Below are 488,006 nucleotides of genomic sequence, written 5' to 3'. Positions count from 1 at the left end.
TGAAATCCCAAAATTAAAACCTAGAGAAAAAAAAATCAAATAAATCACTAAACTCCAACGGTTTCAGTACAGAGTTAATAGACTCTACCATTAATACCATATTTGAACAACAAACCGTTTTCTTTTTTAAATCACAGTCATTCTTCTCTCTTTATTCTAAATTGAAACTGAAACTATCGTATGTCCCATGGAAATGTCCAAAATCTTTCAGATAAAAATTTATGGTACTTTCAAAAGTCTCTCAACATCAATGGTCATATTGTTTCATTGAAACAGTAAATAAATTTCAAAAAATTATTTTCAACAGTAGATATCTAATGGGGAAGCTGCCGGTAAAAATATAAAAAAAATACTGAAGAAAACAAAATGGGAAGATTTATCGAGCTGTAATTTTATAGTCAATGCCAGTTGCGTTCAAGGCTCCACCGATTTACCACAAAATTATAGATATTTACTGCGTTCGTAAAGGCATTCCGCTTAAATAACAACGCTTTTACCGATCGCCTTTTTGACATGAACTCCCAAGAGTTAAGCCTGTGAAATCTATGTCTGAATTCATCTAGGACCGTTATATAAAATATGTGTACAAGCAGCATTTAGGTAGGGTCCAGCCGCTGACCTATGTGTCACCTACAGCTAGAGTCACAGTTTGGTTTGTTTTTGTTTAACGTCCTATTAACAGCCAGTGACATAAGGGAAGGACGTGTCAGGTTTGGAGGTGGAGGAACGCCGGAGTACCAGGAGAAAAACCACCGGCCTACGGTCAGTACCTGGCAACTGCCCCTCGTAGGTTTCGAACCTGCAACCCAGAGGTGGAGGGCTAGTGTTAACGTGTCGGGACACCTTAACGCGGTTTTGTCCACTGGGTGCCAGTCAATAAAATTATACTCGTACACAGTCTTTGTCCTCTCGTTGCATTATTATATCTAACAGTCTCAGTAACTAAATTATGTGCAGAAAGGCGAAACCTCGATAAACACATTCGGTATTTCACATGAATAAATTTTGTCAAATAGTATTGTAGGGTATGTTGGTTTATTAAGTGCTTATATAACGAGGCCTCTAATAAACCTCTCAGATATTGTTGACTTGATCAAATATTCTTTGTTTTATCAAATACAAAATATTTGCATGGTTATAAGAATACTTATTTGTCCATACATCTGCAAATCCAGGTGAGAAAGGACACTGTTTGACATAATTAACCAGTTAAAGCAATTGGCTATATTGCTACTTCTTCAAAAGGAGTATATGCAGTCTTCAAAATACTTTTTTTTTCGAATCTACTAGTTTTAACCAATATATTCTCATTCTAAACTGAAGGATATCGACCTAGTCTGCGGATTTTACACAATAGTTTAGGCACGAGACATTTTGTTTATACACACAAAATTCAAATTGATTTTATTCTCTTTTCACATGATGTATAGAGAAAGCATATTTACAATATAATACACACAATTATTGTAATGTTCGTAGTCGATACACAACACTATTTCAAAACATAACGTTTACATTTTTATCGAGGAGGACAAATTATGTTATCAATTATTCTGATAAAAGAACACGTTTTAATTAGTGTTTTAACATCAGTCCATTAAACGTAATGATATTTGGTCTTGACAAATAATACGATCATCTCATGTAGTGATATTGGAGGTATACTTTACAACACTTAGAAAGAAAGGACATGTCTTATTTCGGAGAGTGTTTACAACCGAATGCATCTTGGTTTCCCATTTAGCACTGCTGTACATAAACACTGGTTCAACGTCAATCAAAATTCAGCAAATATCTGTCTCCCGGAATTGGAATTGGAGGTTACGTCATGATCACCGCAACAACACATCCAGCACGTTTTAGACTTGACAACCGCTATTAGAACCAGGAACTGTATAATATAGCTATAAATTGTATAACGCTCATTTGTGGTGAGTCGTGCAAGCGAGTACTATTGTTAAGAATGAAAATAGTTGTAATTGTCTACCAAAAAACGATATATTTTTTCATCCAAATGGTCCCTTTTGATAACACTAAAATAACACCTGACAACAGTTCCCCCTGTAAACGAAGGCTGCCGAATTATAAATTCAGTCAGCGATCTGAGTGCTGACCCATTTAGTGGTTAGTTGAGAGACCATAACGTCATCTCCATAATATCATATTTTTCAATACTTATCAAATGTTTTCAATTTACAAGTTATATAATGAAGTTAATAACAGTAAATTTCAAAAAGAACTCACCAGAATTAGAATGTCTCCACATAAACTTGATGTAGAAAGTGGTCTATCCAGAAATAATACGGAATGAAAGAAAATGTACCAAGTGTAACCTCGAGGAGATTGAAGACGAACACCATTTTGTAATTGTTTGTCCATATTATCTAGATATTCGATAAAAAAAATCAAACCTTACTATATAAATTCATATGCTCTGATTACATAATTATCTGAATTGAACAGCTTGAGAAAATATCTACTTTTTGGCTAATAACCGACGGGAAACTTATGCTATTATATATCAATATGTGTGTACAAGTATTTACCGACCAGAACGGTCGTTAAAAATGTATGTGTTTAAGCTTACATAGTATCCTGTTAATGTACGTGTATGAGAAGATATTGAATGCTGTTTCTTATTTTCAGGAGTTGGAAAATCTAAGATTGCTATTTCTCTGGCCTTGACAGATTTTACCAGCCCCCTGTCATAAGCATGACCTCAAAATCGACAGTTGCATGACAAAACTCGCATTTAAGCAAATTTACCATCAATTTCTTGATGATGAGTCTTTCGAAGAAGTCTCGAATCCCCTGCATATGTTCTTCCCATGTGTCGTGGTAGATAAGGAGATCATCAATGTATCCATCACAGCCTTCAAGATCTGATATCACGCTGTTCAGAAGTCGTGGGAAAGTTGCCGGAGCATTTTTCATACCAAACGGCATAACTTTATACTGGTACAGGTCTTGTGGAGTGAAGAATGCCGACACTTCCTTTGCTCTTTCTGTGAGAGGAACCTGCTAATATCCTTTCAATAGAACTTCACAGACATACTTGGCTTGGCCAACTTTGTCAACACACGAATCAATCCTTGGAATTGGATTTGAGTCTGTTTTGCTGACAGAGTTCACTTTTCTAAAGTCCGTACAGAAATCGGTAGGACTTGTCTGGATTGGGCACCAGAACACATGGAGAGCTCCATTCACTTTTAGTTGGCTCTATGATGTCATTTTCCAACATACACTTTATTTATTTCTTCATGTGCTCTTCCTTTAGTGGATTGACACGCTACGGATGTTGTCTGACAGGTTTTACATCGCCAACATCGACGCCGTGGTATACAACATCAGTTTTGCCTGGCGCATCCAGAAACAAATGTTTGTACTCACGAATCAGACCTTTCAGTTCATTCCTTTCTTTAATTGCCTGACAGATGGCACAGTTTTTCGTCCAAGTTCGCGAGCACATCTGAATTCTGTAACTGAACACCACAGTTTACACCTACATCTTGTACCCCACCACTGAACTCTACTTGACTAATATCAGCTGCACCTTCACATTGTGATGATACATAGGCCAAAGTAGCAACCAGTTGAGGGGGTTTGCCCTCTTCTCTATCTATATACTTTTTAAGCATATTGATATGATACCTGTGAGTTTTATTGCGCCTCTGTGGAGTTTGTACAACATAGTTTAAATCATTGACCGTTTCTTTCTCACATAAGGTCCAAAGTATCTAGCTTGCAAAGGCTGACCAGGTATTGGCAATAAAGCCGAAACTTTGACACCTGGATCAAAAATTCTTTCTCTGGCATCTTTTTCATACCACATTTTCATTTTTGTTTGAGTGGTTTTCTTTTTCTTTTGCCATTGCGCATGTCCTTGTCAACCTCTGCTTAAAATTAGGCACATACATATGTACATGTACTCTAAGAGATTCACTTTTGAATCATCATCTAAATATTTATTCTTACGGATTTTCAAAGGATCACGAACAGCGTGTTCAAAGGGACTAAAATTAGGAGATTCTTGTACGGACTCTCTAACACCAAACGACATGTGTATACCTTCATCCCAATCTCTCTTGTTCTCTAAACAATAAGATCTCATGTTTTTCAAGGTCTGATGAAAACGTTCTAAGGCACCCTGAGACTCAGGATGATAAGCACTACACTTTTACTCTTTGATCTGAAGCTGGTACATGACTTGTTGGAAAATACTAGACATGAAATTTTATCCTTGGTCGGATTGAATTGCTTTTGGAAGACCAACCAGCGTAAAGAATTTCACTAAAGAATTGACTATGTTTGGAGTTTTGATATTTCGGTTTGGAATAGCTTCAGGGAAGCGTGTGGAAGCACACATTATAGTCAAAAGATCCTCATTTCCAGACTTGGTTTTAGGAAGAGGACCTACACAGTCTATAATGATCCTACTAAAAGGTTCCTCAAATGCTTTAATGGGGCGCAAATGTGCTACAGGGATTTTCTGATTGGGTTTAGGACTTTCCCTACCACCTGACATTTATGACAAGACCTACAAAAGCGAGCCACATAATATTCCAACTTAGGTCAAAACAAATCATCTAATATCCTGTTATATGTCTTCGTCACACCAAAATGCCCTACCATAGGTGAATCATGAGACAAACTCAGAATGTTTTTCCTATACCTCGGTGGGACAACTATTTGATTGACAACCTCCCAGTCTTCTTCAGGAGACACATCCGGAGAACGCCACTTGCGCATCAATACACCTGGGACTTTCTCAGCCTCTTCCTCACTCAAAGCCCGATTACATAATAAAGAGAGTTCAGGATCCTTTTCCTGTTCTGCTATAAGCTCCTCTCTAGTCAAGGATTGTGTACTCACCATATCCACAATAAAAAGTACCCTTGCTAAGAACACCTCTATCTACATCAGAGTCTACAGGATTGCTCGAAAGATCACACTTGCCGACGATATCTTATCGATCGTGAGCCTTGAAAGTGTCACCTAACTCTGAACTTAGATGATCCTCAACAACTGCATGATCAGAAACCTTCTTACTCGTTTTAAACGAGTGACAGCACAAGAAGGAATATACCAAGAATTTCCTGCCCGATGGCCTTAACTCTTCTTGTCTTGTAAGGAGTACTGGACACTAAGGGATCTACACTAACTTTTTCTCCAGCCAAGTCATTGCCTCGAATGAGCGACACGCCTTCTATAGGAAGTTCCAGTCCAACACCAACAGCTACAGGCCCAGTAACTAAGTCTGACTTAAGGTCAACACAACGGAGAGGCACATTAACAAAACCTAACTCTACACCCTGAAGCAAAACACAAACACCACAAGAAGTCTTCTCAGACAAAGGCACTACGCCATCTAATAGTAAAGAATGAGAAACTCCAGTATCACGTAAAATCTTCACAGGTTAAAGTTGGCATTAACGCCGACAAGTGAAACAAAACCGTCAGAAATGAATGGAGAGTACTTCTCCAATACACAATCAGACTCTGACCTCTTAACCTCAATAAGCAGTTAGACTTTTCCACGATATAATTTTGTTTCTGACTAGACTTTAACATAGCTAACATAGAAGGAACTGACTGTTTTGCTCCTTTCGCTGGATGAAATAACACTCAGACATAACATGTCCTACTTTCTTGCAGTAATTACAAACAGGACCAGAAGGCGACCCCGCACCTGCCCTTTGATCTGGTTTGGAATCAGACTTAGCCTAATCACCTATTTTAGGTTATCATTAGAAGGGACACTAAAGGTTGGGTTCCTAGACTTAACCAGTACCCATGGTACTGTTTTTCTCTTGAAAACTGGATTTAATCAATCATCAGCCCTTATAGCCGCCTCACTCAGTGATTCGACATTTCCCCTCATCTAAATGAGTTTTGATATTTCCATGGATACAACGTTTGAATTCTTCTCTTAACTATAATTGCCTTAGTTTGTCAACATCATTGTCAATTTCTTTGGAATTACACCTATTATTGAACAATTGTTCTTTCTCTCGAGCAAATTCTACATGAGTTTGTTCTTTTCTCTTTTTTGTTTTTTTTTTGAAGTTCGAAATTTCTGGTGATAAGCCTGTGGCATTAGTTGATAAGCTTTTAGAATAGCTTTCTTTACTACTCATAGTCTGCAATTACTTCCACTGACAAAGCCTGAAGAATATAATATATATATCTAACCTTAACTATCAAAACACGTTTTAGTAACATTGTTAGTTTATCCTCAGGCCACTTCATACTATCAGCAATTTTCTCAAAATGCATGCAATATTAGTCAACTTATTTTTCCTTAAAAGGGGGAACTAAGCGAACATTGCTACTGACATCAAAACCTCTGTTTTCCTGTGAAAAACCCAGACATGGATTAAATAATCTACCTTCAGAGGCCAGCTCTAGTTCTTTTAAAGCCACATACTTCCGAACAACCTAAAATTCTAGCTGCACACGTGTATTAATGGCAATCCAAGACGCTCTCCCAACATTAAACTGGCCTGGACGCTTGACCGGGGAGTCCTTGAGACATCAGTGTATAAAAATAACTCGCGGTATTTATATTTATAGCGAGATTTGTCACGGAGCCGAGAACGAGGCTATAACAACGTGCACTGCACATAAATTTAAACTACATAGACTATATGGCCGTTGTTTACATATCGAACAACGTGAACTTTACCTAATAATGCTTTCATTTAAACATATTAACAGAATATACGCGTAATACCCAGGTAACTGAACAAAATAAACAAACATAATTTACATTTAAATACTTAGTTTTAAAATGTAGCACTATGCATACTCGGAATTCGAGTCTATTCCATTTTCTTCTCTCATTAAGTTCCAACGAATCATTTCCTTTCATAAGAAAATACTCAGGTTTTGCCGATTCCACACACTTTTGTGTCTTTTTTTGGCAGAATCTGTCTGCGTTTTCGCAATTCCACGCCTGCGGCGTTCCGCTATTTTGTATGGACTGTAAAACCCGCCGTTGCATTGTTTCACAGAGAAACTTGGTCCGGCAGCCACAGTTATTATTTTTGGGAATTCCCCGTATACTTTCATAAATACACATTTTCTTTCAGTTTCTGATTCACAATAATATGTTGGGTATGTATCAAGTCCGAAAACTGTAAAAAGCTCAAAATGTAAACATTGATATGTGTTTCTTCGTGAGTTTTTGGCTTTAACAAAAGAAGTGCTATTTTGTAATACACTGTATTATGTAATGATTTTATTTGAATAATTTTTGAATAATTATGATTTAATGATCTAATTCGATAACTTGATAATTCCCCTTGTTTATAACATTGCTGCTAATAATATACATATGGTGCATACTGACCATAATTCATGATACACCTGGTAGCCGGGGGAGGTGTCAGAGTGACCATAAACTTATACTTGGATGACATGTATCTGACAATTGATGAACGAATACAAAGGAATAAGAAGTTATGGTGACATACGAAATGGTCAAATTGATATCTGGTTACCCTCACGTGTTTTTTGGGGGGAAACGTGAGCAGGGTGTATAAAAGCCGGACACTTCACCAGGGCTATCCAGTGTGTCCTAGGCTCGGTTATAACCGGAACAAGGACGTTAAGCCCCATCAATCAATCAATCAAGGGCTAACCAGTGTTGTCAAGCAGGTATACGGAACACACAAGTCACTGACCATTGCTCCGCTAGTCTGTTTGGACTTGGGAACTACCAAGAGTGTACCGTAAATGTAACCATTTATATATCCTTGGAAGTAATTAAAAAGGAAGAAAGACGAACCTGTGGTTGAACTTTTCAATTATATAGGTTTCATGTAAACACCTCAAGTGTTACATGGCTTATTGATGGTGCCTTACACCAAGGATTTAATCACTTCGGACGGACATTAAACCACATCAAAAACTAAACAAACGGTCACAAAATATATCTATATGCCGATCACATTCATAGAAACAGACCAAGAGCCAGCACCAACACCAACAAGAGAGCGACTAAACATTCCCACTTCACCAGACGAACGGGTGGGCGACGGACATCTGAGGTAATCCCAGCGGGTTACGAGGAGCGACCTCGGTAAAGAATTCAGGATCGATAAGCAAGATGAAGTTTGTTCTACCTATAATAGAACAGGACAATGTTGTTTTCCATAAAGTTAATGAGATAACTACAACCAGATCGAAATGGTTGGTTGACATTTGTAATGGACATGGACAAGTTTATGTCACATTTGACAAGTGATATTGAGATGTAACACACTAGCTAGTACCGTGGTACGACAGTACAACACACCAGGAAGGGCTGGTTTTCTAAACGTTTTCATAGGATTACGGACTATGTTAGACACTCCCAGGACCACTCATTATACCGTAATGGGACATTTTCTAGATTATAAACTTTTACACCAAACTCCTAGATCAAAAAGAGCTTTGTTACCGATTATAGGTAAGGCGTTAAGTTGTTTTGTTCGGCACAGTATCTGAAGCTGATTTAGATTCAATACGTCGAAATATAGCGGTACTAAGCAGGAATCAGAAAGATATTGGTCATGCTTTAGGATATTGGTCATGCTTTAGGATATTGGTCATGCTTTAGGATATTGGTCATGCTATAGGATATTGGTCATGCTTTAGGATATTGGTCATGTTTTAGAAGAAAATATGTCAATTTTAAATGTATCAAGAAGAGAAATATCCGAAAATAGGATAGCAAATAAATAGCTTCGCAGCAGGAGTAGCTCAACTAGATCAAAATTTGAGAAATGTGTCAAACACTTTAGTAAGAGGAACATAATGATTTGAATATAGCAGTACAATTGTATACACGATGAGATCAGATAACTGAGGATTTAAAACAAATGATGCAAAGGGCTAGATTTTATTTAGAACACCTAGGTTTACAACTAAATATGTTATCGTTAGGACACTTGTCGCCAGGTACAGTGTCGCCAGGGAATCTCCAAGTGGTTAAAGAAATAACTCATGTTGGTGTGATATTAAACTATAATTTTAATAGTATCGAACGCACAGTACGTGCTTGTAATAAGCTTAAGAGTGGTGTCATGAGTTTAATTAGAAGTGGAGCTCATCCATGTGCGTTAAATCCATTAAATATTTGTAAAATAATGAAATCAAAAGTATATGCTTCGGCTTCGAGCACACAGCGTTTTATTTTAAAATCAATTCAAGGTTTTCATACAAGAACTCGTACTGATATGTGCACGGGTCTTTTTGGATGGTGGAGTATAGAAGCATACATAGACACTAAGAAATTATTGTTTTTATGGTAGATTATGTAATCTTGAGAAATCTTGTATATCCTATCTGGTATTTCTTACTCGACTTTTTATGGCAGATATGGATACCAACATGTACATCAACGGGTTTACAAGTGACATAATAATAATTCTAAAGAAATACGATTTATACAAATTCTTACAAGAATACTGATCAGATGGAGTATTTCAAGTGAAAAGTAAATGGAAAGCGAAAGTAAAATATAATGTACATTTATACCAAGAAAAAGTATGGAGAGAGAGAATGATTGGTGATCCTGATTTTCACAGGTTTCTGATAGTTCATGACAATTTAACTCCTCACATGTTTTGGAAATTATTGATAAAATTCCCTCATAGTAGAGAAGCCGTACATAAAATAATGCCAGTAATTATAAGTTGAAGACAACCAGAGAAGGAATTACGTCACAAGTGTGGTAAATTGTATAATTATGTATATGTTCATATCGTTTTACAATGTGCCTTTACAGAAGAGGTCAGTTATGGTGTGAATTAATTAATACGTATGAAATTATGTTCAATGTATATTTACACTCTCATTCAGTTTTTCAGTTAATTCACATACTTATTGGTGGCAAAATTATATATGAACTGGATATGTCAGAGTTAGTGGACTTCCGACTGTTATCGGTTAAGTACGTTTCAAATATTCTGAACAAATATGATGAATAATTACCTTTCTTTCTCTCTTTATAACTCACATGATTGAATTGTTGTATTCATTTTTTTCTCATATTGTATACTGTATGTGTATTTTATTTATATCAATTATCCTGTTTACGATTGTAACTATGTTATTCTATTTATGTAATCATCTTTAAGGAGGAAATAAAGGGAATAATAATACTCCAAGTATAAGTTTATGGTCACTCTGACACCTCCCCCGGCTACCAGGTGTATCATGAATTATGGTCAGTATGCACCATATGTATATTATTAACAGCAATGTTATAAACAAGGGGAATTATCAAGTTATCGAATTAGATCATTATCAAATCATACGTATTAAAAAAAAAAGATTGAATTTAAATTAAAATCATTACATAATATTACATTATCTATTTCTTTTTCTGTTAATACTCGTTCTTCTTCTGTTTGAATTTTCTGTTTCTCTAGTTCTAATTGTTTATCCCCCCCCCCCCCTCTCTCTCTCTCTCTCTCTCTCTTTCAAGTACATTGTCCAACAATCAATTTTCTTGAATTCTCTAACACACTTCTTGTGAACTCACACTTGTCAATTAATACTTGTATACAAAACATTATGACACATCTCTCTTTTAGGACATTCCGCAAAATTCTAGCTACATAGTTATATATTTCTGTAAGGGTTGTCTCCCTTTAATCAATGGTATATGTAACTGTTAAAATGTATACTAGAATATATAACACACTGGTTGTATTATAATATTTACTGTTTACATATGTTTTGTTAAAATAGCTATCACACCGAGATATACAATTTCTTGGAATAGAAAAATCTTATCAATGGTGTGAGACCGTAGCTTTATATCGCAGTGAGTATCATATATTAATGTTTCCGATTTTTTTTTCGAGGGGAAATTATTTATATTCTACTGATACTGTTATTCATTTCAAATAAAAGCATTTTCTCAGTGTGTATGAATTGAGGATTTGTTTGCTGAGGAGGAGGGGGGGGGGGGGGGCACTGTTTTTTTGTTGATAACGACACGTGTGCGTCGCCAAACTACACATATGAGCCGTAAGGCTCTCGGCAAAACAAAGAATCTGAATCTTACAACAAAGCTGTAGTTTATTGTAAACAATCACTACAATGTGCATTATCGTCAAAATTGGTAATTGTTCGAGTTATCTCCCCTTGTAGAAACTCTCAAACTAGGGCATCCTATACATAAATACATATATAACACAAATGACGAAGGAAGACAACTTTATGACTCGTGCCCTGACCGGGCCTCTATTTCACGATCTACGGCACCCAATCGCCTAGCCAGAAATACCAGCAGCTTATACCGCTGCTCCTGCGCCACATCCACGTTCTTAAAAAAGAACATTTCAATGGCGCAGTGATGGCAGTGACAAGTCAGTCATATGAATACCTGGATCGCAATGTATTTACGTACATGAATGCGAATTATACATATCTTATAAATATTATCACAGTAAAAGTTACGGCAGGAAATTCAAACCGTTGCCTTCGAATCAACAACACTTAGTGCATATGATACATTGTGGTAATAATTAGACATTTAACATAACAACGCAAATATATATATATATACATGCCAGAACTTTTTTCGGAGCACCTACTTATAAATTTGTTCTTGAGCAGTAAGCAATGCCACTTTTCGTTGATAATGACACAGATAAGTTTGTTGGTTCTAATCAATGATGACGCCGTTTTAATGACAGTACAAACCATACATTCTCTCTGTTCTGTCAACATTTATGAAACAACAAAAGTTGAACCTACAACATGGTGCCATGTTAAACGTTTAGCGCATTGGATTAGCGATTTTTACACCCTCCTACACTAATTGGGCCAATTTAAATTACTATTGCCATGACGTGGCTAATATAAAACTGGAACCGGCGCACCTATAAAACACAATAGACTGATGGTTTATTGGCGGAGGTCCTGTCGGTATTACTGGCCGCCGGGTATAACGGCGGGTATTCCAGTGTGTGTGGTCAGTGAGCGGTCTATATACATCTCTTTGATATATTTGACAGCTATTTGACAATAGGATCATATATTTACATTCAATGCAAACAAGAATGTGACCGCACTACGGCAAACAACAATCGAACATGCGTGTGTAAGTAGGGTTCCCGACAGAAACTGGAGACACCGTCACTGGTAGGAGGGACCGTGGGAGCCTACCCCTCCCCTCACACAGTGCAGCCAGCCCGTGTATAATCTGGCGCGCTCTCGACCCGTAGTAAAGCAGTAGTAAGCGTTGGATGTATCTGATGCTGACGTTCTCGGTCATACAGTGACTTAGAAGTAGACTTGTATCACCATGGCGTTGTAACGGTACCCGCAATGTCAAATATATTTGTATTTAGTGCACCCATTTTGATTCTGTGGATGTTACAATGTGTTCACGGACAGTCTATTGAAAGTGTATGTAAGGAATCATGTGAAACCAGCCTGGTAAGTTGACGTTTTACTATTTCTATTGTTTTAAACTTTAAAATAAACACATGGCCTTTCCAAATTTGAGAGTCTGTATTGGTAGCCAGTCGTGTAATGTCGATAAGGCTATTTTACTATGGAGCATCATAGCACATGGAAATTAGGGCCAAGCAACAGTGATTTGCAACCGTTTTGGACCATTTACAATGAATTCATCCCGTAGATAGGGTTTCCCTGGCAATCGTGGCGACACTAAGTGTATACGTGGTACACATCATTCTGGTTACTTATTCAACCATTGACACTCGCCAGTCTTTCAAGTGATCTTATTTATCATCTCCTCAGAAACAATGCAATTATTTATGATTTCATTAGTTATGGTTAGTCTGTGAACAGGGTACAGACAGTCCCAAGTGTTTGATAAATTACTCAGAATTCTAGTCCAATGTAAAACCAATAATGCTGGCTCTCCCCAGTATCAGAGTTAATTTGTCGTGACTTACGATGACCAACAGTGGACATCCGTAGGATGACACGTGCTCGTTATAAGAATTAGAACCCACGTCGAATGACCAGTGGGTTACCATTCGGATCCTTGCTGGAATAGGGAGCGGTCAAGTGTTGATCAGAATGATAAAGAATGATGGGATCTATAATCCCGTTACAGACATCTGACATTTACTGCTAACAGCCCTTTAGCACTTGGCTGTATTGGCGAAGAAATGATTTTATTTTTAATTGGCCAGAAAAAAACAAAAGAAAAAAAAAGAAAAAGAAAAAAAAAGAAAGCGCATATTGTAAAATTGTTTTCAGTAACAATGTGCATTTTTTCTCCGACAAGGCATGTTGTGTATAATGCACATATACACCAGATTCCAACCCATTATAAAACACACACTTACATGTACACATGTACATGCAAATATATATTTTGACATGTGTTTCTATTTCATTTCCCCTTGTGTTCCCCTATTTAAAAAGATAATGGGTTTCTCCAGCCCCGATATATCTGACCCCCTAAACCCGACCGGTGGCAGGTGGTATCATATTCCTACAAGTTGTACACCTCGGAGGAGGGGGTATGGCGAGAGTCGGGCGACACTACGTCACTGATCCCAGATAATCAGGACCACGTTTTAACCGCTTTCCTTACATCTCCCCCTCCCTACAGCACTCCCCTCCCCTATCCGGATAGAGGGGCGTCTCCCATCACCCTCAGCTTGCGATTCTGTCTTCAAAGAGACTTTTTTCTCTATTATAACTAATTTGGTTGCCAGAGGCTTTAATATTTGTTTTGACTAAAACTCCAACGTAACGGTTTGAAATCGCTAATGTAAACGTAATTTGTGGAGGGAATACTAAATTTTTAAAGTTTTACTATATTTACCAGTGTCGGATAACATCAGGTTTATAAATTAAGAATTTGGTTTTTTTTTATAATAAAAAGGAAACTTTCATGTAGTTTTTGTGTCAGTGATATTTTATTATTGTCATGCATTTGACATTTACATTAGGAAAGTATTTTATACAGTTTTAAATGTTTTCTTTGCATTTGAAGGTTTTTGTTTGCTGTTTAACTATAAACAAACTTTGTATAAAATTGTTGATAGGCAGTAAAAAAAAACAAGAAAGAAAAAAGCTAAATCGGTATTTTTCTAATTTTGAAAAGTACACAAACGACTTTCATTTTGAAAAAAAAACCAACAAAAACAAACCAGGGTGGATTGGGGTTGGGGGACCTATTCAAAATAGGATAAATAAAATGTGTGGTGTTTATCGGGATGAGCTTGTGGGCTAAGTTGGCTAATTAACGTATACATATACACACACATAGCCCAAATTTATAGCTCTATCCCAGAATTTAGTTTGATATATCTATCATTACCACAATGACTTCTTTTAATCTGTTTAAGTGTTCACCTAGCTGGCTACACATAAAATTTAATCATGGCCTATTTTCAGCGTCAGTACCCAAATTACACCGTTCTATAGGTAAAAAAAAATCAACCAGAACCTCGCCATTTCATGGATGGCTCTGGGTTTGATATTGAACAGAGAACACTAATTTCCTTGTAAATTAATGAGCCCTGTTGTGAGGAGGTTGTGGAGGAAGAAGGCGTGAATTACATTGTCGTAGTAAGCTTTTACAGGTTTATTGTTAAATGTAGGGGATTTATATAAATGGAATCTCGTTATGTTATTATATACTCCCTACTATGTTATTATATACTCCCTACTTGAAAACTCTTTTTTTAATCAGTATTTGTTATCACCACTTTATTTCCAATAAATGATTGTACAAACCAGATACTTCTAATCAATACTGAGGGGTAGATTCTGTAAACTTCATCTCATCAACACACGATTACATAATCATATTGAAGAAAATGACTGAATATTTATAGGCAAATTTCAAAACTAAACATTCAATTGATAAGAATTAATTAGCTGCAATAAGAACGTTAAAAATCGTACTCTTTATAAGGTTTGAAATTATTACGTGCCCAGTTTTATTTTGAACGATGTTTTATTTTTCTGCGTCAGGTACCCAGCTTTTCAACTAAAACCTGATTTTTATCCATGCGGACGCGCCATTTTTCTGATGCCTATCGTGGAGTATCGATCGTATCCCGCATCACATACCAGGATTGATTTATTGAATTACATCTGCATAAATCAGACACACACATAATTATAAATTATGTAAACGCAGGCTTAATAAGTGAAACAGGTCACAGAAAATTAGGATAATTCTTTATAAATGAAGCTTGTATTAGAAAACATCCTTTTTCAGTCTTTGATATCAGCTTTCTAGTAGTTTTGAAGGCACCGTTTGCCAGTGTATGCGCGCCAATTCTGTCGACATGAGCTCTATACAGCAAATCGTTTTAATTCATCGCCTCAAAGTAATTACAAAACACCGCGACCCTTTAGCGCCGAGAATTACAACAAAAGAATAAATAATTATTATATTGGATATAAACTACCAATTACTGGAGAGGGGGCGAGAGCATTAAATGGACCCAGAGTTAGTTTGGGGACATGAGAGTATTAGATGACCCGGAGATAGTTTGGGGACATGAGAGTATTAGATGACCCGGAGATAGTTTGGGGACATCAGGGTATTAGATGGACCCGGAGATAGTTTGGGGACATGAGAGTATTAGATGACCCGGAGATAGTTTGGGGACATGAGAGTATTAGATGGACCTATTAGATGGACCCGGAGATAGTTTGGGGACATGAGAGTATTAGATGGACCTATTAGATGGACCCGGAGATAGTTTGGGGACATGAGAGGATTAGATGACCCGGAGATAGTTTGGGGACATGAGAGTATTAGATGGACCCGGAGATAGTTTGGGGACATGAGAGTATTAGATGGACTTATTAGATGGACCCGGAGATAGTTTGGGGACATGAGAGTATTAGATGACCCGGAGATAGTTTGGGGACATGAGAGTATTAGATGGACCCGGAGATAGTTTGGGGACATGAGAGTATTAGATGGACCCAGAGATAGTTTGGGGACATGAGAGTATTAGATGGACCAGGAGATAGTTTGGGGACATGAGAGTATTAGATGACCCGGAGATAGTTTGGGGACATGAGAGTATTAGATGACCCGGAGATAGTTAGGGGACATGAGAGTATTAGATGGACCAGGAGATAGTTTGGGGACATGAGAGTATTAGGGTGGACCCGGAGATAGTTTGGGGACATGAGAGTATTAGATGGACCCGGAGATAGTTTGGGGACATGAGAGTATTAGATGACCCGGGGATAGTTTGGGGACATGAGAGTATTAGATGGACCCGGGGATAGTTTGGGGACATGAGAGTATTAGATGGATCCGGAGATAGTTTGGGGACATGAGAGTATTAGATGACCCGGAGATAGTTTGGGGACATGAGAGTATTAGATGACCCGGAGATAGTTTGGGGACATGAGAGTATTAGATGACCCGGAGATAGTTTGGGGACATGAGAGTATTAGATGACCCGGGGATAGTTTGGGGACATGAGAGTATTAGATGGACCCGGAGATAGTTTGGGGACATGAGAGTATTAGATGACCCGGAGATAGTTTGGGGACATGAGAGTATTAGATGGACCCGGAGATAGTTTGGGGACATGAGAGTATTAGATGACCCGGGGATAGTTTGGGGACATGAGAGTATTAGATGACCCGGAGATAGTTTGGGGACATGAGAGTATTAGATGACCCGGGGATAGTTTGGGGACATGAGAGTATTAGATGACCCGGGGATAGTTTGGGGACATGAGAGTATTAGATGACCCGGGGATAGTTTGGGGACATGAGAGTATTAGATGACCCGGAGATAGTTTGGGGACATGAGAGTATTAGATGGACCCGGAGATAGTTTGGGGACATGAGAGTATTAGATGGACCCGGAGATAGTTTGGGGACATTAGATGGACCCGGAGATAGTTTGGCGACACACTTCGTGTGTGTTAATGCGTGTGAAAGCCTGAGAGGACTTTGCTGGAAACCTCAGGCTTCACGTGCTTTGCAATAATTTTGTATTACTTGCTACTTATGTGACCTTTCTTTCTGTAGTTATTTAACTATTTCATAATGTATTACCTTATCCTTTCATTTCTGTAATTATCCAATTGATGATATTTGATTTGTATTTTGACAACAATGTACATGCATATTTCTTTTTGTAACTCTTCAATTTGGAGGAAATAAAGAAATGACAATAATGACCATTGTTGAGCATTTGTCTTGATATTGTTAATGTAAAGAATTTATCGAAGGTTAAAGCAACAATAAAACGTAAACCACGCAAAGTATGACTGTTTAGTAATCTTATATTACTGATGATGAAGACGACGACGACGATGATGATGATGGTTTGGTTATATTTATGGTCATCCTGTCTGAGATATATTTTCATAGCAAACCGTTTAACCGATTTGCCGTTAGACGAAAGGTTATGAAATAATTGCATCGAGTGAATGCAGTGGTTTTCCAGTTTGAGGTGCTCGTCGTCCCCTGTAAACACACGTCTGGTGTAAACGTCTGCTTCGTCCTGACCAGGTCTAAACATTCGCCGTGTATTGTCAGTTCCTCCTAACATTCACCGTGGAGGGAATACAATCATGTCCGTGGTCTGACGTGTAAACCTACAGCGATATGCATTTTCTGGAAAACGTGTCGTTAAATATCATAAATAACATGTCAATATCAAAGTATCCAAAATAGACTTTATTCTTGATGCCACAAAACCAACTGCCGCCGAACCATCGGAACTCGGCGTCGTCGATGTGTTGTGTACTTCTTCTTCAGGATCGATTGAGCGAGAATCTGACACCCACCACATCCTGAACCGGAAGTAGTAGCAAAGAGTCCCCGGGCGAGCGGAGACGGGTTACAAACATATCGCGCCGTATTCGACTCATGTTTCATTATAGATAAATAAATATTCCGACATGACTCCGGAACGAGTAAATGGTCAGAGTTAGTTTGTTAGTTTTTCGTGAGACATGAGATGGAATCAGCTTCCACCTGCCGGCATAGTGTATCTGTTGAACTTTAATTAAAAACAAACGTTTGAAGATGTTTTGAATGTGGAATCGCACATGGTACTATCTACCTTAGCTACGGAGTACAAACTGTTTGTAAGACGTCCGTGTTTTCATGAGAAATATTTTCCCACGGATAACTAGTGTTTTTCTTGCCCTTGACCACTGTAGGCCGAGTCACAAGTCTACCCGGTCAGTGTGACCAGAGTGACACGTGTGGGGTTTTTATACAGTGATAGATGAAAACAAACCCGTCTTTTATGTTACGAGAATCATCACATTGCCTTTTACTCTCAGAGGTTTACTCAGCAGTGGCGTAGGAAGTCGTCAATTTTTTTTTTTTTTTTTTAACTTTAAATTTTACGCACTATACAAAACGTATGCCATCTCCGCAAAGTTCGGCAATAATCATCATTTCAACATCCCCGTGATAATTTATGCAATACAAATTAAGTTATTTACGCAAATGAAGATATATTATTTATAGTAAAACATGACTCACCAGGCGCGGATCCAGGATTTTCGAAAGGGTGGTTCAGTAATTTAGTGATAATGCGAGCGCCGTAGGCGCGAGCCGAATTTTTTCCCATTTTAAGGGGGTTCTAGGCGGGCGAAGCCTCCCGGCGGAAAATTTTCAATCATTCGGGATCAGGCGCAGACCCAGGATTTTCGAAAGCGGGGTCCAGTAATTTAGGGATAATGCGAGCGCCGTAGGCGCGAGCTGAATTTTTTTTCTCCATTTTTAAGGCTATAAAAAATGTCCTCCTCCGAAAAAGGGAAAATTTACCTAGAATAGGTATTCACTTTAAAAACTTATAATTTTTCCTTAATAATTGACAAGTTTTTAACTTCAAATCTGATAGAAAGTGTATCTAAAGCGAACCCTATATGCTGCTAATTTGTCGACAACAGATACCAGTGCCGTTTCATGTAATACGGTGTTTCCACATTCGTACCTGTCGGTAATTTGTATTACTCTATTCACGTTAAAATCGCGCATTCTTATCGGTGTTGTGTTTCTGTCTTGTTCTCATTATGAAATCAATCGACTTCACAAATTATCATCAACTTATCGAATCTCTGTGATGAAGTTAAGCAAAATTTCGTATTAGATATAAAACTATAAAACACCAAACTACATTATCATTGTATGTTATACCGCACTGAAGGCGCCTGTTAACGGTTGTGATACTTAATACAACACTCAGGGCGCCTGTTAACGGTTGTGATACTTAATACCATAAGTAGGGCGCCCGTTAACGCTTGTGATATTTAATATCACACTCAGTGCGCCTGTTAACGGTTGTGATACTTAATACCACACTCACGGCGCCTGTGAACGATTGTGATACTTAATACCACACTCAGGGCGCCCGCTTTAACGGTTGTGATACTTAATACAACACTCAGGGCGCCTGTTAACAGTTGTGATGCTTAATACCACACTCAGGGCGCCTGTTAACGGTTGTGATGCTTAATACCACACTCAGGGCGTCTGTTAACGGTTGTGATGCTTAATACCACACTCAGGGCGCCTGTTAACGGTTGTGATACTTAATACAACACTCAGGGCGCCTGTTAACAGTTGTGGGACATAATTATATTTATTACATTTTAATCACTGAAATATCGAAAACTATTCATTTCATAAAAGAGATATTTTTCACTAGTGAGTGTCTTCAGTAATAACAAATATATTTCACTCATGTGGTTAATATTTTGATATTACTGAAGACACGGTTAGATATATCCTCTATAAATTATACAATACTCTCGTGGCGCCTCCTGTTTTTGCATCCCCTATCTTGACAATGGACGATTAATCTTCATTTCAATTCCAATTTTCCACTTTTAAAATAGAACATTAATTCGATTCGTTTTTACATCTATCCCCATTATATCAGTAACTAATTGGCATATGTTTTATTTTGTTACATTTATCAAAGAAATTAAAGTTTATTGAAAAAAATATAGAACAGGTTTATATTAGCAAACGTCACTGTTCCCGATTGATGGTTTATTAGGAGCATTCTCTATCCGGCGGTTACGTGTCTACCAGGATCTACCGAATTTAGCTGTTAGTATGTCCCGTTTTCCATTTCTTGTTATCTGCTACTGGTGGTATTTTCCCGAAACGTGTTTGTCCCGTCATTGTTTGTTGTTGTATTGTATTTTGGGGATGACTTGGATATATACGTTCTTAATATAGTCGAACACGTGTTACATTTAAACTTCTCTTTTCATTCTCCGAACTAAAACATAAAAACAACTTGCGGTGATGGACACAATTTACGGAACACATTACACTGACAATTATTTCAAATTTCATTCACTAGGTGTGATTAAAATGTACATGATATAAATTGTACTCATTAATGCACCTAAGTGAATTCTTAGTTCGTAAGCTATACTGACTTCGTTATTGACCCAATCAGCTGGTGTTTCGCCTGAACCAAGTCCAAGAGGAAAATTTGCTTCTTAGGTTTGTAGCTGTTTTCCTGAGTAAATAGCATATGGAATGGGTACTTTCTATATACGAGAATAAAGAGTAGGGTCTTTTGAGATTTGGAAAATAAAAAATATACAATCCTACTGAAAATAGAATTACGTAGAATTCGAGATGTAAAAGGCGGGAATTCCCCAGGTGGGGGTTCCCCATTGCACATTAAACCTATTCAATAACAACATTTATCCCATAGAAAAAACCCTTTAAACTTTAATTTGATATCAATTTCACATCATTTGCACTTCAAACAGGCGGATGAATGGATGGGGTAACTAGTAATAACATATAGTCAGTTATTTAGTTGTGCGAGTCCTGAAAACAAAGGCCGCTGATTCCGGAGAAATGTAAACACCAGGAGACATTTCTGCTACTTGCGTTTCTGAAGAGATAGTTCGACCTAGACGTCTCGGAAATGGAATTGTCCTATGGCGATAAAAATAACAGGAAGTCTGCTATCATATCACATTGTCAATGCCATCACCTATTTCAGGTTGTGTGACATACGTATATAATACCACACTCAGGACGCGTGTTTAAAGTTGTGTGACATACATATATTATACCACACTCAGGACGACGATAATCGAGTATCGAGTCGTCAGTCGTCAGTCGTCAGAAGTTGATACAAATATATTGTTTATTTCTGTTTTCGACTCTCTTATGGGCTTCAGTCTTAATCTGTTTCACATTTGATTAGTAAATAAATAGATCTCATAAAAAATATACATGATACACTCTATTACTGGTTAACGAATTACCTTACGAACTAGCAAAAACTCAATTACTGGTTAGTGAATAACCTTTACGAGCTAGCAAAAACTCAATTACTGGTTAGCGAATTACCCTTACGAACTAGCAAAAACTCAATTACTGGTTAGCGATTACCTTACGATTTAGCAAAAACTCAATTACTGGTTAGCGAATTACCTTACGAACTAGCAAAAACTCAATTACTGGTTAGTGAATTACATTTGTACCTTTACGAGCTAGCAAAAACTCAATTACTGGTTAGCGAATTACCCTTACGAACTAGCAAAAACTCAATAACTGGTTAGTGAATTACCTTTACGAGCTAGCAAAAACTCAATTACTGGTTAGCGAATTACCCTTACGAACTAGCAAAAACTCAATTACTGGTTAGTGAATTACCTTTACGAGCTAGCAAAAACTCAATTTCTGGTTAGCGAATTACCCTTACGAGCTAGCAAAAACTCAACTACTGGTTAGTAAATTACCCTTACGAACTAGCAAAAACTCAATTACTGGTTAGTGAATTACCTTTACGAGCTAGCAAAAACTCAATTACTGGTTAGCGAATTACCCTTACGAGCTAGCAAAAACTCAATTACTGGTTAGCGAATTACCCTTACGAGCTAGCAAAAACTCAATTACTGGTAAGCGAATTACCCTTACGAGCTAGCAAAAACTCAATTACTGGTAAGCGAATTACCTTTACGAGCTAGCAAAAACTCAATTTCTGGTTAGTGAATTAGAACTTACCCTTACGAACTAAAGAACACTCAGTTACTAGTTAGCGAATTACTCTTACGAGCTATCGAACACCCCTCGCAAGTAACAAACTGGCGTATTACAGACATCCGTTTGCACACGTTTGCGAATTATAACACCCGTGACAATTTAGCGAATTTTAACACCCGTGACAATTTAGCGAATTATAACATCCGTAACAATTTAGCGAATTATAACATCCATAACAATTTAGCGAATTATAACATCGATTAAGGCCAAAGCATTGAACGTTTATGACATCCTAATAATTCTTTGATCCAAATTGTTGTCTTTCAAACTGAAATGACAGTCAGAAAGGACACACCTGTTGTTTTCTTTGTTTCAGTAAGTGTCCACAAACGTTTCTTTAGACTGTTTTGCAAGTTAAAATCGTTGTCATCAGACAAGTGCCCCGTAATACCCTGTGGAGACATTGGCCGACAGAGATGTACTCCGTATACCCTGTAGTGTGGAGACATCGGCCGACAGAGATGTACTCCGTTATACCCTGTAGTGTGGAGACATCGGCCGACAGAGATGTACCCCGTTATACCCTGTAGTGTGGAGACATCGGCCGACAGAGATGTACTCCGTTATACCCTGTAGTGTGGAGACATCGGCCGACAGAGATGTACTCCGTTATACCCTGTAGTGTGGAGACATCGGCCGACAGAGTTGTACTCCGTTATACCCTGTAGTGTGGAGACATCGGCCGACAGAGTTGTACTCCGTTATACCCTGTAGTGTGGAGACATCGGCCGACAGAGATGTACTCCGTTATACCCTGTAGTGTGGAGACATCGGCCGACAGAGATGTACTTTCCGGGCCGACAGAGATGTACCCCGTTATACCCTGTAGTGTGGAGATATCGGCCGACAGAGATGTACTCCGTTATACCCTGTAGTGTGGAGACATCGGCCGACAGAGATGCACTCCGTTATACCCTGTAGTGTGGAGACATCGGCCGACAGAGATGTACTCCGTTATACCCCGTAGTGTGGAGACATCGGCCGACAGAGATGTACTCCGTTATACCCTGTAGTGTGGAGACATCGCCCGACAGAGATGTACTCCGTTATACCCTGTAGTGTGGAGACATCGACCGACAGAGATGTACTCCGTTATACCCTGTAGTGTGGAGACATCGGCCGACAGAGATGTACTCCGTTATACACTGTAGTGTGGAGACATCGCCCGACAGAGATGTACTCCGTTATACCCTGTAGTGTGGAGACATCGACCGACAGATATGTACTCCGTTATACACTGTAGTGTGGAGACATCGCCCGACAGAGATGTACTCCGTTATACCCTGTAGTGTGGAGACATCGACCGACAGATATGTACTCCGTTATACCCTGTAGTGTGGAGACATTGGCCGACAGAGATGTACTCCGTTATACCCTGTAGTGTGGAGACATCGGCCGACAGACATGTACTCCGCTATACCCTGTAGTGTGGAGACATTGGCCGACAGAGATGTACTTTCCGGGCCGACAGAGATGTACTTTCCGGGCCGACAGAGATGTACATTCCGAGCCGACAGAGATGTACTTTCCGGGCCGACAGAGATGTACTTTCCGGGCCGACAGAGATGTACTTTCCGTCCGTGTCTGGAGCAGCGACATCTGTACAATCGGTGACAAGTATAGACAGCAGTGTCTGGCTAAGTACATTACAGCAAAGGACCACGATCTTGGAAATGGACAAAAGGACACAAATAACATTAAACCAACTATCCCAGCTTAATGGGGTTATCTCCTCTTGTGTTTAAAGAGATTGTCGTCGGACGGTTATAGGTGGTGTGAGTGACAGCGTTTCGCGAAAAGGTGACAAAAAGTGTTGCCAAATTGACAAGCAATAGCCGCACTCAAATTGTCGAGTAATTACTAAAGGTTGGGGTTAAAACCATTACGCCACGGAAACAGAGATGAAATAGTTGTTTGTTGTGTGTCTATGTAACAAGGAAACTGACCCCGAAGGTGACGACGAAGTATGCGTCACACTGACACACTCGGGCGAGGGGCTGGAGAAATGGCTCCGCACGGCGGGGTAACAGCCTGGGTTTGTCTTAAGACGGCTGTACGTCTTCACACGACTGGCGACAGTTTAAACTAGTTTCTCGTTGTTATCAACATAACCGGAATTAGGCGATGATAATACAGAATATAGGGGCAGGGCATGTAAGGAAGTCTTTTATGTACACAAAAGGTATCACGCCTTGTAAATCCGGACATGCTGTTTGGCGAGGGAGTAAGATATATGGAAGCCCTTGGTTGTCATTTATTTGTTATTCCATTTGTGTTACAACTTATTTGTTATTGTTTATTTGTTCGGGGCTAACTCTTTTCAACTTTTTTCCTCGCAAACAATTTGGGTGCGGTTGCGCAGTGAAGAATGGGCTGTGAGGATTGCAATCAGGGTTAAGGCCTAACACATGATCTATGTGACGTTTTATTACTACGTCACTTTTAATAATAATACCACATCCTATAACTGATATAACATGGTACACGTAGAGAAGATACGTGTTTATGTACACGTGCCGAACATCAAGCGATTTTCGAGATAGTGTGGAAGTGTTACAAATATATAAGGTTCAGGACCAACATGACGACCTAGTGGTGCCGAGACTGGATGTATTGACTACGGTCCGTGTACCATCACATGTTTAACTTACTTCTTCACTTGGTCACGACAACATCGACATTATATTGTACACGGGGAATCTGTACCCACAGGTGCGTGGATACTGGAACATAACTATGTAAGTAATGAGTTAACTTGCACAGATTATGTTCCAAAGCAAAGGCACATGTGATTTCACCTCGACCAATCTAGTTGGCGATCGGCGGTCATATCGGACAGTGCAAGGACGTGCTGTTCTCAAGGTCGCTAACAGGACGGATATGTCTGGACGGTGTGACGTCATCGCAGACCCACGTGGAATTGCGTGAACATGTCATTAGCACGGCAAATCGAACCCTGGTGACCCACACGAAACACAAACCCGCATGTACGGGCAGTCGACGGAATGTTTACTATTTTAAGATTCCGTGTTGTGTCATCATGGCATTTAAATGACTTACGCGGCTTTTCTTCTCGTCGTGCACGCGCCAAGATGTCGACTGCGTGTAGCTTTTTAGTACCTCATGGGTCTACTAACGTAAAACATGTAATTCCAAAATAAAAGAAATCAAGTGTTTGTAAATAGAGTGGTCCTTGGTGGGTTTTACTCTTATTAAAGAATGACGTACCATTGAACCATCTGTGATCATGATTTTAAAAAATGTAAATTTTCAAGGGTACAGGAGGTACACGTGTTTCGTATATGAATATAGCTACTCGGGCTGAATGACAAGGAGAGGTCGCGTACATGTCTTTGTCATAACGAGTCGTCTGTCGGAATATGGTGATAACGAGTCGTCTGTCGGAATATGGTGATAACGAGTCGTCTGTCGGAATATCGTGATAACGAGTCGTCTGTCGGAATATGGTGATAACGAGTCGTCTGTCGGAATATGGTGATAACGAGTCGTCTGTCGGAATATGGTGATAACGAGTCGTCTGTCGGAATATGGTGATAACGAGTCGTCTGTCGGAATATCGTGATAACGAGTCGTCTGTCGGAATATCGTGATAACGAGTCGTCTGTCGGAATATCGTGATAACGAGTCGTCTGTCGGAATATGGAACAGGTAAGAGTACGTATTACCAGTAAACTAAGGCAGCCATTTCTGAAACCTCAGTCGAACATCGTCTCTAAAAGCGAGGGAATCAACTTTGTGCTGACAAGTGAGCTGCGCTATCGTAATTCAAATAAGTGTACCTTCAACATGGCGTTCTCCAGATCTGTGTTTCGTTTGCCCTGTTAGTCAGAGACCCGAATGGCACAGGCGTTTGTTTGTAATTCGAGACAAAAATATGCGATGCCGATGAGTTTTTGACGTTCAGGACTGTTTTTCTACATGCCTTATATTATTTATACATTAAAAAATGACCGCCTGTTGTCCAATTCATTAACGAAGCCAGCTATAAGCAGAAATACGTGTACCTTAGATTAAAATGTTCCGGTATGTACTACATCCCAACAATTATATGGTAAAACAGAGTGATTTGTACCGTGTAATGTTGACTATAATTACGGGGCTGGAACACAGATTTGTACTGTGTAATGTTGACTATAATTACGGGGGGCTGGAACACAGATTTGTACTGTGTGATGTTGACTATAATTACGGGGGCTGGAACACAGATTTGTACTGTGTAATGTTGACTATAATTACGGGGGCTGGAACACAGATTTGTACTGTGTAATGTTGACTGTAATTACGGGGGCTGGAACACAGATTTGTACTGTGTAATGTTGACTGTAATTACGGGGGCTGGAACACAGATTTGTACTGTGTAATGTTGACTGTAATTACGGGGGCTGGAACACAGATTTGTACTGTGTACTGTTGACTATAATTACGGGGGCTGGAACACAGATTTGTACTGTGTGATGTTGACTATAATTACGGGGGCTGGAACACAGATTTGTACTGTATAATGTTGACTATAATTACGGGGGCTGGAACACAGATTTGTACTGTGTAATGTTGACTATAATTACGGGGGCTGGAACACAGATTTGTACTGTGTAATGTTGACTATAATTACGGGGGCTGGAACACAGATTTGTACTGTGTAATGTTGACTGTAATTACGGGGGCTGAAACACAGATTTGTACCGTGTAATGTTGACTATAATTACGGGGGCTGGAACACAGATTTGTACTGTGTAATGTTGACTATAATTACGGGGGCTGGAACACAGATTTGTACTGTGTAATGTTGACTATAATTACGGAGGCTGGAACACAGATTTGTACTGTGTAATGTTGACTATAATTACGGGGGCTGAAACAGTGATTTGTACCGTGTAATGTTGACTATAATTACGGGGGCTGGAACACAGATTTTTACCGTGTAATGTTGACTATAATTACGGGGCTGGAACACAGATTTGTACTGTGTAATGTTGACTATAATTACGGGGCTGGAACAGTGATTTGTACTGTGTAATGTTGACTATAATTACGGGGGCTGGAACACAGATTTGTACTGTGTAATGTTGACTATAATTACGGGGCTGGGACACAGATTTGTACTGTGTAATGTTGACTATAATTACGGGGGCTGGAACACAGATTTGTACCGTGTAATGTTGACTATAATTACGGGGGCTGGAACACAGATTTGTACTGTGTAATGTTGACTATAATTACGGGGGCTGGAACACAGATTTGTACTATGTGATGTTGACTATAATTACGGGGGCTGGAACACAGATTTGTACCGTGTAATGTTGACTATAATTACGGGGGCTGGAACACAGATTTGTACTGTGTAATGTTGACTATAATTACGGGGACTGGAACACAGATTTGTACTGTATAATGTTGACTATAATTACGGGGGCTGGAACACAGATTTGTACCGTGTAATGTTGACTATAACTACGGAGGCTGGAACACAGATTTGTACCGTGTAATGTTGACTATAATTACGGGGGCTGGAACACAGTTTGTACCGTGTGATGTTGACTATAATTACGGGGGCTGGAACACAGATTTGTACTGTGTAATGTTGACTATAATTACGGGGGCTGGAACACAGTGATTTGTACCGTGTAATGTTGACTATAATTACGGGGCTGGAACACAGATTTGTACTGTGTAATATTGACTATAATCTTCATTGAATTTGTTTGCATGTCTTTTTGGCTAAATCTACTGATTTTATTTTCAGACTCTCACATCCCGAGACAGATCTCTTTTCTGTAATGACGAATGCAAACTTGACCAGGTAAGTACCGTGCACTGTAACATGTCAGTCAATCTAGTTAATCCGAAGGTCAAACAATGGTATTAATGTCCATCTGGTGGTGAGGTTCGACCGAACTGTGGAGTATGGTTATGTAAACGTGTTTCCGCGGTGGAGGGCACTGTGGCACATCCAGGCATATTTCAAATCGGTTACGTACTTTGTAAGACATATTGAACGGTTCAATGAGTAAACATTGCAAAAATAGAAACTGGTGGTTGGGGCAGGTATACAAACAATGGGTACATACATGTGTTACGGTAATCACCACAGCGGCAGTCAGCTCATCTAACCGTCTAAAACATAACAAAAGGAGCAAATCCCTCTTGGAAATCGATTAAAAAGTGTGAAAACACCTGGATGAGGCAGGAATACCCACCTGGAAATGATTACCATCGACAGAAGTATCAGTGCGGCATGTATTTCCCACTATACATAGTCGAGGAAATTGGCCCGTTTGGCCGACACTCTCATTAATGTAGGAATTGCACGTGTATTGTTTCACGCCTGAAGTTTTGGAGCATGTCAATGACTTTTTAGCTTGGTTTACTATTCCTGTTTGGCATCCCGTGTCATTGCCAATTCTGCTTTACGTTCTCTGGAAGTCTGTTGTGTCACGGTACACAGGTGAAAACAGCACAGGTTATATGTCGAAAACAACTTGAGCGTATTGAACATGTGTATATCTGTACAAAAACACATTAGGCTGGTATAACGGTGGAAATTAGGTTTTCTTTTAATTATCGTTCCTGATTTTTGTGTGTGAATACAAAGAGATCCTTGTTAACGTTAGGCACGGTAGTTTGTCGATGTCAGTCCCCAGTCAACCTTGGTCTGTACACGGGATACACAAACAGTCCCCAGTCAACCTTGGTCTGTACACGGGATACACAAACAGTCCCCAGTCAACCTTGGTCTGTACACGGGATACACAAACAGTCCCCAGTCAACCTTGGTCTGTACACGGGATACAAAAACAGTCCCCAGTCAACCTTGGTCTGTACACGGGATACAAAAACAGTCCCCAGTCAACCTTGGTCTGTACACGGGATACACAAACAGTCCCCAGTCAACCTTGGTCTGTACACGGGATACAAAAACAGTCCCCAGTCAACCTTGGTCTGTACACGGGATACAAAAACAGTCCCCAGTCAACCTTGGTCTGTACACGGGATACAAAAACAGTCCCCAGTCAACCTTGGTCTGTACACGGGATACACAAACAGTCCCCAGTCAACCTTGGTCTGTACACGGGATACACAAACAGTCCCCAGTCAACCTTGGTCTGTACACGGGATACAAAAACAGTCCCCAGTCAACCTTGGTCTGTACACGGGATACAAAAACAGTCCCCAGTCAACCTTGGTCTGTACACGGGATACACAAACAGTCCCCAGTCAACCCTGGTCTGTACACGGGATACAAAAACAGTCCCCAGTCAACCTTGGTCTGTACACGGGATACAAAAACAGTCCCCAGTCAACCTTGGTCTGTACACGGGATACACAAACAGTCCCCAGTCAACCTTGGTCTGTACACGGGATACAAAAACAGTCCCCAGTCAACCTTGGTCTGTACACGGGATACACAAACAGTCCCCAGTCAACCTTGGTCTGTACACGGGATACAAAAACAGTCCCCAGTCAACCTTGGTCTGTACACGGGATACACAAACAGTCCCCAGTCAACCTTGGTCTGTACACGGGATACAAAAACAGTCCCCAGTCAACCTTGGTCTGTACACGGGATACACAAACAGTCCCCAGTCAACCTTGGTCTGTACACGGGATACAAAAACAGTCCCCAGTCAACCTTGGTCTGTACACGGGATACAAAAACAGTCCCCAGTCAACCTTGGTCTGTACACGGGATACAAAAACAGTCCCCAGTCAACCTTGGTCTGTACACGGGATACACAAACAGTCCCCAGTCAACCCTGGTCTGTACACGGGATACAAAAACAGTCCCCAGTCAACCCTGGTCTGTACACGGGATACAAAAACAGTCCCCAGTCAACCTTGGTCTGTACACGGGATACACAAACAGTCCCCAGTCAACCCTGGTCTGTACACGGGATACAAAAACAGTCCCCAGTCAACCCTGGTCTGTACACGGGATACAAAAACAGTCCCCAGTCAACCTTGGTCTGTACACGGGATACAAAAACAGTCCCCAGTCAACCTTGGTCTGTACACGGGATACAAAAACAGTCCCCAGTCAACCTTGGTCTGTACACGGGATACACAAACAGTCCCCAGTCAACCTTGGTCTGTACACGGGATACACAAACAGTCCCCAGTCAACCTTGGTCTGTACACGGGATACAAAAACAGTCCCCAGTCAACCCTGGTCTGTACACGGGATACAAAAACAGTCCCCAGTCAACCTTGGTCTGTACACGGGATACAAAAACAGTCCCCAGTCAACCTTGGTCTGTACACGGGATACAAAAACAGTCCCCAGTCAACCTTGGTCTGTACACGGGATACAAAAACAGTCCCCAGTCAACCTTGGTCTGTACACGGGATACAAAAACAGTCCCCAGTCAACCCTGGTCTGTACACGGGATACAAAAACAGTCCCCAGTCAACCTTGGTCTGTACACGGGATACAAAAACAGTCCCCAGTCAACCTTGGTCTGTACACGGGATACAAAAACAGGTACAACTCTGGACTAAATGTTAGCTTGTCAGTTTGTCATAGTTTAATCTCATCCCATTACTGATAATAAAACAACAGTAATGGCTGGATCTTTTTAAACTACACGGATACACTGGCTGGCACGTCTATCAAGATCCTCAGCTGTCACTTTAAGGGAAATAGTACAAAGAATATTGTGTTGTAAAGAGTTCCCCTTTTTATGTCATATTACAAATATTTGGCAGAGCTCTAGTTTCTATTTTAAAGAACACTAAAGTACACTTGTAATGGCCACACAGCATGTTACAGTACAGAATTAACATTGTACCACAATCAGAATGGTGATCAATACCATTGTCATTGTACCACAATCAGAATGGCGATCAATACCATTGTCATTGTACCACAATCAGAATGGTGATCAATACCATTGTCATTGTACCACAATCAGAATGGTGATCAATACCATTGTCATTGTACCACAATCAGAATGGCGATCAATACCAATGTCATTGTACCACAATCAGAATGGTGATCAATACCATTGTCATTGTACCACAATCAGAATGGTGATCAATACCATTGTCATTGTACCACAATCAGAATGGCGATCAATACCAATGTCATTGTACCACAATCAGAATGGCGATCAATACCATTGTCATTGTACCACAATCAGAATGGTGATCAATACCATTGTCATTGTACCACAATCAGAATGGTGATCAATACCATTGTCATTGTACCACAATCAGAATGGTGATCAATACCATTGTCATTGTACCACAATCAGAATGGTGATCAATACCAATGCTCATCGTCAGAACATTAAAATATATTTTATAATCAGAAAAATAAGAATGTAAAAATAGATTATATGATAAATGTTAAAATAGATTATATAATAAATGTTAAAATAGATTATTTAATAAATGTTAAAATAGATTATATAATAAATGTTGAAATAGATTATAAAATAAATGTTAAAATAGATTATATAATAATAACAAAAAAATCAGACTATTCAAAAAGATTTTATAATCAGAAAAATCAGAGTGTTCAGATGGATTTTAATAGAATATATCAGAGTGTCAAAAGACAGATTGGGTGTTTAAAACAGTTTTATACATTAAATGAGAAAAACCAGAACAAATTTTATAAACAGAATTATTGAATGGATTAGGAAGAGAAATAGATCATGGAATCACAGAACTCCAGTGATGTACTGCTGTATAGAACAAGTCCTATTGGAATGAACTGGAATAGGTAGAACGGAGTCTGAACCAACAAGGGTTACAGAACTCCAGTGATGTACTGCTGTATAGAACAAGTCCTATTGGAATGAACTGGAATAGGTAGAACGGAGTCTGAACCAACAAGGGTTACAGAACTCCAGTGATGTACTGCTGTATAGAACAAGTCCTATTGGAATGAACTGGAATGGGTAGAACGGAGTCTGAACCAACAAGGATTACAGAACTCCAGTGATGTACTGCTGTATAGAACAAATCCTAGATGTTTTGTCTCCATGTCCAGATTGAAAGTTGTGATATAATGAAATTCAAAAGAAATATCAAACAGTTCTACATCATTGCTCTCCAAGGCTGCCAGCTGGGTATTTTTTTTTCAAGAAATTATAATTTATCTCAGCAAAAACTTCCTTTACGAAAAAATGGATATATTCGTTTGGAGTATAACATGAACATTTGTTTAGTGAAATACCTTTGATTCACATCCAGTAGATATCAAACCAGTGTTATCTGTAAATATAAAACTAAAGATATGCCTCTACTAACTGATGGTAGAGAGAGTGCTAGTTTAATGGCGCCACCATCATATGTAAGTAACATAAATTGTATGTTATATTGATAGTCTTTAGTTGTCAACTTGATCAAAAACTGATCTGAGTTATGTTTTATATTAAAAGTAGGTACATCTGATATGGCACAAAATAATCTGGGGTCACACATCAATCTAACTGCTGCCAGTTGTAGTGGCCAGTGGGAGATTTTAGATATCTATATTACCAATGAGATATTATATCTAAATGTATATACCCTTGTTATCAGTGAGAGATTTTATCTATATACCCTTGTTATCATTAAGAGATTTTATCTATATACCCTTGTTATCATTAAGAGATTATATCTCTATACCCTTGTTATCAGTGAGAGATTTTATCTATATACATTTGTTATCAGTGAGAGATTTTATCAATATACCCTTGTTATCATTGAGAGATTTTATCTATATACCCTTGTTATCAGTGAGATATTTTATCTATGTACCCTTTTTATCATTAAGAGATTTTATCTATATACCCTTGTTATCAGTGAGAGAATTTATCTATATACCCTTGTTATCAGTAGAGATTTTATCTATATACCCTTATTATCAGTGAGATATTTTATCTATGTACCCTTGTTATCATTGAGAGATTTTATCTATATACCCTTGTTATCAGTGAGAGAATTTATCTATATACCCTTGTTATCAGTAGAGATTTTATCTATATACCCTTATTATCAGTGAGATATTTTATCTATGTACCCTTGTTATCAATGAGATATTTTATCTATATACCCTTGTTATCATTAAGAGATTTTATCTATATACCCTTGTTATCAGTGAGAGAATTTATCTATATACCCTTGTTATCAGTAGAGATTTTATCTATATACCCTTATTATCAGTGAGAGATTTTATCTATACAATGATGTATACCTTTGTTGTCATTAAGAGATTTTATCTATATACCTTTGTTATCATTAAGAGATTTTATCTATATGCCCTTGTTATCATTAAGAGATTTTATCCATATACCCTTGTTATCAGTGAGAGATTTTATCTATACACCCTTGTTATCAGTGAGATATTTTATCTATATACCCTTGTTATCAGTGAGATATTTTATCTATATACCCTTGTTATCATTAAGAGATTATATCTATATACCCTTGTTATCATTAAGAGATTTTATCTATATACCCTTGTTATCACTGAGATATTTTATCTATATACCCTTGTTATCATTGAGAGATTTTATCTATATACCCTTGTTATCAGTAGAGATTATATCTATATACATTTGTTATCATTGAGAGATTTTATCAATATACATTTGTTATCATTAAGAGATTATATATATATACATTTGTTATCATTGAGAGATTTTATCTATATACATTTGTTATCAGTGAGAGATTTTATCAATATACATTTGTTATCAGTGAGAGATTTTATCTATATACCTTTGTTATCAGTGAGAGATTTTATCTATATACATTTGTTATCAGTGAGATATTTTATCTATATACCCTTGTTATCATTGAGATTATATCTATATACCTTTGTTATCAGTGAGAGATTATATCTAGATACCCTTGTTATCATTGAGAGATTATATATACCCTGATTATCAGTGAGAGATTTTATCTATATACATTTGTAATCAGTGAGAGATTTTATCAATATACATTTGTTATCAATGAGAGATTTTAAATAAATACCCTTGTAACAATGTGAGTGATTTTAGATATATACATCAGTCATGTACCCTTATTACCAGTGAGAGATATGGTAGATATATGTTCATTCCTTTGTTACCAGTGAGAGATTTTAGATAAATGTTTATTCCCCTGTTACCAGTGAGAAATTTTAGATAAATGTTTATTCTCTTATACACCAGTGAGTGATAGTAGATACATGAGTAGATAAATGTTTATTCCTGTATTGACCATTGAGAGATGGTAACTAAACAATTATTCTCCTGTTACTGGTGAGAGATGTTAGATAAATGTTTATTCTCCTGTTACCAGTGAGAGATGTTAGATAAATGTTTATTCCCCTGTAACCAGTGAGAGATTACAAACACAATCCATACCGTATGATCCTGTATTCCAATCCTCCGTGATGCTTCCTGACTTAATTTTGGCAGTGGAATGCTGACTACTTGGCAAGTATAGGAACCATTTCTGTGACTCTGTGTGGTATTGCTGTGGTGGATCATCTTCAGGCTTAACATGCTATTATAGTTAATCTACATGTAGTGTTTGATTGATCATCGATTCACTTGGTAGACGTTGTTTGACATTTGTTGTGATGTTGTCTGGTTTTACCAGGAGTTTTATTACTGATTACGTGATGGGGTATATGTCTCCTTGTCTGTCTTGTAAAATCCGCTCTGTCCTTTTTGTCTGAATGTGTCAGAGTTGGATAAGAAATGTCTGAGACAGATAATTGTACACAGATGGTATGGTTACAGCAAGTTTGCCATTTCTATCCTTTATTTTCTGATATAGGATTTCCTTGTATGATATTTTTACACATTTTGTCTGACAGATTTGATGGATTGCCTTGTTGTTAGATGTCCATCCCTCTGTCCATCTGTTAATCTCTCTGTTTGTCTGTCCATCCTTCTGTACCTCTGTCTATTCTCTGTCCCTCTGTCCATCCCTTTGTCCCTCTGTCCATCCCACTGTCTGTCTGTCCATCCCTTTGTCCCACTGTCTTTCTGTCCATCCCTTTGTCCCATTGTCTGTCTGTCCATCCCTTTGTCCCACTGTCTATCTGTTCATCCCTTTGCCCCTCTGTCCCTCTGTTCATCCCACTGTCTTTCTGTCCATCCCTTTGTCCCACTGTTTGTCTGTCCATCCCTCTGTCCCTCTATCCTTCTGTCTTTCTGTCCATCCCTTTGTCCACATTTTAGTTTGGATGATGATCTCAGAGACCTGAATTTCACATGGAGATATTAATACATGTAGATGTAGGTGTATAGAAATGTATAATAACATACAGCCAGGTACATTGGTAAGGCAGACATGTTTTTGTTCATTATGTCTCACAAGATGATACTCCAATGTACCCCCATCACAAAGTCATCACATTTTGACTGATCAATTCTGCTAGAGAGGACATAGATCAGCTAGCTGGGGTTAGAAAAGTTTTGTGACCTGTAACGGTTGGATCAATACTTCATCCCATCGGTCTCATCTGTCTGGCTCCTCCACTCTTCTGCAAACTCAAAATTACTTCCTGTTCCCATCGGATAACACAAACAAATACCCTAGTATCAAATCTTGTGTGTCATTGTCTCTGTTCTAGAGTAGTAAAAGGGTTTGGATATGCTGTGGATTTTGACTCCTTCAGTGATGAATACAGTAATCAAATTAAAACTGTTTTAATAGTTTGTGATTTGAGAGAGGACAGAATAAACTTCTGATTATCATCATCTAACAAAAGTCACAACAAAAGTCACAAGTTGTTTCTGGACATTATGGTGCCAGCTTCTCCAGAAAATGGAAATTAAATATCAAATCAAGTATTGTTTGTGATAAAAGATAAGTAGGTATTTATTTTATTTCAATATCCAAAACATACCAATAACAATGATAATGACAATGATAATGACAATGATAATGACAATGATAATAACAATGATAATGACAATGATAATGACAATGATAATGATAATGACAATGATAATGACAATGATAATGACAATGATAATGACAATGATAATGACAATGATAATTATATATCTGTGTGATGTATGCAATCATTTTGTATTCTATTGTTGTACTGATTTATATATCAAGCCAAAAACTGGAATAGATTCTTTTTACAATTTATCCTTGAAATTGAGACCTAACACTATATTTTATTATTGGGTGTAAATCACTAGAATACAAATCTGTTTAATTTGTAAAATGCAATTGCTGGGCATTGAAAAAAAAAAAAGGGATTACAAATTTACAAAATCTCCTCCATTTAGAATGAAACTCTTTCCTGTGCATCAAAAAGCTTACTGCAAGTTAAGGAACGACTAATTGTAAAGATTTACTCGGATGAAGTATAATATCATTCCAACAGCAGATTTAACAATCATTGTTCTCAATTACACCCTCTCTGATTTTGAGGATGTGAACTGTGAATGGACAGAGAATTTATGGGAGAGAACTTAGGATTTAAAGGAAACATGAATATGTTTTATATCTTGATTAATTAGATATTAAAAAATAAGATGGTTTGGATAAAAAGGTGTTTCTGGCAGATCAGTATATATAAATACTTTAACAAGCTCGTTTGTATCTCATAATTCATTCACTGTCAGAAAAGTCTCCAGAGGGTGTCAACCAACCAAGTTCTAATGCTCCACAGTAACCAGGCAGTGAGTCAGGCTTCCCCAGCTACCACAGGATTAAAACATATGACTGACTCAGACCCATGTTGACAATTTATCTTTTACTGTATCTTGTTGAGATAAATAAAAACAAAGAATTTGAACAAATAATTTATAGAATTAATACAAAGGTTGGAGAAATCGTTAGCTTGTAAATGAGAGGTATTTGTTTTATTGTGGATCTAGCTGTAACATACTGCTGTGGGTTTAAAACATTGTAGAGTGCTTGTCTCTGTCTAAACAACCAACCACATTTATTTTCTAGACATTACTAAGGCTCTGACTGTGTTCTGGCAGGCTGGTATTTCTGTCTTGATGGAAGAACTTACCATTGATTTTGGTATGGTTGTTTATCCTTGGGGTGTACCCTGCAACACCACACAGTAATTAGGTACATCCAAGGATAGCAGTGGCTTGGGGAGTCCTTAAACTGTTTTGATGAACATTTGAAAAACAACTACACATATAAATGACAACTGGGGGTTGGGGGTTGGGAGGGGGGAGGGGGAGGGGGAGAGGGGGGGATGATGGAGTGGGAGCTTAGATCACTGTTCAATAGGAATGCAAATAGAACTTTTAAAAAAATACTTAAAATTGCATTGCAGATTAAAACGAAAATTACAAAATATAGTTTTTGCTGGCTGTGCTATCATTAACAATTGATTGTAGTGTTATACCTATTTTTCTTCGTCCTTTTCCGAGGGACTTAATCTAATTCTGGAAATCAGGCTCAGACAATGGAAACTGTATTCCTCACAGATTTAGTGACTTTGCCAACAAAACAGTTTCTGTTAATTGTGTTTGTTAGAGATATGAGAAGTTTAGGCCTGCTAGTTTGTCCAAAACATATAGCTGTAGTGAGGAAAGGGATGGAGGGGGGATTTACTGTACAACTGTAGATGAACATCTTTTAGTGGAAATGTAAGGTTTGGAGTGGAATTATTTGTTTGTTTTATTGGGTGATACCCGTCACAGTGTAGTTTATTCCATAGATTGGGTGATACCCGTCACAGTGTAGTTTATTCCATAGATTGGGTGATACCCGTCACAGTGTAGTTTATTCCATAGATTGGGTGATACCCGTCACAGTGTAGTTTATTCCATAGATTGGGTGATACCCGTCACAGTGTAGTTTATTCCATAGATTGGGTGATACCCGTCACAGTGTAGTTTATTCTATACCTGTAACAGTGTAGTTTATTCCATAGATTGGGTGATACCCGTCACAGTGTAGTTTATTCCATAGATTGGGTGATACCCGTCACAGTGTAGTTTATTCCATAGATTGGGTGATACCCGTCACAGTGTAGTTTATTCCATAGATTGGGTGATACCCGTCACAGTGTAGTTTATTCTATACCTGTCACAGTGTAGTTTATTCCATAGATTGGGTGATACCTGTCACAGTGTAGTTTATTCTATACCTGTCACAGTGTAGTTTATTCTATACCTGTCACAGTGTAGTTTATTCCATAGATTGGGTGATACCTGTCACAGTGTAGTTTATTCTATACCTGTCACAGTGTAGTTTATTCTATACCTGTCACAGTGTAGTTTATTCTATACCTGTCACAGTGTAGTTTATTCCATAGATTGGGTGATACCTGTCACAGTGTAGTTTATTCTATACCTGTCACAGTGTAGTTTATTCCATAGATTGGGTGATACCCGTCACAGTGTAGTTTATTCTATACCTGTCACAGTGTAGTTTATTCTATACCTGTCACAGTGTAGTTTATTCTATACCTGTCACAGTGTAGTTTATTCCATAGATTGGGTGATACCCGTCACAGTGTAGTTTATTCTATACCTGTCACAGTGTAGTTTATTCTATACCTGTCACAGTGTAGTTTATTCCATAGATTGGGTGATACCTGTCACAGTGTAGTTTATTCCATAGATTGGGTGATACCCGTCACAGTGTAGTTTATTCTATACCTGTCACAGTGTAGTTTATTCTATACCTGTCACAGTGTAGTTTATTCCATAGATTGGGTGATACCTGTCACAGTGTAGTTTATTCTATACCTGTCACAGTGTAGTTTATTCCATAGATTGGGTGATACCCGTCACAGTGTAGTTTATTCCTGTATCATACGTTGGATTTTGTACTTAATATATTTAATTCATTATATAGGTTGCTGATTTCTATCAATAATTGCCAAGTCGAATGTGATGTTTGAGATGTGTTGACATTTCCTCTTTGGAGCCAGTATTGTTGAGAGATTGACAAATGTGTGAATGATTTATTTAGTTGATTTGTTTGTGGATGGTATTAATGACTAGATGTGTTCTAGGCCATCAGATAATATTGCCACTGGTGTTGAGGGATTATGGGATAACCTCAGTATTCTAGTGATTATAAGCCCTGTTAGGTCATATCACACATTGCTAACGTCACATCTCTATATAAAGCAATTAGTTTGAAATTTGAATATCACTGGCATTTTTGTGGGGTTTTTTGTGGCATTTTTGTTTTGAATGGACAATTTTAAACAACCTCCTTAATATATTATTTCTATATATCATATGGCTAGTGTTATCAGAATCACTTGGAGCCATGCTATTAATATTTCCTTCTTGAAATGGCAGATATTTAAAATCAAAGCAATGCTGCTGCAATTCATGCCAGCCTTTGAAACATTGAGAAGTGCACAAACAATGACCTTCAGCTGACACCAAACTACAAGTCAGATACTCAATACTACAGGTCAGATACTCAATACTACATGTCAGATACTAAATACTACAGGTCAGATACTCAATACTACAGGTCAGATACTCAATACTACAGGTCAGATACTCAATACTACAGGTCAGATACTCAATACTACAGGTCAGATACTCAATACTACAGGTCAGATACTCAATACTACATGTCAGATACTCAATACTACATGTCAGATACTAAATACTACAGGTCAGATACTCAATACTAAAGGTCAGATACTCAATGTTACAGGTCAGATACTCAATACTACAGGTCAGATACTCAATACTACATGTCAGATACTCAATACTACAGGTCAGATACTCAATACTACATGTCAGATGCTCAATACTACATGTCAGATACTCAATACTACATGTCAGATACTATATACTACAGGTCAGATACTCAATACTAAAGGTCAGATACTCAATGTTACAGGTCAGATATTCAATACTACAGGTCAGATACTCAATACTACATGTCAGATACTCAATACTACATGTCAGATACTCAATACTACAGGTCAGATACTCAATACTACATGTCAGATACTCTATAATACAAGTCAGATACTCAATACTACAGGTCAGATACTCAATACTACAGGTCAGATACTCAATACTACAGGTCAGATACTCAATACTACAGGTCAGATACTCAATACATGTCAGATACTCAATACTACAGGTCAGATACTCAATACTACAGGTCAGATACTCAATACTACAGGTCAGATACTCAATACTACATGTCGGATACTCAATACTACAGGTCAGATACTCAATGTTACAGGTCAGATACTCAATACTACAGGTCAGATACTCAATACTACAGGTCAGATACTCAATACTACAGGTCAGATACTCAATGTTACAGGTCAGGTACTAAATGTTACAGGTCAGATACTCAATACTACAGGTCAGATACTCAATACTACAGGTCAGATACTCAATACTACAGATCAGATACTCAATGTTACAGGTCAGGTACTAAATGTTACAGGTCAGATACTCAATACTACAGGTCAGATACTCAATACTACTGGTCAAATACTCAATACTACATGTCAGATACTCAATACTACAGGTCAGATACTCAATACTACAGGTCAGATACTCAATACATCATGGCAGATAAAGCAATGGTTGGTATTTTCTATAAATATGGATGGGTTTGCTGTAGGTTAATTGTTGGATACATACAGTAGTGATTGAGCTTAAGGAAAGTCTAGCAATATCCCATGATGATGTGAGATTTAGCTTGAGGAAAGTCTAGCAAATTCCATGTGAGATTTAGCTTTAGGAAAGTCTAGTAATATTCCATGTGAGATTTAGCTTGAGGAAAGTCTAGTAGGGTTCCTTGTGAGAATGAGCTCAAGGAAAGTCTAGCGGCATTGCGTGTCAGAGTTAGCTCAAGGAAAGTCTAGCGGCATTGCGTGTCAGAGTTAGCTCAAGGAAAGTCTAGCGGCATTGCATGTCAGAGTTAGCTTAAGCAAAGTCTAGCGGCATTGAGTGTCAGAATTAGCCCAAGGAAATTCTTGCAAGAGTGCATGTCAGAATTAGCTCAAGGAAATTGTAGCGGGGGTTGCATGTGAGATTTTAGTAATAAAGCTGGAAAGCATAGTAAGGCTTCATATTGAATATCTAAATTATTAGGAAATTATAGTAAGGTTTTATAGTACCAATCAAGAATTGTTGACCTCAAAGTAATCATTCACCAAATGGCATCAATTTGTCAGACAAACATTAATCAACATGTAGAACTGCATGTTCTGTGTCAGGGGTATGGAGTACACAGGATTACTGCATTGTGGTGGAGAGGCCCTGACTCAGACACCATAAAACATGTCCTTTGATGTAACTGTAAGTCTGTGATTGTGGCCGATTAGTGTTGTGTTATTGCAGCAATTTCACTAAAGTAGTCCCATAGTTATACTGACTTGGAATCAGGGGCTAATTCCCCACTTACTCCCTTCAGCATACACACTCGGAGAAATATGTTAAAATTTAGTTGTAGTTATTTGAAAAACTTTGTGTAACTGGAAAAGGGTTAGTCGTCTTTGTATCTTGATGAAAAACCAAACATGTACTGCAGGAAAATAGTATTGCCATAATTTTCGAAAAATACATTATGTATCATGGTACTCTAACTATCATTTACATCACGATACAGTTTATTTTTTGCATAAATTTGCTTCACAATACAGATATATCTCCTAACAGCAATGGTATACAATTAATGCCTTTTGATAAGGTTGATCCATTGTTTTTTCAGCCAGGTGATTTTCACAGCCGGTTAATATGACTTTTTTTTATTAGGAATCATATGACATTGGTATTTCAGCCAATCAGGAAGTATGAAAAGTATCATTTTATAGTTATAAAAAAAACTACATTGTGTAGACAATCACAACACAGATACAGTAGGACTTGTTACGGAGGCTGAGTTAATTCCAGGATTAACACAAACTGCTTCCTGTCATAAAAAATCCCCCCCTCCAACCCCAACCTCAACCCCTTATACACCATTTATAAAGCTTACGTCATTGGGAGGAAAGGACAAGCTTTCAGGATTTGTTTTCTTCCTTTGACGTATGTAATCATGGGCTATTTTTTTTTACTGTAACACAAGAAGGTACTGGTGTTAGGTTATGTAATTGTTGCGTCACTATATAAATATGAGAAAATACTGCTTTCATTTTTACATCCGTTTTGAAACATATATTGCTATTGTAAGTAAACATTACACCATGATTATAGTTTCTATGTAATTTTGAACACAATCATTTATGCTTTCCTCACATTTTGTTCCCAGAATTCCTGAAACACATACCCTGGAACAAGAAACCATACTACTCCCACTCATAATTTGTTTTGTGTACAATATCTTAGTTTCCTTGGTAAAAGATTCAAGTTTCCTCTTCAAATGTAAATTGGTGTAATTAGCAGGAAGAAAGGACCAATTTGGGTTTGCGAAGGAGATATAATCAATTTTAATGTGTTTAATCGATGAGTTCAGGGGAGGTAATTCTTGAAAACCAATTACAAAGTAGTTATACAGAATAGCTGTAAATAGATGGTCATACAATCTACCTCATATAACTATTCTTCATATATATTTTTGAAGGAAAAATGTTGTCAAATTTGTTATTTTTTTATTCTTTTATATATAATATTTTGTATAAAATTGTAGTTCTGTACTTGATATTCTACCTCCTTCTCCTCCTCTGACCTCTGAACTCTGACCTATGATGGTAGAGAAGGTGAAGTGTCATCTTCCTAATTATTTGTTGCTGTCCTCATAAAATGTCTAGCCCATTCTCATTAAAACTGATCACCTATCTAGCCGCGCATTTATTTCCAGTCATCATGGCTTGGCTTAGTCTCTTAGGGGTTTTAACCTTCTAGGAAAAACGGCAGAATTCCTGATGTGATATCATATTAAACAAGTCTGCCTCACCTTACTGGGGCATGTTTGAGAATGGAAAAAGAAAATCAGTCAAACCGTTATGAGAGTCTGGTTAACTCAGGTACATTTGTTAGCTTGCTTTCTTTCTGAATAGACAAGCTAAACATCTCTATTTATTTTGACTGAATTGGCTATTCTCACTAAAATGTCCAAGTGACATTTTTATTTATGTTTTAATTGTTTTTGAAATTCATTTATGTCCACTGTATGTACTAGAATGCTTATTTTTTGCATGGGAATTGCCTAGGGGCCATTTTGAATTTTCATGTAAATCGGTAGGTTTAGGATTTGGTGTACATGTAACAGGTTTTATATTTCTTAGTAGTCATAAAATATTGTTATGTTGAAGTCACAGTTTGATATACATGTATATATTATTAAATTTTCTCTGGTTTTAGAATTTTAAACTTACTTTTTTCAGTTCTTCAAATTTTCAAAGTTTTGTGTTCTTAATTAGCTATTGTGAAAATTATTTATTATATACCTATTAACATCTTGTAAAATATCATTTATGTTTTGTGTTGCAGTGCCGATTTGGCTGTGAACGGTATAATGTTGGTCTGGAGTCGTCATGTCAACAGGCTTGCAGTGAGTCCTTAGTTGAGGTAAAGATGACCTAGCTTGATTCTTGTGCTTGTTTTGGTGACATTTGTTGACCTTAGACCTAGTTTTTCATTGACTTGTGACATACATGTTTTGTTTATGTTAATTGATTTCAAAATTAATCATGTGCTGTATACATGTAGTTGAGATTCTGGATACGTGCTGATATAGGTATGAATGTGATTAACTACTCACAACACTAGAATGAGTGATCAGACACAGTACAGACTGGATAGGTGATCAGACACAGTACAGACTGGATAGGTGATCAGACACAGTACAGACTGGATAGGTGATCAGACACACAGTACAGACTGGATAGGTGATCAGACACACAGTACAGACTGGATAGGTGATCAGACACAGTATAGACTGGGCAGGTGATCAGACACACAGTACAGACTGGATAGGTGATCAGACACAGTACAGACTGGATAGGTGATCAGACACACAGTACAGACTGGATAGGTGATCAGACACAGTACAGACTGGATAGGTGATCAGACACACAGTACAGACTGGATAGGTGATCAGACACAGTACAGACTGGATAGGTGATCAGACACACAGTACAGACTGGATAGGTGATCAGACACAGTACAGACTGGATAGGTGATCAGACACAGTACAGACTGGATAGGTGATCAGACACACAGTACAGACTGGATAGGTGATCAGACACAGTACAGACTGGATAGGTGATCAGACACAGTACAGACTGGATAGGTGATCAGACACAGTACAGACTGGATAGGTGATCAGACACACAGTACGGACTGGATAGGTGATCAGACACACAGTACAGACTGGATAGGTGATCAGACACAGTACAGACTGGACAGGTGATCAGACACAGTACAGACTGGACAGGTGATCAGACACACAGTACAGACTGGATAGGTGATCAGACACAGTACAGACTGGATAGGTGATCAGACACAGTACAGACTGGATAGGTGATCAGACACAGTACAGACTGGATAGGTGATCAGACACAGTACAGACTGGATAGGTGATTAGACACAGTACAGACTGGATAGGTGATCAGACACAGTACAGACTGGATAGGTGATCAGACACACAGTACAGACTGGATACGTGATCAGACACAGTACAGACTGGACAGGTGATCAGACACAGTACAGACTGGACAGGTGATCAGACACAGTACAGACTGGATAGGTGATCAGACACAGTACAGACTGGATAGGTGATCAGACACACAGTACAGACTGGATAGGTGATCAGACACAGTACAGACTGGATAGGTGATCAGACACAGTACAGACTGGATAGGTGATCAGACACAGTACAGACTGGATAGGTGATCAGACACAGTACAGACTGGATAGGTGATCAGACACACGTACAGACTGGATAGGTGATCAGACACAGTACAGACTGGATAGGTGATCAGACACAGTACAGACTGGATAGGTGATCAGACACAGTACAGACTGGATAGGTGATCAGACACAGTACAGACTGGATAGGTGATCAGACACAGTACAGACTGGATAGGTGATCAGACACAGTACAGACTGGATAGGTGATCAGACACAGTACAGACTGGATAGGTGATCAGACACAGTACAGACTGGATAGGTGATCAGACACAGTACAGACTGGATAGGTGATCAGACACAGTACAGACTGGACAGGTGATCAGACACAGTACAGACTGGATAGGTGATCAGACACAGTACAGACTGGATAGGTGATCAGACACAGTACAGACTGGATAGGTGATCAGACACAGTACAGACTGGATAGGTGATCAGACACAGTACAGACTGGATAGGTGATCAGACACAGTACAGACTGGATAGGTGATCAGACACAGTACAGACTGGATAGGTGATCAGACACAGTACAGACTGGATAGGTGATCAGACACAGTACAGACTGGATAGGTGATCAGACACACAGTACAGACTGGATAGGTGATCAGACACAGTACAGACTGGATAGGTGATCAGACACAGTACAGACTGGACAGGTGATCAGACACAGTACAGACTGGATAGGTGATCAGACACACAGTACAGACTGGATAGGTGATCAGACACAGTACAGACTGGATAGGTGATCAGACACAGTACAGACTGGATAGGTGATCAGACACAGTACAGACTGGATAGGTGATCAGACACAGTACAGACTGGATAGGTGATCAGACACAGTACAGACTGGATAGGTGATCAGACACAGTACAGACTGGATAGGTGATCAGACACAGTACAGCCTGGGCAGGTGATCAGACACACAGTACAGACTGGATAGGTGATCATACACACAGTACAGACTGGCTAGGTGATCAGACACAGTACAGACTGGACAAGTGATCAGACACAGTACAGACTGGATAGGTGATCAGACACAGTACAGACTGGATAGGTGATCAGACACACAGTACAGACTGGATAGGTGATCAGACACAGTACAGACTGGATAGGTGATCAGACACAGTACAGACTGGATAGGTGATCAGACACAGTACAGACTGGATAGGTGATCAGACACAGTACAGACTGGATAGGTGATCAGACACAGTACAGACTGGACAGGTGATCAGACACACAGTACAGACTGGATAGGTGATCAGACACACAGTACAGACTGGACAGGTGATCAGACACACAGTACAGACTGGATAGGTGATCAGACACACAGTACAGACTGGACAGGTGATCAGACACAGTACAGACTGGATAGGTGATCAGACACAGTACAGACTGGATAGGTGATCAGACACAGTACAGACTGGATAGGTGATCAGACACAGTACAGATTGGATAGGTGATCAGACACACAGTACAGACTGGACAGGTGATCAGACACAGTACAGACTGGACAGGTGATCAGACACACAGTAAAGACTGGATAGGTGATCAGACACAGTACAGACTGGATAGGTGATCAGACACAGTACAGACTGGATAGGTGATCAGACACAGTACAGACTGGATAGGTGATCAGACACAGTACAGACTGGATAGGTGATCAGACACAGTACAGATTGGATAGGTGATCAGACACACAGTACAGACTGGACAGGTGATCAGACACAGTACAGACTGGACAGGTGATCAGACACAGTACAGACTGGATAGGTGATCAGACACAGTACAGACTGGATAGGTGATCAGACACAGTACAGACTGGATAGGTGATCAGACACAGTACAGACTGGATAGGTGATCAGACACACAGTACAGTACAGACTGGATAGGTGATCAGACACAGTACAGACTGGATAGGTGATCATACACAGTACAGACTGGATAGGTGATCAGACACACAGTACAGACTGGATAGGTGATCAGACACACAGTACAGACTGGATAGGTGATCATACACAGTACAGACTGGATAGGTGATCAGACACAGTATAGACTGGGCAGGTGATCACACACAGTACAGACTGGATAGGTGATCAGACACAGTACAGACTGGACAGGTGATCAGACACAGTACAGACTGGATAGGTGATCAGACACACAGTACAGACTGGATAGGTGATCAGACACAGTACAGACTGGATAGGTGATCAGACACACAGTACAGACTGGATAGGTGATCAGACACAGTATAGACTGGGCAGGTGATCACACACAGTACAGACTGGATAGGTGATCAGACACAGTACAGACTGGACAGGTGATCAGACACAGTACAGACTGGATAGGTGATCAGACACACAGTACAGACTGGATAGGTGATCAGACACAGTACAGACTGGATAGGTGATCAGACACAGTACAGACTGGATAGGTGATCAGACACAGTACAGACTGGATAGGTGATCAGACACAGTACAGACTGGATAGGTGATCAGACACAGTACAGACTGGATAGGTGATCAGACACACAGTACAGACTGGATAGGTGATCAGACACAGTACAGACTGGATAGGTGATCATACACACAGTACAGACTGGATAGGTGATCAGACACAGTACAGACTGGATAGGTGATCAGACACACAGTACAGACTGGATGGGTGATCAGACACACAGTACAGACTGGATAGGTGATCAGACACACAGTACAGACTGGATAGGTGATCAGACAGTACAGACTGGATAGGTGATCAGACACAGTACAGACTGGATAGGTGATCAGACACAGTACAGACTGGATAGGTGATCAGACACAGTATAGACTGGATAGGTGATCAGACACAGTACAGACTGGATAGGTGATCAGACACAGTACAGACTGGATAGGTGATCAGACACAGTACAGACTGGACAGGTGATCAGACACAGTACAGACTGGATAGGTGATCAGACACAGTACAGACTGGACAGGTGATCAGACACAGTACAGACTGGACAGGTGATCAGACACAGTACAGACTGGATAGAACATGGCTGTAGGTAGTTACTAAGTCATGGATGTAGTAGAAATCATTGGCCTATATCTGTAATGTTGTGAGTTTAATTGTAGAAAGTAAACTAGAAGTATGGTTGGAAAGGAAAAAAATATGAAATAGCTATTGTTTTCCCGATATATCTCCTAGTCTCCAGACCCTACAAGGGCACCACCATATAACAAATATGCAAATCAATAGTATACTTATCTGTAGGAGACTAGTCACAGCCAAGCCTAGCACTGTTCGGAAGCCGCCCCAGGCATGGTTAGGTTCAAACAGTAAAGGATCACAACTTTCAGTATAAGTGAATTTCATGTGTGTGTTTCCTGAATAGATTTGTTAGTTTGAATCATAATATTCTGTTGTTTTGTTTCTTCCTAATGTTTTGGGAAGAAATATTGAAGAATTTTGTGTGAAGCTTGTCTTGCTGGTAGAGCTGGTCGGTCTCAGTAATGACTGATGGGACAGTTTAGTCATTACCATTGGATGTAGTTCTCTCAAACCTGACATTTTTATAAAAACTTATAATATGACCCTGGATAGCAATTGTGATGGTCTGCTTGGCATATACATACAAAAAAAAAATCTGATTTCAAGATTCCAAAATTGTGCTGAAATAGCTCATGAAAAAAGTCACATATCAGAATGTTTTTCTTGTAAAGAATATTTTGAAAATGGGTTCTTGACAAGTCGAGAACAGTAATGGTTAGATGACCCATAGTTACGTGAGATTTACCACTGTTAGAGGACCCATAGTTACGTGAGATCTACCACTGTTAGAGGACCCATAGTTACGTGAGATCTACCACTGTTAGAGGACCCATAGTTACGTGAGATTTACCACTGTTAGAGGACCCATAGTTACGTGAGATCTACCACTGTTAGAGGACCCATAGTTACGTGAGATCTACCACTGTTAGAGGACCCATAGTTACGTGAGATCTACCACTGTTAGAGGACCCATAGTTACGTGAGATCTACCACTGTTAGAGGACCCATAGTTACGTGAGATCTACCACTGTTAGAGGACCCATAGTTACGTGAGATCTACCACTGTTAGAGGACCCATAGTTACGTGAGATCTACCACTGTTAGAGGACCCATAGTTACGTGAGATCTACCACTGTTAGAGGACCCATAGTTACCTAAGATCTACCACTGTTAGAGGACCCATAGTTACGTGAGATCTACCACTGTTAGAGGACCCATAGTTACGTGAGATCTACCACTGTTAGAGGACCCATAGTTACGTGAGATTTACCACTGTTAGAGGACCCATAGTTACGTGAGATTTACCACTGTTAGAGGACCCATAGTTACGTGAGATTTACCACAGTTAGAGGACCCATAGTTACGTGCTATCTATCACTGTTCAATCTATATAAACATCTCTGTTTTAATAGTTTATCTTACATCCATATTCACTCAATACTATTTCCCTTCAAATTCTGCATGTAATTTGTAACTTACTATACCAAACAATGGTAACTAAGAAACAAATGTCGTCTATTTAACTACACAACAATTCATGTAACCAGTTATGTCTTTGTGGTTTGTAAAATAAAAACCAATTACACAGGTGATTAAGGACAGTTACAGAACCTGATTAACTGCCAATTAGACATGGCTTCTTTTGAGAAACAAGGATGATATGTATGTTACCTATATTTTGGCAGCACTTGACTTTTGTGTCAAAGGAAATGTTTAGCACCTCTCTTTACTTTAAATAGTTAGCAGTGTTCACCTCACTTTAATCCTTCATCACCTGACTGATCAGGTGTAATGCCCTATCCCAGTCCAACACTCCTGATGGAAGGCCTGTCACTTTGCGAAATGCCTCCTCATAAAATGGCTGTCTGTTCAAAGTGTTGGGAAGTAATTAGGGAGAACCTAAACAGTCTGTAGTTTCCAGCTGTATATCACCTGGTTGTCCTGGGTTTCTATAGTTCCTGTTCCATTACTGGGTTTCTATAGTTCCTGTTCAATCACCTGGTTGTCCTGGGTTTCTATAGTTCCTGTTCCATCACCTTGTTTTCCTGGGTTTCTATAGTTCCTGTTCCATCACCTTGTTGTCCTGAGTTTCTATAGTTCCTGTTCCATCACCTTGTTGTCCTGGGTTTCTATAGTTCCTTTTCCATCACCTTGTTGTCCTGGGTTTCTATAGTTCCTTTTCCATCACCTTGTTATCCTGAGTTTCTATAGTTCCTGTTCTATCACCTTGTTGTCCTGGGTTTCTATAGTTCCTGTTCCATCACCTTGTTGTCCTGGGTTTCTATAGTTCCTGTTCCATTACCTGGTTGTCCTGGGTTTCTATAGTTCCTGTTCCATCACCTTGTTGTCCTGAGTTTCTATAGTTCCTGTTCCATCACCTTGTTGTCCTGGGTTTCTATAGTTCCTGTTCCATCACCTTGTTGTCCTGGGTTTCTATAGTTCCTGTTCCATCACCTTGTTGTCCTGGGTTTCTATAGTTCCTGTTCCATCACCTTGTTGTCCTGGGTTTCTATAGTTCCTGTTCCATTACTGGGTTTCTATAGTTCCTGTTCCATCACATTGTTGTCCAGGGTTTCTATAGTTCCTGTTCCATCACCTTGTTGTCCTGAGTTTCTATAGTTCCTGTTCCATTACCTGGTTGTCCTGGGTTTCTATAGTTCCTGTTCCATCACCTTGTTGTCCTGGGTTTCTATAGTTCCTGTTCCATCACCTTGTTGTCCTGAGTTTCTATAGTTCCTGTTCCATCACCTTGTTGTCCTGGGTTTCTATAGTTCCTGTTCCATTACCTGGTTGTCCTGGGTTTCTATAGTTCCTGTTCCATCACCTTGTTGTCCTGGGTTTCTATAGTTCCTGTTCCATCACCTGGTTGTCCTGGGTTTCTATAGTTCCTGTTCCATCACCTTGTTGTCCTGGGTTTCTATAGTTCCTGTTCCATTACCTGGTTGTCCTGGGTTTCTATAGTTCCTGTTCCATCACATTGTTGTCCAGGGTTTCTATAGTTCCTGTTCCATCACCTTGTTGTCCTGAGTTTCTATAGTTCCTGTTCCATCACCTTGTTGTCCTGGGTTTCTATAGTTCCTGTTCCATCACCTGGTTTTCCTGGGTTTCTATAGTTCCTGTTCCATCACCTTGTTTTCCTGGGTTTCTATAGTTCCTGTTCCATTACTGGGTTTCTATAGTTCCTGTTCCATCACCTTGTTGTCCTGAGTTTCTATAGTTCCTGTTCCATCACCTTGTTGTCCTGGGTTTCTATAGTTCCTGTTCCATCACCTTGTTGTCCTGGGTTTCTATAGTTCCTGTTCCATTACTGGGTTTCTATAGTTCCTGTTCCATCACCTTGTTGTCCTGGGTTTCTATAGTTCCTGTTCCATTACCTGGTTGTCCTGGGTTTCTATAGTTCCTGTTCCATCACCTTGTTGTCCTGGGTTTCTATAGTTCCTGTTCCATCACCTGGTTGTCCTGGGTTTCTATAGTTCCTGTTCCATCACCTTGTTGTCCTGGGTTTCTATAGTTCCTGTTCCATTACCTGGTTGTCCTGGGTTTCTATAGTTCCTGTTCCATCACATTGTTGTCCAGGGTTTCTATAGTTCCTGTTCCATCACCTTGTTGTCCTGAGTTTCTATAGTTCCTGTTCCATCACCTTGTTGTCCTGGGTTTCTATAGTTCCTGTTCCATCACCTGGTTTTCCTGGGTTTCTATAGTTCCTGTTCCATCACCTTGTTTTCCTGGGTTTCTATAGTTCCTGTTCCATTACTGGGTTTCTATAGTTCCTGTTCCATTACCTTGCCCTTGGTTTTCTATAGTTCATACTTTAATCTCATAGAAACTTTGATAAATTTCATAGCATCAGTGTTTTATGAGTTCAGATGTTTGAAATACAAAATGTATATCATGCTGACATTTTTCAATTCATAGCCTAAAACCCATTGATTATAAGCTGTCAAAAGCATTCAAACATTATGTGCAAGCTTAAGATAAGTCAAATAAGTCACATATCACTTGGAAGTAAAATTGTTGAAACTATTCATTTGTTATTAAGAAACTGCCATGCCCCATAAATTGTTTCTAAAAATGTGTGTTTCATTCCCACATTTTAAATGTTCTGAAAATTGCTCACAAAAACATGTGGCCCCCTGATTTTCTAGACGACTTTAATTTACAATCTGTCAGAGTTTGTCTCCAGTAGGCCCCAATAATAAGTGCAAGGTATGTTTGTTTAGGAGTAGATCCCTCCACGGTCCATATATACTTTTAACATAATTCATCAACATCCAAAATAGTCCTAGCACATTTACTGAACCACAGCCTATTAGTGAGATCAAATTACCACCTTTAACAGCCTCTAGGAATGGTATCACATGACACAACTACAGCGGTCACATGACACCATCAGGATTAATGTTTGGTGACTGGCTATAGAGAGTACCTACCTATCAACTTTTCAAACTTAAAGCATAGGGGAGGGAAAATGGATTGCAAAAAATGAAAACAAGTAGACCTGATGCCCTCTATAATATAGAAATAACGTAGAACAATATAGTATATCTGTAAACTCTTCTCTTTAATGAAAGTCAAGGAACTATGTAGAATCCAACAGTAGGGTATTCGAGTGAAAATCAGGAAGGCTTTCTTAAAATACAATGAAACCTCACTTAATGACCACTTCAAAATTACGGCCAACCCGCTGTTACAGGAACTTTTTTCAGTCCCATTATTTTCCCTTGTTATAGAAAATAAGGATTTGATTGGTTATTGTACCTAGACTTTATGATAGAAAACAAGGATTTGATTGGTCATTGTACCTAGACTTTATGATAGAAAATAAGGATTTGATTGGTCATTGTACCTAGACTTTATGATAGAAAATAAGGATTTGATTGGTCATTGTACCTAGACTTTATGATAGAAAATAAGTATTTGATTGGTCATTGTACCTAGACTTTATGATAGAAAATAAGGATTTGATTGGTTATTGTACCTAGACTTTATGATAGAAAACAAGGATTTGATTGGTCATTGTAGCTACATTTATTTGTATAAGCCTTTATAATAGAAAGCATTTCCTGGAGTCAATGCCTATACAAAAATTTTCTTATTTTTTGTTCTTTGAATTCTCAGATTTATTTCATCTCCTTCCAGAATATTCATATTTTGGTGTCATCCATGTTGGTTGATTAAAACATGGTTGCTTGACATTATGGCATTTTGCAGGAAGAACATATATAGTCCCCTGAGTCTGACAGCAGACATTTTATGGTAAAAGCATCATAATTTGAATTTTTATGGCACATTAGTTCTGACAGATGTGCAGGGAGCTCTAACTTAAATAATTTAATGGTGGCCTTAATGTTGATCTGTAGAATTCACTCTAACTTAAATAATTTAATGGTGGCCTTAGTGTTGTATCTGTAGAATTACTCTAACTTAAATAATTTAATGGAAGCACTCTAACTTAAAGAATTTAATGGTGGCCTTAGTGTTAGTTGTATCTGTAGAATTACTCTAACTTAAATAATTCAATGGTGGCCTAAGTGTTGTATCTGCAGAATTCACTCTAACTTAAATGATTTAATGGTGGCCTTAGTGTTAGACTCCCCCTCCCCCACTAGACTGGTACAGAGAGATATGTCACTCCCCCAGACTGGTACAGATACATCTATAGGGATTATTTTCTGGTAAACCCTTCCAAATGTTTTCTGGATCTCAGGGGTACTGGTTTGTTTGGATGAAACCTTTTGAAAATGAGCAAAGATGTGGTATGATGCTGGACAAGATGAGAAGTAGAAGAGATGGACAGTATTATCACTGCTAGACTAAGGAATGAGATGTTGTATGGGAGACACACTAGTACTAATGAGTTTATCATGCTTGTATGTTTTTGTTCCTGTGAGATCCCTGTGGAACTGTGCCTCAGGGTTTGGTTTTTAGTGCCTGACACCACATGTGTACATAGGTTGGCTGTGTAAGGGTACCATGGGGCTGTGGATTAATTGTGCTGTTTGATATTGGGGGACAGGAAGTGGTTGGATTTATTTGGGTATCACTTTCACTGCAGGGTTTGGAGTGTACTACTGTGCACAGAGACATAGTGTGTAGGTTTTCTGTCTGGTGCAGTTGGGGTCTAATAAACAGGTGGTCATTTTACTACACTGACCCGCTCCACTGGACAAACCACACTCAGGACACACTCCACTGGACACACCTCACTAAGTTCATACTCCACTGGACAAACCACACTCAGGACACACTCCACTGGACACACCACACTGAGGACACACTCCACTGGACACACCACACTGAGGACACACTCCACTGGACACACATCACTTAGTTCATACTCCACTGGGCAAACCACACCCAGGACACACTCCACTGGATACACCACACTCAGGACACACTCCACTGGACACACCACACACAGGACACATTCCACTGGACACACCACACTGAGGACACACTCCACTGGACACACCTCATTTAGTTCATACTCCACTGGGCAAACCACACCCAGGACACACTCCACTGGATACACCTTACTCCACTGGACACACCAATCACAGGACACACTCCACACGACACACCACACTTAGGACAGACTCCACTGGACACACCACACTCAGGTCACATTCAACTGGACACACTCCACTGGACACACCACACACAGGACACACTCCACTCGACACACCACACTTAGGACACACTCCACTGGACAAACTACACTCAGGACACACTCCACTTGACATAACACACTCAGGTCATACTCCACTGGATGCATTACACTGAAGACACCCTCTACCGGACTCACCACCAGACTCCCCACACTCCACTGGACACACCATGCTCAGGACACACTCCACTCGACACACCACACTCAGGACACACTCCACTGGACACACCACACTCAGGACACACCTGATTGTCGACATGCATGATTGGTGACACACAGGACTGATGATGCTCTACGCTGACTATATATGGATCCACTATGGTTTAGATATTTGGATTCTTGATAAGAATCAGCCATAGTCAAAACTTTAAATCCATGAAAGATGTTTTTTAAAACTTAACATTGATGTCCTTTTCTTTGTCAGTGCTGAAAATAGCAACTTACAGATAATTTTGAAACTATTGTCATATTTTCAGATTTTCAGCATTGTTTTATAGATTTGTACATGAATACATATTTTAGATTGAGTTCATGTAGTATCTGGGCTGATATTGATCATGTCAGTTAGACATCCCACACAATTACCAATCAAAACCATGATAGTGGGGTGGTTACACAGTGTTTTAATGGACCATTGGTTTGTAAGGGATTACAATAAAACAATAAAACGACAAATCAAAATACCATAAATCTACTTAGCTATTAAGTTAGCATGGCAGTACTGCTGGCAGGGAATTCCTTCACAAATTGCCTGTATCATCTCAGTAAAGGGAGAAATTTAATTTGGATGTTAAGATAAGCATCATGTATAGATTTCTCTTCACAGTTGAAGCCATCAAACAGTTTTGGTTTACTTCAGTTCAATAAAGTTCTGCGGTTTTATTGTAGAGTACAGACACACATTATAGGATGTTTGCTTTGAGCCTGTACTTGCTAGGAAATCCTAGAATTAGCAATGGTTTCCTCAAGAGCATGATCATCTTCATTGTCAAACCTAACACCAACAAAATTTAATTATGAACAAAAACTTGACTTGTGTACTGACTCTGCGTGATGAGATATTACGAGGCGTTGATGAAAGAAAATTTTTCCTGATGCCATTTTTCTCTTGGGTAAAATGTGGGTAATACTTGGTACATAGTTATACAAGTTGTTGGTGCCGACCATCGTAATATAACTTATTTGTGTAGACCATCGTAATATAACTTATTGGTGTATACAGTAGTTATATAACTTATTGGTGTCTTAAAGATCTTCTGTATACTATGTAGGAGTATGGGTACTGAATTAGCCTTGATCTAATTACAGATCTATTTAAAGTAGCCTTTGACTTACAGATCTAGTTAAAACAACCTTTGACTTACAGATTTAGTTAAAACAACCTTTGTCTAATTACAGATCTAGTTAAAACAGCCTTTGACTTACATATCTAGTTAAAACAGCCATTGACTTACAGATCTAGTTAAAACAGCCATTGACTTACAGATTTAGTTAAAACAACCTTTGACTTACAGATCTAGTTAAAACAGCCTTTGACTTACAGATCTAGTTAAAACAGCCATTGACTTACAGATTTAGTTAAAACAACCTTTGACTTACAGATCTAGTTAAAACAGCCATTGACTTACAGATTTAGTTAAAACAACCTTTGGCCCACAGATCTAGTTAAAACAGCCTTTGACATACAGATCTAGTTAAAACAGCCTTTGACTTACAGATTTAGTTAAAACAACCTTTGACATACAGATCTAGTTAAAACAGCCTTTGGCCTACAGATCTAGTTAAAACAGCCTTTGACATACAGATCTAGTTAAAACAGCCTTTGGCCTACAGATCTAGTTAAAACAGCCTTTGACTTATAGATTTAGTTAAAACAGCCTTTGACTTACAGATTTAGTTAAAACAGCCTTTGACTTACAGATTTAGTTAAAACAGCCTTTGGCCTACAGATCTAGTTAAAACAGCCTTTGACATACAGATCTAGTTAAAACAGCCTTTGGCCCACAGATCTAGTTAAAACAACCTTTGGCCCACAGATCTAGTTAAAACAGCCTTTGACATACAGATCTAGTTAAAACAGCCTTTGGCCTACAGATCTACTTAAAACAGCCTTTGACTTATAGATTTAGTTAAAACAGCCTTTGACTTACAGATTTAGTTAAAACAGCCTTTGACTTATAGATTTAGTTTAAACAACCTTTGGCCCACAGATCTAGTTAAAACAGCCTTTGACATACAGATCTAGTTAAAACAGCCTTTGACTTACAGATTTAGTTAAAACAACCTTTGACTTACAGATCTAGTTAAAACAGCCTTTGACTTATAGATTTAGTTAAAACAACCTTTGACCTACAGATCTAGTTAAAACAGCCTTTGACATACAGATCTAGTTAAAACAGCCTTTGACTTACAGATTTAGTTAAAACAGCCATTGACTTATAGATTTAGTTAAAACAGCCTTTGGCCTACAGATCTAGTTAAAACAGCCTTTGGCTTACAGATCTAGTTAAAACAGCCTTTGGCTTACAGATCTAGTTAAAGCAGCCTTTTGCTTACAGATCTAGTTAAAACAGCCTTTGGCTTATAGATTTAGTTAAAATAGCCATTGACTTATTGATTTAGTTAAAACAGCCTTTGGCCTACAGATCTAGTTAAAACAGCCTTTGACATGGTCAGATCTAGTTAAAACAGCCTTTGGCCTACAGATCTAGTTAAAACAGCCTTTGGCCTACAGATCTAGTTAAAACAGCCTTTGACCTACATATCTAGTTAAAACAACCTTTGGCCTACATATCAAGTTAAAACAGCCTTTGACCTACATATCTAGTTAAAACAACCATTGACTTACAGATCTATAGTTAAAACAGCCTTTTGCCTACAGATCTAGTTAAAACAGCCTTTGACCTACATATCTAGTTAAAACAGCCTTTGACTTACAGATCTAGTTAAAACAACCTTTGTCTAATTACAGATTTAGTTAAAACAGCCTTTGACTTACAGATCTAGTTAAAACAGCCATTGACTTACAGATCTAGTTAAAACAGCCTTTGGCCTACAGATCTAGTTAAAACAGCCTTTGGCCTACAGATCTAGTTAAAACAACCTTTGGCCTACAGATTTAGTTAAAACAGCCTTTGTCTAATTACAGATTTAGTTAAAACAGCCTTTGTCTAATTACAGATCTAGTTAAAACAACCTTTGTCTAATTACAGATTTAGTTAAAACAACCTTTGACTTACAGATCTAGTTAAAACAGCCTTTGTCTAATTACAGATCTAGTTAAAACAGCCTTTGTCTAATTACAGATCTAGTTAAAACAGCCTTTGTCTAATTACAGATCTAGTTAAAACAACCTTTGTCTAATTACAGATCTAGTTAAAACAACCTTTGACTTACATATCTAGTTAAAACAACCTTTGTCTAATTACAGATCTAGTTAAAACAGCCTTTGTCTAATTACAGATCTAGTTAAAACAACCTTTGACTTACATATCTAGTTAAAACAACCTTTGGCCTACAGATTTAGTTAAAACAGCCTTTGTCTAATTACAGATTTAGTTAAAACAACCTTTGGCCTACATATCTAGTTAAAACAACCTTTGGCCTACAGATTTAGTTAAAACAGCCTTTGTCTAATTACAGATCTAGTTAAAACAACCTTTGACTTACATATCTAGTTAAAACAACCTTTGACTAATTACAGATCTAGTTAAAACAGCCTTTGTCTAATTACAGATTTAGTTAAAACAACCTTTGTCTAATTACAGATCTAGTTAAAACAACCTTTGTCTAATTACAGATTTAGTTAAAACAACCTTTGTCTAATTACATATCTGGTTAAAACAGCCTTTGTCTAATTACAGATCTAGTTAAAACAACCTTTGACTAATAACATATCTAGTTAAAACAGCCTTTGTCTAATTACAGATTTAGTTAAAACAACCTTTGTCTAATTACAGATCTAGTTAAAACAACCTTTGTCTAATTACAGATTTAGTTAAAACAACCTTTGACTTACATATCTAGTTAAAACAACCTTTGACTTACATATCTAGTTAAAACAGCCTTTGTCTAATTACAGATCTAGTTAAAACAACCTTTGACTTACATATCTAGTTAAAACAACCTTTGTCTAATTACAGATCTAGTTAAAACAACCTTTGTCTAATTACAGATTTAGTTAAAACAGCCTTTGTCTAATTACAGATTTAGTTAAAACAACCTTTGTCTAATTACAGATCTAGTTAAAACAACCTTTGACTTACAGATCTAGTTAAAACAGCCTTTGTCTAATTACAGATCTAGTTAAAACAACCTTTGTCTAATTACAGATTTAGTTAAAACAACCTTTGACTTACAGATCTAGTTAAAACAGCCTTTGTCTAATTACAGATCTAGTTAAAACAACCTTTGACTTACATATCTAGTTAAAACAACCATTGACTTACATATCTAGTTAAAACAACCTTTGACTTACAGATCTAGTTAAAACAACCTTTGTCTAATTACAGATCTAGTTAAAACAACCTTTGTCTAATTACAGATTTAGTTAAAACAACCTTTGACTTACATATCTAGTTAAAACAGCCTTTGTCTAATTACAGATCTAGTTAAAACAGCCTTTGTCTAATTACAGATCTAGTTAAAACAACCTTTGTCTAATTACAGATCTAGTTAAAACAGCCTTTGTCTAATTACAGATCTAGTTAAAACAACCTTTGACTTACATATCTAGTTAAAACAACCTTTGTCTAATTACAGATCTAGTTAAAACAACCTTTGTCTAATTACAGATCTAGTTAAAACAACCTTTGTCTAATTACAGATCTAGTTAAAACAACCTTTGACTTACATATCTAGTTAAAACAACCATTGACTTACATATCTAGTTAAAATAGCCTTTGTCTAATTACAGATCTAGTTAAAACAACCTTTGACTTACATGTCTAGTTAAAACAACCTTTGTCTAATTACAGATCTAGTTAAAACAGCCTTTGTCTAATTACAGATCTAGTTAAAACAACCTTTGTCTAATTACAGATCTAGTTAAAACAACCTTTGACTTACATATCTAGTTAAAACAACCATTGACTTACATATCTAGTTAAAACAGCCTTTGTCTAATTACAGATCTAGTTAAAACAACCTTTGTCTAATTACAGATCTAGTTAAAACAACCTTTGACTTACATATCTAGTTAAAACAACCATTGACTTACATATCTAGTTAAAACAGCCTTTGTCTAATTACAGATTTAGTTAAAACAGCCTTTGTCTCATTACAGATTTAGTTAAAACAACCTTTGTCTAATTACAGATCTAGTTAAAACAACCTTTGTCTAATTACAGATCTAGTTAAAACAACCTTTGTCTAATTACAGATCTAGTTAAAACAGCCTTTGTCTAATTACAGATCTAGTTAAAACAACCTTTGACTTACAGATCTAGTTAAAACAGCCTTTGACTTACATATCTAGTTAAAACAACCTTTGTCTAATTACAGATCTAGTTAAAACAGCCTTTGACTTACATATCTAGTTAAAACAGCCTTTGTCTAATTACAGATTTAGTTAAAACAACCTTTGTCTAATTACAGATCTAGTTAAAACAGCCTTTGTCTAATTACAGATCTAGTTAAAACAGCCTTTGTCTAATTACAGATCTAGTTAAAACAACCTTTGTCTAATTACAGATCTAGTTAAAACAACCTTTGACTTACATATCTAGTTAAAACAACCATTGACTTACATATCTAGTTAAAACAGCCTTTGTCTAATTACAGATTTAGTTAAAACAGCCTTTGTCTCATTACAGATTTAGTTAAAACAACCTTTGTCTAATTACAGATCTAGTTAAAACAACCTTTGTCTAATTACAGATCTAGTTAAAACAACCTTTGTCTAATTACAGATCTAGTTAAAACAGCCTTTGTCTAATTACAGATCTAGTTAAAACAGCCTTTGTCTAATTACAGATCTAGTTAAAACAACCTTTGACTTACAGATCTAGTTAAAACAGCCTTTGACTTACAGATCTAGTTAAAACAACCTTTGTCTAATTACAGATCTAGTTAAAACAGCCTTTGACTTACAGATCTAGTTAAAACAGCCTTTGTCTAATTACAGATCTAGTTAAAACAACCTTTGTCTAATTACAGATCTAGTTAAAACAGCCTTTGTCTAATTACAGATCTAGTTAAAACAGCCTTTGTCTAATTACAGATTTAGTTAAAACAACCTTTGTCTAATTACAGATTTAGTTAAAACAGCCTTTGTCTAATTACAGATCTAGTTAAAACAACCTTTGTCTAATTACAGATTTAGTTAAAACAGCCTTTGTCTAATTACAGATTTAGATTTAGAGTGTGTGGTTGATTTGTGTTCTCCAGAGTGTGTGGTTGATTTGTGTTCTCCAGAGTGTGTGGTTGATTTGATTTGTGTGCTCCAGAGTGTGTGGTTGATTTGTGTTCTCCAGAGTGTGTGGTTGATTTGTGTTCTCCAGAGTGTGTGGTTGATTTGTGTTCTCCAGAGTGTGTGGTTGATTTGTGTTCTCCAGAGTGTGTGGTTGATTTGGTTTGTGTTCTCCAGAGTGTGTGGTTGATTTGTGTTCTCCAGAGTGTGTGGTTGATTTGTGTTCTCCAGAGTTTGTGGTTGATTTGTGTTCTCCAGAGTGTGTGGTTGATTTGTGTGCTCCAGAGTGTGTGGTTGATTTGGTGTGTGTTCTCCAGAGTGTGTGGTTTATTTGTGTTTTTAGAGTGTGTGGTTGATTTGTGTCCTCCAGAGTGTGTGGTTGATTTGTGTTCTCCAGAGTGTGTGGTTGATTTGTGTTTTCCAGAGTGTGTGGTTGATTTGTGTTCTCCAGAGTGTGTGGTTGATTTGTGTTCTCCAGAGTGTGTGGTTGATTTGTGTTCTCCAGAGTGTGTGGTTGATTTGGTTTGTGTTCTCCAGAGTGTGTGGTTGATTTGTGTGCTCCAGAGTGTGTGGTTGATTTGTGTTCTCCAGAGTGTGGTTTATTTGTGTTCTCCAGAGTGTGTGGTTGATTTGATTTGTGTTCTCCAGAGTGTGTGGTTGATTTGTGTTCTCCAGAGTGTGTGGTTGATTTGGTTTGTGTTCTCCAGAGTGTGTGGTTGATCTGTGTTCTCCAGAGTGTGTGGTTGATTTGTGTTCTCCAGAGTGTGTGGTTGATTTGTGTTCTCCAGAGTGTGTGGTTGATTTGGTTTGTGTTCTCCAGAGTGTGTGGTTGATCTGTGTTCTCCAGAGTGTGTGGTTGATTTGTGTTCTTCAGAGTGTGTGGTTGATTTGTGTCCTCCAGAGTGTGTGGTTGATTTGTGTTCTCCAGAGTGTGTGGTTGATTTGTGTTCTCCAGAGTGTGTGGTTGATTTGTGTTCTCCAGAGTTTGTGGTTGATTTGTGTTCTCCAGAGTGTGTGGTTGATTTGTGTTCTCCAGAGTGTGTGGTTGATTTGTGTGCTCCAGAGTGTGTGGTTGATTTGTGTTCTCCAGAGTGTGTGGTTGATTTGTGTTCTCCAGAGTGTGTGGTTGATTTGTGTTCTCCAGAGTGTGTGGTTGATTTGTGTTCTCCAGAGTGTGTGGTTGATTTGTGTTCTCCAGAGAGTGTGGTTGATTTGATTTGTGTTCTCCAGAGTGTGTGGTTGATTTGTGTTCTCCAGAGTGTGTGGTTGATTTGTGTTCTCCAGAGTGTGTGGTTGATTTGTGTTCTCCAGAGAGTGTGGTTGATTTGATTTGTGTTCTCCAGAGTGTGTGGTTGATTTGTGTTCTCCAGAGTGTGTGGTTGATTTGTGTTCTCCAGAGTGTGTGGTTGATTTGATTTGTGTTCTCCAAAGTGTGTGGTTGATTTGTGTTCTCCAGAGTGTGTGGTTGATTTGTGTTCTCCAGAGTGTGTGGTTGATTTGTGTTCTCCAGATCTAGAGTGTGTGGTTGATTTGTGTGCTCCAGAGTGTGTGGTTGATTTGGTCTGTAACGTCTATCAGTGGTTATTTTTGTTACACTTGTTACAGCCATGAAAAAGTTTCCTAGTTTAACACTGTTTCCTCAGTTTTTTTGACATTCATTGTTGCTGAACATTTCCTTAACATTGTAAGGCACTAATCAGAGGTCAAGGTTAAACAACAGTGAATACTAGGTTACAGCTTTGACAGAGATGTATGTAAGGATATATATATATATACCTGTACCTGTAGCTAGGTCAGCAACCAGGTTGGGTTGTTAGGTATAACAACCAAGACACAGATATATATATATATAATTACCTTGATGTCAAAGGGCATTCAATTGTACTCACGTTTAACTCCAGAGTATATAGGGGAGTCCAGTATAAACATGTACAACTCCAGAGTATATAGGGGAGTCCAGTATAGACATGTACAACTCCAGAGTATATAGGGGAGTCTAGTGTAGACATGTACAACTCCAGAGTATATAGGGGAGTCCAGTATAAACATGTACAACTCCAGAGTATAAAGGGGAGTCCAGTGTAAACATGTACAACTCCAGAGTATATAGGGGAGTCCAGTGTAGACATGTACAACTCCAGAGTATATAGGGGAGTCCAGTGTAGACACGTACAACTCCAGAGTATATAGGGGAGTCCAGTGTAAACATGTACAACTCCAGAGTATATAGGGGAGTCCAGTGTAAACATGTACAACTCCAGAGTATATAGGGGAGTCCAGTGTAGACACGTACAACTCCAGAGTATATAGAGGAGTCCAGTGTAAACATGTACAACTCCAGAGTATATAGGGGAGTCCAGTGTAGACATTACAACTCCAGAGTATATAGGGGAGTCCAGTGTAGACACGTACAACTCCAGAGTATAAAGAGGAGTCCAGTGTAAACATGTACAACTCCAGAGTATATAGAGGAGTCCAGTGTAGACATGTACAACTCCAGAGTATATAGGGGAGTCTAGTGTAAACATGTACAACTCCAGAGTATATAGGGGAGTCCAGTATAAACATGTACAACTCCAGAGTATATAGGGGAGTCCAGTGTAGACACGTACAACTCCAGAGTATATAGGGGAGTCCAGTGTAGACACGTACAACTCCAGAGTATATAGAGGAGTCCAGTGTAGACATGTACAACTCCAGAGTATATAGGGGAGTCCAGTGTAGACATGTACAACTCCAGAGTATATAGGGGAGTCCAGTGTAGACACGTACAACTCCAGAGTATATAGAGGAGTCCAGTGTAAACATGTACAACTCCAGAGTATATAGGGGAGTCCAGTGTAGACACGTACAACTCCAGAGTATATAGAGGAGTCCAGTGTAAACATGTACAACTCCAGAGTATATAGAGGAGTCCAGTGTAAACATGTACAACTCCAGAGTATATAGGGGAGTCCAGTGTAAACATGTACAACTCCAGAGTATAAAGAGGAGTCCAGTGTAGACATGTACAACTCCAGAGTATATAGGGGAGTCCAGTGTAGACACGTACAACTCCAGAGTATATAGGGGAGTCCAGTATAAACATGTACAACTCAAGAGTATATAGGGGAGTCCAGTATAAACACGTACAACTCCAGAGTATATAGAGGAGTCCAGTATAAACATGTACAACTCCAGAGTATATAGAGGAGTCCAGTATAAACACGTACAACTCCAGAGTATATAGAGGAGTCCAGTGTAGACATGTACAACTCCAGAGTATATAGAGGAGTCCAGTGTAAACATGTACAACTCCAGAGTATATAGAGGAGTCCAGTATAAACATGTACAACTCCAGAGTATATAGGGGAGTCCAGTATAAACACGTACAACTCCAGAGTATATAGAGGAGTCCAGTGTAGACATGTATAACTCCAGAGTATATAGAGGAGTCCAGTGTAGACACGTACAACTCCAGAGTATATAGGGGAGTCCAGTATAAACATGTACAACTCAAGAGTATATAGGGGAGTCCAGTATAAACATGTACAACTCCAGAGTATATAGGGGAGTCCAGTGTAGACATGTACAACTCCAGAGTATATAGGGGAGTCTAGTGTAAACATGTACAACTCCAGAGTATAAAGAGGAGTCCAGTGTAGACATGTACAACTCCAGAGTATATAGAGGAGTCCAGTGTAAACATGTACAACTCCAGAGTATATAGAGGAGTCCAGTATAAACATGTACAACTCCAGAGTATATAGGGGAGTCCAGTATAAACACGTACAACTCCAGAGTATATAGAGGAGTCCAGTGTAGACATGTATAACTCCAGAGTATATAGAGGAGTCCAGTGTAGACATGTACAACTCCAGAGTATATAGAGGAGTCCAGTGTAAACATGTACAACTCCAGAGTATATAGAGGAGTCCAGTGTAAACATGTACAACTCCAGAGTATATAGAGGAGTCCAGTGTAGACATGTACAACTCCAGAGTATATAGGGGAGTCCAGTGTAGACATGTACAACTCCAGAGTATATAGGGGAGTCCAGTGTAGACACGTACAACTCCAGAGTATATAGGGGAGTCCAGTGTAGACACGTACAACTCCAGAGTATATAGGGGAGTCCAGTATAAACATGTACAACTCAAGAGTATATAGGGGAGTCCAGTATAAACACGTACAACTCCAGAGTATATAGAGGAGTCCAGTATAAACATGTACAACTCCAGAGTATATAGAGGAGTCCAGTATAAACACGTACAACTCCAGAGTATATAGAGGAGTCCAGTGTAGACATGTACAACTCCAGAGTATATAGGGGAGTCCAGTGTAGACACGTACAACTCCAGAGTATATAGAGGAGTCCAGTATAAACATGTACAACTCCAGAGTATATAGGGGAGTCCAGTATAAACATGTACAACTCCAGAGTATATAGAGGAGTCCAGTGTAGACATGTACAACTCCAGAGTATATAGGGGAGTCTAGTGTAAACATGTACAACTCCAGAGTATATAGGGGAGTCCAGTGTAAACATGTACAACTCCAGAGTATATAGGGGAGTCCAGTGTAAACATGTACAACTCCAGAGTATATAGGGGAGTCCAGTGTAAACACGTACAACTCCAGAGTATATAGGGGAGTCCAGTGTAGACATGTACAACTCCAGAGTATATAGGGGAGTCCAGTGTAAACATGTACAACTCCAGAGTATATAGGGGAGTCCAGTGTAAACATGTACAACTCCAGAGTATATAGGGGAGTCCAGTGTAGACATGTACAACTCCAGAGTATATAGGGGAGTCCAGTGTAGACACGTACAACTCCAGAGTATATAGGGGAGTCCAGTGTAGACATGAACAACTCCAGAGTATATAGGGGAGTCCAGTGTAGACACGTACAACTTCAGAGTATATAGAGGAGTCCAGTGTAGACGCGTACAACTCCAGAGTATATAGGGGAGTCCAGTGTAGACATGTACAACTCCAGAGTATATAGGGGAGTCCAGTGTAGACATGTACAACTCCAGAGTATATAGGGGAGTCCAGTGTAAACATGTACAACTCCAGAGTATATAGGGGAGTCCAGTGTAGACATGTACAACTCCAGAGTATATAGGGGAGTCCAGTGTAGACACGTACAACTCCAGAGTATATAGGGGAGTCCAGTGTAAACATGTACAACTCCAGAGTATATAGGGGAGTCCAGTGTAAACAGGGTAGGTGGAGGAGTCCATGGTAGAGCTTTATCAATATTTTTTGATTGTGAGGTGATGAGTGTCTTTAGTGCATCATGGAGCACAGGTGCTGTGGTGTTTTTTTTGATGACCAGTTATTGAAGGTCATTAGAGGTCATTTGGGGTCATTTGTCTGACTCTTTATTCCGCAGTAGGTGCAATCTGACAATTACATGCAAATAATTGCACTGACACCAGACTATAGGGGGACCCAGTGGGGTATAATTGGTCGTTTACTTGATATGAAAAATTTGAATGCTATTATAGTGGAGGTAGATGATGGCTCTTCGTCCTAGTTCTCAGCTGTACAGTTGTCATCTGTACAGTAATTTGTAGTCATTATGCTATCACTAACAGACTGGTTTATACCCACTCAATATACAGTCACCATCCCTCCCAGTACCCAACACTTACAGACTAGGGAATTTCAGTTCTAATTGAATTCTTCATGACTTGTAATTTATATGTGCTAATGTACAGTTAAGTTAACTGGACTAGGAGTTTTTGGAGTTTCTGGACCATGGACTAGGAGTTGTTGGAGTGTAACATTCCCGGACCATCTGCACATCAACCAGGACACATCACTCCCTTGCATCTGTACCCATCATCTTGTCATTACATTGTCAAAGTTTTAACATTAAATTGCTGTTGTAAGTTTGGTTTGACCTTTGATTTGGTTATAGCCTTAACATGACCAGGAATCAAGTGTCACACTACACTGGTGGTGTACAGTGGTGTACAGTGGTGTACAGTGATGCACAGTGATGTACAGTAGTGTACAGTGGTGTACAGTGGTGTATATTGATGTACAATGGTGTACAGTGATGTACAGTGGTGTACAATGGTATTTAGTGTTGTGCAATGATGTACATTGGTGTATAGTGGTGTACAGTGGTGTTAAGTGTTGTATAATAGTGTACAGTGGTGTGCCGTGATGTACAGTGATGTACAATGGTGTACAGTGATGTACAATGATCTACAATGATGTACAATGGTTATAGTGGTGTACAGTGATGTACAATGATCTACAATGATGTACAATGGTTATAGTTGTGTACAGTGATGTACAGTGATGTACAGTGGTGTACAGTGATGTACAGCTATGTACAATGGTGTACAGTGATGTACAATGATGTACAATGATGTACAATGGTTATAATGTTGTACAGTGATGTACAATGATGTACAATGGTTATAGTTGTGTACAGTGATGTACAGCTATGTACAATGGTGTACAGTGATGTACAATGATGTACAATGATGTACAATGATGTACAATGGTTATACTGGTGTACAGTGATGTACATTCTCCTACATGCTGTGATTAAACAAATGGAATAGTTTCATCAATGTTAAAAAAATGTCCCATAGGAAAGCATTACAAAATTTTTAGGAAATTTTGCTTAACTAAGATTTGTCCTCGAATCCACTAATGATTTCCTATCGAAAATGTATAGGTATTTCCTTAAGTTAAAGAACAGTGATAAAAGTGGAGCCAGGTTTGTGATGTTAAACTTACATCTATTAGATTTATATAGCCATGGCTTTAACTTACATCTATTAGATTTATATAGCCATGGATTTTACTTACATCTATTAGATTTATATAGCCATGGCTTTAACTTACATCTATTAGATTTATATAGCCATGGCTTTTACTTACATCTATTAGATTTATATAGCCATGGCTTTAACTTACATCTATTAGATTTATATAGCCATGGATTTTACTTACATCTATTAGATTTATATAGCCATGGCTTTAACTTACATCTATTAGATTTATATAGTCATGGATTTTACTTACATCTATAAGATTTATATAGCCATGGATTTTACTTACATCTATTAGATTTATATAGTCATGGATTTTACTTACATCTATTAGATTTATATAGCCATGGATTTTACTTACATCTATTAGATTTATATAGCCATGGATTTTACTTACATCTATTAGATTTATATAGCCATGGATTTTACTTACATCTATTAGATTTATATAGCCATGGATTTTACTTACATCTATTAGATTTATATAGCCATGGATTTTACTTACATCTATTAGATTTATATAGCCATGGATTTTACTTACATCTATTAGATTTATATAGTCATGGATTTTACTTACATCTATTAGATTTATATAGCCATGGATTTTACTTACATCTATTAGATTTATATAGCCATGGATTTTACTTACATCTATTAGATTTATATAGCCATGTCATTTACTTGCCTTTCTCACAAAATTTTCAGAAATGTTTGTTTTCCATTTAACAAAACAGAATGTTTATGCAAAAGTGAAAAAACAACTGTGATCTTTGTGTAAAACTTAAAATAAGAATATAGTCATATACCTATTGAAAAAAATACTGTTTGTGTACCTTCTAAAAATGATTTTACACTTAATGAAATAAAAAAAGCTTTGATTTTGTGTAGCCTTCTAAAATATAACTATACACTTATTTAAAAAAAAACAAACAAAAACTGAAGTGTAACTCTATTGATGGACAGCTGAACTAATTTTGTTTTCACCAAGAGTAATGTTATTATAGATCATCTAGGTATACCTTATAAGGTTTCATACTTTTCTGGATGGAGAGTATCTATAACAGACATGGACTGAGCAGATTAATTAGTTATATATGTCCTGTCTTTACAGGCATGGTCTCCAAGCCTAGGGCTCCTAGGCTTGGAGACCACAGCTTTAAGAGCTTGGGTTGGAGACTTGGAAACCTGGGCTTGGAGGCCTGGGATTGGAGGCTTTGGATTGGAGACCTGGGATTGGAGGCCTGGGATTGGAGGCCTGGGATTGGAGGCCTGGGATTGGAGGCCTGGGATTGGAGGCCTGGGATTGGAAGCTTTGGATTGGAGGCTTGGGATTGGAGGCCTGGGATTGGAGGCCTGGGATTGGAGGCTTGGGATTGGAGGCCTGGGATTGGAGGCCTGGGATTGGAGGCCTGGGATTGGAGGCCTGGGATTGGAAGCTTTGGATTGGAGGCTTGGGATTGGAGGCCTGGGATTGGAGGCCTGGGATTGGAGGCTTGGGATTGGAGGCCTGGGATTGAAGGCCTTGGGTTAGAGACTTGGGATTGGAGGCCTGGGATTGAAGGCTTGGGATTGGAGGCTTGGGATTGGAGGCCTTGGGTTGGAGACTTGGGATTGGAGGCCTGGGATTGAAGGCCTTGGGTTAGAGACTTGGGATTGGAGGCCTGGGATTGAAGGCTTGGGATTGGAGGCCTGGGATTGAAGGCCTGGGATTGGAGGCCTGGGATTGGAAGCTTTGGATTGGAGGCCTGGGATTGGAGGCCTGGGATTGGAGGTTTGGGATTGGAGGCCTGGGATTGGAGGCCTGGGATTGAAGGCCTTGGGTTAGAGACTTGGGATTGAAGGCTTGGGATTGGAGGCTTGGGATTGGAGGCCTTGGGTTGGAGACTTGGGATTGGAGGCCTGGGATTGAAGGCCTTGGGTTAGAGACTTGGGATTGGAGGCCTGGGATTGAAGGCTTGGGATTGGAGGCCTGGGATTGAAGGCTTGGGATTGGAGGCCTGGGATTGAAGGCCTGGGATTGGAGGCCTGGGATTGGAAGCTTTGGATTGGAGGCCTGGGATTGGAGGCCTGGGATTGGAGGCCTGGGATTGGAGGCCTGGGATTGGAGGCCTGGGATTGGAGGCTTGGGATTGGAGGCCTGGGATTGGAGGCCTGGGATTGGAGGCTTGGGATTGGAGGCCTGGGATTGGAGGCCTGGGATTGGAGGCCTGGGATTGAAGGCCTTGGGTTAGATACTTGGGATTGAAGGCTTGGGATTGGAGGCTTGGGATTGGAGGCCTTGGGTTGGAGACTTGGGATTGGAGACTTGGGATTGGAGGCTTGGGATTGGAGGCCTTGGGTTGGAGACTTGGGATTGAAGGCTTGGGATTGGTGGCCTGGGCTTGGAGGCCTTGGGGTTGGAGGCCTGGGCTTGGAGACTTGGACGCCTGGGATATGAGGCCTAGGCTTGGAGACTTTCCCGGTTGTTTTCATTTTCCCTTTCATCTTACACCAGGAAAAAAATAATTGACAGCCCTAGGACAATTGTTTTATATTGGGATTGAGATTGTAAAAAAGATTATAATCTGTGAGCACATCTTGTGACGAGTACAATGTGTAGGTGACCCAATACCTAACTGACCACTGTCACTTCCACATCTTGTTACGAGTGCAATTTGTAGGTGATAAAAATTTGGAAATTTCCAGGTTGTAGTGAACATTAATGGTGTCTGCCATTATTTTTATCTCAAATATTGTTAAAATTTTCTGTTTTATTTTTCAGCGACAATATTGTATGAAGGGATGTAACACTGCCTTGGGAATCTACACAAGAAATATCGAAGGTTTGTACCAACATTCTGTCTTTTCCTTTTGAATTCCAACTGACCACCACACTTCCTTGTAACCTCCTACTGACCACCACACTTCCTTGTGTCCTCCTACTGACCACCACACTTCCTAGCATCCTGCTACTGACCACCACACTTCCTGGTGTCCTCCTACTGACCACCACACTTCCTTGCATCCTGCTACTGACCACCACACTTCCTTGTGTCCTCCTACTGACCACCACACTTCCTGGTGTCCTCCTACTGACCACCTCACTTCCTTGTGACCTCCTACTGACCACCACACTTCCTAGCATCCTGCTACTGACCACCACACTTCCTTGTGACCTCCTACTGACCACCACACTTCCTAGCATCCTGCTACTGACCACCACACTTCCTTGTGACCTCCTACTGACCACCACACTTCCTTGTGTCCTCCTACTGACCATCACACTTCCTTGTATCCTGCTACTGACCACCACACTTCCTGGTGTCCTCCTACTGACCAACACACTTCCTTGTATCCTGCTACTGACCACCACACTTCCTCGTATCCTGCTACTGACCACCACATTTTATTGTGTCCTCCTACTGACCACCACATTTTATTGTGTCCTCCTACTGACCACCACACTTCCTTGCATCCTCCTACTGACCACCACATTTCCTTGCGTCCTCCTACTGACCACCACACTTCCTTGCGTCCTCCTACTGACCACCACACTTCCTTGCATCCTCCTACTGACCAACACACTTCCTTGCATCCTCCTACTGACCACCACACTTCCTTGTGTCCTCCTACTGACCACCACACTTCCTCGTATCCTGCTACTGACCACCACATTTTATTGTGTCCTCCTACTGACCACCACACTTCCTTGCGTCCTCCTACTGACCACCACACTTCCTTGCATCCTCCTACTGACCACCACATTTCCTTGCGTCCTCCTACTGACCACCACACTTCCTTGCGTCCTCCTACTGACCACCACACTTCCTTGCATCCTCCTACTGACCAACACACTTCCTTGCATCCTCCTACTGACCACCACACTTCCTTGCGTCCTCCTACTGACCACCACACTTCCTTGCATCCTCCTACTGACCACCACACTTCCTTGCATCCTCCTACTGACCAACACACTTCCTTGCGTCCTCCTACTGACCACCACACTTCCTTGCGTCCTCCTACTGACCACCACACTTCCTTGCATCCTCCTACTGACCAACACACTTCCTTGCATCCTCCTACCGATCACAACACTTTCTTGCGTCCTCCTACTGACCACAACACTTCCTTGCGTCCTCCTACCGACCACAACACTTTCTTGCATCCTCCTACTGACCACCACACTTTCTTGCGTCCTCCTACTGACCACCACACTTCCTTGTGTCCTCCTACTGACCACCACACTTCCTTGTGTCACCCTACTGACCACCACACTTCCTTGTGTCCTCCTACTGACCACCACACTTCCTTGCATCCTCCTACTGACCAACACACTTCCTTGCGTCCTCCTACTGACCACCACACTTCCTTGCATCCTCCTACTGACCACCACACTTCCTTGCATCCTCCTACTGACCAACACACTTCCTTGCATCCTCCTACCGATCACAACACTTTCTTGCGTCCTCCTACTGACCACAACACTTCCTTGCGTCCTCCTACTGACCACAACACTTTCTTGCATCCTCCTACTGACCACCACACTTTCTTGCGTCCTCCTGCTGACCACCACACTTCCTTGTGTCCTCCTACTGACCACCACACTTCCTTGTGTCCTCCTACTGACCACCACACTTCCTTGTGTCCTCCTACTGACCACCACACTTCCTTGCATCCTCTTACTGACCACCACACTTCCTTGCATCCTCTTACTCATGACTATACTTCCTAATAGCATATCGTTTTCTAGGATATAAACTGCTCTGGGGAAAATAATCCCTTTTAAATGAGATTTAAAAGGAATTATTTTACCTGTGTTTGTAGGTGTTTTGGGAGTGGTATTTGTACGCTTACACTAACGAGATCTTAATGACTGATGTAACCTAAGCATATTAGTCCTCCTGGCTAAACATGCTAAGTTTTTTTTATCCTTAATGAACCTTTGGAACTAAGTTGTCTTGCACTTTCAGGAGACATTTTGCTCCCATGGATTTGAATATACATGTAACAATGAATGTGATGATATAGTTTTTGAGGATATTGCAGTATTTGATTTAGGAAAGAAATTATATGAGAAACTTCCCTGGTTTTCTTGCCATTTAGTTATGCCAACACACGGGTATAACATGATCATTGATCACGTACATATAGACTGGGGGGGGGGGACCTTAGGGTATAACATGATCACGTACACATAGACTGGGGGGGGGGGGGGGAGGCGTCAGGTATAACATGATCACGTACACATAGACTGGGGGGGGGGACCTTGGGGTATAACATGATCACGTACACATAGACTGGGGGGGGGGACCTTGGGGTATAACATGATCACGTACACATAGACTGGGGGGGGGGACCTTGGGGTGTATAACATGATCACGTACACATAGACTGGGGGGGGGGGGGACCTTGGGGTATAACATGATCACGTACACATAGACTGGGGGGGGGGGGACCTTGGGGTATAACATGATCACGTACACATAGACTGGGGGGAACTGGGGGGGGGACCTTGGGGTATAACATGATCACGTACACATAGACTGGGGGGGGGGGGGACCTTGGGGTATAACATAATCACGTACACATAGACTGGGGGGGGGGGGGGACCTTGGGGTATAACATGATCACGTACATATAGACTGGGAGGGGGGACCTTGGGGTATAACATGATCACGTACATATAGACTGGGGGGGGGACCTTGGGGTATAACATGATCATGTACACATAGACTGGGAGGGGGACCTTGGGGTATAACATGATCACGTACACATAGACTGGGGGGGGGGGGGGGGGGGGACCTTGGGGTATAACATGATCACGTACACATAGACTGGGGGGGGGGGGGGACCTTGGGGTATAACATGATCACGTACATATAGACTGGGGGGGGGGGACCTTGGGGTATAACATGATCACGTACACATAGACTGGGGGGGGGGACCTTGGGGTATAACATGATCACGTACACATAGACTGGGGGGGGGGGGGACCTTCGGGTATAACATGATCACGTACACATAGACTGGGGGGGGGGGGGGGACCTTCAGGTATAACATGATCACGTACACATAGACTGGGGGGGGGGGGGGACCTTCAGGTATAACATGATCACGTACACATCAACTGTTATTGTCAGTTCATTTGGAAAAGGCCTTCTATCTGAATCGGAGACATTTGGGAAGAAGACATTAGCTCATGCCTCTATCACTGCAAGCAGTCATCAATGATATCAGGCATCATAAAACAAGATCTTAGATACAATTTTAAAACACTTTTGATGGTTTTGAACAATCCATTTGTCCATATTTGTTATTGGATGAAGACCCCTTAATGACAGACAGACAATACAAGCACTAAACCAGTATATCTAAAATTCTAGTTAAAACATTAAACCTGGCCATTTAATAAATTCTTCAAAACAAAGCTGTCGGCAGGTTTCACAGTGTAATAAAGGTATCTAGTAGACAAATGGTACACACCTCCTGGCCCAGTGTATTAAAGGTATCTAGTAGACAAATGGTGTACACACCTCCTGGCCCAGTGTATTAAAGGTATCTTGTAGACAAATCATATACCAGGTACACTTCCTGGCCCAGTGTATTAAAGGTATCTAGTAGACAAATGGTACACACCTCCTGGCCCAGTGTATTAAAGGTATCTAGTAGACAAATTGTACACACCTCCTGGCCCAGTGTATTAAAGGTATCTAGTAGACAAATGGTACACACCTCCTGGCCCTGTGTATTAAAGGTATCTAGTAGACAAATGGTACACACCTCCTGGCCCAGTGTATTAAAGGTATCTAGTAGACAAATTGTACACACCTCCTGGCCCAGTGTATTAAAGGTATCTAGTAGACAAATGGTACACACCTCCTGGCCCAGTGTATTAAAGGTATCTAGTAGACAAATGGTACACACCTCCTGGCCCTTTGTATTAAAGGTACCTAGTAGACAAATGGTACACACCTCCTGGCCCTGTGTAATAAAGGTATCTAGTAGACAAATGGTACACACCTCCTGGCCCTGTGTATTAAAGGTATCTAGTAGACAAATGGTACACACCTCCTGGCCCAGTGTATTAAAGGTATCTAGTAGACTAATGGTACACACCTCCTGGCCCTGTGTAATAAAGGTATCTAGTAGACAAATTGTACACACCTCCTGGCCCAGTGTATTAAAGGTATCTAGTAGACAAATGGTACACACCTCCTGGCCCAGTGTATTAAAGGTATCTAGTAGACAAATGGTACACACCTCCTGGCCCAATGTAATAAAGGTATCTAGTAGACAAATGGTACACACCTCCTGGCCCAGTGTATTAAAGGTATCTAGTAGACAAATGGTACACACCTCCTGGCTCAGTGTAATAAAGGTATCTAGTAGACAAATGGTACACACCTCCTGGCCCAGTGTATTAAAGGTATCTAGTAGACAAATGGTACACACCTCCTGGCCCTGTATATTAAAGGTATCTAGTAGACAAATGGTACATACCTCCTGGCCCAGTGTAATAAAGGTATCTAGTAGACAAATGGTACACACCTCCTGGCCCTTTGTATTAAAGGTACCTAGTAGACAAATGGTACACACCTCCTGGCCCAGTGTATTAAAGGTATCTAGTAGACAAATGGTACACACCTCCTGGCCCAGTGTATTAAAGGTATCTAGTAGACAAATGGTACACACCTCCTGGCCCAGTGTATTAAAGGTATCTAGTAGACAAATGGTACACACCTCCTGGCCCAGTGTATTAAAGGTATCTAGTAGACAAATGGTACACACCTCCTGGCCCAGTGTATTAAAGGTATCTAGTAGACAAATGGTACACACCTCCTGGCCCAGTGTATTAAAGGTATCTAGTAGACAAATGGTACACACCTCCTGGCCCAGTGTATTAAAGGTATCTAGTAGACTAATGGTACACATCTCCTGGCCCTGTGTATTAAAGGTATCTAGTAGACAAATGGTACACACCTCCTGGCCCAGTGTATTAAAGTTATCTAGTAGACAAATGGTACACACCTCCTGGCCCTGTGTATTAAAGGTATCTAGTAGACAAATGGTACACATCTCCTGGCCCTGTGTATTAAAGGTATCTAGTAGACAAATGGTACACATCTCCTGGCCCTGTGTATTAAAGGTATCTAGTAGACAAATGGTACACACCTCCTGGCCCTGTGTATTAAAGGTATCTAGTAGACAAATGGTACACATCTCCTGGCCCTGTGTATTAAAGGTATCTAGTAGACAAATGGTACACACCTCCTGGCCCAGTGTAATAAAGGTATCTAGTAGACAAATGGTACACACCTCCTGGCTCAGTGTAATAAAGGTATCTAGTAGACAAATGGTACACACCTCCTGGTCCAGTGTATTAAAGGTATCTAGTAGACAAATGGTACACACCTCCTGGCCCTGTGTATTAAAGGTATCTAGTAGACAAATGGTACACACCTCCTGGCCCAGTGTAATAAAGGTATCTAGTAGACAAATGGTGTACACACCTCCTGGCCCAGTGTATTAAAGGTATCTAGTAGACAAATGGTACACACCTCCTGGTCCAGTGTATTAAAGGTATCTAGTAGACTAATGGTACACACCTCCTGGCCCAGTGTAATAAAGGTATCTAGTAGACTAATGGTACACACCTCCTGGCCCAGTGTATTAAAGGTATCTAGTAGACTAATGGTACACACCTCCTGGCCCAGTGTATTAAAGGTATCTAGTAGACTAATGGTACACACCTCCTGGCCCAGTGTATTAAAGGTATCTAGTAGACAAATGGTACACACCTCCTGGCCCAGTGTATTAAAGGTATCTAGTAGACAAATGGTACACACCTCCTGGCCCAGTGTATTAAAGGTATCTAGTAGACAAATGGTACACACCTCCTGGCCCAGTGTATTAAAGGTATCTAGTAGACAAATGGTACACACCTCCTGGCCCTGTGTATTAAAGGTATCTAGTAGACAAATGGTACACACCTCCTGGCCCTGTGTATTAAAGGTATCTAGTAGACAAATGGTACACACCTCCTGGCCCTGTGTATTAAAGGTATCTAGTAGACAAATGGTACACACCTCCTGGCCCAGTGTATTAAAGGTATCTAGTAGACAAATGGTACACACCTCCTGGCCCTGTGTAATAAAGGTATCTAGTAGACAAATGGTACACACCTCCTGGCCCAGTGTATTAAAGGTATCTAGTAGACAAATGGTACACACCTCCTGGCCCAGTGTATTAAAGGTATCTAGTAGACAAATGGTACACACCTCCTGGCCCAGTGTATTAAAGGTATCTAGTAGACAAATGGTACACACCTCCTGGCCCAGTGTAATAAAGGTATCTAGTAGACAAATGGTACACACCTCCTGGCCCTCTATATTAAAGGTATCTAGTAGACAAATGGTACACACCTCCTGGCCCAGTGTATTAAAGGTATCTAGTAGACAAATGGTACACACCTCCTGGCCCAGTGTAATAAAGGTATCTAGTAGACAAATGGTACACACCTCCTGGCCCTTTGTATTAAAGGTATCTAGTAGACAAATGGTACACACCTCCTGGCCCAGTGTAATAAAGGTATCTAGTAGACAAATGGTACACACCTCCTGGCCCTGTGTAATAAAGGTATCTAGTAGACAAATGGTACACACCTCCTGGCCCAGTGTATTAAAGGTATCTAGTAGACAAATGGTACACACCTCCTGGCCCAGTGTATTAAAGGTATCTAGTAGACTAATGGTACACATCTCCTGGCCCTGTGTATTAAAGGTATCTAGTAGACAAATGGTACACACCTCCTGGCCCAGTGTATTAAAGGTATCTAGTAGACTAATGGTACACATCTCCTGGCCCTGTGTATTAAAGGTATCTAGTAGACAAATGGTACACACCTCCTGGCCCAGTGTAATAAAGGTATCTAGTAGACAAATGGTACACACCTCCTGGCCCAGTGTAATAAAGGTATCTAGTAGATAAATGGTACACACCTCCTGGCCCAGTGTAATAAAGGTATCTAGTAGACAAACGGTACACACCTCCTGGCCCAGTGTAATAAAGGTATCTAGTAGACAAATGGTACACACCTCCTGGCCCAGTGTAATAAAGGTATCTAGTAGACAAATGGTACACACCTCCTGGCCCTTTTAACAACTTAATAAGTACCTCCTTTGTTGGTCCTCACACTTCAGGCTAGCGAGGCACACATTATGGTGAGCTTTTAAAGGGTTTCTAATGAGCAGGTGCTTGGTGGTGAGGACTGTATTAATTAGTGGCTACTGGTGGAGGACCTTCTCCCTGGAGATTCAGCACTCTACACAACTCTGTCAGGGAAAGGCAGACAAGAAAAGCTGCTGCATTTCCTGGAGCTAGTTCAGTCCCACAAAAACACCAGGAATCTGGCGACTTTATACACCTACAACTACTCTTGTGGCTTTTTATAGAAACTAGGGCAATTCATTTGTATTTTACTATTACATAATTATGTAAGAAAAAATTGTGTGACCTGCTTACAGGAATATATCAATAGGTATTGAGGACCTAACATACATCTATTTAATCACTCAGTACTAAACTTTTAGACAACCAATCAAAAAGGATGTCTAATAATAATTTACAAGTAGATTTGCTGGCACTTCTCCAAACTCATCAATGTCACTAGCGATGTTTGGTACATATATACTGGTAGATTACACCTGGTAAGTCATCCCAGTCAGGTGAGGTATTGGAGGTACAGCTATACCTGGTATGTCATCCCAGTCAGGTGAGACAGTTATACCTGGTAAGTCATCACAGTCAGGTGAGAGATTGGAGGTACAGCTATACCTGGTAAGTCTTCACAGTCAGGTGAGAGATTGGAGGTACAGTTATACCTGGTATGTCATCCCAGTCAGGTGAGGTATTGGAGGTACAGTTATACCTGGTAAGTCATCCCAGTCAGGTGAGAGATTGGAGGTACAGTTATACCTGGTAAGTCATCCCAGTCAGGTGAGAGATTGGAGGTACAGTTATACCTGGTATGTCATCACAGGTACACCACCATCACAGGTACATCACCATCACAGGTACACCACCATCACAGGTACACCATCACAGGTACACCATCACAGGTACACCATCACAGGTACACTACCATCACAGGTACACCATCACAGGTACACCACCATCACAGGTACACCACCATCACAGGTACACCATCACAGGTACACCACCATCACAGGTACACCACCATCACAGGTACACCACCATCACAGGTACACTACCATCACAGGTACACCATCACAGATACACCACCATCACAGGTACACCACCATCACAGGTACACCACCATCACAGGTACACTACCATCACAGGTACACCATCACAGATACACCACCATCACAGGTACACCACCATCACAGGTACACCATCACAGGTACACCATCACAGGTACACCACCATCACAGGTACACCATCCCAGGTACACCACCATCACAGGTACACCACCACCATCACAGGTACACCACCATCACAGGTACACCACCATCACAGGTACACCACCACCATCACAGGTACACCACCATCACAGGTACACCATCACAGGTATACCACCATCACAGGTACACCTTCACAGGTACACCATCAATCACAGGTATACCACCATCACAGGTACACCATCACAGGTACACCACCATCACAGGTACACCACCATCACAGGTACACCACCACCATCACAGGTACACCACCATCACAGGTACACCAACACAGGTACACCACCATCACAGGTACACCACCACCATCACAGGTACACCACCATCACAGGTATACCACCATCACAGGTACACCATCACAGGTACACTACCATCACAGGTACACCACCATCACAGGTACACCATCACAGGTACACTACCATCACAGGTACACTACCATCAGAGGTACACCACCATCAGAGGTACACCATCACAGGTACACCACCATCACAGGTACACCACCATCACAGGTACACCACCATCACAGGTACACCACCATCACAGGTACACCATCACAGGTACACCACCATCACAGGTACACTACCATCACAGGTACACCATCACAGGTACACCACCACCATCACAGGTACACCACCACCATCACAGGTACACCACCACCATCACAGGTACACAACCATCACAGGTACACCATCACAGGTACACCACCATCAGAGGTACACCATCACAGGTACACCACCATCACAGGTACACTACCATCACAGGTACACTACCATCACAGGTACACTACCATCACAGGTACACTACCATCACAGGTACACCATCACAGGTACACCACCACCATCACAGGTACACAACCATCACAGGTACACTACCATCAGAGGTACACCACCATCACAGGTACACCATCACAGGTACACCACCATCACAGGTACACCACCATCACAGGTACACCACCATCACAGGTACACTACCATCACAGGTACACCATCACAGATACACCACCATCACAGGTACACCACCATCACAGGTACACCACCATCACAGGTACACTACCATCACAGGTACACCATCACAGGTACACCACCATCACAGGTACACTACCATCACAGGTACACTACCATCACAGGTACACTACCATCAGAGGTACACCATCACAGGTACACCACCACCATCACAGGTACACAACCATCACAGGTACACTACCATCAGAGGTACACCACCATCACAGGTACACCATCACAGGTACACCACCATCACAGGTACACCACCATCACAGGTACACCACCATCACAGGTACACTACCATCACAGGTACACCATCACAGATACACCACCATCACAGGTACACCACCATCACAGGTACACCACCATCACAGGTACACTACCATCACAGGTACACCATCACAGATACACCACCATCACAGGTACACCACCATCACAGGTACACCATCACAGGTACACCACCATCACAGGTACACCATCCCAGGTACACCACCATCACAGGTACACCATCACAGGTACACCACCACCATCACAGGTACACCACCATCACAGGTACACCACCACCATCACAGGTACACCACCATCACAGGTACACCATCACAGGTACACCTTCACAGGTACACCATCAATCACAGGTATACCACCATCACAGGTACACCATCACAGGTACACCACCATCACAGGTACACCACCATCACAGGTACACCACCACCATCACAGGTACACCACCATCACAGGTACACCAACACAGGTACACCACCATCACAGGTATACCACCATCACAGGTACACCATCACAGGTACACTACCATCACAGGTACACCACCATCACAGGTACACCATCACAGGTACACTACCATCACAGGTACACTACCATCAGAGGTACACCACCATCAGAGGTACACCATCACAGGTACACCACCATCACAGGTACACTACCATCACAGGTACACCACCACCATCACAGGTACACAACCATCACAGGTACACCATCACAGGTACACCACCATCAGAGGTACACCATCACAGGTACACTACCATCACAGGTACACCATCACAGGTACAGGTACACTACCATCACAGGTACACTACCATCAGAGGTACACCACCATCAGAGGTACACCATCACAGGTACACCACCATCACAGGTACACCACCATCACAGGTACACCACCATCACAGGTACACCACCATCACAGGTACACCATCACAGGTACACCATCACAGGTACACCACCATCACAGGTACACCACCACCGTCACAGGTACACCATCACAGGGACACCTTTATAACTTGAAATGGTACCAAAAACAAAGGCATATTGAAGAGCACAACATTGGCCATCACAGACTCCCAAGATGGATAACACAATTGCTGGTGTATGATCTGGTAACAAATTTGCTTTTAACCCTAGAACATTGATGGAGTTTCTTGATTATCCCTAGGAAGATGTTTGAGCTCATCCTAGACATTTTCTGAGGTCTTGCTTCAAATTGATTTCAATATCGCATGCTTAATATAAAACTGTCTCATTTCCAACATGATCAAAATTGTTTTGGGCACTGATATTGATTTTGACTAGGCGATGTGTTGTGATTGGTTTTGAATGCAGGAGTCTTCCCATTGCTCGTCCATCCTGTTGCATGGGCATCCATCTTTGTTATAGGGCTTTGGTTATGAAGCAGAATTACATGCTACATTGCACATTAACATCTTTTATTGTTGCATGAACACATCTTCATGCTTCATTTGACAAGTGTGTGTGTATAGTTACAGCTTGATTTCTGTATGTTTGGGAGAACTAATAACAGTTTGTTTATAGCCTATGTAACATGGTATCATTGATATGTTTAATATCCTTTAAATAGCTTTTATTGCTAATCCTTAGTAAAAAGCAGTTCTTGCTGGTCATCTGTAATGGTGCTTATAAGTATAAAGTCATTGTTACAGTATTAAACCTTTATAACTGTGACACTATCAATCTGTATACAGTCGTTATAACAGTATTAAACCTTTATAACTGTGACACTATCAATCTGTATACAGTCGTTATAACAGTATTAAACCTTTATAACTGTGACACTATCAATCTGTATACGGTCGTTATAACAGTATTAAACCTTTATAACTGTGACACTATCGATCTGTATACAGTCGTTATAACAGTATTAAACCTTTATAACTGTGACACTATCAATCTGTATACAGTCGTTATAACAGTATTAAACCTTTATAACTGTGACACTATCAATCTGTATACGGTCGTTATAACAGTATTAAACCTTTATAACTGTGACACTATCAATCTGTATACGGTCGTTATAACAGTATTAAACCTTTATAACTGTGACACTATCAATCTGTATACGGTCGTTATAACAGTATTAAACCTTTATAACTGTGACACTATCAATCTGTATACAGTCATTGTAACATTGCTAACATATTATAATTTTGACACATAGAAATCCACTTCAGAATATGTTTTACTAATGTTAATTGTTTCAGCTCTGTGAGAATCTGTTGTTTTTAATGATGAGTTGGAGGTTTTTGATTGTATTTTTCAGCTACCTGGTCTTCACTACCAGCACCAGAGCTGAAGCATGGCAGTAAGACTCACTCGTCACTGGTCCTTCACTGGGCTGGACCTACCCACAACAATGTTACTTACTATATACAGAGCCGTATCACTGATTTTAACAGTGATTGGGAGATCTACAACCAATCATCACTGGATCCTGGGGGTGATGTAAACATCACTGGCCTCCGTCCATATGTCACATACAAAGTAAGTATCCCATCTCTATGTCACAAAGTAAGTATCCCATCTCTATGTCACATACAAAGTAAATATCCCATGTGTATGTCACAAAGTATCCCATGTGTATGTCACAAAGTAAGTATCCCATCTCTATGTCACATACAAAGTAAGTATCACATCTCTTTGTCACAAAGTTAGTATCCCATCTTTATGTCACAAATAATCCCATGTGTATGTCACAAAGTAAGTATCCCATGTGTATGTCACAAAATTAGTATCCCATCTCTTTGTCACAAAGTTAGTATCCCATCTCTATGTCACAAAGTTAGTATCCCATCTCTATGTCACATACAAAGTTAGTATCCCATCTCTTTGTCACAAAGTAAGTATCCCATCTCTATGTCACAAAGTAAGTATCCCATCTCTTTGTCACAAAGTTAGTGTCCCATCTCTATGTCACATACAAAATAAGTATCCCATCTCTTTGTCACAAAATAAGTATCTCATCTCTTTGTCACAAAGTTAGTATCCCATCTCTATGTCACAAAGTAGGTATCCCATCTCTATGTCATAAAGAAGGTATCCCATCTCTATGTCATAAAGAAGGTATCTCATCACTTCACACAAAGTTCGGATTAGATGATTGCCCTGTGTATTGGAGTGGTATGATTTGTTGTGGTTGGAGTGGCACAAGTTTTAGTGTCACAAGTTGGAGTGGTGTGAGTTGGAGTTGCACAAGTTGGAGAGGTGTGAGTTGGAGTGTTGTGAGTTGGAGTGGTGTGAGTTGGAGTGGTGTGAGTTGGAGTTGCATGAGTTGGAGTGTTGTAAGTTGGAGTGGTGTGAGTTGGAGTGGTGTAAGTTGGAGTGGTGTGAGTTGGAGTAGTGTGAGTTGGAGTGGTGTAAGTTGGAGTGTTGTGAGTTGGAGTGGTGTGATTTTGAGTTTTGTATTTTGGAGTGGTGTGAGTTGGAGTGTTGTGAGTTGGAGTGGTGTGAGTTGGAGTTTTGTATTTTGGAGTGGTGTGAGTTGGAGTGGTGTGAGTTGGAGTTTTGTATTTTGGAGTGGTGTGAGTTGGAGTGGTGTGATTTGGAGTTCCACGAGTTATAATGGTATGAGCTAGAGTTGCGTTTTATTTGGTTGTGAGGATTTGTCCACTCTTCTTTCAACTGGGATAATTCTCCTGCATTGTAAATCACAGTGAGACCAAATCAACATTGCTGTCATCTTTCTGACCTTATTAGGGAGCTGAGGCAAGGAAACACTAGTGGAACCTATTAATTTTCATTAGCCACATGCTTCAGATTTGGCCGGGCTGAAATGCTTGTTTCGCTCTGTAGAGTATCTCTGCTCTGCTATGACAGTGGAAATTCAGATCTGATAGTTTCATTGATGAGATACACTTCTCTGAGGGCAAGATGGCCTCGGGCATTGCTAGGTTAACCTAAGGATTTGATTCTATTATGAGGGATAGGTTTTAGACTAAATTACTAGCCTACAAGATTACCCTGGTCTTTCCTGTCTATTAACACTGATCTGTGGGGTGCCCATTACCTGTTTAGTATGCATAGAAAGTCCTGTTCTAGTCAGTGTAATGCTGTAATCACTGATGGAAGTGGTACATGTAAACAGATTTACTCATTACACACCCGTTTACACAGCATTTCCTAACAACACGCAAGCAGGTCGTTGTAACGGTAGTAATGATTTAGGACTGATGGCATGTCTGTGGGGTATGATTTTGTAGGAGGTTCCCCAAACCCACTCTATAACATAAAATGTGACTTATATTTAAGAATAGCATGGCTAGCATCCATTTCCAAGCTGATTGAGTCACTATGGCCTCAGAAGGTTTGAAGATTTCCTCCTCAGTACTTCCGAAGATGTCACCATATTGGGCATAAAATGTGGTTATATGTACATTTTGGCTGTGGTGCATTTTTTAAATAGAGATTTGTTTTGAGGAGAGTTACATTGGAGATCGATACAGTAAGATTCCATTATGGTCTGAGAAAGAAGTTTATCTTGGCATTCAAAAAAGTCATCTATCAAACCAGTCTATGTTCTTTAGGAATGTTTAGCAGCTAATATGTGAATAAACAAGATATTTCAAGACGAGAATTCCATCTAAAAGCAGCATACAAACTCCATTCAATTATTTTCTCTCGGATCAATGTTTCATGACCAAAGGTTAGAGCTTCTGCCAAATTGCTGTTGATGGAAATTGCCAATGGTTGGTTAAAGTGGCAGGTGATTTGTCAAAGTACAATTCAGTGAGAGGACAGATCAGAGGATCACACAGGGAGAGGACAGATCAAAGGATCACACAGGGAGAGGACAAATCAGAGAATCACACAGGGCGGACAGATCAGAGGATAACACAGCGAGAGGACAGATCAGAGGATCACACAGGGAGAGGACAGATCAGAGGATAACACAGGGAGAGTACAGATCAGAGGATCACACAGGGAGGACAGATCAGAGGATCACACAGGGAGAGGACAGATCAGAGGATCACACAGGGAGGACAGATCAGAGGATCACACAGGGAGGACAGATCAGAGGATCACACAGGGAGGACAGATCAGAAGATAACACAGGGAGGACAGATCAGAGGATCACACAGGAAAGGTGGACTGTCACTGTAAACAGGTTAACAGGGGATAGGTAGATATCCTCATAGGGATTATTGGGAAAATGTCAGTTTATCAAGGATGACAGAAACATAGTCTCTCAAGAAAAGCAGTAATGTTCCATGAATGACAGCCATAATTAAGATGGTTCCATGAATGACAGCAAAAATTAAGATGGTTCCATGAATGACAGCAAAAATTAAGATGGTTCCATGAACGACAGCTGTAATCAAGATGGTTCCATGAATGACAGCTGTAATCAAGATGGTTCCATGAATGACAGCAAAAATTAAGATGGTTCCATGAATGACAGCAAAAATTAAGATGGTTCCATGGATGACAGCAAAAATTCAGATGGTTCCATGAATGACAGCTGTAATTAAGATGGTTCCATGAATGACAGCAAAAATTAAGATGGCTCCATGAATGACAGCAAAAATTAAGATGGTTCCATGAATGACAGTAAAATTAAGATGGCTCCATGGATGACAGCAAAAATTAAGATGGTTCCATGAATGACAGCTGTAATCAAGATGGTTCCATGAATGACAGCAAAAATTAAGATGGTTCCATGAATGACAGCAAAAATTAAGATGGTTCTATGAATGACAGCCATAATTAAGATGGTTCCATGAATGACAGCCGTAAATTAAGATGGTTCTATGAATGACAGCCATAATTAAGATGGTTCTATGAATGACAGCCATAATTAAGATGGTTCCATGGAAGACAGTCGTAATTAAGATGGTTCCATGAATGACAGCCATAATTAAGATGGTTCTATGAATGACAGCCATAATTAAGATGGTTCCATGAATGACAGCCATAATTAAGATGGTTCCATGGATGACAGCCGTAATTAAGATGGTTCCATGAATGACAGCCATAATTAAGATGGTTCCATGGATGACAGCTGTAATTAAGATGGTTCCATGAATGACATCCACAATAAAGATGGTTTCAAATAAAGAATAAGAAATACCAGATACCAAGATGGTCTCTGTAGGCAGGTGGTGCAGACAGGCGGACAGTAAAAGTCAGCTGACTTGATGGTCTCTACAGACAGGGAGACAGTGAAAGTCAGCTGATCTAGTGGTCTCTACAGACAGGTGGACAGTTTGGAGTGTCTCTACAGACAGGTGGACAATTTGGAGTGGTCTCTACAGACAGGTGGACCATTTGGAGTGGTCTCTACAGACAGGTAGACAGTTTGGAGTGGTCTCTACAGACAGGTGGACAGTTTGGAGTGTCTCTACAGACAGGTGGACAATTTGGAGTGGTCTCTACAGACAGGTAGACAGCTTGGAGTGGTCTCTACAGACAGGTTGACCATTTGGAGTGGTCTCTTCAGACAGGTGGACAGTTTGGAGTGTCTCTACAGACAGGTGGACAGTTTGGAGTGGTCTCTACAGACAGGTGGACCATTTGGAGTGGTCTCTACAGACAGGTGGACAGTTTGGAGTGGTCTATACAGACATATTGACAGTTTGGAGTGGTCTCTACAGACAGATGGACAGTTTGGAGTGGTCTATACAGACAGGTAGACAGTTTGGAGTGGTCTCTACAGACAGGTGGACAGTTTGGAGTGGTCTCTACAGATAGATGGACAGTTTGGAGTGGTCTCTACAGACAGGTGGACAGTTTGGAGTGGTCTCTACAGACAGGTGGACCATTTGGAGTGGTCTCTACAGACAGGTGGACCATTTGGAGTGGTCTCTACAGACAGGTGGACAGTTTGGAGTGGTCTCTTCAGACAGGTGGACCATTTGGAGTGGTCTCTACAAATAGCTTCCAGATTATGTTTGAGAGTGTGTTCTGACCCTCAGTCTTTGTCTCTGACTGTTTCATCCACATACAAATGTATAAGTTTGCCTTTTGGTGGCTTGATTGTTTAAACACCAGTCACATGACACTATATTGATTGCAAGAGAATTCCTAATATTGATGTGTTATGACAACACTACAATCTCCTGTCATCAATCAACCCTCCTCTCTTCGAGTTCACTGTCATGGTAACACAATCTGCTATATGGGAAGAACAGAAAACATTTCACAGATATAACTTAATCAACTTTAGTATCGCTAATATAATTTTTAATTAGTTTCCCAAAATTGCTTAAATCTTGTGGCCTTTCAATCGAGAAGGCATCATTTCAGTTAAAAAAATAACTATCTTTAGGTAAGTAAAATCATAACTGACAACTCAATTCTTTGAAATGCTTAAAGTTTTCATTTTAGGGTCAGTTGACTAGACCAGTTAAAATGATATGGTTTGTAATGCTGTTCAGTTTCAGGCATGGCTTACAGCTGGCATACCACTTCACAGAACAAGTGGAGTAGCTGAAACACCCATTGTGTTTCTGCATGTACCATATAAAACATGTGTCTTCCTTTTCCAAGTCCTTCACCCATAATTTTCAATAGCAATCTGTAAGACTTGACATAAATTAGAAATATTACCCCTTGAACAAATTCTAAAATTGATTTCCAGGAATTGCTTCCCACCAGATGTATTGTAGAAAGGTATGTGTGTAGTACAGTAGTAGGGTGATATGTGACTGGTGACCTGTATAGTAGTAGGGTGATATGTGACTGGTGACCTGTACAGTAGTAGAGTGATATGTGACTGGTGACCTGTACAGTAGTAGGGTCATATGTGACTGGTGACCTGTACAGTAGTAGGGTGACATGTGACTGGTGACCTGTACAGTAGTAGGATGATATGTGACTGGTGACCTGTAGAGTAGTAGGGTGATATGTGACTGGTGACCTGTAGAGTAGTAGGGTGATATGTGACTGGTGACCTGTACAGTAGTAGGGTGATATGTGACTGGTGACCTGTACAGTAGTAGGGTGATATGTGACTGGTGACCTGTACAGTAGTAGGGTGATATGTGACTGGTGACCTGTAGAGTAGTAGGGTGATATGTGACTGGTGACCTGTACAGTAGTAGGGTGACATGTGACTGGTGACCTGTTGAGTAGTAGGGTGATATGTGACTGGTGACCTGTACAGTAGTAGGGTGAAATGTGACTGGTGACCTGTACAGTAGTAGGGTGATATGTGACTGGTGACCTGTACAGTAGTAGGGTGATATGTGACTGGTGACCTGTACAGTAGTAGGGTGATATGTGACTGGTGACCTGTACAGTAGTAGGGTGATATGTGACTGGTGACCTGTACAGTAGTAGGATGATATGTGACTGGTGACCTGTAGAGTAGTAGGGTGATATGTGACTGGTGACCTGTACAGTAGTAGGGTGATATGTGACTGGTGGCCTGTACAGTAGTAGGGTGATATGTGACTGGTGACCTGTACAGTAGTAGGGTGATATGTGACTGGTGACCTGTAGAGTAGTAGGGTGATATGTGACTGGTGACCTGTAGAGTAGTAGGGTGATATGTGACTGGTGACATATACAGTAGTAGGGTGATATGTGACTGGTGACCTGTACAGTAGTAGGGTGATATGTGACTGGTGACCTGTACAATAGTAGGGTGATATGTGACTGGTGACCTGTACAGTAGTAGGGTGATATGTGACTGGTGACCTGTACAGTAGTAGGGTGATATGTGACTGGTGACCTGTACAATAGTAGGGTGATATGTGACTGGTGGCCTGTAGAGTAGTAGGGTGATATGTGACTGGTGACATATACAGTAGTAGGGTGATATGTGACTGGTGACCTGTACAGTAGTAGGGTGATATGTGACTGGTGACCTGTACAGTAGTAGGGTGATATGTGACTGGTGACCTGTACAGTAGTAGGGTGATATGTGACTGGTGACCTGTACAGTAGTAGGGTGATATGTGACTGGTGACATATACAGTAGTAGGGTGATATGTGACTGGTGACCTGTACAGTAGTAGGGTGATATGTGACTGGTGACCTGTACAGTAGTAGGGTGATATGTGACTGGTGACCTGTACAGTAGTAGGGTGATATGTGTGACTGGTGGTTTCTATTTGATATAAAACAGATGAAACTTGTCACAAGTTTAGCCCACCATCATCAAATATGTGTTTATCCATAGTCTTTGGTCATTCATCCATAAACTGTCCTTGTTGTTACTTTTTCGTCCAAAGTACCTGAATGATCTCTCTCATTTTTTGTTCTCATTTAGGACCCCGTTTGTTCCTAGTTGTGCATTATCAATTTTGAGACTGATCCTAAAACAAAATAGACAACAGTTGGTCATTTTGAATTTTGGGAGTTGAATATTTTTATCACCATTTCTCGAACTGTTCTCAAAATATCTTTCTCAATTTTCATGTGTGGGCTCCCCTTGATCCCTAGTTGTGCATGTTTATTTTTTAATTTAGACAGTTAAATTTTGTTGTCACTACTTTTTTAGAAAGTTCTTCATGGATTATTTTCAAATTTCATCTGACTTTCATCATGATCCCTTGTTGTGCATGTTCTGTTTTCAAATTTCCTAAGTAAGTTCCTCAAACTTTACTTGAAGCTTGTTATTGTTATTTCTCTTGAGAGTTCTTCATGGTTTGTTCTCAGATTTCATATGTAGGTTCCCCTTGTTTTCAATTAAGAGGAAAAGAGAAAGATGAGCGAAGTAAATCAAAGATAAGTCTTACATAGATCTAATCAATATCCTTTGATCATGGGTGTCAACACCCTTCTGGAATCTCTTGTTTTAACGTTCCTTACCAGAGACCCATAAAGTGATGTCTCACAGAACTGTGACAGATATATAATAATTAATATTTTCTTTTTCCAGTTCAAGATTTTACTGGTGATTACGCCAGCACACATGAATGCTACTCCAGAGTCAGAGGAAATTACTACCAGTCCATTTGGAGGTAAGCTCCCTATCAGGTTGTGCTGGTTTTGTTGTGGTGCGACCCATCCTACCCTGCATGAATCACACTGACAACAATACAAAAGAATATCTACAAGATCACATGACCACGCTCTGACAGTGATGGATGAAATGCATGTACTTTTGTCACTATATTTGGTTTATTAAAACAAAATTTTTAGTTTGTTGCAACTTGCAGGCTTTAATAGTTTTTACACAATGTCGGAAGATCACTTTCAGGCTTTTAGCTTTTATGTCAGATGTAGTCTGTCAATAGATTAAAATCAACAATGGCGCATGCCATGTCACATGGCTGGTAAATGTTGAAGGAGGATTGTGTGACAGTTAAACGGCTACCTCACAGCTAGACTGGTTACTGTGTTAGTGGTGAGTGGTGTTACCATGACAACTAGTGGTTACTGTGTTAGTGATGAGTGATGTTACCATGACAACTAGTGGTTACTGTGTTAGTGGTGAGTGATGTTACCATGACAACTAGTGGTTACTGTGTTAGTGGTGAGTGGTGTTACCATGACAACTAGTGGTTACTGTGTTAGTGGTGAGTGGTGTTACCATGACAACTAGTGTTTACTGTGTTAGTGGTGAGTGGTGTTACCATGACAACCAGTGTGTGTGTGATGTAATCCAGGGGAGATATGATACATTAGGTTGTCAATCTTTGTGTCACTGACTACCCAGCAGCAGTCCCCAGCCACTCTCACATGCACAAGACTTGATTTAACTTATCAATTATATCGATATACCTGGGATTCATTTTGAATTATTTATTACATGAACACAGGAATCCTGATTGATAGCCTGTATTGGAACTATTTTCATCTTTAAATGTCTTCTTTGTACAACCCGGGGATCATAGTTGTGCTGATATGCAATCCCCCCTCACCATTTCATGTCAATTATTTGTTGAAAATTGTTTTGTGAGATGTATGCCCTCTAGATAATCTGTATGAAATAATCACCCGTCATTAAATAAAGTATTGGAATTTCCTGCCATCAAATCAAAAGTGTTGATCAGCCCAATTATGTGGAGAAAGCAGGCAGGCCAGCGCAGGTCTCAGGAGGCGCTGTCAGTAGTACATGTATCATATGGAATGTATCAGAATCACACTTAAAACTCCCTGTTAAGAAGATGTACTTGTCTTAAATACTGTCTCTGCCATAAAAATGTGCATGATTTGTTTTAAAAGCTGTCTATTACAAGGAAATGTGCATGTATTTGCTTTTAAAAATTGTCTCTCCCAAGGAAATGTACATATTTTTGTATAAAAAACTCTTTCTGCCATAGAAATTTTAAAAGCTGTCTCTGCCATGGAGACATACTACTATGATATTCGTCACAGATTTCTGTGTTAGTTGTACAGCATACCCTCCTAACCAGCAGTTGTTGTAGAAATTCACAGACACAGTAGGAAGGGAAACTTTATACAGACTTGTGTCAATACACACTTTCCTAAGTATTTTTGTCAAGATAAGAAAACGCAGTCCTCCTCTATGATGAAGGGTGGCTCAACAGACCACAAACCTCCCATGGCAATCTCCTCAGCTCACAGAATGTGTGTCATTAGGTTTTCATGTTCAATTAAACAAGTCGTTTGTTAGGGACTTAGAGTGCTGAACAGTATCAGACAGAATATAACTCTATGGTCAGTTTATGCTGACTGGTATGGTGTGGCTTGACCAGCCTGAAGGTGTGGCCAGATATAACCTCTATACACTTTATCTCAAATCACACCTTACAGAGAAAATGTTACTGTTTTGTGTAGGTGTCTATGTACCATAGACTGCTGGTAAACACAGACAGCTCCACAATACATAGGTGTTATACCATAGACTGCTGGTCAACACAGACAGCTCCACAATACATAGGTGTTATACCATAGACTGCTGGTAAACACAGACAGCTCCACAATACATAGGTGTTATACCATAGACTGCTGGTAAACACAGACAGCTCCACAATACATAGGTGTTATACCATAGACTGCTGGTCAGTACAGACAGCTCCACAATACATAGGTGTTATACCATAGACTGCTGGTCAGTACAGACAGCTCCACAATACATAGGTGTTATACCATAGACTGCTGGTCAGTACAGACAGCTCCACAATACATAGGTGTTATACCATAGACTGCTGGTCAACACAGACAGCTCCACAATACATAGGTGTTATACCATAGACTGCTGGTCAACACAGACAGCTCCACAATACATAGGTGTTATACCATAGACTGCTGGTCAACACAGACAGCTCCACAATACATAGGTGTTATACCATAGACTGCTGGTCATTACAGACAGCTCCACAATACATAGGTGTTATACCATAGACTGCTGGTCAACACAGACAGATCCACAATACATAGGTGTTATACCATAGACTGCTGGTAAACACAGACAGCTCCACAATACATAGGTGTTATACCATAGACTGCTGGTCAGTACAGACAGCTCCACAATACATAGGTGTTATACCATAGACTGCTGGTCAACACAGACAGATCCACAATACATAGGTGTTATACCATAGACTGCTGGTCAGTACAGACAGCTCCACAATACATAGGTGTTATACCATAGACTGCTGGTCAGTACAGACAGCTCCACAATACATAGGTGTTATACCATAGACTGCTGGTCAACACAGACATCTCCACAATACATAGGTGTTATACCATAGACTGCTGGTAAACACAGACAGCTCCACAATACATAGGTGTTATACCATAGACTGCTGGTCAGTACAGACAGCTCCACAATACATAGGTGTTATACCATAGACTGCTGGTCAACACAGACATCTCCACAATACATAGGTGTTATACCATAGACTGCTGGTAAACACAGACAGCTCCACAATACATAGGTGTTATACCATAGACTGCTGGTCAGTACAGACAGCTCCACAATACATAGGTGTTATACCATAGACTGCTGGTCAACACAGACAGATCCACAATACATAGGTGTTATACCATAGACTGCTGGTAAACACAGACAGCTCCACAATACATAGGTGTTATACCATAGACTGCTGGTCAGTACAGACAGCTCCACAATACATAGGTGTTATACCATAGACTGCTGGTAAACACAGACAGCTCCACAATACATAGGTGTTATACCATAGACTGCTGGTAAACACAGACAGCTCCACAATACATAGGTGTTATACCATAGACTGCTGGTAAACACAGACAGCTCCACAATACATAGGTGTTATATCATAGACTGCTGGTCAGTACAGACAGCTCCACAATACATAGGTGTTATACCATAGACTGCTGGTCAACACAGACAGCTCCACAATACATAGGTGTTATACCATAGACTGCTGGTAAACACAGACAGCTCCACAATACATAGGTGTTATACCATAGACTGCTGGTAAACACAGACAGCTCCACAATACATAGGTGTTATACCATAGACTGCTGGTCAGTACAGACAGCTCCACAATACATAGGTGTTATACCATAGACTGCTGGTCAGTACAGACAGCTCCACAATACATAGGTGTTATACCATAGACTGCTGGTCAGTACAGACAGCTCCACAATACATAGGTGTTATACCATAGACCGCTGGTCAACACAGACAGCTCCACAATACATAGGTGTTATACCATAGACTGCTGGTCAACACAGACAGCTCCACAATACATAGGTGTTATACCATAGACTGCTGGTAAACACAGACAGCTCCACAATACATAGGTGTTATACCATAGACTGCTGGTAAACACAGACAGCTCCACAATACATAGGTGTTATACCATAGACTGCTGGTCAGTACAGACAGCTCCACAATACATAGGTGTTATACCATAGACTGCTGGTCAGTACAGAGAGCTCCACAATACATAGGTGTCAAATGGTCTATCGGGATTGGACAAGACATGGTATGCTGAGCCTCAGAGGATCATGTGATCATAAACTGATGCTTGTAAAACCAACAGTTGGCAATATAACCTAGAAGATGGCTGTCATTGACGTAACCAGGAAGCTGCCAATGACATAACCAAGAAAAAGATGGCTGCCAATGACGTAACCAAGAAGAAGATGGCCACTATTGGCATTACCAAGAATATAGCTGCCATTGATATGATCAGCAAGAGGGCTGCCATTGACATAACCAAGAAGATGTCTGCCAATGACATAATCAAGAAAATGGCTGCAAATCAAAGAAGATGGATGCCAATCACTTTTGTGTTGTTAAGGAAGTATTTTTTAAAAGGCGACTTAATCTTGGGATCCTAGCATACCTATATCTGGGGAATCGTTTTTGAGTTGGAGCTTAAAAATTGACCTGTCCTTCACTACATATGATTGAGGGACAGACAGTAGAGAGATTGAAATGTCAGAATGATTGACAGAATGAATCTTCATGTCTGTCTCCAACCATCATCCCATGCTGACAGGCTGTCCCCCTCACACTGCCCAGACAGGTCTCCAGCACAAGACAGATACCAAACACTTAGTCTGGAGACGAGCAATCATTAGGAAGTCACAGGATACATTAACTGTGTGTCTCTCTTTATAATTCTTTATTTGAGTGTACCGTAGGATTACACAAACATTCTTGTTAAATAGGAAATGGCTAGAGCATGGACAGAAATAAGGAGAGAATGTATTTAGGGTTATATTAATGAGGACATACTGGATACAAGCTAGACATCGCTAGCACTGTTGGTGAGGCCGAGTTCATTATTTCCTTAACGAAAAACACTGATGGAATTTATGTTTGTTGACCGTGTTACAAACACCATAGTATTGTCAGGTGACTGGGCACCACACTGCGGTACACTGCACCACACAGTATACAATATACAGTATACAACATACAGTATACAACATACAGTATACAACACACAGTATACAACACACAGTATACAACTTACAGTATACAACACATGATATACAACACACATACTACAACACATGCTATATACAACACATATAATATAACACGTGCTATACAGCACACAGTATACAACATACAGTATATAATATACAGTATACAACACACAGTATACAACACACAGTATACAACACACAGTATACAACACACAGTATATATATAACACACAGTATACAACACACAATATACAACATACAGTATACAACATACAGTATATATATAACATACAGTATACAACACACAATATACAACACACAGTATATAACATACAGTATACAACATACAGTATATATATAACACACAGTATACAACACACAATATACAACATACAGTATACAACATACAGTATATATATAACACACAGTATACAACACACAGTATACAACACACAGTATACAACACACAGTATACAACATACAGTATATATATAACACACAGTATACAACACACAGTATACAACATACAGTATATATATAACACACAGTATACAACACACAGTATACAACACACAGTATACAACACACAGTATACAACTTACAGTATACAACATACAGTATATATATAACACACAGTATACAACACACAATATGCAACACACAGTATACAACACACAGTATACAACACACAGTATACAACATACAGTATATATACAACACACAGTATACAACATACAGTATATATACAACACACAGTATACAACACACAATATACAACATACAGTATACAACATACAGTATATATATAACACACAGTATACAACACACAATATACAACACACAGTATACAACATACAGTATACAACACACAGTATACAACATACAGTATACAACACACAGTATACAACACACAGTATATATATAACATACAATATATATATAACATACAGTATACAACATACAGTATACAACATACAGTATATATATAACACACAGTATACAACACACAATATACAACACACAGTATACAACATACAGTATACAACATACAGTATACAACATACAGTATACAACACACAGTATACAACACACAGTATATATATAACATACAATATATATATAACATACAGTATACAACATACAGTATACAACATACAGTATACAACACACAGTATATATATAACATACAATATATATATAACACACAGTATATAACATACAGTATACAACATACAGTATACAACATACAGTATACAACATACAGTATACAACATACAGTATACAACATACAGTATATAACATACAGTATACAACATACAGTATACAACACACAGTATACAACACACAGTATACAACACACAGTATACAACACACAGTATACAACGTACATACAGTATACAACACACAGTATACAACATACAGTATACAACATACAGTATACAACATACAGTATATATATAACATACAGTATACAACATACAGTATATATATAACATACAGTATACAACATACAGTATACAACACACAGTATACAACATACAGTATACAACATACAGTATACAACACACAGTATATATATAACATACAATATATATATAACATACAGTATACAACATACAGTATATATATAACATACAGTATACAACATACAGTATACAACACACAGTATACAACATACAGTATACAACACACAGTATACAACACACAGTATACAACGTACATACAGTATACAACACACAGTATACAACATACAGTATACAACATACAGTATACAACATACAATATATATATAACATACAGTATACAACATACAGTATATATATAACATACAGTATACAACATACAGTATACAACACACAGTATACAACATACAGTATACAACATACAGTATACAACACACAGTATATATATAACATACAATATATATATAACATACAGTATACAACATACAGTATATATATAACATACAGTATACAACATACAGTATATATATAACATACAGTATACAACATACAGTATACAACACACAGTATACAACATACAGTATACAACACACAGTATACAACACACAGTATACAACGTACATACAGTATACAACACACAGTATACAACATACAGTATACAACATACAGTATACAACATACAATATATATATAACATACAGTATACAACATACAGTATATATATAACATACAGTATACAACATACAGTATACAACACACAGTATACAACATACAGTATACAACATACAGTATACAACACACAGTATATATATAACATACAATATATATATAACATACAGTATACAACACACAGTATACAACACACAGTATACAACACACAGTATATATATAACATACAATATATATATAACACACAGTATATATATAACATACAATATATATATAACACACAGTATATAACATACAGTATACAACACACAGTATACAACACACAGTATACAACATACAGTATACAACATACAGTATACAACACACAGTATACAACATACAGTATACAACATAAAGTATACAACTTACAGTATACAATACACAGTATACAACACACAGTATACAACACACAGTATATATATAACATACAATATATATATAACATACAGTATACAACACACAGTATACAACACACAGTATACAACACACAGTATACAACACACAGTATATATATAACATACAATATATATATAACACACAGTATATATATAACATACAATATATATACAACACACAGTATACAACATACAGTATACAACACACAGTATACAACACACAGTATATATATAACATACAATATATATATAACATACAGTATACAACACACAGTATACAACACACAGTATATATATAACATACAATATATATATAACATACAGTATACAACATACAGTATACAACATACAGTATACAACATACAGTATACAACACACAGTATACAACATACAGTATACAACACACAGTATATATATAACACACAGTATACAACACACAGTATACAACACACAGTATATATATAACACACAGTATACAACACACAGTATACAACATACAGTATACAACACACAGTATACAACATACAGTATACAACACACAGTATATATATAACACACAGTATACAACACACAATATACAACATACAGTATACAACATACAGTATATATATAACATACAATATATATATAACATACAGTATACAACATACAGTATATATATAACATACAGTATACAACATACAGTATACAACACACAGTATACAACACACAGTATACAACACACAGTATATAACACACAGTATATATATAACATACAATATATATATAACATACAGTATACAACATACAGTATACAACACACAGTATACAACATACAGTATACAACACACAGTATACAACACACAGTATACAACACACAGTATACAACATACAGTATACAACACACAGTATACAACACACAGTATACAACGTACATACAGTATACAACACACAGTATATAACACACAGTATACAACACACAGTATACAACATACAGTATACAAAACACAGTATACAACACACAGCATACAACACAAAGTATACAACACACAGTATACAACATACAGTATACAACATACAGTATACAACACACAGTATACAACACACAGTATACAACATACAGTATACAACATAAAGTATACAACTTACAGTATACAACACACAGTATACAACACATGCTATATACAACACACAGTATACAACACACACTATATACATCATACAGCATACAACATAAAGTATACAACTTACAGTATACAACACAAGCTATATACAACTTACAGTATACAACACAAGCTATATACAACACACAGAATACAACTCACAGAATACAGCACATGGTTTAGAACACACAGAATACAACACATGCTATACAACACATGCTATACAACACACAGTATACAACACATGATATACAACACATGCTATACAACACACAACTACACATAATACAACACATGCTATACAACACATGCTATACAACACACAGAATACAACACATGCTATACAACACACAACCACACAGAATACAACACATGCTATACAACACACAACCACACAGAATACAACACATGCTATACAACACACAGAATACAACACATGCTATACAACACACAACCACACAGAATACAACACATGGTTTACAACACACAGAATACAACACATGTTTTACAAAACATGCTATACAACACACAGAATACAACACATGCTATACAACACATGATATAAAACACACAACCACACAGAATACAACACATGGTTTACAACACACAGAATACAACACATGGTTTACAAAACATGCTATACAACACACAGAATACAACACATGCTATACAACACATGATATACAACACACAACCACACAGAATACAACACACAGAATACAGCACATGCTATACAACACACAGAATACAACACATGCTATACAACACACAACCACACAGAATATAATACACAGTATATAATACAACAAACATTATTCATGCAAAATGGTCTCAAGCATATCAATCCCTTGAACTGAATGTTTTTCTAAAAGGAGAATTCTCATTTACTTGACCAAAAAAAAAACATCTTGGAAATATATGAGATTTGTAGAAGACCCCGTAAAACAGGGTTGGAATGAAAAAAGTCCCCATAGATCACCACAGGAGCTTTCTGATACGACGTCGTTTATTAACCCATCCCTTTCCAACTGATAGATGAACCATTCTCATCTTAATCAAAACAGATGATGTTTACAAGTCTGTCTTCATTCTAAACATTATTCAATGCTACTGAAATCTGGAACTTCTTTTCTTTCCAAAACTTTTCCAATAGGATTGTAATAAATGATGGAGTAGAAGATGAATGGGGAACCTATCTCATTAGGGAAGTGTTGTTAAAGTACATGTTGGTGTGTCGCCCATGCACTGTTGTGAGGTGGCAGAGTAAACGGCTTCATTATCACTAGGGTACTGGTGGCCAGGCTTCAGTGCTGCCGATAAGTAGCTTGAGTAATGATGTCCAAAGTCAGATTTTAGGGATAAAGTGCAGAAAAAAATGAGTAAATATCTCATATATTAGTGTAGCATCATTTTAGGCTCTCTGTATTTCTCCTATCTTCTCACCTACCATAGAAGTAGGTGTTATTTACTACATTTAACAGTGTCAGTTGTCGACACAGAAACAATCTCTGATTCCCCATATTTTGTATGTGATGAAAGATAAAAGTCAGGTCGTTGATTGTCCTGTGACAACCTCGTTGATTGTCCTGTCATAACCTTGTTGATCGTCCTGTGATAACCTCGTTGATCGTCCTGTCATAACCTTCAGGTCGTTGATCGTCCTGTGATAACCTTGTTGATTGTCCTGTGATAACCGCGTTGATCGTCCTGTGATAACCTCGTTGATCATCCTGTGATAACCTTCAGGTCGTTGATCAACCTGTGATAACCTTTAGGTCGTTGATTGTCCTGTGATAACCTCATTGATTGTCCTGTGATAACCTCGTTGATCGTCCTGTGATAACCTTCAGGTCATTGATTGTCCTGTGATAACCTTCAGGTCGTTGATCGTCCTGTGATAACCTCGTTGATTGTCCTGTGATAACCTCGTTGATCGTCCTGTGATAACCTTCAGGTCTTTGATTGTCCTGTGATAACCTTCAGGTCGTTGATCGTCCTGTGATACATTGATCATCCTGTGATAATCTCATTGATCGTCCTGTGATAACCTCATTGATTGTCCTGTGATAACCTTCAGGTCGTTGATCGTCCTGTGATAACCTCATTGATCATCCTGTGATAACCTCATTGATCATCCTGTGATAACCGCGATGATCGTCCTGTGATAACCTCATTGATCGTCCTGTGATAACCTCATTGATCATCCTGTGATAACCTCATTGGTCATCCTGTGATAACCTCATTGATCATCCTGTGATAACCGCGATGATCGTCCTGTGATAACCTCATTGATCGTCCTGTGATAACCTCATTGATCATCCTGTGATGACCTCATTGATCATCCTGTGATGACCTTTCCTGTTTAACACTTCACACCCAGTGTTTGTATTGCTATTCTGTTGATATCGTTTTGTAATGGTACCTAATTTCGATGTTATCTTTTATTTTAAGCACCATCCTCACCACCGTATATTTTGGATGTGTCAGCACCAACTCCATCCGTGATCACCATCTCTTGGAAAGCTCCCACCTTCACCAATGGACCGATACTCAGCTACCGTTTGAACCTTGACCCTGTCAATCATCCCAATCTGCACCAGGTGAATCGTGAAGTACCTGGCAATGTGACATCATGGACGCTACAACAACTACAGTCGTCACAGCTGTATTACATCACAGTATCTGCATGGAATAGTGATGGGGAGGGGCCAGCGGACTCGGCCAACATCACCACACCAAACGCTGGTAATTGTAAGTGTCTTTTTAAGCTGTTTAATAACAATGGGAATGTGTGTATGCAACCTCAATTTCATATCAATGTTTCATCACATAAGACTTGTAATACATACACTCAATAACTTAAGTGGAATGTTGTTAATCGCCCATCAGATTGAGTAGGGACAAATTGTTTTATGATACTTTGCTCAAAAGTGTCCCAGCAGCAACCCTAGGCATAGTCCTATAAAATGTCTCATTTGTTAAGCGACCTTAAATGCTGTCAAGTTCCTGTTTCTGAGATCATGACATTTTTGATGGACTTCCTGTTTCTGTCTTTATGACATTTCTGACAACCCTTGGCCTCTTGTTTTTGACATCATTACCTCCCAACATACTTCAAGTTTCTGTCATCATGACCTCCCATCAAACTTCCTGTTCCTGTCATCATGACCTCCCATCAAACTTCCTGTTCCTGTCATCATGACCTCCCATCAAGCTTCCTGTTCCTGTCATCATGACCTCCCATCAAACTTCCTGTTCCTGTCATCATGACCTCCCATCAAACTTCCTGTTCCTGTCATCATGACCTCCCATCAAACTTCCTGTTCCTGTCATCATGACCTCCCATCAAGCTTCCTGTTCCTGTCATCATGACCTCCCATCAAACTTCCTGTTCCTGTCATCATGACCTCCCATCAAACTTCTTGTTCCTGTCATCATGACCTCCCATCAAACTTCCTGTTCCTGTCATCATGACCTCCCATCAAACTTCCTGTTCCTGTCATCATGACCTCCCATCAAGCTTCCTGTTCCTGATGTTTAGCTGGCTATCTGATATTCCATTAATGAAGGTTTCTGTACTCAAAGGGGGAAAAAAATCAATATTGATTTGGAAATGGTATGAATGGAGGCCATTTTAATCCTGAAATTTTGAATTGAATTGAATTATAGTGATTTTTTATGTGACATCTCAAGGCTGTTGTATTATAATGGGCATTTCTTGATGAATTTCTACAAATAGGCTGGAGATTTTCATTTACTAGAATTAATATGGCTGACTTAGTAATTGCTACAGCTGTGGCAGTTTGACATTTCCATTGTGATTGGGATGAGACTCCTTTACAAACAAAATTAAGACTAAAGTTGTAATGAAAGTAAAGTTACTACACTTGTGTGTAAACAAATGTTGGTGTTACTGAAAATGTTCTGTTGTCCATGTTTTATGATGTAGACAAAACTTTACATCATCAGAAAGCACAGGCTAAACATCTATATACTGGTATACATGTTTTTGAGGTGAGTTAGTTTGGTATGTAAAAGGATGGCACTTTAAAAATCATTATTTTCAGAACTAGGAGGGGTTGGTGCATTCAGTTTCAAATATTTGACATCAACACATTTTTGTGAAGTTAACACCTCAGACTGCTACAAATGAGAAATTAGTGGAAAATTAATTTCTGAAAGTAAAATGGCTATGATTTGTTGAGTGTTCAAATGTTAACAGTTAATTAAGGTGGTGCTGAGTGGAGGGAGACAGTATTGGTGCTCTCATTAGCTCCGAAAAGCTCCGAAAAAAATGTGTCTTTTTATGACTACAGGCAATCACAGTGTACATCTGACAGGCCACCAACTGTCACCTGTTAGTCCAGCACTAGGTTTTACACTAGAGTTTTACAATAGGAATGTTGGGATTCTGTACACATCTTTCTGGTGATGATAAGGAAGAGGAATCCAGTACCTAATGGTGACTTGTTACTACAAAAGGATCATGTATAATAAGTACATGTCTGATGAAGGAACTTATTATTTTTAGAATTCTGTACCTAAATTGACATAAAGGAGAGGCCTGAGGTAGGGTGATCTGTGTATAAGGTTTAGGGTACCAAGGTACAGTAAACATAGACTCTTATATTGATTGGAGTTTTTGATCATTTTTTGTTCAATGACCATTAGAAAACTGATCTTTATCTTCCTTGCTCCTGATTTGTGTCCTGATAAATACGACCTCTTCCATAATGATAGGTACCTATGGGGCCTTCCAATTCTGACATGTGTACCTATGGGGCCCTCCGATTCTGACATATGTACCTATGGGGCCCTCCGATTCTGACATATGTACCTATGGGGCCTTCCAATTCTGACATATATACCTATGGGGCCCTCCGATTCTGACATGATATGTACCTGGGGGTGCCTTCCGATTCTGACATGATTTGTACATGTACTTAGGGGTGCCCTTCATTTCTGACATGATATGTACCTGGTGGTGCCTTCCGATTCTAACATGATATGTACCTGGGGGAGGCCTCTGATTCTGACATGATATGTACCTGGGGGTGCCCTCCGATACTGACATGATATGTACCTGGGGGTGCCCTCCAATACTGACATGATATGTACCTGGGGGTGCCCTCTGATTTTGACATGATATGTACCTGGGGGTGCCCTCCGATTCTAACATGATATGTACCTGGGGGTGCCCTCTGATTCTGACATGATATGTACCTGGAGGAGGCCTCTGATTCTGATATGATATGTACCTGGGGGTGCCCTCCAATACTGACATGATATGTACCTGGGGAGGACTCCATTTCTGACATGATATGTACCTGGGGGTGCCCTCCAATACTGACATGATATGTACCTGGGGGAGGCCTCTGATTCTGACATGATATGTACCTGGAGGAGGCTTCTGATTCTGACATGATATGTACCTGGAGGAGGCCTCTGATTCTGACATAATGATATGCATATTGCGGAGGGAATCTGCGTCTGCCTGTAATGCTATTAAAGCACAGTGTATCCTGATGTATGGAAATACCATCTGTTGTATTCCAAGTAAGGAGATAAAACTACTATCAAAACCTACATTACCATAAATGCTAAAGAGGAGATGGGAAAGCCTCTATAACAGTTGATCTGTCCCTAATATGGAGAATAATTTTTGGAGGGTTATTCTGGGGTATGTAATTCAGTTAATGGATGGGTAATAATTTGTCTGGGTTATTCTGGGGTATGTAATTCAGTTAATGGATGGGTAATAATTTGTCTGGGTTATTCTGGGGTATGTAATTCAGTTAATGGATGGGTAATAATTTGTCTGGGTTATTCTGGGGTATGTAATTCAGTTAATGGATGGGTAATAATTTGTCTGGGTTATTCTGGGGTATGTTATTCAGTTAATGGATGGGTAATAATTTGTCTGGGATATTCTGGGGTATGTAATTCAGTTAATGGATGGGTAATAATTTGTCTGGGTTATTCTGGGGTATGTAATTCAGTTAATGGATGGGTAATAATTTGTCTGGGTTATTCTGGGGTATGTAATTCAGTTAATGGATGGGTAATAATTTGTCTGGGTTATTCTGGGGTATGTAATTCAGTTAATGGATGGGTAATAATTTGTCTGGGTTATTCTGGCCCCGGGGTATGTAATTCAGTTAATGGATGGGTAATAATTTTTGTCTGGGTTATTCTGGGGTATGTAATTCAGTTAATGGATGGGTAATAATTTGTCTGGGTTATTCTGGGGTATGTAATTCAGTTAATGGATGGGTAATAATTTGTCTGGGTTATTCTGGGGTATGTAATTCAGTTAATGGATGGGTAATAATTTGTCTGGGTTATTCTGGGGTATGTAATTCAGTTAATGGATGGGTAATAATTTGTCTGGGTTATTCTGGGGTATGTAATTCAGTTAATGGATGGGTAATAATTTGTCTGGGTTATTCTGGGGTATGTAATTCAGTTAATGGATGGGTAATAATTTGTCTGGGATATTCTGGGGTATGTAATTCAGTTAATGGATGGGTAATAATTTGTCTGGGTTATTCTGGGGTATGTAATTCAGTTAATGGATGGGTAATAATTTGTCTGGGTTATTCTGGGGTATGTAATTCAGTTAATGGATGGGTAATAATTTGTCTGGGTTATTCTGGCCCCGGGGTATGTAATTCAGTTAATGGATGGGTAATAATTTGTCTGGGTTATTCTGGCCCCGGGGTATGTAATTCAGTTAATGGATGGGTAATAATTTGTCTGGGTTATTCTGGGGTATGTAATTCAGTTAATGGATGGGTAATAATTTGTCTGGGTTATTCTGGGGTATGTAATTCAGTTAATGGATGGGTAATAATTTGTCTGGGTTATTCTGGGGTATGTAATTCAGTTAATGGATGGGTAATAATTTGTCTGGGTTATTCTGGCCCCGGGGTATGTAATTCAGTTAATGGATGGGTAATAATTTGTCTGGGTTATTCTGGCCCCGGGGTATGTAATTCAGTTAATGGATGGGTAATAATTTGTCTGGGTCATTCTGGAGTGATTCGGGTAATAAGTTGTCTGGGTAATTCTGGATGATTCCGGTAATAAGTTGTCTGGGTTATTCTGGAGTGATTCAGGTAATAATTTGTCTGGGTAATTCTGGAGTGATTCAGGTAATAATTTTTCTGGGTCATTCTGGAGTGATTCAGGTAATAATTTGTCTGGGTGGTTCAGGTAATAATTTGTCTGGGTAATTCTGGATGATTCAGGTAATGATTTGTCTGGGTAATTCTGGATGATTCAGGTTATAATTTGTCTGGGTTATTCTGGGTGATTCAGGTAATAATTTGTCTGGGTAATTCTGGGGTGATTCAGGTAATTATTTGTCTTGGTGGGTGATTCAGGTAATGATTTGTCTGGGTAATTCTGGGTGATTCAGGTAATTATTTGTCTGGGTGGGTGATTCAGGTAATAATTTGTCTGGGTTATTCTGGGGTGATTCAGTTAATTGTCAGGTAATCTATTTATATTGTTGATTTCCATTTGAAAACTGTTGGGAGATTTGTGGAGTTATTTGGACGGCCATAACTGAGCTGATGTGAGTTTTATAGCCTCCATTACAGGCGGCCAACCATTAAACAGGATGGGAACGACCAACCATTAGACAGGATGGGGACGTGTGCTAAGTCAGACTTTATCAGTCAACACCAATTTTACAATGGATACTCAGAATTATTGCAGCTCATCCATGAGATAAAATAGTTAGAATTGTGGGAATATCTACCAGACACTTTGACACGTTACACATTATCTATCATTATGGTCTATTGGTACAACAATAGGAACAATCATTGTTCTAAAGCAAATGTATCTGTCTCAAAACCAAAGGTTACAAAATCAAAGATCATTGATCAAAATCAAAAGGTATTAAATCAAAGAGCATTGATCAATCTTCAAAATGACCACCAGCTTATCATTGTCTCTTATTACATCTCACCCTTTGTTCATTTTATTTACGGCAATTTTCATTTTGTCTGCCCTTCCTTTTGTCAGACTCTTCATTTTGTCTGTCTCTTCGTTTTGTCTCACTCCTTGTTTTGTCAGACTCTTTGTTTTGTCTGACTCTTCGTTTTGTCTTAACTCTTTGTTTTGTCTGACTCTTCATTTTGTCTGTCTCTTCGTTTTGTCTGACTCTTTGTTTTGTCATACTCTTTGTTTTGTCTGTCTCTTCGTTTTGTCTGACTCTTCGTTTTGTCTGTCTCTTCGTTTTGTCTAACTCTTTGTTTTGTCTGACTCTTTGTTTTGTCTGACTCTTTGCTTTGTCATACTCTTCGTTTTGTCAGACTATATGTTTTGTCAGACTCTTCATTTTGTCTCACTCTTCGTTTTGTCTGACTCTTTGTTTTGTCTGACTCTTCATTTTGTCTGACTCTTCGTTTTGTCAGACTCTTCATTTTGTCTGACTCTTCGTTTTGTCAGACTCTTCGTTTTGTCAGACTCTTCGTTTTGTCTGACTCTTCATTTTGTCTCACTCTTTGTTTTGTCTCACTCTTCATTTTGTCTGACTCTTCGTTTTGTCTGAATCTTCCTTTTCTCAGATTATACGTTTTGTCTGACTCTTCGTTTTGTCTGACTCTTCGTTTTGTCTGAATCTTCCTTTTCTCAGCTAGACTATATGTTTTGTCAGACTCTTCGTTTTGTCTGGTTCTATATAATGGTTTCTGTTGGAGGCATGACATCTGCGGATTCTGTATAATGGTTTTGGTTTGGAGACATGACATCTCTGGCTCTGTACCAGGGTTTGATTTAGGAACTTGTTTGGAAGACTAATGATAATACAGTTTCCATTGGTTACTGACAATATGCTGAAAAGAATCTGATATTGTAGAACCAAGTCCCACCTCACTCATCAACTCTGCTGTTTTTAAATGAGTTTATAGCTGGTGACAAATCAGCCTGCTGTTCAGAGCTTTAATCCAGACATTCTGACAGACTATCATTTCACTGACAAAAATGTCTTCATTCCTTCCCATGGTGACATCTATTAACAAACCAATCAGCTGGAGGGAGCATGGAGCATCAGATACACCCCATGTCAGTTTGATGCATCTAATTTTTTTTCACCTGTAGAAACATCTGAATTATCAGATCTAGACAATAGCAGAGAATATGAAAATCATTTGGAACATGTGTAGAAGCCTACTCAAGCATACATTTTAAGTTTAATTAAGTTTTCAATAATTTTTCATTAGCACTGATTTAAAGATTTGTATCAACATCTTTGATGTATACAATGGGAAGGTCGGTGTCATGGATAAAGAGGATACCTTCGCCTTAAGTTAGACACAAAAAACCTTCAAACTGTAATCTGCAAATTCATTCACTTAATCCTTTGGTTAAGACATCAGGTTTAAAGTGATTTTTGATTTCTGTTTTGTTAATATAAAAGTGTGCTAGTGGTTAAACCTATCATTAAAATAAATTAGATGAATGCTATAAACACTGATGAATGAAGGCTGCATGATGTAGGCCTGCACGAGCCTGCATGAGCCTGTGCTAGCCTGCAGGGGTGCAGTATCTGCAAAGAGACCCAGGTAATTGACAGTGGAGATAACACATCTTTAGTTCTGCCAAATCTTACTAAACGTAATTGAAACATTTGAATTTGATTTAAATTTCTCTATTGACATCAAAAGGATGTGACCCTGGAACTAGACAGAATGAGAGACATAGAAAAACAAAAGTAGAATTCTAGCCTTGTTTCTGTTTCGTAAGGGATAGTTCTGCTATCTGTCTTTGCTAATTACCATAGCATTTAGGTCAGAGATAGATGAGATAGCACCGTGGTTCTTTGTGGTGAAATGTTTGGGGCGCTGAAAGTGCACGGCTTCAGTCTCTTCAGGAGTTTTCTAATTTTTTGTTGACTGGCCTAGAATATTTGTTGTGTTTTTGTATATGTACCTTAAGGTATCTTAGATCTACATTGTACCAGGTCAGACTGTTGTCTGTAACATAGATCTACCAGGTCAGACTGTTGTCTGTAACATAGATCTACCAGGTCAGACTGTTGTCTGTAACATAGATCTACCAGGTCAGACTGTTGTCTGTAACACAGATCTACCAGGTCAGACTGTTGTCTGTAACATAGATCTACCAGGCTGGACTGTTGTCTGTAACATAGATCTACCAGGTCAGTCTGTTGTCTGTAACATAGATCTACCAGGTCAGTCTGTTGTCTGTAATATAGATCTACCAGGTCAGACTGTTGTCTGTAACATAGATCTACCAGGTCAGACTGTTGTCTGTAACATAGATCTACCAGGTCAGACTGTTGTCTGTAACATAGATCTACCAGGTCAGACTGTTGTCTGTAACACAGATCTACCAGGCTGGACTGTTGTCTGAAACATAGATCTACCAGGTCAGACTGTTGTCTGTAACATAGATCTACCAGGCTGGACTGTTGTCTGTAATATAGATCTACCAGGTCAGACTGTTGTCTGTAACATAGATCTACCAGGTCAGACTGTTGTCTGTAACATAGATCTACCAGGCTGGACTGTTGTCTGAAACATATTAGATCTACCAGGTCAGACTGTTGTCTGTAACATAGATCTACCAGGTCAGACTGTTGTCTGTAACATAGATCTACCAGGTCAGTCTGTTGTCTGTAACATAGATCTACCAGGTCAGACTGTTGTCTGTAACATGGATCTACCAGGTCAGACTGTTGTCTGTAACATAGATCTACCAGGTCAGACTGTTGTCTGTAACATAGATCTACCAGGTCAGTCTGTTGTCTGTAACATAGATCTACCAGGTCAGACTGTTGTCTGTAACATATAGATCTACCAGGTCAGACTGTTGTCTGTAACAAAGATCTACCAGGTCAGACTGTTGTCTGTAACATAGATCTACCAGGTCAGACTGTTGTCTGTAACATAGATCTACCAGGTCAGACTGTTGTCTGTAACATAGATCTACCAGGTCAGACTGTTGTCTGTAACACAGATCTACCAGGTCAGACTGTTGTCTGTAACATAGATCTACCAGGTCAGTCTGTTGTCTGTAACATAGATCTACCAGGTCAGTCTGTTGTCTGTAACATAGATCTACCAGGCTGGACTGTTGTCTGTAATATAGATCTACCAGGTCAGACTGTTGTCTGTAACATAGATCTACCAGGCTGGACTGTTGTCTGTAACATAGATCTACCAGGCTGGACTGTTGTCTGTAACATAGATCTACCAGGTCAGACTGTTGTCTGTAACATAGATCTACCAGGTCAGACTGTTGTCTGTAACATAGATCTACCAGGTCAGACTGTTGTCTGTAACATAGATCTACCAGGTCAGACTGTTGTCTGTAACATAGATCTACCAGGTCAGACTGTTGTCTGTAACATAGATCTACCAGGTCAGACTGTTGTCTGTAACATAGATCTACCAGGTCAGACTGTTGTCTGTAACATAGATCTACCAGGTCAGACTGTTGTCTGTAACATAGATCTACCAGGTCAGACTGTTGTCTGTAACATAGATCTACCAGGTCAGACTGTTGTCTGTAACATAGATCTACCAGGTCAGACTGTTGTCTGTAACATAGATCTACCAGGTCAGACTGTTGTCTGTAACATAGATCTACCAGGTCAGACTGTTGTCTGTAACATAGATCTACCAGGTCAGACTGTTGTCTGTAACATAGATCTACCAGGTCAGACTGTTGTCTGTAACATAGATCTACCAGGTCAGACTGTTGTCTGTAACATAGATCTACCAGGTCAGACTGTTGTCTGTAACATAGATCTACCAGGTCAGACTGTTGTCTGTAACATAGATCTACCAGGTCAGACTGTTGTCTGTAACATAGATCTACCAGGTCAGACTGTTGTCTGTAACATAGATCTACCAGGTCAGACTGTTGTCTGTAACATAGATCTACCAGGTCAGACTGTTGTCTGTAACATAGATCTACCAGGTCAGACTGTTGTCTGTAACATAGATCTACCAGGTCAGTCTGTTGTCTGTAACATAGATCTACCAGGTCAGACTGTTGTCTGTAACATAGATCTACCAGGTCAGACTGTTGTCTGTAACAAAGATCTACCAGGTCAGACTGTTGTCTGTAACATAGATCTACCAGGTCAGACTGTTGTCTGTAACATAGATCTACCAGGTCAGACTGTTGTCTGTAACACAGATCTACCAGGTCAGACTGTTGTCTGTAACAAAGATCTACCAGGTCAGACTGTTGTCTGTAACATAGATCTACCAGGTCAGACTGTTGTCTGTAACATAGATCTACCAGGTCAGTCTGTTGTCTGTAACATAGATCTACCAGGTCAGACTGTTGTCTGTAACACAGATCTACCAGGTCAGACTGTTGTCTGTAACAAAGATCTACCAGGCCAGTCTGTTGTCTGTAACATAGATCTACCAGGTCAGACTGTTGTCTGTAACACAGATCTACCAGGTCAGTCTGTTGTCTGTAACATAGATCTACCAGGTCAGACTGTTGTCTGTAACAAAGATCTACCAGGTCAGACTGTTGTCTGTAACATAGATCTACCAGGCTGGACTGTTGTCTGTAACATAGATCTACCAGGTCAGACTGTTGTCTGTAACAAAGATCTACAAGGACATGTAACTGACTCTGTGGGACAGGACAAGTAACTGACTCTCTGTGGGACAGGACAAGTAACTGACTCTGTGGGACAAGACAAGTAACTGACTCTGTGGGACAGGACAAGTAACTGACTCTGTGGGACAAGACAAGTAACTGACTCTGTGGGACAAGACAAGTAACTGACTCTGTGGGACAGGACAAGTAACTGACTCTCTGTGGGACAGGACAAGTAACTGACTCTGTGGGACAGGACAAGTAACTGACTCTGTGGGACAGGACAAGTTATTGACTCTGTGGGACAGGACCAGTAACTGACTCTCTCTGGGACAGGACAAGTAACTGACTCTCTCTGGGATAGGACAAGTAACTGACTCTCTCTGGGACAGGACAAGTAACTGACTCTGTGGGACAGGACAAGTAACTGACTCTGTGGGACAGGACAAGTAACTGACTCTGTGGGACAGGACAAGTAACTGACTCTCTGTGGGACAGGACAAGTAACTGACTCTGTGGGACAGGACAAGTAACTGACTCTCTGGGACAGGACAAGTAACTGACTCTCTGTGGGACAGGACAAGTAACTGACTCTGTGGGACAGGACAAGTAACTGACTCTCTGTGGGACAGGACAAGTAACTGACTCTGTGGGACAGGACAAGTAACTGACTCTGTGGGACAAGACAAGTAACTGACTCTCTGTGGGACAGGACAAGTAACTGACTCTATGGGACAGGACAAGTAACTGACTCTGTGGGACAGGACAAGTAACTGACTCTCTGTGGGACAGGACAAGTAACTGACTCTGTGGGACAGGACAAGTAACTGACTCTGTGGGACAGGACAAGTAACTGACTATGTGGGACAGGACAAGTAATTGACTCTCTCTGGGACAGGACAAGTAACTGACTCTCTGTGGGACTGGACAAGTAACTGACTCTGTGGGACAGGACAAGTAACTGACTCTGTGGGACAGGACAAGTAACTGACTCTGTGGGACAGGACAAGTAACTGACTCTGTGGGACAGGACAAGTAACTGACTCTGTGGGACAGGACAAGTAACTGACTCTGTGTGGGACAGGACAAGTAACTGACTCTGTGTGGGACAGGACAAGTAACTGACTCTGTGGGACAGGACAAGTAACTGACTCTGTGGGACAGGACAAGTAACTGACTCTGTGGGACAGGACAAGTAACTGACTCTGTGGGACAGGACAAGTAACTGACTCTGTGTGAGACAGGACAAGTAACTGACTCTGTGTGGGACAGGACAAGTAACTGACTCTGTGGGACAGGACAAGTAACTGACTCTGTGGGACAGGACAAGTAACTGACTCTGTAGGACAGGACAAGTAACTGACTCTGTGGGATATGACAAGTAACTGACTCTGTGGGACAGGACAAGTAACTGACTCTCTGGGACAGGACAAGTAACTGACTCTCTGTGGGACAGGACAAGTAACTGACTCTGTGGGACAGGACAAGTAACTGACTCTCTGTGGGACAGGACAAGTAACTGACTCTGTGGGACAGGACAAGTAACTGACTCTGTGGGACAGGACAAGTAACTGACTCTCTGCGGGACAGGACAAGTAACTGACTCTGTGGGACAGGACAAGTAACTGGCTCTGTGGGACAGGACAAGTAACTGACTCTGTGGGACAGGACAAGTAACTGACTCTGTGGGACAGGACAAGTAACTGACTCTGTGGGATAGGACAAGTAACTGACTCTGTGGGACAGGACAAGTAACTGGCTCTGTGGGACAGGACAAGTAACTGACTCTGTGTGGGACAGGACAAGTTACTGACTCTGTGGGACAGGACAAGTAACTGACTCTGTGGGACAGGACAAGTAACTGACTCTGTAGGACAGGACAAGTAACTGACTCTGAGGGATATGACAAGTAACTGACTCTGAGGGACAGGACAAGTAACTGACTCTGAGGGACAGGACAAGTAACTGACTCTGTGGGACAGGACAAGTAACTGACTCTCTCTGGGACAGGATAAGTAACTGGCTCTGTTGGACAGGACAAGTAACTGACTCTGTGGGACAGGACAAGTAACTGGCTCTGTGGGACAGGACAAGTAACTGACTCTGTGGGACAGGCCAAGTAACTGGCTCTGTGGGACAGGACAAGTAACTGACTCTGTGGGACAGGACAAGTAACTGACTCTGTGGGACAGGACAAGTTACTGACTCTGTGGGACAGGACAAGTAACTGACTCTGTGTGGGACAGGACAAGTAACTGACTCTGTGTGGGACAGGACAAGTAACTGACTCTGTGGGACAGGACAAGTAACTGACTCTATGGGACAGGACAAGTAACTGACTCTGTGGGACAGGACAAGTAACTGACTCTGTGGGACAGGACAAGTAACTGACTCTGTGGGACAGGACAAGTAGCTAACATAGTTATACCAATGTAAACTGGTTATTGGCATTGTATACACATACAATAGAATCTGGCAAGGAAGTACTGCCTGGTAGTGGGATGAAGATGTTTGCACTGCTTCACACTCAGTACTGGCATTACATACACTCCATGTACTGGCATTGTACATGGCTCAATAATAAGCTAGATTTTCACATGCTGAGAATTGATGACTGCACATTATGGAGAGGTAGTTTTAGGCTGTAACTTTGTGAAGCTTTAACATGCGAAGTTTGACAAGTTGATACCCTGTGGTCACATGTATTTTCTTGGGTCCCAAACAAGTGAAGGGATCATAGGTCATGCATTGTTGGTAATAACTTACATGTGATAGTTATTCATTCATTATGAGGTTGATACCTATTTGTATGAGCCTTTTTATCATTCCACCTAACCAAAAATAAGATGATTAGCATGGAGTGCCTTACTGTTACGAACGGGATGTTTTTTATGAGGTTCATAATGCGTTTTCTTAGCCAGGCAAAATTGACTGATGTCAGATAGCTATCAATTGTATAGTATTACCTGAGCTCTCTAATACAATGTGTGCCTGGTCTGTATGGTTTTCATTGCTTATTTAAAAGCACATTTAGTGAATACCTCTATATACCTACATTATAGGTATTTTGTCAAAGGTGTCGGTTTCCTTCTTGGCAGCACTCCAGTTAATTTGGCTGGACCACTTCCAGCATCACCAGATAGCATTGAACACTGAGTACTGGAGTTACAGTACTAATTGTGGGTACAAGGGTAAGAGTGCAGCAATGAATAGGATCAATTAATGGTAGAGAAGAGGGCGGAGAAGGGGAGGTAATTCTGTGTAGGAGGAGGTAACTCTGTATTAGCACTACTTAGTATATCTAGATATCAATATCAGTCCACAAAGGTGATAAAGGTGAAAAGTATCGCTCACTTAAGTAGTTGTGGCTTAGATTGTTCGCCATGGAGCCTCTATACACAAGCTGTCTAAAGGATAGTACATCATTACTACAGACAAGGGGAAGCCAGTAGGTTAGAATACCACTACGCTATCATTACTACAGACAAGGGGAAGCCAGTAGGTTAGAATACCACTACGCTATCATTACTACAGACAAGGGAAAGCCAGTAGGTTAGAATACCACTACGATATCATTACTACAGACAAGGGGAAGCCAGTAGTTTAGAATAAACAGAGACACCTGGTCCCCAGCATTGCCTCTGTGTCCATTGATGGAGGTATCCTGTGTCATTATCTGTGGGAGAATGACAGCTCTACAGACGTCATCAATACTAATATACTTGTGATCTAAATCTGTATTATTACACATTCACCTTGAATGACATTTGCTATGATTTAAGGTAAAATTGACTAATAGGCCTAAGGAAATACTGTAGCATTTATCATTATTAGAACACAGAAAAAAACGAAATGATATTTGATATCAGTGCAGGGACAATGTGGGCGATTACACATTAGAATTCTATTAAAAGATGTATGGAAAGGTGCGGCATATCACTATATGCGAAAGATGGATTTGCTTTCTTCCTCTTTCTCTATTGCAATGACGAAATTTATCCAGTGTACAAACCTAGGATTGGTACAAATCAGCAATAGGAGGATGGTAAGATGATGGTTGGAAGAGGAATGTCAGAGGATAGTTGGAGGAGGGCAGTTGTAGGATGGTTGGAGGACGGTCAGAGGATGGCTGGAGGAGGATGGTCAGAGAATGGTCATCGGAGGATGGTTGGAGGAGAGCAGTCGAAGAATGGTTGGAGGAGGGTCGGAGGATGGTTGGAGGACGGTCGGAGGATGGTTGGAGGAGGACAATCGGAGGATGGTTGGAGGAAATCAGTCAAGAAATAGTTGGAGGAGGATGATCAGAGGGTGGTTGGAGGAGGACAGCCAAAGGATTGTTGGAGGAGGAGGATCTGATGATGGTTGGAGGAGGAGGATCTGATGATGGTTGGAGGAGGACGATCTGATGATGGTTGGAGGAGGACGATCTGATGATGGTTGGAGGGCGATGATTGGAGGATTGATGGAGGGCAACAATTGGAAGTTGGTTGGAGGAGGACAGTTGAAGGTGGACGGTTGGAGGAGGATGGTTGGAGGAGGATGGTTGGCAGTGGATGGTTTGAGGAGGATGGTTGGAGGAGGACGGTTGGAGGAGGAGGGTTTGAGGACGGTTGGAGGAAGACGATATGACGATGGTTGGAGGGCGACAATATGAGGATTGATGGAGGGCAACAATTGGAAGTTGGTTGGAGGAGGACAGTTGAAGGTGGACGGTTGGAGGAGGATGGTTGGAGGAGGACGGTTGGAGGAGGATGGTTGGCAGTGGATGGTTTGAGGAGGATGGTTGGAGGCGACGGTTGGAGGAGGACGGTCGAAGGATGGTAGGTGGAGGGCAGTCGGAGGATGGTTGGAGGAGGACAATCCGAGGACATTTGTATCAAAGTATTATAGGTGTACTAGATATTGAGTTCAATAAAAAATGGAAAAGAAAGGAAGACTGCAACCATAATATAGAAGTTGTAGAACTAGAAATTTAAGTTGTTATATAAAATCTGGTGTACTATGTAAATTTTGTAAGAAGTTAGATAAAAATTAAATGAATGCTTTTATCAGAACTATGTCAAGAAAAACACATCCATAAGATAGCTGACCTACAATCCCATTATTTCTGTCATAAGGGAACATTTGCTTTACAGGAAAATTGAAATTATTTGAAATTGCTTCAACTGATGTAGGTAAGGTGTATTAATGTGTTTTGTCTTACAATTTGACTCTTTAAATGTTTGGATACAAATTCATTGAAATTGATCAGTGATTAAGTAAGCCTTTATGTGTTTTGAACAAGATTTCATATTACAAAGACCATACGCAAGGGAGTGGTTAGAACAATATTAGATTTTTATGATTGTGGCATCCAAATTAATTAGGTATGTTTTTGAGGAAAAAGAGACAGATGTAGGATAGTTTGTTATAGAGGTCATACTTAGTACAGATGTTTGTCATTCAATGGAAGACTGCCTCACTTGCAGCTAAACAACTTGTTTTTGTGTAAATAAGCTCCACCACACTGTATTGGGTAAACATCATTACTATGGAGACAAAAATCTGGCAGTGAAACTCAAACTTTGTTGAACATCTGATGTTGATTATAGAAATGTAAAACTCTGACAAGTTGTGGTCAGAAAACCACTGGGTCCCTAAGGAGTACTGGGGGGTCCTCGACATATGACCCGGGGCACATCATGGGCCAGGCATGTCAGATACTATCAGTGAAGGTACAGCGAAATCTTTCTTTTTTTATAAGAAACAAACTTGTATCTGACCTTCATGTCTCAGTCATTTAATGTGAAGTATATCTACACATTAGTGCCATCATTAGCACCATTCACAGGAAAGGTCGTGTGGTATACAGTAATTCATGGAAGGTTCTGTGGTATACAGTAATTCACGGGAAAGGTCCTGTGGTATACAGTAATTCATGGGAAAGGTCGTGTGGTATACAGTAATTCACGGGAAAGGTCGTGTGGTATACAGTAATTGATGGGAAAGCTAGTGTGGTATACAGGAATTCACAGGAAAGGTTGTGTGGTATACAGTAATTCATGGAAGGTTCTGTGGTATACAGTAATTCACGGGAAAGCTCGTGTGGTATACAGGAATTCACAGGAAAGGTTGTGTGGTATACAGTAATTCATGGGAAAGGTTGTGTGGTATACAGTAATCCATGGGAAAGGTCGTGTGGTATACAGTAATTCATGGGAAAGGTTCTGTGTTATACAGTAATTCACAGGAAAGGTCGTGTGGTATACAGTAATTCACAGGAAAGGTTGTGTGGTATACAGTAATTCACGGGAAAGGTCGTGTGGTATACAGTAATTCACGGGAAAGGTCGTGTGGTATACAGTAATTCATGGAAGGTTCTGTGGTATACAGTAATTCACGGGAAAGCTCGTGTGGTATACAGGAATTCACAGGAAAGGTTGTGTGGTATACAGTAATTCATGGGAAAGGTCGTGTGGTATACAGTAATTCACAGGAAAGGTCGTGTGGTATACAGTGATCCATGGGAAAGGTCGTGTGGTATACAGTAATTCATGGGAAAGGTCGTGTGGTATACAGTAATTCATGGGAAAGGTTCTGTGTTATACAGTAATTCACAGGAAAGGTCGTGTGGTATACAGTAATTCACAGGAAAGGTCGTGTGGTATACAGTAATTCACAGGAAAGGTCGTGAGGTATACAGTAATTCACGGGAAAGGTCGTGTGGTATACAGTAATTCACGGGAAAGGTCGTGTGGTATACAGTAATTCACGGGAAAGGTCCTGTGGTATACAGTAATCGATGGGAAAGGTCATGTGGTATACAGTAATTCACGGGAAAGGTCGTGAGGTACTATACAGTAATTCATGGGAAAGGTCGTGAGGTATACAGTAATTCACAGGAAAGGTCGTGTGGTATACAGTAATTCAGAAACCCACATAGCAGTACTACCTTCACTGTTCTTAACCAATCTATTCTGATTTTTTGCTGCCATTGTTGCGGGGATCTAGTTACGGTGATCTGGTTGAAGGTAATAAATGTTGTTACCTTGGTAATGCCTGTATTTTTAGAAAAGTCATGAGTTCCAGTTACAAACTTTGATCAAATTTGACAAGGAAAAAAGTATGGAATTTTTAGCAAATTTTAATGCACTGAACAAATGTTGAGTTGCGTGTTGCATTAACGCTAATGAGAAAATTGGTATTGATGGCCCGGCTTGTTTTCCTACCTATTCACTGTCTATAGACCTTCATTACAGGAGGAAATCCAGTAGAAAGGATCTAATCCTATTATTGATTCATTACCCCCACTGATAAGTTCCTGTTTTTCTCTAATTCAAAACATATTTTACCACATGTATTCTTCTTTCAATAACATCTTTTGGTGGTAATGTTTTAACTGTAATTGATTTTTTCAAATAAGACTTGTCTTGAAATAAAGCTAGAGAAAATCTAAGTAGCAATTCCAATCCAGAAGATGCAGCAAATATCATAGTCTACCCTCGTTATATTGCCACATTTCGTCCATAGCAGTTATGGCGGTATAACGGTATCAAATTATGAAAATTTCAACAATGAAATTGTATAAGTGACTGCATTACCAACGTTTCATTAATTAAAAGAGTATTGTATTTACAAATTTCTTGAAATAGTCATTGATTGCTTTTGCCGCATGCCATCCGTTATTTTAAATATCTGTCAAACTTTTCCACCTAGACTGATGAAGCCAAACGTTCATACCATACACAATAGGAACACAAAGTGAGTAGAAAACAATCATGCTTTTATTCCAAACCAAACCATAAGTGTCGGTGGATGTGACATAATAATAACATCCGATTATCGATCTACATCAGCGATAGAAAATCATCCAATCGTAAAGCTATGTCACCTGTACAAATGGTAAATGTCCTATGTCTATAAATAGAACACTAAAGAGTTCATTGATCACCGAAAACAGAACAAAATGGCGATATTGTCGAGGGAAATATATAGCGATTCGTGTTGTTTGTATTTTAACAAACGTGGCGGATGGCGTTATGAAAGGGTGGCAGATTTAACGAGTATAGGAGGGAAATCCATTCCAGAGCCTAAGGCGCGGTATGTGAGGGTGGCGGTATGTGAGGGTGGCTGTATGTGAGGGTGGCGGTAGATTTGAGTGGCGATAGGTTGACGATACACTGTATAGCAATTCCCATCCAGAATATAAACTATATACAATGTATGGATATATACTGGAAAGATCATCTCTAGGTCAAAGGTTAAACTATATACACTGTATGGATATTTACTGGAAAGATCATCTCTAGGTCAAAGGTTAAACTATATACAATGTATGGATATATACTGGAAAGATCATCTCTAGGTCAAAGGTTAAACTATATACACTGTATGGATATTTACTGGAAAGATCATCTCTAGGTCAAAGGTTAAACTATATACACTGTATGGATATTTACTGGAAAAGATCATCTCTAGGTCAAAGGTTAAACTATATACATTGTATGTATATTTACTGGAAAGATCATCTCTAGGTCAAAGGTTAAACTATATACACTGTATTGATATTTACTTGAAAGATCATCTCTAGGTCAAAGGTTAAACTATATACACTGTATGGATATTTACTGGAAAAGATCATCCCTAGGTCAAAGGTTAAACTATATACATTGTATGTATATTTACTGGAAAGATCATCTCTAGGTCAATTTAGGTTAAATATATACACTGTATGTATATTTACTGGAAAGATCATCTCTAGGTCAAAAGTTAAACTATATACACTGTATGGATATTTACTGGAAAGATCATCTCTAGGTCAAAGGTTAAACTATATACACTGTATGGATATTTACTGGAAAAGATCATCTCTAGATCAAAGAAAATTAAACTACATTGTTTCATTTATTTTGATAAAGGAATTTCTACATTGTTCCGTTTAATTTGATAAAGGAATTTCAACATTATTTCATTTATTTTTCTAAAGGAATTTCTCCATTGTTCCGTTTAATTTGATAAAGGAATTTCAACATTATTTCATTAATTTTCTTATCTTTGACTTCAAATTAAAAGGTTATCAGACAAATACTTTCTGACAAGAAATTTTTCATTTCCCAATAAATGACCTTTTCCTTTGGAAGGATTTTGAAAGGGCATCAGGGCAAATACATTTTGAAAAAATTATTGAGTTGTTCCCAGTGTATAGAGTTTATTTAGTCTATTACTGTTGGCATTTTCACAAATTATAAAAATAGGGTGGATTGTAGTGCTCAAGTAATACTACAGCACAGGGTAAATTTTAATATGCTATGATAGATCACTCTGACAGGTAACCTCCACACAGATCTTTAACAGGAGTGGGGATCTACCATTTAAATATGATGTAGTATCAGGTAAATTGTCTGGATACAGAAATCAATTGGATTCCTGGTAAATCTATATATAACTCAGACATATTATATTCTATAGTTGATTATTACCATCCTCAGTAGTGCCTTTATTTGATGTTGATTTTAATAATGACAACTTTGTCCTGAATCAAGTTAACATCCAACTCCCGTTGGGAGTGGTATATTTATCTCCACCTCCTAAACCTTAATTACTACCCACCTGTAGATGGGGAGGGGTAGGGGGTACTGTATTGATCCCCCCTCCCTACCCTGAAGTACTACCCACCTGTAGATGGGGAGGGGTAGGGGGTACTGTATTGATCCCCCCTCCCTACCCTGAAGTACTACCCTCCTGTATATGGGAGGGGTAGGGGGTACTGTATTGATCTCCCCTCCCTACCCTGAAGTACTACCCACCTGTAGATGGGGAGGGGTAGGGGGTACTGTATTGATCCCCCCTCCCTACCCTGAAGTACTACCCACCTGTAGATGGGGAGGGGTAGGGGGTACTGTATTGATCTCCCCTCCCTACCCTGAAGTACTACCCACCTGTAGATGGGGAGGGGTAGGGGGTACTGTATTGATCCCCCCCTCCCTACCCTGAAGTACTACCCACCTGTATATGGGGAGGGGTAGGGGGTACTGTATTGATCTCCCCCTCCCTACCCTGAAGTACTACCCACCTGTATATGGGGAGGGGTAGGGGGTACTGTATTGATCCCCCCCTCCCTACCCTGAAGTACTACCCACCTGTATATGGGGAGGGGTAGGGGGTACTGTATTGATCCCCCCTCCCTACCCTGAAGTACTACCCACCTGTAGATGGGGAGGGGTAGGGGGTACTGTATTGATCCCCCCTCCCTACCCTGAAGTACTACCCACCTGTATATGGGGAGGGGTAGGGGGTACTGTATTGATCCCCCCTCCCTACCCTGAAGTACTACCCACCTGTAGATGGGAGGGGTAGGGGGTACTGTATTGATCCCCACCTCCTAAACCTTAATTACTACCCACCTGTATATGGGGAGGGGTAGGGGGTACTGTATTGATCCCCACCTCCTAAACCTTAATTACTACCCACCTGTATATGGGGAGGGGTAGGGGGTACTGTATTGATCCCCCTCCCTACCCTGAAGTACTACCCTCCTGTATATGGGGAGGGGTAGGGGGTACTGTATTGATCCCCCTCCCTACCCTGAAGTACTACCCTCCTGTATATGGGGAGGGGTAGGGGGTACTGTATTGATCCCCCTCCCTACCCTGAAGTACTACCCACCTGTATATGGGGAGGGGTAGGGGGTACTGTATTGATCCCCCCTCCCTACCCTGAAGTACTACCCTCCTGTAGATGGGGAGGGGTAGGGGGTACTGTATTGATCCCCCCCCCCTCCCTACCCTGAAGTACTACCCACCTGTAGATGGGGAGGGGTAGGGGGTACTGTATTGATCTCCCCCTCCCTACCCTGAAGTACTACCCACCTGTAGATGGGGAGGGGTAGGGGGTACTGTATTGATCCCCCCTCCCTACCCTGAAGTACTACCCTCCTGTAGATGGGGAGGGGTAGGGGGTACTGTATTGATCCCCCCTCCCTACCCTGAAGTACTACCCACCTGTAGATGGGGAGGGGTAGGGGGTACTGTATTGATCCCCCCTCCCTACCCTGAAGTACTACCCTCCTGTATATGGGGAGGGGTAGGGGGTACTGTATTGATCTCCCCCTCCCTACCCTGAAGTACTACCCTCCTGTATATGGGAGGGGTAGGGGGTACTGTATTGATCCCCCCTCCCTACCCTGAAGTACTACCCACCTGTAGATGGGGAGGGGTAGGGGGTACTGTATTGATCTCCCCCTCCCTACCCTGAAGTACTACCCACCTGTAGATGGGGAGGGGTAGGGGGTACTGTATTGATCTCCCCCTCCCTTCCCTGAAGTACTACCCACCTGTATATGGGAGGGGTAGGGGGTACTGTATTGATCTCCCCCTCCCTACCCTGAAGTACTACCCACCTGTATATGGGAGGGGTAGGGGGTACTGTATTGATCTCCCCCTCCCTACCCTGAAGTACTACCCACCTGTATATGGGAGGGGTAGGGGGTACTGTATTGATCTCCCCCTCCCCACCCTGAAGTACTACCCACCTGTATATGGGAGGGGTAGGGGGTACTGTATTGATCTCCCCCTCCCTACCCTGAAGTACCACCCTCCTGTATATGGGAGGAGTAGGGGGTACTGTATTGATCTCCCCCTCCCTACCCTGAAGTACTACCCTCCTGTATATGGGAGGGGTAGGGGGTACTGTATTGATCCCCCCTCCCTACCCTGAAGTACCACCCTCCTGTAGATGGGAGGGGTAGGGGGTACTGTATTGATCCCCCCTCCCTACCCTGAAGTACCACCCTCCTGTAGATGGGAGGGGTAGGGGGTACTGTATTGATCCCCCCTCCCTACCCTGAAGTACTACCCTCCTGTAGATGGGAGGGGTAGGGGGTACTGTATTGATCCCCCCTCCCTACCCTGAAGTACCACCCTCCTGTAGATGGGAGGGGTAGGGGGTACTGTATTGATCCCCCCTCCCTACCCTGAAGTGCCACCCTCCTGTAGATGGGGAGGGGGAGGGGGTACTGTATTGATCCCCCCTCCCTACTCTGAAGTACTACCCTCCTGTATATGGGAGGGGTAGGGGGTACTGTTTTGATCCCCCCTCCCTACCATGAAGTACCACCCTCCTGTATATGGGGAGGGGTAGGGGGTACTGTATTGATCTCCCCCGCCCTACCCTGAAGTACTACCCTCCTGTATATGGGAGGGGTAGGGGGTACTGTATTGATCTCCCCCTCCCTACCCTGAAGTACTACCCTCCTGTATATGGGAGGGGTAGGGGGTACTGTTTTGATCCCCCCTCCCTACCCTGAAGTACCACCCTCCTGTATATGGGAGGGGTAGCGGGTACTGTATTGATCTCCCCCGCCCTACCCTGAAGTACTACCCTCCTGTCTGGGGTAGATGTTGAGGGTAGGGATATTTATGATCTCCCCTTACCGGAGTCACCACCTCCCCCCCCTTATGTACAGAAGGTGAGTTACACATTTTCTCCTTGTCCTCCTAAATGAGAAAGAAAAGCGAAACAACATGGCAGCCATTTATGCCTGGGATTCCTGCTGTCTAGTTGATGTAGCAGAAGATGGCTTTTGTAGGATCAGGCCACTACATTGGTACAAGTATTTACATTAAGGAGTCACATATTTCCTACGTAACACACCATGTGTGATCACTTTTAAAGGACATTCAGTGGCAATTATGTATGGTATAGCCCCAGTCTGTCCTCGTACATTTAAGTGCATACTGTAATGCTATGCTTAGATCATTGTAACAACCAGTACTCTCAAAGCAAACCTGTATCAAACATTGTCTAAAGATGATTAATTTTATATCAGGCTATAGACCAAGGAATTCGTACTTATCCTTATTCTGTTTAACTTTTCATAGAACTGTAGCTTCCTTTAACATTCAGTTTAACTGAAGACTGCCTTAAGAGCTTAGACGAAAGAGGGAGCTTTATTAACCATACCTTATTATGATACAAGAAACATGGTGGGCTCTTCTTCAACATATCCCTAATTTTAAAACGGGATGTTGTCCATATCTGCAGCACAATATACACTGTATAGGGGCGTCCTCACCATACAGACGGGACACTGTATAGTTATAGGGGCGTCCTCGCCATACAGACGTGACACTGTATAGGGGTGTCCTCACCATACAGACATGACACTGTATAGGGGTGTCCTCACCATACAGACGTGACACTGTATAGGGGTGTCCTCACCATACAGACGTGACACTGTATAGGGGTGTCCTCACCATACAGACATGACACTGTATAGGGGTGTCCTCCCCGTACAGACGTGACACTGTATAGGGGTGTCCTCACCATACAGACATGACACTGTATAGGGGTGTCCTCACCATACAGACGTGACTCTGTATAGGGGTGTCCTCACCATACAGACGTGACACTGTATAGGGGTGTCCTCACCGTACAGACGTGACACTGTATAGGGGTGTCCTCACTATACAGACATGACACTGTATAGGGGTGTCCTCACCATACAGACGTGACACTGTATAGGGGTGTCCTCACCATACAGACGTGACACTGTATAGGGGTGTCCTCACCATACAGACGTGACACTGTATAGGGGTGTCCTCACTATACAGACGTGACACTGTATAGTTATAGGGGTGTCCTCACCATACAGACGTGACATTGTATAGGGGTGTCCTCACCATACAGACATGACACTGTATAGTTATAGGGGTGTCCTCACCATACAGACGTGACACTGTATAGGGGTGTCCTCACCATACAGACATGACACTGTATAGGGGTGTCCTCACTATACAGACGTGACACTGTATAGGGGTGTCCTCACTATACAGACGTGACACTGTATAGGGGTGTCCTCACTATACAGACGTGACACTGTATAGTTATAGGGGTGTCCTCACCATACAGACATGACACTGTATAGGGGTGTCCTCACCATACAGACGTGACACTGTATAGGGGCGTCCTCGCCGTACAGACGTGACACTGTATAGGGGTGTCCTCACCATACAGACGTGACACTGTATAGGGGTGTCCTCACCGTACAGACATGACACTGTATAGGGGTGTCCTCACCGTACAGACCTGACACTGTATAGGGGTGTCCTCACTATACAAACATGACACTGTATAGGGGTGTCCTCACTATTCAGACATGACACTGTATAGGGATGTCCTCACCATACAGACGTGACACTGTATAGGGGTGTCCTCACCATACAGACGTGACACTGTATAGGGGTGTCCTCACCATACAGACATGACGCTGTATAGGGGTGTCCTCACCATACAGACGTGACACTGTATAGGGGTGTCCTCACCGTACAGTCGTGACACTGTATAGGGGTGTCCTCACTATACAGACGTGACACTGTATAGGGGTGTCCTCACCATACAGACATGACACTGTATAGGGGTGTCCTCACCATACAGACGTGACACTGTATAGGGGTGTCCTCACCATACAGACGTGACACTGTATAGGGGCGTCCTCACCGTACAGACGTGACACTGTATAGGGGTGTCCTCACCATACAGACGTGACACTGTATAGGGGTGTCCTCACCATACAGACGTGACACTGTATAGGGGTGTCCTCACCATACAGACATGATACTGTATAGGGGTGTCCTCACCATACAGACGGGACACTGTATAGGGGTGTCCTCACCATACAGACGGGACACTGTATAGGGGTGTCCTCACCATACAGACGTGACACTATATAGTTATAGGGGTGTCCTCACCATACAGACGTGACACTATATAGTTATAGGGGTGTCCTCACCATACAGACGTGACACTGTATAGTTATAGGGGCGTCCTCACCGTACAGACGTGACACTGTATAGGGGTGTCCTCACCATACAGACGTGACACTGTATAGGGGTGTCCTCACCATACAGACGTGACACTGTATAGGGGCGTCCTCACCATACAGACATGACATTGTATAGGGGTGTCCTCACCTTACAGACGTGACACTGTATAGGGGCGTCCTCACCATACAGACATGACATTGTATAGGGGTGTCCTCACCATACAGACGTGACATTGTATAGGGGTGTCCTCACCATACAGACGTGACACTGTATAGGGGTGTCCTCACCATACAGACATGACACTGTATAGGGGTGTCCTCACCATACAGACGTGACACTGTATAGGGGTGTCCTCACCATACAGACGTGACACTGTATAGGGGCGTCCTCACCATACAGACATGACATTGTATAGGGGTGTCCTCACCATACAGACGTGACATTGTATAGGGGTGTCCTCACCATACAGACGTGACACTGTATAGTTATAGGGGCCTCCTCACCGTACAGACGTGACACTGTATAGTTATAGGGGCGTCCTCACCATACAGACATGACACTGTATAGGGGTGTCCTCACCATACAGACATGACACTTTATAGGGGTGTCCTCGCCGTACAGACATGACACTGTATAGGGGTGTCCTCACCATACAGACATGACACTGTATAGGGGTGTCCTCACCATACAGACATGACACTGTATAGGGGTGTCCTCACCGTACAGACGTGACACTGTATAGTTATAGGGGTGTCCTCACCGTACAGACGTGACATTGTAGAATGCGTAATTCCTCCTCTAAATGACAACTCTATTCTGGTGTAGAATATTGTATTGTTTTATTTCTAAGATGAATCAATGTTAAGTGTTTCTTTAAGTAATGGAGGTTTGGTACAAATTGTTTTTCACTTTTAGTTGGTGTGATTGTGTTTCATTTTTCAAACCAAACCACATCGCCTCAGACAGAGTTACATTAGCTGGTAATGGGAACAAGGTGACGGGCATTAGGCTGTTTACCACCATAAATTTTCCTATGGTGGTTTGTGTATAATAAAACACCCATAGTAAGAAATAAAATGTTTGGTAGCACATGACATTTAACATAGCTTTACTGATGTAAGTCATTGCCAATGAAAACTAAAGCATCCATTACCTTTTATCAAAATGTATACTTCTAACTCACATATTATACTGGTTAGTTTTCCCTTCCTAACCATACACACCTCGGAGATCATGTACATGACCTGTCCCAGAACTGACCTCTATACACAGTCACCAGTCCCAGAACTGACCTCTATACACAGTCACCAGTCCCAGAACTGACCTCTATACACAGTCACCAGTCCCAGAACTGACCTCTATACACAGTCACCAGTCCCAGAACTGACCTCTATACACAGTCACCAGTCCCAGAACTGACCTCTATGCACAGTCACCAGTCCCAGAACTGACCTCTATGCACAGTCACCAGTCCCAGAACTGACCTCTGTACAAGGTCACCAGTCCCAGAACTGACCTCTGTACAAGGTTACCAGTCCCAGAACTGACCTCTGTATACAGTCACCAGTCCCAGAACCAATCTCTATACACAGGCACCAGTCCCAGAACCAATCTCTATACACAGGCACCAGTCCCAGAACCAATCTCTATACACAGGCACCAGTCCCAGAACTGACCTCTATACACAGGCACCAGTCCCAGAACCAATCTCTATACACAGGCACCAGTCCCAGAACCAATCTCTATACACAGGCCCCAGTCCCAGGGGTCAGTCCCAGAACTGAACTCTGTACACAGGGGTCAGTCCCAGAACCGAGCTCCATACACAGGGGTCAGTCCCAGAACCGAGCTCTGTACACTGGGGTCAGTCCCATCACTGTCATCTACACACTAACATCCACATACACTACTGTTGTCCCTAGTAACTCATCACAAGTCCACATAGGATTTACTCTAATCAGAACCTTATCAAGCTAGAACTCATCATTTAATTCTCTGTTTCCTTTACATATCACTATACATTCCCGAGTTGTACCAGGCTGTTTTAGGCTAATAATCACATCTAAATGTCACTCTGGCTGCTAGGGGCATCCCCAGAAATGACTGCATATATCTATATAAAGGATGACATAGATGTCAGATTTGTTTTGGACAGCTCCCAGTCCCTCCAAGGATATTGATCACTCACCAATTATTCCTAAAGGACTGTCTAGATGTAGTCCAAGGAAACAGTATCGACAAAATCATATTATCCGTCAATAATGTCTTGCATCCTGTAATCGACTGCTGTAATTAATGGGGAAGGTCTTGTTTTGTAAAAAAATAATTTTGATATGCTTGTCAGGGAACAACTGTGATGTCACAAACATGCTTCTCTACACTCTGGAGTGTGCTGACCCTTCAATCAAATGTCAATATTTTTACTGTCACTTTGAATTTGTGACAAATTGTAATGGCTCATTACATATATATCATACACTGACATTGTCAGCTGAATTACAGAGATCATGGCTGTTAAAAATAAATATCATGAGATTTTGTATTTTAATGTCTTAACAGTGGATAGAGAGGAGTTATCCTGTGTGTCTTAACAGTAGATAGAGAGGAGTTATCCTGTGTGTCTTAACAGTAGATAGAGAGGAGTTATCCTGTGTGTCTTAACAGTGGATAGAGAGGAGGTATCTTGTGTGTCTTAACAGTAGATAGAGAGGAGGTATCTTGTGTGTCTTAACAGTAGATAGAGAGGAGTTATCCTGTGTGTCTTAACAGTAGATAGAGAGGAGGTATCTTGTGTGTCTTAACAGTAGATAGAGAGGAGGTATCTTGTGTGTCTTAACAGTAGATAGAGAGGAGTTATCCTGTGTGTCTTAACAGTAGATAGAGAGGAGTTATCCTGTGTGTCTTAACAGTAGATAGAGAGGAGGTATCTTGTGTGTCTTAACAGTAGATAGAGAGGATATATCTTGTGTGTCTTAACAGTAGATAGAGAGGAGGTATCTTGTGTCTTAACAGTAGATAGAGAGGAGAGATCTTGTGTGTCTTACCAGTAGATAGAGAGGAGGTATCTTGTGTCTTAACAGTAGATAGAGAGGAGGTATCTTGTGTGTCTTAACAGTAGATAGAGAGGAGTTATCCTGTGTGTCTTAACAGTAGATAGAGAGGAGGTATCTTGTGTCTTAACAGTAGATAGAGAGGAGAGATCTTGTGTCTTACCAGTAGATAGAGAGGAGATATCTTGTGTCTTAACAGTAGATAGAGAGGAGGTATCTTGTGTCTTACCAGTAGATAGAGAGGAGAGATCTTGTGTCTTACCAGTAGATAGAGAGGAGATATCTTGTGTGTCTTAACAGTGGATAGAGAGGCGATATCTTGTGTCTTACCAGTAGATAGAGAGGAGATATCTTGTGTCTTAACAGTAGATAGAGAGGAGGTATCTTGTGTCTTAACAGTAGATAGAGAGGAGGTATCTTGTGTGTCTTAACAGTAGATAGAGAGGAGTTATCCTGTGTGTCTTAACAGTAGATAGAGAGGAGTTATCCTGTGTGTCTTAACAGTAGATAGAGAGGATATATCTTGTGTGTCTTAACAGTAGATAGAGAGGATATATCTTGTGTGTCTTAACAGTAGATAGAGAGGAGTTATCCTGTGTGTCTTAACAGTAGATAGAGAAGAGTTATCCTGTGTGTCTTAACAGTAGATAGAGAGGATATATCTTGTGTGTCTTAACAGTAGATAGAGAGGATATATCTTGTGTGTCTTAACAGTAGATAGAGAGGAGTTATCCTGTGTGTCTTAACAGTAGATAGAGAGGAGGTATCTTGTGTGTCTTAACAGTAGATAGAGAGGATATATCTTGTGTGTCTTAACAGTAGATAGAGAGGAGGTATCTTGTGTCTTAACAGTAGATAGAGAGGAGAGATCTTGTGTGTCTTAACAGTAGATAGAGAGGAGTTATCCTGTGTGTCTTAACAGTAGATAGAGAGGAGTTATCCTGTGTGTCTTAACAGTAGATAGAGAGGAGTTATCCTGTGTGTCTTACCAGTAGATAGAGAGGAGGTATCTTGTGTCTTAACAGTAGATAGAGAGGAGTTATCCTGTGTGTCTTAACAGTAGATAGAGAGGAGGTATCTTGTGTCTTAACAGTAGATAGAGAGGAGGTATCTTGTGTCTTACCAGTAGATATAGAGGAGTTATCCTGTGTGTCTTACCAGTAGATAGAGAGGAGGTATCTTGTGTGTCTTACCAGTAGATAGAGAGGATATATCTTGTGTGTCTTAACAGTAGATAGAGAGGAGAAATCTTGTGTCTTACCAGTAGATAGAGAGGAGAAATCTTGTGTCTTACCAGTAGATAGAGAGGAGAAATCTTCTGTATGTCTGTTGAGAAGGAAGATATTTGATGTATAAATAGTAAATACACATAAACATCCTGTGTATGTCTTAGTAACAAATACAAAGAGAGGACAGATATTTCCTTGGCACCTGCACGTCTTCACTAGACACAAGTATATAATATATACCTAATGACCATGAAATGCGACGATCACCCAACTCCCGCATTGTAAAATGTGAAAACAATTCAAGCTCACTTCATGTACAAATAGGTCATGACCTTTTAAAATATTCAAACTCGACTCTTGAGAAACTTAAAATTTCCTCCATAACAGTTTATGATTTGTTTAGTAATTGGCTGTCCCAATATTGGGTACGTTTCTTCAGCATCAGTAGCGGGTCTAGGCTGCATCATGAGGTATAATTTGTTAAGGAATCGCCTGCATCATGGCGCGGAACGTTGATGAGGTAATTCTTGGACCAATTTGTGAGATGGAACACATGCGGGTCTATGAGGTAGTATTAGGCTATACGTACAAATGATCACCACCATACTGCTGGGACAGGCAAACTCTGACCCTTAACCTCTAACCCCTGGCAGAAAACATATGTATAGCTGTCAGCATCCTCATCACACAAGTTTTCACCAGATGCTCTGTAGAAGTAAAGCTTGGACATTTTTTGTGGCAGCTGTTTCAAGGTTGTTCTGAAGCAAGTGTCATTGGCACACATTTTACTGTTTTCTTTTATTTTAACAATAAAAATAAAAGTTGTAATTTTGTGATCTTTGCAAGCTAGTAGATTGTACAAGATGTATAAAATACTGTCATTGGCTTTTAAAACTTAAACTTGATTCTACTTTTCTGCTGCAGTTTTGAATATATGTATATATTTAAAAAGGGTTGTAAAAATGTTTGAAAATCCTGAAAAAAGTTAAGAAAATCTGATTTTTTAAATGATGGTATTTCATTTTCATTTGTTTGAATGGTGATACAATTCTTTTCAATGATTGGGTTTCAATTCCCCTACATTTGTCTAAATGGTGATACAGGTTTTTTTAAATGAAGGGGTTTTTATTTTTCCATTCGTTTCATGTTACACACACTATCAGGAAGCTAAATTGATCCTGATATGCTTCTGAAAGAAGGATGGTCTGCCAGATAAGATCTGGGAAGGCAGAGTTAACACATGTGTGGACTACTGCCACAGTCAGGGGTACCGGCTTGCTTACTCTTGTCATTGTAAGCTTTTCAAAATATAGTCAAATTCAAATTACTGTTTGAGTGGTGTCCCCCTGGTGGTAAGAAAAATAATTACAGAGAGATAACTCTCTGTGGGAGGATATCATTAGTCTTTGGATAAGTAGACATGTGGTAGATGCCACATTGTCTCTACATTATTGATGCCACATGATTGGTGCCAGTGGCATTGTATATACATACTTGAACCCGCATTTTCTGTACATGGTTGATGCCACATTGTCTATAATTCTTTTATTCACAAATTTCAATATTATGAAGAAATCAAATTTTAAAAAGATATTTAACATTATATAGAATATGCAGTCTAGCATAAAGGGAGACAACTGTTACAAGCTAACTATGCTAATCCATTGTACATGTTTGATGTTGGATACTGGTACATGGGTGTTTGGTGTGGGATATTGATACATGGGTGTTTGGTGTGGGATACTGGTACATGGGTGTTTGGTGTGGGATACTGGTACATGGGTGTTTGGTGTGGGATATTGATACATGGGTGTTTGGTGTGGGATACTGGTACATGGGTGTTTGGTGTGGGATATTGATACATGGGTGTTTGGTGTGGGATACTGGTACATGGGTGTTTGGTGTGGGATATTGATACATGGGTGTTTGGTGTGGGATACTGGTACATGGGTGTTTGGTGTGGGATATTGATACATGGGTGTTTGGTGTGGGATACTGGTACATGGGTGTTTGGTGTGGGATACTGGTACATGGGTGTTTGATGATGGATATTAATACATAGGTGTTTTATCTGGGATATCTGTACATGGATTAAGATTGAGGGGAAGAGGGGTCTGGTCAGAATTAAGCTAGACTATAGGTAAGGATTGGGAGGAGCGGTCTTGGGCTTTGACCAACAGGGAGCATTTGCCTTGAGTTGTTTAGGAAGTCAAAAAGGGATTATAACAGAGACCTTAAATGTTTATCTGTAGTGCTACTGAAACAGGAGGTGAGGTGTCAATGGCCAGTGTCTGGCCAGTGTTAGAGATATACAAGGCTTATAGCTCAATACTAGACTAGGGGAACGGGATTGGATAGGATGAATTTACCAGCAGTAAATATGGCATAAGTCTGTACATCAATAGTAAGGACTGATTAACCAGAGGAAAGAAGGGGGCATTTATAATCCTCTCTTTTAAAATGGATGTCAACGGTCACTTTGATAAGCAGTGAACATGGTCTGTGCTCTGCTGGACAGTATTAAATTGGTGATGTTTCTCTAAATGTTTTAACACTAAAAAAACTCAGGCTCCAGTTAACTTAATTGTTGAAATTTTGGTTTGAGAGGTTTTAGAGATTTGAATGTAAAATATAATTGTGTGTATGATTTAGCCTTACAGGGGTGCCAAGCTAGTGTAATACAACAGACTAGTAGAAATGGTAAGGTGCTCAAGACATTAACCACCAGCCGGGTTAGAAAGTGAGTTGACTAGGAGGAGGTATGGAAGGGATGGGGCTCCGATTACTCTGTTCCCACGCTGCTGGGTCTGCTGTGGGCACTGGTAGGGACCTTGTCACCCAAACTTTGTCAAAGGGAATGAGCTAGAACATGTGTGGGGGATGGCAGCTCACAGAGTGATACCATGAGGCAGATACTGTCCCAACTACAGAAGTATACAGACATGGAATTAAAACATATAATAATCATTGTCTAGGAGAGCATTGATCATCACTTTATGATGGTTGATAGCAGCTGGACAATTTTATACCAGTTATTAATATTCTAACATTGAATTGATATTGGAGTAAAAGTATATAACTTGTCACATGTATTGACATACAGGCATTGCCATTTTAGGGCCCCAGTCTAGGGGGAGGTGACATCTACAGAATGTTCAGTTCTCCTACTACATAAATCAGTATCAAAACCAACACCCTGAAAAAAGGGTGTGGTGTGATAGGGGCCTAGTGTGTGAATATTAAAATAGTCAAGGAAATCCAGCTTGTGAACCAGGAAATGAAAGAATAGACAGGAGAGATACAGAAAAAAGAGGGAGGTGTTGATAGAGGCTGTGTAGTGATGAACATAAGAGAAGTGCTCCACAACAAGAGTCTATCACTGAAGGGGGGCAACTCCTGTAATGATATGCAAAAGGGAACAACATATGTAATGATTACATGGTCTCAGACCACAATTTATTTGCCTCTATCTACCAAGGAAAAACTAAGATAAAAATATTTTACAACTTGACAAAAAATCTGGTTTTCATATCATGCTGTAGAACTCTTCAAAATGAACCTACAGTTAGCTTGAAAGTACCTCATGAGCAACATTTGAGAAGATGTTTTTATTTATGCGTCATGAGTCAAATAAATTATGGAAACTCAGAAAATCAATAAATATTACTACTCAAGCCTTGTAACTCCACATGTCCTGCTGAAAAAGCAAACACGAAAACTGTTTCAAAACAAAATTCTATTGCTAGAATAAATATTGCACAACAAATCTATGTTAAATTGTTTTTACATTTCTGCAATAGCTAAAGTCAGGATAAAATATTTAGTTTGAACAAATAAAATGTTCCTGCATTTAGTAGTACATGTATCTAGAGCCTTTTGTTGTACAATTGTTGTACAATTTCTCTCGAAGTAGCTAGGTACAGAGACAGTGTTGGCATGCAGACATTGAAGTCCATCACATGTCACACACAAAACTTTCCCTGAGGTACTTACCATTGTCACAAAGACATGAGAGGGTTTTTGTATAAAATGCTGGTGTCTGTAAAACAGCTTGTAGGAAAAATGGAATTACCTAGTCTGGATACATCCTTACAGTTTTGAATGAGCCAGAGGCTCTATGCTTGTTGATGGCTTCTTTGTCATTGCCTGAGATAATTTCATTTCAAAGTCTTGAAACATAGGTGTTTTAAGTACATTATATTCATCATAATAGACATTACTGATATTAGTAATGAATAAAGTCTGTTTTTATCTTAATTCAGTCTATGTTTGTTCTAACAGTGACGGAGGACAGAATGCCGTACCTGATACTTGGAGAGGAGAATGTGGTGCTCAAACAAAACATGGAGGAGTGGCTCTTCTCCAAACCTCATGAACTCCATGAAGAGTCAGGGAGCTTGTTCCTTTCAGGTATGTATCCCAGCAATCCAGGACAATAAAAAAAATCCTACTCATGTAAATGGGATAATGACTGCTCCCATACAATGTATATAGGATAATGAATTATCCCCTACTATGTATATGGGATATTGAACACTCAAGTATGGAATCTCCTACAAATGTACCTGGGATAATGACCACTCCCCTACATTGTATATGGGGTAATGAACACTCCCTTACCAATATATATATGGGATAATGACTATTCCAATGAAATTGATGTGTAATTACATCTACATGTAACAGATTGCCACCCCCACCCACCCATAGAGCTGGTCAACAGAAACAAACCACCCCTTCTCATCAACACCCCGAAAAGGAAAATCCACACATACAAATTTGTCTTCACAGCATTTTATCCTTTATACATTGCAGAAGTGTATAATTACAGTGTATCAGAAAGTGTCAGTAATTCTCAATCACTGCCAGCTAGCAATGTTTGACACCATCTTTAAAAATAAAGCAGACATTTTGATAGAAGTATTGAGTGTGTGTTGTGATAGAGACCAGGAGGTGTAGGAAGATGGCCGCAACACTAACTTTCTTCCAAAAATGGATCAGACCAGTAATGGAAGCCAAGACTTAGTGGGCATAAATCATCATTGTCTGATAGGGGAGATGCTGTGAGCAGACGACAGCCTCCTTTGTTTATGGTCTCTGTAGTAGGGTTGTCTAATATATAACTCCATTTTTACAAGTTTTCTTCAAATTCAGCTTGCGCAGGCCTCCTGATTGATTCCTCGACTATCTCTGCCAGGGATCTGTAGACACGCACATCAAATTACAACACACCTAACTCGATATTTCTGTTCCAAAATCATCTTTATGCAGAGAAATATAATGTTATAAGTACAAAGGATTGATTCAATGAAAAATAATGTTGGGATGTATTTCATTATTTTAGATCAAATGCTTTGAAATTTTTATTGATTAAATCCAGACATGTGAGGTATGGTCTGAAGGAGTTCTCTCCCTTGATGCCTTGAGCCAAGCTGAATGGACCCGTATGAAGGGTGGACTTGTTTCAGTGTCCTTTGTGAATTGGATAATTTGTTTGTAAAGGCACCAATCAATGGTTCAATCTATGGGACGCCTGATGTGTCAGTGTGATATCTGGCAGACCCAGGAGGTTAGCATCCAAGCTCTGGCCACCTCATCCTAAAACAATATCTTCTATCTGTTACTGAAAATCTAATAAGTGGGTTTTGTCCATATTAAGGAACAATTTGGTAGCTTTGTCCCATCTTGCCTTTCTCACCACATATTAGGTTATGTGAAATGAGACAGAAGTTCTCGACATGGTCATTGTATAGAGTAGCACTCTAGCTATAGAGTCAAAGTTTATAAATACAGTATAAATAGGGACCACTAGGCAATATCAAGGAGACATTGATAATGATATCTGAACATCAGATATTTGATAACATAAATGATTATAGCATTGTGTCATTTAATGACTTCACTAGGATGTCAGATTGGTGAGGTCCTGGTAGACTACAGTGTGGTATCTATAGTGACATTACTAGGATGTCAGATTGGTGAGGCCCCTGTAGACTACAGTGTGGTATCTATAGTGACATTACTAGGATGTCAGATTGGTGAGGTCCTGGTAAACTACAGTGTGTTATATATAGTGACATCATTAGGATGTCAGATTGGTGAGGCCCCTGTAAACTACAGTGTGGTATCTTTAGTGAGATCATTAAGATGTCAGGTTTGTGATGTCCCTGTAAACTACAGTGTGGTATCTTTAGTGACATTACTAGGATGTCAGATTGCTGAGGCCACTGTAAACTACAGGGTGGTATCTGTAGTGACATCACTAGTATGGTGTATTATGAACTGTCTGCACCACAAATCTAATCGCATGTTGATGTTAGACAAATCTCTTTAAGGTGGCAATATTGTCTCTTCCAAAAGACAGATCCACCCACTAACATTGTCACCATAATGACACTCCTTTCAGGCATTAAATGTCACTTGTTAGGTGTTGACATTTCTAGTGTTATACCTGTCTACATAGCTCTGATGAGAAAGTGAAACAGGAGGTGTTTAGTCTGGAACAGACTCATCTCTCATATCGTAATGTGTTGATGATCAGTTCACTTTGACACCTACACAAGTCACTCTCTGTGTTATGAAACTTTTAATGCAGCTACCTAGGGCAATTCATTTGAACAATTCTGGTCTTCTGTTGATTAAGAAATAAAGCTTGCTCCAAGGATATACAGCTGTACTTGTATTGCACTTTTTGAATAAAACTTTTAAACAAACACTTACATACACATAATGTCTTTATCCTGTAATAGAGAATAACATTTTTCTGAGAGCAATGTTCTTTTCTGCTATGTTCTTTATCTGTCTCTTTATTTCTGCTACCACAAGGGACCCAGGCTTTGTTTAATGCCTCGGGGGACATACAAGGTAACTATGGTAACATCACACATCATCCTCATCTTCATCATCATGCCTGTTCAGTGATTGGTTGCCTGTATTCAATATTTTCTTGTATTCTTTTTTTTTTTTTATTGTCATTTTTGTGGATTATTTTATTTTACTGTATTGTCTGGTTTGAACTTTGACCTTGATTTTTCCCTCAGTCGTCCCACCTACCAGTTATCTGACAGATTGTTTCTAACTCATTTCAGAAAACATCTCATGATTATTTTTTTAAAATCAATAAATGTTGTAATTTAGCAGAGTGAATATTTTGGTAAATGGATAATTTAATGTTCAAAATCTCTATAAATGTTGTAAAGCTAGGAGAACGACCTTCTGTGTTTACTGTCCGTCCTGTTGTACCCCGACCTTTTATTGCTTATGGTTTAGCCTGATGCTCACAAATCATGTGACCATACTGGAGGCTGTGGCCCAGCTCTTCCTTGTCTCATGGAGGGGACTTATTCCAGCGGTATTGTGAATCCAAAGTTTGGTTTACAGTTAAATCTCGTCATTTACGCTCAAGATCAATCTAAAAATGAATGAGGAATTTCAGACAAATTGGTAAAGCTATATATATAATGCTAGCTAAATGATAAAGTTGAAGGATGGGAAAAGCTGGGTGTAGTGGTAAAGTATTTCAAACTGTATGATAGGAAATGTTCTTCATTGTTACAATAACAGACGTCATGTTACTAATAATCAGATTCATCACGGTTTCCTTAACCTCGAGTTTTTGAGTAATCGTAATGGTCAGATTAACAATGAGGATCGTGCATGATGTTGATTTCTCCTGCATGTTACATGAGTCGATTCCGTCGCTATTGTGTTTGGTAGTGTGTTCTGTGTCTCAATCAAAAGATATGATGTGCCTTTCATGAAGGATTAGGAAAAAAACATAATTCATTTGTTTGATAGGTAATTTGAGATAATAAACTTGTTTATTGTGCAAAGTTAGCAAAGAATTCTTTTTGATTTAAGAAATGTCGTATATGATTGAACATTTTTAAATTATTATTTTTTGCAATTTCATTATGAATATGGTGTTATGTTTACAGGCATAATCATTAAGAGGAATAACGGTGCTGAAGTTGATATTGATTAAATGGCTACGCTGGCAATGACACTCGAGGTTCTGTCTGTGATATGTAGCTTTATTTGGCACTTGATTTTCACAACATCAATTTTCATATCTTGTTGCTCAAAAAAGCTCAAGTATCTGGCTAATTTGAAGACATGCTTCCTTAGCATTAGCTACAGAACTGGCTAATTTGAGGACATTTTTCCTAAGCAGCCACAGAAAGTTGACTAATTTGAGGACATGCTTCCTCAGCAGACACAGAAAGTTAGCTAATTTGAGGACATTTTTCCTCAGCAGCCACAGAAAGTTAGCTAATTTGAGGACATTTTTCCTCAGCAGACACAGAACTGAACTTATTTGATGACATGCATTTTATATAAGACCTACAGTTTACTAAAATCAATACTGCTTCTTTTTGAATTTCTATGTATTACATTTGGATAGTTTTCTTTAAATGTTGTTAAATTTCAATACAGAAAACTATATGCTCGTCTACATATAAATCAATAAAAGAGTCCAGTACTTAAAATCTTTTGATTTAAGTACCGCATAATTTCTGATGTTTTGGTGATAACATGATTCTTCTAAGAAACAATTTAGGAATTTTCTGACAGTTGTGAATTGTCAGAGGTTAAGTGTATAATGGTTTCATTAATGTTGATAACGTAACCATTGTAATCAGATTGTAATCCCCAGTAAAAGTCTACATATAGAAGCTATTTATATGAACACTGAACAACATGGCAGTCCCACTTGATCTGCCTTGAAGTAAAACCTATATGAAAGGTTTGATTGTGTTTTACAATTTATATACTTATTTTCCAGGGGAGAAAAAACAAATTGCCAAAAAAATGAGAGCCATAAAAGTAAAAGTACTTCAAGAGAACAAAAAAAAGAAAAAAACTTGACTTGCCTTTAAGTGGGATTGGTTATATGATTTTTAGGAAAAAGGGAAGTTTCTGCTGTCCATCTTAATGTGTTTTATCAGAAGGATATGTGTTAGTGTTGTTTAAGTTATACAGGTGTTGATTGACTTTTGCCCACTGACTACAGGTATTGGAGTACACATCGCCCGGGAGGTCCTAGTAGTCAGTGTGCATAGTGATACTGTCAAACAGGTCCACTACATCGACATCAATGAGCCAGAGAATCTGAGGCGTGACATCTACCCGACGCTGACCAATCCCACGGCTATCTCTGTCGACTGGCTCAGTGATCTGGTCTATATTGTGGACGACCTCCGGGTAAATCAAAATAACTTGTCATTGTGACCTTCAAATACAATATTGATTACAGGACAGTCTATAAGCAACCTAGAAGTTAGAGCAGCCAACAATTACCTTACAAATCATTTGTGTTAATATCTGAAGCTAAATGTAATTACACAACTTCAATATTCATGGTAGAATTTATTAGGACAGGTCATTCTGTTTGGACTGCTATAAAAAAAACAACATATATACTTATTAAATTTTGTAGTAAATTTTAGTACCCCCTGTATCCACTAATAGTAGTCTCCTGTATCCACTAGTAGTAGTCTCCTGTAACAATCCTGTATCCACTTATAGTAGTCCCTGTATCCACTAATAGTAGTCCCCTGTAACAATCCTGTATCCACTAATAGTAGTCCCCTGTATCCACTAATAGTAGTCCCCTGTATCCACTAATAGTAGTCCCCTGTATCCACTAATAGTAGTCCCCTGTATCCACTAATAGTAGTCCCCTGTAACAATCCTGTATCCACTAATATTTGTCCCCTGTATCCACTAATAGTAGTCCCCTGTATCCACTAATAGTTGTCCCCTGTATCCACTAATATTTGTCCCCTGTATCCACTAATAGTAGTCCCCTGTATCCACTAATAGTAGTCCCCTGTATCCACTAATAGTAGTCCCCTGTACCAAGTAATAGTAGTCCCATGTATCAACTAGTAGTAGTCTCCTGTAACAATCCTGTATCCACTAATAGTAGTCCCCTGTACCCAGTAATAGTAGTCCCCTGTATCCACTAATAGTAGTCCCCTGTATCCACTAATAGTTGTCCCCTGTATCCACTAATAATAGTCCCCTGTATTCACTAATATTTGTCCCTGTATCCACTAATAGTAGTCCCCTTTATCCACTAATAGTTGTCCCCTGTATCCACTAATATTTGTCCCCTGTATACACTAATAGTAGTCCCTTGTACCCAGTAATAGTAGTCTCCTGTATCCACTAATAGTTGTCCCCTGTATCCGCTAAAAGTAGTCCCCTGTATCCACTAATAGTAGTCCCCTGTATCCACTAATAGTAGTCCCCTGTATCCACGAATAGTAGTCCCCTGTATCCACGAATAGTAGTCCCCTGTATCCACTAATATTAGTCCCCTGTAACAATCCTGTATCCACTTATAGTAGTCCCCTGTAACAATCCTGTATCCACTAATAGTAGTCCCCTGTAACAATCCTGTATCCACTAATAGTAGTCCCCTGTATCCACTAATAGTAGTCCCCTGTAACAATCTTGTATCCACTAATAGTAGTCCCCTGTATCCACGAATAGTAGTCCCCTGTATCCACTAATAGTAGTCCCCTGTAACAATCCTGTATCCACTAATAGTAGTCCCCTGTATCCACTAATAGTAGTCCCCTGTAACAATCCTGTATCCACTAATAGTAGTCCCCTGTATCCACTAATAGTAGTCCCCTGTAACAATCCTGTATCCACTAATATTAGTCCCCTGTAACAATCCTGTATCCTCAGTACTGTTAGTGCATCAAGGATGCTAAAACTGAATTCATATTGCTAATGTGGTTGATAGTTATGTGAATATTACAAAGAAGCCTGGTCTAAAGTATGGGTGGGAAACAAGATTGGTTGTTCACAATTGTACCACTTATTTTCTGAAGAAACAGACCATTGCGTTACATTGTTTATAATATCTAGTTTATGGACGATTGCAGATCTACCAGTGTGAGATTGATGCCAATTCCTGCAACACAGTAGCATCAGGCCCCCTGACTACCACTGCCACAGACCTGGAAATTGATCCCTTAAATGGGTTTGTATTATCATTGTCTAGAACAATTCTCCCTGACACCTGCATGCACAAACAGATTTATAGACAACTGCACAGGGAGGAGAATGTGAATTCAATGCAGGCAGATTGAAACAAATTTACTCTTGATAATGATACTTTTACTTCAAACTGTATAAAATCATATGAGAAAAGCAGCAATACATCGTGGTTTTAAAGAGATTCTCTTAAATCCACTTCAGATTGGCTGTAAATTGTAGACAGGAGTGGTAGTACCATCACTAGAAATTCCATTTATTGTAATTTGGTGACTGGCAGGCTTGTCTATAGACGATCACAATACGCCTCACTTCTATAGAATATGTAAAATAATGAAAGAATTTGATGCTGACTGCGACACAAGAGTATTATGTAATGGAGCAGACGACAGCCTTATAGTTACCGTTACTAAGGCAGAGATGCCCATCCAGGATAAGATGTATGAGAGCAGGACATGATAATTCCATATCTAAGATGTTTCATGTATTGAATTCTCAATGAAGTATGTATAAGGACCTTGTTTTTCAACCTTCCTGAACTAATATTTATATACTGGTACTTGTGCGGAGAACATTGCCATGATTTATCAGATGTAACACAACCGTGTTGATTAATCTAGATCTTAGAGAGCAGACAGTCGTGCTGCTGCATCGCGTCTATCAAATTACAATAGTATGATGTAACTGAGAGTTAAGATGTTATAGTTAAGCCCAAAAACCTCAATTATGAAAAGCTGTTTTCAGAAATATTCTTGGAAAAACAGGATTTCATGGCAACCACCTACACACCATTGTAACATGTTGCATTATTGTTTTCTGTAGGTTTTTGTACTTCACCCAGAGCGGGGACAATGCAGGCCTTTACAGGATCGACACAGGTTACATCAGGAAGTTGGGTCATTTCTCCGTGCCAGCTAAACCAAAACTAGTGATATTTTGTCATCTCAGGGCATTCTTTATAGACCATGGCAACATGCAGCTTTATTTCCCCAATGACTCGCAGAACACCATGCTCACATCTTTCCTTGATGGAAGTGGTCTATTGGACCTGCGTAAGGGCAAGGTCGTGCGGCCAATCTACCGTAATATCACCAGCATGGTTTTCTACAATGGTACATTCTGGTGGACGAATGGCACCACTGTGATGAAGGAGGACTACGATGTCAACAGTGACATGTTCTACCTTAACCCCCTGCTGTTCTTTACACACCACTACACTTCCTTTAACCTTTACCTGCCGACCACTCAACCACCACCAGGTACATAAAGCTATATCAATTATTACATATACATGTACATACATAGTAACATTTTAAAGTATGGGCCTTTTATACAATGAATTATCATACAGTTTTGCCCTAGAAGTTTAATTGACATATTTCAGCAAAAGTTAAAAAGAGAGATGTAAATTTTGTTTATCTGGTATCCTTTTACACTTTATTTGGTATGACTACATCTCTCTCAATTCTCTTACGAACAGTTCCACATAGCCCACCCCAGAATCTACAAGCCCTGTTTACCTCTACAAAGGTCAAGGTCAAGTGGTCTAAACCACAAAAGTTATCATACCAAGGTAAGGGGGCATGGGCGCGGTGGCAGTACGAGGTAAGCATCATGATGGTGGAGACCCATGAGGAGACAATCTTAAGCGGCATTGATGAACGATCCCTTGAGCAGGTGGACATGGTTCCTAACAAAGAGTACACCATCAAGGCCAGAGCCTGCTGTAAGCTGGGGTGTGGGCCATGGTCCAGCGAGTTTGTTGGTCGAACTCTGCCCACAGGTAAGGGTCATAGGTGTGAGGAAAAACAATTGTACAGATATTTTAGTTGTTACAAGTTTATAAGCAGGTTGATTTTTAAAGTGTTGATATCAGTATATATTAGTTTGATTGACATTGTATGATATCAGTATATATACCCGCTCTATCATAAGATGCCTGTTTGATTGACATTGTAGCCGCGTCTGATGCCACATTGCTGTTTTCCTGGTGGCTGGGCAGGTCAAATAGACTGTTTGAGGTTAACATGTATGGCGAAAAAATCAAGATGGCTGCTATTGATTCAACTGCAAAGTTCAAAGGTATGTGACTTTGTCTTAGTGAAGGTATGTTCTTAGCTCACAAATCCAACACCACAAAGCTTCCATTGATTCTTATCACAATGATATATTTATAAATTTTCGATGAAGCCTTTGTTTTGTTTAATTCAGATTTTGCCTGGAGCAATAAAGACGTTTACTGGACAGCCAATGATGGAGGTGTGTACACTTGTGACAGAGCCACACTCGGCTCCTTCAGTCAAGTTGCCTTTACAGGAGAGTCCGTCTCAGCAATCACGTATGACTGGCTCGGGCAGAAACTCTACTGGTCCATCTCCAACCTAGGGGTGGTAAGTCTTGTTAGAAGTGGTGTATCTTGAATGAAACACTGTAAGGTATATTTAAAGAACCCCAATCCATCTGTCTGTAGTAATACGACAATTGGTAACAGGATGGATGACATGTATAGATGTGTTTCAAATCTTGATATATCTTAGGATTGAAAGTAAACGTGAGCCAACCTATCATTGTTTTTCTGTCCTATACAGATCCGTCGGTCATCAGTAGATGGTGGGTCTGTGGAGTTTGTGACCCAGGGGACGGCCCACCACATGGCTGTGGACTCTGTAGCAGGCCGGCTGTACTGGAGCACCACCAACACTCTCGAGTCAGCTGCTCTCAATGGGGAAGACCATCACCTCCACTTCTCAATCCCCTTCTTCTCTGGTAAACATGTGATCAGCCTCACTCTAAACCTGGACATGGGTATGGTGCTGTGGTATGTCAGGGGCTATAGAAAGCAAGAGTTGTATATGACCAACCTGGTCCAAAATGGTGATGATCATGATCCAGCACAACCTTACACCTTCATTGGAAGCTTCACCAGTATTTCTGAGTAAGTCAGCAGGGCATGTTAATGGTAGTTAATAGAATTGTTCATCCTTTGGGAGTGAGACAGGGATCTCAACCTGAGGGAGAAGATTCTTAAGTTGCTAAACACGGGGCTTGTTGAGTTTTTGGCAGCTTAATAATCTTACTCCGAAGATTGAGATTCCCCTGTCTCACTTCCATGATTACCTAACTGTTGATTATACCCCCGCAACGAAGTTAGGGGGGTATACTGGAATCGTGTTGTCCGTCCATCCGTCTGTCTGTAGACGCATTTTGTCCGGACAACTCCTCCTAAACCGATGGGCCAATTCTGATGAATCTTCACACAAATATTAATGATCATGGGTAGATGTGCATGCCACTTTATTTTTCTCAAAATTATGGTTGCTATGGCAACTGGTCACTATAAACAGGTTTTCCGATAAGAACCATAATTTTAAGTTTGTGCGGACAACACCTCCTAAACTAAATGGCCGATTTCAATGAAACTTCACACAAATATAGAGGACCATGTGTAGATGTGCATGCCACTTTCTTTTCTTTCAAAATTATGGTTGCTATGGCAACTGGTCACTATAAATAGGTTTTCTGATAAGAACCATAACTTTAAGTTTGTCCGGACAACTCCTCTTAAACCGAAGGGCCGATTTCAATGAAACTTCACACAAATATAGAGGACCATGTGTAGATGTGCATGCCACTTTCTTTTCTTTCAAAATTATGGTTGCTATGGCAACTGGTCACTATAAACAGGTTTTCTGATAAGAACCATAACTTTAAGTTTGTCTGGACAACTCCTCCTAAACCCAAGGGCCGATTTCAATGAAATTTCACACAAATATAGAGGACCATGTTTAGATATGCATGCCACTTTCTTTCTTTTTTTTTTAATTATGGTTGCTATGGCAACTGGTCACTATATTACTGGGTTATCTTAGTAAGCCTCTAATTAACAGTTCCAATTCACCATTGACTTGTGCAGATTGCAGGGGTATTAGTCAGCCATCCTGGCGACAGTTCTAGTTATTGATAATTGCCTAACTGTTGATTATCAATTGCCATTGTTGCCTAACTGATAATTATTGATTACTGAACTGATGATTATTGATTGCCTAACTGATTGCCTAAATGATGATTATTGATTGCCTTAGTCTTGATTATTGAATTAATTGAATTTAATTAGTGGTATAAATTTCTCAGGATGTCCGTACTGCACTACTACTCACACAGACTGTTCTGGAAGGACAGTGACAATATGATGGTGGTAGGAGATATGCAGTGTAACCACACCTCAGATGTCTATAAATACAAAGTGAATGGATTCACGGTGCTACATCGGTCCCTCCAGCCGTACCCAGGTATATGTTACATTTTCACAGATTATGGAAGGTGCCTTACATCACTTATTACCAATGTGGCACAAATTAGTTCTTAAGGGCAACAGTGATAATTCTGCATGAATTTAAACATACATGATTTACATGTATATACAAGAAACTTTGCTTTTTGCTTTATCAGTTGGTATGAATGAGTCCACCCTGATTATCATACCAAAGGCTGTTCCCATGGAAACCATCCAATGTCAAGGTCACTGGGCAGATTTCAACCTCACATGGAGTCCAGCCACCGTCACTTATGGCAAGATCTTCTACGAAGTGTCCATTGAAGTACCACAAACTTCCAACAAGAAAATGCTGGTAAAATATCCGTTATATACTGAATGGTATTTATTATCCCTGATTTGTCCAAAGCATTATTTATTTAAGGAGATGAAGTTTCTCTGTTACCCAGCCATGTATTTCTTTAATCTGTATGATGAGGGTGAGTTAGTTGACTTCAGATATTCATTGTACCTTTTGTTGATTTGTGTTGACCACTGTATATACTACTAGTATCAGACGAATTACAGTGGTGAGGAGAGGTCGTAGAAAAGTCATCTACATAGCTCAGTGTATTTCAGTTTCAGAAAATGGAAGATACCTGGTACAAGATGCCAAACTTGCCCCCATACAGCAAGATCATTGTATCTCTACGAGCCTATACTTACTGGGGTAATGGACCGGTCACCACGGTAACCATCTACTCACCAATGTCAGGTAAGACTAGAACAGAACATACTGTGCTTCTTATTAATTCTTGGCTGATTGAATTTACTGTTTGTGGTCAATTAATTATTTATCATCAGGTGAGGATATTGCTGTAGATGTTTGACGAGTATGAACTGATGCCAAGGACATCATTCCCTACATATTGACAGCAACATGTACAGTTTATACCTAAAGCTCAACTTCCAGAGCTGTCAACACACAACCACCTTTAAATATAGGCCCATTTTCTCCTTTGTGTAGTCCTTGTGGTTTCCTGATAGCTGTACATGTGTTTTTTTCCATTGTTTAACAGTGCCTGGTAAGCCACTACAACCACGCGTGTATGTAAACCCTTACAAGGATGCTCTCACTTCCCATCATGCACTGGCTGCTGACTTCCGCTGGATGAAACCGAACATCACCAATGGTCCAATCAGCCATTACAACATCTCTCATTGGTCAATGAGTGTTGAGAATGGTAAAGTGTTCGTGGTGACCAGCCCAGCCACTGCTCGACATTTTATCCTTGACAACCTACTCCCTAATGCCTCCTACTCCTTCCAGGTATTTATACTTGTCATGCTCAATATGGACATGTTGACATCATTTTATCTTTATTAAGAATAGCATGAGCTTGACCAAAAATAGATACATATATATTACATTTGTAATATCATCTAATGAAATGAACATCCTGTGTAGAGCTAGACAAGGTCATTAGGCTTGGTTTCTGTGTAGAGCTAGACAAGGTCATCAGGCTTGGTTTCTGTGTAGAGCTAGACAAGGTCATCAGGCTTGGTTTTTGTTTCAGGTGTGTGCGTGTACATTGATAGGTTGTGGTGAGAAGTCTGATGTCATTGTCGCACAGCAGGATGGTATGTTGTGATTTGTATTCTATTAAGTTCCTCATTCATCATTCTTTTTCGTGTCTTTAAGACAAAACTTAAAGTTTTAAAGCCTAATTGATAGTGTTATCGTTCTATCATATATGATATCTCTATTTCCTATTTTCTGTCCAGTTGTGCGGCCTGTCCCGAAACTCCTGCTGGCCACAGCTACATCAATTAAAATGGCAGAGATAGACAGTTCGGTTAATCTCTCTGTTGCCATTGACACCAGTGTGGCGTCTCGCGCTGTTACATACCAGGCCCAGGATGACCGGAAGTTCTGGATCACGGAGGATGGAATGTTGATGGAATCTGTGAATACTGACCAACACCCTGTGAGAACCATTGTTACAATATACCTACAAAACTTTCTGACATTTCAATGATAAAGATCAGGTTTAAACTGGACATTTTAATGTCCCCGCCATGAAATGGTGGAGACATGTAGTGTTACCCATGTCTGTCTCGTCCCGATACAATGTAACTAGTTAATCTCAGGTAATTCAATCCTCACCAAACTTTGTTTATCTTACTCTTATACATTGTTTTTATGTAGTTGATGAAGCTAAATAATTCTGGAGTGGACTTGTCACTTGACTGGATCAGTCGGACTCTGTATATCGTGGAGGTGGACAGTACTCGAGGAACCAGCTCCCTAAGGGCCTACAAGCTTGACCAGGGCCAGTACCTTGGCCTACAGGACCGGCCCCAAACCATTGGGGCCATTGTCGCTGACCCCTACACCAGGTCAGTGTTAAACAGTAGAAATGGTTGTGTGTTAGATTTGAGTGGTGTTTCATTTAGGTTTCATAGATACATATAAGTTTTAAAGTAATATGAAAAGATATAGATTTTTGGGTTTGTTTTTTAATACCCTGATAACATGAATGTCTATTTCAGCAATGTAATCTGGACAGAGGAAGGATTGAATAAAAATCAGTATACTGTTTACAAGATGAACTCCAATCTTGATACTGTATCAGTGTTCAGCACAATTCGGAGGCGGTTGCGTCGAGAAGTTACCTCCCTTCCATGTACATGCCCCATGACAGTGACAACAAGCAGCTCTCTGGCTGTGGACCATTCCAGTAACAACAAGATGGAGATGATACTGTACTACCTGAGTGCTAAGGCTCTTATAGCAGCTGACATAGATGGCTGTCACTGTAGGACCATCCTTCCGGGCAGTAGTGTTTCAGGTCAGTCATGAATCTGTGTCATATAGATGGCTGTTTATAGGTAGTATCTGTCTATATAGGTCATATATATATATATATACTGTCTATATAGGTAGTATACATATACTGTCTATATAGGTTATATCTGTATATATAGGTAATATCTATATATATAGGTAGTGTCTGTATATATAGGTAGTGTCTGTATATATAGGTAATATCTATTACCTTACACATCTAGACACCTACAGATGTGTAAGGTAATATCTATATATATAGGTAGTGTCTTTATATATAGGTAGTATCTGTATATATATACATATATGTAGGTAGTATATGTATATATACAATTGTAGGTACATTGTAGTATACATTGTATATATACTGTCTATATAGGTAGTGTGTATATATTTATTGGTAGTATCTGTATTTATAGACTATGTGCATATAAATTTTTGTGTCAAATCCCTTATATAGAATTTGGAAATCTATATAATTTGTATTCTGTGTGTCCTCAGACTCACCCCCTGATCTGCTCTCGGTTGACCACCTCTATATCTACTGGTACAACAAGGCAACTGGTCAGTTGTATGCTATAGACAAGGCAAACAATGCTGTAACTCTTCACTCTGTTCCTGGAGTAAATGACCTCCTGGCCTATGGGTCTCAACTTCAGCCACTGCCAGGTAAGTGTACCTGTCTATAGAGACCACTCCAGTCACTACCAGGTAAGTATACCTGTCTATAGAGACCACTACAGTCACTACCAGGTAGGTATACCTGTCTATAGAGACCATCCCAGCCACTACCAGGTAAGTATACCTATCTATAGAGACCACTCCAGTCACTACCAGGTAAGTATACCTATCTATAGAGACCACTGCAGGCACTACCAGGTAAGTATACCTGCCTATAGAGACCACTCCAACCACTACCAGGTAAGTATACCTGTCTATAGAGACCACTACAGTCACTACCAGGTAAGTATACCTGTCTACAGAGACCAATCTAGTTATTATCAAGTTTGTATAACTGTCTACAGGGATCACTCAAGCCACTACCAGGTAAGAATACCTGTCTACAGTGACCAGTCCAGTTGTCATATTGGAGGTACTTGTAAATGTTGAGTCCCATATTGTAGGGTCCTGCACTATCTATATATCACATGTCAAACTGCTGATCTTTCAACTGCTTATCATTACACATATAATTTCCCAGAATGCTTTGTGTTGTGACAGGTCTGGGATGTCTGGATCCGGGTCCATATAATGGTAGTATTGTAATGGTACACCACACCAATTCCTCCCTCTCGCTCCTCCTAGAGGAGGTAGACTGGCCAGCAGAGTGTGACACAATCTCTCACCCAAATACCAGGTACACTGTCTTCTTCAGACAGGGTTCCCATGGAGATCGGTGTGGAGTGGACGGCCATGACTGTCAATCACAGGTAAAGTACAACTTATATACTGTTGTGTACTGTAAGATACCTACAGATGTGTAAGGTAATAACAATGTATAGACACCTACAGGTGTGTAAGGTAATAACAATGTATAGATACCTACACTAGGGTAATAACAATGTATAGATACCTACAGATGTGTAAGGTAATAACAATGTATAGATACCTACACTAGGGTAATAACAATGTATAGACACCTACAGATGTGTAAGGTAATAACAATGTATAGATACCTACAGATGTGTAAGGTAATAACAATGTATAGGTACCTACAGATGTGTAAGGTAATAACAATGTATAGATACCTACAGATGTGTAAGGTAATAACAATGTATAGGTACCTACAGATGTGTAAGGTAATAACAATGTATAGATACCTACACTAGGGTAATAACAATGTATAGATACCTACAGGTGTGTAAGGTAATAACAATGTATAGATACCTACAGATGTGTTAGGTAATAACAATGTATAGATACCTACAGATGTGTAAGGTAATAACAATGTATAGACACCTACAGATGTGTAAGGTAATAACAATGTATAGATACCTACAGATGTGTAAGGTAGTAACAATGTATAGATACCTACAGATGTGTAAGGTAATAACAATGTATAGATACCTACAGATGTGTAAGGTAATAACAATGTATAGATACCTACAGATGTGTAAGGTAGTAACAATGTATAGATACCTACAGATGTGTAAGGTAGTAACAATGTATAGATACCTACAGATGTGTAAGGTAATAACAATGTATAGATACCTACACTAGGGTAATAACAATGTATAGATACCTACAGATGTGTAAGGTAATAACAATGTATAGATACCTACAGGTGTGTAAGGTAATAACAATGTATAGATACCTACCTAGGGTATAACAATGGATAGATACCTACACTAGTTCATAACAATGAATAGATAATACAGATGTGAAAGGTAATAACAATGTTATATCCCTTACACTAGGTTAACAATGTATAGATCCTACAGATTGTAGGTAATACCATTTATAGATACCTACACTAGGTTAAATAACAATGTATAGACACTACATGTGTAAGGTAATAAAAATGTAATAGATACCATACAATTGTGTAAGTAATAACAAGTATAGACAACTACAGAGTGTAAGGTAAAAACAATGTATAGATACCTACAAGATGTGTAGGTAATAACAATGTATAGCTACCTACAGGTGTGTAAGGTAATAAATGTATAGATACCTTAGGTAATACATGTATAGAACCTACACTAGGGATAACTGTATATAACACACTGTATAATACACCTACAGTGGTAGGTAATAACAATGTAAGATACCTACGATTTGTGTAAGGTAATAACAATGTATAGATACCTACAGGTGTGTAAGGTAATAACAATGTATAGATACCTACACTAGGGTAATAACAATGTATAGATACCTACAGGTGTGTAAGGTAATAACAATGTATAGACACCTACAGATGTGTAAGGTAATAACAATGTATAGATACCTACACTAGGGTAATAACAATGTATAGATACCTACAGATGTGTAAGGTAATAACAATGTATAGATACCTACAGGTGTGTAAGGTAATAACAATGTATAGATACCTACAGATGTGTAAGGTAATAACAATGTATAGATACCTACACTAGGGTAATAACAATGTATAGATACTTACAGATGTGTAAGGTAATAACAATGTATATATACCTACAGGTGTGTAAGGTAATAACAATGTATAGATACCTACAGATGTGTAAGGTAATAACAATGTATAGATACCTACACTAGGGTAATAACAATGTATAGATACCTACAGATGTGTAAGGTAATAACAATGTATAGATACCTACAGATGTGTAAGGTAATAACAATGTATAGATACCTACACTAGGGTAATAACAATGTATAGATACCTACACTAGGGTAATAACAATGTATAGATACCTACACTAGGGTAATAATAATGTATAGATACCTACACTAGGGTAATAACAATGTATAGACACCTACACTAGGGTAATAACAATGTATAGATACCTACAGATGTGTAAGGTAATAACAATGTATAGATACCTACAGATGTGTAAGGTAATAACAATGTATAGACACCTACACTAGGGTAATAACAATGTATAGATACCTACACTAGGGTAACAACAATGTATAGATACCTACACTAGGGTAATAACAATAACAAACAAATCAGTACAAACATATATATATAAATGTAAGGAAAAACAGATAATCCAGTAATATCCACTGAAGGAATGGTTTAAGATAGGTGAAGTTTTTTTCTCTTGTCTCAGACATCATACAATCGTCAGATGACAATATCCACCCTGGAGCCGTATATGGAGTACGTGGTTCATGGAGCTGTGAGTAACTACTACACGGAAAACCTGGATAAGGTTTTGAGTGAGCCCCATGTGTTTCGTACCAAGGTCGGAGGTAAGTCTGTAAATAATGATAACTGTGTTATTGGTGAGAAAATCTTATAATAAAATGCTGATCTCTACCTTTAATGTTACAAAGAGAAAATTAATAGCTCTAAGAGTGTTTAAAAAGACATTAACTCTGTGGATTGGGTTATAATGTCCTTGTATTGTTTTCAGTGCCTTCTCCAGCAACATCTGTGATCCTTAAAGTGTTGAGCTTCGACAAGATGAGTGTAAAATGGTCACCCCCACTTCACACCAATGGTCCCCTAGAGGAGATCACATACAAGGTCAAATGGACAGTGGTCACCAAGGGTCAGACTCAGGAAATGGAGATGACCCCTGAGATAGAACTACCCACCAGTATAACTCGAGTCCCTATTCACATTGTCACCCTTACTGACCTGCTTCCTAACCACCAGTATAAGGTCAAGGTCAGTAGTCAAGTTTAATACTATAACAATGGCCAGCTGAGTATAGAAATTTAAACAGAATGCCAAGGTCAGAACACAGTGTCAGACACACAATAATAGTGTCAAGGTCATGAGTCAAGGTTAAATACAGTAGTTATGTCAAGGCCAAATACAGAGTACAAAGTTCAGAAGATAAGTATAAACACATAATAACAAGTTTAAGGTCAGTTATCAAAGATATAAACATACAAAAGTAAAATCAAGATTAACATCAATTGCCCAACAATCAATACCAAAGTTTAGGTGTATAAAGACAAACAATCTTCTTCCCAACTCATGTAAATGTGCTAGTATTTGTCTCTATATCAATTTTGATGCAGATCCTGGCTTCCAACAAAGAGAAGTTGTTATACAGTGAGACGGCTGAGGTGAAGGCCAAGACCTACGAGGGCATGAGAGACATCAAACTGCTGGACAAGTCAGAAGATACTTTAAATGTTTCATGGGACATCCCTCAGGACAAGAGCGTGTATGCTGTCACCTTCATGTACTACCCGGTAATACTGCAGTCTATTGTCCAGCTTGTACCTAGGAACTACGTATATACATAAATATTGTATGAGAATGTGAGATGACATCGTCTCTAGTTACACCTTACTCTTGTGTATGAGAATGTGAGATAACATTGGCTCTAGTGACACCTTACTCTTGTGTATGAGAATGTGAGATGACATTGTCGCTATTGACACCTAACTCTTGTGTATGAGAATGTGAGATGACATTGGCTCTAGTGACACCTAACTCTTGTGTATGAGAATGTGAGATGACATTGTCGCTATTGACACCTTACTCTTGTGTATGAGAATGTGAGATGACATCGTCTCTTAGTGACACCTTACTCTTGTGTATGAGAATGTGAGATGACATTGTCGCTAGTGACACCTTACTCTTGTGTATGAGAATGTGAGATGACATTGTCGCTATTGACACCTTACTCTTGTGTATGAGAATGTGAGATGACATTGGCTCTAGTGACACTTAACTCTTGTGTATGAGAATGTGAGATAACATCGTCTCTAGTGACACCTTACTCTTGTGTATGAGAATGTGAGATGACATTGGCTCTAGTGACACCTAACTCTTGTGTATGAGAATGTGAAATGACATCTTCTCTAGTGACACCTTACTCATGCGTATGAGAATATTAATGTGAGATGATGACTGTAAGATCATTGTTTATTATCTATTACAGATAGAAGAGGTTGAGGGGTCATTGATAAAGATGAGCCAGACCCAGTTTCCCCAAAAGTCCAAAATCTACAGCCAGTGTAGATATCTGATTAGTCACCTCCAGCCCTACACCCAATACAGCGTCAAACTTAGGCTGGTTCTGACTGGTCTACTGCGTGTCGACTGGCCTGACGATGACCGCTTTGTTTTTAGAACTAAAGGTATTGCCTGCAGCATCAATGTGTTCTAGTGTTTGTTATACAATCTAAGTAATACTACATCTCTGGTTTGTCCTATCTGATTTACAGAATCATATATTGAGTCAATTAATATTAAGAGATATTTTGGTTGTAAATATAGGTAGCAAGAATTTAATTGAAAAAGTTATCTAATTAAATGTTAGCTGTACATGAGGAAGTGTCTTTGTCTTTCAGCATCAACTCCCCTAGAGCCCTTCCCACCAGAGGTACAGAAGCTTAAGTCCCAGGTGTATGTAGTAGTGTGGACGGAGCCGCAGGTCAATGGAGAGAGTATATCGCACTATAGCCTCCAGTACAGACAGACGGACAGCGACACCTGGGAACAGGCCTACAACGGCACAGAGCTGCGCTGGGTCGTCGACAAGGAGGTCACACCGCCTGGCCATGACTATGTATTTAGGGTCAAGGCCACAAATGAAATCGGTTGGGGACCTCCCAGTAACTCCAGTCTGACCTTCACATTCATAGGTATGCTTTCTATTTATCAGCCATCATGTCTGACGGAGTAAAAAATCTCTGTATATATATTGTTGGATGTTTGTACTTGTATAATACATGTATGATTTACACTAAGATTTAGAACTTGATACCAAAACCAAACCTGATGCTTACAATGTTAAATTGATATTACAGAGGCCCTTGTGGCCACAGACAACTCCATCATTGTGTCTATTGGCCTGCCTGTTGGACTCATCCTCATCAGTATTGTCATACTTGTAGCCTATTGTTATGGTAAGTTTTACACTAACTCTTATACTGTAACACGCTCTCCTCATTTCCTGGATTTTTTAACTCCAACTAGATTATTTATCACTTCAGCCCATTATTTATCACTTCAGTCCATTATTTGTCACTTCAGTCCATTATTTGTCACTTCAGCCCATTATTTGTCACTTCAGTCCATTATTTGTCACCTCAGCCCATTATTTATCACTTCAGTCCATTATTTATCACTTCAGCCCATTATTTATCACTTCAGCCCATTATTTGTCACTTCAGTCTATTAAATTTATCACTTCAGTCTATTATTTGTCACTTCAGTCCATTATTTGTCACTTCAGTCCATTATTTGTCACTTCAGTCTATTATTTATCACCTCAATCCATTATTTGTCACCTCAGCCCATTATTTATCACTTCAGCCCATTATTTATCACCTCAGTCTATTATTTATCACCTCAGTCTATTATTTATCACTTCAGTCCATTATTTATCACTTCAGTCCATTATTTATCACTTCAGCCCATTATTTATCACTTCAGCCCATTATTTGTCACCTCAGCCCATTATTTATCACCTCAGTCTATTATTTATCACCTCAGTCTATTATTTATCACTTCAGTCCATTATTTGTCACCTCAATCCATTATTTGTCACCTCAGCCCATTATTTATCACTTCAATCCATTATTTATCACTTCAGTCCATTATTTATCACCTCAGTCTATTATTTATCACTTCAGTCTATTATTTATCACTTCAGCCCATTATTTATCACTTCAGTCCATTATTTGTCACCTCAGCCCATTATTTATCACCTCAGTCTATTATTTATCACCTCAGTCTATTATTTATCACTTCAGCCCATTATTTGTCACCTCAGCCCATTATTTATCACTTCAGTCTATTATTTATCACCTCAGTCCATTATTTATCACTTCAGTCCATTATTTGTCACTTCAGTCTATTATTTATCACTTCAGTCCATTATTTGTCACTTCAGCCCATTATTTATCACTTCAGTCTATTATTTATCACCTCAGTCTATTATTTATCACTTCAGTCCATTATTTATCACTTCAGTCCATTATTTATCACTTCAGCCCATTATTTGTCACTTCAGCCCATTATTTATCACTTCAGCCCATTATTTGTCACTTCAGTCTATTATTTATCACCTCAGTCTATTATTTATCACTTCAGTCCATTATTTGTCACTTCAGTCTATTATTTGTCACTTCAGTCTATTATTTATCACTTCAGTCTATTATTTATCACTTCAGCCCATTATTTATCACTTCAGCCCATTATTTGTCACTTCAGCCCATTATTTATCACTTCAGTCTATTATTTATCACTTCAGTCTATTATTTATCACTTCAGTCTATTATTTATCACTTCAGCCCATTATTTATCACTTCAGCCCATTATTTATCACTTCAGTCTATTATTTATCACTTCAGTCTATTATTTATCACTTCAGTCTATTATTTATCACTTCAGTCTATTATTTGTCACTTCAGTCTATTATTTGTCACTTCAGTCCATTATTTATCACTTCAGTCTATTATTTGTCACTTCAGTCCATTATTTATCACTTCAGCCCATTATTTATCACTTCAGTCTATTATTTGTCACTTCAGTCTATTATTTATCACTTCAGTCCATTATTTGTCACTTCAGTCCATTATTTGTCACTTCAGTCCATTATTTATCACTTCAGCCCATTATTTATCACTTCAGTCTATTATTTATCACTTCAGTCCATTATTTATCACTTCAGTCCATTATTTGTCACTTCAGTCCATTATTTATCACTTCAGCCCATTATTTATCACTTCAGTCCATTATTTGTCACTTCAGTCTATTATTTATCACTTCAGTCCATTATTTATCACTTCAGTCCATTATTTGTCACTTCAGTCCATTATTTATCACTTCAGTCCATTATTTATCACTTCAGTCTATTATTTGTCACTTCAGTCTATTATTTATCACTTCAGTCTATTATTTGTCACTTCAGTCTATTATTTATCACTTCAGTCTATTATTTATCACTTCAGCCCATTATTTATCACTTCAGTCCATTATTTATCACTTCAGTCCATTATTTGTCACTTCAGTCCATTATTTGTCACTTCAGTCTATTATTTGTCACTTCAGTCTATTATTTATCACTTCAGTCTATTATTTATCACTTCAGCCCATTATTTATCACTTCAGTCTATTATTTATCACTTCAGTCCATTATTTATCACTTCAGTCCATTATTTGTCACTTCAGTCCATTATTTGTCACTTCAGTCCATTATTTATCACTTCAGTCTATTATTTGTCACTTCAGTCTATTATTTATCACTTCAGTCCATTATTTATCACTTCAGCCCATTATTTATCACTTCAGCTTCAGCCCATTATTTATCACTTCAGTCTATTATTTGTCACTTCAGTCCATTATTTGTCACTTCAGTCTATTATTTATCACTTCAGCCCATTATTTATCACTTCAGTCTATTATTTGTCACTTCAGTCCATTATTTATCACTTCAGCCCATTATTTGTCACTTCAGTCTATTATTTGTCACCTCAGCCCATTATTTGTCACTTCAGTCTATTATTTGTCACCTCAGCCCATTATTTGTCACTTCAGTCTATTATTTGTCACCTCAGTCTATTATTTGTCACTTCAGCCCATTATTTGTCACTTCAGCCCATTATTTGTCACTTCAGCCCATTATTTGTCACTTCAGTCTATTATTTGTCACTTCAGCCCATTATTTGTCACTTCAGCCCATTATTTATCACTTCAGCCCATTATTTGTCACTTCAGCCCATTATTTATCACTTCAGCCCATTATTTGTCACTTCAGTCCATTATTTGTCACTTCAGCCCATTATTTGTCACTTCAGTCTATTATTTGTCACTTCAGTCTATTAATCCCCTGTGACAAAAACCTACCAAACTGATGATTAGATGATTAGGATCTTTGTTCTTAGACACAATCTACATGTAACTATTTGATTTGTTTTACTAAGCAGATCTATTGCTTTACCTGTCACTAAGTGAGGTGTGTTTTATCATGTAATGTTTTATTACAGTGAATTGCATTGTTAACAATTTGTATTGTGTCTTTACAGTGAGATGGAAGAGACAGGACCTCCAGAAGAAGCGGCCTCAGTTTGTGGCAGTAGCTCGAGGACCTGATGTAGAATTGGCGACATTGAGGGAGCTGCCACACACAGCCTACCAACAGAGTAACACTTTGTATGCTATCAGGTTTGTGTGCATATTTCTGTACCACTCACAGAGTAATAATGTACTACTCAGATAGATAGTAATAATGTACCACTCAGGTAGACAGTAATAATGTACCACTCAGATAGATAGTGATAATGTACCACTCACAGAGTAATGATGTACCACTCAGACAGACAGTAATAATGTACCACTCAGACAGATAGTAATAATGTACCACTCACAAAGTAATGATGTACCACTCAGACAGATAGTAATAATGTACCACTCAGACAGACAGTAATAATGTACCACTCAGATAGATAGTAATAATGTACCACTCAGACAGACAGTAATAATGTACCACTCAGACAGATAGTAATAATGTACTACTCACAGAGTAATAATGTACCACTCAGACAGATAGTGATAATGTACCACTCACAGAGTAATAATGTACCACTCACAGAGTAATAATGTACCACTCAGACAGATAGTAATAATGTACTACTCACAGAGTAATAATGTACCACTCAGACAGAGAGTAATAATGTACCACTCACAGAGTAATAATGTACCACTCAGACAGACAGTAATAATGTACCACTCACAGAGTAATAATGTACCACTCAGAGAGATAGTAATAATGTACCACTCAGACAGGTAGTAATAATGTACCACTCAGATAGATAGTAATAATGTACCACTCAGATAGATAGTAATAATGTACCACTCAGATAGATAGTGATAATGTACCACTCAGATAGATAGTAATAATGTACCACTCAGACAGATAGTAATAATGTACTACTCACAGAGTAATAATGTACCACTCACAGAGTAATAATGTACCACCCAGACAGACAGTAATTATGTACCACGCAGACAGATAGTAATAATGTACCACTCACAGAGTAATAATGTACCACTCAGGTAGATAGTAATAATGTACCACTCAGACAGAGAGTAATGATGTACTACTCAGACAGATAGTAATAATGTACCACTCACAGAGTAATAATGTACCACTCAGACAGACAGTAATTATGTACCACGCAGACAGATAGTAATGTACCACTCACAGAGTAATAATGTACCACTCAGGTAGATAGTAATAATGTACCACTCAGACAGAGAGTAATGATGTACTACTCAGACAGACAGTAATAATGTACCACTCAGACAGAGAGTAATGATGTACTACTCAGACAGATAGTAATAATGTACCACTCAGACAGACAGTAATAATGTACCACTCAGACAGATAGTAATGTACTACTCACAGAGTAATAATGTACCACTCAGACAGAGAGTAATGATGTACTACTCAGACAGAGAGTAATGATGTACTACTCAGACAGACAGTAATAATGTACCACTCAGACAGAGAGTAATGATGTACCACTCACAGAGTAATAATGTACCACTCAGGTAGAGTAATAATGTACCACTCAGACAGAGAGTAATGATGTAATACTTAGACAGCACTAGATTTGTTGTACTTGTACTTGTAGTTTAATTCCAACCGACAGTGATATTGCATCCTTGCCCCACTTCCGACGGGATCAGTTGATGCTTACAAAGTTCCTTGGCAGTGGAGCATTTGGAGAAGTCTTTGAGGGTCTGGCCAAAAACATTCTCAGTGACACATCTGGTGAAACAAAGGTGGCTGTCAAGGTGAGTCAATGTCATCCCTAATAGAATCAAAAGAAAACCATGCCCAGTGCCCTGAGGTGTTCTCAGACAGTAAAGTTTTGTAAACATATCCAATACCCTGAGAATGAGCGCCCAGGCAGTATATGTTTTGTATCCGTGCTTTCAGACCTTGAGGAAGAGTGCATCAGATCATGAAAAGGAGGAGTTCCTCAAAGAGGCGGTCCTCATGAGCAACTTTAAGCATGAACATATCCTGAGTCTGCTGGGTGTGTGTCTGGACAATGACCCAGAATTCATCATCTTGGAGCTGATGGAGGGTGGTGACTTGCTCTCCTTCCTCCGTGCTTGTCGACCCTCAACAGTAAGTCAAAGCTTTGTTGGCCCTCAATCATAGGCCAAGGCCTTGTTGGCCTTCAGTAGTAAACAATGGCCTTGTTGGCCCTCAATCATAGGCCAAGGCCTTGTTGGCCTTCAGTAGTACACCAAGGCCTTGTTCAATCATAGGCCAAGGCCTTGTTGGCCTTCAGTAGTAAACAATGGCCTTGTTGGCCCTCAATCATAGGCCAAGGCCTTGTTGGCCCTCAATCATAGGCCAAGGCCTTGTTGGCCTTCAGTAGTACACCAAGGCCTTGTTGACCTTCAGTAGTAGGCCAAATCCTTGTTGACCTTCAGTAGTATACCAAGGCCTTGTTGACTTTCAGTAGTAGGCCAAATTCTTGTTGGCCCTTAATCATAGGCCAAGGTCTTGTTGGCCTTCAGTAGTAAACAATGGCCTTGTTGGCCTTCAGTAGTATACCAAGGCCTTGTTGGCCCTCAATCATAGGCCAAAGTCTTGTTGATCCTCAATCATAGGCCAAGGCCTTGTTGGCCCTCAATCATAGGCCAAGGTCTTGTTGGCCTTCAATAGTAGATAGTGCACTAGTCATAAACTGTTACTTATACATTCAGTGTTGAGCTATACATGATTACCTTGGGTTTCCCTGACCATTTCAGACCAATGCTGCATTCCTGTGTATAACAGACCTGGTTAAGATTTGTGTCCACGTGGCTCGGGGATGTAAATACCTGGAGGAGATGCACTTTGTCCACAGGTAACACACATACGTTTCTTCACGTGAGAACATTATATTGAAAGTACAATAAATAAATGTTGATAGTATGTATGGGCACTGTAAGAATGTTGACAAACAAGCTGTAATACATGTTCTTTTTGCATTTGACATTGACAGGGACTTGGCAGCAAGGAATTGTCTGGTTTCTAGTAAGACACCAGCAGACATGGTGGTAAAGATTGGAGACTTTGGCCTGGCCAGGGATATCTACAAGAATGACTACTATAGAAAGGAAGGCGAGGGACTACTTCCTGTACGATGGATGTCACCAGAGGCGCTGGTCGATGGGGTGTTCACAACACAGTCAGATATATGGTGAGTTAGCTTCCTTATTCCACACTATTGTTTAATATGAGAGAGTCACCTTCATCTGGGATTGTTTAATATGAGAGAGTCACCTTCCTCTGTGATTGTTTGAGATGAGAGAGTCACCTTCCTCTGTGATTGTTTGAGATGAGAGTCACCTTCCTCTGTGATTGTTTGAGATGAGAAAGTCACCTTCCTCTGTGATTGTTTGAGATGAGAGTCACCTTCCTCTGTGATTGTTTGAGATGAGAGTCACCTTCCTCTGTGATTGTTTGAGATGAGAGTCACCTTCCTCTGTGATTGTTTGAGATGAGATTCACCTTCCTCTGTGATTGTTTGAGATGAGAGTCACCTTCCTCTGTGATTGAGATGAGACAATTACCCTCCATTTGGATTAAGGGGAAGTAAACATGATATAAATTTACATTGATCTCTGTTACATCTGTACATTACAGGGCATTTGGCATTCTCATTTGGGAAGTAATGACCTTCGGACGACAACCATACCCTGCACGAACCAACATTGAGGTCCTACATTTTGTACGATCAGGAGGCCAGCTAGAACAACCTGAAGGTTGTCCTGAGGAACTGTAAGTAACACTGACATACTTCTGTGTTATACTCTCCCAGCAAAACATGTAACAGGAAAGACAGTTCATATTATCTTCTCTCCTGTTTGAAAAAAGTATTTATGGAATAACAATTTGATGAACTTTTACAAAGCTGTTGGAAAAGTAGTTGTATTCTGAACTCGAATAAATTATGCCCTACGAAGCCAAAAGTCGTGCACCGCTCATTAAATAATTCCTTGTCCTGGGCAGTGACAAATATCCAAATATTTTTTCTGTACATAACTTTATATAAGAATGGAATCCATCAATGGTTTGAATAAACATCGAGTTGCTTAGTAAATGTATTACTTACATTCCTGGCCTTGTTCTTCCTTAGATTCCAGATGATGAGAAATTGTTGGGTGGAGGCCGAGGATCGTCCCTCCTTCTCAGTCGTCCTCCAACAGCTTGAAGAATTCCACGACAAGTGTGTGTCGCTGTTCGCTGACTACATTGTCCCTATCCGCTCCCGCACGATCAACCCCGACGGTAAGTGCATGCAGTAACACAACCTGAGTTGACCACTACTTCGGTCTTCTTCACGGCAGTATTCTGATTGTTGATGACTTTGTTTATATGCTGGTTGGTACATTTATCAGTTGATATGTATTGTGTAGGGAGGCTCAATGCCTGGTATCACATCTTTAGAATTACCGTGTGAAAAGAAAAGTGAATTTATTTCATATATATGCATGACATATTTTGTACTTTAGATTTATAACAAAATGTTATTGCATGCTCCTTAAGCCTAGAGTGAATGTACCCTAGTACATATATGTGCAATGTTCAAGCTGGTTTATGTATAATTTCTTATATATTTTGTGTAGAACTTCCTGTATAGTGATATTGTAATATATATATTGTTGTCATTAGCCTTATACTTACAAAGATATATATTATACTTGTCAGGTTGACTTTTCTACTGTATGCAAAAATATGGTCACCATCTTAATTTATCAATAGTATAAGCTGGCAGATATAACCTACCTAAATCGTCCAATATACAGTAATGTAGCATATAGAGTAAGATTAGAATGAATCAGGCAGGATGGCTAACTTAAGGGAGATAACTCACTTAATAGGATTCAATAAGATATTAGAAGATGCAGCGTTCCTGTGTTTATATCAACATCAATATACAAAGTATTGTGAAATCAAAGTGACAACATTTTATCTACTCCTTAATTACTCCTCTATTTACATTTTATTTTATCTACCCTTAATTACTCCTCTATTCACATTTTATCTACCCTTAATTACTCCTCAATTTACATTTTATTTTATCTACTCTTAATTGCTCACATTACATTGACTCAGACAGTAGTTACCCTACACATTACATTGACTCAGTAGTTACCCTACACATTACATTGACTCAGACAGTAGATACCCTACACATTACATTGACTCAGACAGTAGATACCCTATACATTACATTGACTCAGACAGTAGATACCCTACACATTACATTGACTCAGACAGTAGATACCCTATACATTACATTGACTCAGACAGTAGATACCCTATACATTACATTGACTCAGACAGTAGTTACCCTACACATTACATTGACCCAGACAGTAGATACCCTACACATTACATTGACTCAGACAGTAGATACCCTATACATTACATTGACTCAGACAGTAGTTACCCTACACATTACATTGACTCAGTAGTCACACTACACATTACATTGACTCAGACAGTAGTTACCCTACACATTACATTGACTCGGACAGTAGTTACCCTACACATTACATTGACTCAGTAGATACCCTATATATTACATTGACTCAGTAGTTACCCTACACATAACATTGACTCAGTAGATACCCTACACATTACATTGACTCGGACAGTAGTTACCCTATAGATTACATTGACTCAGTAGATACCCTATACATTACATTGACTCAGTAGATGCCCTATACATTACATTGACTCAGTAGATACCCTACACATTACATTGACTCAGACAGTAGTTACCCTACACATTACATTGACTCAGACAGTAGTTACCCTATACATTACATTGACTCAGTAGATACCCTACACATTACATTGACTCGGACAGTAGATACCCTATACATTACATTGACTCAGACAGTAGATACCCTACACATTACATTGACTGAGTAGATACCCTACACATTACATTGACTCAGTAGATACCTTACACATTACATTGACTCAGACAGTAGTTACCCTACACATTACATTGACTCAGTAGATACCCTACACATTACATTGACTCGGACAGTAGATACCCTATACATTACATTGACTCAGTAGATACCCTATACATTACATTGACTCAGTAGATACCCTATACATTACATTGACTCAGTAGATACCCTACACATTACATTGACTCAGACAGTAGTTACCCTATACATTACATTGACTCAGTAGTTACCCTACACATTACATTGACTCAGTAGTTACCCTATACATTACATTGACTCAGACAGTAGATACCCTACACATTACATTGACTCAGTAGTTACCCTACACATTACATTGACTCAGTAGTTACCCTATACATTACATTGACTCAGACAGTAGATACCCTACACATTACATTGACTCAGTAGATACCCTACACATTACATTGACTCAGTAGATACCCTACACATTACATTGACTCAGTAGATACCCTACACATTACATTGACTCAGACAGTAGATACCCTATACATTACATTGACTCAGACAGTAGATACCCTACACATTACATTGACTCAGACAGTAGATACCCTACACATTACATTGACTCAGTAGATACCCTACACATTACATTGACTCAGTAGATACCCTATACATTACATTGACTCAGACAGTAGATACCCTATACATTACATTGACTCAGTAGATACCCTACGCATAACATTGACTCAGTAGATACCCAACACATTACATTGACTCAGACAGTAAGTTACCCTACACATTACATTGACTCAGACAGTAGTTACCCTACACATTACATTGACTCAGTAGATACCCTACACATTACATTGACTCAGTAGATACCCTATACATTACATTGACTCAGTAGTTACCCTACACATTACATTGACTCAGACAGTACATACCCTACACATTACATTGACTCAGACAGTAGATACCCTATACATTACATTGACTCAGACAGTAGATACCCTACACATTACATTGACTCAGACAGTAGATACCCTATATATTACATTGACTCAGTAGATACCCTACACATTACATTGACTCAGACAGTAGATACCCTACACATTACATTGACTCAGACAGTAGATACCCTATACATTACATTGACTCAGTAGTTACCCTACACATTACATTGACTCAGACAGTAGATACCCTACACATTACATTGACTCAGACAGTAGTTACCCTACACATTACATTGACTCAGACAGTAGATACCCTACACATTACATTGACTCAGTAGATACCCTATACATTACAATGACTCAGATAGTAGTTACCCTATACATTACATTGACTCAGACAGTAGTTACTCTACACATTACATTGACTCAGTAGATACCCTACACATTACATTGACTCAGACAGTAGATACCCTACACATTACATTGACTCAGACAGTAGATACCCTATACATTACATTGACTCAGACAGTAGTTACCCTACACATTACATTGACTCGGACAGTAGTTACCCTACACATTACATTGACTCAGACAGTAGATACCCTATACATTACATTGACTCAGACAGTGGATACCCTACACATTACATTGACTCAGACAGTAGTTACCCTACACATTACATTGACTCAGACAGTGGATACCCTACACATTACATTGACTCAGACAGTAGATACCCTACACATTACATTGACTCAGACAGTAGATACCCTATACATTACATTGACTCAGTAGATACCCTACACATTACATTGACTCAGACAGTAGATACCCTATACATTACATTGACTCAGACAGTAGATACCCTACACATTACATTGACTCGGACAGTAGTTACCCTATACATTACATTGACTCAGACAGTAGTTACCCTATACATTACATTGACTCTTAAAGTAAAAATACCAGCATTGTAGGTGCATTTATAACATTTTTTTCTTATTTTGATTTGCATGAAGGTCCATATGGACACATATATTACAAGGCCCTGAGCAGGTGATGCAGGCTTTGGTGTGGTATATAATGGATGTAGTACCTAGAGCACTGTCATATTTGACTAACTACAGATATACAGTTAAATAACAAATGAAAGTTATTTATTATATAAAAAAAACTTACAAAGCATGTATACTGTATATGATAAAGTCAACCAATGTAACATAAATTATTGAGGATGAATATTTGTCCTAAATTGATTAAATAATATGGCATCTCCTAAAGACTCTTAAAGGGGACGTTGATAAGTGTTTAGTCAAATAATACATGCATGTATATTAATGTTACGTATTTCTGTTTGTGCTAAAGCCTAGCATGTTTTTATTTTCTGTGGAACACAACACCTGTGTGTACCTGCATGAACACAACACCTGTGTGTACCTGCATGAACACAACACCTGTTTGTACCCATATGAACACAACACCTGTGTGTACCCATATGATCACAACACATGTGTGTACCTGCATGAACACAACACTTGTGTGTACCCATATGAACAAAACACCTGTGTGTACCTGCATGAACACAACACCTGTGTGTACCCATATGAACACAACACCTGTGTATACCCATATGAACACAACACCTGTGTGTACCCATATGAACACAACACCTGTGTGTACCCATATGAACACAACACCTGTGTGTACCCATATGAACACAACACCTGTGTGTACCCATATGAACACAACACCTGTGTGTACCCATATGAACACAACACCTGTGTGTATCTATATGAACACATTACCTGCGCATGTGTACCTGTATGTCATCTGTGTAACCCTGCATGTCTGAAATTATCTCCTTTCTACAGTACTGTTGTACTTGTATATGACAGACTGCCGAGTATCCAAAACTAAAATGATTTGATCCAAAGTTGTACCTCACCACTAATAATCCAGACTATTTATTTGTCTTCTGTCAGGTGGTCAGCTGTCTGTTGAATAGAATAAGCACACAATATTAATTTGATTATGACTTCGTACTTAAATCAAGTTTTCAAAATGTTGTTTTTGATGTGTTACTAAAACTGATTGCTTAATCTGAGGATGTTGTCACAGTCATATACCTGTGTATAGAATTAGGGGGTTATATATACCTGTGTATAGAATTATAGGGTTATATTTACCTGTGTATAGAATTAGGGGGTTATATATACCTGTGTATAGAATTATGGGGTTATATATACCTGTGTATAGAATTAGGGGGTTATATATACCTGTGTATATAATTAGGGGGTTATATATACCTGTGTATAGAATTAGGGGGTTATATATACCTGTGTATAGAATTATGGGGTTATATATACCTGTGTATAGAATTATGGGGTTATATATACCTGTGTATAGAATTAGGGGGTTATATATACCTGTGTATAGAATTAGGGGGTTATATATACCTGTGTATACAATTATGGGGTTATATTTACCTGTGTATACAATTATGGGGCTGTATATACCCGAGTTTAGAATTAATGGATTATATTTATATGTACCTGTGTATAGACTTATGGTGTTATATATACATTTGTACCTGTATATAGAATTATGAGACTGATTTCAGGTTTTTTTGTAAGTGAAATATGTTGATACCACTGAAGTCAGAATGTTTTTGTTGACATGTATATTATATTTTGTATTATTCCTGAATATTATCCAGCAATATATCCTCAGTACGTTTTACCTTTTAAGCTGTTGTCATGGAAATTTGCACTGAAAAAAAAGAGGAAAATGTGATAAAGAATGTTACCTGAGGAGGTGTCTTTAAGAAACCAGAAGAAATCCTTTACTTGAACAAAGTGCTCTTATCTTTGTCATTATGATTGTCAACCTTTGTCCTCTGAATTTGATTTGAACTGAAGCAATAATTGAAGACATTGATGATGAAGCTGGTCCATTTGAATATTGTTGATATGTGTGTCTGTATGCTTGAGACAACAAACATTATTGAAGTGGTTTAATGTTATGAATTTGTCACCTTTGACCTGAAGGGGGAGGTAACAACAGCCAAGAAAAAACTCCTCGCCGGAATAGTTGGCGAAACCGTCAAGATGTACACCCCTCATCACTCAACAAAGTTGTGCGTGAGGATAGGTAACGTGGAGCTGCCTCACCCTCAGCTGGCCCTGTGGCTGCACACCTTTATTTGTCTTGCTGGACCTCGTTTTCATGTCTTCTTTTCATTTTGTTCAGTGATTTTTGTGGTTGTTCATTTTTTCATCTTTTTTAATCTTGGTGACTTATTTTGTTTGCCATTGATCACAGTTTGGCCTCTCTTATTGTGAGACTGATATTGACATTTACTGAAACCTGTTATTGTTTATGTTTTTTGCTGTGAGAATTTGTTGTTGACTGGTAAGATTACCTCTTGTTGTTGATTATTAAACTTTTAAAATGAGTTATTTACTGATCCATGACAACACAGTGATTCATCCTCATGCATGTATCTGCTAGATTCACATAGTAAAGTCTGTCCACATTAGTTTGTCCACAATGTGGACATCTCTATGGACTGATAGACCTGCTGGGGTGTTGATGACATTTGCCCAGTAGGACTACACAGTCTGTGTGGACAGAGGTTTCATTGTTGGCCCTGCATGACCATACATTCAACTGGGCAGAGGATCATTGCATGCTTCGTTTCATGTCGGTTAGATTAATACCATCATTCTGGAGCTGTGCATGCTTGGTTTCCATGGACTGACTAATTATGATTACTGATAATATACCTTTGTTTTCTATTTCTTTATTACATGGACATCATTACATTTCAAATATGGTGGCTTTTTAGGTCAGTCAGTCAACAAAATGGCATCATTTGAAATAATCTTATATACCTACAATATGATATATAAAGTCTTCTTTACATTATTTACTTATAAATATAGAATCCTCTATAGTGATAATGTTGTTCATCACAATGATTATGGGATTTGCATAAAAGAAAAGTCCGTAGTAGATATCTTGTAGAGGTGAATAATTTGTTTTAATGTCTTTAATGCAATCAAACTCTTGATTTGAACAGCCATGTTTGATGCTTGTAATCAGATTTTAATTGTGGACAATTATAATTGTAGTGGGTGGCTCAACTTGTCATCGTCAGCCAAGAGAGAGAAAAATGAGACGGAGGACCTTATCACATGGACATGACCCTGATTACAAGGTCAGTATTATGTCACACAATCTGATGAGGTCACATGTCATTAAAAGTCAGTGTAATATCACAGGTCTTGACTGGGTCACATGTAAAGGTCACTTGCCTGGGCCACATGTCAAGGTCATCTGCTTGGGTCACATGTCTAGGTCGGTATAACATCACATTGCCTGTCTGGGCCACATGTCTAGGTGGGTATAATATCACATGGCCTGTCTGGGCCACATGTCTAGGTCAGTATAACATCACATGGCCTGTCTGGGCTATATATATATCTAGGTCGGTATAACATCACATGACCTGTCTGGGCTATATATATATCTAGGTCGGTATAACATATCACATGACCTGTATGGGCCACATGTCTAGGCCGGTATAACATCACATGGCCTGTCTGGGCCACATGTCTAGGTCAGTATAACATCACATGGCCTGTCTGGGCCACATGTCTAGGTCAGTATAACATCACATGGCCTGTCTGGGCCACATGTCTAGGTCAGTATAACATCACATGGCCTGTCTGGGTCACATGTCTAGGTCAGTATAACATCACATGGCCTGTCTGGGTCACATGTCTAGGTCAGTATAACATCACATTGTCTGTCTGGGCTATATATATATCTAGGTCGGTATAACATCACATGGCCTGTCTGGGCTATATATATATCTAGGTCGGTATAACATCACATGGCCTGTCTGGGCCACATGTCTAGGTCAGTATAACATCACATGACCTGTCTGGGCCACATGTCTAGGCCGGTATAACATCACATGGCCTGTCTGGTCACGGGTTGCATGTCATAAGGTCCATTTTAGATCAGGACCCTGATTACATAGTTATTAACTAGGTATAATATCAAGGTTATGACCCTTACAACAGTTTCTAGGCGACAGTACAATGTGGGATTAATCTATTTCTTTGTTACCATGGCACTGATCCCAAGGTCACATCTGAAGGTTAAGGCTTACATGTATAATGTTGATTGGAATTCTCCTGATGTACTTTAAACTGTCTCCACCAATATGGAAAGTAATTCTAAGGCATCAATTGCAGATTTGATAAAAGAAATTGAAATTTTCTTTACAGGGTGACAATGAAGTGCTGTATAAAAAGATTCAACATGCTACGTCCTTTGATATGCCTGAGCCACGTGATGAGATGGAACTCACTTATCGACAAATTGCAATGCAGAACAGTGCATGTACAGACTATCTCATCCCACACACACAGGGCACACCAAAGTATCTCCAGCTCATCCGTGACCCGGTAGACCGACGCAAGTCCTCCCAGGGGTCAAGTCGACACAGTTCCTGTTCCAGTGATATTTACTCCCTAAACTCCAGTCTACAAGTGGCACTTCCTCCCCTCAAGCAGTACGAATCTATCCATTCCATAGACTCGGACCTGTGTCCAGATGTCCCATACTCCACAGTCAACACCATTCCAGAGGGTTATGAATTTGTTCCTTATCCTTCCCATCTCACCAGAAATAAAATGGCCACCCCTGATGGGTATGCTATAGTAAATGGCCCACCACGGCGAGTGTCATGTAGCAGCTCACATGATGGGTCAGGTGTTCACAATAATCCGTGTGTCTCAAACAGTTCAATTCCTACAGGATACAGTCCAACTGATGCAATAAGTTCTTCTAACAGTCAATGTGTAACAAACAATTCAGCTCCTTCAGAATACAGTTCATTTGTTGGGACCAGTTCTCCGAATACTCGGTGTATCCCTGACAGTTCACTTCCAGCAGGATACACAACAGTCAATATTCCACCTAAGACTGGCTGCCCTGTGGGGACGAGCAGTAGTGCAGAGGTGATCATCAGCTACCCGCGGGCCACGGTAGAGCGGGGATACAGTAGTGCTGAAGCACGTCTGTATTACACAGGGACAGCCTCAGACTTAGCAAACAACCTCAAAAACAAGCCCAAGGCTATATACCCTCACATTGCCCTCACAGACAGCAGGAATTATGTAGATTGTAACAGAAACAAGGCCTCGTATCTCAGCCAAGCTTCCAATTCGGACTGTTCTCATCTCACACAGAACAAACTGCAGGCATACTGGGCCAGTAATGGTCGCATCCCAGGGGGTCAGGATTCCAAGGCCCCTGGGGGACGGTCTCGTGGACAGGTCTACCCTCTCAGTGAGGCCCTGGTGTCGGGCTACTCGGATGTACAGGCGAGTCTGGTATGACCAGGGATTTCTCACACTATATATACTCTCTCATACAGAAATGTCACCTGTGTGGAAAAATCTATGTGTGGATACAAGAGACATCTTAAAAGATTATTTTGGCCATTGGAGATGGCTCAATTAAACATGGACATTAAGGATATCTCAAGACATTTGTATAAGATGTAAGCATTTAATGTCCAAACTACTGGGCAGATATATTAGGATATCGCTGTATGTATCACCCTTATAGAGTGGACAAATTGTTGAAGACTGACAAAATAATTGTTTGGATCATAAGGATGGTCAAGGATACTGTAAATGTTTATATTTGACACACTCTGATTTATAATTGATATTTAGCCAGTGTCATATTGATGTACTGGAAAAATAACAGGTCAGAAAAGTGATGAAAATTCACATCATGTAGTACAATATAGGAAACATGTTAAAATAAGTTTATCACTATATATATACAACAGATCGCTATAATCAACAGATAGGTGATCTTCATATCCAAGACACCTAGACACCTAACACTATCCAAGACACCTAACACTATCCAAGACACCTAACACTATCCAAGACACCTAATACTATCCAAGACACCTAGACACCTAACACTATCCAAGACACCTAGACACCTAACACAATCCAAGACACCTAACACTGTTCAAGACATTAACACTAGCCAAGACACATAACACTATCCAAGACACATAACACTATCCAAGACACCTAACACAATCCAAGACACCTAACACCATCCAAGACACATAACACTATCCAAGACACCTAACACTATCCAAGACACCTAACACTATCCAAGACACATAACACTATCCAAGACACATAACACTATCCAAGACACCTAACACTATCCAAGACACCTAACACTATCCAAGACACCTAACACTGTTCAAGACATTAACACTAGCCAAGACACATAACACTATCCAAGACACCTAACACTATCCAAGACACCTAACACTATCCAAGACACCTAACACAATCCAAGACACATAACACTATCCAAGACACCTAACACCATCCAAGACACATAACACTATTCAAGACACATAGCACTATCCAAGACACCTAACACTATCCAAGACACCTAACACCATCCAAGACACATAACACTATCCAAGACACATAACACTATCCAAGACACATAACACTATCCAAGACACATAACACCATCCAAGACACATAACACTATCCAAGACACCTAACACAATCCAAGACACATAACACAATCCAAGACACATAACACTATCCAAGACACATAGCACTATCCAAGACACATAACACTATCCAAGACACATAGCACTATCCAAGACACCTAACACCATCCAAGACACATAACACTATCCAAGACACATAGCACTATCCAAGACACCTAACACTATCCAAGACACATAGCACTATCCAAGACACCTAACACCATCCAAGACACCTAACACTATCCAAGACACATAACACCATCCAAGACACCTAACACAATCCAAGACATTAACACTATCCAAGGCATTAACACCATCCAAGACACCTAACACTATCCAAGACACATAACACCATCCAAGACACCTAACACCATCCAAGACACCTAACACCATCCAAGACACCTAACACTATCCAAGACACCTAACACTATCCAAGACATTTAACACTATCTAAGACATACACTACAGCCTATTTGGTATCCATATTGATTAACGAAAAAATATTGAAATTCTAGAATATCTGCCATGACTATAATTAGCTCATCTGCTCCGAAGGACAAAGGTGAGTTTATGCCATACTGTGGCGTCCGTCGACATTCTGAATTACTGATTGGATTTTAACCTATTTTACTGGAAGCACCTGTAAGTGGTGGGGATTCAAAAACTACAAAGGGCTGACCCCCTCACCCACCCACCCCCCACCCCCCACCCCCCCTCCAGGGACTGGGGGAGGGGGGCCAAAAGGGAGCAATATTGCTATAAACAACTTCTTGTCTGAAATTAAGCAAGGAATATCATCATATTTGACTGGTCCCTGGATGGTGTTGATTCAAAATTGTACATATGTACAGTATTAAATGTTAGATCCAAAACCAAGAAAAACAGTATTTCTAATTATAGCCAGGTGAGCAATTCAGGCCCTCTGGGCCTCTTGTTTTATTTTACCTACACTTTTTGTTTGACCATTAACTTGAGGCTGTAACATGTATAAAGTAGTGAATGTTAGTCTTGTTTTAATAAGCATTATCTGCTTTCTTTACATTGCGAAAAATGGTGTATGTAATATTAACATGTCAGTGAAAACAATATTAAGCATTGTTTTAAAAAAGTATTTTATGTTGGAAGAAGTAGAACGATTCCACAGTATTGCCAAACAATGCACAACTAGTGAAACCAAAGATAAGTGGTGTAATACATGATGTGTAAGTGTGATAACTATGTTCACACACTGTTTATACGCTATCTACATAGCTATATAGCTTCCTCACTTACACCGGTCACTGAGGTCACTGAGGTCACTCAGTCCTTGGGTTAATAGAATTATAGACATGATGTAGTGTTCTCAGAGACAACACTTTAAATCCTTTGATATATTGATCCCCCATCCTGTATATAGGATCTTTTAAAGCAATACAAAATTCAGAATGAAGCCATTTTCAGATACTGTAATATAGCTGGAGCCATTTATTACAGCTACCTTTCACTAAAAGTGTTGATATATATATATATATATTTGTGATTATTGTACCTTGTTACGACTTTTGTCTTGTTGATAGTGTTTATGATGTTGTTTATCAAGTTTAACAGAGTCCCATTTATTGTTCTGCTCAGTAGAGTATAGCTATTGTTTGTGTCAGAGTTTAACTTCATCTTTGTTTATAATGTCATCCTGGTTTTGTAGTAACCTTGACCTCCATTTTCTGTCCAAGCTTAACTTGCCCACTGTTTATGTATGAGGTGACCTTGACCTCTATGCTTTACCATGTTCTGTAGCCATTCCAACTAACACAAGGCATACCGCTGAAGGGAGCTAACTCTCATGTGATATAAATCACGTTTTTAGATAAGCAGTTATAAAATGACAATGTAATGTTATGAAAAAGGTGACAATCATTTTTTATTTCCAATAAAGTTGAACAATGGTGCTTGATCTGGAATTGAGAATGCCCATCATCAGGATTCTCTGATAAAGGACATACTGCTGAGACGAGTTGGAATGGCTGTATATTTTTGATGAGTCAACATTTGTATAGAAGCCACAATACACTAACTGGATGGGTTCCAGTTGTGGACAATTCCGCACTGTTATGAATTTATCTACAGATAATACCCTGGGTACTGTTATTTCTAAACTCAGCAAGAATCAAAGATTCCTCTTTTAAGAATTGCCATGTTTTGTCTACTGTTAACACATGGGGCAATCATTTACATAAAATCCTCTTAGACCTCAAAACCATCCCTAAAGAATGCTTCAAATTTCAAATACATTATTGGGTCCTAATACTGGTTAATCAAGACAAAAGAGGTTCCTCACATTCCCTTTTCTTACTTAAAGTACTGGGGTCTTCACTATTTATAGAGAGGATTGCCTATATTTCTGATGTAAAACAGACACCTGTATGTCTGTATCTGTACATCTTAATCTAACAAATACGCTGATGCCTATTGGCAAGTGATGTGTAGGGAATGTGGGAACCAAGGATGTGTAGGGAAGGTGGGAACCAAGGATGTGTAGGGAAGGTGGGAACCAAGGATGTGTAGGGAAGGTGGAAACCAAGGATGTGTAGGGAAGGTGGGAACCAAGGATGTGTAGGGAAGGTGGGAACCAAGGATGTGTCGGGAAGGTGGGAACCAAGGATGGGTATGCAAGGTGGGAACCAAGGATGTGTAGGGAAGGTGGGAACCAAGGATGGGTATGCAAGGTGGGAACCAAGTATGTGTAGGGAAGGTGGAAACCAAGGATGTGAAGGGAAGGTGAGAACCAAGGATATGTAGGGAAGGTGGGAACCAAGGATATGTAGGGAATGTGGGAACCAAGGATTTGTAGGGAAGGTGGGAACCAAGGATGTGTAGGGAAGGTGGGAACCAAGGATGTGTATGCAAGGTGGGAACCAAGGATGCGTAGGGAAGGTGGGAACCAAGGATGTGTATGCAAGGTGGGAACCAAGGATGTGTATGCAAGGTGGGAACCAAGGATGTGTAGGGAAGGTGGGAACCAAGGATGTGTAGGGAAGGTGGGAACTAAGGATGTGTAGGGAAGTTGGGAACCAAGGATGTGTAGGGAAGGTGGGAACCAAGGATGTGTAGGGAAGGTGGGAACCAAGGATGTGTAGGGAAGGTGGGAACCAAGGATGTGTAGGGAAGGCGGGAACCAAGGATGTGTAGGGAAGGCGGGAACCAAGGATGTGTAGGGAAGGTGGGAACTAAGGATGTGTAGGGAATGTGGGAACCAAGGATGTGTAGGGAAGGTGGGAACCAAGGATGTGTAGGGAAGATGGGAACCAAGGATGTGTAGGGAAGGTGGGAACCAAGGATGTGTAGGGAAGGTGGGAACCAAGGATGTGTAGGGAAGGTGGGAACCAAGGATGTGTAGGGAAGGTGGGAACCAAGGATGGGTATGCAAGGTGGGAACCAAGGATGTGTAGGGAAGATGGGAACCAAGGATATTAGGGGAATGCAGGTCTGAAACACTGGAAGTAAACATTGATCCAGTTCTTTACATCAGACAGATGTTAAGATAGCGTAAATTTAATGTTGGTTAAATGCTTTTAATTTTGTCTAAATTTAAGATAGCTTGTTTAAAATACTGACTGCAATAAGGGGTTGTACATTGAAATATTTGTACATTCACAATTAAAAGGTTTGTTATAAACAAGCCTGATATTTTAATTTCGTGGTATGTAAATACATCTTAAGATGAAAACGTTGCTTGATATCTGCCATAAACAAGGCAATTCAGGTGAAATGGTCGAAATGTCAATTTGGAATAAGCAATAAAACATTTTCTCTTTGTGAGATTCAAGCCTTAAGATTCTCCGATGACCCTTGATTTGCCCATGTGTCTATGTATATGCTATGAGCAGGGTCCAAACCAGGAATTTTTGTGTACATTTGTTTATTTTGACCAAATTGTTTATGGCTGTCAGTTTTTTTTCCCGACAAACTCTCATTATCTTCCAGTACTCACTATAAACACTTAATATGGACTAGTTTCGGGATGGTTTTTTTATTTACAGATTTTGAAAATGATAAAATTGTCATATATAAAGAAATATCACAGCAGATAATTTTAAACTTGTACATTTTGTTTTGACAGGTTTTGAAATAAAATTATTTTTCTATCATTGCAGTACTTTGTACAAGCACTAGAAGTTCATACAACCCGGTATTTTGTATACTAAAGAAGATTGTATTAATATCAAACCTTTCTTAGATTTCTCGTGTACTATATTGCTATGAGTACAGCATTCCCCATGTACTGGTTTACAGGCACCAGATTTTGTTGTCAGTGTTATCATGTTAACCATTTTTTTAATCATCAGTCTTTATTGATTACAGATTATTTTATGATTAAATAAAGGATATGTTAAATTTTGAAAATGTTCTTTTTATTTTATCAGCAACAAATGAAACGGCATGTCACAAACCAAGTCACATGTATAAAAACCAAGTCACATTGTATCGGTAACACTTTATATTGAATATGTCTGTATCCCATTGCGTTCATACCACCGTAAACGCAATAAAAACACTGTTGTTCAATGCATATATTTACATCAAACAAATGATTGAAATACACTTGGAACTCTGCGATGAATTTTTGATAACAGGCTACCACCAGAAGTCTCAAATATATAATTTTTCGCGTAATAGCACTTTATTTGAAGTCTTGATATTTTTCATAAATGCATATATAGTTTTAACTACATTATATATGAACCAAAAGAAACTTTGTTTCTTTGTTACTAAAAGTTTTGACGTCACATCCCGTAGGTGATTGTAACATGGCAGGCGTAAACATCCCTATAAAAATATAAACACATTATGTGGCGGTTGAAATATTATCTCTTCAATAAAAATCCATCTTTATCTATTTATTTTCTCATTCATGCAATTACAACATTCAAAATATATATCTACTATCGAGATAAATTGGTTGTGTATTGTGTCGGTATGTACGAGTTGTCTCCCGTGATTACGGAGATAGCCGCTTGAGGTACCAAACGATTGGTTCCGCAATGAAATCCTATAGCTGATGCTATAATGTGAGGCACGCCTCCCATAAAAATAAAATAAAAGTTGGGACGAGTGGCGACGGTGGTTGCTAAGATAATATGGTTTCAGTGAATTTACGTAAAGACACCGGTATTGTAAACAAAATTAAAAGAAACAACTCAACATCTTTTATGCCTTTTAGGTTTTTAATTGATATACTGAATTCACAATCCACCATTTTATTACTATGGTTGTCAAGCATAGCGTGTATTGACACAGATTTAGTAGCGACGTGGTTGAATGTTCTATAGGAGCTGTACGCTTCAGCCATTTCTTGTTAGCCTACCTCGTGGAGAAGTTAAATATGCACCCACAATATTCAGTTGAGTTTTTAACAAAATACACACTTGACAGTAGCTTTATAGTACAGACATAAAGTAACAGAAGAAAACCCTAAAATTTTATTGATCATTCCTTTCAAAATGTCGCTGTCGAGTGGACGTTTCGTTTCAGTTAATCCATTGAGCCTATTTTCATTGCGTTTAAGATGGTATGAACGCAGAAAGAGTTTACCAAGCTGAAAAAGGGAGAGATGTAAATACATAATGTATAGTGATTTGGTCATCTTCTAGCTCTGGGGAATTTCCCCTTGCTTTAGCTCGATTGGTAAAGCGAAGGACTTGACAGCCAAGGATCATGACTTTGTGGAGACCTGTGGAGACATATTAGTTGCCTTCTTGTATAAGATAATAAACAAGAGGCCTAATAGGTCTGCATGCAGATACTAAGCTTTATTCAAATATCAGAGTAGGCTAGTCCAGCATACTATTGGCCTAATATCAGGTTTTGGAGCCTCTTAGCTATTTAGAAATCATTGTTGCAAGATTCAAGCCTTTTCCACCCATGAGACCTTTAATGAAGGTCAAGGTCATTCATTTGACAAAACTTGGTAGCCCTTCATCCAAGCATGCTACAGGCCCATTATTAGGTCTCTGGGCCTCTTAGATTGAGAAGAAGTTTAAATAGAATAAAAAGACATAAATAGCCCACTACCACGCTGAAACACAGTTTGGTGAGGATCACATCAGCAGTTCCTGAGACTAGCTAGTTACATTGCATCAGGACAGGGATGCGATGCGATGTGACAGACACGAGTCATGGCACGGGCATAAAAAGTTGACGCCAGATACATGTAACAACAACTCGAAATATTGTGAGATTTTCATTGTTTATTTTCATAAAATATGTTAAATTGAATTAATGCATGTACAAAATTAATAACAAGGTACATGTACATTGATAAGATTTTAAATTGTTTAAACAGAGGTTATTTACATGCACAGGCTTGCTTCATTTCACAATTTTATATTTTATCTACTACAGAATCACAATGAGCTAAGGAAAAAGATTTCATCTACTCACATGACAGGAAATGTACCACATTGTGTACATGGCCAACATCGACAGAATTACAATTTCTCTGATCAGTGCTCTAAAACATACTGTATCATACATACACAGACAATTTGATCTGATCCTGAATATCCTCAGGTAACCATTTTCTCATTACATTTTGACAGTTTTGGCTAAAACGCCAAACAAACAATAACATACAAGCTCTTTAACACATACCATGAAATGGCACAAAGCAAAATTATACAATATGTCTCAAAGAAGTATCCTAGACTACTGATCTCTACCTTAGTACACACTTATAGACCAACACACACATGGACATGTCTTTATGGAAGGATACAATGTAAAATATTAAGTTCTGCTGGCTGTAGCTGGTGTAAAGAATGAGATTATAATTATTTATATATTTTAGGAAATTCTGATCAAATATAATGAGGATTTGTCCGTACACCATATGAACAGACAGTTACTATCACCACAGAACACATGATATTGTGTGAGGACTAACTCGCTGCTATAGCAATGATGACTAGCATTAAGTGTGTTAGGATATGTGTGATGATTAGGGTTGTCAACAATTAACCGGTCACTCTGTCGGAAGTCTGTGAATTGGTTAAAACAATCGGTAACTGATTAATCGGACATATTATTACCACATCAAGAGCCCATAAGTTTACCTTAGTTGGTACATATGTAAAGATATCCGAGACAGGTGAACACTAATTATTATCGAATGGTCGTTAATAAAGCTGTGCATGGCTGTAATTTTTCAGTGTTGAGGTTAAGCTCCATACAACTAGAACATGCCTCCAGTACTGTCAAAAGCATGGATATACTTTAAAAGAGGACTAGAGGCCAAAATTGTGAAAATGTCATCTTTATCAGATTGAACTGGCTTATACAGGCGGATCAGCCGATATGTTGTATCATTTAAAGAAGAAACATATTGCCGATATAAGTGAAACCTTGGAAGAGAAACAACCATTAATGAGTGAGTTTGTTAATTCACCAAGTTCAAGACAATTGAGCGAGACCCAAAATGAGATCACCACATGGTCACCAGCTTTATATGTGAGTGTGATACGTCACAACATGTGATGTAACATGCGAGTTTACTCATTTGATGTTGTCTATGTGACTACTATTAACTAAAACATTTAATGTACATATTTAACTTCCGTACCAGTGTTCGACGTTCGCTTACTTTATCATGTATACAAGCAGTAAATGTTGTGAAAATACATTTGAATATTACAGTTTTCATATATGAGCAGTTTTAGTTTTTTTCATAATTACCAATTAATTGGTTATTTGGTTAGAAGATTTTTCAAATAACCGATTAATAAAATCTGACCGGTTTGACAGCCCTAGTAATAAAAAGCACACCAAGTCAGCAATGACTCACACCACATTTAACTTACATACTGGTAATATAGGAGATAATGTTTACACCACATTTAACTCACATACTGGTAATATATGAGATAATGTTTAACCTAATAAAGCCATATAATATGACACAAATTACAGCTATGACATTGGGTGGTTGGGTGGTTGGGTGTTCGGGTTTGCACAGTAGTAACACACTAGCCTTTCCCCTTCGTAAGCACTATTGGCTCACCTGTCCAACCACATGGTTTTCTCCAGGTGTGCTGGTCTCCTACCACAGTTAGACCCCTTCCCGGTTCTCCTCCCACAGTTAGACCTCTCCCTTGGTCTCCTACCACAGTTAGACCTCTCCCCTGGTCTCCTACCACAGTTAGACCCCTTCCCGGTTCTCCTCCCACAGTTAGACCTCTCCCTTGGTCTCCTACCACAGTTAGACCTCTCCCTTGGTCTCCTACCACAGTTAGACCTCTCCCCTGGTCTACTCCCATAGTTAGACCCCTCCCTTGGTCTCCTACCACAGTTAGACCCCTCCCCTGGTCTACTCCCACAGTTAGACCCCTCCCCTGGTCTACTCCCACAGTTAGACCCCTCCCATGGTCTCCTACCACAGTTAGACCCCTCCCCTGGTCTCCTACCACAGTTAGACCCCTCCCCTGGTCTACTCCCATAGTTAGACCTCTCCCCTGGTCTCCTACCACAGTTAGACCTCTCCCTTGGTCTCCTACCACAGTTAGACCCCTCCCCTGGTCTACTCCCATAGTTAGACCTCTCCCCTGGTCTACTCCCACAGTTAGACCCCTCCCCTGGTCTCCTACCACAGTTAGACCCCTCCCCTGGTCTACTCCCATAGTTAGACCTCTCCCCTGGTCTACTCCCACAGTTAGACCCCTCCCCTGGTCTCCTACCACAGTTAGACCTCTCCCTTGGTCTCCTACCACAGTTAGACCTCTCCCTTGGTCTCCTACCACAGTTAGACCCCTCCCCTGGTCTCCTACCACAGTTAGACCTCTCCCCTGGTCTCCTACCACAGTTAGACCCTCTCCCTGGTCTCCTACCACAGTTAGACCCCTCCCCTGGTCTACTCCCACAGTTAGACCCCTCCCCTGGTCTCCACAGTTAGTGGAACTTCTCAACAGTCTATTGGACAGCGAAAATCTTAATCATATGTCATCATGAAGACTAAAATATTAGGTAAAATGTCTGTAAAAAAAATCCTACCCATGGATAGAACCTAGGGTTTGTTAAACAGTAACCACCATTAGAAGGGGGGATTTAAAACTACACCATATAACAAGCTACACTTTCTACAGCTCTCACTGTATACAGAATTTCTCTTAAAGTTCCTCAGTGGATATTTGACTAAAACTGCCCTTCCCACAGGACAGTATTACAATGAGTACAGGGTTAAACAGTACACTAGCCTAGTCTTACTTCCTAGTGGTCCCCGTACCCATCTAGATAGCTTTCCACACCATCTCATGAATTTCTGGGCAGCAGGATTCATTTACCCAGCTTGCTCCAAAATCTTAATATCAATCTAAATCTATTTATCATTAACCACAAACATGACTTTTTTTTCATGTTACTGACAATTGTCAGTTCAATTGTGTTGGTTTCTTGAGAAAGTCAAAATTGATGTACATGTATTATTATTTTGCTTCAAACTATATTTATTTCCTGAGAGAGTGAGTAAAACATTGCTGAAAACATCTCATTTCATTCAAGGCAGAGAGCACTCAGTTATCACAATAGAGGCACTTTGAATGGTTCATGTGACTACCATAGAAAGACACCTCATTAACAAATAGTGGAGATTTGTATAAAATGTGATAAATTGGGAGCCATGAAAACAGTCACAGGACCCACTAATGACTGGACAGTTTGTAGCAACTAATGATATGTTGTGTACAATGTAATTAATTATCATCACTATAAGTCTTTGAGGGCTGCTAACTGTCTCTCTATATCTGCCTCAGCATTAGAACTGGAAGCCTCTCCTATCTTTCCTCTGTGTATCGGAGCATCAGCCAGCTGTAAGAGACAAACAAGACATTGTAACAGCTTCACAGGTGTCACATTTGTAATTATGTTGGTGTGTAATTAATAGAGGATCTGTCATGAGTTTCCCTTCATATTAAAAATAAAATGTAAGATGTAAGGACAGCGTAGCATACACTACCAGATGTAGGTACAGCGTAGCGTACACTACCAGATGTAATACAGTGTAGCGTACACTACCAGATGTAAGTACAGTATAGCGTACACTACAAGATGTAAGTACAGTGTAGCGTACACTACCAGATGTAGGTACAGTATAGCGTACACTACCAGATGTAGGTACAGTATAGCGTACACTACCAGATGTAGGTACAGTGTAGCGTACACTACCAGATGTAAGTACAGTGTAGCGTACACTACCAGATGTAGGTACAGTATAGCGTACACTACCAGATGTAGGTACAGTGTAGTGTACACTACCAGATGTAGGTACAGTGTAGCGTACACTACCAGATGTAGGTACAGTATAGCGTACACTACCAGATGTAGGTACAGTATAGCGTACACTACCAGATGTAAGTACAGTGTAGCGTACACTACCAGATGTAAGTACAGTGTATGCTATCTATCTATAATAAGTTATAGAGATTGTCTGGGCCAAAAAAGATACTGGATAGTAATGAATTTTCAAAGCAATCTGCCCCTTTATCAAGACACAAGTAAATTATAAATGATCTCAGATAGACATCAATCATGAAATAGAGACAGAAGTTTAGAAAGAAAACAACAAACAATTAAATATATATGTACACTCTTTCTACTTTGTAATAGGTGTCCTTTACCTTGCCAGACATATCAATGCCAATCTCATCCAACACCTGAGATACAATGGCGTCTGATTCCTCTTCGTCCCCAGACTCGCCCAGAATGTCATCCAATGTGTCGTTTACTACAAATACACAAGTGTTGATATACAACAGCACAAAAATGTTTTCTTTAACAACAAGACAGAGAGTATTATAAATGACAGAGGGGACATAACTCTGCATACTAAATAGTGTTACGTGGTAACTTTGGCAGTGGTAGATGTTATGAACAGATCTCCTAGACATAGCAATGCACAGACTGATACATTTAAATTTACTGCAACGGATAATATGATGACTTACTCATTTCCTCAGACATTTCCATTTTCATTGACTCTTTTGTGAAGTCCTGCATGGTCTTTGCAGTTTTCATTGGATCCATCACCTTATTCATCTGTTGCATTGTCTATAAACAAAGCAAATAACCTTTTCATGTGAGCATGAGGGACTAATAACAGGAAATCAAATATTATTGTTAATATACATTTCAAGGTGAGCATGAGGGGCTTACAACAGGAAATCAAATATTATTGTTAATATACATTTCAAGGTGAGCATGAGGGGCTTACAACAGGAAATCAAACATTACTGATAGTCTACATTTCAAGGTGAGCAGGAGGGGCTTACAACAGGAAATCAAATATTATTGTTAATATACATTTCAAGGTGAGCAGGAGGGGCTTACAACAGGAAATCAAATATTATTGTTAATATACATTTCAAGAGACTTCAAATGCTGTTTAGAGCTTAAACGAATTGATAAAGCAGTTTTGATACCCGAGAAGATTACACCAAGAAAAATTGTAGTTTTAGGTTATATAACCTTGAATATTGTTACATCAACATGAGCTTTGTTGTAATATGACAATAGATTCAGCTAGTGTACACCAGTATCCTATACTAAAGTAAAAGTAGAATTATAAATATTGATAACTGCCTTTGCGAAGATTGACTAAAGAGTTACCTTAGTTGTCGTAGCCATGGCAGTTCCCATCTTCATATTTGAATGCATCACCTAATGGCGGAAAATTTTAAAAGGTTTATTTTAAGTTGGTTGTCAGAGGTAAATCTGGTCCATCTCTGTATCAAGATCACCCCGCTATCAAGACCACTTTCACTCAGACCCCTAAGGTCTTAATAAAAAGGTTTCATTGTGTTTTTAAGATCTTGATTATTTATATTAGATTTACATATCACTAACATGTCAAACTCTACATGTTAATACTAGGTAATAGGTAATGAACACATACCATCAAACAATGATGTTAAAGTCTCTACTTCACAACTATAAAATCTATGACCAATAAATATCATATCATAAAACTAAACAACCAGAAAGCCTACCTTCTGTTGTGTACCTATAGAGTGTATCTTAGAACCAACAGAATAACTCTTAGTCCGCTGCTTCCTCATGTTTACCAGCTGTTTGGCGAGAACAGTAGCTGCTTGCTTGTTGCCTTGTTTGGCTGCTTTCTTGATCTCTAATTCCTATTTCAACATTAAACCAAAGAGAAAGTAAATTCATAATGTAATGAACTAATTTGTTTGATATTAAGTAATTAATATATATAAATGTAAATATTTTTGTGATAAAAATTGGATATTCCATTGTAGGCATGTGAAATAACATTACATTTAACTCAAGTTTAATTGGAAATGTTGTTATTATGTCCACATATTGTTTTTGCTCTGTTTCTTATCATTATTATTATTCTTGTTTCTTCTCATTTCTTCTGCTCTGGAGCTCGAGGTTTCCATCACTTTTCTCAGAAAGGACTGGGAGGATATTCATGATACTTCAGTCATACTCATTAAGGGCAGGTGAGTGTGCACACATTACAATCAGTATTTGTTAAAACAGTGACTACAGTGTGGTAATCCTGTTATTATAATGGTGACTACAGTGTGGTAATCATGTTGTTAAAATAGTAACTGCAGTGTGGTAATTGTGTTATGTCGCTCTTCCTATTTTATATATGTACATATGTTAGAATGATGAAAATTATATATACAACAAAATTTCATACTAACTAGTGCTGTAATTTATAATTAATGTAACATGCAATCCCTTCCTAATGGAACCAATGTCTGTCAATTTAAGGCTATACTGTATGTATAACCAGTTTCTAAAACACCTTATCATGATGATGATATATAGTATAAACACGGCATGGCCAGGCAACACTTTAATTCTGACATCATTTCAGTTGGGAATCACAAAGTTTGATTATGATGGATGGAGAATGCTTATTTACTCTCAATTAATGTGTCAAATTAGATTTACCGGTACATGTGGTTGATGTTTCAGTTTATTATCAACACATCATTAATACATACCAATTTTTTCTCTTCCCTCTCCAGTTTTTCTCTGTCCCTACCCAAGTCTCTTTCTGTTCTACGTAGTTCTCTGTCATTCTTCTTGATTTGTTCTGTAAAGATACATGTACGTATACATGTACACCATATTTACATCACGGTCATCATACTCCATCAGACACCCACTGTCAGTGTCAAAACCTAGATGTTCATAAGATATACAATATATAGTACTCATTACACTTTCCAATTGCAGTTTAATCTTGTAATCTTTTCCCCTCTAGTACTGCTATAACAGGAAGGAGTAATGTCAAATACGTATTCATGACCAGTCCAGCAGTGGCTGCACTGGGGCACAAACTAGCAACGTTTAACCTTGTAAAAGTAGAGAGTCACCTTACTAGCTCAGACTAGCGGGAATTTCCCTTTAGCCTAGTGGTCATGGTAGGATGTTTGCCTTGAGAGTGAAAAGTTGCTAGTTCGAAGCCCGGCACTGGCAGGGTGCTTTTCATTACAGCTTCCTATTACAAACTTAGGTCTTATTCTAGGTCTCTAGCAGACAACCTACAGCTATACTCCAGGAATTCTTGCTAGCCTGAGCTTCCATGGCGACATCTTACTCCAACAATTAGAGGTTTTACACTGCGAGATACTTTTGACAGGCGCCTTGTCGGCAACATCATATCCGATAAAAAAAGAGTATATAAATATATATGATAATAATCTCATTTTTATTCACTTAAATTGGAAACCATTCACATGACCACTTATCCACGTTACAATATTACATTTGTACACTGGGATGTTATATATAATGATCTGGATCACAATAAGTCACGTCCGAAGGATTTCGCTAATTGTACATGTGCCGCATGTACTTATTAGAAATAATTGCAAGTGTCAAAAAAATTGTATCTAAAATTATCTATGTATACACCAGTGTCTGCCGATTTGGTAATAAAATTCTGGAAACCAGTAATTCACGCCAAACATCTGACTTAGAGGGATATCACGACTATATAGTCTTATACGATAAAATTATACAGAAACACCTTGATAAAAGGATGTTATATGCTTCTGGGTAATTATATCATAAAATATATAAGACTAAAGACGTCCCTGTGACTGAAACGGGTTGAACAGCTGAAAAAGCACGAGCGAACGTAAACAAACCTCGAAACCCAACAAACCTGAAACCAAACTAAACCCGACATTACTTACGTTCAACAGTTGGTTTCTTAAAAAACGACATTATAATTCGTTATCATATGATTGCACGCAAACACTCTTCTCTTCAGCTAGACTTCCAGTGGTATGTTCTCTCAGATCTGACTCAGTCTTTATAAAATATATTTGTTTGATTTTCATGTGATCATGACGTCGACACAATCCGGAAATACAATAACATCTACGACATGCGCATTCGGATTTTATTACACTAATAGCAAAACAAATACCGGTTTAAGAATCCGGATTTTAAAAAAAAGAGGACGATCCCAATTTATCTGAGTAATGATAATGAAATATAAACAAAAGTCTAGATAGGGAGGAGAAAAAGACTCTGTCGAATGACATCTGCTAACTAAGTCCGTGCTCCTATTTCTCTCGTAAATGTGTTTTAAGTGTAACAGGAGAGGAGAAAATGTAGCGACCAGACCGGGGTTCGAACCCGGAACCTCCGAACACCAGCCGGATGCTCTACCAATTGAGCTACCTGGTCAGCGATGATCGACCCAGTCCAGTCCCGCTACACACCTCCCTCCTTTTTTTCAAGTCTTCGCCCTCGAAGACACACGAGACCCTTATACCACCACCGTAGGTATTTTAGTTGGGCGCCAATTTTGTAACAGGAGAGGAGGGAATGTAGCGGCCAGACTGGAGTTCGAACCCGGAACCTCCGAACACCAGCCGGATGCTCTACCAATTGAGCTACCTGGTCACCGATGATCGACCCAGTCCAGTCCCGCTACATAAGTAATCATTTTAAAGATTTTGAGAAATTCTTGTTACATGTACAGAACAGTAGGGCGCTAAAGTCAAACAGGAGATGGACCTTAACATGATTATTGTACACGTTTTGGTTATCAATTGGGATATAATAAACTTGTATATAATGTCTATATTCAAATGTAATATTAATTAAACGCATAAGCCATCTAACTGTTAATATACGTTGGTAAAATGTATTAAAAATGAAAAGTTATATATGTCTTAAAATTTATTTCAATACATCTATACACTGATTTTCTGTATATTCGTTAAAGTAAGAAAAAAATACTAGTTTACCGTAATAGTATTCATGCTTTACTAAATAAATTTACGAGGAAACGTTCGTGGGTGTACTGGAAACGGGGAAATATCCTTGGATGTACTGGTAATGGGGAAACGTCTGTGGATGTACATGTACTGGTAATGAGGAAACGTCTGTGGATGTACATTGTACTGATAATGGGGAAACGTCCGTGGATGTACTGGTAAAGGGGAAACGTCTGTGGATGTACTGGTAATGATCAAACGTCTGTGGATGTACTGGTAATGATCAAACGTCTGTGGATTTACTGGTAACGGGGAAACGTCTGTGGATGTACTGGTAATGGGGAAACGTCTGTGGATGTACTGGTAATGGAGAAACGTCTGTGGATGTACTGGTAAAGGGGAAACGTTCGTGGATGTACTGGTAATGATGAAACGTCCGTGGATGTACTAGTAATGGAGAAACGTCTGTGGATGTACTAGTAATGGGGAAACGTCTGTGGATGTACTGGTAATGGGGAAACGTCTGTGGATTTACTGGTAATGGGGAAACGTCTGTGGATTTACTGGTAAAGGGGAAACGTCTGTGGATGTACTGGTAACGGGGAAACGTCTGTGGATGTACTGGTAATGGGGAAACGTCTGTGGATGTACTGGTAAAGGGGAAACGTCCGTGGATGTACTGGTAATGGGGAAACGTCCGTGGATGTACTGATAATGGGGAAACGTCTGTGGATTTACTGGTAATGGGGAAGTTACGTCTGTGGATGTACTGGTAATGATGAAACGTCTGTGGATGTACTGGTAAAGGGGGGAACGTCCGTGGGTGTACTGGTAACGGGGAAACGTCTGTGCATGTACTGGTAATGTGGAAACGTCTGTGGATTTACTGGTAATTGGGGAAACGTCCGTGGATGTACTGGTAATGATGAAACGTCTTTGGATTTACTGGTAATGGGGAAACGTCCGTGGATGTACTGGTAATGATCAAACGTCTGTGGATGTACTGGCAATGGGGAAACGTCCGTGGATGTACTGATAATGGGGAAACGTCTGTGGATTTACTGGTAAAGGGGAAACGTCTGTGGATGTACTGGTAATGAGGAAACGTCCGTGGATGTACTGGTAATGGGGAAACGTCCGTGGATGTACTGATAATGGGGAAACGTCCGTGGATGTCCCGGTAATGAGGAAGTTACGTCTGTGGATGTACTGGTAATGATGAAACGTCTGTGGATGTACTGGTAAAGGGGGGAACGTCCGTGGGTGTACTGGTAACGGGGAAACGTCTGTGCATGTACTGGTAATGGGGAAACGTCTGTGGATGTACTGATAATGGAGAAATGTCCGAGGATGTACTCGTAACGGGGGAAACGTCCGTGGATGTACAGGTAATGATCAAACGTCTGTGGATGTACAGGTAATGAGGAAACGTCCGTGGATGTACTGGTAACGGGGAAACGTTCGTGGATGTACTGGTAACGGGGAAACCTTCGTGGATGTACTGGTAATGGGGAAACGTCTGTGGATGTACTGGTAATGATCAAACGTCCGTGGATGTACTGGTAATGGGGAAACGTCTGTGGATGTACTGGTAATGGGGAAACATCCGTGGATGTACTTATAATGGGGAAACGTCGTTGATGTCCTGGTAATGAGGAAGTTACGTCTGTCGATGTACTGGTAATGGGGAAACGTCTGTGGATGTACTGGTAATGAGGAAGTTACGTCTGTCGAAGTACTGGTAATGATCAAACGTCTGTGGATGTACTGGTAATGGGGGAAACGTCTGTGGATGTACTGATAATGGGGAAACGTCTGTGGATTTACTGGTAATGGGGAAACGTCCGTGGATGTACTGGTAATGGGGAAACGTCCGTGGATGTACTGGTAATGGGGAAACGTCCGTGGATGTACTGGTAATGGGGAAACGTCTGTGGATGTACTGGTAATGGGGAAACGTACTGGTAGGAAAAAGCGATATACAATTTACTTCAATAACCATAGGTACTCTCAACGTAATCTTATGACTTATACAGATAACTCCTCAGTTGATATTGTATGGGGGTATTAGTTACGGAGTAACTATGGTCATACTATGCCTGATTGATATGTTTTGAGCCTTGTATTGAAAGAGTTGAATTTTGCCGGACATATTGTATCATTTTTCAACATAATGCCCTTCACTATCTATACATTTTTTCCAGCAGTGTTTAAGGGCTTCAATCACACTTTTATAGAACTCCTTTTCTTGGCGACTGTTTAGAAAGCCATCCACTGCATGTATGACGTCATCATCGGACCTAAAGTGGATGCCTAAAATAGCTGTTTTCAGTTTTGGAAATAGATGAAAGTCTGATGGAGCGAGATGAGGTGAATATGGCAGATATTCAATCAATTTAAACCCACAATCGTGAATGACAGACTTGTGAACAGGAGTAATGTCCTGATGGAATAACACACCTTTAGTTAGTTTTCCGCGGCGCTTAAGTTTAATATTTCCCGTAACTGCCTCAGAAGTAAAGCATAGTATGTGCCATTGATTGTTTGTCCCATTTTGAGATATAATATATCAGAAGAATACCATCTGCATCCCCCCAAAAAAACAAAAAAAAACTGAGGGCATGGCCTTCTCAGCTGATGGAACAGTCTTTGTCTTCTTTTGCGGGGAGAGCCAGGGTGCTTCCATTGTTTCGATTGTTGTTTGGCGTCTGGGGTAAAATGATGGACCCATGTTTCATCCATAGTGACAAATCTCTGAAGAAAGTTGGCAAGATCTTCCTCAAAAAGGTTAAGATTAGCACGCGATAATGTGCGCCTGGTGTGCTTCTGATCAACTGTCAGAAGTCTTGGTACACATCGGGCCGAAAGCTTTCTCATTGCAAGATCCTCGGTCAGAATGGAATGTACTCTTTCCTGTGAAATGCCAACTCTACTGGTTATATATCTTTCTGTGACTCGTCTGTCAGTCATAAAAATATCATGAACTTTATTGACCATTTCTGGGGTTGCAACATTGCCAAGCCTTCAAGGACAGGGGTCATCCTCAAGGCTCTGTCGGCCGCGCTTAAATTCCGCCACCCACCTTTTCACTGTAGCATATGAACGGGCATCTCTCCCTAATGTGCTACCATATCATTATTTCGTTATCTTTAGGTGTTAAACCTTTTTATGCAAATATTGGATCATGGCTCTTTCACCGATTTTGTCCATTTTGCAAAAGCTACTGGTCTTGTTTACTTTATAGAGTGCTACCTCGTCGATATAAACTAACCAAATGAGACCAGTCCTTGAGTACACGGCCCTATATAGTCAGAGAATAGTAGGACTTAAAAAGAACATCCTTGAGTACCTCCTTCAATACGAGGCTCACAACTTATCAATCAGCCCTCGTACCTCGGTGACGATAATGTGGCGGTGGTTGGGGTGGGGAGAGAGAGGGGGTACAGACCTACATGTAGGTAATCATAATGTGGTGTTGGTTGAGAGAGGGGGGATACTCATACCTCAGTAACCACAATGTGGTGTTGGTGGGGGGGGGGGGGGGGGGGGTACTCAGACCTCGGTAACCATAATGTGGTGTTGGTTGGGAGGGGTACTCAGACCTCGGTAACCATATATAATGTGGTATTGGTTGGGATGGGGAGGGGGTACTCAGACCTCAGTAACCATAATGTGGTGTTGGTTGGGAGGGGGGGGGGGGTACTCAGACCTCGGTAACCATAATGTGGTTGTTGGTTGGGGGGGGGGGGGGGGGGGGGGGGGGGGGGGGGGGGGTACTCAGACCTCAGTAACCATAATGTGGTGTTGGTTGGGAGAGGGATGGGGTAAAGACTGAGTTGACCATAAAGACAAAACAAGGGACTGTTGTACACATCTCTGACATAACACAGGAGAGAGAGTCAGTATCAAGTTACTTCAACAACAAAATTAAATCAGGGTTCCTAGTTGTCGGTTGTGTTGGTTTTCAAGGTTTGTGGTTGTCGGTTGTGTTGATTTTCAAGGTTTGTAGTTAATTGCTTATTTTCAGGGTTCCTAGTTGTCAACTGTGTTGATTTTCAAAGTTAGTATTTGTTGGTTGTGTTTATTTTTAGGATCCGTGCTGGTTGTGTTTATTTTCAGGTTCGTAGTTGTCCGTTTGTTAATTTGTAGGGTTTGTATATTTTCGCTGTGTTGATTTTCAGGGTTCGTAGTATAATTTCAGGGTTTGTAGTTATTCGTTGTGTTTATTTTCAGGGTCCGTATCGGTTGTGTTTATTTTCAGGGTTCGTGTCGGTTGTGTTTATTTTCAGGGTTTGTAGTTGGTAGTTGTGTTTATTTTCAGGGTCCTTGTTGTTTGTGCTTATTTTCAGGGTCCGTTGAACTATCGACGTTTTTACAACAAACTTTCCTCCCGCATCGCTGTCATAGGCACCTTTTCATTTTCTGTTTTTGTTTTTTGTTTTGTGTGTTAAGTACTCCTAATAATTGCCCCCTTACGGAGCAGGGTTTTAGAATAAATTTCTTTATGAAACGAGGAGATAATTTGGCTGACAGGGAACGCTTCCAAGCCATTGTTACATTGTTATTACTCTGAATCCTGAATTCTGTGATTCACGCTATTTAAGCGTGCACTGTGCCATGTTACCTTATAATTAGTCCATTCAGAGGAATTCTTTTAGCTGTCAGTTTGGTTTTGAAGAGGACTTCTATACCGGATAGCTAAAAACGGAGTTCGCATTTAATACAATTTGAGCATGACGCAGTCTTAACGGTGCTATGCCGCATCATCAGACCGTGGGAACACAGAGGCTTGGCACGATTTTCCAAACGATAGTCCACATATATATGTGTGACCATAGGTGCTTAGCACGTTTATAAGTCCAAGACCAATTATAGACTAATATATAGAGAAAGGTCTGGAACTCCTCCGTCCTGCAAAAATTGGTCAATTTCATTCAAAGTGTCGTCAAAATTTTATCAGAAAAAAAATTTCAATGGCGAAAGTCTTGTATTGCAGTGTATCGTAGAGGAACGGAAATTACAAGTCTAATTTTAATTAGATTGATGCATACTAGTAGGTCTCTTGGATTCTTAGTTATTGAGAATAAGTTTTTTTTTAAATAGAAAAGTTGACGCCAGACGGAAGGCTGGACGGATGGCGGCTGGACGGATGGCTGGACGGCCAGATGATGGATGCCGTATGCCACGCCTTCGGACAGATTAGCTAATAAACAATAACTGGTAGTCATATTAAAAATATTTTAAAGGAAGCAAGGAATGAATCTTAAAGCAAATTGTGCCTGCCTCCATACATGTTCAGTCAGAACAAAGTTCGGTCTTATCAAAGTGATTACACGAAGAACTAATTTTCTAAGTCCAATGTTTACACTCCAACACTTCTTGAGATTTGTTCTAATGCTTTATAAGCCCTTGTAACCACAGGTACACTTGCAGCTATTCAGGGCCAAAACCTCCGTTGAACACGTAAATTCCATGGTTCGATGCTCCCTACATTGTACACCTGGCAGTTTGTGTTTCTCGGGAAGCTGAGAAATGGACTGGTTGGTGCTGATGTGCCCGTGTCCTGAAACAAAACACTTTGACCTAATTGCTCTGGGTGGTATGCAATGGGCCTCCTATATGTTGTTAAGCGAGGCAGCTACCACAAGGAGATCCTGTCTCTAAATGACTCTTTTTTTAGGCGGTAACTCCAATAAACAATTACCATGAGAGATGATTATGTGTAGATGACTTCGCAGCAGCCTCTGGACTAGCCGACCATTTATAAGGTCGCTTGTTAAAATTATTCAACTTGTGTAACTCCATGAGAACAGGAAAATTAGTATTTAAGCATAATTTGTCCATACAATAATGAGATGTCACAAAATAGAAATATTTTCATAGAAAATTTATTTGCACAACGAAATAACACTGAATATATATTCATTTCATAAAACCTTTTGACATTATGTAAGCAACAATCTGATTTCAGGTTATATAATGAAAAATATTTTATTTGTGGAATGCCCTAAATAATGAAAAAAAGACCTACTAAAATGTATATATTATTCACTCTCATAAATAGACCAAATGACTCTGGAATATTAGTCTTCTGGTATTATAGTTTTGATGACGTTAACAATGACATCACCTGAATTTCCTAACCGACATACTGATGACATTAACAATGACATCACCTGACTTTCCTAACCGACATACTGATGACATTAACAATGACATCACCTGACTTTTCTAACCGACATCCTGATGACATTAACAATGACATCACCTGACTTTCCTAACCGACATACTGATGACATTAAAAATAACATCACCTGACTTTCCTAACCGACATCCTGATGACATTAACAATGACATCACCTGACTTTCCTAACCGACATCCTGATGACATTAACAATGACATCACCTGACTTTCCTAACCGACATACAGATGACATTAACAATGACATCACCTGACTTTCCTAACCGACATACTGATGACATTAACAATGACATCACCTGACTTTCCTAACCGACATCCTGATGACATTAACAATCAGAGGACTAGTATGAAGGAACAATAGTTATCCTTGTGTTAACAGGTATCGCACAAATAATGACTCCATGATTTACACTTTACCAAAATGGTTTCTGCTATCGACTCGGATAGTTCAAACTCATGATTATTTTCTGAAGCAAAATTTCGTATAATTCTAAAAGGTTCATCAATATATCTGATTTTGTTCTAAATGGCCGAAGGTTAGCACAGGGACGTATATTGATCGATTAAGTTTAATACCAAATGATTTTGCAAAAGTGAACTGAATTTTTGCTTAAACAACAGGTCTCTGATAAAGTATATCTAATTTTACCTGATGTCTTCTGGTATTGTAGTAGTGATATATTGGTGGTCACGCGGCTCAGTACACAAATACAAAGCTCACATTATGTCAGTCTCCAAACTAGTGGAGTCTCTAATCCCTCTATGCATGTCTCTAGTTAACGGTAAGCATAAAACAATGGTAATCACCTAATTAACAAGGAACTGTAACTATTGTCAAGTTGTCATCAAAATGAACGATGAGGGTGACTGATGATACCCTGATGGCGTCCTGATAAATATGGTAAATAAATGCATAACAGAGACAAGTAATGAAGTAAATCCTGGCTGAACACATAATGTAGGCCCTAGCGCGGACACATAATGTAGGCCCTAGCGCGGACACATGATGTAGGCCCTAGCGCGGACACATGATGTAGGCCCTAGTACAGACACATGATGTAGGCCCTAGCGTGGACACATGATGTAGGCCCTAGCGTGGACACATGATGTAGGAGCTAGCGCGGACACATGATGTAGGCCCTAGCGCGGACACATGATGTAGGCCCTAGTACAGACACATGATGTAGGCCCTAGCGCGGACAAATGATGTAGGCCCTAGCGTGGACACAATATGTAGGCCAAAGCGCGGACAAATGATGTAGGCCCTAGCGCAGACACATGATGTAGGCCCTAGCGTGGACACATGATGTAGGCCCTAGCGCAGACACATGATGTAGGCCCTAGCGCGGACACATGATGTAGGCCCTAGTACAGACACATGATGTAGGCCCTAGCGCGGACACATGATGTAGGCCCTAGCGTGGACACATGATGTAGGCCCTAGCGTGGACACATGATGTAGGCCCTAGCGCGGACACATGATGTAGGCCCTAGCGCGGACAAATGATGTAGGCCCTAGTGCGGACACATGATGTAGGCCCTAGCGCAGACACATGATGTAGGCCCTAGCGTGGACACATGATGTAGGCCCTAGCGTGGACACATGATGTAGGCCAAAGCGCGGACAAATGATGTAGGCCCTAGCACAGACACATGATGTAGGCCCTAGCGCGGACACATGATGTAGGTCCTAGCGCGGACACATGATGTAGGCCCTAGCGTGGACACATGATGTAGGCCCTAGCGCGGACACATGATGTAGGCCCTAGCGTGGACACATGATGTAGGCCCTAGCGTGGACACATGATGTAGGCCCTAGCGCGGACACATGATGTAGGCCCTAGCGCGGACACATGATGTAGGCCAAAGCGCGGACAAATGATGTAGGCCCTAGTACAGACACATGATGTAGGCCCTAGCGCGGACACATGATGTAGGCCCTAGCGCGGACACATGATGTAGCCCTAGCGTGGACACATGATGTAGGCCCTAGCGTGGACACATGATGTAGGCCCTAGTACAGACACATGATGTAGGCCCTAGTACAGACACATGATGTAGGCCCTAGCGCGGACACATGATGTAGGCCCTAGTACAGACACATGATGTAGGTCCTAGCGCGGACACATGATGTAGGCCCTAGCGTGGACACATGATGTAGGCCCTAGCGCGGACACATGATGTAGGCCCTAGCGCGGACACATGATGTAGGCCCTAGCGTGGACACATGATGTAGGCCCTAGCGTGGACACATGATGTAGGCCCAAGCGCGGACAAATGATGTAGGCCTTAGCACAGACACATGATGTAGGCCCTAGCGCGGACACATGACATGACGTCCACCGTCTATAGGGATCTGGGCACCGTTGATGAAGGACGAACTCTCCGAGGCTAGAAAGGCGATCGTCCTAGCAACTTCTTCTACCTGCCCGACACGACCCAAAGTATACGTTGTCTTGCAATACTCAAGGAACTGTTAGAATACATAAAAATCATGTCAGTTTTACATGAAACAAATGTATGTTGTAGTTTCTGAATAATATATTCAACAGTATATATGTGTAAAAGTTGAGGAATTTATAAACTTTATTGAATAGATTATATGGTGATTGTCTACTTACAAGTTACGACTGTATTGTTCGATATACCGGCTGTTTATACTATTCGGAATTCCTTAGTCATTTGACAGCGGAAGTGTTCCGAGTACAGGTAATTTGGCGCGAATATTGCACGTGCGGATTGCCGCGGTTGTCTATATAAGCCGGTACACCTGTGTAGTTCGCCAGTCAGATGGAAAGTCTTTGTAGGACTGCCTGGCTCAGCTCTCCCCGACTCACGTAGTCAGAATGAAAGTCTTTGTTAGACTGTTATGGTAACACTCACTGTCAGTAGTTTTGTGTACTATCGTTATAGTATGGCCATGTAGCCGCTAGTTTACTAAACTACTGTCATGTTGTCCTATAGTATGTGTGTGTTGAGTGCGTGACAGAATTGTATAATTTGTCCCTGTGTCTCTGTATATTTTTACATAGTGTTTAGTGGTATCCTAATAAAACTACCTGAACTTTATTAGCCCACCATCATCAGATGGTGGGCTATTCAAATCGCCCTGCGTCCGTGGTCCGTCGTCCGTCCCTCCGTCCGTCCGTCCGTCCGTAAACAATTCTTGTTATCGCTATTTCTCAGAAAGTACTGAAGGGATCTTTCTCAAATTTCATATGTAAGTTCCCCTTGGTGCCTAGTTATGCATATTGCATTTTGAGACCAATCGGAAAACAACATGGCCGACAGGCAGCCATCTTGGATTTTGACAATTGAAGTTTGTTATCGCTATTTCTCAGAATGCACTGACGAGATCTTTCTCAAATTTCATATGTAGGTTCCCCTTGGTGCCTAGTTATGCATAAAGCATTTTGAGACCTATCAGAAAACAACATGGCCGACAGGCAGCCATCTTGGATTTTGACAATTGAAGTTTGTTATCGCTATTTCTCAGAATGCACTGACGAGATCTTTCTCAAATTTCATATGTAGGTTCCCCTTGGTGCCAAGTTATGCATATTGGATTTTGAGACCAATCGGAAAAGAACATGGCCGACAGGCAGCCATCTTGGATTATGACAATTGAAGTTTGTTATCGCTATTTCTCAGAATGCACTGACGAGATCTTTCTCAAATTTCATATGTAGGTTCCCCTTGGTGCCTAGTTATGCATAAAGCATTTTGAGACCTATTGGAAAACAACATGGCCGACAGGCAGCCATCTTGGATTTTGACAATTGAAGTTTGTTATCGCTATTTCTCAGAATGTACTGAAGAGATCTTTCTCAAATTTCATATGTAGGTTCCCCTTTGTGCCTAGTTATGCATAAAGCAATTTGAGACCTATCAGAAAACAACATGGCCGACAGGCAGCCATCTTGGATTTTGACAATTGAAGTTTGTTATCGCTATTTCTCAGAAAGTGCTGAAGGGATCTTTCTCAAATTTCATATGTAGGTTCCCCTTGGTGCCTTGTTATGTATATTGCATTTTGAGACTAATCGGAAAACAACATGGCCGACAGGCAGCCATCTTAGATTTTGACAATTGAAACTTGTTATCGCTATTTCTAAGAAAGTGCTAAAGGGATCTTTCTCAAATTTCATATGTAGGTTCTTTCGGTGCCTAGTTATGCATATTGCATTTTGAGACCAATCGGAAAACAACATGGCCGACAGGCAGCCATCTTGGATTTTGACAATTGAAGTTTGTTATCGCTATTTTTCAGAAAGTACTGAAGGGATCGTTCTCAAACTTTTTTGTAAGTTCCCCTTGGTCTGTAGTTCTGCATATTGCATCTTGGGACCAATAGGAAAACAACATGGCCAAAAGCCAGCCATCTTGGATTTTGACAATTGAATTTTGTTATCGCTATTTATCAGAAATGGCTGAAGGGATCTTTCTGAAATTTCATTTGTAGGTTGCCCTCTGTGCCTAGCTATGCATATTGGATTTTGAGACCAGTCAGAAAACAAACTGGCCGACAGGCAGCCATCTTGTATTTTGACAATTGAAGTTTGTTATCGCTATTTTACAGAAGGCACTGAAGGGATCTTTCTCAAATTTCATATGTAGGTTCCCCTTGGTCCTGGTGTTGCATTTTGGGACCAATCCGAAAACAACATGGCCGACAGACAGCCATTATTGCTAAATCTTAAATTTTATATATAGGTTCCCCTTGTTTGAAAAGTACTAGAGGGCTGTTTCTGAATTTACACAGATTAGTAACACTATAAAATAGAGGAAGGGAAAAGTAGAGAAAAGATCAATCTGACATGGAACCTATAAAGATCATTCAATGGTGGGCGCCAAGATCCCTCTGGGATCTCTTGTATATCTTGAGTTCGTGTTTATTTGCCAGACTTCACGTACAAATTATGACCCAGAATGTAAGACCCTGACGGACCCAAGATCACCGAACCTGGGTATACATATTTTAAAGGTGTCGGTTTGAGGTGAAAAGCCGATCCTTTTACATATGTATATCTAACACAAGGAATATACTAAACAGTATATATGTACATGTATATCTAACACAAGGAATATACTCAACAGTATATATGTATATCTACCACGAGGAATATGCTCAACAGTATATATGTATATATATATCTAACATAAGGAATATACTCTACAATATATATGTATATCTACCACGAGGAAAAATAGTCAACAGTATATATGTATATCTACCACGAGGAAACATATTCAACGGTATATATATATATCTAACACGAGGAATATACTCAACAGTATATATGTATATCTAACACGAGGAATATGCTCAACAGTATATATGTATATATATATCTAACATAAGGAATATACTCTACAATATATATGTATATCTACCACGAGGAATACACTAAACAGTATATATGTATATCTAACACGAGGAATATACTCAACAGTATATATGTATATCTACCACGAGGAATATGCTCAACAGTATATATATATATATATATATATATATATCTAACATAAGGAATATACTCTACAATATATATGTATATCTACCACGAGGAATACACTAAACAATATATATGTATATCTAACACGAGGAATATACTCAACAGTATATATGTATATCTAACACGAGGAATATACTCAACAGTATATATGTATATCTAACACGAGGAATACACTAAACAGTATATATATATATCTAACATAAGGAATATACTCTACAATATATATGTATATCTAACACGAGGAATATACTCAACAGTATATATGTATATCTAACACGAGGAATATACTCAACAGTATATATGTATATCTACCACGAGGAATATGCTCAACAGTATATATATATATCTAACACGAGGAATATACTCAACAGTATATATGTATATCTACCACGAGGAATATGCTCACCAGTATATATGTATATCTACCACGAGGAATATACTCAACAATATATATGTATATCTACCACGAGGAAAAATATTCAACAGTATATATGTATATCTACCATGAGAAATATACCCAACAGTATATATGTATATCTACCACGAGGAATACACTAAACAGTATATATGTATATCTAACATAAGGGATATACTCTACAATATATATATATATCTAACATAAGGAATATACTCAACAGTATATATGTATATCTACCACGAGAAATTTTTTATATACTCAACAGTATAGATGAATATCTAACAGATTGCACCCACACAAATGATACAGTATGATAATTGTATTTTTTGTCAGTGACTGAAGACCTCGAAAATACCTGTACTAGTTTTCAGCTATAAGGCCACATACGACAATGTCTATAATTAATCTGCTACACTTACTTAGCGGTGTATTAGCATGGCCTATGACCTTACCTGTTGGTACTGCTCTTCAGTTTTGCCTCGTTTGTGGATTTCCGTGATGATGATCCCGGGGCTGTGATACAAACGGACATATAAACAAATATTTTACTTCAGGAGATTATGTATTCAATAATCTATCAGAAACAATTAACATTTACATAGTGTAACGATGTAACTAATGAAATACTATATAGCGTCTTTAGTAAATGGGGATAGTTATACAATGTCTGACTGTCCAGTCACAGGTTAAAATGGATGTTATCTTTAGATCACTTACTTGACACTGTTAACACGGATTCCTTTAGAAGCAAGTTCTGTAATGAATACAAAAACATAAATACAATATATACTCTACATACTCATACTGTACAGCACTTAAATATCAGACATCTAATTCAAGTATAACGAGTTATAACAGTTAAACATACTTCATTAAGTATAACGAGTTATAACAGTTAAAACAGAGTTCATTAAGTATAACGCGTTATAACAGTTACAACAGAGTTCGTTAAATATAACTAGTTATAACAGTTAAAACAGAGTCCATGAAGTATAACGAGTTATATCAGTTAAAACAGAGTTCATTAAGTATAACGAGTTATAACAGTTAAAACAGAGTTCGTTAAATATAACGAGTTATAACAGTTAAAACAGAGTTCATTAAATATAACAAGTTATATCAGTTAAAACAGAGTTCATTAAGTATAACAAGTTATAACAGTTAAAACAGAGTTCATTAAGTATAACGAGTTATAACAGTTAAAACAGAGTTCATTAAGTATAACGAGTTATAACAGTTAAAACAGAGTTCGTTAAATATAACGAGTTATAACAGTTAAAACAGAGTTCATTAAGTATAACGAGTTATATCAGTTAAAACAGAGTTCATTAAATATAACAAGTTATATCAGTTAAAACAGAGTTCATTAAGTATAACGAGTTATAACAGTTAAAACAGAGTTCATTAAATATAACAAGTTATATCAGTTAAAACAGAGTTCATTAAGTATAACGAGTTATAACAGTTAAAACAGAGTTCATTAAATATAACGAGTTATAACAGTTAAAACAGAGTTCATTAAGTATAACAAGTTATAACAGTTACAACAGAGTTCATTAAGTATAATGAGTTATAACAGTTACAACAAAGTTCATTAAGTATAGCTAGTAATAACAGTAAATACAGAGTTCATTAAGTTTAACTAGTAATAACAGTTAAAACAGAGTTCATTAAGTATAGCTAGTAATAACAGTAAATACAGAGTTCATTAAGTTTAACTAGTAATAACAGTTAAAACAGAGTTCATTAAGTATAGCTAGTAATAACAGTAAAAACAGAGTTCATTAAGTTTAACTAGTAATAACAGTTAAAACAGAGTTCATTAAGTATAACAGTTAAAACAGAGTTCATTAAGTATAACAATTAAAATAGAGTTCATTAAGTATAAAAAGTTATAACAATTACAACAAAGTTCATTCCTAAGAGGACAGACGTACCCAGAGCTGTACATCGGGTTAATTGATCCACAGCACTCTTTGACAGGCAGTAGGCTATTAGGTTAGGGAACTGAAATGTCAAACAGGTAACTGTTATCATGACCTGTTATATATGGTGTAACTGTTATCATGACCCGTTATATATGGTGTGACTGTTATCATGACCTGTTATATATGGTGTAACTGTTATCATGACCTGTTATATGTGGTGTGACTGTTATTAGGACCTGTTATATGTGGTGTGACTGTTATCATGACCTGTTATATATGGTGTGATTGTTATTATGACCTGTTATATATGGTGTGACTGTTATCATGACCTGTTATATGTGGTGTGACTGTTATCATGACCTGTTATACATGGTGTGACTGTTATCATGACCTTTTATATATGATGTGACTGTTATCATGACCTGTTATATGTGGTGTGACTGTTATCATGACCTGTTATATGTGGTGTGACTGTTATCATGACCTGTTATATATGATGTGACTGTTATCATGACCTTTTATAGATGGTGTAACTGTTATCATGGCCTGTTATATATGGTACAACTGTTATCATGACCTGTTATATATGGTGTGACTGTTATCATGACCTGTTATATATGGTGTGCCTGTCATCATGACCTGTTATATATAGAGTGACTGTTATCATGACCTGTTATATATGGCGTGACTGTTATCATGACTTGTTATATGTGGTGTGACTGTTATCATGACCTGTTATATGTGGTGTAACTGTTATCATGACCTTTTATAGATGGTGTAACTGTTATCATGGCCTGTTATATATGGTGTGACTGTCATCATGACCTGTTATACATGATGACTGTTGATGACCTGTTATATATGGTGTGACTGTTATCATGACCTGTTATATATGGTGTGACTGTTATCATGACCTGTTATATATGGTGTAACTGTTATCATGACCTGTTATATATGGTGTGACTGTCATCATGACCTGTTATATATGGTGTGACTGTCATCATGACCTGTTATATATGGTGTAACTGTTATCATGACCTGTTATGTATGGTGTGACTGTTATCATGACTTGTTATACATGGTGTAACTGTTATCATGACTTGTTATATATTGTGTGACTGTTATCATGACCTGTTATATATGGTGTAACTGTTATCATGACCTGTTATATATGGTATGACTGTTATCATGACCTTTTATATGTGGTATGACTGTTATCATGACCTGTTATATGTGGTGTGACTGTTATCATGACCTGTTATACATGGTGTGACTGTTATCATGACCTTTTATATATGATGTGACTGTTATCATGACCTGTTATATATGATGTGACTATTATCATGACCTGTTATATGTGGTGTGACTGTTATCATGACCTGTTATATATGGTGTGACTGTTATCATGACCTGTTATACATGGTGTAACTGTTATCATGACCTGTTATATGTGGTGTAACTGTTATCATGACCTGTTATATATGGTGTGACTGTTATCATGACCTGTTATATATGGTGTAACTGTCATCATGACCTGTTATATATGGTGTAACTGTTATCATGACCTGTTATATATTGTGTGACTGTTATCATGACCTGTTATATATTGTGTGACTGTTATCATGACCTGTTATATATTGTGTGACTGTTATTATGACCTGTTATATATGGTGTAGCTGTTATCATGACCTGTTATATATGGTGTAACTGTTATCATGACCTGTTATATATGGTGTGACTGTTATCATGACCTGTTATATATTGTGTGACTGTTATCATGACCTGTTATATATGGTGTGACTGTTATCATGACCATTTATATGTGAAGTGACTGTTATCATGACCTGTTATACATGGTGTAACTGTCATCATGACCTGTTATATGTGATGTGACTGTTATCATGACCTGTTATATATATGGTATAACTGTCATCATGACCTGTTATATATGGTGTGACTGTCATCATGACCTGTTATATATGGTGTGACTGTTATCAGGACCTGTTATATATGGTGTGACTGTTATCATGACCTGTTATATATATGGTGTAACTGTTATCATGACCTGTTATATGTGGTGTGACTGTTATCATGACCTGTTATATGTGGTGTGACTGTTATCATGACCTGTTATATGTGGTGTGACTGTTATCATGACCTGTTATATGTGGTGTGACTGTTATCATGACCTGTTTTATGTGGTGTGACTGTCATCATGACCTGTTATCTATTGTGTGACTGTTATCATGACCTGTTATATGTGGTGTGACTGTCATCATGACCTGTTATCTATTGTGTGACTGTTATCATGACCTGTTATATGTGGTGTGACTGTCATCATGACCTGTTATATATGGTGTGACTGTCATCATGACCTGTTATATATGGTGTGACTGTCATCATGACCTGTTATATATGGTATAACTTATCATGACCTGTTATATATATGGTGTAACTGTTATCATGACCTGTTATATATGGTATAACTTATCATGACCTGTTATATATGGTATAACTTATCATGACCTGTTATATATGGTGTGACTGTCATCATGACCTGTTATATGTGGTGTGGCTCTCATCATGACCTGTTATATATGGTGTGATTGTTATTATGACCTGTTATATATGGTGTGACTGTTATCATGACCTATTATATGTGGTGTGACTGTTATCATCACCTGTTATATGTGGTGTTACTGTTATCATCACCTGTTATATATGGTGTGATTGTTATTATGACCTGTTATATATGGTGTGACTGTTATCATGACCTATTATATGTGGTGTGACTGTTATCATCACCTGTTATATGTGGTGTTACTGTTATCATGACCTGTTATATATGGTGTGATTGTTATTATGACCTGTTATATATGGTGTGACTGTTATCATGACCTATTATATGTGGTGTGACTGTTATCATCACCTGTTATATGTGGTGTTACTGTTATCATCACCTGTTATATGTGGTGTGACTGTTATCATGACATGTTATATGTGGTGTGACTGTTATCATGACATGTTATATGTGGTGTGACTGTTATCATGACCTGTTATACATGGTGTGACTGTTATCATGACCTGTTATATGTGGTGTGACTGTTATCATCACCTGTTATATGTGGTGTGACTGTTATCATCACCTGTTATATGTGGTGTGACTGTTATCATGACATGTTATATGTGGTGTGACTGTTATCATGACATGTTATATGTGGTGTGACTGTTATCATGACCTGTTATATATGGCGTGACTGTTATCATGACCTGTTATATGTGGTGTGACTGTTATCATGACCTGTTATATATGGTGTGATTGTTATTATGACCTGTTATATATGGTGTGACTGTTATCATGACCTGTTATATGTGGTGTGACTGTTATCATGACCTTTTATATATGATGTGACTGTTATCATGACCTTTTATATATGATGTGACTGTTATCATGACCTGTTATATGTGTGTGACTGTTATCATGACCTGTTATATGTGGTGACTGTTATCATGACCTGTTATATATGGTGTGATTGTTATTATGACCTGTTATATATGGTGTGACTGTTATCATGACCTGTTATATGTGGTGTGACTGTTATCATGACCTTTTATATATGATGTGACTGTTATCATGACCTGTTATATATGATGTGACTGTTATCATGACCTGCTATATGTGGTGTGACTGTTATCATGACCTGTTATATATGGTGTAACTGTTATCATGGCCTGTTATATATGGTGTGACTGTTATCATGACCTGTTATATATGGTGTGACTGTTATCATGACCTGTTATATGTGGTGTGACTGTTATCATGACCTGTTATATATGGTGTGACTGTTATCATGACCTGTTATATGTGGTGTGACTGTTATCATGACCTATTAGATATGGTGTGATTGTTATTATGACCTGTTATATATGGCGTGACTGTTATCATGACTTGTTATATGTGGTGTGACTGTTATCATGACCTGTTATATGTGGTGTGACTGTTATCATGACCTGTTATATGTGGTGTGATTGTTATCATGACCTGTTATATATGGCGTGACTGTTATCATGACTTGTTATATGTGGTGTGATTGTTATTATGACCTGTTATATGTGGTGTGATTGTTATCATGACCTGTTATATGTGGTGTGACTGTTATCATGACCTGTTATATGTGGTGTGACTGTTATCATGACCTGTTATATGTGGTGTGATTGTTATCATGACCTGTTATATATGGCGTGACTGTTATCATGACTTGTTATATGTGGTGTGACTGTTATCATGACCTGTTATATGTGGTGTGATTGTTATCATGACCTGTTATATGTGGTGTGACTGTTATCATGACCTGTTATATGTGGTGTGATTGTTATCATGACCTGTTATATGTGGTGTGACTGTTATCATGACCTGTTATATGTGGTGTGACTGTTATCATGACCTGTTATATGTGGTGTGACTGTTATCATGACCTGTTATATGTGGTGTGATTGTTATCATGACCTGTTATATATGGCGTGACTGTTATCATGACTTGTTATATGTGGTGTGACTGTTATCATGACCTGTTATATGTGGTGTGATTGTTATCATGACCTGTTATATGTGGTGTGACTGTTATCATGACCTGTTATATATTGTGTGACTGTTATCATGACCTTTTATATATGGTGTGATTGTTATTATGACCTGTTATATATGGTGTGACTGTTATCATGACCTGTTATATATGGTGTGACTGTTATCATGACTTGTTATATATGTTGTGACTGTTATCATGACCTGTTATACATGGTGTGATTGTTATCATGACCTGTTATATATGGTGTGACTGTTATCATGACCTGTTATACATGGTGTGATTGTTATTATGACCTGTTATATATGGTGTGATTGTTATTATGACCTGTTATATATGGTGTGACTGTTATCATGACCTGTTATATGTGGTGTGACTGTAATCATGACCTGTTATACATGGTGTGACTGTTATCATGACCTGTTATATGTGGTGTGACTGTTATTATGACCTGTTATATATGGTGTGACTGTTATCATGACCTGTTATATATGGTGTGATTGTTATTATGACCTGTTATATATGGTGTGACTGTTATCATGACCTGTTATATATGGTGTGACTGTTATCATGACTTGTTATATATGGTGTGACTGTTATCATGACCTGTTATACATGGTGTGATTGTTATTATGACCTGTTATATATGGTGTGATTGTTATTATGACCTGTTATATATGGTGTGACTGTTATCATGACCTGTTATATGTGGTGTGACTGTTATCATGACCTGTTATATATTGTGTGACTGTTATCATGACCTGTTATATGTGGTGTGACTGTTATCATGACCTGTTATATATGGTGTGACTGTTATCATGACCTGTTATATATGTTGTATATAAACATAGATGTTATAATGACCCTAGTAACACCCCAACCGTTGATGATAAAAATGTCTGTGATAACAGTACATACAGATTTCATGCCGTTCAAACTGGACACATTCACTATGGTGCCTTTAGTCTTGGTTAGATATGGCACTGCAAGCATTGTAAGTTGGTATGGAGCTCTGAAATATAGTGTGACTAAGCAGTAATCAAACAAACATCAAAAATCATAAACAAACAAATATAAACTACGGAGCTCTGAAATATGGTGTGACTCAAAAACAAATATCAACAACGGAGCTCTGAAATGTAGTGTAGCCCAGAAACAAACAAATATCAACAACGGAGCTCTGAAATAAAGTGTGACTCAATAACAAATATCAACTACGGAACTCTGAAATATAGTGTGATTAAACTATATTTACCTGACGTTTATGTTCATCACAGCATCGTAGTCTGCCATTGATGTGTTGTCAATGCCACCAACTTTAACTATGCCAGCGTTGTTGACCTGTAAGGATATGTATGGGATGCTCAGCTACTTCAACATGAAGTCATGTCGTTATTATCTGAGTGCCCTCCAGACATCTTATGACCTAATATACAGTAAATGAACTACACATTTGTAACATGTTATCCTACTATAGAGCAGTTCAATACAGGAATGTTCTGAAGATTTGGTTTGTCAGGTGTAGCTGTGATATACCATTTATACTAGTGAAACATCAGAAATTATCAATGTGATAAGATCTGTTATATTGTTTTAATTTACTGCAGCATCATACAATATCCTTTAGGTACTGACCAATCAGAATACTACCTTCTTTTTACTGTAACCAAGGCAACAGAATGTTTTGGACAGCGATGATTAGTTTTGCATTGTGTCAGCCAATTTTGTAAGTAAGTATAAAGGTATACTTTAAACAATGACTCCATTATCGTGACACATCCGTGAAACTGTACAGTTAGTTTTTTATACAGCATGCCAGTGGTTCTGAGGCTTACATAACTAGGGTATACATGGTGAACTTTGAGATCTTACTGTGGCCTTGACCTTTGTTAAGGTTCCTAAAAATATGGTCAATAACTAAATGATGATAAGTCTAAAGTTAGCATTACATCAAGAATTTCAAAAACTATAGACTAGACAAATGAAGCATTGATCAAGGGAAAACTGGTTATAACTTCACAAGTGCATTATAAATAAGGACACATCAGAGTCAACAGATAATTCATTTAGGGTATACATGTATTCTATTTCCATTACTGGATTGGGAAAGAGAACTGGATTTAATACTGATGAAATATGCCAAAACAAGACCATTCAGGAAATAACAGGACCGCGCAGGATGTGAAATTATATGCTAAGAATACACATAATAAATTTATGTTGAAACTAATATTCTACACTTTCAAATTGCAGCTGGTGGTATCACTGTGAATGAATGCAGAGAAATATCATCGATCTTAGTAAGTGATATCAAAAATTCAATGCAAATGAACCCTAAAAAAGGTAAAAATGTAGGCGCCGTGTAAGAAATTCAAGTGACAAGAAGAGTTGCAGGTTGTGTATGTCAGACTGACCAACTTTTGGTAGGACACATCACCTCACAAAGGTCATAATATAGGTCAGACTGACCAACTTTTGGTATAGGACACACCACCTCACAAAGGTCAAAATATAGGTCAGACTGACCAACATTTGGGACAGGACACACCACTTCACAACGGTCATAATATAGGTCAGACTGACCAACTTTGGGTACAGGACACACCACCTCACAAAGGTCAAAATATAGGTCAGACAGACCAACATTTGGGACAGGACACATCACCTCACAAAGATCAAAATATAGGTCAGACTGACCAACATTTGGGACAGGACACACCACCTCACAAAGGTCAAAATGTAGGTCAGACTGACCAACTTTGGGTACAGGGGACACCACCTCACAAAGATTCATAAACATGGACAGAGGAACCAACTGCAAGTTTAACAATGTAAAACACATACCAGAATGTCTAGTTGTCCATAATGTTTTATCGTCTCATTCAGGATACGTGTTACATCCTCTTCTATCGCCATGTCAGCAACAATCAGGAGGGGCTATAAAAAGGAATTGGCATATACATACATGTACATATATGATCAGGAGGCTGTAGATGGGTGGAGACTGTAATGTATACAACCAGGAGGCTGTAGATGGGTAGGGACTGTAATGGTATACAATCAGGAGGCTGTAGATGGCTGGGGGACTGTAATGGTATACAATCAGGAGGCTGTAGATGGGTGGGGGACTGTAATGGTATACAATCAGGAGGCTGTAGATGGCTGGGGGACTGTAATGGTATACAATCAGGAGGCTGTAGATGGGTGGGGACTGTAATGTATACAACCAGGAGGCTGTAGATGGGTGGGAGACAGTAATGTATACAATCAGGAGGCTGTAGATGGGTGGGGACTGTAATGTATACAATCAGGAGGCTGTAGATGGGTGGGAGACAGTAATGTATACAATCGGGAGGCTGTAGATGGGTGGGGACTGTAATGTATACAATCAGGAGGCTGTAGATGGGTGGGGACTGTAATGTATACAAACAGGAGGCTGTAGATGGGTGGGGACTGTAATGTATACAAACAGGAGGCTGTAGATGGGTGGGGACTGTAATGTATACAATAAGGAGGCTGTAGATGGGTGGGGACTGTAATGTATACAATCAGGAGGCTGTAGATGGGTGGGGACTGTAATGGTATACAATCAGGAGGCTGTAGATGGGTGGGGACTGTAATGGTAGACAATCAGGAGGCTGTAGATAGGTGGGGACTGTAATGTTTACAATCAGGAGGCTGTAGATGGATGGGGATTGTAATGGTATACAATAAGGAGGCTGTAGATGGGTGGGGACTGTAATGTATACAATCAGGAGGCTGTAGATGGGTGTAATACAAAAGTCAATACAGAAAGACTGTATAATAATAATAAAAAAAAATACAGAATTTTTTTGTTAAAGTAAGAAAAGAAAAAATAATAAAAATAAATTCAATTATATATATAATGATGATAATTTTAAACACAGATGAAAACATATGATCGTCAGAATTTCCTTAGGTTTTTTCTTTTCTCCATTTGAGTTATTCCCCATGGTATTAGTCTGGACTCAGATACCTGTGTTCCAGAAATTGAGTACATTGTACCTGCTTGCTGCCATTCTGAATACACTGGGCTGCAGTTGCTTGGAGATTTTCTTCATTCCGTCCAGTCAGAGCTAACTGTGCTCCTAGTTCAGCAAACAGTGTAGAAGTCCCTCTACCTATTCCTGAACTGGCACCTACAAAAATCCACCAACATTTGTGAGCCAGGTTTCTCAGTAACAGAACTGGATTCTGAGTGAGCTCAATAAAGATCTAACATTTAAGACAATGTCAGCTCAATAAAGATCTAACATTGAAGACAATGTCCACAAAGAGACCTCGTGAACACTTAACCTCTAAAAACAGTAAAGCCATACTAACTACATAACTACTTAATTTTGAAGTATGATGATCATGTAAATTACCATCGCTCAGATAAATTTAGATAATAATTTACCAGAGTAGTTAATTTGGTATATATCTTAACATCAGTGCTTAAAATATACACACCCAAAAAATTATTTATCTTATATAAACCCTTCAGACCAAGTGAAATATTTATTTTATATAAATCCTACGTTTATATACAGACCCAGCAAAAGATTTAATTATATAAACCCTACAGACCCAGCAAATGGATGATATAGGGTGGTTTGCTGTGGACAGGTTAATGTTTGGTATGGATGATATAGGGAGGTTTGCTATGGACATTGATGTTTGGTATGGATGATATAGGGGGTTTGTTATGGACAGATTGATGTTTGGTATGGATGATATAGGGAGGTTTGCTATGGACAGATTGATGTTTGGTATGGATGATATAGGGGGTTTGTTATGGACAGATTGATGTTTGGTATGGATGATATAGGGAGGTTTGTTATGGACAGATTGATGTTTTGTATGGATGATATAGGGTGGTTTGCTGTGGACAGATTGATGTTTGGTATGGATGATATAGGGAGGTTTGCTATGGACAGATTGATGTTTGGTATGGATGATATAGGGAGGTTTGTTATGGACAGGTTGATGTTTGGTATAGATGATATAGGGAGGTTTGTTATGGACAGGTTGATGTTTGGTATGGATGATATAGGGAGGTTTGCTGTGGACAGATTTATGTTTGGTATGGATGATAAAGGGATGTTTGTTATGGACAGATTGATGTTGGGTATTGATGATATAGGGAGGTTTGCTATGGACAGATTGATGTTTGGTATGGATGATATAGGGGGGTTTGCTATGGACAGATTGATGTTTGGTATGGATGATATAGGGAGGTTTGCTATGGACATATGGATGTTTGGTATGGATGATATAGGGAGGTTTGTTATGGACAGATTGATGTTTGGTATGGATGATATAGGGAGGTTTGCTATGGACAGATTGGTGTTTGGTATGGATGATATAGGGAGGTTTGCTATGGACAGATTTATGTTTGGTATGGATGATATAGGGAGGTTAGTTATGGACAGATTGATGCTTGGTATGGACGATATAGGGAGGTTGTTATGGACAGATTGATGTTTGGTATGGACGATATATATCACTATGTGTTATTTCATGTAAAACATTGCTGGGAAAACCTAATAAAATTATAAGTTAAAAAACTGGTTTCATCTTGAGACTAAATTGTTGCCTGTTCGTGTTACTGAATAACACTGTAAAACATACACACACAATGTAGCAGAAAAATATGTCATGCCATAGCATTTAATGCATATATACATTATCATATATATATATATATATTTTTAAATTATCAACAAACGCCTATAAAATTATAAGTTAAAAATCTGGTTACATCTTGAGACTAAATTGTTGCCTGTTCGTGTTACTGAATAACACTGTAAAACATACACACACAATGTAGCAGAAAAATATGTCATGCCATAGCATTTAATGCATATATACATTATCATATATACATATATGATTTTTTTTTTTAAATTATCAACAAAAGTTGTGCATCCCATATGCACATCTGTGCGAAATGATGTCCCACTCTCTTTTTAAACACTCTTTTCAGATTTACTAGAAGGATGCGTTTTAATGGTCTTAAAATAAATGTTGGATACATCAAGTGAAGTGGCAGTTTTCATTGGCATTAAACACAGTCAACATTCAAGTGCCCTGACACTGGGCCAATACAACTTGCTGTAATCAACAATACTACCTATAGCTCCTCGGCGAAATAAGCATGCTCATTTAGTTGCGTGATAGGCCTATACCAGAACACTATACAAGCCATAACGTTATACCAACTCTAATCTAATCGGCGCATACTATATGTTTAAAACCTCGTTCCCTGAAAGGCCAAAAGACTGTATTAGCTGATGATAAAATCAATATTTTTAAAAAGTTAATAAAACAGAATCCTTCGTACATCGATAACTTTTTCATAGAAACAGAAACTACCGACATTAATTCACCATTGGCGGATGCGATTAAAAACATCTTCAAACATATAATATACCCTTATATGGTAGGCGTCACATCCGGGGTCACAGAGTAAAGGTCATCACTCATTGGTCAATTCAACATAAAAGAATGAAAATAAAATTAAATAATTGCGGCCACTCCTAAAAAAGTGAGTCAATTTATCGCCACACATGTGTCTTGCTGGTTTTTATTTGGTACACGCGTTTAGAATAAGTCAATGTAGTAAACAGAGCTTTACAACATGGAGGTAACATGTCAAGTAGAACATTGATTTGTAAAAGAGAGGAGGAGGATCAGCATTTGTCTCGGAAAAAGTCGAAGGTTTTATTACAGTGGAGGCAAAGATTATAGTTTGTAGCAAACAAAATGTTTTTGCACAAACTGGCTAAATTTTATTATCAATAGATAGGTAACGATAAACCACGCCCCGTGACCCTTATATGGTAAGCGTCAGAGAGTAAAGGTCATCACTCATTGGTCAATTCTAACTGGGCATCCCAGCATTGAGAAAAATTTTTCGAACGGCCGCCATTTTAATCTAGGAATTTCACACATCTAGTGCTTACTCTCCCATATTTTATTGCATATACATGTTGTTACATTTATCTTTAAACAAACGTTTTGTATGCGAGCAATGTTTGCAATTATGTTTTGGTGAATGCTGGGTATTTGCACAAAAAACATTGTTGTAGCGTTAACCAATGTTGTAATTATGTAACATAAGCAATGATCTTTGACTGAAGTTATACGACATATTATATGATATGCATGAAGTTCATATTGATATGCTCAATGAATAGGATCATCAGGCGGACTAATCTATCTTCCGTTCACCTTTGCTGTATAAGGTGTTATTCATACAAAGAATTAAAAGAAATACTATTAATAATCAAAATCTTTTCAATTACCATTATCAACATAAAAGAATGAATTAATTAAATAAATAGTGACAAAATAAATATTGATAAGTTAAATCACTGTATCTATTGTCTTTGCATATAGGTACGACAGACACTTACATATACATGTAATGTGTTTTTGATAATGTTGCGATATTAATTAAGCAGAGTCAGCTAATTAAGACAGTAGTAGTACTTGAACTATTGAATAGTAGATTATACTTTATCATGTCAAATCACGCCCTGACACCACCTAATATAACCTGTAATTACCTGTAATTAACGCCACCTTCCCGTCCAGTCGTTGTACTGATCCATTCGAAGCCATTGTGACTTAGTTTGTGCACTACCAACATCACCTCGTATAATAAAGTGTCGTTTACGATCTAAGTGTAGCTCTCGATTATTGGTCAATAAAAATAGAAAACGAAAGTAGCTCTCGCTACAGTTCGGATACAGGTAGATTTACTTCCACCTCATCCACTACTTCACAGATAGATTTTATATTTAACATTATGTGCGCAAATGACTAATCTTCCATCTAAAGAAAACATAGCAAACTTGATTTGCCTGAAATGTTTTTGTTGTGATCAGTACAAGTTTGATTTCAACAAGTTGTGTTAACAATATAAATCTTCTCCTGAACAGGTACAATATATATACATTTACACAGTAAAATAATTTGTTCAGAAACGAAAAAAAACAAAACAACAACAACAAAAAAAAAACAACAAAAAACAAACAAACAAAACGAAACAAAACAAAAACCAAACCTTTTTTTTTGACTGCCTCTTCGGAAAACATTCAACAGTTTCTAATGTTTTTCACCTACAAGAGTAGATAATATATACATGAATATTGAAGTGCAATCAGAATCACTGACTACTATGTATCAACAGCATCTTGACCTCTGTGTGGACAGGTTATCTAAGAACCTTTACCACTGTGTGGACACATTATCTAAGAACCTTTACCAATGTGTGGACACATTATCTAAGAATCCTGGCCACTGTGGACACAGCATCTAAGAATCTTGACTCCTATGTTTACACAGCATCTAGTAACCTTGACCACTAAAAAAATAAACTTTATTTATTTTACAACAATTGCGAATTGTATATCTCCCATAACCAATCTAAGAACCTTGTCTATACTGTATATCTCCCATCTAGGAACCTTGTCTATACTGTATATCTCCCATCTAAGAACCTTGTCTATACTGTATATCTCCCATCTAGGAACCTTGTCTATATTGTATATCTCCCATCTAGGAACCTTGTCTATATTGTATATCTCCCATCTAAGAACCTTGTCTATACTGTGTATCTCCTATCTAAGAACCTTTTCTATACTGTATATATCCCATCTAAGAACCTTGTCTATATTGTATATCTCCCATCTAAGAACATTGTCTATACTGTATATATCCCATCTAAGAACCTTGTCTATACTGTATATCTCCCATCTGGGAACCTTGTCTATACTGTATATCTCCCATCTAGTAACCTTGTCTATATTGTATATCTCCCCTCTAGGAACCTTGTCTATACTGTATATCTCCCATCTAAGAACCTTGTCTATACTGTAAATCTCCCATCTAAAAACCTTTTATATACTGTAAATCTCCTCTCTAAGAATCGTATCCATACTTTATATCTCCTATCTAAGAACCTTGTCTATACTGTATATCTCCTATCTAAGAACCGTGTCTATACTGTATATCTCCCATCTAAGAACCTTGTCTATACTGTATATCTCCCATCTAAGAACCTTGTCTATACTGTATATATCCCATCTAAGAACCTTGTCTATACTGTATATCTCCCATCTAGGAACCTTGTCTATACTGTATATCTCCCATCTAAGAACCTTGTCTATACTGTGTATCTCCCATCTAAGAACCTTGTCTATACTGTATATCTCCCATCTAAGAACATTGTCTATACTGTATATATCCCATCTAAGAACCTTGTCTATACTGTATATCTCCCATCTAGGAACCTTGTCTATACTGTATATCTCCCATCTAGTAACCTTGTCTATATTGTATATCTCCCCTCTAGGAACCTTGTCTATACTGTATATCTCCCATCTAGGAACCTTGTCTATACTGTATATCTCCTATCTAAGAATCGTATCCATACTTTATATCTCCTATCTAAGAACCTTGTCTATACTGTATATCTCCTATCTAAGAACCGTGTCTATTACTGTATATCTCCCATCTAAGAACCTTGTCTAAACTGTATATCTCCCATCTAAGAACCTTGTCTATACTGTATATCTCCTATCTAAGAACCTTGTCTATACTGTATATCTCCCATCTAAGAACCTTGTCTATACTGTATATATCCCATCTAAGAACCTTGTCTATACTGTATATCTCCCATCTGGGAACCTTGTCTATACTGTATATCTCCCATCTAGGAACCTTGTCTATATTGTATATCTCCCATCTAAGAACCTTGTCTATACTGTATATCTCCCATCTAAGAACATTGTCTATACTGTATATATCCCATCTAAGAACCTTGTCTATACTGTATATCTCCCATCTGGGAACCTTGTCTATACTGTATATCTCCCATCTGGGAACCTTGTCTATACTGTATATCTCCCATCTAGTAACCTTGTCTATATTGTATATCTCCCCTCTAGGAACCTTGTCTATACTGTATATCTCCCATCTAGGAACCTTGTCTATACTGTATATCTCCTATCTAAGAATCGTATCCATACTTTATATCTCCTATCTAAGAACCTTGTCTATACTGTATATCTCCTATCTAAGAACCGTGTCTATACTGTATATCTCCCATCTAAGAACCTTGTCTATACTGTATATCTCCCATCTAAGAACCTTGTCTATACTGTATATCTCCTATCTAAGAACCTTGTCTATACTGTATATCTCCCATCTAGGAACATTGTCTATACTGTATATCTCCCATCTAAGAACCTTGTCTATACTGTATATCTCCCATCTAAGAACCGTGTCTATACTGTATATATCCCATCTAAGAACCTTGTCTATACTGTATATCTCCTATCTAAGAACCTTTCTATACTGTATATCTCCCATCTAAGAACCGTGTCTATACTGTATATATCCCATCTAAGAACCTTGTCTATACTGTATGTTGTAAATCTCTTCTCTAAGAACATTGTCTATACTGTATATCTCCCATCTTAATACCCTTTTCCATACTGTAAATCTCCTCTCCAAGAATCGTATATATATACTGTATATCTCTCATCTAAGGTTTCGGGTATCTTCTCATAGATTAAATATATAAGCGGGAATTAAGATGGCATCGCCCGATTTCCTCCGGAAATGCGTTATTGTAATTTTTGTACTCAAATTGAAAACGGATATCGTTTTCTTATGGAATGTCTTTTATACTCAGAAATTAGGTAAATTTGTTTTTGAAATACTGTTTAACTAGAGAGACACTAATACTGTGATGAAATACTTCATTGATCAGTTTATCAATTGTTGTTGGCTGAAATCGTACGAAAACAATATTATATATCTGTAACTGTTCCTACTGAGTATCAATCCTAGTATGTATTGGATTTGTTTAGCCTATCAATAACAACGGATTGGTAGCAGATTATATGATAGTACTCTTTTGTGACCAGCTGGGATGGGGAAACCAGGCTGTCTCTGAGGCTAAGGTTGTCTCTTATCATATCAATTAATGACAGCTTGGTATTCATTTAGTTTGCAACAGTACTGTTTGTAGAATTTAAGTAATATGTTTATTGTACCCGCACATACAATAGTGTCTAATAATAGGCCTACTGTAATTATGTTCCTCAACCGATTACATCAAATAGTTCTTTAATGATTTATAATAAAAGAAATGGAGGGTCAAGTCAAGGTATTATAAGTGGCGTTCGCTTGACATTCAAACAGTTTTCAAATATTTGGATCCATCATCCGTTCTCTTTGATATTTTGCAAATCAATTAAGATTTTCAAACTCATGCTATTTCTTATACGTTGTCAAATAATTCAGTATCTGACAATACTTTGTATTTTATAATGCTGCAACTTGCAAGTGACGACATTGTTGTACTAGTCTACTATCTTATTATTGGTTAAGTTAGAATCATGTTACCTGATAAATATACTGTTTGGTGATAATGAATAAAAAAACTTGTACATTCTCAAACAATTAGCTCATTATTGTTCAACTAATAAAGTTACTACCTGGTATATATTTTTTCTTTCTGGCAATATTTAGTCCAGATTTGTAAATTATCATCCAAACCACAACGACGTAATAAAACGTGTTCCGGTGCTGGTGTTACATGTATTGTAAAAGTATCGACCGTGATTATAAATATTTCCTAGATAATAAACAGTACAACGTATGTTTATATATGAAATTCATACTGTAACTAGCATACATGTATACGTACATTTAGGCCTAGTACATTGTACTAGTTGTACAGAGCAATGTGGTTGTAGATGTCCCTGCTGTTATCATTATAAAGTAGAAATGTTACTGTATAAAAAAGACTATTGCATCATAATGTAATATTGTTAATTATTAATAGCAATTAAAATGTCAATTTTAGTTATAAATTACACAAGAAAAATATCAGATGGGAACTGAATTGAATGAGAATATATTGAATCAATAAATATGCAAGTTATCTACATTTGTATGTCTTCTTCAGACATTTCCAGCATAAATGACATAAATGATTAATCATAAAACAATTGCACTGTCCAGATGCATAAGGTACAAGTAGTGTTTTTTTTTTTTTTTAAACTTTACACGTTTTGTACAATTGTATGTATGACATTCATTTTATTTTATTATATCACATTTATTTTGAAGGAAGCAAAAGGCTGATAGTACTAGTGCAACAAAAAAGGAGAGCAGCTTCATCAATCCTATTTAGTTTCATATATATGTATATTTGCCAGATCATTTAGAAATAAATACATTCAGGTCTGGTAAAGATATCACTTCCAGTACAGCTCATATTAGTGAAAGAAATATATAGCATTGTTGGATGAAGAATAACATGGCAGGGGGAGGGGGGATCTTATTTTTATACGTGTGGTATGTGTTCAACTTGGTGAGGCAGTGCGTTATGTTGCAGAAGTAGGTTACATTGACTACATTTTGACCTACATCAACGAAAACAACTGCTACATGTCTTCTACAATATGTGTTACTGAAACCTCATACTTTGGCATGGGTTCAACTGGCTCACAAATTCATAATCAGTGCATAATGGCATATGATTTCACATTTGGTGCAGGACTGCAGTTCATTTAATTCTATAGTTTGAATACCCTGTAGTTGTTAAAATGAATTGTCTTGTGTAGTAGGTGGTATGTTGTGTACTAATCTTTTGTACTATCAAGCAAGAACATTAATATTTCTCTCTCTCTCTCTTATTTGTCAGTTTAACCATAGAGTGGAGATGTGGAGGAGGATGAGCTCAACTCTGATGAAGAGGATTAAAATCCAAGTTGACATCACCCTCAGGTATAGAACAATTAAAAATGGAATGTAATTGTGCTTACGAATTTTTCAAAATAACATTTTTGTGATTTTCTGTTTCTGAATGCCAGTTGTCAATAATCTGTTAGTTATTGAGTAGTTCAAGCATTAACATGATTCAAAATCATTATGCAAAACCATATTTTCCATTTTAATTGGCACTAAAAGAAGTATAGGTTTCCTCTTCGTCTGTCTGTCTCAGTTTTCCAGTTTTCTCAGTCAGGCTTCAAGGTATGATCACGAAAGTTGGTATGTAACTTCAGTATGAGTAGGTACAGATCAAATTTGAGTTTCAGAGTTTATGGTTCAATGTCACTGTTACTGTTTTAACGGGGGCCGGTAGGGGATATGTATTGCTTCAGCAATACTCTCAGAATGCTTGTTTCTTGTTATCTTCCCGCGCATCATAAAGTACTAGAAACAACATCACCTTTCCGTTTCCGTGCACGAATAAGTGCGAGTAATTTGAAGTTATCATCATATCAAATACATTAGTGAACATACTGTAAAAATCATCATCACCATTATCTTTGGTGAGCATATTTGAACAAAGCATCATCATCAACATCTGTAGTAACCGGGCTTTTTCTCACTGGTTTGGGATGGGGTCTTTTTGTCTGTTTTTGGGAAGAAAATTGGTAAACTGGGAAAGATTTTTTCATGAGTAAACAGAACATTTTGGGAATTTGGCTTTAAAATAATTAATTCCAATTGGGAAACGCCCCCAAAAGCCCCCAGAAATTATTGTTTTGACAAAGTATCATCATCATCATCATCATCATCCAAACTAAATAACCATATCATTATATATATACTTATTGCAGAAACTGAGACAAACATTTTTGTCATACATTTGCACTTTTGTTTAGCATACAAGAATAATATAAGTTAAATAATCCGGGATGCCTTAAAACTGATGTATTGTCCAGAGTCATCAGGGAGGACCTGTCTCTAATTTTCTAAACTGCACAGCTTGGGAAATTGCTGTAAAACCAGGAGAACAACAGTATGTTCGTATATGTTAATTCTCTATCACAAACTGTTCATGGTTTACCATGTCTCTCAGACGTACTACAAGCTCTACCTTATACCCTTCCCCAAGCTCTGAGAAACTGGTGGTGGTGTCTATGGTATAATATATAACTAGCTAACATGGTGTTGATCTGAATTAGAACCCATGCTATTAAAATGTTCTTATAACACTAACACAGAAAACTTGATACATGACAGAAAAGTAGAAAGATACTGGACCAACTCATTACTTTTGGAATCCATTCTTTTTAACATGTTCTACAAGTACCTGGGAGGCATAGAGTTATTGCCTACCTTTTGTGTGCCATATACATAAGTCACACTGTTTATTGCTTGCATGTATCTAACAGAGAAGGTATCAATTCCTGTGCATATCTGCAAAGAATACAGTAACATTCCAGTTAAAAATCATAAAGAATACAGAGAGACAATACGTTTATGTTTCGATTGTAATTACCCCTTTGAGGCCCCGCTAGTTTAACGCCAGGAATAAACAAAGTTGATTATCGCACGACAAAGCCACAACAATACGAATTACTAAGTTTGATTGTTAAAACTTACATATTATATATATTACTTTAGAGTGCTACATCGTCGATATAAAGTATTACTTAAAATGAACATCCTTGCAATTGGGTATCTCCTTCAATACGAGGCTCACAACTTATCAATCAGGCCTCGTACCTCGGTGACCATAGTGTGGGGTTGGTTGGGGTGGGGAGAGAGAGGGGGTACGCAGACCTCGGTAACCATAATATGGTGTTGGGGTGGGGAGAGAGAGGGGTACTCAGACCTCGGTAACTATAATATGGTTTGGTTGGGGTGGGGAGAGGGTACTCAGACCTCGGTAACCATAATATGGTGTTGGGGTGGGGAGAGAGAGGGGTACTCAGACCTCGGTAACTATAATATGGCTTGGTTGGGGTGGGGAGAGAGAGGGGGTACTCAGACCTCAGTAACCATAATGTGGTGTTGGTTGGGAGAGGGAGGGGATACTCAGACCTCGGTAACCATAATGTGGTGTTGGTTGGGGTGGGGAGGGGGTACTCAGACCTCGGTAACCATAATATGGTTTGGTTGGGGTGGGGAGGGGGGGGGGGGAGGTACTCAAACCTCGGTGACCATAATATGGTGTTAGTTGGGGTGGGGAGAGGGTACTCAGACCTCGGTAACCATAATGTGGTGTTGGTTGGGAGGGGGGGGGGGGGGGGGGGGGGGGGGTACTTAGACCTCGGTAACCATAATGTTGGTTGGGAGAGGGAGGGGGTAGACTGATTTGACCATAAAGACAAAACAATGGACTGTTGTACACATCTCTGACATAACACAGGAGAGAGAGAGTCAGCATCAAGTTACTTCAACAACAAAATTATACTAGGGGTCGTAGTTGTTGATTGTATTTATTTTCATGGTCCGTGTTGGTTGTGTTTATTTTCAGGGATTGTAGTTGTAGTTGTGTTTATTTTCAGGAACCTTGTTGGTTGTGTTTATTTTCAAGGTCCGCGTTGGCTGTGTTTATTTTCAGGGTCTGTGTTGGTTGTGTTTATTTTCAGGCTTTGTAGTTGTTGGTTGTGTTTATTTTCAGGGTTCGTGTTGGTTGTTTTTATTTTCAGGGTCCGTGTTGGTTGTGTTTATTTTCAAGGTTTGTAGTTGTTGGTTGTGTTTATTTTCAGGATCCGTGTTGGTTGTGTTTATTTTCAGGGTTTGTAGTTGATAATTGTGTTTATTTTCAGGGTTTGTAGTTGATAGTTGTGTTTATGACACTTAAGAGAATCACAAGCGAGATTCAAGGGACTCGCCCACGCCCGTTTTTACCGTCTTGCGATTCTCTTAAAGGGACATCACGGTAAAAACGTTGTAATTTTCATTGCATGTACGTGTTTTCTTCCTTTCCAGTTATGTTTCTGTGCTGTCCCAATGTTCAAAGTCCATCCCTATGTCCAACTTGACCACTTGATTAAGTTGGGAATCCCCCTCTAAATTTAGCGCGGAAATTATTTTTAAATCATCACGTGACTGTTTTGAAATCGAGGCAACACAAACACACGATAGTTTACAAGGCGAAATATTCCATCTTGCTTAGTTGGATAACGATATTATACAGTGGTTTAAATGTTAAATAACACGTTCTGTATATATTCCGGCACATATATTTATCTGTAAATAAGTGTAAACACCGTACATATAGTATAGTGACAGTAGCGATGTACTGGTACAGACTGTATAAATATTACTGAGTTTATGTAACTATTACCGAGTTTTTGTAACTATTACCGAGTTTGTGTAAATATTACCAAGATTGTAATGACCTACTATCCAGCAATCAAGCAGAATACGAGCAGCGTCCGTATTACTGCTGTTTTCATGTTTGAACTGTATTGTATTGCTTCACCAGTTTAATTCTACGATTGCGTTTGACCCATTTTCCAATTATTCTCTTCATTGCGAAAGCTGTTATCGTTTTCAACCACAGTCGATTCACATTGGAAGCCATTTTTGTTTTCAGGTGTTTTAGTGTGTTGTGCGCATGCGTGTTATCGTATATGTCACAAAATTTGCATATTCAGACTATTGATCAACGAATTGTGATAACCTTTTTATAATTAATAATTGATGTTTTTAATATACATATATCATCAAATTCGAATGGTTATTGTTCATAAGGATATGTTTTTAAAGATATACCCAATAATATGAAAAAATACAAAATACAAATTGGTTTACCGTGATGTCCCTTTAAGTGTCAATTTTCAGATCGCGCTCCGGAGATAAAATATTCAGTACGTAGTCCAAATACAAAGCGTCATACTGATGTAGATTTGGAAGCGTTTATTTCTATCCCTCGCGCGACGAGTCGCCGAGGGGATATAGGGATCTGCCCGTACGTAAGTACGCACATAATATATTTGTCCGTATCTTAACTTTCAAACCATGAATGATAATTTCATCAAACTTCATACACATCAAGACCACATCGAGGCGGAGTGCAGTGTACAAGAACTGTAACTTTTGCTTTCGTTTTCACAGAGTTATTCTCTTTGTAAATTTTTTTTCTTACATCAAGTACTGCTACAGATACAGAGGGTATCAAAACGCAGCATCCAAGAACCGTAACTGTTGCTTCGGTTTTCACAGTTATTCCTATTTGTAGAAAAGTTACTTACATCAAGTTTTTCTACAGAAGATATGAAAACGGAGTGCAGTATATAAGGTTGGGTTAGTAAGCTATTGTAGATTATTTTAAACAACCAATGAAAGCAAAATTATCATTTTTATATCAGTTTTTGACATAACATGAAAAACTACTCAGCACAATGATGACATATGCAGCATGGAGTCCTGATAAATTGTTTGATTAATTGCCTGAGTGCTACATAATATCATTTTCATTGATGTCACCATATATGTTCACATCTTTTCTTTCACAACAGGAGTTCAAATAAAAATACAATATGCAATTGAGTATCAGTTTGGTAATAATAAAACAGATCACATTCCACCTGTGTCAGCTTGTTCAATTCATAATTGACGTTCATCGTCAGGGTTTGCCGCGAGGGGATTAGTATCGTTCCGCGATGCCTTGTTAATTTGTATTGATATTTAAAGATAGTTAATTATATACATTTTGATCGAGACACAATTAGGCTTCACGCAATACCCGTCACAGTTGTTGTTTCACGGTTGACTGGCCCGACCTCGTGTCATAATCGCTCAGGTCAGGCAACCGTTCAGAAGTAATTTTTGGTATACTTTAACAGGAACCGGACACAGAATCGGTCCTCTTAGTTATTGAGAAGAAGTCTTTTTCAATAGAAAAGTCGACGCCAGACAATACTGTCACAAAATAAAAATATTTTTATAGAAATTTATTTGCACAACACTGAATATATATTCATTTCATAAAACCTTTTGACATTATGTAAGCAACAATCTGATTTCAGGTTATATAACGAAAAATATTTCATTTGTGGAATGCCCTTAAATAATAATGAAAAAAAGACCCCATATATTATTCACTCTCATAAATAGACCAAATGACTCTGGAATATTAGTCTTCTGGTATTATAGTTTTGATGACGTTAACAATGACATCACCTGACCTTCCTAACCGACATCCTGATGACATTAACAATGACATCACTTGACTTTCGTAACCGACATCCTGATGACATTAACGATGACATCACCTGACTTTCGTAACCGACATCCTGATGACATTAACAATGACATCACCTGACTTTCCTAACCGACATCCTGATGACATTAACAATGACATCACCTGACTTTCCTAACCGACATACTGATGACATTAACAATGACATCACCTGACTTTCCTAACCGACATCCTGATGACATTAACAATGACATCACCTGACTTTCCTAACCGACATCCTGATGACATTAACAATGACATCACCTGACTTTCCTAACCGACATACAGATGACATTAACAATGACATCACCTGACTTTCCTAACCGACATCCTGATGACATTAACAATCGGAGGACTAGTATGAAGCAACAATAGTTATCTTTGTGTTAACAGGTCTCGCACAATTATGACTTCATTATTTACACTTTACCAAAATGATTTCTGCTATAGACACTGATGCATATGTAGTTCGAACTCACAATTATTTGCTGAGGCAAAATTTCGTATAATTCTAATGGGTTCATCAATATATCTGATTTGTTCTAAATGCCCGAAGGTTAGCACAGGGACGTATATTGATTGATGAAGTTTAATAGCAATTGATTTTGATAAAGTATATTTAATTTTACCTAGTGTCTGCTGGTATAGTAGTGATGTAGTGGTCGTCACGTCTTCACGACTTTGTGCACAAATACAAAAGCTCACGCTATGTCGGTATCCAAACTAGTGGAGTCTCTTATCCCTCTAAGTATGTCTCTGGTTAACGGTAAGTATAAAACAATGGTAATCACCTAATTAACAAGGAACTGTAACTATTGTCAAGTTGTCATCAATATGAACGATGAGGGTGACTGATGATGCCCTGATGGCGTCCTGGTAAATATGGTAAATAAATGCATAACAGAGACAAGTAATGAAGTAATTCCTGGCACATGACACATGACGTAGGCCCTAGCGCGGACACATGGCATGACGTCCACCGTCTATAGGGATCTGGGCACCGGTGATGAAGGACGAACTATCGGAGGCTAGAAAGGCGATCGTCCTAGCAACTTCTTCTACCTGCCCGACACGACCCAAAGCATGCGTTGTCTTGCAATGCTCAAGAAACTGTTAGAATACATAAAAATCATGTCAGTTTTACATGAAACAAATGTATGTTGTAGTTTCTGAGGAACATATTCAAGAATATATATGCATATCTACCAGGAGGAATATACTCAACAGTATACATGTATATCTAACATAAGGAATATCTGTATTAAGCGACCACTCAAGGGAAGTTGAAAAACGGTCTCTTAATGGAGTGGTGACAGGTCTCTTGATAGAGAGTGTATGTTAGACTAAATATGTGCGTAAGTTTTTATTAACTTTATAAATTGGCAATAATGATTGATAGTGTATAGGAAAAATAAACCATACATTTGAGCAAAACATAACCGATTTTTTTTTTTTTTTTTTTTGTATTTTTTCAATATCATTATCATTATACCAATTGTTTCATTATATATATTTTTTGTAATTCTTTTGCAAAAGCAAAACACACCGATTTAACATTAGAAATATATGTTATTGGTTAATTAAATTACTTTCCAAAGCCTGTATATATTTTTTTCAATTCCTGAATCTTGGTCCGGACATCCGCCCCGATTATTAGTTACATTACTGCATTTCCTACTTGATAAGCGGCGATTTTTTCACTTGCAAATAATGTCTCAAATAAGATAACAAATCACGATTTAACAGTAAGTTGACTGTTTATGCATTCTTAAATTGTTATATATCTCATGCATTATTTAGTTTATGAGTCAAAACGTCTGAAAATCGTCAGAATTCTAGACTGTCTCTTCGCCTCCTCTCCCGTCCTTATTCACGAAAAGTAAAACTAGGCCTACTTGGGTGTTATCAAGGTGAAAATGGTAATGGAAGGCATTTGCGAGATTTCTGGTCGCTTATTAGAGAGTTATTGTTATCACAGAAATAAAAAATAGTGGTTGCCTAAACAGAGGGTCGCTTATAATTAATAGAGTTCAAATATATAGCGAAAACGCTTGGAAGGAATTGAAATGGTCGCTTAGACAGAGTCGCTTAATACGGATGGTCGCTTGGACATATTCAACTGTATGATCTTCAGGTATTTTGATTGGTCAAGAATTCGAACTTTGACCCGGGATGCAATTGTTATTGACGTCATCATTAACTGAATGACGTCACATCTATGGGGCGCTGTTTTACTATTTATTCCCATTTGGTGATATCACCTTTTCAAATAGGTGATATCACCTATTCAAATGAGTGATATCACCTATTCGAATAAGTGATACCACCTATTCGTTTCATTAAGTGATATCACCCATTCGAATAGGTGATATCACTCATCTGAATAGGTGATGTCACTTATTGAAACGAATAGGTAATATCACCAATTCGAATAGGTGATATCACTCATTCGAATAGGTGATATCACTTAATGAAACGAATAGGTGATATCACTTATAAAATTTCTTAAGTGATATCACCTATTCGAAAAAGTGATATCACTTTAGAATCAATATATTCACTGCGACATGTTACACATGATGGAATTGGGGAGTATACAGTTTTCCAAATTTTATAAGTGATATCACCTATTCGAATAGGCGATATCACTTAATGAAACGAATAGGTGATATTACTCATTCGAATAGGTGATATCACTTATAAAATTTCATAAGTGATATCACCTATTCGTATAGGTGATATCACTCATTCGAATAGGTGATATCACTTAAGAATATTTTTAAATAATATAACCTATTCCAATTGGTGATATCACCTATTCGAATGAGTGATATCACCTATTCGTTTCATTAAGTGATATCACCTATTCGAATAGGTGATATCACTGATTGAATAGGTGATATCACCAAATGGGAATAAATAGTAAAACGGCGCCCCATACACATCACCAGGTCCCGGCCGTCACCTGTACATATTATTTGTATACGCGAAATAAGACTTTGTTGGGTAACCTCTATATATCTAACAGACTGCACACACAAAACTGATACAGTATGATAATTAAATTTTTTGTCAGTGTCTGAAGACCTCGAAAATAACATGATACACCAATACCTGTACTAGTTTTGGTAGCTATAAGGCCACATATGACAATGTCTATAACTAATCTGCTACATTTACTTTGCGGTGTATTAGCATGGCCTATAACCTTACCTGTTGGTACTGCTCTTCAGTTTTGCCTCCTCGTTTGTGGATTTCCGTGATGATTACCCCGGGGCTGTGATACAAACGGACATATAAACAAATATTTTACTTCAGGAGATTATGTATTCAATAATTTATCAGAAACAATTAACATTTACATAGTGTAACAATGTAACTAATGAAAAACTGTATAGCGTCTTTAGTAAATGGGGATAGTTATAAAATGTCTGACTGTCCAGTCACAGGTTAAAATGGATGTTATCTTTAGACCACTTACTTGACACTGTTAACACGAATTCCTTTAGAAGCAAGTTCTGTAATGAATACAAAAACATAAATACAATACCAGGTATACACTCTATACTGTATAGCACCTTAATACCAGACATCTTATTAAAGTAATTAGTTTAATGATTTATAACAGTTACAACAGAGTTCATTAAATATAACAAGTTATAACAGTTAAAACAGAGTTTATTAAATATAACGATTTATAACAGTTAAAACAGAGTTCATGAAGTATAACGAGTTATATCAGTTAAAACAGAGTTCATTAAGTATAACAAGTTATAACAGTTAAAACAGAGTTCATTAAGTATAACAAGTTATAACAGTTAAAACAGAGTTCATTAAGTATAACAAGTTATAACAGTTAAAACAGAGTTCATTAAGTATAACAAGTTATAACAGTTAAAACAGAGTTCATTAAGTATAACAAGTTATAACAGTTAAAACAGAGTTCATTAAGTATAACAAGTTATAACAGTTAAAACAGAGTTCATTAAGTATAACAAGTTATAACAGTTAAAACAGAGTTCATTAAGTATAACAAGTTATAACAGTTAAAACAGAGTTCATTAAGTATAACAAGTTATAACAGTTAAAACAGAGTTTATTAAATATAACAAGTTATAACAGTTAAAACAGAGTTCATTAAGTATAATGAGTTATAACAGTTAAAACAGAGTTCATTAAGTATAACAAGTTATAACAGTTAAAACAGAGTTCATGAAGTATAACAAGATATAACAGTTAAAACAGAGTTCATTAAGTATAATGAGTTATAACAGTTAAAACAGAGTTCATTAAGTATAACGAGTTATAACAGTTAAAACAGAGTTCATTAAATATAACAAGTTATAACAGTTAAAACAGAGTTCATTAAGTATAATGAGTTATAACAGTTAAAACAGAGTTCATTAAGTATAACAAGTTATAACAGTTAAAACAGAGTTCATGAAGTATAACAAGATATAACAGTTAAAACAGAGTTCATTAAGTATAATGAGTTATAACAGTTAAAACAGAGTTCATTAAGTATAACGAGTTATAACAGTTAAAACAGAGTTCATTAAGTATAACGAGTTATAACAGTTAAAACAGAGTTCATTAAGTATAACGCGTTATAACAGTTAAAACAAAGTTCATTAAGTATAACAAGTTATAACAGTTACAACAGAGTTCATTAAGTATAATGAGTTATAACAGTTGAAACACAGTTTATTAAATATAACGAGTTATAACAGTTAAAATAGAGTTCATTAAGTATAACGAGTTATAACAGTTAAAACAGAGTTCGTTAAGTAAAACGAGTTATAACAGTTAAAACAGAGTTCGTTAAGTAAAACGAGTTATAACAGTTAAAACAGAGTTCATTAAGTGTAACGAGTTATAACAGTTAAAACAGAGTTCATTAAGTATAACAAGTTATAACAGTTAAAACAGAGTTCATTAAGTATAACTAGTTATAACAGTCAAAATAGAGTTCATTAAGTATAACAAGTTATAACAGTTAAAACAGAGTTCATTAAATATAACAAGTTATAACAGTTAAAACAGAGTTCATTAAGTATAACGAGTTATAACAGTTAAAACAAAGTTCATTAAGTATCACAGTTAAAATAGAGTTCATTAAGTATAACGAGTTAAAAAAGTTAAAACAGAGTTCATTAAGTATAACGAGTTATAACAGTTAAAACAGAGTTCATTAAGTATAACGAGTTATAACAGTTAAAACAGAGTTCATTAAGTATAACGAGTTATAACAGTTAAAACAGAGTTCATTAAATATAACAAGTTATATCAGTTAAAATAGACTTCATTAAGTATAACGAGTTATAACAGTTAAAACAGAGTCCATTAAGTATAACGAGTTAAAAAAGTTAAAACAGAGTTCATTAAGTATAACGAGTTATAACAGTTAAAACAGAGTTCATTAAGTATAACGAGTTATAACAGTTAAAACAGAGTTCATTAAGTATAACGAGTTATAACAGTTAAAACAGAGTTCATTAAGTATAACGAGTTATAACAGTTAAAACAGAGTTCATTAAGTATAACTAGTTATAACAGTTAAAACAGAGTTCATTAAGTATAACAAGTTATAACAGTTAAAATAGACTTCATTAAGTATAACAGTTAAAACAGAGTTCATTAAGTATAACAAGTTATAACAGTTAAAACAGAGTTCATTAAGTATAACTAGTTATAACAGTTAAAACAGAGTTCATTAAGTATCACAGTTAAAACAGAGTTCATTAAGTATAACAAGTTGAAACAGTTAACATTAAGTATAACAGTTAAACAGTATAAAATAATTAAGAGGACAGACGTACCTAGAGCTGTACAGCGGGTAAATTGGTCCACAGCACTCTTTGACATGCAGTAGGCTAGTACGTTGGGGAACTGAAATGTCAAACAGTGTAACTGTTATCATGACATGTTATATATGGTGTATCTGTTATCATGACCTGCTATATATGGTATAACTGTTATCATTACCTGTTATATATGGTGTGACTGTTATCATGACCTGTTATATGTGGTGTGACTGTCATCATGACCTGTTATATATGGTGTATCTGTTATCATGACCTGTTATATATGGTGTGGCTGTCATCATGACCTGTTATATATGGTGTGACTGTGACTGTCATCATGACCTGTTATATATGGTGTGACTGTCATCATGACCTGCTATATATGGTGTGACTGTTATCATGACCTGCTATATATGGTATAACTGTTATCATTACCTGTTATATGTGGTGTGACTGTCATCATAACCTGTTATACATGGTGTGACTGTTATCATGACCTTTTATTTATGCTGTAACAGTTATCATGACCTGTTATATATGTTGTATATAAACATCAATGTTATACTCATTGAAGATAAAAATGTCTGTGATAACAGTACATACAGATCTCATGCCGTTGACACTGGACACATTCACTATGGTGCCTTTAGTCTTGGTTAGATATGGCACTGCAAGCATTGTAAGTTGGTACGGAGCTCTGAAATATAGTATGACACAGCAGTAATTAAACAAACATCAACTATGGAGCTCTGAAATATAGTGCGACTCAGAAACAAAGAAACTACGGAACTCTGAAATATAGTGTGATTAAACTATATTTACCTGACATTTATGTTCATCACAGCATCGTAGTCTGCCATTGATGTGTTGTCAATGCCACCAACTTTAACTATGCCAGCGTTGTTGACCTGTAAGGATATGTATGGGGTGCTCAGCTACTTCAACATGAAGTCATGTCGTTATTATATGTGTGCCCTCCAGACTTCATACGATGTAATATACAGTAAATGAACTACACATTTGTAACATGTTATCCTACTATAGAGCAGTTCAATACAGGAATGTTCTGAAGATTTGGTTTGTCAGATGTAGCTGTGATATACCATTTATACTAGTGAAACATCAGAAATTATCAATGTGATAAGATCTGATATCTTGTTTTAATTTACTGCAGCATTATACAATATTCTTTAGGTACTGACCAATCAGAATACTACCTTCTATTTACTGTAACCATCTTACTGTGGCCTTGACCTTTGTTAAGGTTCCTGAAAATATGGTCAATTATTAAGTAATGATAAGTCTAAAGTTAGCATTACATCAAGAATTTCAAAAACTATAGACTAGACAAATGAAACATTGATCAAGGGGGAACTGGTTATAACTTTACAAGTGCATTATAAATAAGGACACATCGGAGTCATCAGACAATTCATTTCTTTAGAAAGGATAGATTCTATTTCCATTACTGGATTGGGAAAGAGAACCAGATTTAATACTGATGAAATTTGCCAAAACCAGACCGTTCAGGAAATTACAGGACCCCATCGGATGTGAAAAGATATGCCAAGAATACACATATGTTTGTGTTGAAACTAATTCTACACTTTCAAATTGCAATTGGTGGTGTTAATGTGAACTAGATCTGTCACCGAGGGGGTGACAAGTATACCCCCTGCTTTTCCATGATTGGTTTGGATACTTTGTGAAGCTGCCTATTTATGGTACTAAAACCAAATCAACACAACTTCATGCCATCCTTCAACTCTGTATAAACTTTCAAGAAAATCCATCAAATACTAAGTGAATGCATAGCCGGACAAAATTATGACACATTTTGTATGAAAAAGGGGCATAACTCTGTTAAGAAGGGCTAAATCGCGAAATCACTGCAGGGGACACAAGTTCATATGGTCTTCTAACTATATACCAAATTTGAGTGAAATCCATAAAGAAATGAGCGAATGCATAGCCGGGCAAATTTTGTGACAGACAGACGGTCGGACGGACAGACAAGGTGATTCAAGTATACCCCCCTAACTTCATTGCGGGGGTATAATGAATGCAGAGAAATACCATTGATCTTAGCAAGTGATATCAAAATTTCAATGCAAATGAACCCTAAAAAAGATAAAAATGTAGGTCAGACTCAAAAAACATTTTCTCCTTCCTTTGCTGAGGTTAAAAACATATACATCACTTCATCTAGTTGAACCCATGACCCAAATATGAAGTTCCATGCAGTGACATGCAACATAGAGCCAAACAAATATTTTCTTTAATGTCAGACAATTAGGTCAACAAACAGGTCAGACTGACCTGCATTTTCTACAGGACCACCACCTCATCAAGGTCAAAATATAGGTCAGACTGACCAACTTTAGGTACAGGACACCTCACTTCACAAAGGTCAACATGTAGGTCAGACTGACCAACTTTGGGTACAGGACACACCACCTCACAAAGATTCATAAACATGGACAGAGGAACCAACTGAAAGTTTAACAATGTAAAAACACATACCAGAATGTCTAGTTTTCCATAATGTTTTATCGTCTCATTCAGGATACGTGTTACATCCTCTTCTATCGCCATGTCAGCAACAATCAGGAGGGGCTGTAAAAAGGAAATGGCATATACAAAATGTAGATACATATATGATCAGGAGGCTGTAGATGGGTGGGGGACTGTAATGTATACAATCAGGAGGCTGTAGATGGGTGGGGGACTGTAATGTATACAATCAGGAGGCTGTAGATAGGTGGGGACTGTAATGTATACAATCAGGAGGCTGTAGATGGGTGGGGACTGTAATGTATACAATCAGGAGGCTGTAGATGGGTGGGGACTGTAATGTATACAATCAGGAGGCTGTAGATGGGTGGGGACTGGAATGTATACAATCAGGAGGCTGTAGATGGGTGGGGACTGTAATGTATACAATCAGGAGGCTGAAGGGGGTGGGGACTGTAATGGTATACAATAATGAGGCTGTAGATGGGTGTAATACAAAAGTCAATATAATATAACAAAAAAAAATACAGAATTTTTTGTTAAAGGAAGAAAAGAAAAATGATATAAATAAATTCAATTACAATGTATATATATAATGATGATAGAGAGCAAATTCTAAACACAGATGGAAAAAAAACATGATCGTCAGAATTTCCTTAGGTTTTTTTTCTTTTCTCCATTTGAGTTATTCCCCATGGTATTAGTCTGGACTCAGATACCTGTGTTCCAGAAATTGAGTACATTGTACCTGCTTGCTGCCATTCTCAATACACTGGGCTGCAGTTGCTTGGAGGTTTTCTTCATTTCGTCCAGTCAGAGCTAACTGTGCTCCTAGTTCAGCAAACAGTATAGAAGTCCCTCTACCTATTCCTGAACTGGCACCTACAAAAATCCACCAACATTTGTGAGCCAGGTTTCTCAATAACAGAACTGGATTCTGAATGAGCTAAATAAAGATCAAACATTTAAGACGCTGTCCACAAAGAAACCTCGTGAACACTTAACCTCTAAAAACAGTAAAGCCATACTAACTCTTTTATTATAATCCACATACCAGATCGCAAACTCCTCAACATCACATGTTCTCATGTCGCTCACCTATAATTGTGGAATACTACCTGTCCAGTCTGAAGATATTTTGTTAATTTTGAAGTATGATGATCATGTAAACTACGATCGCTGATATAAATTTAGATAATAATTTACCAGAGTAGTTAATTTGGTATATATCTTAGCATCAGTGCTTAATATATACACACCCAATAAATGATTTATTTAATATAAACCCTTCAGACCCAGCAAATGGATGATATAGGGAGGTTTGCTATGGACAGATTGATGTTTGGTATGGATGATATAGGGAGGTTTGTTATGGACAGATTGATGTTTGGTATTGATGATATAGGGAGGTTTGTTATGGACAGATTGATGTTTGGTATGGATGATATAGGGAGGTTTGTTATGGACAGATTGATGTTTGGTATGGATGATATAGGGAGGTTTGTTATGGACAGATTGATGTTTGGTATAGATGATATAGGGAGGTTTGTTATGGACAGATTGATGTTTGGTATGGATGATATAGGGAGGTTTGTTATGGACAGATTGATGTTTGGTATGGATGATATAGGGAGGTTTGTTATGGACAGATTGATGTTTGGTATGGATGATATAGGGAGGTTTGTTATGGACAGATTGATGTTTGGTATGGATGATATAGGGAGGTTTGCTATTGACAGATTGATGTTTGGTATTGATGATATAGGGAGGTTTGTTATGGACAGATTGATGTTTGGTATTGATGATATAGGGAGGTTTGTTATGGACAGATTGATGTTTGGTATAGATGATATAGGGAGGTTTGTTATGGACAGATTGATGTTTGGTATTGATGATATAGGGAGGTTTGTTATGGACAGATTGATGTTTGGTATGGATGATATAGGGAGGTTTCATATGGACAGATTGGTGTTTGGTATGGATGATATAGGGGGGTTTGTTATGGACAGATTGATGTTTGGTATGGATGATATAGGAGGGTTGGTTATGGACAGATTGATGTTTGGTATGATGATATAGGGAGGTTTGCTATGGACATACAGTGTATTGATGTTTGGTATGGATGATATAGGGAGGTTTGCTATGGACAGATTGGTGTTTGGTATGGATGATATAGGGAGGTTTCATATGGACAGATTGGTGTTTGGTATGGATGATATAGGGGGGTTTGTTATGGACAGATTGATGTTTGGTATGGATGATATAGGGGGGTTTGTTATGGACAGATTGATGTTTGGTATGGATGATATAGGGAGGTTTGTTATTGACAGATTGATGTTTGGTATGGATGGTATAGGGAGGTGTGCTATGGACAGATTTGGTATGGATGATATATATCACTATGTGTTATGTCATGTAAAACAATGCTGGGAAAACCTTATAAAATTATAAGTTAAAAAAGAATACTGGTTTCATCTTGAGACTAAATTGTTGCCTGTACGTATGACTGAATAACACTGTAAAAACATACACATTCACACACAATGTAGCAGAAAAATGTCATGCCATAGCATAAATTTAATGCATATACATTATTATATATACTGGTATAGATGATTTTTTAGAAATTATTAACAAAAGTTATGCATCCCACATGGACATCTGTGCGAAATGATGTCACACTCTCATTTTAAACACTCTTTTCAGATTTACTTGTAGGATGTGTTTAATGGTCTTCAACTAAATGTTGGATATATCAAGTGTAGTGGTGGTTTTCATTGGAACTAAACAAATTCCACAGTCAAGTGCCCTGACACTGGACAATAAGATTCGAACCTGGATCCCTAGTGCAACCTACTGTAATCCACAATAATACCTATAGCTCCCGAGCGAAAGAAGCATGCTCATTTAACCGAGCGATAGCACAGGTACTTGTGGACATGATTATGAGGTTTTTAATTTAAATGTTTCATTTTAGATGATTAAATTATTGTATTAAGCATGCGATTGTAATACAATAATTTAATCTTCTAAAATGAAACATTTAAATTAAAAACCTCATAATCATGTCCTCAAGTACCTGTGAGTGATAGGCCTATATTAGTGGTCATTTAGCTGCGTGATAGGCCTATATTAGTGGTCATTTATCTGTGTGATAGGCCTATATTAGTGGTCATTTAGCTGTGTGATAGGCCTATATTAGTGGTCATTTAGCTGTGTGATAGGCCTATATTAGTGGTCATTTATCTGTGTGATAGGCCTATATTAGAACACTATAAAAGCCATGACGTTATACAAACTCTAATCTAATCGGCCCTACCATATTTTTAAAACCTCATTCACTGAAAGGCTGATTGAGCTGACCTGCTGATGATATCAATACTTTTTTTAAAAGTCAATAAAACAATAGAAACCTTCAGTTAACATTGATACGTTTTTCATAGAAACATAATGTACCTACAATAATTCACCATTGGCGGATGCCATTAAAAACATGTTAAAACTTATATGTAAAAAAATACATGTACATGTTAAAACAAATACAGTTTAATATGTAGATTAATGGGGGAAAATATTAACTAAATAAATAGTGATCAAATAAATATGAATAAGGTTAAATCACTGTATCTATTGTCTTTGCATATAGGTGCGACAGACACTTACATACATATAATGAGTTTTTGATAATGTCAGCTAATCAGACAGTTCTACATTTACGTACATATATGTACAGTAATAGTACTTGAATTGTTGAACACTTTATGTAGTAGATTATTCTTGATCATGTCAAATCACGCCCTGACACCACCTAATATAACCTGTAATTACCTGTAATTAACGCCACCTTCCCGTCCAGTCGTTGTACTGATCCATTCGAAGCCATTGTGACTTAGTTTGTGCACTACCTGATGTGCAGTCCTATCGAATGTTGTGGACCAAAGCGAAACTAACTGACGTCATCATATTTTGTGTGATTGATTAAACAGCGTAACTTCGTAAGAGTTATTCCCCCTCGTCCAGTCCGCGTATTTTAGGCTACCGTTCCAGGGGGATGAAGGGAACCGCAATGTACTATCTGGGAGAGATTCTTATTTAGTTTTCTTGGATTAAAAAAAAAAAAATTGAGTAATCTTGTGGTTGAGTTCGGCCATGTCGCACCGTTGCTACTGCCAGGCTCTTGCGACAAACGTGCTCTGTGCATGACGCATTGTCGACAGTGCGGATATTTTTTTACATAAGGTATTACAAGCAGGGACTTCATTATCTCTGACATAGATAATAATTCTATAGCCTTGGATGGTTTGGCTGACCTATTCAACTCACACTGGCATCAAAAACTCGATTTCTTTTTCGTTAAAAAAGTGAATCATTGGTAAAATGTCACGTACGTCATTATAGACGTGTGAAGTTGTATCTGGATATCCTTATAATATAGAGACGAGTGAAGCTCTATCTAGATATCCTTATAATATATAGACGAGTGAGGCTCTATATAGATATCCTTATAATATAGAGACGAGTGAAGCTCTATATAGATATCCATATAATATAGAGACGAGTGAAGCTCTATATAGATATCCTTATAATATAGAGACGAGTGAAGCTCTATCTAGATATCCTTATAATATAGAGACGAGTAAAGCTCTATCTAGATATCCTTACAATATATAGACGAGTGAAGCTCTATATAGATATCCTTATAATATAGAGACGAATGAAGCTCTATCTAGATATCCTTACAATATATAGACGAGTGAAGCTCTATATAGATATCCTTATAATTTAGACATGAGTTAAGCTCTATCCAGATATCCTTATAATATAGAGACGAGTGAAGCTCTAAATTAGATATACTTATAATATAGAGACGAGTGAAGCTCTATATAGATATCCTTATAATATAGAGAGGAGTTAAGCTCTATATAGATACCCTTATAATATAGAGACGAGTGAAGCTCTATGTAGATATCCTTGTAATATAGAGACGAGTGAAGCTCTGTCTAGATATCCTTATAATATAGAAACGAGTGAAGCTCCGTCTAGATATCTTTATAATATAGAGACGAATGAAGCTCTATATAGATATCCTTATAATATATAGACGAGTGAAGCTCCGTCTAGATATCTTTATAATATAGAGACGAGTGAAGCTCTATATAGATATCCTTATAATATATAGACGAGTGAAGCTCTATATAGATATCCTTATAATATAGAGACGGGTGAAGCTCTATATAGATACCCTTATAATATAGAGGCGAGTGAAGCTCTGTCTAGATATCCTTATAATATAGAGACGAGTAAAACTCTATATAGATACCCTTATAATATAGAGACAAGTGAAGCTCTGTCTATATACCCTTGTAATATAGAGACGAGTAAAACTCTATCTAGATATCTTTATAATATAGAGACGAGTGGAGCTCTATATAGATACCCTTATAATATATAGACGAGTGAAGCTCTATCTAGATATCCTTATAATATAGAGACGAGTGAAGCTCTATCTAGATATCCTTACAATATAGAGACGAGTGAAGCTTTATCTAGATATCCTTATAATATAGAGACGAGTGAAGCTCTATCTAGATATCCTTATAATATAGAGACGAGTGAAGCTCTATATAGATATCCTTATAATATATAGACGAGTGAAGCTCTATATAGATATCCTTATAATATAGAGACGAGTGAAGCTCTATATAGATGTCCTTATAATATAGAGACGAGTGGAGCTCTATATAGATACCCTTATAATATATAGACGAGTGAAGCTCCGTCTAGATATCTTTATAATATAGAGACGAATGAAGCTCTATATAGATACCCTTAAGAACGGCCTTCCCCTGTGTGTGATGATTTACCGTTAGGTGGCCGAAATATTTTATTTTATAATGCGTATCCAACTCACATGCAGCACGTTAAAAAAATCTCACACAAAGGGGTAGGCCCTTTTTAATGAGCAGAACAGCCAAACCAAAACCAAGCATGTAAATTAGTATATGATGTGCAGGAAACTTATCTTGTTTTGACACATATTTCAAGATAAACTAAGTGTCATCGCCAGGCCACGGCAGAAGATACAGTACCATCGGATACTGACGATGATAGCTCGGTGAGCAACTCCAAACGGGCTCGGACCAGATCATTCTGTGGAGTAATACCGACTGTAATTGAAAAAGGAAAGATGGTTTGGACTAAACGGCGGGACACTTCCGTCGAAAAAGAAAAAAAAGTGATATCGGTGTCATTGTGGATCTCAAATTCTGCCGCGATCCACCACTCTTCCAACTACATGTACCTGGACGGTATTTAGACTACACAAATTAAATGTATATTGACAAGCAAAGTGAACTCTGATCTGTACACAACCTCTTTTTTCAGATATGGGCAAGTTTGACCTTTGATCTTTAACTTTCACAGATGACCTCCAAAATAAGATATCGTGTAGAATTTGGTATCGTGATACTATTGTGTGAATAGGAACTAGATATATCTAGGGATTCATTAGTACATAAACTTTTTGTTTCAGTCGCAAGGTGTGACCTGACCCATGTTTCAGTCGTCAAGTGTGACCTGACCCATGTTTCAGTCGTCAAGTGTGACCTGACCCATGTTTCAGTCGCAAGGTGTGACCTGACCCATGTTTCAGTCGCAAGGTGTGACCTGACCCATGTTTCAGTCCTCAAGTGTGACCTGACCCATGGTCATCGTGTTTTGTCGTCAAGTGTGACCTGACCCATGTTTCAGTCGTCAAGTGTGACCTGACCCATGTTCATCGTGTTTCTACGTCGTTTGGCGTCCTCATTCACAACGTTTTATTGCTGGCTCGGGTAGTTGTTCAACTAAATCATTATCTAAAATTCTTCTGTTCTTAATACAATACAGTAGGGCATGGCTACACTCCTACTTAAAGGATACTGAGGAAGGGGAATTATTGGAATGTATATTTCGAAATTCTCCGACGATTTTTTTTACGTTTCTTTTATGAAAACGTTTGATTTTTCTACCCTTTACCATTCCCCTTTCAAAACTTAAGGATTGCCTTCGTTCTCTTGCAGTTAGAGTTTTCTTTTACACGAAAGGTGAATAACGATATTAGTGCATAGCTGTGAACTATACAGGAGAATATTATAAAACATACAAGGGCTCATAGAAAAGATTGAATTTCTCTCATCTTAGTTGAGTTCGGTGACCAGATCTTAAACAGGATATTAGCTTACTCACCAGAACAAACTGTCCCTCTGTTGGCCAACTTGTTTTTGTTTTTATACAAAGCTGATTATAAAAGTTCCCCAATTTCACCGACAGGTTTTAATAACCATGTGTTATCTTTAAATAACAAGACACCATACTTGACAATGTCGATCGGATACATGTATACATGTACCATGTAGAACTTGAAATTAAGAACACTACAGACGCTTCAACATCAGCCGCGTACAGCAAACTTTACTTACAACGTACCCAATATCGACTAAACTGTACAAGCGTGGATATTTCAATTCCTTATCGTTAACTTTCCATTTCTAGATAGCGACATCCTTTTATCCCTTCCGTAATCTCGATTGATTATCATGATTTCCGCGACAGACCACTGACGGAGACATTAACAACATAAGGATAGATACTGGGTGACAAAGACCGTGGTTAAACTTTACGGTTGACAACATGATCTCATTTTAAAATATCCTATTTCCTTATGTGAAAACAGACATGCTTGATGCTTGTTGATATGCCAAGTGGTTCCGTTGTCACCATCAAATAGTTCTTATATTGCGAATGTGATTTAAGAAGGATTTGACCTAGATTTGTATGGCGGGTGTCGCCGTGACCTAGATTTGTATGACGGGTGTCGTCGTGACCTAAATTTGTATAGTGGGTGTCGTCGTGACCTAGATTTGTATGGCGGATGTCGTCGTGACCTAGATTTGTATGGCAGGTGTCGTCGTGACCTAGATTTGTATGGCGGGTGTCGTCGTGACCTAGATTTGTATGGCGGGTGTCGTCGTGACCTAGATTTGTTTGGCAGATGTCATCATGACCTAGATTTGTATGGCGGATGTCGTCGTGACCTAGATTTATATGGCGGTGTCGTCGTGACCTAGATTTGTATGGCAGGTGTCGTCGTGACCTAGATTTGTATGGCGGGTGTCGTCGTGACCTAGATTTGTATGGCGGATGTCATCATGACCTAGATTTGTATGGCAGGTGTCGTCGTGACCTAGATTTGTATGGCAGGTGTCGTCGTGACCTAGATTTGTATGGCAGGTGTCGTCGTGACCTAGATTTGTATGGCGGGTGTCGTCGTGACCTAGATTTATATGGCGGTGTCGTCGTGACCTAGATTTGTATGGCAGGTGTCGTCGTGACCTAGATTTGTATGGCGGGTGTCGTCGTGACCTAGATTTGTATGGCAGGTGTCGTCGTGACCTAGATTTGTATGGCAGGTGTCGTCGTGACCTAGATTTGTATGGCGGGTGTCGTCAATGAAGCAGAAGATGCTTGCTCTACTGGATCACCCGGCTTTATTTTTCTTGTACAGTTTCAGGGTGTCTTTGTGTGAATATGTAGTTTTGTTTACATCTTTCCTTTTTTAATCGATTGTTTGTTGGAATTATGGTAGATGGTTTGATTGTTATGTTGGTATTCTTTGTTGCTTTTTATCTGTCGTCGTTGGTCATGCAGTCTGCGTTAACTTTTAATTTAAAATCCATTTCCTCCTATATAAAACCCTTTTCCCTATATGTCTGAACAAATTTTACCAAATTTGGCATTGAACTTCATTGGGAAGGGCAATCATAATTGATATAATTATGGATAATGAAGCTGGTTGACGCCTGGGGACAGATGCGTGGGGCAAAAACTGGAGCCAAGCTAAGTTTTGTTTTTGTTTTAAAACGCTAATCCTCCTCCTGCCGGAGTGGATTACAACCACATTTGTCCTGAAACATTATTGGGGGAGGGCAATGATAATTTATGTAAACGAAACTGATTCGATCCCTGGAGACGGAAGGTCGGAGCCCAAAATGGGGAACTTAGTTAAAATTTGGCTTTTAAACGCTACTTCTCCTAATGCCCTAGTGGATTACAGCCTGTCTTTAGATGCGTTTTGATGACTAAACCGACAAAAAGTTATCCACTGCTCATCAAAAACAACATCATATAAAACAAATGTTCAGTTGTTTTTATTGCCCTGGAGAGATTATTTACACTGCTGTGAGACTTTGTAGTCAGATAACAGCTTAGGCCCATGTTCTATTCGCAGACAATTGTCATATAGGAGACATATTCGCTAAATATCGCGCAGAATAAGTAAGATAAGGTATACGGGAAGTAGAATAGCATGTAGGGTAAATATGCATATACATGTCAAACTTTTCAGCCAGGGATCGCGATGGGCTAACTTATCTTTTATAAGATTCGTTATCTAAATCCAGATATCTTGTTATTTCTTGTACCGTATCTATAACCAGATATCTTGTTATATCGTGTATCTATACCCAGATATCTTATGTTATATCGTGTATCTATAACCAGATATCTTACGTTATATCGTGTATCTATAACCAGATATCTTACGTTATATCGTGTATCTATAACCAGATATCTTACGTTATTTCCGTATCTATAACCAGATATCTTATGTTATTTCGGGTATCTATTCTTACCTATCTTATGTTATTTTGGGTATCTATAACTAGATATCTTATGTTATTTCGGGTATCTATAAGGACATATCTGGGAAATGCTTTAAAATCACAGTAAAACAAGGTTGCTTTTTTTTTTATTTGTTTGCTTGGTTTATTGACCCTTACAAAGCAAGGGTCATTTTGAGGTGGGGTCTCCTTGTAGTAGTTGGTGACTACCTCACTGAACAACATACAGGACACTAGTAGCATGCCATCCAGAGCAATTAGGGTAAGGTGTGTTACTCAAGGACACAACCAAGACAGCAGAGACTGGTCCATTTCTCAGCTTTCCAAGAAACACAAACTGACACTGGTAGGGAGTGTCAAACCACTCTCCAAATCTTCACCCGAGATTACATGGCCGACGTTCTAACCCGACCTCAAAATGTTGGGTCTTCCGTTTGTGGAAGAAGAATAGGATACCGTTTTATATTTTATATCAGGAATCCATGTGTCTATGGTACTGTTATAAAAAACACAACGCTTGTATATTCAAGGGACATTATTTAATATAAACTATTTATTAGCACCTATAACAACACTCACACATCTATCACTATGACTCTAACACAACTGACACATATACAAGATGTTTTTACATTCTGCTGCACACACACATTTCATTTTTTCATCCTTTAAATAATACCCATCTAAGAAAAAACCAGAGATCGCAGAGGGATTCTTGGCGCCCACCATTGAAGGATTCATATCAGTCAAATGAAAGACTTATCTTTTCTCTTCTTTTCCCTTATTTCTCAGTGCTTTCTGAGAAATAGCATAACAATAATTGTTTACAGAGGGACTCTCGGACGATGGACCACAAACCATGGACCACGGACGCAGGGCCATTTCAATATCACACCATCTGATGGTGGTGGGCTAACAACCCTGCAAAAGTAATTTCATTTCCCAAAGAAAAAACCCACTGTTTGAAGAAAATTACAAGACTCAGTCAGACAGTGCTTCCCCCGCACAATCCAGAGTAACATTGGTATAAATATAAAAAAAAAATGGAAACTGTAGAGAGATGACACTGAAACTATAGAGATGACACTGAAACTAGAGAGAGATGACACTGAAACTAGAGAGAGATGACACTGAAACTGTAGAGAGATGACACTGAAACTAGAGAGATGACACTGAAACTAGAGAGATGACACTGAAACTGTAGAGAGATGACACTGGAACTGTAGAGAGATGACACTGAAACTGTAGAGAGATGACACTGAAACTAGAGAGAGGACACTGAAACTATAGAGAGATGACACTGAAACTGTAGAGAGATGACACTGAAACTGTAGAGAGATGACACTGAAACTGTAGAGAGAGATGACACTGAAACTGTAGAGAGATGAAACTGAAACTGTAGAGATGACACTGAAACTAGAGAGAGGACACTGAAACTATAGAGAGATGACACTGAAACTGTAGAGAGATGACACTGAAACTGTAGAGAGATGACACTGAAACTAGAGAGAGGACACTGAAACTATAGAGAGATGACACTGAAACTTTAGAGAGATGACACTGAAACTGTAGAGAGATGACACTGAAACTGTAGAGAGAGATGACACTGAAACTAGAGAGAGGACACTAAAAACTGTAGAGAGAGATGACACTGAAACTAGAGAGAGATAACACTGAAACTAGAGAGAGAGGACACTGAAACTGTAGAAAGATGACGCTGAATTATACAAAGGTAAAGCTTCACTAGGAACTAGGAAGTTGAAACATGAATTCCTTCATATGATTCAACATTCAAATCTCCCATGTCTTGTTTTGATGAAATAATTAGAAACATACAAACTATACAAAATGTAAGTCATGATCAGCATAATTCGTGTTTTTCTGGACATCAACAAAAATGTGTGTGTAACACAACAGATAAAACACTTCACCAAGATATGTCAAATGTACTGCCATTTTTTATCATCTAAATACCAAAAATACTTGAATGAAACTTAAGTTCCTTTTCTGAAGCAGTAACCTATTTCTAAACAATATCAGACTTTCCTATCTCTGCTTTCTGTACCAATGAATTAAAGCAAGTAGATGTATACAAGGAGAAGGAAACCATCTTTTTCACTTAAAATTGATCACACAGTTACAATCATTTGTGTACACCACCTGAGAATTGTCTTCCAACTTAAAGGTAGAGTAGCCCACTGAATGTCCCTTAGAACGTCAAAGGCTTAAGTTTACATCATTTACTGTCTTTATAAGGTAGAGTAGCCCACTTGATGTCCCTTAGAAAGTCTAAGACTTAAGTTTACATCATTTACTGTCTTTATAAGGTAGAGTAGCCCACTTGATGTCCCTTAGAAAGTCTAAGACTTAAGTTTACATCATTTACTGTCTTTATAAGGTAGAGTAGCCCACTTGATGTCCCTTAGAAAGTCTAAGACTTAAGTTTACATCATTTACTGTCTTTATAAGGTAGAGTAGCCCACTTGATGTCCCTTAGAAAGTCTAAGACTTAAGTTTACATCATTTACTGTCTTTATAAGGTAGAGTAGCCCACTGAATGTCCCTTAGAAAGTCTAAGACTTAAGTTTACATCATTTACTGTCTTTATAAGGTAGAGTAGCCCACTGAATGTCCCTTAGAAAGTCTAAGACTTAAGTTTACACCATGACTGTCTTAAAAGTCACAACAATATTCATAAAATTGAGGCTGCAAAACATCAATTCCATAACATCTACTTCGTTGAAGCCTGTCTTTTTTAAATCAAAATGCTCTATTGACAATTCAGTTCTAAGTGACTCCAGAGAGCACCTGGACAAGATGGCCTGTTGTCACCTGCTGCCCTTGTTTCAGGTACTTGATGGTCAATATCAGAATACCCTATTTGAGATGTCCAGTACACCATGACTTGCGCATGTCATGGCTCAAAGACAGGTCAGGTGCGTGGAATGAGACCGAGTTCCTGGAGGCAGGCAGCTGCTGTAGAAGCCTTGGCCGTCTTCTTGTTGTTACTCGCAACAGATGGCTGATATGAATTTCCATTTATTATCACCTGCAATCATGCAAAGTACCAGTAATTAAATGATGAACAACCTACACCTATACAAAGTAAATCATTCCACCTACACCTATACAAAGTATATATCAGTCATAACATGATAAACCACCTACAGTTATACAAAGTATATCATTCCACCTACATGTACAGTTATACAAAGTATATATCATTCCACCTACAGTTATACAAAGTATATATCAGTCATAACATGATGAACCACCTACAGTTATACAAAGTATATCATTCCACCTACATGTACAGTTATACAAAGTATATCATTCCACCTACAGTTATACAAAGTATATATCAGTCATTACATGATGAACCACCTAGTTATACAAAGTATATATCAGTCATTACATGATGAACCACCTACAGTTATACAAAGTATATATCAGTCATCAAATGATGAACCACCTACAGTTATACAAAGTATATATCATTCCACCTACAGTTATACAAAGTATATATCAGTCATTACATGATGAACCACCTACAGTTATACAAAGTATATATCATTCCACCTACAGTTATACAAAGTATATATCAGTCATTACATGATGAACCACCTACAGTTATACAAAGTATATATCATTCCACCTACAGTTATACAAAGTATATATCAGTCATTACATGATGAACCACCTACAGTTATACAAAGTATATATCATTCCACCTACAGTTATACAAAGTATATATCATTCCACCTACAGTTATACAAAGTATATATCAGTCATTACATGATGAACCACCTACAGTTATACAAAGTATATATCAGTCATTACATGATGAACCACCTAATATATTTATACAATGCCTATCATTCACTAAAATACTGTACATTATGAAATTAGAAGCAAACACATTTTTATAAAACTACTTGTTTCATTTCTTTTTTACTGGCAGACATATTTACCTTGAAGAGGAAATGCTTTTTGTGATCTGGTCCACTTTCATGAATGAGCTGGAAATCAGGAGGTCCCCACCTTCGTTTGTTACACAACTCCATCAGGGCTGACACTGGATGTTTACCTGGGGGTCAGAAAACTACATGATGAATGACAGTAAAATAACAAGCAAGTAACACATTTTTAATAGTTCTAATCATATTTCCCATCCCCTCTGATAAACCTATAATTTAACAAGTGATCACAGGGGAATCTTGGCCCGCCATTGAATAATCTTTATTGGTTCTATGGAAGACTGATCTTTTCTCTACTTAATGATTAATGATTTTATAATTAATAAGGAAACCTACATAATAAATTTAATAGATATCTTAGAAGAATTTCTGCAAATTAGAAATGGTAAATGTCAGGAATTTTGTTTACTGGATCTGGCAAAAAAAAAAAAAAAAAGTTAGGGACCAGGGAGTACCTACATATGACGTTTGAGAGAAACCCTTCCAGTGCTTCAAGAAAACCCATAAACATTTTCAACCGTGACAGTCAAAATCAAAGATAATTGTCTGTTGTTTGCTGGACTAGACTCAAAATTGAATGGGCACAACCAGTGACCAAAGTGAACAAACATATGAAGTTAGAAAACAAGGGATTCCAGAGGGATCTTGGAGCCAGCCAGGGAATAATCTATATTAGTCAAATAAGAGACTAATCTTCTTTTCTTTTCCCATCTTTCACTCTTCCTTCAAAACATTTAATAACTTAATATAACACTATATAGCAGGAGCAACCTGCAATTGTTAAAATCGATGATGACCATACTCTTTGTCATCCATTTAGTTCTTTCAATCAGACTTCCATGCACAACTGGAGACCAAAGGGAACCTCAAATTTAGAAGACTCCTAATGACTATTTAGTACTTTAAGAAATTGTGATAACAATGCAGTTTCAATTGTCAAAATTCAAAAGGGTTACCTGTTGGCCATGTTGTTGTCAGGCTGGTGCTATACAGGAATATGCATGACTAGGGATAAAGGGAAACCTACATATGAAATCTGAGAACTAGCAGTAACAAACTTCAATTGCCAAATCCAAGATGGCAACCGGTTGGCCATGTTGTTTTTCAATTGGTCCCAAAATGCAATATGCATAACTAGGGACCAAGGGGAACCTACATATGAAATTTGAGAAAGACCCTTAGTACTTTCAGAGAACTAGAGGTAACAAACTTCAATTGTCAAAATCCATGATTGTCACATGTCGGCCATGTTGTTTTCTGATCGGTCCCCAAATGCAATATGCATAACTAGGAACCAAGGGGAACCTACATATGAAATTTGTGAAAGATCCCTTCAGTACTTTCCGAGAAATAGCAATAACAAGAATTCCGGATGCAGGACTATTAGAATAGACCTCCCCACCCTCTCCTAAAAAATATGATACATCATCTTACATAACTCCATATTATATGGCACCTTACATAAACTCCATATTCCATGAAACGGCATATTACATAAACTCCATATGATACAACACATTACTTGAACCCCATATGATACAACACATTACTTAAAAACTCCATATGATACAACACATTACTTGAACCCCATATGATACAACACATTACTTAAACCCCATATGATACAACACATTACATAAACTCCATATGATACAACACATTACATAAACTCCATATGATACAACACATTACTTAAAAACTCCATATGATAAAACTCATTACATAAACTCCATATGATACAACACATTATATAAACTCCATATGATACAACACATTACTTGAACCCCATATGATACAACACATTACTTAAACCCCATATGATACAGCACATTACTTAAACCCCATATGATACAACACATTACTTAAAAACTTCATATGATAAAACTCATTATATAAACTCCATATGATACAACACATTATATAAACTCAATTTGATACAACACATTATATAAACTCCATTTGATACAGCACATTATATAAACTCCATTTGATACAGCACATTATATAAACTCCATATGATACAGCACATTATACAAACTCCATTTGATACAGCACATTATATAAACTCCATTTGATACAGCACATTACATAAACTCCATATGATACAACACATAACTTGAACCCCATATGATACAACACATTACATAAACTCCATTTGATACAGCACATTACATAAACTCCATATGATACAACACATTACTTAAACTCCATTTGATACAGCACATTACATAAACTCCATTTGATACAGCACATTATATAAACCCCATATGATACAACACATTATATAAACTCCATTTGATACAGCACATTACATAAACTCCATATGATACAGCACATTATATAAACTCCATTTGATACAGCACATTGTATAAACTCCATTTGATACAGCACATTATATAAACTCCATATGATACAGCACATTATATAAACTCCATTTGATACAGCATATTACGTAAACTCCATTTGATACAGCACATTATATAAACTCCATTTGATACAACACATTATATAAACTCCATTTGATACAACACATTATATAAACTCCATTTGATACAGCACATTATATAAACTCCATTTGATACAGCATATTATATAAACTCCATTTGATACAGCACATTATATAAACTCCATTTGATACAGCACATTATATAAACTCCATTTGATACAGCACATTATATAAACTCCATTTGATACAGCACATTATATAAACTCCATTTGATACAGCATATTATATAAACTCCATTTGATACAGCACATTATATAAACTCCATTTGATACAGCACATTATATAAACTCCATTTGATACAGCACATTATATAAACTCCATTCACTGGGGAATACAAAAATGGCATTTTCCTCGCCCGAATGGCATTTATTAACATTTTCTTGAAAAATTATCTTCGGGGCGAGGATATTGCCATCAAGTTCTGAAGAATCCCTTTTTATTCAGGAAAATGACATTGTCCTTAAAAAATGCCTCTTGTCCGATTAAATTGCCATTTTTGTCCGAGGAAATTGCCATTTTCCCCTCACGCATGAGTGCTGCCAGGGTTTACCTGTGCAGCGGCGAGACGGCTAGCTGGCAGCACACGGCCGCCAGCTCGTTATCGACACACGTGTACGATTGACAACGCGGCCGACCACCACTGCATGTCGCGTAATCGGGCTTTACATGGAATGAAATCCTAAAATAAAAAAAGCTGTAATAACCATGCTATTAATAAACGTATCCGATATTTGCCTTACCTTTCTTATTTTAAATGGCACGGTTCGGTTCACGGTATCTTTTATCTCGCATCACGGTACGCTCATGATTCGGGCCGTCTCCGATTTTCTGCGCGGTAATTTGTATCGCCCATTTAAGTTTGATTTATATAGAAACTTTTCTGGATCCGTGTTCAAAACAGGCGGTTTAAATTCATTTTAAATCGTTTCAGAATCAAAATTGTCGAGGCGAAGTGTTCCCGATCTACTGTCAGGAATCCTGTATTTTGATTGGCTGATGGCGACTCACAGATCTAGGTTATTTCCTAACCTGAATAATGTTTCTCGCTGCTGCATTAAAGGCGTATTTTTGCTACAGATCGTACGGCGTACACCAATCATGCTTATCCTGCGTAAATCCCGGAGCCCTCCACACTTGACCCCGACAGGATAAACTAATGGGGCACGCTGTACCGTCATATCGTATCGCGAGACAAGTATCTACCTATCGTATCGTGAGGGAAGCGTGTCGTTGCAGCACTAGTTACAACCACATGATATTAATAAACATATCTAATATTTGCCTTTTCATGCCCGATTTGTAAATGGCTAGGACCTACTCATTATAGTTTTCCGTAGTTTATTGTGTATGCACTGTTGAGACCGAATCAAAGTCGAACGAAAACAAAAAGTAGTTTTTTTAAGATGTTCGTTCTTTTCTCTACTGTATGTATTGCGCCGTTTCCCGTAGTTATTTTTTTTTTTTTTACTGCAGAACATGGGTGAAAATACGTACGCCGTGTACGGTTCGTATATGCAGACATATACATAGATATATGTCTCTGGTATTTGTTGGGACTAAATAAAATTCCGAATTTCCGAACAACAAAGATATATAAATGCAGACGTGAAGATTTGTCCTTAATGTGCATGCCAATGTCCCTATATGTAATAGTGCGTTCACATCGGAATAACATATATCATGCTTGTTTATTCCAAGGAGGCCTCCACATTGTTTTCCCACAGCTATTTATCGGAAATGTATACATGTATGTTTTTCTCTGTATATATAATCTTGTGAAAGGGAGAATTGAAATAAAGATTTAATGTCAGCCAGTGATTCCCGTGTTCGTTTTTAAGAGGTTTGTCGCCCGGCCATAAGATGAATGCGATTTTGTTTGTTGCGTTAATGAAAAAGCCCCTCAGCGTAAGCTGGATACAGGACATCATTTTGAACGTTATTTCCTGTAATTTATTGTACTTAAAACGTATACATATGTATAAATGTTTGAAACTCAAATAAAAAATATGGTGCATGTATTGTATTTTACACGAAAATGTTCGTCTACGAGACGGGTTGTGTTTTAAATGTGTACTCAAGTAGACAATCGTTAACTCTTTGAAATGATAGGGACAAGGTCTATTAATGTGACAAACATAACCGTGACGTAAAATGGCACAGAATATTGCATTTTCAAGGCGTCTTTTCCATCGATTGACGTTATGGGTCATGGTATGCTTTAATTCACATAAAGACAAGTTTCATATCGCGTAAAAATCAATACTGGTGGTTTTTTTTCAATATCCACGCCATTTCACGTCACGGTAATATTATGTTAGTCATGATAATAGGCATGGACCCTATTTACGTTATTTCTTGTAATTTTCTGATTATAACTGTTACTGGAATTACATTGTATTGTTTTTGCTTATTGTTTTGGATTCCAATACTCGTAATATTGAAAATATCCGGTTCGTTAGTTTATGCGTTCTATTTCTTACTCAGAATAACTTGCACTTGAAATGTCTCCTTGTCTTGCTGTAGCGTAACTTAACATATTTGGGCACGGATGAAGGGCACAACATGTTGTACAATGATTAATCATTATATCTCTGTATTGAATTTCAGTGAAATTATACCTGTGCCTTACAAGAGAAGTTCTGCCATGGGCAGTGATCTCTCCACAAGCCATGACACTGCAACCACCAAGAGAACGTCATCCTTCGACGCAGATATCTCAGAATCTCTCTCATACACGACGATACGTCCTGCTACGGCCGTAAATGCTATCTAAGTGGATTCTTGACTCATCTTTGAACATAAATAATACCCGTCGATTGGCGTTGTGTGTGTCGGATATTCCTACAACACAACACTTATCGTGCTTGTCTGTTGATTACTTTAATGCTGAGATAGAAAATTTCCACTTACATAAAAAAAAGTCAAAATCATAACTTAACCGATTTACCCCGTATCATTCACGGTAAAATATAAATGAACTGCAGCGACGACAACAGGCATATATGGATGGGTAGTGTAAAATTCATATTTAATGTATCAATTTTACTTTATTTCATATGGTATTGATTGTTTAGTCCAGACTATCGGTGGCCTAGGTCAGGATAAGCGGGAAATGACCAACCCTCTTTATATATTTTTCTTATCTTAAGATATATATATCATCGTTTACACACAATTGGATATGGCAAAAGATTTTTACCAACTTATAAAATCCCTTTCCCTAAAATTCATATTACAAAGATAGTGAAAGCGACACATTATATTTATGATTACAAAGAAAGCAAAGAAAGAGGTAGGAAGAAAGACATATCTAGAAATATAAGATTAAGATGAAGATACTACATAAGGTTATATCATAAAACAATGTTCTAAACGATCTACACAATATTTATCTTTAAATACAATTAAAAACTTATACATGTCGTATTCTTACACATCCAATACATTATAAACGTCAATAATCCATTGTCCACTAAAACACATACCATAATTCTTTCATCGGATCAAATGCATGAGCCAATAATTACAGTACAATAGACCGAAGATAATCCGGACACTGTTGGTCCCAGCACAAACCGTCTGGATTACGAGTTTTCCGGACTGCTGAATTTCGTGGACTTTGTGAATAAATTTGTCGAGGACGCGATATTTCCCTTGATTACATACACTTGGAAACGTTTAATTGACAACTCATCAATGATTTGGTATGATTTGTGAATATCAATTTGACATGTTTCTTTTTTTTATTATTGTTTTGGTTTACGTTTCATTCCTTCTACAATTTTAAATAAACGAAATTTAAAGAGGACCATCATTTAGGGTTAGGACTAGTCGTGGTGACCTTCAAACAGTACACATGAGCGACGTCCCGCTACTGTACATTTACGTAATCATTACCCTACAGAATGTAAAAGTGGCACAAAGGTGTTTTGTGATGTTTACTCCAGATCAATAATAATCTATCTTGGTTGCGTATGTTTTTATGGACTCGTTCTAACTACGGAATAGCATTTGTTGATACCCTAGTTATCAGTTGCTTAAGGTTTGAAACAAAAACAGGGCCAGTCTATAATCCGTTCTTTAAAATCGAAGTAGTGAAAAACAAAGTACGGTTACAAAAACTTAGAGCTGCACAGGTAAATGCCTGGGGCCAGGACCTCGCAGCGGTTGCTTTGACAACGTGTAAGCGGGCAAGCTGATCGGTTGTCGACACGGATGACTGACCCCAACTTCTCTCCACGTTGTTGAAAATCTTCCGGATTAAAATTGGAAGTAAGAAATGTGTGATTTCATAGTGATCAATAAAATCTGAAATCTGTAAATGTTTAAAATAAATGCTTAAAACGTCAATAAATTAAATGAGCTTGGACCTAGACAGTCGTGAATAGTATATACTAGCTGTCCAATCGGAGAGTAATATACTGTACAATGCATGCAGCATTTGTTAATTGACATCTGCATTTTCTGAAAACGGAATCTTATCTTTTTTATTATGAATCAAAGTAACATGTTCACGTTATGGGATCTTTTAAACTAATAACTTTCCTTTAAATCAATGAACATTATTATTGATTAAAACTCGATTGATAAAATGACTGATAAAATAAAATAAAAAAAAAGACCATGTTTGATAGACAAAAAAAATAGACTATTGGTATTGGCAACAAACTAAGGCAGACTAGAGCTACAAGTTGGATTAGAGACTCCACTTTATTATATTTGTGCACCGAGTCGTGAAGATCGGCCTACCACCACTTCTTCTATACCCGGAGGCATAAGTGAAAATTGGTCATCAGGTGTGTCAATCGGAACACCTGGTGAGGTCCCTCTGCATTTCAATTAAATAGGTTCTCCACAGGGGTCTATTTACAGCATTGATTTCAGTAAGTTTTTAATTATGTTTTTCTTAGCAAAAATTTGAAAAAAAAAGATATTTCAAAGTGAAGTTAGCAATGCAGATATAACCATTTATGCAGATTTCATTATAGGGAAGTTATTTCAATGTTTAATTAAATCGTTATTCAAATTATTACAGCCTATAACTAAAGGTTTAAATTAAAGTTTAAATATCTTTTTATATGGATTTGCGTTAATAATTTTGTTATAATAAAGCAACGATACTGGCCTTGCATGAAATTACCCTGATTGTCAACACAAAAAGTATCAATCAGTATTATCAGTGTTATGAACAGTAAGTGTGTATCATTTTTCCTGTGAAGTTGCGTGTACAATAAATCCCAATACCCAGTTAAGAGGCGGAGCTTAGTTGTCCAATAACTTCACATACTAGGAAGTTGTTGTACATCAAAGTGTACACTAACTCCCCAAATTTGGATGTTATTGGCTACCGAAGGTATACAGCAACGTATACAGTCAAAAACTCACAGAACCATTAGTTTATTTCCGTAATTTTCAACTTTAATGAAACAAAAACTTCAAGGCATACAATCATTTCCAATTTGTCTATGCAAAAAGTCAATGTTAGTTCTATTTAATGTAATTATTAAACTTCAGTGTCCTCATGTCAATCCGATCACAGAAAATTAAAGCTGAAGGCCGTGTCCTCTATATATTATACAGTGAAACCTCACCTTACGACCACCCCGCTATTACGGGCACTTTTTTTTCAGTCCCGATTTTTTCTCTCTATATCATTGTATTGGTCGCTTCACTATTACGACCACCTTGTCCAGTCTCAACGACCACTAATTCACGTTAATTACCCCCACAATTATGACCAGTTGGTCGTGTCTAAAAATTTACCTGGTGCACCGAGCCGTGAACAGCTTACGGTAATTCGTGTCAAACTGGCCATTTGCGTGTGTATACGTAATTATCGATCTTTTGTTTACTGACCAGTGTATCCACAGGTGAGAAGAATGGCTATTAATCTCTTAGAAAACTTTGCACTGACCGGAAGGTAAAATAAACATCCAGTCCTTCATTGTTCGTGCCGGATTTTGGTTTTACCGTTACGTGTGATCGCCCTTCCTAGGTGGCGCTGTGACGGATTAATACACAAGTGATCAGATTATCTAGGCCTATCTGGGCTTGAACATTGTAATAACCGTACAGTTTTGTTTTATTAATCATTGTATTAAAATAATTATGTGGCTGTTGGTCGTTTTAAGACCCAATTACATACAGGTGAGTAAAATAAACATTGTAACGTTTGATTTTTTTCTGGTCAAGCGCAAGTGTTTACAGCGATCTGGATGTTTTTGTATCAATGCCGAATAGGGTCTGTAGTACATAGGTGTTATTAAAACTTGAAAAAAACATGTTTGGTTACAAATATTATGTATACGATTCCCTGTTTACAAATTTAACATAACGTGTAACAGTTGTCCAGTTCGCCGCATTTGTACAATAGTGTAAATTGTGTGTAATTTCCTTTCACTTTCACATGTTGTTTTGGTTTGTTTACACCGACGACCTGTCTTCCATAACAAATGGGGGTTCCTCCGAGAAGTCTCCTGTATAAACATCATTGTACATATCGAAGTACTCCGGAATACATCGGTCACCTGCAAGTCAGTGGGGGAAAACAAGTTATTACTAGATGTTATCCTATGATAAAGACATGGTAGGATGGGCTAACAAGTTGTCGTATTAGACATGGTTTAGAAAGGTTTTAAAAAAAGATTCTCGAAATATCAGACATAACTTGCATCTCGAAAAAAGAACAATCTTATATATTCTCATAGAATTCAAGTTTTTTAATGACAAAACATTATAGAAAAATGAATTTACTTGAAATCAAGTAACTTGAAATCATTAAATCATAATCGATCTAGGTCAAATTGATTTAAATAAACTACATGTTCATGCTGAATCAATAGGGCCACAGCACAGGGACTCGTTTTGGGGTTTTCGAGCAATATATTTTTTATTCATTGATTACTCCTTTTTTTAACGTGATTTCAGAATGAGTATGATTATTTGCTAAATATTTAGTGTCGTGCGAAATCCCGACGTCCCTATGTACCATGCAAATAGGTAATTTTTAAAATCGGGTTTGAAGAATTATTTGATTTTCATCTTTACCGTTATCTCATTTATTTAAGAAATAACTTACCTTCTTGGTTGTAATAATGTCTGTTCTTGCTGGTAATGTGGCGTATTCCTAAATATGTTTTGCATCACCTTCCCGTTAGGTGTCAGCGACATGTCGGAAATCCCATCAAAAACTTTCACTTCGTTTTCTATATCCTTGAATGCTTAAGATAACACAATGTCGTCAAAATCATCCCCTTGTAATGAAAGGAAATCCCTGTACTTTAAACTGACCATTAAGCTAGCTGAAGGGGTTGACATCCTGCTGCTTACCGCTTACAAAGTCGGGTGCGCATTGAACTACATGTAACTGATAACGTTTTTGGCGGGAAATGTACTCCTAATTGATCGTTGATTGTTTTTGGCGGGAATTCAATCAGAAACCCGAGACAATTCTGATTGGTTTTTAGAAGTTTAATGACAGCCGATGGACGGGCAATGATACAAGCCATTTTATTGAATGTCCTAGACTCGTGTACACTCGATATTTCGGTGGGCGTTACTCGTTCCCGCCCACCGAAATATCTCGCAATACACTCGTCTAGTCATTCAATTACTATAACTTAAGCAACCGTTCTATAGTGACGATTTGTCTGCCTCCCCCTTGGGCGGTTTTTATAGAGATTTAAGGCGGTCGCCGATAACAGTACACACGATAGTCAACAATTCATCTACCCGCTCGCTCAAGCGGAACTTATCTACGTTTAGAAATGAAACAGTCGCCGGTCAGTGCTGTCTATTAAATCGGATAAAACGTCAATTCTACCATGTTTGCTAAGCACTGAAGGATAAATATACTTCATGGTCAGTGTCTTAAAATATACCCACTTTTGTCTTTCTGTCCGGATAACTCGGATAACTCGAAGATTTCTCGTGGTTCCACTGCATTCGAAAATTCAAATTAAAGTACATGTTGGGCATATTACAGGTAAAATACTGCATACTGGTCTTCTATACATGCATACATATACATGTATATATATATATATATATAACAAAACAACACAGCATCAATGTTTTATATATTTTATTAAAAACTACATTAAATCACTCTACTACATTTAGTTTATGGGACTTACTTTGGTATGCCATTGTTTTCAATCTCTTCATCTGTCCATCATGTACGATCACTTGTCCAGATATCTGCTTCAATGGTTTTCGTTTCAAATTTTGTAATGAGAATGACAAATTGAAAAATAGAATTATAGTTATGTAACTTTATAAACAATATGGTTATTACGGACTAAAGCTACCAACACTTGGACATCATTACGTCGAATGTGACTTTCCCGCATACAGCTCTGTATTCATTCAGGCCGGATTATTTCCGCGTCACGATCGACACTACAACAAGAAAGCGTCTCTACTAAAAAAAATACTAACCAAAGTTTACAGTAGAAGATTTGGAGACATGACACTACCAATGTCATTCGACGCAGGAACGGCACACATCAGACAGTAACGATGGAGTTCGCCTTCACAAAAAGTATAGAAAATGCAATCCAGACGATGAGGCAGATAGGTATTATCATAAAAAGGCCACCCACCCATCACAGCCCTTTTAAGGGCCACGCAATCTCCTTAAAAAGCACTAGTGTTTACTCGAAAAAAAAAATCCCGCAAAATTCATTGCAATAAATACATCGGCATTCTATATTGCGCAGAATACGGACGTTTGTAGTACCACTACTAATAATAGATTACGTAATTATGACTTTCAGCAATGCATTTGGGCACTTTCTAATATAATGCTAATTATAAGGAATCAATCTCAATAGCCTTTGAGGTCATTTTACCTACTATCTTCAATGTTACACAAACATCAAAAACGTCACATAATCTATTCGTAATAGATCTTTTTTATTTTATTTTAACCAACCTTAAGTCATAGTGATCTGAATAAACAATGCGAATCTTTTAAAAAATGTCTTCATTTTAAATCTGTATTTGTACTCAAATAAAATCAATTAAGTGTGTTTTTTGCCAGAAATGAGCATGGCTGTCGATGGGTAGTACACTAAAACAAACAAATTTCAGATACAAGTGTTTAATCGGTAAAATTTTGAAATTCTTTAATAAGTTCTTTGTAATTATCACAATTTTTTATTGCATAGAACATTGTAAGATTGTATAGCTTTACGCCATGTATCATTGTTATTATGTATATATATGTGATATCTGGTTACACACGTTAGTGTGTCAAGTGATATCAATAAAACCTTGAAACCTTGTAAACCAGCCTACAAATATCAATAATTACGAGATGAACCCTTGGCTGTAAAATACATCTTAGTGGTAATTCGTTGTAGTTTACAAATCAGACTTGAAAAGGCAAATATTAGATATGTTTATCAATATCATGTGGCTGTAACGATACGCTTCCTCCACGATGGCTACGATACGTAGATACTTGTCTCACGGTACGATACGTATCATTTACAGCGTGCCCCATTAGTTTATCCTGTCGGGGTCAAGTGTGGAGGGCTCCGGGATTTACGCAGGATAAGCATGATTGGTGTACGCCGTACGATCTGTAGCAAAAATACGCCTTTAATGCAGCAGCGAGAAACATTATTCAGGTTAGGAAATAACCTAGATCTGTGAGTCGCCATCAGCCAATCAAAATACAGGATTCCTGACAGTAGATCGGGAACACTTCGCCTCGACAATTTTGATTCTGAAACGATTTAAAATGAATTTAAACCGCCTGTTTTGAACACGGATCCAGAAAAGTTTCTATATAAATCAAACTTAAATGGGCGATACAAATTACCGCGCAGAAAATCGGAGACGGCCCGAATCATGAGCGTACCGTGATGCGAGATAAAAGATACCGTGAACCGAACCGTGCCATTTAAAATAAGAAAGGTAAGGCAAATATCGGATACGTTTATTAATAGCATGGTTATTACAGCTTTTTTTATTTTAGGATTTCATTCCATGTAAAGCCCGATTACGCGACATGCAGTGGTGGTCGGCCGCGTTGTCAATCGTACACGTGTGTCGATAACGAGCTGGCGGCCGTGTGCTGCCAGCTAGCCGTCTCGCCGCTGCACAGGTAAACCCTGGCAGCACTCATGCGTGAGGGGAAAATGGCAATTTCCTCGGACAAAAATGGCAATTTAATCGGACAAGAGGCATTTTTTAAGGACAATGTCATTTTCCTGAATAAAAAGGGATTCTTCAGAACTTGATGGCAATATCCTCGCCCCGAAGATAATTTTTCAAGAAAATGTTAATAAATGCCATTCGGGCGAGGAAAATGCCATTTTTGTATTCCCCAGTGATTTGATACAACACATTACGTAAACTCCATTTGATACAGCACATTATATAAACTCCATTTGATACAGCACATTATATAAACTCCATTTGATACAGCACATTATATAAACTCCATTTGATACAACACATTACGTAAACTCCATTTGATACAGCACATTATATAAACTCCATTTGATACAACACATTACATAAACTCCATTTGATACAACACATTACATAAACTCCATTTGATACAACACATTATATAAACTCCATTTGATACAGCACATTATATAAACTCCATTTGATACAACACATTACGTAAACTCCATTTGATACAGCACATTATATAAACTCCATATGATACAGCACATTATATAAACTCCATATGATACAACACATTATAGTAAACTCCATTTGATATAGCATGTACTGATACCATTATCAACCCTATTCTTCAAACAGCCTGATTGTCTCTCAATGGGTTTTGGTTTGCACTCTAGTAACAATTTTATAACTATGTACAGTATAGTACTCACTTGAGAGATCATGAGTGAAAACGCCTCCACCTCCACCTCCGCCTCCTCCTCCTCCTCCTCCAGAGGCCCCACCATGCCCCTTTCCTCCATGGTGTCCCTTCCCTCGCTTGGAATGTTCCTCTTGTGATGTCAGTCCTGGAAGAAAAACTTGCTGTAGACAGGTGACACTAGCACTGTTAGTAAAGTATAGAACAGTCCATCTAAGCTCACAAATACTCTCAGGTATTACCAGTGGAAATATAAACAAGAGCAATATCATTTTAACTTATTACATTTCCCTAGCATCAATTGGATATTCAAATCACAGACTGCCCACCAACATCCCATACTGACCTTTGCGGTCAGTCTTTATGTCCAGTTTAAGTGGTTCCAGTGAACCCTCATTATTCTTTCCAAGACCGGTACCCTGTTTCCAGCCCATCTTCTGCAGCAGGGCCATGCCTATACCCCCACTCACAGGTGCTGCCTTCTTAAACTGGTCCTGTAGAAACAGACATAAGACAACAATGAGGTCCCGATCTTCATGTCACCTACAGTAGGACACACATGCCTCATATCTACTCTGTCCAGTGTTATATGAAGATTGTTATTCTTGTGCAATTTTATTTTCTTCATCAAAACAATCATAAAGTTTGAGTGGAACAATGTTGTGGTACAAAATATGTTTTAAATCTTAACAGCACGAGGACTTTTCCTGACAAAATCCTGCCATTGGAATAGAAGAATGACCTTGAAGAATTTGCAATATTTCCCCTATTTTGCCCAACCCTTCATACCCCGGGGGTCCAGCCTCACCATTTATACAAAATGGGTTCCCCTTCACTAAAGCATGCTTCAGACCAAATCCTTTCATTTCTATAGAAAAAGCTTTTGAAAGAATATGCTATATTTCTCATTTAAGGTCCCATTTCTCAGGCCCCTGATCTATTGTTTTCCAATCTAATGATACTCAGTTTCTTATTTTAGAGAAGAAGTCATTTATACAGAGAAGGTAGCATTATTGCCAAATTGCCCCCTTTTGGGGACCAGGGACCTTTGGACCAGGTAAGTTAAAAATAAAATCCTAATTTAGCTGATCGTTGTGATATGATATTGAGTGTAGTGAACACAATGAAATTCAAAATTTGAAAACATTGGTAATATTTTCAATACTCACTTGTCCTTTTATCATATCTAGCCTCTAATAATTGTTATGTAAACTTTGAAAAATGACAAATGATAATTCAACATTAAATTAAACAACAGCACACCAAGTCCTCTAATGCTGATATGATAGGTCAATTAGGATCTGTGCATAAGTTTAAGTGGGGTTACCAGCAGACACCCAGGGAACAACTGATTAACATATCATTCCTATAATGTCTTATCTAACTTGAGTCAACACCTCAAGTATTAACTTCACTAACATGGTTCTAAATTAAGAACAGCCGGACTATATGCACCCCAGTGTAAAGCACACAATGTATTTTTCAAATATTCAATTTATATGGATAATCCCAAAATTATGGAATATGATGATATATCAGGTATTTCTCATAGATACATGTAACTTGAGATATTCTAAAAGACATTTTATTTTATTTGAAGCTTTTATTTATTTATTTATTTATTTATTTATTTTCTCTTTGGCTAAACCCTCTTGTCAATTTTTTCTACCAGGTTAAAATAACACAATAATGACCTCGTCAAAGGTCCATACTAGCTAAATGTATGCATGTACCATACAAAATGTTTGTTTATTGGCTTTTTTTTTTTTTTTTCTTTTAAATCTATGATTTTCCTTAGATATATAGCATACATTCATACTTATGTAGAAATTGTCCGTAAAACAATACAGAAGCAAAGTATCTATTGCTATGAACTACATGTATGTTGTCCTATCTCATAATAATATAGTAACATAGAATCTAAACTGATTACATGTACATATATACTTCATATACAGTGAAATCTGTATTGGACTACATCACTTACATCAAGTTGTTTTGTGGGAGACAGTACAACACTACCCTGATTGACCCCATAATTCCTAGACACGTGAACCTTCCTGGCTCGGTTTGGTGTCCTTACTGCCTGGACTTACCACGCGCTGATCACTGGTGGTGTGTAGTGACACACAAGGCCAAGGTCACACATATACTGTCTCCTAGTGACACCATCAGTCGTTGCTATGGCAACAGGGAGCTGTAGTTTACGGAAGCTGTTGGCCATTAAATGAGAGGGAGCATACAAATTGCACCTACCAGTATAACACAAATGTGTGTATCTATATACAAGGTAGTCTCACAAAATATACTTTTCTTATGCAAAGATTATTTTCTTGATTTGTCTTTTTTGTAGAAAATACCAGCTATTAGATTTCAAGTTTTGTTTACCAAAGAATATCTGATATCATGAGTAATTCAGTAAAACCTTGAATAGAGATTGATAGGTGCAATCTAAATATGCTTCCAGCCCACAAATACGTATGATAGAAGCAGATACGATTGTTTGTAATCATCATGTTAGTTTTAAAATGGTCATTGTTTCATAAGGTTATGCTTCAGCACAAATATTTCCAAACAAATTTAAAAGCCTGAAATGTATAACTGCTTCTGTGATACTATGTGTTATGTTGTTTAAACACAGACCAGATGCTAATGTACCAATAAACAATGTGTGTACAGAAGCATGCATCTGTGTGACAGTAAGTATGGCCACCAATGTGTCTCGTGTTGTGGTACAGTCCATGATAGTCATACACTCTCCAGTGTATCCAATATTTGATGGTCGGGTCAAAAATATGATTATATCCCTCCATTTAACTAATATTTTAATTCTTTCACTGAAATTTCTTTTGGTAATTATATCACATGATAAGTTCCATGGATATCACATGAAACCTGACTGGACCACAATGAGGCACAGAGGTGTCCATGGCGATGGTCTGTGTTGAGCGGCGGACAGACACATGTCTGTGTACTACCATTAGAACCTGGAAATAGACAGTCTTCTAATCATTCAGTTGAGCTTGTATTGCTTTCATTCCAAACCTTATTAAGTATCAGGATGATTAAACAATTTCTTTTGAAAGTCTGATATGTCACAACAGGACACTGTCTAGATGTAATGAGTATCGTTTAGATTATAGATCCTAGTCCTGACATTAGGTATACATATGCTCTGTGTGTGTAAACACATCAACCTCTTCTCTAACACATACATTTATCAGAATGCTTTTTACTTGGAAACAGCAATGATCTAAATACCAGTATCCACAAACACTGGTTTCCTATAAACAGCCAAATTGATGTATGAGATACAACTTCTGCTATGCAGTAATTTGTACCTTAAGTAGTTCTAAAAGCAGATGATAGACCAGAATTTTTAGCCTCAGACAAAATCATTATATATGCTTTTTACAGTAAACCAACTAAACCAAAATATATATTGCCTGAACTCTTCTGCATACAATAATAATCATGATGTTTACATAAATTTTGAATGCAAAACAAATTCAACTGAATGATGACATGTTGAGTACAATGAACAGTGCTCCCCTTGTCCTACCTTCTTAGCCCAAGCTTGATGTCGTTTGTCTGTGCCACTCAGCTCCTCTGGGGTAAGAATCTGAGCCCCAGTAGATCCCAGGAACTGGCCTGGTAACTGTTTGGATGTAGCCCACATGCTGGCCTGGACGGAAGATAACATACAGTCATAAAACACAATGGTAATCTTTATGTTTTGTACTTGAATAAGCTAAAATCTCAAAAGCAACAAATACATGAACACTCATCAGATCTCAAGAAAGAGTTTATCACTGGAGAGGAGTGACCTGGCGTCCACTCCATCAGTACTGGTAGAGGTGGCCTCGAATTCCCTTCATCAATACTAGTAGAGGTGGCTTTGAATCCCCTCCATCTGTACTAATAGAGGTGGCCTCAAATCCCTTCCATCAGTACCGGTAGAGGTGGCCTCAAATTCCATCCATCAGTACTGGTAGAGGTGGCCTCAAATCCCCTCCATCAGTACTGGTAGAGGTGGCCTCGAATCCCCTTCCATCAGTATTGGTAGAGGTGGCCTCAAATCCCCTTCATCAGTACTGGTAGAGGTGGCCTCGAATCCCCTCCATCAGTACTGGTAGAGGTGGCCTCAAATTTCCTCCATCAGTACTAGTAGAGGTGGCCTCGAATCCCCTTCCATCAGTACTGGTAGAGGTGGCCTCAAATCCCCTTCCATCAGTACTGGTAGAGGTGGCCTCAAAACCCCTCTATCAGTACTGGCAGAGGCGGCCTAAAATCCCCTCCATCAGTACTGGTAGAGGTGGCCTCGAATCCCCTCTATCAGTACTGGCAGAGGCGGCCTCAAATCCCCTTTATCAGTACTGGTAGAGGCAGCCTCAAATCCCTTCCACCAGTACTGGTAGAGGTGGCCTCAAATCCCTTCCATCAGTACTGGTAGAGGTGGCCTCAAATCCCTTCCATCAGTACTGGTAGAGGTGGCCTCAAATTTCCTCCATCAGTACTAGTAGAGGTGGCCTCAAATGCCTTCCATCAGTACTGGTAGAGGTGGCCTCGAATTTCCTCCATCCGTACTAGTAGAGGCGGCCTCAAATCCCTTTCATCAGTACTGGTAGAGGCGGCCTCAAATCCCTTTCATCAGTACTGGTAGGGGTGGCCTCAAATCCCCTCCATTAGTACTGGTAGAGGCAGCCTCAAATCCCTTCCATCAGTACTGGTAGAGGTGGCCTCGACATCATCAGTACTGATAAAGGACTAGGTGAAGAATGTTCTTTGTTGTTTTCAGACAAACCTTTTTCTGTGCATTAGCTATGTTGCTTAGTGCTGAAATATCTTTGGGGTTTTCCTGGAGTTTTCTCACAGCAAGCAGACGTTCAGAAATAATTGTTCCAATATCCATTGGCTGCAAATTAAAGAGTGTTTTTCTGTTATTTTGAAAGTATTATTGATATATGACTCTGACAAAGAACTCCCATAACAAGTAATGCAGACTGATACATGTACAAATCACCCTGCCTTTTCCAATCAGTATGAAATCATGAACATTTCTTTTTTATCAATGATTTGGTTAAAACTTTTAAAATATCTGATGCAGTTCCTGCACATCAAAATATTTCCAAGGATGCTAACAATAAAGATTTTAAAATTCACATGCAGTAAGAAAGATCATTATTAATTAGGAAATCAGATGCTGAAGAGGATAATACCTACCATGTTAGGTGTCTCTGGGAATACTCTCTCCTCTGGTGGTGGTGGGGGGTCAGAAGGTGGTGGATGTACAGTTAGAGGGGTGTCCTTGGCAACAGTAGAGTTGGGGGTAGACGAGACCATGGCCATTGAAGTAGAGACGGGGGCTGACATTGATACGGTGGCTGGTGTATTGGTCACTAAAGCTAAGGCATTGGTTGTTTTATGTACAGGGACCCACTCCGGCTCCTTCAAACGGTGAACACTGCCACTAGATACTGGGAACTGCATCCTTAGCTTGGACTGCTCTGTGATCTTTTCTTGTGGTGTCAACACTGGTAGAGGTTTGGCATTCTAGTTCAAGGACAGTCATATACGGTCAATTATAAAAGTTGTTAACAGGACTAAAATGACTTCAGTTCCAGTAACTTTACTGCAAAACTACTTCATAGTTCACCCATTAAATATCATTTTCAGATGTGAACACTTCATAACCAAAAATTCCAACTGTCATTTCCAAAGCTTTTAATAACAGATTTTAAAATCAACCAGGAAACTTTCTACAGTGTAACACCGATATTTTAACACGAAGTGTTAAAAATCATATATATATTTGAGATTTCATTAGCTTAATGCAGATATGATGAACATTTTCTACAAGAGGCAGTTAATAACTATTATCACCCCTTGATTTTTTCTAACAAAAGAAACTTGAAGCAACTTACTCTGATATTCATCACAATACTAGCAGACGGTTCTCTCACTTTAAATGGATGGTGGATGAAACTTTCTTCCTCCTCCTTCTCATCTGCTTCTGATTCCTCTGATGATGAGGACAGAAATGATTCTGTACCTCTGTTCTTTTCTTTAGATGATATTCGTTTACAGAAGTCTAAAAATGGCAAAACAAATACATTCCGATATTGTATATAATTAGTGTTGTCTTCTATTAATTACTTTAACTGATGAGTAATCATTTTACCTCTGACTATGATAAATAAATTAACCTCTGACTATGATTAAATGAATAATCAATCACGATTTTCTGTGTTGTGGTTTGATGATAACATGGAGACTTTCAGGAGATACAGACTTCAGAACAAAATTTCCGTAAATGATTTTGTAGACATTTCCCTTTCTCTTTGTGACTGATGAATATTCCATCATCACCACTGGAGAAATAGACTATTAAATTGATTTACCACACTGTCTATAATGGTTTGAAGTCAGCACATCTACCACTACTTTAAATACTGACAGTACGGACATTCCAAATGACCATAACGGAACAACAATGTATGAATACAGAAACATTTATTTATCAAAGGTTGATCTTTTACAGTAAACATCTATATGATGAACGACTAATACAATTTTCACAACGAGTCTTACCTGTGAGTTCATCCACAGATGTGCCTCCAGCCTTGATGGTGGTGAGGTCCACTGAAGGACCGTGGCCAGACTTGGCCATAGCCAGAACATTCTTACTGTAACATACATGTACACAAAACCATCTTAATTATAACAGTTGTTATACTTTGATTTCTGATTTGACACTCCATGCACACTGCCTTACAATAACATAATCTACAGATACACCTTTATAATGTACAATTTCCTTGATTTCTATTCCGTACCTTCCTAGGTTGTATCCTTGTGGTAACTGACAGGAACGTCTTACCATGACAACATGAATATCTACCTCGTATTTATTTTGGGTTATAGATTACTTACATGGCTATTTCTCTTAATTTGGCCTTGTCAATCTTCACACGTAGGTCAACAGACTTTTCAGGTGATCTTGACCTTCTGTCAGATCTTCCTCGGTCCCGGCCTCTATCTCGGGACCTGTTCCTTGTTCGATCTCTTGATCTGTCACAAGATCTCTCTCTTGATCTATCCCGAGATCTGCCCCGACCTCTGTCTCTATCCCTAGATCTGTTGCGAGCTGTTTCCCTTTAATTTAGCAATAGTAGAACATTTAGTGTTTAGTATCAGCTGAGAGCTATAAGACTGTATTCGGATGATCTATGGTATCATTACAATTGTGAAACCATAATCATCCATAATCAGTACATCAAAGATACCTTGTAACTTGTTGATACTGGCTATTTACTGTTGCATTTATTGGAAATCTACCTTAAATTTAAAGCATGAATTTGAAACTAAAGATTGTAAATATCAGTTTCTTATCAAAATCTATCAAAACTTAAAAGTTATATTTAACTGCATCTAGTTTCAAACTGCAAACTTAATTTTGACCAGGATTTTACAAAAATATTCATAATATGCCAAAATGCGTTTTTCAAGATATCTGCAAATTTTTTTTTAAAATTCCAGTCTTTAATAACTACCAGTTGTCATTCTCAATATAGTAAAATACACGCCTAATTCTCTTTAGTTCTGGTAAATTGTATTTGTCATCAGGTTCGTTGGTATACCTGTAATCATATGCATCAAATCCTCGATCTTCCCATTTCGGTGACCTTGACCTTGACTTGCGACTCTTTCTGCTTGGAGAATGAGAGTCCCTGTGTCTCTTTGGTGACCTTGACCTAAATGAATATAGATACATAACAAGACGTCAAATGGGCCTGTATCGCTCACCAGCTTGATTAAGCCGATAGGTTCATGCAGATAAATGTACGAAGACAATTTTGGTACCACTTACTTGGCCTTTGGTCAGGTGAGCTAATAATGGAATATACACTTAATAATTGTACAATTATCATTTAATAACAAGAAAACCAATAATTTGAAATATCTTTACAAAATGAGAATGCTCCAACATTTTTACTATTGACTGAAAATTCAAAAAATATGTGAGTGTGTAGAAATTATACAGATACCACAGTAATTAAAAAAAAAACCAATATAATAGTTCCGATGTGGTATGTTAATGATGTTGAGTAGTAATTGATCACTTCTTGCTTAGTGGACTTAATATAGGACCAGTTGGCAGCTCTGATGAGACAACTACAAGTTTCAATGCTGTGTAGAACCTAATTACATACGAAATGACAAGGTGAAGGTAATTCAGGATTATGCATTACATGAATGTGTGTGATTCCATTGTGTAGTTAAACATACATACTGTAAAATTGATACCTATAATGGCCCAGGACTAACCTCTGGTAACACAAATACCCTGTATTTCTCTAACTATTGACAGGTTCCCTAGGAGTTCGAGTATGCATGGTGTTACTGTACATATATATAAATAGTAATTGTCATGAGGAGCTAAGTTATCAAATTTATATAGATTCCTGAAGCTCTAAAAGACAGCTTGTATAGATGGCCCCTTAGGTGGTGAATCAGCTTAACTGTTATACAAACCTAGATGATGATCTGTTCTTTCTTTTAGAATCATCTCGTTTTGTCTCATTTTTTTCTTGATCTTTTGAACTCTTGTGCTTTTTCTTTTTCTTGTGCTTCTTATTTTTCTTTTTCTTCTTCTTTTTGGACTTAGAAGTTTTGGTGTCCTTTTCCGAGTCACTTAGCGACCCTGTTTCTGAGACAGCGTTGTTTTCCTCCTCCTCCTCACTATCCTCGTCATTTGTTTCATGTTTCTCAGAATCATCATCATTTGAAGATATAACTTCCCCTTTAAAAAAGGCAACATTGCCATCTGTGACAGTGCAATGTTTTAATTTATTTTTAGATACACTGTGATTCTTTATCAAGTTATTATAACTTCCTCATTATGGAAACATATACTTACTTCATAGCTAAACAGTTGCAACACATTGAAAATACTTCAAATTTCATTTAAATTACAATGTACTTGAATAAAATAGACCATTCATTAACAAAAATTATGCATTAATTTCTAAAAAAATACATTATGGAAACTGAAGAAGTAAAATATGAAAATATTTATATCTATTACATGCATCATGGAAATATTCTTTATTATCATGATAAATTTATATAAGCTGAACTGAATCTCTGAATCTCTTATCAAGAGTTAAATTATCATAATGGTAAAATTAATTTTTTTTCATAAGTAAAACACATACCATCTTCTAAGGCCTTTCTTTGCTCAGCTTCTTTTCCTGTTCGCTCACCAGAGGAAATAAATTCTGCACTCATTTGACTGATTTTCAGTGATATCTGTTTCTTGACCTGAGTCTTTTTGCCAAACTGAGCAGCCAGTGCAATGTTTATGTTTGTCTTCACATTTCTGGTATGATCATCTTCATCCTTCTTAATATCCGCTGGCTGTGTTGATACTGTCCCGTCTGTGACTGACTTCTCCTGAACTGTTTTTATTATGGATGATGGTAATGTTGACCTGAGATTTTCTGTATTTGTTTTGACTCCAGATGATTCAATATTGACCCAACTATGCTGGTTAGAGGATGGCTTTGAACTGTTTTCCATCGACAAGTTAGATGACGACTTTGTACCTTTTACACATACAACACTTTCTGTTTTTATCTGTGGTTTAGATCTGTCCTTACTAACATCCTTCTCCTGCTTCTCTTTCATATCCCATTTTGATCTTTTGCTTTTTGTCTCTAATTTTACACAGTCCTTTGCCTCTGCCAATTTGTGCTTCCTGTTGGACACTGACTGACTTTGAGAACACTCTTGCTGTATATTGGAATCTTTCTGAGAAGTATTTAGAGAAATTGTTGTCAACTCATCATCCAGAAGTCTGTTCATTTCTTCAACAGAGGAAACAACCTCCCCAATCTGACCATTTCTCAACACTGAATCATCAGCTTTACTCTGATACTCTGATTCTATCTGTTGCATCTTAGTTGCCAAAAAATCTTTAAACATTTCATCCACAATACTCTGTTCAAGAGGTCCTTCCACGTTTCTTTCCTTTTGCATTAAGGAGCGTTTTAGCTTAGATAGGCTTTGGTTATCGGACTTACAGTCACTAGAGCACTTATTCTCCATCTCCTTTGCCATATTTGAAGAGTTTGATTTCTTGCTTAATTTTTCAGCGATCAATTCCTTGGCTGGCTTTGGCGGGTCTTTCTTTGCAACTGGGAGAGGAATTTGAGGTTCATCCTTACCGATATCATATCTCACTAATCTAATGGGCTTCCTCGACTTTATTTTAGGTGTAGGCGAGCCATCAGGTAAGGGAATCGTGCCCATTACAGGTAGAGGTATCAACCCTACACCAGCACTGCCTTCCTCCATGGCAAAGGCCTCTGGTTATCTGTCAGCGCCACCAAGGGAATCCATATACTGGTAGGGTAAATGGACACCCTTACGGCCCTTCCATACTACAAATACAAAACATAAGAAATATTTCATATACATAGGATCTTATAATATGAATTTTCATTTTATATTAGATTTTATGAAATGAGTTTTAGAAATTTTATTATTGTGAGATTTAGCATGCAAAAACAGAACCTTTACACCAGTTTCATGAAATCTCACATGAAATTAAAACAAACTTAAGAATCTTTTTTATCACATGACATGTTTAAAGGCAAAAATATGGAGGACAAAATGAAATGGTGCTAGCTATTTTGTTGCTCGATTTTCAATTTACGACGGAACGTCATTTTATTGTCCATATCAATTGAATTTATCATGACGTCACAATATCTGTTATAGCACGGGTGTGGTACCTCATTTGCAATAGATATCTTATAAAGCAATCACTTTTCAGATAAAAAATGGCATCTTTTTGTGCACTGTACAGTTTGAATTGACTTTGTGTGATAATGATTGCACTTTAAATTTACAATTTCTTTGCTTCAAAAACTATGGGGATGGCTAGCGCTCCATGCAAACCGTTTGTTTTGATTTTTTCCAGTTTTAATATACACTAAAGAAAGGGTATGAATATATACTGTAATGTTTAAAATTCAATGCATTCAACTTTTGTTAAAATGAAATATTGTCCATTAATTGCCGGCATCAAGCACGTGAACATAAACAATAAAGTTAATTACATTTTAGTATTCCATAGGAGGAGTTTGACATTCTATCATTTTATACAGGGTATTCTTATATGAATATTTATCTTCTTCGTACTAAAAAGGTATTTCAAAGAGTCATTTTTGGCACTAATATAGTAATATGTTAGTAGCATCGATTGTTGTTTGTAACTTTGCTAATAACACTAATAAACTAAAGTCCACAAATCCGTGTGTAATCACATCACGGTGTAGACTTAATTTTGTCCGACATTCATTTTAGACATATTTCATGCAAACTATATACGTTAAAATCCAATATAAAACATACTTAAACAGCAAATTACCTACATTTCAGATGCAGAAACAATAATTCAATCACTTTCTTGTTATAATTTTACCGTCTCGCCATTTACCGGAAGTAATATGTGCACACTAAATATCGAATCAATGACAACTTATCAAACCGGAATTTTCGGTCTTCGGTTTTACTAGTCATATTTAATTCATTAGTATAAGCAAAATGAAAGCATCAGTTTATATCATTGTGTGATAAAAAAAAAAAAACAGATTAAAATCGAAAATAAAGCAGTTAATGAATTGGTTAGCTTTTTACACTTGAAATGAAACAAACGTTATTTAAGTATTACCACACAGGCACATCCCATACATGTAAGCAGATACCTATATACTAAATAAAATATATTAATATAGGTCTCTGATGTAAGTATACTACAACAAATCATAAATGCCCGTGTTTTACTTTTAGGGGAATGATTTTATAGATCTAGACATGTTTAGGCAATAAACGGAATACAATGTATATGTGGTCACAAGGTACGGGGCACCGGTTTACTTTTAATACCCATTCAGTGATATCACTAAGTCGTTTTGACCATTAATTCATTAATTGATATCAATATTTCGAATTAATAATATATATAATTCGAATTGGTTATACCTATTATTCGATTTATTGATATCACTAAAACATTGGGGGATTATGGATATCATCAATTCGAATCATTGATATCATTAGTTCATTCAATGATATCAATATTTCAAATTAATGATATCATTAATTCCCCAATATTTTGGGGAAATGACTGCTCCTTCTATGTCCAAAATGGCGGGGAATGGCATATGGCTTTTTTTTTTTTTTTTTTTTTTTTAAATCTCATTAAATGATAACAGTGAACTGGATCAGTTCTTGTTCTAATTTCAAAGAGGAAACATAATGGATATTAAGTGCGGCACTACATTCGGAACGGCGGGAAGATACGCATGGTACCAGCTTACATGGAGGTGATGGTCTCTACTGCACTTGGTGTAATTGACAGAGAACTTTGAAAATTGGATTGCAATTCATATCATCGTTGTCAAAACAATGATGCCCCTGAATAATCTTTTGTCTGATATCAAGCAGCAATTTGCTGTCTATCGTCCATCTTGGTTTTAAGTGTAATCACGCACAAAATGGGGAGAATAATTATTTACTGTGGCTCAACACACGACTTAATGATATCAATGATGCCCGTATATTTAATGATATTAATAAATTGATTTATTATCAATAATTAATACCAATAATTTGAATCATGGTTTCATTGAATGAATTAATGATATCACTGATTTTGTGATATCATCAATTCGAATTATTAATATCATTATTCGAATAATTATATCGTTTATTCGTTTAGTGATATCATTGATTCATTAAGTGATATCATTAAATATTAAATCGAATTAGTGATATCACATTTTGCAGACAAATACTAAAACTGCGCCCCATAGATATCACTTAGTCAAAAATGATATCACTAAGTCGTTTAAGTGACATCACTCTGAGAGTGGTGTGAATCTTTAAAGACTAAGTGATATCACTTATTTAGTCAACACTTGAATACGTGATATCACTGAATGATTAAGTGATATCTTTTAAACGACTATAGAAAGTAAATGATATCACTAAATGGGAATTAAAAGTAAAACAGCGCCCATGCAATATATCAAGCATCTGTTGGATATAGACTGGGGAATTTTAACTTCTAAGGTTAAGAGAGCGTTTCTGATGAGTATCACATCCTCCATGAAGTTCTTTTGAGTTTTTCAACACAGTGATATTCTATAAAGTAACATTCAGCAGCTACTGTAGAAATTGATAAACGACACCACATTATTGTGTTATTTATATACAGTTGTATTAGGACCAGTTATACCGCCTATTGCGAGTGATATACACTATTGTATTAGGATCAATTACACCGTCTATCGCGATTTATACACTATTGTATTAGGACCAATTATACTGCCTATCGCGAGTGATATACAGTTGTAGTAGGACTAATTATACCGCCTATCGCGAGTGATACACAGTTGTAGTAGGACTAATTATACCGCCTATCGCGAGTGATACACAGTTGTAGTAGGACTAATTATACCGCCTATCGCGATTGATACACAGTTGTAGTAGGACTAATTATACTGACTATCGCGATTTATACTGTTTATCGCGAGTGATATACAGTTGTAGTAGGACTAATTATACCGCCTATCGCGAGTGATACACAGTTGTATTAGGACTAATTATACTGACTATCGCGATTTATACTGTTTATCGCGAGTGATATACAGTTGTAGTAGGACTAATTATACCGCCTATCGCGAGTGATACACAGTTGTATTAGGACTAATTATACTGACTATCGCGATTTATACTGTTTATCGCGAGTGATATACAGTTGTAGTAGGACTAATTATACCGCCTATTGCGAGTGATATACAGTTGTAGTAGGACTAATTATACCGCCTATCGCGAGTGATATACAGTTGTATACGTAGTAGGACTAATTATACTGCCTATAGCGAGTGATATACAGTTGTATTAGGACCAATTATACCGCCTATCGCGATTGATACACAGTTGTATAAGGACATGGAATGGAATACATAATAATCAACTAGGTTGTACCTTGTACGGTACCGACATGGAAGAGAACAGGCTATCTGACCTCAATATCAGCTAGCACGAGTAATACATTATACATAAGGCCTGGTATATATCTGTACTCAGATGTACCATAGATCCGTCAGGCCTTCCCATTGTATACTGTCAGTGGTAACTGGTTACTCCAATGGTTTTACTATCAACTCTACGAGACTTTATAGTATAACGTCTACATTGACAACCCTACTTACTGGACGGTATGACATTCATCTACAATCTGACAAGAATGGCCACCTCACTATACTCCTCGTTGCCCTTCAGCAAGGTCTCGTCACTACTCCTTCCAAAGTCTAGAAGTTTTACATAAAAATGCAAATGTTTTCCACCTATCCGCTTCCCCCGCCCCTGTCAAATCTATGGCATTTATCTACGGCAAGACAACAGAGCCTATCCGGAACTCCCTGGCGGTTTCGACACTGTCACTGTTGATTCATATTTAACCTTATATTTTTGTTTTGGTGTCTGTACTGTCCATGTTGTGTTTCCTTTTGTTTCGGTGTCTGTACTGTCCATGTTGTGTTTCCTTTTGTTTCGGTGTCTGTACTGTCCATGTTGTGTTTCCTTTTGTTTCGGTGTCTGTACTGTCCATGTTGTGTTTCCTGTTGTTTTGGTGTCTGTACTGTCCATGTTGTGTTTCCTTTTGTTTCGGTGTCTGTACTGTCCATGTTGTGTTTCCTTTTGTTTTGGTGTCTGTACTGTCCATGTTGTGTTTCCTTTTGTTTCGGTGTCTGTACTGTCCATGTTGTGTTTCCTTTTGTTTCGGTGTCTGTACTGTCCATGTTGTGTTTCCTTTTGTTTCGGTGTCTGTACTGTCCATGTTGTGTTTCCTTTTGTTTTGGTGTCTGTACTGTCCATGTTGTGTTTCCTTTTGTTTTGGTGTCTGTACTGTCCATGTTGTGTTTCCTTTTGTTTTGGTGTCTGTACTGTCCATGTGTTTCCTTTTGTTTTGGTGTCTGTACTGTCCATGTGTTTCCTTTTGTTTTGGTGTCTGTACTGTCCATGTTGTGTTTCCTTTTGTTTTGGTGTCTGTACTGTCCATGTTGTTGCCCTGCAGGTAGGGCGTAAGAATTGTACCTGCTGCCCCCATTGCATGATCGTAAGAGGCGACTAAACTTGGGATCTTATATTTTTCTCTTCTTTCTTAACAACTTTCTTCTTCCTAATGTCTTCCTTGACAATGCCTCAATTTTGGCCTTTAGTTGACCGTTCGCCGCTGTGAGGAAGGTTTGGGGTTCTGTCCCCTAGCCGAGACATACCAGAGTCTTTAAAAATGGTAGTTGCTACTCCTGCTTAGCGCTCAGCATATTTGGAGTGGGACGACTGGTTGGCCCGTCCACATGCCGTCGTCAGTATAATGTGACCGGGTGGTGTGTGATGCTGGATGTCTTCGGCAGTATGCTTCAGTGAGATAGCACTTTAAATCGGCAAAAGTTCCGACCTATCACAAGGAGACTTAACACGAACATACCGCAGCCTCCAAAAACACACATACGCACTCACCACACGCATACATGTCGCACGCACGGGAGGCCGTCCTTTAATGACCTTAGATGTTAATAGGACGTTAAACAAAATAAACCAAACCAAACCAAACTGTCCATGTTGTGTTTCCTTTTGTTTCGGTGTCTGTACTGTCCATGTTGTGTTTCCTTTTGTTTTGGTGTCTGTACTGTCCATGTTGTGTTTCCTTTTGCTTCGGTGTCTGTACTGTCCATGCTGTGTTTCCTTTTGTTTTGGTGTCTGTACTGTCCATGTTGTGTTTCCTTTTGTTTTGGCGTGTGTACTGTCCATGTTGTGTTTCCTTTTGTTTTGGCGTGTGTACTGTCCATGCTGTGTTTCCTTTTGTTTTGGCGTATGTACTGTCCATGCTGTGTTTCCTTTTGTTTTGGCGTGTGTACTGTCCATGTTGTGTTTCCTTTTGTTTTGGCGTGTGTACTGTGCATGCTGTGTTTCCTTTTGTTTTGGTGTCTGTACTGTCCATGTGTTTCCTTTTGTTTTGGTGTCTGTACTGTCCATGTTGTGTTTCCTTTTGTTTTGGCGTGTGTACTGTCCATGTTGTGTTTCCTTTTGTTTTGGCGTGTGTACTGTGCATGCTGTGTTTCCTTTTGTTTTGGTGTCTGTACTGTCCATGTGTTTCCTTTTGTTTTGGTGTCTGTACTGTCCATGTTGTGTTTCCTTTCGTTTTGGTGTCTGTACTGTCCATGTGTTTCCTTTTGTTTCGGTGTCTGTACTGTCCATGTTGTGTTTCCTTTTGTTTCGGTGTCTGTACTGTCCATGTTGTGTTTCCTTTTGTTTTGGCGTGTGTACTGTCCATGCTGTGTTTCCTTTTGTTTTGGCGTGTGTACTGTCCATGTTGTGTTTCCTTTTGTTTTGGCGTGTGTACTCTCCATGTTGTGTTTCCTTTTGTTTTGGCGTGTGTACTGTGCATGCTGTGTTTCCTTTTGTTTCGGTGTCTGTACTGTCCATGTTGTGTTTCCTTTTGCTTCGGTGTCTGTACTGTCCATGCTGTGTTTCCTTTTGTTTTGGTGTCTGTACTGTCCATGTTGTGTTTCCTGTTGTTTCGGTGTCTGTACTGTCCATGTTGTGTTTCCTTTTGTTTTGGTGTCTGTACTGTCCATGTTGTGTTTCCTTTTGTTTTGGTGTCTGTACTGTCCATGTTGTGTTTCCTTTTGTTTTTAGGTAGTAGTTGAGATGGTGACAGGTGTTAGGTAGTAGTTGAGATGGTGACATGTGTTAGATAGTAGTTGAGATGGTGATAGGTGTTAGATATTAGTTGAGATGGTGACAGGTGTTAGGTAGTAGTTGAGATGGTGACAGGTGTTAGGTAGTAGTTGAGATGGTGACAGGTGTTAGGTAGTAGTTGAGATGGTGACAGGTGTTAGGTAGCAGTTGAGATGGTGACAGGTGTTAGATAGTAGTTGAGATGGTGTTAGGTAGTAGTTGAGATGGTGACAGGTGTTAGGTAGTAGTTGAGATGGTGATAGGTGTTAGGTAGTAGTTGAGATGGTGATAGGTGTTAGGTAGTAGTTGAGATGGTGTCAGGTGTTAGGTAGTAGTTGAGATGGTGACAGGTGTTAGGTAGTAGTTGAGATGGTGATAGGTGTTAGGTAGTAGTTGAGATGGTGATAGGTGTTAGGTAGTAGTTGAGATGGTGTCATGTGTTAGGTAGTAGTTGAGATGGTGACAGGTGTTAGGTAGTAGTTGAGATGGTGACAGGTGTTAGGTAGTAGTTGAGATGGTGACAGGTGTTAGGTAGTAGTTGAGATGGTGACAGGTGTTAGGTAGTAGTTGAGATGGTGATAGGTGTTAGGTAGTAGTTGACATGGTGACAGGTGTTAGGTAGTAGTTGAGATGGTGATAGGTGTTAGGTAGTAGTTGAGATGGTGATAGGTGTTAGGAAGTAGTTGAGATGGTGACAGGGGTTAGGTATTAGTTGAGATAGTGATAGGTGTTAGGTAGTAGTTGAGATGGGGACAGGTGTTAGGTAGTAGTTGAGATGGTGACAGGTGTTAGGTAGTAGTTGAGATGGTGATAGGTGTTAGGTAGTAGTTGAGATGGTGACAGGTGTTAGGTAGTAGTTGAGATGGTGACAGGTGTTAGGTAGTAGTTGAGATGGTGACAGGTGTTAGATAGTAGTTGAGATGGTGACAGGGGTTAGGTAGTAGTTGAGATGGTGATAGGTGTTAGGTAGTAGTTGAGATGGTGATAGGTGTTAGGTAGTAGTTGAGATGGTGATACGTGTTAGGTAGTAGTTGAGATGGTGATACGTGTTAGGTAGTAGTTGAGATGGTGATACGTGTTAGGTAGTAGTTGAGATGGTGATACGTGTTAGGTAGTAGTTGAGATGGTGACAGGGGTTAGGTAGTAGTTGAGATGGTGTCAGGTGTTAGGTAGTAGTTGAGAAGGTGATAGGTGTTAGGTAGTAGTTGAGAAGGTGATACGTGTTAGGTAGTAGTTGAGATGGTGATACGTGTTAGGTAGTAGTTGAGATGGTGATAGGTGTTAGGTAGTAGTTGAGATGGTGATACGTGTTAGGTAGTAGTTGAGATGGTGATACGTGTTAGGTAGTAGTTGAGAAGGTGATACGTGTTAGGTAGTAGTTGAGAAGGTGATACGTGTTAGGTAGTAGTTGAGATGGTGATAGGTGTTAGGTAGTAGTTGAGAAGGTGATACGTATTAGGTAGTAGTTGAGATGGTGACAGGTGTTAGGTAGTAGTTGAGATGGTGATAGGTGTTAGGTAGTAGTTGAGATGGTGATACGTGTTAGGTAGTAGTTGAGAAGGTGATAGGTGTTAGGTAGTAGTTGAGATGGTGATAGGTGTTAGGTAGTAGTTGAGATAGTGACAGGTGTTAGGTAGTAGTTGAGATGGTGTCAGGTGTTAGGTAGTAGTTGAGAAGGTGATAGGTGTTAGGTAGTAGTTGAGAAGGTGATACGTGTTAGGTAGTAGTTGAGATGGTGATAGGTGTTAGGTAGTAGTTGAGATGGTGATAGGTGTTAGGTAGTAGTTGAGATGGTGACAGGTGTTAGGTAGTAGTTGAGATGGTGATAGGTGTTAGGTAGTAGTTGAGATGGTGATAGGTGTTAGGTAGTAGTTGAGATGGTGACAGGTGTTAGGTAGTAGTTGAGATGGTGATAGGTGTTAGGTAGTAGTTGAGATGGTGATAGGTGTTAGGTAGTAGTTGAGATGGTGATAGGTGTTAGGTGGTAGTTGAGAAGGTGATACGTGTTAGGTAGTAGTTGAGAAGGTGATACGTGTTAGGTAGTAGTTGAGATGGTGACAGGTGTTAGGTAGTAGTTGAGATGGTGACAGGTGTTAGGTAGTAGTTGAGATGGTGATAGGTGTTAGGTAGTAGTTGAGATGGTGTCAGGTGTTAGGTAGTAGTTGAGATGGTGATACGTGTTAGGTAGTAGTTGAGATGGTGATACGTGTTAGGTAGTAGTTGAGATAGTGACAGGTGTTAGGTAGTAGTTGAGATGGTGACAGGTGTTAGGTAATAGTTGAGATGGTGACAGGTGTTAGGTAGTAGTTGAGATGGTGACAGGTGTTAGGTAGTAGTTGAGAAGGTGATAGGTGTTAGGTAGTAGTTGAGATGGTGTCAGGTGTTAGGTAGTAGTTGAGATGGTGTCAGGTGTTAGGTAGTAGTTGAGATGGTGATAGGTGTTAGGTAGTAGTTGAGATAGTGACAGGTGTTAGGTAGTAGTTGAGATGGTGATAGGTGTTAGGTAGTAGTTGAGATGGTGATAGGTGTTAGGTAGTAGTTGAGATGGTGATAGGTGTTAGATAGTAGTTGAGATGGTGATAGGTGTATGTAGTAGTTGAGATGGTGACAGTTAGGTAGTAGTTGGAGTGGTGATAGGTGTAGGTAGTAGTTGAGATGGTGATAGGTGTTAGTAGTAGTTGAGATGGTGACAGGTGTTAGGTAGTAGTTGAGATGGTGACAGGTGTTAGGTAGTAGTTGAGATGGTGATAGGTGTTAGGTAGTAGTTGAGATGGTGATAGGTGTTAGGTAGTAGTTGAGATGGTGATAGGTGTTAGGTAGTAGTTGAGATGGTGATAGGTGTTAGATAGTAGTTGAGATGGTGATAGGTGTTAGGTAGTAGTTGAGATGGTGATAGGTGTTAGGTAGTAGTTGAGATGGTGATAGGTGTTAGGTAGTAGTTGAGATAGTGACAGGTGTTAGGTTTGGTTTGTTTGTGTTTAACGTCCTATTAACAGCCAGGGTCATTTAAGGACGTGCCAGGTTTTGGAGGTGGAGGAAAGCCGGAGTACCCGGAGAAAAACCACCGGCCAACGGTCAGTACCTGGCAACTGCCCCACGTAGGTTTCGAACTCGCAACCCAGAGGTGGAGGGCTAGTGTTAAAGTGTCGTTACACCTTAACCACCCGGCCACCGCGGCCCCGTGGCGTTAGGTAGTAGTTGAGATGGTGATAGGTGTTAGGTAGTAGTTGAGATGGTGATAGGTGTTAGGTAGTAGTTGAGATGGTGATAGGTGTTAGGTAGTAGTTGAGATGGTGATAGGTGTTAGGTAGTAGTTGAGATGGTGACAGGTGTTAGGTAGTAGTTGAGATGGTGATAGGTGTTAGATATTAGTTGAGATGGTGATAGGTGTTAGATAGTAGAGAGAGTAGAGACAAGTGTTAGGTAGTAGAGAGAGTAGAGACAAGTGTTAGGTAGTAGAGAGAGTAGAGACAAGTGTTAGGTAGTAGAGAGAGTAGAGACAGGTGTTAGGTAGTAGAGAGAGTAGAGACAGGTGTTAGGTAGTAGAGAGAGTAGAGACAGGTGTTATGTAGTAGAGATAGTAGAGACAGGTGTTAGGTAGTAGAGAGAGTAGAGACAGGTGTTAGGTAGTAGAGAGAGTAGAGACAAGTGTTAGGTAGTAGAGAGAGTAGAGACAGGTGTTAGGTAGTAGAGAGAGTAGAGACATGTGTTAGGTAGTAGGGAGAGTAGAGACAGGTGTTAGGTAGTAGGGAGAGTAGAGACAAGTGTTAGGTAGTAGAGAGAGTAGAGACAAGTGTTAGGTAGAAGAGAGAGTAGAGACAGGTGTTAGGTAGTAGAGAGAGTAGAGACAAGTGTTAGGTAGTAGAGAGAGTAGAGACAGGTGTTAGGTAGTAGAGAGAGTAGAGACAGGTGTTAGGTAATAGAGAGAGTAGAGACAAGTGTTAGGTAGTAGAGAGAGTAGAGACAAGTGTTAGGTAGTAGAGAGAGTAGAGACAGTGTTAGGTAGTAGAGAGAGTAGAGACATGTGTTAGGTAGTAGAGAGAGTAGAGACAGGTGTTAGGTAATAGAGAGAGTAGAGACAAGTGTTAGGTAGTAGAGAGAGTAGAGACAAGTGTTACGAGATGTAATTCGGAGGGGAAATAAAACATGATTGGAAAGGATAACTGAGAGAAACATGGATGACGCATAATTTTGAAATATTCGTTTTGATTATTTTTGTGACCCTCTACATGTTTGTTTATATTCTTCTGTATTCGTTGTTGTTGATCGAGCAAATAATGCTACAATGACAATGCGTATTGTTATGATGAATAAATTAGTTCTATAAGATAAGACTTGAATCTAGATAGGGCAGCAATACCACAGCTTCGTATGACTCCAATTACCGATTTCTTATTTCATCATTTATAATAATAAATACGGATTAAGTAGAAGCTTGTGTTTAATGATAATAGGTAGTCTAAGAATATGGGAGGGGACCAACAATGATATAGTCCCTGATAAGGTGGTACTGATCTCCACACAAGTCTGTAGATACTCTTCATGCTTCTGTAAACACGCAATGAGCAGCTTTCCATACACGGGAACTTAAAATATTCATGACAACTTGTACAACTGTACACGTAAACAAAATTGCTAATGAGAAACAGTGGCCATGAAAACAGAGTTAGACTTCGTGGAACATGAAGCCTAATATGGGTTTTGTTTTATATCGCAAATACAAAATAATGATAACAGTAAAAAAAATTAAGGAACACGCTCAATGAAGCCCTTGCAACACCATAACATAAGATTGATTAATAGTTTACTGTATGACTGTATCATCATTAATACTTAACTTTCGGATTCACAATGCAAGTATCATCCCCCCCCCCCCCCCCCCCCCCCCCCCCCCGAAGTCTAATTCAGTTGTCCGCGGCCCTAGACTACATCATCTATATGTTTATAATCTCTGCCGCTTATGACAGGTTCTTGAGGAAGTCATCAATAGATTTTACCCGATAAAGATATTGATTCCAATGTTCCACTGAATGCCACGATCAATTAGTAAGACTGGCTCTCCTGTGTGTTGTCAGTCTACCATTTTGTCAGCGAGGATAAACAAGGCCAAACACTCAATGGCCCATATTTGTACGAATTGATATATGTTTTAATTATGTCTTAATTAAATCACTAATCAGGTGTCTATTGCGCCAGGTAAATCGGATCTTCTCCAACAGTACACTGGCGTACAATTCTATAGCTCCTATTCACTATATACACATTATGTACGTATATTAATCGTTTCTTTTTTGTGTGGGATATTGAGTTATATGTATATTTATACACGATAAAAGGACATTCATTTTAATGACAATACCTATCTATTGTGATTAAACAATTCCATTCAATGAACTGATCCTCGATCAGTGGAGTGTTCCATTCTATGTGCTATGTGGACCTAACCACGATCGGCGCAATTATGATCGGCTTAACCCAAATCGAAAATATGTATCACTGATAGTTTAAAAAACATCAAACATATACTGAAAGAATCCAGTAATTCAAATTGATGACGACAACATTTAACATATGACAGTAGAAGGAGAGAAGATTAAGAAAGAAGTTTGAAATGTAAAGTTTTGCGGACTGGTAAAGCTAATATGACGGGGGTGAGTCTCTGACAGGTTAAAGGACAAACACGGCATAACGACAGGCAGTCAGAGAATCAGACATTTAAATCAATACAAGGGAGCAGATACTTTGTTGTCGGGTGTTGCTACGATCGTCTACTGCAGTCGTATTGGGCCTTCTGTGTCTCTGGTGGACCTCTGGATAATGCAGCGAGTATCATACCGTGTCAGGTTGCCTCAGTGTTTAGCAAGTAAACATACATACAGTCACAAACATAACATTGATTTTATCCTGGAGTAAAATACCTGTACCGATTGGAATTATGAAGTCTAGTTAAAAACTTTAGTTCAGTGTGCGTGCGGTTTCCGCCAGCTTTCGTTTGTGAATACTCGACTTAATTATATATATATATTAATATATTAGCGACGTCTTAGGACCTTATTAGACATGCCTCAATGTGTACCCTAACAGGCCGTGAACTCCGAGTGCTCTAGACAACATGGAACATTCAGGACACACGGCGTAAAAAAACCGGCAATACTGGCGAAATGTTGACACTTAGAGATTGATTAGCGGTGTGTACTAGTGTACTGGACGAGCAGGATGTGCTGGAGACGAGATATCCACATTCTAAGGGATTTAATTCTTTTCGTATCGTCAAATTAGCCAGACAGGATTATACACCTTTATCAAAACAGCGGATTATATATAGCAGTAATGTAAGTACGTGTATTACAGTCAAGAACGTAACTATGATCACTTATAAACTGCTCAAAAGAAAATTTTATTGGACTAGGAGATCTCCTTCCAATCCACGAGGCATTAAGGGGAATCTATTGGAGAGTCATATTAATTTGATTTTCGATAAATTAACGCCACTTGATTCCTTCTGAGTCCGCGAGTTCAATATTACTTGGACAGGTGAAAGTTCCCATGAGGACAAAATGGCAATGTCTATGATGGCAAACGGGTCAGGTGCCGGATTCAATAGAATTGAGTCTAAACGACAGGAGATGCTTACAAAACCCCAGAAGGGAGTCCAGGAGGACACTCAGAAAGACCCATTACCGATTGTAGAACTGAAACCCTTCGTGAAAAAGGTATGGCGACGCGAGAATAGTCTTCCTATATTTTACGATCGGTATGAACAGCAAATGGCTCTGAGACAAGGGAGGGTACGAGACCCGTCTCCAATTCCTCCCTCGCCATCTCCTGATAAACTGGAAATGTTTCTTGGGGATTTAAAAGAAAATAAGAGGCGCCAGGAAGGTCCTCAATCACCAAAATCAAAAACGAAATTACATCCATGTGCCGAGTCCAAGGCCCCTAAAAAGGTGGTTGAACATACACATAGCTTCGTGCCTGGGTTTATAACACGAGGGGAACGAGCTAAATCCACAATGATGGAGATCCAGTGTGATGACGTTCCAACAAGAGTCAAAACGGGACTTCAGCAATCTCAGGAACGCCAGGTCGTAGATTGGCCATCAATGGTCAACCTGACCGGCGATCGGCTTCTACAGGGTAGTAGTCGTAGGTCACTGCAGTACCTCAACCCTTTCAAGAACATGTACCACAAAGGACATGCGTGGGGTCCACTCTCCGACGGAGCTAATAATCCGTATCCACCGGAACATTTCGCCTTTATGGATAAAGAACCCGACCTTAGACCTTCTACGCCGTTTTATGACACTTTCGACCGGAAAGGCACACTTCCCTCTATACATATAGGTGGTAAGGCGCTAAGGAAGAAGGTTGTTACTAGGTTAGGTTATGATGAAATGAATTTTACAGACCCGGGTGGGTCTTCTATGCATAAGATAGGGGGTATATCGAACTCACTGCACCTCCTCAGCAAGGTAGGCAACCCTACAAAAGTTGAGCGCCAACTGAAGACTCAACTAGAGATTGATCTGAAAAAGTATAGGAAGTCTCGGAACGCGTATTTCCCGTTCGAAATGTCACCCTATGAGTTAGCGAAGTATTACCCACCATCCTCAGGAAGTTTAACACAAGGTGAAATTCAACTTCGGAAGGGCTTAGAATCAAACGCATCTACCCGAAAGAGACGATTACGAGAGAAATCTCTGAAATCTATAAAGTCCGCCCCGGACAAATTAGAACGTATTGGTAACTCTGATAATCAGAGTCAGCGAGATGGTAAAGATGGAGATGAATTTGATGAGGAAGCTGAACTAAGAAATATAACCGGTGTTCCGGACGGATCCGAGCCTGACCGCGAGGAGCGGATCCGAGCTTATCAGACCATACTGGACAATCAACGCGACCAAACGCAAAATACGCAAGATGAGGGCGAAATAGGAGAACGCACTCGGTCAGGAGGGCAACATAACATACGGACGCACATTTCTAGCGCCACTCCACCCAGCAGACAAGCCACGGAGATTGTGGCGTCCATTCCTATAGGAATGACAATAGAGGAATCGCCGGGAAGCTCCGAGATCATTCAGGTGGTTCATAACGTCCCCGAGAATTCCATGGAAGACAATGAGGAAAGTAATCGGGACGTCGAGGACAATAACGAGGAGGACGATGAGGAGGAGGATGACGCGGAAGACTTGGACCCAGATGATCCCTCACGGACTTTCCTTACCTCCGGTCACGCCAAGGTGCGTCCTACTCAAGCACTCTCTGTGGAAGTATGATACCCCTAATCGAACACACCTCTAAAACACGTGTCTTTCATTATTTCGTTTATTCAAATCAAAAGTGCTGTATACATAGCAGTTAACCTCGCAATACAGTGTCAGGATAATCCTCTTCAAGGGCTGGATGTTATTTGTCAGGTGCATAACATCTTTACGATAGTCGGTGTTACGTGTTTTAAAATAAGTGTTAGATCAAGTGATTTGGACGGATCACTGAACAAAGTCTGTGATGGAATCTCTACTGATTTGGACGGATCACTGAATACAGTCTGTGATGGAATCTCTACATGCCAAATTGGAATAATAGTGTTATAAACCTGAGCATATGTTTAGTGACAAAAGTCTTTGTTTATATTTATGTTGGTTCGCTGGAGTATTCCAAACTGTGTGAGAAAGAGCTTACCTTGTACTTTATGTATTAAATTATTAATCTGTTTCGAATGGCAATATTGACACATGGTTCCTTACAACACTGTGCGTGTGGGAACTTCTCTGTAACAATAAAACAAACAGGGACAAGGCGACACTTTGATCGCTCTCCTCGACGTACCCGGCGGTGTAACAGCTTAAGTCGGGCCAGCCATGCTGTCTTAATCCTCTGTCTTATCAGGCTAAACCACGACACTGACCCTAACGCAGAACAAATACACACTGGGAATACTTGTGCTAAGTGAAAATCATCTGTTTTGTTTAATTTTATTATTAACAGTTTTCTCAGTTTACAATATAAGCATGTCTGGTTAAAGTGAAAAGTGTAGTACTCGATACTTTCAAATCCCCATCGTCTTACCTGTTATAGAAATGCTCAGGTAGGGCGTTTTATGTGGATATTTAATTAACTATTGAGATATATGTGTGACAGGTGAATGTGCTATTTATTTATATTTAAACGATTAAGTGAAATGAGTAGTTTTACGAATATGCAACTATTGAAATGAATTAATTGATTTGATAATGCTGTGTATATGTTCTTTTTTTTATGTTTGAGCAATAGGCTTCTGTTACCAGTAACGTTCCTCGTCCCTTTGGGAGTCGGTTGAGCCCTTCTTGTTGCTTCCTGATTTAAATATAAAGGTTTAAGAATTAATGATAAGCATACAGAAGAAAATGGGACACAGGAGTAAAGTGAAATACAAAATAGATTTAAGACGAAGATGAAAGACAAAAATGGTTAACCTCTATAAAACATGGTATCCATGGTTACTATTTCTAACTGACGACATATATTTCAGTCCAAGACGCATACTTCATATCATTATATCTGTGTAAGTGTAAACTTCTACCTGTCCTGTAGTTTTTACATCGTAAATTCTTTGGTTAAGAATAATCTGATATCTGTTGTGTGTAATGTAATTTGACAATCAGTATACCGGGCACATTGATATGTATCTGCATGTACACTAAACGATTCGACAATCAATTCACTCTCCAGTGTTCAGGTAGATTTACAACATTTACCATTTTAGCTGGAGTAGTCCTAAACTGTTTATAACATACACACGGCTGTGTGATTTAAGACCTCTATACCGTGTTGTATTCCTCCAACCAAGTGATAGAAATATGTATCCTTAGTAGTATTGATTGATGTTTTGAGAGATTTACCATCCGTTCAGGATAGTTAGTTAAAAGGTTGCCAAGTACTTGCTGGGACACATTTGTACTTAAGGTATTCGGATACGGCTGTTCTTTGGCACCGGGACACGGCTCTCCTTTTGGCATTGGGACATGGATTTCCTTTTGGCATATGGACATACAAATGTAGGTCGTCTTTAGGTATTGAGACATGGCTGTCCTTTAGGTATTGAGACATGGCTGTCCTTTAGGTATTGAGACATGGCTGTCCTTTAGGTATTGAGACATGACTGTCCTTTAGGTATTGAGACATGGCTGTCCTTTAGGTATTGAGACATGGCTGTCCTTTAGGTATTGATACATGGCTGTCCTTTAGGTATTGAGACATGACTGTCCTTTAGGTATTGAGACATGGCTGTCCTTTAGGTATTGATACATGGCTGTCCTTAAGGTATTGAGACATGGCTGTCCTTTAGGTATTGAGACATGGCTGTCCTTTAGGTATTGAGACACGGCTGTCCTTTAGGTATTGAGACACGGCTGTCCTTTAGGTATTGAGACATGACTGTCCTTTAGGTATTGAGACATGACTGTCCTTTAGGTATTGAGACATGGCTGTCCTTTAGGTATTGAGACATGGCTGTCCTTTAGGTATTGATACATGGCTGTCCTTTAGGTATTGAGACATGGCTGTCCTTTAGGTATTGAGACATGGCTGTCCTTTAGGTATTGAGACACGGCTGTCCTTTAGGTATTGAGACACGGCTGTCCTTTAGGTATTGAGACATGACTGTCCTTTAGGTATTGAGACATGTCTGTCCTTTAGGTATTGATACATGGCTGTCCTTAAGGTATTGAGACATGGCTGTCATTTACGTATTGATACATTACTGTCCTTTAGGTATTGAGACATGGCTGTCCTTTAGGTATTGAGACATGACTGTCCTTTAGGTATTGGGACATGGCTGTCCTTTAGGTATTGAGACATGACTGTCCTTTAGGTATTGAGACATGACTGTCCTTTAGGTATTGGAACATGACTGTCCTTTAGGTATTGAGACATGACTGTCCTTTAGGTATTGAGACATGGCTGTCCTTTAGGTATTGAGATATAGCTGTCCTTTAGGTATTGAGACATGACTGTCCTTTAGGTATTGAGACATGACTGTCCTTTAGGTATTGAGCCATGGCTGTCCTTTAGGTATTGAGACACGGCTGTCCTTTAGGTATTGAGACATGGCTGTCCTTTAGGTATTGAGACATGACTGTCCTTTAGGTATTGAGACATGGCTGTCCTTTAGGTATTGAGACATGACTGTCCTTTAGGTATTGAGACATGACTGTCATTTAGGTATTGAGACATGGCTGTCCTTTAGGTATTGAGACATGGCTGTCCTTTAGGTATTGAGACATGACTGTCCTTTAGGTATTGAGACATGACTGTCCTTTAGGTATTGAGACATGACTGTCCTTTAGGCATTGGGACATAGCACCAGCTGTAATCCCAGGTAATAGGAGCAATTGATATGCAGTTATATCTAACTTCATTATGGTCGAAAACTGTTAAGTTTTCTATCATCAAACTATTTGAAGAGTACAATCATATGGTATAACCAGCCAACCTAACCATTTCAAACATGATATTGTTAGTGGTAATATATATTTACCAAACATGAATACAGTTACTTTTTATCAATCGTTATCCCTAAGGTAAAACTAAGAAACATATATAATTGTATCAATACCCATGCTTTATTTCTGTCTATTTAAACTATATAGTGCTGAGCTAATTACCAGTTTATCGATAGGAGCTGTCTGTTTGCACAGTCTAACACCAGTACGTCACGGCTCTAATTTTACACACTCACTGTTTAATCAAGCTCGAATTGTTATAGTTTGAATTGATCCTCTGAGTGGCATGCCGATCATAGCTGAGGACACGTGGGGATAGGACTGGTGGTCTGCTTACCACTTCTGACACCAGGATGTAGTCTCTGGGTTACCGTATCTCGCAGTAGATATTTACAGATTCGGAGTACTTCACACACAACCACTGTATTAGTATGTGAAAAATGTTTCAACATTTAAAAACTCAATAATATCATACTGATTTAGATTCGATTTTGGAAATTACATTGTAAAACTTTTATTTCATTTCACTTTTATTTGGTTTTTTTTCTGAAATCATTCTTTTATTTGAAATTTGTAATACAAATATTCAGTCACAGTTGTACTATAATGATAGTTATAATGATAATATAGTGTGTGTCGTCCACAATGATAGTTATAATGATAATATAGATGGTGTCGTCCACAATGATAATATAGTGGGTGTCGTCCACAATGATAATTATAATGATAATATAGTGAGTGTCGTCCACAATGATAGTTGTAATGATAATATAGAGGGTGTCGTCCACAATGATAATATAGAGGGTGTCGTCCACAATGATAATATAGTGGGTGTCGTCCACAATGATAATATAGTGGGTGTCGTCCACAATGATAGCATAGTGGGTGTCGTCCACAATGATAGTTATAATGATAATATAGTGAGTGTCGTCCACAATGATAGTATAGAGGGTGTCGTCCACAATGATAGTATAGTGGGTGTCGTCCACAATGATAATATAGTGGGTGTCGTCCACAATGATAGTATAGTGGGTGTCGTCCACAATGATAGTTATAATGATAATATAGTGAGTGTCGTCCACAATGATAATATAGTGAGTGTCGTCCACAATGATAATATAGTGGGTGTCGTCCACAATGATAGTATAGTGGGTGTCGTCCACAATGATAATATAGTGGGTGTCGTCCACAATGATAGTTATAATGATACTATAGTGAGTGTCGTCCACAATGATAATATAGTGGGTGTCGTCCACAATGATAGTTATAATGATAATATAGATGGTGTCGTTCACAATGATAGTTATAATAATAATATAGTGGGTGTCGTCCACAATGATAGTTATAATGATAATATAGTGGGTGTCGTCCACAATGATAATATAGTGGGTGTCGTCCACAATGATAATATAGTGGGTGTCGTCCACAATGATAATATAGTGGGTGTCGTCCACAATGATAGTTATAATGATAATATAGAGGGTGTCGTCCACAATGATAATATAGTGGGTGTCGTCCACAATGATAGTTATAATGATAATATAGTGGGTGTCGTCCACAATGATAATATAGTGGGTGTCGTCCACAATGATAATATAGTGGGTGTCGTCCACAATGATAGTTATAATGATAATATAGTGGGTGTCGTCCACAATGATAGTTATAATGATAGTATAGAGGGTGTCGTCCACAATGATAATATAGTGAGTGTCGTCCACAATGATAGTTATAATGATAATATAGTGGGTGTCGTCCACAATGATAATATAGTGGGTGTCGTCCACAATGATAATATACTGGGTGTCGTCCACAATGATAATATAGTGGGTGTCGTCCACAATGATAATATAGTGAGTGTCGTCCACAATGATAGTTATAATGATAATATAGTGGGTGTCGTCCACAATGATAATATAGTGGGTGTCGTCCACAATGATAGTTATAATGATAATATAGAGGGTGTCGTCCACAATGATAATATAGTGGGTGTCGTCCACAATGATAGTTATAATGATAATATAGAGGGTGTCGTCCACAATGATAGTTATAATGATAATATAGTGGGTGTCGTCCTCAATGATAATATAGTGGGTGTCGTCCACAATGATAATATAGTGGGTGTCGTCCACAATGATAATATAGAGGGTGTCGTCCACAATGATAGTTATAATGATAATATAGTGGGTGTCGTCCACAATGATAATATAGCGGGTGTCGTCCACAATGATAATATAGTGGGTGTCGTCCACAATGATAGTTATAATGATACAATGTAATATAGTGGGTGTCGTCCACAATGATAATATAGTGGGTGTCGTCCACAATGATAATATAGTGGGTGTCGTCCACAATGATAATATAGAGGGTGTCGTCCACAATGATAGTTATAATGATAATATAGTGGGTGTCGTCCACAATGATAATATAGCGGGTGTCGTCCACAATGATAATATAGTGGGTGTCGTCCACAATGATAATATAGCGGGTGTCGTCCACAATGATAATATAGCGGGTGTCGTCCACAATGATAATATAGAGGGTGTCGTCCACAATGATAGTTATAATGATAATATAGTGGGTGTCGTCCACAATGATAATATAGCGGGTGTCGTCCACAATGATAATGTAGTGGGTGTCGTCCACAATGATAGTTATCATGATAATATAGTGGGTGTCGTCCACAATGATAGTTATAATGATAATATAGAGGGTGTCGTCCACAATGATAGTTATAATGATAATATAGTGGGTGTCGTCCACAATGATAATATAGTGTGTGTCGTCCACAATGATAGTTATAATGATAATATAGAGGGTGTCGTCCACAATGATAATATAGAGGGTGTCGTCCACAATGATAATATAGTGGGTGTCGTCCACAATGATAGTTATAATGATAATATAGAGGGTGTCGTCCACAATGATAATATAGTGGGTGTCGTCCACAATGATAATATAGTGTGTGTCGTCCACGATGATAGTTATAATGATAATATAGAGGGTGTCGTCCACAATGATAATATAGAGGGTGTCGTCCACAATGATAGTTATAATGATAATATAGAGGGTGTCGTCCACAATGATAATATAGTGGGTGTCGTCCACAATGATAGTATAGTGGGTGTCGTCCACAATGATAGTTATAATGATAATATAGTGGGTGTCGTCCACAATGATAGTTATAATGATAATATAGAGGGTGTCGTCCACAATGATAATATAGTGGGTGTCGTCCACAATGATAGTTATAATGATAATATAGAGGGTGTCGTCCACAATGATAATATAGTGGGTGTCGTCCACAATGATAGTTATAATGATAATATAGTGGGTGTCGTCCACAATGATAGTTATAATGATAATATAGAGGGTGTCGTCCACAATGATAATATAGTGGGTGTCGTCCACAATGATAGTATAGTGGGTGTCGTCCACAATGATAGTTATAATGATAATATAGTGGGTGTCGTCCACAATGATAGTATAGTGGGTGTCGTCCACAATGATAGTTATAATGATAATATAGAGGGTGTCGTCCACAATGATAGTTATAATGATAATATAGAGGGTGTCGTCCACAATGATAATATAGTGGGTGTCGTCCACAATGATAGTATAGTGGGTGTCGTCCACAATGATAGTTATAATGATAATATAGAGGGTGTCGTCCACAATGATAATATAGTGGGTGTCGTCCACAATGATAGTTATAATGATAATATAGTGGGTGTCGTCCACAATGATAGTTATAATGATAATATAGTGAGTGTCGTCCACAATGATAGTTATAATGATAATATAGAGGGTGTCGTCCACAATGATAGTTATAATGATAATATAGTGGGTGTCGTCCACAATGATAGTTATAATGATAATATAGAGGGTGTCGTCCACAATGATAATATAGTGGGTGTCGTCCACAATGATAATATAGAGGGTGTCGTCCACAATGATAATATAGTGGGTGTCGTCCACAATGATAGTTATAATGATAATATAGAGGGTGTCGTCCACAATGATAATATAGTGAGTGTCGTCCACAATGATAATATAGAGGGTGTCGTCCACAATGATAATATAGTGGGTGTCGTCCACAATGATAATATAGTGGGTGTCGTCCACAATGATAGTTATAATGATAATATAGTGGGTGTCGTCCACAATGATAGTTATAATGATAATATAGTGGGTGTCGTCCACAATGATAGTTATAATGATAATATAGTGGGTGTCGTCCACAATGATAATATAGTGGGTGTCGTCCACAATGATAAAATAGTGGGTGTCGTCCACAATGATAATGTAGTGGGTGTCGTCCACAATGATAGTTATAATGATAATATAGAGGGTGTCGTCCACAATGATAATATAGAGGGTGTCGTCCACAATGATAGTTATAATGATAATATAGAGGGTGTCGTCCACAATGATAGTTATAATGATAATATAGAGGGTGTCGTCCACAATGATAGTTATAATGATAATATAGTGGGTGTCGTCCACAATGATAATATAGAGGGTGTCGTCCACAATGATAGTTATAATGATAATATAGTGAGTGTCGTCCACAATGATAATATAGTGGGTGTCGTCCACAATGATAGTATAGTGGGTGTCGTCCACAATGATAGTTATAATGATAATATAGTGGGTGTCGTCCACAATGATAGTATAGTGGGTGTCGTCCACAATGATAGTTATAATGATAATATAGAGGGTGTCGTCCACAATGATAGTTATAATGATAATATAGAGGGTGTCGTCCACAATGATAATATAGTGGGTGTCGTCCACAATGATAATATAGTGGGTGTCGTCCACAATGATAGTTATAATGATAATATAGTGGGTGTCGTCCACAATGATAATATAGTGGGTGTCGTCCACAATGATAGTTATAATGATAATATAGTGGGTGTCGTCCACAATGATAGTTATAATGATAATATAGTGAGTGTCGTCCACAATGATAGTTATAATGATAATATAGAGGGTGTCGTCCACAATGATAGTTATAATGATAATATAGTGGGTGTCGTCCACAATGATAGTTATAATGATAATATAGAGGGTGTCGTCCACAATGATAATATAGTGGGTGTCGTCCACAATGATAATATAGAGGGTGTCGTCCACAATGATAATATAGTGGGTGTCGTCCACAATGATAGTTATAATGATAATATAGAGGGTGTCGTCCACAATGATAATATAGTGAGTGTCGTCCACAATGATAATATAGTGGGTGTCGTCCACAATGATAATATAGTGGGTGTCGTCCACAATGATAATATAGTGGGTGTCGTCCACAATGATAGTTATAATGATAATATAGTGGGTGTCGTCCACAATGATAGTTATAATGATAATATAGTGGGTGTCGTCCACAATGATAGTTATAATGATAATATAGTGGGTGTCGTCCACAATGATAATATAGTGGGTGTCGTCCACAATGATAATATAGTGGGTGTCGTCCACAATGATAATATAGTGGGTGTCGTCCACAATGATAGTTATAATGATAATATAGAGGGTGTCGTCCACAATGATAATATAGAGGGTGTCGTCCACAATGATAGTTATAATGATAATATAGAGGGTGTCGTCCACAATGATAGTTATAATGATAATATAGAGGGTGTCGTCCACAATGATAGTTATAATGATAATATAGTGGGTGTCGTCCACAATGATAATATAGAGGGTGTCGTCCACAATGATAGTTATAATGATAATATAGAGGGTGTCGTCCACAATGATAGTTATAATGATAATATAGAGGGTGTCGTCCACAATGATAGTTATAATGATAATATAGTGGGTGTCGTCCATAATGATAATATAGTGTGTGTCGGGCATGAAAAACGTACTTTCCCTTCCGAAACATCTGGTCTTGTTCACCATGTCAAGGGGTTCATGTCTATTCGTATAATATTCACGATGCTAGTTATATTCAACAAAGTGTAGATTATTTCACAAATGATATAGAGTTGTTAAATAACAATACAACTATGTTCAGTCGTCTATCTAGCCATGTATTTATCATAATTTTAATTGTCAAATTAATTTTGTTTGATATTTTGCGGTATAACTCTAAAAATACAAAAATTATATAGACAAAACATTGGGTATGTAAAAATAATTTGTTATGAAAACCTTATGAACTTCACGTATACATATAATTCATATTAAAGATATTAGCATTTTATAATAAAAACCTAATTAACTAGGTTAGTAATATATAATAAAAACCTTCTTAACTCGGTTAGTAATAGACATGTATAATAAAAACTTTATTTACTTGGTAAGTACTGTATCATAAAAGCCCTATAAACGCTTAGTAATATATAATAAAAACCCTATAAACGCTTAGTAATATACATGTATAATAAAAAAAAAAACACCCTATAAACGGTTAGTACTATATAATAAAAACCCTATACACGGTCAGTACTATATAATAAAAACCCTATAAACGGTCAGTACATGTACTACATAATAAGAACATCATTGGTTCAACAGTCTGTTACCGCTCCATTATTAACTACAGTCGTACATGTATAATGAATACTTTTCGCTACGTTGATTCTATATAATTCCGATAATTTTATCCGTGACGGTACGTACCTATACTAGACTCAATGGAGAGATACGTTCGATTAATTACAGGAAAAGTACAAAAAATCTTTTCATTACTATCAAAACATTAAAACTGTAATGCAGAAACGGATTAAACTCTCAGATTAGTAATATAATTTGAAATATTTGTTAAATTGAAAGCCAATACATGCGATGAGTTCTAATGCAATGATCTGATTGATAGCGTTAATTAATTTGTGGAAACGTGTTACTGGTAAGCGGACCTAGTCTCTAATGGGTACTGGGTGATAGTGAGGGTAGGCAATGGGTGATACTGAGGGTAGGTACTGGGTGATACTGAGGGTAGGTACTGGGTGATACTGAGGGTAGGTACTGGGTGATACTGAGGGTAGGTACATGGTGATACTGAGGGTAGGTACAGGGTGATACGGAGGGTAGGTACAGGGTGATACGGAGGGTAGGTACTGGGTGATACTAAGGTCGTTACTGGGTGATACTGAGAGTAGGTACTGGGTGATACTGAGGGTAGGTACTGGGTGATACTGAGGGTAGGTACTGGGTGATAATGAGAGTAGGTACTGGGTGATACTGAGGGTAGGTACTGGGTGATACTGAGGGTAGGTATTGGATGATACTGAGGGTAAGTACTGGGTGATACTTCATGAGGGTAGGTACTGGGTGATAGTGAGGGTAGGTACTGGGTGATACTGAGGGTAGGTACTGGGTGATACTGAGGGTAGGTACATGGTGATACTGAGGGTAGGTACAGGGTGATACGGAGGGTAGGTACAGGGTGATACGGAGGGTAGGTACTGGGTGATACTAAGGTCGTTACTGGGTGATACTGAGAGTAGGTACTGGGTGATACTGAGGGTAGGTACTGGGTGATACTGAGGGTAGGTACTGGGTGATAATGAGAGTAGGTACTGGGTGATACTGAGGGTAGGTACTGGGTGATACTGAGGGTAGGTATTGGATGATACTGAGGGTAAGTACTGGGTGATACTTCATGAGGGTAGGTACTGGGTGATAGTGAGGGTAGGTACTGGGTGATAGTGAGGGTAGGTATTGGGTGATACTGAGGGTAGGTACTGGGTGATAGTGAGGGTAGGTACTGGGTGATACTGAGGGTAGGTACTGGGTGATACTGAGGGTAAGTACTGGGTGATACTGAGGGTAGGTACTGGGTGATACTGAGGGTAGGTACTGGGTGATACTTCATGAGGGTAGGTACTGGGTGATAGTGAGGGTAGGTACTGGGTGATAGTGAGGGTAGGTACTGGGTGATAGTGAGGGTAGGTACTGGGTGATACTGAGGGTAGGTACTGGGTGATACTGAGGGTAGGTACTGGGTGATACTGAGGGTAAGTACTGGGTGATACTGAGGGGAGGTACTGGGTGATACTGAGGGTAGGTACTGGGTGATACTGAGGGTAGGTACTGGGTGATACTGAGGTAGTTACTAGTTGATACTGAGGGTAGGTATTGGATGATATTGAGGGGAGGTACTGGGTGATAGTGAGGGTAGGTACTGGGTGATACTGAGGGTATGTATTGGATGATACTGAGGGGAGGTACTGGGTGATACTGAGGGGAGGTACTGGGTGATACTGAGGTTATGTATTGGATGATACTGAGGGGAGGTACTGGGTGATACTGAGGGTAGGTACAGGGTGATACTGAGGGTAGGTACTGGGTGATACTGAGGGTAGGTATTGGATGATACTGAGGGTAGGTACTGTGTGATACTGAGGGTAGGTACTGGGTGATACTGAGGGTAGGTACAGGGTGATACTGAGGGTAGCTACTGGGGGATACTGAGGGTAGCTACTGGGTCATACTAAGAATACTACGGCAGATTAAAAAATAATTTGTCAGAACGGAGATAATACTGTTTAAAATATGAGAGAACCCGTCTCGGAAAGATCGAGAGTAACAGTAAGATAACCATTATACATTACATCCTAGCTTACTACTGTAGTATATACCATGAGATGTCTTAACATAATTGTATTGAGGTGTCCTAAGTTGTTTTCCCGATGATATCCTCATTATTGTAAAAACACGTACTTGGCAGTGACAACATTGAAATTGAGATCGGACTTTGTCAAGACTAGAAGCACTTATAATCGAACAGCCTCCTTATAACTGAAGTACATATCCACATTATAAGTGTCAAAGCAAACTGGCGGTAAGTTTACATGCTCTAGCGTCCAGGTACCCTCTCAGGTAAGGTAGGTCGACAGGCGTTCTATAGACGAGGATGGTCTATCTGTCCAGGTACCCTCTCAGGTAAGATAGACTGTCAGGCGTTCTATAGACGAGGAATGGTCTGTCCGTTCAGGTACCCTCTCAGGTAAGATAGACTGTCAGGCGTTCTATAGACGAGGACGGACTGTCCGTCCAGGTACCCTCTCAGGTAAGATAGACTGACAGACGTTCTATAGACGAGGATGGTCTGTCTGTCAAGGTACCCTCTCAGGTAAGATAGACTGTCAGGCGTTCTATAGACGAGGAATGGTCTATCTGTCCAGGTATCCTCTCAGGTAAGGTAGGCTGACAGGCGTTCTATAGACGAGGAATGGTCTGTCCGTTCAGGTACCCTCTCAGGTAAGATAGACTGTCAGGCGTTCTATAGACGAGGAATGGTCTGTCCGTTCAGGTACCCTCTCAGGTAAGATAGACTGTCAGGCGTTCTATAGACGAGGAATGGTTTGTCCGTTCAGGTACCCTCTCAGGTAAGATAGACTGTCAGGCGTTCTATAGACGAGGATGGTCTGTCTGTCCAGGTACCCTCTCAGGTATGATAGACTGTCAGGCGTTCTATAGACGAGGATGGTCTGTCTGTCCAGGTACCATCTCAGGTAAGGTAGTCTGACAGGCGTTCTATAGACGAGGAATGGTCTATCTGTCCAGGTACCCTCTCAGGTAAGATAGACTGTCAGGCGTTCTATAGACGAGGATGGTCTGTCTGTCCAGGTACCTCTCAGGTATGATAGACTGTCACTCCCCTGTAAATCTAGGTTATCATCGCCGACACTCCCATGTAAATCTAGGTTATCATCGTCGACACTGCCATGTAAATCTAGGTTATCATCGTCGACACTGCCACGTAAATCTAGGTTATCATCGTCGACACTCTCATGTAAATCTAGGTTATCATCGACGACACTCCCATGTAAATCTAGGTTATCATCGTCGACACTGCCACGTAAATCTAGGTTATCATCGTCGACACTCTCATGTAAATCTAGGTTATCATCGACGACACTCCCATGTAAATCTAGGTTATCATCGACGACACTCGTGTAAATCTAGGTTATCATCGACGACACTCCCATATGTAAATCTAGGTTATCATCGACGACACTGCCATGTAAATCTAGGTTATCATCGACGACACTCCAATGTAAATCTAGGTTATCATCGCCGACACTCCCATGTAAATCTAGGTTATCATCGTCGACACTGCCATGTAAATCTAGGTTATCATCGTCGACACTGCCACGTAAATCTAGGTTATCATCGTCGACACTCTCATGTAAATCTAGGTTATCATCGACGACACTCCCATGTAAATCTAGGTTATCATCGACGACACTCATGTAAATATAGGTTATCATCGACGACACTCCCCTGTAAATCTAGGTTATCATCGACGACACTCTCATGTAAATCTAGGTTATCATCGACGACACTCCCATGTAAATCTAGGTTATCATCGACGACATTGCCATGTAAATCTAGGTTATCATCGACGACACTCGTGTAAATCTAGGTTATCATCGACGACACTCCCATGTAAATCTAGGTTATCATCGACGACACTCCCATGTAAATCTAGGTTATCATCGACGACACTCTCATGTAAATCTAGGTTATCATCGACGACACTCCCATGTAAATCTAGGTTATCATCGACGACACTGCCATGTAAATCTAGGTTATCATCGACGACACTCCCATGTAAATCTAGGTTATCATCGCGACACTGCCATGTAAATCTAGGTTATCATCGACGACACTCTCATGTAAATCTAGGTTATCATCGACGACACTGCCACGTAAATCTAGTTTATCATCGACGACACTGCCACGTAAATCTAGGTTATCATCGACGACACTGCCACGTAAATCTAGTTTATCATCGACGACACTGCCACGTAAATCTAGGTTATCATCGACGACACTGCCACGTAAATCTAGTTTATCATCGACGACACTGCCACGTAAATCTAGGTTATCATCGACGACACTGCCATGTAAATCTAGGTTATCATCGACGACACTGCCATGTAAATCTAGGTTATCATCGACGACACTCATGTAAATCTAGGTTATCATCGACGACACTGCCACGTAAATCTAGTTTATCATCGACGACACTGCCACGTAAATCTAGGTTATCATCGACGACACTGCCACGTAAATCTAGTTTATCATCGACGACACTGCCACGTAAATCTAGGTTATCATCGACGACACTGCCACGTAAATCCAGTTTATCATCGACAACACTGCCATGTAAATCTAGGTTATCATCGACGACACTGCCACGTAAATCTAGTTTATCATCGACGACACTGCCATGTAAATCTAGGTTAAAGTCGGGTATTGTCACATCTTTAAATGAGGGTGATGTCTATGACAGGGTCGATAAACACCGAGTACGTGACAGGTCATACCGCAAAATATTTACCAATTAAATGATGACAGTGATTCACGTTAAGTAATAAGCTATCCAGATTGGTTATTCCTTGTTAGGGTATCTGATCGACATGGCCAAAGTGTTTGTTGCTTTAAAAAAGCAGCACCTCGTCAATACATAAATAAGGTAAAGGGTGTTCAATATATATAAGGTAAAGGGTGTTCAATATATATAAGGTAAAGGGTGTTCAATATATATAAGGTAAAGGGTATTCAATATATATAAGGTAAAGGGTGTTCAATATATATATAGGTAAAGGGTGTTCAATATATATAAGGTAAAGGGTGTTCAATATATATAGGTAAAGGGTGTTCAATATATATAAGGTAAAGGATGTTCAATATATATAAGGTAAAGGGTGTTCAATATAATTTATATAGGTAAAGGGTGTTCAATATATATAAGGTAAAGGGTGTTCAATATATATAAGGTAAAGGGTGTTCAATATATATAAGGTAAAGGGTGTTCAATATATATAAGGTAAAGGGTATTCAATATATATAAGGTAAAGGGTGTTCAATATATATAAGGTAAAGGGTGTTCAATATATATAAGGTAAAGGGTGTTCAATATATATAAGGTAAAGGATGTTCAATATATATAAGGTAAAGGGTATTCAATATATATAAGGTAAAGGGTATTCAATGTATATATAAGGTAAAGGGTGTTCAATATATATATAAGGTAAAGGGTGTTCAATATATATAAGGTAAAGGGTGTTCAATATATATAAGGTAACGAGTGTTCAATATATATATAAGGTAAAGGATGTTCAATATATATAAGGTAAAGGGTGTTCAATATATATAAGGTAAAGGGTGTTCAATATATATAAGGTAAAGGATGTTCAATATATATAAGGTAAAGGGTGTTCAATATAATTTATATAGGTAAAGGGTGTTCAATATATATAAGGTAACGAGTGTTCAATATATATAAGGTAAAGGGTGTTCAATATATATATAAGGTAAAGGGTGTTCAATATATATAAGGTAAAGAGTGTTCAATATATATAAGGTAAAGGATGTTCAATATATATAAGGTAAAGGGTGTTCAATATATATAAGGTAAAGGGTATTCAATATATATTAGGTAAAGGGTATTCAATATATATAAGGTAAAGGGTATTCAATATATATAAGGTAAAGGATGGCCAATATATATAGGTAAAGGGTGTTCAATATAAATAAGGTAAAGGATGGCCAATATATATAAGGTACAGAGTGTTCAATATATATAAGGTAAAGGATGTTCAATGTATATTAGGTAAAGGATGTTCAATTTATATAGGTAAAGGGTGTTCCATACCTTATGGGGGAGCCTGAAGCTGGTTCCGAGTTCCGAGTTCCGAGTTCCGTTTAATTAAAACGGAACTCGGAACCAGTTCCGAGTTCCGTTTTACTGAAACGGAATTCGGAAATGGTTTCTAGTTTCATTACTGGGAGCAAAGACCAAGTCCCGTAAAGTTTATACCTGACTGATAAGTGTCCCGACACTCATTGACATATCATTTCTTTTCAGATTCGGGTCTTGTAATGAGATAAAGTACGTAGAATATTTTCTTTAAGGAATTTGGAAACTAATTCCTAATTCCATTTTTCTTAAACGGAACTCGGAACTCAGAACCAACTTCAGGCTCCCTATATATAGGTACAGCTCCAGTAGACACGTGTCTCTGTTGACGGTTACTATGTGTTTCATTTCAGAAGTAAAAACTTGATTTTTAACAGTCTACTGGCTTCTTTACCAAATCTAATCACCGATCATTTAAATATAAAAGTACTTTAAATTACTGGCTGGCAGGATGTCCTTTTGGGGTAGATCAACTCCGGGGACGTATCGAATTACTTGTCATACCCGATAGCGATCTGACACGGTACATACACAAGGGCGAGTGGTCATATATGTTTCCATTTTATGGTTAATTAAATAGAAGATTCCACTTTACGGCAAATACATAAGGGTACACTAAATATCAATTACGACTTATCAATGTATATGTATTGATAGCGTTATCCGACAATTATCACTATTAACTTCATTAAATACTCCGACGAGAACCTGCTCTACAAAATATTAGATTTGGTATGTATTACTCATATTATGGTTTTGTACGGTGTCGGCCTTGAGTTAAAAAACTTATACACATCAATGTCAAACTTCAGAGTTTTATAAGCGTGTCATGTTCATTGTATTGAGACCATATTGAGTAAATGCTTTTCAAAATTTAGAATTTAGAGAAAATATATCGAACCTCCAAACCAGGTCCTGAGCATACGAGGACAGCTAAGCAACACATGTACGATTATAATTACTACCCATTGTTACCGAGTCTGTATGTACGATTACTACCCATTGTTACCGAGTCTGTATCCGTATGTACGATTACTACCCATTAATGTTACCGAGTCTGTACCCGTATGTACGATTACTACCCATTGTTACCGAGTCTGTACCCGTATGTACGATTACTACCTATTGTTACCGAGTCTGTACTCGTATGTACGATTACTACCCATTGTTACCGAGTCTGTATGTACGATTACTACCCATTGTTACCGAGTCGGTATGTACGATTACTATCCATTGTTACCGAGTCTGTACCCGTATGTACGATTACTACCCATTGTTACCGAGTCTGTACCCGTATGTACGATTACTACCTATTGTTACCGAGTCTGTATCCGTATGTACGATTACTACCCATTGTTACCGAGTCTGTACCCGTATGTACGATTACTACCCATTGTTACCGAGTCTGTATGTACGATTATAATTACTACCCATTGTTACCGAGTCTGTACCCGTATGTACGATTACTACCTATTGTTACCGAGTCTGTATCCGTATGTACGATTACTACCCATTGTTACCGAGTCTGTATCCGTATGTACGATTACTACCCATTGTTACCGAGTCTGTATCCGTATGTACGATTACTACCCATTGTTACCGAGTCTGTATCCGTATGTACGATTACTACCCATTGTTACCGAGTCTGTACCCGTATGTACGATTACTACCCATTGTTACCGAGTCTGTACCCGTATGTACGATTACTACCCATTGTTACCGAGTCAGTACCCGTATGTAGGATTACTACCCATTGTTACCGAGTCTGTATGTAGGATTACTACCCATTGTTACCGAGTGTGTACCCTTATGTACGATTACTACCCATTGTTACCGAGTGTGTACCCGTATGTACGATTACTACCCATTGTTACCGAGTCCGTAGTTACCGAATCTTTATTTTCATACAATGTAAATAATGATTTTTGTGCTTGCTCAATAAGTCTATTCCTTGCTTTTACAAAGTTTCCATTATAATTAACTACTACACCGAAGTGTGTAAAACTGTCGACAATTTCGAGTGTTGTATCTTTTAGACGAAGTCCTTCTGTTAAACATTTTTCTTTGATATTATATTTTTGTAATTTCATCCAAAGCCCAGCTCTCCAAATAGTATCAAGCGCTTTACGAAAATCAATAAATGTAAAAACATTCCCCGCTTTTCAAGTACAGTGACATTAACATATGCAAAATGAAAATATTGTCGACTGTTGAATGGTTCTTTCGAAATCCTGCCTGGCTAAACGACAGTATATGATTTTGTCTTTCAAAATTAATTAACCGACTATTTATGATGGGTTTAAATAATTTCCTGAAACAACTTATAAGGGTGATTGCTCTGTAGAACGAATATTCATACCCTGCCTACACTGCTCTCTGACGACGGCCATCTGTCAGAAATTGTCCGTCCGTCGTCCAGAGCTACGTTATCGCAGCTAATTGCTCTGCAGTTATCGGGATCTTCGATTTAACCGCTATTACAAATTGGGGTCCTTTCCTGATCGACTTGTGTTCATCCACTTCATATGAAGCTCAACTTTATGAAGATTTTATCATGACAGGTTACATACCCTACGTAAATCAACTGTTCTTAACGAGGACGTGATGTTGTTAGATACTGAGACATTTACATAGCCTCCTGAATATGGACGTGATCACGAACCAGTAACCACCCTTTTCTTACCTCGACCAGAGACCTATAGTATATAGGTCTCTGCCTCGACTATGCCATATGAAAAACGTTATACGATTTTGAATGTCATATCTTGAATATTCCTTTGCTTTATAGTAGCGTTCATGCCTCCCCAACCTACAACAAGTATATATCGCAGTCGATTATTCGATATTCAAGGGCTTGTTCCAAGTATATAGATTTTTCGTGAATAGTTTAAAATTGATTAACGATAGTAATGGTGAGGAATGGCACATTTTATTGACGTCATCATTAAATGAGGCCAATTTGATTTGAACGTCTCATTCGGAACACCTCGGCCGATTTTCTACGGTCGTCTAAGATGGAAGGTACGGAATCGGCCGAATAGTTACGAATGTTGAGCGTCTGTCTGTGGTCGATCATGAAAGGTGTCCCTTCCAAGAACCTTACTGTTCTCTTTGAACTTCTGAATCGTCTCCGTGTCAGTCGTTCATTTGTTTATTTATCAGGATTTCTTCAATGTGGATTTTGAAGTAATATTTTTTTGGTTTCCCTCTTTAGTTGTTTCTCTACAGTAAGGTATCTTTCTTGTTGTTATCAGGACTGCCTCGTCTTCACGACGGTATGTTTCTCTTCTTAGTCATGTGTAAGGTGGTTACATCACTGGAATATTTCTATTGAATTCTTCATCCGACATGTTAACTGTGATATCCCTGAGCAGATCGTCACACCAAACCTAGTAAATGGCTGTGGCCACTATAATAATTATAAGTAACCAAACACGATGTAGTGTTTGAGGTATCTTAGTGTAATACACGATCAAATTGTCCCAGGCCTCTGAAATAGTCCTATTTATTTGACGTTGTCTTTGTTTGCGGTTCACAAGTAGCCAATATATGATAGTATTGATTTAGGATAATTTTATGTCCGATATTGTAAACAAACTTATCAAATTAAAGGTTTCAGTACTAAATATTTAATTTTTAACTCAGTACAATGTTTACGGTTATGTTTGCAGTGTAAACAAACGTTATTAAATACATTGTATAGAAACCCGTTCTTTCTGCCGTAACAATAATATAACACATGTAACTATTGTATTTTAACCATGATAACTTAGACCCTTTGTAACGTGACGGCGAACGTTTAGAGATCAAAGTCCACGATGCCTACATTGTTCCCTAATAAATATTGGTCACTTATATAATTACTGTTCACTGGGAATTTTTATTGAGTAACCCCTCAATGTGAAATTTTGTGTTGAGTTACTGTATATTGTTAATTTCTGTTGGGTTACTGACACATACAACTAAATGGTCCTTACTTATGATGGCTTGTCAAACAAACGTCTGTTATTTCTCGTTGTCTCGGGTCGTATTTCTATTGTCTTTTTAATGACTTGAATGCTATCAGATACAAAGTAAAAGTGTGTCCAGTATACTTAAGTAGAACTTCTAACGAGATACAAAGTAAACGTGTGTCCAGTATACTTAAGTAGGAACGAGATACAAAGTAAACGTGTGTCCAGTATACTTAAGTAGAACTTCTAACGAGATACAAAGTAAAAGTGTGTCCAGTATACTTAAGTAGGAACGAGATACAAAGTAAACGTGTGTCCAGTATACTTAAGTAGAACTTCTAACGAGATACAAAGTAAAAGTGTGTCCAGTATACTTAAGTAGAACTTCTAACGAGATACAAAGTAAAAGTGTGTCCAGTATACTTAAGTAGGAACGAGATACAAAGTAAACGTGTGTCCAGTATACTTAAGTAGAACTTCTAACGAGATACAAAGTAAAAGTGTGTCCAGTATACTTAAGTAGGACTTCTAACGAGATACAAAGTAAAAGTGTGTCCAGTATACTTAAGTAGAACTTCTAACGAGATACAAAGTAAAAGTGTGTTACCAGTATACTTAAGTAGAACTTCTAACGAGATACAAAGTAAAATTGTGTCCAGTATACTTAAGTAGAACTTCTAACGAGATACAAAGTGAAAGTGTGTCCAGTATACTTAAGTAGAACTTCTAACGAGATACAAAGTAAAATTGTGTCCAGTATACTTAAGTAGAACTTCTAACGAGATACAAAGTGAAAGTGTGTCCAGTATACTTAAGTAGAACTTCTAACGAGATACAAAGTAAAACTGTGTCCAGTATACTTAAGTAGGACTTCTAACGAGATACAAAGTAAAAGTGTGTCCAGTATACTTAAGTAGAACTTCTAACGAGATACAAAGTAAAAGTGTGTCCAGTATACTTAAGTAGAACTTCTAACGAGATACAAAGTAAAAGTGTGTCCAGTATACTTAAGTAGGACTTCTAACGAGATACAGAGTAAAAGTATGTCCAGTATACTTAAGTAGAACTTCTAACGAGATACAAAGTAAAAGTGTGTCCAGTATACTTAAGTAGAACTTCTAACGAGATACAAAGTAAAAGTGTGTCCAGTATACTTGAGTAGAACTTCTAACGAGATACAAAGTGAAAGTGTATTTAGTATACTTACGTAGAACTTCTAACGAGATACAAAGTAAAATTGTGTCCAGTATACTTAAGTAGAACTTCTAACGAGATACAAAGTAAAAGTGTGTCCAGTATACTTAAGTAGAACTTCTAACGAGATACAAAGTAAAAGTGTGTCCAGTATACTTAAGTAGAACTTCTAACGAGATACAAAGTAAAAGTGTGTCCAGTATACTTGAGTAGAACTTCTAACGAGATACAAAGTGAAAGTGTATTTAGTATACTTACGTAGAACTTCTAACGAGATACAAAGTAAAATTGTGTCCAGTATACTTAAGTAGAACTTCTAACGAGGTACAAAGTAAAAGTGTGTCCAGTATACTTAAGTAGAATTTCTAACGAGGTACAAAGTAAAATTGTGTCCAGTATACTTAAGTAGAACTTCTAACGAGGTACAAAGTAAAAGTGTGTCCAGTATACTTAAGTAGAACTTCTAACGAGGTACAGAGTAAAAGTGTGTCCAGTATACTTAAGTAGAATTTCTAACGAGGTACAAAGTAAAAGTGTGTCCAGTATACTTAAGTAGAATTTCTAACGAGATACAAAGTAAAAGTGTGTCCAGTATACTTAAGTAGAACTTCTAACGAGATACAAAGTAAAAGTGTGTTCAGTATACTTAAGTAGAATTTCTAACGAGATACAAAGTAAAAGTGTGTTCAGTATACTTAAGTAGAACTTCTAACGAGATACAAAGTAAAAGTGTGTTCAGTATACTTAAGTAGAACTTCTAACGAGATACAAAGTAAAAGTGTGTTACCAGTATACTTAAGTAGAACTTCTTACGAGATACAAAGTAAAAGTGTGTCCAGTATACTTAAGTAGAACTTCTTACGAGATACAAAGTAAAAGTGTGTCCAGTATACTTAAGTAGAACTTCTAACGAGATACAAAGTAAAAGTGTGTTACCAGTATACTTAAGTAGAACTTCTTACGAGATACAAAGTAAAAGTGTGTCCAGTATACTTAAGTAGAATTTCTAACGAGGTACAAAGTAAAAGTGTGTCCAGTATACTTAAGTAGAACTTCTAACGAGATACAAAGTAAAAGTGTGTTACCAGTATACTTAAGTAGAACTTCTTACGAGATACAAAGTAAAAGTGTGTCCAGTATACTTAAGTAGAACTTCTTACGAGATACAAAGTAAAAGTGTGTCCAGTATACTTAAGTAGAACTTCTTACGAGATACAAAGTAAAAGTGTGTTCAGTATACTTAAGTAGGAACGAGATACAAAGTAAACGTGTGTCCAGTATACTTAAGTAGAACTTCTAACGAGATACAAAGTAAAAGTGTGTCCAGTATACTTAAGTAGAACTTCTAACGAGATACAAAGTAAAAGTGTGTTCAGTATACTTAAGTAGAACTTCTAACGAGATACAAAGTAAAAGTGTGTTCAGTATACTTAAGTAGAACTTCTAACGAGATACAAAGTAAAAGTGTGTTCAGTATACTTAAGTAGAACTTCTAACGAGATACAAAGTAAAAGTGTGTTCAGTATACTTAAGTAGAATTTCTAACGAGATACAAAGTAAAAGTGTGTTCAGTATACTTAAGTAGAACTTCTAACGAGATACAAAGTAAAAGTGTGTTCAGTATACTTAAGTAGAACTTCTAACGAGATACAAAGTAAAAGTGTGTCCAGTATACTTAAGTAGAACTTCTAACGAGATACAAAGTAAAAGTGTGTTCAGTATACTTAAGTGGGACTTCTAACGAGATACAAAGTGAAATTGTGTCCAGTATACTTAAGTGGGACTTCTAACGAGATACAAAGTAAAAGTGTGTCCAGTATACTTAAGTAGAACTTCTAACGAGATACAAAGTAAAAGTGTGTTCAGTATACTTGAGTAGAACTTCTAACGAGATACAAAGTAAAAGTGTGTCCAGTATACTTAAGTAGGACTTCTAACGAGATACAAAGTAAACGTGTGTCCAGTATACTTAAGTAGAACTTCTAACGAGATACAAAGTAAAAGTGTGTCCAGTATACTTAAGTAGAACTTCTAACGAGATACAAAGTAAAAGTGTGTTCAGTATACTTAAGTAGAATTTCTAACGAGATACAAAGTAAAAGTGTGTCCAGTATACTTAAGTAGGACTTCTAACGAAATACAAAGTAAAAGTGTGTCCAGTATACTTAAGTAGGACTTCTAACGAGATACAGAGTAAAAGTGTGTCCAGTATACTTAAGTAGAACTTCTAACGAGATACAAAGTGAAAGTGTGTCCAGTATACTTAAGTAGAACTTCTAACGAGATACAAAGTGAAAGTGTGTCCAGTATACTTAAGTAGAACTTCTAACGAGGTACAAAGTAAAAGTGTGTTCAGTATACTTAAGTAGAACTTCTAACGAGATACAAAGTAAAAGTGTGTCCAGTATACTTAAGTAGGTAGGACTTCTAACGAGATACAAAGTAAAAGTGTGTCCAGTATACTTAAGTAGGTAGGACTTCTAACGAGATACAAAGTAAAAGTGTGTCCAGTATACTTAAGTAGGACTTCTAACGAGATACAAAGTAAACGTGTGTCCAGTATACTTAAGTAGGACTTCTAACGAGATACAAAGTAAAAGTGTGTCCAGTATACTTAAGTAGAACTTCTAACGAGATACAAAGTGAAAGTGTGTCCAGTATACTTAAGTAGAACTTCTAACGAGATACAAAGTAAAAGTGTGTCCAGTATACTTAAGTAGGACTTCTAACGAGATACAAAGTAAAAGTGTGTCCAGTATACTTAAGTAGAACTTCTAACGAGATACAAAGTGAAAGTGTACATAGTATACTTAAGTAGAACTTCTAACGAGCGAAACTATTGGTAGATTGTCTGTACCCGGACGTAAATGGAAAACAACATAGCGTCCACTATGTTTCATGTTCCCAATATTGATAAAGTCGGTATCTATGTTCGTATATATCTGACACTTGGAGACACATTTCACATTTATTTCTATATTATTACTCGACAGACACTAAATATCTAGACAATATCTGATGGACGTTTACTTAGTAAATGAATTTGATATGAAAACAATGTAAAGCAATCGATTGTACACCCACGTCGGAAAAATAACGTGAATTATACGAACTATTTACACGTGAAGACTGTTTCATTGTGACTATTGTTTTAACAATGCTATACATGTAGTGACTATCCTCAATACAAAGAAAGAACAAGTGGCTTGTATCTAGCGACCCCTGGTGGGGGATCCCCGCCAGACATCGAGCAATGTCCTATCTGTACGACAATACCTACTTAAATGTCCCACAGGTAATTGTTACCCCAGTGTCGGGGTTACACTGTTGTCTCTCGGCATGTCTGGGACTCACAGAGGCTGGAGAGGAGTATGCGGTTGTAAATTAATCAGAAAAGCTATTTTTTAATGTATTTTATTAGACATGTAATGGTATTCGTCTTAATGTTTATACAATTTAGTAAGTGTGATTGTAAAATACATGTATTCATTTACCTGGTGTTTGGGTGATTGTACATATCTGATGTTTAAAACAGTAGATTCCATAGTTGAACAATGAATCACCTTATGTACTGTCACATGTTCTTGTTTAGTAAGAGTGTCGTTAGGGGAGAGTTTATTGATAAAGTTATCACATAAAAAGTCGATTTTTGTACAGATAGTACCTCCCCCCCCCCCCCCCCCCCCCCCCCCATCCTCACCCTCGATATTCTAATAGTTTACTATTGAGTAATTAAATTGACGGTGATATACAGGGCTATTTTATAATAGTGTTTGAGGACAAGCCTGGTGATGTGAGCTACAATATCAGCTGATATAGTCCCCCTAACCAGTTTAAATGTCCATGTAGGCATGCAGCTGACATGTAATCGTTAAAAACTGTTTAATTGAAATATACCCATACATTGATTCCTCTCCTGTACATACATAACTAAATCTGATTACCTATATATCCACTGTGTGAGATATAGTATGCTCTCATTTTGTTTTATTGTGTCTGTACATGGCTATCTATAATAACAATGAGAAATATAAGTATGATATAAATGTTTATTGTGTCGGTAATGTAAGTATTAAATAGTATATTATGTTGTATCGGTAATGTAAGTCTTAAATAGTTTAATCATGTTGTATCTGTACATGTACATGGCTATCTAAAAATGAGAAATATGGTTTCTAACCCCGTAATCTAATCAATTTGGTCATTTCTGAGTATTGGACTTCATATCAGATGACGTATAGGAAAGAAGGGCTTACCCCAGTAGTCAATTATAATTCAATTTGTTGATTAACCTTGAGCTGTACAGCTCATCAGTACAAACACGTATAACAATTCATCCATTGTAAAGTCGGTGGGTACTGCATGATAGCAGTGTAGAACAGACAAAAATAAATTGTGTAGAGAATGGACAAATCAAAATTAGACAACATACATTAAATCATACTTTTCCGTATTTTGCAGCATAGGGGTCATGGTATCATGTCACCATTGGTTCACTTCACCACAGATCTTTAGAAGTCATGGTATCATGTCACCATTGGTTCACTTCACCACAGATCTTTAGAGGTCATGGTATCATGACACCATTGATTAACATCGCCACAAATCGTTAGAGGTCATGGTATCATGTCACCATTGATTCACATCGCCACAAATCGTTAGAGGTCATGGTATCATGTCACCATTGATTCACATCGCCACAAATCGTTAGAGGTCATGGTATCATGTCATCATTGATTCACTTCACCACCAATCGTTAGAGGTCATGGTATCATGTCATCATTGATTCACTTCACCACCAATCGTTAGAGGTCATGGTATCATGTCATCATTGATTCACTTCACCACAGATCTTTAGAGGTCATGGTATCATGTCACCATTAATTCACTTCACCACAGATCTTTAGAGGTCATGGTATCATGTAATCACTGGTTCACTTCACCACAGATATTTAGAGGGTCATGGTATCATGTCACCATTGATTCACTTCACCACAAATCGTTAGAGGTCATGGTATCATGTCACCATTGGTTCACATCACCACAGATCTTTAGAGGTCATGGTATCATGTCACCATTGATTCACTTCACCACAGATCTTTAGAGGTCATGGTATCATGTCATCATTGATTCACATCGCCACAAAGCTTTAGAGGTCATGGTATCATGTCACCATTGATTCACTTCACCACAGATATTTAGAGGTCATGGTATCATGTCACCATTGGTTCACTTCACCACTACTCGTTAGAGGTCATGGTATGATGTCACCATTGATTCACATCGCCACAGATCTTTAGAGGTTATGGTATCATGTCACCATTGATTCACATCGCCACAGATATTTAGAGGTCATGGTATCTCAGTTTAACAACCAACTTGTACGTTCTTCCCAGTTGACCGATAATCTACTCATAGATTAGTTTGTGTAAGATTGGAGATAATAAGGTTACAGTAAAGGTTTATAGACATTTCAATTTTGCCCTGTGGTGGGACGTATAATATTGTTTACAATAGAAACCAGGATGTAGAAGTGAACACCTTACTTCCGTGCATGGAAATGTAGCGATTTCTTACATAGCAATGAGCTGACATGTATTAGAGGTTTTAATCCGATCCTTTACTATCTATATGAATTGTAAAGAGAATAAGCAGTGTTGTGACTTGACCACTATGCTACATAAAATTGTGCTGACCTCTTGAGGGAGATGGATTGATATAAGCTTTAAGCTTGTTTCCAGATCCTTTTGCTGAACTGTTATTTTGTATACATGCAATGTCTATGAATTGAATAAAATACTGTTTAAACTAATCCTATCCTTGACGGAATTTGCCGATATCTTGCGATCGTACGCCTCCACTAGCTAATGACTGCTCGTCTAAAAATGACGACTTGATTTCGGTCCAACGAATATTCTAAAGTCAGATATGATAGTCAGCGAATCATGCTTTGTACATTATGGTTTGTGGCTAGTAGTGACACATTCGGCTTGGACCCGTCCCAGGGTTAGCAATTATTTTGCTTTTGTTCAAAATGACATCGCCAGTAACTGTATATTGCCGGGGTGCAATATATATATATATATATACATGTACATATCTACATACATAACTGTATAGAGTTTATGCGGGGGTCTCGAGGAGAAAAGTTGACATTGCTTTGGGATCAAATAATTGCTATTTGCACACTAAAGTTTTCAGAAGTATTTGTCGGATATTTGCACTTGCTGAATACATATATAGAATAAAATTAGTATCGAAACAGAACAATATGATAACCAACAGGTAATGGGCTTTATACAACAGGTGTAACAACAGGTGTATTATCAGTAAATACAGGTAATAGACTTAGTACAACAGGTGTATTATCACTAACTACAGGTAATAGACTTAGTACAACAGTTGTATTATCAGTAAGTACAGGTAATAGACTTGATACAACAGTTGTATTATCAGTAACTACAGGTAATAGACTTGATACAACAGGTGTATTATCAGTAACTACGGGTAATAGACTTGATACAACAGGTGTATTTTCAGTAACTACGGGTAATAGACTTGATACAACAGGTGTATTATCAGTAACTACAGGTAATAGACTTGATACAACAGGTGTATTATCAGTAACTACGGGTAATAGACTTGATACAACAGGTGTATTATCAGTAACTACAGGTAATAGACTTGATACAACAGGTGTATTATCAGTAAGTACAGGTAATAGACTTGATACAACAGGTATATTATCAGTATCTACGGGTAATAGACTTGATACAACAGGTGTATTATCAGTAACTACGGGTAATAGACTTGATACAACAGGTGTATTATCAGTAACTACAGGTAATAGACTTGATACAACAGGTGTATTATCAGTAACTACGGGTAATAGACTTGATACAACAGGTGTATTATCAGTAACTACATGTAATAAACTTGATACAACAGGTGTATTATCAGTAACTACAGGTTATAGACTTGATACAACATATGTATTATCAGTAAGTACAGGTAATAGACTTGATACAACAGATGTATTATCATTAACCACAGGTAATAGACTTGATACAACATGTGTATTATCACTAACTCTAAGAATGGGACCAAGGAAATTCCTGGATGTAGAAAGCAGAGTGGTAGGTGTAGTCCCAGTTTCATCAACATTCCTTATCTTATGAATATTTCTTACTTTAAAGTTTTCATATGAGAAACATTACAGAATTTATGGAAAATTCTTTACGAAATCATTTTAGTTATTCAACGCTGATTAAAACGAGCTATATAGACGATTCGATACTATGATAAGTCTGGACGTGCATGACTTTCCCCTGCCCCATAGTCAGTGGAAGATATTACCTCCTCCCTGTCCTCACCTAGACTACAGCAATCGACATCATTGTACAGGAAACTATTACTTTGTCGGACGCTTTTTTATGGGAAATACGTTTATTAATTAACACCTGCAGGAAACATATCCGCCGGTTGACGTCATAACTGGAATAATACCAAATCCTGTGTAGGAGGACAATGTGTTATTTATATAGTAATACTGGGGAAGTCAGAGGTTCTGTCAGATCATCAGCGTAATACGCATACTATAAACGACGACTTTTATCACACACGACTGTTGGCCCTAATCATGATCTGTCACCTCAAGTTACAGGTGGGGAGTTCAGATGACCTTGTAGGGTTGATCTAATAACATTGGATCAAATTCAGGCTATACCGATACAATCATGACCGATAATAACTATTGAATGGAACATTGTAGACAAATTAAATTGAAGAGTTCAAACAACGGAAATACATTACTTATACATGTGTTTGAGGCAGACTTATGTCCACTACTGTCTGACTTATGTCCACTACTGTCTGACTTATGTCCACTACAGTCTGACTTATGTCCACTACAGTCTGACTTATGTCCACTACTGTCTGACTTATGTCCACTACTGTCTGACTTATGTCCACTACTGTCTGACTTATGTCCACTACAGTCTGACTTATGTCCACTACAGTCTGACTTATGTCCACTATACAGTCTGATTTATGTCCACTACAGTCTGACTTATGTCCACTACTGTCTGACTTATGTCCACTACAGTCTGATTTATGTCCACTACTGTCTGACTTATGTCCACTACTGTCTGACTTATGTCCACTACAGTCTGACTTATGTCCACTACAATCAGACTTATGTCCACTACTGTCTGACTTATGTCCACTACTGTCTGACTTATGTCCACTACAGTCCGACTTATGTCCACTACTGTCTGATTTATGTCCACTACAGTCTGACTTATGTCCACTATACAGTCTGACTTATGTCCACTACAGTCCGACTTATGTCCACTACTGTCTGACTTATGTCCACTACAGTCTGACTTATGTCCACTACAGTCTGACTTATGTCCACTACAGTCTGACTTATGTCCATTACTGTCTGACTTATGTCCACTACTGTCTGACTTATGTCCACTACAGTCTGACTTATGTCCACTACGGTCTGACTTATGTCCACTACGGTCTGACTTATGTCCACTACTGTCTGACTTATGTCCACTACAGTCTGACTTATGTCCACTACAGTCTGATTGATGTCCACTACAGTCTGACTTATGTCCACTACTGTCTGACTTATGTCCACTACAGTCTGACTTATGTCCACTACTGTCTGACTTATGTCCACTACTGTTTGACTTATGTCCACTACTGTTTGACTTATGTCCACTACAGTCTGACTTATGTCCACTACCGTCTGACCTATGTCCACTACAGTCTGACTTATGTCCACTACAGTCTGACTTATGTCCACTACTGTCTGACTTATGTCCACTACGGTCTGACTTATGTCCACTACTGTCTGACTTATGTCCACTACTGTCTGACTTATGTCCACTACAGTCTGACTTATGTCCACTACAGTCGGATTGATGTCCTCTACAGTCTGACTTATGTCCACTACTGTCTGACTTATGTCCACTACTGTCTGACTTATGTCCACTACTGTCTGACTTATGTCCACTACAGTCTGACTTATGTCCACTACTGTCTGACTTATGTCCACTACTGTCTGACTTATGTCCACTACAGTCTGACTTATGTCCACTACAGTCTGACTTATGTCCACTACTGTCTGACTTATGTCCACTACTGTCTGACTTATGTCCACTACTGTCTGACTTATGTCCACTACAGTCTGACTTATGTCCACTACAATCAGACTTATGTCCACTACTGTCTGACTTATGTCCACTACTGTCTGATTTATGTCCACTACAGTCTGACTTATGTCCACTACTGTCTGACTTATGTCCACTACAGTCTGATTTATGTCCACTACTGTCTGACTTATGTCCACTACAATCTGACTTATGTCCACTACTGTCTGACTTATGTCCACTATACAGTCTGACTTATGTCCACTACAGTCCGACTTATGTTCACTACTGTCTGACTTATGTCCACTACAGTCTGACTTATGTCCACTACTGTCTGACTTATGTCCACTACTGTCTGACTTATGTCCACTACAGTCTGACTTATGTCCACTTCTGTCTGACTTATGTCCATTACTGTCTGACTTATGTCCACTACTGTCTGACTTATGTCCACTACAGTCTGACTTATGTCCACTACAGTCTGACTTATGTCCACTTCAGTACGTCATATGATAGCGTATTTATATAGGTTTTGATACACACTTTATTCACTTGCCATAAAACATTAAATATTAAGTTATTGGAATAACATTGATTGAATGATTATTACAATATCGTTTTCATGCTTCATATCTATTTTCATTAATGAAATATGGCGAGCTTAGAAAGCTTTCTGTTATATCTAATGGAGTAAGGGGTGGAACAAGATTTGTTTTGTAGAAATATAAATATCGCCATCATTCGAGAATTATTTTGGATTTTTATGGTGGGTGTATAAGACTAAGCCTGTCGTCTGCACAGCTAAACAGCTATTTATTGTACAAATGTCAGCTGGTGACAGAATCGGAGACAAAAACAGTCTCTATATCCCATTAAATAGTTTATCTTCTTGACTAAACAAATAATTTTCAGTGTAAACGTTAATTTTATGACGAAGATTTCCCCTCACCGGTACAACACATACATGTACATAGAAACCTCATTTTGAAAGGAAAACAAACTAAAGACAGTTGCTGACATTATCTTATACTATTGAAGTCGGGTAATATTTGGGAGACATCTAGTACTTTTGAAGGTTGGTAATATTTGGGAGACATCTTGTACTATTGAAGTTGGGTAATATTTGGGAGACATCTAGTACTTTTGAAGGTTGGTAATATTTGGTAGACATCTTGTACTATTGAAGGTTGGTAATATTTGGTAGACATCTTGTACTTTTGAAGGTTGGTAATATTTGGTAGACATCTTGTACTATTGAAGGTTGGTAATATTTGGTAGACATCTTGTACTTTTGAAGGTTGGTAATATTTGGTAGAAGTATACGTAGTAGACGATCTTTTACTGGCCGATCAGTGTCCTATATAGCAAGACCTATTTGTGGCACAGACCAAGAAATTTTATAAAAACAACAGAGAATACCGACATATTTAACGAAACCGTAGTTCTAACTCAAAACCAACAGAGAGAATACAAACACAACACAACATTTGAACGGAGACAGAATACGAACACAACACAACATTTGTACGGAGACAGAATAAAAACACAACACAACATTTGTACGGAGACAGAATAAGAACACAACACAACATTTGTACGGACACAGAATACAAACACAACACAACATTTGTACGGAGACAGAATAAAAACACAACACAACATTTGTACGGAGACAGAATAAAAACACAACACAACATTTGTACGGAGACAGAATAAAAACACAACACAACATTTGTACGGAGACAGAATAAAAACACAACACAACATTTGTACGGAGACAGAATAAAAACACAACACAACATTTGTACGGAGACAGAATAAGAACACAACACAACATTTGTACGGACACAGAATACAAACACAACACAACATTTGTACGGACACAGAATACAAACACAACACAACATTTGTACGGAGACAGAATACAAACACAACACAACATTTGTACGGAGACAATAAAATAGATATGAAAATAAGACCAGGTGTTCCGCAATGTAAAACATCTGATCGACGACACTCGCCTTACTATATGTCAAATTGGGTTATTTCAATGATGAAATGAGAATATGAATCAAAATTTGGATGGTGACATCGGAACCATCAGGCACATCAGCATCAAGCATGTCTGACGTCATATCGCATAAGGAAATCGAATATTTCCAAATGGGATCACGATGCCGATCATAAAAAAATCACATGGTCTTTATCAACCGCCATCACTCAAACCGTGTTTAGTTAATTTTCCTGTCAGAAGTCGACATTTGTCAAGAACAGCGTAGTAATGGGAGCGAGTCATTGACTATCAAATCAATGGGACATGCAAACAAAGTAGGTAGGGAAAGCAGGGATGTTACCATATAGAAATGGAAAATGAATAATATAGATCATGACGCTTATCACACAGCTTAGTTGTAAGTTGTCCCTAATGGGTTATGTTGGAAGGAAAGAACAAGGTAATGTTGAGTCTATATTGTCCTAGATTTCTACAGGCTAGGGCATGTCTGACTGACATCGTCAATAATGTTATTGTCTAATATAATCATCCTTGTATAAAATAAACAGATAAATAAACAAGTCGGCCAACAGATGGACATATCTGGCTCCTATGGGTATGTCAATGGTCTGATGGAAGATCTGATCACCAACTTCAGAAAGATATTGTCGACCAGAAATTCAATCATTCTCACGATTTCATTTTCAGTGCATAACAAAATACGCTCCGGTATAGTTAACAAAAACCCACTCCTAAGTTTGGAATGGAGAATCCTTAAGTTTGGAATGGAGAATCCTTAAGTTTGGAATGGAGAATCCTTGAATCCTTAAGTTTGGAATGGAGAATCCTTAAGTTTGGAATGGAGAATCCTTAAGTTTGGAATGGAGAATGTAAGATCAAATGTTTTGATAAAAGAACTTTTTTAGGGGTGAACTTCAAGAATAATCAACAGCTCTTTGGGTTCGTGTAAGCAATCAAAAATACTTTATGATAAGAAGGGTATATTAATATACCTGTTGTTATGATATATAATAATAAAGAAGGGTGTATTAATTTATCCTGCAACTGCCACCGCATTGTCGGAATACACCCACCGTATATATTTTTTCTGTATACGGCAGTGACGGAAAACAGCTGTATTTTGGAATCTGAGCACGTGCGTCAATTCGACTGACTTACTTCAAAGTGAAACAACGATTAAAAGGCGAACATATTCCTATCATTTTGACACCATTTCACTTCAAAATGATTATTTTTGATGATTATTTTCTATGACCGTTGCATGATAAATAGAATACATGGTCAGTGTCTTAAAATATAAGCTGTATTTTTGACTCGGGACAGAAAAACAAAGTGGCTCGCCAAGGCTCGCCACTTTTGTCTTTCTTTACCCTCGCCAAAATACAGCTTATATTTTAAGACACTGACCATGTATTCTCTATATACCTGTTGCAATATTCATAAAACACGAGGATCGTTTCTCCAATTGGTTAGTTCGTGCTATTCAAGGCCACAAAGTTTAATATACTTGAATATGGACAAATACCACATCTCCTATCATAGATAACTCACCAAGAGAATTTCACGGGCTTCATGGTTTTACTGGCAGTCGTTTGAAATACTCGACCAAAACCTGATGATAGGAATACATGTACCTCCGTATTTTGTCCAGTGTTTAGCTACACAGTTCTATTGACAAGAAAACACCAGTGCCAGTGATGACTGGGATTTTCTATTAAAAAGTCTTATATCACATGTGTGTAGCATGTGGAGTGGTGCAACCGTATCGGTAGATAATAATTACGATTCAAGGTTAGAGGACTTTTTATCTGAATAACGCCGCTAAGTGAATGTATACAGTAAATACGTGGTTTGTTGCAAATAAGATTTAAATAATGCAAACGACATACTTATGCAGTAAATTTTGTGAGCATGAATATAAAAATATGATAATTTATTCAATTGGGATAGTTTTTTATTTACATACACATGCAAATTAAGTTTAGAAAGCTTTAAGAGAGACGTAGGGGACCAAAATAATCGATAGATGTCAGACTATATCACGCGAGCTGAGAAAGTACAGGTGCGAGGGATTCTGCTACTCATCGTCAAGTAGACATGTTAGTTTGTAACTAAATTGTCCAACACAACGAGAGGAGGTCCGGGTGAGAATTAACGACTTAATACAATACAATCATTGTTTGGTAAACATAAATATTCTCTAATGCTAGATGTATACTGTATTTTGTTTTCTTTTGTTTTTTGCCCCCCCCCCCCCCCCCCCCCCCCCCCCCCCACGAAGGGTGTTTGTATGACTAACAGACAGATGTTGGTTCAGGTTTATGTCATCACTACCGCCATTATATAGTCAACATGTCATCACTACCACCATTATATAGTCAACATGTCATCACTACCACCATTATATAGTCAACATGTCATCACTACCACCATTACATAGTCAACATGTCATCACTACCACCATTATATAGTCAACATGTCATCACTACCACCATTATATAGTAACATGTCATCACTACCACCATTATATAGTCAACATGTCATCACAACCACCATTATATAGTCAACATGTCATCACTACCACCATTATATAGTCAACATGTCATCACTACCACCATTACATAGTCAACATGTCATCACTACCACCATTATATAGTCAACATGTCATCACTACCACCATTATATAGTAACATGTCATCACTACCACCATTATATAGTCAACATGTCATCACAACCACCATTATATAGTCAACATGTCATCACTACCACCATTACATAGTCAACATGTCATCACTACCACCATTACATAGTCAACATGTCATCACTACCACCATTACATAGTCAACATGTCATCACTACCACCATTACATAGTCAACATGTCATCACTACCACCATTATATAGTCAACATGTCATCACTACCACCATTATATAGTCAACATGTCATCACTACCACCATTACATAGTCAACATGTCATCACTACCACCATTATATAGTCAACATGTCATCACAACCACCATTATATAGTCAACATGTCATCACTACCACCATTATATAGTCAACATGTCATCACAACCACCATTATATAGTCAACATGTCATCACTACCACCATTACATAGTCAACATGTCATCACTACCACCATTATATAGTCAACATGTCATCACTACCACCATTACATAGTAACATGTCATCACTACCACCATATTATAGTCAACAGGTCACCACTACCACCATTATATAGTCAACATGTCATCACTACCACCATTACATAGTCAACATGTCATCACTACCACCATTATATAGTCAACATGTCATCACTACCACCATTATATAGTCAACATGTCATCACTACCACCATTATATAGTCAACATGTCATCACTACCACCATTATATAGTCAACATGTCATCACAACCACCATTATATAGTCAACATGCCATCACTACCACCATTATATAGTCAACATGTCATCACTACCACCAATACGTAGTCAACATGTCATCACTACCACCATTATATAGTCAACATGTCATCACTACCACCATTACATAGTCAACATGTCATCACTACCACCATTATATAGTCAACATGTCATCACTACCACCATTATATAGTCAACGTGTCATCACTACCACCATTACATAGTCAACATGTCATCACTACCACCATTACATAGTCAACATGTCATCACTACCACCATTATATAGTCAACATGTCATCACTACCACCATTATATAGTCAACATGTCATCACTACCACCATTATATAGTCAACATGTCATAACTACCACCATTATATAGTCAACATGTCATCACTACCACCATTACATAGTCATCATGTCATCACTACCACCATTACATAGTCAACATGTCATCACTACCACCATTATATAGTCAACATGTCATTACTACCACCATTATATAGTCAACATGTCATCACTACCACCATTATATAGTCAACATGTCATCACTACCACCATTATATAGTCAACATGTCATCACTACCACCATTATATAGTCAACATGTCATCACTACCACCATTATATAGTCAACATGTCATCACTACCGCCATTATATAGTCAACATGTCATCACTACCACCATTATATAGTCAACATGTCATCACTACCATCATTATATAGTCAACATGTCATCACTGCCACCATTATATAGTCAACATGTCATCACTACCACCATTATATAGTCAACATGTCATCACTGCCACCAGTATATAGTCAACATGTCATCACTACCACCATTATATAGTCAACATGTCATCACTACCACCATTACATAGTCAACATATCATCACTACCACCATTACATAGTCAACATGTCATCACTACCACCATTACATAGTCAACATGTCATCACTACCACCGTTATATAGTCAACATGTCATCACTGCCACCAGTATATAGTCAACATGTCATCACTACCACCATTATATAGTCAACATGTCATCACTACCACCATTACATAGTCAACATATCATCACTACCACCATTACATAGTCAACATGTCATCACTACCACCATTACATAGTCAACATGTCATCACTACCACCGTTATATAGTCAACATGTCATCACTACCACCGTTATATAGTCAACATGTCATCACTACCACCATTATATAGTCAACATGTCATCACTACCACCATTATATAGTCAACATGTCATCACTACCACCATTATATAGTCAACATGTCATCACTACCACCATTACATAGTCAACATGTCATCACTACCACCATTACATAGTCAACATGTCATCACTACCACCAATATACAGTAACATGTCATCACTACCACCATTACATAGTCAACATGTCATCACAACCACCATTATATAGTCAACATGTCATCACTACCACCATTATATAGTCAACATGTCATCACTACCACCATTATATAGTCAACATGTCATCACTACCACCATTACATAGTCAACATGTCATCACTACCACCATTATATAGTCAACATGTCATCACTACCACCATTACATAGTCAAAATGTCATCACTACCACCATTATACAGTCAACATGTCAGCACTACCACCATTATATAGTCAACATGTTATCACTACCACCAATACGTAGTCAACATGTCATCACTACCACCATTATATAGTCAACATGTCATCACTACCACCGTTATATAGTCAACATGTCATCACTACCACCATTATACAGTCAACATGTCATCACTACCACCATTATATAGTCAACATGTCATCACTACCACCATTATATAGTCAACATGTCATCACTACCACCATTATACAGTCAACATGTCATCACTACCACCATTATATAGTCAACATGTCATCACTACCACCATTATATAGTCAACATGTCATCACTACCACCATTATATAGTCAACATGTCATCACTACCACCATTACATAGTCAACATGTCATCACTACCACCAATATACAGTAACATGTCATCACTACCACCATTACATAGTCAACATGTCATCACAACCACCATTATATAGTCAACATGTTATCACTACCACCAATACGTAGTCAACATGTCATCACTACCACCATTATACAGTCAACATGTCATCACTACCACCATTATATAGTCAACATGTCATCACTACCACCATTATATAGTCAACATGTCATCACTACCACCATTACATAGTCAACATGTTATCACTACCACCAATACGTAGTCAACATGTCATCACTACCACCATTATATAGTCATCATGTCATCACTACCACCATTACATAGTCAACATGTCATCACTACCACCAGTACATAGTCAACATGTCATCACTACCACCATTATATAGTCAACATGTCATCACTACCACCATTATACAGTCAACATGTCATCACTACCACCATTACATAGTCAACATGTCATCACTACCACCATTATATAGTCAACATGTCATCACTACCACCATTATATAGTCAACATGTCCAGTAAAACCATACAAACTAGAAAGTATAACACTATATCAAGCCTAGCACACACAATACACGTTAATTCGTTAATATGATTTTAAACAATCCAATTCGCGTAATGCTTCAATTACAGAGTTATTTTAAAGGATTATATTGGATTGAATGCCGACGTGAGAAATACAGGCAATCGTAGTCGAGATAAGACCTTAATATTACATAGACCTTTATGTGAGTGTACATACTTTATGTTTCAACGCGTGCTACTTACTTTAATACAGCGAATTAAATTAAGTGATTTTATTTACGCGATATAGCATAAACAAGACGTGTTCCCACAAAGAGCATTGTGTCTGATGTGTCTGCTAGCACTGAACAGTACAAAGTTATGATGGTTTGTTCGATAAGACAGTGGTTAACCTTCGATATTTTAGCTAATCATCATCATGAACTTCCACATGGAACTACAAATGTGTGGATTATATGTGGTTGCAGCAGAAATTCCCGCCAGTCATTAAAAAAATAATATAAAGAATCATTAGATATCAAGGATATAAAGAAAAGGTATAGAATTTAATCAATTTAAAAGGCATACAGAAGTATTCAATTGAAAAGATATAAAGAATTATTTGATTTAAAAGTAGAATAAAGTATCACATAAGTGTGTCATCATAAAAGAAACCTGATTTTGCTGACAATTTTCCTGAAATGCGCTAACAATTTCTGTATGGCTGGAATAGGGATTTAATTAAGATATCTTTTCAACCGTAATTATTTAGTCAAATAATTTCACCTTGGATTACTCTCCTTGAGTTCTTACTTAAGAAATGAACACATTTTAATGTGACTTCCCCTCAATTACCTACATAAATTCCGCAGATTTATTCCCATTTCATCGTAAATAAATAAACTTAACGCTAGAATATCCCGCCTTACGGTGTGGTAACCTGATCGACAGATTAAATATTTAAATCTGGTAACAAGAATAAAATGTTTTCAGTGATATTTGACTGGAAGAGTATGACTGTTTTCATTGTGTTGTAACATGTGATGGTAACGCCTGCTGTTAGACCACAACCAATGAGCTGAAATTGATGGAAGGTTACCAGACCACAACAGTAGAGAAAACCATCCCTCAGATGTTCACCCTGTTACACTCAGTAGAGAAAATTATTCCTCAGATATTCACCATTGAACACTCAGTAGAGAAAACCATTCCTCAGATGTTCACTCTGTAACACTCAGTAGAGAAAACCATCCCTCAGATGTTCACCCTGTAACACTCAGTAGAGAAAACCATCCCTCAGATGTTCACCCTTTAACACTCAGTAGAGAAAACCATTCCTCAGATGTTCACCCTGTAACACTGAGTAGAGAAAATAATTCCTCAGATTTTCACCCTGTAACACTCAGTAGAGAAAAAGGGTGTTTAATATTTACTGTCAACGTGTTTTATATTTACGGTCAATGAGTTTTATATTTACTGTCAACGTGTTTTATATTTACGGTCAACGTGTTTTATATTTACTGTCGACGTGTTTTATATTTACTGTCAACGTGTTTTATATTTACGGTCAACGTGTTTTATATTTACTGTCGACGTGTTTTATATTTACTGTCGACGTGTTTTATATTTACTGTCAACATGTTTTATATTTACTGTCAACGTGTTTAATATTTACTGTCAACATGTTTTATATTTACTGTCAACGTGTTTAATATTTACTGTCAACGTGTTTTATATTTACTATCAACATGTTTTATATTTACTCTCAACGTGTTTTATATTTACTGTCAACGTGTTTTGTGTTTTATATTTACTGTCAACGTGTTTAATATTTACTGTCAACATGTTTTATATTTACTGTCAACGTGTTTAATATTTACTGTCAACGTGTTTTATATTTACTATCAACATGTTTTATATTTACTCTCAACGTGTTTTATATTTACTGTCAACGTGTTTTGTGTTTTATATTTACTGTCAACGTGTTTAATATTTACTGTCAACATGTTTTATATTGACATTCAACGTGTTTTATATTTACTGTCAACATGTTTTATATTTACTGTCAACGTGTTTTATATTTACTGTCAACGTGTTTAATATTTACTGTCAACATGTTTTATATTTACGGTCAATGTGTTTTATATTGACATTCAACGTGTTTTATATTTACGGTCTACGTGTTTTATATTTACTGTCAACGTGTTTTATATTTACTGTCAACATGTTTTATATTTACTGTCAACGTGTTTAATATTTACTGTCAACATGTTTTATATTTACTGTCAACATGTTTTATATTTACTGTCAACGTGTTTTATATTTACGGTCTACGTGTTTTATATTTACTGTCAACATGTTTTATATTTACTGTCAACGTGTTTTATATTTACTGTCAACATGTTTTATATTTACTGTCAACATGTTTTATATTTACGGTCTACATGTTTTATATTTACGGTCAATGTGTTTTATATTTACTATCAACGTGTTTTATATTTACTGTCAACATGTTTTATATTTACTGTCAACGTGTTTAATATTTACTGTCAACATGTTTTATATTTACTGTCAACGTGTTTAATATTTACTGTCAACATGTTTTATATTTACTGTCAACGTGTTTTATATTTACGGTCAATGTGTTTTATATTTACGGTCTACATGTTTTATATTTACTGTCAACGTGTTTTATATTTACTGTCAACATGTTTTATATTTACTGTCAACATGTTTTATATTTACTGTCAACATGTTTTATATTTACTGTCTGTCAACGTGTTTTATATTTACTGTCAACGTGTTTTATATTTACTGTCAACATGTTTTATATTTACTGTCTGTCAACGTGTTTTATATTTACGGTCAATGTGTTTTATATTTACTGTCAACGTGTTTTATATTTACTGTCAACATGTTTTATATTTACTGTCTGTCAACGTGTTTTATATTTACTGTCAACGTGTTTTATATTTACGGTCAATGTGTTTTATATTTACTGTCAACGTGTTTTATATTTACTGTCGACGTGTTTTATATTTACGGTCAATGTGTTTTATATTTACTGTCAACGTGTTTTATATTTACTGTCGACGTGTTTTATATTTACTATCAACAAGTTTTATATTTACTGTCAACGTGTTTTATATTTACTGTCGACGTGTTTTATATTTACTGTCGACGTGTTTTATATTTACTGTCAACGTGTTTTATATTTACGGTCAACGTGTTTTATATTTACGGTCAACGTGTTTTATATTTACTGTCAACGTGTTTTATATTTACTGTCAACATGTTTTATATTTACGGTCAATGTGTTTTATATTTACTGTCAACGTGTTTTATATTTACGGTCAATGTGTTTTATATTTACTGTCAACGTGTTTTATATTTACTGTCGACGTGTTTTATATTTACGGTCAATGTGTTTTATATTTACTGTCAACGTGTTTTATATTTACGGTCAACGTGTTTTATATTTACGGTCGACGTGTTTTATATTTACTGTCAACGTGTTTTATATTTACGGTCAATGTGTTTTATATTTACGGTCGACGTGTTTTATATTTACTGTCAACGTGTTTTATATTTACGGTCAATGTGTTTTATATTTACGGTCAACGTGTTTTATATTTACTGTCAACGTGTTTTATATTTACGGTCAATGTGTTTTATATTTACGGTCAACGTGTTTTATATTTACGGTCGACGTGTTTTATATTTACTGTCAACGTGTTTTATATTTACTGTCAACGTGTTTTATATTTACGGTCAATGTGTTTTATATTTACTGTCAACGTGTTTTATATTTACGGTCAATGTGTTTTATATTTACTGTCAACGTGTTTTATATTTACTGTCAACATGTTTTATATTTACTGTCTGTCAACGTGTTTTATATTTACGGTCAACGTGTTTTATATTGACGGTCAACGTGTTTTATATTTACTGTCAACGTGTTTTATATTTACGGTCAACATGTTTTATATTTACTGTCAACGTGTTTTATATTTACTGTCAACGTGTTTTATATTTACTGTCAACATGTTTTATATTTACGGTCTACATGTTTTATATTTACTGTCTGTCAACATGTTTTATATTTACGGTCAACGTGTTTTATATTTACTGTCAATGTGTTTTATATTTACTGTCGACGTGTTTTATGTTCACGGTCAACATGTTTGATATTCACTGTCAACATGTTTTATATTTATGGTCTACATGTTTTATATTTACTGTCAACGTGTTTTATATTTACTGTCAACGTGTTTAATATTTACTGTCAACGTGTTTTATATTTACTGTCAACGTGTTTTATATTTACTGTCAACATGTTTTATATTTACTGTCTGTCAACGTGTTTTATATTTACGGTCAACGTGTTTTATATTGACGGTCTACGTGTTTTATATTTACTGTCAACGTGTTTTATATTTACGGTCTACGTGTTTTATATTTACTGTCAACGTGTTTTATATTTACTGTCAACGTGTTTTATATTTACGGTCAACGTGTTTTATATTTACTGTCAACATGTTTTATATTTACTGTCTACGTGTTTTATATTTACGGTCATCATGTTTTATATTTACTGTCAACGTGTTTTATATTTACTGTCAACGTGTTTTATATTTACTGTCAACGTGTTTAATATTTACTTTCAACATGTTTTATATTGACATTCAACGTGTTTTATATTTACGGTCAACGTGTTTTATATTTACTGTCAACGTGTTTAATATTTACTGTCTACATGTTTAATATTTACTGTCAACATGTTTTATATTGACATTCAACGTGTTTTATATTTACTGTCAACGTGTTTTATATTTACTGTCAACGTGTTTAATATTGACTGTCAACATGTTTTATATTGACATTCAACGTGTTTAATATTTACGGTCAACGTGTTTTATATTTACTGTCAACGTGTTTTATATTTACTGTCAACATGTTTTATATTTACTGTCAACATGTTTTATATTTACTGTCAACATGTTTTATATTTACGGTCAACGTGTTTTATATTTACTGTCAACATGTTTTATATTTACTGTCAACATGTTTTATATTTACTGTCTACATGTTTTATATTGACGGTCTACGTGTTTTATATTTACGGTCTACGTGTTTTATATTTACGGTCTACATGTTTTATATTTACGGTGAACGTGTTTAATATTTACGGTCAACGTGTTTTATATTTACTGTCAACGTGTTTTATATTTACGGTCGACGTGTTTTATATTTACGGTCGACGTGTTTTATATTTACGGTCTACGTGTTTTATATTTACGGTCTACATGTTTTATATTTACGGTGAACGTGTTTAATATTTACGGTCAACGTGTTTTATATTTACTGTCAACGTGTTTTATATTTACGGTCGACGTGTTTTATATTTACGGTCGACGTGTTTTATATTTACGGTCAATGTGTTTAATATTTACGGTCAACGTGTTTTATATTTACTGTCAACGTGTTTTATATTTACGGTCGACGTGTTTTATATTTACGGTCGACGTGTTTTATATTTACGGTCAATGTGTTTTATATTTACTGTCAACGTGTTTTATATTTACGGTCGACGTGTTTTATATTTACGGTCGACGTGTTTTATATTTACGGTGAACGTGTTTAATATTTACGGTCAACGTGTTTTATATTTACTGTCAACGTGTTTTATATTTACGGTCGACGTGTTTTATATTTACGGTCGACGTGTTTTATATTTACGGTCAATGTGTTTTATATTTACTGTCAACGTGTTTTATATTTACGGTCAACGTGTTTTATATTTACTGTCAACATGTTTTATATTGACATTCAACGTGTTTAATATTTACGGTCTACGTGTTTTATATTTACGGTCTACATGTTTTATATTTACGGTGAACGTGTTTAATATTTACGGTCAACGTGTTTTATATTTACTGTCAACGTGTTTTATATTTACGGTCGACGTGTTTTATATTTACGGTCGACGTGTTTTATATTTACGGTCAATGTGTTTTATATTTACTGTCAACGTGTTTTATATTTACGGTCAACGTGTTTTATATTTACTGTCAACATGTTTTATATTGACATTCAACGTGTTTAATATTTACGGTCAATGTGTTTTATATTTACGGTCAACGTGTTTTATATTTACTGTCAACGTGTTTAATATTTACGGTCGACGTGTTTTATATTTACGGTCGACGTGTTTTATATTTACTGTCAATGTGTTTTATATTTACGGTCGACGTGTTTTATATTTACGGTCTACATGTTTTATATTTACGGTCGACGTGTTTTATATTTACGGTCTACATGTTTTATATTTACGGTCAACGTGTTTTATATTTACGGTCTACATGTTTTATATTTACGGTCTACGTGTTTTATATTTACGGTCTACATGTTTTATATTTACGGTCAATGTGTTTTATATTTACGGTCATGTGTTTTATATTTACTGTCAACGTGTTTTATATTTACGGTCGACGTGTTTTATATTTACGGTCGACGTGTTTTATATTTACGGTCAATGTGTTTTATATTTACTGTCAACGTGTTTTATATTTACGGTCAACGTGTTTTATATTTACTGTCAACATGTTTTATATTGACATTCAACGTGTTTAATATTTACGGTCAATGTGTTTTATATTTACGGTCAACGTGTTTTATATTTACTGTCAACGTGTTTTATATTTACGGTCGACGTGTTTTATATTTACGGTCGACGTGTTTTATATTTACGGTCAACGTGTTTTATATTTACGGTCGACGTGTTTTATATTTACGGTCGACGTGTTTTATATTTACGGTCAATGTGTTTTATATTTACGGTCGACGTGTTTTATATTTACGGTCAATGTGTTTTATATTTACGGTCTACGTGTTTTATATTTACGGTCTACGTGTTTTATATTTACGGTCAATGTGTTTTATATTTACTGTCAACGTGTTTTATATTTACTGTCAACGTGTTTTATATTTACGGTCTACGTGTTTTATATTTACGGTCTACGTGTTTTATATTTACGGTCAATGTGTTTTATATTTACTGTCAACGTGTTTTATATTTACGGTCAATGTGTTTTATATTTACTGTCAACATGTTCTATATTTACGGTCTACATGTTTTATATTTACTGTCAACGTGTTTTATATTTACGGTCTACGTGTTTTATATTTACGGTCTACGTGTTTTATATTTACGGTCAATGTGTTTTATATTTACTGTCAACGTGTTTTATATTTACGGTCAATGTGTTTTATATTTACTGTCAACATGTTCTATATTTACGGTCTACATGTTTTATATTTACGGTCGACGTGTTTTATATTTACGGTCTACGTGTTTTATATTTACGGTCAATGTGTTTTATATTTACGGTCAATGTGTTTTATATTTACTGTCAACGTGTTTTATATTTACGGTCAATGTGTTTTATATTTACGGTCTACATGTTTTATATTTACGGTCTACGTGTTTTATATTTACGGTCTACGTGTTTTATATTTACGGTCAATGTGTTTTATATTTACTGTCAACGTGTTTTATATTTACGGTCAATGTGTTTTATATTTACTGTCAACATGTTCTATATTTACGGTCTACATGTTTTATATTTACTGTCAACGTGTTTTATATTTACGGTCTACGTGTTTTATATTTACGGTCTACGTGTTTTATATTTACGGTCAATGTGTTTTATATTTACTGTCAACGTGTTTTATATTTACGGTCAATGTGTTTTATATTTACTGTCAACATGTTCTATATTTACGGTCTACATGTTTTATATTTACGGTCGACGTGTTTTATATTTACGGTCTACGTGTTTTATATTTACGGTCAATGTGTTTTATATTTACGGTCAATGTGTTTTATATTTACTGTCAACGTGTTTTATATTTACGGTCAATGTGTTTTATATTTACGGTCTACGTGTTTTATATTTACGGTCTACATGTTTTATATTTACGGTCGACGTGTTTTATATTTACGGTCGACGTGTTTTATATTTACGGTCGACGTGTTTTATATTTACTGTCAACGTGTTTTATATTTACGGTCAATGTGTTTTATATTTACTGTCAACGTGTTTTATATTTACGGTCTACATGTTTAATATTTACGGTCGACATGTTTTCGGTGAGGCTGTATCGATTTACTATAGTTTCTCCTATTCATTGTTCCAGTATTTACCCATATCTACAGTACAGTGTCATTTATACAGTATATAAAACATTGTTTACAATATATATGCGAGATGTATATAACTTTATACTATTTCTCCAATATTCGGGGAAAGGCCATGTTAACCACTCCCAGTACTGGAGCCTTTTGTGGTGGGATTAGATCGTTATTAATTAAGACATGGATAGTATGAAGCTTCAGTGTGATACAGACTAACTGGTACCCAATAACATTGGTGTTTCTCCAGATAAAATGACTGGGTGCACTAAAAGCTTGGCCCCGTGACCGGCCTGGTTACTCCTGGAGATCGATACCGTTTAGTGATTGTAATGTACTGTTCTCTTGTTTGTTAGCAAACACCGTGACACCCAAATGTATCAATGTCTCTAACCTGAGTGTGTTTGTTTTAGAAAGTAAACTACTTCTATTCCGCATCTTTGATTTTTACCACGGGAAAAATATCTATCGCAAGGAAACCAAACAGTCTCCTTCTAACGACGGCATTGATAATAGAGCGTTCACTAAAATCCATATGCTACTCCCGATATCGACCTAACGGTAAATAGTCTATAAACTGTCATTGAGTTCGTATCAACATTGGTCCTAAATGACACGTACATGGTAATTAGAGGTTCAACACAAACAGTTTAACCAGAAGTCAGTAGGGCCAATGATCGACATAAACTCCGCTGTGAACACCACAGGAAAGTCTGTAGAAACGTAGCGAGCAGGAGCAATACAGTTAGTACGTCACGCGCATGGACAGAGGGACACCCGCGGGGGCCCGGAAAATAGTCAAGACATATGTCCTATTGATACATTCGTCTCATCAATAGACGACTCAAACGTATTGTAGAGAAAGGTTAAAACCAGCACCAAGGAACGGCATTATCAATACAACACCTGTGGGTCAACATATCCATGTTATGTTGTGTATAGTTTCTAAAGTATAACGGTTATATCAAGGACAAACTCGACTTACATGTAGTAACATCTCGGTACGTCCGTGGGACGCAACAGTTCATCGAGGTGTGTCATGGAATACCTAAGGAACGCACCCAATACACCGATATATGAATTCGATTTGTACAGTTATATCTAAAACGGTATACGTTAGGCTTTGTACAGTTATATATCTCAAATGTAGGATATGAGTGAAAAACAGGGTGGATAGTCTGTCAATTATCGGAGTGATCTCTGACACCTTACATTAGATGTAACTTTGGTTTCTAGAGTAGTAAGGGAGGGTTCTAGATTACTGAGGTCGATGGTAGAGCCAGACAGGACACATTACACACACTTGTAAAACGTGGTTACACACACTTGAAAAACGTGGTTACACACACTTGTAAAACGTGGTTACACACACTTGTAAAACGTGGTTACACACACTTGAAAAACGTGGTTACACACACTTGTAAAACGTGGTTACACACACTTGTAAATCGTGGTTACACACACTTGTAAAACGTGGTTACACACACTTGTAAAACGTGGTTACACACACTTGTAAAACGTGGTTACACACACTTGTAAATCGTGGTTACACACACTTGTAAAACGTGGTTACACACACTTGAAAAACGTGGTTACACACACTTGTAAAACGTGGTTACACACACTTGAAAAACGTGGTTACACACACTTGTAAAACGTGGTTACACACACTTGTAAATCGTGGTTACACACACTTGTAAAACGTGGTTACACACACTTGTAAAACGTGGTTACACACACTTGTAAAACGTGGTTACACACACTTGTAAAACGTGGTTACACACACTTGTAAAACGTGGTTACACACACTTGTAAATCGTGGTTACACACACTTGTAAAACGTGGTTACACACACTTGTAAAACGTGGTTACACACACTTGTAAAACGTGGTTACACACACTTGAAAAACGTGGTTACACACACTTGTAAAGTTGATTACACACACGCATAAAAAAACGTGATTACACACATATGCAAAACGTAATTACACACACATGTAAAACGTGTGTATGACTGACAGGAGACATTAAACACTAGATTATTTAATCAATTTTATTCCACCCACATGTAAAACATATTTTTCCCCGTCTTCAGATCACGAACAGACACTTTTATCTTTGAGTTTTAATCCGATTTATAGCCTTACACATGTCGACACGTGTGGTACCTAGTTGTTTAGGTATTTGATCAAAGGGTACATGCAGAAGATAGATATTACATTTATCTTAGATGAATGCTGTCAGGTAAACTATAGTGTGACAAAAGGGAGAATTACTATTCTTAACACAAGTTAAAGACAGAAATGCGCTTGTTTTTCCCTATTTCAGACAAACATTGCTAACTAAGAGCATGCAGCACACACCATGTTGACTGGGAAATTACAGCATTAGTGCAAAATTAAACCGAGACAAAACATTGTTTAGAATAACTAATAAACTATTCGGTCATTTAAAAACTTCAAAGTTTAAAAAAGGAATCGAGAAATTCTCAAAGCGATTATTAAATTTGATGAGGAGAAGAATTAAGTACATATGTATCATTTTATTGAGTTGAAAATGTAACAATATTTTATGACACGACGTTTACATGTTCTATAATTAGGTATTTATTGAAGCTGTCTTATACTTCAGTAAATGTCACTCTGAGATATTGGCGGAAATCCCGATCAGAATAACATACCATTTCCGAAGGAGCCGGATACAAAAAGAGTATATAGGTGGACACAGTAACAACATAATTACACTCTGATTAGTCTGAGTAAATCAACATAATTACACTCTGATTAGTCTGAGTAAATCAACATAATTACACTCTGATTAGTCTGAGTAAATCAAATGGAACATAATTTGTGTCATTCTGTAAAACAAAACTATTAACATTGTACGAGTGAGAAGTTTCCAAAACGTAGACAAAGGGGGATAACTATGCCATATAAATATTTCACATTGTTGGCGGAGTTACTTCCCTTTCTATATCGTTTGTCACATACAAACCTGTACAAATAGTGACGAACGCAAGTGATAAACCATATCACAATAAAGAAGAGTTATTAAAGTTTACAATAGTTTTCTAGGCCTTCTCATCCTCAGTAGTAAGTGTATCAAGTCTTTTTTTACAATGTTCTAAAGACGTGAGACAAGACACAAGACAGCCTTCCAAGAGGCCCGTGCTTTGTGCCTGGACATATAGATGCGAAAGTGCCCCTCATCTTTCCTTATGAACAGTTTGATTACGGTGTATTTGGGAATCTACAACTAGAAGTTTTCAACTTCACTGATTATAAATCAAATCAAGTACACCGTTACTCATTAAAAAAAAGAAAAGAAAGAAAGAAAGAAAGAAAGAAAGAAAAGAAACACAACTTGGTGACAGAAACCTCGCCATCTCAAAAATTAATCTGAGATGGAAATCTTCAGACTTTCTTATGATTGATGCCCTTTGAGTTTATCTGGTTTGAAAACAAAATATAATGCCCTCGCTGGGGCTTGAACTAGCGGCCTCTCTCTATAAGCGGTCTCTAGGCTAAAGGGGAAATTCCACCAGGCATGCCCCGTAAGAAGTTATTTTCCCATCGGAATACTACTGGTATGAATAACATAATTATATACTCGGACCTTGAGATATTGCGATTGGCCAAATATATTATATGTAATAAACCCATCTCCAATTTCAAAGATAAAAAAAGAGAATAACAAAAACAAGAAATGTTCTCAAGTAACCTCTCCTTCTCAAATCTCCCCTTTTCTGTCAATTCTCCACTCATTCCGTCCTTCCCTCAATCTTTTTCCGCCCCCTTTCTCGTCTTCACTGGTTACCTTCTTACCCTTTTATCTTCCTATTTACCCTTCCCATATCTTCTAGTAAGGCACCAACCATTTGTATTACTGAAGGAAATGGGCCCGGGAGGCTGGTGTTTGAAAAAATAGTCCCCATCTTTGCTGAAAAAAAAAACCGGTTTCATTTCGGAAAAAGGTTCCCACGATCGAAACCATATACCCCTACCGTTTTTTTCGAGAGCTTCTGTGGAACCTACGCGGGCCCAAGAGCCCACTCCTTTTTTTCTGTCCTACGTCCCCTTAACAGCAAATCCTTGAATTTCATAATTGTATTTGCAGATTTGTTTTTGACTAAATTGACTCATTATTGCTTGCATAAAAACTACATAAAACAAACCTGACGGTAAACTGTGAAAGCAAGTATTTCCGGGTTTTAGGGGTTGGGTGAGGAGTTATGAAGGTTGAGCGGGGAAGAAATAAAGAAGGGGAGGGGGTTGTCTCAGAGGACAACACATTTCAGTTAGCGTTTTTCGAGGCGACATCTTTGCTCTTTGAGAATTATATGTATCTCTTAATAGAGATATGTGTTGGCTCCACGTGACTCTGCTTCCGTCATTACTTAATGACGCTGTTCCAGGTGATTGTCGGACCAGAGGAAAGGTTCTGGTGTTGGGGACTCTGGCTCTCTCCCTGATCCTCCATACGGTCCTACTCCTCTTCCTCCTCAGACAAACTCTCGTTTATAACATCACCATATATGGTCATACGCAATTTCTTCGCTTCAGCTTCCTTCAGACATGCGTACTCGTAGAATGTGTTGATCATTCCTTCGCATGTGATGATGCGGAGCCTGATGTGGTATCGGAATGAGCGGCGCTCGTCTTTACAGGCCCTGTTGTACCTTTTCCTCAGTCCCTCTAGTTGGTGATACAACAAGTGGATCTGGTCGTATGCCCAGTCTATCCGGAACTCCAGCAGGTTTAGTTTGTCCTCTAGAGCGTCCTGAATGGTGACGTTAGGGTTAGTGTTCCAGGATGTTGGAGTTTGGCTCGAGTTGTCTCCCATAACTGACATAATACTGTGACGTAAATGCAGGTTAATGGTAAGTTCACTGTACAAGGTTCAGAGATCTGGGTAAGGTGGCGAGTGGTACTCTATGACTCGGTATGAGTTGAAGAGATTTGATAATGGACTACAATACGTCCGATATATATACAGCCTGGTCCACCACACACTGGTTTACCAGGCAGAGCCACACCCACCCTGCGGTCCACACCTCGGGGTCAGAATAATTAATTATCCACGTGATTATCGCTATGATTCCGGTCCGTATCAGAACCCGATATTAATTTTGTTACACCACGGCTCATTAGGTTTCACACTAATTAAAATTAACGTAGCCACTAGGCGTTGTTCCCGTCCCGCAGAACCCAATTAGCAGAGTTGTGTCACTGCGGGCGGGTCAGAGGATAGACTGATATGGGACGGACGTGTTGAAAGGCCAAACAGAATCAACCAATCTTGGCATCTGTAATTATGAGTAATGGCGTTGAACCTTTTATGCATCACTTAAATCAAACGTAATTAATATAGGTAAATATTATTATTAATTATCAATTCGTGATTGCCAAAGGTTTAAACATATTTTAAGACTTTTGCGATTTCGTCTTTCTTTTTATCTTGATGATTATCTAATCAGGGTATCGACCCCATGTTAGAGTAAAGTACAAGGCAAAAATCGCGTAGATGCACGTAGGATGTAATAAAACTGATGAAATATTGATTTTGGAACGAGACCTTGTCATGTGTAAATTACGTAGAAAAATCTTATTTCTTTTTTTTCTGTAAGAGTGTCCAAAATGATTTCAAACTCATGGTCTAATGTTGGGTGGTGTGCAGTAAATACGGTAGAAGTTCCATATTAAATTTTGTTTACAAATTAGATGTAAAAAAATCGGTGATTTATGTTTGTTAGGACATCGATCAAATGTGAAATTAGAGGATTATGAATAGAAAAACTTGATGTAAGGTACATATGTATGGCAAAGAATGGTGAGAGAGATGGACAAATTACGTTGATGGAATGGGGAGAGAGATGGACAAATTACGTTGATGGAATGGGGAGAGAGATGGACAAATTACGTTAATAGAATGATGAGAAAAATGGACAAATTACCACCTGATAGACATACGTATACCACATGATAGACATACAAATGTTCTTCATCAATTGCGTTATCTTAATCTTTCAATCGTAGATTTAAAATTCGTTATTTCACTGAATACCCCCTCATTCCAGATCCACGTGATGTATATTACTGCTATCTGTTAAACTAGATATAATACGTGATTTACAAAAATCGGGTTATATATATCATGTTCTGTTTGTAAATATTGATAAGGAGAAATTGAACTGAATGTTTGTTTACTGTTATTTTAGTGTTAACAACAAACGGAAATGTACAATGTATGCCGTAACATCTGGGTATATTCCAGAACGCTGTTCCTCGCCGTAGTGTGATATATAATATATACTGTATATGTCTCGATCTACCAGGTATATGTCTCGATCTACCAGGTATATGTCTCGATCTACCAGGTATATGTCTCTATCTACCAGGTATATGTCTCTATCCACCAGGTATATGTCTCGATCTACCAGGTATATGTCTCGATCTACCAGGTATATGTCTCTATCCACCAGGTATATGTCTCGATCTACCAGGTATAATACACATATAGCATCACAGTTTATACAAAAGTTATTCATGTCTAGCTCGTTAATTGATTGATTTTCGTTTATTTTCAAACGATTTTCGTTTTGATCATTTTTCTATTAGTGAAAACAGTGTTGTCGGTTTGTTTAGATATGTACTGTATCTTTCAATTTAACCACAAATATACAGTTATCAATACTATACAGCGATAATCTACACAATTTAATTGGGATGCAGTCTGAGGCCATCTGGGGGAAGAATAGAGCGACGATATGATACATGTAGATTGTTGCCCCGAATTTATCTGTTTCTAACTGAGGAATTGATTATCCTGTTCATTAGCCCTACCCGGGACACCCTGAAGTCAGCATGATCCCAGTACGTTACCAATAGTATACTGTTATGTTGCGTGCGCGAGCAGCAGAAGGCCTACGGGAGTCAGGACAGTAGCCGAGGTTAACCTGGGGTGGCGGAGCGGGCATCGGGTAACCGAGAGGACGTGGGGTAATGTTATTGAGACTGATTGGCTTGTGTTGGTAACGTGTTTATTGTCCGATAGCGTTGTCTTCAGATAAAAATAGGAATCAACAACGCCTAAAATAGTAACAATGGTTCATTGTTTGTTGGTGCAATCCTTGTTTACATATAAAAAGAGACATATATGATTAATTGAATCTTTCACCCCCTTGGGGGTGAGACAGGGGAATCTTAACCCGAGGAGAAGATTCTTAAGTTGCCAAACACGAGGCTTGCCGAGTGTTTGGCAGCTTATATTGATCTTACCGCCATTTTTTTTCTCTTACCCTGTTTACCCTCGTATGTATCTAATATTGATGTTACATCAATGTAAGGAAATGTTGACGTGACGTGATTGAATTATCGACGTGACGTCATTGTACTGTTGCCGTGACGTCATGGTATTGTTGACGTGACGAATTATAATTGTTGAAAACGTGAAAAATGCATGTGTAGCTTGTCTTTTCCCTAGGTTGAGAGAAGATAATTTCACCCCGGTAAAACTGGGGGTATCCCTGTCCAGGGTAAATGATTAATAGAATTTATCATGGGTCTGTTCCGTGGACAGGGATATATCAACCCGAGTGTAAGAGTTTGGCCAGTCAGCACGAGGCTTGCCGATTGCTGGCCAGCCAAACTCTTAGCCTACGTGAGGGTTGAGATATCCTTGTTCACGGAATAGACCCATGTTTGATTATTTTTCTCACATGCTTGCAACCAAACGTAATGTTTTTATGAAAGTTCTTCACTGCGCCATCTTTAATGCTACTTAGAAAATGTATGGCATCATCATTTACGACTTAGGTGCTCAACATATAATGATGACGTTACGTTATTGTGAGCAGCGTCATTTAGCGCTGCCGGCTGTCTTTACCCACCCTGTGTAAGATCGATTTATCTATTCCCTGACAACCGCCGGATAACCCTGTGAAGTATGTGAGAAATACACGTCTCTGATATAAACTAATTACGGAAGCTGTAGTTACAACTTATGTGTATAGTTAGTATCAGGTAAGTATATACATACTGTATACGTGTATAGTTAGTATCACAAATGTATATAAATGTGTATAGTAAGTATCAGATATGTTGGTATTCGTGTATAGTTAGTATCAGATATGTATACATACGTGTATAGTTAGTATCAGATATGTATACATACGTGTATAGTTAGTATCATATATGTATACATACGTGTATAGTTAGTATCAGATATGTTGATATTCGTGTATAGTTAGTATCAGATATGTTGATATTCGTGTATAGTTAGTATCAGATATGTATACAGTATATACATACGTGTATAGTTAGTATCAGATATGTATACAGTATATACATACGTGTATAGTTAGTATCAGATATGTATGTTTATAACTAGTATCAGAGATGTAAACATACGTGTATAGTTAGTATCAGCTTTGTATATAGACGTGTATAGTTTGCACAATGATGTATATATATATATTTACATAGTAAGTTTCAGAGATCTATATACATTGTATACATGTTTAGTTAGTATCAGGTATGTATACTTAGGTGTATATTTAGTATCAGATATGTAAAGATACGTGTACGTATAGTTAGTATCAGATATGTAAAGATACGTGTATAGTTAGTATCAGATATGTATTCATACATATATACATGTAGTATAAGATATGTATGTTTATAATTAGTATAAGATATGTATACATACGTGTATAGTTAGTATCAGATATGTAAAGATACGTGTATAGTTAGTACCAGATATGTATTCATACATATATACATGTAGTATAAGATATGTATGTTTATAATTAGTATAAGATATGTATACATACGTGTATAGTTAGTATCAGATATGTATGTTTTTAATAGGTATCAGAGATGTTTACATACGTGTATAGTTAGTATAAGATATGTATATATACGTATATAGTTAGTATCAGATATGTATTCATACGTGTATAGTTAGTATCAGATATGTATTCATACGTGTATAGTTAGTATCAGATATGTATGTTTATAATAGGTATCAGTGATGTATGTATACTTGACAGCTCCATTAGTTCCACACGATAGTTAACATCAGAGAACACATGTTCCAATACTCTCTACCTATGATAGGAGACAGTTTATATGCATCCTTTTAAACGATTTCAAAAATCAGGTTGATATACATGTATTATAACCATAGCAACCACAAAATATTATATCCAGGTACAATGTAAACACATTAATTTGATGATGAATTGACTTTGTTTTCCCGTTGCTCTATAAGCCGATCGGTTAGATCCAATTTCTGTTTCCAACTTGTGGAAATCTCAACTTAAAGTGATCATACAATTACAGACATCATGTCGCCATCCATTAAGATCATACTTCAGACCTGTTTATTTATCAATCAGTCTTTAGAACTGATGACGACAGGCCTGTATCTACATTATGTAGTTAGATTAAGTATGACATGGTTCACATTTGTTACATAGGTCTACACCATCGTTTTGTTATTTCTACGTTATTCATGCTTAGTTATCAAATTTCACATGTAATTATAATATTGCTAATTAATTTAAGTTGAATATAATCCAGTCTTACCTGGTTGGTCGGTACATGTTTTTATCCAATATTTATTGTTATGTGTGATTTGTTAACATCCTTTTAATTTACGTCATCATTATTACAACTACGAGAGTTATCGCCCTTCAGTTTCTATATGACTGGTCGTCTTCCTTTCCAGATTATATTAGATAATGTAAATGTAAATTAGTCAGGATGGTAAAATATTCACAGGAAGTGGGTAGGATTGGGATGCTCCAATTATATTTTACCGTTACAAATGGAACAGAAACTGCTAAATTCTGTTTATAATCCAAATGTCAATCACGATCAATATGTTTCATCAGTTCAGAAATCTTCTCCACGGCTACAAACTGCTGTATAACTGAGAACACTGACAAACATATGATATTGGTTTATTATAATGATTGTTACATGTAAGGACATAGCTATATCAGATGTCCACATCAACAGTCGGTAAACAGTGAAAACATAAAACCATAGATGTAGAATCAGAATAAAATGCCTCCTATCTTGTTTAAAGTAAAGTAGATTTTGATGCGAGGACGCAAAAGTATCGAAGTAATCACCTCCGAGCGTTTCAGAGACACATACATGTACATATTGTTATGGTCAAAGGACATCTCAAGATATTGTCATCAATAAACTAAATCGACTAGAAGGTCAATGATCAATTTAAAGTATGTAAAGTACGCGAAGACAGAATAGATATCCACTCATATCCTCTCGCTAGACACAAGAAGACATCGGGATATCTTCTCCTACAGACACGCGCAGATAGAGCGGATATCCAGTCTTATAGACACGTTGAGACAGAGTGGATACCTTGTCTTATAGACACGTGGAGACAGAGTGGATACCCAGTCTTATAGACACGTGGAGACAGAGTGGATACCCAGTCTTATAGACACGTGGAGACAGAGTGGATACCCAGTCTTATAGACACGTGGAGACAGAGTGTATACCCAGTCTTATAGACACGTGGAGACAGAGTGGATACCCAGTCTTATAGACACGTGGAGACAGAGTGGATACCCAGTCTTATAGACACGTGGAGACAGAGTGGATACCCAGTCTTATAGACACGTGGAGACAGAGTGTATACCTTGTCTTATAGACACGTGGAGACAGAGTGGATACCCAGTCTTATAGACACGTGGAGACAGAGTGGATACCCAGTCTTATAGACACGTGGAGACAGAGTGGATACCCAGTCTTATAGACACGTGGAGACAGAGTGTATACCCTGTCTTATAGACACGTGGAGACAGAGTGGATACCCAGTCTTATAGACACGTGGAGACAGAGTGGATACCCAGTCTTATAGACACGTGGAGACAGAGTGGATATCCAGTCTTATAGACACGTGGAGACAGAGTGGATACCCAGTCTTATAGACACGTGGAGACAGAGTGGATATCCAGTCTTATAGACACGTGGAGACAGTGGATATCCAGTCTTATAGACACGTGGAGACAGAGTGGATACCCAGTCTTATATACACGTGGAGACAGAGTGGATACCCAGTCTTATAGACACGTGGAGACAGAGAGGATACCCTGTCTTATAGACACGTGGAGACAGAGTGGATACCCAGTCTTATAGACACGTGGAGACAGAGAGGATACCCAGTCTTATAGACACGTGGAGACAGAGTGGATACCCAGTCTTATAGACACGTGGAGACAGAGTGGATATCCAGTCTTATAGACACGTGGAGACAGAGTGGATACCCAGTCTTATAGACACGTGGAGACAGAGTGTATACCCAGTCTTATAGACACGCGGAGACATAGTGGATACCTTGTCTTATAGACACGTGGAGACAGAGTGGATACCCAGTCTTATAGACACGTGGAGACAGAGTGGATACCCAGTCTTATAGACACGTGGAGACAGAGTGGATACCCTGTCTTATAGACACGTGGAGACAGAGTGGATACCCTGTCTTATAGACACGTGGAGACAGAGTGTATACCCAGTCTTATAGACACGTGGAGACAGAGTGGATACATTGTCTTATAGACACGTGAAGACAGAGTGGATACCCAGTCTTATAGACACGTGAAGACAGAGTGGATACCCAGTCTTATAGACACGTGGAGACAGGGTGGATATCCAGTCTTATAGACAAGTGGAGACAGAGTGGATATCCAGTCTTATAGACACGTGGAGACAGAGTGTATACCCAGTCTTATAGACACGCGGAGACATAGTGGATACCCAGTCTTATAGACACGTGGAGACAGAGTGGATACCCAGTCTTATAGTCACGTGGAGACAGAGTGGATACCCAGTCTTATAGTCACGTGGAGACAGAGTGGATACCCAGTCTTATAGTCACGTGGAGACAGAGTGGCTACCTAGTCTTATAGACACGTGGAGACAGAGTGGATATCCAGTCTTATAGACACGTGGAGACAGAGTGGATACCCAGTCTTATAGACACGTGGAGACAGAGTGGATACCCAGTCTTATAGACACGTGGAGACATAGTGGATACCTTGTCTTATAGACACGTGGAGACAGAGTGGATACCTTGTCTTATAGACACGTGGAGACAGAGTGGATACCCAGTCTTATAGACAAGTGGAGACAGAGTGGATACCCTGTCTTATAGACACGTGAAGACAGAGTCGATACCCAGTCTTATAGACACGTGGAGACAGAGTGGATACCCAGTCTTATAGACACGTTGAGACAGAGTGGATACCCAGTCTTATAGACACGTGGAGACAGAGTGTATATCCAGTCTTATAGACACGTGGAGACAGAGTGGATACCCTGTCTTATAGACACGTGGAGACAGAGTGGATACCCAGTCTTATAGACACGTGGAGACAGAGTGGATACCCAGTCTTATAGACACGTGGAGACAGAGTGTATACCCAGTCTTATAGACACGTGGAGACAGAGTGGATACCCAGTCTTATAGACACGCGGAGACATAGTGGATACCCAGTCTTATAGACACGTGGAGACAGAGTGGATACCTTGTCTTATAGACACGTGGAGACAGAGTGGATACCCTGTCTTATAGACACGTTGAGACAGAGTGGATACCCAGTCTTATAGACACGTGGAGACAGAGTGGATACCCAGTCTTATAGACACGTGGAGACAGAGTGGATACCCAGTCTTATAGACACGTGGAGACAGAGTGGATACCCAGTCTTATAGACACGTGGAGACAGAGTGGATATCCAGTCTTATAGACACGTGGAGACAGAGTGTATACCCAGTCTTATAGACACGTGGAGACAGAGTGTATACCCAGTCTTATAGACACGTGGAGACAGAGTGGATACCCAGTCTTATAGACACGTCGAGACAGAGTGGATACCCAGTCTTATAGACACATGGAGACAGAGTGGATACCTTGTCTTATAGACACGTGAAGACAGAGTGGATACCCAGTCTTATAGACACGTGGAGACAGAGTGGATACCCAGTCTTATAGACACGTGAAGACAGAGTGGATACCCAGTCTTATAGACACGTGGAGACAGAGTGGATACCCAGTCTTATAGACACGTGGAGACAGAGTGGATATACAGTCTTATAGACACGTGGAGACAGAGTGGATACCCAGTCTTATAGACACGCGGAGACAGAGTGGATACCCAGTCTTATAGACACGCGGAGACATAGTGGATACCCAGTCTTATAGACACGTGGAGACAGAGTGGATATCCAGTCTTATAGACACGTGGAGACAGAGTGGATACCCAGTCTTATAGACACGTGGAGACAGAGTGGATACCTTGTCTTATAGACACGTGGAGACAGAGTGGATACCCAGTCTTATAGACACGTGGAGACAGAGTGGATACCCAGTCTTATAGACGCGTGGAGACAGAGTGGATACCTTGTCTTATAGACACGTGGAGACAGAGTGGATACCTAGTCTTATAGACACGTGGAGACAGAGTGTATACCCTGTCTTATAGACACGTGGAGACAGAGTGGATACCCAGTCTTATAGACACGTGGAGAAAGAGTGGATACCCAGTCTTATAGACACGTAGAGACAGAGTGGATACCCAGTCTTATAGACACGTTGAGACAGAGTGGATACCCAGTCTTATAGTCACGTGGAGACAGAGTGGATACCCAGTCTTATAGACACGTCGAGACAGAGTGGAGGCAGAGTGGATACCCAGTCTTATAGACACGTGGAGACAGAGTGGATACCTTGTCTTATAGACACGTGAAGACAGAGTGGATACCCAGTCTTATAGACACGTGGAGACAGAGTGGATACCCAGTCTTATAGACACGTGGAGACAGAGTGGATACCCAGTCTTATAGACACGTGGAGACAGATTGGATACCCAGTCTTATAGACACGTGGAGACAGAGTGGATACCCTGTCTTATAGACACGTGGAGACAGAGTGTATACCCTGTCTTATAGACACGTTGAGACAGAGTGGATACCCAGTCTTATAGACACGTGGAGACAGAGTGGCTACCCAGTCTTATAGACACGTGGAGACAGAGTGGATACCCAGTCTTATAGACACGTGGAGACAGAGTGGATACCCAGTCTTATAGACACGTTGAGACAGAGTGGATACCCAGTCTTATAGTCACGTGGAGACAGAGTGGATACCCAGTCTTATAGACACGTCGAGACAGAGTGGAGGCAGAGTGGATACCCAGTCTTATAGACACGTGGAGACAGAGTGGATACCCAGTCTTATAGACACGTGGAGACAGAGTGGATACCCAGTCTTATAGACACGTTGAGACAGAGTGGATACCCAGTCTTATAGTCACGTGGAGACAGAGTGGATACCCAGTCTTATAGACACGTCGAGACAGAGTGGAGGCAGAGTGGATACCCAGTCTTATAGACACGTGGAGACAGAGTGGATACCTTGTCTTATAGACACGTGAAGACAGAGTGGATACCCAGTCTTATAGACACGTGGAGACAGAGTGGATACCCAGTCTTATAGATACGTGGAGACAGAGTGGATACCCAGTCTTATAGACACGTGGAGACAGATTGGATACCCAGTCTTATAGACACGTGGAGACAGAGTGGATACCCTGTCTTATAGACACGTGGAGACAGAGTGTATACCCTGTCTTATAGACACGTTGAGACAGAGTGGATACCCAGTCTTATAGACACGTGGAGACAGAGTGGCTACCTAGTCTTATAGACACGTGGAGACAGAGTGGATATCCAGTCTTATAGACACGTGGAGACAGAGTGTATACCCAGTCTTATAGACACGTGGAGACAGAGTGTATACCCAGTCTTATAGACACGTGGAGACAGAGTGGATACCCAGTCTTATAGACACGTGGAGACAGAGTGGATACCCAGTCTTATAGACACGTGGAGACAGAGTGTATACCCAGTCTTATAGACACGTGGAGACAGAGTGGATACCCAGTCTTATAGACACGTGGAGACAGAGTGGATACCAAGTCTTATAGACACGTGGAGACAGAGTGGATACCTTGTCTTATAGACACGTGGAGACAGAGTGGATACCCAGTCTTATAGACACGTAGAGACAGAGTGGATACCCAGTCTTATAGACACGTGGAGACAGAGTGGATACCTTGTCTTATAGACACGTGGAGACAGAGTGGATACCCAGTCTTATAGACACGTGGAGACAGAGTGGATACCCAGTCTTATAGACACGTGGAGACAGAGTGGATACCCAGTCTTATAGACACGTGGAGACAGATTGGATACCCAGTCTTATAGTCACGTGGAGACAGAGTGGATACCCAGTCTTATAGACACGTCGAGACAGAGTGGAGGCAGAGTGGATACCCAGTCTTATAGACACGTGGAGACAGAGTGGATACCTTGTCTTATAGACACGTGAAGACAGAGTGGATACCCAGTCTTATAGACACGTGGAGACAGAGTGGATACCCAGTCTTATAGACACGTGGAGACAGAGTGGATACCCAGTCTTATAGACACGTGGAGACAGATTGGATACCCAGTCTTATAGACACGTGGAGACAGAGTGGATACCCTGTCTTATAGACACGTGGAGACAGAGTGGATACCCAGTCTTATAGACACGTGGAGACAGAGTGGATACCCAGTCTTATAGACACGTGGAGACAGAGTGGATACCCAGTCTTATAGACACGTGGAGACAGAGTGTATACCCAGTCTTATAGACACGTGGAGACAGAGTGGATACCCAGTCTTATAGACACGTGGAGACAGAGTGGATACCCAGTCTTATAGACACGTGGAGACAGATTGGATACCCAGTCTTATAGACACGTGGAGACAGAGTGGATACCCTGTCTTATAGACACGTGGAGACAGAGTGGATACCCAGTCTTATAGACACGTGGAGACAGAGTGGATACCCAGTCTTATAGACACGTGGAGACAGAGTGGATACCCAGTCTTATAGACACGTGGAGACAGAGTGGATACCCAGTCTTATAGACACGTGGAGACAGATTGGATACCCAGTCTTATAGACACGTGGAGACAGAGTGGATACCCTGTCTTATAGACACGTGGAGACAGAGTGGATACCCAGTCTTATAGACACGTGGAGACAGAGTGGATACCCAGTCTTATAGACACGTGGAGACAGAGTGGATACCCAGTCTTATAGACACGTGGAGACAGAGTGTATACCCAGTCTTATAGACACGTGGAGACAGAGTGGATACATTGTCTTATAGACACGTGGAGACAGAGTGTATACCCTGTCTTATAGACACGTGGAGACAGAGTGGATACCCAGTCTTATAGACACGTGGAGACAGAGTGGCTACCCAGTCTTATAGACACGTGGAGACAGAGTGAATATCCAGTCTTATAGACACGTGGAGACAGAGTGGATACCCAGTCTTATAGACACGTGGAGACAGAGTGGATACCCAGTCTTATAGACACGTGGAGACAGAGTGGCTACCTAGTCTTATAGACACGTGGAGACAGAGTGGATACCCAGTCTTATAGACACGTGGAGACAGAGTGGATACCCAGTCTTATAGACACGTAGAGACAGAGTGGATACCCAGTCTTATAGACACGTGGAGACAGAGTGGATACCCAGTCTTATAGACACGTGGAGACAGAGTGGATACCCAGTCTTATAGACACGTGGAGACAGAGTGGATACCCAGTCTTATAGACACGTGGAGACAGAGTGGATACCCTGTCTTATAGATACGTGGAGACAGAGTGTATACCCTGTCTTATAGACACGTTGAGACAGAGTGGATACCCAGTCTTATAGACACGTGGAGACAGAGTGGCTACCTAGTCTTATAGACACGTGGAGACAGAGTGGATATCCAGTCTTATAGACACGTGGAGACAGAGTGGATACCCAGTCTTATAGACACGTTGAGACAGAGTGGATACCCAGTCTTATAGTCACGTGGAGACAGAGTGGATACCCAGTCTTATAGACACGTGGAGACAGAGTGGATACCCTGTCTTATAGACACGTGGAGACAGAGTGGATACCCAGTCTTATAGACACGTGGAGACAGAGTGGATACCTTGTCTTATAGACACGTGGAGACAGAGTGGATACCCAGTCTTATAGACACGTGGAGACAGAGTGGATACCCAGTCTTATAGACACGTGGAGACAGAGTGGATACCCTGTCTTATAGACACGTGGAGACAGAGTGTATACCCAGTCTTATAGACACGCGGAGACATAGTGGATACCTTGTCTTATAGACACGTGGAGACAGAGTGGATACCCAGTCTTATAGACACGTGGAGACAGAGTGGATACCCAGTCTTATAGACACGTTGAGACAGAGTGGATACCCAGTCTTATAGACACGCGGAGACAGAGTGGATACCCAGTCTTATAGACACGTGGAGACAGAGTGGATACCCAGTCTTATAGACACGTTGAGACAGAGTGGATACCCAGTCTTATAGTCACGTGGAGACAGAGTGGATACCCAGTCTTATAGACACGTGGAGACAGAGTGGATACCCTGTCTTATAGACACGTGGAGACAGAGTGGATACCCAGTCTTATAGACACGTGGAGACAGAGTGGATACCCAGTCTTATAGACGCGTGGAGACAGAGTGGATACCTTGTCTTATAGACACGTGGAGACAGAGTGTATACCCAGTCTTATAGACACGTGGAGACAGAGTGGATACCCAGTCTTATAGACACGTTGAGACAGAGTGGATACCCAGTCTTATAGTCACGTGGAGACAGAGTGGATACCCAGTCTTATAGACACGTGGAGACAGAGTGGATACCCAGTCTTATAGACACGTGGAGACAGAGTGGATACCCAGTCTTATAGACGCGTGGAGACAGAGTGGATACCTTGTCTTATAGACACGTGGAGACAGAGTGTATACCCAGTCTTATAGACACGTGGAGACAGAGTGGATACCCAGTCTTATAGACACGTGGAGACAGAGTGGATATCCAGTCTTATAGACACGTGGAGACAGAGTGGATACCCAGTCTTATAGACACGTGGAGACAGAGTGGATATCCAGTCTTATAGACACGTGGAGACAGAGTGGATATCCAGTCTTATAGACACGTGGAGACAGAGTGTATATCCAGTCTTATAGACACGTGGAGACAGAGTGTATACCCAGTCTTATAGACACGTGGAGACAGAGTGGATACCCAGTCTTATAGACACGTGGAGACAGAGTGGATACCCAGTCTTATAGACACGTGGAGACAGAGTGGATACCCAGTCTTATAGACACGTGGAGACAGAGTGGATACCCTGTCTTATAGACACGTGGAGACAGAGTGGATACCCAGTCTTATAGACACGTGGAGACAGAGTGGATACCCAGTCTTATAGACACGTGGAGACAGAGTGGATACCCTGTCTTATAGACACGTGGAGACAGAGTGGATACCTTTTCTTATAGACACACGCAAATAGAACGGACATTCGCTCTTATTGGTCTCACACAACAAATTCAGCAAGTCAGCTGCTGTTTCGGTTGAACCAAGTCCCCGAAGAAAATTATTTCATAGCCTTGTAATACTGTTTTCCCGAGTAAATAGTATATGAAATAGGCATTTTCTATATACGAAAATGACAAAGTATGGTTTTTGAGATTTGGAAAAACAAAAATATACCCTCTTACTAAGAACTTAACGACGTAGGATTCCAGGTGTAAACGGCGGAGATTCCCCAGTCCACAGTAAATATTAGGGTTAATTTCTTTCAAGTACTGGTGTGGTAACGTTATTTAACCTATACAATAACATCACTTATCAATATCAAAATTCGATATAAATGTCACAGCATTTGAACTTCAAATGAGCGACTGAGGGGAAGGAGACACTGGTAAGATCATAGAGTGAACTGATAAGTTGTGTGAGACCTTATAGAGGCGTGCGTGGAAACAGAGCGGATATCTTTTATTACAGACATGCGCAGAGCGGATATTCTAAGGGACACAAGAGGTATATTGTCCATAGATGTCCAGAACTCCTACACGTGAGCGTTTACAGCTATCACAGATTGCTTGTTTAGATAACAATATAATGGCCCAGCCAGTACACCGGTGCTCCTTAATATATCAAGGTCAAGGAAAATAAATAAGGACAAATACGAAGAGCACAGTCACTGAACATCGGCCAGAGGCATGACGGGCATGGCGAACTGTGAATGGCGCACACCGATAGGGTACCGCGGACTGTTCTCCATGTGAACTGACACTTTTTCGGGGCTGTATCTCCCAGGTCCTGGGAAATTATCTTTATCAGGCATAGGTTTCGCCTTTGCCCCTAGACTATATGAAGGTCCCCTGTTCTTTGTGAGGCCGGGATCGGGTGCCCCGTATGTAGCTGGACCAGGCGTTTTTGCCCAGTCTGCAGAAAATCCACCATACGAGTTTTTTCCTAGCATACTTGTGGCTGGTCCTCCGTTCCTGTGGGGGACCCGAGGCCCTATCGTAGACGGTAGAGAATATGCTCCGGGGGAAGGGGTGACGTCGATACGCCTGGGGGTAGTCCGGGGACTAAGACTGTATTTAGGGGAGTTCTTTTCCCAGAGTGGGGCTTTGTCAGTATTGTAAGCCGCGGGACCAGGACTGACGTCACGCCTCTCTGCAGAAAAAAAAATCATTGAATTAAAATCTAGACTATACAATATATTTCAATTTAGAAATTCTGTTTAAAGTGTTACTGATTTCAATTCGACACTTACTTGGTGTCTTCGGTCTTCCTCCTAAACTGAAAGACGACCCAGTTACACGACCTTTGTGTGTCAGATCACTCTCTAAACTGTAGGCCGGACCCGGACCACTGGGCCGGAACCCTGAAAATAGACAGTTCCAATATCAATGTTATATTGTCAGACAGAAACTGAACCTTTCTGGTAATTCGTATCTCATGAAATGTATTCCGGATTTATAATGCTTAAATTAATTATTTATTAAGATCAATTATGAAACGGGTTATAAACAATATAAATAATTCTTGTTGGTCTTGATGGAAACGAACAGACGGATATTAGTGCTGGAGGAAACCGGAGTACTCGGAGAACATTTTCACGTTCGAATGGGTAATCGAAGATCGGTCGCATCGGTGAAATTTCCGCCAATACATGCGCCATTTACATGATTAATACGAATTATTGGATAGAACCATGGAAACGATAAAATGTAGATAACGAAATATTGCTTTATTTGAAATAAAAGAATATCCGTCGAACGAGTTTCTTCACCGTGACATAAAACATCGTTCTAATAGATACATACATATGTACATGTAAAAACTATTAGCTTAATCATTCGACGTCGAACCAAATATTTATACATTTATACGTTGTTTGTTTGTTTTTGTTTAACGTCCTATTAACAGCCAGGGTCATTTAAGGACGTGCCAGGTTTTGGAGGTGGAGGAAAGCCGGAGTACCCGGAGAAAAACCACCGGCCTACGGTCAGTACCTGGTAACTGCCCCACGTAGGTTTCGAACTCGCAACCCAGAGGTGGAGGGCTAGTGATAAAGTGTCAGGACACATTAACCACTCGGCCACCGCGGCCCCATATACATTTATACAGACATACGATTAAGAACGTATTATATTTTGTGACATCAGACTGTATATATTATCCATGACAAACAACATATCATATCTTTATAAATATCGAAACAGCAATGTCGACAAGGTACGGTTAGTAAACATTTGAATACTAGTTTCTGGTTCGATTCTACAATCCGTTGGTCGGCTGTGTGGCTCCGTATTTAGTTACTCGAAGATGTGTTGTCATAAATTAATAAAAAGCTCAAGTTTCTTGTTGGATTTTCATCCGTTCATGATAGGGATTTTCAAGTTGTTCTTTCTCTTTTCATTCCTGTACAATTATTTGAATATTTGCAGCATTTGTTTATTTTATCGATTTCACTGTATGCCATGAGATAACAGTCTATTAATGTAATGATAATAATCAAATAATTATGTCGTTGTATCATAATCATCGCTATACAAACACTATACTCGGATATGATATAAACTCTATACTCGGATATAATATAAACTCTATACTCGGATATAATATAAACTCTATACTCGGATATAATATCAACTCGATACTCGGATATAATATCAACTCGATACTCGGATGCAATACAAACTCTATACTCGTATGGAGGGCCGACCCTGACGCAAAATAGGGCTTGGTATATACTGTCATGTCATTCTGTTGAGTGGGTGTGGTCACCACCCTTAGTTGTTATTTACTCTACAAGTTTGTAGAAAGGGCATAATAGTCACCTAACACATCTCTAAAATGGTTCGGCCATAGACTCTTAAAGGTTAAAATTCACAGGAACTCGATGTGTAAAAGTTTCTAGGGAATTCCTGTGTGAGTTAAGATGTATCTAGGGATTTCCTGTGTGAGTTTGGACGTATCTAGGGACTTCCTGTGTGAGTTTGGACGTATCTAGGGACATCCTATGTGAGTTTGGACGTATCTAGGGACTTCCTGTGTTAGTTTGGAAGTATCTAGAGACTTCCTGTGTGAGTTTGGACGTATCTAGGGACATCCTGGGTGAGTTTGGACGTATCTAGGGATTTCCTGTGTGAGTTTGGACGTATCTAGGGACATCCTATGTGAGTTTGGACGTATCTAGGGACTTCCTGTGTGAGTTTGGACGTATCTAGGGACTTCCTGTGTGAGTTTGGACGTATCTAGGGATTTCCTGTATGAGTTTGGACGTATCTAGGGACATCCTATGTGAGTTTGGGCGTATCTAGGGACTTCCTGTGTTAGTTTGGACGTATCTAGGGACTTCCTGTGTGAGTTTGGACGTATCTAGGGACTTCCTGTGTGAGTTTTGACGTATCTAGAGACTTCCTGTGTGAGTTTGGACGTATCTAGGGACATCCTGGGTGAGTTTGGACGTATTTAGGGACTTCCTGTGTGAGTTTGGACGTATCTAGGGACATCCTGGGTGAGTTTGGACGTATTTAGGGACTTCCTGTGTGAGTTTGGACGTATCTAGGGACATCCTATGTGAGTTTTGACGTATCTAGGGACTTCCTGTGTGAGTTTTGACGTATCTAGGGACTTCCTGTGTGAGTTTGGACGTATCTAGGGATTTCCTGTGTGAGTTTGGACGTATCTAGGGACTTCCTGTGTGAGTTTGGACGTATTTAGGGACTTCCTGTGTGAGTTTGGACGTATCTAGGGACTTCCTGTGTGAGTTTGGACGTATCTAGGGACATCCTGGGTGAGTTTTGACGTATCTAGGGACTTCCTGGGTGAGTTTGGACGTATCTAGGGATTTCCTGTGTGAGTTTGGACGTATCTAGGGACATCCTATGTGAGTTTGGACGTATCTAGGGACTTCCTGTGTGAGTTTGGACGTATCTAGGGACTTCCTGTGTGAGTTTGGACGTATCTAGGGATTTCCTGTATGAGTTTGGACGTATCTAGGGACATCCTATGTGAGTTTGGGCGTATCTAGGGACTTCCTGTGTTAGTTTGGACGTATCTAGGGACTTCCTGTGTGAGTTTGGACGTATCTAGGGACTTCCTGTGTGAGTTTTGACGTATCTAGAGACTTCCTGTGTGAGTTTGGACGTATCTAGGGACATCCTGGGTGAGTTTGGACGTATTTAGGGACTTCCTGTGTGAGTTTGGACGTATCTAGGGACATCCTGGGTGAGTTTGGACGTATTTAGGGACTTCCTGTGTGAGTTTGGACGTATCTAGGGACATCCTATGTGAGTTTTGACGTATCTAGGGACTTCCTGTGTGAGTTTTGACGTATCTAGGGACTTCCTGTGTGAGTTTGGACGTATCTAGGGATTTCCTGTGTGAGTTTGGACGTATCTGGGGACTTCCTGTGTGAGTTTGGACGTATTTAGGGACTTCCTGTGTGAGTTTGGACGTATCTAGGGACTTCCTGTGTGAGTTTGGACGTATCTAGGGACATCCTGGGTGAGTTTTGACGTATCTAGGGACTTCCTGTGTTAGTTAAGATGTATCTAGGGACATCCTATGTGAGTTTGGACGTATCTAGGGACATCCTGGGTGAGTTTGGGCGTATCTAGGGAATTCCTGTGTGAGTTAAGATGTATCTAGGGACATCCTATGTGAGTTTGGACGTATCTAGGGACTTCCTGTGTTAGTTTGGACGTATCTAGGGACTTCCTGTGTGAGTTTGGACGTATCTAGGGACTTCCTGTGTGAGTTTTGACGTATCTAGAGACTTCCTGTGTGAGTTTGGACGTATCTAGGGATTTCCTGTGTGAGTTAAGATGTATCTAGGGATTTCCTGTGTGAGTTTGGACGTATCTAGGGACATCCTGGGTGAGTTTGGACGTATCTAGGGATTTCCTGTGTGAATTTGGACGTATCTAGGGACATCCTATGTGAGTTTGGACGTATCTAGGGACTTCCTGTGTGAGTTTGGACGTATCTAGGGACTTCCTGTGTGAGTTTGGACGTATCTAGAGACTTCCTGTGTGAGTTTGGACGTATCTAGGGACTTCCTGTGTGAGTTTAGACGTATCTAGGGACATCCTGGGTGAGTTTGGACGTATTTAGGGACTTCCTGTGTGAGTTTGGACGTATTTAGGGACTTCCTGTGTGAGTTTGAACGTATCTAGGGACTTCCTGTGTGAGTTTGGACGTATTTAGGGACTTCCTGTGTGAGTTTGGACGTATCTAGGGACTTCCTGTGTGAGTTTGGACGTATTTAGGGACTTCCTGTGTGAGTTTGGACGTATCTAGGGACTTCCTGTGTGAGTTTGGACGTATCTAGGGACTTCCTGTGTGAGTTTGGACGTATCTAGGGACATCCTGGGTGAGTTTGGACGTATCTAGAGACTTCCTGTGTGAGTTTGGACGTATCTAGGGACTTCCTGTGTGAGTTTAGACGTATCTAGGGACTTCCTGTGTGAGTTTGAACGTATCTAGGGACTTCCTGTGTGAGTTTGGACGTATCGAGTGACTTCCGATGTGATTTTCGCACATATATAGGACCTTCTTTTGTAAGTTCGACCGTATGTAGAGACTTTCAGTGGAAGTTTGGACACATCAACATTTAACAATTGTATTAACGATGTCAATTATTTATGGTCTATTATACAATAAACACAATAATGCACACTTACTGAACTGTCTGGAGCCGAATGAGAATGATGGCGCCCCTCTCTTTGTCTGGTCCGTCTCTTTAGTTCCAACCGTTGTCGGGAGGTTGTATTTGGCCGGACCGGGACCTACACACATCAAAAAGCATAGACTACATTACAAGTTTTCCGGTGTTCTGCTCAATCAGATGTTTAGTTATAAACTCATTGTTACAAACTCACTGTCAAATTATTTTTGCTTTAGCTGTGTACATTTAGTTTTGAAGTTATCAAATGTGTAGTTCATGTTTCTTTCAGTTGAGCTGTGAGTTTGACGGAAATAGCCGATTTCTTCTTATTGGAGAATCAATATAACAGAGCATGTTACATGATACGCGTGACATGACTGATGTTCGATCAACGTAAAATACAGTGTAGTAAAGGTTTGATACACGTAACATAGTAAAGGTTTGATACACGTAACACAGTAAAGGTTTGATACATGTAACATAGTAAAGGTTTGATACACGTAACACAGTAAAGGTTTGATACACGTAACACAGTAAATGTTTGATACACGTAATATAGTAAAGGTTTGATACACGTAACATAGTAAAGGTTTGATACACGTTATATAGTAAAGGTTTGATACACGTAACATAGTAAAGGTTTGATACACGTAACACAGTAAAGGTTTGATACACGTAACACAGTAAAGGTTTGATACACGTAACACAGTAAAGGTTTGATACGTGTAGCATAGTAAAGGTTTGATACATGTAACACAGTAAAGGTTTGATACACGTGACACAGTAAAGGTTTGATACACGTAACATAGTAAAGGTTTGATACACGTAACACAATAAAGGTTTGATACACGTAACACAGTAAAGGTTTGATACACGTAACACAGTAAAGGTTTGATACGTGTAGCATAGTAAAGGTTTGATACACGTAACATAGTAAAGGTTTGATACACGTAACACAGTAAAGGTTTGATACACGTAACACAGTAAAGGTTTGATACACGTAACACAGTAAAGGTTTGATACACGTAACACAGTAAAGGTTTGATACATGTAACATAGTAAAGGTTTGATACACGTAATATAGTAAAGGTTTGATACACGTAACACAGTAAAGGTTTGATACACGTAACATAGTAAAGGTTTGATACACGTAACACAGTAAAGGTTTGATACATGTAACACAGTAAAGGTTTGATACACGTAACACAATAAAGGTTTGATACACGTGACACAGTAAAGGTTTGATACACGTTATATAGTAAAGGTTTGATACACGTAACATAGTAAAGGTTTGATACACGTAACACAGTAAAGGTTTGATACACGTAACACAGTAAAGGTTTGATACACGTAACACAGTAAAGGTTTGATACACGTAACACAGTAAAGGTTTGATACACGTAATATAGTAAAGGTTTGATACACGTAACATAGTAAAGGTTTGATACACGTAACACAGTAAAGGTTTGATACACGTAACACAGTAAAGGTTTGATACACGTAACACAGTAAAGGTTTGATACATGTAACATAGTAAAGGTTTGATACACGTAATATAGTAAAGGTTTGATACACGTAACACAGTAAAGGTTTGATACACGTAATATAGTAAAGGTTTGATACACGTAACACAGTAAAGGTTTGATACACGTAACACAGTAAAGGTTTGATACACGTAATATAGTAAAGGTTTGATACACGTAACATAGTAAAGGTTTGATACACGTAACACAGTAAAGGTTTGATACACGTAACACAGTAAAGGTTTGATACACGTAACACAGTAAAGGTTTGATACATGTAACATAGTAAAGGTTTGATACACGTAATATAGTAAAGGTTTGATACACGTAACACAGTAAAGGTTTGATACACGTAACATAGTAAAGGTTTGATACACGTAACATAGTAAAGGTTTGATACATGTAACACAGTAAAGGTTTGATACACGTAACACAATAAAGGTTTGATACACGTAACATAGTAAAGGTTTGATACACGTAACATAGTAAAGGTTTGATACACGTAACATAGTAAAGGTTTGATACACGTAACATAGTAAAGGTTTGATACATGTAACATAGTAAAGGTTTGATACATGTAACATAGTAAAGGTTTGATACACGTAATATAGTAAAGGTTTGATACACGTAACACAGTAAAGGTTTGATACACGTAACATAGTAAAGGTTTGATACACGTAACACAGTAAAGGTTTGATACACGTAACATAGTAAAGGTTTGATACACGTAATATAGTAAAGGTTTGATACATGTAACACAATAAAGGTTTGATACACGTAACACAGTAAAGGTTTGATACACGTAACACAGTAAAGGTTTGATACGTGTAGCATAGTAAAGGTTTGATACACGTAACATAGTAAAGGTTTGATACACGTAACACAGTAAAGGTTTGATACACGTAACATAGTAAAGGTTTGATACACGTAACACAGTAAAGGTTTGATACACGTAACATAGTAAAGGTTTGATACACGTAACATAGTAAAGGTTTGATACACGTAACATAGTTAAGGTTTGATACACGTAACATAGTTAAGGTTTGATACACGTAACACAGTAAAGGTTTGATACACGTAACATAGTAAAGGTTTGATACACGTAACATAGTAAAGGTTTGATACACGTAACACAGTAAAGGTTTGATACACGTAAAACAGTAAAGGTTTCATACACGTAACACAATAAAGGTTTGATACACGTAACACAGTAAAGGTTTGATACACGTAACATAGTTAAGGTTTGATACACGTAACACAGTAAAGGTTTGATACACGTAACATAGTAAAGGTTTGATACACGTTACACAGTAAAGGTTTGATACACGTAACAGCATAGGTTTGATACACGTAACACAGTAAAGGTTTGATACACGTAACATAGTAAAGGTTTGATACATGTAACACAGTAAAGGTTTGATACACGTAACACAGTAAAGGTTTGATACACGTAACACAGTAAAGGTTTGATACACGTAATATAGTAAAGGTTTGATACACGTAACACAGTAAAGGTTTGATACACGTAACACAGTAAAGGTTTGATACACGTAACACAGTAAAGGTTTGATACACGTAACATAGTAAAGGTTTGATACACGTGACACAGTAAAGGTTTGATACACGTAACATAGTAAAGGTTTGATACACGTAACACAGTAAAGGTTTGATACACGTAACACAGTAAAGGTTTGATACACGTAACACAGTAAAGGTTTGATACACGTAACACAATAAAGGTTTGATACACGTAACACAGTGAAGGTTTGATACACGTAACACAGTAAAGGTTTGATACACGTAACACAGTAAAGGTTTGATACATGTAACACAGTAAAGGTTTGATACACGTAACATAGTAAAGGTTTGATACACGTAACACAGTAAAGGTTTGATACACGTAATATAGTAAAGGTTTGATACACGTGACATAGTAAAGGTTTGATACACGTAACATAGTAAAGGTTTGATACACGTAACACAGTAAAGGTTTGATACACGTAACACAGTAAAGGTTTGATACACGTAACACAATAAAGGTTTGATACACGTGACACAGTAAAGGTTTGATACACGTGACATAGTAAAGGTTTGATACACGTAACACAATAAAGGTTTGATACACGTGACACAGTAAAGGTTTGATACACGTAATATAGTAAAGGTTTGATACACGTAACATAGTAAAGGTTTGATACACGTAACACAATAAAGGTTTGATACACGTGACACAGTAAAGGTTTGATACACGTAATATAGTAAAGGTTTGATACACGTGACATAGTAAAGGTTTGATACACGTAACACAGTAAAGGTTTGATACACGTAACACAATAAAGGTTTGATACACGTAACACAGTAAAGGTTTGATACATGTAACACAGTAAAGGTTTGATACACGTAACACAATAAAGGTTTGATACACGTAACATAGTAAAGGTTTGATACACGTAACACAGTAAAGGTTTGATACACGTAACATAGTAAAGGTTTGATACACGTAACATAGTAAAGGTTTGATACACGTAACACAATAAAGGTTTGATACACGTAACACAGTAATGGTTTGATACACGTGACACAGTAAAGGTTTGATACACGTAACACAGTAAAGGTTTGATACACGTAACATAGTAAAGGTTTGATACATGTAACACAGTAAAGGTTTGATACACGTAACACAATAAAGGTTTGATACACGTAACACAGTAAAGGTTTGATACACGTAACATAGTAAAGGTTTGATACACGTAACACAATAAAGGTTTGATACACGTAAAACAGTAAAGGTTTGATACACGTAACATAGTAAAGGTTTGATACACGTAACACAATAAAGGTTTGATACACGTGACACAGTAAAGGTTTGATACACGTAATATAGTAAAGGTTTGATACACGTGACATAGTAAAGATTTGATACACGTAACATAGTAAAGGTTTGATACACGAAACATAGTAAAGGTTTGATACACGTAACATAGTAAAGGTTTGATACACGTAACACAGTAAAGGTTTGATACACGTAACATAGTAAAGGTTTGATACACGTAACACAATAAAGGTTTGATACACGTGACACAGTAAAGGTTTGATACACGTTATATAGTAAAGGTTTGATACACGTAACATAGTAAAGGTTTGATACACGTAACATAGTAAAGGTTTGATACACGTAACACAATAAAGGTTTGATACACGTAACATAGTAAAGGTTTGATACACGTAACACAATAAAGGTTTGATACACGTAACACAATAAAGGTTTGATACACGTGACACAGTAAAGGTTTGATACACGTAATATAGTAAAGGTTTGATACACGTGACATAGTAAAGATTTGATACACGTAACATAGTAAAGGTTTGATACACGTAACATGGTAAAGGTTTGATACACGTAACACAGTAAAGGTTTGATACACGTAACACAATAAAGGTTTGATACACGTGACACAGTAAAGGTTTGATACACGTAATATAGTAAAGGTTTGATACACGTAACACAATAAAGGTTTGATACACGTAACACAATAAAGATTTGATACACGTAACACAGTTAAGGTTTGATACACGTAACACAATAAAGGTTTGATACACGTAACATAGTAAAGGTTTGATACACGTAACACAATGAAGGTTTGATACACGTAACATAGTAAAGGTTTGATACACGTAACACAATAAAGGTTTGATACACGTAACACAATAAATGTTTGATACACGTAACACAGTAAAGGTTTGATACACGTAACACAGTAAAGGTTTGATACACGTAACACAGTAAAGGTTTGATACACGTAACACAGTAAAGGTTTGATACACGTAACACAGTAAAGGTTTGATACACGAAACATAGTAAAGGTTTGATACACGTAACACAGTAAAGGTTTGATACACGTAACATAGTAAAGGTTTGATACACGTAACACAATAAAGGTTTGATACACGTAACATAGTAAAGGTTTGATACACGTAACACAGTAAAGGTTTGATACACGTGACAAAATCAAACCCTATATTGGTAAAATGGTATAAAATATCGGTTTATATAGTATCTATATTGGTCTATATCGGTCTATATCGGTCTATATCGGTCTATATAGTATCTATATTGGTCTATATCGGTCTATATCGGTCTATATAGCATTGTTTTATAAGGGTATGGCATGGTTTGATGTTAGCAGCATTATATATTTTACTGTAGACTTTGAAACAGGAATTACTTGACTGACTGATTTAATCATTGATTAATTGGTTAAGTAAGGTTTGAACTGACCACATAGCAACAGATTAAGGTCACCACTTGTGAATGATCAGTGTCCAAACGTTCGGACAATCAGACATTTACAGTGGATCAAACGATTTGACTTGTGTACAATGCCTTTGTTTGTAATACAGTGGTAATATAAAGCTTTATATACATAACAAGTTGAGTAAGCTCATACCCGAGTCAGCTACTAATACACTATAACATGGACAGTGGTGTAGCTCGGACTATATATAACTAGAGCTCCATTCTAAAGTAATACCTACAATGTACCTTAGCCATACACCTGTACATTTGTATATAGAACACCTGATTCGTTAACACATACACATTGTACTTTCTGATGAGAAGGATTAAGATAACTCTTGCAGTGCACAATGATGTGACCCTACCCCTTATATCTAAGTATTCTGTTCCTGATTTATGAATAAGAATATGCCTTATATAAGTGACGCCCAAATACGGTTGAGATCACCAGTACTTATACTGACCTCTAATGATATCATCTAATTAATGGTTAGATTAGACTGTCGTGTGGTGGTGACTACCATTGACCTAAGGATAACCTACATTTATAATTAAATCCTGTCGTCTGACCATTGTTCCCATTTTTACTGTTCATATATAACAAATAGGAATATATTTTTTCGTCTGTTTGATTTGACAAATCATTCGATCCTTGTATTGATTTATACGCCAAAGGAAAAATGTTCAAAGAAAATCAAATTTATATTTAGACATACATATGTACATTAGAACTGATACCTGCGTTCTGTTTGGTATTACTACATTTACGTCTGGTCGCAATAAGACATTTGACTACATAGGACATCATGATACATTGAGGTGCAGAAGTTGGAATTTTTTCGTCTGTCGTTTGGTAAACATTTGTTTTTTTCCCGAAGTTTATCGGTTTATTGTCGGAATCAATTGTCAACTGTTTGAGATAAGGACACTACACTCAACATACATGTAAATGGTACGCGGAGAAACGTCTTCAACAGCGCTAAAATCCGTCACTCTTTGTGATAACGACTGTCAATCAGGATTTCCGCTAATCTAGTGCCGTGTTTGTCACATCGTAAGACTGTTCGATTGCTGTTTATGTGTTTACTGTAACATTCTGGACGTCGTTGATACGTTTATACAAGCTGTCAATACCTATCAGAGCTGTTAAACAGTAAATGAACATTTGCGACATTTTGTTGCGTTGTACGTTACATGTATGATAAAAACTACACCTTTATACATTCGCAATAAACACACTGGCTTTGATAATTTACGCGACTTTACGATTAGTTAAGTTTTCCACAAGTACCATGTTATTACACCAGATACAAAAGGAACTTGTATTCGAGGAATTTCGAATGTGACGTGTATCTGAAGACACGATTCTGGTCTAGCATCGAAAAATCAGATCTCTAATTGCATTTTTTGTTCAGTAATTCGTTACCAGAACATTTAACGGAGCTCCAATTTCCGTTCTTTAATTTTTGTTTCATAATCGTTGTCTTTTACCTAGTTTACCCGTGCTTCATATGACACATCACCTGTTACGGTTAATGTTCTGGCTGGTCTAATATGCTATTCGAAGATCAAACTGAATCATCTTTCGTCATCTTGTTTTTGACATGATCCAATTAGAAAAAGGTCGTCAGAACGTCTGAAGCAGAATCTTGGGTATGAATCTGACTTAGTGAATCTCTATGTCTGGTTTATTGCTATCACCTTACTAGTCACGGCATCTAAAGAAGTGAAGTTTAGCAAAACTCACTCATTATCAGGTATTTGTAATAGCGTCATTTCCCCCGTATTTGTTTGGTTACATATATATAGTATACTGTATATATTATACATGTTTTACATTTCGCTTTTGTAAAAGACGGTTTTGAGCTTGTAGGTCCTTTGATGTCGTCAGAGACAACTCTATGATATGTTCCTTTATCTACACAGAACGCAACGCGGTCAGATTTCATTTAATAAGAATTTACAACAAACGACTCAAAATTTCAGGACGGAAGGTAATTCCTATGTATGTAGCACCTTGTGGAGGGGCCAGTGATGTGTATCGGGCATTTCGACAAAACACACGGACAGTGAGTACCAAGAGGCAGTCAGAGATAGGAATGTTTAATTATTAACACGTGGAGAAAGCAGTATTGACCGCTGACTGATGAGTGGTACACTTATCTCTTGGTCAGTTCGCACCCATTTACATGTATATATCAATATATACCACTGCTCCTCATCAAATATGTACGGTGAGCGTAAAGCAGGTGTAGGCTGGGGATGTGTCCGTTCAACAATAGCGTCTGGTCCAGTAGTTTTATTGACCAATATTCCGACCCGGCATTATAAGGTTCCCGCATCATTGGGGCACTATAATAAACACGTGGTTTTAGAACACGGAGGTGATTTCCACAACCGTGCTATACTGCACTCCGCCGAAATCGACCGGTGTAAAATAGGCACTGTATGGTTCCATGTGAATGCTTGACTTGCCTACAGGTAAAGTCATATGCCATGCGATAATAATCATTAATGAAAAGTGATGATCTGTATGGCAAGCCGTTTGGGTTTTTACCTATTGAAATGAAGATATCTCTATTTAATTAAAGATATCTCTATTTAAAATGAAGATATATCTTTTTAATTAGAGATATCTGTAATTTAAATAAAGATATCTCTATTTAAATAAAGGTATGTCTAATTTAAATACAGATATCTCTATTTCTACTGAAAATAGATATATCTTCTTTTAAATTACAGATATCTCTATTTCAAATTCAGATATCTCTATTTGAATTACAGATATCTTTAATTGTAATTGAGATATCTTTATCTTAAATAGAGATATCTTTAATTCTTGTCCAATTAAAGATTTTTTTATTTAGAATAGAGATATCTCTATTTGAATTAAAGATATCCCTATTTTAAATAGAGATATCTTTAATTTTGTTTAGATAGAGATGTCTTCATTTTAAATACAGATATCTCTAATTCAATTAAAGATATCTCTATTTTAAATAGAGATATCTTTAATTGAATTAGAGACATCTGCAATTACTTTGCAATACAGATATCTCTAATTCAAATTAAAGATATCTCTATTTGAATTAAAGATATCTCTATTTGAATTAAAGATATCTTTAATTTTTATATTAATAATGATATCTTTATTTTGAATACAGATATCTGTATTTAATAGGTAAAAACCCAAACGGCTTGCCATAGATCTGTAATATACATCTAAAAATGTATATTAAACATAATTGATTCAGAACCCGACCGATTACTTATCTGATAGAGATGTATACGAGAAGTTATACATTTGTATCTATAGTTAGTGAGGTGGTCATTAAGGATGACATTTTCTAACTAGTTAAATGGAAGCAGAGACCTATATAGGTCTCTGATGGAAGCAATACGAGCTTGTTAGTGAGGTATTAACAACGATGTTTTCTAGTTATCGAGTAATTCAACATCTTAACAAATGATGAAGGTTTCTAATCAGTGGGGTGGCTATGATGTTGTATCTGGTCCAAAGGAACGGAGAGCCGGCGTTTTGTCGTCTGTCGTCCAGCCGGCGTCGACCAACTTTTGCTTAAATCGCTACTTGTCATGGACGACGGAATGAATTTTGACCAAATTTGGCCAGAAGCACTTTTGAGGGAAGGAGGACACAAATGTTGCATAAATTATCACTTGCTTCCCCTGGGTCCAGAGTAGTGGGGTCCATTGCTTCTAGTCGTATAGAGCTGAATTGATTTTGACCAAGTTTGGGAAGAATCATCTTTGAGGGAAGGGAACCAAAGTTTTCACACATGGTGACTCGTCTGGGAAGGTGAAATATGTAGGACCTTGAACGTCTTAGTGATTACTACGACACTATGAGGTGCAGCTGTCATTCTCACGTTGAACATAGGATAGACAACTTTTAGTTGTATTCCCTTTACACTGTTGCAGGGTTATTTAAGTTATACATTAGAGATATTATAATCTTAATAAACTATTACTCATAACGTCGATAAACTTGAACACTTAAATAACTGTCAAAACCTCAACAGGAAGCATTGACAATGGTTCGGGCTAGTGTTACACCGATAGCACCTGCTGAAGGCCATATTGTACGAGTTAATTTCTCACAAAAAGTCCACTAAGTAACTAAGAGTGGTGTAAAGACAGTTGGCCCCCCTGATTGGATTTAAAGGCCATAAACACGTCTTTATAAAATAAGACATTGCCACAATATTGGCACAACCATTCCAATCGGTTGTCAGAACCACAAACCTGGTCGATTATCTGATCAACAAACAAATGTCACATTTACATTCCATACCAAGAGTAGCGGAGCAATTGTCAGGGAAATTGTGCAGTAAATAATTTAGATATGTTTTTAAATAAACATAATTGTCTATAATGTAAACCCTATTTGATATAGTGTGTAGTTTTTTCTCGGTGATGCTGTCATGCCTTAACGTCCTGCTTTGCTGTATCTCTGTATAATTCAGACCTGTATCATTGTAGTAACATAAATAAAGACGTTCATGTAATCCCTCTATTAAAGTCAAAATCTATTTTTGCTTGAAATTGATAATGTGCTGGGTATATCAACATTTTACCTCAAAAACTTTCCGTTCCGTGATTCCGAGTACATATGGTTTTACAAATGGAATGGCCTGATTTGACTTTTGGAATTATGGCGACTTACCTTTAAAAGGTACTTCAAGAGGTATCTGTTGAAAATAACGCGGCATGATTTGTCTGTACGATGTGCCCTGATTCAGTGGCTGGTATATAATCCAAAGTTTACACCTGCGTTAGTACGACCCCTCCATGTTACCTGTGTCACATTGCGGTGACCAGGGACGCAATGTCGGTTTCACTACCCGAGTGTATATATATATATAAATATATTTTGTTACACTATAATACAATTACTGTAAGTATCCCAAGGGCCGTCGGTCTAAGTATTGTCAGATTGATACCAACAAGGTCCGCCTATCTAAGTATGGTCAGATTCATATCAACAAACACTCCTTATTAGGAAATTTCTGCTAGAAGTTAGTGTTTGGTTTGTTGTGGGTACATTTACGTAACCATTCAATTAAACTGTGATTACTCGTTATTTCCCGATAGATATTTAACTAGATTTGAGGAGTGAAGATAAACCTAACCGATCTTTGTACACCTGACGTATACTTGTGTATGGTAGGTAGGGTAGACAAGGTCGGCCTCTATTTACCGAGTCTATAGTCTCAAACTGCTTCACAAACACCGGTAATCATCGCCAATTTACGTCAATATATTAAATCGACATTTAAGCAAGATATGGTTGAGTATTGCTGAAAGCCTCAAGTTGATATTGTTCGTGCAGAATTTAAATAAAAGTTAAATCAGATAGACGTATTTGTAGGCACGTGCGCGGTTTTTCCTGTCGGGGTGTGATGAATGGTCCTGTTTTATGTCCTTATCGTTATCCTGATACTGCCAGGTCCTCTGTACAGGGGTGATAGACGGACGACTGTATCGCTAATACAGTGTACGTACAGTAGGTATGTGGTCAGTGACAAATATATACTTATATGAACGAAAGGGACACTGGTCCTAATATTGCCGGAACAAGCCCCACTGGCCGGTACATATTTAACAGAAAACACAACTGTCCGTAAACTGTAAACATACAATTACAAGCATGAAATGATCAATTCCTATCTTGAAAAACGTACGTGAATGTTCTTAGCGCAATAGGACGACCTATTTAACACTTAATCAGCCCCATACCATTATAAATCTGACGTGGTGATGTTATAAATACATGTACCTGTGTTGAGTTTACAGAACAGTCTCACCAAACACCCAAATACAATCACGTAAGCGAGATTATCGGTGGTAAATTATCGATCTATAATCTGTGATTGATCTGGATTAGATTAGGTATAAGATTGAAGGATATACCCACAAAAGTATACACACGGTGCCCCCTGCTCGGCGAGGAAACACCACCAAACGATTCCATCTCATTACCAATATGATGATATCTAAACCAAACAATAGCCGAGTATCAACACACGCGTCGTTCATCACTGAGTTTCATTTTTAAACAAACCGGATATGAAATTGCGAGAATGATTGAATTTTTGATGCCAACCTCTTTGTCGAATTTAGTGGCCATATCTTAACCCTACTTTGACCGAGAGTTGTATAGCTGGTGTCGAGCTTAGTGACCATATCTTCCTACAGACTATTAACCCTACTTTGACAGAGTTGTACCAACAGACTATTAACCCTACTTTGACAGAGAGTTGTACCAACAGACTATTAACCCTACTGTGCCAGAGAGTTGTACCAACAGACCATTAACCCTACTGTGACAGAGAGTTATACCAACAGACCATTAACCCTACTGTGACAGAGTTGTACCAACAGACTATTAACCCTACTTTGACAGAGAGTTGTACCAACAGACTATTAACCCTACTGTGCCAGAGAGTTGTACCAACAGACCATTAACCCTACTTTGACAGAGTTGTACCAACAGACCATTAACCCTATTTTGACAGAGTTGTACCAACAGACCATTAATCCTACTTTGACAGAGTTGTACCAACAGACTATTAACCCTACTTTGACAGAGTTGTACCAACAGACTATTAACCCTACTTTGACAGAGTTGTACCAACAGACCATTAACCCTACTGTGACAGAGTTGTACCAACAGACCGTTAACCCTACTTTGACAGAGTTGTACCCACAGACCGTTAACCCTACTTTGACAGAGTTGTACCAACAGACTATTAACCCTACTGTGACAGAGAGTTGTACCAACAGACCGTTAACCCTACTTTGACAGAGTTGTACCAACAGATCATTAACCCTACTTTGACCGAGAGTTGTACCAACAGACTATTAACCCTACTTTGACAGAGTTGTACCAACAGACCATTAACCCTACTTTGACAGAGTTGTACCAACAGACCATTAACCCAACTTTGACAGAGTTGTACCAACAGACCATTAACCCTACTTTGACAGAGTTGTACCAACAGACTATTAACCCTACTGTGACAGAGTTGTACCAACAGATCATTAACCCTACTTTGACAGAGTTGTACCAACAGACCATTAACCCTACTTTGACAGAGTTGTACCAACAGACTATTAACCCTACTTTGACAGAGTTGTACCAACAGACTATTAACCCTACTTTGACAGAGTTGTACCAACAGGTCATTAACCCTACTTTGACCGAGAGTTGTACCAACAGACCATTAACCCTACTGTGACAGAGTTGTACCAACAGACCGTTAACCCTACTTTGACAGAGTTGTACCAACAGACCATTAACCCTACTTTGACAGAGTTGTACCAACAGACTATTAATCCTACTTTGACAGAGTTGTACCAACAGACTATTAACCCTACTTTGACAGAGTTGTACCAACAGACCATTAACCCTACTTTGACAGAGTTGTACCAACAGACCGTTAACCCTACTTTGACAGAGTTGTACCAACAGATCATTAACCCTACTTTGACCGAGAGTTGTACCAACAGACCATTAACCCTACTGTGACAGAGTTGTACCAACAGACCGTTAACCCTACTTTGACAGAGTTGTACCAACAGATCATTAACCCTACTTTGACAGAGTTGTACCAACAGACCATTAACCCTACTTTGACAGAGTTGTACCAACAGACTATTAATCCTACTTTGACAGAGTTGTACCAACAGACTATTAACCCTACTTTGACAGAGTTGTACCAACAGACCATTAACCCTACTTTGACAGAGTTGTACCAACAGACCATTAACCCTACTTTGACAGAGTTGTACCAACAGACCGTTAACCCTACTGTGACAGAGAGTTGTACCAACAGACCGTTAACCCTACTTTGACAGAGTTGTACCAACAGACTATTAACCCTACTTTGACAGAGTTGTACCAACAGACTATTAACCCTACTTTGACAGAGTTGTACCAACAGACCATTAACCCTACTTTGACAGAGTTGTACCAACAGACTATTAACCCTACTTTGACAGAGTTGTACCAACAGACTATTAACCCTACTTTGACAGAGTTGTACCAACAGACTATTAACCCTACTTTGACAGAGTTGTACCAACAGACCATTAACCCTACTGTGACAGAGTTGTACCAACAGACTGTTAACCCTACTTTGACAGAGTTGTACACACAGACCGTTAACCCTACTTTGACAGAGTTGTACCAACAGACTATTAACCCTACTGTGACAGAGAGTTGTACCAACAGACCATTAACCCTACTTTGACAGAGTTGTACCAACAGACCATTAACCCTAATTTGACAGAGTAGTACCAACAGACTATTAACCCTACTTTGACAGAGTTGTACCAACAGATCATTAACCCTACTTTGACCGAGAGTTGTACCAACAGACTATTAACCCTACTTTGACAGAGTTGTACCAACAGACCATTAACCCTACTTTGATAGAGCTGTACCAACAGACCGTTAACCCTACTTTGACAGAGTTGTACCAACAGACTATTAACCCTACTGTGACAGAGTTGTACCAACAGACTATTAACCCTACTTTGACAGAGTTGTACCAACAGACTATTAACCCTACTTTGACAGAGTTGTACCAACAGACTATCAACCCTACTTTGACAGAGAGTTGTACCAACAGACTATCAACCCTACTTTGACAGAGTTGTATAGCTGGTGCCGTTGATGAAGCAGAAGACGTTTAACCTTCCCGAACACATGGTCCTATTCACCTTGTACTTTGTTAAATATCTATATGCAAATCTAGATTTTTGTTAACAATATGCCATTGTTTTATCTATTCTAAGTTAGACTATTTTCTGCTGTTTTTTTCAACAGCTATGGTTAATTAATGACAGCTTACTCTGTGCGCGAGGTACAGGGTGTGATGGATGTTTGGTTTTGGAGGTTGAGGTAAACACGGAAATGATCTCTATACTGCCAAAGGCTGTCAGCAGGATATCACACATTAAGCTAGAATAGCAACTACTCTCGACTAGGGGACTGAACAAAAAACCTTCCTCACAGGGACGGATGCTCAACTAAAGGCCAAATGAGAGGCATTAAGAAGAAGAAAGTTGTTTGGAAAGTTCATCTTTTGTGAATCATGCTTAACAAATGTATCCATGTATTATATAATATGTCCTGTACAATTTTGTATGTGTATAATTATCTGTAATTTATATGGCTATGAGAATGAAATCTTGTCATTGTCATTGTCATTGTAATTGTTGCGACAGAAGTAATTCCTATGTATAACATAGATAACCCATACATCGTGACAGGTGTTTTGGTATGTTTGGCTATTTTGTCTATCAATTAAACCTATAGGGAAGATATATACTAGTACTCCGCAGGTCAACACCTGTTTATATATAGACATAGTAGTACCTCACGATTGTAGGTCTGTTATATAGATATAGTATAGTACCTCTAGATTGTAGGTCTGTTATGTAGATATAGTATAGTACCTCTACATTGTAGGTCTGTTATGTAGATATGGTATAGTACCTCTACATTGTAGGTCTGTTATGTAGATATAGTATAGTACCTCTAGATTGTAGGCCTATTATATATATATAGTATAGTACCTCTAGATTGTAGGTCTGTTATATAGATATAGTATAGTACCTCTAGATTGTAGGTCTGTTATGTAGATATAGTATAGTACCTCACGATTGTAGGTCTGTTATATAGATATAGTATAGTACCTCTAGATTGTAGGTCTGTTATGTAGATATAGTATAGTACCTCTACATTGTAGGTCTGTTATGTAGATATGGTATAGTACCTCTACATTGTAGGTCTGTTATGTAGATATAGTATAGTACCTCTAGATTGTAGGCCTATTATATAGATATAGTATAGTACCTCTAGATTGTAGGTCTGTTATATAGATATAGTATAGTACCTCTAGATTGTAGGTCTGTTATGTAGATATAGTATAGTACCTCACGATTGTAGGTCTGTTATATAGATATAGTATAGTACCTCTAGATTGTAGGTCTGTTATGTAGATATAGTATAGTACCTCTACATTGTAGGTCTGTTATGTAGATATAGTATAGTACCTCTAGATTGTAGGCCTATTATATATATATAGTATAGTACCTCTAGATTGTAGGTCTGTTATATAGATATAGTATAGTACCTCTAGATTGTAGGTCTGTCATGTAGATATAGTATAGTACCTCTAGATTGTAGGTCTGTTATATAGATATAGTATAGTACCTCTACATTGTAGGTCTGTTATATAGATATACTATAGTACCTCTAGATTGTAGGTCTGTTATATAGATATAGTATAGTACCTCTAGATTGTAGGTCTGTTATATAGATATAGTATAGTACCTCTACATTGTAGGTCTGTTATATAGATATAGTATAGTACCTCTAGATTGTAGGTCTGTTATGTAGATATAGTATAGTACCTCTACATTGTAGGTCTGTTATATAGATATAGTATAGTACCTCTAGATTGTAGGTCTGTTATATAGATATAGTATAGTACCTCTACATTGTAGGTCTGTTATATAGATATAGTATAGTACCTCTACATTGTAGGTCTGTTATATAGATATAGTATAGTACCTCTACATTGTAGGTCTGTTATATAGATATAGTATAGTACCTCACGATTGTAGGTCTGTTATATAGATATAGTATAGTACCTCTAGATTGTAGGTCTGTTATGTAGATATAGTATAGTACCTCTACATTGTAGGTCTGTTATGTAGATATAGTATAGTACCTCTAGATTGTAGGCCTATTATATATATATAGTATAGTACCTCTAGATTGTAGGTCTGTTATATAGATATAGTATAGTACCTCTAGATTGTAGGTCTGTTATGTAGATATAGTATAGTACCTCTAGATTGTAGGTCTGTTATGTAGATATAGTATAGTACCTCTAGATTGTAGGTCTGTTATGTAGATATAGTATAGTACCTCTAGATTGTAGGTCTGTTATGTAGATATAGTATAGTACCTCTAGATTGTAGGCCTATTATATATATATAGTATAGTACCTCTAGATTGTAGGTCTGTTATATAGATATAGTATAGTACCTCTAGATTGTAGGTCTGTTATGTAGATATAGTATAGCACCTCTAGATTGTAGGTCTGTTATATAGATATAGTATAGTACCTCTACATTGTAGGTCTGTTATATAGATATACTATAGTACCTCTAGATTGTAGGTCTGTTATATAGATATAGTATAGTACCTCTAGATTGTAGGTCTGTTATATAGACATAGTATAGTACCTCTACATTGTAGGTCTGTTATATAGATATAGTATAGTACCTCTAGATTGTAGGTCTGTTATGTAGATATAGTATAGTACCTCTACATTGTAGGTCTGTTATATAGATATAGTATAGTACCTCTAGATTGTAGGTCTGTTATATAGATATAGTATAGTACCTCTACATTGTAGGTCTGTTATATAGATATAGTATAGTACCTCTACATTGTAGGTCTGTTATATAGATATAGTATAGTACCTCTACATTGTAGGTCTGTTATATAGATATAGTATAGTACCTCACGATTGTAGGTCTGTTATATAGATATAGTATAGTACCTCTAGATTGTAGGTCTGTTATGTAGATATAGTATAGTACCTCTACATTGTAGGTCTGTTATGTAGATATAGTATAGTACCTCTAGATTGTAGGCCTATTATATATATATAGTATAGTACCTCTAGATTGTAGGTCTGTTATATAGATATAGTATAGTACCTCTAGATTGTAGGTCTGTTATGTAGATATAGTATAGTACCTCTAGATTGTAGGTCTGTTATGTAGATATAGTATAGTACCTCTAGATTGTAGGTCTGTTATATAGATATAGTATAGTACCTCTAGATTGTAGGTCTGTTATATAGATATAGTATAGTACCTCTAGATTGTAGGTCTGTTATGTAGATATAGTAGTACCTCTAGATTGTAGGTCTGTTATGTAGATATAGTATAGTACCTCTAGATTGTAGGCCTATTATATATATATAGTATAGTACCTCACGATTGTAGGTCTGTTATGTAGATATAGTATAGTACCTCTAGATTGTAGGTCTGTTATATAGATATAGTATAGTACCTTTAGATTGTAGGTCTGTTATATAGATATAGTATAGTACCTCTAGATTGTAGGTCTGTTATATAGATATAGTATAGTACCTCTACATTGTAGGTCTGTTATATAGATATAGTAGTACCTCTAGATTGTAGGTCTGTTATATAGATATAGTATAGTACCTCTAGATTGTAGGTCTGTTATATAGATATAGTATAGTACCTCTAGATTGTAGGTCTGTTATATAGATATAGTATAGTACCTTTAGATTGTAGGTCTGTTATATAGATATAGTATAGTACCTCTAGATTGTAGGTCTGTTATATAGATATAGTATAGTACCTCTACATTGTAGGTCTGTTATATAGATATAGTAGTACCTCTAGATTGTAGGTCTGTTATATAGATATAGTATAGTACCTCTAGATTGTAGGTCTGTTATATAGATATAGTATAGTACCTCTAGATTGTAGGTCTGTTATATAGATATAGTATAGTACCTCTACATTGTAGGTCTGTTATATAGATTTAGTAGTACCTCTAGATTGTAGGTCTGTTATATAGATATAGTAGTACCTCACGATTGTAGGTCTGTTATGTAGATATAGTATAGTACCTCTAGATTGTAGGTCTGTTATATAGATATAGTATAGTACCTCTAGATTGTAGGTCTGTTATATAGATATAGTATAGTACCTCTACATTGTAGGTCTGTTATATAGATATAGTAGTACCTCTAGATTGTAGGTCTGTTATGTAGATATAGTATAGTACCTCTAGATTGTAGGTCTGTTATGTAGATATAGTATAGTACCTCTAGATTGTAGGTCTGTTATGTAGATATACTATAGTACCTCTAGATTGTAGGTCTGTTATATAGATATAGTAGTACCTCTAGATTGTAGGTCTGTTATGTAGATATAGTATAGTACCTCTAGATTGTAGGTCTGTTATGTAGATATACAATTAAATGTAGTAGTAGATGATTATATTTCTACGGCCGCTGGCCGAAACTCCGTCTGTTTGTATTGAATAATACGGCACTTAAGAAACCACGTGCCACACGGAAACGTTGATCTAATAGCACGTTCTGTTCCGCGATGTCTGGGAGTTGTATTTGTAACATGCTGTTAAGTGAATATCTACATTAAAATGTGTCGACATTTAAATTTTAATGTTTTAACTCTAATGGGACGTTGGACTTAGCACTACATTGTTATATAATATATACGACCAGGGCCTCACAGTATTAGTGTATTGTTACACGAGTAGTGTCACGGGTCATAGTCCCTCACCAGGGCCTATGGGGTTACTGTCATGGGTCATAGTCCCTCACCAGGGCCTATAGGGTTACTGTCACGGGTCATAGTCCCTCACCAGGGCCTATAGGTTTACTGTCACGGGTCATAGTCCCTCACCAGGGCCTATAGGTTTACTGTCACGGGTCATAGTCCCACACCAGGGCCTATAGGTTTACTGTCACGGGTCATAGTCCCTCACCAGGGCCTATAGGTTTACTGTCACGGGTCATAGTCCCTCACCAGGGCCTATAGGTTTACTGTCACGGGTCATAGTCCCACACCAGGGCCTATAGGTTTACTGTCACGGGTCATAGTCCCTCACCAGGGCCTATAGGTTTACTGTCACGGGTCATAGTCCCACACCAGGGCCTATAGGTTAACTGTCACGGGTCATAGTCCCACACCAGGGCCTATAGGTTTACTGTCACGGGCCATAGTCCCTCACCAGGGCCTATGGGTTTACTGTCACGGGTCATAGTCCCACACCAGGGCCTATAGGTTAACTGTCACGGGTCATAGTCCCTCACCAGGGCCTATGGGGTTACTGTCACGGGTCATAGTCCCTCACCAGGGCCTATAGGTTTACTGTCAGGAGTCATAGTCCCTCACCAGGGCCTATAGGTTTACTGTCAGGAGTCATAGTCCCTCACCAGGGCCTATAGGTTTACTGTCACGGGTCATAGTCCCTCACCAGGGCCTATAGGTTTACTGTCACGGGTCATAGTCCCACACCAGGGCCTATAGGTTTACTGTCACGGGTCATAGTCCCACACCAGGGCCTATAAGTTTACTGTCAGGAGTCATAGTCCCTCACCAGGGCCTATGGGGTTACTGTCACGGGTCATAGTCCCTCACCAGGGCCTATAGGTTTACTGTCACGGGTCATAGTCCCTCACCAGGGCCTATAGGTTTACTGTCACGGGTCATAGTCCCTCACCAGGGTCTATGGGGTTACTGTCACGGGTCATAGTCCCTCACCAGGGCCTATAGGTTTACTGTCACGGGTCATAGTCCCTCACCAGGACCTATAGGTTTACTGTCAGGAGTCATAGTCCCTCACCAGGGCCTATAGGTTTACTGTCACGGGTCATAGTCCCTCACCAGGGCCTATAGGTTTACTGTCACGGGTCATAGTCCCACACCAGGGCCTATAGGTTTACTGTCACGGGTCATAGTCCCACACCAGGGCCTATAAGTTTACTGTCAGGAGTCATAGTCCCTCACCAGGGCCTATGGGGTTACTGTCACGGGTCATAGTCCCTCACCAGGGCCTATAGGTTTACTGTCACGGGTCATAGTCCCTCACCAGGGCCTATAGGTTTACTGTCAGGAGTCATAGTCCCTCACCAGGGCCTATAGGTTTACTGTCAGGAGTCATAGTCCCTCACCAGGGCCTATAGGTTTACTGTCAGGAGTCATAGTCCCTCACCAGGGCCTATAGGTTTACTGTCACGGGTCATAGTCCCTCACCAGGGCCTATAGGTTTACTGTCACGGGTCATAGTCCCACACCAGGGCCTATAGGTTTACTGTCACGGGTCATAGTCCCACACCAGGGCCTATAGGTTTACTGTCAGGAGTCATAGTCCCTCACCAGGGCCTATGGGGTTACTGTCACGGGCCATAGTCCCTCACCAGGGCCTATAGGTTTACTGTCACGGGCCATAGTCCCTCACCAGGGCCTATGGGTTTACTGTCACGGGTCATAGTCCCTCACCAGGGCCTATAGGTTTACTGTCAGGAGTCATAGTCCCTCACCAGGGCCTATAGGTTTACTGTCAGGAGTCATAGTCCCTCACCAGGGCCTATAGGTTTACTGTCACGGGTCATAGTCCCTCACCAGGGCCTATAGGTTTACTGTCACGGGTCATAGTCCCACACCAGGGCCTATAGGTTTACTGTCACGGGTCATAGTCCCACACCAGGGCCTATAGGTTTACTGTCAGGAGTCATAGTCCCACACCAGGTCCTATGGGGTTACTGTCACGGGTCATAGTCCCTCACCAGGGCCTATGGGGTTTACTGTCACGGGCCATAGTCCCTCACCAGGGCCTATGGGGTTACTGTCACGGGCCATAGTCCCTCACCAGGGCCTATGGGGTTACTGTCACGGGCCATAGTCCCACACCAGGGCCTATGGGGTTACTGTCACGGGCCATAGTCCCACACCAGGGCCTATGGGGTTACTGTCACGGGTCATAGTCCCTCACCAGGGCCTATGGGGTTACTGTCACGGGCCATAGTCCCACACCAGGGCCTATGGGTTTACTGTCACGGGTCATAGTCCCTCACCAGGGCCTATGGGGTTACTGTCACGGGTCATAGTCCCTCACCAGGGCCTATGGGGTTACTGTCACGGGTCATAGTCCCTCACCAGGGCCTATGGGGTTACTGTCACGAGTCATAGTCCCTCACCAGGGCCTATGGGGTTACTGTCACGGGCCATAGTCCCACACCAGGGTCTATCGGTTTACTGTCACGGGTCATAGTCCCACACCAGGGCCTATGGGTTTAATGTCACAGGCCATAGTCCCTCACCAGTGCTAGTGAATTATTTTATATTGAAATGTAGCATGTATAACAACTTAAGACGTCGTCTGATTAGAAGATATTACTGTCAAAAACCTTCAATGTTTAAATTAATGCAGTTATTGTGTGTAAATAATATCAAAGAGTTAACTCGTTAAGGCAAATTTATTTTCGAAGCTAATACGATTCGAGCCGCATGCCTTTAATTTGTTCATGTGTTTCTTTTCGTTTGTTCAATGTATTTTAACTTGATACACATAAGTATTTGTATAGACTGTTATATATAACTTATTGAGTGTAACTTATGTCGGTGAATTAAATCATACCATGCAAATTTATTTTCGAAGCCAATAAGATCCAGGCTATATGTACAGATTCTTAATTCGTTCTCCACTTTGTATTTTGTATTGCTGTTGTTCACGTATATTAAGATTGTGTATACAATATGTACCAATGGGCAATATAGCCCACAGTTAATAAAGAAATTGAATTGAGAATGTGCAATTGATACCATATGGCTATCACTGTCTATGTGTAAGTGATTGTGAATTGGTTCAAACGTCCTGTTCGAATTGTTTATCAATGGATTTCGAGAAGTTGATAATGAAACAACGTATTTTAATATACATTGAAAGTTCGGTTATTTGAAATATTAAATTATAAACAAATTGAAAGTTGCTTTTCAGGTCATAGCAGTTGCCTAAGTATCCAGTATAATGAACATTACTTGTTACAAAATATCAAGTTTAATGAACATTACTTGTTACAAAATATCAAGTATAATGAACATTACTTGTTACAAAATATCAAGTTTAATGAGCATTACTTGTTACAAAATATCAAGTTTAATGAACATTACTTGTTACAAAATATCAAGTTTAATGAACATTACTTGTTACAAAATATCAAGTTTAATGAACATTACTTGTTACAAAATATCAAGTATAATGAACATTACTTGTAACAAAATATCAAGTTTAAGGAACATTACTTGTTACAAAATATCAAGTTTAATGAACATTACTTTTTACAAAATATCAAGTTTAATGAACATTACTTGTAACACATAATCAAGTTTATTGAACATAACTTGTTACAAAATATCAAGTTTAATGAACATTACTTGTAACACATAATCAAGTTTATTGAACATTACTTGTTACAAAATATCAACTTTAATGAACATTACTTGTTACAAAATATCAAGTTTAATGAACATTACTTGTTACACATAATCAAGTTTATTGAACATTACCTCTGACGTTGCCGCTCAGTCGCTGTTTCCCATTATTTATTTATGGTATATATACAGGGTAGGTATGAGTTTACTCTATATGTGAGATAGTTGTATGGCTGATCAGATAAGGCCTTGTCGCGCTCTGTACGTGGTGACAATCTGGGGTATCAATAACAACCAAAAGTACAGAACGAATGACAAGCATGGAAACCGATTTCTATCTATACCAATATATTTCATCTCTAAAACATGACAATTAGAAACATACAATCTGTTAGCCGGGTAATTACCACCAAACAGCTCTGGTAAAACATGAATGGTTAAATAGAGATCACCAGATAACGGTACCCTATTTACTTGTGGTAATGTAGGGAGTATATCTAATAGTATTTACAAATAGACACGGTAGTGAAGGGGGGGTATTAGGATTACACTGTCAAATGGACATTAATGACAATGTTACAGTATAGGAGTAGTCCTTTAACATGTATTTTTAAAAAGACGACATTTTATGAAGAAGTGAAAGACGTACTCACAAGGGTTACCATTGCGCTGCATTATTACACGTAGATGTATAGCTTTTTGGACTTAGATATACTAACTGGTAATAACGATATACTAACTGGTAATAACGATATACTAACGATATACTAACTGGTAATAACGATATACTAACTGGTAATAACGATATACTAACTGGTAATAACGATATACTAACTTATTATAACGATATACAAACTGGTAATAACGATATACTAATTGGTAATAACGATATACTAACTGGTAATAACGATATACTAACTGGTAATAACGATATACTAACTGGTAATAACGATATACTAACTGGTAATAACGATATACTAACTTATTATAACGATATACAAACTCGTAATAACGATATACTAACTCATTATAACGATATACAACTATCGATATAACGAGTTAAATATATTATATCGTATATCGTATAACGATATATTATCTCGTTATAACGTGTTGGTATATCGTTATAACGACTTAGTTATATCGTTATAACGTGTTGGTATATCGTTATAACGACTTAGTTATCTCGAATGTCGCATTGAAAAAAAAACGTTAACAAAGAAAAGCATCTCGAAAAACTGGACACCAAAATTAGATTAACTGATCACATACACATATAGTAAACAATAGTAAACAATACAAAAGAAACAATGGAAACAATTAGAAGAACACGTGCACTGATTCAGATCATTAACAGTTTGCCGTTTGAACTAAGCATTCAATATGAAACCACCAACTCTCAATCATCGATACCAAATTCGGACTACATATGTAACACCGCGAACTGCAAGGTGAAACGTCACAGCCAGACAATGGTCAGGTTCAGAACACGGTCTAGTGGCGCCATTTCTAAAACATCAACAGACACCATTCTACTTCGACAGATACCCAGGTCCGGTTTGTATGTAATACGTTGGTATACTAATAACATCCAGCCTCTCCTCGTGGTCCGGTTTGTATGTAATACGTTGGTATACCCTGGCTACACGAGAGATAAGATACTCCGGAAGTGTGGTGTTTAAGTGTGTGTTTAGTGACAATTAACAACGGTATTGTAATAGATTACGGACATACTGGACATTAACACATGTTTAATTAACTGGAAAGTTAAATAACTCACAGATTGAAAAGTATTGACTTTCTAAATGTATGTATAACATTACAAACGAGACAGGTCTACATGCTAGTGATTTGGAGAGGAAAACTCGATAATGGTAGATCATAGCTAAAATCAATCCTAAATACTGGATAATAAAGGTTTGGAGCATTATAACGTGTTGACTAAACAATTGTTATTTGGTGTGTTATAGGTCAGGAATCGCGCTTATGGTAAGTATTTTCCTCAGAAGTGAAGCATATTATGTGTCATTGATTGTTTGTCCCTATTGGAAAATAGTGACAAGTCTCTGTAGAAAGTTGGCAGGATCTTCTTAAAAAAGTTTAAGATTAGCACGCAATAATGTGCGCCTGGTGTGCTTCTAATCAACTGTCAGAAGTCTTGGTACCCATCGGGCCGAAAGCTAATGGAATGTACTTTTTCCTGTGAAATACCAACTCTACTGGCTATATATCTTTCTGTGACTCGTCTGTCAGTCATAGCAATATCATGGAATTTATTGACCATTTCTGGGGTTGCAACATGTACATGCCTTCCAAGACCGGGGTCATCCTCAAGACTCTGTCGGCGCGCTTAAATTCCACCACCCACCTTTTTACTGAAGCATATGAAGATGCATCATTCCCTAGTGTTGCTACCATATCATTATGGATATTCTTTAGTGTTAAACCATTTTATGCAAATATTGGACCACTGCTCTATCACCGATTTTGTCCATTTTGCAAAAGTCGCTTGTCTTGTTTCCTTTGTAGTGCTACCCTCGTCGATACAAACTAACAAAATGAGACCAGTCCTTGGGTACACGGCCCTATATAGTCAGATAATAGTAGGACTTTAAAAAGAACATCCTTGAGTACCTCCTCCAATACGAGGCTCCCAACTTATCAACCCTCCCTCGTACATTACACGTACGTGTAGGTGATACAAATGTCATGACATATTCTTAGTGTCATTAACAACAAATAGTATGCAAACGTGCCTGGTGAACTGACGTGATTTAGTTATGACAAAAACTTTATAACAGTGTGTGTTATCGACATTCACCCAGAAACGGAATACCGTTTAAATCTTTATCCGGACTTGTAAAGCCACGACGAAATAGCATGTCTGTCCCAATTTATAATTCACTGGTGATCAATCTCCGAGTCATTGCCTTCATTTTGTGGTTAGAAACACGCTTCCTTCTGGTCCCCGTAAAGGAAGCATAACACATTCACTAAATCTCGGGTACATGATTGGTATCTTTCAAATTAACAACAAACTCTGTTTATAACTATCCATGTATCGAGACTCCGACATATCTAGACAATATTCTGTTTATAACTAACTCCGACATATCTAGATAATATTCTGTTTATAACTATCTAGGTAACGAGACTCCGACATATCTAGACAATATTCTGTTTATAACTAACTCCGACATATCTAGATAATATTCTGTTTATAACTATCTATGTATCGAGACTCTCGACATATCTAGACAATATTCTGTTTATAACTATCTAGGTAACGAGACTCCGACATATCTAGATAATATTCTGTTTATAACTAACTCCGACATATCTAGATAATATTCCTAAGATTACTAATTTAGTATAAGTGTCATAAAGAACAAATGACATACAAACCAGTGCCGATTTATATTAATGTAACAAAACGCATTTTATGAAATTTTAGGAGTTATCAGAAGACATTGTGATGTTTAGGAAGCTTCAAAAGTTGTCATAAGAAATTTTGATGCATAAAAAGTTTTTTTTTTATTAATTAGGAAGGTATCATAAGTACGTCACAAGCGACATTGAACTGTGTTTGGTTTGATAGTAAGATAAAACACAAATTTGTTACTTATAGAATAATATAGCACGCCTGACAGAATTCTACAAGGCTTTTATACCACAAACATTCCGTACACGTCGGTGTCCGTTAATCTAAGCTAAGTTAATACACGATATTTTCTTAATCTGTATTAACATTTTAAGTGTATATAATCTGAGATGTGTTGGATCTTTGGTGTACTCCGTGTAATTATATCACCACATATCTGAGATGTGTGAGATCTTTGGTGTACTCCGTGTAATTATATCACCACATATCTGAGATGTGTGGGATCTTTGGTGTACTCCGTGTTATTATATCACCACATATCTGAGATGCGTGAGAGTCTTTGGTGTACTCCGTGTTATTATATCACCACATATCTGAGATGCGTGAGAGTCTTTGGTGTACTCCGTGTAATTATATCACCACATATCTGAGATGCGTGAGAGCCTTTGGTGTACTCCGTGTAATTATATCACCACATATCTGAGATGTGTTGGATCTTTGGTGTACTCCGTGTAATTATATCACCACATATCTGAGATGTGTGGGATCTTTGGTGTACTCCGTGTAATTATATCACCACATATCTGAGATGTGTGGGATCTTTGGTGTATTCCGTGTAATTATATCACCACATATCTGAGATGTGTTGGATCTTTGTTGTATTCCGTGTAATTATATCACCACATATCTGAGATGTGTTGGATCTTTGGTGTACTCCGTGTAATTATATCACCACATATCTGAGATGTGTGGGATCTTTGGTGTACTCCGTGTAATTATATCACCACATATCTGAGATGTGTGGGATCTTTGGTGTATTCCGTGTAATTATATCACCACATATCTGAGATGTGTGGGATCTTTGGTGTACTCCGTGTAATTATATCACCACATATCTGAGATGTGTGGGATCTTTGGTGTACTCCGTGTAATTATATCACCACATATCTGAGATGTGTGGGATCTTTGTTGTATTCCGTGTAATTATATCACCACATATCTGAGATGTGTGGGATCTTTGGTGTACTCCGTGTAATTATATCACCACATATCTGAGATGTGTGGGATCTTTTGTGTACTCCGTGTAATTATATCACCACATATCTGAGATACGTGAGATCTTTGGTGTATTCCGTGTAATTATATCACCACATATCTGAGATGTGTGGGATCTTTGGTGTACTCCGTGTAAATATATCACCACATATCTGAGATGTGTGGGATCTTTGTTGTATTCCGTGTAATTATATCACCACATATCTGAGATGTGTGGGATCTTTGGTGTACTCCGTGTAATTATATCACCACATATCTGAGATGTGTGGGATCTTTGGTGTATTCCGTGTAATTATATCACCATATATCTGAGATGTGTTGGATCTTTGATGTATTCCGTGTAATTATATCACCACATATCTGAGATGTGTGGGATATATTCTGTACTCCGTGTAATTATATCACCACATATCTGAGATGTGTGGGATCTTTGGTGTACTCCGTGTAATTATATCACCACATATCTGAGATGCGTGGGATATATTCTGTACTCCGTGTAATTATATCACCACATATCTGAGATGTGTGGGATCTTTGGTGTACTCCGTGTAATTATATCACCACATATCTGAGATGTGTGAGATATATTCTGTACTCCGTGTAATTATATCACCACATATCTGAGATGTGTGGGATCTTTGGTGTACTCCGTGTAATTATATCACCACATATCTGAGATGCGTGAGAGTCTTTGGTGTACTCCGTGTTATTATATCACCACATATCTGAGATGTGTGAGATATATTCTGTACTCCGTGTAATTATATCACCACATATCTGAGATGTGTGGGGTCTTTACTGTACTCCGTGTAATTATATCACCACATATCTGGGATGTGTGGGATCTTTGGTGTACTCCGTGTTATTATATCACCACATATCTGAGATGTGTGGGATCTATGTTGTACTCCGTGTAATTATATCACCACATATCTGAGATGTGTGGGATCTTTGGTATACTCCGTGTTATTATATCACCACATATCTGAGATGTGTGGGATCTATGTTGTACTCCGTGTAATTATATCACCACATATCTGAGATGTGTGGGGTCTTTACTGTACTCCGTGTAATTATATCACCACATATCTGAGATGTGTGAGATCTTTGGTGTATTCCGTGTAATTATATCACCACATATCTGGGATGTGTGAGATCTTTGGTGTATTCCGTGTAATTATATCACCACATATCTGAGATGTGTGAGATCTTTGGTGTATTCCGTGTAATTATATCACCACATATCTGAGATGTGTGAGATCTTTGGTGTATTCCGTGTAATTATATCACCACATATCTGAGATGTGTGGGATCTTTGGTGTACTCCGTGTAATTATATCACCACATATCTGAGATGTGTGAGATCTTTGGTATACTCCGTGTAATTATATCACCACATATCTGAGATGTGTGAGATCTTTGGTGTACTCCGTGTAATTATATCACCAATCCGTCAATGTATTTCAGCATTATATTATATATATTCCAATCAGTGAGTTTTAAATTGATTTTTGTCAGTACAATCTATCTTACTTTATTTCTTTGATATAAATTCCGACAGAATAAACGTCGCGCTATATATCTTTAATACAAAGAAAAGTTAGGTAGATATACATAAGGAGAAAGGAAAACCCCTGTATGGCCCTGGGTGACTGATCAGATGTCAGAAAACATTACCACATAGAAACTCTACTGATAATGGTAGGCGAAAATGTTCATTTATATCAGTATAATATATTCCTTTAATAGTGAGAAACTTCTACATCCAGTCATATATAGATCCGACTTATAGTTGGGCTGTCACAGTCAGGGTAATGAATAGACCGGTACACATACAGAACAAGGCCAGTCCGGGTCTGTTGGGGATGGCTTACTATACTTACTGGTAGATCTATTACTTATCACCACAAAACTATACATTAAAGTAGACAAATCTAAAATACAATGTCAACGAATTACAAATAAATAAATGTATATAACAATGGAAGTAAACAATGTACAAGTTACTTACAACGCTTCTACACAAGCGGAAAATCACTACGAATAACAAACCCCGAAAGATCAGAACAAAAGAACATATTCATTTCTGTGCAGAAGTTTATTTGCAACAGTAAACGTTTTAATAATGTCAGCATCTTTAGTTTTGTTTCCAGAGTTGAAAGTATCAAATACGTAATCAACTGAAGCATTTTGTTGAGAAGTTAATTTGTCCATCTCATTTTTGTGTGTAAATGTCCACGATTTAACGCCGTAATCGTTCTTTAGGAAAGGAATCAGTATACGCTTTTACATGTAGCTTGTTTTCCAATCCTATGTATAGATGATTTGTATTGTGATGTGTGTACTTGAATGTTGATAAAAATAGTGTTTAAACTAAAACACTGGGAAATTACCACTTCCAATAAAACACTGGGAAATTACCACTTCCAATAAAACGCTGGGAAATTACCACTTCCAATAAAACACTGGGAAATTACCACTTCCAATAAAACACTGGGAAATTACCACTTCCAATAAAACGCTGGGAAATTACCACTTCCAATAAAACACTGGGAAATTACCACATACAAATGTTTAGATTAACTTTTGAATATGTATGTATATGGATACCTCGTACATTGTTTATCCGGTAGAAGAGAACAAGACATAACTGTACTATATATATAATGTTTACTCATTAAGTCCCTGCCATAACCAGATCAACTAACAGTATTTCATTTCGTCGATAGAAAACCAGTTTTGCTCCTTTCATTTGGACAGTTTATGAAATACTTGTTTGCTTCTTTTGTTAAAAACTTGCCTGAGAAGTTCAGTACAAAAGACAGAATTGAACAACACATAAATCGGACGATTACTGGGTCGGCTATTGAAGCCACAAACAGAATGATATTCTACAATTAACAAACGTACAGCAACTCACTGTTTTATGTAACACAGTCGAACGTGTTTTATGTAGATATTTACATTACATACACATGACATTACAACACATAACTAGATCGTCATTCAGGGACATGGGTACGTTAAGATGATCTTTATAATGAAGCCTATGGAAGCATACGAACGGAACATGTAAAATGGAGATGTTTGTGAACTGGACAAATGGTCGGTCAATATAAAACAGCCGATAGTAAGTGTCTGTGTGTAAGGGTATAAAAATGTTTGTGGATTGCTTTAATATAAATGTTTGCTTAAACGACATACCGTATTTATACCCGAATTAACTAAGAACTGTACATGTATAGCTACTATGTAGACCTTGAGTGTACCAATATATACCAGCTAATCCCCTCACACACGTATTATCGGCTAGAACAGGTAGCTCTATCCCTCTCAGAAAATACACCTAACCTCTTACCAACATTACTGTCTTAATCTGACCATTCAGACTTTTAAGAAAACAAACATGCCTTTTAACTGCCTTTTAACTTCCTCTGTAAACATAAGATAGGTTTTCTGTAATGAGAATTTCAAACGAAATGTTAGCCACTGGTGACAAGGAGTCTGCTATGGTCATATAACGGTACACACAGACTGACCACATAGGGGACGGCTAAAATCTGACCATCTATTCCGGACACTTCAGACTGACCACAGTATATAGGGGACGGCTAAAATCTGACCATCTATTCCGGTCACTCCAGACTGACCACAGTATATAGGGGACGGCTAAAATCTGACCATCTATTCCGGACACTCTAGACTGACCACAGTATATAGAGGACGGCTAAAATCTGACCATCTATTCCGGAACATTGAGAGAGGATGTACAACAAGACAATGGGACATGTTAAGATGATAATCTTTAAGGCTCTCTCAAAACATATCACAGGCAAAATCGATATATAATAACGACAGAACAGACAAGTAAATTGTCGAACAAGACACAGGTAAATTACAAACGATCACTGTAGACTCTAGAGCATGGAACAGTTACACAAATATAGTAGATTAACAACGAACAATATCGTTACGTTTGTGTTAATGATCCCCTCGGTCGATGATAAATTCGCCGAAGGCCTATTGTAAATTAGAAAATATCTAGGGTGGTGTACTGCTGGTAAAAATAAATAGATAAATAAATAAATAAATATAAATAAATAAATAAATAAATAAATAAATATAAATAAATAAATAAGGTTAAAAATAACAGATAGTGGAATCGATTACCTTAGAAACAATTAATTTATTCATCGAGGGTGTCTTGGTTTGGTACATAGATAGGACATATAACTATTGTAACAGGGTCAATGACGATGTCATTTACAATTACATTTTAATAAACTCTACTTAAATGTATTGTCAATATTTACACGATTGTCCATAGTAATAGATTGATTGTCCTCATCCAATACATTATCTACAAAGACGTTGTTCTCCAGATATAGTTTCACATCTTTCCGTTTCTATGGCCAGTGTGTAGACAGGGGTACATATTGATTTGATACTAGTAAGATACTCTTCAGGAAAAAACAACAACAAATAACCGAGGGTCCAGGAGATGTTGATAAAACATGTATATGACACATCCACAATACAATACGATTGGTATTACATCATTGTACGTACATGTAATTGTTATAACAATTAATGTAATTGTGTGTTCCGGTATTGTTAGATTACACAGTCCAGATGGTGACATTGACATTGAATATTACAATGTACTTAACGTCAGAAATACATTACCTGACAAATACATTACCTACCATCATACATTATCTGACATCAGAAATGCATTAGCTGACATCAGAAATGCATAATCTGATATCAAAAGTACATTAGCTGACATCAGAAATATATTATCTAACAACAGAAATGAAATACACTATCTGACAACAGAAGTACATTATTTGATATTAGAATCACATTCTCTGCAACAAAAATATATAATCTGACAACAGAAATACATTATCTAACAACAGAAGCACATTACCTGACAAGCTTTTATCAAACGAGAACGATGATAAATCAAGCTAGAATATATGACAATAACAAGTCATAGTTAAAATACTCTGACAATAGCGGAGAAGTATGATATGTAGTTAGATTATTGAGGAACAATGTGTTGCAGTTTAAACGGAAACTGATACGGACGAAACTTGTTGTTCGATGACAGTGTGCTCCTGAACAATAGATCATACATGGGCAATGTTTTAAATCGGTTGTAAGATTAAGTACTAACCTGTGTATTCGGCCATGACCATAATCCTCTTCTTCTCTCCCTTAACCTGGATATCGGGCGCCATTATAACGTAGACAATGTCCTAATATCAATTTGTTATAACTATAATTTGATTAATAAATCCAGGTCTGCTATATTAAATAAATTTAGAAAGTTCCTTTATAAACACATATTCTCTGTAGTGTGTGATTGCTATACACCCTGGTCCCTTCCCTCACTGCTTTGAGTACACACACGTACGTCCTCTTTCCTCACACACGCGGGATGCTGCCCGGATTTGCCCTGGTAACTAAGGACGCCTCCACATACTGCGCGTGAGCTGGACAGCGGTGGATGTCACTTGAGGAGAACTGTGATCCACTGAAGCAGGACCTACCCGTGACAGCGTTATGTCCGGGGGAGAGTGCGAGCCACTAAGTCGTATGGTCTAAGTAACACACCGACAGCATGTACACATTTAAATAGTCACACACAGTCAATCACCGCTTTCTATTATAACATTATTAATTCCTGGCAAATGCTGGCAGAGGACACCACCTGGGTTATTAGTCCACGACAGGAAAATTATTTTGTTATTAAAAAAGTGTAATTATATTACAGGAATTCTAAAAGATATATCGAACTGTTCACTGTGCCGAAACACGATAGCTGGCATTTTAGTAATGTTATGTACGACCAGTATCTATACGTAGCGTGTGAACTGTTAGATCGAAGACCTCTGTATGTTTGATACCTTTGTCACAGATACCTATCGATACGTACAATTACTACAGACACTTATAATCTCTAAACAAACCAGTAACGTTACCTGTAAATTCGACCAAAATATTTTAATGTGAAATTTTGTCTTAGCGATATAAAAGAGAGTAAACTTTAAATAGACAAACAATAGCTTTAGATGATGTGGTAAAACATGTTACCTGTCTTTGATTAATTATAAGGTGTACAAACAGGTAACTTTTACTAGGTAAATACGTCACGGGAGACGCTTGTGGTGACAGTACCTATCGGTAATAATGTTTAAATAAAGGAAGACTGTACACGAGGAGGTCTGGAGTTTTTTTTTCTAAAGGTTCTGTACATAGTCTCCCCTATTTCTCACCTGTAGGAAACATGATACACGGTACACCCAGGTAGGTCTATCATTGTTAGGTATTATATAACACACACCTCATTAGTTTACTTAGACCCAGAACAGAATGTGAAGAAATGTAATAAAAATAGAAATATATTTACGTTTCTGTACAAATGTGTCCACAAGGAGACACGTTTCTGTACAAATGTGTCCACAAGGAGACACGTTTCTGTACAAATGTGTCCACAAGAAGACACGTTTCTGTACAAATGTGTCCACAAGAAGACACGTTTCTGTACAAATATGTTCACAAGGAGACACGTTTCTGTACAAATGTGTCCACAAGAAGACACGTTTCTGTACAAATGTGTTCACAAGGAGACACGTTTCTGTACAAATGTGTTCACAAGAAGACACGTTTCTGTACAAATGTGTCCACAAGAAGACACGTTTCTGTACAAATGTGTCCACAAGAAGACACGTTTCTGTACAAATGTGTCCACAAGAAGACACGTTTCTGTACAAATGTGTCCACAAGAAGACACGTTTCTGTACAAATGTGTTCACAAGGAGACACGTTTCTGTACAAATGTGTCCACAAGGAGACACGTTTCTGTACATGTATCAGTGTTAGACAGGTGCTTCTACACCATTCAGTGTGTAAAACATATTGTTTTGATAAGCTGTTTGTACAAAACACATTGTGTTAATCAGTTGTTTGTACAAAACACATTGTGTTAATCATTTGTTTGTACAAAACATATTGTGTTAATCAGTTGTTTGTACAAAACATATTGTGTTAATCAATTGTTTGTACAAAACATATTGTGTTAATAAGTTGTTTGTAGAAAACATATTGTGTTAATCAGTTGTTTGTACAAAACACAATGTGTTAATCAGTTATTGTACAAAACATACTGTGTTAATCTGTTGTTTGTACAAAACATATTGTGTTAATCAGTTGTTTGTACAAATCGTATTGTGTTGATAAGTTTTTTGTACAAAACACATTGTGTTAATCAGTTGTTTGTAGAAAACATATTGTGTTAATCAGTTGTTTGTACAAAACACCATGTGTTAATCAGTTGTTTGTAGAAAACATATTGTGTTAATCAGTTGTTTGTACAAAACACATTGTGTTAATCAGTTGTTTGTAGAAAACATATTGTGTTAATCAGTTGTTTGTACAAAACATATTGTGTTAATCAGTTGTTTGTACAAAACATATTGTGTTAATCAGTTTGTACAAAACATATTGTGTTAATAAGTTGTTTGTACAAAACACATTGTGTTAATCAGTTGTTTGTGTTAGGTACCAGTGATTGCTTAATTATTATTCTTTCATGTATTTGCTTTCAAAGTTGTATATTAAAGCAGAAACTATATTAACATTATGCTTTGATTTAAAATCAAAGAGTCAAATAAGAAGGTCGAGGGAACCCGATTTAGAAGGCGATAATGTGATACGAGTGGGTCACGTGACTAGTGAACATGGGACTGATCGACAGGATCAGAGGTTAAACTTCATACGTAACACAGCCTAATCGTGTGGTGTTAAAATTAAAGGTAGAATGTTTTTAATTAAATAAAACAAATCAACACCGATTATTTTGGTACGTTTGTGAGTGATAAACATCACGTGCCATTAGAAGCGACTGATAAATAACCCGGGGAGGGCACGAGACTCCCTCGGGGCGTTTGATCTTCATGGATAATCCAGCGATAAAAAAACATATCGATACGGCCTTTTATCAATCAGCCATACAGGAGCTCTGCTATACAGTGAAGCTACGGAATTAATACAAGACAATCTAGTTCCTTATCATATATTTATAGTTGTATACAATATATTTAATAATAATCAGTGATGTTTCAATGTTTATGATGTATACTCGGTGAACCCTACCAAATAAAAAGTCTATCAAGTACGCTGTCGATCTCATTATGGCTTTTCTTTCAAGAACTCGAACCAAAGACACCTTTCAATCCCCTATTGTTGTCGACACCAATGTCAGATTAGAGGTTAGGTTAGCCACGTCATATACAAGTAAAGGGATTTAAAGAGTCAGTACAATAACTATGCCAGTAACATAAAAGTATAATATTGTTTATAACAATAGTTCATTGACAAATCTGTCAACACACATGGGCCATATAAACTACAGCGTTATTACACAAAAACAATCAAAAATAAACATCATCAATAAAAGACAAAATTATCTACATTGTCGACTGCCACACAAATAATCTACAGCGTCAACTCTCAAAGACAAAATAATCTAAAACGTCAACTCTCAAAGGCGAAATAACCTACGGCGTCAACTCTCAAAGACAAAATAAAATACAGCGCCAACTCTCAAAGACAAAATAAAATATAGCGCCAACTCTCAAGACAAAATAACTTACAACGTCAACTCTAAAAGATAAAATAATCTACAGCGACAACTCTCAAGACAAAATAACTTACAGCGTCAACTCTAAAAGATAAAATAATCTACAGTGTCAACTCTCAAAGACAAAATAATCTACAGCGTCAACTCTCAAAGACAAAATAAAATACAGCGTCAACTCTCAAGACAAAATAACTTACAACGTCAACTCTAAAAGATAGAATAATCTACAGCGTCAACTCTCGAAGACAAAATAATATACAGCGTCAACTCTCAAGACAAAATAACTTACAACGTCAACTCTAAAAGATAGAATAATATACAGCGTCAACTCTCAAAGACAAAATAAAATTAAGCGTCAACTCTCAAAGACAAAGTAATCTACAGTGTCAACTCTCAGAGACAAAATAATTTACAGCGTCAACTCTCAAAGTCAAAATAAACTACGGCGTCATCTCTCAAAGACAAAATAACTTACATCATTAACTCTCAAAGACAAATAAAATACAGCATCAACTCTCAAAGACAAAATAATCTACAGCATCATATCTGAAAGACAAAATTATCTACATTGTCGACTGCCACACAAATAATCTACAGCGTCAACTCTCGAAGATAAAATAACTTACATCATCAACTCTCAAAGACAAAATAAAATATAGTGTCAACTCTTAAAGACAAAATAACTTACAGCGTCAACTCTCAAAGACAAAATGAAATACAGCATCAACTCTCAAAGATAAAATAATCTACAGCTTCAACTCTCAAGGACAAAATAACTTACAGCGTCAACTCTCTAAGACAAAATTAAATATAGCATCAACTCTCAAAAGAACAAATAACCTACAGCTTCAATTCTCATTGAGGATGGAATGAAATAATGATATAAATGGAATTCAATTTCAATTTCAACATATTTTATTGACATGATGTTAAGTCAATAGGATTGGACATCAGGCATAGCCTATCTTAGTCCTTTCCTTATAATTAACAGATGGTAAACAAACATAGACCTATATACATATATGGGAGGTTAGTGAGGGTATCAGGGGAGGTAATTCCTTAATAATTACAAGGATTTATTAATTTTAACATTAAATAGTAACCCTTAGGATATTTAGTTTAGTTAATTGTTTTATTATTTACTAAATGAATATTCAAACATAGTGTATTTTGTAAAGTAGGTGTATCTATATGATGATATTGAGTTTATTCCCCCAACAGATACAGGCCATAAAGTCCATATGTTTAACACACAAGCCATCCACTGAAGAGGATCAAAATTCAATTTCATCCCATAGAAACATATTAAGTTAGTAGAGTTACACCAACTCTTGAAAATAAAATGATTGTTTCAAAAAGACCTTTATAGGAATTACCTCACTTACATATAAGCACAAACAAATAAGGTTATAGATAAAATAGATTAACAGAAGATAAATTGTTAATAGACTGCCCAGAGTTCATTATTACATTAATCAAGTATATTTGGGAATCAAGAATAAATAGACATTGTTCACTCAATTTCATTTTACATATTCTAAACATGTATTTAGATGTCTATTTAATTATTTAATTATATTGCTGTATAATTGGAGTCACCAGGGGTTAAAAAGAAATATTAAAAATATTAGATCATTATACATCAGACATGATTTCAAAATCTCTTTGATTGCAGGATGAAATTTGAGACATGTGTCAAGATGCTAAAATTTTGAATATTATTACAAAGAGTACATCCATTGACAATGGCATTGGTACATAAATGATTATGATGTGGATGATTTCAATGTTGTATAAGTACTAGACGAGGATTTTGATATAAATTACATTCAAAGAAATAATGTGATATAGTTTCAACAGATTGATTGCATTGACACATTGGAGATTCAATTAGATGATCATTAAAACGGTCGTAATTTAGATTACTTACGTTGTTTCTTAATTGGCATAGAATAATGTTTATATCACGACGGCCAGAATATTTAAATACATCAGTTGTAGTGGATATAATATGGTGATTGTTATTTAAAAGTTTTTTAAATTGATTAGTGGAGTGAATATTACTGATTTCAGGAGCGAGTCTATTCATTTCATTTAACACAGATGGGAAAAAACTTTCAAAATAAGTTACTGTACGACATAAAGGGGGATCAAATAATCGAACTGTACGGAGTGGATATCTAACTAAGGTTTCATCATGAATATATGGTTCAATAATTTCTCTTAAGTAATCTGGGGTTTCATTATTTAATATTTTGAACATTAAGATAAGTTTGTGTTTTTGCCTTCTGCAACTCAATGATTCCCACCCTAATTCTGTATATAGTTTTTCATGTGAAGTACCTTTGCGTAAACCAGTAATTAATCTAGCAGCATCTAATTGAATTGATTCTAAGAGGTTTTTTTTTGTATTTGTGAACAGTTATCCCAAACAACATCGGCATATTCAATAATTGGCCTAATGTAGGATGTATATATGGTTGTTAGAGACTTCCTATCAATTTTAGTTTTTAATAATCTTAAAATGTTTATTCTTTTTGAAGCTTGTGTTGGTTCCACTTGGCATCATCACTGAGTGTTAGACCAAGGTGTGTATGTAATTTATTTTCAGTAACTGGTTCATCATAAAAATTTACAGCAGGGTGATCTTTATTATTTTTTCTAGAAAATATAACTGATTCTGTCTTAGCAGGATTAAATTTAATATCCCATTTATTAGCCCATTGTTTGATATTAATTAGATCATTAGTGAGACTTTGAGCTATTTCAATGGGGTTATTATCACATATACCATACAGAGAGGTGTCATCTGCAAATAGTTTTATCTTATTAGAAACACAGTCAACAATATCATTAATATAGATTAAAAACATCAGTGGTCCGAGGACTGAGCCTTGAGGAACCCCAGCTTGAACAGGGTCAAATGTCGATACAAAACCTTCAGTTTGAACTTTCCGTTTTCTGTGTAATAATTTTTTTTAAACCAGTTTAAAAGATTACATTTAATACCATATAACTCCAGGTTGTAAACCAGACCATCATGCCAAACCCTGTCAAATGCCTTACTAATATCGCAAAATATGTATCTAATTTCTTTGTTTTGATCAAGACATTTAACAATGGTATGGTAGATAGACAATAATTGATTTACAGTAGAGTCATTGGGTGTAAAGCCAGACTGATGTTTAGTGATAATTTTATAAGTGGTGAGGTAATTATATAAGTATTTAAAAATAATCTTTTCTAACATTTTACTAAAACATGATGTTACAGAGATTGGTCTATAGTTAGATACCTCATTGACTAATCCTTTACCTTTAAAGATAGCATTAATATTTGCCATTTTCCAGCTAAGTGGGATTACACCTGTTTCAAGAGTTTTGTTGAATAAAAGAGTAAGAGGTACATATATAGATGATAGTAGATTTTTTATGACTTTAGGAATCATATTGTCTGGTCCAGCAGGTTTGTTACTATTTAAGAGGAATAAGTGATATTTTACATCCTGCTGTGTTATAATAATGTTGTCAATGGAATGGGGGGAATTCAGGATAATTTCTGGAATTGGATCAGTATTTGCTGATATTGTTGATATGGAAACAAAATATTTATCTAAACACTCAGCTTTGTCAAATGGATGTTGTATAAAAGTGTTGTTGTGTAATAGTGGGGGAATAGATGTAGATTTATTATTAATATTAAGGACATTTCTTGCAATTTTCCACCATTTATTGGGGGGAATAGATTTATCAGAAAGTGACTTTTGTACATTTTCAATATATGTGTTTTTTGCTTCTCTTATCTTAGTAATAATTTCATTTCTCTTAATTCTATAATTTTCCCAATGGTGCATGGAGTTAGTAGTTTTTGCTTTCCTATGAACTCTATTGCTTTGTCTTATAAGTAATCTGATATCCTTAGTCATCCATTTCTTATCATTTGGTCTAACTGTAACATATTTACTTGGTACACATTCACTGATTAAATCATTTACAGTATTACATAAAATATTATTAAATTCATTCGTATCATGTATATTGATTAAATTATCCCAATCCTTCTCTAAAATATGTCTGTTCATCTTATCAAAATCAGCATCTTGATATATAAAGATTTTTTTACGATAAGATTGTTTTTTGAAAACTGAATAGGAGATAGTGAATTGAACCAGTGAATGGTCACTACATATTGGAGGAAGTACGGATGCATTTTTAATCAGACTTGTATTATTAGTAAAAACAATATCAATTGAAGTTGATGAAGTTGGGGTGATACGAGTAGGGTCCTTTATGAGATTTGAAAGATTAAATTTAGTCATCATTCTAGCCAGATTTGAATGAGGTTGAAGATTAAGCATGTTGACATTGATATCACCAGTTATCACTATGTCAAGGTTTGTGTTAATGGCTTTTTCAATGATGGCGTCCAGAATGTCCCAATATCTAACTGGTGATTCCGGTCGATATAAACAAGCCAATAAAAATTTTCGAGATTCAATGTGGACCTCTACCCATAACATTTCAACTTCATCTTGTTCAAGATCATGTCTTCTTTTAGTAAATGGAATTTAAGATTTGTTCTTTTTTCTATGTACTTTTGTAGAAACCCCTGTATGTGTAAGATGCAACTGATTAACGTACGTACATCATTCTATCTGTCTACCCGGGCTCCTTCAAAAGACCTCTTTATAACACCTACCTTATCCATATTTACCGTGGTGTACACTGGTAAAAGAAATATCGGGTTTGTTTTGGGTTGTTATACCACTATCACGTATGGGGAGAGTTGACACTCGCTGTGAGAGTTAAACACACTCTGTCCTGGCATTAGGAGGGTAATTAAACAATACCTTTATCTCAACAGGGGGTAGACGGACTGTCAAACTCTCTGTCATGTCCACGAGGGTCATGGGAGGCCTTAACAACACAAGGACGGGAGTCTAAGGACAATAAAACGGTCCCTATATAAAGACAACGCTAAAATACATTTTGTAGGTTTAAACATAGATATTGAGCAGGTAGTTAATCTATCAGATTCCTTTTTTTGTCTACAGATCCTTTTAAATATTGTGTGAATAACTCCTACTCTACCCTATAATATTGTTTTTGCACTTGATCGGGTGTTAAAATTAACTTCTGTCCGATTTGTGTCAAACAACCACACCCCATTTATGACAGAGGGCGTGTCAAACTTAAGAATCACAGCTCAATGTTGTTAAGTGTGTACTGACCACTTCATTTGTTTTGTTTTATTTTCTGCTTTTTCTGCTTGCAACATCAAAGTTTCTATCAATAATGGCCGGTTAAGAATATACTAGTACCATTCATTTGATGTTACCAAATGATAGATAAATATACATAATCTGTAATATCTTTACATTTGTCTGGGTCGGTTGGTCTTGCTTCCCTTCTGGAGTCCTACACTGTTGATCTCATACATCACTAACGGGTCCTACATTAAGAAGGACGAATCAGCTGTTCTATGGATCATCTGGGTGTCGTCTGCTCAGTCCTTTAGACAGCATCCCACGTCTTATAGTCTGATGAATACTGACACTGGTTCATGGTAACATGGCTAGTACACAGGCTAAATTTTAATCTAGAGTCATTTTAGTACAAACTGATTTTTAGATGATGGTTTATTTTTAAAAATAAATCTAAGATTATGGATGTTTCAGTACATCGTCACTGAGCCACACTGATGTTTTTACCGATAAATCGGGGGAAACAGTTTCAGTTTTCTAGTCAAGGTCAAGGATGTTAACCTATGTCGGCTCTATGTATTTTGCTCGAATTTATTCTTAATCTGAAGACAATGATGTACATGTAGTTGCTTGAAATATAACAATAGTATTTTGTATTGTAGATGTGGAGTATGATGCCTTCAAAAGGGATTGATAAATTACAAAAGATGTAGAAATGGAAATCAACAACACGACAGTCTCTTCTACATCAGCGCTTGCTTTCCTCGATCTTTGTTTTCAACGAAATCAGCAAGGACAGCCTACACATAAGTTGTATGATGAGTGTGAGGATTTCAATGTCCCAGATGTTAGTTTTCCATTTCTAGATAGTAACATCCCTGCTTCCCCTACCTATGGTGTTACATATCCAAGTCGATTCGATATTTAAGGATGTCGGTGCAAGATGTCTACTACAGACGGAACATTTACCAACACAAGGTATCGAGAGAGACAGGTTGATGGAGACACTAACAATACCAGGTATCGAGAGAGACAGGTTGATGTAGACTCTAACAATACCAGGTATCGAGAGATACAGGTTGATGTAGACACCAACAATACCAGGTATCGAGAGAGACAGGTTGATGTAGACACCAACAATACCAGGTATCGAGAGAGACAGGTTGATGTAGACACTAACAATACCAGGTATCGAGAGAGACAGGTTGATGGAGACACTAACAATACCAGGTATCGAGAGAGACATGTTGATGTAGACACTAACAATACCAGGTATCGAGAGAGACAGGTTGATGTAGACACCAACAATACCAGGTATCGAGAGATACAGGTTGATGGAGAAACCAACAATACCAGGTATCGAGAGAGACAGGTTGATGTAGACACCAACAATACCAGGTATCGAGAGAGACAGGTTGATGTAGACACTAACAATACCAGGTATCGAGAGAGACAGGTTGATGTAGACACTAACAATACCAGGTATCGAGAGAGACAGGTTGATGGAGACACTAACAATACCAGGTATCGAGAGAGACAGGTTGATGGAGACACTAACAATACCAGGTATCGAGAGAGACAGGTTGATGTAGACACTAACAATACCAGGTATAGGGAGAGACAGGTTGATGTAGACACTAACAATACCAGGTATCGAGAGAGACAGGTTGATGTAGACACTAACAATACCAGGTAACGAGAGAGACAGGTTGATTTAGACACCAACAACACCAGGTATCAAGAGAGACAGGTTGATGTAGACACTAACAATACCAGGTATCGAGAGAGACAGGTTGATGTAGACACTAACAATACCAGGTATCGAGAGAGACAGGTTGATGAGAGATACAGGTTGATGTAGACACCAACAATACCAGGTATCGAGAGAGACAGGTTGATGTAGACACTAACAATACCAGGTATCGAGAGAGACAGGTTGATGTAGACACTAACAATACCAGGTATCGAGAGAGACAGGTTGATGTAGACACTAACAATACCAGGTATCGAGAGAGACAGGTTGATGGAGACACTAACAATACCAGGTATCGAGAGAGACAGGTTGATGGAGACACTAACAATACCAGTTATCGAGAGAGACAGGTTGATGTAGACACTAACAATACCAGGTATCGAGAGAGACAGGTTGATGTAGACACTAACAATACCAGGTATCGAGAGAGACAGGTTGATGGAGACATTAACAATACCAGGTATAGGGAGAGACAGGTTGATGTAGACACTAAAAATACCAGGTATCGAGAGAGACATGTTGATGAGAGAGACAGGTTGATGTAGACACTAACAATACCAGGTATTGAGAGAGACAGGTTGATGTAGACACTAACAATACCAGTTATCGAGAGAGACAGGTTGATGTAGACACTAACAATACCAGGTATTGAGAGAGACAGGTTGATGTAGACACTAACAATACCAGGTATCGAGAGAGACAGGTTGATGGAGACACTAACAATACAAGGTATCGAGAGAGACAGGTTGGTGTAGACACTGACAATACCAGGTATCGAGAGAGACAGGTTGATGTAGACACTAACAATACCAGGTATCGAGAGAGACAGGTTGATGTAGACACTAACAATACCAGGTATCGAGAGAGACAGGTTGATGGAGACACTAACAATACCAGGTATCGAGAGAGACAGGTTGATGTAGACACTAACAATACCAGGTATCGAGAGAGACAGGTTGATGTAGACACTAACAATACCAGGTATCGAGAGAGACAGGTTGATGGAGACATTACCAGCACACGGTATCGAGAGAGACAGGTTGATGGAGACATTACCAGCACAAGGTATCGAGAGAGACAGGTTGATGTAGACACTAACAATACCAGGTATCGAGAGAGACAGGTTGATGTAGACACTAACAATACCAGGTATCGAGAGAGACAGGTTGATGTAGACACTAACAATACCAGGTATCGAGAGAGACAGGTTGATGTAGACACTAACAATACCAGGTATCGAGAGAGACAGGTTGATTTAGACACCAACAACACCAGGTATCAAGAGAGACAGGTTGATGTAGACACCAACAATACCAGGTATCGAGAGAGACAGGTTGATGTAGACACTAACAATACCAGGTATCGAGAGAGACAGGTTGATGTAGACACCAACAATACCAGGTATAGGGAGAGACAGGTTGATGTAGACACTAACAATACCAGGTATCGAGAGAGACAGGTTGATGTAGACACTAACAATATCAGGTATCGAGAGAGACAGGTTGATGTAGACACTGACAATACCAGGTATCGAGAGAGACAGGTTGATGTAGACACTAACAATACCAGGTATCGAGAGAGACAGGTTGATGTAGACACCAACAATACCAGGTATCGAGAGAGACAGGTTGATGGAGACACTAACAATATCAGGTATCGAGAGAGACAGGTATCGAGAGAGACAGGTTGATGTAGACACTAACAATACCAGGTATCGAGAGAGACAGGTTGATGAGAGATACAGGTTGGTGAGAGATACAGGTTGATGAGAGATACAGGTTGATGTAGACACCAACAATACCAGGTATCGAGAGAGACAGGTTGATGGAGACACTAACAATACCAGGTATCGAGAGAGACAGGTTGATGTAGACACCAACAATACCAGGTATCGAGAGAGACAGGTTGATGTAGACACTAACAATACCAGGTATCGAAAGATACAGGTTGATGAGAGATACAGGTTGATTAGAGATACAGGTTGATGAGAGATACAGGTTGATGAGAGATACAGGTTGATTAGAGATACAGGTTGATGAGAGATACAGGTTGATGGGAGATACAGGTTGATTAGAGATACAGGTTGATGAGAGATACAGGTTGATGAGAGATACAGGTTGATGATAGATATAGGTTGATGAGAGATATAGGTTGATGAGAGATATAGGTTGATGAGAGATACAGGTTGATGAGAGATATAGGTTGATGAGAGACACAGGTTGATGAGAGACACAGGTTGATGAGAGACACAGGTTGATGAGAGATACAGGTTGATGAGAGATACAGGTTGATGAGAGAGACAGGTTGATGAGAGATACAGGTTGATGAGAGATATAGGTTGATGAGAGATACAGGTTGATGAGAGACACAGGTTGATGAGAGACACAGGTTGATGAGAGATACAGGTTGATGAGAGATACAGGTTGATGAGAGATACAGGTTGATGAGAGATACAGGTTGATGAGAGATACAGGTTGATGAGAGAGACAGGTTGATGAGAGAGACAGGTTGATGAGAGATATAGGTTGATGAGAGAGACAGGTTGATGAGAGATACAGGTTGATGAGAGATACAGGTTGATGAGAGAGACAGGTTGATGAGAGATACAGGTTGATGAGAGATACAGGTTGATGAGAGAGACAGGTTGATGAGAGATACAGGTTGATGAGAGATATAGGTTGATGAGAGAGACAGGTTGATGAGAGAGACAGGTTGATGAGAGATATAGGTTGATGAGAGAGACAGGTTGATGAGAGACACAGGTTGATGAGAGACACAGGTTGATGAGAGATACAGGTTGATGAGAGATACAGGTTGATGAGAGAGACAGGTTGATGAGAGATACAGGTTGATGAGAGATATAGGTTGATGAGAGATACAGGTTGATGAGAGACACAGGTTGATGAGAGACACAGGTTGATGAGAGATACAGGTTGATGAGAGATACAGGTTGATGAGAGACACAGGTTGATGAGAGACACAGGTTGATGAGAGATACAGGTTGATGAGAGATACAGGTTGATGAGAGAGACAGGTTGATGAGAGAGACAGGTTGATGAGAGAGATAGGTTGATGAGAGATACATGTACAGGTTGCTGAGAGATATAGGTTGATGAGAGAGACAGGTTGATGAGAGAGACAGGTTGATGAGAGATACAGGTTGATGAGAGATATAGGTTGATGAGAGATACAGGTTGATGAGAGACACAGGTTGATGAGAGACACAGGTTGATGAGAGATACAGGTTGATGAGAGATACAGGTTGATGAGAGATACAGGTTGATGAGAGATATAGGTTGATGAGAGATACAGGTTGATGAGAGAGACAGGTTGATGAGAGATACAGGTTGATGAGAGATATAGGTTGATGAGAGAGACAGGTTGATGAGAGATACAGGTTGATGAGAGATACAGGTTGATGAGAGACACAGGTTGATGAGAGATACAGGTTGATGAGAGATACAGGTTGATGAGAGAGACAGGTTGATGAGAGATACATGTACAGGTTCATGAGTGATACAGGCTGATGAAGACGAAGGGAAATCTTATGGTCGACATTATGATATCATTGGGAAACATTCTATATTCTTGAAGTCAGAAATGTCCATTACGTGTTGATATGCCTAGTGATTCCATTGTCATATGTCTAGTTTATATTTTGATGACATGATTTAAACCGAATTTCAAATAGATTTGTATGGTGTCATTTAAACCGGATTTGAAATACATTTGTATGGCGTGATTTAAACCGAATTTCAAATAGATTTGTATGGCTTGATTTAAACCGAATTTCAAATAGATTTGTATGGCGTGATTTAAACCGGATTGGACATACATTTGTATGGTGTGATTTAAACCGGATTGGACATAGATTTGTATGGCGCGATTTAAACTGAATTTGACATACATTTGTATGGCGTGATTTAAACTGAATTTGACATACATTTGTATGCCGTGATTTAAACTGAATTTGACATACATTTGTATGGCGTGATTTAAACTGAATTTGACATACATTTGTATGGCGTGATTTAAACCGGATTTGACATAGATTTGTATGGCGTGATTTAAACCGGATTTGACATAGATTTGTATGGCGTGATTTAAACCGGATTTGACATAGATTTGTATGGCGTGATTTAAACCGGATTTGACATAGATTTGTATGGCGTGATTTAAACCGGATTTGACATAGATTTGTATGGCGTGATTTAAACCGGATTTGACATAGATTTATATGGCGTGATTTAAACCGAATGTCACATAGATTTGTATGGCGCGATTTAAACTGAATTTGACATACATTTGTATGGCGTGATTTAAACTGAATTTGACATACATTTGTATGGCGTGATTTAAACCGGATTTGAAATACATTTGTATGGTGTGATTTAAACCGGATTTGACATACATTTGTATGGTGTGATTTAAACCGGATTTGAAATACATTTGTATGGTGTGATTTACACCGGATTTGACATACATTTGTATGGTGTGATTTAAACCGGATTTCACATAGATTTGTATGGCGTGATTTAAACTGAATTTGACATACATTTGTATGGCGTGATTTAAACCGGATTTCACATAGATTTGTATGGCGAGTGTCGTCAATGAAACAGAAGACAAATACATATCCACAACACCTTGTTTTATACTCCTTAAACTCCATCGCCTCCATATTTTGTGTCCGATTTTGAGTCATGATGGTTCTTTTTTTTTTTACTAATGTTAGTAGTTTCGTAACAGCTCTTTTATGAAGAAGTTATTAATATCAATAGGTGTTACTCACCTGTGTGACTTTTGTATCAACATTCACATAGTTAAACAATCAATTTTTGGTCGATCTAAAACTTCTGTACGTGATAGCAGATGTAGTGATACAGGTACTTCTTAGCCAACGAGTGAATGGTAGACTGACAGTCTGCTGTCTTCGAGAAGTCAATATTTCTTCACCTTGTAATGCCTGAATTGCTGTTCATTATCAGATTGTTTGTAGTAATGTATTGTACACTGTATACCTATGGGCGGGAATGATAGTGTCAGTGTTATAACTAAAATCACCTCTAAGTTTTATAATCTTGATGGTTTGTGTTTACTAATGTACAGGTATGCTTAACGGAATTACTTGTAAACGTTTTCAGCTCTAATTATAAAGATAAGGCGATAACAAGGATTTATAAAAAGGTTTTATTACTAGTATTTTACAATTGGTAGGTTACACGTATGAGCAATGTACAGTAAGGTCGTGTTGACCAGTATAGGAATAAGATATCAACATAAATATGTATACAATAAGCCATGTACAAAAAGCATTAATCTAGTACTGATTAAGACAGTAGAATATCATTATAGAACATTAACGTCCTAGTGACTATGGCACATGTGAACGGCCGATACTGCCTCATACAGTGCCAGTATGTTATAAAGAGCAGTGACTGACGAGTTATGTCCCTTGTATCACACATCTCTCTATCCATGTCTGTATGATGATGGTCAGGAATACGGCGTGACGAAGGAAAGAACGGTAAGGATGTAGATCACTCATCCACCTGATACAAATATACAAATTAAAAAGTCTCGTGTACAGTTCAATATCAATATAATCCCAATCTCTCTGATACTTGTACCTGGACCTCCTATCAGACTGATGTTTATCAATAATCACTTAGTAAAAGAAACTACATTGTGTACCATTTCCATTTCGAACAGAGAGCAGCAAAACTGCATTGTTTTCCAAAAAAAAAGAAAAAAAAAAAGAAAGAAAAAGCCATATTTACATGTTATTATTTCTTAATATTTTAGTATGTAGGGTTCATTAGCCCCTTTCTGTCCTGTTGAGTCATACACATTAATATTGATGGTGCGTCTGTTATATAGATATGACGAGTTGATAAAGTCGAATACGAAATGTATTCACGTGGAATAGTATTACAAGTGTGAGGCAAATACTTGTTCTCTACAATGTACTTATGAGTAGGTCAATTCCGCTGTTGGTTGTATACTTTTGATTGTCTAGTTGAACTAAGTAATGATGTAGCGATGTCCATCACTTGAAATTAAACTATTTTACGCAACTGATTCGCAACAGAATAAAATAGAACGTTGCAGCAATTTTAGATTACACTAATCATGTCTGCTTGAAATCACAAAATTCCAGTAAATCCTCAATAACAGTTAGGACAGTGCAATATTATATCCAAAGTGTCGCCATCTGTAATGAGAGGGGCGATAACTCTTGACTTGATGTAGTCTATGATAACCTACCTTGTATCTATTTTTTCTTGCCTATAGGTTCCCAGGAGCCCCCAATAACAGTACCGATCTCCTGAACGGGACCAAAGGGAACCGGCACGAACGACCCTGTGATATATATACCGACTGTTAGACATACATAGGCACGAACGACCCTGTGATATATACACCGACTGTTAGACATACATAGGCACGCACGACCCTGTGATATATATACCGGCTGTTAGACATACATAGGCACGCACGACCCTGTGATATATATACCGACTGTTAGACATACATAGGGGTTCACTTACTACTTTGTCCGCAACCAAAACAGAGACGTTAAGATATAAAGTAGACTTGATTTAAATGTCTTGAGATGTATTGTTAAAGAAAGCAATGCAACTATTCATCAGTAAATATACTATATTAGCAATATTATTGGTCCTGCTGGAGAGTGAGGAACTTACATACATTGTACGTCAGTTATAACTATGTAAGCTAAGTATATACTAGTCATACACTCAGAGCTCTGACGTATTATCAATAACAGATAAAGGTAAGGTTTTTACACATTGCTGCCCACAAAATATACAGGACAGTTCTATAATGATTTATACTGGAGTCCTTTACACAGAATACGTATCTTCTGTCCTCTATACAGAATACGTATCATTAGTCCATAGTGTTGTGATGTATTCTGTCCTCTATACAGAATACGTATCTTCTGTCCTCTATACAGAATACGTATCTTCTGTCCTCTATACAGAATACGTATCATAAGTACATGGTGTTGTGATGTATTCTGTCCTCTACAAATAATACGTATCATTAGTCCATAGTGTTGTGATGTATTCTGTCCTCTATACAGAATACGTATCATTAGTACATGGTGTTGTGATGTATTCTGTCCTCTATACAGAATACGTATCATTAGTCCATAGTGTTGTGATGTATTCTGCCTTTACACAGAATACGTATCATAAGTACATGGTGTTGTGATGTATTCTGTCCTCTATACAGAATACGAATCATTAGTCCATAGTGTTGTGATGTATTCTGTCCTCTATACAGAACACGTATCATAAGTACATGGTGTTGTGATGTATTCTGCCTTTACACAGAATACGTATCATTAGTACATGGTGTTGTGATGTATTCTGTCCTCTATACAGAATAAGTATCATTAGTACATGGTGTTGTGATGTATTCTGTCCTCTATACAGAATACGTATCATTAGTACATGGTGTTGTGATGTAGTCTGTCCTCTACAAATAATACGTATCATTAGTCCATAGTGTTGTGATGTATTCTGTCCTTTATACAGAATACATATCATTAGTACATGGTGTTGTGATGTATTCTGTCCTCTATACAGAACACGTATCATAAGTACACGGTGTTGTGATGTATTCTGCCTTTACACAGAATACGTATCATTAGTACATGGTGTTGTGATGTATTCTGTCCTCTATACAGAATACGTATCATAAGTACATTGTTTTGTGTTGTATTATGTCCTCTATACAGAATACGTATCATAAGTACATGGTGTTGTGATGTATTCTGTCCTCCATACAGAATACGTATCATTAGTCCATGGTGTTGTGATGTATTCTGCCTTTACACAGAATACGTATCATTAGTACATGGTGTTGTGATGTATTCTGCCTTTACACAGAATACGTATCATTAGTACATGGTGTTGTGATGTATTCTGTCCTCTATACAGAATACGTATCATAAGTACATGGTGTTGTGATGTAGTCTGTCCTCTATACAGAATACGTATCATTAGTACATGGTGTTGTGATGTATTCTGTCCTCTATACAGAATACGTATCATTAGTCCATAGTGTTGTGATGTATTATGTCCTTTACACAGAATACGTATCATAAGTCCATGGTGTTGTGATGTATTCTGCCTTTACACAGAATACGTATCATTAGTACATGGTGTTGTGATGTATTCTGCCTTTACACAGAATACGTATCATAAGTACATGGTGTTGTGATGTATTCTGTCCTCTATACAGAATACGTATCATAAGTACATGGTGTTGTAATGTATTCTGTCCTCTATACAGAATACGTATCATTAGTACATGGTGTTGTGATGTATTCTGCCCTCCATACAGAATACGTATCATTAGTCCATGGTGTTGTGGTGTATTCTGTCCTCTACACAGAATACGTATCATAAGGACATGGTGTTGTGATGTATTCTGTCCTCTACACAGAATACGTATCATTAGTACATGGTGTTGTGATGTATTCTGTCCTTTACACAGAATACGTATCATAAGTACATGGCGTTGTGATGTATTCTGTCCTTTACACAGAAGTAACTTGACCAATTGTTAATATGTATCACGTCTATTCATGGGCCTTGATTTTGACATTTAATTTGTTAAGCTACCTGTTAATTTCGACAAAACCGACATAAAAAGCATGTTTCATGTACATAAAGCTCATGTAGATCAGACATATTGTACAAAATAACCATGCTGTTATGGTCACAAGTGTCTATAGGAGGTAGTGCGAGCGCTTGTTTGACCAGATTTTACTTTATCAAAGCATAAACGTCGATTCTCTTATGACCTTGAAATGCAAATAGGTCAAGTTACATTTGTTAATCTGGATGAATATCACTTGATTTACTATTTACATGAACCTTAAAGAAAGTGTGATGTCAGTTTTTAAATACTCATCTGTACTTACGATACAATGGCGGGTTCATCGGATAGCAGTAGACAGTCTGGCCCCGAAGACCACCTGGGAAGGAGGGATTGTAAAGAGGTCTGCCCGACATTTGATTTCCATTCCATGCTGTACTTCCGGTCCATGTTGGATTTGCGTTCCACATGTTACTTCCGGTCCATGTTGGATTTGCGTTCCACATGTTACTTCCGGTCCATGTTGGATTTAGTGGAGCAGCGACACCCGTTGTTGTTGCGACAGCTTAAGGAGAAGGAGAACAGTTTGGAATTAAAATTCAGACAGACGAATGTAATTTGTCCTCTTTACGTCGATGTATACCTGTAATTATTGACTTTTAAACAAAAAGGCTGTCTTTCATTTCGTGATTAATAATTTTCTTTTCGTCGGTAGTAACAGGAACGCCTTCCCTGATAACTAACGTGAAGTCACCCAATATGGATATTTGGTATAACACACGGATTTGTTGTTAATAGGTACTTCTCGGCAGTTCCTTATCTCCGCGATTGTTGCTACTATCTACGTCATGGTTGTCCCTTTTTGCTCTAATAAGGGATAGTATGATAGCATCGGCTCAGACTTTTTATAAAACTTTGTACTGTTCCAAATATCTAGAGTTCACCTTTAATACATTATGGAGAAGGTCCACCACCATATCCTCTTCAGCATTGTTTAGGCCCGCCAGAATTTTCGATTTAATTCCTAGCAGCACAGTATAGTTATCGAAGGACTAGCCAGTCGCACCGTGTAAGGAATAGATTTAAATTTTTAAGGCATGAATACTGTTCAGTTCTATCTGCCTTTAGTGAAAGGTTTTCTATACTGGTAATGATCAGGGTGGAAAATTTGTTGTGGACTTATCATTTTCCATCAAAATGATAAGAGTTGAAACAATTTGGTAATTAGGAAAAGTAATGATTATGTCATGATGTAATGCTATCAATGAACAGTAATAAATGTATTTACATGGAAATTTGTAACAGAAAACAAAGAGCCATCAAAATTACAAATTATGGAATATAGAGTGGGGTATCGAGGGAAACGCTTCATATGGTCTGAAGTAAGTATGAGGGTGTAAACCTAAATAAGTATGAGGCTAACCTAACAAGGCTGAGGGTGTAAACCTAAAAAAGTATGATGCTAACCTAACAAGGCTGAGGGTGTAAACCTAAATAAGTATGAGGCTAACCTAACAAGGCTGAGGGTGTAAACCTAAATAAGTATGAGGCTAACCTAACAAGGCTGAGGGTGTAAACCTAAAAAAGTATGATGCTAACCTAACAAGGCTGAGGGTGTAAACCTAAATAAGTATGAGGCTAACCTAACAAGGCTGAGGGTTTAAACCTAAATAAGTATGAGGCTAACATAACAAGGCCGAGGGTGTAAACCTAAATAAGTATGAGGCTAACCTAACAAGGCTGAGGGTGTAAACCTAAATAAGTATGAGGCTAACCTAACAAGGCTGAGGATGTAAACCTAAATAAGTATGAGGCTAACCTAACAAGGCTGAGGGTGTAAACCTAAATAAGTATGAGGCTAACCTAACAAGGCTGAGGGTGTAAACCTAAATAAGTATGAGGCTAACCTAACAAGGCTGAGGGTGTAAACCTAAATAAGTATGAGGCTAACCTAACAAGGCTGAGGGTGTAAACCTAAATACATGTAAGTATGAGGCTAACCTAACAAGGCTGAGGATGTAAACCTAAATAAGTATGAGGCTAACCTAACAAGGCTGAGGGTGTAAACCTAAATAAGTATGAGGCTAACCTAACAAGGCTGAGGGTGTAAACCTAAATAAGAAGAGGCTAACCTAACAAGGCTGAGGGTGTAAACCTAAATAAGTATGAGGCTAACATAACAAGGCTGATGAGTCCTAGAAGGACGAAACAGCTGTATGGTGTCCCTAACATCACTGATGATACCTAGAAGGACGAAACAGCTGTATGGTGTCCCTAACATCACTGATGAGTCCTAGAAGGTCGAAACAGCTGTATGGTGTCCCTAACATCACTGATGAGACCTAGAAGGACGACACAGCTGTATGATGTCCCTAACATCACTGATGAGACCTAGAAGGACGACACAGCTGTATGGTGTCCCTAACATCACTGATGAGACCTAGAAGGACGAAACAGCTGTATGATGTCCCTAACATCACTGATGAGACCTAGAAGGACGACACAGCTGTATGGTGTCCCTAACATCACTGATGAGACCTAGAAGGACGACACAGCTGTATGGTGTCCCTAACATCACTGATGAGACCTAGAAGGACGAAACAGCTGTATGATGTCCCTAACATCACTGATGAGACCTAGAAGGACGACACAGCTGTATGGTGTCCCTAACATCACTGATGAGACCTAGAAGGACGACACAGCTGTATGGTGTCCCTAACATCACTGATGAGACCTAGAAGGACGAAACAGCTGTATGGTGTCCCTAACATCACTGACGAGTCCTAGAAGGTCGAAACAGCTGTATGAAGTCCCTAACATCACTGATGAGTCCTAGAAGGACGACACAGCTGTATGATGTCCCTATCATCCCCGATGAGACCTAGAAGGACGAAACAGCTGTATGAAGTCCCTAACATCACTGATGAGTCCTAGAAGGACGACACAGCTGTATGGTGTCCCTAACATTACTGATGAGTCCTAGAAGGACGACACAGCTGTATGGTGTCCATAACATCCCCGATGAGACCTAGAAGGACGGAACAGCTGTATGGTGCAGCCCGATTCATTTTACGTACATGTAGCTCTACTGTATATAACTCTGACTTTGTTTTGAAAGGAGCTCCGTTCAGCAGCTTCGTAAAAAGCTTTATTCTACAAACATTTTTTTGATATATAATTTCCAAACGGTATTTTCTATTATTCGGATAATAAACACATTGAGTTATATACTCACGCTGACTTTGTCCAGTGGCGGTCATGATGAAAGACAACACGAGACTGGAGATACAGAGGAAAGTCAACTTCATACTGTAAATATAAAATGTTTGTGATCAAGTGGTCGGGGTACGTGTGAGTGATCAGCATGCCAGAAGAGAGATAACTCGAGACATTTTGCTGCTTGAAGAAATCAATAAAGTTTTTACCATTGTACCCCTGTCTGTAGAAAACAATATAGTTTTTACCATGGTACCCCTGTCTGTAGAAAACAATATAGTTTTTACCATTGTACCCCTGTCTGTAGAAAACAATATAGTTTTTACCATTGTACCCCTGTCTGTATAAAACAATATAGTTTTTACCATTGTACCCCTGTCTGTAGAAAACAATATAGTTTTTACCATTGTACCCCTGTCTGTAGAAAACAATATAGTTTTTACCATGGTACTCCTGTCTGTATAAAACAATATAGTTTTTACCATTGTACCCCTGTCTGTAGAAATCAATATAGTTTTTACCATTGTACCCCTGTCTGTAGAAAACAATATAGTTTTTACCATTGTACCCCTGTCTGTAGAAATCAATATAGGTTTTACCATTGTACTCCTGTCTGCTATTGTTGTTAAATAAATAAAGTTTACATTTCACCCTGTACAGGTAATTCTCTTTTTGAATACTATTTATACAAAATTTAACTTTAAGAGAAAGAAAGGTAAGGTAAGAAATGTATACAATTTTAAACAGACGCATAACATACCTGGATTTGTAAGAAAACTGCACAAGGTATATATCTATGACGGTCGACAGCAAAACACCTTAAGTTGGACCGTCAGCGACAGATTATATACCTTACTCAGGAATGTACCATTCTATTTACATAATTATAGTAAACAAAGTGATTAATCAACAGGTCCCCCTACCTCGTACCCGGCCTCGCTCTCGCCTAGGGGGCGCCACACTTCCCAGCCTCATTGAGATGCCGGTTCGCGGTCGTCACAACTTCCGGGTATGACTGGACGGGTTTCAGGAGGAGCATTGAATGGTCAATGATCTGGTCAATAACTTTACTGACGTTTGATAAGGTTGATTAACTGCTTTATATATATAGTGTATGCATTTTTCACTAGTCGGTTCAGAAAATGAATACGTAGATTATTTTTTTTCATACAGACGACGATAGAAAAATATGTACGACAAAATTAAATACAACACACACTTCCGTAAATAAACTGGAAATATAATATCGGATGCAATAAACAATGTATTTATCCCTGAAACGACAGTTTCTCAAATGAAGCTAAAATCTTTGCATTTAATCACTAGCAATGAAAGCCAATTAGTCACATTGAATTATGTTAATTAATTAATGTTAACTAGATTTTTCCAGGTACTATGTACATTGTAATTACTGTCAGTCACCACAACTTACCAGGAGGATAAGATGGCGCCGAGTGGGGGTGTACACGGTTCATGAGTTCCTGGTTGAAATGGTCATTGTGGCGTTCCCCGCGAGTTTCTGGACGCGTAAGGTTGTGTCATACTTGCAGGAGAACTGGTGTTTAGAGGTTATTTGTGGAAAATTGAAAATTTGTGTCGGTTTTGAGCCATTTTAGTGAACATTCCAGTGGTGTATATGGACATCATATGAACTTTGAACTTTCGGAAACGTGTTTCTGGCCTGATTTTCGTCACGCTCTAGTAGCTTTTCAACTTCACATGTGCGCGTGTATTGTTACCTGTGCGCGTTTGCCATATTGACGGCTCGCTGTAGTCAACTGTTCACAACAACACTGTACTGTACTTTATAGTTTGCACTATGGCGGACACTTCACAAGTAGTTAGCGATGCTCATAATGTCTTATATAGTTCCAACAATGAGAGCGATATCGACTCCAAGCTTGATAGAATTACGTCACTCATTTCTGATATGACTGTCCGTATATCTGATATAGATGTACAAGTTAAGAAAATTGATAAAGTCCAGCAAACATTGTCATCTTTAACTAATAAAGTTAATAAACTTGAGCATGAACTTGGTAATGTGAGAGTGAAGAACTCTGAGCTTGAGAAGGCCATTCGCGATATAACTGTAAGCACTCGTGAATTTGAGCAAAGTGCACAGGCCCTTGGAGACATGTTTGATACTATTAAGACACAGGTTGATGTTAACAAGGCGTCATTGAACACACTCAATGAATCTACATCCGATATCTCGGTTATTCGTAAGGAGTTGGACTCCCTGAAGAAGGAGAAGGATGAGATGAGCTCCCTTGTTCTTGATCTACAATGTAGATCGATGAAAAATAGTTTGGTTTTTCACGGTCTTCAGGGTGAAAGTAAAGATGAGGACACTGAGAGCAAACTCATGGACTTTTTACATTTCGAGTTAGGCATTGATTACCGTATGGAAATTGGCAATGTTCACCGTTTTGGAAAGTTTGTGTCCGGTAAGCCGAGGCCAATAGTTGCTCGTTTTATTTACTATAAGGACCTCGCGCATGTGCTACAGTTATCCGGAAAGCTCCGTGGAAAGCCATTCGGCATCAACGAGCAGTTTCCTGCTGTAATCGAGGCGAAAAGGCGGTTGCTGTATCCCGTTAGGAAGCAAGCGAGAGCTAACAATCTTCAGGCTAAAATGGTTCGGGATAAGTTATATATCGAGGGTGAACTTTACGTTCCGGGGGATCAGGTAGACTGTACGAGTGACAAGGCGTCAGCCTCTGCAGCGTCTCCGCGCAACACCAGGATGGGACATTCTACGCCCGTCACACGCAGCGCTAAGAGGAGACGTCGTTTCACGTCAACCCCGCCTAATGCAGCCAACAGGACTGAGTCGTCTCGTCTGTAGGGGTGTCAGGGTGTTATCCGTCCAGTGAAAGTAACTTTATGGAATGTTAATCGTGCTTTAGAACGCAAATTAGCTGACCCTGATTTCGTTGACGTTATTTCCGGTTCTGATTTAATTTTCCTGTCGGAATGTTGGGTCAGTCAAGACAGTGCCTTAAACAGTAGTCTTCTCCGTGATGACTACACAATTTTGTCTTATCCTCGTCAAAAGGGTAAAGGTGGAGGTCTGGTTTTATTGTTTAATAAGAAGTTTGACATTTCTGTTGTAAAGTTTGAAGTAGACACTCTACTGTGGGTTAAAATTAAGCAATTTGGTGCCGAAGATATTTATATTTGCTTCTCTTATATTCCACCTGTAAATAATGTATATTACACTCTGTATGATGTTGATGTTTTCGATATTATTCAGAATGATGTGGGCTATTACTCACAGCTTGGTACTGTTATCGTTGCCGGTGATATGAATAGTAGGATTGGTAAATCAGTTGATTACATAGAGTCTGATTCCATACCGAGGTCAATTTGTAATACGCTTGCAAATAACTTTGTATATAACAACGATACTGTTATGCCTAATCGTGAATCTGATGATGGCGTTGTTAATAATTTCGGGCGTAAACTGTTACAACTGTATAAAAGTACTGGTCTTCGGGTATGTAATGGTAGATCACCTGGTGAAAACACGGGTAAATTTACTTTTTATAATCATTTGGGGTCAAGCATAATCGATTATGCCCTTATACATAAAGATTTCTTTAATATGATCACTGAATTCAATGTGTGTGATTTTAATGAATGGTCTGACCATTCGCCAGTTGGTTTTAATTTAAATGTATTATCAAATTCGCATGAAGCACATGTAGGTATTGATATTCATATAAAAAACGTTGATACTAACCTATCACCAACTTTTTATAAATGGAATGTTGATGAAGAAATTCAAATGAAGAGTAATTTAGATGATAACATCCATTTACTACATAATATTGTTAATGATATGCAGTCCTCTACTGTCTCTGTAGATCATGGCATCGATATCTTTTCTTCAGTTTTAAATGAAATATTCAGCCCCTGCTGCCAATCATCTCCTAAGAACCCGTCTGAGAGTAAACCAAAACATCGTACACATAAACCCTGGTTTGACGATAAATGTAAACGCTTATACAGATTGTATCGACGTAGCTTATTTTCTTTTAATTCTGATAGAACCCCTTTAAATAGGTTGTCCCTTGTTGAAGCCAAACGTACGTATAAACGTTATGAAAGAAGAGTTAAACGTAAGTATTTTAGATCAGAAGGGGACCGTCTAAGCTTGTTACGTAAAAAAATCCGAAACTTTTTTATCAATATTTTAAGAAAAAGTCCAACTGTCCAACAAACCATTTAACTCTTGGGGACTTTTTTGATCATTTCAAAGCTGTTAGCAGTGATGATGTTGTTTCCGATAATCCAGATATTTCAGATTTTGACAATTCAGAGATTTATGTTGATTTAGACTCTACTATAACTGATAATGAAGTTATGAATGTTTTAAAAAGTGCCAAATTGGGTAAAACTCCTGGGATTGATAATATTCTTAATGATAATTTTGTAAAATATAAGGAGTCATTTGCTCCAATTTTATCCAAACTTTTTAATGTAATTTTTGATGCTGGTGTTTTTCCTTCAATATGGTCAAAGGGTATAATTTTTCCTTTGTTCAAAAAGGGCGATGCCAACGATACAAACAATTATAGAGGAATAACTCTAGTAAGCTGTTTATCTAAATTATTTACTAGTGTTTTAAACAATAGATTGTTGGATTGGTCTAGGGAGAATAACATCGTCTCTGATGCCCAATTTGGTTTTAAACCTGGTTTTGGAACCAATTATGCTGTTTTTGCTTTACATGGTATAATTAAGAAAATGCTTTCAAACAATCGTAAACTTTAATGCTGTTTTGTTGATTATCGTAAGGCTTTTGATAGCGTGAATAGAAATAAATTGTTTTTGAAACTTTCCCAGAGTGGAATCAGGGGGAAATTATTAAATGTTTTGAAGTCTTTATATAAAGGTCTGAAATCATGTGTTAGATTTAAGTCTGAATTGTCTGATTTTTTCTCTTGCTCCCGAGGTTTGATGCAAGGGGAGGGGTTGTCTCCCTTTCTTTACTCTATGTATGTTAATGATTTCGAAAAAGAACTAATTAATTCCTCCTGTGACGCTTTGTTTTTAAGAGATGTTTCACTTTTTCTTCTTATGTATGCAGATGACACTGTCCTTTTCTCAGAAACTGCTTCCGGCTTACAAAAAATGTTAGATTCCTTAAAACAATATAGTGACAATTGGCAATTAACAGTCAATACTGATAAAACAAAAATTGTTGTATTTCGTAATAGGGGTAGATTACGAGTTGTCGAAAATTTTTACTTTAATGGCAATGAAATAGAGATTGTTGATCGTTTTAACTACCTAGTTATAGTATTTAACTTTAATGGTAAGTTCACAAAAACTCAAGGTGTTATTGCAGAACAAGGCCGTAAATGTATGTATAATGTGTTGAAAATTTGTAATAATTTATCTCTTAATGTAGAATCTAAATTGAATGTTTTTGATGTTTACGTCTCCTCTATTCTCAATTATGGTTGCGAAACATGGGGCTTCCATGTTGCAGACAAAGTAGAAAAGGTTCATGTTGATTTTTTGAGAAAGATCCTTGTTGTTAAGACAAGTACGCCTTCCTTCATGATATACATTGTATTCGGAATTAGGACGTTTGCCGTTGCATATCGTCAGGAAATGTCGAATAATAAAATATTGGCTGAAATTGATCAAATGTGAGAATATTGTTCTTAAGTCGGTTTATGAAGATATGGAGGATTGCAACCACAGAAATTGTAATTGGCGTTGCCAAGTTAAAAAAATATTATTGTCTTCTGGTTTCGGTAATGTCTGGTTAACTCATTATGTTGATAATGAAAAGGTATTTTTACATTGCTTTAAGCAGAGTTTGATTGATGCTTTTATTCAAGCAAGAAATGAATTTATTGAAAGATCTTCTAAATGTTATCTGTATAAATATATTGTTGACACCTTCACACTGCAATTCTATCTAACAAAATCTATTCCTGATCCGTATCGTAAACTTATTTCGAAATTAAGACTTTCATCGCAAAAGCTTTATATAGAAGAAGGCCGGTATCGTAATATTCCAAGGTCAAATAGGTTATGTCGTTATTGCAACCAGAACCAAGTAGAGGACGAATTCCATTTCATCCTTATTTGTCCACTATATGTTGATATTCGAAAAAGATTCATTAAAAAATATTATTGGAATCACCCGTCTTCTTTTAAACTTGTTCAATTGCTTTCTGTTCACAATAAAAAAGAGTTATGTAATCTTGGAAAATATTTACAATCAAGCTGGTTACTACGGTCGAGATTCCAACCTTTAGTATAGATCAATATCGTATTGTACGTGTTTATCTCCAGCTATACCTATTTTTTGTTCATACCCTAACTATTCATCTAAATTATGTACACTTTGTATTTAGTGTTGTTTTAACGATGTTAGTTACTTATCTCTATTTATATCTATTTATATATATTGTTTGTTCATCATGTAATTATTCTCACGACGTATATATTTGCATTTGAAAAATCCTAGATACTTATATTAGTTATACCTATTGTTTGGTAACTACTATCTATCTACTCTTACAAACTGTATTATTTACTTTTTATTAATGACTTAAGGTACTTGTCTCCAGTTATGTTTATTGTTTTGTCCACCCCCCTGAATACTCTGATTGTGTTTTTGTTGTTAAAATCAATGTTTTCGGATGCTTTTCACCAGTTACGCCTACTGTTTTGTTCATGCTCTATAACAATTAGTTACGTATTGTATATATGTGTATGTTGATGCTTCTATGTTATACTTATGAGCCGTAAGGCTTCAAGTTGAATAAACTAAACACTAAACCAGGAAGGTCGGTATTGCAGAAAACTCGTTCTCTTTAATACTTTTTGTCTCGATACTTTTACCTCAAATTGCAATGAAAGCAACCGAATTTTAACATTCAGAATGGGTTTTTTTTCAGTTTAAGATATGCGAGGTTCGAGTGTTGTGACCATGGATATACAATACCGCGTTAGATATGTGAGGTTCGAGTGTTGTGACCATAGATATACATACCGCGTTAGATATGTGAGGTTCGAGTGTTGTGACCATAGATATACATACCACGTTAGATATGCGAGGTTCGAGTGTTGTGACCTGGGGTATACAATACCGCGTTAGATATGTGAGGTTCGAGTGTTGTGACCATAGATATACATACCACGTTAGATATGTAAGGTTCGAGTGTTGTGACCATAGATATACAATACCGCGTTAGATATGTGAGGTTCGAGTGTTGTGACCATAGATATACATACCGCGTTAGATATGTGAGGTTCGAGTGTTGTGACCATAGATATACATACCGCGTTAGATATGCGAGGTTCGAGTGTTGTGACCATAGATATACAATACCGCGTTAGATATGTGAGGTTCGAGTGTTGTGACCTTGGGTATACATACCGCGTTAGATATGTGAGGTTCGAGTGTTGTGACCTTGGGTATACAATACCGCGCTAGATATGCGAGGTTCGAGTGTTGTGACCATAGATATACAATACCGCGTTAGATATGCGAGGTTCGAGTGTTGTGACCTTGGATATACATACCGCGTTAGATATGCGAGGTTCGAGTGTTGTGACCTTGGATATACATACCGCGTTAGATATGCGAGGTTCGAGTGTTGTGACCTTGGATATATATACCGCGTTAGATATGCGAGGTTCGAGTGTTGTGAACATAGATATACATACCGCGTTAGATATGCGAGGTTCGAGTGTTGTGACCTTGGATATATATACCGCGTTAGATATACGAGGTTCGAGTGTTGTGACCATAGATATACATACCGCGTTAGATATGCGAGGTTCGAGTGTTGTGAACATAGATATACATACCGCGTTAGATATGCGAGGTTCGAGTGTTGTGACCATGGATATACATGTATATACCGCGTTAGATATGTGAGGTTCGAGTGTTGTGACCTTGGATACCGTGTTAGATATGCGAGGTTCGAGTGTTGTGACCATAGATATACATACTGCGTCAGATATGTGATGTTCGAGTGTTGTGACCATGGATATACAATACCGCGTTAGATATGTGATGTTCGAGTGTTGTGACCTTGGATACCGCGTTATATATGCGAGGTTCGAGTGTTGTGACCATAGATATACATACCGCGTTTGATATGTGAGGTTCGAGTGTTGTGACCATAGATATACATACCACGTTAGATATGTGAGGTTCGAGTGTTGTGACCATAGATATACATACCGCGTTAGATATGTGAGGTTCGAGTGTTGTGACCTTGGATACCGCGTTAGATATGCGAGGTTCGAGTGTTGTGACCATGGATATACATACCACGTTAGATATGTGAGGTTCGAGTGTTGTGACCATAGATATACATACCGCGTTAGATATGTGAGGTTCGAGTGTTGTGACCATAGATATACATACCACGTTAGATATGTGAGGTTCGAGTGTTGTGACCTTGGATATACAATACCGCGTTAGATATGCGAGGTTCGAGTGTTGTGACCTTGGGTATACAATACCGCGTTAGATATGTGAGGTTCGAGTGTTGTGACCATAGATATACATACCGCGTTAGATATACGAGGTTCGAGTGTTGTGACCATAGATATACATACCACGTTAGATATGTGAGGTTCGAGTGTTGTGACCATAGATATACATACCACGTTAGATATGTGAGGTTCGAGTGTTGTGACCATAGATATACATACCACGTTTGATATGTGAGGTTCGAGTGTTGTGACCATAGATATACATACCACGTTAGATATGTGAGGTTCGAGTGTTGTGACCATAGATATACATACCGCGTTAGATATGCGAGGTTCGAGTGTTGTGACCTTGGATATACAATACCGCGTTAGATATGTGAGGTTCGAGTGTTGTGACCATAGATATACATACCGCGTTAGATATGTGAGGTTCGAGTGTTGTGACCTTGGATAAACAATACCGCGTTAGATATGTGAGGTTCGAGTGTTGTGACCATAGATATACAATACCGCGTTAGATATGTGAGGTTCGAGTGTTGTGACCATAGATATACAATACCGCGTTAGATATGTGAGGTTCGAGTGTTGTGACCATAGATATACAATACCGCGTTAGATATGTGAGGTTCGAGTGTTGTGACCTTGGATATACATACCACGTTAGATATGTGAGGTTCGAGTGTTGTGACCATAGATATACATACCACGTTAGATATGTGAGGTTCGAGTGTTGTGACCTTGGGTATACAATACCGCGTTAGATATGTGAGGTTCGAGTGTTGTGACCATAGATATACATACCGCGTTAGATATGTGAGGTTCGAGTGTTGTGACCATAGATATACATACCACGTTAGATATGTGAGGTTCGAGTGTTGTGACCTTGGATATACATACCGCGTTAGATATGTGAGGTTCGAGTGTTGTGAACATAGATATACATACCGCGTTAGATATGCGAGGTTCGAGTGTTGTGACCATAGATATACATACCGCGTTAGATATGCGAGGTTCGAGTGTTGTGACCATAGATATACATACCGCGTTAGATATGCGAGGTTCGAGTGTTGTGACCATAGATATACATACCGCGTTAGATATGTGAGGTTCGAGTGTTGTGACCATAGATATACATACCGCGTTAGAAATGTGAGGTTCGAGTGTTGTGACCTTGGATATACATACCGCGTTAGATATGTGAGGTTCGAGTGTTGTGACCACGGGTATACAATACCGCGTTAGATATGTGAGGTTCGAGTGTTGTGACCTTGGATATACAATACCGCGTTAGATATGCGAGGTTCGAGTGTTGTGACCACGGGTATACAATACCGCGTTAGATATGCGAGGTTCGAGTGTTGTGACCTTGGATACCGCGTTAGATATGTGAGGTTTACAAATTTGCTTTGTTTGTAAATTGTTTGAAATATCTTTTTCTCTGAACATCTAATTTTGTAAAGAGAAATGAACTAAAGTTTAAAAGGTAAATGTAAACCTCTAATACTACTATAAATACTCTCGTTTACAGACTGATGGAGTTGTTTTAATACAAGTCAGATATGAGGTAGATAGTGACGACATGGATACTATAATGCAATATTATATTATAGTATTAAATTAAGTTATACAGCTGTTCAAGCTCTCCATAGAACACGTGGATAACGAGGGCATGAGGGTGACGAGGGCATGATGGAGAAAAGGAAACGAGTTTGAGGAGAACACGAGAGATACGACGACATGAGAGATACGAGGACATGAGGATGACGAGGACATAAGGGTTAAGAGGACACGAGAGTTACGGGGACACGAGGGCTACGGGGACACGATAGATAATAGGACATGAGGGTGACGAGAACATGAGGATGACGAGGACATGAGGTTGACGAGGACATGAGGGTGTCGAGGACATGAGGTTGACGAGGACATGAGGATGGCGAGGACATGAGGGTGACGAGGACATAAGGATGACGAAGACATAAGAGATACGAGGACATGAGGGTGAGGAGGACATGAGTGTGACGAGGACATGAGGATGATGAGGACATGAGGGTGACGAGGACATAAGGGTGACGAGGACATGAGATTGATGAGGACATGAGGGTTACGGGGACACGAGGGTTGGAAAGGACATGAGAGATACGAGGACATGAGGTTTACGGGGACACGAGGGCTATGAGGACACGAGAGTTACGAGGACATGAGGTTTACGGGGACACGAGGACTACGAGGACACGATAGAGAATAGGACATGAGGGTGACGAGGACATGAGAGATACGAGGACATGAGGGTGACGAAGGCACGAGGATTACGAGGACACGATGAGAAATACGAGGATATGAGGGTGGCGATGACTAGAGAAATAGGTGAACATAAGATTGACGAGGACACAAGGGTTACGAGGACACGATGGTGAAGAGGACATGAGGGTGACGAGGGCATGAGAGAAACGTGGGCACGAGGGGAACGAGAACACGGAGGTGGCGAAGACATAGGTTGACGAAGACACGAGAATTACGAGGATATGAGGGTGACGAGGACACGATAACTACGAGGATATGCGGGTGAGGAGGACATGAGGATGACAAGGGTACGAGGGTTACGAGGACATGAGGGTGACGAGGACTTGAGGGTGATCAGGACATGAGATTGATGAGGACATGAGGCTAACGGGGACACGAGGGCTACGAGGACACGATAGTGAATAGGACATGAGGGTGACGAGGGCACGAGGGTTGGAAAGGACATGAGATATACGAGAACATGAGGTTTACGGGGACACGAGGGCTACGAGGACACGATATTAAATAGGACATGAGGGTGATGAGGGCACGAGAGTTACGAGGACATGAGGGTTACAGGGACACGAGGGCTACAAGAACACGATTGAGAATAGGACATGAGGGTGACGAGGACATGAGAGATACGAGGACATGAAGGAGACGAAGGCACGAGGATTACGAGGACACGATAGTGAATAGGACATGAGGGTGACGAGGACACGAGGGCACGAGGGTTATGAGGGCACGAGAAATACGAGGACATGAGGGTGGCGATGACTAAAGAAATACGTGGACATAAGATTGACGAGGACACGATGGTGAAGAGGACATGAGGGTGACGAGGGCACGAGAGAAACGTGGGCACGAGGGGAACGAGAACACGGAGGTGGCGAAGACATAAGGTTGACGAAGACACGAGAATTACGAGGATATGAGGTTGACGGGCGAGTACACGATAATTACAAGGATATAAGGGTGGCGAGGACCCGAGGATTTCGAGGACATGAGGGTGGCGGGCGAGTACACGATAATAACGAGGACATGAGGGTGACGAGGAAATGAGGGTGGCGAGGACACGATAATAACGAGGACATGAGGGTGACGAGGAAATGAGGGTGGCGAGGAAATGAGGTTGGCGACTATAATATATTGTGCAACTGTCCATACTTTGTTCGGTACGTCAGATATAACGTGACATTAGGGGTCAATGGTCATGTTAATTTATTGTCATAAATGACGTAACATTGAAAGTATAAGATCGGTTGAAATAAAACACCATCTGACTAGTGAACAATGTATATTTTTACCTGACAATTCTAGGGCCATGCCATTGTGTTACGGGATTGCAATGTTGGCCACGATTCCCTCGGCAGGTGAGATGACGTAAGAATGCAGCTTCTCGTGCATCAATCAGCTTAGCCTGAATCCTCTCATCATATCGACCCCACATTCTTCAGACCACACCGTCACCATCGACAGAAACACCAGTCTGACTATAAACAGACGACTGGGACCATAGTGAGGTACGAATCACTTATTTACAAACAGACGATTCCGCTCTACTGTCATGCTTTTTTAAACGTTCGTTTTAATTCCCTTTTCACGAAATACATCTCGACAATCTACTACGGTGATACCGGACATTCACAATATTATTTATCTACAGATGAGTGTTGTAGTATGTTTTTTTTTTATCTTCTACGGGAATCGAAGAGTTGACCATAGGAAAAAAGTATATATCCACGAATAAACACCGACCCCGATCTTACTGAAATCATGTACAGTAAATTCTGCTTCCGGTTTATGTTTTCTACCCGACTACTGAAAAATGAAATAAGAAAACATGGGATACAAAAAGACGCCAAATTGTATCTGGTAGATTTAACGTCAGTTAACATTTAGGTTTACAAACTCACATGTTACGATGAAAATATCATCAGAAATAAATAAAAAGAAAAGGAAAAACAGAGAAAAGTACGCGGACCTTTGATACAGTCTCTGGTATCGGACAAACAACAACAAAAGCAATATTAAGTTTTACAATAATCGATACAAAACATGACTAGGACAGTGTTTTGTAGTGTAATTGGTACGATCAGCTCGCTCGATCGACACCACAGATTGTCACTATTGGAATGGACATTTCGTGTCGCCATTCAAACTCCCGCTAGTTACAGGTAAACTAATACCTCAAGTATTGACGAGCAACGCGTGGGAGCACACGACCAAGCATAGTCATCTTACAGACCAAGGGACAAATAATTTACATATAAAGTCACTTATCATCTTCAGAAACAGTACTTCTATGTTTGGCCCTATATAACACCCAGGTAGGCCTAGGGGTGTACTTAGAGTTAAAGTAACGACACACCCTACTCTCCAATCTGACAACAAGCTGACTGCCCTGGAGAGAGTGTATCTTCACATCTTGTAACCAACACACAGCTAAATACACGATTAACTTTTTTCTATGAATTCCTGGCAAGTGCGCAAATCAGTTTTGTCGGTGGCGAGGAGAAATTTTCTAATTATTTCTGCTGCAGAAGTTGGGAGCTGTTCGTGTCTATAGTAGTGGTGCTATACCGTTATAGAGACCATGGTGTTACTGGGTCATTCTTACTAATGTGTCACTTTGTGGGCCTTACTACCAGAAAAATGTTCGTCTGTACTAGGGAATTAAGAGTTTGAGAAATTGAGAAACACTACAAAAGTTCAAAAAAAAACATTTAACAAATACCAGAAAATAACATTTTGAGGAGCACCAGGTTGTGACGAGTAATGACGGATTAACTTTTTATATAATACAAATTATATTTGTTTTCTTTTTTTAATTTTCTGGACGCGTTGTCGAGCGAATCACCATGACGATGCTCGAAGACGTCCCAGTAGTGAAGACGAGGCTGTCGGAAGAGCAGGCCTTATTAACAAATGCTGGCATATATCACAAAATCCGACTGGACAAACCAGTCCCGGGATCGGACGGCAAGTTGAGATGGATAATGAACGGTATTTCGGCCAATTCATGGTTCACACCTGTCGGTATCACTGACCGCTTGGAAAGGTCATCGACCCCGTACGGTCCGGTTTCGGACGAAATACGCTTATGCCTCCAGGAACGCGCTCAGAGTGCCGCATCTTTCCTTGGCCGTCGTCATTTTGAGACTGACAAGCAAGCACTGAAAACAGACGAAATTTTACGTGGGCGTAACGTATATACTAAATCCGAGACAGATATTGACGAAATGAAAGGTAACTTCAAAGGGAGATTTTCTGGGAAATGCCAATCCGCCAACCCGAAAGACATTCGCAGTAGGATGCTCATGCAACGGCCACAGACCTCGTATAGCGCGAGGTCTACCGTCAGTGTGGATACCGACTTTATAAGGCCTCACATAGAGTCACTCACGATTCAGGAGCGTAAACCACAGCCAATCAGCGAAAAGAAATCAACATGTGCAATGTGTAACCATGCCAATACAAACAATCTTGATAACAATGACAATAACAATGACAGCAACAATGATAATAACAATGACAATGACAGTAACAGTAACGAAGCTGAAGAAAAAGACAATGTTACGAAAAAAGAAATCAAAAGAGAGCGTGATGTGGATTTGCAAGAAAGGAAATCGGATAAATGTGAAGCATCGTTCAAATCTGCTCTCGAAATGAAAAAGGCATTCGATCATCGTGTTTGCTCCGCACCTCCTCTTACGCGATTGAGCAAAGAACAGTCGGAAGGGGCGTTAACCAACAGGCCGGAAGGGGCGTTAACCAACAGGCCGGAAGGGGATGCCACTCCACTCTATTGGAAAACACGTACGATCTATCACCGGAAACAACTAGCCGGTGCTGAAGAAGACGAGAATCGAGTTGAGTTTTTCTCAAAGGGATCGCTTCTGAAACCCCTGATGTATCAAAAGGGATCCGACTTAAAACATAGTGCCGGATGTCCGTACAAATGTAAGGGTTGTTTCCGCGCATGCCTAGTGTCACAAGACTATCTGGATGCTTTGAAACAGAGAAAAGTACAACACAACAGCAAGCGGCGGTATGTCCGACCAAAACTGTACCACCGGCGGATCATCGAGTTAGCTCTGGCCAAGAGTCAGCCCATCCACAAAATGATCGAGCGAAGGAACGTTTGGAACAAATGAAAGTATGAGCAACGATAACATTTTATCTTGGTGAAAACTGTTAAAATGACCAGCACAATACCGGAAAGTTTAGCGTTATCGTGATATCGGGCAGTGTATGGTTTGTTTCTGTGAATATTGTCGACATCAGCATGATATCGGGCAGTTTTTATGGTTCGTTTCTGTGAATATTGTCGACATCAGCATGATATCGGACAGTGTACGTTTTGTTTCTGTGGATATTGTCAGCATTGCCATGACGACGGGAATCCTGTTTCTATAGATAACCCGGGACGATTATTCAAATGGATTGTGGGTAATACTATATTCCGTGTATGTAATTAACGTCAACATTATTAAAACATCGGCTCAATGTGTTACTGTCAACCAAAATTAATATTATTATTACGACATTACCAAATGTTACTCCGATGTTTCTGCGCTGTGGTACCCAAATGTGGAGGCATTGCTGCCGAACTTTGTCTGTGGTACCCAAATGGCGGTGAATTGTTGGCGAACATTAAGTAAGCAAATGTTTCAGTGGCAATTTACATGTAAACAATATGTGTAATATAAAATCAAACAGGTGACGTTTTATCCTTCTTGATGCATGTTTTATTGTCCTCGTGGTATGTTTTATCCTCCTCGTGGTATGTTTTATCCTCCTCGTGGTATGTTTTATTGTCCTCGTGATATGTTTTATCCTCCTCGTGGTATGTTTTATTGTCCTCGTAGTATGTTTTATCCTCCTCGTGGTATGTTTTATTGTCCTCGTGGTATGTTTTATCGTCCTCGTGGTATGTTTTATCCTCCTCGTGGTATGTTTTATTGTCCTCGTGGTATGTTTTATTCTCCTCGTGGTATGTTTTATCCTCCTCGTGGTATGTTTTATTGTCCTCGTGGTATGTTTTATTGTCCTCGTGGTATGTTTGATCCTCCTCGTGGTATGTTTTATCCTCCTCGTGGTATGTTTTATCGTCCTCGTGGTATGTTTTATCGTCCTCGTGGTATGTTTTATTGTCCTCGTGGTATGTTTTATCGTCCTCGTGGTATGTTTTATCGTCCTTGTGGTATGTTTTATTGTCCTCGTGGTATGTTTTATCCTCCTCGTTGTATGTTTTATTATCCTCGTGTTATGTTTTATCCTCCTCGTGGTATGTTTTATCCTCCTCGTGGTATGTTTTATCGTCCTCGTGGTATGTTTTATCCTCCTCGTGGTATGTTTTATCCTCCTCGTGGTATGTTTTATCGTCCTCGTGGTATGTTTTATCCTCCTCGTGGTATGTTTCATCCTCCTCGTGGTATGTTTTATCCTCCTCGTGGTATGTTTTATCGTCCTCGTGGTATGTTTTATCCTCCTCGTGGTATGTTTTATTGTCCTCGTGGTATGTTTTATTGTCCTCGTGGTATGTTTTATTGTCCTCGTGGTATGTTGTATACTCCTCGTGGTATATTTTATCCTCCTCGTGGTATGTTTTATCCTCCTCGTGGTATGTTTTATCCTCCTCGTGGTATGTTTTATCCTCCTCGTGGTATGTTTTATTCTCCTCGTGGTATGTTTTATTCTCCTCGTGGTATGTTTTATTGTCCTTGTGGTATGTTTTATTGTCCTCGTGGTATGTTTTATCGTCCTCGTGGTATGTTTTATCCTCCTCGTGGTATGTTTTATCGTCCTCGTGGTATGTTTTATTGTCCTCGTGGTATGTTTTATCGTCCTCGTGGTATGTTTTATCCTCCTCGTGGTATGTTTTATTGTCCTCGTGGTATGTTTTATCCTCCTCGTGGTATGTTTTATCGTCCTCGTGGTATGTTTTATCGTCCTCGTGGTATGTTTTATTGTCCTCGTGGTATGTTTTATCCTCCTCGTGGTATGTTTTATCGTCCTCGTGGTATGTTTTATTGTCCTCGTGGTATGTTTTATTGTCCTCGTGGTATGTTTTATCCTCCTCGTGGTATGTTTTATCCTTCTCGTGGTATGTTTTATCCTCCTCGTGGTATGTTTTATCGTCCTCGTGGTATGTTTTATCGTCCTCGTGGTATGTTTTATCGTCCTCGTGGTATGTTTTATCGTCCTCGTGGTATGTTTTATCCTCCTCGTGGTATGTTTTATCCTCCTCGTGGTATGTTTTATTGTCCTCGTGGTATGTTGTATACTCCTCGTGGTATATTTTATCCTCCTCGTGGTATGTTTTATCCTCCTCGTGGTATGTTTTATAATAAAATAGACTTTGATGAATTGCCAACAAATAACGGTGATACCCATAGACGGTACCGTTATATGACTGGTGATTGATACCCATAGGAGGTACCGTTATATGACTGGTGATTGATACCCATAGGAGGTACCGTTATATGACTGGTGATTGATACCCATATGAGGTACCGTTATATGACTGGTGATTGATACCCATAGGAGGTACCGTTATATGACTGGTGATTGATACCCATAGGAGGTACCGTTATATGACTGGTGATTGATACCCATAGAGGTACCGTTATATGACTGGTGATTGATACCCATAGGAGGTACCGTTATATGACTGGTGATTGATACCCATAGGAGGTACCGTTATATGACTGGTGATTGATACCCATAGGAGGTACCGTTATATGACTGGTGATTGATACCCATAGGAGGTACCGTTATATGACTGGGGATTGATACCCATAGAAGGTACCGTTATATGACTGGTGATTGATACCCATAGAGGTACCGTTATATGACTGGTGATTGATACCCATAGAGGCTACCGTTATATGACTGGTGATTGATACCCATAGGAGGTACCGTTATATGACTGGTGATTGATACCCATAGGAGGTACCGTTATATGACTGGTGATTGATACCCATAGGAGGTACCGTTATATGACTGGTGATTGATACCCATAGGAGGTACCGTTATATGACTGGTGATTGATACCCATAGGAGGTACCGTTATATGACTGGTGATTGATACCCATAGGAGGTACCGTTATATGACTGGTGATTGATACCCATAGGAGGTACCGTTATATGACTGGTGATTGATACCCATAGGAGGTACCGTTATATGACTGGTGATTGATACCCATAGGAGGTACCGTTATATGACTGGTGATTGATACCCATAGGAGGTACCGTTATATGACTGGTGATTGATACCCATAGGAGGTACCGTTATATGACTGGTGATTGATACCCATAGGAGGTACCGTTATATGACTGGTGATTGATACCCATAGGAGGTACCGTTATATGACTGGTGATTGATACCCATAGGAGGTACCGTTATATGACTGGTGATTGATACCCATAGGAGGTACCGTTATATGACTGGTGATTGATACCCATAGAAGGTACCGTTATATGACTGGTGATTGATACCCATAGGAGGTACCGTTATATGACTGGTGATTGATACCATAGGAGGTACCGTTATATGACTGGTGATTGATACCCATAGGAGGTACCGTTATATGACTGGTGATTGATACCCATAGGAGGTACCGTTATATGACTGGTGATTGATACCCATAGGAGGTACCGTTATATGACTGGTGATTGATACCCATAGAAGGTACCGTTATATGACTGGTGATTGATACCCATAGAAGGTACCGTTATATGACTGGTGATTGATACCCATAGAAGGTACCGTTATATGACTGGTGATTGATACCCATAGGAGGTACCGTTATATGACTGGTGATTGATACCCATAGGAGGTACCGTTATATGACTGGTGATTGATACCCATAGGAGGTACCGTTATATGACTGGTGATTGATACCCATAGGAGGTACCGTTATATGACTGGTGATTGATACCCATAGGAGGTACCGTTATATGACTGGTGATTGATACCCATAGGAGGTACCGTTATATGACTGGTGATTGATACCCATAGGAGGTACCGTTATATGACTGGTGATTGATACCCATAGGAGGTACCGTTATATGACTGGTGATTGATACCCATAGGAGGTACCGTTATATGACTGGTGATTGATACCCATAGGAGGTACCGTTATATGACTGGTGATTGATACCCATAGGAGGTACCGTTATATGACTGGTGATTGATACCCATAGGAGGTACCGTTATATGACTGGTGATTGATACCCATAGGAGGTACCGTTATATGACTGGTGATTGATACCCATAGGAGGTACCGTTATATGACTGGTGATTGATACCCATAGGAGGTACCGTTATATGACTGGTGATTGATACCCATAGGAGGTACCGTTATATGACTGGTGATTGATACCCATAGGAGGTACCGTTATATGACTGGTGATTGATACCCATAGGAGGTACCGTTATATGACTGGTGATTGATACCCATAGAGGGTACCGTTATATGACTGGTGATTGATACCCATAGGAGGTACCGTTATATGACTGGTGATTGATACCCATAGGAGGTACCGTTATATGACTGGTGATTGATACCCATAGGAGGTACCGTTATATGACTGGTGATTGATACCCATAGGAGGTACCGTTATATGACTGGTGATTGATACCCATAGGAGGTACCGTTATATGACTGGTGATTGATACCCATAGGAGGTACCGTTATATGACTGGTGATTGATACCCATAGGAGGTACCGTTATATGACTGGTGATTGATACCCATAGGAGGTACCGTTATATGACTGGTGATTGATACCCATAGGAGGTACCGTTATATGACTGGTGATTGATACCCATAGGAGGTACCGTTATATGACTGGTGATTGATACCCATAGGAGGTACCGTTATATGACTGGTGATTGATACCCATAGAGGTACCGTTATATGACTGGTGATTGATACCCATAGGAGGTACCGTTATATGACTGGTGATTGATACCCATAGGAGGTACCGTTATATGTCTGGTGATTGATACCCATAGGAAGTACCGTTATATGACTGGTGATTGATACCCATAGAAGGTACCGTTATATGACTGGTGATTGATACCCATAGAAGGTACCGTTATATGACAGGTGATTGATACCCATAGGAGGTACCGTTTTATGTCTGGTGATTGATACCCATAGGAGGTACCGTTATATGACTGGTGATTGATACCCATAGGAGGTACCGTTATATGACTGGTGATTGATACCCATAGAGGGTACCGTTATATGACTGGTGATTGATACCCATAGAAGGTACCGTTATATGACTGGTGATTGATACCCATAGGAGGTACCGTTATATGACTGGTGATTGATACCCATATAAGGTACCGTTATATGACTGGTGATTGATACCCATAGGAGGTACCGTTATATGACTGGTGATTGATACCCATAGGAGGTACCGTTATATGACTGGTGATTGATACCCATAGGAGGTACCGTTATATGACTGGTGATTGATACCCATAGGAGGTACCGTTATATGACTGGTGATTGATACCCATAGAAGGTACCGTTATATGACTGTGATTGATACCCATAGGAGGTACCGTTATATGACTGGTGATTGATACCCATAGGAGGTACCGTTATATGACTGGTGATATCAGAGTAAGGGGCCATTTTGATAAATCACAGTATACTTTGTTCTATACTTAGATACTTAAAGCGACTTTATCTGTAGATGTCTACTTATTAAAAATAAAAGAAATAGTGATCCCCGAGCCGATACCGTAAAAAATGTAAATATATATTGACAATGCTTGTAACACAGACGAATGGAGTCACGTGGGTGCAAGTGACGAATCGGTGCACAACGTTCTGCTAGTTTCCCCACCGATTTAGGTATTTACAATTCGTAATTAAGGGAAAGGCTTTGTTGTATGAAATGGTTTTTTTTTTTAAACATTACCCCTGATATCATATTCCAGTGTTTTAATATCTATAATTATAGTCACTTTAACACATAATGATTATTATTCAATTGATTTTATGATAAGTTGTTAATAGTCGAGTTGATGATTATATAATTATAATTAATGTAATTAAGTCAGGTAGATTGAAATACAATGTGTTTCAGAAAACATGACACGACTTAATTGTTTAATAGAATGAAAAAATGAAAATAAATTGTAGATCAGTCACACGGGGACTTCAATCAAGTTTACTTTGTATATATTTCAATGAATTCAAAGCACTCGCTGTCGACTCGAGTTACCTCCCTTAGAACGTGCTTACCGTGTGTCTGTGCGTTCCTAAGGTATGTGTTCGTTTATAATGTATAACTAATCAATTAAATAATTACTGTTGTTGTCCCCACTTAACAACCTGATCCAGTCCTCATTAACATGTATTTGTCATAAAAGGTTACAGTTTATTAATAAAAGTATTTAGCATTTGAACTTTTAAATTGTGTGTAAAATCCCAAAAGTACACAGGGGATTACCATCGGGATATTGTCGAAGAAACTTCTTTTATGAGACCGTTTTATTTTTTGGTTGTGACGAGACCGTATCATTATTGTTTTTGTTTATTGACAATTCAAGTAATATTACACCCGTGATCATCTGTGGTCGTCATAGTTGTATAAATGTACCTTAAAAATGTCTCCGACGTCTCTACTTCATCTTCTGACCCAAAGCCATGAGGCTACTGTTTTATAACAACAGGTCTTCGCTAGCCAAGGTTTCTGATTACGTTACACTCCACGAACTAAACATAACACAATCATTTTCCTTTAGTTAAAGATGCTACGTCGCCGACCGAGTGTAATTACATTTTGTATGACCGATTGTTGTATATATTGTATAAAATACCAAACGTTATATACAAAAGTTTGAGTTTCACTTTTTATGTTATATATCATACCCCGCCACTCTATTTTACACGTGTGTGTAACTTTCAGTCCTGTCAGCGCTCATTAATAGGAAGTTGGCGTTACAATGTATCTTTCGTTTGTTTATTAGATATACAACATGTATTTTATACAATAGGTGTTTGTGGGATGCGATGTAGCATCATATTGTACCGCCTCAGAAGTCTTCCATCCAAGTTAATATTCTAATAACGCTTTAATATCACTAATGTTTCCCTGTGTTGTCGCTACTTAAACTCATTTCCAGATACTGTATAGAGACCAATTGTGATCGAGAAAAAAACAACTCATTAGATTGTATCACCTCCACAAGAACGACAACTCAGGTTAACGAATCACGGACGAAGAGGGACAACTCGTACATTGGTATATATTTTAATTGTTTCTGTAAACACATATCACGTGTCACGTACATTGCATAGTGTTTAATAAATTAAATGATAAATAACAGCATATTGGCACATGTAGAATTTCGTAACCTTTTACAAGACCACGTGCTTAAGAGGTACACTAGTTTACAGAGAAATGACGTCACAGAGACGATATTTATGGAGTACATGAAGACAATGAGCCACCACCAATGGGAGTGTTCATCATGACAGAAAAATCACAGACATTAACTGGTGTTAACTGCCATACAAGTTAACTCCTTTCGTTTACATTCGGTCAGAAAAATCACAGACATCAGCTGGTGTTAACTGTCGTGTTAACTCGTGTTAACTGTCGTGTTAACTCGTGTTAACTGTCATACAAGTTAACTCCTTTCGTTTACATTCGGTCAGAAAAATCACAGACATCAGCCGGTGTTTACTGTCCTACAAGTTAACCCAATATACGCACATAGCGATTAAACACATTTTCCTTCTTAACTGAACAGTCCGTCTGGTCACGCGTATAATCGCCTTCACGACCACTTCCTGACATGCGCACTATCAGCATTACACATACGTTTCAGCCCTAGCCAATGCCATCAGGGAGTGGAAAGGACAGTTAGCTACGTCACAAATTGTGTCGTCACTGTGCGGGTCACGCCTTTCGTGGTGTCCGTTCTCATAATTCATGGATATCAGAGTGGGCACATCGTTCAAGTGGTCATTCACCTTGCGGTCACTGTCTTTAGCGGATGGACACCTGTTGTCCACTTTCTTCTTTTTCTTTTTGGCGTTGTTTTTATTATTTGCTTTCTTAGAAAGATATGTTTTTTGTGACGTCATATTTGATTGGCGGGGTAACGAAGGTAAAGTAACCCGATCGCCATTGCCACCTTTGCCGTTAACAGTTCCATTTTTGGCGTCGGGTGAGGTCCCGCGGCCAGTTACCGGCTCAGATATGTGCGGAAGAAACAAGTGAAGTTCGGCGTGCGCATCTTCTTCCTTAAAATCCACTTTGAAATAAACCTCGTCCGATTTGGTGGAGTTAGAGTCTGTGATATCCCCCTCCTCAGATATAACTTCCTCACTTTTGGGATAATGTTTCGGAATTTCAAGTTTTTCAGTGATTACATGGTCAGTTTTAGGAAGCGTTTTCCTGGTCGTTGCCACATCCGTTATATAGGTTTGACTTGGTTTACCTCGGCCATTACTGACTCGGTTTAACCGTTCACTGTATCTGAGCGGACTGAGGGGACCTTCTACAGTCATGTTATTGGAATACTCCCGACTCACCTGTCCCTCCAAAGAATCGTTCTCACACAGAACATTGAGTTTTTCTGTGGCCTCCAGAAGCATTTTAAAAGTAGGTGACTGACTCCTGGGGTGATAGCCATGTTTGGACGGAATGATGACCTTCTCGCGCCTCTCCTTCTTTGACACACGGAGTCTGTACTGCAGGGGTTTAACTAACTCCGCCAGGAAGCGGATATCATTGTAACCCTGATGTTCGGGGTCAAACGACGTGGAATAGTTTCTCTTTGGTAAAGATGACAACGAGGATGAAGTCAGCTTTGATAAAGTGGTCCCTGAACTTGGCAGGTGGATCGGAGGTGTCAAGGTCAGAAGACCTATCAGAAGACTTGGCGCTACCCTCGCTCGGCGATTTCCGGAATGTCGATTGTTCTGACGGAAGTGGCACATTAATATTCATTCCTCGCAATCTGAAACACACATAGATTTGAGTCAATGATATATAGCGCATCGCAAGACATTACATAGAAAGCACTGAATCAGCCTGTCGGAACACATAAACATGCAGTGAATCTATCGTTAAACACAAAACATTGAGTTTATCTATATTTACACACAAAGCATTGAGTCTCTCTCGTTACACACATAACTTTGAGTCTATATATCGTTACATACAAAACATTGCGTCTATCTCTCGTTACACACGAATATATCTGTAACCATGATGCTTCTCGGTTCTCCAAACATTGGATCAGTTCTCGTTAAACATACAAACGAGTTACTGGTCACTTGAGTAAATCTCGTTCCTCAACTTGGTCAGTGATCGTTAGACAAAGGTCATACCGTTCAAACATTGGGCTACTATCGTCGCAAACAAATGATCTATTGTTTCAACACATAAATTTCATTCTCGAAACAAAAACAAATTGAGCATGTATATCGCATCGCAAACATGACTATATCTCTTTAGAAACATTGATCTTTCTCGTAACACATAAACATTGAGAATCTATCGTTAAACACAAAACATTGAGTTTATCTATATTTACACACAAAGCATTGAGTCTCTCTCGTTACACACATAACTTTGAGTCTATATATCGTTACATACACAAAACATTGCGTCTATCTCTCGTTACACACAAACCATGGAGTCTATATCTCGGTTCACACCCAATATTGAGTCAATATCTCGGTTCACACAAAACATTGAGTCTCTCTCGTTACACACAAAACATTGAGTCTATATCTCGTTACGCACAAAACATTGAGTCTCTCTCGTTACACACAAAACATTGAGTCTATATCTCGTTACACATAAAACATTGAGTCTTTCTCTCGTTGCTCATAACACATTGAGTCTATCTCTCGTTACTCACAAACCATTGAGTCTATATCTCGTTACTCACAAAACATTGAGTCTTTCTCTCGTTACTCACAAAACATTGAGTCTATATCTCGTTACTCACAAAACATTGAGTCTATATCTCGTTACACACAAAACATTGAGTCTTTATCTCGGTTACACACAAAACATTGAGTCTATATCTCGTTACGCACAAAACATTGAGTCTATATATCGTTACACACAAAACTTTGAGTCTATATCTCGGTTCACACAAAACATTGAGTCTATCTATCGTTACAAAAACAACATTGAGTCTATCTCGTTACACACAAAACATTGAGTCTATATCTCGTTACACAAAAAAAATTGAGTGTATATCCGTTACAAACAAAACATTGAGTCTATTTCTCTTTACACACAAAACATTGAGTCTCTCTCGTTACACACAAAACATTGAGTCACTCTCGTTACACACAAAACATTGAGTCTCTCTCGTTACTCACAAAACATTGAGTCTATATCTCTTCACACACAAAACATTGAGTCTATCTCGTTACATACTAAACATTGAGTCTATCTCGTTACATACTAAACATTGAGTATATATCCGTTACACACAAAACATTGAGTCCCTCTCGTTACTCACAAAACATTGAGTCTATATCTCGTTACGCACAAAACATTACGTCTATATCTCGTTACGCACAAAACATTGAGTCCCTCTCGTTACTCACAAAACATTGAGTCTATCTCTCGTTACTCACAAAACATTGAGTCTATATCTCGTTACTCACAAAACATTGAGTCTCTCTCGTTACACACAAAACATTGAGTAAATATCTCGTTACACACAAAACATTGAGTCTTTCTCTCGTAACTCACAGCACATGGAGTCTTTATCTCGGTTACACACAAAACATTGATACCGTTATAACGGTTACAAGAAGGAGTCCACTATTACCTTACAGCGAAAACAACTCAGACGCTATCGAAAAGTCGGACAAAAAATCTACAGAGATCAGATGTTAATCAGTGTACAGTGATACCGGCGAGTTTGTACATAAATTGTCAAGTTACACGAACTAAACACTTGATAATTCTTTGGCACCGCAAAGGCACAATTCCAATACCTAAATATGTCGGTATATACATTTGCGATATATAGAGGATATTGAATGGTTTCCCGTTTAATATAACATATATTTCACGAGTATGACAGAATATCGATATTTTCACGAGTGCGAAGCATACGAGTGAAATATATTTTATATTTAACTGGAAACCATTTAATTTTCTTTTTATTGCATTTCATAAACTTAAAAAACAAAAATTCAAAACATCGAAAAATTAATAGTGTCAAAAAGTGTGGGAATCAGAAATGACGTCATCTCTTTGTGACGTTACTCCACGTCAAATTGACGGCGCCATTTTTAAAGGACTGGTCAACACAATTTAAGCGTTTTCTGCTGTTTTAGGATAATCTGTGCATGAAAAGCTAACGTCAAGTGAGTATTTTGTCAAAAACTAGTCTGAAAATTTCAGAAATACAGCAAAATAACCAATGTATCTATCTCCGCTTCGATTGGAAAAATCGGCAAGTTGCAACGAGGTGAATACAAAGGTCTGCTCTGATTGGTCAAAATCGGAAAACTTATATTTTCACTGCAAAATCTTATATTTTCACTGCTCATCGCTGCAGTGAAAATATTAGGTTTATTATTTTGATAAATCTCTATATTTCACTGGCAAAAATGCAATAAATACTTGTCTATCGTCGTCATTACCACAGCTAGTAACCGTCACAATGATAACATAATTATCAGGATCTCACACTCCGTAAACATATCATTTCCGCTGCAGCTCAAAGCACTACGAGCAGAAATCGTATTTCCCTGGCTGTTTTACTCAATGCTATATGCTGCTTGGCCATAGTAAACAGCGATCGTTAAAATCTGTTAAAACTCTATTACGGTGATATTTACTTAAAATCATGCATTAAACGGACTTTACTTAGGATACATAGACAACAGTAAATGTGGCAAATACATTGCTGTTACTATCATAATTCTAAACGCATGCACGCAAAATATATAAGGAAATAATTGCAATTCTTACAAGAGGTTAAACATATATACGAATATTCGGTTATTACACTGAGTACATTGTGTTAATATATTTACTATAATGGTGTAAAACTGTACCGTACACAGAGCGTCCCAACATCGTCATCCTATAATGACGTCACTATGATACTGCTGGACTTACAGAAATTTGCTACCTCAGTGTGTCCACTGTCCAGTATAAACTCGAGTCCACATGTTAACACTAGTGACTCGAATCTCTACACAGGCGAACGATTACCGTCCCAAGAACACCAATAGTATACATAACATTGTATCATCGTATACTGTCACAATACTTACCTTTGTGTGTACACCTGTTAATTACGCTACAGGTATACTACCTGTATAGTTGTCTACGTATACATATCCTATACATATATAGTCAGCATTGTTTGGTCATCCATGTACCATCTATCGTATATCCTTAATACCATTTAAATGCTACTCACAGCGGATCTTGGTGGAAACCTTTTTTCTCGATGCCGATCCACACGGCAAATTTAGAGGTTAAGTTTCCTTAAATGCAGTGTGGTGTATAGGAGTTTAAACAATTATATCGGGACTTTGTAGTGTATCGTGGACATTTAACATTAAATATGGATCTAAACACATGATGAAAGGACTAAGTGATTAACACTAAGTGGTCACCAGAGCCAGTATCAGTGGAGTGAAAGAAATGAAATTATACATAATGTTAGACATTAAAACATAATAAGCCTTTGAAATCTCGACAGCTTATGGAATGTATACTTGTATCCTATTTCTGTTCTGAATATATGTCATTTGGCCAGTACAGTAAGTAATCCTACCTAAGTCCTCCGTTAAGTGACGTCGTCGGGATACATTATGTATATCGTCACCAACACGGCGGGCCACATAGCATAAAAAAAACATCCACGGGGAGTAAAAGTCGCTAAATTTACTCACCATCTGGTCTTTCTGACTGACGTAGAAAGTGTCACTTTACACCAGAGAGAAGTGGGTGTTACCCGCTGTACCGCACTCACCCGTCCTTATACCAACCCTAATATGACACTGCACGTACAGAACTGATTACAATGTTCCGCCACATGTCACACACACCCCTGGTTAGTACGTATACGTTATACACACAGGGACCGGTCCCTAACAGGTAAACACTGACTGGTCCCTAACAGGTAAACACTGACCGGTCCCTAACAGGTAAACACTGACCGGTCCCTAACAGGTAAACACTGACTGGTCCCTGTGGTTACCCACTGAGAGTTGTAGTCGTGTGATTATGTAAAGTTGGTAAAGATGACGTCATACCCAACTGTCACGTGTGCGTATCGTAAAGGCGTCATCACACCAAATTGCACCTGCGAGTATCGTAAAGGCGACGTCACATTCGACTATCACGTGTGGGTATTGTAAAGGCGACGTCACTTCCAACTGTCACGTGTGGGTATTGTAAAAGTGACGTCTCATCCAACTGTCACGTGTGGGTATTGTAAAGGCGACGTCACATCCAACTGTCACGTGTGGGTATTGTAAAGGCGACGTCACATCTAACAGTCACGTGTGGGTATTGTAAAGGCGACGTCACACCCAAATATCACGTGTGGGTATTGTGAAGATGACGTCACATCAAATTGTCACGTGTGGGTATTGTAAAGGCGACGTCACACCCAACTGTCACGTGTGGGTATTGTAAAGGCGACGTCACATCTAACAGTCACGTGTGGGTATTGTAAAGGCGACGTCACATCTAACAGTCACGTGTGGGTATTGTGAAGGCGACGTCACATCCAACTGTCACGTGTGGGTATTGTAAAGGCGACGTCACATCCAACTGTCACGTGTGGGTATTGTAAAGGCGACATCACATCTAACAGTCACGTGTGGGTATTGTAAAAGCGAAGTAACATCCGACTGGTGTGAATATTGCAATGTTCGAACTGTATCCAGAGATAAGAAAATCTCGACAGATAGAGTTCTGTCAACTGTTTCCATGGAGTTGTCATATCATTGTCTCCAGACAGGTATCGGGCACGTTAACGATAAAATGGTGACACTTCGTACTATAGAGACGGTGTAAGGTACTCAGCCTTTAGGCGTGCTGTAGCCATAGCGTTCACCTGTTATCTAAACTTGTTTCCATTTCACATTACATTTGGTGACTATTCGAGCATCAGAAGTTAAGCTTTATCCAATTTGAAAATTCATTCATGAATCGCTAACACTTTACCTATATTAATTACCGTTTTCGAGTGTGTTTCCCCCGCACAGGTAAAATACGTATCCAACTCTTCGACGGAAACGTGTATAAAGAGAGTTAAACTGTGGCCTAGGCAAAATGTTTTGTTTTCAAACAATAAAATTCAGATCGGCAAAAGATATACATTTAATTAAATTAAGACTTTCAGACACTGATTACCGAAGGCGACGTACCGAGTGTCCGACCTTGTACCCCAATCAGCCTGTCGACGGAGTTAATCTGACACACGAGTGTGAAAGTAAACTGTCATTTTCTTCAACAAAGGGAATGAGTTTAAAGGTGCAACAAACATCGATGGTAAAACTGATTGAGTATTCAATCAGAAAAGAAACCACTGTTGGATTCGGGCATTGCTCTTGACAATGCCAGATGTCAACGTGGGCGAGTTGAGAAGACTAATCAAGTCTATACAATGATAAACCAGTGGTCCATACGACTGCAGTTTATGTAACCCGCCAGACCTTGTTAAACAGTACCCGCTATTATTTACTTGGGCATATTTATATATATTCAAACTTGAGCTCGACTTGATCTCCTGACAGAGGTGAGCAAGGTAACCGGGATCCTTTGATCCCGGAACGAACAGGTAACGACGATGACTTGTATGAATGTCCAACTCAACATTCATTAGAAGCCTTGCTGTTTCTCCAACATGTTCTCTACCGACCACAGCGCTAAGACCTAGTAAATAATTCGGATTAGATCAGGGCTTACACAGCGGACGTTTGGAGGTCTCTCACATTCTGTTTGTCACACAAATAGCGGAAGCTCCAAATAATTAACATGGTGAAATGAATTAAGGAACTAATGCTTTGGTTTGGTTTGGTTTGTTTTAGTTAACGTCCTATTAACAGCCAGGGTCATTTAAGGACGTGCCAGGTTTTTGAGGTGGAGGAAAGTCGGAGTACCCGGAGAAAAACCAGCCGGAGTACCCGGAGAAAAAACAACGGCCACGTAGGTTTCGAACTCGCAACTCAGAGGTGGAGGGCTAGTGACGAACTAATGCGTTTCAGCACGGATATCAACTTTATATCAGTTTGAATCATTTTTGCTGATAATAAGACAGCATTTGAATCAGGAATATAATTTTATTACTGTCATTTGAAAAGATACACCCACTTAAATCTTAACTTTGTTTCGTTTATAACTGCATATCTGCATTTTGCATTTACCGCTACGTTCACCAATCACATACTTCATCTTGACCAGTAACGCCACCTATCGCGTCATATCCGGGACCAAAAAATATTATACGGCTATGCCGAAAAATGCTTTGAATATCAGTCAACTGATCAAGAAATATGTATATGATTGGCCAATGTTCGAGTCTGATAGTTTAATAGTTCCTTGCTATTACATCTATTACATAGCATCCTTTATTAACAATACATATATTCTATTACTGACGTTTACAATGACAAAATAATACAATGCTTATGTTGTTTATCCAATCTTCCATGACTAAATGTGTTGACGTGTCAGTTTTGATCCCTGTTATGCATACTTTACGTCTATAAAACATACTTAAGTGAGGATTAAAACAGATCTGTAAAAACTCAGCCCGTTATAGTTGGCTTCAGAGAATAACACTATACATACACTGCCAAATCGGCCCCATTATAGTACCACATACTTCAGTCGAACAAAATATTTCTTATGAACCTTGTCATTGTGGAACTTCCAGCGATTGTAATACAGAGTACGTATGACCCGAGAGTGTTAGTGGGTGTTATACAGAGTATGTATGACCCGAGAGTGTTAGTGGGTGTTATACAGAGTATGTATAACCCGAGGGTGGTAGTGGGTGTCATACAGAGTATGTATGACTCGAGGGTGGTAGTGGTTGACATACAGAGTATGTATGACCCGAGGGTGTTAGTGGGTGTTATACAGAGTATGTATGACTCGAGGGTGTTAGTGGGTGTCATACAGAGTATGTATAACTCGAGGGTGGTAGTGGGTGTTATACAGAGTATGTATAACTCGAGGGTGTTAGTGGGTGTCATACAGAGTATGTATAACTCGAGGGTGTTAGTGGGTGTCATACAGAGTATGTATAACTCGAGGGTGTTAGTGGGTGTTATACAGAGTATGTATAACTCGAGGGTGGTAGTGGGTGTCATACAGAGTATGTATAACTCGAGGGTGTTAGTGGGTGTCATACAGAGTATGTATAACTCGAGAATGGTAGTGGGTGTTATACAGAGTATGTATGACCCGAGAGTGGTAGTGGGTGTTATACAGAGTATCTATGACCCGAGAATGGTAGTGGGTGTCATACAGAGTATGTATGACTCGAGAATGGTAGTGGGTGTCATACAGAGTATGTATGACTCGAGGGTGTTAGTGGGTGTTATACAGAGTATGTATGACTGAAGGGTGTCAGTGGGTGTTATACAGAGTATGTATGACTCGAGGGTGGTAGTGGGTGTCATACAGAGTATGTATGACTCGAGGGTGTTAGTGGGTGTCATACAGAGTATGTATGACACGAGGGTGGTAGTGGGTGTCATACAGAGTATGTATAACTCGAGGGTGTTAGTGGGTGTCATACAGAGTATGTATGACCCGAGAATGGTAGTGGGTGTCATACAGAGTATGTATGACTCGAGGGTGGTAGTGGGTGTCATACAGAGTATGTATGACCCGAGAATGGTAGTGGGTGTCATACAGAGTATGTATGACCCGAGGGTGGTAGTGGGTGTTATACAGAGTATGTATGACCCGAGGGTGTTAGTGGGTGTCATACAGAGTATGTATGACTCGAGGGTGTTAGTGGGTGTTATACAGAGTATGTATGACCCGAGGGTGGTAGTGGGTGTTATACAGAGTATGTATGACTCGAGGGTGTTAGTGGGTGTTATACAGAGTATGTATGAATCGAGGGTGTTAGTGGGTGTTATACAGAGTATGTATGACCCGAGAATGGTAGTGGGTGTCATACAGAGTATGTATGACCCGAGGGTGGTAGTGGGTGTTATACAGAGTATGTATGACTCGAGGGTGTTAGTGGGTGTTATACAGAGTATGTATGACTCGAGGGTGGTAGTGGGTGTTATACAGAGTATGTATGACCCGAGGGTGGTAATGGGTGTCATACAGAGTATGTATGACCCGAGGGTGGTAATGGGTGTCATACAGAGTATGTATGACTCGAGGGTGTTAGTGGGTGTTATACAGAGTATGTATGACCCGAGAATGGTAGTGGGTGTCATACAGAGTATGTATGACCCGAGGGTGGTAATGGGTGTCATACAGAGTATGTATGACTCGAGGGTGGTAGTGGGTGTCATACAGAGTATGTATGACTCGAGGGTGGTAGTGGGTGTCATACAGAGTATGTATGACCCGAGGGTGGTAATGGGTGTCATACAGAGTATGTATGACTCGAGGGTGGTAGTGGGTGTCATACAGAGTATGTATGACTCGAGGGTGTTAGTGGGTGTCATACAGAGTATGTATGACCCGAGGGTGGTAATGGGTGTCATACAGAGTATGTATGACTCGAGGGTGGTAGTGGGTGTCATACAGAGTATGTATGACTCGAGGGTGGTAGTGGGTGTCATACAGAGTATGTATGACCTGAGGGTCTTAGTGGGTGTTATACAGAGTATGTATGACTCGAGGGTGTTAGTGGGTGTTATACAGAGTATGTAGGACCCGAGGGAGTTAGTGGGTGTCATACAGAGTATGTATGACTCGAGGGTGGTAGTGGGTGTTATACAGAGTATGTATGACCCGAGAGTGTTAGTGGGTGTCATACAGAGTATGTATGACCCGAGAATGGTAGTGGGTGTCATACAGAGTATGTATGACTCGAGGGTGTTAGTGGGTGTCATACAGAGTATGTATGACTCGAGGGTGGTAGTGGGTGTCATACAGAGTATGTATGACCCGAGGGTGGTAGTGGGTGTTATACAGAGTATGTATGACCCGAGGGTGGTAGTGGGTGTCATACAGAGTATGTATGACTCGAGGGTGGTAGTGGGTGTCATACAGAGTATGTATGACCCGAGGGTGGTAGTGGGTGTCATACAGAGTATGTATGACCCGAGGGTGGTAGTGGGTGTCATACAGAGTATGTATGACCCGAGAGTGTTAGTGGGTGTCATACAGAGTATGTATGACTCGAGGGTGGTAGTGGGTGTCATACAGAGTATGTATGACCCGAGGGTGGTAGTGGGTGACATACAGAGTATGTATGACCCGAGGGTGGTAATGGGTGTCATACAGAGTATGTATGACCCGAGGGTGTTAGTGGGTGTCATACAGAGTATGTATGACTCGAGGGTGTCAGTGGGTGTCATACAGAGTATGTATGACCCGAGGGTGGTAGTGGGTGTCATACAGAGTATGTATGACCCGAGAGTGGTAGTGGGTGTCATACAGAGTATGTATGACCGGAGAGTGGTAGTGGGTGTCATACAGAGTATGTATGACCCGAGGGTGGTAATGGGTGTCATACAGAGTATGTATGACCCGAGAGTGGTAGTGGGTGTCATACAGAGTATGTATGACTCGAGGGTGTTAGTGGGTGTCATACAGAGTATGTATGACCCGAGGGTGGTAGTGGGTGTCATACAGAGTATGTATGACCCGAGAGTGTTAGTGGGTGTCATACAGAGTATGTATGACCCGAGGGTGGTAGTGGGTGACATACAGAGTATGTATGACCCGAGGGTGGTAGTGGGTGTCATACACAGTATGTATGACCCGAGGGTGTTAGTGGGTGTCATACAGAGTATGTATGACCCGAGGGTGTCAGTGGGTGTCATACAGAGTATGTATGACCCGAGGGTGTTAGTGGGTGTCATACAGAGTATGTATGACCCGAGGGTGGTAATGGGTGTCATACAGAGTATGTATGACCCGAGGGTGGTAGTGGGTGTCATACAGAGTATGTATGACTCGAGGGTGGTAATGGGTGTCATATAGAGTATGTATGACCCGAGGGTGTTAGTGGTTGTCATACAGAGTATGTATGACACGAGGGTGGTAATGGGTGTCATACAGAGTATGTATGACTCGAGGGTGGTAGTGGGTGTCATACAGAGTATGTATGACCCGAGGGTGGTAGTGGGTGACATACAGAGTATGTATGACTCGAGGGTGGTAATGGGTGTCATATAGAGTATGTATGACCCGAGGGTGTTAGTGGTTGTCATACAGAGTATGTATGACACGAGGGTGGTAATGGGTGTCATACAGAGTATGTATGACCCGAGGGTGTTAGTGGGTGTCATACAGAGTATGTATGACCCGAGGGTGGTAATGGGTGTCATACAGAGTATGTATGACCCGAGGGTGTTAGTGGTTGTCATACAGAGTATGTATGACACGAGGGTGGTAGTGGGTGACCTACAGAGTATGTATGACTCGAGGGTGTTAGTGGGTGTCATACAAAGTACGTATGACCCGAGGGTGTTAGTGGGTGTCATACAGAGTATGTATGACTGAAGGGTGTCAGTGGGTGTTATACAGAGTATCTATGACCCGAGAGTGTTAGTGGGTGTCATACAGAGTATGTATGACTCGAGGGTGGTAATGGGTGTCATACAGAGTATGTATGACCCGAGAGTGGTAGTGGGTGTCATACAGAGTATGTATGACTCGAGGGTGTTAGTGGGTGTCATACAGAGTATGTATGACTCGAGGGTGGTAGTGGGTGTCATACAGAGTATGTATGACTCGAGGGTGGTAGTGGGTGTCATACAGAGTATGTATGACACGAGGGTGGTAGTGGGTGTCATACAGAGTATGTATGACTCGAGGGTGGTAGTGGTTGACATACAGAGTATGTATGACCCGAGGGTGGTAGTGGGTGTTAAACAGAGTATGTATGACCCGAGAATGGTAGTGGGTGTTATACAGAGTATGTATGACCCGAGAATGGTAGTGGGTGTTATACAGAGTATGTATGACCCGAGGGTGGTAGTGGGTGTTAAACAGAGTATGTATGACCCGAGAATGGTAGTGGGTGTTATACAGAGTATGTATGACCCGAGAATGGTAGTGGGTGTTATACAGAGTATGTATGACCCGAGGGTGTTAGTGGGTGTCATACAGAGTATGTATGACTGAAGGGTGTCAGTGGGTGTCATACAGAGTATGTATGACTCGAGGGTGGTAATGGGTGTCATACAGAGTATCTATGACCCGAGAGTGTTAGTGGGTGTCATACAGAGTATGTATGACTCGAGGGTGGTAATGGGTGTCATACAGAGTATGTATGACCCGAGAGTGGTAGTGGGTGTCATACAGAGTATGTATGACTCGAGGGTGTTAGTGGGTGTCATACAGAGTATGTATGACTCGAGGGTGGTAGTGGGTGTTATACAGAGTATGTATGACTCGAGGGTGGTAGTGGTTGACATACAGAGTATGTATAACCCGAGGGTGGTAGTGGGTGTTAAACAGAGTATGTATGACCCGAGAATGGTAGTGGGTGTTATACAGAGTATGTATGACCCGAGAATGGTAGTGGGTGTTATACAGAGTATGTATGACCCGAGGGTGTTAGTGGGTGTCATACAGAGTATGTATGACTGAAGGGTGTCAGTGGGTGTTATACAGAGTATCTATGACCCGAGAGTGTTAGTGGGTGTCATACAGAGTATGTATGACTCGAGGGTGGTAGTGGGTGTCATACAGAGTATGTATGACTGAAGGGTGTCAGTGGGTGTTATACAGAGTATCTATGACCCGAGGGTGGTAATGGGTGTCATACAGAGTATGTATGACTCGAGGGTGGTAGTGGGTGTCATACAGAGTATGTATAACCCGAGGGTGTTAGTGGGTGTCATACAGAGTATGTATGACTCGAGGGTGTTAGTGGGTGTCATACAGAGTATGTATGACTCGAGGGTGGTAGTGGGTGTTATACAGAGTATGTATGACTCGAGGGTGGTAGTGGTTGACATACAGAGTATGTATGACCCGAGGGTGGTAGTGGGTGTTATACAGAGTATGTATGACCCGAGGGTGTTAGTGGGTGTCATACAGAGTATGTATGACTGAAGGGTGTCAGTGGGTGTCATACAGAGTATGTATGACTCGAGGGTGGTAATGGGTGTCATACAGAGTATCTATGACCCGAGAGTGTTAGTGGGTGTCATACAGAGTATGTATGACTCGAGGGTGGTAATGGGTGTCATACAGAGTATGTATGACCCGAGAGTGGTAGTGGGTGTCATACAGAGTATGTATGACTCGAGGGTGTTAGTGGGTGTCATACAGAGTATGTATGACTCGAGGGTGGTAGTGGGTGTTATACAGAGTATGTATGACTCGAGGGTGGTAGTGGTTGACATACAGAGTATGTATAACCCGAGGGTGGTAGTGGGTGTTAAACAGAGTATGTATGACCCGAGAATGGTAGTGGGTGTTATACAGAGTATGTATGACCCGAGAATGGTAGTGGGTGTTATACAGAGTATGTATGACCCGAGGGTGTTAGTGGGTGTCATACAGAGTATGTATGACTGAAGGGTGTCAGTGGGTGTTATACAGAGTATCTATGACCCGAGAGTGTTAGTGGGTGTCATACAGAGTATGTATGACTCGAGGGTGGTAGTGGGTGTCATACAGAGTATGTATGACTGAAGGGTGTCAGTGGGTGTTATACAGAGTATCTATGACCCGAGGGTGGTAATGGGTGTCATACAGAGTATGTATGACTCGAGGGTGGTAGTGGGTGTCATACAGAGTATGTATAACCCGAGGGTGTTAGTGGGTGTCATACAGAGTATGTATGACTCGAGGGTGTTAGTGGGTGTCATACAGAGTATGTATGACTCGAGGGTGGTAGTGGGTGTTATACAGAGTATGTATGACTCGAGGGTGGTAGTGGTTGACATACAGAGTATGTATGACCCGAGGGTGGTAGTGGGTGTTAAACAGAGTATGTATGACCCGAGAATGGTAGTGGGTGTTATACAGAGTATGTATGACCCGAGAATGGTAGTGGGTGTTATACAGAGTATGTATGACCCGAGAATGGTAGTGGGTGTTATACAGAGTATGTATGACCCGAGAATGGTAGTGGGTGTTATACAGAGTATGTATGACCCGAGAATGGTAGTGGGTGTCATACAGAGTATGTATGACCCGAGAATGGTAGTTGGTGTTATACAGAGTATGTATGACCCGAGAATGGTAGTGGGTGTTATATGAAAAACATGATGATTTCGGTTAAGGTTTGGGTTAGGGTTAATGTTTGGGTTAGGGTTAAGACATGAGTACCATATCAAGACGTTTTATGTAAAAACACATCATTGTTGGAAACAAATACCTACCAAGGATAAATTAGTTCCAAACCCCTTGGTACTCCAGGCACGGTTACTATTGGTCAATCGAGACTTTCGCCATATAATGTATTTAGGAGTGGTCATCACCATCCCGACCTGACACAAGTATTTCCAGGATTGCTGTAGATCTGGAGTTCCCAGTAATGTCGGGAAAGATAACAGGAACCTGACAAAAATCTCCCGTAATAATATGTTATATACCAAAGGAATCGGGGGTAGCAGAGAGCCAACACGACCCGAAGCTTTGGTTCATTTTAAGGACATTTCTGGTTTTGACAGTGGAGGAAAGCCGGAGTACCCGGAGACAAACCACCGGCCTACGGTCAGTACCAGGCAACTGCCCGACATGGGTTTCCAACTCGCAACCCAGACGTGGAGGGTTGATAAAGTGTCGGGACACCTTGACCACTCGGCCACAGTAGTTATACAGGTACCAGGATATTTATTTCGGATCTCCCCGCAGTGAATGTCGGAGACTGACCATACACACACTGCACACAGCTCCGTACACTAGGCTGAGCGAGAACAAATTGAAACCGTTTTTTCCCCATCTTGTTCATAAAGAAGCCAGTTCCTACATCAGCAGTAAACGGCTGGTACAAAAATTCGGTCTCAACGAGAAACTTATATAGAAATAATTCTTTATAATTCATATATTCAATGACGATAAAAAGATTCTAAAACCATTATCTATATTTGATGGACCGTATTTTGTGACGTATTATTTAAACATAAAAGATTTAAATACCTTTAAGTTTGATGGCTCCAATAAGAATTCAGCCGAGATCCAAACAGGGAAGGCTAACTATGGCCCGCCATTTACATCATCTAACCGTACAAAAGCTAGTCCGAAGACGTTTTGATTATGTGAGATATATTAATATAAGATTTGGTATGTAACCGTATACGGTATACCTGGTATAGAATGTATCGTATTACTGTACTGATCGCCTGTACACCCTCCTGATATGACAGGTGTGATCATGGGCCTGAGATACCTGTGGTCAACAATACACACCGAGATATGATACCAATCACTCACGGATCACTGAACACACCCGTCCGCAACCCAAACAACTTAGCTATCCTAAACAACATACTTGTCAAAAATCAAAACTTCAAATAACGTCATTTTCATGAGGAAACGTTAAATACAACTGTATAATGTGTCCTTACCGTTAGCCTGGCTGCCCTGCTCGACTGACCCCCAATGTCCGGTCTGAAATGTTCGGATTAATGTCCTATTGTAATCTCACTAATCCGCTCTTAGCTCGAGCACTGGTGGGTGTATTGGTAGTTGACATTAAAGAAGTTTTCAAAACAAACTAATTTCTGTTATGTTTTCTCTGTTTATTTAAAAAGAGTACCAAATAAATCTCTTTTCAGGAGGGATTATATAGAATTGACAATGCTGATTCGATCTAACCAAGGAAGGAGGGTCGAAACCGGTACCAAGGGACGTAATACAGGGAAGGGGCGGAGGTACGAGACCGAGTACCGAGGGGCGTAATACAGGGATGGGGCGGAGGGACGAGACCGGTACCGAGGGACGTAATACAGGGAAGAGGCCGAGGGACAAGACCGGTACCGAGGGACGTAATACAGGGATGAGATGGAGGGACGAGACCGGTACCGAGGGACGTAATACAGGGATTGGATGGAGGGACGAGACCGGTACCGAGGGATGTAATACAGGGATGAGATGGAGGGACGAGACCGGTACCGAGGAACGTAATACAGAGATTGGACGGACGGACGAGACCGGTACCGAGGGACGTAATACAGAGATTTGGCGGAGGGACGAGACCGGTACCGAGGGACGTAATACAGGGAAGAGGCCGAGGGACAAGACCGGTACCGAGGGACGTAATACAGGGATGGGACGGAGGGACGAGACCGGTACCGAGGGTCGTAATACAGGGATAGGGCGGAGGGACGAGACCGGTTCCAAGGGACGTAATACATGGAAGGGGCGGAGGGACGAGACCGGTACCGAGGGACGTAATACAGGGAAGAGGCCGAGGGACAAGACCGGTACCGAGGGACGTAATACAGGGATGGGACGGAGGGACGAGACCAGTACCGAGGTAATACAGGGAAGGGGCGGAGGGACGAGACCGGTACCGAGGGACGTAATACAGGGATGGGACGGAGGGACAAGACCAGTACCGAGGGTCGTAATACAGGGAAGAGGCGGAGGGACGAGACCGGTACCGAGGGTCGTAATACAGGGATGGGACGGAGGGACGAGACCGGTACCGAGGTAATACAGGGAAGGGGCGGAGGGACGAGACCGGTACCGAGGGACGTAATACAGGGATGGGACGGAGGGACGAGACCGGTACCGAGGTAATACAGGGAAGGGGCGGAGGGACGAGACCGGTACCGAGGGACGTAATACAGGGATGGGACGGAGGGACGAGACCAGTACCGAGGTAATACAGGGAAGGGGCGGAGGGACGAGACCGGTACCGAGGGACGTAATACAGGGATGGGACGGAGGGACAAGACCAGTACCGAGGGTCATAATACAGGGAAGGGGCGGAGGGACGAGACCGGTACCGAGGGTCGTAATACAGGGATGGGACGGAGGGACGAGACCGGTACCGAGGTAATACAGGGAAGGGGCGGAGGGACGAGACCGGTACCGAGGGACGTAATACAGGGATGGGACGGAGGGACGAGACCGGTACCGAGGTAATACAGGGAAGGGGCGGAGGGACGAGACCGGTACCGAGGGACGTAATACAGGGATGTGACGGAGGGAGAAGACCAGTACCGAGGGTCGTAATACAGGGAAGAGGCGGAGGGACGAGACCGGTACCGAGGGACGTAATACAGGGATGGGACGGAGGGACGAGACCAGTACCGAGGTAATACAGGGATGGGAAAGAGAGTGAACAACAAACTCAAAACGAAAAACGTATTGTGTATCTGATCCAGTAGTTCTGCTGGTTGGTATCTTTTACAGGTGTACAGGGCAGACATTGGCTAACTCAACATACATGTGGTATATATAGCGAACCAAGACGGCTTTTAATTGACTTGGCACATATAGTGTATTTAAGTAATTATCCGATATCGAATTAATATTAAGTATATTGTATTGAAATGGTAGTAATTTAGTGTTCATTACTTGGACAGATCGATGTGCGACAGGCTTAATGCGACGATAATTGTTAAATGTGCTGACAGGCATGATAGATTGGAAAACGACACAATTATTTTCAATCTAATATACATTTAAATGAGATTGAAGTATTTACCATATACATCAGATAGTGTTATATAAAGGGAACTAACTCGTGCAGACTTTACTTTACAATACAGAAAATGACACACACGGGGCAGGAACATGGCACAGTGTTGCAATGTGATAATAGAGTGATTTAGTCGACTTAGTGAATTTCGAGATCGAGCTCGTAATCGATCGAGAGAGAGAGACCTATGTAGCTGGTGTTGTTGTGTGGTGACTGTGGACCTATGTAGCTGGTGTTGTTGTGTGGTGACTGTGGACCTATGTAGCTGGTGTTGTTGTGTGGTGACTGTGGACCTATGTAGATGGTGTTGTTGTGTGGTGACTGTGGACCTATGTAGCTGGTGTTGTTGTGTGGTGACTGTGGACCTATGTAGCTGGTGTTGTTGTGTGGTGACTGTGGACCTATGTAGCTGGTGTTGTTGTGTGGTGACTGTGGACCTATGTAGATGGTGTTGTTGTGTGGTGACTGTGGACCTATGTAGCTGGTGTTGTTGTGTGGTGACTGTGGACCTATGTAGATGGTGTTGTTGTTGTGTGGTGACTGTGGACCTATGTAGCTGGTGTTGTTGTGTGGTGACTGTGGACCTATGTAGCTGGTGTTGTTGTGTGGTGACTGTGGACCTATGTAGCTGGTGTTGTTGTGTGGTGACTGTGGACCTATGTAGATGGTGTTGTTGTGTGGTGACTGTGGACCTGTGTAGCTGGTGTTGTTTTGTGTGGTGACTGTGGACCTATGTAGATGGTGTTGTAGTGTGGTGACTGTGGACCTGTGTAGCTGGTGTTGTTGTTGTGTGGTGACTGTGGACCTATGTAGATGGTGTTGTTGTGTGGTGACTGTGGACCTATGTAGATGGTGTTGTTGTGTGGTGACTGTGGACCTATGTAGTCGATGTTGTTGTTGATGACATGGACAGGGGGATGTTCCTCATACACGGTGGAATGTTAACACAGATGGCGGGATGTGTTAACACAGATGACGGGATATTCCTAACAGACAGTTGGATGTTACTCAAAGACGGTGTAATATTCGAAGGAATCGCCGTCTGTGTGGGGAATATCTCTCTGACCATGTCATCCAGCCGTCTGTGTGGGGAATATCTCTCTGACCATGTCATCCAGTCGTCTGTGCGGGGAACATCCCTCTGTCCATGTCATCCAGCCGTCTGTGTGGGGAACATCCCTCTGTCCATGTCATCCAGCCGTCTGTGTGGGGAACATCTCTCTGTCCATGTCATCCAGTCGTCTGTGTGGGGGATATCTCTCTGTCCGTGTCATCCAGTCGTCTGTGTGGGGGATATCTCTCTGTCCATGTCATCCAGTCGTCTGTGTGGGGGATATCTCTCTGTCCATGTCATCCAGTCGTCTGTGTGGGGAACATCTCTCTGTCCATGTCATCCAGTCGTCTGTGTGGGGGATATCTCTCTGTCCGTGTCATCCAGTCGTCTGTGTAGGGAATATCTATCTGTCCATGTCAGCCAGTCGTCTGTGTGGGGAATATCCCTTTGTCCATGTCATCCAGCCGTCTGTGTGGGGAACATCTCTCTGACCATGTCATCCAGCCGTCTGTGTGGGGAACATCCCTTTGTCCATGTCATCCAGCCGTCTGTGTGGGGAACATCTCTCTGTCCATGTCATCCAGCCGTCTGTGTGGGGAACATCTCTCTGTCCATGTCATCCAGCCGTCTGTGTGGGAACATCCCTTTGTCCATGTCATCCAGCCGTCTGTGTGGGGAACATCTCTCTGACCATGTCATCCAGCCGTCTGTGTGGGGAACATCTCTCTGACCATGTCATCCAGCCGTCTGTGTGGGGAACATCTCTCTGTCCATGTCATCCAGCCGTCAGTGTGGGGAACATCTCTCTGACCATGTCATCCAGCCGTCTGTGTGGGGAACATCTCTCTGACCATGTCATCCAGCCGTCTGTGTGGGGAACATCTCTCTGTCCATGTCATCCAGCCGTCTGTGTAGGGAATATCTCTCTGGATATATCATCCAGCCGTCTGTGTGGGGAACATCTCTCTGACCATGTCATCCAGCCGTCTGTGTGGTTAGTATCTCTCTGGACATGTCATCCAGCCGTTTGTGTGCTTAGTATCTCTCTGGACATGTCATCCAGCCGTTTGTGTGCTTAGTATCTCTCTGGACATGTCATCCAGCCGTTTGTGTGCTTAGTATCTCTCTGGACATGTCATCCAGCCGTCTGTGTGCTTAGTATCTCTTTGGACATGTCATCAGGACGTGTTTTTGTGGAACATCAGTACTGTTAGATATGAACTGTTATATTATAGAGCCCTGTCACGCCCGCCATGTAAAACGCCGTCTTGAAAATAAAGGGGATATATAGGGTCAATACAGAAACATCAACCTTTATATATGACGATTACTGCCATTTCATACGCTACAAAGGCAGACGTTGTAGTCCTCGGTCCGACTCACTGAGCCTACGACTTTTTCTCAAAAGCAGAATTCTACCGGCCTGGTTATCAAAGAACCGGGCATATATATAATTATCACGTTTGATTTTGATATTTACCCTTTCAGTGTAAAAGAACGTCCATATTTACGATATGACGCGGTTAAGATCAAAACTGGCCTGTGTTCCGGTGGATTTCCGTTGTAACTGTATAATTATAGTCCGCTAGGCTGTGGTTTAGTCCACTGTAACGTCGGTATGGTTGGTATATATGCGAAACTGATTTTTCACAAAGCGTTGATGATTATATTATTCTTTCATATCTGGTTTTGAATGCGCCATGTGTGTATTGTGTAATGAAAACAGGGTTATGTTTCCACTGCAAGCTAAAGCGTGTCATTCTGTACTGCAGGTCCCTGAAGTACGCAATACCCCCCCCCCCCCCCCCCCCCCCCCCCCACCCCAACTCCATTCTTAACGTGACGAATTGGCATTATAGCCCGGGATGATTTCGTATATCGCAGCCCTTGTGACTTGACAGATTAAACAAGAGTTGTCCGTTTATGAAATAAGGACCGAAGTAGTCACAAAGAAGAGATAAATGTTACATGGTCGAGTCCGTTTATCCGCATTAACCAAAAGGTCCCTGGTACGGGGCCAAAGTGCACTGCTATAGGAAAACGTGGAGTTCTCCGAAACCTAATTATGAAATACTTGCAAAAAAGGCTCGCTATCATATAATATATTTCAGATAATTCATTGATATCGATTTAATGAAAACACTTGTTTAGCAGTTGATAGAAAACAGAGCTTTGTTAAACATTTCCCGGTCAATCAAATTGCTCGGTGTAAAACCGCTCGTTGGAATCCCCAACTTCTGTTACATTGTTTCGGTAGCTAGTAACCACAGTTTGGAGGGTACGTTAAAACACACTAAAACAAAGCGATAGTTCTCTCGAACTGAGATAAAATTCTAGCTGAATTAGCCCCCACTTTCGCAATTTGTAGTGTTGCACCTTGATCTACTGTAATCAACAGGTCAAGGGTTGAAAACATAAAAAGTTCATTTATTGTACAACAATTGTAAAAATCTATATCAACTTATACATGTATCAATCAGTCGTGTTGGCCCGGACGGAAGCGCGTTAGGAGATCTTACTGTGGACAGATGACCCAATAACTGTTCACGTTGATCAGGCTTGGATAGGGAAGTCTACGGGCTATTAGTGTGTCAGTCTACGATAGTGGAATATAGTGACATTCATAGTGATATTCCCCGCAAGTTCCAAATTTCTTTTTGATCTGTACCTTTTCAGAACTCTTTCTAATGGCATTTAAAACTAGTATCAGCGCCAACATATCTTTCCTGTGGTCAATACCTCTGGCAAGTTAGACCGTCTAAAAAGCGCATCGGGAATCCGGAACTCAACTCGTTATCACTGAATCTGATTTTATGTGAAGTATTGAGTAACAAAAGTTTGTACACTGTTCATTTATAATTTCTGCTAGGATTGCAACGTCATTGCTTCATTAGGCCTTTACAATGTACACCAATATGTCATACCGTTCAGCTAATACAACCTGTTATGACGTAATCAGGACCATGCGAACGTTTATGAATCGATCTAGCCGGATCTTCAAAGAATTTTCACAAATTAAATATCATATGTTATTTACATTTACATATCTAGATAATTTTCAGATCTGTTTCTTTTATATGATATATGTCAGATATTTTTAAGTTCAAACTTACGCGAACTATAAACCCCTTAAGACGTGAGTGGGTGTACCCATTTCACAGCATAGTTGGAATGTTTTTGACCCGATAAAGTGTGATATTGAACACCTCGATGACAAAGCTCTCCACAGCCCTAATACAATGTACATGGTAAGTAGTTATGACATCTTGACGAGACTGATTATTTACGACGAAGCTGATTATTTACGTTTACACCCAGGTACATAAGCCATGGCTGGTCTTATCCAAGGTGTAGGTCGACCTTTACGAGCTGGTGTTCCGTCACATACTGTGTGAAAGCCTGTCCCCAGATAACACACGCTATAAGGACCAGGGGATCATTACTCTACACACACACACAAAACATTTCAGAAGTAGGTGAGACCTTTGACTATAAAATATTTAAAGATATGCCATTTTAACAACAAAAATATTCATAAATATTCAATATTTTCATACGTAGGTGATCAAGGTGTTTAATCATCGTATTAAAACTCTCTGACACCTAGCAGACCAACAGCAAACAAAATAGAAGCATGTTAATCGTCTCCTCCCTTCCGGAGCTGGGTTCAAATCCGTTCGGGATTAAAATTTTGAAATACAATTGCCGCGTCAGCAGATCGATATGTGCTGTAGAGGGTAACAGATCGAGGTGTGTACGGGAGGGTAACAGAGCGAGGGTGTGTTGGGGAGGATATAACAGATCGAGGTGTGTTAGGGAGGGTAACAGATCGAGGTGTGTAGGGGAGGGTAACAGATCGAGGTGTGTTGGGGAGGGTAACAGAGCGATGTGTGTACCGGAGGGTAACAGAGCGAGGTGTGTTAGGGAGGGTATTAGATCGGGGTGTGTTAGGGAGGGTATTAGATCGAGTTGTATAGGGGAGGGTATTAGATCGGGGTGTGTTGGAGAGGGTAACAGATCGAGTTGTATAGGGGAGGGTAACAGATCTAGGTATGTAGGGGAGGGTAACAGATCGAGGTGTGTTGGGGAGGGTAACAGAGCGAGGTGTATAGGTGAGGGCAACAGATCGAGATGAGTTGGGGAGGGTAACAGATCGAGGTGTGTTGGGGAGGGTAACAGATCGAGATGTGTTGGGGAGGGTAACAGATCGAGTTGTATAGGGGAGGGTAACAGATCGAGTTGTATAGGGGAGGGTAACAGATCTAGGTGTGTAGGGGAGGGTAACAGATCGAGGTGTGTAGGGGAGGGTAACAGATCGAGGTGTATAGGTGAGGGCAACAGATCGAGATGAGTTGGGGAGGGTAACAGATCGAGGGGTGTAGGGGAGGGTAACAGATTGAGTTGTATAGGGGAGGGTAACATATCGAGATGTGTTGGGGAGGGTAACAGATCTAGGGGTGTAGGGGAGGGTAACAGATCGAGATGTGTTGGGGAGGGTAACAGATCGAGTTGTATTGGGGAGGGTAACAGATCGAGGTGTATAGGTGAGGGCAACAGATCGAGATGAGTTGGGGAGGGTAACAGATCGAGGGGTGTAGGGGAGGGTAACAGATCGAGGGGTGTAGGGGAGGGTAACAGATTGATTTGTATAGGGGAGGGTAACATATCGAGATGTGTTGGGGAGGGTAACAGATCGAGGTGTGTTGGGGAGGGTAACAGATCGAGTTGTATTGGGGAGGGTAACAGATCGAGGTGTATAGGTGAGGGCAACAGATCGAGATGTGTTGGGGAGGGTAACAGATCGAGGGGTGTAGGGGAGGGTAACAGATCGAGTTGTATAGGGGAGGGTAACAGATCGAGATGTGTTGGGGAGGGTAACAGATATAGGGTTTTGGAGAGGGTAACATATCGAGGGGTGTTGGGGAGGGTAACAGATCGAGGTGTGGTACGGGAGGGTAACAGATCGAGGTGTGTAGGGGAGGGTAACAGATCTAGGTATGTAGGGGAGGGTAACAGATCGAGGTGTGTAGGGGAGGGTAACAGATCGAGGTGTGTTGGGGAGGGTAACAGATCGAGATGTGTAGGGGAGGGTAATAGATTGAGGTGTGTTGGGGAGGGTAACAGATCGAGGTGTGTTGGGGAGGGTAACAGATCGAGGGGTGTAGGGGAGGGTAACAGATCGAGGTGTGTTGGGGAGGGTAACAGATCGAGGTGTGTTGAGGAGGGTAACAGATCGAGGGGTGTAGTGGAGGGTAACAGATCGAGGTGTGTAGGGGAGGGTAACAGATCGAGGTGTGTTGGGGAGGGTAACAGATCGAGGTGTGTTGGGGAGGGTAACAGATCGAGGGGTGTAGGGGAGGGTAACAGATCGAGGTGTGTAGGGGAGGGTAACAGATCGAGGTGTGTAGGGAGGATAACACATCGATGTGTGTAGGGGAGGGTAACATATCGAGGTGTGTAGGGAGGATAACACATCGATGTGTGTAGGGGAGGGTAACATATCGAGGTGTGCTGGAAGGATAACAGATCGAGGTGTGTAGGGAGGGTAACAGGGTGTCAGGTGTATACTTTTGAACTCATACGCTTTCCAAAAACCTACCCCAAAAGCTCTTGGGGGTGGGACGCCGACGCCGGGGATACAGCATTAGCTCACAGTTATTCGTATTCAGTTTGCTAAAATGATCCGTTATACACGAGTTTTGTCCCCTCGCCTTATAAACGGCACACCCCTCACTCACAGACCTGCACACCTGGCGTGTCCGGTTATAAACGGCACACCCCTCACTCACAGACCTGCACACCTGGCGTGTCCGGTTAAAAGGATGGTATCGCTTTAAAATGTTTATTTCATAATGACCATACAGCTTTACGTGTACATCAAAGGACCATTACCATCACGGTCGTTATACATTGTAATCCATTAAGGCAATACATGATCGATCTGAACAATAACATACATATGGGTTATGTTTGGAGGACGTGCCTATCAGCGCTCCATCAAACCCGCGCCAGAAACATCAAAACACGACCCTCATGTGTCTTTAGGAATATCGTTTCCTATTGTCACTGACGTTAACAGTCATTGATACGTGAAAAACTGTAATCAATAAATTGTAGACATTACTTAATCGTTGAAACATAGCTACTGAATATACACGAATCCCTCTATGATGCATATAAACATAGAGGTTTGTGTATTTTATAGAATGTGAATAGATATTTAATATACACTCTAGGATATCATGTAGATATCGGATCCCTGTGTGTTAGAACTGTAACCAATTATCGGGTCCCTGTGCGCTAGACCTGTAACCAATTATCGGGTCCCTGTGTGTTAGATCTGTAACCAATTATCGGGCCCCTGAGTGTTAGAACTGTAACCAATTATCGGGTCCCTGTGCGCTAGACCTGTAACCAATTACCGGGTCCCTGTGTGTTAGATCTGTAACCAATTATCGGGTCCCTGTGACCATGTTACTGATTACGGCCAGCGTCGGGTTGAAGTATAAAGATTGACTCTAGACATTCCTGTTATTACTCCTACCCAATCACAGTCTCGGTACATTGTGTGGCGACGGATGTCCGGAGCTCTCCCATACCAATAGAGTAAGACGACACGTTACTCTATCTGTCATATTAAAACGTCACACAATTAAATATATCTGTTTTGGAAATGATAAAAATCGAAATGGGATACCTTCTGTCCGACGATAGATATGTGTTTATTAATGCTTTGTTTTAGGTATATACGAAAACAATTAGACATATATACTATCTGTACATCGTCCTGTTAGACAGATGTTACTACAATGACGGAGCAATACCACAGTTATCTCTTATAAATCAGCTATAATAACGGGCCACAGGTTAATGTTCTTTGATAAATATGGTTAATCCCTATAGGTCTATACACCCTAAACTTACATACGTACTGACAGACCGTGTCTAGTCATGACAGTACTATACCGACAGACCGTGTCTAGTCATGGTACCAGTACCCCTCTCTAACGTACGTACTATACCGACAGACCGTGTCTAGTCATGGTAGTACCCCTCTCTAACGTACGTACTATACCGACAGACCGTGTCTAGTCATGGTAGTACCCCTCTCTAACGTACGTACTATACCGACAGACCGTGTCTAGTCATGGTAGTACTCCTCTCTAACGTACGTACTATACCGACAGACCGTGTCTAGTCATGGTAGTACCCCTCTCTAACGTACGTACTATACCGACAGACCGTGTCTAGTCATGGTAGTACCCTCTCTAACGTACGTACTATACCGACAGACCGTGTCTAGTCATGGTAGTACCCTCTCTAACGTACGTACTATACCGACAGACCGTGTCTAGTCATGGTAGTACTCCTCTCTAACGTACGTACTATACCGACAGACCGTGTCTAGTCATGGTAGTACCCCTCTCTAACGTACGTACTATACCGACAGACCGTGTCTAGTCATGACCAGTACTCCTCTCTAACGTACGTACTATACCGACAGACCGTGTCTAGTCATGGTAGTACCCCTCTCTAACGTACGTACTATACCGACAGACCGTGTCTAGTCATGGTAGTACTCCTCTCTAACGTACGTACTATACCGACAGACCGTGTCTAGTCATAGTAGTACTCCTCTCTAACGTACGTACTATACCGACAGACCGTGTCTAGTCATGACCAGTACTCCTCTCTAACGTACGTACTATACCGACAGACCGTGTCTAGTCATAGTAGTACCCCTCTCTAACGTACGTACTATACCGACAGACCGTGTCTAGTCATGGTAGTACCCCTCTCTAACGTACGTACTATACCGACAGACCGTGTCTAGTCATGACCAGTACTCCTCTCTAACGTACGTACTATACCGACAGACCGTGTCTAGTCATGACCAGTACCCCTCTCTAACGTACGTACTATACCAACAGACCGTGTCTAGTCATGGTAGTACCCCTCTCTAACGTACGTACTATACCGACAGACCGTGTCTAGTCATGACCAGTACTCCTCTCTAACGTACGTACTATACCGACAGACCGTGTCTAGTCATGGTAGTACCCCTCTCTAACGTACGTACTATACCGACAGACCGTGTCTAGTCATGACCAGTACCCCTCTCTAACGTACGTACTATACCGACAGACCGTGTCTAGTCATGACCAGTAGTCCTCTCTAACGTACGTACTATACCGACAGACCGTGTCTAGTCATGGTAGTACCCCTCTCTAACGTACGTACTATACCGACAGACCGTGTCTAGTCATGGTAGTACCCCTCTCTAACGTACTTACTATACCGACAGACCGTGTCTAGTCATGGTAGTACCCCTCTCTAACGTACGTACTATACCGACAGACCGTGTCTAGTCATGGTAGTACCCCTCTCTAACGTACGTACTATACCGACAGACCGTGTCTAGTCATGGTAGTACCCCTCTCTAACGTACGTACTATACCGACAGACCGTGTCTAGTCATGGTAGTACTCCTCTCTAACGTACGTACTATACCGACAGACCGTGTCTAGTCATGACCAGTACTCCTCTCTAACGTACGTACTATACCGACAGACCGTGTCTAGTCATGGTAGTACTCCTCTCTAACGTACGTACTATACCAACAGACCGTGTCTAGTCATGGTAGTACCCCTCTCTAACGTACGTACTATACCGACAGACCGTGTCTAGTCATGACCAGTACTCCTCTCTAACGTACGTACTATACCGACAGACCGTGTCTAGTCATGGTAGTACTCCTCTCTAACGTACGTACTATACCGACAGACCGTGTCTAGTCATGGTAGTACTCCTCTCTAACGTACGTACTATACCGACAGACCGTGTCTAGTCATGACCAGTACTCCTCTCTAACGTACGTACTATACCGACAGACCGTGTCTAGTCATGGTAGTACCCCTCTCTAACGTACGTACTATACCGACAGACCGTGTCTAGTCATGGTAGTACCCCTCTCTAACGTACGTACTATACCGACAGACCGTGTCTAGTCATGGTAGTACCCCTCTCTAACGTACGTACTATACCGACAGACCGTGTCTAGTCATGACAGTACTATACCGACAGACCGTGTCTAGTCATGGTAGTACTCTCTAACGTACGTACTATACCGACAGACCGTGTCTAGTCATGACTAGTACTCCTCTCTAACGTACGTACTATACCGACAGACCGTGTCTAGTCATGGTAGTACCCCTCTCTAACGTACGTACTATACCGACAGACCGTGTCTAGTCATGGTAGTACTCCTCTCTAACGTACGTACTATACCGACAGACCGTGTCTAGTCATGACCAGTACTCCTCTCTAACGTACGTACTATACCGACAGACCGTGTCTAGTCATGACTAGTACTCCTCTCTAACGTACGTACTATACCGACAGACCGTGTCTAGTCATGTAGTACCCTCTCTAACGTACGTACTAGCCGACAGACAGTGTCTAGTCACTAGTACCCCTCTCTAACGTACGTACTATACCGACAGACCGTGTCTAGTCATGGTAGTACTCCTCTCTAACGTACGTACTATACCGACAGACCGTGTCTAGTCATGGTAGTACCCCTCTCTAACGTACGTACTATACCGACAGACCGTGTCTAGTCATGGTAGTACCCCTCTCTAACGTACGTACTATACCGACAGACCGTGTCTAGTCATGACCAGTACTCCTCTCTAACGTACGTACTATACCGACAGACCGTGTCTAGTCATGACCAGTACTCCTCTCTAACGTACGTACTATACCGACAGACCGTGTCTAGTCATGGTAGTACCCCTCTCTAACGTACGTACTATACCGACAGACCGTGTCTAGTCATGGTAGTACCCCTCTCTAACGTACGTACTATACCGACAGACCGTGTCTAGTCATGGTAGTACCCCTCTCTAACGTACGTACTATACCGACAGACCGTGTCTAGTCATGGTAGTACTCCTCTCTAACGTACGTACTATACCGACAGACCGTGTCTAGTCATGACCAGTACCCCTCTCTAACGTACGTACTATACCGACAGACCGTGTCTAGTCATGACCAGTACCCCTCTCTAACGTACGTACTATACCGACAGACCGTGTCTAGTCATGGTAGTACCCCTCTCTAACGTACGTACTATACCGACAGACCGTGTCTAGTCATGACCAGTACCCCTCTCTAACGTACGTACTATACCGACAGACCGTGTCTAGTCATGGTAGTACCCCTCTCTAACGTACGTACTATACCGACAGACCGTGTCTAGTCATGGTAGTACTCCTCTCTAACGTACGTACTATACCGACAGACCGTGTCTAGTCATGGTAGTACCCCTCTCTAACGTACGTACTATACCGACAGACCGTGTCTAGTCATGGTAGTACCCCTCTCTAACGTACTATACCGACAGACCGTGTCTAGTCATGGTAGTACCCCTCTCTAACGTACGTACTATACCGACAGACCGTGTCTAGTCATGACAGTACTATACCGACAGACAGTGTCTAGTCATGACCAGTACCCCTCTCTAACGTACGTACTATACCGACAGACCGTGTCTAGTCATAGTAGTACTCCTCTCTAACGTACGTACTATACCGACAGACCGTGTCTAGTCATGGTAGTACTCCTCTCTAACGTACGTACTATACCGACAGACCGTGTCTAGTCATGGTAGTACCCCTCTCTAACGTACGTACTATACCGACAGACCGTGTCTAGTCATGGTAGTACCCCTCTCTAACGTACGTACTATACCGACAGACCGTGTCTAGTCATGGTAGTACTCCTCTCTAACGTACGTACTATACCGACAGACCGTGTCTAGTCATGGTAGTACCCCTCTCTAACGTACGTACTATACCGACAGACCGTGTCTAGTCATGGTAGTACTCCTCTCTAACGTACGTACTATACCGACAGACCGTGTCTAGTCATGACCAGTACTCCTCTCTAACGTACGTACTATACCGACAGACCGTGTCTAGTCATGGTAGTACCCCTCTCTAACGTACGTACTATACCGACAGACCGTGTCTAGTCATGGTAGTACCCCTCTCTAACGTACGTACTATACCGACAGACCGTGTCTAGTCATGGTAGTACCCCTCTCTAACGTACGTACTATACCGACAGACCGTGTCTAGTCATGGTAGTACCCCTCTCTAACGTACGTACTATACCGACAGACCGTGTCTAGTCATGACCAGTACTCCTCTCTAACGTACGTACTATACCGACAGACCGTGTCTAGTCATGGTAGTACCCCTCTCTAACGTACGTACTATACCGACAGACAGTGTCTAGTCATGACCAGTACCCCTCTCTAACGTACGTACTATACCGACAGACCGTGTCTAGTCATGGTAGTACCCCTCTCTAACGTACGTACTATACCGACAGACCGTGTCTAGTCATAGTAGTACTCCTCTCTAACGTACGTACTATACCGACAGACCGTGTCTAGTCATGGTAGTACTCCTCTCTAACGTACGTACTATACCGACAGACCGTGTCTAGTCATGGTAGTACTCCTCTCTAACGTACGTACTATACCGACAGACCGTGTCTAGTCATGGTAGTACCCCTCTCTAACGTACGTACTATACCGACAGACCGTGTCTAGTCATGGTAGTACCCCTCTCTAACGTACGTACTATACCGACAGACCGTGTCTAGTCATGACCAGTACCCCTCTCTAACGTACGTACTATACCGACAGACCGTGTCTAGTCATGGTAGTACCCCTCTCTAACGTACGTACTATACCGACAGACCGTGTCTAGTCATGGTAGTACCCCTCTCTAACGTACGTACTATACCGACAGACCGTGTCTAGTCATGGTAGTACCCCTCTCTAACGTACGTACTATACCGACAGACCGTGTCTAGTCATGACCAGTACCCCTCTCTAACGTACGTACTATACCGACAGACCGTGTCTAGTCATGGTAGTACCCCTCTCTAACGTACGTATTATACCGACAGACCGTGTCTAGTCATGGTAGTACCCCTCTCTAACGTACGTACTATACCGACAGACCGTGTCTAGTCATGGTAGTACTCCTCTCTAACGTACGTACTATACCGACAGACCGTGTCTAGTCATGACAGTACTATACCGACAGACCGTGTCTAGTCATGACCAGTACCCCTCTCTAACGTACGTACTATACCGACAGACCGTGTCTAGTCATGGTAGTACCCCTCTCTAACGTACGTACTATACCGACAGACCGTGTCTAGTCATGGTAGTACTCCTCTCTAACGTACGTACTATACCGACAGACCGTGTCTAGTCATGGTAGTACCCCTCTCTAACGTACGTACTATACCGACAGACCGTGTCTAGTCATGACCAGTACTCCTCTCTAACGTACGTACTATACCGACAGACCGTGTCTAGTCATGGTAGTACCCCTCTCTAACGTACGTACTATACCGACAGACCGTGTCTAGTCATGGTAGTACTCCTCTCTAACGTACGTACTATACCGACAGACCGTGTCTAGTCATGGTAGTACTCCTCTCTAACGTACGTACTATACCGACAGACCGTGTCTAGTCATGGTAGTACCCCTCTCTAACGTACGTACTATACCGACAGACCGTGTCTAGTCATGGTAGTACCCCTCTCTAACGTACGTACTATACCGACAGACCGTGTCTAGTCATGGTAGTACTCCTCTCTAACGTACGTACTATACCGACAGACCGTGTCTAGTCATGACCAGTACTCCTCTCTAACGTACGTACTATACCGACAGACCGTGTCTAGTCATGGTAGTACCCCTCTCTAACGTACGTACTATACCGACAGACCGTGTCTAGTCATAGTAGTACCCCTCTCTAACGTACGTACTATACCGACAGACCGTGTCTAGTCATGACCAGTAGTCCTCTCTAACGTACGTACTATACCGACAGACCGTGTCTAGTCATGGTAGTACTCCTCTCTAACGTACGTACTATACCGACAGACCGTGTCTAGTCATGACCAGTACTCCTCTCTAACGTACGTACTATACCGACAGACCGTGTCTAGTCATGACCAGTAGTCCTCTCTAACGTACGTACTATACCGACAGACCGTGTCTAGTCATGGTAGTACCCCTCTCTAACGTACGTACTATACCGACAGACCGTGTCTAGTCATGGTAGTACCCCTCTAAAACGTACGTACTATACCGACAGACCGTGTCTAGTCATGGTAGTACCCCTCTCTAACGTACGTACTATACCGACAGACCGTGTCTAGTCATGGTAGTACTCCTCTCTAACGTACGTACTATACCGACAGACCGTGTCTAGTCATGGTAGTACCCCTCTCTAACGTACGTACTATACCGACAGACCGTGTCTAGTCATGGTAGTACCCCTCTCTAACGTACGTACTATACCGACAGACCGTGTCTAGTCATGACCAGTACCCCTCTCTAACGTACGTACTATACCGACAGACCGTGTCTAGTCATGACAGTACTCCTCTCTAACGTACGTACTATACCGACAGACCGTGTCTAGTCATGACCAGTACTCCTCTCTAACGTACGTACTATACCGACAGACCGTGTCTAGTCATGGTAGTACCCCTCTCTAACGTACGTACTATACCGACAGACCGTGTCTAGTCATGGTAGTACCCCTCTCTAACGTACGTACTATACCGACAGACCGTGTCTAGTCATGGTAGTACCCCTCTCTAACGTACGTACTATACCGACAGACCGTGTCTAGTCATGACCAGTACTCCTCTCTAACGTACGTACTATACCGACAGACCGTGTCTAGTCATGACCAGTACCCCTCTCTAACGTACGTACTATACCGACAGACCGTGTCTAGTCATGACCAGTACTCCTCTCTAACGTACGTACTATACCGACAGACAGTGTCTAGTCATGACCAGTACCCCTCTCTAACGTACGTACTATACCGACAGACCGTGTCTAGTCATGACCAGTACCCCTCTCTAACGTACGTACTATACCGACAGACCGTGTCTAGTCATGGTAGTACCCCTCTCTAACGTACTATACCGACAGACCGTGTCTAGTCATGGTAGTACCCCTCTCTAACGTACGTACTATACCGACAGACCGTGTCTAGTCATGGTAGTACCCCTCTCTAACGTACGTACTATACCGACAGACCGTGTCTAGTCATGGCCAGTACTCCTCTCTAACGTACGTACTATACCGACAGACCGTGTCTAGTCATGGTAGTACTCCTCTCTAACGTACGTACTATACCGACAGACCGTGTCTAGTCATGGTAGTACCCCTCTCTAACGTACGTACTATACCGACAGACCGTGTCTAGTCATGACCAGTACCCCTCTCTAACGTACGTACTATACCGACAGACCGTGTCTAGTCATGGTAGTACCCCTCTCTAACGTACGTACTATACCGACAGACCGTGTCTAGTCATGGTAGTACTCCTCTCTAACGTACGTACTATACCGACAGACCGTGTCTAGTCATGGTAGTACCCCTCTCTAACGTACGTACTATACCGACAGACCGTGTCTAGTCATGACCAGTACCCCTCTCTAACGTACGTACTATACCGACAGACCGTGTCTAGTCATGGTAGTACTCCTCTCTAACGTACGTACTATACCGACAGACCGTGTCTAGTCATGACCAGTACCCTCTCTAACGTACGTACTATACCGACAGACCGTGTCTAGTCATGGTAGTACTCCTCTCTAACGTACGTACTATACCGACAGACCGTGTCTAGTCATGGTAGTACTCCTCTCTAACGTACGTACTATACCGACAGACCGTGTCTAGTCATGACCAGTACCCCTCTCTAACGTACGTACTATACCGACAGACCGTGTCTAGTCATGGTAGTACCCCTCTCTAACGTACGTACTATACCGACAGACCGTGTCTAGTCATGACCAGTACCCCTCTCTAACGTACGTACTATACCGACAGACCGTGTCTAGTCATGGTAGTACTCCTCTCTAACGTACGTACTATACCGACAGACCGTGTCTAGTCATGGTAGTACCCCTCTCTAACGTACGTACTATACCGACAGACCGTGTCTAGTCATGACCAGTACTCCTCTCTAACGTACGTACTATACCGACAGACCGTGTCTAGTCATGACTAGTACTCCTCTCTAACGTACGTACTATACCGACAGACAGTGTCTAGTCATGACTAGTACTCCTCTCTAACGTACGTACTATACCGACAGTCAGTGTCTAGTCATGGTAGTACCCCTCTCTAACGTACGTACTATACCGACAGACCGTGTCTAGTCATGGTAGTACTCCCTCTCTAACGTACGTACTATACCGACAGACCGTGTCTAGTCATGGTAGTACTCCCTCTCTAACGTACGTACTATACCGACAGACCGTGTCTAGTCATGGTAGTACCCCTCTCTAACGTACGTACTATACCGACAGACCGTGTCTAGTCATGGTAGTACCCCTCTCTAACGTACGTACTATACCGACAGACCGTGTCTAGTCATGACCAGTACTCCTCTTCGGGGGTTTGATAGGTCTCGGTTACGTCATCAAGGTAGAGGTAGATTCTATTATTCTTTGATGGTTTAAAATTGCATCCCGAACAAAAGTTTAGCGGGAATTCGCACTTCACTTTAGTTAATTTTCCTCAATATTTCTCACATACTGTATAAGGTTAAATCGATCTGACATGATACAGTTATCAAATGGGTATGAGGGCGATAGTAATTTTGTCAGACCCGAAGCAACAACTGTTGCACGAGGGCTTTAGCCCGAGGGCAACCGTTGTTGATGAGGGACTGACAAAACAACTATTGCCCGAATTACCCCCATTTGATAACTGTTTTATTATACCTTTACGTTTTTTTTCTCTATATAGATGTTTGTGCTGGTATGATAATCTGCTATATAGTCCTCCATTAACTTGACAGACGTTTGTATGACCCTTTTAGTGTTTTGGCTATCTCTACCCGTTAATAATGACTCGATCTCTACGTCTGTGGCGTTTTGAAAACGTATGTGTTGACAGTTTCGTGAGAGAAAACAAAATGTTAGGCTACCGTTTGCAACAACAAACAATCTGTGTCAATTAAGCGCTTGCATGTCGTTGTGTCTTTCAAACGTTCTGACGACGTTATAGCAGGGGTGTGACAGTTTGCCGTGTGACAGTTTTTTCGAACTGTCACACGGTGCGATAGTCCGGGAAACACATGCGCAATCCTCTCGAGGCTGATAGTTAAATTATCACATTACTTTTATATAGAGAAAAAAACGTAAAGGTATAATAAAGACAGCTTGCACGCGCCATATGACGTTGTTCACAATAACGTAACGTCATTATTTTACTGGGAGTAAGCATGTCGTAAATTATGACACCATCAGTTCTGACGCTCATTCGAAGGAGCATTAGATGGCGTGCTGAAAAACTTTACATTTGCTTGTAAGTAGATCTATTTGAAAAACCCCAAAAAACATGAGCCTAGTTAGCGAAGATGTTCCCTGCCATGAATGACCCATCCTGAAACATGAGTAGCAATTGTGCTTCGTTCGTCAATGACCCGTGAACAGGTCCGTTTACTTCAGATTGTCAGATAAAATATTTTATGAAGTTATACATTTGAACAATCGGTATCAATGGTGTTTAATGATTATATAATGGTCGCGGTACACTAAATTATATAATGAAACTAAATCATACAATGAAACTAAATCATACAATGAAACTAAATCATACAATGAAACTAAATCATACAATGAAACTAAATCATACAATGAAACTAAATCGTACAATGAAACTAAATCGTACAATGAAACTAAATCATACAATGAAACTAAATCATACAATGAAACTAAATCATACAATGAAACTAAATCGTACAATGAAACTAAATCATACAATGAAACTCACAATGGAATTCAGCCAAAACTCGCAATGAGACTCCCCAAAACTAGCAATAGAAAACTCATCCAAAAATCTTGGTAAGGTTGACTTTCTCTCTCAACTTTACATACAAAAAAATGTATATATATTTTTGCGAGTGATACTTCTAAGAACCTTAAAATGCTAAATTGAAAACGTTACAATGTAAACTGAAGTTGTTTGATTGGTTTTTAAAAACCCGAATACTAGTACACTTCCCAAACAAACGGGGTCGAGTATTCAATTAAGGTTAAACTTGTGTCCTTTTGAATCGCGATTGGACATTTTTGAAGTGTTTATTTGAGAATAGAAAGGAAGGGTTTATTTACAGTGTAATAGAAGGCGTTCATATTACAGTAAGTGTTGTATACGTGTACGTACAAGTGTACACTAAGGATGTAGTTAGTGTTGTATACGTGTACGTACAAGTGTACACTAAGGTTGTAGTCAGTGTTGTATACGTGTACGTACAAGTGTACACTAAGGATGTAGTTAGTGTTGTACACGTGTACGTACAACTCTACACTAAGGATGTAGTCAGTGTTGTATACGTGTACGTACAACTCTACACTAAGGATGTAGTTAGTGTTGTATACGTGTTCGTACAAGTGTACACTAAGGTTGTAGTTAGTGTTGTACACGTGTACGTACAAGTGTACACTAAGGATGTAGTCAGTGTTGTATACGTGTACGTACAAGTGTACACTAAGGATGTAGTCAGTGTTGTATACGTGTACATACAAGTGTACACTAAGGATGTAGTTAGTGTTGTATACGTGTACGTACAAGCGTACACTAAGGATGTAGTCAGTGTTGTACACGTATACGTACAAGTCTACACTAAGGATGTAGTCAGTGTTGTATACGTGTACGTACAAGTGTACACTAAGGATGTAGTTAATGTTGTATACGTGTACGTACAAGTGTACACTAAGGATTTAGTTAGTGTTGTACACGTGTACGTACAAGTGTACACTAAGGATGTAGTCAGTGTTGTACATCTGTACGTACAAGTGTACACTAAGGATGTAGTCAGTGTTGTACATCTGTACGTACAAGTGTACACTAAGGATGTAGTCAGTGTTGTACACGTGTACGTACAAGTCTACACTAAGGATGTAGTTAATGTTGTATACGTGTACGTACAAGTGTACACTAAGGATGTAGTCAGTGTTGTACATCTGTACGTACAAGTCTACACTAAGGATGTAGTTAGTGTTGTATACGTGTACGTACAAGTGTACACTAAGGATGTAGTCAGTGTTGTATACGTGTACGTACAAGTGTACACTAAGGATGTAGTTAGTGTTGTATATGTGTACGTACAAGTGTACACTAAGGATGTAGTTAGTGTTGTACACGTGTACGTACAAGTGTACACTAAGGATGTAATCAGTGTTGTATACGTGTACGTACAAGTCTACACTAAGGATGTAGTCAGTGTTGTATACGTGTACGTACAAGTCTACACTAAGGATGTAGTTAGTGTTGTACACGTGTACGTACAACTCTACACTAAGGATGTAGTCAGTGTTGTACATCTGTACGTACAACTCTACACTAAGGATGTAGTCAGTGTTGTACATCTGTACGTACAAGTGTACACTAAGGATGTAGTCAATGTTGTACACGTGTACGTACAAGTGTACACTAAGGATGTAGTCAGTGTTGTATACGTGTACGTACAAGTGTACACTAAGGATGTAGTCAGTGTTGTATACGTGTACGTACAAGTGTACACTAAGGATGTAGTCAATGTTGTACACGTGTACGTACAAGTGTACACTAAGGATGTAGTCAGTGTTGTATACGTGTACGTACAAGTCTACACTAAGGATGTAGTTAGTGTTGTACACGTGTACGTACAAGTGTACACTAAGGATGTAGTCAGTGTTGTATACGTGTACGTACAAGTGTACACTAAGGATGTAGTCAATGTTGTACACGTGTACGTACAAGTCTACACTAAGGATGTAGTCAGTGTTGTACACGTGTACGTACAAGTCTATACTAAGGATGTAGTCAGTGTTGTACAATTGTACGTGCAAGTCTACTCTAAAGACAATTAGCACAGTTAACACCTTATCATTGGGGAGGTCGTCAATCTCCCTATCCTTAACTTCACAACTGTCACCATATCTAATGACAGTTATATAGAACATTTGTCTGATGTTATACCTGAGTGACATGCATTCTAACCCGACAGTTTCAACTGTGTAACTTTACTCCCTCTTCAAACATCAATAACATTTCAAAGGAATATCGCCTCGCTTGTGTATAATCCTCAAACGTATAGAAGTACACTGACTGAAAGCCCCTGAAACTGATGAAGATTGGACTGATAAAAAATATTGGTCTTATAAACATTAAACCTAATCCTGTGACCATGGTGGCACGTGACCGGTATTGTATAAACGTTTTAAAGATCTCGCTGGAGAGGTGTATTGCTTTATTGCAAAACTAATAATTCCAGTCGATAATTGATTGCAAGTGTTAACATGCATGTATGGAGTTTGATTACAAAAATATTACATCCTCCATGTATCGCTCTCCCCCGGGATACATGGATGTCCCGAACACCGTGACCAGAATTCCGGTAGTACGTGTAATTGTCACTAAAACAGTATATCTGTATATCTGAGTGCACCTACAGTGAAGTCCAGTTTAGTACTTCAGGTGTAACTAACCTGATGTAAGGTAAAACTAAACCTGCTGTAAGGTAACCAAGTCTGCTGTAAGGTGTTATCAAACATGCTGTATGCTTTAACTAAACCCGTTGTATGGTTTAACTAAACCTACTGTAAGTTGTACCTAATCATGCTGTATGGTGTCACTATCGTATGGTACAACTATAAACCTGCTGTATGGTGTCACTATCGTATGGTACAACTATAAACCTGCTGTATGGTGTCACTATCGTTTGGTACAACTATAAACCTGCTGTATGGTGTCACTATCGTATGGTACAACTATAAACCTGCTGTATGGTGTCACTATCGTATGGTACAACTATAAACCTGCTGTATGGTGTCACTATCGTATGGTACAACTATAAACCTGCTGTATGGTGTCACTATCGTTTGGTACAACTATAAACCTGCTGTATGGTGTCACTATCGTATGGTACAACTATAAACCTGCTGTATGGTGTCACTATCGTATGGTACAACTATAAACCTGCTGTATGGTGTCACTATCGTATGGTACAGCTATAAACCTGCTGTATGGTGTCACTATCGTATGGTACAACTATAAACCTGTTGTATGGTGTCACTATCGTATGGTACAACTATAAGCCTGCTGTATGGTGTCACTATCGTTTGGTACAGCTATAAACCTGTCGTATGGTGTCACTATCGTATGGTACAACTATAAACCTGCTGTATGGTGTCACTATCGTATGGTACAACTATAAACCTGCTGTATGGTGTCACTATCGTATGGTACAACTATAAACCTGCTGTATGGTGTCACTATCGTATGGTACAACTATAAACCTGCTGTATGGTGTCACTATCGTATGGTACAACTATAAACCTGCTGTATGGTGTCACTATCGTATGGTACAACTATAAACCTGCTGTATGGTGTCACTATCGTATGGTACAGCTATAAACCTGTTGTATGGTGTCACTATCGTATGGTACAACTATAAACCTGCTGTATGGTGTCACTATCGTATGGTACAGCTATAAACCTGCTGTATGGTGTCACTATCGTATGGTACAACTATAAACCTGCTGTATGGTGTCACTATCGTATGGTACAGCTATAAACCTGTTGTATGGTGTCACTATCGTATGGTACAACTATAAACCTGCTGTATGGTGTCACTATCGTATGGTACAGCTATAAACCTGCTGTATGGTGTCACTATCGTATGGTACAGCTATAAACCTGCTGTATGGTGTCACTATCGTATGGTACAACTATAAACCTGCTGTATGGTGTCAATATCGTATGGTACAGCTATAAACCTGCTGTATGGTGTCAATATCGTATGGTACAACTATAAACCTGCTGTATGGTGTCAATATCGTATGGTACAGCTATAAACCTGTTGTATGGTGTCACTATCGTATGGTACAGCTATAAACCTGTTGTATGGTGTCACTATCGTATGGTAAAGCTATAAACCTGTTGTATGGTGTCACTATCGTATGGTGCAACTATAAACCTGCTGTATGGTGTCATTATCGTATGGTACAGCTATAAACCTGTTGTATGGTGTCACTATCGTATGGTACAGCTATAAACCTGTTGTATGGTGTCACTATCGTATGGTACAGCTATAAACCTGCTGTATGGTGTCACTATCGTATGGTACAACTATAAACCTGCTGTATGGTGTCACTATCGTATGGTACAACTATAAACCTGCTGTATGGTGTCACTAACGTATGGTACAACTATAAACCTGCTGTATGGTGTCACTATCGTATGGTACAACTATAAACCTGCTGTATGGTGTCACTATCGTATGGTACAACTATAAACCTGTTGTATGGTGTCACTATCGTATGGTACAGCTATAAACCTTCTGTATGGTGTCAATATCGTATGGTAGAGCTATAAACCTGTTGTATGGTGTCACTATCGTATGGTACAGCTATAAACCTGTTGTATGGTGTCACTATCGTATGGTACAACTATAAACCTGTTGTATGGTGTCACTATCGTATGGTACAACTATAAACCTGCTGTATGGTGTCATTATCGTATGGTGCAACTATAAACCTGCTGTATGGTGTCACTATCGTATGGTACAACTATAAACCTGCTGTATGGTGTCATTATCGTATGGTACAACTATAAACCTGCTGTATGGTGTCACTATCGTTTGGTACAGCTACGGCCCTTGGTTATGGCGGTGCTTATAAAATTCTCTCGTCAGTTCAATGGACTTTTTTGGCTTGGAAGATGGTATTCAAGTAAGAATTAAGATTTGCTGAATACTCCATTGTTGCAGTAAGTGTTCGGGACCATTTCAATTCCGTATTTTGTGAATTTCGAGTTTGTAATGTGACTTTTGACCATGTGTTGATTGACGCTCTATACTATTATATAGTATATATATACACACACTACATTTACCTGTATGAATAGATAGCGTGACATATATAGACAACGGTCATCGCCAAAATTTCGTCACGCTCCGCTGGTCCGCTCACACTGACTACAGTTCTGTTGCACGGTGGCCAATTGGTATTCCCAATTTTGACTGAATTTTCACTCCTCTTGCGGCACTGAAAGCTTTACGCGTACAAAATGGGCGAAAATTGTGATTCCAATGTCTCATATACGGAGCTAGCTCCTGTCAGTTTGCCCGCTTGTTCTTCTGCTAATGAAAGGTTTAGTGTCAGTATATGTGGCTCCCAGGTAGATGAGTCAAGTGCGTTTGACAGCGCTCTTTTTGGTCTACCCAAAGATGTCTATATCACGACACTGCAACAGCTCGCCGGTAACTCGGAAAGTAAAATTGCATGGTACCGTGCAATTTTATACGATAATGCAAAGCATTTGAAAGACTGTCCATCAACTCGTCTTGTTTGTAGAAAGACCACCACAAAGTCTTCAGCCCAGGTAAAATATGCTCGTGACTGTTTTGTCCTTCATCAGTTTCTACAAGGGGACCATGATGGTGATCTCAACGAGTTATTTTCCTCGCAAAAGGTGTCTACAAACTCTATTAAGAACAGTCAACACGAAACTTCTGTTATCGAAGATAATAGTGTATCAAGTATGTGTGCTGATATTGACTCCATAAAATATGAAATGGCAAATCTAAGGAAAATCACACACGAGTTGCAAGAGCATCTCAATGTTCAAATGGAAAAGATTATGAACGATCAAAAATCCATTAAGTCAGACTTGGATTTTCTCCGGAGTGACTTGAACTCTTCCATTCAAGTGATAGACAAAGTTTTCGCTAATGATATTTCAAACGGTTCTGAGATGAAAGGTTTGTCTGATAGGTTACATCTGATTGCGTCAAAAACCTTGTCTCTAGACCGGTTCAGGAAGTCTGTTGGAAGCGATATCGCCGATATTAACCAGTCTGTTAAAGGAAATACTCTTGGGTTAACTAGAATCAACGATGAACGCTTCGCCAACGTGAAGTCACTACACAACGACGTTAAGGAAATCAAAGGTAAACTGTCTTGTGTTGAAAATGATTTATCTGTTTGCAAGTCATCCCTTTCTTCCGTATCTGACTCTGTTGCTTCAGTAAAATCGCGAGCCAAGACAACTGATGCTAATATTCACGAGATCGAAGTTGAAACCAGAAGAAAAGTCGACGTTGCTATCAGTGGTTTCGCCGAGGAGATAGGTGCTCAATTAAATGGAGTTCGGAAATTTGTATCTGATGCTCTTAATCCTTCTGAGTCATTGCCCGACTCTCCTCAGCTAAGAAAGGTTTCGACAAAAACACCCCAGTCGAATGATGCTCCGAGGTCATCCGTTCCCATAGAGAGTAAGGAATCTCCAGGCGAGCCAGTGGCTGGTAATCATTATTTGCCGTCTAAAACTCCTCACGACACTTCAGGTAATGGTCGGCGTCTGGCAGACTCCAGGAACTCTTCCTTGAACAAGGATAGCAGTAAGAAGTCGACTTCTTCTCGTCAGCAGGGTAATCATTCTGTTCTTCCCACCCCTCAGCCGACATCTTCTGGTAAGCTTGGACCTAGCAAGTCTCCAGATCCTCCCTCTTCGAGTGGATTCACGGCCGTGGTGAGGAACAAGACTACCCGTCTTTTCCTTTCTGGCATGTCAGCGTCATGTACATTCCATGATATTCAGTCTTATCTAAACGAACGCGGAGTATCTGCTACTTTCATTCGCATCATGAAAAGTAAGATAAAGCACAGTGTTTCTGCTCAAGTTAACATACTCTCGTCTGACGTCGCAAAGACAAAATCTGAAAACTTCTGGCCTAGCGGACTGCGAATCAGGAAATGGTATTCTAAAAACCAGTACTATGGTGAAAGTGTTGAGTCCTCTAATGTCAATGATAACAGTTAAGCATACGACTTTTCATTTATCTGTTGTTCTTTTCGTCATGGCTTCAATCCGGTTAATGTCCTGGAATGTTACTGGCATTATGTCAGCGGCTTCGCATCTCAACACTGCCCTCACTTCACATAAAGTCGACATATGTGGCATATCAGAGCACTGGCTACTTGATGAGCAAAGACATCTGTTTCAGAGTATTCATAGTGATTTTGACTGTCATGTTATCTCTGACTTTTCACTTCATCCTCTCGCTCACGACAGGAGGCGTAAAGGAGGCGTCGCTTTGTTGTGGCGTAAAGGTCTTTCAAGCCGGGTGACGGTAATTGATTCCGCCAATGACCGAATAGCAATATTGAAACTTACTTTGAACTCTAGCGTGGTATTCGTTATTCAAGTTTATCTCCCGACATCCCGTTATGGCGCAGACATTTTCTCCGAATATATTGCCAAATTAAATGAATTCTGCGCGTCGTTCCTTTCTGAAGGTTCAGTTATTATCATGGGCGATCTTAATGCACGGTTAAGTGGACCCAGAATCAACGGATACGAGAACAACCGAGGTCACCAACTTCAAGCTGTTTTGAATCGTCATCAACTTTTCGCGGTAACAACTTCCTGTTTGTGCAAGGGTCCTACTCATACTTATGTTCACTCTGATGACGGCTCATCTTCCCTGATTGATCACTTGATCATTGAATCCAGCAAACATGACCTTATTAAGGAATGTCGAGTGCTCAACGAGAATTATCTTGATGTATCTAATCATCGTCCAATTTTCTGTGAATTATGTTTCCATGTTGACATGTCAACCACGTGTGAGCAATTGCCGCGTACCTCATTTAAATGGAATTCAGCTGATGGTTCTGATTACTCCGAAACCTTTCGCCAATCACTCCATTCACATTTAGTAAAGTCTGATTTGTGCGAACGCGTCTTGGCATCTGAACAAGACATTGAAATATTTACCAGAGATATTACATCTTGTCTATACTCTGCGTCGGAGGCTTCGCTTAAGAAACGCAAATTCCGTTCATTCCTGAAACCCTACTGGAAGGGTGATCTGAAGGCCTTGCATAAGGAAATGTGGAGACTTCGGTGTGTATGGATTTCCCACGGAAGACCTCGTGACTCTAACTCTATTTCGTTTGTTCGATATAAGGAGGCAAAACGAAAGTTTCGTTTAAAACATAGACAGCTCTCAGAAGCTCATTTAGTGAACTTAAATACGGAGTTAGAATCTTCAGCTGACTTGAATCAGAAATCGTTTTGGTCGATGATTAAGTCTCGACGCAAGGACTCGTGTGGTAATTCTGGGGCGGAAATGAAATTTGAAGACGTTACTGTGAGAGATCCACCTATTCTTGCACTGCACTGGGGAGATTATTTTTCAAAAATTTACACAGAATCATTTAATGTAAATTATAACGATTCATTTAGATTGGAAGTCGAGAACGCTTTTAAAAGTTTTATGGAAAACGATTCTCAATGTAGCAACACTTCGCTGACTGATTTCACTTCTGTTGAGGTCAAAACTGTCTGTATTAATCTCCCTCGTGGTAAAGCTGCAGGTGTTGACTTAGTTGTTTATGAACATCTTATTTTTGCAGATGATCGTGTTTACCATTGTCTATGTAAACTTTTTAATGCTTTTAAAAATTTATTTTTTGTTCCGAAGGATCTCAAAAGGGGCATTATCTGCACACTTTATAAAGGTCATAATAAGCCAAAATCTGACCCTAACAGTTATCGAGCTATTTCTCTAATGCCTGTTATTCTGAAAGTCTATGAAAAACTCATCCTCAACAGACTAGTTAATGAAAACCTATTTAAAGTTAATCCTTTACAAAATGGCTTTCAGAAAAACGTCAGTAGCACTATGACGTCATATCTTGTACATGAATCTGTTATTTACTCTGGTGAAAACAACAGTAAATTGTATTCTTGTTTTTTGGATGCTGCCAAAGCCTTTGACTGCGTTTGGCATAAGGGTCTGTTTGTCAAACTTATATCTCTAGGTTTTAAACGTGATTTTATTAATGTCATTGTTTCATTATATAAAGATATGTACAGTGCAGTTCTTTATCAAGGTTTTATTTCAAAATGGTTTCCCATATGTCAAGGAACCCGGCAAGGGAGTATTCTTTCTCCTTGGCTTTATTCTGTGTATATTAATGATTTGTTAAATGAATTATGTGCTTCTAAGTCTTCATTTTCTATTCAAGACGTTAACGTCACTTGTCCTACTCAAGCAGATGATATTGTTCTTCTCTCACTATCCAAACGTGATCTTGATAACTTAATGCATGCTTGCCATATATATAGCTGTAATTGGAGATTTGAATACAACGCTTCGAAATCTGTTGTTATTGTTTTTAATGAAAAAAGAAATGCTTTTGTAAATACGAAACGCAAGTGGTTCCTTGGGTCAAAAGAGGTACTAGAGTCCTCTTATACTACACATGTTGGTATTCACGTGGACAAGTTTCGACCTGGTCGTCCTGAAATAGACGAAATTGTGCATAAGCTGCGTGGACAAACCTTTGCGCTTATGCAGTGCAACTTACTTGGCACAGGAATTAATCCTCTTACAAATTTGAAACTTTACAAATCTATTGTTCTTTCTAGAGCTTTGTTTGGTTGTGAGCTTTGGTTCGCGCTTTCTTTAACTGATTTGCGGCGACTAGAGACTACACACCATCTATGCGCAAAACTTTTACAGAATTTTCCGATACGTACCAGGTCAGATATTGCATTGGGAATGTTAGGATTAGTATCTCTCTCTGTATATATTGAACAATGTAAGTTAAGATTTTTTGCTGCTATATGTAATGTTAAGTCTGTATGTACGGCGAAGCAGTTGTTTTTGTTACGTTTATACCATATGTATTTAGGTATATATAAGTCAAAAACAGGTTTTATTTTCGACGTGTGGAAGATTTTTCATAAATACGATTTGCAGTCATTTGTGTACGATTACTTAGAGTCAACATGCATACCAAGCAAATACACATGGAAACATATTGTTAGACATGTTCTACTTCTTGAGGAAAGTAATCAATGGAAACAGCGTTTGTCTTTAAATTGTGAGTTGCGCAGGTTTAGGAATATTCACATGGAATTTTCTCCGTCGATTTTGTGGTCCATTTCCAAAGTCTCTCCATTTTTATCTGGTATTTGTAAACGCGTTTCCAAATTATGGATTACTCCCCCTGACTGTGAGCTGCACTGTGCTAAATGCAATTTATCTGTCCCAGATGCTGTTGCCCATTGTATTTTAGATTGTAGAAATATAGATATTGTCACAATTAGAGATGCATTTTTTACAAAAGTTGTGAATATTTATCCTGTCCTTGTATATGTTCTGTTAGACCAAGCGGACAGGGAAGAACAAATCAATATCATTCTTGGCCGTCCAAATGATAACATTGTTCTTGCTCTTGGTGAGGATGACGTCGTATATTCTTTCGTTCAAGATTGTCTTTATTTCGCAGATAAAGTATCTGCCCTGACCTTTCAGTAATCACATTATTATATACTCTGTAACATTTCCTGTATTGGTGTAAATTTATATCTGCACTTATACCTGTACTTATACAATAGATATACTGAAATATAATTGTTGGTAGCCAACAAATAAGCTTATGCTTCCCTGTAAATTAACATGTGTCTATAATTTGACTAATGGTAGTATCTCGTGAACATTTTTGTCCATCAATTTATTTATTTATCATATATTTATTTATCTTGTTTTCTCCCTTGTCTCTAAAATATGTCCGCTCACCTTTTTGTCATTACTTTGCACCTATTATTGTTTGTATTCTTATTTGTTCATGTAACTCTTCACTTATGGAGGAAATAAAGATATGAATGAATGAATGACCAGTACCCCTCTCTAACGTACGTACTATACCGACAGACAGTGTCTAGTCATGGTAGTACTCCTCTCTAACGTACGTACTATACCGACAGACCGTGTCTAGTCATGACCAGTACCCCTCTCTAACGTACGTACTATACCGACAGACCGTGTCTAGTCATGGTAGTACTCCTCTCTAACGTACGTACTATACCGACAGACCGTGTCTAGTCATGGTAGTACTCCTCTCTAACGTACGTACTATACCGACAGACCGTGTCTAGTCATGGTAGTACCCCTCTCTACCGTACGTACTATACCGACAGACCGTGTCTAGTCATGATAGTACTCCTCTCTAACGTACGTACTATACCGACAGACAGTGTCTAGTCATGGTAGTACCCCTCTCTAACGTACGTACTATACCGACAGACCGTGTCTAGTCATGATAGTACTCCTCTCTAACGTACGTACTATACCGACAGACCGTGTCTAGTCATGATAGTACTCCTCTCTAACGTACGTACTATACCGACAGACCGTGTCTAGTCATGGTAGTACTCCTCTCTAACGTACGTACTATACCGACAGACCGTGTCTAGTCATGGTAGTACCCCTCTCTAACGTACGTACTATACCGACAGACCGTGTCTAGTCATGGTAGTACCCCTCTCTAACGTACGTACTATACCGACAGACCGTGTCTAGTCATGGTAGTACCCCTCTCTAACGTACGTACTATACCGACAGACCGTGTCTAGTCATGGTAGTACTCCTCTCTAACGTACGTACTATACCGACAGACCGTGTCTAATCATGACCAGTACCCCTCTCCGGGGGTTCGATATGTCTCGGTTACGTCATCAAGGTAGAGGTAGATTCTGTTATTCTTTGAACGTTTAAAATTGCATCCCGAACAAAAATTTAGCGGGAATTCGCACTTCACTTTAGTTAATTTTCCTCAATATTTCTCACATACTGCATAAGGTTAAATCGATCTCACATAGACAGCTTGCACGCGCCATATGACGTTGTTCACAATAACGTAACGTCATTATTTTACTGGGAGTAAGCATGTCGTAAATTATGACATCATCAGTTCTGACGCTCATTCGAAGGAGCATTAGATGGCGTGCTGAAAAACTTTACATTTGCTTGTAAGTAGATCTATTTGAAAAACCCAAAAAACCATGAGCCTAGTAAGCGAAGATGTTCCCTGCCATGAAAGACCCGTCCTGAAACATGAGTAGCAATTGTGCTTCGTTCGTCAATGACCCGTGAACAGGTCCGTTTACTTCAGATTGTCAGATAAACAATTTTATGAAGTAATACATTTGAACAATCGGTATCAATGGTGTTTAATGATTATATAATGGTCGCGGTACACTAAATTATATAATGAAACTAAATTATATAATGAAACTAAATCATACAATGAAACTAAATCGTATAATGAAACTAAATCATACAATGAAACTAAATCGTATAATGAAACTAAATCATATATTGAAACTAAATCGTACAATGAAACAATCATACAATGAAACTAAATCATACAATGAAACTAAATCATACAATGAAACTAAATCGTACAATGAAACTAAATCATACAATGAAACTCACAATGGAATTCAGCCAAAACTCGCAATGAGACTCCCCAAAACTAGCAATAGAAAACTCATCCAAAAATCTTGGTAAGGTTGACTTTCTCTCTCAACTTTACATACAAAAAAATGTATATATTTTTGCGAGTGATACTTCTAAGAACCTTAAAATGCTAAATTGAAAACGTTACAATGTAAACTGAAGTTGTTTGATTGGTTTTTAAAAACCCGAATACTAGTACACTTCCCAAACAAACGGGGTCGAGTATTCAATTAAGGTTAAACTTGTGTCCTTTTGAATCGCGATTGGACATTTTTGAAGTGTTTATTTGAGAATAGAAAGGAAAGGTTTATTTACAGTGTAATAGAAGGCGTTCATATTACAGTAAGTGTTGTATACGTGTACGTACAAGTCTACACTAAGGATGTAGTTAGTGTTGTATACGTGTACGTACAAGTGTACACTAAGGATGTAGTTAGTGTTGTATACGTGTACGTACAAGTGTACACTAAGGTTGTAGTCAGTGTTGTATACGTGTACGTACAAGTGTACACTAAGGATGTAGTTAGTGTTGTACACGTGTACGTACAACTCTACACTAAGGATGTAGTCAGTGTTGTATACGTGTACGTACAACTCTACACTAAGGATGTAGTTAGTGTTGTATACGTGTTCGTACAAGTGTACACTAAGGTTGTAGTTAGTGTTGTACACGTGTACGTACAAGTGTACACTAAGGATGTAGTCAGTGTTGTATACGTGTACGTACAAGTGTACACTAAGGATGTAGTCAGTGTTGTATACGTGTACGTACAAGTGTACACTAAGGATGTAGTTAGTGTTGTATACGTGTACGTACAAGCGTACACTAAGGATGTAGTCAGTGTTGTACACGTATACGTACAAGTCTACACTAAGGATGTAGTCAGTGTTGTATACGTGTAAGTACAAGTGTACACTAAGGATGTAGTTAATGTTGTATACGTGTACGTACAAGTGTACACTAAGGATTTAGTTAGTGTTGTACACGTGTACGTACAAGTGTACACTAAGGATGTAGTCAGTGTTGTACATCTGTACGTACAAGTGTACACTAAGGATGTAGTCAGTGTTGTACATCTGTACGTACAAGTGTACACTAAGGATGTAGTCAGTGTTGTACACGTGTACGTACAAGTCTACACTAAGGATGTAGTTAATGTTGTATACGTGTACGTACAAGTGTACACTAAGGATGTAGTCAGTGTTGTACATCTGTACGTACAAGTCTACACTAAGGATGTAGTTAGTGTTGTATACGTGTACGTACAAGTGTACACTAAGGATGTAGTCAGTGTTGTATACGTGTACGTACAAGTGTACACTAAGGATGTAGTTAGTGTTGTATATGTGTACGTACAAGTGTACACTAAGGATGTAGTTAGTGTTGTACACGTGTACGTACAAGTGTACACTAAGGATGTAGTCAGTGTTGTATACGTGTACGTACAAGTCTACACTAAGGATGTAGTCAGTGTTGTATACGTGTACGTACAAGTCTACACTAAGGATGTAGTTAGTGTTGTACACGTGTACGTACAAGTGTACACTAAGGATGTAGTCAGTATTGTACATCTGTACGTACAACTCTACACTAAGGATGTAGTCAGTGTTGTACATCTGTACGTACAAGTGTACACTAAGGATGTAGTCAATGTTGTACACGTGTACGTACAAGTGTACACTAAGGATGTAGTCAGTGTTGTATACGTGTACGTACAAGTGTACACTAAGGATGTAGTCAGTGTTGTATACGTGTACGTACAAGTGTACACTAAGGATGTAGTCAATGTTGTACACGTGTACGTACAAGTGTACACTAAGGATGTAGTCAGTGTTGTATACGTGTACGTACAAGTCTACACTAAGGATGTAGTTAGTGTTGTACACGTGTACGTACAAGTGTACACTAAGGATGTAGTCAGTGTTGTATACGTGTACGTACAAGTGTACACTAAGGATGTAGTCAATGTTGTACACGTGTACGTACAAGTCTACACTAAGGATGTAGTCAGTGTTGTACACGTGTACGTACAAGTCTATACTAAGGATGTAGTCAGTGTTGTACAATTGTACGTACAAGTCTACTCTAAAGACAATTAGCACAGTTAACACCTTATCATTGGGGAGGTCGTCAATCTCCCTATCCTTAACTTCACAACTGTCACCATATCTAATGACAGTTATATAGAACATTTGTCTGATGTTATACCTGAGTGACATGCATTCTAACCCGACAGTTTCAACTGTGTAACTTTACTCCCTCTTCAAACATCAATAACATTTCAAAGGAATATCGCCTCGCTTGTGTATAATCCTCAAACGTATAGAAGTACACTGACTGAAAGCCCCTGAAACTGATGAAGATTGGACTGATAAAAAATATTGGTCTTATAAACATTAAACCTAATCCTGTGACCATGGTGGCACGTGACCGGTATTGTATAAACGTTTTAAAGATCTCGCTGGAGAGGTGTATTGCTTTATTGCAAAACTAATAATTCCAGTCGATAATTGATTGCAAGTGTTAACATGCATGTATGGAGTTTGATTACAAAAATATTACATCCTCCATGTATCGCTCTCCCCCGGGATACATGGATGTCCCGAACACCGTGACCAGAATTCCGGTAGTACGTGTAATTGTCACTAAAACAGTATATCTGTATATCTGAGTGCACCTACAGTGAAGTCCAGTTTAGTACTTCAGGTGTAACTAACCTGATGTAAGGTAAAACTAAACCTGCTGTAAGGTAACCAAGTCTGCTGTAAGGTGTTATCAAACATGCTGTATGCTTTAACTAAACCCGTTGTATGGTTTAACTAAACCTACTGTAAGTTGTACCTAATCATGCTGTATGGTGTCACTATCGTATGGTACAACTATAAACCTGCTGTATGGTGTCACTATCGTATGGTACAACTATAAACCTGCTGTATGGTGTCACTATCGTATGGTACAGCTATAAACCTGTTGTATGGTGTCACTATCGTATGGTACAACTATAAACCTGCTGTATGGTGTCACTATCGTATGGTACAGCTATAAACCTGCTGTATGGTGTCACTATCGTATGGTACAACTATAAACCTGCTGTATGGTGTCACTATCGTATGGTACAGCTATAAACCTGTTGTATGGTGTCACTATCGTATGGTACAACTATAAACCTGCTGTATGGTGTCACTATCGTATGGTACAGCTATAAACCTGCTGTATGGTGTCACTATCGTATGGTACAGCTATAAACCTGCTGTATGGTGTCACTATCGTATGGTACAACTATAAACCTGCTGTATGGTGTCAATATCGTATGGTACAGCTATAAACCTGCTGTATGGTGTCAATATCGTATGGTACAACTATAAACCTGCTGTATGGTGTCAATATCGTATGGTACAGCTATAAACCTGTTGTATGGTGTCACTATCGTATGGTACAGCTATAAACCTGTTGTATGGTGTCACTATCGTATGGTACAGCTATAAACCTGTTGTATGGTGTCACTATCGTATGGTACAGCTATAAACCTGTTGTATGGTGTCACTATCGTATGGTACAGCTATAAACCTGCTGTATGGTGTCACTATCGTATGGTACAACTATAAACCTGCTGTATGGTGTCACTATCGTATGGTACAACTATAAACCTGCTGTATGGTGTCACTAACGTATGGTACAACTATAAACCTGCTGTATGGTGTCACTATCGTATGGTACAACTATAAACCTGCTGTATGGTGTCACTATCGTATGGTACAACTATAAACCTGTTGTATGGTGTCACTATCGTATGGTACAGCTATAAACCTTCTGTATGGTGTCAATATCGTATGGTACAGCTATAAACCTGTTGTATGGTGTCACTATCGTATGGTACAGCTATAAACCTGTTGTATGGTGTCACTATCGTATGGTACAACTATAAACCTGTTGTATGGTGTCACTATCGTATGGTACAACTATAAACCTGCTGTATGGTGTCATTATCGTATGGTGCAACTATAAACCTGCTGTATGGTGTCACTATCGTATGGTACAACTATAAACCTGCTGTATGGTGTCATTATCGTATGGTACAACTATAAACCTGCTGTATGGTGTCACTATCGTTTGGTACAGCTATAAACCTGTTGTATGGTGTCACTATCGTATGGTACAACTATAAACCTGCTGTACGGTGTCACTATCGTATGGTACAACTATAAACCTGTTGTATGGTGTCACTATCGTATGGTACAACTATAAACCTGCTGTATGGTGTCACTATCGTATGGTACAGCTATAAACCTGCTGTATGGTGTCACTATCGTATGGTATTAAAACTTGTTTGATAGTGTAAAATGTTTAAGGTTACTATACCGGGATATCACGTTTAATGAGTTAGGTGACATAATCAATTCACAGATCGTAAATTCTGGAGTGGTCCCAGGTTTCAAGCTACCTGGCGAGGGCTAATGTCTGTACTAGGAACATACTCCTAGGAGATATCAAACATTGTCTTCATTTTTCATGTCAGCAGTGAAAAGGATTCTTTAAACGCGTCCTTGTTTGGTAACAACGGAATTATTTGGACGACAACCGTCAGTCTCGCGTGAGATAAATAAGGCCAGGCGCTGATGTTATAGATATATTCATAATATCACACAACCACTAATGTCGACATTGGTATCTACACCACGCTCGTCATCACACAACCACTAATGTCGACATTGTATCTACACCACCCATCGTCATCACACAACCACTAATGTCGACATTGTATCTACACCACGCTCGTCATCACACAACCACTAATGTCGACATTGTATCTACACCACGTTCGTCATCACACAACCACTAATGTCGACATTGTATTTACACCACGCTCGTCATCACACAACCACTAATGTCGACATTGTATCTACACGGCGCTCGTCATCACACAACCATTAATGTCGACACTGTATCTACACCGCCCATCTTCATCACACAACCATTAATGTCGACACTGTATAAGAGGTCGGCATTGTACCGATCGACGTTGTGCCGATGAGTTGACATACATGTAGTACCAATAAGACGGCATTGTATCACTGAGATGTCCTATCCCCGATACCCGACTACAAGTTAAGATATACTGATAATGTTAAGGAAGATGTTATAAACAATACTTACGAACAGCTCGTTCTTTCTCTCCTTCGGACGTTTTTGAAGTATATTTCCGTTTGTTGTCTAGTCGGACCAAGGATTGGAATCCGTTGTCCAGTTCCTGCCGAACTCTTCCCTGAGTTATGTGATGTCCGTGGTTCTTTCTGGGAACTTATATCTGAGCATGACTCTGACCGGCTCAGACTCTCCGGAGTATTGACTGGGGGAACCATGACTGGTCGTTTCCGGTCACGTGGGCGGTAGGAGATGATGTGCCAGAGATCCAGCCCACGGACCTTCGGGGAGGAGGCGACAGGGCGGTGCCTCGGCGTACTCGGAAACGACCAATGGTGAGTATGGGATCTTACAAGGCTTACTGGCATCTCCATTGTCTTAAAGGTACAGGCTCGCTTGTGATCCAGGCTGATAGGTGCTGGCACGCCAGGTTCCAGTCTCATCACTTACCCCATCACCATCCATACAATCTTCCCGAATTTAAAAGGTTCCGCAAGTTCTCATTACAGAAGGCGGAGTAGAACCTTTGTGTCAGAAAATAAAGTACTACGAAACAGTATTGAAAGGCTCACAATCATTTAAAGAACACGTATAATATCCATCATATCCTCGAAATTTGTAATGGCACATTTAAAACCATGCCAGTGTTTAACAGTTTCCACTGATCCCTTTAATTGCTCCATTCACTCCGCGGTCATTTAAAAATTCAAGTGTCGTCTCAAATTTCTAATCACCGAGAAATTTAAACGGGAGGCCGGGGTCTTCGAAAAATCAATGCACTGCACTTGAATTCTGACCAGTAAGTAAAGTGTGTGACTCGCCGTGTGACAACACTACAGGAACCGTGTGCCTATGACCAACAGGCAGATATCCCTGGAGACAATAGATAATTAGGAATGTCTGTGTATGTCCACTCACCCGGCACAACTTCTCCGATAGCTCCAATCACATTGTACCCCTGCGAGCCTCGGACTGATGGCCCGTCAACGCGCCCAGAAGTCGACAAATGACTCCACTCAATGCTCAATAGTTCGATCTGTATATCAATCAATCACTCCATACATCTACTATATTGTACGCTGAACTATGATATATTGTGGGCTTTAAACACAGTTCCCAGCTGAGGGGTTACCCACTGTAGTCTTACACACAATGGCCTGGTAAACATTGTCAACTTTACCACGTGT

At 38.9% G+C, this 488,006-nt stretch overlaps 10 protein-coding genes, 1 long non-coding RNA gene and 1 other non-coding gene across 26 annotated transcripts; 3 read left to right on the top strand and 9 right to left on the bottom strand.

Annotated features, from left to right (window-relative positions):
• The first annotated feature begins 12,162 nt into the window (after positions 1-12,162).
• Positions 12,163-144,569, top strand: LOC117328480 (proto-oncogene tyrosine-protein kinase ROS-like). Its single transcript, XM_033886014.1, has 16 exons — positions 12,163-12,438; positions 27,782-27,838; positions 43,386-43,463; positions 70,450-70,510; positions 82,712-82,932; positions 90,272-90,353; positions 101,389-101,688; positions 134,899-135,027; positions 137,443-137,481; positions 139,631-139,821; positions 141,519-141,616; positions 142,453-142,889; positions 143,111-143,413; positions 143,590-143,712; positions 143,842-144,020; positions 144,219-144,569. The coding sequence occupies exons 1-16, from the start codon at positions 12,328-12,330 to the stop codon at positions 144,567-144,569; spliced, it is 2,760 nt and encodes a 919-aa protein (XP_033741905.1). The 5' UTR covers positions 12,163-12,327.
• A 1,198-nt stretch (positions 144,570-145,767) lies between these two features.
• LOC117328169 (proto-oncogene tyrosine-protein kinase ROS-like) lies at positions 145,768-177,244 on the top strand. 2 transcript variants are annotated; one of them, XM_033885577.1, is made up of 26 exons: positions 145,768-145,919; positions 146,080-146,258; positions 146,522-146,657; positions 146,962-147,212; positions 147,460-147,523; positions 147,668-147,870; positions 148,092-148,282; positions 148,436-148,734; positions 149,232-149,399; positions 149,952-150,160; positions 152,483-152,624; positions 152,789-153,045; positions 153,405-153,581; positions 154,277-154,475; positions 154,689-154,982; positions 155,148-155,246; positions 158,370-158,508; positions 159,981-160,143; positions 160,289-160,483; positions 161,116-161,213; positions 161,352-161,549; positions 161,996-162,130; positions 162,489-162,640; positions 166,271-166,307; positions 169,385-169,470; positions 170,549-170,656. In XM_033885577.1, exons 1-25 carry the CDS (start codon positions 145,817-145,819, stop codon positions 169,455-169,457), a joined length of 4,161 nt encoding a protein of 1,386 aa, XP_033741468.1. In that variant the 5' UTR covers positions 145,768-145,816; the 3' UTR covers positions 169,458-169,470; positions 170,549-170,656. The 2 variants fall into 2 exon arrangements, with proteins under 2 accessions (XP_033741468.1, XP_033741467.1); XM_033885576.1 differs by lacking the exon at positions 166,271-166,307 and having other exon boundaries at positions 170,549-177,244.
• Positions 177,245-182,315: 5,071 nt separating this feature from the next.
• LOC117328168 (charged multivesicular body protein 2b-like) lies at positions 182,316-187,258 on the bottom strand. Its single transcript, XM_033885575.1, has 7 exons — positions 187,071-187,258; positions 185,871-185,962; positions 184,878-185,021; positions 184,498-184,548; positions 183,837-183,939; positions 183,510-183,616; positions 182,316-182,700 (listed from the first exon to the last, which is right to left on the bottom strand). The coding sequence occupies exons 1-7, from the start codon at positions 187,099-187,101 to the stop codon at positions 182,599-182,601; spliced, it is 630 nt and encodes a 209-aa protein (XP_033741466.1). The 5' UTR covers positions 187,102-187,258; the 3' UTR covers positions 182,316-182,598.
• A 239-nt stretch (positions 187,259-187,497) lies between these two features.
• On the bottom strand, positions 187,498-187,569 carry Trnat-ggu. Its single transcript has one exon. It is a non-coding gene; the product is annotated as a tRNA-Thr (tRNA).
• A 9,011-nt stretch (positions 187,570-196,580) lies between these two features.
• On the bottom strand, positions 196,581-237,430 carry LOC117328167 (3-oxoacyl-[acyl-carrier-protein] reductase FabG-like). Its single transcript, XM_033885574.1, has 10 exons — positions 236,989-237,430; positions 214,327-214,403; positions 210,779-210,912; positions 209,597-209,689; positions 208,008-208,093; positions 207,671-207,764; positions 202,179-202,248; positions 200,959-200,995; positions 200,694-200,754; positions 196,581-196,780 (listed from the first exon to the last, which is right to left on the bottom strand). Exons 2-10 carry the CDS (start codon positions 214,379-214,381, stop codon positions 196,622-196,624), a joined length of 789 nt encoding a protein of 262 aa, XP_033741465.1. The 5' UTR covers positions 214,382-214,403; positions 236,989-237,430; the 3' UTR covers positions 196,581-196,621.
• LOC117328166 (3-oxoacyl-[acyl-carrier-protein] reductase FabG-like) lies at positions 223,427-237,131 on the bottom strand. Its single transcript, XM_033885573.1, has 9 exons — positions 236,912-237,131; positions 233,832-233,965; positions 233,093-233,185; positions 231,392-231,477; positions 231,173-231,266; positions 230,585-230,654; positions 228,247-228,283; positions 227,979-228,042; positions 223,427-225,875 (listed from the first exon to the last, which is right to left on the bottom strand). Exons 1-9 carry the CDS (start codon positions 236,964-236,966, stop codon positions 225,717-225,719), a joined length of 792 nt encoding a protein of 263 aa, XP_033741464.1. The 5' UTR covers positions 236,967-237,131; the 3' UTR covers positions 223,427-225,716.
• A 5,836-nt stretch (positions 237,431-243,266) lies between the features above and the next one.
• LOC117328164 (protein SON-like) lies at positions 243,267-271,605 on the bottom strand. 7 transcript variants are annotated; one of them, XM_033885567.1, is made up of 14 exons: positions 271,513-271,605; positions 269,290-270,516; positions 268,607-268,898; positions 267,712-267,825; positions 267,005-267,226; positions 266,663-266,757; positions 265,996-266,162; positions 265,295-265,624; positions 264,876-264,986; positions 263,634-263,756; positions 260,418-260,565; positions 260,085-260,219; positions 246,714-246,829; positions 243,267-245,791 (listed from the first exon to the last, which is right to left on the bottom strand). In XM_033885567.1, the coding sequence occupies exons 2-14, from the start codon at positions 270,428-270,430 to the stop codon at positions 245,675-245,677; spliced, it is 3,111 nt and encodes a 1,036-aa protein (XP_033741458.1). In that variant the 5' UTR covers positions 270,431-270,516; positions 271,513-271,605; the 3' UTR covers positions 243,267-245,674. The 7 variants fall into 7 exon arrangements, 6 of the variants coding, with proteins under 6 accessions (XP_033741458.1, XP_033741460.1, XP_033741459.1 ...); XM_033885569.1 differs by having other exon boundaries at positions 268,607-268,874; XM_033885568.1 differs by having other exon boundaries at positions 271,509-271,581.
• On the bottom strand, positions 250,071-258,387 carry LOC117328165. The gene is made up of 2 exons (XR_004532902.1): positions 256,304-258,387; positions 250,071-255,752 (listed from the first exon to the last, which is right to left on the bottom strand). It is a non-coding gene; the product is annotated as an uncharacterized LOC117328165 (long non-coding RNA).
• A 78,833-nt stretch (positions 271,606-350,438) lies between the features above and the next one.
• LOC117328163 (outer dense fiber protein 3-like) lies at positions 350,439-388,828 on the bottom strand. Of its 2 annotated transcripts, none has more exons than XM_033885565.1 (4): positions 388,353-388,828; positions 355,664-355,768; positions 351,244-351,354; positions 350,439-351,143 (listed from the first exon to the last, which is right to left on the bottom strand). In XM_033885565.1, exons 1-4 carry the CDS (start codon positions 388,414-388,416, stop codon positions 350,659-350,661), a joined length of 765 nt encoding a protein of 254 aa, XP_033741456.1. In that variant the 5' UTR covers positions 388,417-388,828; the 3' UTR covers positions 350,439-350,658. The 2 variants fall into 2 exon arrangements, with proteins under 2 accessions (XP_033741456.1, XP_033741457.1); XM_033885566.1 differs by lacking the exon at positions 388,353-388,828 and adding an exon at positions 366,152-366,314.
• Positions 388,829-397,966: 9,138 nt separating this feature from the next.
• Positions 397,967-400,466, top strand: LOC117328479 (uncharacterized protein DDB_G0290685-like). Its single transcript, XM_033886013.1, has 3 exons — positions 397,967-398,715; positions 398,901-399,236; positions 399,464-400,466. Exons 1-3 carry the CDS (start codon positions 397,967-397,969, stop codon positions 400,464-400,466), a joined length of 2,088 nt encoding a protein of 695 aa, XP_033741904.1.
• A 3,486-nt stretch (positions 400,467-403,952) lies between these two features.
• LOC117328162 (sodium channel protein type 4 subunit alpha-like) lies at positions 403,953-411,454 on the bottom strand. 2 transcript variants are annotated; one of them, XR_004532898.1, is made up of 5 exons: positions 411,387-411,454; positions 410,646-410,719; positions 407,736-407,975; positions 405,044-405,139; positions 403,953-404,328 (listed from the first exon to the last, which is right to left on the bottom strand). XR_004532898.1 is itself a non-coding variant. In XM_033885564.1 (4 exons), the coding sequence occupies exons 2-4, from the start codon at positions 410,716-410,718 to the stop codon at positions 404,321-404,323; spliced, it is 321 nt and encodes a 106-aa protein (XP_033741455.1). In that variant the 5' UTR covers position 410,719; positions 411,387-411,452; the 3' UTR covers positions 403,953-404,320. The 2 variants fall into 2 exon arrangements, 1 of the variants encoding a protein (XP_033741455.1); XM_033885564.1 differs by lacking the exon at positions 405,044-405,139 and having other exon boundaries at positions 411,387-411,452.
• Positions 411,455-432,656: 21,202 nt separating this feature from the next.
• Positions 432,657-487,797, bottom strand: LOC117328161. Of its 6 annotated transcripts, none has more exons than XM_033885558.1 (2): positions 486,832-487,797; positions 432,657-434,389 (listed from the first exon to the last, which is right to left on the bottom strand). In XM_033885558.1, exon 2 carries the CDS (start codon positions 434,367-434,369, stop codon positions 433,236-433,238), a length of 1,134 nt encoding a protein of 377 aa, XP_033741449.1. In that variant the 5' UTR covers positions 434,370-434,389; positions 486,832-487,797; the 3' UTR covers positions 432,657-433,235. The 6 variants fall into 6 exon arrangements, with proteins under 6 accessions (XP_033741449.1, XP_033741453.1, XP_033741450.1 ...); XM_033885562.1 differs by lacking the exon at positions 486,832-487,797 and adding an exon at positions 449,112-449,156; XM_033885559.1 differs by lacking the exon at positions 486,832-487,797 and adding an exon at positions 438,318-439,473.
• Positions 487,798-488,006: the final 209 nt, after the last annotated feature.

The sequence above is a fragment of the Pecten maximus genome, chromosome 5 (assembly GCF_902652985.1).
Source record: "Pecten maximus chromosome 5, xPecMax1.1, whole genome shotgun sequence".
Lineage (NCBI taxonomy): Eukaryota > Metazoa > Mollusca > Bivalvia > Pectinida > Pectinidae > Pecten > Pecten maximus.
The sequence above is the reverse complement of the archived record's forward strand: the minus strand, read 5'-3'. Positions and strand labels throughout refer to the sequence as shown.

What these genes read in the sequence shown, in the direction of transcription:
- LOC117328480 (XM_033886014.1), top strand. Translation starts at nt 12,328, where the DNA reads ATGTCAAATATATTTGTATTTAGTGCACCCATTTTGATTCTGTGGATG. An exon ending in AATCATGTGAAACCAGCCTG is followed by an intron (nt 12,439 to 27,781) that starts GTAAGTTGACGT and finishes TTTTATTTTCAG; the next exon opens with ACTCTCACATCCCGAGACAG. An exon ending in CCATCTCCAACCTAGGGGTG is followed by an intron (nt 144,021 to 144,218) that starts GTAAGTCTTGTT and finishes TGTCCTATACAG; the next exon opens with ATCCGTCGGTCATCAGTAGA.
- LOC117328169 (XM_033885576.1), top strand. Translation starts at nt 145,817, where the DNA reads ATGATGGTGGTAGGAGATATGCAGTGTAACCACACCTCAGATGTCTAT. An exon ending in CTTCCAACAAGAAAATGCTG is followed by an intron (nt 146,259 to 146,521) that starts GTAAAATATCCG and finishes AGTGTATTTCAG; the next exon opens with TTTCAGAAAATGGAAGATAC. An exon ending in GAAGGTTGTCCTGAGGAACT is followed by an intron (nt 162,131 to 162,488) that starts GTAAGTAACACT and finishes GTTCTTCCTTAG; the next exon opens with ATTCCAGATGATGAGAAATT.
- LOC117328168 (XM_033885575.1), bottom strand. Translation starts at nt 187,101, where the DNA reads ATGTCGTTTTTTAAGAAACCAACTGTTGAAC. An exon ending in CTATAGGTACACAACAGAAG is followed by an intron (nt 184,549 to 184,877) that starts GTAGGCTTTCTG and finishes TTCCGCCATTAG; the next exon opens with GTGATGCATTCAAATATGAA. An exon ending in GGAAATGTCTGAGGAAATGA is followed by an intron (nt 183,617 to 183,836) that starts GTAAGTCATCAT and finishes GTGTATTTGTAG; the next exon opens with TAAACGACACATTGGATGAC.
- LOC117328167 (XM_033885574.1), bottom strand. Translation starts at nt 214,381, where the DNA reads ATGGCTTCGAATGGATCAGTACAACGACTGGACGGGAAGGTGGCGTTA. An exon ending in GAAGGTGGCGTTAATTACAG is followed by an intron (nt 210,913 to 214,326) that starts GTAATTACAGGT and finishes GGATTTTTGTAG; the next exon opens with GTGCCAGTTCAGGAATAGGT. An exon ending in GTTTGAACGGCATGAAATCT is followed by an intron (nt 202,249 to 207,670) that starts GTATGTACTGTT and finishes TTGACATTTCAG; the next exon opens with TTCCCTAACCTAATAGCCTA.
- LOC117328166 (XM_033885573.1), bottom strand. Translation starts at nt 236,966, where the DNA reads ATGGCTTCGAATGGATCAGTACAACGACTGGACGGGAAGGTGGCGTTA. An exon ending in GTGATGAACATAAATGTCAG is followed by an intron (nt 231,267 to 231,391) that starts GTAAATATAGTT and finishes ACTATATTTCAG; the next exon opens with AGCTCCGTACCAACTTACAA. An exon ending in CTGAAGAGCAGTACCAACAG is followed by an intron (nt 225,876 to 227,978) that starts GTAAGGTTATAG and finishes GTATTCTAACAG; the next exon opens with TTTCTTGAGCATTGCAAGAC.
- LOC117328164 (XM_033885567.1), bottom strand. Translation starts at nt 270,430, where the DNA reads ATGGAGGAAGGCAGTGCTGGTGTAGGGTTGATACCTCTACCTGTAATG. An exon ending in TTTGATGCATATGATTACAG is followed by an intron (nt 267,227 to 267,711) that starts GTATACCAACGA and finishes GCTAAATTAAAG; the next exon opens with GGAAACAGCTCGCAACAGAT. An exon ending in TAGCTAATGCACAGAAAAAG is followed by an intron (nt 263,757 to 264,875) that starts GTTTGTCTGAAA and finishes TCTTCCGTCCAG; the next exon opens with GCCAGCATGTGGGCTACATC.
- LOC117328163 (XM_033885565.1), bottom strand. Translation starts at nt 388,416, where the DNA reads ATGGCGCCCGATATCCAGGTTAAGGGAGAGAAGAAGAGGATTATGGTC. An exon ending in ATTCGGCTCCAGACAGTTCA is followed by an intron (nt 351,355 to 355,663) that starts GTAAGTGTGCAT and finishes GTCTATTTTCAG; the next exon opens with GGTTCCGGCCCAGTGGTCCG. An exon ending in AGGAAGACCGAAGACACCAA is followed by an intron (nt 351,144 to 351,243) that starts GTAAGTGTCGAA and finishes TTTTTTCTGCAG; the next exon opens with AGAGGCGTGACGTCAGTCCT.
- LOC117328479 (XM_033886013.1), top strand. Translation starts at nt 397,967, where the DNA reads ATGTCTACTACAGACGGAACATTTACCAACACAAGGTATCGAGAGAGA. An exon ending in GTAGACACTAACAATACCAG is followed by an intron (nt 398,716 to 398,900) that starts GTAACGAGAGAG and finishes CAACAATACCAG; the next exon opens with GTATCGAGAGAGACAGGTTG. An exon ending in GGAGACATTAACAATACCAG is followed by an intron (nt 399,237 to 399,463) that starts GTATAGGGAGAG and finishes TAACAATACCAG; the next exon opens with GTATCGAGAGAGACAGGTTG.
- LOC117328162 (XM_033885564.1), bottom strand. Translation starts at nt 410,718, where the DNA reads ATGAAGTTGACTTTCCTCTGTATCTCCAGTCTCGTGTTGTCTTTCATC. An exon ending in CGCCACTGGACAAAGTCAGC is followed by an intron (nt 407,976 to 410,645) that starts GTGAGTATATAA and finishes CTTCTCCTTAAG; the next exon opens with CTGTCGCAACAACAACGGGT.
- LOC117328161 (XM_033885558.1), bottom strand. Translation starts at nt 434,369, where the DNA reads ATGTGCCACTTCCGTCAGAACAATCGACATTCCGGAAATCGCCGAGCG.